Source organism: Gallinula chloropus (assembly GCF_964237585.1).
Source record: "Gallinula chloropus genome assembly, chromosome: 1".
Lineage (NCBI taxonomy): Eukaryota > Metazoa > Chordata > Aves > Gruiformes > Rallidae > Gallinula > Gallinula chloropus.
The window spans coordinates 133,641,720-134,202,348 of NC_140085.1; the positions used below are offsets into that span (position 1 = coordinate 133,641,720).

A 560,629-nucleotide genomic window follows, 5' to 3' on the forward strand; every position below is an offset into this window, starting at 1 on the left:
CTGCCACTTACCATAGTATTTGCTGTGTGGGTGTATTGCTAGTGAACAAAGCCTAACTAGATTTACTTTACAAATGCTGCAAGCTGAAACTGCAGTAACCACTCAGAGAGCTATTATGCCTTATCGATGTGCAAATAGTGTGTACCTGCCCACATGCCTCTCGCGGAGCTGCAGGTCGGCGGAATGGCTTTGGCAGTGCTTTAGGCTGCAGTCCCTTTCTCCTCAGTTCGTACAAAAGCCCAGGCAGAGAATTTGACACCCAGGTATGTTTGGGAAGCTGAATCAGAGGGTCCAAAAGGTACTTAACCAATATTCTGAGTTTAGTGCCTCTGCCTGATAGACACATAACCACGGTGTCCATCTGCATGAAGGTTCTTTATCAAAAAACTTTTCTTTCTCCTTTCCATCCCTCCCCATCCTCAGCTGGGGTGGGGTACAGCCCAAGGGTACTGTCAAGGTCAGCTGTAGCACAGCACAGGAGTAGGAGGCAGGGCTACAGCATATCAGAGTTGACATATTTTGCTCTGCCAGAGCAGCCCATGAGGAGCTGGTACGAAACCACACCAGTCCCAGGGTCGGTCAGAGCTACCTGCCCTTCGACAGCCTCCCAGCCTGGCCTTGCTTTCCTGCTCAGCCAGCCAGCACACTGCAGAGTCCGGCTGTGCAGACAACTTTTAACAAAGCCCTTTGAAAGCCAGCATGGCCATTTCCATCCAGGAACCATGTGAAGCTTTACTCAGGACATACACTGAGAGGTACATGAGACCCAGCTCTGGGAATAAAGAGATGGCAATTTTCTTCAGCTAGTGGGGAATTTTGCACACACCCCTCATTCCGCACCCCCCCCCCCCCCGCCCTTGTCTGTTCAGTTCCTATTGCAATTTCTGTCATCACCAGACAAAAGAGACCTTTAATTCTGGCAAATAGCATGGAGGAACTAGGAATTTTTGTTCCTCATTACACCCTTTGGCTTAGCAGTCCCCAAGCTGTTATGAAACACTGCAGAGGGGTCACAACAGGAAGTACAACCATCAGCAGCAAGTAAAATAAGGGCTTTCCTTCCTATTCTAAGATGTCAGAACTTCCTTATCCTCCAGCTCAAAATCCTCTTCAGCCGTTGCATTTATTTAGCTTTTTATTTTTATTTGCATTTCTTACTGGGCCATGTTAAGGACCCACCACCTGCTCGCTCCTACGGCATGCTCAATTTGCATGAGAAACAGGCAGAATGAAAATGAAAGATGCAGCTTAATCAATCCTCAGAGGAGACCTTGAAGCCTCTGGTCAAAGGTCTGCAGACTGCATTAGGTACTCACTCCCCTGGCTCCATCTGAGCTCCTGCCGCAGCTCTGCGTCTTGTTCCTCCAGCCCCATTTCTCTTTTTCTAATTAGACATGGTGCTGCCATTCAGGATGGAAAGTAATCTCACAGCCTATTTAATATGTACCTGTTGACTCCCACACAACAATTTAATCAGAATTTGATAGGGTTTGAAGGCAATCCGTCTGTTTAGAGGCCGAACAAATAAAAGCTGCCTGAGAAACTGCTCTCAAAACCCAGAAGAGGGATTATTTCCAACTAGGTGCAAAGCCTGGGTCAGATCCTATTCATTTTATTTATATGAGCAGTCAAACCATGAATGGAATGACACGACTGAGCTAGGTAAGCAGGATCCAACCTATTATTTTCAGCACCCTGAATACCCCTAGTCCCCATTCATCCAGAGTCCCAAGGACCTTTTGACCACAATCAGACAACACAAGCAGCAAATTTAAGCACAGGATTATCTGAGCAGTTAAAGTTAGGCACATGCTTAAACGCTTGCTGAGTTAATAAAGTTCAGAGCAGCTCTTGAGGGTCGTTCTTGCCTGCTCTCATCTGTGGACACTGAGGAAAGTCTTTGTGAAGACATGGCTGCTTCTAGCTTTCACACAGATTAATATGGTACAGTCCAGGGTGGTTTTTTGTCATCTGGGGAGATTACTGTGGGTGGGAACTTCTCAGACTGCACAAACAGAACAAAAAACAGTGAACAGCCCTCCCCCCCCCACCCCAGCTGGATTTCTTTTCTCTCCTTTAAGGCTGACTGTGTGCACGGGCAGAGATGTAAAAGGGTTATTGCATAAATCCTGGGAGGATGGAGGGAAGAGCGTCTTCCCAGGTATATCACAGACAAATAACCACTGCTGGTTATTGGGGCTCCTGGCTGGGGCTGTGGGCAGGAGAGGGATCCCGGCAGCACAGTCACCATTCACACATGGTGCCAGAGCATCATGCCTGCCTTCACTCGCACACCATGTAATCAGCACCCTGTTTTAGCAGGCAGGTACAGCACTGCTTGATCATTTGGAGGAAAAAAGATGGGGAAGATGTAATTCCTGAGCCAGGCAGAAGCAGATGCCCCTTTTACTTTATCCTTGGCACTCTGAGGAAATTAATACTCGAGCCCTCGCCACAGACAGCTGGCATGTTGCAGGCAGCCTCCCTGTCTCCTCCATGTACTCCCATAGTGTTCAGCTTTTGTTCCAAGGTCCGGTAGGTGCTCCAGCTGGAACAGCCCTCAGGGCCTCCCATCCCACAGTAACCCCTGCAGCTCCCGGATTATCTGGCTGTCAGGGCCCAGGGACTGCTGATTTTCACTTTTCCAGGCTCCTCAGACAGACAGGATGCAAAATGAAGCAAGGGGGAGGGCAGCAGGATATAGCACAAGTGTGTACCACAGCCTCTCAAGGTTACCCGGTGGCTATTATTAGCCCTGAGCTGTTGATCCAGCAGCCGTTTCTTGTGGGGATACACAAACTTACCATCCTCCCTCAGAGGACAATGAGGAAACTGTGACCCGGACAGGTCATCCTCCTTCAACCTCCATCCATCCTGGGCAGATGGGCAGTGGTGCCAGTTTGCTAGAAAAGGCTCAGAAAAGGGAGGTAGCAATAAGAATTTTGAATTGTTTCTACAACATAATGCCCAAGGCCTGAGGCTTCAATAGACAGAATCAAACCCATAACACTGCATACCCCTTAGTTTGCCCATTGCCTCTGATTCTGTACCCTTTATGTTACTTGTTGCAGACACATAAACACACACACAAACACATCCCCCTCAGAGAACAGATGTTCATTTGGAAAACAGCTGATCTGCCTGAAAATCACACTGCCTTGGCTGCCTGTCCCTGCTCCAAAGTGCAGATCGCTCCCTGCGCTCTGCAGAGTATGCAGAAGGAAGGTTCATGTGAGCTCCTCTTTATCCTCTTCAGAAAAAAAATGCACTGGGTTAGTCCACCTTGGCCAGGAGGATGCAGATTTAATGGACAGGTAATGCAGAGAACATTAGGCAGTTAGGCATTCAGAGTCTCTGGGCCCCGTTACAAAACTTAGCCCTTGGAATTCATCGGTCAGAAATTCTCTGTACTAGCACTAAATGATTCAGAACATCTTATGTGAAGAACATCACTGTGAAGTAAAATGGTGCTGTGCACAGGCACCCATACCTTTTGCAAATCCACTCTGGGCCTTGACTCCAGTTTTGCACATTATCATCGCTTGTGTCTACAGTTCTCTAGGAAAAATGTTAGCGAGATTTCTCTCTCACATTGAATTTGAAGGAACAACATGTGACACGAGGAGTCCAGTGACTAAATTTAAGTACAGTGCTGGAAAACATCAGGTCATCAAGATTCTTATAGGGTTCTTGGTAATAGCAGCTTCTTTGACTATGCTACAAACAACAAACATAGCAAACTTCACACAAAATAGCAGCACTCAGAATGCAGCTGGATTAAAACATAATGGAACTTTCTCGAGCTAGGTGCCTGCCAGCAAAATTTCAAATGAACAGTAATCTTTGTGGATAAATTAATTTTTTAGCAGATATAAGCATCTGAAGTAAGAGAACTTTAAGAGGTACAATTCACATGTCCAGAAGATGTGTACACTTACCCATGGAAATTCAGACTCTGCTTTCAGCAAGTAACTCCAAAATACTTTTGCTTCCACATTTGTCTTTACTTTTTTTTTTTTATTTTTCTTGCTACTTGTGAATATCGTTTAATATTCTTACCAGTTTGTCTGCTTGTGATTCTGAGGAAAAAATGATCTTTTCAATCTAAGATGAAATAGAGTGATTGAAGCCCAAGCTGCACTGATATTAGCATGTAAATGATGCTTGTGGAGTCTGTGAGATGCTTATTGTAAATGTTAGTTGCAATATAGTCCAATATATTGTAGATTTTAAAAAGAGTAAATTTTTATTGCAAAATACCATTTTTTCAGTATTATTCCTGCATAGGCATATATTGTACTGTAGTGCTGAGTGGATTCATTAAAACATCTATGAAGCATTATTTTTTCCATTTTTTTTTTTGTCCCCAGTATCGCTTCATACCAGGGTACATTTCAAAAGGCAGCCTGCAGTAGCTCCTTACCAGCAATTATTCCTAAGTGTATCTTTCAGCCACCTAACCATTCAGCCAGACATGTGTAAGACAGGAGACACACCTCACCGAGGAACAAGCTATGCTGGAAGGTCTTCCACTTTTTCTGTATGAAATCTCCTTCTGCCTGGAGACACACTGAACTGATTTTGAACTCCTGAAAGAAGAGGCAGCAAGCAACGTGCTGCTGGAGCTGGCTATTGGCGCAACGGTTCAGGCCTCACCTCCTCAGTATGCTGGTTTGCAGTTCATGTCTATCATCACTAGCTCTTCATGTTGGCAGTGACTCTCACCATTCCTTCGTGCTCACAGGGTAAAAATATAGTGCTTTCCCAGCCTGTTAATACAGATCATCCAACCTCTCTCTCCAGTCCATGTCTGAAGCACAGATGCCCTGAAAAGGGCTTGCAGCTCGAGCATTTCTTCCAGTGTGCTTCACTGCACATAAATTGGCAATCACCATGCGTGAGCTCATCTTACCTCATAAGCTATGCAGGACCAGGCCAGTCCAGTGCTGGTGTGACATCTTTGAGAAACCCCCAAGGGCACTAGAAGGCAGGAGTCATTGTTGGTTATGGGACTGCCCTCTGTTTGAATGATTTCATTATTTACAGACAAGCAGGCAGGCTGTATCACTGAGGCTGCACCTAGCCTACTGCACCCTCACCCCGCTTGCCCTGGGGCTCCCCACAAAAAACCAAGCACAAGGTGTCCCAATCATGGTGCCTCTTCCAGAGGACTAGGCACCTGCAGCTCAGTGTTGTCTGGAGCCAAATCCATCACCACCAACCACCCCCACAGCCACAGGTAATGGGCAGGGGTAATCCAGTAATCCAGTCACAGGCAATGGTAATCGAGTCCCATCCCTGGGTCACTGCCTTCTCCACAAGCCACAAAAGTCTGTTCTGCATCCTAATTCAAATACAACGGCCAGTCCTACAGATTTACAGAGAAAAAGAGAAATCAAGTATAAGCATTACTCTTCTCTGTCCCTGTGTTAGCAGTGAGTTTATACAATGCCAATAAGAGATTTCTCCTTTCTCCACAACAGGAGTTGTACAAAGTTTGCATTTTCCCTCTCCCAGTAGTCCCTCCTAATCCAATGGGGAAAATTGTCTTGTGTCCCCAATTCAGGTAATTAGTTTAACCTTGAGCAAGTCAGGAAGGCATGCCAAAATGGCTGTCAGCAGTGCCCACCCAACTCATCTCTAACTGTGGCCAGCCTCTCAGGCTAAAGGCAAAGGTAGAAATCCCCTCATGCATCTTCAACTGGTAACTCATTAAGGAGGAAGTTGGCAGGTGATGTTTCACAAATTTAGTTTCTAAATCCAGGGTTGCCTGTATTGCTATGCCTATCCTCTGATTTCAATCATGCTCCTTCCTCTTTAGTATGTACTCTCAGAGTGATGTATTTAGAAGAAGTAATCCTATTCTTTCCTAACTTTACTTTTGCTAAACTAAATAAGCCAAGATCTATTAATCTCATCTCATTAGTTACTCTCAGTTCCTGTATCACCTTGGTAGCTTTTCTCTGCTCCCACATCAGTTTAAATTCTTTTTTTTTTTTTAATATATAAAGTGACTTTGACATTGTCCAGCTATTCATGCATCTGTCTTGTATAGTGGTACTAAAGCCTCCTTTTTTCTGCTGAACATCCATGGATTGATGCATCATAGAAAAAGAGCCGCCCGGGACTACACCAGCCATTCAGTCTTGCTCCTCGCAGTCCCTTGAGATTGAATCCCAGCACTATCACACTGGTGGCTATCAGATCTTCAGCCACCGCTCCACATTGCCCTCGTCTTCCCTGCTGCCTCTGACACAGGGAACCTCCCTTTTGTCAGTGTCCGTGCCTGTGGCTTTGCACTTCACAGTCCTGTAATTCACCTTGTTCCTGTTGCTCTAATTCACAGGGTCCTCCAGTCCTCCCTGAACAATGCTCCTGCCCTCTTCAGTGTTAGTGACTTTGTGCCACTTCGTATTATTGGCAGAAGCCTAAAGCTTAGACCAAGTTCTTTTATTGAGGTCAGTAATGAAAGAGTTGGACCACACTGGTTTCCAAACGCGGCCCTGAAGAACGCCACTAATAACCTCACTCATCCTGGCTCCCCTTGACATGCTCACCTGCTCCCCCCCCAACCAATTCCTGTGCGAAACCCACTCAACCTCATTATATAAATGCTTGCAAGTACAATTTCAGCAATGCTCAAGGCCCATGAACTTATTCACAGAAGCGTAGAAAATAAGCATTCATTAAAATATTCTGCAGGGTTCCAAAACTTAGGGATTTTTTGCTTTTGATAAAAGTAATAAATGATGGCAAGGCCTCCTCTTGTAATCTAGGGCAAGGCTGATGGAGGAGGCTTCATTGTTTTAATTCTTTTAAATTAAAAGTCACAAGACTGAAATGAAAACATATGAGGCATAAATATAATTTTTGCTTGTTTTCTGGTGAACTCTAAAATGAAGCTGAGCTATCCCTACTAAATATAAATAATGTTAGGAGTAATAAGCATAGCACATCTCCGAATGCATTAATGACAATAACAAATAATAAGCGATTAACGAGAATAAAGAAACTTTAGAAAAAGTGTAGAGTGGAGTAAATGCCTTTTAAAAGTTTAACTTTGGTAAAATGATTGTTCTACAATTGTGTGGCTACCGTGTATCCTAAAAGGAAAACCATGTACTTTAATAACACCTTGGATGTAGACATATAGCAAATATGTATTGGAACTTATTCCATTCTCCTCTATTTCTCACTCTGTAAGACTTGGAAATAAATTGGTTTCGTAAACTGTAAGTGTGAGAATTTGGAAAGAGCTAATCTTCATAGGATATTACAGTCATAAATTACCTTTAAAAAACTTGGACCAGGAATCTGCTATAGGAATCAATATATCATTCAGTTATGAGGACTACCTCCAGAAGCTGTTATTAACGGGAGCAAAGAGCAGTAGTCAATCAGTTCTTCTGGCACTGCATTATTAATACTCATAACGCAAATTTTCTGAGATGAATTTGCAAGGGGAAAAAAGACAGTAGGATATCTGATTCGTGCCAGCCATGATATGAAAAGAAATACATTTTGCATGCAGCACTATTGTATCTGTGAAAATTGCCACCAAATTGCCACTGAAAACATCAAGTCATCCTTTTGTTCAGTTTTCTATTTATTTACTAAACCACTTATGAAGGTCTACAATCAACAGTCTTTTCTTAAATTATCTAAAAATACCATTCAGTGAAATTTTCAGATCATTTTCTATTAAAATACAAAAAGGCAGTTTTATGGTTAGAAAGCAATAGATTTATAGTTACGTATAGAGTTTGGCAGCTCTGAATATGGGATAGAAATAGGCAGCTGACTTTTGTGGGTATTCCTTCCATTGTCCCCAGAGCTCTCCCTCCCTATCTTTCAGAAACATTGCTTGATGCTCTTTCCTGACTGGCAGGGAGGTTCCGAGTGCAGCCCAGCTGAAATACAGGGTCTGAATCAGTGGATGTCAGCCTTCCTCCTGTCAAGGGGTCACAGGTTTTCCCTGGCCAGCCGCCTTAAGTTCTTTATTATTTGCAAATGGCACTGCTTCAGACAGTGCTGTGTCAAGCAAAACAAAGTGTACTGCTCCAGGTATTTTTTATCCTCCTCTGCCTGGGCAGACCTCTCCTCTGTTACTGGTAAAAAATCATGCCTTTGGTGACTTGATGCAGACAGGGTTTTAACTTAACACGCTCACAGACCATGGACACCTTGTGCCCCAGAGCTGAAGCCTTGCCTTCCCTCCTTCAGAGGCAGGTGGCATTTATTTGAGTCAAGATTTTAACATAGGTCCCTGCTAGCTGTAGAACTCCCCTGTTGCCTTTGCCACCTCAGCATCAGCCTGTCCATGAACCGCCACAGCTCCAGAGCCCTCACCCCACTCAGGGCAAGTTTCACCAGAAATGGAGCAAGCACAGCGTAAACAGGGGGACACCAACCCTTTCACACCATGCAGTAAAAATACAGACCATCCATTTATTTCATAATCCGGTTTGCAGATTAACACCGTCCAAATCAGCAGTTCAGGAAGGCGGCCGTGGGCAGCACCCTGCTCCCCGCGCTGCTGAGGATACATCAGGGCAGTGTGAGCTGTAGGCAGGAGGAGGGGAACAGCCACAGGAATCAGCCACCTTCCTCATCTGTGTGGCTCCCAGATCCCTGTGCAAAACACTCCGGCGGGCAAACGTAGGAGAGATAAGGAGCTCTGACTCAGTTTCCCTAGTGAAATGCTGGTTTTGGGTAGACAGCGCGTCTCTGGCTTTTGTGTAAAGGTTCACAGCAGCTGCAGAGCCCCAGGTGAGAAATGGGGACCATGTGACTCTGTGCATATCTTAAGTGCCTCAGTCCTGTGGTCAGGGGTGGAGGGAGCAACCTAGCAGGCAGCAAGGGGCTGCCACCCACTCCAGGCATTCGGATCCACACTCCAGACTACGGAGGGCTGGCATGGCCCCTTTTCTTGCTCTGGGCTCCTTTTTATGGAAATCCTAAACTTGACTGCATTTTTATTTTCATATTCAGCGTAAATTAAGAACAATTCAGTGATTTGGACATATCTTTGGAACAAGTCATTTTTAATCACTTCTCCTTTTTTATTTGATACAAATACGGCCTTTCTGCAGATTGCTGGCTTTCTCTGAACTCAAAGTAGCCACAGTGAGGAGGAGCAGGCAGTCTTTCGCTTCCTCCAGCTGCTGAAAGGAGCTATTTGCAAGCGTGTGCTGCAGGGAACAAAGTCACTTCCTTACCATGTTTGGCCAGAGAAAGAGATTACACTAAACCCGGAAGCGCTCATCATTGTGCAGTTCAAAAAAGTATTTTAAACATCTCTTTTGCCTTCCTGCTCCTTTTTTTTTTTGCCACTTTTCTTTTTAGTAAGGGAAGATGAATATGTTTCCATGTTATATTGTTTGAAAACAAAAGGCTGAGCCGTCTCAAGACCTGTCTCAACAGTTTTATTTGATGAAGCAGGATTCTGCAATTGAGCTGAAACTGGCTAAAACGTGCTGCAAGCTGCAGCAAATGCTCTCAGGGCACTTACTGAGGAAAGTGGTGAAGGGATCAAAGTACCTCATGCCTCCCTGCCTAAGTGACGTTGTATTATAATGGATATAAACCCAATGAGGATATGAAAGAAATGTAGCACTGAGCATGAAAGCAGTAAACACAGAGTGAAGAACTGCTTTTAAAAAGCTGTAGTTTTAGCATTCCTTACATGAAAAGGAAATGAAAATGCAATCATTTTCCATTTTCAAGCCAGCTCTGCTGGGCATCAGCATTGAATACTATCAAAAATGTTATTTACGGTGCTTTTTTATTATTTTCTGTTTCATAAAAGTTGACTGTCTCAAAGAATTCAAATTAGTCTTGCACCTGGGGAACAGAGTGCCTAATAGTGTCTTTTTTAGTGTAAACAGCACCCACGCATGCATATAAACATGGGCTCCAAGCCCCATCACTCTGGGCACTCAGCACCCATCATGGGCTGCTGAGTGCCTGTATGGCATGGGAAGTTGGAGCAAGCCCCTCCACCACATCCCTCTTTGGGCTCCCCACTGCAAAAGGACTCCATAAGGGCTCAGCGAGTGCTGAAGCCCCAGTGCTCCGTGTTGCACTGGCACCACAAACAGGTGGAGTAAGCCTCAGGCTGAAACATAGGGATCTATGTAAGGTTGTAGAGTGCCAAGTAGGGCTGCTAGGGGTTGGAGATGTCCATCTCCTCCCAGCTGGGTGCCACATTCCCCTGTCCATCCCATCCCCCCACACACACACCTTCTGCCCCACCAGAAATGCCTCCAGGAAAGCACAACACCAGCAGGACTGCATTTGTAGGAAATCATTGGTTTCTGCTCTCAACATGCCTTTTTCTAGCAGAAAGACAAGCAGGAGGCAAAAAGGATCCAACAGCATGTGCAGCTCGGGGTACCCAAGACGCATGGCCTGAGACGTGCCTGGCCACGTAGTTCATCCTTTTGCACAACCCTACAAGCAGCGCCGGAAGCCTGCAACAAGAGGAAATCCATCCCTTTCCCAAGGACAGCCCCACATGTGTTGGGGCACTTTGTTTTTTTTCCTCCCACAGGACCAAGGCTTGGGAGGGCGTGCTGGCCGCCTTACTCATTTCAGAATCCTGGACTAAATAAATCCTTGTCTATAAGGATTGGTTACAGTCTGGTGTGCACACTGGTGCTCCCTCCCACGCGTGGGAGCAGGGTGCCTTCAGACCGCTTCCCCCTCAGCCTCGCAGCCAGCAGGGCAGGGCCTCCATGCCTTAAGCCACCCTGACGCGCCACAGCACAAGGGCAGTCAGAAATCATTCCTCCCTCTGGGAAAGCAGTTCATCCAGTGTCTACCGGGGAAACATTTTTAAAGGCAATTATGGGAAAGAAAGAGCTATTCTTTTTTAATAGTAATAATAGCAGCACCAACAACGGCTTGTATTCATCATTCCCTGCACTGAAAAGCTTTTAGAGCTCTCTGCCTTAGTTTTACATGAATGGCTTCTGGGAAATTATTGATTTCCCTGGGATTCATCCCATTCTCTGGGATTCAACCCAAGTTTAGGAGGATCATTGCTCAGTGACCGAAGCTGCTTTGCAAGTCAAGATTAGCTATTTCCCGCATCTGCGGGCGCTTGTGTCCTCCTCAAAGGCTATGTGCAGACCTGTGGGTCCCCAGAGTCCTGCCCAAGCCATAGCTAGAGACTGAATGTGCGCCTCTGGAAAGAAGGTGTGAATGCAAGGATTGTCTTCTTCCAAGTCCCCACAATGAAAAGGAGCAGAGGAAAGGCCGTTCTCTAACTACCATGGACCCTATGTGAGGACAACATTTTCCAGCAAACTTTTTCCTGAGAAAATGTTAAATTCTCCAAATACCTTTTCCAAGTACCAGTCTACAGAGCTGGGCTACTTGCATACCCAAGCTAGGAGTTTCCAGCTGCTTTGGAGGCAGATCTTTCCTCCACCCTCCAGCTGACTACGTTCCTGCTCTGAAAATGCAAACGTTTTCACAGCATGTAAACAAAAAATCCCATCCCCACATCCTCACAAACTTGAGTGGCACCTTCATACCAGTGAACTACCCATAGAAGGGGAGGACAGCTTGACTGCAGCTTGTTTACGTGTTGCATCCCATCTGAGATGATGTGCCACGTCATTTTTTCCACCCCTGAGGCTCAGTCTGGTCTTAAGCCTCATCCAGTGCAGCCCCTGCCTCTTCAATTCACACCCAGTTTCCTCTCCTTTTCCTGTTTTTACATACATTTTCTCCTCATTTCCTGTCACACTTCAGTGCTCCCTGTGCTTGAGCGCAAAAGTCTTGAAAAACATTACTAGTGGTTACTACCATAAGCACAAGACAGCTGAGGTTAACCATCAACCTTTGTTTGCATCCTATAAGCACCTATAAGCAGCAGCATTTTCAGGGACAAAAGATTAAAAGCAAAGACTTTGCAGTGCAAGTGGCGGCATCTCTCAGTCCCACTGTCACCTCAGGGGTGGCTCAAAGCCTGGCCCTGACCACCTCTGCCATACCCACAGAGGTTTTCTGGTGGAATTATAACCCAGCCATAAGTTATATGTGTTGGCTTTTGCCTTCAGTTTGTCATGTCAAATATGACTCAGTTTATTGCCTGGTTGATCCACGGTTGCTCTGTGTGGCAGGTGTTGACCTGGTGGCAGCGCCCTGTCTGGGTACAGCATCACAACGGCTCACCCGCCTCCACAGCTCGAGCCTACGCCCATGGGCTCTGGCACGAAAATGACATGTGAAGATCTTGGGAGGGGAAACCTTGCTAGGTAGAAGCTGCAACATCCACCATGCACCTACCTTGTAGCCTCTGAGTCATCTTGAAAACAGCTCTGGTGGACCCAACCATGCTCACACTGCCATTTACCCAAGCAGACGTCACCACCCTTGTGGCGTGGCCACTGACCTCCCCCAGTGCAACAAACAAGGTGAAATAGAGGTCCTTCCAGGGAAGAACAGCCTCTTTAGTGACTCATGTCACTAAATACAGCCAACAGGGAGGGTTTCTTCCTTGTCTGCTTGTCTCCCGTCCAGCAGAAGGGCTCTTGAAACCGGTTGGCTAGAAGCGGTGGCAGGGTTTAAGGTGTTGCTCACTGAGGTGCCTGACAGAACTGATAGAAACCACCCCAGGATCCCTTAAATTACCTGTGACTCATCCCTGTATGAAGTCATGACCCTTTTGTGTTTATCTTTTTATTTTGTATACTGTCTGATACTGTATCAGTTCTTGTGTTGTATTAACTTCCAGTTCAAGGGTTTCAAACTCGTTTGTTGTTGTCTTGTTTCACAATAAAATGACATATGTCAGCTTAAAAGCACAAAATTTTGGTTTCCAGTGCAAATTTAAATATTCCCTGCATCAGATTTAGTTGTCCAGGTGTTTCAATGCTTATTGAGTGAGCAAATATTTCCCACATTTATAAAAATTAAATTATATACGTTGTCCTCCAAGCACTTCCTGAGTTCCCTCTTCATGGCCTCTGTCTGACTCCATCATCTCATGGCCTTCCCTTATGTGAGACCTGGTGTAGATTTGTGTGTCTGGGTTCTGGTGTAGAAGGGGGGGGGGGGCTGCAGGGGTGGCTACTGCAAGAAGCAGCCAGAAGCTGTCTGCAGGCAAACAAACACCAGCTGGCTCAAGGCTGGACTGGTCAAGGCCGAGCCCATTAGTGACAGTCACAGCGCCTCTGGGAATCAAATTTAGGAGAAAAAAACCCACAAGCAGCCACTTTTTGCCACCAGAGAAGGGAGTGAGAAGATGTAAGAAACTGTGCAGGCACCAAGGTTAGTGAGGAAGCGGGGGAGGAGATGGTCCAGGCTCTGAAGACGATGGTGGAGTGTGTTGTTGCGCTGCAGCCCATGGAAGATGATGGGGAGCAGAGACCCCCCCTGCAGCTTGTGGAGAGACCCCACACTGAAGCAGGTAGAGACATATGGAAGACACTGTAACCCACATTGGAGCAAGCTCCTGGCAAGACCTGCAGCCCCTGGAGAGAGGGAGAGAGACAGCAACAGAGATCCATGTGGGTGCAGGTTTGCTGGGGGTTAGGCTTGTGACCCCGTGGAGGACTAGGCTGGAGCAGTCTGGGCCTGACAGACTGAGAGACATTCTGTGATTTATGACAGCACCCTGTAGAAGTGACCCACGCTGGGGCAGCTGGTGAAGAGCTGAATCCATGTAGGAAAGGACTCATGTTGGAGAAGTTTGTGGAGGACTGTCTCCCATGGGTGGGACCTGACTGTGCAGCAGGGGAAGGGTGTGAAGAATGCTCCCCCCTCCCAGAGCTAAGAAGGAAAACAACTGGTGAGGACCTGACCAAAACCCCCATTACCCCAGCCCCGCCCAGTGCCACCCTGGGGGAAAGGAAGGGAGTGAGATCATGACTAAAGTGGTCTGCTAAGAAGGTGGAGGGAGGTGCTCTCAGATCTGGCCGCACTTCTCATTACCTGACTGGTCTCACTGGGTGTGCAGGGCAGTGTCATAAATTAAGAGAGTTTTCTTTCTATTATTCTGTGTTGAGTCTGTTGTGCCATTGACACTGATTGTGGAATGATCTCTCCCTGTCCTTATCTCGACTCCTGAGCCTCTCAATATATATTTTCTTCCCTGTCCAGCTGATGAGGGGAGTGATAGAGCTGCTTTGGTGTGCGTCTGGCCTCCAGCCACAGTCAAATGACCACAAAATCTTAAATATTAGCCTGGCTGAGCCTGTATTTTTTATGTTTTATACTGCATAACTGTGGAAAATAAGACTGGAAGCAGCTTTGAGACGCTGTGAGGTAGACTCAACTCCAGCCCAGTATTTCTTAAATTAAGAACAACTCATAACTAACTACAGAAAGCTCACAGCATCATGGGTAAAGGATCTCTGTGGAAGGAATATAGGTCAGGGACACTGGCTGATGTGGGTACAGGCTTGGGTTTGCAGCCTTAGGCAGGAGAGGGTGCCACTAGCTCCTTGAGTGTGTGAGGTCTTTGGTGGATCCCCTCTGTTCCAGATATCAGTCAGAAGGATGTCCTTGCCACTGGGAGCAAATTGATGTTCATCGTGGGACAGCACTGATGAAAAATGACACTGATGTATCAAGTAAGAATGCTGAAATGCAAGTAACACAGTTGTTTGCCTCAATACTTTCACAAGCTTTTAAACCCTGGAAGTAGAAGCGCTGGCCTGTTGTTTTGGAGGCTGGTGTACCCGTGGTCACTGCAGGAGGGTAAAGTCACACATGGCAGCATATGAACGCAACTGATGTTGTTACGAGTTTCACCTGTCCGGGGAAAATAACGCCAGAGGAGTCGCCGAATTGCCAATAATGATCTCTCTCCCTGGAGAAAAGGAATGACTGCAAGCCGTAGCCGTGCAGTGCATTTCAAGGAGCACTGCAGCACTGACCTGGCATGATAGATCTAGTCTGGTAACACACCTGTCAAAAGAGCGTGGAAATAGTTCACGTCGTGATGACCATATGATATAAATTGTATGTGCCTTCTGCTGCACAGTGCTCGTGCTATCCCCTAACATGCAACTGCTAGTTTTCTGCCTTCATGTCATAAGCTAAATTGTCACAGAATCATAGAATAATTTACTTTGCAAAAATGCTGTGCAGGTCATCTGCTCCAGTACCCCAACCAAAACAGAGCCAAGCTTGTAGTTAAATCAGGATGCTTGGGGCCCTTGGACCTTTGATGGAGGTTCCCCAACCTCTCTGTTCCCAGTGTTTGACTGTCCTGATGGTCATAAAGCTCTTTTCCAACATCTAACCAGTTGCATCTTGTAGGTGGAAAGACTAGTTCCATCTCCCCCATGACACCCCATTAAGGCTGGGTTTGCTTCAGGCTGAGAAAACCCAGCTGCTCACTCAGATTTTCCTCTTGTATTGTGCTCCAGTCCCTAGTTACTTTCCACTGGACTTGCTCCAGTATGTCAGTGACCTTATTGCACTTAGGACTCCCCTAAACATTTTCCCAGCTGCAGTTTGCAACCGTCCATTGTTTTCAAACCTGTAAGAAGATCAAGAATGGGTAATCTATTTATTTGAAGAAAATATAAGAAAAAAGTCATATAAGGGCACAATCTCTGGGCTTTCTCTGCATTTAGCATTAGACAGATGGCTTAGATTCCACCTGTGTCTCTGGAGGCAGATGCAGCCCAAATCTAAATGGGGAGCTGCTCAGCTGCAGCCATGTCAAATGCTGAGCATATGTCACAACTGCTGGTATCAAGGGGAAAGGGGAAAATAGATCTTTATAATCCTGCCCAAGTGTCCTGGAAATCAGCACCAGAGCCTCTTGCAGCGTTTCCTGTTTGCTGTAAATCTTAAAATGACAGGGACATATTCTGCCATCATCTGTCAATAAATTCCAGCAAGGGGTGAAGTTACCACAATAGATAGCAACTCCAAATGGCTTATTCTGGAGTAAAATCACCTTCACAAGGGACAACAGAAGCAGACAGGTGGCACTGGACACTTGTAAGACAGGAACGTTCACAGGGAGGCAAGGATGTAAGCACCAGCCCTCGCAGAGGTGAGGGCAGGAAGGATGGGAAGGATAGCAACAGTTATATACCCATCTCAAATAATGGAAAACCTTACACTGGTTCCTGTCTGTTAGATGGAAATATTTCTCACTGTTGGCTGTATGGAGACACTCAGCACTATACTGACACACCACTCTGTCTCAGGATAAGACCCCTAACCTCAGCTCAGTTAAGTGCTGGGATGTCACCCTTATCCCTTCCATTAGGAGATGATGGGCTTGAAAGCAGCCCTGAGGAAAAGGACTTTGGAGTACTTGTGGATGAGAAGCTGGACATGAGCCACCGATGAGCATCTGCAGCCCAGAAGGCCAACCGCATCCTGGGCTGCATCAGAAGTGTGGCCAGCAGATCCAGAGAGGTGATTCTGCCCCTCTACCCTGCTTTGGATAGACCTCACCTGGAGTACTCTGTCTAGCTTTGGAGCCCTCAACACAAAAAGGACATGGACCTGTTGGAGTGTGTCCAGAGGAGGGCCACAAAAATTATCAAAGGGTTGAAGCACCTCTCCTACGATGACAGGCTGAGAGGGTTGGGCTTGTTCAGCTCGAAGAAAGGAAGGCTCCAGGGGGGACCTTATAGCAGCCTTCCAGTACCTGAAATGTGCCTGTAAGCAAGCTGGGGAAGAAATGATCATGAGGTCTTGTAGCAGTAAGATGAGGCATAACAGTTTTAAACTAGAAAAGCGGAGATTTAGTTTGGGTATTAGGAAGAAGTTCTTCAATATGAGGGTGTTAGATCACTGGAACAGGCTGCCCAGAGAGGTAGTGGAGGCCCCATCCCTGGAGATATTCACAGTCAGGCTTGATGGGGCTCTGAGCGACCTGATGTACTGCAGGGGGCTTGTACTAGATAACCTCTAAAGGTCCCTTCCAACCTTACACATTCCATGATTCGATGAATACTATTGATACACAACAATAACACATAATCATCTTCACATCAATATTGATGAGCTTAACACCAGCTTAATCCTAACACACCAAGAAAAATAAATGTTTACAACATACAGACAACAGGCAGTAACGTCTGTGAAAAATACCCAAGGTGTCTGGACAAAGGTACTGAAGAGATGTGCATTTGGAGTGCCCTGCTGACTTCTCACACAGCTGTCTTGGACAGAGAAGCTTTTTGGTGCTTATCGAAATTTGGAGTCCTTTAATGACTCTCAGGTTGGGCACTCAGAGTCATGCTCAATCTTACTAGAGAACAGGAAAATGTTAAGCTGATCAGCAAAAACATCTAAAAATAAAAAGTAATGGGTGTAAACACACTGCAGCACACTGCTACCACAAGTAATTGCCACCGGTCATGCCACAGACACAATCAGTGTATCAGTAATGCCCTGGTGGCAGTCCAAAAATAACTGTACCATTGCTAGGCATGACTCAAGAAAAAAATAAATCAGTTTTGTAGCTGGAGAGAACCATCTGCTTGCCTTATGGCAGGCTCAGCTTGCTATTTACCCTGAGCCACGAAGGTTTGAATTCTACCTTCTGTAACTTGCACCTTTTGTTTTGCCCCTTGGCAGGGGGTTGACAGCTCTGAGTCAGCCAGTCCTGCGGTCCCCACTCAAGCAGCCATACATTACGTGTCAGCAAGTCTCGCTGAGTGCACAGGAGTAGGAGTTGAGGAGAATCCACTTTCTCAGAGGGTGAAAATTACATGCTTAGCAGGCCAGAGAAGGTGCAAAGCACACCCAACTGTGCTCTTCTGGAGTCTGCTACACTGCTTCCGGAAGGCTGCTGCCTCTCCTTCCCTGTGGTGTGGAACCCCACGTTGCAGGAAGGGAGGGGAATGCCAAATCCATGAAGGAACAGGCTAAAGGCAAGGGAACAAATAGCTGCTGAAACTGGAATTAGTGTCTTGGTGGGAGGTTCAGAATAAATATGTCATACTTAGCCGCTGTTTCAGAGGAGGATGTTAGATCTAACGATGAACCCAGCAGGTAACATATAGGAACGATATGGGCTGAAGTAGCAGCAACTTCTCTGTCCCTTTTGCAAGTATGCTTGCATAAGCATACTCATTATTTGTCAAAAGACTGGAGTCCCCAGATTTTTCATCATTACAATAGCTAAAATGACAGAGAACTTGCTGACTGTTTTGCACCTTCAGAGAATAAAATAAGGAGGAAGGTGGAAGCTCCCGTTAAACTGATGTGGAAAGCTGTAGTAGCAGTGTGGACACACTGGTTTCACTGGGTTTCCAGCCCTGGTTACTGCTGGAAGGCACCAGTCCTTCTCCCACTTCCCCACTGGACATCTCTGTTGAGCTGGCACAAGTCTTCATGCTACTGCCTGGGCAGCTGGAGCAGGGAAGTGCTCTGGCCAGAGAAGAAAAAGGTCTGTGAGTGGCAGTTTTTCATCTCAGTTGGAGTCACTATGTACCCATACCAACAGCTCTGCCAGCTGAGTGGAGGAAATGGCAGAAGCGTGGATGTAAATCAGCAGGGCTGCGAATGAGGCAGAAGAGAAGGCAGGACAACTTAAACTTAACTTGTCACTAAACATGTGTGGCTTAAAATGGGAGAAACCTGCTTGCCAGGCTTCTCCTGGGGACCAGAGCTGCTCCAGCATGGCACTGGCATCTTCTAGTATGTGCCCTCCTGCGTACTCCAGTCCTGGTAGTGGTGTGGTCCTCACACGCTGCTGCTCGGCTGGGGATATTTGCCACTGGGGAAAACTTCTGAAAGAAGGCAAAGACTTTTTAATCCTTTTCAATTTTCACAGCACTAAACCTTTCTAGCTGAGCTGCAGAACCCCACACAGCAGATTTCAATGCTTGGTTTTCTAAAGTACCTTTTTAGCCAGGATTCCAGGTAGAAAATTGTGGGTCTGAGATGCCAAGCACAAAAATAATTTGTTCAGGAGAGCTCTGTTAGCTTGAAGGTCTTGGGCTGCATTTTCTCTTTTGCTTTGTTACATTTGTGCACAAATACTTCCTACTAACTTTGCTAACTCAAAGCATTATGAAGGCCTGATGGCTAATGATTCATAAAAATGTGTGATAAGGCTGTCTGTGCCTTATCAAACAAAGGACAAAACATCCAACACGACTACCAAAGCAAAGAGAAACAATTTCTAACTACTTTTGAGGTACCTGTCTGTAGGTTCAGTTAATGGAAACAAAACTCAGAGAGAAATTTCAGGCAAAAATTCATCCAAAATTTGGGCTACAGGAGCTAGTTATTTTAAGAAGTAACACAGTAATGCCATAGAGTAACTGGGAGTTTTTCCTAACTGTAAACAAAGGGACAAAGAAGAAGGGATCTGAGACTGCTCTGTAATCTAGAAATGAGCTGTGCCTCTGATATGAATAGACAAACACCAACCTAGGTACACAGCCAATTAAGCCTATATTTAATTACCTACTGGGAGGCATCAGATGACGCTCATTCCCCAAGCCACCACTATACCTGGAACAGAGTGACAGACTCTGTAGGGGCGGCTTTTTCAAATCTGACCTGAGCCAAACTTTTAAATGCCCAGTTCTGTAAGGACGACTTTACGGAACAACTAGGGTTCCAGATTGTTCTTGGACAAGCTGTATGGAACAAGCCGGGGTTCCAACACATTCATGTGCCTGAATTAACTGGATAGTTCTGCAAATCTGTCCCTATCTGTGCAAGCTAACTGATTTCTGAGAGCCTACATAAACATAAAATTAAAGATAGCCCAGGCACTCAGGGCAGACTACAGTCTAAACAAGAGAAGTGGCAGGATAATTAGATTTTTTCCTTACTTTTCTTCTTTTTTTTTTTTAAAGAAATAAATACCAGTTGTTGGTATCATTAACATTCTTGGCACACTTTTTAATTATGAGATATATGCTACAGTCCCTTCCCTTAGTTGGTTTGCATGGACAGTCTGCATTCCTTCACTTTCCTTGGAGCACTTGTGTCTGTCCTTACAACCAACACAAAGGAACAGAGCGTGAAATACTGTAAATCAGGAACCATATGGAAATAAACTCAAGAACTGAAAGACAAAGAAGGAGGAAAACCATATTCATAAAGGCATTAGGGCTAGGCAAATGCCAAACAGGGTATATGAGGGTACACATTGTCCTATAAATGCTTCACATAACTATGAAGCTCTATACTTAGAGCTTTTAAATTTAATACTCTGCAGGGCTTACATACATGTCTTCCTAAATGCAGCATTCACCCAACATATGGACCTATATAAAATATCGCTACTAAAACAGATGCGTAGGCTCTAGAAAAAACACAAGGTAAGACCATCAGTTAGATCTTGTTATATGGGAGATACGCCATGCACATGTTTTAATGTTCTTTTAAGGTACTGGGAGAAAATCAAGACAGCAAGAAGTTAAGGACAGTATCAGCGCCTAATATTTGGTTAATTTCTTGGGGGATTTGTGAGATTGGCATTTTACTATGTTTTTACTATGATTGGTTCACCTAAAGTGGACTAAGTTTTTACGCTTTCACCCTGAAGTAAAAAGTTGTAATCAGCCAAATGGTACCCATAAATTTGGGGTTTCGTGAGAGAAAACAACAAGACATTTCCCTGTCACAAATTTTATCTTCTATCTGATGGAAATGCTAGCCAAGATCGGTACCTGTTGAAATTCATCAAGAATATAAATCAAACAAGCATACTGCATAGCAGAGGTGTGTATCTGTATGGTACAAGCTCCAGTGCTGCTCTAAAAGGACTGAATGTTTGCCATTAAGGCAAAATAACCAGAAGACCCAGTAGAGGACAGGTGATAAAAGAGAGGTGAAATTAGAGGCTCATAAAGTATCATGGGAAAAAGACAGTTATTCATTTCCAGTCCTATTATTTTGCTGCTGAGATACGACTTCCTACTGTGAAACAAAATCACTGGTCAGAACTGAGAAAGGTATTAAAAAGCTGAGAATAATAAAGCACTGCCTATATGGAATTTCATTTAATCCTCATATATTCATGCCTGCTTTCTGAAGGTGGTAAAGTATGTATAGTCATGTCAGTTAAACTACTGACTGAGTTAAGAGTGTTTTTTTTTCAAAATCATCATTGCCTTAAAGGATAATGCAGGTATGACTGAATGTCTAAAAGGCAAAGAATTAACACAGTAGGACCCAGAGGAAATAAAAGGTGGCACTTTATGTGCCTTAAGTGTTGAGTCTGTAATTTTTGTCTAGTTCCCAAGAAACCTTGAGCTAGAAATGAAGCATTTCTCTAAGCAATGATGGCACAGCCTCAGGTAGCCTTCCTCCTTTGGTGAGCACGTCGCCGCTTGTTGAGGGATGAGGAAAGGGGGGGACCAGCCTCCTAACCCGTGAGAGATGGGGATGGCCATGTGGAGTGAGGATAACGATTAGTCCAACAAGGAATAACCTTTTCCTTCTGCTTGTAAAAAGGGCTTTCCATGTCCACACTTTTCCTAATGAAGACCAGTAACACCAAGCAGCAAATGATGTGTCAAGACTCAGTGTGTGTATAAATTTCCACAGTTCCTCTGAGCTCCATTCATGGATCCATCCGCCTCCTGCTCATCCAGCTGAGTATTTGAAACATAACTTGCAAAACAAAGAGTGTAAAAACAGGTCCTTATTATAAGCATATCTGTACCAGCTATTTTAGGCTAGTTTGGTGACCTAACTTCTGTGCAATTTGAAAGACCAAAAACAGCAGACAAGTTCCCTTTTAAAGTCAATAGATATGTCTGCAGTAGCTATCAGAACATCGCAGAGATAAAACTGAAGTATTGTCTAAAATCAGAAATATTTGTCAGCTTGGTCAAATACACAGTAATTCTTAAAATATTGCCAGGAATGCTATATGCAAATTAACAGTTTTCATCTTCTACGTATATAATTTACCTTAAGCAGCACAGTATACACTCCAATAAATTGGATCCTGTGAAATTCCACTGGAGATATTTCTTCCTCCATCAAGTACCGTAATGTTTGAATCTTCAGAGGGGCTCGAGTACGTTTGTCTGCCTCACTGGAAATAGTGTTTTGGGTATGAGGAAGGAATGTCTGCCTTGTGATGTGCCCCTTCTGTGTAAGCAATAACTGGGACAAATTGTGCTGCATTAACTGCCTTTTTACTGTCGAAAGCAAGAATAGTGGCTGAAGCCTGTGGACAGTCTATAATCAGACTAAAGATCTGTACTCTACATCTATGGAAAAACCACTCTGTAAGGGCCCACTAACATGAAGCCGTATCACAAAGGATAATTTTTCAGACTTTGCTAGATCTGTTGAAAGAATTCAGTGTATATTGCTGGAATTCAGCATGGTGTTATAAATAATTCACATTTGCAAAGACCAAAGCACAGGCCTCGATCACATCATAAATTGATTTATCTGAGCAGAGAACTGGGTACTTTGTCCTGCCAACTCTTGGCTCATCGGCACGGCGTTTACTCATGTAATTAGTGGTTACCACCACCTTTACTCAGCCTAGAGCATGCTTGTCCCATAAATATCCCTCCACACAGGAGTGGACAAGGGTATAAACTGCTAGTGATATCTTCATAATTATGAACTTTTATTAGCTTGTTCTCTCTGGTGGCCCATTTTCCTTTAGCACCAATAACGTTTTAGAAACATGTTATGCCTGAAGACAAGTGTGAGTGAATAAGATGCCCATAATACAGCACTGATGTAAGCTATCTTACCTCCGTATAAAAATCAATAAAAGGGAATTTTAAACCAGATACTAAGTACTGCATGGTACTCCAGTTTCCTACCTGTCTTTCGATGCTGCATGCATCTTTGGATTCAGCTCTGTGTGAAGGATGGTGGGCAAGATGCTGTGTCCTAGAAGAACCAGTGCTCCAGGTAGTCCTTTCCTTGATGTCTCTGTGTCAGCAGCAAGTGGCAAAAATGCCCAGCTACTCCAGATCACTTGCCAGATCTGAGCATGAGGGGATGGCCCCTGCCCTCCTTCATGGGGCTGTGCAGAAGAAGGTGGCCAAAGGCAAGATTCTAGCTGGGGCTCGCTGCTTCCATGAAGTCATATGTTTCCATGAAGTCATATGTTTCCATGAAGTCATATGCTTCCATGAAGTCTTACCCGGCTGAAGTCATGGCTGCCCTTCCCATCACCTGCGGCTCTGTTTTGTCACTGTACCAGGGTGGAGCCCCACGAAAGTCTGCAGAAATCGTGATGGTTTTAGCCACTGGGCAAGGCAGTGGCCAGGCACAGCTAGCACAAGCCTCTCTCTCTCATCACTGAGAACCATGCTCTGTTTAGCAATTGTATCTTTCGTCTGGGTGCAAAGGGGTCTCACGTTCATTCAGGCCAGGTTCACACCAGATCAAATCCTGATGAAAAGCAAAGCTGTCTCTCATCCGTCCCTGCTGGCGCTAATGAGAAGCAGCAATGATGCCCTGGGCTCCATATGCAGGTTTCATATGCATTTGCCTCACGATATATGCCAGTCCCGTGACATACAGACCGTTAGCGTATGGCGATGCTGACAAGAAGGACGTATATACAGCACCTCCACATCCCTGCTGTGCAAGACAAGCAGTCGGTACTGCTTTAAAATGCCATTGATTTCACTGGCCCAGCCTGACCTGCAGCTCACCAGCAACATACTAAAATAATGTAAAGGGATCAATAATCTGCTATTAGATTGCAACTATTAATATGTGGTACTGCTCTTTCCAAATCCCCGGTGAAAGATTTGCAATGGCTTCCTTTCTTTCTCTAGAACTTCAGCCTCCTTCTTTCTTTCTCCTTCCATATATATCCTTCATATATACTTGTCTGAGCACTCCTGGAGGATGACATGTAGGAAAAAAAGATATACCGAGACATAATTACACTGGTATAGCTAACAGAAAAGGCCTAGATGTTTCAAATGTCAGTAGATCTGAAGATGTGTGGGCAGGATTTACAACACTAGTATGTTGCCACTGGTAACTGACTGCATTTTTAACCTTCCCACTGCTGGCTAGCAGCATGAAAGAGGATAAGTCTAGGGACTAAGCACTAGAAATAAACAGGCTCATTAAAAAAACCCAAAAAACAAACCCACAAACATATTATTGTGAAGCTGAATCAAACAAGGACTGCATAAAGGTTAGATAAGAGCTCTTTCTTCCTGATGAGCAGCCTACACAGCACCTCACCCTTCCAGTTTGCTGACATGCTGCTGGTTCCTCTGCTGGGTCAGCTCCGAGGGACCGGTTTTGGCCATTCCAGAAAGAGGGGAAAGGAAAGAGTGAAGCTTTTGCTGGCAGTATTTTAAAGTCCCAGACGTCGCAGGCAGAAGATATTTTATGGAGTCCCACTGTCAAAAAGTTGGCAGCAGCCTCCTGCTGAGACTGAGCGATTTGGAGACACCAAGCAATCTGACAGACTTTCAGACTGTATAATGGAGTCAGACATACAATCTAAGCAGGGAGTAGATACTGGCAGGGGTGGTACACCCACAGTTTGGGTATGACGAGCTTGGGCTGAGAGTAAGACCAAGCTTCCTGCGTATATAATAGTGGTGTTATTAGGTTGCCTATCCAGAGGGAAGGAAACAAATTTAGGGAAGGGAAAAGGATTGAGTGAAAAATAAGAATATGTGAAAGGAGATAGTGAGGAAATTCTTGTGATATGCAATTGCACTTCACATGTTGTGCAAAGAGAGGGGATACTCCCATTCCTTCTGAGAAGTGCTCGTTGCAGCACAGTCCTGCCTAAGAGGCCCCGTACAAGCTGATACCATAAACTGGGGAGAGTTGCAAGGGAGTAAACCCACATTATTAGCCTTAATTAGGCATTCGAATAAAAAATAGCCCAATGTGCACATACTGTAAACATCTGAACAAAGTCACTGAAATGAAGGCAACCGCATCTGCTCAGCACCTTGGCATTTCATGGGGCCTTTAGCATTAGCAAGAAGGGAGATTTCATGGGAAGCTGTGAGCATCCAACTGCTCCATTAGCATTATCCCTAAATATGCATTTAGGAGCCTTTCAGGATACCAAATTGAAAATCATGTGAAACCATTCTTGGTCTCAGAATACCAAGCAGAATACTACTTCTTGATCTCCGAGAGCACAAACCGTAGACAGATAGCCACAGTGTGGCCTTTGCTGAAAACAAACTGTGCCTATCAGCTTGCAAAATTCAGCTGAAAAGGATATACTGGTGCTGCAGTGCATGTGATTAAACAGCCTGTTCCATTTAAAGGCCCTTCAGAGAATGCCAGGCTGTTCCTTTTTAACCTTTAAAATGCAGCAAAGATTTTGAAAACTACTTTGGCGTTTCTCAGTGTAACCCACACCTCCCACATACAGCAGAGACGACTTTAACAAGCAAAGTGTCAGGGAAGCGGCTGTATATGGGTATGTACAGCCTCTGGACCTCTGTAAAAGGCAGCTTCTCCCCCGGAAAGGTTTTTCACCTGTGTTCCTCTTGGCATCACATTAACTGCTTATGCTGAGAAGTGGTGTCATCTCTAATAGCCTCGTTCATTTTCAGAGCTTCCACTTTCCCACTCCACCTAATGCTGGCACGCCAATTACCAAGCGCAAAACAGGCAGCAGACTTTTGTGTGTCTCCCAGAGTGGTAATTAAATTGTTAAAAAAAAAAAAAAAGTTAAAAAAAAATAAAGAAATGTGAAGTTCTTCCTGGGAGCTATGTTCTCTGCATGATCCAAGTAAGCATCAGCTGCTTTTGTAGTTGCGAGCTATGGAGATGAGACTGCCTGGGATCCATCCTGCCCTGACATGCCAGAGCAGTGGGTATAGATCAGCTGCTGGGAGGTTTCTTATTCACAATTCATACTGAAACAATACAGTGGGACCAACATTGGTGCCTTCATCAACTCACTTCATTTCTTGTAATGATTTGTTTGCTACTGGTAGGGAATAGGAGTGTTTGTATAAAGCTCATTGTGTATTGCTTTGTCATGGAAGTCATTTTACTGTGCCCTCCATGATAACTTTCAGTCTAAGGACAAGATTTTTTGAAGACCTAGGCATCAGGCTCCCTATCAAGAAAAACCTTCATGAGCCACATAGTGCCTTTAATCTAGTAATCGGGTTCTTTATGGATTTACATATGAGCTGGCTTGCCCCATTCCTAGGATGCCAGGTAGCCCTAAAGCCATCCCTGAGCCTGGATTGGTAAGGATACGCCTGGTCCGTACTCCTGCATAGTACTGACTGGTACAGCTCAGGCGCTTCACGTTACTTCTCTGTACAGAAGTACAGCTGAAACTGTGTAACTGAGGTGACAGGAAAGCTGAGCAGAGATGTTAAAATTAAGAAGGCTCAGCTGCCTGAGAGTGTCCTGGGGCTGCCCCCACCAGCCCACCCTGTGATACCGCCGGAGGTGTGCACTGCGGGATGACACTGTGGGTGAGCGGCCCACACAGTCCCTCTTCACGAGAACCCAAAATGGTGTGAATAAACCTGCTGAGAGCCCAGGGGGTGCTCAGCATGCTGAAGATACTTTCCACTTTAGGAATGTAGATTCTTGGGGGCCATGTCCACTTTTCTGTCTTGGGCTGTCAGTCTGAAATGCCTTCCTTTTCCTGGCCATCGTTCGCTCTCCTGCATTAAGAAAAAGGTGCAATGTAAGGAATGAATTTTTCTCAGGCAGTTCTTTCTTAGTACTACTCTCTGGGCTTTCTTTCATTTGGCAGAGCATCAGGTGCCTATGACAACCCCAGAAACCAAAGCTAAAATTTAGTAGTAAAGCAAATGGTGGGGATACAGCAAATCGTTGCAGTGCTGCATGCATGTAAAGGCACAGCTGTGTAATGAAGTTTGGAAGTCAGTCATCTGGTGAGAACGCAAAGCAGGGAGTCATATTTTCAAGACATCCTATAACCTGCTGCAGTCGTGAGACCGCTTCACATATGACACAGCCATGCTTGCTGCAGGCAGTCCCCATTCAGACTTCTGATGTTACCAAATTTGTTCCCACAAGTCAGTTCTGTTCCCACAGGAACAGTTTCTTCACAGTGCACGTCTTTGTATCCCTAGTTTTATGACAGGCACCGAGGTGCTACTATAACACCTTGAAAAAAATAATAGTAGTAAAGTCCAAACAGGTATTTCCTTGCCCAGCTTTACTAAACTAGCATCTTATTTTAATTGTGAGTTTGATATAGCCACATCCTTTGTAAGTGACACACATGACATCCTGGCAACGACTTAGGAAAGGTTTTCTACTTGGTTTACACCTTGGTTTTGGTAATTATGACTGTACAGTCTCAGAGAGGACCATAAAAAGTGTCTAAAGCCGACCTGAAATTAGTGTTCACTATAGAATTGTCAAATACCATGTTATGACACTTTGGGCTGGTAAGCAAGTATTACGAGTCCTTTGCCAAAAAGCTGAAATGTCTGTCCATCAGGAAATATCACACCACATCAGACCTTGTCCCATATTGACACTGACTGCTGTTCCCACTGCACAGTGTGTCAGTCTCATTTCTGAGATGCAGTGCCCAGCTCAGAGGGAAGGAAGGATGAAGAATATCCCTCAGTTGGCTCAATTTTCTTACACAGGCCAGGCAATACAGAGCAGGTGAGGTCAACCAAGACGCATGAAAAATTAATCCAGCAAGTGATTTTTCAGATTATTATGGAGCTCCAAAATTCTCTACATTATCATGCATCAAAATCTAGCTGTGCAGAGGGCCTTAAATATAAATCACAAAGCTACGAGTGACAGTTTGAAGAAATATTTCTCTGCTACAAACCATTTTAAAATGCTATACCTGAGCACTATAAACCATATCATATATAGTTATATGTCAGATGGAAAGGAAGCACCATTACAGGAAATAAAACATAAAGTTTATACCTATGAAAACATCTAAAATACGTTGGGTGAGATTTGAACCATCCAAGAGCCTGAATTTCATCCTTTCGGTCAAGAGAGAAGCAGATTTCAGACAGATTTCTGTCTTTTAATTTCAGAGACCTGAATGTTGCTGCTGTAGCTTCAGAGCACTAGAAGATAGTAGGGTTAACTAAATTATTCATGGCAAATATTACCGAACATGCAAATGCATTCCTCTTCTTGGTTCAGTCTTCCCTCCCCACCTCCCATTTTTCCATTTTCAAACACATCTCTTGTCAATTTGTAAGTGTACTCAGTATTCATCCATATTATGCAAGTGTCTGTTCATGGAATATGAGATGTCTACAAAGTCACACGAGATTGTTTCCAGTCCTAAATTTCAAGCCCTGAACCACATGCCAAAGATGAAGTGATGAGAATGACAATAGTGGGGAAAAAAGTTTCTCTGTCCCTAAGAAGCCTTTCGACAAGAGAATGATGATTTTTTTTTTCCAAGACAGTGTTTTGATTGGACAGGTTGTGAATATTAGGGGATTATTCAATTGCTGGAAATATACTTAAATTAGAGTAAATCCACCAAATCATTTGCAAAATATTGGTGAAAGAAAAATCCATGCTAGATAAACAATAAATCCAGAGCTATCAGAAAATCTGAGGCCATAGGACTTCTGAAAAAAGAAAAAAAAAAAAAGAGGATTTACTTTTTACAGCCTCAATCTGCCATTCTTTGCATATTATAGCCTGAAACTAATGCTATAGATTTGACTGTGCTTTGCCATCAGCATCCTCTCATTGTGAGGGACTGGTGGCTGGAGAATCTCCCAGTTGCCACTTCTCATTATGTGGCATGGATCTCCTCCTGCCTGACAGTTTTCATAAAGCCCAAGCTCCAGGAGACTGAAAAAAAAAAATCTCCCGAGAACCTCAGCTTTTGATTACAGGGAAAAAAGGAATGCTGTAGCCTTTATCACTCCAGAAACGAGAGGAAAAAAATGTATCTTTGCTGTGCTCCCAATATGCTGAAGTCTCATTAACTCAGAGGCAAAATTAACCATCTCTCAGAACCCGCTGTCTTTGAATCTATGGGTTTGTTTCTAAGCGGGAAGGAGAGAAATTCAGAGAGGGGTAGGTCTGGCTTTTTAAAGCCTGGTAAAGGCAATGCTGGAATTCAGGTGATTTAACTTCTGCTGAAAACAGAGAGGAAGAAAAATGGGCCCTTTCTTGTCACAAGCCACAAAATTATGAAATAGGGGTATGGTAAAGAACAGAGGTTTTTTTTTTTTTAAAACCCCATCATGTCACAGGGACAATAGCAAATTAATCTGTCAGACAGTGTACAAATAATGGGTAAATGCTGCCTGGAATCGCCTTTCTCCAAATTAACAAAGCAGCCCATTTTGTTTACAGTGGGTCTGCCATGCCTGTTGCATTGAGAACGCGCAAAGCCGGCGCATCGGATGCTCTCAGGGAGGGCGGCAGCCCTGCCAAGGCTGCCACCATAGGTTGCTTTGCATACATCCTGCTGTACGCCGACGAATAAGCATGGGCTGCATTTTCTGTTCCTTCACACCCCTTTCAGTATCAGCCCCGTGGAATTACGGCACTGAATGGCTGTGTTGCTGCATTTTATACGAGGCTTGGGCTAGGGCACGGTTCCCTCTAGATAAAACGATGTTGCGCAGCAGCAGCTGTATGTGGCGGCCATATACGATCACAATGCACAATAGGAACTGCTCATTTCTTCACTGTTTTAGGGAAGTAAAGGGTTACGGAAGAAGTGGTGTTTTATCACACATTCAGCATTGCACAAAAATAGCCCAGACCAAACTGCTTGTATTAAAGTCTCCACGTTTCCGTAATTAATTTTAATACAACCATGATCTATTTTGGGTATTGTTAGCGTATGCTTTCTGTCCAATATATGCATGGTTAATGATACCTGGGGAGGTGCATGAAAGAGAGAGAAAATCTTCTCTTAAACATTGAGGCAGGAGGAATTTGGTTCAGTACTCCAGGGCAGAGACGCTGGCTCGGTGGAGCTGCCTCTCTGCTGGGGGCGGGGAGGCCGCACACCAGCCTTCAGCTCATAGTGCTGGGAGAATGCGACTGCACAGCATGTGAGATCAAAAAAACGTATGTGGCTTTCTGTTTCTGATGACCCTTTATCATAACCAGGTTTCGAGTTGTATTTTTTTTTCTCCCTAGCCAATTTGTTGCTGATGAAAGTTCCTCAGCTGACGGCCAAAGAGACTGGTCTCTTTTATTAGCCACAGCCAACAACCAGCGCAGACATGGCCCCAAGTATTACAATCGATCCATCCAAGCCTTCACTTCTCATGCCATCAACTGCCTTGCTGTAAAGTAGGTGTCAGCTGTGACCACCTCAGTGCTGCCTGTGCAGAGCACGGGGAGTACCTGTGAAGATTGTGTCTGAATATGCGCAAAGAGCTGAACAAGGATCAAAGCTGGAGATGATGGGCCCCAGCAATTCCTGAATCTGACCTGGAAAGTTTACTTTCCAGTTGATTTTGTGTTTCACTCAGTCCTTGGTCCCAGAAACAGAGCTTTTAACAGTAGTAGTAGCTTACTGCCATGTCTCCTGAAGAGATCTGAGCCTCAGCACCTCTTACCATACTTACACCGAGCTATGCGTATCTCATGCTTTGTTTGCCTCTTGAAAATGCATTGCTTTGGTTTTCTTCCCATAGATGAATCCACAGTACACAAGCACTCACTTCTGTTCTGTGCATGTATGTGTCAGGCTGCATGCTTCTGAATTTAGTCATGCTACATCCTGTGTTACCTGATTAACATCAGATTGTTCAATTGACTTTTCAGAAAGTTAGCTGAGTTTCCTGTACCTCTCCGTCACTTGAAATATTTACAAGTGCAAGAAATGTTTCGCTTCACTCCTGAATTAAATTACTTTGGAGGTCCTTAAACCAGCAGGACTTCCAAAATTTCCTCCAGGTCTGCATCAAAACATCTCAGGCCTGAACCCTACTTTCTCATCACTCAGCTCTGCAAATTTTCTACTGTTGGGAGGCTGGGCTCTGCACCCACAAATACACGGCACCCCGATGCTTCTCCTTCTCCAGAAGCATGGACATCCACCAAAGCTTCAAGGAGGTGAGTCCCACTGCCCTCACTGGTGCAAACTCAGTGGACAGAGCTTGCTGCCGTAGTCAGATGCAGCTAAGGAGAAGTGGTAGGATGAAACCTCAAACCTACGTGACTGCCAAGTCATCAGCCTCAGCAGAACCCAGGCTACTTTTGCTGTACAGGAAATGGCTGAAACCTCTGAATACGCATCTGTAGCACTGAAGAACTGTGCACACCCCCCTTGTACAGGCCGATAGCGTTTTTTTCCCAGCATGTTGATTATACTCACCTCAGAGTGGAAGAGTAACAGATTAATTCCCTGCCTGACTGCTGAAGTCAACTCCTACTGACCTCGCTGGATCAGAGATTGTACCAGCTGTCATTTCAGTAGCACTAACCAGAAAGTGCCCTAGACCTGAATGAACTGCTATAAACCAGCTGCATGGACAGTTCTTACTTGCTTACAGGGTTTAACATCATCTCCATTTCATAAGTCACCAGGACAGTTTTTAGTTAGTACAGTAGCTTTTTATTCAATACCAATTCCTGGGATCAAGTGGACACAAAGAGGTTATGACACAAGTGTTCAAAACATGACTAAGACTTCAGTAAAACAAGTTTTGATTTGCATGGGATGCTATCCACTTAAATAGCTTTGCAATTATTAAAAAGCTCAACTTTCAATCTTGGGCTTAAAATCCAAGTTGTATCTTCTCATTATATACTGTATCATCAGAACAACGCTGAATTATGAATTAAACCAAACCAATCATGGGTGTATAGAGGCTGATTCTGTGCAGCAGTACAGAATTGATTCTTAATGAAAGAGCTATGTGAAGGGCGGGGCAAAGCAATAAATATAGCCCCCCCCTTTTTTTTTTGCTTTTTCAATCTCTACGTTAAATATTGAAGTATTTTAAAGTGATATACTCACATGGTAACAAATCATAGACACAATTTTTTTACTGAAATTGTCTAAAAGCTAGCTTCGAGGAAAGCAAATTGCCTAATGTGCAGAGCACGTATGAAGAAAAAAATGAGAATGGTGATTGAGTTTTGAGTCATCTCCAGAGGTTTCATAGTATCCTGTGTCTCAGTAACCGGCTTTTATGCTTCATATCCTTTGATACAGTTCTCCAAATAGAGGACATAAATACCATCCACGTTTTAAAACATTTTATTTGCATATTAAAAAAATTGTGCATTCCAATAATTAAAATCATTTGAACAAAAAAAAAAATGGCACTCGATTAACTGCATTTTACAGCTCGCAGGACCTTGATACAGCTTTGAATTTATTCGTGTGTTACTCTAGTTTATTGTAGTCCCACCCAAGTTCTTCTTTCATCAACATGCAAGCTCTTTCATGCCACCAGGACCAAAGCCAGACAGGCAGAGGGAAAGGCAGCGCCTTCATTCAGTGTCAGTAGTTCTCTCTATTCTTTTGATGTGAAAGGGGCAGTACAGTCATTTTAAACTTTATCCGACCTCTTTGCATCTTACAAAGTTAAACAGCTAAAAGAAGTAAAATAAGAAGGCAATGCTTGTGGAATGTACAGTGCATAATTTGGAAGGGCAGATTTCATTACGATTCCCCCGCTTGCTTCTCCTGTTCAATTGCTAAAATGGGAGGAAAAGGGAAAAAAAAAAGAAGAGAGAAAAAGAAAAAAATCCATGAAGATCGAGAACCTGAAACGCATTCACGCGGCAAACCCTCCCCCCAATTTGTAGGAAATACACGGATCTATCTCTGCACCTCGGGATAGAAACGTAAATAATTGCAAACCGAGCGCTACTACGCGGTGGGTTGAGGCTTTCGCTGTCTGGCACAGCCAGAGCGCCGAGCATCCTCCCTCTCCCTCCACCCCGCACCCGCGGCACCCCCGGCTCCCCGCCTGCCGCCCCTCTTTGTCTCCTCCCGCTTGACTCCCTCCCTCCCCCAATCTCCCCCCCTTCCCCCCCCCCCACCTCCCCGCCCGCCCTTCCCCGCCGCCTGCCCGCACTCACTTTCTTTTGAAGGCAGCGGGTTTTTCTCTTGCGTCTCTGTCTTCTTCAATTTGGACTTGTCAAATTTCTCGATCTCAGCCATGTCTGGTTTGTCGGACATGTTGGCAGGTGACTCTGGGCACACAACGAGGGAACAAGCCCGTTAGCCCCGGGCGAGAGCTCCCCGGTCCCCTCCCGGGGCCCGATCCCGGGCTGGCGGCGGCGGCGCCGCGCCCGCCGCACCCAACGCGCGGGGGGAGACCCGCGCCGCCGCCCAAATCTCACTCAGCGCACCCCGAAAATACGATGCTCAACCCCCTCCTACCCCCCCCGACGTGTTTAAGAAGGGTAATTTTTGGAAGCGTCGCCCTAAGGCGGCAGCTGAGGCGCCGCAGCTCGCTGCCAGCGGCAACTCCCAGCGCTTCCGCGCTGCCGAGTACAATAGAGGGGGAAGCGCCCGGCGGCGACCGCGTCTTTTAACTCGGCATGGGGAAATTAATTAAAATAAAAATAATGAAATTAAGCCCTGCGACGGCAACAAAGCCGGCTTGCGGCGCGCCCTGCGGCGGCGCGGCCCCCAGGTAATACCCCACCCCTACACCACCACCCACCCCCCCCCCCAGACAATAGCCCCCGCGCCCTGCTCTCTGCCCTGCTCCGCGTCCCTCCCCAGCGGGGATGCGGGGCAGGGGCCCGCGCTGCGGGACCCGAGGGAGGGGAGGAAGGAGGAGGGGGGTGGGGTGGGGAAGGCGGCGGGACCCACCGGTGTCGCCGCGCGGTGATGCTCAGGCCCGCCGCTCGCTCCGGCCGCCGCTCCGCACACCAGTATAAAGGGTGCTCGCTGGCGGGGCGGTTTTATCCCCGCGCCTATGCAAATGACGGTGACGTCACCCGCTAACCATTTCGCCGCTTTCCGCTTCTTTCTCCTTTTTATTTTTTTACCTCTTCCCCTCCCTCCGCCGCCCAGCCCTCTCCCCTCCTCTCCCCCCCCCGCCTCCTGCCCACTCCCCTCCACGCACACACAGCACACACAGCTACGGAGGCAGTGGGGCACACACACCCACACCCCTTTAACGACGGGAATCGCCCTGCTCCCGGTCCCCGCTCCAGCCCCGGACCCCAGGAACAGTCCGGGGTTGGGGGGGGGGGGGAAGGGGGCGGGGTGCGGCCGATGCCCCCGGCTCCCCAGCCTCCGCCCTGCCCCGGCGCGTCCGGGGCGGTGGAGACGGGGATAGGGGCAGGAGCGGCGTGGCCGGGCGGGAGGCAGTGTCCTTCCGCAGGGGCGGACGACTGTGCTGGGCTTGAGCCTCGGGGTGTTTTGCCTTCACCCGTCCCCTGGCTGAGCAGTATCAGCTCGCCGATAATGTTAACTCGGAATTTCCGCGTTCGGGATGAAAAGAAACCCCTGTCCCTCCGGAGCCTCAGGAGCTGCCCCTGCCCACCGCCCTCCTCCCCCGCTGCCTTTGCAGCCCTGCCGCAGGGCGAGAAAAATCCCATGGCTGTCCTCGCAACCCCGCCGCAAGCCCGAGAAAAGAAGCCATCGCCGTCCTTGCAGCCCCACTGCAATCACAGGATTAATTCCCATCCCTGTCCTTGCAACCCTACTGCAAAGAGAAGCCCCCGCCCCTGCCCTCCTCTCGCCACGCACCCCCAGGCCACACCATGCCATGCTTCGGTGCCGGTCCAGCAGACAATAGCTCCCCCAGCCATATGCCGCTTGGCCCTGGCTGCCGGCCCCGCTCCCCAGTAGCGGGTCGGCCCCCGCCGGCGCACCTCCCGCCCGGGGCATCTCCCGCCTGGCCCTGGCTGCCCGCGGCTGGGGCAAAGGGGGTAGGGTGGGGATGGGGTGGAGTGGGGGGGGGCCGGGACCGAGGCCGTGGCGGGTCCCCAGCGGCTGCCGGCGGGAATTCAGACAGCAAGCCCCCGGCAGCCATCGGTGCCGAAGCCAGCGCGACCCATCTGGGTGCGGGCGGCTGCTGCCGGCAGTGTATGGGGGGAGGGGGCGAGCAGGGCGGCTGGTGGGGCGAGCAGGGCGGCTGGCGTGCCTGCTTGTGCAGCGCTGCGTAACAGCCGGCGTTACTGGCGTGACAGGACGGAAGGACGAGGTGGGGGGGGTGGTGGAGGAAGGGTTTCAGTGCGTGCGTGTGCGGCGCGGCTGAAGCGACGCGGGGCCCGGGAAGCCTGGGCGCCTTTGTCTGGCAGCAGCCCTGCCAGGGCGCGGGGAGCAAGCTGCCCTCACGGTGCGAGGTGGGACCCGGGGCGGGCGCACGGGAATTCAGTGGGTTTCTGGCGCTCCCTGGGAGGCCTGCGTGGAGCCCACCTTAGCGCCGCGCACCTCACCCCGGGCCCTGCGGTGGGGTACCCGATGCTGGTGAATTAAAAGCCCAAGAGTCCCAAACGGCATGAGTACACGCTAGGAGAACTGCAAATACATTCCAGTAAATTCCCTGGGGGTGCGGCTTCCCGTGTTTGGTGGCTGTCCTCTTCCCCCTTGGCTGGCCATTGCTGGACGTGACCTTCCAGAGCTGGTCCCCGCAGCAATCCCAGTAACCCTTTCCTATAGGATACCCAGCCAGCCCAGACTGTTCCCAAATCCAAGCTCCCTGGTGTTTGGAGGTGTGGTGTGTAATTAAGTCCGGAAGCACCTCCAAAATTGAGAGGAGTAGAGCGTATCACTGAAAGCGAGGGTGCAAACCGAAAGTATTCCTGTGAGCCGGGGACTGCGCGAGACCGGATGCCGGAGGAATCGCTGAGGAAAGAAATGTTAAGGAATATATCATTCAATGAGGGAATATTTACAGATTGTGGTAATAATGGCGTTAAAAGCATTCCCGGGAGATTTTCTGTGTTGGCTACCGGCTAACCCCGCTCAGCCTTTTGAGCAAGTTCTGCAAGATGAGTTTATGGCCTTTTACTGCTCTAATGCCTTTGAGCATCGAACCTTGTGACTGGGAATTGTGAAATTTCTCTGGTGATCAGTTCACCGGCATCCCGGATGAAGTTTCAGCCTCAGACCGGACGAACTTACAGCCTCAGACTTTTCAGTTTCGCTAGAGACTGGTTTTTATTTTTGCCTCTTAAGTAAAGGTTACTTTTAATACAAATATTCTGTAGAATTTTTTTTCCTTTCTGGTCACTGCAGTTGCTCCCCTGCGTGTCCAAACAAATCAGCATTCCCCTGACCTGAGTGCAGGAAGCGTGCTTCTGAAAGTGAAGAAGGGGGAATGTTTGCGGGACCGGGGCCTGATTTGTTGAGAAGCCGCTTGTCCAGTAGCACTCTGCATTCTTTTGCTTCAGCTTATTTTGGGAAGGAGCCACACATCCTTCAAACCAGTGATAGCCCACAGCCTTAGATGGAGCTTTGCTGCTATCTGCAAAGCAGGCCCCTCTGCTGAATTTACATTCAGCTCTGCGAGACAGAGATGCGTAACAGATTTACGCTTTTGCTGCTTCTCTGCCTTCCTGTCTCTCCTTTCTGGTGGATTAATCCTAAGATAGCCACAGCATCTTTGAAATGCCGTGTGTACTTTACCACGTATATGAGGCCAGTACTGTTCCACTGAAGCAAAACGAGCTGCTTCTCTTTTTCTTCTGGTGGCAAGACACAGGCTAATTTCTGTGAAAGTAAACCCTCCTCACAGCATTTCGTATTAGCGGCATAGCTACAGAAATCGCCTATCTCCGTGCCCTTTGATGTTCGCTTCTTTTGGTTGCTATTTGGAGAATGCGAGGGAGGTACGTGTTCATACAAGACTGCCCCGTGTCACGTAACTTCTGGGGATAACAAACCCCAAAGCATGCCTGGATGGGGCAGAGCTCCCACATCCCCTATAAATGTTCTAGGGCACATGAGGTACAGGACAGCCTGGCTTAGGAATTCTTACTTTGGATATTGGTCAACTGCTCCATATTTTAATTGCTGTGTTGGTTTTTTTTTTTTGCTTCAGCGGGTTATTATCGTGATTATTTAAAAATAATTGGTCAACAAATACTTGGTGGGTAGTACTCCCCTAGATATGCCCTCTCTCAGTCATTTGCATGTTAAACGAGAGCAGTTCCCAGCACAATGCTGATCCCACTAACAAGAAGGAAATTGGACCCTGCTAATACAGTTTTCAGCTGACACCTTTGGGGGGTTGAACTGGAGCAAGGCTGCAAGTCCTTTCTTGCCTTCTAGAAAACCCGTGCAGTAGGAGAGGCTGTATGTGGTAAACCCTGGCTCTTGCATCTCATTTGTATGTCCATATTTGAGGCCTTGTAAAAAAGGTGAACACTCATTTTCCAGAAAAGCACGTGCTGCTCCCATTTGCTAAAATGTGGTGGTAAAAACCTGGCTCAAGGCTGGACAACACGGGCTTAATCAGATATTCAGGGGTGTCCGTGAAAGTGTCTTTGTCTCAAATTGACTTCAGTGGGCTTTTCCTCCAGCTCTGTGTGAAGAATGTTTTGAAACACCATCAGGAGCACAAACCTTCTAACCTCATGCTAATTCTGCCAGAGAGTACCTGCATTTAGAAAAGAAAAAAAAAAAGTTAATGAGGGAAACATGAAATGTCCATGTGATGCAGCTCCCAAGATTAATTCCTGTTTCAGCATATTATTCATAATGGGATCCCAGGCACATCAGATGACTAGTAAGATAAGAATAAACTCTGTATGTAAATTTCTCAATCATATGGAAAATGAATTAAAGGAAGAGAAGCCAAGCAATTGTTTTTCAGGTCTCAGTTTCACATGTGAAATCTTCTTTTCACATGCTTGATTCCCTGAGAGAGAACGCTTTCTGTCGCCCCATATACCGCTAGAGGAAACAGGAGCTGGCAGTGATCCTGGGAGTCTAAGTGATGACACAGTCCCTTTGGGTAGTTTCTTGCTGACCGCCCTGCCAGCAGCAGAAGGGTGTTGACAGTGGCATCATGGTTTGGGTGTTCAGTTGTTTGGACATCAGAGCACGATATTTACGGTGTGTGACATTCCACCGAACACTAATAAGAATAAAGGGTAATAGATTGATGGAGTGGCATGTTCGGAAGAGCCTTCCCATCCCCCCTCAGCTTCCTTTCAGAAGAGGAGTCGCAAAGCGCCTGTCCTAGCTGGACACATTTCTGGCACTAATTGGCTTTGCAGCATTTCCTTTTTTCGCTGCGCTCTCGACAAAGGGAACTTCGCAACAGGTCATGACTTTAAGAAAGTAGCGCTTGTGGGGGAGGAGAAGGCCGGGTTGGAAAGCTCAGCTCTCTGCACGGGAAGCTCAATACCCTCAAGTAGCAGATGCTCCTCTCCCACACCGGTCTGCCCGACTGACTCGGCTTCCCCTGCCTTCCCTGTGCCCGCAAAGAGGAGAGCGTGGAGCCTTTCTTGCAGTGCGCGCGGGAAGCTGTGGCAAAGCAACAGTTCAGAAGGCAGGCTATTTGCTGCTCTGCCCACATACAGTCAATAACAAAACAAGATGAGGAAGCCTTCCCTCAGCTGTGCTTTCCAGCTTTTTGAGGGATGCTGAGAACTTATTGTCATCATGTTCTGAAATTTTAATAAATGGAGAGGAAGCAAGAGAAGTATGTTCCCAGCTCTCAGGAAGATTTCTTTGTGAGGAACCAGCAAGCTTTCAGTTATTTGTCTTACGTGTTTCACATGGGATATTTTACAAAGGTCCATGAAGTAAAAGTGTTCAGATGACCTGTTTTGTCTGGAGTTCCTTGCTGCCAGTTGCATGTGCAGACATAATGTTTAAAAGATATCCCTAGAAGCAGTGATGGATTTGCCAAGTACCTGAGAGAAACAAAACTAATAACCCATCTCCTGCCTGAAGAAGTCATCTCAGTGCCAAATTTTACGCAAGTGCTTGTCTTCACTCTCTGAATTTTGCAGCAACTCTTCTCTCATTTATGTGAGTAAAAATAATAATTTTGAAAGTGTGCAAGTGACAACATCAGCATAATGCATCACCAAAGCATGATGAATCAGCAACCCCTTGAACCTCCAATGTTAGGCTGCTTCTAAGTAAAACTGCTAATTATACAGCACGTGCATATGGATGTCAACAGGGATTACAGACAGACATCTCGGGCAAATGGAGAGACCGGATTTTTATGTCCCCATTGAATGCAAGTTTCTTTGAATGCAAAGATATACATTCAAAATACTGTGGCTTCTATTCAACATACAAACGAGCCCGAATGAACAAAAGACAAGGTGGCAATTCTGACTGGAATTCCACTGAAAAAGGGATGGCCAAAGTAAACACGAAGAATGAAACAATGACTAATAGCATCAAAGTATGTAGGCTTGTATGGGCTCTGGCAGTCCCTTTGGGGATTGCCAGTCCACCCGCTCTGAGAAAGAGCACAGAGATAGGGAAATACTAGGCAGTGAACATCCCCAGGATGCCCGTACTGCACACTGTACTCATTAATTAGGTCAACTGCATCATTTTGGATCTCTGTGATCCTTGGGGTGCTTTCCAACCCAGACCATTTTATGATTATATGATTTAAACAGTGGGGTTCCCTCCCTCCAAAGCTCACGTTCTCATGACGTAACTTGACGTGATACAGAACAGTAGCATAAGTCACTATGCGTGAGCATACAACAGGATTAATTTATTTAGCTTGGAAAACAGCACTACCCTTGAGACCACACCTGTGCTACGTGCTCTGTATGTAGCTACCTCTGAGCTGGCTTTAAGCTAGTGGCAACTTGGAACTCACCCCAGGTTTATTGCTTTGTGTTTATTTTCTTGGGTGGATTTTACCGTTTGCACTGAATGCTGCTAGCTGTATCTAAGGCACTCACTTTAAAACCATTTTAAGCATATTCAACTATCAAGCCCCTTTGTGTTTTCAGCTCCCCAAGCCCATACAAGTGCAACAGTCTTTTGTCTCTTATAAGATTGTAGGCAGGCAAGCCTTTTCAAAGTTTACATATGTGTTTCCCTATCTATATATTTATTTTTCTCCGCTACTCCCTTCTTAATTTAATTTATTTTTAGGAGGGGGGAGAAAAAAAGAAGATGAAACAAAGCTTCCCACCCAACTAGACATGAAGTGGCTAGGAAGTCTGCTCAAAACCTGGCTCACCTCAAGCTTTCACAAGTGTAAGAAGTGAAGGGTGGAGTTCTTGGGGTAAAGCACAGTCACTTAAACTTTATTAACATGATACTTTCTTCACAACAGCAGTTTGTAAAAAACAAGGGAGAAGAAGTGCTTTTTGCAGCTGCCACAGCCACCCAATTTAGTTGCCTCTGTTGTACCTCATGGATGGCAGGGACTAGAAGCGTATGTGTCAGAGGGGGTTATCTTCTTGAGGGCGACAGGTACAGCTCTCGCAGCGTGAAGGCTTCATCACCCCACCAACATGTGTGACAGAAAATGTTGTCCTGGCACCCACACAGCTCCTGAAACTTACAAGACTTTTGCCTTCACATTTCTCTTCTGAGGCAGAGGGGAGTTACAGTGCCTGAGTGCAAACAGAGGCAGGGACCAGGAGGGACATCTGTCATATGTGTGGGACGTGTGGGTTGAAAAGGACATGTAGGGTTTTGCCGGGCTTGTCTGTATCTCACATTTTCAAGCAATCTTACTTTGCCTGCTATTACTGCTGGCTCAGGAAAGCACCGCATTGCCCATAGGAGCATTGAGGCCATTCCACAAAGAAGGGTACAGACCAGTGCTAGATGTTAAAGATCGATAAAGCTCATGATTTTTATGTTCGAAGTATCAGGCTGAGAGAAATGCACCCAAGGACATGGTCGCTGGCAGCAAACACAGTGTCGGGGACAGCTGAATCCATTTTTCCTTGCAGTAAGAGGAGCCCTTGCAGATGCCACTGGCCTTGCTACATCCAGCAACTGCTCGCAGAGTTTATGGCCTGCTGGATGTTGCAAGGCCTGTGGTATCTGCTTGCCCAAGTGTCACCTCTGTTGCTCGTTATCAGTAGGTATGAGTTTGTTTATGTCTAACAGAAACAAAAGCATTCCCTGGCCTGCTTTAAGGTTGGTAGGAAGTGACTGCACACACGCACAGGAAAAACAACAGCGGTGCCACTAATGCGTATTGACGTAGCGGGGTGACTGCCAAAACATGTCGCTGCAGGCAGGCGGGCAGCACGCGTTGCTGCAGAGAGGTGTACGTCTCCTTCGCATCCCAATGCCAACTGTCACACAGGAGCAGGAAGAACAAAAATACGGGGTTTCCAGTTTTTTTGGTCCACGGGTGTTTTGCCACCAGTGCTGATAAGGAGGAGATTGAGTCCAGCTTCCATTTGTGGCGGTTATTCAGTGTGCCTCAAAGGGAACGGATGCCAAACCGGGGATGGTATCAAACTTCCCAAAGGGAACGCCTCTCAGTTTATGTGTGTAGCCTTTTTTTTCTGCTTAGTCCCCCACACTTGTAATACAAGTTTTATTTCACCGCTTTGGCCTCGAGAATTAAGGGATGAGAAAGAGGAGCAGCTCTATGGATCGCACTAGATGTGAAAGTTAGCTGTCTCTCCCCATCAGTCACATACATGCTCAGCCCCAGGGCTGTGCAGAGCTTTGTCCACGGGTAACGAACTGCTGCCACCCGTGGGCTGCGGTTTGTACTGACACATGCTTTCCACGCTACGCAGTCCGCGGTACTCATAGTAATAGCCGAAATATTCCAAGGCTCCAGGTCTGGAACGAAGCCATGTCTGCACAAGACGGCTGGTTGTAGGGAGGATATTCTGGTACTAGAGGAGAAATCTCATGTCTGTGTCTGCAACACACCCTGAGCGTAGACAGTGCTCTGCTGCTTTAGATGCACCCCCAAATCCTGTACGGGTGATTTTCTCCCAGTAGAATTCACACCACATCTGCAAGTGTTAGTCCTCCCACACTGGCTTACTTGGCAGAAATATGATTATATGTAATATATAAATTGTAGGGATCAAAGTTTTGCTGGTGATTGCCATGGTTTTGCACAGATTCCACATCCATCTTCAAGGAAACCCATGGTTTAGATGTTGAAAGGCAGTTTCAGCATAGGTGTCCTGAAACAGATGCACGAGCCCGTTCCCTTTGCAGCACCTTTGAGCACCCAGTGTCTCAATCACATGAGAATTCCTTAGTGCTTGCTCAGACTGTGGCTAACACACACTAGGAAGTCCGACACCTCAAAAATGTGATTGTTTCTCTGAAAACATGTCCAGAGATTGTGGTGACAGGAGTCCTTGTGTATATGTACCTACATCACACATACATATGTATATACTACGTGACATCTAATATTTAATATGATATTTGATACATACAACAAATAACATGCAGTGTAACACAACATTAGATCATGTATAATATAATAAACAGTATATGTATAGTATTCTATTACATTACATTGGATCTATGGCTTTGGTTATATTTCTTAGCTTAAGGGCCATTCGGATTAAAATGCCCTATCCAGGCAGTAATGGTTCATGCAGCATGCCCACTTTATGCTCCACTAAGATTAAAGCAAAGGAGCAGGGTGATGAAGAATCATTCCTGTTTGGGTGGATTACTGACATGGGCAAAATTATTTAAGAGGACAAATCCAGGATCCTCAGCCAAAACTGATTTCTTGAAAAGATCCATCCTCCTGTAGCATCCCGGCCCTCCTGAGCACTGTAGGCTGCCATACGTGCTGTCTTTTGCAGGACAGAGGCATGACCCGGTGTCTGCTCAACTCTCTCATCTGCATGCCACAACCACCCACCCTGCCACAAATTCTCACCCAGTAGAAGATTAAACTGCATGCACAAACTTAGTGTTCAAATGCTGTTTGCTGCGATCACCATCTTTGCTACAAGGTTCAAAAAAAATCTTAAATTTGCTTTGAATTCTTCAAGGCAATAAGGGATTAGAACTCTGTAAGTGTGGGATGGTTTCCTTGTTGAGTGAGTAATACTTTACACTGGCCTAAGGAAATTGTCTCCTGCTGATGCTTGGGTAGAGTCCGAGCACGAGCTTCATGTATCGCTTGCTGGTGAGCAAAACAGATGCTCCAATCCCTGCAGTGAGTCTAAATCCATCAGTTTGTTCTGTGTTTGCAACTCCAACACGCTGCCATGAGGAAGGCTTAGAGCATTAAGGGAATACTGATAATAATTGGGTAGCCTGTTCTTTTTTAAGTTCCCTAATATGAGGAAACTCATATATATCCTCTTCCAGAATGATAAAAGGTTATCAGAAAAATAAGAATGCAGCTTCATTAAAAGCATCAGGAGGATATTCCATTGCCCATCCGAATGCATCCATAGAGTACTTCAGCAAGAAACAAAAGATTTCACTGGCATTTGGTCAAACGTCTTTCTTCAGCTCATATCACTGGGGATAATGGCTTCAACATCCTCTAACCATCTACAGTAAATGGTCTTTGAATTCCATAGTTATGTGCTCCATAAATAACTTTCTTTGGATTTCCAGCTTTGCAGACCACTGCTGTTTACACAATGCATAGAAAATAAGATAATTTATTTTGATGGTGAAACAAAGGTTTTTGAAGATTAATTTCTTCCATTTTTTAACAGAGAAAAACAACAGAGACAAAGGTGATGGGGCGAGCTCAGAGGCTGGTAATCAGTGGAGCAGAGTCTGGCTGGAGACCTGTGACTAGTGGTGTTCCCCAGGGCTTGGTGCTGGGTCCAGTCCTGTTCAACATCTTCATCAACGACCTTGATGAGGGAATAGCATCGACCCTCAGCAAATACCTGATGATACAAAGCTGGGAGGAGTGGCTGACAGGCAGGAACACTGCGCTGCCATCCAGAGAGACCTGGACAGGCTGGAGAGCTGGGCAGGGAGAAAACAGATGAGGTTTAATAAAAGCAAGTGTAGAGTCTTGCACCTGGGAAGGAACAACCTCATGTATCAGTACAGACTGGGGGATGGCCTATTGAGAAGAGCTCAGTGGAGAAGGACCTGGAGGTCCTGGTAGATGACAGTTTGGCCATGAGCCAGCAGTGTGCCCTGGTGGCTAAGAGAGCCAATGGGATCCTGGGGTGCATCCGGAGGAGTGTGGCCAGCAGGTCAAAGGAGGTGATCCTCCCCCTCTACCCTACCCTGGTCAGGCCCCACCTGGAGTATTGTGTCCAGTTCTGGGCTCCCCAGTATAAAAAAGACAGGGATCTCCCGGACAGAGTCTGGAGGAGGGCTACAAAGATGATTAAAGGCCTGGAGCATCTCCCCTGTGAGGAAAGGCTTGAGAGAAGACGACTGAGAGGGGATCTGATCAATGTTTATAAATATCTGAAGTGTGGGACACAGGGGGCAATGGCCTCAAGTTGAAGCACAGGAAGTTCCGCACCAATATGCAGAAGAACTTTTTCACAGTGAGAGTGACAGAGCCCTGGGACAGGCTGCCCAGGAGTGTTGTGTAGTCTCCATCTCTCGAGATATTCAAGACCCATCTGGACACCTAACTAGACCTGTCCTAGGGAACCTGCTTTGGCAGGGGGCTTGGACATGATGATCTTTGGAGGTCCCTTCCAACCCCTACAATTCTGTGGTCCTACCATTTGTGGCTTTTTTTCCTCCCTAGTGGGAGAAAAAAGAATGAGGAGTGTGATGGGAGCCAGTCAAGAAGTAATGCTGAGGCTTTTCAGTTCTTGGTGTTCTTCGTGAGAATCAAGGACCCAATGATGGGGAAACTGCAGTGAGGGAGAGGGGCAATCATTTGTTGCCAGTTTAATTTGTGATATAGTATGTCAGTAAGTCACTCCAAAAGAAGTGCTAACTGTCCACATAGTCTCATTACAGTCAACTGTTGGGCAAGTACTTTGGTGGGTAGACAGCACTGCATATATTTTATTTAATTGAAGGTTTGTATGGGATCATTAGCTCAATTATAATTGGAGTTTTAACATATGCTTCTGGAAAATATTAAGATGTTTCTTCCTGACACATTAGAATAAGAAAATGAGTAGAGCGGAGGATAAAAGAGACTCAGTAACTACCTTATGTTTAAAAAAAGCTTATGGGAGAGAACTCTTATGGGGACTCTGAACTCAGATAGTGAGGTAAAAATAGTGCCATAGATTAGAAACGGTGGGAAAAACAGGTTGGAGGTACATACTCAGGTCTGAGTGATCAACATGGGACAACAGCAAGGATCCATACAAAGACCATGGCACAGATGCTTCCACATTATTGATGTGGGAACCCCACTGTCCTTTGGAGTGAAGTGTGAGGTGCTCTTCTCCTCAGTCTCTTGTGACAAGAACTCCCAAAGTTAATTTTTTGTAGTGTAAGAAATCTTTTTACTGATTGCAGGTGCACAGTATTCCACTCTCACTGGAGAGCTGCTTTTGTTGCATGAGGGCAAGCAATAAACAGATATCCCCAGGTACTCTTCTTCCTCTATGTGTCATTCATTTCCTTTATTAAATCTTCACCAGGATGCTTTTCTTACCTTCTTTAGAGAATAACCATGTGCATCCTTCTCAGGTTCCCTTTAGGCAGATGTTTGTCATGGCTTTCAATGCTGCCTCTCTTTCTGTGTGGTGCCTCTATTTGCCTGACAGGGAACCGAGGGAAGCACAGTGACCAGTCAGAGCTCTGGTGTCACTCAGAGTGTCTGGTGTCACTCAGTATTCAAGTGAGTCTTGAACAGTCACAGAGTAACGTTATTGCTATTAACTGCTTAGGCAGTTGTCCCAGATGAGGGCAAACTGGTCATTCATTTAATGGCATGCTGGTGTTTTTTCAGATTTGTCACTTGCTCATGTGTACTGCTCCAGTGATTTTTTTCCCTTTTCTGAGTGTAACAGAGCAGAGATCCTGAATGAGATGGGATAGGGCAGAAAGTAGTTATTCTTGATGCAGATTATCAAAATTTCCATGTCTTCTCTTCCTCTCCCCTCCCCTCCCCTTCCCTCCTCATTAGGGAGAAAAGAAATAACGTGATGGAACAGAGGCTGGGTGAGCAGGTATTTGCAGGGGTTACTATTTTGCTGAGGCAAGGCCAAGTGGAGTTGTGCATGACTTGAATTCATGCATAACTTACAAACGGATTGCTCAGAGTGAGCTATCCTATGCCATGATGAAATGCTTTGCTCTTGGAGCTCAACAGTTTGATTAGCCTTTTCCTCTTACAACAGAAACCAGCCACAAAGCAAGAAGCCACACATGAGACTGCTCTTTCTATTTCAGCCGCTGAATCTGTGAGCCTTCTTTCTGACATCCGCAGCCTCTTTTGAAATCAGGGAAAGATAACATGAAAAGTCGGCCAGCATAAGAAGTGATTTATGCTTATTAATCTGGACAGCTGCCCATCTGCACCCAGTATCCATAGTAACTCACCTTGAATTTAAAACCTTCAAATTCCTTTTGCGCAAGCAAAGATATGCTATGGATAATACTTAAATTAGCGTTCCACTAGCATTCAGCTTTGTCCTGTAGTTTGGTGCCAAAATAGGCCAATTCTGTGGCCACCCTGCTCTTACCACCAGACTGTAAGGGGGGGTGGGGGCTGAAGGGGTTTGATATCAGCTGGGGTGGAGGGATCAGAGACTACTTTTGAAACTTCTGGGCAAAACTGTCTTGGGGAGAGAAAGCTGCTGTATGTTTTCAACTAATGGGCGAAGGAAAGAAATTAAAGGTAAAGGAGGTGCTGGTAATGGAGCAAGAATGAAGTGTAAAGTGAGACTGATCAGCCTCCCTTAGAGAATGGATTAATTATTTTCTGACACAATGTTTTGGCCCAGGCCTATTTTTGGGCAAGAATTCAAGAGACACTGTAAAATGGCTTGGTATTAATGGGAATTTGGGATAATTTTTCTTTCAGCATCTTAAATAGTTTATATAAATCTGCCACTCTTCAAATGATGTATTAAAGTGCTCCTGTGGTTCTTAACATCAATATTCCTCTGAGATTTTACAAATGCATCAGCAGCATTAGATGGATGAAATCCAGTCTGCTCTAAGTCAGATGCCCAACAGAGGCAACGCTTGACTGAACATTTCAGTATGCAGCCTGGAGAGCAGGGGAGGAAAACCAGTCTGCCTTGATGCTGCTGCCACATTTGTCCTGAAGCCTGTGATGGGCAGCTCAGGAACCCTGCCAGGGAAGATGCAGTCTGCTAGTAATCGTGTTTCCCGGTCTTGATGATGGAGGGACCAGATGCATTTCCTACATGTGGTTCATTCTTCCACCCCTTCCATTGGTGCTGAAGGGGATGCTGAACCCCTCTGTCCCCTGCTCATGATGTCCTCTGGCCCTTTGCGGAGCAGAGGTGCAACACGTGCAGCGTGTGCTCGTGCCTGCTCTTTCCACCGTGCTTTCCAAAGATGGAGCTACTCAGCAGCTGTGGGGTTAAAACTTTAACATCCCAGCAGATCATCTTAAACCTGATGTGCACCCCTCACCCAAACTGTGGTGGGATGGAAACATTGCATGAGCATGAATGTAAGGATTAGAACAAGTGGTAAGAAGGAGCGTGGCTTGAAACCACAGTGTCTCCCATTTCCCAGGCAATTGCTGCACTTCCTAGGATTTTTCTCACAAAGTTCTTGGTCTTATTCCCTACCACTCCCTCTTTTATTTGGCGAGACCTGTCTGCCTTGCTATGGGACATGACAGAGCAATAAGGCCCATGTTCATCAAACAAAAACTACTGAGCAAATAGGAGTGGATAAAACTTCAGCCCCCGTAAGAAATTTTAAGCTAAATGTGAAAACACCATATGCTTTTGGGTACCAAAAGGTAAACTGTGCCAAGGATTTAATCACATTAATTTAGACAGATGAAGATAGAAGTGGAGTTCAAGCTGTGGGTTAGACAGTGTGGCTGAGATAAATGTATTCAAGCTGAATCATTCTGATGAAATTTGACTTCAAATATTTATGAAACAAATTGAAGTAATAAGTTAGGCATAAGGGGTTCTTCAAAGAATGTGGAAAAGGCAAGAGAAGGCTCTGAAAGGCAGTTAAGGTCAAAGACCATACCCATTTTAAAGTGGTTGAATATGGTTCTGGACTTAACACACAGTTACAGACTTAACATCCTAACTTCAAACCTCAAGGAAAAAAAACAAACCCAAACCCAGAAGATAATGTCATTATAAATAACTGCCAAGAGGGAATTCAAGCGGATCCAGTTTCTTTCTTTGGATAAGGGGAAAGAAATAGGTGCAAAATATCATGACCCCTGTAGGGTCCCTGAGGCTGCTCCTGTGTCACTCTCTCCTCAGGAAACTGAGGCAATATAGCTGGGATGTGAAGCCCATATAAAATATGTCCACTGAGAGGAAGAACCATCAACCAGTTCTCTACCAAGGTAAAGAGGTGTTTTGAGAGGGAGAATTTTTTAAGCAGCCTGGAGGACACAGTCTTTCTTTAAAAAAAAAAAAAACAAATTGAAAGTGGCTTGGAAACCTTAGTCTTGGTTGCAGAAATCAAGGATGCTCCCGGATTGCCCTAGCCACTGTTGAAGGCATTGCAAAGGGTGCGAGTCATTCTACCTAGTCAATCCATGGCTGTAGACCAGGGTCTTCCTACAATCTAGGCAAGAGAGGGAAAAAAGTCAGCATTCCTGCCCCATGGTGTTATCCAGGCAGCTCCTGCTGCAGGAAAAAAAAAAAAAACAGATCAGTATACTGGGGAAAAATGCACCACGTTCATACCTATTTTGTACAATTTTTGCAGGATGAATGGATATGTGCTTCTCCTGAAAGGATCTTCTTTGCATCTTGTAGTTCCATGAGAAATAAAAGTGAACCCTGAGTTGACTTTAGAGGTCACAATATACCTTCTCCAGGCCACCAAAAGCCAGAAGTTTCGATAGAACAAACTGTCACTGTGCCATGCAGTCTAATGAGTGTATGGCTGCATGTTAATGTGCATACGCGCGTGTCGTTTGCTGCAAAATAAAACCAAACACAGTTTATCTTTCCTTGTGGATGCCAGTCTTTGCCTGATCCCTCTTCTTCTCTGAGCCTTCTCAGACATTCCTGACTGTCCCCTTTTTCTTTGCATACCTGCCAGATTCTTCCTCTGCCCACAGAAAAATTTCTGGCATGTCTGTCACTCTGTTTACATAGTTGACAGCACAACTGTTCTGCTTGCTTCTTGGTTTTCTAACAATAACACCAGGCTGGATTTGAAAGTATGGTGATGCTTAAAAATAGTGACAGACAGAAAAATACCAAGGTATGGAATACCAAATGCACATACTTTTATTTCTTTTCTAAGCAAAAAAAAATTAATCTTGCTTCTCTTCATTTTCTCTGCTTGCCTGAACCCCTTCAGAATGGCAGCAGCTGGCAGTGCCCTGCTCAATTCACTATACATTCACCCACTGTCTCTGCATGACCTTGTCACACTGAGTGAGGCTGGCTGAGCTGTCCCCATCTGTTTTGGGAAAGAAACTGAAAGGGAAATACAGAGTGCAGAAGAGCTTTGGCATTTGGTTTGGTATTTGGTTTGCTTTTTGCTTTTTTTGTCTCTCCATTTAGGGATGTCATGCATGCTAAACCAAATAGTTCCTGAAATAAAAGCTCTTAAAGACAAGGTTGGGATTTATTTTCTTTAAGCCAGTTGTTTCAATAGTTAGTCATCTAAAATTAGTCACTCCAGGCTCCCTCTACATGGCCATAAAGGGAAACATGTACCCTAAAGCCCAAAGATCATAAGACTGAAGGAACTGTACAGCTGGTCAGATAAATATGCTATGGACCTGTTTCTCACTGTTTACTATAACCAGAGCCCAGTCTACTCATTAAATTTAAGGGAGGCACATCCCCCACTTGATGTACCAGCGAGAAATGTATTCCTGCTCTGCTGTGGATGGAGGATTACCAAAAATAAAGTGGTTGATCATTTGGCAAGTGTGGCTAATTTTGTATTTTCATTTCTTTATCAGGGCATGTTTAGCCCTGATAAAGCAATTTCTTTAAAATGTCCATTTGCAAGGTGCAAAAGCACAGATCTGGTCCAAGCAGAGTTTTTACCAAATTGCATCATGACAAGTTAAGTGGATGTTGAATTGATTGCCGTAGTGGAGGCCTCTTGTGTTTTTCTTCCGTTTGCTGACTGTATTTACTCATTCCATGTGGCTGAAGGATTGCTCCCAAGGTTTTCAGGCTGCATATTTGAACTATGTGCTAGGTCTGTTGAACCAATGCCATAATTTGGGAGTAGTATTTATTTTCTAAACCAAATTTTTAATGTTTACCCCCAACTTAGAAAAAAAACCCCAAAACCTAGATTAATCTCAGCATGACACATCTGGGAAATCTGCAGTGGCAAACTGCTGGAAAATAAACTCCTCCAGGCAAGTTGGCACATGTTTCAAAATCATTAGGATTTCTTTTTTAAACAAAGAAGATTATTTTTTTTTAAAGAAGGAAAAAATACTATCAGTATTTTGGATATTAATTTTGGCAGTGATCTACAAATGAACTTAATAATTTGCTTGAATTTAAGCACACGATTAGTCCCACTGTCTATTCACATGCTAAATGTAATATTTATGCACTTTGTTAAACTTAGATATGCAGCCAGAAAGTGTCACTGTAATTCAATTGTTCCAGCAATGCATATCTGAGCCTTACAGCATAATTGCCTTGATTAGCATAATCATTCTGAGGGGCAACTTCTTTCAGAGGCTATGATTGTTATTTATTTTTACAGGCTATCTGTAAGGAAGAAGGGCTTTTGCATAGAATGGGAGGCTACCTTTTATGACATTGATAATTTACGCTACTGTATTTTTAGGGAAACACTGCACTCTGCAGGTGAAAACTCTTCCCCCAGCTTGTAAGGTCTTGAGAAAGCAACAGAGATTGCCGGGGGTAAGCAGTGCATTCTTGTTAAGCAAGGACGTTCGCTGTCTGCAGCATCCTTATGAACAGGAACAAAGGCTTCTTTCTTTCCTTTGCTGTTTCCTGTTTTCTAAAGAATACCCAAAAGCATGTAGATATTCGGTAACTTTTACTTCAGTAAAGAATATGTGGCTATACAGTAAGCACAGGTCGGCTGTTCACATAATTTGCAGGGCTTGATAGAAAGTTCCACATCAAATCTAGACGCCCTTTGCCATTTCCTGATGCTGATCCCACAAACCGAATTTCCAGTTAGAAATAGTAGCAGCCAGTAAGACTCAGTGCCAGGCCTGCATTCCTAAAGCGAGCAGCTTGCCTCTTTACCCGCCCCTCATCACTGCCTTGCTGCTGCATCATCTCTCCCTAAGTCTCTATTTTTCTGATTTCTGTCCATTAGATGGCAATCATGACCATCCTCTGCTTCCCCTGGTCACATCCTCTGATAGCCAATATGCTTGTAGCCACACTCCAAGGAGTTTTTCGTGTCCCTTTCTGCTTTTCTCATTTCCAGCAGCAGCAGTTGCACAGCGAGCGGTTGTTAAACCTGGCAGCAGAAAACCTGGGAGAAAGGAATTGCTTGTGCTCAGAGGGACCTGGTTCTCCCATACAAGATACACGGGCTCCAGTTGGGAACAGCAGCACTGCGCCTTAAGGCTGCCCTCTTCCATAGGGTTTTCTGTCTGTCTGCCCTATGTGGCACTGTGGCAGCTCTCTGGCTGGCATTTCCAAGGCGTACAATAGCTTTGTGACTGTGAATTTAACAAGTTGCAGGCAAATCTGTTCATTCCCAAGGAGGTTAAAGCAGAGATAGGACACAAAGTCTTCTAGTTGACAATCTCTGTTGCCACCCTCCCTTCTGTCAGGGATGTGAAGTTTGCCAAATGAATCACCCTGAGGCATTGTTGTAGCTTTGTGTGACTGGGTTCTGGTGGAGAAGGAGTGCTACAGGGGTGGCTTCTGCAAGAAGCAGCCAGAAGCTCTCTGCAGGCTCAACAGAGCAAACACCAGCCGGCTCAAGGCCGGAGTCGTTGCTGACCAAGGCCGAGCCCATCAGGGACGGTCACAGCGCCTCTGGGAATCACATTTAGGAGAAAAAAAAAATGCAAGCAGCTGGGGGCAGCTGGTGAAGAGCTGAAGCCCTGTGGGAAAGGACTTATCTTGAGATGTTCTGTAAGGACTGTCTCCAGTGGGTGGGACCCCACGCTGGAGCAGGGGAAGGGTGTGAGGAATCCCCACCCCCACCCCTACCTGGGGCTAAGAAGGAAAACAACTTGTGAGCAACTGACCTAAACCCCCATTACCCCAGTCCCTGCCCCTCCCTGTGCCACTATGGGTGGGGGAAGAAGGGAGCAAAATCATGACTAGAGTGAAGTCTGCTAAGAAGGGAGGGGTGGGGGGAGGTGCTTTAAGATTTGGTCGCACTTCTCATTACCCGACTCTGGTGTCACTGGGTGTGCAGGGCAGTGTCATAAATTAGAGAGTTTTCTGTCCTTTATTCTGTGTTGAGTCTGTTTAGCCCGTGATGCTGATTGTGGAATGATCTCTCCTTGTCCCTATCTCGACTCCTGAGCCTCTCAATATATATTTTCTCCCCGGTCCAGCTGAAAAGGGGAGTGATAGAGAGACTTTAGTGGGTGTCTGGCCTCCAGCCAGGGCCAAATCACCACAGGTATATTGGCACCTGTCTACATTATGGCCCCTAAAGACACCTGCAGTGACAGAAGAAACTGGTTTGCACTTGGATAGAGGATTTTCTGCCCTTCCCTGGCTGCAGAGCTGCCATGAGGCCACAGATGGTCCCTCTGCAGGAGGTGCCCAGCAGCATCTCCATGTGCAGTGTGCCCACACACCTGCTCGGCCATGCAAGCACATACTCACACATGTGTCATGCTCAGGGTCAGTAACTGGTGCAAAGCTGCAGGCTTCGGGCAGCCTCTGGATCCACACTGGAGGTAGGTGATGTTTCCTGCCTCTGTCCTCGAGCAGATTTTCAGTTTGGTTGCACAGAAGTCACCTTCTGCAGCCCTCTGAAATTCCCAGTGTTGGCAGACCCTCCCTCTCTCTCCTTTCACCTGGATGAGAGTTTGTAAATCCCCGTTTAGTGTTTAATCCTCAATTTTCCCTTCAGCTGGCCCCAGACCTCCAGGGCACCCTGGTTCTGCTAGCCCAGTTCCTGGGCCTTAGTGTACAGGTAGCAATGGGAAGGCAGAATAGCACTTGCTGCTATTAACTGGTGGGGGAACTCAGAACTCACCAGTCAGGGAAATAACCTTTAGTATGAAGCAGAGCTTCTGCCTCCAAATTCTGGGACATGCTCTGTAGATGGCATTTGCCAGAATTAAAATCTACCAGACATCAGTTTTTCCAGAAACATGCTTTTCGGGGAGAGGAGCACACATAGGATTTTAGGGCATCACTGATGACCTGGCAGAAACATTAATGGCTCCAGAGGGTTACATCTGGGTACACATCACCCTTAAGGGGCCCCAAAGTAGTCTGGACACTGTAGTCTGACTAGAATAGCTTTGGTTCGGGTATCTATGTTCCTTATAGCAACAGTCAGAAAAGCACTTCTATAACCCCATCATAAATTTTTATCACCTCTGCTCTCAAACTTCATGTTTACAGCTGCTGCTGTTTAGCTCAGGATTTGTAACATTTCAGGAAATTTCCAGCTAGCATTACTAACCCACAGGCAGGAGCTCCATCATTTTCACATGTTGTGGTACTGGGCTGAGAGACTTGCATAAACATCTCCTCCTCCTTCAGGCAGTTCTGTCATCCCTGCTAGCCACCCACTGTCAAAATGTGAGAGCTTGTCAGGCTGGGCCAGTTCCCCTACCCCATAGTCCAGATGCACACTACATACGCAGGAGGGGCAGCAATCAGTTTGTCTTCCCAGTCTGAAATGGCTCTGTCTAATACCCTCCAAATCCAAAAGAAGGCACATTTCCCTGAAAACCTTCCCTTTTCTTAACCAAATGACCATCTCACCTTAAACTCTACCATCATCCAGAAGAGATCCTTCAGCAGGTGCTTTGGTCATGATACCTCCATGGTCTGGCAAATACATGCAAAGCTCATGAGTGTGCTTAGCCACAGCAGCTGCATGTCCTACATGAGCATCTTCCTCTTGTGGCCTCAACATGGCATGACAAGCTGCTGATAATGCAGGGTAAGTCACCTCCAGAGAGCATTTTGTTCTGTTACTTTGCATGAGTTGAAAAATACTGATAGCTTCCCACTGTCTCCTACCTTTGTTGCCTAGATTACAGTACTGATGTGGTTCCACTGGGTTTTGGCTTCTTCTCATGAAAGAAGGCCAGAGCTGCAAGGCGTATTCTGCCCACCAAAAGGGTGAGCTACGCCTTTTGGGTGAGGATAGGGATGAGGATTGGAAAGGAACCTGCACCTGGGATGTTGGATGGTGTTTGGTGAAATAGGATGGTTGAACCCAAGAGGTGTAGAGGAGAGGTAAGGCACCCTGTGCCTTACCAGTTATGTCACCTGGCCCAATGAGCAAAACTGGAACTGTAAAACTATTACTAATTTTGGCATTTTCAAAGCCTTGAAGGCTTAACCTCCACCTTCTCAGTTTGTTTCTTTGTAATATTTCTGGCTACCTATTTCTAGGTCCATCCAGTGATGAAATTAGTCAGCTTTCATGACATTTCTAGAAGGAATTTTTCCTTAGCTGACTTTATTTGTTCTGATGGGAGTTTGCCACATTAAAATGCAAGTAAAAAAAGTGCTATTTGATCCATTGCTAATATGTGAGGGAAAGTATTTTTGTAAGTTATTGATATTTAGCTTTTGCTGCTGATGATAAAGGATTTGTTTTGAAATCTGAAAACCTGACAGTCTGTGTTGTTGTGGAGTATTTCTGGGTTTTGCTGACTTTCAGTATGAAATCCTTTTCTTCTCCTGTGCAGCTGAGGGAGTGACATGGAATTCACAAAGCAGATAAATAGTCAAAACAGTCTTTCAAATCGGGCAAAGCTCCGTTTCTTTGGCAAGTAGAACACAAAGAAGGCAAGTCAGAAGTAGTGATATTTGCTGAATCGGTAGATTTCTTTTTTTTTCTTATATGTGAAGATGATTTTTTGACAGCATCAAGAATGATGTCCTTGTAAATATCACTATCTTTAAAAGCATAACAAGACAATAAATACAAGATAGGAACAGGACCTTTACTTGGAAATAAAAATACATTATCATTAAACTGAAGGAGGGCAGATTTAGATTAGATACTAGGAAGGTATTCTTCACTATGAGGGCGGTGAGGCCCTGGCACAGGGTGCCCAGAGAAGCTGTGGCTGCCCCCTTCCTGGCAGTGTCCAAGGCCAGGCTGGATGGGGCTTTGGGCAACCAGGTCTACTGGAGGGTGTCCCTGCCCATGGCAGGGGTTTGGGACTAGATGATCACTGAGATCTCTTCCAACACAAACCGTTCTATGATTCTACAATTGAGGGCCAGAAATCATGAACACAGTTTTGCACATGAAAATTCCTGTGTGTTTCAAAATTCTTTTCCCAAGCTGTTGATAAGAAGAGTGTTTAAAAGCAAACCCAAAAGTCTGCTTGGCTTTTTAATAGCAATGTTTATTAGAAAGCTGAGTGTTACAGCACTGTACCAGTAGGTGGTACTCAAGAACAGGCAGCAGAGTTGGTTTTTTTTTAGGACTAACATGACGGTACTGGTGTGTCCAGAAAATGGCTTTCTATGCATAGATCTTTCCATTACCTGTTTCAGTACCTGGTTGCTATCAGCGATGCTTGTAGAAATAGATTTTACATTTTTTAGCGTCAGAGTGGGACATTAAGTAGCATGCATTATTTAATTGCCCTATAACCATAATTAAAAATAAGAAATGAAAAGAGTCACAAAAAAGAGCTTGCTGCCAGTCACAGGAGTGTGGATTTTGTGACAGAAGTCTGTGGAAATGTCTTGCTCTGGAAAGTCTACCAGAAGGACATCTCTACCAAAAAGGGAACGAACTACTTTGAGGGAAACATATTACTGATGCACAGACTGCTGAAACCAATGGCATCACAGAGCAAATTCTGCTCAAGGATCCCAAATCCAGTGGTCCATTCTGGTTAAACAATCACGTTACTTTCAACTCATTTGCCTGTAATCTTCAACACCGAATGAAAATGAAGACAGAATCTCTTTGCAGATTGCAAATGCACCCATCACCACTGGGAAATATTCTACCAGCTACCCCTAGTGACACCTTGCAGCAGACATTACTCAGGAAGTTTCTGCCTTCTCAAGCGTTCGTTAAGCATAACCAGAATTAAAGATAGAAAGAGTGTATCAATAATGATACTTGGTCTGTTTTTACCACTTCCTTAATGGCAAGGAGATTAAAATAAAGTATGAAAATATTTGTGGAAACTCCCCGAATCTGGGAGATTTAATTTCTTCCTCGAAACAGGTCTTTTGTTAAATTGAAATGGATGGTCAAAACAGATAGCAAAAATGCTGTAGTTTTGGCAAATCCTTTTACTGACAAAGTTTAGAAAGCCTTGATATTGTCTGCACGGCACATTTGAAATTTTCAAAACTAAATTATTTCACATTCTGGCATCGCACTGAAATTTTATTTTAAAATCATTGAACAATTTTGTTGCTGAAAGTTCCATAAACACTGGATTTAAAATTAAGCAGTTAAATGATAAACCATTTCTTTAAGATTTCTAAATAATTTTCCCCAGATGTTTCAATTTATAAAAAGTTTCAAGATTGGTCATATTTTACATTTATGTTTGGGAATAATTGCTTAATGCTTCAGATTTTTTTCCAAGGTAGAAAAGTTTTCCTGCACTGCTCAAACTAAAAAGAGCAAAACAATATGAAAACCACTTTATTAACTCCTTTAACAAATTTTCAAGTGTTGGATAGATTTAAGTCCCAATTGCATGGCTTTAATTCCACATAGCTGAGGGAAATATAGATTTAGTGCCTTCTTTCATCACTCCTACATCTGTTTCAAAAGTATCATTGCTTCTTTTCAAATTTTAATTTTGTTTTCTCTCTGAAATCTGGTTCAAGTTTTCCAGAGAGCCTTTGGGAAGCAGGAAAAGGTTGAAAAATCCTTAGGAATTGTTTGGTAATGAGCCACAGATACTGGAAGTGGAAGGACATCTTATATAATGTAAGGATCTGAAGCAGGTGGCAAGGTGGCAGCAGGAAAAGTCACACTCACTGTGTGTAGGATCAAGGGTAGCTGCCCGAATTCTCAGATGCCCCTTATAGTCAGTGGGGATTGTGCTCCAACATTAGGGTCTGCCCCCTTTTCTCTCTCTGGCTGCAGAGGAGCTGACACAGCCAACGTAAGCATTTACAATGCCACATGAGAACATTTTCTGCTTGTGAAAAAGAGATTAATGAGCTAATTACTCTAATTACAAGAAAACTAAAGGCCCCCTGGACTTGTAATAGTTTAACATCAGCCTATGTTATATGTATTATTATTAAATTCAAATAGTCTCCAAAAGCACATACCCATAACTGTGCCCCAGCTAATAAACTTGCAATTGCAGGCAACTTTTCCACTGAGTTCAAAGAAGACAAGCACAAAGAAGATGATTTTATGCAGAAAGTATTTTTTTTTCTTAAATTCATCTTTGAAGTCCATAAGGTTATCTTCAAGAAAGGAGAAAAAGAAAGATTATTTTTAGGAATATTAATATCTTCTTCGGGGAAGACAGAAATGTCACCCTTATGAGAGAAATGCTGCATTCCTTTTTCACAATTAATATTCTAAGGAGCAAACACATGTCTGTTGATGAAGCCCCTAAGTGTCTCCCTGTGTGCTTCCTCTGTGTTTCTCTTCTAATATTAAATAGCTCTATTTCAACCATGTTAAATAAATGCCACTTAGCTAGTGATATGAGCCATGAAAAGTCTGGACTTCGGCCACTGATTTTGTGCCTTCAGAGAATTAAATAAAAAATATAAATCCAGTTTCCATTAGACAGGAAAATGTACTGAAAGACAAGCAGATGGTTGAGTACTTTGGTGGACGGGGAACTATTTGAGCTGTAAAAAATGTTTCTAAATTAATAATGAAAGAGGAAGAATAAATTAATTTAATAAATGTAGTTGAAGACAAAAAGCAATTCCACTGTGTCCCTTCCCAATTCCTGTGTACCCCCAGCCGCCTCACTGGTGGGGTGAAGTGAGAGGCAGCAAAGGCCTTGGCTCTGTGTGAGCCCTGCTCAGCAGTGACGAAAACACCCCTCTGTTACCAGCACTGTTTGCAGCACAAACCCAAACCAGAGCTCTGTACTGGCTGCTATGAAGGGAATTAACATCCCAGCCAAAACCAGCAGGTATTGGAAAGTGAGATCACAGCTATTCAGAGTGTGTAAATCCAAACTGTTTACTTTTAGCTAAGGAGTGTTGTGAAAACTTTTCCCCAAATCACTATTATATTGTAACATTTAAGGATATGATTGTCTACTTATGCAATATTATCACACTTCTCTTAAAATCAGGCCAAATCTTTATAGTTTCTGACTCTTCCAAATTTCTGCAGTCATTTCAATACAAATACTACTTTCCAATGAAGTTACTGGTACCTTCACACTTCCAGAAAAGGCCATCAGCCTTGCCCTCCTGCCAGACCCCTTCCTCCAGGCATGGCAGGAACTCCTTTCCTCTGGGGCAGATTGAAGCTTGGTGCTTTCCCTGTTGGCCACCGCTGCCTCTTGGGTGTCCTATGCAATCTGTGTGTTGTAGGGAGTGTCTTGTGTGGACACGGATGCAGAGCCAGGGGCTGTGTCAGGCAGGGCTATTATAGCCATCAGAATAAGAAGAAAAAGCCATCTATTGCTGAAACCCCATCCAGGCATCTAGGTCTGCATTCGATATTCTCTAACCTGTTCTGGTTTTGCATAGATGAGATCAGCTGCCTGTCATGGGATGCTTACATTAACATTTTCATACAGTCATTTTGAGATAGCAAGAATTACACAGGCACATTCAGAAGGATTTCCTTTGAAGCCCAGTTGCACTAAATAATTTAACTTGTTAGACAGGGAAGTTGCTTGCTTTATGTGATGAAGTATAAATGGCTGTAAAAACAGGTAAGTTCCATTGCTGGCTTCACAAAAACATCCATCAGCAAACTGGGCTAACTGGCTATGTTGAAGCAAAAGTACCTGAATGGAGGGTACTTACTGTTGCCAAGATTATTAAATATATATTTTAGTAATATAAATTATGATTAGTATCATTAAAAACTTTTTTTTATCTCTAAAATTTTGCTTTTCATCCTAGGTGCTTTATTAAGACTCTAATCTCCAAAAAGCACTATAGTACTTAATTGTTTGTAAATAGTTTGGGTAAATGCTGTGGACCATCAGGATACACCATTCTACAAAGGGTTTTAAATTGATCTACATAACTTTTATGTCCATCTTTACATAATTAGCTGAGATGGTTTTCATCAAACACTAGCTTTTCTAGAGAGTTGTTGATTAAAATAGTCTATGTGAGTGTGAAATAGCAAATAACTTGATGAGTAGCTGGGGTTGGAAGGAACCACTGGCATCATCTAGTCCAACCCCCTTTGCTTGGAAACAGGATCAGCTAAGGCAGATTGCTCAGGACTGTGTCCAGGTGGGTTTTGAATGTCTGCAGGGATGGAGACTCCACAACTTCTCTGGGCAACCTCTTTCACCCTCAAGTTATTTTATTCTGAAGACGGGGCTTGTAGTCCTGCATTTTGCTTTGTTCTCCCCACCCAGGATCCCGATCTTCACCATCTCATGGTCACTGCAGTCAAGGTTCCCCCTGATCTTCACATCCTTGATCAGTTCTTCCTGTTTTCTAAGTAGGAGGTCCAGAGGAGTGGCAAGCTTGTATTCGAGATAACAACATTCCAGTTGTATGAGATGTGCCCCTACATCTCTGTGATCCTGATGACAGTGTAGCCCTACAACTACACACACAACTCTAATTCCTCTTCCTTCCCCCCAATGCAGGGGGCATTAGTGTATAGCACTTCAGTGAGACATACGTATGTGACTTCCAAAAAGTGTGAGAGCTTCCACCATCATTCTGTCCTCTTGGCATTTCCTTATTCATGTGCATACACTTGAGGTAGACCTAAATCCTGTTTTGTTGCTTTCAAGGTCCACCTATGTATAACCCTACCACATTAAAGTACTGCTTATTTTCACCAAGATCCAACATCTCTAATGTAGGTGGTTCATGAAAAGCATAATGAGAAACTAAGTCCAGTTTATGACCAGAGAAATATAAATGTTTCAAAATAGGTTGGAAGATAAAATTCAAAGACAAGATAAAAGAAATTCAAGCACAATATTCTCTAAACACCTTCAGATTTCTGTTTGTCAGCGAAGAAAAGCACTGTTTGAACTTTGAAGGATTTATCAAAATTGTTGCACTGAGTTTTCAGCAGAGATATATCATTACTGGGCTTATCTTCTGGCAAGGGCATATTATTTACTCCAGGTCTGCATCTGGTTTTGACTGATCTCCTCCTAATAGTACTGTTGTTGCTACCCTGTGATAAAGGTGATACTCTGCTGCCAGACAAAGAAATTGTAGTTAGCTTAGTGAAAAGCTGAGATCAACTTGCTTGATAAATAGGAAGCTGGAACTGCAGGTAGGAAGATTCTTTCAGATTTCTGAAGGGTTGTAGCCGTTCATTATGAAGTCCTTGAACACCAAACCACTTAAATACAGTTACTGAAGGGAAGCAGGTTATGGCATTACTTAGGTGTGCTTATAGACCTGGGATTGCACTTTTTTTCTGTGATGAAAAGGTGAGACAAGAAGCTACAAATGACAGAGAGCAAGAAACTCACTGCAGGTTCTACCATTTGTTGAGCAGTTGAATTCAAGAGGAGCGGGCTTTAGCCATAAAGCCAGATGGGAGGTGTGATAGGAGGGAGGTTTTGATGCCATCCCTTTCCCAGGTAGCGGTGAGCAGTGGGTGGGTGGCTTTTGGATGGTGGTGTCTGGTGGGACCTTGAGGAGCAGTTTGCTGGACTCCACACTGCTCAGGGTGGCCAGGTATCACCCCAGGAACAGGTCCCCAGCGGAAGTTGTGTTTGCTTCAGCCTCCAAGGAGACTTTTCAGAGAAGTATGATCAAGAGGTGTGGAAGAAGCAATGCTCTGAGGAAAGGGCTGGGATTTGGGGATGATTTGTTTGCTTGGGGGGGCCTTTGGGGTTTTGGTTGGGTTTTTTGTTTTGTTTTTTTTGGGGGGGAGGGGTTGTCTTTTTTTTGTTTGTTTTTTTTTTTTTTTTTTCCCCAGGAATTATTGCAAAGCTGATTCTTCTCCCAGCAGATCTGCCTCTGTGCAAACCCTGAAAGAATTGTTGCTGATGGAAAATGTGCGATTATTGCTCGGAGTAGTTAAAGGGAGTGGAAATCCAGCTGGTGTTTTACATAAGTGGTTTTCATCAGCTAGCAGTTCCCTGGGATTTGCTAAGTAAGCAAAAGATCGATTGTCACTTTCCATCACTTTCTTGCATAAATCAAGAGGCGTTTCAGTTGCCTTTGGATAGTGGTTCCTGTCTAAATTTATTTTCAACAACTTGTTCAGGCCCTGAAAAGAATCTTGTAAACCCTTCTTGCAGTTGTCTGAGAGCTTCAGCTCAGTTACATTTCCATGTTCTCCTTTCAGGAGATGCATGCAGCCAAGAATGACAGAGGAATTGTTCTTTACAACATTAAGTGGTGGCATTTTGGATACTTGGGCTCAGCCAGAATTTTGGAAATGTCAAAGTACAGTATGTAACAGACTTGTGACTGAGGTATTCAAGTTTTCTTTAAAAAAAGATAATTTGACTTTGCTGTTAACAGGTACTTAGCACTAGCTTTTAAAAAGTCATACCATAAATACACATATTCACAGACTGAGATTTTCCCAGGGTGTTTGTATACCTCAGTTTTGCTATTCCATGTGAAGAATTTAGAACAGAGAAGCTAGCAATTGCTTTTGAATTCATGGATGATCTTTTCAGAAGAGTTGCAGAGTTCATAAGGGTTTTCATTGCTCCTGTAGAGAACCATAGAAGATACCAAGTTGGAAGGGGCCCATAAGGATCATTGAGATGCCCCTCTAAATAAATGCCAACAGCATAGATAATAGAGACTACTTAACAGAAACAGGATTTGTTGCTAATGGAAGATGAAAATGCTAGGCATCTTTCACGTCTGAAAGGCTGATCAACTTTTGTTACCTTTACATGTTTGCACATGGGAATGTGTTTGTATTGCTATTACAATGTTCCCAAACCAGTTGAAGAGAGGAAAAGGGCTCTCCTTGAATGTGCCAGATCAGACTTGTAGCGCCAGCAATCAGGCATCTTTATTTCCCTGGTTGGCTTTGTTTAATTTCTTTTTTTCTGGATGGAAGATTAAGTATCATGGAAAAAGAGAAGTACCAGTCTCCAAACAACAATAGTATTTTGAAGCACAGTAATATTTTTTGAGGAAAGATAAAGAGAAAAAAAGGAAATGTTTAAGAACATTATTATACAAAATAATAGGTTAGAAAGTACCTATTAAAATGTTGCAGACAAGATTCAGATAGAGAAACACACAAAGAAGAAGAAAAAAAGGGAACAGTGTGACCTGAAAGAGATGAAAGGACTATCATCAAAAGACAAACATTAAAACTGTGATCAAGGGGTCATATGATAGCTGTTCCAGTGGACTGACCACTGAGAAGACTGTGCTCTGCAACCAGAATGTAATAAAACTGGATTAAAAAATATCAAGAACAATAACACACGTCAAAATATTTTATAAAGACATTTGAATTTTAGAATAGTCTGAAACAAAGAAAGAAAGTCTCCATAAAGCAAGATCACTATGCTAAAATAGCAGCACTCAATATTTTATTAAAATACGGTGTTGTCTAAATAAATGTTGGAAAGTTGTTATGCTTTTTCACCATGACAGGGTTACCTGGGAGACTTTGTAAGGCAATCCCAGATTGTGTGATACTAAAAAGCATACATTTTTATAAAATAGTTTTTCCAGAATTGCAATGGTTTTCCAGTCAGGAGCTGTGAAACTGATTCCAACGACACGTACACAAAGCTATGTGTGAATGGAAACCAGTGTCAAGGAAGAGCAGGCTCAGCCTCTGATTTCTCACATTCTTGGCAGCATTGCATGTGCTTAAGAAATGAAAATACTCATCCTTCTCTGCCATAAAAAAATGTGATTCCAGTGGAGGTTAGCAAAAGATACATGCAGGATAATGGTAAAACTGGGTAAAACTGGAAGCTGCGATCAGCTGACCCAGAGCAGCCAGCATGCAGACCCAAGTGATCTGTGGATTTCTAGCCTCTGTCCTGGGGTAGCTGGAAGTCACGCTGATCTTAATAGAGTCATTTTATGCTTACCTGCTGTGGGAATATTATATCCAATGACAAAATATGGCCAAGTGGGACACAGCAGGACAACAGGCACTTAGGCCAGGAAGGATCACAAAGCTGGTGACCTATTTCAGGAAGTAAAGCATGAAGGAAAGGAAATCATCTCAGCATTGGGCTCCTGCAACTCCACACTTCCCTGCTTAGTGCCTTAAGCATTTATGTCCATATTATTACATAAGGTCCAAATGAACTCCAGCCCCTAATTTTCCTTATATATACAAATATCTATTTTTATTGTTCTAACAGGTGCATAAATAGAGTATAAAATGGGCAGCTCTAAAAGCTTCACTGTTTATTTAAAATATTATTCTTCAGGCCAATGCCAACAATTTTCCAGTGAAGAACTAGCATGCTTTGAAATGCCTGTACTAAATGTCCTGGTTCCAGCTGGGGCAGAGCTCATTTTCTTCCTCATAGCTGGTGTAGTGCTGTGGTCTGGCTTTAGTATGAGAAGAATGCTGATAACACATTGATGGGTTTAGTTGTTGCCAAGCCGTGTTTACAACTAAGCCAAGGACATTTTAGTTTCCCAGGCCCTGCCAGTGAGGAAGCTCGAGCCTTCAGCTGGAGTTGCACAAGAAGCTGGGAGTGGACAAAGCCAGGACGGCTGACCCAAATTGGCCAAAGGGACATTCCATACTTTATGATGTCATGTGCAGGATATAAACTGCGGGAAGTTGAGCAGGGGATGGTGATTGCTACTTGGGAATGAGCTGGGCATTGGTCAGCCGTGAGGTGAGCAGTTGCACTGTGTATCACTTACGTCATATAGTTGTTGTTATCTCATCCTTTGTTGCTGTTCTGGTTGCAATTATTATTGCTATTATTCCTATTGTTATTATTGTTGTTATTACTATTGTTATCATTACCACTTCCTTTGCTGTCCTACTGAACTATTTTTATCTCAAGCCATGAATGTTACCTTCTTCTGATTCTCTCCCACATCCTACTTGCAGGGGGAAGAGTGAGAGAGTGGCTCCATGATGTTAAGCTGCTTGTCAGATTAAACGATGACATAAATATAATAAATAAAAGTATAAATACATTTTATTTATTTTATGCACAGACTTTGCACATAATTGCAGTGCATAAGTTATTCCTGCCAGCCTCAGCCAGCTTTGACAGCTCCTTTTCTTTTCCTTCCCTTGGACAATCTATTTAGAAAAAGAAAGTGCCCAGATACTTAAATGGTTGTGACTTGCTCTTATCTCAATTTTGGTGGAATTTGGGAAATTATACTGCTTATGATTATGTTTGATGCTGTGAAGTTATTTTCATAGCATTTACTCTGAAAATGGTTATATCAGTAGTGAGTCCATCAGTGAGGAGGCAGCTCACTGAGATGTTTATAGAAGCCTTGCAAAAGAGTCAGAGACACACAAGCCAGGAGATCACAAGAAGCAGACAGGCTTTTAGATCACAAGAAGCTGACTGGTTAGCTCTGGGCCATCAGGGTAATCCATGGGTTTTCTGTTTGCTTACCTGAGCAATAACAGACTCAGCAAGGGTGAACAAGAAAGAGGGACCTCACCTTTTGGGTGCTGGATGATTTCTGCTGATGTATAGTATTTTTCAATTTGCTTTTTTTAATGAAAAGAATGGGATGTTCTGATCATTGCTGGGATTGTGGCATGTTACCTGCTGAGCTGGCGGGATTTGAGGAATGAATGATTCAAGGGACATGATTCTGTCCCTCTACTTTGCTCTAGTGAGGCCCCACCTGGAGCTCTGGGGCCCTCAACATAAGAAGGACAGGGACCTGTTGGAGTGACTCCAGAGGATGGCCACAAAATTGATTAGATGGGTGGAGCATCTTCCCTACAAGGACAGGCTGAGAGAGTTGGGGTTGTTCAGCCTGGAGAAGGCTCTGGGGAGACCTTATAGCAGCCTGCCGGTACCTGAAGGGGTCTGTGGGAAAGCTGGAGGGGGACTGTTTACAAGGACATATAACGAAAGGACGAGGGATAATGACTATGAACTGGAAGAGGGTAGATTTAGACTAGATATAAGGAAGAAATTTTTCATTGTAAGGGTGGTGAGGCCAAACCCCCTGCCAAAGCAGGTTCCCTAGGACAGGTCTCACAGGGAGGCATCCAGACGGGTCTTGAATATCTCCAGATAAGGAGACTCCACAACCCACCTGGGCAGCCTGTGCCAGGGCTCTGTCATCCTCACTGTGAAAAAGTTCTTCTGCATATTGAGGTGGCACTTCCTGTGCTCCAACTTGAGGCCATTGCCCCTTGTTCTGTCCCCACAGACCACTGAAAAGAGGCTGGCTATTTCCCACTGTGACCCACACTTGATATATTTATAAACATTAATAAGATCCCCTCTTAGTCTTCTCTCAAGGCTGAACAACTCCAGTTCATTCAGCCTTTCCTCATAGGGGAGATGCTCCAGTCCTTTAATCATCTTCATAGCCCTCCACTGAACTCTCTCCAGGAAAGCCCTGTCTTTTTTATACCAGGAAGCACAGAACTGGACACAGTGCTCCAGGTGGAGCCTGACCAGGGCAGAGTAGAAGGATCACCTCCTTCGACCTGCTAGAAACACTCTTCCTGATGCACCCCAGGATCCCACTCTCCCTCTTGGCCACCAGGGCACACTGCTGGCTCATGGCCAAACTGTCATCCACCAGGACCCCCAGGGTCCTTCTCTGCAGAGCTCCTCTCCAGCAGGTTATCCCCCAGCCTGTACTGATACATGAGGTTATTCCTGCCCAGGTGCAAGACTCTACACTTGCTTTTATTAAACCTCATCTGTTTTCTCCCTGCCCAGCTCTCCAGCCTGTCCAGGTCTCGCTGGATGTCAGCGCAGTGTTCCTGCCTGTCAGCCACTCCTCCCAGCTTTGTATCATCAGGTACTTGCTGAGGGTGGATGCTATTCCCTCATCAAGGTCGTTGATGAAGATGTTGAACAGGACTGGACTCAACACCGAGCCCTGGGGAACACCACTAGTCACAGGTCTCCAGTCAGACTCTGCTCCACTGATCACAACCCTCTGAGCCCGGTCTGTCAGCCAGTTCTCAACCCACCTCACTGTCCACTCATCTATCCCGTGCTCTCTCAGCTTTGTTATCAGGATGTCATGGGAGACAGTATCAAAGGCCTTGCTGAAGTCAAGGTAGATGACATCCACTGCTCTTCCTCCACCTGCCCAGCCGGTGATGATGCCATAGAGGACTATGAGATTGATCGAGCACGATCTCCCCTTGGTGAATCCATGCTGACTGCTCCTCATGACCTTCTTCTCTTCCAATTGCTTGGAGATGGCATCCAGAACAAGCTGTTCCATCACCATTCCAGGGACAGAGTTGAGACTGCTGGGATCCTCCTTCTTCCCCTTTTTGGAGACTGGAGTGATATTGGCTATTCTTCAGTCTTCAGGCACCTCTCCTGTTCTCCAAGACCTGTCGAAGATGATAGATCATTGTCTTCCGTGGCTAATATGCCCACTCACATTTGAGGGTTCCTCTCAGCTGGGCTGGAATTAATTAACTTTATTGCACCTGAGTACCTGAGTAGCCAACTTCAATGATGGTTTCATGTAGGGAAGAGCCAGGCAAAACCATAGCTGATATGGCTGAATTCCAAAGCCTGTAGGGAGTGCAAACCTGGGGAAATGGCCTTAATTATTGCTTGCAGCCAATGTGAGAAGGGCAGAATCACCAGAAACGATCAATAGCAATACCTCATCAGTAATTTTAGTAGGTTGAAAATTGACTGTGCGCTGTTCAGGGAGATCCCAACAGATCTCTGCTTGTCAAGATGAGGCTCTTTGTATCCTTCATCTTATTATCTCAAAGCACTTTACAGGTACAAAATGATACAGCAATTCTTATTATCTACCTTGCACAGACAATTAAAGCAAAAAGTAGAGGGGCTTAAAGAGTACTCCTGGGTCACACAGAATGAGCAAACAGATGTCCTACACATAAGCAATAAACACTCTTAAAAGCAGAAATTTTTTTGAACCTTAAGGTGTTCCTTTCCATCTATATCTCATAAATAGCATCTGTCTGTGTTGTCCCAAACATGGGGGCAAGTGTTGCCTTTCTGCCACCTGGACATGCTGTACTCAGCTGTTGGCCAGCTGTGCCCAGCTTCCAGAACTTTCCCTTAGGGCACAGCAGGCCCCACTGCTCCCCATTTCCTCCAGGTCAGATCAAAGATCAGTGAAGCTCGGTGCTTCCTAGCCAGTCACCGCTGCCTCTTGGGTGTCCTGCACAATGTGTGTGCTGTCAGGAGTGTTTTGTGTGGCCGTGGTCATACAGCCAGGCATGTTGCTGGACAGGACTGGTAGTTGTAGTGGGCATTCCAATAAAGTAAATGTTGTGTGATTGCTGTCACAGTGATGCTAGTCACAGTACACAGAAAATCATGTGAATCTCTGCAGCCCGGCCTAGCTACTGTCTGCTTGGCACCAGGAGGTGCTGCTTCTTTTTGGATCCCAGACAGGATGGAAAAACCACTGTCAAGAAAGTTAACCATCAATATCTCACAAAACTTGGTAACAAGCTATAACATTTTAATCCCCTCTCTAATGCTGGAACCCCAAAATGGTACATCATAAGATAAACCTCTGGCCACATCATGGCATGCTGCTCAGGCTTCCCATCCATGGTGAGGTCTGCCAGCACTGTCATCTTCAGAGTTATTATAGGATTTTGTTAGAAGCAAAGCAATTCTAGTGGTCATGCTTACTGTGGTGCTAAAGAAGGTTTATTGGAGAGCATGCTGCTTCACTTCAAGATAAAATGTAGGACATGGTCCTCCATCATCGATGGTGACACCTAGGTGCTGCCTATGGGCTCTTTGTTTACAGCAAGATGGCTGCGTTTATCCTACAGCGAGGGATGTGGGTGACATGGCACAGCCCTCAAGGCCAAGAGACATGTGTGGTCCAGCATGGCACAGCACAGCACAGGCCTCTGCTGCTTGCTGTAGCCTTGATCAAGGTACGAAGGACTGCCTTTTTCAGCTGCACACCCTGCAAACATCTCTGAAATCCTGTTAAGCCTTATCAGCAGAGTGAGCCAGGAGTGTCTGGAGGCAGCATCAACGGTCACGATAAGGCCAATGCTCTGCTCATTTCGGCTTCACACCAGTAAATGCACTGAAGGGTGTTAAGTCAAAAGCTTTTGCTCTTTTGCTTTTCACAACTAGCACAGTTAGCATGCAAGTGGGGATTGTTACCTGTTTAATGTGGGATATACCAAGATGTGATAGGTGACTGAGGTGCTTAAAAAATGTAGGTCTCTCCCATTTCTGTCTGTTGCCCCCTAAAACCTTGAAGTGGTTTCTTTTGAACACTGAATTGTCAGGTGGATTACCACTTAGATGGTCATCTCTACGTGTGGAAAATGCATTCCAACTGAAGCTGAAAACCTTCAGACAAGAGAGATTTTCCATAAATGCCAGCTGAGGTGTGCGTCCTGCCTATTATAGCTCAAGTCTAATACTTCTGTAGTTCTAATTTCTTGTAATGCAAAACTGTGAGTAAAATCCACTATACTGTTTGACAGGCAGGTTTAAATATTTGAAATCATAGAGTTTGAATTCAGTGCCATTCAAAGCCTGACTAACGCAATTTGTAGATGAATTCAATCAGGTAATTTCCCTAAAGCTTATTAACTGATCTGAGTTAAAGAATGGGAGGCTTTAGAAAATCAGATCTAGTGCTTTGCAAAGTCAAGATTGCAATGGTCTGAGAGCAAGTAAGAATAGATAGTCCATGTTTTTGTCCCAGCAGGTGAATGAAAGGGTCAAGTAGTAATCTTTTCAGAAATTTAAATGGATTTTTCTCCCCAACAAATTCTAGCAGACTAATCTTACCTATGTCCTAAATGTGACATCTTGCAAAATAATTTCTGTGAGATTATTAGCACTTTGAAAGATAGCAATTTTTTTTTTTTCATAAAGTTGATCCCAGAATAAAAAACTGTGATATTTTAGGGAAATAGAGCTTTGAAATGATGTTCTGATAGGCTTTTAAAAACATAACATGGAAGACTTAGTCATTTTGAAGATACCAGAGAAGAAAAAGACTGTGTGAGGTTTAAACATTGTCAGTATTTTTTTTCTCTAAATGCAAAGATAATTTCATCCAGAAAGGTCAAACTCTGCAAGAATTGTTCAAAAGCTATTTCATTCCTTAAATAATCAAATGTAAGGCATAAAACAGTTTGCTGGGGCACGCTATGAAGCCAGATGGCAGGTACAACAGTTAGAGAAGGGCTGGTAAGAATTCAAGTGTTTAATTTGTTAAAGGTTTTGCAAAACTAGCAAGTGTTCGGATGGAAGTGTTACCCATGCAGGACTCACATACAAAATGAGCATTATAGCACCTCAGATAATGCCTGCTAAGATCAAGAGCTTCCATATTAAATGGTATATTTAAATCTCATCGATGAATGCTCTTTGTTTACACAAGCAAAGGTAAAGTTCTCTTCCTGAGGAGACCAGATGGAGAGGTGCTGTGGTAAAGCTACTGAAGAAGAAAGCATGGTTGAATCAATGAGACCTGAAAAAGTCCTGTCCCCTGAATCAAATGCTTTTTTTTCCATGGGAATTGCTGTAGTAGCAGTTCTTCCTAATACAGGGATCCTGTAAATAGACCTGCCAGAGGAAACTCCTGGTAGTGTGAACAGCACCACTGACATGCAGTCCTACTGCAGAGATGGGAGATGAAACACCCTTGGGTACTTTGTGCAGATTGCTCCCCAGATGTAATGTCCCTGACACTGTTAAATTGAAAAAAAAGCAACCACACACACAAAAAGAGGAGTGGGATAGGAACAGCCTGATATATTATGGGTTAGGTTATTTATTAAGATTTGTGAACTTCTGAAACATGTCATCAGAAACCGCTTTGATACGAATATGGGCAAGTATCAAAGCGACAGCATTACCATATATCTACATTTAGTGTTAAAACATTCAAGCTTCAGTGAAAGCCTGTGAAGTAACTGATGATTTCTACTTCTCTAGTCCATGGAAGCTTTCTGGGGTTGTAGAAAATTTCTGGTTGCAAGGATCAGGAAGAGCAAGCAAAACAGATAGCATTGGGTACAGCCATTTTATTCCAAGGAAAAAACAGTCTGAGCAGGTTTTCTCAAGAAACAACAGCTGGATGAATGGCCTATTAATAAAAACAGTAATATGATAATTCTGTCCTATAGTTCTAATAATCTCATGCTAGATCATTTTTAATTACACAAAGTGTGCATTTATAAAAAGGTCACAAGAAAAACTGTTAGCTACTTTATAAATATCATGGATTCTAGTTGTTTATGGGCTTAATAAGTTTTTCCCTCCCAAGGTTAAAAAGATTGCATTAAAAAAATGACTATTAGCCTGGGCTCATTTTGTGGGCAGTATTTAACATTGCTTATACTGGTTTATCAGTCACATTGGCACATAGTCTGGCACAACAGGAGTAATTTGAAGATCATACAGTTGGTGGTGAGGACCCACTGTCCACATTCTGTGCATTTTCGGGTGTTTTATTTTAGATAGATGCTGTAGCCTAGTCCCTAAAGTGAATACCCATTATCTTTGCTTCTGTACAATGTCTTCCAGCTTTGCTTCAGCTGAGAGGAAAACAGAGGATGTGTTTCAAGGTTGTTCTACATGGTGAACTGAAGCACATCAAGGACAAACAAGTGGGAAAGTTGCTTCCATCTGCATTCACTCCACGTGTAAATACATATGCTGCTGTAGAGGCAGCCTGTGACAAGAAGTGGGCATACTTGGCCTCAAGTTGGAGCACAGGAAGTTCCACACCAATATGCAGAAGAACTTTTTCACAGTGAGGGTGACAGAGCCCTGGCACAGGCTGCCCAGGGGGGCTGTGGAGTCTCCTCCTCTGGAGATATTCAAGACCTGTCTGGACACCTATCTGTGTGACCTGTCCTAGGGAACCTGCTTTGGCAGGGGGGTTGGACTCGATGATCTCTGGAGGTCCCTTCCAACCCCTACAAGACATAGAGTTTATCTTCTTCCTGGTAGCCAGTATAGTGCTGGGGTTTGGATTTATGATGAGAATCATGTTGATAATAACATGGATGGTTTTAATTGTTGATGGGTAGCTGTAGTGCTTACAGTAAGCCAAGGACATGCTTCCTATAGAACTGGGGGAGCAAGCAGGTAGTTGGGATCCAGAGGAGTATCTTCAGCTTGATCCTATTCCTTTGTTTTCAAGGACACGGTACAGCAGTTAGCTGTTCTGGACACTAGCTAGAAAAAGCTTGTTAGGACTTTCTCCAAAGCCTGTCTAAGAAAGCGCAAAGCTCTCTGGAACTATATGCACAAAGGAACTTCTACATTGTGTTACCTGCTTCAGTGGAAACAGGGAAAATACTCTGATAGTTGTTCACACCATGGTTAGAAACCCTAGAACACTGGAATATAGTCTGAGCCTTTGGGTTTGTCCACACTGAAGTCAGAAGTTTAAAAGGTCTAGTGATGGACTTAAATGAAAATGGATAACATCTCATGTTCAGAAAAAACATGAAAAATAAATATTTTAATCTTCTTAAATGGAGAGATGAACTTTGTTTAGAGCCTTCTGAAACATAATCTGCAGCTCTTCTATTAACAGATAGGTGAAGTGAGTAGCATTTCAAACAATTATTATTCTTTGTAAACACAGCTAAAATACCTTCATGTAAAAAAAATTACACTCTTACATGGTTTTAGAGTCATAATATACTTTTCAGTTACCTGCATTATGTTTAGACTTGCTCTGAAAAGAAATGTGGTTCAGTATTAATAAGAGATGTAATTATTAAAGCAGCTTCTGAGGATCAAATTTTAAAGTCAACGTTATCAGAAAAGACACAGAAAGTAATCCCTGTAGGTGATTACAAAAAGCATTGGAAAAAGGATGGGAGCACATAAATTCCTAGATTCCTAAAACTCTGCAGATGCTAACAGCAGAAGTTTGGGAATAAATCAATGCAGATAAATGACAGAGGGGAGAAGGAGAGAAGGGAAGCCAAAAGACCAATAAGCAAAGACTTTAATAGAAATGTTTTTCTTGATACTTACTAGTGGAGGAATATCATCTCCACTCAAAAACCTGTAAGATCTAAAAAAAAATTGCATTTAATACATCAAAAGTGGTGAGTTGAAGAGTGTTGCTTACAGAATGGTCTGTAGGGTAGGTGACATGTATAACTCTCAGAAAAACAGATAAACATTCAATCTAAGTACAAAGATAGTTAATTGAGCCACCAAAACCACAAACAATTCTTATCCTTTTCACTACCACTGAGTTATCTGTGTGACTTCTTAACCCAGGCTCTCTCAGGACTCAACAGCAGCAGTTCTCAACTCTTTGTTCATTAAGATGAGAGCTTTTCTCAGTATATCCCTGGGGATGATGCTGATGCCACTTACCCAGCAGTACAGTTCACCATAGATGTGGTCGCAGTCGGCTTGGCAATGTCTTGAATTCCTGGCATCACTGAGCACGCTGTTGGAAAACAGACATAAGATGCCTTGAGCCACCACTGCTGGAGATGCCCTTCTTCTGGCAGAGCTTCGAAAGGAGGGGTAAAGGTGCAGGCAGCCCACATGCAGGCAGCCCAGGGGGATGGCCTGGGCCAGGCAGTGCCAGCAGCATCTGGTTGTGGTTTAGTGCCACCTGTCCAGGGTGACCCATCAGCCAATGCTGGTTCTGATATCAAGCTTTATTGACTTGTTGCAAGAAGAAACAGGTCAGGTGTAAACTGATGGAGGTCCTGTCAGAGATTAATATTGTGGTAAACTGCTCAGAAGATGCAGTGTAAACCAGCACAAAGACATTCAGCTTTGTCACTCATCGCATGCTCCCACTCCTTAGCCCGTCCTTCACTGCATTGCCTGACTGTAGTATAAGCAAAGCCACATAAGCTTCTGGAGTGCAAGTCACTGTGGTGATCATTCAATAGCCAGAGATGCCAGGATTTGTTGTGTATGTGCAGGACTTTACTGGTTCACTCCTAGAGCAGAGGAATCTGAGAGACGATCTAAAGGAGCACTCTTTGGGCTGGAATCCTTGAAGTGCTGAGGTGTGCAAAGTTACATTTCAGAGAGAGCGGCATCTTGAGTGAAATCCAAGAGCTGGCTCTTGGGCACTTAAACTTCAACACCAAACTCAGCACAGAGACTCAAAATAATCTCATTTTACTCACAAACATGTCTCTGGCGTCTCAGATTTTGAATGAAAGAAACCTTGTGCACCAAGGCACATCATCGCAGCTGGACAGACCGCGGCCGTGCCAGACTCTTCTCTGATGCTATCGGGGAGCCAAAATTTCAGTAGTGTCACGTTTTGGCCCCTCTGCTTCTATTCGCTCGGTGAACTTTGACTTCATTTTAGGACAATAGTCAAGTGGTAGCCTTTTCATTTTATTCCCAGCAGCAACATCCTTCCCATCTTACAGCTGCAGACCTAGCTGAAGTAAAAAGGTGTTGTTCTGTGCAAATACCTCCTGGGGTGGCTTGTAGCTGACCCCTGTTATTTTCAACCTCAGTGTAGATGGCAAAGAGTCAGCAGCACTGTTCCTTGTTAGCTGGCACACTTTTCTTTTTTTCTGAAAGAAGAAGAACAGATGCCCATAAAAAATTCATTAGTACAAATAAGGCTATTCAAGTTTTCATGTGGAAGGTCAGGCTTAACTGTTTGAGCAGTTGTTTTTTTCACCAAAAAGTCCTTTCTGGCTGGTCCAAGTTTGCTATTTGGCTTAGTGAAGATAGAAAAAGATTCACTTCTCCTTATTTCTGCTCAGGCTCAGCACTTGAAGTCAGTAACAGAGCCGATAGAATGGTTGGGTTGGGGTGACCAAGATTCAGTTCCCTCCTCTGTGTACGGGGTACATAAACACATGGCTCTGGGAAGCAAAGGGTACAGGATATTCTGAACTGCTCCTGCAAAGCCGCTTTCGCTCCCCGTTGCAATAAGTAATCCAGTATGGCATATTTACTGGAACAGTAGCAGCAGTTTGGGGCTTGTTTACTTTCCCATCCTGTACAGACTTTTTCAAGATGAAAAATTAGGATGTTTCATTTCAAAATTGTCGCAACAAAATGCTTTCACTCATTTCAATTTTTATCTTCAACGCCTTGTAGCGTATTGAACAAGGATCATAAGCCTAATGTGTAGATGGGCATTCTGAATACTCAACTAAATATGAAGGTACTGTAGTAACCAGGCATGTTCCTGTACCCTTTCAGTTCAGACAACGTTAGGGAAGTCATTCTTCTGATTATAAACTGAAGCAGACGCTGAATTTGTGTTCTGATGGGAGGAGTGTTAGCATTTACCTGCTTTCTGTGGGCACAGGATTGTATTTTCATGCTATAAAAAATATTTCATATTGTGTTGTCAGCACACATGTTTGAACATGAGCCATGCTTTGATGAAAATGGGCAAAGAATTGCTTTTCAGTGTTTGCTCAGGATGTGAGGGGAAGGTCTATGGCAACAGGAGTGTTTCAGCAGCAGGGCTCTAGCCAAGCAGAAAATAAAGATTTTTATCTTCAGGGTTTGCTTTTTTTGTCTGGTTGGGTTTTGCTTGTTTTTTTGTTTTTTTGTTTTTTTTTTTTTTTTTTTTTTTCTGGTTTGGGGTTAGTATTGCAAATCCTGCTACAATGTAAGATGTCATTAAATAGTATTTCTGAGTTTGTCTTCTATTTCCTGTATCAATAAGTACTCCTCATTTGGATTGGGAAAGGTATGTACAGGCTAAAGCAGGAAATGCCTGTGCTTTTATGTGACCCACACATCTCCAATTTATAGATGATCCTGGGTTTCCAGGACGTGAGCTATGCGATGAAACTTGAAAAGATGGTCCAACTAGAGCAGTCATCATATGCCCTTAAATAGAACAGGTTTTAAATCTGGAAAAACCTGACAGCAGGTTTTAAATCCAGAAATTGTGGAGCCTAGTTCAATTAGAGGCAGATTTCAAAAAGTATTTAGAGACTTAAATTTATATGGGCTTATGGAAGCATTTGACAGCTGCCAGTGCAATTCACTCTGGAACATCTTGAAGGTCTATTGCATGCCAACAAAAATCATGAACCTCATCAAAGTTTTATGTCAAAGTTCTGCTTGAACAGTTAAGGTAAATGGGAACTTGCACAAATGGGTTAATCAAACTTGCCTGTCAAACACAGACTCATTCATTCAAAATCCCTTTGTCAGACAGCGACTTTATTAAAAAAAAATTAAAAAAAATACATATATAGGAAGCAGGCATGGCAAACCAGAATAGCTCTGTGCCAGAATATTAAAATACTATCATCAGCTCAAGCCTTCTAAATTCCAAGTGCAGACAAAAGCCTTAAGGATTGTCCTTCCCCACAAAAATAGACAAAATACCGGTTAGCCAGGGGAAAATGCCCTCCAAAAATGAACCTACTGAACAACTGAGCTGCTCCCACTGTACTGAAGTAGGAGGCAATGCCATGAAAGACATTAGTTAACTCTAGATGAGAGGAGGCACCAAGGGCATCTACCTGAAGGAAAGCATGTCATCAAGTACCAAAGCAATCCCTGGCCTTCAGCAGCTTAAACAAATCTTCATCACCAATAATTTAGACTAAACGTGTCCTAGGTTGTCCGTGCATACAGTCAGGGGTAGGCATGCTCCATAGTGTATCAAGCACCTTCCCACTCTGGGGGACCTACTGGAGGGTACTGATCCTCTGTATCTGCCTGCAGTCCTGGATTTCCTCATTATGGGAGTGCAGATATTGTGTATACCCAGATCTTTTCTCCTCCTGTGCATTCAGGATATGGCCATGGAGCTTGCATGAAGAGCATGATACAGACCAAAGAGTGACTGTCAGATAAGGGACTGCCTACATGTCCCCTGCTCAAATGAAGATGTTGAAAACACCCCAAGTGTCTAAATGACCTTGAAAGCAAATGGTTCAGAAAAAGACTGGAAAATGGACAAATTAATTGTGTAAAGAACACCAAGACTCAAAGGAGATAGCAACAACTGATGTCCAAAGTTATTCAGAAAAGAAAAGGGAAGGAAGTGTACTGTAACTGTACTGCTGATGAAGCCACAGCAGCTGCTAGAAAAGGAACTGGCTGAACAAATAAACCCTTTACTGGACACTAAATTCTTAAAATGCATGCAGTTCCTTTGAATCCAAACAATAAGCCAGAAATTCAAGTTTTGTAGATTACTCCAAATAATGGGACAACTTGATGTTTGAGGCAGGCATTTCTTATTGTTCTGCAAGCTTTTATTCATAATGGCAAGGTCTCATTTTCTTAAATGCCACAAAGATGGTCCCAGCCACTGTAGATACCTTCCTTCTCCCAGCTCAAGTATCCTCTTTACCAAGACCTGCAAAGATTCTTGCTGGCTCCTTCCCCATCCCATAATGCTGTCCTTGCTGCCTTTGAGCTGTCTCACACTGCTCAGCTCTCTCCCCGCAGCACCACGCACCCACACACGCGGGGACACCTGCACACTTTGGGCAATACTCAGCAAAGCATCTCTTCCCAAGCAGTTTGAAATTCCTGAGCTGCCTTTGCCTTTCTTGTAGAAACCAGTGATGGGTGGTTGGAGAGTACTATTTACCTGCTGACTTTTGGGGAAGGGTTTAATGACTTCTCATAATCACTTTAATAAAGTGGCGATGCCCAGCAGCTTCAACAAGGTGTAACACAGACTGCGGCAGCAGACACATCTGACCTTGCCTGAGACATAAGGGTATCTGATAGTGCAGAAATTCACCACTATTCAGCTATCTCAACATGCAGATAGGTATCAAGTGGGATTTACAAAAATGCTGGCACCTACATTACTTCATAAAGCCTTCCCTCAGGACCTGATTCAAAGCCACTGTAGTCATGGAGAAATTACCATTGACTTCATTAGGATTCAGGTTAAATTAATGCTGCACACTCTTCTGATGCCCTTTGCTGTCTCTGTTCCTGTGACTCGAATTGTTCCCTCATGGCATTGCAAAAAAAAAACCAAAAAAACCAAAAAAACCAAGCCAAAAAAAGAAAAAAAAAAGAAAGAGGAAATGTTAGCAGCAACGCATGCAAAATTGAATGTCAGTCCTCCTGGTTTTGACAGTGTCTGTTCAATGCAAAAAAGAAAAATATAATTTGAAAGCCTTAACAGAACTGTTCTGTTCATATCTTTAAAAAATCACCACGTCTTTAAAAAAATGATCTAATCCAAAAGTGAAATGTTCTGACTGGTTTGAAGAGGAATAAACATGTATGGCACTTACTTGCAAAAATGGTGAAACCTCACTAATTGGAGTAGGCTGACTGAAAAGCTCCCATGTTCCTGCAGTAAACATCATGTCCATGGAAACCATGTACAAGAGTTGGGTGTCTACAGTACTGTAGAATATATAAAATTCGCCTTCAGTAGATCTTTCCCAAAATATCGAACTCTCTGATGATAAAAGGGTAATTTCAAAATCTCCTTCTCTAGCTGTCCTAGGCACGAAAGCAAATACAGTATCAAGCTACCTGCAGAATAAATAAGGGGGCAAGATGCTTTAAGAGTATGTGATTGGATACTGTCTGAATTGGGAAGTGAAAGAAAGATTAAAGGGAAGATGGAATCAAAAACCAAGAAACAGGAACTGGTTATTTTACAATTTTGTAGTGTTGGAGATGGGAGAAGGACGAAAACTTGAAAGCAATTGTAGTGGCACGTGGTTGTTCTGCAATGGTGAAGGGATAATACTGAATTTAAGGGAGCTTAAACTTGTGATTTTGAAACAGGAATACTGTGTGCAGAAGTGCTCTGCATCAGGCCAAATGTCTGTCCCAAGCATGTTGCTATGGGCTCTTACTCACAGGGTAACTATCTGATTGAAGAGCTATTTCCAACATCATCTCTACTTGCAGGCAGCGCTGAGGAACGGAATGGAGAAAGGCTGGTGTCAGGAATGGAGAACTGGTGTCTGCAGGCATGTCCCAGCACAGCGTGGGGAAGGCAATGTCTGGCCAGAAGCGGGGAGAGGGATCTCAAAGAGGACACAGAAGTAAGGTTGTCAGTCAGATAGGCTTGTGTTCCTTCTCAGTCTGAAATATATGGACACCAAAATTTTCTGAAGGCACTTGGGTGTTCTGGAGGTGCACTATCCCTAGCTACTCAGTCTCAGATGCATACATGAAGTGGTGCAGGGCAACCAGGCAAATCTATAGCACATATGTACAACATGCACATCACACCTGTTCTACAGCATCAACATCACTGGCAATAATCACATTTCCTGAAAAAAATCCTCAAAAGATGATCAGCCCATGAGCAATAAACCTGACCCACCCCAGAAGTGTTGGATGGATGGCACATGTTTGGGACCCTCACCACAAGGCTCTGCATGGGTGGTTTGGTTGAAGATTTATATTAAAGATATTTGCCAGCTGTTTGCTGTTGGCAAAGCTGAAGAGTTTGAGTCAGGTGCCAAGAGAGAAAGTGTGCCACTGATGTAGGATTCATTTGGTAAAACACTGGTGGAGACAAAATGGCACTTCCAAAAGATTAATCTTCTCCTCCTAAAGTAGGCGCTGGAACAGGGTAAGAAAACTGCAGCGGCTGTGCTGCATACAGCAGCCCAACAGGCACGTGTCCAAAAATGGCAGCATGAAACTTCAATAAAATGTAAATTTATTACATTCCTGGGGTGGTTGGTTGGTTTGTTTTTTTGTTTATTTGTTCATTTGTTTGTTTTTTAACAGCAGACTATGGGCTTGAAAGTGGCCAATTAAAAATGTTTTAACAACTCCCTTCTGGCCAGGGGCACCTCTGTCAGCTGCCATGGCCACGACACCTTTCACATGTTTCATGTGGGTGCAAACACTGCCCTCCTACCACCCAGACATGCTGTGCCCAGCCACTTGCCATGGCCGTACCCAGCTCCCAGACTCTTGCCTCTGAGCAAAGAAGGCCCCACGTCTCCCCCTCTCCTCCAGCCCAGTCGAAGCTCAGTGCTTTACTGGTTGGTCACCTCTTGGGTGCCCTACACAACATGTGTACTTCATTGACTGAATTCATGCAGGTGATACAATTAAAAGATGGGAATTGAAAACGTCACCAAGGATGTTTGAAGTCCAAATAAGACGTACCCTTAAGACTCTGAACTGTTTTGCACAAATGAAGAAAATACTTTTTAGACCTAAATTCAAGACTTAACATAAGCTTTAAAATGGTGATTTTCTGAATAGCACATTTTCACTATCAGAAAATATTAGTTATGTGTGTGACTTGTTTTTCTACTTCCAGATGTAACTCTTTAACATATAGTGCTTTCAATAAGAACTGCCTCTAACTACAATGACTGTAGAGGTAAGTGTTGAGAAAGTTTTTGGTACCGCAAGTAGATTTCCCCTCAAAAGCAGATGAACTCTGATGAGCTCTGCACCAGGTCTCCAGAAGCTATAAACTGTGTGAAGAAAACAGATGCAAAGGGGATCTTACAGCTCCGGTGGTTTCTGATAGGAGACAACAGGTATTTTGGGGAGTCAGAATTAAAGTCTGCCTTGTTAAGGATACATATGAACAGGAGGGTTTCTGTAGCAAGGTTCAAATGGAAAAGTATTGCTGAGGGACTATGTCTCAAGTCAAGGTGCTGTAGAGGTAGGGGTAGTCAGGATGGTACCCAGGTCAGGTTCTTGTGGGACAGTGACAACACAGGTTGGTGAAAGTGTGACAGCTCCGAAAGTTCATGGGAAGATATTTTTCATAGGAGTCACTAAAGCATGAAATCTAATCCCTGCTGGTTTCCTTCAAGATTGTGGTGCTGGAAAAGTGGTGTAATGGAGAAGATGCTGCTAGACATGAGCCTGAGGCAAGTAACAGTAGATAGAAGGTCTCTGGGTACTGTCTTCAATAATTCTTGTCATTAAGATGTATTTCCTTCAACTTTTTTAAACTTAAGGAATTTGCATTTAATCTATACAAAGGCTGGAGATCTCTCCTGGTTAGATTCTTTGGGCTTAATATGCTAATTCCAGTCCTGTATCAAAATGTGAAAGTTCTCAATATTGCTAAAATCCTCTTGCTAAAATCTGCTCTCCAAATGTCATGATTATAGGATGCACTGTTCCTCTAGTTCTCCCAGGCCTCACTTAAAATCAAAGCTGGCGGATGCTACTTTTCACGTAGTAAAGTAAGGTATTAATCCTATAGTACACACCAAGCAGTGTGCTCGTAGTTGGTATTGAAGTGTCCAAGGTGAAGTTAGATTGCACTCTAGTCACTCACTTAGGGATGAGCAAGCGTCTTCACATGAACAAAGCACGTAGGAAGCATTGGCATTAGCTATTGCAAGCCTTCAGATCCTCTCCAGTAAATTAAGAATTAACCTGAAGGGAAAGCTTTAGCAATGAAAAAATGTTATGAAGCCCTCTACACTGATAATTCAAAAATTATTTGCGGTAACAACTGAATCACACGCAGCAACGATCCTGCAGCAAACGTAATGCAGGTCTCTAGCAGAGCGATTCCCGTGACAACGGTGTCAGGTGCAAAAAAAGAAACCAAAAATAACCCAAACCGCTTTTATAATTAACAAAAAAAAAAAAAGAAAAAGATTTAATAGGATTTATGCTGAAGAAAATGATTGTTTTCTTGTTGAAATGCCAAACAGATGCTGATGCAGTGGTTTTGCTGCAGTGAGATGAAGGAATGTGCCTGGATATGCAATACAGGCGTGTGTCTTCTGCATCGCTGTAAAATGACATGAAGCTGTTTCCTGGCTGCGCTTTCATTTAGTGTGCATGCATATTGATGCATATAAAATATCTCGTACTGAATAGTTAGCATGAGCTATTTTGTTACCTAAAATGAGGACAAACTAGAGAAAATACAGCCATTTGAGATTAATGTTGATTCAATTTGCTTGCTCTGCAGAAAAAGTGCCCATAAAACAGGAAGTGGAAGTGAGATAATGGAAGAGATCAATAAAAAGTGTTAAGAAAAATAATCAGAAAAATCATTATGTCCACCTGATGGGCAGGTGGTCATGTGGTTGTCAACAGGCAGAGGAATGTGAGAATTCATTGAGACGTAACTGTCTCAACAACACTTCCTCAAGACCAGGAATAATGTCAAATTCAGATTCCAGCCGTGCTCCAGCTTGTATTGTTTCATTCTGTCAGCCTGCATCTTCCATTCAGTTACACTACAACTAAAATTCAAATTCTGTCCATGAAAAGTAACTGCTTCGTATTTCTAAGGTGCAACAGCTACTGTTGTGCCACTGTAGGCTTAACAACATGTTGTGAGAGACAAGATGACACAGAGGGACGAGGAGAGGGGGGAGGAGATGGAGAGGAAGGAAGAGAAGTTATCAGAAATTCTTTTAATCATCAGGAGTTTATGAACAGGAGTTAATATATTTTTAGACAATCTTTTTTTTCCTGCACATTATGTAGTATAAACCAAGTCACAGCGAATCACACAGGACACCAGACACACAGAGGAAGCCTTGGAAATGAGAAGGAAGGAAAAAAATAAACTCACAAGGCAATGAGGCATTAAGTGCTCTTTGCATGATATCATGATTAGTTCATCTCTTGTATGGGTGGTCTTTGGGTCTGCAGAATTTCCTTCAAACCTCAATCTCCACCTCTGCTCATCCTTCTCAAGTTCACGCTTGGTGAAATGGCAACCCTACCTCCAGCCAAAGAGGACTAAATACAGGTTATCTAAACAGCTGGAGTGGGACTCTTTATCAGGGAGTGTAGTACAGGACAAGGGGTAATGGATTTAAACTGAAAAAACTTCTTTAGTTTGAGGGTGGTGAGGCCCTGGCACAGGCTGCCCAGAGAAGCTGTGGCTGCCCCTTCCCTGGCAGTGTCCCAGGCCAGGTTGGATGGGGCTTTGGGCAACTTGGTCTAGTGGAGGGTGTCCCTGCCCATGGCAGGGACTTGGAACTAGATGGTCTTTGAGGTCCCTTATGACCCAAACAAGTCTGTGGTTCTATGATTCTCTGAAAAGTCCCAGATTTGGCCTGTTGGTCAATTTTTTTTTGCTGACAGAATAGAATACCACTTTGAGAAAATGTTTCTTCTGTGGTCTTAGGTTCTGCTTTCTTTAGAGCCACTTACATATTTAGCTTGCCTTAAAAGTTCTATTTCTTGAGTTTTGGGTTTTTTTTCCTTTCAATATGTAAACCCCATTTGTTCTTTCTGTGAGATTTATTACCCAATGTTGGTATGCTGTTCACAATTATAAATGAAACTGTGGTTGTTTGAAGGATCCTTGTTGTGGTCCATGATTTTAAAAATGGCTTTTTTTTTTTGGAACCTGAAGATTTTTTAAAATATATGTATGCCCCCCTCCCCCACACACCCCTACACCTCCCCATATATAATAAATTGCTTTGGGATTACTGTCTTTGAACAAAGGACAGAACCTCTTAAGGTCAAAGCTTTTGCAAAGCTATTCTTTCCAGAGGTGGTTGCTCTTTCTCCATCACTTGCAGAACTTCCACTCTGCTGGAAGGTACTTTGGGACTGGGGTTAGAGCCGGAAAGGGAGAGTTATTCTTCAAAGTACAGCATGTCCTTCTCCCAGCCAGCACTGAACTGAGTTGACATGCCCACCTAGAGCCTGTTGGCAGCAACCTCACCCTTCCCTCTCCCTTTCCAGACCCAGCTGAGGTACACATCAAAACCAAAACACAAGATATCATGCACATGAGAGACATCATCTTTTCTCATGTAAGATGCTAGAATGGAGATTTCCAGGGTGAAACAATAGCAAATGTGGTTCCAGCAATATCACAAGACTCAAAGCTAAAGCCACTAGCTGGTACTTCCTTTTTCACCACTCTGATGTCTAAGTTTCCTCAAGTATAGGCTATACATCATTTCTCCTCCTTCTTGCAGCAGCCCAAATTGCTGATTGGCTTTCAAAAATGAATAGTCCAGCTCTGGGATTTTGATACGCTGATGCCACTGTTGCATGAGGTGGGTTTTAGGACATAATAGCTTCTGTCACAGTGATGCTGTGGAACATTTGAGAGGAATATGTCAGGTGAGACACCACAGGGAATTATAGAAGGGCTTTGAGATTTGTTTTTCCACAGCAGCAAGGGTAAATACAAGTATTTTTTGGAAGTTCTGGCTTTTGCATCATGAATGTGAGTTCAGTATAGATAAACAAGAGCACAGCGTAGTGATCGAGCTTCTCCCAGATTAATACAATGCTAAAAATAAGGTATGTCATAGTCCAAGGTAATTAGGTAATTAGGTTAAGAGATTTTACTATGAACAGAATGCAGCATTCAGTTGCAATGTTCACAATCATAATTTTGTATAAATATAATTCTTCCATATAGACTTGTGGATCTCAAATATATAGGGTAAATTATGGGAAATAATAATTTGCAAACTAGAAAATAAGAATATAAGGTAAAAAAGTTCTTGTTTTATATTTCAGGAATTTTTCCTTTGTTTTTGTACATCAAGAGTGATTTGTCACTGAGTGATGTCAGTTAAAAATCAGATTTCAATTGAGTTCTTCAGTTAGCAAAGCAAAAGCACAAAAAAATTGGAAGATGAAAAGAAGACATATCAACAATGAGGGTCTTATTGACAGTTTATCTATTTAATTGAAAAGTACTACATCTGCAGGAAAATAAAAGACTGGGCATGTGTGGTTTTAAGCGACACAAACTTCCAGAACCTCTCACTCTTGTGGAAAAAAAATATTGATAAAATATAAGAAGCCAGAGTTGGAAATATTGCTATGCAGAGTAAACCCAAAAGCTAAGACAGTGAGACTGGAACTTAGCTTATAAAATGAAATGAAATATTCAGAAATAGTTTTAGAAACCAAAAGCAAACCTTTCCATTTTACAAGTTTGCTAGCTTTTCCATAATTATATAAAGCTGTTTTCAGTCCTTCAGTAATGCCATTGCTAGAAAGAGACTAAAACTTTATTTTCTCAAGTGTTTCTGAACTTGGACTGGCAAAGATGTTTTTGGTTTTGTGGGTGTTTCTCTTAAAAACAAGATCAGTTACCTGAGTCTGCTTTTGCTCAGGATTTTGCCATTAGCAGCATGTCTTGGTATAAACAAAGGAAGGAAAACAAAGTGTAGAGAGATGAAGCCGTGGATTTAGATCAGTGGTTACTCTCATAAGGCTTTTTCTTTAGCTCAGGGCTATATATTTTGAAAAAAGATGCTCTTCCATCAAACCCCATTTTACCACTGTTTTACAGAATTTAGTAGGACTTCCTACTGTCTCATACTTTGCACACTCAAATTAAGAATTTCTTACTAGGCACACATTTGATTTTCAGTTTTTGGCTACTTTTCTAATTAAATAATCCCCTGGATAAATAACCTCTAAGTACTCATTAACCGAGGAATGCATGCATGCGGGTTGCTTTTATAAACTGGATATCGAGATTGCCTTTTCAGTTTCAGCAGCAGATGGCCATAGCATAAGTGATTTGACTTCTCTGTGCTTTATTTTTTCCACTTATACTCCTGGAGATAATGGTGGATTAATGTGTATGTCTTTTGCATTTAGGCACACGATTTATCTTCCCAAGTTAGGAGGCTAACTTCCATATATACTCAATGAAGTTGAGCTCCTCCTGAGGCAACTGAGAAGATTTATAACCTGTCTTGTTGAGACCAAATGGAGAAATTTGGGCTGTGGCTGTCTTTTTCAGATGAGCAGCCTATCACAGAGCTTATTTCTACAGGCAGATACTTTCAGAAAAAGATTGAGAATGAAAAGGCAGGGGTTATTCAGAAAACAAAAACCATTTTCATTGTTTTGCAGGGCCTATAGCCCCAAAATGTGATCTACTACAGACCAAGGGCTCCTGATTGTTACAGAGTTTGTATTTTTTAAAAATATGCTGTTACGAAATTCCTTTACGTGATATCATGCTTGCTACATATCACCCCAATGTTACTGCAGAACATGGGCTAGGGAAGCTTGAAATTAGACCTCCTCTGACCTCCAGAGGTCCCTTCTAGCATAAATTATTCTCACAGGTAGACACATCTGCAATTTCCTCATGTGTCACTTATTAGTAAAAGGGAGATCACAGAGACAAAACAATATTTTATATTGTATAAGCCTATATGTAAGGATGATTCTTGCCAGTTTCACTGATGATTATTCTTGTGCCACAATAATGATAGTAATGTAAGCAGCACATTTTTTTGCTGATGCCACAGGAACTGTAAAAACTCGATATATTTGCCAGTATTCCTTTTCCTTTCATTTCTTTCTCCTTCTTGAGCTTCATATGTGTGTCTTTTCCAGGCCATGTGGACTAAATCTGAGTCTAGCCATTGTATGGTACAATTTCTGTAAGGAAACTGCAGCTGATGAAGAAGCTTTGGTCATCACAGTTGGTGTTTATAGTACTTCAGATATTTTGATGTCTACATGACATGGTGATTCAAGACCAACTTGTCACTGACTGCACATGAAAGCCTGGAGCAGCAGTCACCTTGCCTATTTGAAACTATCTATCTGAAGTGCAGACACCTACGTCTGATCTGGTCACCATGGGAACCCTTACAGCTAATGGAGAGAAATCCTACTTTTGGTTTGCAATTACTTTGACCCATCTTAAACCTCTGCGTCAGGATGACATAAGTGATATTCATAAAATATCTTTATCATCTCACCTCTGAAGGAAGAATGATGCATAGACTGAATGCAGCTGTAGATATCTACATTTAGGTTAGCGGAATGCCCTTGTCTCCTCCTCCTCATTGACCTAGCACTAGATCACAAGCTAAGCCATCATGAATCTGTGAGGATTCATGACTGTTTTGCAAATCCAGACACCACTACACCAATAAGGCAAGCAAACTCCAGAGTTAAACCCTTCATACAGTTAAAGCAATCAAGTGTGATTTTATAGTATAGCAGCAAATAGCTATGATTATTGTGGTTGTGCCCCATTATAAAAAAAGGTTCCAGGAAAAATGGAGAGCATGACCATTTAAGTCATTTCTTGTCTATAAATGTAACTAATCTATATTCCTCTTCATGAAAGATTTAGATTGAATTAACGAAACTACCTAAAAAGAGCCCCAAACCCAGTTGTTCTGTGAGTACAGACACAATCTTCAGTCTGTAAAAGACACATAGAATCATAGAATCTTTTTGGTTGCAAAAAGCCTTTAAGATCATTGAGAAAAACCATTAAGCTAGCACTGCCAAGCCCACCACTAAACTATGTCCCTAAACACCACATCTGCATGTCTTTTAAATACCTCCAGGGATGGTGATCCAACTGTTTCACAGAGTAGCCTGTGCCAGTTGTTGAAAACCCTTTCAGCAAAGAGTATTTTCCTAGTATCCAATCTAAACCTCCCCTGGCACAATTTGAGGCCATTTCCTTTGGTCCCATCACTTATTGCTTGGGAGAAGAGACTGAAACACACACGGCTACAAGCTCCTTCCAGGTAGTTTTAGAGAGTGATAAGGTCACCTCACAGCCTCCTTTTTGCCAGGAGAAATAACTCATAAGTTTCTCATAAGACCTGTTCTATAGAGCTCTTACCTGCCCTTCTGTGGCCGTGCTCCAGCATCCTTCTTGTAGTGAGGGGCTCAAAAGTGAACACAGAATCAAGCTGTGGTCTCACCAGTGCCAAGTACAGGTGGATGATCGCTTCCCTATTCCTGCTGGCCACACTAGTTCTGATACAAGCCAGGATGCTGTTGGACTTCTTGGTCACCTGGGCACACTGCTGACTCGTAGTCACCTGGCTGTCGACCACCACTCCCAGGTCCTTTTCAGCAGGTGCTTTCATAGCCAAACCTTCCCCAAGCTTGTAGTGTTGCATGCAGTTGTTATCTGCATCCCTCTGCAGAGCCTTCATGACCTCCAGCAGATGAACAGTCCTGCCCAAGTTGGCACTGTCTACAAACTGACTGAGGGTGAACTCCATCCCCTCATCCAGGTGATGTATGATGGTATTAAAGAGAACTGGCCCCAGTAATAAGCCCTGCAGAGCACCACTTGGAACCATTCACCACTTGGATTTAACTCCATTCACCACCACTCCTCGGGCCTGGCCATACAGTCATCTTTTTTACTCAGCAAAGAGTACACCCATCCAAGTCAAGAGCAGCTGGTGTCTGCAGAAGAATGCAGTGGGAAACAGTGCCAAAGGCTTTACTATAGTCTAGGTAGACAGCACCCATGGCCTTTCCCTCTTCCACTAAATAGGCCACCTTGTTGTGGAAGAAGACCAGGTTATCAAAGTAGTACCTCCCTTTCATAAACTCATGCTGACTGGGCTGGATTACCTGTTTGTCCTGGACATGCCATGTGATGGGTCTTAAGCTCAGCTGCTGCATGACTTTCCCTGGCCACAGTGTCAGACTGACAGACCTGTAATTCCCTGATCCCCCACCTGGGATTTCTTGTGGATGAGCATCAGATTGGTTAACCACTGTTTGGCTGGGATGTCCCTGGTTAGGGAGGTCTGCTGATAAATGATGGAAAGTGGCTTGGTGACCATTTATGCCAGCTCCCTCAGTACCCATCTGGCCCCATAGACTTGTGTGTGTCTAAAGTCGTGTAGCAGGTAATTAACTATTTTTCTTTGGATTATGGGGGCTTCATTCTGGAAGCTATATGTGGTCCGGGATAGTATATGGACACCCTTCTAGTATAGAAGCATCTAGAGAGAAGTGTGTAGGCTTGCCTTAACTAACTGGGCTGGTAGTTCTTATCTGAAGCATGGTAACTACCCAGGTTTCACAGGAGCTATCAGTGGGGTTAGGAGGTTGGCAGGAATTGTTGTCTTCAACTAACAAAAGAAAACTTGGTATTTCAGTCTCAGTTGATCCTCCCTTATTCTTCTGGAGGTGAGTTCTTTTGTTTTTTGGGTTGTTTTTTTTTTTTTCATTACAAGGTGGCAGGCATCAGTGTGTGTCACATTTTGTCACATGAAAACATCTGTGGGCTCTTCTCCTGATTTGGAGGCTGACTGAGAGTTTTAGCCAGAGTTTTGTCATGTGAAAACATCTATGAGTGGTTCTCCTGGTGACTTGGGTGTTCGCTGAGAGCTTTGGCCAGAGCAGTGGGCAGTGCTGTTCCAGCAGATTGTTTGTTTCTCACTCATGCCATTCACTCTCTCACCTGGATATTCACAGACGTGTTGGTGCAGCATTCCTGGCCTCTCTGCAGTCCTGTGCTGCAGTGCACATAAGCTACTCACCATTACTGTAAGCTTAGACATTTGTATATATGTACATGCATTGCTACTTACCTCATACCCATCTTTTGGATGCTTCTCAATGGAAGAGGAGAAAATAGTTCTTCCCTTAACTTCAGAAAGACCAGCTGACCTTGTGCCCCTGCCCTAATCAACTAGGCTGAGAAAGAGGATCTGCTCCAGGTAGAAATGGTACAATGAGGCAGAAGGAAATGGTGAGCTATTGAGGAGCACAGGTTCCTTTTTCAAGTGTCACTTTATGAAGAGAGTCATGTTCAAGCTCATGTTACTGTATTTAGAGAAGCAGGTTGTTTAGGTTTATAAATAGAACAATCAAAAAGACACATTATTCAAATAAATATGATTAAAATATAACCAAAACCCTCCAATTTTTTCAACTAGGCCCCCCTCTTTTTCCTATTTCTGTTCATAATCAATAACAATGTCACAAATTCAATAGAAACCCCCCTAGTTTTCTGTAATATTATCATATGAATCTTGGGGCTTTTTTTGTCTATGTGTTTTTGTCTGTCTGGTTGCTGACAGCTAAATCAGAAAAAGGTTACTTAAAGAGAGGATCAGACTGAACAGGTAGGTAAAGAAATGGAGGAGGGAACTGAAACAAGCAGGTTCAAAGCAGTGAAGAGCGTCAGTTCCCCATCGGCCAGACCTGTCACCCGGGCTTGTGGCCAGAAAAGAAAAAGAGCTTTGAGAGAGAGTGGAGAAGCTGCCCAGACTGCAAAGCAGACAGGAGCACCAGCAGCATGCTGCATCTGAAACAGAGATCATCACAGCAAGCAGTAAGCCCGCCTATGCCACGCAGAGAGGTTTAGGCGACCATTACTAAGGGCTTCACCGGAAGTGCTGTCATGTGTTTGATGAGGCTGCGCTATGAACCAAAGCAGGGAACAGGCCCAAGTTTCTTTGTTTCTGAGCAGTGTTTCTTCCCTTTTTCATGATGTCTCTGAGGTCAGACTGATTCCCAGCTCAGGTTTTTAGTGGTGGCCCAGCAGCAACTGTGGGAGAGGGACCTGCCTGAGGAACTAGGAGGTGAAGGAGAGCTTAAGGCTGCTCTGGAGCACCACAGCATGGCTAAAGATACAGTGGGATGGATGCTTTCCTTGTGTGACTTGGTTTTACACACATTCTGAGTGCACTTAGAGTGACTGAATTTTATTCTGGAGAAAACTGGGGCAGGTGGAGGTGAGTCAGTCACTTTAACATGTTCTCAGGCCCCATCCATGGCTGGACCTGCGGGTACCATCCCAGTTGATACACAAGGGGTTGTAACAAAGGGCCTGGGTGGAAATGGGGAAGCTGAGCTCCTAAAGTTGATGGCACAACACTGGAGAAGATCACAGAATCACAGAATCGTAGGATTATAGGGGTTGGAAGGGACCTCCAGAGGTCATTGAATCCAACCCCCCTGTCAAAGCAGGTTCCTTAGGACAGGTCACACGGGGAGGCATCCAGACGGGTCTTGAATATCCCCAGAGATGGAGACTCCACAACCCCCCTGGGCAGCCTGTGCCAGGGCTTTGTCACCCCTTACTATGAAAAAGGTCTTCTGCATATTGGTCTGGAACTTCCTATGCTAAAACTTGAAACCATTGCCCCTTGTCCTGTCCACACAGACCACTGAAAGGGGTTGGCTGTTTTCCCTTGTGACCCAGACTTGAGATATTTATAAATATTAATAAGATCCCCTCTTAACCTTCTTTTCTCAAGGCTGTACAGCCCCAGTTCCTTCACCCTTTCCTCATAGGGGAGATGTTCCAGGCCCTTAATCATCTTCATAGCCCTTCTCTGGACTCTCTCCAGGAGATCCTTGACTTTTTTATACCAGAGAATCCAGAACTGGACACAATACTCCAGGTGGGGCCTGACCAGGGCAGAGTAGAGGGGGAGGATCACCTCCTTTGACCTGCTGGCCACCCTCCTCTTGATGCACCCCAGGATCCCACTCTCCCTCTTGGCACACTGCTGGCTCATGGCCAACCTGTCATCCACCAAGACCCCCAGGTCCTTCTCCACAGAGCTCTTCTCCAGCAGGTCAACCCCCAGCCTGTACTGATACAAACGGTTGTTCCTTCCCCGGTGCAAGACTCTACACTTGCTTTTGTTGAACTTCATCTGTTTTCTCCCTGCCCAGCTCTCCAGCCTGTCCAGGTCTCTCTGGATGGCAGCGCAGTGTTCCTGCCTGTCAGCCACTCCTCCCAGCTTTGTATCATTGGGTACTTGCTGAGGGTGGATGCTATCTCCTCATCGAGGTCATCAATGAAGATGTTGAACAGGACTGGACCCAGCGCCAAGCCCTGGGGAACACCGCTAGTCACAGGTCTCCAGTCAGACTCTGCTCCACTGATCAACACCCTCTGAGCTTGGTCTGACAACCAGCTCTCAACCCACCTCACTGTCCTCTCATCTATCCCATGCTCTCTCAGCTTTTCCATCAGGATGTCATGGGAGACAGTATCAGAAATCTTGCTGAAGTCAAGGTAGACGACATCCACTGCTCTCCCTCCACCTCCCCAGCTGATGATGACATCACAGAAGGCTATAAGATCCTAGAGTCCTCAGGTAGCAGGCAGCTCAACCAGCAGCCAAAGAGGTAGGTGAAAAGCAGAGTGAAGAGGATACTTTGAAATTAGCAATAAATGCATCTTAACTTCTAGCATGCCCTGGTTTGGCTGTTTTCTTTCATCCTTTCTACCTGTTACACTTTTTCTTTATTCTTTTTACCGTCCTTTCTTTGACTCATTCCACTTCCTCTTTGTTTTACTTGATTTTCTCCATCTGATTTCTGCCTTTCCCTCAGCCTATATCTGCTGTCCTGCTCCTTCTCCTCACTCCCACACAACAGCTCATTATCTTGCATTATCTTACAACTCCTTCTGACCTACAACCTGCAAACCCTTCTGAATTTGTTTCTCATATAACTTCCCATTTTAGCCCATATGCTTTCTTCAAAATCCCTTCAGATTTATGACCTTTTGGACACTGCAACAGCCCTGTACCACACCAAACCTGTTGACAGCAGTTCCACCAGAACTTCCTTTCCCCACTGATGAAGGCTGTTGCCACTCAGACAGAAGTGGTAGGCTCAGTAAGCCTGAGATGAAAAGATAATAATTCATACATTTTCACAACCCCTCAAATTAAAGCACTAGCTTTGCTTAGGGTATTTTCTGAGACGAGCATATCAGCAAATGCTTTTCTTGCTTTTCATAAATAGACCAAACACAGAAACTACAATTCTCTATTATAATCACATTTACTCCAAGAGTGATCAGAACCGCAGCAGCTTCAGGCACGGCCAAACTCCTCCCAGCAGTGTGTGTACTAAAGTAAACTGAGCAAGTGTCTCACCCACACTTGACCCAACCACAGGAGATGCTGGAGGCCTCCAGTGAACTGAAAGCTGGAAGTGGTGATTCTGTTCTAAACCAGGGACTTCCAGCTGGTAGTGCATCTTCTCTTGCTGTGCAGCAATCAATGCCAAACAAGGTGCATGTAATCTAAACATCTGTGCTGGCAACAGTTTCTGTTCAATCTTGTCATAGCAAAACAAGTGAACTATTAGCTTTGGGACTAATTGTGCATTTCACTTTGGGGTACAATATCATAATTATATTTATCCTTCATGCTTTGACAGTTTTTTCTAAATGAAGTTTAGGAACTTTTTCTCACTGTGCATCATGACCGTATTTACAGGGAAGGTTATTGCTAAACGGTTTCTTGGAGAAGCTTGTTGTAAGCCTGGGTATTGCTGGTAGCTATTGCATTTTTCAGGCATTGCCAGAAGTAGGGCTGAGATCGAGGGTTAGTTGGCCATTCCAGGACAGAACTTCTGCATAGCCTCTTCCTCAGTTGGACATACCGGGACTTGTGCAAAATCTTCTCGAGAAATATCAAGATAATAACATCCATTTTTTCATCTAGAAGCCTCTGGTGGGCCATGTAAAATGTTGTTTTGAAGCTGCCACTTTTAATATATTTGTTGGTTAGCACAAATATGGTCTTTTTGCTCAGATGAATGCTCTGGGAAAGATTGTCAAAGACTGGGTGCCCTGGGAGCCAGTCCCTTTCTTCCAGGCATAAATTGAACTGTCTAGCTTTTTGATCTTCTAGCCTTTCAACCAGTTCTGACATCACCCACTCATTCACAGCTGGATCTTCATTGTCATAGGCAATAAAAGCATCGTAGCAAGCATCTGGTAAAGATAAACGCCGATAGCCCTTCAACTTAGCAGTGCAGTAATGGTAACTATACCACACATCCCAGAAATAGAAATGGCTTGTCACTGTGAAAACCATAAAGCCTAGGACAACTGAAGCTGATAGAGAATACAGGATCAAATACGAGGTATCCAGCTCACAGGTATACAGATCCAAGAAAACCACACTCTTTCCTTTATGCGCCCCAGGGCCAGCACAGGTCACATCTGTGGCCAGAAGAGGAATAGTGACTTGAGTCTGATTGATCCACCAAACAAACCATACAGCATCACAAGTGCACTTGAAAGGATTGCCATGCAAAAGTAGCATCCTCAGGTTGTTAATGACATTTTCAGGAAAGCTAGATTTCTTAATTATTTGGATCTCATTTGAGCTGAGGTCCAGGTATTTCAATTTAAAAGCCCCTCTGAGGAAGTGTTTGGTTAGCCGTTGAATGCGATTGTTTCGGAGCATCAGTTCTTGGAGTGTTGAAGTACAATTGGACAGTTCTTGGGGAACACTAGTCAGAAGGTTATTGCTGAGATCCAGAGTTACTAGTTTCTTCAGGTAGTGAAGGCTTCCCCATTTGAACTTCTTCATCCGGTTGTTGGTTAAGTTGAGAATCTTGAGTTCTGGAGGCATAGCTTCAAAAACACCATAAGGCAAAAAACTGAGAGAGTTGAAGGAAATATCCAGTTGTTCCAGACTGGTCAGATTCTTGAAGAATGCCAAGTATCTAGAATTCCCATCCATCCATAAAACATCTAAACGATTTCCTCTGAATTCTAAAATTTGAAGAGATTGACTTTCCAGTCCTGTGTTAATAGAGGTAGAAATCTCATTCTCATTCATCATCAGCTTCTTCAGATGGGCCAAATTTTTTATAAAACTAAGCACGTGAATAACACCTTCTGCCAGGAAGTAATGTTTGTTATTGCTCAGGTCTAGAACTTCTAAAAGTGCTAGCTCTTGAAAAGCAGTTGGGTATAGCAAGTCAACTCTGTTGTTAGAAAAATCCAGATATTTCAATCCAGTCAAGTTGTTGAATTCAGTTCCATTTAAAGTTTGACTTATTGCATTACCTGACAAGTTGAGGCACCTAATGAACTTAAGGTCATAGAAGTCTGAGGGGCTAATAAAAAATATGTTGTTTCTACTTAAATCCAGTGTTTCTCCATATTTCAAGCACTCTTCCTTAACAGAAGATTGGTAGGAAGTGGCCTCTTTGTCTTTGGACCTGCAACTTCGCCCATACTCATCATACCTGAAATAATGCATCTCTTGAAATACTTGCCTGTTGTATTGCTCTACTGAAATCCCAGGATTAGAACAAAAACCATAACAGTTGCTGTCACTTGAAGAAGGAGAAATTTTGTTCACTGAAAGGTCTATGAGTTTAAGAGCTGGGAATTTCTTGAACACTTTCAGGTCAGCAATTTTAATAAAATTAGTCCCAAGATCCAACACTGTTAGATTTCTAAGACTCAGCAATGGATCTAGATTTTCCTCTTTCAGTTCTTTAAAGACATACCCCCTAAGCCTCAGGGTTTCCAGGTGAGAGAGGGAAGAAAATGTCTTAGACAGATTCAAGGTTGGAGAATACATCTTCACTTCAAAATTAAAGGACAGATCAAGTGCTACAAGGTTTGGGATAAATTTCAAAAACTGAGCATCTCCAATCTCCTTTATGAGGAAATTTTGTGAGAGGTCAAGCTCTTTGAGATTCCTGATGTTTTCAAACCAGATGCTGGGTATGCTCTGAAGAGAGTTGCTGTGAAGTCGCAAAATTCTCAAATTTTTCAAGGAATAAAAAGCCTTTAAATGTATCTCAATTGTGTTCTTGGGGCAGGGAATACAAGGATATGGGGCATTGTAGCAACGTGGGCAATTGCCACTTAGATCAAGAATTTCTAGGTTGTGAAGGGCACTTAAATCATGTTCTTGAACTTCTTGAATCATGTTATTGTAAATATATAGTTCCTTTAAAGTAGATGACAGATTGGGTGGAATATGAGTTAAATTATTAGACTTCAGAGATAGTATTGTTAAGTTTTTCAGCTCCAGAAAGGCTGTATTTTCAATTTGAAATGAAACATTGCATGGATTTCGGTAGTAACAGTTCTGTCCCAGATACAATACTTCTATGTTTCCAAGCTCTGACAAATTAGCTTTTTTGATAGAAAAGATTCTGTTTGCTTCCAGGCTTAGCAGACTTAATGTAGCAGGAAGACCCTGGGGTATTTCCATCAGCTGGTTTGCATCCAAATACAATGACTTCAATCTTGTCAGGGCAGCAAAACTGCCATTCTCAATCGTTGGTATCCTGGTGCACACGTGATCTTTGGGCCCCATCTTGACAGGCACACAGTTGCATCTGAGGTCAATCTCTACGAGGTTTTCAAGATCAGCAAAGGATGTTGGATAGATATGGGGGATATGGTTAACGTTCAAGGTAAGGTTGGTAGCGTTTGTAGGGATCCCTCTGGGGACTTCCAAGAGACGCCGATCAGTGCAGTCCACTGTCACGGTACCTTCAGAAGATATAACGTCACAGGGTAAACTTTTGGGAAACCAAGCTCCTGACAGCAGTATTGGAAATAAGAAGAGCAAGACAAGTGGCAATGTATTTGACATCTTTGCACAAGGTACCTAAAAATGAGGAAATAGGGAGGTATTAATTTAATGCAATACGAAAATCTCATAGGCCATCATATCCACCACATACTGGGTCAGACCAAATGTACAGCTAATCTGGCGTTCTGTCTCTCACACTGTCTAAAAGTAGATGTGCCAGGAGAATTATAAGTTTGGAGAAAGCATATATTGGTATCTCCTCAAATGCTTTCCTTATTTTCTTATCACTAAATATTGTAGTGTTAAGATAAATATCACTCTATATAATGAATCATTAAAAAACCTACTGAGAAAAGACAAACAGGCAAATAAAGGCTGCGACTCTTTAGATTTTCTTTTTTTTTTGTTTTTTTTTTTTTTTGGTTTTTTTTTTTTTAAGGGGAAAAAAGCAGCATTAAACACCATGAAGACTGTAATTGCATAATAGCATAAATAAGCAAAGACTTTTTTGAATCATATAAAAAAAAGAAAATCTATAATCACTTAAAGGATAGTGTAAATTTTCAAACAGGTAAGTGCCTAATTTGGATTCCACTTTATTGTAAGGATACTTAGAATCATAGATTAGAGTCATAAAATAATTTAGGCTTGAAAAGAACTGTAAAAGATCATTGAGTACAACCATTAACCAATCACTGTCAAGCCCACCACTAAACTATGTCCCAAAGCATCATGTCTTTACTCACTTCCCTGGGCAGCCTGTTCCAGTGGTTGAAAACCCTTCCAGCAAAGAGTATTTTCCTAGTATCCAATCTAAACCTCCCCTGGCACAACTTGAGGCCATTTCCTCTGGTCCCATCACTTATTGCTTGGGAGAAGAGACTGAAACACACATGGCTACAAACTCCTTCCAGGTAGAGTGATAAGGTCACCTCACAGCCTCCTTTTTGCCAGGCTAAACAACCCTAGTTTCTCATAAGACATGTTCTGTAGAGCTCTCACTAGTGTCATTACCCTTCTTTGGCCACGTTCCAGCTCGTCAATATCTTTCTTGTAGTGAGGGGCTCAAAAGTGAACACAGAATTAAGCTGTGGCCTCATCAGTGCCAAGTACAGGTGGATGATCACTTCCCTATTCCTGCTGGCCACACTAGTTCTGATACAAGCCAGGATGCTGTTGGCCTTCTTGGCCACCTGGGCACACTGCTGACTCGTAGTCACCTGGCTGTCGACCACCACTCCCAGGTCCTTTTCAGCAGGTGCTTTCATAGCCAAACCTTCCCCAAGCTTGTAGTGTTGCATGCAGTTGTTATCTGCATCGCTCTGCAGAACCTTCATGACCTCCAGCAGATGAACAGTCCTGCCCAAGTTGGCACTGTCTACAAACTGACTGAGGGTGAACTCCATCCCCTCATCCAGATGATGTATGATGGTATTAAAGAGAACTGGCCCCAGTAATGAGCCCTGCAGAGCACCACTTGGAACTATTCACCACTTGGATTTAACTCCATTCACCACCACTCCTCGGGCCCGGCCATAGAATCATCATAGAATCATAGAATGGTCTGGGTTGAAAGGGACACCAAGCATCACAGAGCTCCAACCCTGTTGCCACAGGCAGGGCCACCAACCTCCAGCCTGGATCTACACAAGGTTGCCCAGGGCCCCATCCAACCTGGCCTTGAACACCTCCAGGGATAGGACATCCACCACTTCTCTGGGCAGCCTGTTCCAGCACCTCACCACTCTCTCTGTAAAGACCTTCCCCCTAATATCTAATCTAAACCTTCCCTCCTTTAGTTTTAATCCATTTCCCCATGTCCTGCCAGTGTCTACCCTTTTAAAAAGTTGAATCACCTCCTGCTTATAAGCTCCCTTCAGGTACTAGAAGGCTGCAATGAGGTCCCCCCCTCAGCCTTCTCTTCTCCAGGCTGAACAAGCCGAGCTCCCCCAGCCTCTCTGTTTGTAGGGAAGGTGTTCCAGCCCTCTAATCATCTTTGTGTCCCTCCTCTGAGCCCTCTCCAACAGTTCCACGTCTTTCTTGTATTATGGGCCCTAGACCTGGACACAGAACTCCAGCTGGGCCCTTGTGAGGGCAGAGTAGAGAGGGACAATCCAGTCATCTTTTTTACTCAGCAAAGAGTACACCCATCCAAGTCAAGAGCAGCTGGTGTCTGTAGAAGAATGCAGTGGGAAACAGTGCCAAAGGCTTTACTATAGTCTAGGTAGACAGCACCCATGGCCTTTTCCCTCTTCCACTAAATAGGCCACCTTGTTGTGGAAGAAGACCAGGTTATCAAAGTAGTACCTCCCTTTCATAAACTCATGCTGACTGGGCTGGATTACCTGTTTGTCCTGGACATGCCATGTGATGGGTCTCAAGCTCAGCTGCTGCATGACTTTCCCTGGCCACAGTGTTAGACTGACAGACCTGTAATTCCCTGATCCTCCACCTGGGATTTCTTGTGGATGAGCATCAGATTGGCTAACCATTGTTTGGCTGGGACATCCCTGGTTAGGGAGGTCTGCTGATAAATGATGGAATGTCAACATCCTTGTAGTCCTCCTGAGTTGTCTGAACCTTCTTCCAAAGGTCATAAGCTCCCTTTTTTGCCCTGAACTCCAGCCAGGTGGGTCTTCTTCCCTGCCTGCTCATCTTTTGGCACACAGGAGTGGCCTACTTCTGTGCCTTTAAGATATCCTTCTTGAAGAGTGACAAGCCTTCCTGGACTCATTTGCCTTTCAGGACTGCCTCCCAAGGGAGTCTGTCAACCAGGCCCTTAAACAGGCTAGAGTCTGCTTTCCAGAAGTCCAAGGTACCAGATCTGCTGCCTTCCCCTGCTTACTTCTACAGGAAGCAAAAACTCTTTTGTTTCATCATCACTATGCCCAAGATGGCCTCCAGCCACCACAACACTCACAAGTCCTTCCCTGTTTGCAAACATGAAGTCCAGAGGGGTGCCTTCCCTGGTTGGCTCCCTCAACAACTGTGTCATGATGTTATTGTCCACACACAGCAGGAACCTCCTAGACCATTTCCTCTCCTCTGCATTGCATTTCCAGCAGACAGCTGTTGAGTTGGAGTCCTGCACAGGAACAAGGACTAGAAATCATGAGACTTCTTTCAGCTGCTTACAGAATATTTAATCTGTCTCTTTATCCTGGTTGGGTGGCCTGGAACAGACCCATAAACACTTGACGCTGTGTTCACCATCATCAGTCTCTTGACAAACAAAACACTCCCTTACACACATGGCTGCTGCACTACCTCTCCTTCCTTGCCTGTCCCTTCTGACAAGTTAATACCCATCCATTGCAGCACTCTGGTTAAGCAACTTGTAACACCGTGTCTCCATGACTGCAACGAAATCACAGTTTTCCAGCTGTACAATGGTGTCTTACTCTTCTGCTTTGTTGCCCACACTGTGTGCATTGGTATAGATGCACTTCAGTTAAGCTATTAATCCTGCTATTAATCTTCTTTTTGAGAAGACCTAATTTATATGTGACTATTATCAGGTGTTTTTGTGATTTCCAACACATCTTTACTGCCACTTGGTTCTCCATCCTCTATTCTCACTGAGCTTATTTCACCATGTTTGGTCACCTTTGGAAAAGATTCCTTTGCCTTTCCAAGTCAAGTGGATTCCATCTTACCCTAGCAGGTTACAGTCATCAAAGTGTGTCCCATGCTCATGTTGATTTGCATGGCGTGACTGTTCCTGCCTGCACCATTTCCTCTAATTGGTGAAAGACAGGAAAGGATAACTTCATCTGTTTCACTCACACCCCCACAAAGACTTAGTCTTGCTTGATTCTTCCCAGGTTTTGGCTTGCCCATTCATGCCCTCATGAAAGTTCCTAGTACAGGTCAGAATGGTTTAACCTAAGCCAGTCAATGGTTATACTTTATAGAATCATTGGTTCAGAAGAGGAAGGTCCTGTCTATCCAACCTGATTTCCTTTCACAACAAGGTGACCTAGCTGGTTGACCAAGGGAAACCAGTTGACATTTTTTTTTGGATTTCAGTACGCTTTTCATACTGTGCTTCATAAGATGTTGCTGGACAAAATGTCCAGCTTACAACTAGACAAAGCCACAATGGGTTGGGCTGGCAATTGGCTGAAGGGTTGGGCCCAGAGGGTGATAGTGAATGGGGTTACATCTGGCTGGTGGCCAGTCACTAGAGGGGTTCCCCCAGGCTCCATTTTAGGGCCAGTTCTTTTTAATGTTTTTGTAAATGACCTGGACTCAGGACTAGAAGGTGTCTTAAGTAAGTTTGCAGATGACACCACATTGGGAGGAGCTGTTGACTCCATCAAAGGTGGAGAAGCCTTGAAGAGAGACCTGGACAGATCAGAGAGCTGGGCAATCACCAACAGCATGAAGTTTAACAAGGGCAAGTGCCATATTCTACACCTGGAAGGGGCAGCCCTGGCTGCACATACAGACTGGGGGTCAGACGCTGGAGGCCAGCCACGCTGAGAAAGATCTGGGGGTCTTGGTCAATAGCAAGTTAACCATGAGCCAGCAGTGTGCCCAGGCAGCCAGGAGAGCCAACCATATCCAGGGGTGCACCAAGCACGGCATCACCAGCTGGTCCAGGGAGGGGATTGTCCCGCTCTACACTGCATTGGTGCAGCCTCACCTCGAGTACTGGGTGCAGTTTTGGGTGCCACAGCACAAGAGGGACACAAAACAACTGGAGAGTGCCCAGAGGAGGGCAATGAGGATGGTGAAGGGTCTGGAAAGCAAGTCTTATGAGGAGAGGCTGAAGTCCCTTGATTTGTTCAGCCTGGAGAAGAAGAGGCTGAGGGGGGACCTCATCAAGGTCTATAGCTTCCTTATGAGGGAGGCCGAAGGGACAGGCACTGATCTCTCTTTGGTGACCAGCAATAGAACCTGAGGCAATGGTATGAAGCAGTGACAGAGGAGGTTCACTCTGGATATTAGGAAGACTTTCTTGACTGAGAGGGTGGTTGGGCACTGGAACAGGCTCCCCAGGGAAGTGGTCACAGCATCGAGCTTGACTGAGTTCAAGAAGCATCTGGACGATGCCCTCGGTCACATACTATGACTTGGCTGGCCCTGTGTGGAGCCAGGAGTTGGACTTGATGATCCTTATGGGTCCCTTCCAACTCAGGAGATTCTATGATTCTATGATCACAGAATTATAGAATGGTTGGTGCTGGAAGGGTCCTCAAAGATCATCTAGTTCCACAGGCAGGGACACCCTCCACTAGACCAGGCTGCCCAAAGCCCCATCCAACCCAGCCTTGAACACTTCCAGGGAGGGGGCAGCCATAACTACTCTAGGCAACCCATTCCAGTGCCCCTGTAAAAAGTCCCTGTGACATATGGTTTAATACCAGCTTGCCCTTTCTCGAGAGTGGGCCAAGACGGCACTGTATCTGTGTGAAATGTAAAAACACAATCTAAAGCAGCCTGTCTACATGAACTCATACGTAGCCACTACACTCAGGCAGCTAATTTTAGGCACCTACCCAAGTTCCTCAATTCAGCGCCATCAACCTGGGCTGCACTGATACTCAAGAGAGCGCAGGAGAGGAGAGGCCCCTCCGCAGGCGGTGCTCAGCTCTGAAGATGGAGGAAGCTCTGCCTGACTGCGCACTGCACAGACACTCACACTGCAGGTTTAGATGCCTAGAAGCAGGTACAATGAGTCTGGGCTTTAAGAGCCTTCACAAATATGTTTGTAGGTTTAAGAAGTCAAAAATACGCCCTTTGTGACGTTCGCAATGCGCAGTTTGAACTCTGACATATCGCAGCATTTTTAGGAACCTGACTGTTGTCGCAGAGCCAGTCTAGTTCCTACCATCTTTGTGGTTTGTTTCTTTGTATGACCTCCTGTTTCCTGACACCTTTTCAATGCATTAGCTATTTTAACTGCAGACGTTTATGCATTCTGGTGCTGTGTCTATTTGCATGTCTAACACCTTGTGTCTGCTATAGTACCAGAACAAACAAAAAAGATTGTTTTAATTAGAAAAAACAAGCAACACTGAGTTGTGTAACGATTTTGCAGTGAGAAGGTAGTTAAAAAGTACAGCTGGAGGTAGGTATGCATGAGAACTGTCCCTTGCTTCATGAGCTACACTTGCCTGTACAAGAAGATCAAAAAGCGCTGATCTGCTGATATTAATTAGCATGTGCACAAGCCCAAGATGATTTGGGGCATTTTTCAGATACTAAGCAACAATAAAGCTAGGTGTTTCTGCAGGAAGTTTTTCTGGAGGTGTTCTGTGCATAATTTAAAAGGTGTAAAGGGAAAAGGCTGGAGAAAATAAAAGAAGTCGTAGCAATTAGAAAAGACATCATTACACTCATTCCATAGCATGGTAGTACAGTTAAATCCTAGCCTGTTAGATTTACCACAATTAAATGCTTTCCTTTCCTGCAGCTTCTGTGTGTATTTCAGCTTCTAACCACAGTAGTAAATTTGAGCATTAAAGCAGAAAATGAGATTATGTTGACACTCTTCCACACCAGTTCTGGTCAAAGAGGTCTAAGAGTAAGGTTAAAATGAAAGTTTAACCTACCACTTTCTCTGTGCTTCTAGGTCTGGCAAATTTGTTGCTGGAGGAGACTGTAAATCAGAGCAGAAGAAAACAGCATAAAAGAGGTCCCCAGTGGTTCAGCTCAGGTGCGGAGGAGAGTATAAGATGACATAACTCACTCAAGACAACGGGAGTAATCACGACTCTGTCACTACTCTTCAGCCGGACTGTGACTTGAGAAATAATTAAATGTGAAACAACTGCTGCAACCGACTTCCTCAAACATTTGCACTTAAAATTAAACCAACAGTAGCTCATTTACTCCACCCCACCATAAAAATAACTTAGTACTCTTTTTTTTTTTCCCCTCCCCTTTTAAACAAATTCTCACATTACTCATACATCCACGCGCTGTTGTGACATAAGGGGCTTGGTTGGGGTGGGTTTTTTTTAACTTTTGGTCGCATGTGCTGCAATTTGCTCTCTTCTTTCCTACTTTTGAACACAGTTTTCATTTCAAACTATGTTTTACCTAGCTACCGTGTCATACCATAAAGAACTATAATAAGACCTATTCCAAGAAGATGAACATCCAAGCCATGAGGAACCACAAAGGAGGGCAATTGCACCTAGGAGATAAATGTAAGGGTAATGTTCACTTCAGACAGCTAAGATTTGCAGAACCCTAAGTTCCTTCTCCTCCTGGTCCCCCCCTTCTTTTTTTTTGTGTGAACTGCACAGAGATGGAAAACTGACTTCAAGAATTGGGACAAATCTCTGAAACTTGATACTTTGTGGAGGAAATGTCTGTTAAGTGAATGGGACTTCAGGGAAGTGAGCCAAAATAAACCAGGAAAAAAATATAGTCAAAAAGGCATAGGAAACAGCATACAAAAAAGGTGAAAACCATAGGAAAGTGTAGAAGGGACCAAGTTAAAGATGACATGGGTAGACTTAAACTGGTGACAATCCATCATTTCATGAAACACCATGTCTGCCTGAGAGCTTCTTACATAGAAGCTTCTATGCCCAACAGAACAGACTAGTGCAATGGTTAGGATGTTTATTAGGTGGGTGTCTTCTTTCCCTACGTATTTTTCTTTACACTTTAAATGGCAGTTCATAATTTCCCTGATTCTTGTGGAGCTGAGGAACTAATTTTGGAAGACTGGAATCTGAAGAATGAGCAGGGCAGGAATTCGCAATCATACTTTAAAATTCCCTGATTTTACTGACATAAACAAAACCAAGAAAGTGCACAGCATCAGTACCATTTAAATCAAGACCAAGGAAAGGACTCATAAATTCAGTGTGGGTTCAGGACTATATTGCTCGCCTTTGTGGCTGATAACTAATAGTACTGTAATAAAATACAATTCCTTTGCTACTTACTGGTAACTGGATTATTCTTTTCACATAGGATGTGCTGAGTATTTCATTGTGGGCTATTATAACAAATGCAGACATCTCACTGAAATCCTGATGCGTTCTGCAAGGCCATTCAATGCAGTTTTGGTAGGAGGGAAAAACCTTCATTGCAAAAACTCTACACTCACTACTCCACTCTGAATATTTCACAGATTGTATGTTGCCAGTATGGACTGTTACCTTCCTGGCATTTATAGCTATTCACCTTATTAAAAAGCAAATGTACTTAATTGGTTGTGAAATAATGCCTGAGAGAATGACTTGGCACAAGCTGGATTGTGAAAGTGGATTTCTTCAAGCACCTAACCACATCCCTAGAACGTGATACAGGAAAATGGCTTAAACATGAGATGCTTAATGCCCACTCTTCTTTGGCTGTAAGAAGGTTTTCTAAAGCACAGTGTCCAGTCACTCAATCCTGTAAATTTTGTCTGGTACTCAGTGTCTTTGCACATCTTCCTTGCAGTCTATACCTACAAACTTTGGAAATTTCAGTAGCTGTACCACGGGGTTTGGCTTTTCTTTTGGACTAGTCTGTTCTTATTTTTTTCATATTGAGAACTCGCAGTCACTCAGTCAAAAGCACACAAGTTTCAATTCCGTGCAGAGTGAAACTGCAACTTTAGCTGAACGCTAATAGAAACACAAAGCACATTTTTGCTTCCCCCCCCCTTTTTTTTTTCCAACCTGGGAAGCAAAATACAGCAATATTTCCCTTCCAATGGAAGGGGGTAAATGCAAGGGAGCTCAGCAGTCCAGAACTATAATTTGATTTTTAGAGACACCATGAGTCACTGATTTACTGATTTAAAAGTTCAGGTTTCCCTTTGAGGTTGTGTAAAATCTCTTTTTCCTCCTGTGAAATGCAGAGTAACTGAAAGCACAAAAGTACTTCCTACTGTGCCACGTGCTAGGGGAAGACCCACTCCTGAAAACACATGTGTTTTGCCACTTCTGTGACTGGCAAATATAATTTAAAATAGAGCATTTAATTGCCTTAATTCTTCATCTACAGCTTTTATTTTCAGTTAAATTCAAATCAAGCCGATCAACATTTTTTTTTCTTTTCATCTTCTAAATGAAAACATACAGAAAGTTACTTTTGTTTATTTATAAAAATAATAATTCCTCTGTGTTTATCTTAAAGCTGAGTAGTTTACTTGCAGTCTAAAATTTTGCAGGAATGTCTTTTCTCTAATGTGCTAACTGTCATACCAATAACTGGGATACAAACACATGTACTCATTGTTAATACAATGTTCAGTGTCACATTGCATAATTTTCCCAGGAAATCATCAAAGACGTTAAGTTAAGTTGCTCAATGTTTGAAATACATGAGTGGACTCTTCAAAACCATAGAGACAGATGTATGAAAAGAACCACAAGGAGAAATGGATAACAAAATTGAGGAAATGATAACAAAATCACTTGCAGAAGCCTTATGGGATGTAAAAATGTAGAATTCCTGATGAGAGCAGTTGCAGAGATGTGTTTGCAGTCTCAGACAAAACAACAAGCAGAAGACAACAGGACTGGCCTACAATAAGGGCAGAGGAAGCTGTCAGAGCTCTGGTGATGGAGAAGACCCTCACAGACCTGCACTAAGAGCTTGAACAACTGCCCAGTGCACTAACATGTGACCAAGGAAGGCAGTAGCATCACAGACTTCCTCATTTCTGAAAGCTGAGGCTACCCCAGGATACCCCAGTGCCAAGACTGGCCATTTGGTGTTTACAACATGCTAAAACATTGCTGAAAGCAGAGGTGCCTGAATTAAAAAAATGGAATGGAATGGAATGGAGTAGGATAGGATAGGATAGGATAGGATAGGATAGGATAGGATAGGATAGGATAGGATAGGATAGGATACAACAGGACTGGACTATGGGCTATTTCAGTTGGAAGGGACCTACAATTATCATCTAGTCCAACTGTCTGACCAATTCAGAGCTGACCAAACGCTAGAGCATGCTCTTAAGGTCATGGGCCAAATGCCTCTTCTAAGTGCCTACAGAATAATCTATCAGTGCTTACATCCTGGCTAGGCAAGACACTCTCTACAACATCTCTTTTGTTCTCCATGCTCCTAATCCCTACCCAGAGGCTCTTAACCACTTCTTCACTAACTGTAAGCGCTATGCAATCAAACCTCTCCCTTACATAAGTGTTACACCTCCATCTCACCTGCCTTAACTATACCTCCTGAATAGCCTGTAGCTCTCCATCCCAGCACTCCAACTCTGGCACTTGTTCCACCAAGACTCACTAATACCAATGATATCATAGTGCTGGGAGTGGCATTCCTCACACTCTTCCCCTGCACCCATGTGGGGTGCTACCCACAGGAGACAGTCTTCCACGAGCTTCTCCAACGTGAGTCTTTTCCCATGGAGCTTCAGCTCTTCACCAACTGCCCCGGTATGGGTCACTTCTAAGGGTTGTAGTCCCTCAAGCACAGACTTCTCCAGCCTCATCCACGACAGAGTCACAAGTCCCCCCCAGCAAACCTTCTCTGGCTTGGGTCTCTCTCTCCATGGCCCGCAGGTCCTACCAGGAGCTTGCTCCAACATGGGTTACAGCATCTTCCATGTCTCTACCTGCTCCAGTGTCGGTTCTTTCCATGGGCTGCAGGTTGGGTCTCTGGTCCTCATCATCTTCTATTGGCTGCAGGGGGACACCTGCTCTATCATGGTCTTCTCCATGGGCTGCAGGGGAGTATCTCTCAGTCTCCAGACCCTAGAGTGTCTCCTCCCCCTTCCTTCTTCACTGGTCTTGGTGCCTGCACAGTTTCTTACACCGTCTCAGTCCCTCCTCTGGTGGCAAAAAGTGGACGCTTGGTGTTTTTTTTTCTCCTAAATGTGATTCCCAGAGGCACTGTGACCATTGCTGATGGGCTCGGCCTTGGTCAGTGGCAGGTCCGTCCTTGAGCCAGCTGGTATTTACTCTGTCAGACCTAGGAGAAGCTTTTAGCAGCTTGCTGCAGAAAGCCACCTCTGCAGCCCCCCTACCTCCCACCCATCCTTCACCAGAACCTTGCCAGGCACCTACTGAAATCCTGTTGGTATTCCTGTCTCCTCATTGATTCTATCTTACAACTCTCTCAATCAGCCCCACCAGTTTATACCCAAAGATCTGTTTTCCCCATCACACAGGTGGATCCTGTCAGGCCCCAATATACCTTGTGTATCAGTGTCTCTTCTATGGAAGTCTTCTTTTATGGAGTTCTAAAACTCCAAAATTTTGGTCAGTGCACTACTGCTGGACCCAGGTATTGATGCTCTGGGCTTGCTTCTTTCTTCTGAGGTCTCTCCCTATTACTGTGAAGATTGAGGAAAATACTACTTATGCTCCCAAATTTTTTAACACTTTTCCTAGGGCTCATGAGTATCTTTTGGTTGGCCTCACTTTTCTGTTATGAAATCATTTATACCCATGGGAAAGAGCAAAAATGGATAGTAGTCTGAAGGTTGAAATAGGCTTTTCTGTCTTGTGGTGACATCCCTAATTCAGGAATCAGGGAGGCATCAAACTTACCTGAAAAAAAAGGGTCCAGTCTGCAGAACAGAAGTTCTGCACAGAAGGCAATCACCAATGACCATAACTCAACGTTATGTCTTTTCGACCCAAGGTTTTTTACAAGGGGTTGGGTCTCTTTGATATTGGCAAGACTGCTTGCACAGGTTCCTCCTCTTTCTTATGTACTTCATCTGCAATACCCAAGGCCTTGTACCTCTTCTGTAAGGGTATGGAGGGGGATGTTCTCTTACTGCTCTGTGTTGCAACCTTCTTCCACCCCTCCTTATTCCTTGTGACACTGCCTTCCTCCCAGCACAGAGCAGATCCAGGACCTGCCCCTGTGGTGGTCATGTTGAACCAGGTTTTATGTATCATAGATGCCAGAATATGGCTCTGTTGATCAATCTCTGTCTCAGACTTTCAAATACTCCTCAGTCCAATCACCTCTGCCTGCAGCTCAACCACCAAGCAAAGCAGTTAATGAATCTGTTCACACCTCCCACAACCTTGCTTGCAACAGCTTTCCACCTCTAGGAATGTCCCTTCTCAGAAAACTGTGTGTTTGCAAGCTTGAACAGGAGCTGCTGCATTGATTTTACCAGGTGCTAGAAGCTCAGAAGCAGGAGGGGACACTGCTTTTTCCGGGTGGTCACCACACCGCTGCCGCGCCCCTGCCCACTACCATGTGGCGGCTCTGTTTCCTGTTACTGAAAGTGTGTTACCTTCACAAGAGGCAGTCAGCATCCAGAAACACCTGAAATAGGATGCAGCTAGCTTCCAAGCTCTCCAGGATCAGCAGTGCAACCACAGGTCTCATGCTTCCTCCTTCCTGGAGGGTCAATAAGTAGGGTAGATGGTAGGGATGCCCTCTCCTTTTTCCAGGGGATGATGATGATGATAAGTGCTAAGGCAGCAATGCTGGAAGCAGTGGTGCATGCTGATGCAGGAACTGTTAGCAAGTCACACAACTGGCAGGCTCAGAGGAAATTGAGTGCTTGTGAATTGATCATCCTCAAGTCCTATTCTTTAGTGATGAAACCATAGAATCATAGGATGATTTGGGGTGGAAGGGACCTCAAAGGTCATCTAGTCCTAACCCAAAATGCTCAGAGTAAGCTCAATGGTGTATTTTCCTTCTGTTCTTTCCTTTATTTCATCCTGTTAAACATAGTTGAGTAGGTTTGCTTACAACAATCTGAGAAATAAGAAAAGCTCATGAAGTGTTAACTTAAATTTCTTTGGAAGCTTAAGTGTTGTGTTTCTTGTCAGACCATGAAAAGGAGAAGGATGATCTCATTATAGAGATGTGTACCAGTCTTGTGTGATTTACTGTTCATACTTGCGTCCAAGACAGCTGGAGCATGATTTATGAGCAAGGTTTGCATGAGAGTCAATGCCTACCTTCTTCCCTATTTGACCTAGGCTGGGCATGGTCTCCAGAAGGAAGAAAAAAAGGCCACCCACAAGAAGAATAAAACCACAGGGAAACTCTAGCACAAGTAAGTTTCAAGTTGTATTTACAATACTTGTGCACAGTAAAGGCAAACCATGAAGTGTCTCATTTGTAACAAAGACCTGATCTATAAAGCAGCTGAATTGATACCATACATTAAATGCAGTTTATGCTTTTTGTGCAGTATTAAGCTCCAAACTTTGATATAGTGATATGGCCACAGACTTGGGATTAGCAGCTGGTCTTGAAAATGTTACTTCACAGTTAATAGGTTAAATAATATTAGAGCTAAAAAAAGTTTTGTTTGGTAAAACAAACAATACTCTAAATGAATTTCCATTGAAAATTCATCTGCAATGACAAATCACTCTGAGAACTATGGGCTGAACTGAGTTCTCATCATCACCACCTTATAGTGCCCATTTCTGTATTCATCTCTGCAAGCAGTACAAGTGAAATTCTGTTTTACTTCTTTGCATGTAGGAAAAAGAAACCCACAGAAGCAATAGAAAACTACTGGAAAAATTATAAAGACAAAATAGATTGATTCTCAGAGAAACCCAAATAATAGTCTGTTTGAAGGTTATCTTAAATGGAATGGAAAAATCCATTATATACCACAACATTGTATCATTATAAATATATCTTAGAATAAGAAAAGTGGGATGAAATGAGGCACTTCTTTTTAAATGCAGCTCCATAGTGAAGCAGTATCCCATGAGCACAGCAAATGCTTTTGTAATTAACAGCAGCAATTTCAGGTAGGAAACTGAGCTTTCCCAGGATCTAGGTGCAGGAACACTTAATACACACAAAATCTTCCTTTCTAGCAGGAAGACTGAAAATACTCCACAGAAAAATTCAAAGACTTAGAACTACAATACTGGATTCCTCATCCCCAGAATACATTACTGACCGCATTACCAGTACTTAACCATAAGCTTTCTCAGCATACAAGAGGAAATCTGTTTTCATAATGACTTTAATTCTCTAATGTTAAAGTATTTGAGACTACTTAGTCTACTACAGTTTGCTGGCTGCACAGTAATGATGTGGTACTTTGCAATAGGAACCTACAACTCTGTTGACTCTACAGTTTGGAAAAAAAAAGTACTTTCAGATACTTTGTCATCAAGTACCTGTAGGTAGAGACCAACTTGTATAAATATAAGTGCCTTTAAACTTGTTGTTTGGACTTTGCACAACAAAGTTTTACAATATAAACAGGAAAATGGGTGTGAAATAATTAATATGGTCACGATTGGGGAAGTTCAAAAATTATGGGGAAAAAAATTAAATTTAAACCAAATTACTCATGATTAAAGATTGGTCCTTATTATTGAAACACACAAAATAAATTATCCCAGGAATACTAAAGCATTAATCCTAAAACTAAAGACAGTAACTGCACAGGACAGATGTTAAGCAAACAATTTAATGTAATGAGAGCTTTACAAAAGAAACAGCAGCCACATATATCTTGTGGAAAAATGAAGTGTATGAAACAGTTATTATGGATGTGTCGACAGTTCCTCAAAATTACCATGAAGTTTAAATTCTGTTAGGGCTTATAATATAATATTGATGGTAGTTGAACATAACAAAACAAAACCCAACAGCTGTTTGCCTGACAGAAGAACAGATACAAGGTACCCAAGCCTGCAGCATTTAGCTTAACACAGAAAGTGATCTTACATGCATACAACCCATTAAGTTCTCTGAACAGTTAGTAGTTCTGTATAGAAACACAGAGCTGAAGCATCAGTTTAGCAGAAAGGGGAGACAAGCACGTAAAACAGAACTTATACAACACACAAGACTTCCAGACTCTCAAGGGAATTCATAAAGTTTCTGCCAGATGGAGATTTATTGCCCATTTACGAAGAACAAATGGTAATTACAAGACAAATATAATAATCAAACATACAAGCTCCAAAATTGTACAGAGGTACTTATTTCTTGTGGTTGAGATGTGCTGCTAAAAACAGTGCTAGCTGAAAGGACCTTCCCAGAGGTGCCGTGTCATCTCCTGCAGTTACAAGGGAACGTGACTGAACAGGTAAGACACGGATTCACCGTTGTGTGTTCTTCGAATTGCCTCAGCCAGGATCATGGAAATGTCAATAAACTGAGAGAAAAAAAAAATCCAAAAGATAAATGTTATGGGATGCCAAGAATAGTTTATAAACATAACAAACATCTGATTTGCCATTTTCCCCTTAAATCTTCCAGGAAGTAACACAGTATTAAAGCACTATGTACCTCACATTTATGTAAGAACTGTATTAATACAAGGTACAAACTCAGAGATTGAGTAAGGAAGCACTGAATAAGATTGCTACACTGGCATACTGCTGAAGACTTCTGGCACAGGTCACGTTGTCCAAAAACTATTCTAGCCATCAGATGGCAGTGTTCACGTGCCACTAACACAGTTTAAGGGACTCCTCGGATCACAGCCTGGTTTGGGTTGGAAGGGACCTCAGAGGCCAACTATTCTCAACCCCCTGCCATGGGCAGGGACACCCTCCACTAGACCAGGTTGCCCAAAGCCCCATCCAACCTGGCCTTGAACCCTGCCAGGGAAGGGGCAGCTACAGCTTCTCTGGGCAGTCTGTGCCAGGGACTCACTGCCCTCACAGGGAAGAATTTCTTCCTAATATCTAATCTAAATCTCTCCTCCTTCAGTTCAAGCCCCCTACCCCTTGTCCTATCATGACTTTCCCTGATAAACAGTCCATCTCCAGCTTTCCCGTAGGACTCCTTTATGTACTGGAAAGACTGCTATAAGGTCTCCCCAGAACCTTCTCTTGTCCAAGCTGAAAAAACCCAACTGTCTCAGCCTGTCTTCACAGAACAGGTGCTCCAGCCCTCTGATCATCTTCATGACCCTCCTCTAAACTCACTCCAACAGCTCAGAAGTAGACAGACAGACAGACAGACATCTAGTTTATCTAAATAAACGTCATGTTTTTAAAAATACAAAGTTGCAATAAAAAACCCCAAACAAATAAAAGAAAACCAAGGAAACCAACCCACAATGTTTTATACTTTCTTCCACTCTATGTTAAGGATAAATTTCAAATGGGACCCCAGAACAATCTCATGTAAAAGCTAATGGCATAATTTAATTTTGTATTTTTAGTTTAGCTATTGAAAAAGAAATATCTCATTGTTATCTTGAGCATTTTCATTAGTGTATTTACAAAATAATAAATGAAGTCTAAGACTTCTGTGGCATCTACATAACTAACTCAAGTTCCAAATAGGAACATCGTATGATTAAGATGGATCAAAACCACCCAAACCCCAGCTAATTTTACATTTGCCACTGTTTCACAATCAAGCATACTCGATCTGCTGCAAATACCAAATATTTTGAAGCACTCTATTGTACTACCTGATTCCCCTTAAAACAGTTCTTAGAGATGCTTTAGCAAGATGTTCTACAAACACCACACCTGCGCAAGACATTTTAGCATATTTTCTTCCCTCTGAAGGCACAAATTCTAGTGTCAGCAAACAGCAACATACAAATCCCCTACAAAGAGAGGCTGGGGGAGCTGGGCTTGTTCAGCCTGGAGAAGAGAAGGCTGCGGGGGAACTCATTGCAGCCTTCCAGTACCTGAAGGGAGCTTATAGGCAGGAGGGGAATCAACTATTTAAAAGGGTAGACACTGGCAGGACAAGGGGGAATGCCCCGTCCCTGGAGGTGTTCAGGGCCAGGCTGGGTGGGGCCCTGGGCAACCTTGTGTAGATCCAGGCTGGAGGTTGGTGTCCCTGACTGTGGCAGGGGGGTTGGAGCTCTGTGATGCTTGGTGTCCCTTCCAACCCAGACCATTCTATGACAAACACACCACTGTACCTGAATTTTTGGGCAGTGTTTCATTTTCTCTTCTTGAGGGATTGTATTAGTTACCACAACAGCCTCAAATGATGCATTATTAATCCGAGAAATAGCAGGACCAGAGAAGATGCCATGAGTAAGAATGGCATAAACTTTAGTAGCTCCGGCAGATACTAACCTGTGGAACACAAAGGAAAAGTATGCTGTCATGCATGTATATGTGGTTACAGGTAAAGCCAGATACAAAGGTCTAAAATACATTTTGCACACAAATTCCTACTGGAAGCTAGAAGAGGATACAGTATCTACAAAATAATTCAGAGAAATTTAAAGTTTTTCAGGTTATAAGAGTAAATCTCAAATAATAATTAAGTGAAAAAGTTCATAGCTGTGATACTAAATCTAAAATGCTGCACTTTTAACCAGATCAGCACAACATTTAACTAAATTCCATAAGTTTTCTATCTTAACCAGCCAAAAATTAAGTCAGTGGGATGGCAGCATTCACAACTCTATTGTGGCTTCATTATTGTCCACCTTTATTTTCATTTGCAATTCAAACAATCTGCTTGGAAAGAGTTTCTGAGGAGGGAGAAATGTTAATGATTAAAAGCTTAGCTTACTGCAAGGTTGTGGGAAGACAGGCAGCTGATCCACGCACACAGAGAAGTGATGTAGCACAGGAAAAACAAAGTACAAATCAAAGAACTAGAACACTTGTGAATTAATCAGCATCTCCTTAGTTTGGTTTTGACTGGCCTCTCTGCCTTCAGACGTTTAGCTATTTTCTAGTCTTACAAACAGAGGTCCTGAGAATGGCATTTTATCAGATCATAGACAAGTATGGTAAGGTAGGGAAAGAATCCAAAACCACAGAAACACCTTGCTTGGAATGACTCAGAATCAGAGTTTTCTGATCATTCTCAGCATTGCATTTAGTAGCTGCAGCCTACAAGGAGTATGCACTATGACAGGGTGAGAGTGTACCACGGTTCTGTATTTAAGTTTATATTTAAGCAAGTTGTGCTTCTATATCTGAAAATACAATTCGTAGTTCACCTGCTTGGTACACATCTAGGTTGCTGAGATAAAGAGGTTTAAAGTATTTTGGGGAGCAAGTCTAATTAACCACAAAGTACATCTCACCTAGATGTGGCATAAATGAAAAGCACTGTTTCATGCCAAGAACATGACATAAGGCAGCAATACTCAAACAAAAGTAGCTCTGAGTGAATGCTACAGATACAGCAAAGATTTCTGAAAGCCTTGAAATTGGATTGATAGAAGCCTACTGTAGGCAAATAAAGAAGGGCTTCTTTCATAACAGGAAAAAAGATACAGGCCTCCTCCTTTTGCCAGGAATTAGCTACCTTGATGCACAGAAGATAAAAAAAAAAAATCATTGTCTAGGCAATTTGTGATATTGATCTGCAAAGGCCACAGCCCAGAAATATACTTTGGTGTCTGATGTAGGTTAGTATGTGGATAACAACTGCACAACAACTCTTTGCAAAACTCTATCAAATGTCCAAAGTGAAACACAAGAGCATATTACTGTAAGTTTTTGACATCCTTTTTTTCCTAGATGCAAACAGCAAGTCTGCAACTAAAGACTCAACTCATGGGATGCTCTTTACTTCAAGCCACAAAGAATAATGCCTAACTCACTTAAGCTTCACCCTGTTGGTTGGACACCATTTCCCACAGCATTCTCCAGGAGAAACTGGCTGGTAATGGCTTGGGTGGGCGTGTTCTTTATTGGGTAAAAAACTGGCTGGATGGCTTCAGAAGAGAATTAAATCCAGTTAGTGGCCCATCACAAGTGGTGTTCCCCAGGGCTCAGTGCTGGGGGTCACTTCTCTTTAATAGCATCATAAATGATCTGGATGAGGGGATGAAGTACACCCTCAGTCAGTTGGTAGACATCACTAAGTTGGGCAGCAGTGTTGATCTGCTTGAGGGAAGGCAGGCTCTACAGAGGGATGTGGACAGGCTGGATTGATGGGCTGAGGCCAACAAGGCCAAGTGCTGAGTCCGGCACTTTAGGTACAATAACCCTATGCAACACTTCAGGCTTGGGGAAAGCTTGGCTAGAAAGCTGCCTGGTAGAAAAGGACTTGGGTTGTTGCTCAACAGCTGGCTGAACACGAGCCAGCAATGTGCCCAGGTGGCCAAGAAGGCAAACAGCATCCTGGTTTATATCAGGAATAGTGTGGCCAGTAGGACTAAGGAAGCGATCATCCCCCTGTACTCAGCCCTGGTGAGGCTGCATGTCAAGTACTGTGTTCAGCTTTGGGCCCCTCACTACAAGGAGGACATTGAGGTGCTGGAGCACATCCAAAAAAGGGCAGCTAAGCTGATGAAGGGTCATGCATACAAGTCTTATGAGGAGCAGATAAGGGAACTGGAATCGTTTAGCCTGGTGAAAAGGAGGCTGAGAGGGGACCTTTCCACTCTCTGCAACTACCTGGATGGAGGTTGTAGCCAGGTGGGTTTCGGTCTCTTCTCCCAAGTAACAAGTGATAGGACAAGAAGAAATTGCCTGAAGTTGTGCCAGGGGAGGTTTACATTGGATATGGGAAAAAAATACTTCAATGAAAACATTATTTGGAACAGGGTTCTCAGGTTGAGTCTCCACCCCAGGAGTTACTTAAAAGATGTGTAGACATGGTGATTAGGGACATGGTTTAGTGGTAGACATGGCAATACTAGGTTAATGCTTGGACTCAATGATCTTAAAAGTCTTTTCCAAGTGAAATTATTTTATGACTCAAATACAGTCAGGTACCACAAGTACCACATTGACCTATTTTGGGCACAAGACTTTGACACTCAATTTCTAGAAATATGTTACACAAGAATAGAAATTCAAAATTCTCTCAACTGAAATCTACTAGACTTGGAAAGGTTTACATCCAAGAGAGGCAATGCCACAGTACGTGCTCAGCAACATCAATCCTGTGTCTTGTTCTTCAGCAGTACCTTCGCACTTCCAACATGGGGGTGGACTTTGCTACAAACAATATCAAAATACTGTATCTTTGAATAGAAGATTTAAAGCCTCAGGGCTCCAGCCAAGTTTAGCTTGCAGCCCTTAACATACCAAACCAAAGTTGGTAGAACATGTTTGGATACAAACAAACAGTCACACAGGAGCATTTTAGTCCAGTATTGCTCAACTGTAACACCTCATATTTGTTGTTAGTGAATTTCAGTCCATTGCTACAATTTGTCAAGATGATTTTGAAGCTAGAGTTACTGCGATATCTATTGAGTTGTGAAGCTACAGGAATAGGAATAATTAATAATTTCAGGAACCAGTAATTTTTTAAAGACATAAGTAAACGTTGAATCTAGAATAGCTTTGTGAAAGATTGCCTGAGGAGAGTAGAACAGCTCCACGATGAGGCTTAATAATAGAAAGATCTCTTGTCATTTCTGTATTGGAACTGAAAAGTGCACTAGATGTCCCAAGTCCCTTCCAAATGACATGCCTTTTTATTTATTCTGTTGTCTTTTTAAATATAGATAATATGTTTCTGTAACTATTTTCACAATTTCACGCTCTAAAGTAAGACAGTTTGATCACAGGACTGTAACAGACCTGAGAATCAGGGTGACGTCATGCAACCCAGCTTCAGGTTGGGTTATAAATATGCAGGGCACAGCAGCTGTGTTCATTTGCTATCTGCAGGTCACAGCACAAAGAGACAGGAGGCCAGTTCATAATAATACTTACTTCTCTGCTGCATGACATATCGTGCCACATGTGTCAGCCATATCATCAACAAGAATTGCTACTCTGTCTTTCACATCACCAACCAAGACCATTCTGTCCACTTCATTTGCCTTCTTTCTTTCCTTATGGATGAGAGCAAATTCCACATTCAGTCTGTCAGCAATTGAAGTAACCCTAAGTAACAGGAAGAAATACACCATGTTTACAGAATTATTTTAAAAGACAGTGTCATGCATGTGTATATGTCATAAAACACAATTTTGATGTTTCCTGGCCTTCAAATTACCACAGCACAAACTTTTGCAGGTAATGAGACAGGTTAGAAGCAATCTTAATCCACTGCTAATAAACACAACTACAAGGTCCTAAGCTATATTCCAGAAATGGAGTTTTTAATTGTGTTTGCTTTGGGTTTCTACCATTAAGTTCCTGATTTTGAAAACATTTCAGCTATTCATAAGTTTTTTTCAAGCTGCTGTGATGCCTAATCACACTAGATAGTTTATAGTAGAGGTAGCTTCAATTCTAAGCCTTCAACAGCACGCACTTTAACACCCTAACTGAAAATGCCATTGCAGTAATGTGAAACCAAACCAAACCAAAGGGAAAATCCAACCAAGCAAGCTAAGAGTGATTAACAATTCTTTCAGCAGTCCTTGACTAGTAATCAAGTACCTTACTTCACTAGTAATTCCCCTTTTAATACATCTGCTCCACACAGATCTTTTCAAACTATTCATGGTACTCTCTGGTGGCCAGACAAACCTCTAGTAACAAACTTAACTTGTTACAGGCTTCTGATTGCTTTCTTACTTTTTTTTTAATATACCAGAGCCAGTAAGTATTGAGACTATATAGGCATAGTATAGAATACTAAGCTTTCTATGCTGGCACAACCTTGTAGCTTGTCTTTAGGAATATATTTAGAATGTTAACAAGGTGGTTAACATGTACAATTAATAAGAGTTTTAATTAGTTAATAATGAAACTATTAATAAGGTTTTGTTTCTTTACCACTTAAATATGAAGCTATTAGTTACAGCAACATCCTTCCCTACTTCATCAGCAACTGCTTGGTTGATTACCACAGAAAGGTACCAAAGACAGACTCTCTCATGTTAAATTAAGTGAAAGTGGTCCTTAAAAGATAAATGCTTATGATGAACTTGATAATATACAAATATTGGGGGTGGAGTGGTAGCATGGAGAAGAGAAAAATACTGTCTCTGGACTTGAATTCTAAGAGAAGGCTGTATTTTATAACACCCTCCCACAAGAAAAACAACACACACACACCCAAACTCCACAAAACCAAAAAACAAACCACAAAAAACTCAACGGTAAAAATACCCCAGTATTCAGATAAAAATGAACAAAGAAACTTAATTGGCTGAGTTATCTGAATTTTAGAATGCTTTCTGTGTTTTATATTCTTCACACTACAACTTAATTTAAATAGGAATTGATTCAATGATGTAGCTTAAGAGACAATTAATTAATATAGCTTTAATATAAGGAGGATTTGAGAACAGAAAGTATTTGCATGTTTTGGATTATAGTAGAATATGGCTGTAGCCATTTGAGCTGTGGAACGGCCTTGAAGATAATGAAAGTGAAGATAAGAGTAATAAATAATGAGACCAATGACCAATTAAGAGACAGAGTGTATCTTGTTTTCAGATAAAAAGGGTTCCTAACTAGTGTGTGCAGGAATGTGTTTTTGAGACTATGGAGAAAACCGTGAAGAGCATGTGCTGAGAGAGGGGAAGATGCCCAGCCTTCCTCCCTGAAGACCACTGGAAGACCCCCTGAGTGTCACTGAGCATGCTGTATCTGGGTGGAGTTAATGTACATGACTGGAAATAATTTGCATAACCCTGCCTTTTCTTAGCAATTATAATGAATATGTAGAGTTAATCTGTATAAATATGAGAAATTTTGCTTTAAACAGTGCACACATTTGGAGGAGCCATCCCCTGTGTGCCCAGTGCTGCAATAAGGGATACCTGCTTCAGTCACCAAGGCTATTGAATTTTGATTCTGGCTTTGAGACTTCAGAACAACTACAGAGTTCTAATCAGTCTTATTTCCCTATTAATTACTAGGACATGAAAACTCACAACAGATCCAAGGACTTCAATTAAAATTAATTATGAGTGTCTTTCACATTTTTCCCCATACTATATTCCAAACATTGAAATTACTGTGGGATTACAGGATTCTTATTCCATTTGCCTTTGTTCCCCTTCAGTTTTGTAGCAGCAGCACAACCAATAGAACTTGAGAATAAGCATTTAACCTCGATAGTATGCTTACCACCTCACCAGCCAGCATGCTTCTGAGATTTTGCATTAGCTTATGCTCAGATATCAAATAAAAGATAGGCTGCTAAATGAGTAACACATGCTGGGAATGCAGAAACACTTCAGTGAATCAACCTCTCTATTTTCACCTTTTGCCACTGAAAACAAAACTTCACACTCTTTTTCTAGTATTCACAGTGCACAACTCAGGGTCAAGAGGTTTATAGCTGGAAGGCAATAATGCATAGAAAAAAGAAGTATGACTCAAGCAAGCTCTTACCTAAGTGCCAGCAGGTGCAGTAGGGACAAGCCATATGCTTTGAGAAGGGAAACAGGTAATTCCAGAGCAAAGCAGGAAGAGGTGCAGCAACTGGACTAAAGAAGCAAGCAGCAGGAAAAATCTCATCCCTCCTGCAGAGGGATTCAGCTAATGAGGCCATATCCAAGGAGAGAAAAAAAAAAGATTTTCTTTAGGGTATATAAAGCTCCTGGGTGTTTTCAAGCATGAATCACATTGGAAGAACTAGTTGTTCTGTTTTTACAATACAGTTCGATTCATCAGCAACATACCCTATTTCTTGTACAATTTTAGAGGGAAAAAAAAGATGACTAGACAAACTAGTTCATTAACCACTTACTGTATGGAAAACTACCAGTTTTAGGCTTGTACAGTACCTTTTCGCACCACCTGCATCAGGTGAGACTATGATGCAGTTTCTCCACTCCAAAATGTTCTCTTTAATCCACTGAAGCACTGCAGGTTCTGCATACAGGTTATCTACTGGTATGTCAAAGAAACCCTAGTCCAACAGAGAAAAGGTTTAATGAATATATGATTATGCCATGAACTTGAAAGAGTCAAGCCTTTGCCTTTCATTTATGGTAGAATTTTAATTAGAATTCTATATTGGCCTAATTTTGCCCTCCGAGATTAGTACCGAATGTAGCACAAGTTAGACAGTAAGGTCTCTAAAGTCTCACCCAAGAGCAGTGAAATAAAGAACAGCTGTTTCCAAATGATACAATAATCAGAAAAGATGACCACCTTCAGGCACTCAAGTAAATTCTGCTTGTGAAAAGCTCTCAATCCAGTGAGTAATAACTGAACCTCCATAAGTTTCAGCTGCTTGACATGAACAGGAGTATTTCAATATGGGCAAGATTCAAGATAGTATTGCTTGAGCAGCAGAAATGGAACCTTTGTGCAAGTTGTCACAAGAAATCTGTGTCAGACCAAAAGTGAAACTGCTTTTATTTGCATGACATATCTAGCATAATAGGAAATTCTGGTTAAACAATACCAGAACTGGAAAAGAAGGTATATTCTAGAAAAAAACCCAACAAGGTACAACTGAGAATGACAAATGATGTCTGCTCTGTGTCAGAGGAAAGAATTTCATGATTTCCTGGATGCAGGAGTAAGCCAGCTAAGGGTTGCCAGCCTCCATCTCTACTTCTCTTAAGAGGCTATTATTTCCTTGGCTGTAACACCAAAACTCTATCTAGACCAATACTATAATCCCTGGCTGGGCCAAGATTAAGAGAACATGCCCCAAGCCAGTACTTTTTAATGTTCTGAGAGCTCTTAGACTAGACATGGCAAATACCACTGAAGACTCTAGAACACAAGTATTCAAAATGCCTGCAAAATCACCCTATGGAATCAAGGCTGGTCTCTTTCAAAAAGGGAACTTAATTAGAAACAGGTAAGTGAGACTTTCTTTGAACCCTGAGAACTATACTTCTGTCTACAGCCTTTCAAAGTAACAAGAGAAACAGTAGAGTTAATATTAGATTTTCACATTAATTCAATAAAGCCCCTGAGCCAGTTAGTAAGAACCATAAGTTACCTGGATCTGAGAAGCGTGCAAGTCCATGGTGATGATGTGGTCAGCCCCTGCAACTGACAGCATGTTGGCAACAAGTTTTGCAGAGATTGGAGCACGGCTCTGAGGAATAAAGCACAAATGTTTAAATTTTAAAAAGATTTCAACAAGATGCAAGGAGTCAGAAAGTGATCTGGTTTTATTCATTATTTCTTTCGAATGTTTGGAATCCAGATAGGAAGAGCTCCAGAACTTTAGCCAAACTAGCCTGTCAATAGCTGAGTTTGCTATTAGGGTTTTCAAACTCAGCAAAACATTTAGGAATATCTAGACCAGTTTGCAGTCTGTCCAATAATGTTTTGTAGAAGTTAGATTATCAAGCACATAAATTGGGGATGAGATTTTCCAATTCTTCTACTTAAAACTTTCATCTGGCTTTTCTGTAGTAGAAAGGTAGACAACCCCCATTTCTCTAATTTACTACTCTACATTAACATCCAACTCTCAAGCAATTACTGTGTACTAAGAAACATCCCCAAAAGCAAAGATTGAAGGCAGAGTAACCCAAAATTGAAAACATTGCTTTAAAACAAAGTTAGGGTCAAGCATTTCTTCATGAAACAGTAAAGCTTGTAAAAGATCCACCTTGGCAGGGGTCTTCTACCCCAGCCCATTTATTTATTTGTTTTTGCCAATTCAGGCTTAATTATTGGATTCAATTAGAAGTCTAGAAATCCCAAAGAGGGGGGGGGGGGGGGGGGGGCGGGTGGGAGCAGGTGGGGTGGTAGAAAAAAACAAAGTGGAAAGAAAAAAGGAAGAGCAAAAATCTAATTAGCAAAGTTAATGCCAACGTCAAGAGCTTTTTAAAAGTGACAGGGATGTGGGACACACAGCAAGATAAAAAGAGAGAAAATGAAAAATCATGACTGGAGAATACCTTACTTCTTTCTAAATCAACTCATTTTTTTTCAGATTCTTTTATGCCCTGAAAAAGCTGAGAAGATGGTCAGTTTTCTCTGTAACAGAAATACTAAACAGAACCTCCTGCTTTCTCATTGCCAACCTTTAAATAAGACTATTAGCTGGCAATAACATTAGCATGAAGGCAGAACTTCAATTCAGAGTTTCCATCTCATTGTCAGACTTTTTTTTGCTGGCATGGTATTCTCTCCTGCTACACCTCTATCAGCCTCATTTAGGCCCCTAGGAACCCACCCTCCCTCCACCCCATACACACAATTACAGAGTATCTCTACTTTATTTCCACTGATGCTCAAGGGCATAACCTAAAGGAAGCTGAACCACTGCCAATTTATCCTGGATGCTTTTCCATCCATGTCATATGAAGGAGACACTTTTTCTCAAATCTTTTGCTACCTTAGGTGGAAACTTGACATTTTTCTGGCTTTATCTACAGATTGCCAACATTCTTGCAGAAAAGAAACAGATATTGCAGTCATTCTTATGGCCAAATCAAGTTTATCATTGTAATTACAGAAATGCTTTATTTTGATAACTACCCCTCTATTCCTTTTGGTTTTAATGTTTCATTACTGTCTGGTCTGTGTAAAATACACATTAGATATACAGCTAGCACTTCTCTAGATCTCTGCAGTTAGGACACATATAGCTTCTGTAAGAGTTTGCTATCATTAGTGTCTCAGCACAGATGATTTTCTGGTTATCAAGGACTGTGCTGCACCTCATTTAAGGTCAGTTCTGTAAGGATAAGTCACCCAAAGCTTTCTGGGTATTTCTATTACTAGTAAACTTTTAGTTCATGCCATTCAAATTCCTGATCATATCATTTTAGCTGCACAAACTGAAATTTTTAAGCTGGGCTTCAAAATATTCTCAAATCTCTGGAAGCATCTAGTAAAACAAAGATTTAGTTTCTACTCCTTTGACTCTACCACAATGTTCTCTTACATCTTTGCAAATATCTGTTTTGATGTCTAACAGGTGATGTTCAAACCAGAGGTTTGCTCCCCTGCTTGTCCTGTCCCTTCTTCCCAGGCTACAGAGTTTCACCACTTCCCTTGTCCTGCACACTGGGACTTGTCTGACCCTACAGCAGCTCAATGACACCACTCACATGAAAACTAAGGGAAAAGAAAATGGCAAACCAGGACCACTCCCTCTAGCAGAAACAAGTAACTACTTCATGCAAGCCACTAACGGCAAATAACATTCTTCCCTGCGGATGGTTTCCCATTTCTGCTCCATCCAGCATTCTTAATCGTTTCTATTTTTTCCCCATTTTTGTTCAATGTGAACACCACTCAACTTGTCTCACGTACCAATATGAGTATCACCAGCACAAAATAAACCCCCAACATACCCAAATGCTTTTCTGCATCAAACACTAATGTATACGTTACCAGTTGGTACCTCTTTTCAGCTGCTGGCCTTGCAGGCTGCCTTCCCAGAAGGAAGAACTTGAAGGTTTTACCACTAGGTAACTGGCTTTAGCAGACATGCACACATCACAGATTGCCTACGTGTTGGAGGACAGAGGGTCTTGGAAGGAAAGAGGAGCCAGACACCAATTCCTGTTCTCAAGAATGGGCTAGTAGGTGATTAAGACAAATGAAGTTTGCAGCTATGTGAAAGTTTCCTTCACACAAGATCGTGCATTAGAAGAAAACACACATAACGTCCAGAAGGATTTAAGATTTGATTGCTTGCTTAGAAAATGAGTTTTGTGTTACAATATGAGCCGAATTGAAGATTATTTTAAAATCAAAGGAAATATATTTATGGGAACCTCAGATAACCTGGCCTCATTATTCAGAAACTTGGATGACAAAGGTAGATGAGAACTCAAGGTTTTCTTTATCTTGGCAATTGTAAGGTTTGCTTCTGATCAGAGAGGTAAGAACAAAGAGATTCACAGCATTCATTGTTTCATTTTTTGACACAATTCGAGATTAATTTCAGAATTGTTAGTGTGAAACACGACATTACATTATGTACAGAAATGAAATTGCAAAAAAATCGCTGAGTTTTGTTCCTCAGCAAATTCCCCACTTGGATATAACAAGTTATAGAAACGATTTCTTCCTTTGTGATGCATTACAAATTTATTCACAATTCTTAGAATTACCAGGAGCAAGGAGCAATCCACAAAGCTAACAACCTCACAAGAGTAACTATGCAGAGGACACATAGCTGAAAGGAAAAGTTGTCCATCAAGATTAAAGCTCTGTTGCCTTCAAGCATCTTATTACATTGTCTCACTTAAAATGCATCACATGCATATTCAACAACAAAAAAGTAAAAGTAAAAAATTCAAGAAACCCCAAAGATTTATAACTGGAACTTTCACTTTCAAGAAAGCCAGTTGTGAAGTGTACGGATACTGAATGTCCACTAATGCATTACCTAAATTTATTTTTTTTAAAAAAAAGAGTATGCTTTGAAGCTTCAGAAGTTGACAGCCATTATCTTGCATGCCCAGATAAATTTTTAACTAGAGACTAGAAGTTTTCCAGTAGCAGATTATTCCACAGGATTATTGTCATGGCCTAGGTGAAACGCAACTGAAATCAAGAAGTGAAACTGAAAATTTTCCCAGTTATACATAATGTAACCCAGTAAGTTTCATCCTTTAAGGCCATATTAATGGAAATGCATAGCGTTAGATTAAAAAAAAAAAAAAGGATACCTACCCAACGCTCCACGGACCCCTTCTACAAATCAAAAAAACAAAGTTACATGAGCTGTGGAACACCAAACTCACCTGTCACTCTACTTCTAACTTATCTCTGCAGCATCCTACATAAAGGTGTCCTGCCCATGGCTTGGAAGGTTAGCACAACTAGAGGATGCTAAATTCAAGTATGGCCAAAACAGATACACCTGAACTGCTTTTAAATTAACTACCTTGTGTATCAGAATTACTCTACTCTCAAATCACTTGATTGTGTCTAAATTAATTTACCAACTCCAACTTCTCTATGACTCTCAGAAAGCCTCTATTGTTTTAAAACCCTATGTTTCTCATTTAAAGCTTTTCCAGGTCTAGTGTTAAAATTTCCAGAGTAGATTACACAGTCCTTGTGCAGTATATGATGTTTTACTACAAGTCTCTTTCCTTAAATAAACAAATCAAGAGCACTTTCATTGTTCTCAGCAATCATAACTGCAGCAGAGGCACGAAGAATATGAGGTTATTTCAAGCAGCAAGGACTCGGTCTGTTTAGTTTTTTGTGGAGTAAGGTCAACAACAACTTAAATTCAAACCAGAAAACAGCATCCAGCTAGTGAAGATTATACTGTTTCAGTTCATAGTCAAGCAAACTACAGCAATATTTTTCACCAGAGAAAAGAAAATCTAAGTATAACTATAGGAAGAAAATGGCTGGCACTTTACTGACACTTCAGGCAGCACACAACTTGTGCACTCAACATGGGTCAAAGACCAAGAGATGTGATGCAATTCAACAGGAGGAGGAAAGATCTCCCTGTCAATAAGCTGACCAATGTCGACAGCTATATTATAGCTTACTTTGCAACACAGAGGTCAACTACCAAGGTTAATTTCCAAAGATGGCAAACATTTTCTCAATTGCAAAACAGAGGTAAAAAAAAGAAAAAAGAAGAAAAAAGAAATGGCTTGCTTGGAATTGCAGAACAACTCTGTGAAACCCAGAGAACAGTCTGGAACAATGCTCAAAATCTCTGTTAATCAAAATCTCTTCCCTAGGCTATCTTCAGATGGCCTTTCCAAAAGGCAAAACGCTCCTGGGTGGCAGACTGGGCCACCATACAGCGGTTTTAAGTGGCTCTTAGAAGTCTGCCATACATATTTTGGGTACCCTTGACAACGCATAGCCTAAATGCATGGAAAACTGAGGATACACTTATCCTCTTATCACAAAAAGAACTTACAGGATGGTCCAGCAAAGTCTTCCAATATGAATTTGGAAATCAAAACATAGTGAGATGCTTTCCTTCCCTGTCAGCAAAATGTTTACTGAATCCCTTTTAAGCTCTTTTGATAAAAAGGTTATTTCTGCTCTCCTGACCAGGGGTGAGCATTATTCAATACAAAGTAAAAAAAATAGAAATTCCAAAAGATGTTGGCAAATAATAGCTACTATCTAACCCCAAAGTTCTGTTTTTGGGAGTACAAGTGGGTCTTCGTATGGCGTTAGAGAGCCTGCACTTAAAGCATGAGTATATTGGAAAATAACTTTTCTGTATTTAGTTCTGTTCTCAGACATCCCAGGCTGAGCATTACATATTTTGTAATATTTGCTGTTATTTTCAGCTTTTGCATTACTGCTCAGTCTGGCTATGTTTTTATGTAAAAGAATGCAGAGAACAACAGAAGGCTTTCAGGATGGTTTGCTTGATGCCCAAAGTGAAAGGAAGGGGGAAATCCATTCATGGAAATTATCAGAGGGGAGCAATTTTCCAAGACAACAATCACTGCAGTCCAGTCTTAAGAGCCAAATTTACATTTATTCTTGTTAATGCTTTTCAAGTGAGTTTAGGTAAAAGTAACAGTCACATAACATAGGGGAGATATTTTTTCTATATATAGTAGAGACAGGAAAGTTTAGTTCTGTGTTTTTAAAAATGAAACTTAGCTGAACTATTGTAGTCATCAGCTACAGCAGATTTAATCAGTTCCTTCCATTTGGCTCTCTGTTTAGCCACATAGGGAAAAACCCACCTATCTACATAATGGTTACAGCACTTCAAATTTAGGATTTAATTCCATGTAACTAAAATGTTTAAAAGGGTGTACTCCTATGTATAGAAGTTGAAAAAAAGCCAGAAAAAGCAGGAAAAGCAGTCCTATAAGGTGAGGTTTGCTAGTGGAGTACTCTGCAATATACTACACAGATAGGATGTACCTACTTTTTCAAATTGAAGGTGTGTCAATTATCAAAACACAAGCAAAAATATTTTATTGTCTCACTTCATTCATCTACAGATGATATAATTGATCATTTTATTAAAAAAGGATGAAAAAGGGCAAATCTTTCAAATCATTTAGTTGATGAAAATGTTTTATCTCCAAAAATTTCCAGTAAACAAACTGAAAAAAAAGTCTTCCGAAATTACACAGTTCTTACCTACCTTGTCTTTCTTATCTTGCCTGGCATATGGAAAACATGGAATTACAGCAGTCACTCTGGAGGATGATGCAATCTTGCAAGCATTGATCATGATGAGCAGTTCCATTAAGTTGTCATTTATTTCTCCACAGCCACTCTGGATGATATACACATCTTCTCCTCTCACGCTTTCACCAATCTCTACACTGAAAGAGCAGGAAATGACCACTTAAACACCAGAATTACTGGAAAAGCATTATTCAAGAAAATCAGTTTCATTTTAATGAGCTTTCACAGGTTTATCCTGATTCAGAGTAAGTTTTTGTTACAGTAATTTGGAAAAATGTACCCTTGGTACAAAGCCCATTTTATTATCAGTCAGTCTAATACTTACTTTGGTGTAAATATGGTCTTCGTAAGGTCAGCACCAATGAACATGTAATTATGTTTATAGCACTGATGCAGCTCACCATTGTTAAATTTGATACTACTTTTTTTGATTTAGTCTGTGTATTCCATGTCCTTGCCATCTCCCAAGGAGATGAATTGCCTAGATGGTAAGTGCAGAAACAGAGCCAACTTCAGAGCACTAAATATTACCTGCATTAAAATAGCTCCTTAAAAAGGGCAATTATTTTTTTTACAATAATTAAGATGTAACTAAATTCAAGGAAAAGAGAACTATCAAATCGTATCTGAAAACCACAAGCCTGGTTAAAACTGACACTGTTACATCCAAGTAAATTACTTTTTCAAAAATAATCTTAGAAAAAAACTAAGAGGGCTGCTCATCAACAGCTCCTCATAACACAACAACTCTCACATGGTGTCAATTGTTATATTTGCTCTAACTGTGCTTAAATATGTTGGTTCCTTATCATAGTATCTAGGACTTATTTTATTCTTCCATGGGTCTCAAGGCAAATTCTGGCTCTGATCACTGCTCACAGCACAGACTAAAAATAAATAGAATTTATAAAGTAACAGGAGAATTAAAATGAATCAGTTGAATGTAGATTCTTTTTCAATTTTAAACCCAAGAGAAATCTTCTTTTGAACCACTCTAACTTTTCACACATGTTGCCCCAAAACTTACACATAAAACCAGCAGACTAATCTTAATTTTTCTGTGAATCCATGCACAACGTGCCAGAAATACAGACTTCCTAAACAATGAGGCAAGCTGACCTTTCAAACCCAGGCTCTGAGGTAGTCTTGATTATTAAATGCTAAAATATGTTGGGCCCTTATTGAGAAGATTGCACAAATAAGCAAAAGCTTCTAGCTGAAGCTATCCAAACAGCCCAGATATGGATAAAATAATTTATCTGATTTCTAATTTCTCCAACACTGACACTTCTTCTAGCCAATCACTGTCTGAACAACTTTCGTTTATCAGCTTTCAGGGTGCTGTGTAAGACTTTGCTGTGTAGCTTTGTGTAGCTACAAAACACAGAAAGGAATTTACTGCCTAAAAATATCTTAATGATATGCAGACATTTGATTTATTACCATCAAGATAGTTGAGGCCATGCTGCCGGCTCCTCTACTCTGCTCCTTTGCAGTTCCAAACAAGCTATTAAAAGATCATGTCTTAATTTTTCTCCTGAACACATTGTTTTGGCCTAAGAATGTTACCAGAGTGATTTCTTAACACCAAAAGAAAGCAAATCATCTATGAAATGCCATGATCTCTGGAAGGAAAGAGGCCGACAGGGACAGTGTCATCTGCAGACATATCAGTGTTAATCCAGAAAACCTTTCAGAAGCTTTCAAACACACAATTTTTTTCATCATAAAACCGCTCCTTCCTAATCCAGGGTTTTGATCAATGGGATAAGGCTGTTCAGGGAAAACTGTTTTGATCAAAACATTTTCTCAGTTTGTTTTCCTTTTGGGAGCTGAAAAAGTTTTGGTCAACTTAACTGATATTCAGCAAGACACTCAGTGTATCCCATAACTGGAAGAACTGTTCAGGCTGGATTAGAAGTGCTACCAAAACCAGTTCTGGTGTTGGAATACCACAGTTCTACTTCCCAGAAGTATAAACAAAACTAACTAAATTGAGAAACATGTCATTGCTTCTGGACGCACAAATCCAGCCCAGAATAAAGCATCTACCCACCAGTTTATGGATGCAGCCTCAATCATTGTTACAGATTCATGGATATTACAAGGGCTCTGAAAAACTGTAATCACCACTTGACTCTGCATTTACACAGACCAACTTAACACTTCTTGTCACATACCACATCTTTGCAACAGATTCAAAGAAGACCACCACCACATGCCCAAGTCCTATGGCACCTCTTTTTCAAGAGGTGTGAAGTCTCTTAGAAGACTGTGAAGTTACACTTCAGTTCTGGAAACTAACCTAGGACCCATTACAAAGGAGAAGAAAGTAGAAAAAGACTAGGGAAACATCAACAATTTTCAGGGGATAGTGTTATTGGAGTGACAAAGGAGGGCAGAATAAGATTCTAGTACTTGGGGAAAAGAGGTAACCACTAGTTTCATGGATATGTTATGTAATAGGAAAAAACTCTGCTGAATGACAGACATGATCTTAATGTTCATTATATACACAAAGAACACTGAATTATAACATTCAGAATTGTTTTTCTCCTTTAAAAAACAGTCATTTCCAAGCACTCCACTAAGAAATAACAGGTTTCAGAAGGTCAGGGAATATACTTTGAGATAAATACAGATACGATTAATACAATGGACCTGAAGTGGTGCTCCTTCCATTGCCATTAACTACTATCTTTCAATGACCTTGTGCTAGAAATAACTTTTTCATCTTGTAAACAACTTAGAAAACAAAAATCCTTCTTTCTTACTTGCTGCATTTGAAAAAAGTGTAATGTTTTTCAGGCCCAAACGACATAGATACTTGGCACACGGTAGCATGAACGGACATGGATATGTTTAAGAACTACCTTTTCTACTAGACACAGAAGTTATGTGCAGACTAAAATAATTCAAGTTTAATTTAAGACTTGCACAGCATTCAGGAGTATCCCAGTAGCATAATCTAACCATTATGTAAAGATCTTCTCCCAATCACCTGGAGGCAGCTACGTAAGAGATCAGTATCTCTTCTTGTCTGCCTTCTCAAAGAGTGGGATTGAGCAGTACTGTGTAGACTCAACCAACAGGCACACAGCTGCCTATTTTTCCTTCACCAAGGAAAGATAATTGGTCATTGTGTTTCAAGTATTCCATCAGACATGGCCTGTACTAACCACATCAGTGTTTTTTTTTTTTGTTTGAGGTTTTGGGGGGTTAAGTTTGTTGATAATTTTTGGGGGTGGGAGGTGGGTATTGGTGTGTGTGAAGGGTGGCAGCTTGGGTTTCTTTTCCTTTTTTTTTTTACATATCTAGGTATAACCAGAAAAAAAAGAGACTGTAGTATCAGATCTCTGAAGTATTGTACATCAAATAGCTATTAGAGAACACTAAACTAACAAGTCACAATTTGTCACAATTATTAACATTACTATTAAATTCTACGTAGACCATCTATATAAATAACCCCCAAACAGTTAATAAGGTTATGAAACAATTTCACACAGTGAGGACACAGGAAGAACGTAAGAACAAGCTCTTGCCTCAAGATTACAAGCTTTGTTTGTTTTATGCAATTTAATCAAATTCAGCTATTTGGTAACAGTTTAAATAAACTTCTCATTGAAGAAGAGTCAACAAAATCTGTACATTACAAGCCAGTAAGAGTCCTGACACCACACAATTATGTTTTAAAGTAAAAATCATAGAAATCAACAGTCCATAAGAGTAATAAACTTTGAGCCAGTTGTATGGAAACCACAAGCACAAGGCTCTAGCTGGGAAAGACAGACATTAAGACTGGATATTGATGAAAACCAAGTTTGGGTATTGGTATCCACATTCAGCTTGCAAAGGCTGATTTGAGAATTCCATTCAGTAAGTAGAAGCTTGGATAGACTAATTACCATGAATTAAGGATAAGGCTCAAAATCCACTTACAGTACAAATATATTTCAATGGCTGAAGCATCCATTAAGCAAAATTCAAAAGAAGGCTGAACTCCTTCTGAGCTACATTTATAGTACTGTCAAAAAAGAACTTACAGTGTTGGGAATTTTAAATTTGTACATTCTGACTAAAAAAACAGAACCAGACTAAAATGATAAATAATGTAAATACGTAACTAGAATCCTGTTCAAATCATGCACTTAAAAAGGCCCAATGCACCTTTTAAAATAATTACAACAGATAAAGTTTCTAGCCATACTTACATGTAGTAAGATTTATCAAGCAATTTAGGTGCTAATAAAATATGTGTACACTTCAGGCACTTTTAATAACCAGATAAGCAGCCAAAATTTAAGGTCTTGACTACTTGTATAGTAGATCAGCATCTCAAAAGTCATCCTGCTGGTTTCAGCTGGAATAGAGTTATGTTTTCTCATTAGCAGCTGGTATAGTCCTCTAGTTTGGATTTAGGACAAGAATAACATTGATAACACAGATATTTTTAGCTGTTGCTAGCACTCAAGACTTTTCAGCTTCTTATCCTGGCCTGCCCATGAGAAGGTGGGGATGCCCAAGAAGCTGGGAGGGGGCACAGCTGTGACAGCTGACCTCAACTGACCAAAGGAATATTCCATAACATGTGACATCATGCTCAGCATATAAAACCAAGGAAAGGAGGAAGAAGCGGATATTTGGAGTGCTTGCCTTTCCAAGTATCCCTTATATGTGACAGAGCCCTGCTTTCCTGGGCTGGATGAACACCTGCCTGCCTGTGACCACTGGAGAATGAATTGCTTGGTTTGCTTTGCCTTGCATGGGTAGCATTGTTTTTATCTCAACCCACGAGTGTACCCACATTTATCCTTCTGATTCTCTCCCCCATCCCACTGGAGAGGGAGCCAGAGTGGCTGCATGGTACTTAGCTGCCAGCTGGGGTCAAACTATCACAGTAATCAGGAGGCCCACATGCTGAATTTGCAATTCATAGAAACTCAGCCAATGGAAAGCACTAAGCAGAGGGGTGTGCTTGACCTCTTACCTTTGGAAATGCATTTTGTAAAGTCTTCTAACACAAGACCACTAGGCACATACTTCAACTGCTGTGATGTTATATAACAAAGTAGGTACCAGCAAAGCCCAAAGCAACAAAACCAATAAGAACGCCACAGTTGGTGTGAAGTCTACAGATATTCTGTATCTCCTGGCACCACTTCAACTCTAAGCTCTTCCCCAAGACAAATCTCCAACTAGTTCTTCAGTGACAGATGCCCGATCCTAATAGCAGTCTTTGGCACGGTAAGCACCATCAGACAGACAATAAATACCCTCTTACTCTCCGCTCCAGCACACAGCTGGCCGCTGCAAGAGGAAAACTTTGTTTAAAAGGGCATGGAGTGATAGGACAAGGGGTAATGACCTTAACCCAAACGTGATATTAGATATTAGATTAGGTATTATGAAGAAATTATTCCCTATGAGGGTGGTGAGGCCCTGGCACAGGTTGCCCAGAGAAGCTGTGACTGCCCCCTCCCTGGCAGTGTCCAAGGCCAGGCTGGATGGGGCTTTGGGCAGCCTGGTCTAGTGGAGGGTGTCGCTGCCCATGGCAGAGGGGTTGGGACTCTGAGGTGCCTTCCAACTCAAACCAGGCTACGATTGTAATTCTAAAACTTGAGCAGCTCTGGGTTGAGCCATGTGCAGTCTGAAAGGAACCCTCAGAAATTTTGAAAGAAAGGTCTAACAAGTTTGAGCACATCCAAAGTCTTCAGAAGCTGAGTACCAAACTCTGCAGCTAAGGACATGTAGGATCATCACTCATTGTTCACACAGGTTATTTTTTGGTTTTAAGTTTCAAGCATTTAGCATCTAAAAGATAAAAAGTGCACACTATACAGCAAGGACCTTTTCTGAGTCAGAAAAAGTGGCTGAATTTGCTGCATCTTCAGTTCCCTGTATGAGCAAACATGCACAACATGCAATACAGAAACCATTTTTAGGATATTCAACTAAGCTGGTAAAAATCTATTTCTGCAGCGTTCCCTTGCTCAGGAGTATAAGCAAGCAGGCAACAAGCAAAATAGCCACCTGAGCTGCCACAGGCAGAGCATAACCACCCCAGCTGTGAATCACTCCATGGTATGAAGAGACATTTCACATCCTAGCACATCCCTAATCCCTAACATCTTCATCTATCAGCAGCCTATGATCGGAGCTTGCTACTTCATAATTAGGGGTCTGCAAACACCCTAACCATCCTCCAGTGAGAGTGTACAGTTAAAGGCCCCCAGAGCAGCTGAACCCAAAGGAACCAGAGTACAGGAAATGTACTGAGGTCATGCCTCATCTGAGACAGCTGCAGTAGAAGCGTTAGAGAATGCTGAAGGAAAGATGGGACAAAAGAGTTACAGCCCAGTGCTGATCTGTGCATCCTTGATATAGACTCTGATATCAAAGTTTCCAGGTTTGTTCATGATTTTTTCAATTATTTACTTTAGAGAAAAAAACCCTTTTTCATTACCCAACTTTGTATTATATAGAGACAGACATCCATCCTTGTAAGTATTCCCCAAAGAAACATCAGCTATTTTCCCACCATCTTCCAAGATTAAATTTCAGTCCAAGATACCAGTTTTATCTGTTTACTTACAAAGAAATGCCCCTCCTATCACCACCACAGCTCTTCCCAATCAGCAGACAACGTCCCTTTACAGTTCTCTTAAATCTGAACAGCATACATTAGCTCAATGCTTCTGAAACAAGCCAGCTTCAGCAGCTAAATAAGGCTGTGGGTAGGCAGCCTCTGAATTCACACGTGCCAGACAAGACTTGAATTTCTTCCTCACAGATACATCAAGAAGATCTGCAAGTCTCACTTCAGACAGTGAACCTGGCAGGAAGAAGCAAGGAAGTTCATGGGAATGGGTGGGAGCACTCGCATCTCTCCCAGTGAGAGAATTTTATAAGGGGATGCCACCCATGACTCCAGTATCTCCATTTTGAGATTCACAATTATTTCAAGGAGAGAGTTAAGAGTCTTTAGAGAAGCAAACATACCGTATACTGTAAGAAAATACATTTAAGAAGTGATGTAAATTCAGTGATTTTAAAAATGATTATTATTTTTAATCCACTGACACCAAAAATACCTGCAATGGGACTTAGTTCTGTAGCAACTATAATTAAATTCCATCTAAACGTATTTGGAGACAATTTTGCAAAAAAACTTCAGGGCATTTAACATCTGTATGCTTCTGTTACATATCTGTCCCACAGAGTTTCATCATGCAGAAGCTACAACAGCCACGCCTGTTTAAGGACTTCCGTTCTTTTCCTCTTCCTCCAGCCTGCCCGGCTCTTCCACTGACAGTTGCTTGTGGGGTTTAAGAAGATAAACTGACTGAGCCCCTAATGCAGCCCTAATATTTTGCCAGATAAGTGAGAAGGTGGTGCCACATGAACTCCTACCACAACACAGTGGTTGGTACTTAATTGACATGCAGACTTTGAATACTAAACAGAGTTATCTTCCACAACCAGATATTATTGAGGAACTCTCTGCTTTAGTTAGGGTCACTTGACTTTGCTAGTCAGATGAAGGAAAGCATTTCCATACAGTTTAGGTGGAAGGAGGGAAAAAAGGGGGCAGTGGTCAAGTCTACCAAGACCTTCCTTCACCTCCTCTAGCAACAGACATTACTTTCCTCAGTTACAGACTTATAAGAATACCAAATGCCTAAATTGGAAGAGAACTGGGATACTGCTAGATATGCTTAGTCTCAGGATGAGTTAACATAAGAAGCCCACTGTGGCTAAATGGGCAGATACATTCCCAACTCCAGAAATGTAAATTTACATTTACATTGTCAGTGGTGGTCCCATCCCTTGATAACTTCAGGGTACAGCTTTAGCTCCTCAAACCCACATACATTTACTAAGCATTGGGATGGAGACCAAAACCTTGAGTTGAAATATAATGCAAAATATTTAATGACTCTTCCCTTAATTCTATTCTGCAAGACAGACTAACCACATTTCTTAAGGAAAGGGCTTCCAGCTAGGACCCTTTGACAAGGATTTAAGCCTGGGGCTGCACACATTTATCAATTTACATATAATTTACATTTAAGATAATGCAGCAAACAGCAAAACAGAATTTTTAAGAGGTGAATCTTCTCTGCAACTTGGTAACTTAACAAATCTGACAAAGCAAGAGTTTATTTACCCTCAGGCCCAGGCTTATCTGTTTGCACAGGGGTTTGCCTGAGTGCCATAGGGAAGGTTTAAGGTTCTTTTGAGCATTTTAACTATCGGGTTCTAGTATTCTGCAATACCCTAAGTGTGTTTTGTAATGCCAATACACTTGTTTATAAATTTAAAAAATGTCACAAAAATAAGGAAAAATGTGTTGGATTATCTTTATATAGGAAGAAATAAATTTTTGCTTACATGCAAAGAAACTTTGCCCTATAGACTGAAAAATGAGATGCCTCAGGAAAGGATCACTGCAGCATAAATATCAAATCAACTTTAGCTGTAGCTCCATTTCAAATACATTGTTGAGGAATTCTCTTATTACTATTGCTGATTTTTCTATAAAGAACATCAGTCTATGAAACTGGAAGGCAAACATCCTGAAATGAGTTGCTAAGTATATGGAAAATATTACCCACTTAATACATAGGGGACACAACTGTACTTGCTGAAGGGGAAATGAGAACTTCTTTTTAGAATCTCAGAAGTATGAAGTTGTAAAAAAAAAATAAATTTTGAAGTGTTTGGTTTTGTTAAGTGTTAAGGCATTTTAAGTTTGTAGGGGAGGAGGGGGGGGGGGGGGGAAGAGCCTCACAGGGCTGCAACAGACACAGTCAGAAATAATGTTCAGATTAGATACATTCCTCATATCTATACCACACTGCATCCCTACTTGCCTAAGAAAATAAACTGGCACTACTAGATTAGCCAAACCATTGACATGCTGCAGTCATCATCACCACATACTCGTTTGATGGCAGAGGCCAATACTGCACACCTGCAAAAATAGGTGAAATGATAAACTACAGATTATTTTTGTATCCTGAAGCCTATCATTTAATTAACTTACCCCATTAAAAAAAAATATGCAAACTTTGGAGATAAATTTCTACCTTGGATCAATTAATCTCTGCTTAAAACATAGCAAACAGCAGAACAAGAGATAACTGTCACTGAAGAACAAATATTAAAAAAACAGGCATAAGTTAGCAAGAAAGTCATGCAACCAAATACACAAATTAAGTTTTATCACACAGAAAAGAGATCAAAGAGCAATAAAGAGAGTATGGAACTGGAAAGACTTGAGAGAAGATTTAAACCTTCACTGGATCAAGAATGAATAGGAGTGTTAGAGTGTGCAAACATTAGGTTGCATAAACACTGATGGCAGAGGGTTTATAGTAATGCCAGTGAGCAAAACTAGAACAAGAGCAATTAAACTGAGAATGCAAAAACATAGTCAGAAGAGAAAAACACACTTTGTGAAAGCAATTTTAGAATACACCATGTTAATCTTTCAAAGGAAGCAATGAAAACACGCTTGTTCAGGAGATTCAGAACAAGAACTGATCAAAATAAACGTACAATAACTTCAGAGGCTAACCAGCTACTTACAGATGGGAATGTGCATTACAGAATCAGCTGGCAGCCTCATCTTATATACACCTATACAGAAAAGCAGTTGCACAGTCTTACCAGCTATGGGATGAATGTACAGCTGCCACCTCAATTTAAAATTAATTAAAAATGAGTACATGAAGTAGGTGGGTCACAAAGGTAAGATGACAAGCTAGTGAAGAAGGGCAATATTGTTAGCACTGGCAAGCACATTCCCAGAGAGTGAAGGTGAGCAAACTGTTGTCCTTATGGCTTCATGCAGGGTTTTTCACACTGTTACCAGAGTGACTCTCTGCGTTGGGCTGGGCAGGAACCTAACATGCCTGCCTCATGCAGCAGCTGCAGATTAAGGAGGGGAGCCATACAGGAGCTGCAAGTGGCCCACCACATGGCTGCTGCTGCAAAGCAGAGATCAGTCACAACAAACCCTGATGTGCGTTTTGATCCAGGGTCTGTTTCAAGCACCTAATCCCTCACCACCATCCTGTTCTTACACCCGCTCGTACACAGTCCTACTTACAGAACTGCATCTTACGCTGCGATCAGCGAAATCGAGAGGCTTTTATCTGTACAACAGCCATAAAGGTGGCGATGAACCATTTAGTCCCCTCTCTGTGAAGGGCGGGATGAGCCCCTCCTCGCAGACAAGCTGCCTGTTGCAACCACCGCCCTCACCCCACACGAGGATGCTCTTCACCCGGACAGGGGACGCTGCCAGCCCTCCGATGCCGCGGGAGCTGGGTCAGCCCGAGCGAGCCGGGACAGCTCCGCCACGGGCCCCTTCAGCCGGCAGCCGGAGGGGGAACGAGTGCCGAGGGCCCGGGCAGGACACACCGAACCACGCCGTTCCCCCGCACCTGGCCAGGGGTTACCCATACGCGGCTCCCGCCCCGGCGCGCCGGCTGAACCCGGCGGCCCGGGGCAAGTGAGCGGAGAGCAGCAGCCCAGCCGCAGGGGTGTGGCCGGGGCGCGCCCGTGACGCCATCGTGACGCCAGCGCAGGTAATGCCGCCCCGGGCGCCGCCCCCCCTCCCACCGGGGTGAGGCGGCGACTGAGGAAGGGGTGCGAGGCAGCGAGGGCTGGGAAACACCGGTCCCCGGGCGTCACCGCTCACGGCCGCCGCCCGCCCCACGCACCTGGTCTCCTGGTTGCTGAACTTCTTGGTGACCACCTTGCCCAGCTCCAGCCCGAGCCGGTCCGCCACCCGCTGGGACAGGTCGTGGTGGGAACTGCCGCTGAACAGCACGATGTTCGGCATGGCGGGGGAACCTAGAACGGGCGGGCAGGCTCGGGACTGCGACAGGAGCGAAAGAGAACGCAGGGGCCACGGCGCGGGGTCAAATAATCGGCGCCGCGGGCCCGCCCCCTGCCCTCCGCCAGCGGCGGGGAGGGGCCGGGGGGAGGGGCGAGCCGGGGCGCGGGGCACAGGTAGCACCGGCAGCACCGGCGGCCGTTAGCCGGCCAGGGGCGGTGTGGAGGGAGGGGCGGCGCTCGGCCGGGCAGAGCCGGGCAGGGAGGCGGGCAGGGCCGGCCGCTCCCTCTCCCTCCTCTAACCCGAGCCCCCGTGCCCTGGTGCTGTCTGTGCCCCTTCCTAGGCAGCGAGCTGCCGATCCCTGTCAAGAGAGTTAGGCCGGGCTTTACCTAATCCGGGCAGAGCTCTGCCCCCGCTTCTCTTTTCAGCCTTTGGGAGAAGGGCGTAGGGTCTTAGCAGGGGGTTGCGTGCGGATGATTTGGGAGACAGCGTCAAATGCAGCTGTAGCTAGGTGCGCGTTCGGTTAGGGCTCTGCTCGGTCCGAGCCACCCGAGCTGTCCTGGGATAACCCGCAGCCGATTCCATAGGTGTGCCATTCATTTTCCAGTAGCGCCTCGCTGCTTCTTGGATGCTGCTCAGAAGTTAGGCTGGTGTGCAAACTGCTGCCAGAAAACAGATCAAAGACAAAAAGGTCTTCACTTTCAGGCAGAGTTATTTTAGCCTGTAAGTATAATAAATAAATAAATAAACAAACAAACAGCATCGGGTACCTGACTCTAGAACCACCTCAGCTTTCCTGCCTTAAGCAAGCCTTTGCTTTGAGGAGCAGGGTCTTGGACAATTCATGGTCAGGTGAACCCCAGTTTATCTTTACAGACAGTTGCAGAACTGTCAAAAGGTTCTGAGTCATTTGTCAAGGAATGCTTGGTTTTGGACAAGATGGAATTTCAGCAAAGAAAATGTTTTTTTTTTTTTTTCCAGTAAGGAACTTTCTCTGTCAAAAATACCTAAATCCCCGAAGAATAAACATGTCTTGAATGTTTTAACTAACAGCTGAGTAATCAATGGTTTGGATCAGGGAGTTAGGGATTAATAATTTGGGTTGCTTACATGACCATTCTCCATGTCAGATATTTCCACAACTCGTGGACACTTCTTGCCAGGTCTCTGCAGAGGCAATATAAACAGGGGGCACAACTTGTGGACAAGAATGGGAACAATAACTCATGATTTACTGCAGCATAATTTCAGAATCTATTTTGATGTAGGACATGTTGCCAATAAATAAACAGCTGCAGGCTACTTCTATTTGCTGTATGTAATTTTTTTAGGGCCAGGATTTCAAGATTTTGTCAGAATCTCTGTTAAGAAGAAAAAAAAAATCATTAATCTTTCCTTCCAATCTCCAAGGGTCTTGGCTTGAAGAAAAAACAGCCTTGATATGGAACAGGAGCAGCTGACAGCATTACAGTCATATCTGTCCAAACACATTATTTCTGCATTTTGAGACCTGTAATTCTATTGTCTTCAAATGCTGATCTGGTTCTTCAGAGCTTGTTCTATCCTGCAAGTATAAAAACATAAAAAGTCATGAAATGAATAATGCTACCGAAAATCCATCATGTTTTGCTGTAATATCCCTAGAGTTATTCCTACCACACATAACTTCTCATGTTCTTCATGATCTTGGCCACCCACTGCTCTCAAATTGCCCTCAATGTTTCCAGCTTCACAGAATCGTAGGGGGTTGGAAAGGACCTCCAGCGATCATTGGGTCCAACCCCCTGCCAAAGCAGGTTTCCTAGGACCGGTTACAGAGGGAGGCATCCAGAAAGGCCTTGAATATCTCCAGAGAAGGAGACTCCACAACCCCCTGGGCAGCCTGTGCCAGGGCTCTGTCACCCTCACTGTGAAAAAGTTCTTCCACATATTGGTGCGGAACTTCCTGTGCTCCAACTTGCAGCCATTGCCCCTTGTCCTGTCCCCACAGACCACTGAAAAGGGGTTGGCCATTTCCCCGTGTCCCACACTTCAAATATTTATAAGCATTAATCAGATCCCCTCTCAGTCTTCTGTTCTCAAGGCTGAACAGCCCCAGTTCCTTTAACCTTTCTTTGTAGGGGAGATGCTCCAGGCCTTTAATCATCTTCATAGCCCTCCACTGAAACATAACTTTACCCTTCCATATAGCTCCAGTCTTCTCCCTCCCAGCTGTCTTCCAAATCCCTATCGCTTCCCTGCCTTGTTCTATGGCTTCCAATTTCTGTGATTGTTCCTAATGTTACCTCTGGATATTTTCTGAATACTGAATATTTCATCTGCTGCTTCTCCTTCAGATCCACAGCTCTATGATATACTGTTCAGCTGCTATTGAAATCTCTTTGATCACTTAGCTCCACTTTTCTTTGTCAGCAGATACAGCTCCTACTGCTTCACCTACTTTATTGTGTAAAAAAGCTTATTGCCCCTCTTACATTTATGCTGAGGGAAGATGCTAAGTCAAACAGCTTTAATAAATTCCTCCTAGTGCACATCATAAGACACCTTTCTCAGCTCTAATCATCATCTAACAAGTGGCACTTTATACAACACACGATCAACGGAGAGAAAAGAAAGACATGTCAAACTGCAAGTTATATAAACTTAACTGTTCACTGTGGGCTTTGTTATCAGGACATCTTCACATCAGTAGCCTAGCCTCCTACTTGTCTTCATAATGAAGCTGTCTTCATCTCTAACAGGTTTTCTCTTAAACCACCTTTAATTGAGCAACAGAAAATGTCTTTTGGTGTTGAGAAACCTGGAAAATGTGTCAGTATTTCTCCAGTGTGAGCTCCAATGGCTGTTTCAATGGCAGGAAGCAATCATTTCATTAGTCTTGTAGTTACAACAGGTTACCAAACTTATGCGTATATATCATCTCATAATGCTGCAATTTTCCCAGAGAGCTTACAAAGCACCTTTCAGGATTCTCATATCTAAAAAGGTACTACCTAAGATATGTGGCTTGTCCTAAGCATGAATTTTCTGCCACATAACAGTAGTGAAAATGATCTACTGAAAGTATGTTTGTAGGTACCATAGGTATTGCTACAGAAGAAAGGGCAGACTAGGTAATTTCTTAAGATCCTTTATAAATCTTATTTTCTGCTACTATTACTCTAGATTTTGTCACTGCCAGGAGTTTCTTATGGGTTTCACAATAATATGATGCTTCATCACTTAGACTTTTTCCATATTAAGTCTTCATAAAGTCATGACTTCTGTTCATATGTCAACACTTCTCTTGGACTGTAAGTACTAGCCTTTATGTCTATTATGGAAGTGGTTTGAAGTTTGAGTGAGTTAAAATTTTTTTTTTATTTTATTTGCGGATTACATTTTTTCTGTAGTAAATGATGAATTAACCTGACCCAGCAATGGATTCTTACGGAGAAGAAAAAATTCTAAACCCTTGAGAAATGTCACATATTACAATCTTGTTGTCCAGCCACTTTGTTGCACATTTAATTCCTCCTCAAGATGAGGTCTGAGTTCCTTAAGTTCCTGTTGTATCTTATCCCTGTTAGGAAGCTCCAAGTTGAAGTTATTTACTTAATAGGAAGCAATCTAATTCCTTTTACTGGGATCCTTCAATTTGGGTTTCCCAGTGAATCATGAAACATTTTTGCACAAAGATTTAGGTGATTTCTCAACCATCCCATCTTTTTTTCCAAGTGTTTACAGAATTTCTGGTTTCTACAGTACTTCTTATTTTAATTCTTTTCCACTGCTTTTCTTTTCTGCTGTGATTCTGCCATGATAGCATCCTTGAAAACTGCATCTTGCCTATAGTACCAGGGCTTTTACCTCATTCCTCCAGTTAGCCAACCACCAGTCTTCAGCATCTTCCATGGTAAGTCTTAAGCAGGTACTCATTGCATGAGTGAATAATTGCAAGACAGCAGACTTATCTTGGAAGGAAATATTTCTTTGTCTAGAAAGAACAAGAGGATTTCTGTTGCTTCACAGAACACAAGCTCTTGGGACTGCACTATTGGAGAAGGACGCATATCAGTGCCAAACTAAGGTGGAAAACAGCCGATCAGATCAACATGTATTATCCATTCAGATATCAGAGGCAAAAGACCATAACTGTCCAGAAAACCATTTTATACCCCTTTAAAATAGCCTAGTTCAAGATAAAAGATCAAAGATTGCATTTTTTTGCAAGACGAAATCTTGTGCATTCTGCTTCAGACTAATTTAGAAAGTTTTAGCTTGTCTTTTATGCATCTTGGTTCTCAGTCTGGGCAGCCATAGGGCTGCAAGCCTGTGTGCTTACTCTCCATTCTAATCTTCTAATAAATCAACACAGCACCGTGCTGTGTCTCAACTCTGTCAAATCCCATTTTCCAAAAGAAAACCATTCTGCACAGACATTTTTGTTGAGCAAAAGATAAGGAAAGAGAAGCAAACAACAGGAAGGAGATCATGATCTGAGACTGCAGTCTTTCACATCATACTTTCACAACCACAGATATTTGCTTTTGGCTGTAGGCAGAGGTGGAATGTCAGGTATCTCTTGTTAGATTTGGTCTCACCCAGCACAGCCTTTCTCATGTCGTTACAGTCCTATGTTCTGATGGCATAGAAACCCAGGGTGTTGAGTCAAACCACAGACTCCCTGAAAGCAGACAGCTCCCCCTGTCAGAGGGTGGATTGCTGTGATGGTCATTCTCCTAACACTATTGTACTACTGCTGCTTCAAAATCAGTATAATGTATTCAGAATCCATAGATTTCCCATCAGGTTTGGATCACACTTGCTAGGAGAGGCTTTTAGGAGCTGTCACCTTGTTTTGCTACTGTTGTTATGGAGTGAGACCCAAGAAGACTTCCTTGCTTCGAGATCTCAGTGAATATTGCATGTCTGGACAAGAGCTGCATGTGGACCATTAATTATCAACTGCCCCTTGATAAAAACCCCAAGCACACCGAAAGGAGGAGGTCTGAAGTACACTCTAAAAACAGACCAGGACTGACAAAGAGGCCATTTATTATTAAGTCAAATCTTTCTTTCCCCTTCCCATACCCTATTTAAAGCAATAGGATAATTGCTCTAAAAGCTGCTAGTTATTTGAAAATGGGCTACCTATTTAAGAAATAAAAATGAGAAAATATTTTTTCTAAATGTGAAATTATTAATTATCCCCACAGCTTTGCTATACTTACAAACAAAAATCATAGAATCATAGAATCATAGGGGTTGGAAGGGACCTCTAGAGATCATCAGGTCCAACCCCCCTGCCAAAGCAGCTCCCTAGCACATATTGCACAGACAGGCATCCAGACGGGTCTTGAATATCTCCAGAGATGGAGACTCCACCACCCCCCTGGGCAGCCTGTGCCAGGGCTCTGTCACCCTCACTGTGAAAAAGTTCTTCCGCATGTTGGTGTGGAGAAATGATAGAGATATATCAAATTCAAATTAAGTTATTTTCTTTGATATTGAAAAAGTCATCCATGGCAGTTTCTTCAAACCCTTTTGCAATATTTGGGAAAAACCCTAAACAAAGAAACAGAACAGATATTACTTTTTTTAACCTAATTATGTATTCTTTCCAATTGAAATTCTAACTAAGGTTTTGGCAGAGTGGAAAAATCTTTTTCCATAAAATTTTTAAGAACGCCAAATCAACTTCACCAGCATTGCTGTTACTTGAGACAGCTGTAAAAGGTGTGGGCTCTATTCAAAACCGTTATGAGAAATATTTTTCTTCACCATATAAAGACAGGTGTGCAAATCAAGGTTTACTAACACTGGTGTAACAAGTACCAAGAAATAAAAATTACATGAAACAAAACAAGACTAGTTACACTTAATCCATTGTAAGTCACTCTACTTTTAAAATGTTTTTTCATGTTGCTTGTCTTCATATACAAATCAAACCAAATGAAAATTACCGTAGTTTTTTTAATGTTGTTGTTGTTGTTGTTGCTGTTGTTGTTGTTGTTGTTATTATTATTATTATTATTATTATTATTATTATTATTATTATTATTATTATTATTATTATTATTATTATTATTATTATTATTATTCCAGGCTAATTTCAATGATAGCTTCCTTAGTTATGTTCAGGATTGAATATATGGGGTTTTACTTCATTCTTACTCCAGGGAGAAATTACAGTAGCTTGTTTTTATTAGCTTGATTCTCGTTACAAAGAAATTATTTCGTTCCACATGATCAGGTGCAGACTTATGAAGGGTAAGGAGAGTGAGCAAGAGATCAATACACAAGCATGGATTGCAGTGGTGTTTGCATTCCCAGGTCTGTAAAGCAGGGACTGCCAAGAGCCCACTGAGATGGCCAGCTGGGCTGCTGACCTCCTTCATGAAAGGCTTGCAAGGCTGGAGAGAGGAGAATGCAAGGAGAACATTTCTATTTTAAAGTAGACCTACTTAAGTGTTGAACGTGATATCATGATTGCTATGAGACATGGATTGTTTAAAAAGCCTTAATACCTAATCAAATAGAAATTATTAAAACAGACTTAAAAATACAGCAGCTATTCCCACACAACTTGGCCATTGTACAACTAAATCCACTTGCTTCAGACACTACAGGTTTCCTCCAAGATTAGAAGGAACTACAAACTTTCAAGTGTACATATCAGAGTTTAGCTTTGCAAAAACTAATAGCATTAGTCATATAGGTCCAAAAAGAATTTCTACTCCACTGAGGTCTTGCAAAGACTTTTAGATTCTTTAACATGCTAAAAAATCTGGAGCCTTTACAAAGGAGAAAAAAGTAAAAAGTGTTATAAACAGGGGAAAAATGTATATATACAAACCTACTTCATATCATCCACACATTAATGCTCACTTCTATTATGAGGCTAAGCAGAGAGGAGTAGATATTTAAGAAGTAAAATATGTTGGTGCATATTTATTTCTGGAATTATTTTTAAATATTATAGTGATATTTTTCAACATAATGGACCATAACAACAGGCCCTAAAAGTACCCAAAAAATACTACATGGGTTTGTTTTCTGATCTTGTCCGGTATCTGGACTTCAAATTACTCAGAAAGCTCTGCTCTAATATTCCATGAAGCGTATCAATGAATAAAATTACTCATAACTACCACATATAATAATACAACAGTTGAGGAACTTTACAATTTAGATGAAGGTTAAAGCTGTGTATGTCTATCAGCTTGTTGCCTTGAGTTCAAAGTCCACTTTCATCAAATCATTCTCTATCATGTATTATTCATATCAAACAGGACTCTGTTTTCAAATCTTTAAAATCTTTAATCCTTTCAAAAAATCTTTATATCTTTTATTTTTTCCTTCTTCCACTTCTTTAAGCTTGTTTCCTGTTTCCTGCTCATCTTTGTGGAACCATTTCTCAAAGGAAAAGGGAAGTAAGCTAAATATGCAGTTAAAAAGAAATGAGTGAAGAACCTCAACCATTTCTTGGCAAAACAAAATTCAGTGTAACAGATCCTGAGATCTTCAAGAAGTAAAAGAGTAAAATATCCAAACTCTGACCCTTTATCCATCTTGTTCCTGTATTTCTCCTGAGTAGCTATGTTAGAACCTCCACAGATCTCCACAAATTCTATCACTGTATCCATAGACATAATCACAGCACAGCTTTTGCCAGTGTGGGTACTCCAGTGCTGATAAAGGGGCAAGGTTTCTCTCTCAGTAGCAAAGGTGAAGTTAAATTATTTCCACAAGCAAATATTCTGTATCAGGAAAGGTGAAGTTAAATTATTTCCATGAGCAAATATTCTGTATCAGTATCCTTGGCAATCTAGTGGCAACGACATAACATTTAGCTTTGTTAGGAAAGTTAAAAGGACACTTGCCGCTCAAAATGGTCAATTGTATAGAAGAGAGAGCAGTTACAGCATATATATATATATATATGTATATATATATATATAGATCTAACTACTACCTCTGTTTCTTCTGCTGTTCTGGTGGTACTGCTGAATCTTGTATACCAGAGGACTGAGTTAAGAAGGAAGGTGTCACAAGAGCGAAGGAGCAGCTAAAAATAAGGTGGGGGAGAGAGAGAGGGTTTCCTCCCCCTGCTTCTCAACAGGCTTTCTGAAGTCTCTAGAGCATTCCACTTACCCTCACCTAAACTTCTCCTCTGTTCATCCCCCAACATCTTAACTCCTCGACTTCCTAAATCCCATGGCCTGATGAGCTTTCCCAGATTCCAGAACATCACTGACATTTGGTAGCCTTCTCCTTATGCTTCCTTTAAGCACGCCAAACCCTTTCTGCCAGCCCTCTCAAAACCACTTGCTGCGAACAAAACTGTGAGCCAGCTCTTGATCTGACTCCCTATATGGAGGAGTAAGACCCATACTAAGTACAATGCTATAAAATCCTTCTGTGCCAAAGTTTGAAGAAGATCTTTATTTGGTGATAAAGTTCAGTTGCACCTGTTTAACCTGTCATGTGCCTCTGCAGAGCTGTTCACAGTTTTACAACCTCTGCAACACTGGAACATTTGAAAATACTACTTTCAATAATTTTTTCTTATTTCCTGGTGAAAAGTCAACAAGATCTGTATTTAAAATTGTGCAGAAATAATACTCAAACATTAATCAAATGCTGTTCAGCTACGGTCTGAGGTGATGGGAACTCTCAGTCCCTCTGAGATACCAATATTGCTATCATCAGAAGATCTTAAGGTGCTTCCAGTCTTGTGTCTCAGAACCTGTTTTGATCATTGGTTAACTAAGGCTTCTTAGCTATGGGTAGGAAGAGAGAAGCTTCAGAAAGGCTGAATGGCAACCATTCCTGGTGATGAATGGCAACCATTCATCACCAGGAAGAGGTAACAGCAGAAGTCAGGTTTGTAATGGTTAAAAGGCCTGTTTGAGTGGGAGAGGTGCATAGATGTGCCCTGTTGACTAAGGAGAAAAGATTCAAAACAATGGAAATACTGTTAAGGTTCATGTCAAGAATGTATATATTGTCTGTGAAGCTCAAGAAAATATTGGGCTTGTTTAACCACAAAAATTTGCAAAAATCAGGAGGGATTTTTCACACTGTCAGCAGTTTGACAGTTTCAAAACCTACAGAAGATTTCTAATGCTGGAAGAAGTCTCTTAAACTATAGGAAAAGCAAATGTGCAAGGTACAGCAATCTTAGATACAAGTGAATGAAACACATCCAAGAATTTTCCTTTGCACTGAGGCAAAGTAGCACGTAATTAAGTAGCATGTAATTAATTAACATGTAATTAAGTAAAATCTCTTAACTTCCAAATCAGTGTCTGCATACAAACTGCCTACTGGCAGTGACCCCCAGAATCTGCCGACCAGTCCCAAGAAGTATTTGGGGAAAGCAGTAGCTGGAAGGGCCAAGCTCACACCAGGGCACAGTTTAACAGTTTGTTAGCACAGAGGATCATGCTCTAAAGGTCAGCAGTACTCTCAGGTGTGCTGAAATCTCCTAGTTATTCCAGGAAGTTCTTATGACAATTTCTCCCTTGCCCTGCACCCCCTCCAACCTCTTCCATCCCCCAACCAAACAAACCAGAAGAAGCTACTGGTGAAATGGATATTTTGAATTTGATGTTCAGAAGAAAATGACTGAAGGCATAAAGGTGAGAAGCAAGCTTTGTGAAAATGAATGAGAAGGGATTTTTGTAAGGAGAGGAAGGATTCAAAGGATTTGAAGAAAAAAGTAAACCAAACTGTAACACACTCAGGGATCTGAAGATGAAGTCTTTTGAAAACTTAGTTTAAGTCACAGAAGCCTGCCAGGGAGGTAGGAGTAACTGAAAAGGCCTGAAAACGGAGAAAGCAAGCTTCTGATTTAAGACAGAATGCAAAAACAAGAAATCACTGTGGCTCTACCAAGAGTTTTCCAACATGAGAATTAAGGATATCATGAAAGATACAAACACATCCCTCTATAACCATGAAGGAACCAATAGAAATTATTAACATATAGAGATAGAAGGGTTAAAGGACATTGCAAAGGTAACTCCCCAAAAAACAAACAAAAAACACCCCACCCCCCCCAAAAAAAAAAAGACAAAACCAACCCACCAACAGCACACCACAATCCCATTTTCTTACCAGAAAAGGAAACATCTCTTGAAGTTAATTCGTTAATTCTGATTTTGATAAACTACACTGGAAATGTCCATAAACATCAACTCTCGAGGAAACCAAAGGCAAAATGACATCTCTGTTCAGTGTCAGGAGTCTGATAGTTAATTTTCACAGTTTAAAAGGGATTATGCTACATAGAAAGAACATAGAAGAGTGGAGAGAAATAGACTAGAAAATTCAAATAGTCAAATGTAAATATTCCTAGAAAGTAAAATTATTTTGTCAGAGTATTCCACACTATCCTTATAGCCATATAGCGAGATATGGACTAATAAAATGGATGATGAATTGGGTGGACTATTGGCTTGCTCATCAGGCTCAGATGGTTGTGGTCAACTGTACAAAATTCAACTAGTAGCTGGTTACCTGCTGAGGGACCAATACTGGAGCTAATACAGTTTTCGTTATTAATAATCTGAAAAATACCACAGAGGTGCACACTCAGGAAGTTCATGAACAATACCAAATTGAGGAGATTGGCTGATATGCTGGAGGGCAGACCTTTTTTCTGAGGAGCCTCAACACAATGTAGAAATGGGTCATCAGGAACTTTATGAACATCAACAAACCAAGCGGCTGGCACCTGGAAAGCAGTAAGTCCAGGCAGCAGTACGTTTTGGAACTGACTGACCAGCTACAACATAGTTTTGCAGAAGAGGACCTGGGGTTCCTGGTGGACAAGTTGAGTCTGAGCCAGAAAAGAACTGGTAAAGGCAGCTAGTGGCATCCGGGGCTGAGTTAGCAAGAGTGTGGACAGAAAGAAAGGTGTTTCCTTTCTCCTCTGCTCAACACTTGAGACCCCATCTGGGGTACTGCACCCAGCTCTGAGCTCCCCAGTACAAGAAAGATACTGACACACTGGAGTGCATCCAGCCAAGAGCCACCAAGTTGGTCAGAGGGACATCACACCTGCTGGAAGGGAAGAGTCTGAGAGAACTGGGCTGGTTCAGCCCAAAAAAGAGAAGACAGAGAGGGCTGTTGCTGCTGTCTCCAACCACCTGCTGGGAGGTTACAAAGATGGTGGAGCCAGACTCCTCTCAAAGGTGTGCACAGACAGGAGAAGAAGCAACAGATACAAGCTGGAATGTAGGGAATTCCCGATTATAGCCTGGGAAAACCCATTTCACCTTGGGGTGGTCAAACACTGAAATGCATTGCCCAGAGAGGCTGTGAAATCTCCATCCTTGGAGCTACTCAAAACACAACAAAACCCTGAGCAACTCAGTCTAATTTGATCTGCTTTGACATGGAGATTGAACTAGATGATGACCCCCAGAGGTCCTGGAAAAACATACATTTTTCTACGAAAATGAAAAAGTGCAGATTCCTTTTGAAGGCAATCTGGAGTTGGATCTGCTAGATACCTATTAAACTGCCTGCACTAGACACTCATATTTTTTTCCAAATTCTAAGCAGCTTTCACATCAAATCATAACATGATATAAAAATTATCATTCAAGGTGGTAAAACCTTGGTGTTGCTGTGCCCTGACTCCTCCCTACCTGTCAAAGCATAATGAAAACAACTGAAACCATGACAAGCCTAACATGTACAAGAGGCAAAATCACCTTTTCCAGCAGCCTGAAAATTGGAGATCATTGTCACCACTTTAAATAATTCTTGGTCTAAAAGCATCCAGAGGAGTCTCTGCTTAAGAAAGAAACCTTTTTTTTGGCACCGTTTTACACTTCATTAAGAATCTTTTACCCATTCCCAGCAGTTCCAATCACCTATGCACCATGGAAGGGCCTCTGTACCGAGGACTTAGAATCGGTCCATTAATTTAGATTTTCTAGTTATAGAATTAATGTTCTGCACATAAGTGCTTTGCTAGTGACTGGTGCCTCAGAATTATTTAAATAATGACCACCTCTTAACACTAAACTACAGTACTCCAGAGGCAACATTGGGACTGGGGAAGAAGTCCTTAATATTTATTTGTTCAGTATAAAAAAAAAAACCAATAAAAAAAAATCAGACACTTTTGTCCAGCAAATGAGAAGTCATTAACAAGGGCAAAACAAACCTGCTGGTAAGGCTGGTCTGTTTTTTGTAGGTATGAGAATTATTAATTTCATCTGAAAATCTACAGCAAGGCTACAGAAAATAAGGACTGCTTTTCTTTTCTCAAGACCTGAGTACAATTGCTCAGGCACACCAAAATTTCACTTCCTGCCATGATGCCTAACACAACTCCAAAAACTAGTTTCAATTTGTCATTCTTTTTCCTGTTTTTAATGATTAAAACAAAACCTATACATGGTTTTCTTCAGGTGACGTTCCACTTTTCAGCCCTAGTGTTCTTACTGTTTGGATTAAAGTTTCTTGTAAAGGGGTGAGCCTAACCTCTGCTTGTAATTTAGCAGAAAACACATTGTCTGTTACTCCATAAAGAGCCCCACTGTAAGTGCTAGGTTGGAAATAGTCACAGGTACACCGGAGTAACGACGGCAGTCAGGCTTTAATTACCTTGGGAAAATGGGGGACATTATGACAGCCATTCTGAAGATTTTATGTGGCAAAAGAGACACAATAAAGCAAGGCAATATGCAGTCTTTTTTCATTAAACAAGTAAATTTGCATCCCATGTAATGTTTTAATAATATTTCATTTTTTTTCCACGGTTTCAGAGATAAATCCTTGGCTGCAAGGTCTATGGAACAAGCCTACTATTTTCACCTTATTTATAGTACTGAAGTTGTACATTATGGACTTTACCTGTTAAATTGATGTCTGAGTCCATTTCACTCACATATGAAGACATTAAATTATAAAACTGTATTACCTTTGTTGCATTCAACTATGAAAATAAAAATTTGAAATCGTGTAGTTTCATGGTCAAACTTTTGAAATCAATAAATATGCCCACAAACCTTTGAGGCATCATCAGAATAATATACGCTCCAGATATCTTGACCAGGATTTCATTAATTTCTCTTGGAGTAACTGTGGAATTTCATGCAAAAGGTTATGTGTTCTAGCTTAAGTCTTTAAATCACCTTTCCCCATAGAAAGAAAATCAGATGCAACGGGTCCACGAATGGACATGGACAGAACAATGAGCTCATTAGGGGGAATGATGGGCTCTCATGAGAAGTAAACCTGCCTGTTTTCTTCAGTGTTTCTTGCCTTTCTATAGGAGGAATCAGTCCCTGCTTTTTGTACATCCAAGAGGAGTGGATCATTGCATTGGAAGATCACAACTTTATACATATACTTGCTTTTCCTCAAGGGCGTTTTCATTGAATAACAGAATAATGGTTAAAGCATTGAAGAAGAGTTGTAGCTCCAAACAATATGTCTTTATGTGCTGGTTTTGCATGGGACAGAGTTCATTTTCTCCATGGTAGCTATTATAGGGCTCTGGTTTGGGTTTGTGCTGCAAACAGTGCTGGTAAGAGAGGGGTATTTTCATCACTGCTGATGCCAAGGTCTTTGCTGCTCCTCACCCCACCCCACCAGCGAGGAGGCTGGGGGTGCATGAAGAGTTGGGAGGGGACACAGCTGGGACAGCTGACCCCAGCTGACCCAAGGGATATCCCATACCATATGGTGTCATTGTCAGTATATATAGGTGGTAGAAGAAGAAGGAAGGGGCGGGTGTGCATTCAGAATGATGGCGTTGGTCTTCTCATGTCACTGTTAGGCGTGCCAGATCCCTGCTTCCCTTGGGATGGCTGAACTCCTGCCTGCCCATGGGCAGTGGGGAATGAATTCCTTGGTTTGTTTTGCTTGTGCACGCAGCTTATTAAACTGCCTTTATCCCAACCCATGAGTTATCTTACCTATTGTTTTTTAATGCAAATATTTAAATTTTATTTTTATGTATATAATCATACTGCAATCAGATTAAAACAGCCCAATTACTTTTATCTCATTGCCATTCCAAGCTGTTCTGGCACTGCAGTTTGTGATAATGTAAAAGCAGCAGTATTATGGAATCAGATGATAAAACTCGGGGTCATCTCCAAGAGGATCTTTTTAGGCCCATTTCAAACCCACTGGTTTGTTGTGCTTCAAAGGTCATTTCAGATTCAGGTAGTACTCAGTTCACATCATGTTTTAGCAAAAGAGTAATATTAAAATAATTCTGTTACCCATGAGAGATAGTAGGCAGAGACTGAGGAAGAAATGAAAGAAAAAAAAAGAAGGAAAAAAAATATCTTGAAATGCATAAAGAGAAAAGGGGAACCAAAAATGGAAAGAAAAACACTGCTGAAACCTAGCTTTCAAAGGAAAAAAACCCAAACTCTCTTCATTCCAAACAGTGGCTTGCAGACAGACCATTTGCTGGGATCACAATATAGCAGGAAGCCCTACACGAGACTAAGCCCTTTAAAGTTGCCTGTATTATTTATCTTCTCCAGTCACAGAGGTTCAGCAGGTCAAAATGCCTGTTTCTGAGAGCCTAAAGGGATCATTAAAAGCAAAATTAGTCAGCAAGCTTATTTATTGTAGCGAGTTAAAAATTAGCTACTTTGTAGCTCAAATTGCAAGATAGGCAGAAAAAAGTGCAAATTTTACCTATGACCCATGATTTTTTTTTTTAATGGGCTCAGTGAGACACAAGCACAGAATGCCCACTGCCCCTCTGTGGAGCCCAGATCCCTTCTTGGAGGTAACAATACACTGACAAAAGTCTATGCTTGACTCTCTCACAAGTTTCCACGGGTTTATTAATTTCAGTTTCAGTGAGTTGTATTTCAGATCCAACAAACTGCAACCGAGCTCTGAAAACTAAATCAGGTTCCTTCTAGCTCTGTAACAGTGCTTCTGAAGCCCTCAACTATACACTTATCTACCCTCAAACTGTTTTCAGCTGACACAGCTTCATGAACACTGATGAAGTGAGAGAAGAATACAAGAGTTCCAGAGTGCTATTCTAGGGTATTTTGTTCAAGGGACATATCCTATGCGACTGGTATGGGGAAAATTACATGCAAGCAGAAAAAAATTCATCTTGCCCTCCTGCTGGAGGGCAGGTTGTGAAAGAACTTGCTTCAGGACCTACCTCTAGGTTACCAGAGACGCACATTCACAGTTATTTACATGTGGATGGAGCTGATGCAACTTCCCATCCACTATGCTGGAGATTCCTGTTCAAGCATGTAGTGTAAAATAAAGCTGCACATTGTGGTTAAAACCAAAGTGGATTCAAAATCATCCAAAACACAAGAAACAATGAATTTGAGTTTCCCCTCATGATGCCTCAGACCACTGGACTACAAAATATAAAGACTTTGTTTCCACTCAGAGGTACTTGGTGTTTTTAACCTTAACACTTATCTTAGTAGAATTATGTAGAGAATTTGACCCTTACTCACAAATTGGTTTAAGGTGGTGCAGACAATGAATTTACTACTTTTTACAGATACTGAGTCTTACACATACTGATGCATGCCTCTGCTTGTTTTTACTGTTGGAGCGACAAAAGCATGTGCACGTCTTTGAATTTTAGTATCAGAAAACAAACCTTCACACCCTCCCATCTCCAGAGAGAAATGTGTCTCTTCTCATTCCTTCTATTCCTCCAAAGATAAAAAAGGTATGAGGGAGAAAGATTTATCTGGCTTGTTCTTTCTGTGTTTTGTACTTTGTTTCCTTGATTTTTGGGTGGGTTTTTTTTTTTTTTTTAAAGTGTAATTCTGGTGTTAATTACACCAAAAGAAAAAAACAAAAAGCCCCAGAGTCTCAGGAGGGAGAGGGTGTGGGCATTCAAAGGTCAGAATTAAACGATTTTTCAGAAAATAGTATTTTTAAGAGTGACATTTTAACAGCAGAGAAAATGGACTGAACATTCTAAAAGATTAAACAGTGAAGGACGTGGCTTTACCTGTAAAGCTCCTTTCCTGGCCAAGTGTGGGCCACCTACTGAATCACTTGCACTTCCCAGGCTCCTGGAGCAGTGCAGTCTCAGGGAATGCATGCTAAGATGGTTTTACTGTATAAATTTCTATCTGAAATGCTCTGCTGATTAGCACCCACAGCTTTTATACCTGTATAGATTTTACAGTAGATTGAGAACTTCAATGAAAAAAAATGAATCACACAAAACAATTTAAATCTAATTTCCCTCTAGGTGTTACAGGCAGTAATTTTTATTGACCTTTAATTTTTTAAAAATTATTACATTAACAGCATTAATACAATGTTAGTCATTAATGTTTCCCCATAATTCTGCAGAGAATAACTAGCAATTCAGCAGCGCTGCAGGCTTCTGTGATTTGATCCAGTCTCACAGACTTAATGGATGTGATTAAATGATTTTATGCAGAGTAAATATTTGCAGAGTTTCTCTTCTTGCTCCTGTCCAACCTAAGCAAATAAACTGACTGCCAGCATCAGTCTCATGCTTCTCATGTGAAACCTATTGTGAACTTTGAAAGCCCAGTACCGTAGGAGAGAACCTGATGTACTTCTAAATAAATTCACAGATTAATTTGCTTAATAGTTTTGAACAATTAAGGTTATGGCCCCAGTCATTTGTCTACAAAGTATTCTATGGGAAATTAAGTGCAACTAGAAGAAAATCATTCTGCCCTTTTTCTTTCCCACTGCTTAAAACATCTCTCCAGAACCAACCTTTTTTCCACATTCATTTTCAGTACACAAATAGCTTTTCTTTCTTGGAATTCAAAGGGAATTTTCAGGAAATAAAATGACATGTCGTACTTCTGGAATAAAAGGTTGGCTTTCCAGAATGAGAAAATAATCTAGTTGAATGTGCATTGGTTGCAGACCTATGTGTTCAGTATCATCTTCCTTCACATGCATCTCATCTGGCATGAGGCTTCATTTCAGATGTGTATGCACCAACTAAAGTTTCCATCAAAGGATTTTACCTATCAATCCTTAGATAAGGTCTTTATCCTAAATCCTTATATAGGACTGACAGGTATTAGGATTGATAGGATTAGGCCTATCAATCCTTAGGTAAGGTCTTTGTCTATCAATCCATAAACCCTTAAAAGCTTTCTAATTTGTTATGTTTAAATGAATTATTCAAGATCATACAATCTGTCAGTGGCAAAACCAAGGAATGGACACCAACAGTCTTCGAGGGTTTGCCTTCCTGTCCCAGTGTACCAGATAAGAAGGTCCCGCAGCGTGTGCCCAATCGCTCTCTTCCCTTGTGTGCCATGGCACAGCTTCAAAATAATTCACATTTGACCTCATTGCAGAAAGCTGGAGGTCAGGTTTTGAAAGCACCTGCTTCAGGACCTACCTCTGGGTTACGAGAGATGCACATTGACAGTTTGGTTTCTGCTCAGATCCAATTTTCACCCAGAATATTTTGAACAACTTCCATTAAATACTTGCAAGTCAGGTGGTGGGAAAAAGAAACACTTTCGTTATTGCAAAATACAAATGCTTCCCTCAGAGTTCTCAAGCAGAAATGTTTAAACTTTGTAGCTTGAAATTTGTCACATAATTATTGCCACACAGTGCACTGCAGAATAATGTCTTTTTTTTTTCTAAACCAGTTATTCAATTGAACTTTGAATTTCAAAGGAGTTTATGAAAACCAGGGTTCTCAGCAGCTTTCTGAAATTCAGATATACACTGGACCTTCACTGCTGGAGACACATTTAAAAAGCAGATATACACTAAGTCCTGCACTTTTCGATAGGAGAGCTTCCAAAGGATCTGGGCTCTGAACCTTCTGCTTTTGCTGGTGGTGTAAAATGCACACCCCATGTTCAGTAAGGTTGGTGAGACGGGGGTAACTTGCCTGCAGCTGGAACAGAGCACTGCAGTCAACAGTTTTCTTGCTGCTTCTTACTCCCAGATAATCACCACAAAAGACCTCGTGAGAGTAATGAGAAACCTGGGGCCTGGTCCTAATGATCCCTGTCCTGAATCTCTTGCTTCTTACCCTGACTTTATGCGTTCTCTTGCATTAGGACATGTACAGATTTGCTGAAAGGGGCTCTTTCTGTCTAATCAAGCTGGCAACTAGAGGATATGACAAGAGTAAGAGCCTCCTTTTTTTTCAGGGTTACTTTACTGAGGACTTTTTTTTTTTTGTTAATTCAGTTCCCAGCTGGTGACCTTCAGCAGTTATGAAATTCAGATGGTAGCAATAGTAACTAGGACAATTGACTTTTCTAGCCAGCTGGTTTCAACACTTTTGTATACAAACAGTCTCTAGACTGTTCTTATTCAAGGTGTCCCTCAAAATCAGGGGTCAATGGAGCTGATGCAAACTGTGGCATTCTCCTAATTAGGGGGCCTTAGGTGTCCATTTTGGTCACATCAGGGCTCCACAATTTTCCTTGGCTACCTGGAACTTTGTAAACACAATTTAGGATGTTGCTCTTGACCTAGAAATGCATTTAAGGCAAGGTTTTTTTGACCAACCATGTCTACCCTTTCGCAATACCAGTCAATATTAGCAAAGGTGTTCAGCTTCTACATATTAGAAAAGATTATTTTTCTCTCTCTGGAATTCACTCTCAAATGCCATTTTTTAAATGGTTACTCCTTTTATTTTGAACTTCTAGGCCATACCCTAAAGATGAAGTTTCTCTGTGATGTCATTTAAGTGGGAGTTATTTAAATTTTTTGGTTGCTTGGCTTTTTTCTTTCCTTGGGAATGAGAAGATCCTACCACTTTTATTCTCAGTGGAGTTCCAAATTTTCACAGCTGTCAGAGAGGACAGATTGGGACAGGCCCCTGAAATAATTGGGCTGTGAACAGCAGCCTACAGGAAGGAGTAGATGGAGGGTCACATAGTGATCAGATGAGGGGGAATGGTTTTAAATTGGAAGGTGGTAGATTTAGATTGGATATTAGGAAAAAAAAAAATCACTACAAGGGTGCTGAGACACTGAACAGGGGAAGTGGTGGCTGCCCCCTCCCTGGAGGTGTTCAAGGCCAGGTTGGATGGGGCCTCAAACAGCCTGGTCTAGTGAGAGGTATCCCTGCTCATGGCAGGGAGGTTGAAATCTGATTATCTTTATGGTTCCTTCCAGCCCAAACAATTCTGTGATTCTATGATTCTATGAAATATTTTTCCAGTGTTAGATTCATCTAAAGAACTGAACTAACTGGAGTAGCAAGGCTCCTGTACCTGAGAAGTCTGGACTTAGACAAATGCCCTCCACCTAGATGAGATGAAATGGTTGAAAAGGAATTAACATTCAAGGAAAGTGAGAGTGGCAGAGCTAGGCTTGCTGGAGGCAAACAGTTGTGTTACGAAGCTGCTGATACTCACGCCAAATCAGGTTTGATGAGCAAGATATGACCAAGGCTGACAAGAAATGTTTCTGTGACCACACTGGAAGTGAGTGGAACAGAACAATCCTAGACTGTGCCTCACAGAGAGGGAAAGCTATTGGGAGACAATGGCTGGAAAGAGAAAAGAACTTTTTTTTGTTGTTTTTGTCACAACTTTCACTAATAAGGACCTGTGATGAGGTGTTTAGCACTGCTAAGGACAATTGCCACTTCGGACTAAAATATTAAAGAATGGGCTGTAGACTACTTAGTGATTTTCTACTGAAATGGGACATGTGAAATTATGCCAGGGCAGTTAAAAACAAGAGCTGAAATGCTGCTAGAAAAATGAGAACTGAGGATTGCAGTGAGTTCTGGAAGTCAGTAGAACTATTGAAGGGCTGCATCTATGTTTAATTCTGCATAACTTCAGGTCTTAACCTCAAATATGAAATACAAGCTGAACACAGGAAGTGACACCTGTATAATGGCCTGTAACAACACAGAAAACTTCACATATGAATCATGCTTTCTTGTTTTCTTTTGTTTGATTTTTTGGATTCCTTTTATTTTAGAGTCATCCAATAAAATTTCTGCTATTAAATCTGGTATGAAATGTTCCCCTGTCTTCCTAGATGTGAAAATTCCCCAAAAACTGGACTGCAGTCATACCATTCGAATAAAGCTGGGCTATAAAGTAAAGAAATTCCTGCAAATGAGAACTGCAATGCGATTGTTGGTAGGATTCATCTCATCAGTGTTTCCACATTTACAAACTAGACTTCTGTAACTTGACTATCCTCACTGACCACCTACAGAGCTCCCATTTATAGTGAGTGGAGAAAAAACCCCACATTTTTGGGGGCACAAAAAAAAATCTGTCTTCTTTCAGATATCTTCATTGGGGTGAGAAGAATTTGCAGAATTATTCCTTGTTTTTCTGTTGACTATGAAGGGAAGGTGGAATGATTAGGTTTTGTCTGATAAATGCCATCCTGAGTGTTAATACAAAACCATCAGAGTTGAATTTCTCTCTTAAAATTAACAGATACAACTTCTCCATGTCTTTCACTATGCCAAAAATGCACCTACAAATTTAGCATGAGGGTTTTTTCACCCAGAAGTGGCAGTAGAATAAGAAACAACATGATTAAGCTAAGTCAGTTCATCCCCCAGTTTCAAAAGTAAATTCAGTTAAAATTATCTGTACCAAACTTTCCTATTTTACTGTGAGATTCAGTGGCTCATATTAATTTGCTTTCTACTTCATTTAGGCAGATATGAAACAGATGCTAAAATCAGTTTCTGAGCAGGTATGAGCTTTGAGAAAGTTCAGATCTGCCTGTCGCTCTCATAATTTGCGTGCACAATATTATTTCTAGGATTTTCCTTGAGTGATTTCTGTGCTGCTTCTCTTGATTGTTCTAGCTCTTGGAAGAAAGATAAATATGCCCTGTAATTGTCTTCTGATTTGCTTGCTTAACCTGATAAGGGTCTACTAAGATTAATTTTCCTTTCATACATTTGCTAATAAGGTGACATTAGCAATCCGAAGATATTCCCATTAAGCATTTGATTCACACCAGATAGAGATGTGGGGTTACAATTCTCTAGCAGCATTGGCCTTGTTCAACAGATCTTAATGAGGGATTGATTTTGATGCCAGCTTTAATGAATACATGAACAAAAAGATTAAGTCTTTCAGTCAAGCTTATCTGAGACTCTGAAAATAATTGAAAAGCTTAAGGTGACAGACTGAGACAAGACTACTCTAATGTAACCAAGCCACTAAAAATACCAGGCTGTCAATAAGGCTTTCAATTATTGATTGTTTGCATAGAAGAAACAGAAGTTACTACTTTTTTTTCAGAATTAATTAGGATATATTCCAGAATTATCGTGTTTTCTGCCTCACACTTTGTACTTACACAAGAGATCTCAATAAAGCAACAAAATGCATCTAACAAGTGCAGGTGCTGCTGCTGACGTGATAACCTCTTCAAACTGGGGCAGCATCTATTTCTCCTGGGTATCTTTGGACAACGTGGAATAAGAAAAGGCCATTGAAAGTGGCACCACAATTTAAGATTTTTCGAGTTTTTAACAACATAATCTCTGTTATCTAATCTTCTATCAGCAGAGATTTTTTTTTTCTACATAACTAAGAGCAAGATGATTTTAAAACATTACTGTGCTTCTTGTTAAAAGTCACAGGCCTAATGGACCTAACACAATTACTGGGCCTGGAGAATAACACACCTTTGAAATCATAGTCTTTGAAAAAATTATTTGCAACTATCTGTACACACATTCACTTTGGAAATCCGAGCAAATACCTATTCATTTTTACGGTAAAGAGTGCAGAATATTTCAAGTTGGGTACAAAACAATTTCTCTCTTGTTGCTTTTTCTGTCAATCAGCTTATACCTGTATCATCTTTCATCCTTTGTTTCCATTTCCATTTCATTTCTCTTGCTTTAAATAAAATTGGAGAAAAGAGAAAAATGTCTGTACCCAAATGTTAGGTTTCACTTTGATTGCTGCTTTCACTTCTGGAAGACTTGAGGTCATATTTGAAATATTTCTAAACAACTGTACTGTTTCTCTTTTCTCCTCCCAACTGAAATCTAAAGATAGTAGACTGACTGTAATAAGAAGTTCTCTCACTTTCACATTACCTGATCTAGCAGACAAAAAGAAAACACATTTTTCATTTAATGCGTTGACACATGCCTTGCTTAAATGCATGGCTGTAAAAAGGGTTTATTTTTCTTGCACAGAATTGTCACACAGTCTCTTCCCAAATTCTGCTTGATCAGGTATTTAATGCATAAGGGAAATAAAAAGAAAACTAAGGTTTTGGCTATGAAAACCAAAGAAAAGACTCACTGTTTCCATAAAATAACTTGATTTCTCCTGGTGAAATCAGAAACCTTTTAATGAGAAGAAGTAACAATAATTAAAATAAAGCATTTCCTCTCTTCAAATATACTTTTATTCTGAGAAAGACCATTCTGCAGCCCACGCTTGCTGGTGATATTGCAGAAATGCAGCAGAGATCTTGAGGTTCCCTAGAGCCATCAATCTGAACACATTGGCTGTCCCTGCCTCTGCCCATCGTTGCTGCAAAGAGGTTCTAATGGGACTGAGTCCTCATCATTGAGCCTGAACTTGTCATCCTGCTTTTTAGTTTTGTCTGCTCTTCCTCACCTTTGAGCCTTGCCAATATTTTCTTAGCTTGGAAAAGGTAATCTTTGCATTCAGTTCTGCTTTGCCAGGACTAGCGTATGCACTGAAACTCCCTGTCTCTGCTATTTTTGAGAATGAAAGGCAACAACAGCTCTCTTTGCTAGTATAATGCGAGTCTTCTTTTCCTGCTTCCTCTGGTAGCTCTCTACTTGGGATTTCAAGTATCTTCTAATCTGTCACCGTTCCTCCCCCATCTCTGCTTGCTCAACAGGGCTTTGACTCATTTCAGACGAAGTCCAATTTTTTGAGAACTGACTAAACTCTGCACCTTTGTTTTTCTGTGGAACACTGAAATAGCTTGAAAGCTATTGAGGCATGTCTGATGGCTTTTTGCTTTATGAGTTTCATTGTTCTCTCCCTTTGCCATTTGTAAGACAGAAATGTCCCCAGCTTAAAAATACTATCAATATAGCTCTCATGACAGCTTTCATACATGGTTATGTGACTTTCTCATTGGACCTAGCACGGCTGTTTGGCATGCCTGTTTGTTAAAGGCATACTGAATTTAGGGTAATTGCAAGAGATCAGCTCTGTCTTCACACAGCTCCAGGTGCCCATCCCTTATAATAAAGGGTTTTTTTTACAGCCTGATGAGACATTCTGGAGGTTCAGCCTAATCTTAAGATCTGGTCTTAAATAAAATCATCCAAGATGAAACCTTACAGATAAACCACTACAAGTCAATACTGAAAAATGATACAAACAGTTAAAAAGAACGTAACTATAAGTGCTGGCTACAAATATTAACTAGGCCGTTAACTAAAAGTGCTCACACACTCTGGGAACTGTTCTACAAGGATATGTGAAAGCACTTGGCTTTTGGGGAACAGCACCTCTGGGCTAAGAGCATCAGATTCACTTGGTCTGTGTACTGAGGTCCTGCACAGAGGAGAGACAAAGTCGTCTTTGTGTGGAGAAATAAGCCCAGGTACCACTACAGGCCAGGGGACAACTTGCTGGAAGAAAGCGTTGTAGAAAAGGGGTGCCAGTAGACAAGTTGAATGTGAACAGCATCCTGGGCTGTGTAAGCAAGAGTGTAGCCAGCAAGACAAGGCACTTCCTTTCTCCTCTGCTTAGCACTTGAGACCCTATCTGGGGCACTGCACCCAGCTCTGAGCTCCCCAGTACAAGAAAGACACTGACACACTGGAGTGCATCCAGCCAAGAGCCACCAAGTCGGTCAGAGGGACATCACACCTGCTGGAAAGGGAGACACTGAGACAACTGGGCTGGTTCAGCCCAAAGAAGAGAAGACAGAGAGGGCTGTTGCTGCTGTCTCCAACCACCTGCTGGGAGGTTACAGAGATGGTGGAGCCAGACTCCTCTCAAAGGTGTGCACAGACAGGAGAAGAAGCAACAGATACAAGGTGGAATGTAGGGAATTCCCGATTATAGCCTGGGAAAACCCATTTCACCTTGGGGTGGTCAAACACTGAAATGCATTGTCCAGAGAGGCTGTGAAATCTCCATCCTTGGAGCTACTCAAAACTCAACAAAACCCTGAGCAACGTGACCTTCCAAACTAGGTGGTGCTTTGACGGCATCGCAGATACCACAAGAGTAAGACACTGTGGCAGAGCCCCCATATTGCTCTCCTTCATGGGGTTCAGAGAGCCTGTAAGTCTGTAGCATATGTATTGTTTAGTGACAACCTCACATGACTGGGAAAGAACCTTTGGTGACATCCATTGCTTTTTATGAGCATTACATTCAACATAGAATCATAGAATCATAGGGGTTGGAAGGGACCTCTAAAGATCATCGGGCCCAACCTCCCTGCCAAAGCAGCTCCCCACCTCATATTGCACAGACAGGCGTCCAGACGGGTCTTGAATATCTGCAGAGAAGGAGACTCCACCACCTCCCTGGGCAGCCTGTGCCAGGGCTCTGTCACCCTCACTGTGTAAAAGTTCTACCACATGTTGGTGCAGAACTTCCTGTGCTCCAACTTGCAGCCATTGCCCCTTGTCCTGTCTCCACAGACCAATGAAAAGGGCCAGACATTTCCCCCTGCATCCCATAACTAAGATATTTATAAACATTAATAAGGTCCCCCCTTGGTCTTCTTTTCTCAAGGCTGAACAGTCCCAGCTCACTCAGCCTTTCCTCATAGGGCAGATGTTCCAGGACCTTAATCATCTTTATAGCCCTTCTCTGGACTCTCTCCAGGAGATCCCTGTCTTTTTTATACCAGGGAGCCCAGAACTGGACACAATACTCCAGGTGGGGCCTGACCAGGGCAGAGTAGAGGGGGAGGATCACCTCCTTTGACCTGCTGGCCACACTCTTCCTGATGCACCCCAGGACCCCATTGACCCTCTTAGCCACCAGGGCACACTGCTGGCTCATGGCCAACCTGTCATCTACCAGGACCCCCAGGTCCTTCTCCACTGAGCTCTTCTCCAGCAGGTCATCCCCCAGCCTGTACTGATACAAATGGTTGTTCCTTCCCAGGTGCAAGACTCTACAATTGCTTTTATTAAACCTCATCTGGTTTCTCCCTGCCCAGCTCTCCAGCCTGTCCAGGTCTGGCTGGATGGCAGCGCAGTGTTCCTGTGTGTCAGCCACTCCTCCCAGCTTTGTATCATCGGGTACTTGCTGAGGGTGGATGCTATTCCCTCATCAAGGTCGTCAATGAAGATATTAAACAGGACTGGACCCAACACCAAGCTCTGGGGAACACCACTAGTCACAGGTCTCCAGTCAGACTCTGCTCCACTGATCACCACCCTGAACAGAACACGGGAGTTCTGTGCCCTGTTTTCACGGCAGAAAATTACATTGATCGCCATTTCCCCGTCTTTTATTCTCCTGCAAATTTCCAGTATTTCCAAAATAAATCTAGGAAAGTTAAATGAAGCAATATTTTCCAACATAGCCATGCGCTATCAATCGTAACTCTTCAAAACTTTTGATTAATCGAAATTTTTACTCTTCATTTCTTTACACTATGTCAACCTACTTCTGAGGTACTTAATATGGATTCCACAACTTTTTATAGCAGTCTGATTTTGTTTGTGGGTTTTTCAGGTTTTTTTAGGGAGGAAGATCAGGATAAAATTTGGGGGAAATTCAGATATCCTTAGGGACCAAAAGTAACAGAAGTGGGAGAAATGTGCAGTGTCAACAGATAAGGATTACAACCTTAACTGCTGGCACTAATCAATGCCAGAATGATTAGGAGCTACTGATATGCTGATACTGAAAAATGTAAATGAGATCATATTATGCACACATGAGGTACTGTCAGTAGGGATGGATGACTATCAATGGCCTGATTAAGTAGATTCTGAAGAATCTTCTATACCAAAATATTAAAAAAAGCTTGTTGAATTTAGCTAAAGAAAACCAGAGGGAACCTGACTTGATGGGAAGTGCAAAAATGCCATCAGACTTTAAAGAGAACTTCTTGCAAGCCCCAGTTACAAAAAAGAAGATGAATATTATTTTTACCCAGAAATAAAAATAAAGCTTCTATCTGTGGAAGGAGTAAGGTTGCAGAACAGATTTCCATCAATTCAGCATGTAAAGGGATTTGTTGGGGTTTTCTAACTCTACCTTGCTTAAAAATTACTTAAATAAAATCAGGGAAGGTCCTAAGACAAGCACTTAAAAGTTAGGAAATTTCAAAATTAAACCTGTCTGCCTCTGCAAAATTTACGTCTCTCTTTCCCATGCACGTGATTTCTGCAAAACTCTTGTTCAATGTACCAGCACTGGGGTGGTATATGAAGCAGGACATGGAGAAAGAAAGGATACAAGAAGAAGGTAGTTACAAGGTATGGTTGTGCAGGTGAGATTCTACTCTTTTTCTCTGTCAAAGAAATGCAGTGCATTGCTGCTTCTAGGATGGCTAACAGCATTTTCTATCATTTTCCCCTTGGAGAACACAAGAAGTTCAAAAAGCCTCTGTTTTTTCCTGATGTATAACAGATCTCAGTTTCAACTCTTCCAACACTTTTCACTAAGCAAAATGAGTAAAGGGGGAAAGCTAAACTAGCAAGTGGTGTGGTTTTAAATCAAAGGAACAATTACCCCCCCCCCCAAAAAAAAACCCCAAACAAACCCTGGCCTTAGTAAACCGAGGATGTTGAAATAGTATCTAGTTTTCAATATTTATTCCATAGAGGATTCTTCTAAATTTGAAAAGAATAATAAGGAGTTTTAGGGTTGGTTTTGTTAAGGTCTGTTTTACTTCTGATCTTCATGTAAGAACCACCACCATGTTCTGATTGTCTTTTTGTAGGAGAGCCCATAAAACAACTTTAAAGGATTCAAATTAGCTTTATTTCAGGCCTGCAGCCTCCTTCTTTTCTTCTTGCAAAGGTATAATTCAAAAGGACACTGCCATTCTCAGCTACCAGCCAAAACTGAACTCATGCCAGGCTATGAAATGTTTGCAGGAGAAAGTCTTACTCTTGTATGATAACAATCTGAATGGAGCAAGATTGATGGGGTCTAGTCCTACAAATGTTGCCACAGGTTGGGGGGGATTTGATAACTTTAAAACATTTTTAACATTTCAAGATAAATTATTAATAAAGTATCAAACAAGCTAATGTTTGCTCTTCAGGTTGCTTCTACAACATTTTGTGCTTTTATTCTGCAGCACCAAAAGAAGAGACATAAGTTAATTAACAACTGTTAGAGTCCCACTGACATCACTGATGATGCAGATTCAAAGTAAAGAGTGAATGTCTGGATTGCTTTTGATGTAGTTCCTTTCTGAAGTGCTGGCAGAATATTTTAAAGCCATCAAAATGTACTTTGCTCTTTGTCAACAAACTCACAGCTTTTAAAAAAGTTTAACCTTCAGATAGACACCGTATGTGGCCATTTTGAACTGAGAAAGAGATTTAATGAAAGCTGTGAGTATGCAACGTGAATAGTTTTGTGGAAATTGATGTGCATCCTGAACAATAAATGTAAACAAACAGCTGTTACAATCCCATAAAACAGCCCATCTGAGATTGTGAAATCCATTTGTAGAAAACCTCAGCCTTTGAATCAGAATGTAAGAGCTCTGTGAAGGTTTTGTGAATGTCTGTCAAATTACCAACATATGCTCCAAGAAAAAACATGGCATTTGACTAAGAAAAGCGAAACAGTCTTTTGACTTCTCATTTAAAACATTGCTCTTGAAATAATGTTTCACGTTCTCCATCTGCCTTTTTTTCTACTGTTTATTGCTGGTATTATTTACTAATGCTGATCTTCAATTTACTTGATCCAGGATTTAGAAATATTAGAAAAAAAATTAGTTAGGAATCCTGCCCACTCTAAGTTTTGCAAAACAGAATTTATGTCATGTCTGTGCAAATGCTAAGGATGATTCAGAAAGATCTATTGTTAATCTGTGAGCACTTACAAGGTGCTGTTAATCACTCCTATTTAAGTTTGGTGCTAGCTAAAATACTGAATTGTATAGAGAGCCCAAATACTCCCTTTCAGGCTACCAAAACCTGTATCTCCAGTGCTGAGGGTATGCAGTGCTTAGGGGCGGAGTGTGTTGTAGGTGCACTGGGAGCTCTGGCAGGTAGTGTCAGGCTCACTCGGGGAGACTGAGGAGGCTGGCACACAGGAGACTGAGGAGGCTCGCACATCCCAACCCAAATGAGCATGGGCATGACAGTGACAAAATAGACTCAACACCCAAGTTGTGGAGTGTTATCAAAGGTATCCATCTGTGCTGGCTTGATCATGCTTTTCAGAATGGGATACCATGTCGTAAAAGTAGGAAGGGAAAACACAAGGAAAATAATGATAGATGCTATAAATAAATAAATAAAATGTATAAAGCTTCATAGGCCTTTCAAATACATACAATTCAGTACCCTTGTAATTTCCCAGCTGGGTTCCTTTATTTGCTGGCATTGAGAACATAGAGCTTTAAACATCTACAAGGCAAGCATGAACATTTGAGCTGGTTATCTCTCATTCCCTTAAAAATTCAACAGAGAGAAATGGGCATTTCCAAAATATGAATCCACTCACCTGTTTCCGATGTCTACTTTCAAGTGATGTAAGTAGCGTCTCGTAGTGCCCCATTCTCTCCCATCTGAATGGAGCCAAGCATGGCCAGCCCATATTCATCATCTCTAACAAACAGAAACACCTATAGATTTTAAAATGAATCCTAAAGTTTCCTGTTTTACTAACCACATTCCACTAATTATCCAGTAAAATAAATCAGTAAGATTCAAGAACCTTGAAGGCATTTAACCAAACAATATTCACTGCTAGGAACTCAAAGCAAATCTTTTATATTACTAGACATTCTGTTCCTTACTGTTCACTGCTAAATTGAGCTGCAGGCTTGTTCTTAAGCACATTTGGTGGACTTCATACTCTGTTCAGCCTTAAATCAGCAGAAAGATCAAACAAAAGAAACCGGGTTCAGGATTAGTCAGCAATGAAAAGGTAAGCAACCACAAAAATTCATGTATTCATGGAAACTTTGACAAAAGCTTATTGTAAATTCTCACAGCACATTAAAACTTTGTAGTCAAAATATTAAGAAATACAAATACAAAGAAGGCAAACAATTAGGACAAAGGCAAACAAGACCAAACAAGGACAAAATCCTTGTCCTTAGACAAGGAGAAAGTCTAAAAAGCTGGGATATGTGGTATAACTGGCTAAATAACATCCTTGAACAGATGCTGGAAATCACTGCACATTACTTGATTTGAATGAATTTTTTTTGGAAAAACAATGTGCCTCATGCCTTTCACGGCACTTTGTTGACTCAAAGATGGGAGGCATCATCAATTCGGGTATGATCAGATGTCACTAGAAAAAGTGAAGATCAGATGACCTTGACAAATGCTAATTTATGTGAAGTAAAATTCAAAACAGTACAGTGACAAATGGGGAGGGGATATTCATCTCTCTATATTCATCACTGAGAGTGAGCTAGTTGTCTAGGCTCCCTACATTATCAACAGAAAGAGAGAAAAAAGTACATCCAGGAGGAGATTTATTCCAGCCATCTTTGAATGCGCCTCTGGAGATGCCTCTTTCTCTTCCTGCACTAACTGTAGAGAGTGTTTAGGTGATTTATACCTGATATCCAGCATTTAGACAACTAAAGTCAAGCAAGATTAATTCTACCCTGGGGACAGAAAAAAGGTCCACCATAACTTCGGAGTTCATCAGTTTTAATTGACTGAGGAGAAAGAAGTGAGCATGCCAGTAATTCACAGAGTGACTCTAAGCCACCGGTATGCTTCAGGCATGAAAGGCAAACAGGAACCTGTGATGTGCCAGACAAGGAATTTTCTGTAGATAGAGAAGTGAGAATGGCACCATGTAAAGGTGGGTCAGATCTCATCTGGAATTTTATGTACAAGCATCGGTGACAAAAGAGAACTATTTAAATAAAAATTGGAGTATTATCTGCAGCCTTTTATCCTAGGCTTTGGTTAGAAATTAAAAGCAGGTCCCTAAACCTTACGTCAGCTGAGTTCTGGAGCAGCCTTTCTACAAAGAAAGACCATCAAAATGACAGGTGCTTTTAAGATGGGTTCTGATGCTGCCTGTCTGCACTGAGAAAACACAACTAGACTCAGTGAGAAGAAAGCACCTTTTAATCCAAATCCATTTATGGCCATAAATGATGGAAATTGCTCTGCAAGGAAGAAGACTCCCGACATATCAACGCTTAACTTGTGAAGTACAAGTAATGACATTCAGGAAGAATAATGTAATTTTAAACGAGATTCTTTTTCAACAACCTTTACAAAGAAAACTGCATTTTCCTGAATTTCAGAATAAGCAGGGGAGAAAAAAAATAAAGCTTGAAAAACTAGCAAATAACCCCCTGCCACGATATCTTCAAATGTTGTTTAAATAAGTTGTCTGGTAACTCAGTTACACAAAATTCAGTTTCTTTTAACAATGTTTTCTCAATGCAATTGTTAGGAGCCTTCAAACCTATACTGACCACAGGAATTTATTGTTTTAGATACAAGACAAATCACTGTGTAGAAGCAGTTTTTATCATCCCATAGATAACTCACTCATTTATATAGGTCTTTCACACAGCAGGAGAGAACAAACATTCAAAACTATTCTTTTCTAAAAATCAGTAAGACTAGCAGGAGAAATCCAGTCAGGAGGAAGAATGACAGCATTGGAAATGGCTTTATAAAATGAGAAAAAGGATTTAATTTGCAATCTTACCTTCATGCCACAAACAGAGTAGTGTGGGCTGAGCAGGCTGCCGCCACAGAGACACTTCATCTGTCCGAGGCTCCTCAAGACATTGCCCGAGTTTTGGCAGAGGTCACTGAACCTCTCCAACAGCTGCAGCTTTCTTCTTCTGGAGGACATGCTGACAGGAATATCCACAGAAGTATCTCCAAGGCAAAGGTTTGGTTTTTGTTTTCCCCCAGATACTGTATTTTACCTCAAGTCCAGTAAGTGCACACATGAAGCGGCTGAGAGGCCTGGCCTTGTTTGCTCTGGTGAATACTTATCTTGCCTGACTCCTCGAGGAATGCATCGCTGCCTTGCTCTCCTACTTCTTCCATGTATTTAAAGATTTTCATATTCTGTTGCAGTGATTTAAAGAGAAGATGCTGCAGTAAACATTTCCCTTTCTAGAAGGCAGGAGCTACTTTTAAAAGCAAAACTGTGAAGCATTCTTGCTGAGAAACATAATCAATGCATCTCTTTTTTAGACGTGGTTTTCAAGCATTAAAAAAGTTAACAATGAAAGGAGAGGTGAATACAATAGGAAGTAACAAGGTCTGGTTAAAAACCACCACAAACAAAAAGCACAAGTAAACCAAGAAGAGTTAAATATAATCATGTGCAATATATGAACGGAAACAGAGATCAGTTATAAAACCCTCAAATTTAGTATAATAAGTAGCTTGCATCTAATGCTGTCTAATGCATGTAGTAACTTGCACTTACGTTTCAGAGATGTTATATTTGTTGAAGCTGGACTAAGTTATAAGGTACATTTGGCTGCTTCAGGCAGTGATGGTTCAGCACTGTTAAGGAGAAAGTCAGTTGTACAATTAGCTGTGCTAGAGTTGTGCCTGTGCTTGTAGGACTGACCTGTAGCAGAAGCCCTAGAAGAAGTGTTCAGTGGGGCTGGAAAGCTTTGAAGCTTTCCACTGCAACCTGCTCATGTTGGACTGGAACTACAAGAGGGAGCACAAGCAGTTTTCTGCTCCTACTGCAGAAAGCAATAGAAGATAAGCTGCAAAGATAGGTAAGCATGAAATTATGTACTAGAAAAAGCTGTGTGTTGGGGCTGTTCTTTCTGAAAAGTGACAGTTCTCTGGGCTCTCCACAAAGATTCAAGATGTCTCAGAAACTGCAGGGATGGTGACATGTTGATCAGTCTCAGCAAAGATACAGACCACAAAAGTCTTCAGGCACCCGTGACCTCTGCATTGCCACCTCAAGGTACAGTCTAAATCCTCAGCTGCACCTCTGGCCATTTCAATAGAATGAATCAATAGAAGAATCAAAGTAAAACTTTAGCATCTCTTTCAGCAGAAGCTGTCCTGGCCATCTGGAAAATGGGATTCCCATAAGTTAGTGCTAACCTCATCCCCTTCCATGGACACTGGAAGACATCCTAATTTATATCAAGGAACTCTGCAGTTCTGAAACCAAAGCCTGGAGCACTGGCTAAAGCCTTCAGGTTGTCACTGTTAACACCTAAACACACGACTTTCAAACCTGTTCTACATACAGACTTAAAGTTTTGTACATGAAAAAGAACTTGTTCAACTATAAAGCTGCTGATGACATTTACTGTCACCCCACACTGTCATTTTACAGGCATAAGCAATATGGAGGAATCTTGCAATGCACTGACAAAAAGGATTTAGAAAACATCTTTTGTCTCTGAAGATCGACTTGAACAGCACTGCCAGAAACGCTGTATAATATCTCAGTGTCTCCTGCATCAAATCACAATATAAAAATGTTTTTTATATTTATTTTTACCAGTTCCCTGCAAAGTCTGTATTAGAGGCAATTATCTTCTTCTGGCCCATAGTTCATAGTAACAACAATAATACTGCTTTTTATTACTATAAGCTTAATTCCATCTTTGTTGATAGAGACTTCTGTTTAATTATCCTTTAATGGTAATTCAGAGCTGGAATAGAGAATAGAGATTGGCCTTGGAGAAATAAACATAATTTACCAGTAATTAAGTCTTCTTTAGGATGCAAGGTCTATGAATAACTATGTTCTGAGGGTACATCTACACCTTATCACTCCAGACTGCTGTAACCGTGAGGAATGTATTTACACTGTTGTCATCACCTTTGGCCCAACACCGTAAAAAACATAGCATGTCATAAATAACTTTTTCTCAGCCACAAAGACACCATCTAAAACATTGAAGGAAACCCTGCTAATAGAGCTCAGGATGTCTTCTGTGTGACTTTTTATACAATTACCTGCCACAAATGATCGATCAGAGGTTCTCTATGTCCCTCACGCAAACAGCACTTCTAGATTGACTATATCAAGTACTGTGGCAGTTCTTGAGGCAGCTTATCAGAGATGGCAAAATGCCTGGTGAAAGAATGGTAAAAATACAGCGTTCACTAATTCAATAGTCTCACAGAAGCTGTATACTCGGTTGGAAGGATGAACTCCTAAGTTTTATAGCAGAAGCACCCACCCATTCATTTAGATAAACATTGGTTCTGTTAGAGATACATACAGTCTGTATGTTCTGAGACAGTCTGGATTACAAAGGCAGCTCTTTTCCTATTAAAGATACAAAATAAGGCATGTTTCTTAGATGCATAAAGGAATGTGAGGGAAAACATAAATCAAAGTGATGTTAGGACACTATCTTCAACAAAAATGATGGGTTCTGTCTTTGAAGAATAAGGTCAAAGAAGGAACAACCACAGAGGTATGAGTTTCTTTCATTTTTCTAACAGACAAAATGAAAACAGAGACAGTTTAATGGAGAAGGAGAATCCACGAGAATGTGGAACACCAAACAACATTCCCATAACTCACTGGCCTGGCAGAGGGAAACATTTTGATAATTTTACCAGTTTAAGGCTGAAACAGATGTTACATTGACTTTGGTAAGGGTAAGAAACCTAAGAATAAAGGACCAGACTGCTTTAGATTGAGCAGGTACCTCAGAACAGTCCAACCTGATGGGAATGGAACACAAACAAACTCATCAGCACAAAAGCCTAGCCTAGTTAACGACGCAAATTCCCTTGCATTACTTCAAAGGCTGTCTCTGACTAGATAGAAATAGGAGTGCTGCATCTGCAGCACAGAGGAACACATTCAAGACTGAGATAAGCCAAACAGCCTGCATTCTGCAGGTACAGGAGCAGCAGCACAAGTCTATTTGAGAAAGGAGTGAGGCCTTTACATTAAAATTCTGCCCCACCACTTCTGTGGGCGATGGTCTCTTCAGCCAAGTAACAGCAGACAAGACAAAGGGAAATGGCACAAAGCTGTGCCAGGGCAGGGTCAGATTAGGTGTTAGGAAAAAAAATTTTTACTGTAAGAGTTGTCAGGGTCTGGAACAGACTGTCCAGGGAGGGGGCTGAGTCACCTTCCCTGGATATGTTTAAAAAAAGGGTATATGAGGTACTTAGGGATATGGTTTAGCACAGGATGGGAACAGTTGGACTCAGTGATCTCAAAGGTCTTTTCCAACCTTGTCATTCTATGATTCTGTGATTCTGTGTGGGCATCTTTTGTCCTGCCTTACCTTGACTGAAACTGGCTCCAAAGTCCTGGAGGAAATGCCATAACCACATCATCAGGGAATTGACCAAGAGGAAGCCTGATCGTTGAACTGTTCTCATGAACTCACTGAACACACATGAAAGAACATTCAGGATATGGAGATTAGTGTTGTGGTACACAAACTGATCTGTATCAAAGAGATACAACTCCTGATCCACTGGTAGATTTGAAGACAGTTTTTGAGAAAGCTGGGGAGGGCCTGGCAGATGAAATACCAGTTAATGAGTCCAGTTCTCTGCGCCCCTCTGCAAAGGGTTAATCAAATTCTGGGATAGAGAAAGGAAACCTCTGAACACTCTCTCCACATAAACAAGTGGAAAAAAAAGGATAGTTGAGTGATGCGGTCCTCACTTGAGTGAACACTTTTGGGTATGATGGAAAGCCTTGCAAGCAGTTAAGCTGATGGTAATGTCTGTCAAATATAAAGTGCTGCGAGTAAGAGAAGATGGTTGCAAATGTTGGTACCATAAAAATCAAAAATCCTCTGGACCTGAGCACTAAGGTCCATATGAACCCAGCATGACAGGACAACCACTTGAAAAAGAGTATTTAGAAGATTTTACTAGTGGAGCAAGAGACTAACTTTTTTCCCTTCCTTAACTCTGGGGGCTGAAAATAAATACCTATTTTTTCAGAAAAACAAAATTAACTTCAAAATGCAGCTAAGTATGGCCTGTTGCATCAAAATGTGCCATTAATAGCACAGGCTCTTTTCAGAGTTGAAGCCCACTTCAAAATCAATAATGAAAGGTTTGCATTTACTGTAGAAGACACACTGCTTTGTTAGGTTTTCTTTTTCTTTTTTTTTCTTTATGAAATCAGATTCTCTCCCAGCTCTTGAGCCTAAATTTTCTCTACTCAGAGCCCACTGCTTCAATAACTCCAAAGGGATTGCTTTTATGGAGTCTCATGAATCTTCATTCCTCAGCACCTCCCAAATTCAATCTGCACTTACAGAAAATTTCACATCTCACCTTGAAAACACTTACAGGAAAACGTAGTCACTCCCTCCCCTTTCCTCTTTTTACTTTTTAATGGCAAGTACCTCATGTTCTCTATTGCTTTGGCCGAATTTAGCTCTGAAAACACGGTAGAGCCCTTCCATAGGTAGCACAGTGGGAGCTCCTGATCGCTTTCTTTTTGGGCGTCACAGCTACTTGTGGACCTGTGAATGACAAAGGCTGGCTAACGTTAGGGCCACGTGCTCTTTCATCAGCTGCTTGTGACCTAGAAGAGTCTTCACTTCGTACCAGTTTAGTGTGGAGTGGAAGGAGGCTCTGGCTTTTTACATCTGCCCCTACAATGATCCAGTCACAGCCTATGAAGCCACATTAATCTCTGGTAAAATATTGCAAATTATAACTGTATTTCAGGGCAGTCACAGTGTCTCTCTTAGATATAAAGTGTGTAAGTGATGAAATTACTCAGGAGCCCATTTCTCAGCCCTAAATAATGGGCTAGTGTAAGAGAGAGCACTGACTCCCCAGTGAGCAGCGAGGACATCGCAGAACATTCTAGATCTTCCAATGATCACGAACTGACGGGGTTTCAGTTAAAAAGGCGGCAAAGGAATGTAGGTATGCAGATTTGTTTCTTGATTTCAAAATGGCAAACTCTGCCAAATGTTATTTTAGAAAACAGTCTGAAGTCGGGGCCGTAAATATGAAGATGCCTGTCAATTTTGTCAAGGTAAAAAAAAACTCTCAAAACATACGGTGTATATGTAAACTTCTATAAAAGTACAGCATATTCCAGGTGCAAGTATCTTATTTAGTATTTCTTTACTGACTTAGTGCAAGATGTAGGTACATACTGGTGACATTTCTTGATGGAATGTAGTTGAGCCATAGAATTAGTGCAGGAATCATTTCAGATACTGCACAAGAAGCCAAAGACACCTTAATGCTTAAGATTCACAGAGGCAGGTTATAATTCAGTAGCAACTGATGTGCAAGGCCATATGCTTTGGAACTGATAACAGTTATCATCCAGGGATCTCCTCAGGTGGACTGGACAAGCAGAAGACAGATGGAAATACTTACTGACAAGGATGATTGTGAGCCACCAACCAAACATGCCTGTGAATACAAGTGATTCTAGGAGACTGGAGACAAAATATTTCCATCAGCTGTGCCGCTGTACAAAGTCCTCGTGAGGCAGCATTAAAAGCCTGCATGTAATTATGAGTGGAAAGATCAGGAAAAAGCCATTCACGTGAGATCGGATGGGGACATCTGAAATCCCGGCGAAAGGGAAGCCCCCTTCTAAGAGGCAACTTGGAGAGCTTGGCCAAACAGTCCTGTTTTGATAAACAGAGACAGGAACATGGTGGCAGTTTATGAAGTCACACCACTGGGTCCAGTGGAGTGTCACCATGCTGCTCAGGGGCTGGAGCACAGAATATGCAAGGAAAGGCTGAAGGGACGGGGCTTGTTCAGCCTGGAAGAAAGAAGGCTCAGGGGAGACTGCATTGCAGCCTACAGCTACCTGGTGGAAGGATATCAGAGAAGACAGAGCCATACTCTCTAAAGGGTGCACAGCAACACGATGAAAGGCAATGGATATTGTTGGAATATGGAAAATTCTGATTAGACATAAAAATTCTTTTTTAACCATATGTATTATCAAATATTGGAAGAGGTGACCGGAGAGGGTGAGGGACTTCAGTCCTTGGAGGGTGTCCAATAGTCAAGTTGAAATGGCCCCGAGCCACTTCTGATTAAGTCTGCTTTGATCAAGGGCTGGACTAGATGGACCCCAGATGCCCACTGCAACACAAATTATTCTATGAAAATGAATTAAAAAGGAGGGGAAAAAAACCCTTATAGTTAAACTGTCACCAAAATCCCCCAAACCAAACCATAGTTAACCTCAGGGAGTACAATGAGCAGGTTTGACATCAGAAAAGTTCTTAAGCAGTAAGGACAAAAATCTACTTACCTTTGAAATAAAATTAGAACATTTTATGAAACGGAGTGGAATGAAAAGGACTAGACTAGCAACCCTGAAATTGCCACATCCCTATAATGCCTCGTGTTGATGCTTTGTGTTCTGACAATCCTACATCTATTTTGGAAACTTAGTGCTTCCAAATAACTGGTTAACATTCTAACATAAACTCACAGAGCAGCGAAGGAATCTGTACCAATGCAAGAATTCAGCATATTTTCCCCTGGTATGAAATACTCAAAAACCACAGAAAGAATTTCACTGGTACTTGCAGCAGAAATTGCAGCATGCACAGCCCCACTCCGAGGGCTGCCAGAATGAGAGCGCTGAGCGTGAGGACCACGTGGAACAGGCTGTTGTCACCCACCAACGTCGTGATTCATCCCACGGCCTATCTCTGAGCTGCCTTCTAGAGTAGGTCCACGTGCCTGGTCTAGGAAACCAGCTTTTTCTCCTACGGACAACAGATTAAGCTTCTCACAGTGTGGTTTCTGGAGAAGCTTCTCTGCAGTTAGAGGAAAAAGCACACCTTGGTTTAACAGTGAAGTGCATTACCCTATGCAAGAAAATATTTCCTTGGAAAAAATGCAATTTTGTTGGTTTGGTCTTTCTGGTTGAGCAAAGGCGGCCTCACATGTGCTTCAGCTGGGCGGGTAAATATTTCCAACACAGCGGTTGCACTCTTTGCACGTGACACCATGAGAAACAGCTGAGAATTACCTCAACACGTTCAGAGAGGGGTATTCTGCACTTTCCACAGGGGCTGCTGCTCCTCTGGGATGGAAAAGTTTAACAGCCGCTCTTGGGAAAGCCTGTTCACCAAGTGAAACTGCCAGCTCTTTGCTATGGTGGCCTCGCAAGCGCAGGACTACAAAATGTTTTCCAGAAAAGTTCAGATGGGAGAGATCACTCACGAATTGCCTTTGTCACCACTCAGAGAAGAACTGTCTCTGGCTGGAGTTATTTCATAGATATTTATTGTATTCTGAAAACTTCATTTTATTTCTAACTTATTTACAGTTAAACATTCAGAATCATAAAATATGAAGTATAAAATATTTAACAAAATAGATGCAGTTCATGTTCAGATGCACCATAGATATATGATGAAACAGTAAACAGCATAGGAATTTGTTGATGGTCCTCTCTCTCGTTTACCAGGGAAAGGAGGGGTGCAGACCTGCCCTATACATTCTGCTCTGGCCAGTGCGGCATCAATCTTTCACTTCAGAGAGAACACCACCACTCTGATTCCTATGTCCTCTCTCTTCCACAGTTACCTTCGCTACCTGAAATGCAGCACTGTAACGTTCAAGACATCAAATACCCTCTGAAGTTTTGTATTTTCAGTACTTTTTTTTTTTAAAGATTTATTTTTTTAAATATAGAACTTCCTAGAAAAGAAGAATCAGGTAATTCAGGCCATATGAACAAAAGAGTCATTTATTATATATATATTCTCTAGTAAGTTATAATAGTCTCTCGGATTTTAAATGTCTTTTTGCTATTTTCAATGCTTAAAAATTATAATTTTAAAACATTAAATATTGTATTATATACATTACGGTTTAATTTCTCATTTCTAAACATGGAGCATTCTCCAAGTGAAAACCTGGATGAAACAGAAAACAACGTCATTGACACAACAGGCTTTAAAAGTTTACTTCATACAACCATAGATTTGACTATATGAAAAATAGCCAAACATCAATTTGCTCCTATATGGGTTTGTTAGGGATTGGGGGGTTTTTTTTTGTTCGTTTTTCTGGTCTTGGGGAGAGGGTTCTTTTGGCTTTTGTTTTTATATAAACGGAAGGACAGATCTGGTCATTACTTTCATCAGTGTTCAGCATTTTAACTTTTTTTTTTTTTAAATCTCATACCTATTTTATATAAAATAACAAAATATACAGAGAAAGCTGAGTTTGTTACATTAGTTCATACACATATAGTAAATAAAAGGGTTTTTTTTTTTTTAATGTATGGCTTTGCAAAGGTAGATTATGAAGTGACTTTTGTATTTTATTTGTTTAAAAGCATTTTAAGAGAACGTGTTAGTGTGCTTACAATAGCGGCCATGGTAGTCGAATGTCGAGCCAAGAGTTTAATGCTAGGATCACTGGAGGTCTTGCCTGACACTGCTTCTGCAGCCTCCAGGAGACAAATGTAGTTTATTACAACCTCGTCTATCTTAGCTATAATTTCCTGCTGCTGTGTTTCAGAGTTCATGACTTTGACTAAACGCATGCAGGCTTCTGTTAAGCAACAGAGTACTTGAAAGCTGGAAGTCATAGCTAAAAGCATTTCCTCAGGGCTTTTATCAGCCATGGCCATTTTCCTGCAGGCACTTCCCAACTGTCTCGATTCCATAGATAACAGTTGTTTGTACTTAGAAAGTTTAAGGTCATATGTTTCTGGATGTAAATCTTCTCTCTTGCCCATACTTGCTCGGACCAGTGAGAGTAGCTCATTGGCATCCTTTTGTGCTGCAATAAATCCATCAGGCATTGTATACGTCTTCTCTTTCATCACATTTATTCGCGTGATTCGTGCATCGAAGGCCACATCGTTGAGATTCACATCCATTTGGCCACCTTGGCTGTCAGCACTGCTCTTCTCATGTACCTTGACTGCCTCATCTTGTGGGGGCTCGGCAGCTTTCGGGGACTCCAAGACTTCCTGCTCATTTTCACTGGAAAATGACTGACCAACTGGTTCTGGGAGCTCGCGTGGGAGCTGCGGTTCAAAGAGATGTGAGAGCTGATGGCTGTCTCCATCATCTTCATCATCATTGTCATCATTTCCTCTGCTTAGGAAACAGTAGCTAAAGGGGCCACGGCACCTCCAGGTGCTGGTGTCCAGCTTCCGTGAGGGCAATGCTCGACTCTGCTTGGAGTCCTTCTGACTGGCGCCTGTGCCCGAACACTTCTTACTGTCCTTCTTATCAGTGCTGACATACACACAACTCTGGGAGTAACTTTTTGACAGCTTTTTGCCCAGGGGGAGTTCCACCTTTCTCTCTGATTTGGATTCATCCTTTCGGGTGACGTCCAGGCATTTCAAGCTGGGTGTGGCTGCCTTCTTTTCAAACAGCATCTCAATGCCTGCACATCCTCCAATGATGCTGCTGCTCCGTCTCAGCACTTTCCTGTTGTGCGGCATCCTGAGGCTTCCTCCAATCATGTCATATGGCCGTAAACTAACTGTTGCCCCACAAGCCTGATTTACTTTGGGAATGTCACAAGAGTCTTGATTTTGACTTGGCACCTTTGATTCTGATAGCATGGATGATAGCATGATGGAGTCAGCTAGAGGCTGTCTAGGAAAAGCTGTAGGCATGCCTCCTTGTCTTCCCTTTTCAGGCTCTGTGAAAGCTACACTAGGGGTAGTAGAAGAGCAAACAGAATAATTAAGCATCATCCTGATAACATTCAGAGACTGAACTTTTAAATATCTTTTAAGAGTCAGGACAAACAGATTCCTGGTATTTCCCAGTGTTCTTCTTTCCTCAAAATATCTCACAAAAAGTTCATTGCCACTCCCTCATGTCTTTTGTATTTCAATCTATCAACAGCTTACAACTTATGAATAGTTAATTGTTCATTCCACCACAGCAGACTCATTTAAGAAAAGGAACAGAAAATAATCTATAAAACTTGGTAACTCTCTTCCTGGATGAGATTTACAAGGGATTTACAAATGGATTGGCTATTTTCTATTAAATAGTTAGATGAATATGTTCCAATTAAATATGTTCTGTAACTGTGCCTGAGAGGGTATGGGAAGCTGTATTCATGATAATTTTGGTTTGGTTACATGCTTTTTTGGAAGAGAAATAACATTTCTCCTTCTTGATCCTACTCTGTTCCACTTTCAGATTTTCATGCATTCACATGCTACTGCTACATGTGGGCTGCAACCCAGGAAGAGGGAAACATTTAAACCCCAGCAGAGAGCATTTCCAACGTTCGCTCTGAAAAAGCTGCCTTTTTTTTAGTAACAGTAAGTTCACAAAACCTCTCGTAATTGGAACTTTAAAATGCATTAATGGCTCTGTATGTAAATTAGTCTTTAAGAAAACACCTACTGTCAGATGGCAAAGTAAATATATGCTCAATATGATAGTGGCATTTTTTCATCCTTACATCTAGAGTTTTTTATTCACATTGGCACGATTTTGACAATCTGCTAAAATAGCCTGTAAGATGCATAATAAATGAATCAGTTTTCCCCCTTCTACATTAATATACCTTGTGAAGTCATCTCATCATCTAACAAAGACGCTGGAATTCAAGTGGCTATGGATTTTGGTGAGGCTTCCAAAGACTGCAGGAGAGGCCTCTGCATTAATGTTCCCCCAAGTATTTTTAACGGTAATGAGAGGTTTTAGAAAAATATCATCTTTGTAAGCAGCTCCTAAGAACATCTCAACATGGAACAGATACACCAAAGGTCTAGGCCCAGTGTCTGCTACGACTTGATGACGTAGTTTCAGGTAAAGATAATGCAAACCTCACACCTAGTCCTCGACCTTAACATGCAGCTTTAAAAACAAACACAAGAAACGCTTTATTACTGCTGTACCTGTAGTTTCTTTTATCTTGGGGATCCGATGACATCCTTCTCTCAAGGTGCCAAACAGTGGTTCAGCATTAATTGCCGAATGCACGAGAGGCACCGTCATTCTGTGACACACGGCGTCAGGCTGCTGGTGCAGGTCCTTGTACGTCGCTCCGTGGTTTGGAAGAACGGCAGCTCTTTCATCTCCTGGAATATAGGTGATGCCCTTCATTGATGGGTCAGAGATAATGTGCTTAACATCAGAGGTACAGAGAGGAGATTCGACGGGGGTAGCGCACGTGCTACTGCCTGTGCTGCATCCTGCATCCACTGAAGAGCACTGAGAGCTTTGCAGTGAGAAATGGCCTTCACTTTGCAGAGATGACATGCGCTTAGCCAAGTGATATTCACAAAGTCTAGCCACACTCTGCTCAGCTTCTGGAAGCTTTGAAGGATGGTCATCTGCAGACAAATCAGTATCTTCTGCGTCATTTAGGTCTTTGGCTGAAGACACGGGAGTCATATCTGACAGAAAGTTTTCACCTTGGCTAAGCCCCGAGGTATCCTCCGGATCCACCTCTGGATCTACTTCATCCTTACAGTCAGTTTCTGTTTTACCAAGGCCAGGAACCCTTGGAAAAGTCTTCCCGTTCACTGTTTCTGTGCTTGGCTTATCTGCTGCCCCATCATCGGCAGCGTACCATCTTTGGCGAAAGGCAGTTCTCTCCACATTAAAAGTGCTCAGGCGTTGACTGTCTCTTGCTGAAAGAGTTCCAAATTTAGCTTTTAGATCTTCCTCAGTCTCTGCTTTTTTAGTTCCCTGTTGCTTTTTCACAGTAGCATTGCCATCAGAGGGAGCTTTTATTTCGCTGTCTGTCATCTTACTTTTCCTTTTACTAGTGCAAGAATATACCAAGGATCCCATGTGCAATTTGCTAAAATAATCAGTGACAGATTTTGTTTCCATGGTCTCTGGCTCCATTTCCATGTTATCTGAATGAAGAATCTGCTTTGAAGGCACAACTTTTGACTGCAGCTCTGCAGCCTGGCGACCAGCCAAGGGCTGGGAGGGCTTCATGCCTGGCCCTCCAGCCTGATTCTTAGCGATGGGAAATTCAGTCTGCTCTTCCACAAGGGGTTGGTAGCCTTCGCTTGTGGTCAGAAACATACGTGCAGTGTTTTCCGACTGTTTCTGTGCCGCGGCTAGTTCAGAGCTTTCAGTCATCTCAGAGGAATTTGTTTCATTGCCAGAATCTGAAGATGACTCAGGGCTATATGCTCGCAGGATGGCTACACCTGCAAGCCACAGAAAATAAGAGTCAATTAAATGACAGCAGCTGAGGCACCTGGATAAGTGACAAGCAAAGGGGTGTGTTAGAGACAAAAATAGGCTTGGTAAGAGTACTTGGACTTTATTGCACAGTTCCCAGGACAGGTAGTTTAGTAACATAATGGTAGTTCCATTAAATAATATGGAATATGTTGTATGCAAAATGGTGGGGAAAAAAAAATTAAAAAAAGGAAAACCAAAAAAACACAACACCCAACCCTCATGAAATGGAGTACTTCCAAAGCTAAATGGATGGGATGGAATGATTTTCAATGAATAAACGTAACTATGGTGAAAGAACCTGAATTGTCATTCGTCTGCTGTTCCTCTGAAGCAGCCAGAGCTTCTAGTGCTTGAAGTGTAGAGACTACAGCATCATCTAGCCCCTTCTCACACTTCCCCTCTGTGTTAGTAGGGACAGCATCGATAAGCGACACTGGAATGTCATCATTGCCCAGATTACTGGCTTGCTCTTTGCTGTCTCTAGGCTGTGTCGCTTGATTCTGAGAGTCTTCCTCATCTGAACTGTCCCTGAAGCCAGGTGGAGGAGCAGCAATGGCCATGTTTAAGGTATGCAATAGGAAATCATCTTCGTTATCGTCACCTTCCGGAGGTGGAAGTGAAGTCAAATCAATAATGTCATCACTAGAACCAGAAAGGCTGAGAAGAGCAGGCCTATTGATTTCTCCTACCATAATGTCTTCTTCACAGCTTACTTCATCTTCATCTTCAGCATCATCTGTGTTCTCTGCATAACAAATATCATGCAGCAAAGGCTCTTCTATCCCCTCTGCAGCTCCAAATATTTTACTGTCGTTTATAGTTGCGTAAACAGAATTTGTAGCAAACTGGATGCTTTCAGCATCCGGTGACAACTCCAGGCCTTTAATGTCGTTGGCATTGCTAATATAAATGGCTCTTTGTTTTTCTAGTACTTCTGGACTTTCATCCAAAAGCCTTTCATAGCCAAGAGTCTGGGGATTGATACCATCCAAGTTGTGATCTCCAAATATAAAGGAAACTTTTGCTCCCCTGGGGGAACTCTGTGCTTTCTTGCTAGATTCCAAACCTGAGAGTGACAGCAGTGAAGGCTGATTAAAATTTCTGCTTTCTTCTGCTTCAGTGGGGTCACTTTGCTTGGCCAGATGCTGATCAAATCCACCTGAATTATACGTATTTTCTATGTACAGATGTCTGTGTTCTTTTTGACATAATAGACTTTCAGAAACATCCAGAGTCTTCTGTTTTGCATCAGCAAAGGACATTTGAGTCTCTTGATCTCCTTCAGCCAGGAAAGTGGTAGTTTTTGGTATACAGTTCCACTCAGAAGCAAGGAGACTATGCTTCCCTCTATTCTCAGTTCCTATAGCACAGTGAAATAAAATCAACATTGTGAAATCAAAGAGCAAAGTCATGAAGCTTTTAAGCAATAAACACCTCTGAGACAGCAAATACTTCAGAAAAGCACTTTCAAACTCACCTCTGCTCTAAGTTAAGTACCTGTTGATGCAATGACCAAAAGTTTAACTGGCGCTTTTGTACACAAGTGTAAAACTGAACCTCGTCTAGGTATGAATGCTATTGCAGGAATAGTAACACAAAACCAAATCCCAAGCTGTTTTCTTCAACACTATGTCTTTTTACACAAGATGCAGGCATATAAAATAAGATTACTCACAGGGAGCAGGCTTATTTTTCACTACAGTATAAAATACATTCATCACTTGCTTTCTTTTACCATTAAGATGCTATCGTACACTGCACATTAGAACATTATAAAGCTGAACTGATATAGAGTGGTGCTAGGTCTGGGCCAGCAATCAGATATCATTTGGCATAGCCTTGTATCTGTCTGGAGGTGCACTGGGTTACGCTGGCTTCCGCTTCACACGCTGGAGCATCGTTACCATACAGCGCAATGGATACCTGTTTCTCGGCTCCCCGTATTCTTCTTGTTGGCCATGTTAAATATCGAGCGCCGTGAGTCAACCAGCAGTCTGTAGTACCCAGCTGTTAGGCAAGCAAGATTCATCGCATCCGATGACTCCATCAGTAGAGTAATAGGCTAAGAGGAACACAACCAACTCTTGGTTAAGGCTTTTCCTCCTCAGCCTGTTTACCTGCTGGCAATACTGCTACACGGAAGCGAAAGGAATCGCATCACAGACACCACATTGAAAAATACACATGAGAACTTGTTTTCCTCACTACCAGTATCAGAGAACATCAAACAGTCTGAAGACCGGAACCGCAGGAAGGTAGAAATCCAACTGGACATTTTAATAGCTGATTTCCCTCCTTTTCTGAATGAAGCTAACCATTGTAAGAGTCTTGCTCCATCTTTTTCTTGCACAGATATATTATTCTTGCAAAAACACTGTTTACTGTTATTCTGAAACTGCCAGGGGCTAAGAACCTGGCACATTAGGTGGGGGAGTCTTGCAGTAGCATGGGAATCTGCAGCTTCCCAGAAAATGAGGTGTCCTAACCACATGTAAAGAAGCAAAAGGTGGGAGGCAGAGGCAGTTTAGATTGAGAAAATACAGTTGGGAAGTTAAAACTATCATTACACAGCAATGACACTGGGTATTACGGTGACGGCTTAAATGATTTCAGTGTTTACGTTCTGTCATTACCAAAAAGAGGAGTGATGAAAAAATAAGCAGATAAACACAAAGAGAATGGAGAAAGATCCTCAGAAGGGAGATCAGCAAAGAAAACAAACTTGAAGCATTTAGCAAAAAAAGTCAGACCTAACACAAAAATGAGAGACCTCAGAGCTTCAAAAAACTAAGAATGCCAGGCTAGCAAGCACTGAACCTGGGATAGCCATGTGAAATCTACTTTAATTCCATTTACTTTTGACACAATATAAAAGTTTATTTGCTTAAAACTTTTGTTCACATCTCTGTAGATTTTAACACCAAAAGCTGCTCTTCTCAAATTTATATTTAGGTGGCTAGCCTCTACAACTTCTAAAGAGAAAATGCAAATGAAGCCATTACCATGATACACAGACAGAGATTACACCGTAGACAACCCATCTCATCACTCACAGTTTATAGTGACTCATAGCTATGAGGACTTTTGTCAACAAGGTATCACAATTAAGCGCGCAGAGCCTACTGTCACAAGGCAGATGGGGGGACCTGCATCATTCGTTCTAGGAGGAACACTATATGCAAGAAGACTGGCTCTCCAATTTACTCAACCCCTTACTAGTTAAAAGACAACTGGTTCTAATGGAGACTGTGGCCAAAACATAGTGGATTATCACAGCTTGCATACAAACCCACAATAGGTCTGACAATATTTTAAATGCCTGGCTTGCATCACTTTAGGGCAAAATATCCCAGGTGCCTTGAGTGTTGTATGGACAGTTTTTGGCAACATGGAAAAAAATTTTGCTTCCCCCTGCTCCACCTTTATTTTGTGCTACATTTTGAAATTCTATTCAATACATGCTTCTTTCAAAGTATTCAACTAAAGCTATAATGGTTAACTATAAATAATTAAGCCTACAATGGACTAATCAATCTCTGTTCTTCTGAGCAGCTACTAAAAACTAACACTTGAAATCCTACGTTGATCTCAATTTTCTGCAGTGATTGACAGAAATGGATGATCTCCACAGAAATCTCAGATTGCTGAAAACTGTGCTGTGAACTACTGTTAATCTGCTGAACAGTCCCGTGACAGCTACGCTTTTATTGCCTGCTTCTGCCAAGTGATACGTGCTTGAGGAGGCATGAAAAAGAACAGAAAAGCCAAAATAAAAATCTAAACTTAAAGGAAAAAAAAAATCTAACCTTTTTCTTTTTCTTATTCTTTAAGAAAATACTGGAGTATATGACCCATATTGGCAGATTCAAAATACGAACCTGCTGCCTTAGGGTAAGCCAAGGGATGAATGCATCAGTTAAGAGCAACTACCCGGGTGTGCCTGCATCTCTCAAACAGGGCACAGTGACAGCTCCTACCTGTATCCCACAGAGTGGCAATTTTCTGTGAGCCTCCTAGGTTTGTAGTAGTAATTTTGGGCAAATTTCTTTGGGTTTAAGACTGCATGTGTCAAAATGCGTGGAGATGGGGTAAGTGTGGTTTGCAATAAGACAGTAACAGCATTATAATATAAACCCCCACAATATTATGGCAATATATACTACTGTGGCATAGAGTGCTGCATTTTACATAGGAGCAGATGGGAGGACTATAATTTCTATATTACTTTCTCCGTCTGTAAAAAGAGGGTAACAGCTTTCTCATAAGAGGGCTAGGAGTTCAGCACAGTGATGCAACAAAAGTAGCCTAAGATCCTCAGATGTTATCATTGCCAAGCAAGGTGAAAGAGATGCTGTGTTCACCAGCATGCACATGTCTCTTAAATTGCTGTCAAAGCGCATCTAGATTAATTTACAGCAATGTTTTTTTCATGAACTTAAATACACGAAAACAGTTCCAGGTCAATAAACCTAAACCACTCAAAGCAAAAGCTTAGTAAAATATTCCTTGTCTATGGGTTGGTTTTTTTTTGTATAGCTGGGTAAACAAAAAGAACTGTTAGGCTCTAGTTATTTTCATAGAATATTTAAGTTTCAAGCATAATGAGAACTCTTCCTTCAACCTCTGATTATCCCTATCTAGACAGTCTAAGAAGCAAATAGAAAACACAAGAACCAGGAAAATATAATATGCAAAACTCCACTCCTTGCCACTGAATGCCACAGACGCAGCATGGAGTGGGATTAAAGAGAAATTCAATTACTATAGGTAGATGAAGAGCATCTATTTATGTAGGGTAAAACATGTAACCGGAATTATAAGGGCTAAGAAAAAAACCCTTGCCTTTTTATAGTTCATTTTATTGGTAACTGCTATGCAGTTACTTGCAGTGAACTTTGAAGATAAACCACTGGATTTCAGGGGACTGTAATGCAGCTGGCAATTTTCTAACGGTAATATTATCTGTTACACTAGAAGGAAGTTCTAGGGGTTCAGGGAGCTTCAAACAAAGGCCAACTTCATCACGCTTCTCACCATGGAAATTAAGGAAGACAACAACAAAGTGAGTTGCCTGGGGTCAGCCAAGAGAAAGATCAGAATGGAATTCGAGTGCTGAAAAGCACCAATCTGGCACACCACAGGCCCCTCAAATGCCCAAGCCATCTTCTACATGGACTCTGACCACAAAAAAAGCTGAAAACACACCCTCAGAGTACTACTGGCACGAAAACATTCAGAACAGTATAACTTGATTGAATACTCAAAGACAAAAATGTTACTTATAGACATTATATCCATTAAACAGCGAACTTACTTTTACATCCAAGACGTGCAGCTCAACTCTAACACTGGTTTCATCTTCTGTAAACATTTCAATCCTGTTCACATGGCTGAAGTCTGCCAGAAGAGCCACCAGGTTTGTTTTGGTGTTTATCACATGACTAATCCCGTACCGTGGCCCTACTAACAGTGTCACCTCTGAACGCTTTTCTCCCTGCTGTAGCAGAAAAATCAAAATCAAAAGTAAGAACCATGATAGGTTCTGTGTAGCAACAGAAACTTCATCTTCACGGAGCTACAATTTGCATGGCATTCCTACACGGAAGATCATAATGTTCTTCTAAGGATATCTGACACAGAAGAGCATACTTAGTTCATAATTAAAAACAAGTAAAGAAACCTGATCCTGGATATTGACTGCACTATAGTTTTTAAATAGATAGGAAGATGGACAGACAGACAGATGGGTGGAATCTGCTTCTGTTAAAAGCAACTCTCTATCATCAAGAGTTTTCCAGACTAATATTATTAGTATTCTATAGTTAATTGGATGGTGCTATTTGCCAAAAGGATGCTAACCTATCTCTAAATCCTCAGCACGTATTACTAAACTATTTTCAAGTTAAAAAGAAGAAAGTGAGTGATTTGGTTCAATTTAACAATTATTTTTTAAGGATACAAATAAAACCTAAACTTCTGAAGAAAATTACATGGTCCAGTTTTTGAAAAAAAAAAAAAAAAAAGGGTTAAAAAAATCAAGAGAGGAAATATTTAAAGAGAAATATTACCACTAATGTTGCCTTGAAAACACGCCCTCCATATAATCGTAGATCACTGAGGAACTTTAGATAATGCACCTTGGCTTGCAGAGCAGATAGCTGAGGAAGGAGAAACAGGGGTAAGAGATAGTGGTGGAAATCATCACATTACCAATTCAGAAAGAAAAAGTATTTGTGTAGGCTAAGGAGAACAGACTGCAATAACTGTTCTTCAGATCCTGAAACTAAATCATTAGATGATTGAGATTCAGATGAGGAGAAACATTATCATTCTTAAAAATGAAAATCTTGCTTGTTTAGTTAAAATGCACTGAGGACTTGGGTATGGGCAGATCAGAGCACTGCAAGAACACTGTAACAGCTCCAACGAAGGGAAAATGTTAAACTACTCAAAGTAAACATCTGTTCATTGAGGGATTTCAAGGCTAGATAGCAGCTTTCCATTCATAATCACCATCAGCTCCCAAACATTTATGTACCTATACAGAGAAAAAGAATAAAGAATTTGCTTTTGTCAGCTCTGCATATTCCATTTTGCTAGGTACTTGTGGCATATGGCATATTATTCCACCTCATTACTGCATTTCCCTTTTTTTTTTAATAAAAGTCTTCCCCTATTTTTAGTACAGAGTAGATCTGAAAGCCAAATACAGTAGACCAATACATATGATCATATCATGCAATACATGCCATATTTATCTCCTTTTTTGCCTCTGAGCTTAAACTACCTACTTAAAAAGAAACAACTTCGAAATACTTTATGAGGATGAAATGAAACAAGAAACAGTTCATTTTACTTAAACAATCTGGACTCAAACCTTATTACATCCCTGGGGCAAATCCTTATATCTGGACTTATAGAGAGAGACAAAACAAGCTCATCTCATTTACTATTCTCATTTCAGCCACTAGATTTCTAATTCAAAATCTTATTTGATCTTGAAAAGCAGTTTAAGAGTCCTTATCCTAAGGTTTTTCTAAATACTAAGGAGGAAATTAATCCAGAGCAGAGCAACTAGTGGGAATAACATTCACCAGGTGTTTAGCTGGTGGAGAAATCCATGGGGGCTGTAAAAACTGTGAGAGTCCTGAGAATGACAGGCTTCCCTTCATGTGGAGGGAGAGAAGACCCCAGAAGGAAATCAGTTCTTAAGTTGGTACCTACAAGTGAGACAGAAGGTGATGACGACCTCAGATGCTTTGTTTCTGAGACCTACCTGCTAAAAAAAGCAGGTAGGCACACAACTTCTTTCCAAGGCTCAATTTAGAAAAGAATGAATCAAAATCAACAAAATATGCTTGCTGCAGGAAGGGGCAATATCTCTTCAAATCAACAACTGATGCCGTGTGCCGCTGCCATCACCTGCAGTGCCCACAGCAGTGATGGCTTCCAAAACAAACCCCAACTTACACTACCAGGATAAACAATAAGTAATAAGCATTATTCATCTTTAGCCTAAGTGGTACAGCAGTGCTTCAGTGAAAAAGGTGGCCTGCCTTCCTGAACATCCCTGGTCAAACACCTACTGATGTGTCATGATGTGATCTGAAACCTCCAAACAGCATTTCCACTGATCACAGTGAACCTTGGCTCAGGCACCGGGCATTCTGGGGTTCTTTTGTTCAGAAACAAGGTGTCATGGAGCAGGATTCAAGTCATTTCATGTCTCAACTAGTCACTCTAAGGTTCTTTTTATAGTCCACGGGGAGAAACAGGCATTTCTAGGACACAAGTCATCTGACCTATTTTCGGTTTCTACTGTGGGAGGGGATGAATCAATCGCTCCCTAGAAGTGCCTGTTTCTCTCCATTGACTACAAAGAGAGACTAGATGACTTGCATAAAGAAACTTCATTATGGTGTCTAAAACCAGCCTCAGCTATATGCATGTAACAAAAGTATTTCTAAGAGATATTGTCTTCTACATGTTTATTTCCAGCTGAAGAAAAGCATAGTGCTAAGAAAAGCATTTCACAACACTGAGGAAGGTCATCTACTGTAAGAAACATCATCTATCCAGTTAGATCTTGGCCAGCAAAGCATTTCTACCTACAGCATAACAGAAAACAATCCTGAAAACCAGCATTTATGTCAAGCCAACAGGTTAATGTGGTTCAGATGAGACCATCAGAGACAGAACAGTAACTTTCCTAACAAGTCTGCCATTAATAGGAAGTACCAAATTAATTAAAAAAAATATATCTTTATCATACATGAAGTATTAATGACCAGTTTCTTGGCATTCTGAAGATAAGACGATAGTTTAGTTGGGGTATAATTAATTATTTTTAATTGTTCTTGGCTATGTTGTATAGAGCAGTGAAAGTTAAATCTCTGAAAATATAATGGCTAGGTGTTTCTCCAAAGGTTTAATTTTAAATGTTTCCCGTGCACACCAGCCTTTTTGTTCTTTAAAACACATTTTTCATTAAGATGCAAATGTAATACCTTTTTACCCGGAGGAACTAGGTTTTGATTTGCTTTGACAAGGTGTGAAAGTGCTTTCTTTATGTTCTTTTCTTTCATGCTTTGCAGCACAGCAGATGGAAGAAAAGTCTCTAATCCCCATTCTTTTCTGCAATAAAAGGCATATATTTAATTTCACATTCCTGTGATGATTATTTATCTAAAGACTGGTGACTATGATGCCAAGTGAAGGAATACCTGAAAACAGGAGAGTTGATCAAGTCCAGAGTTTTGCAATAATAACACATTATTTTCTATATTCAACCTATGCGTCACTTATGAAAATGATGTTTTAAAATTATATATAAATATCTATTCTATCCCTTCCATCATGCCATGCAGAAAAAAGAGTTGTAAGTTTTGATGTTTCAAGTCAGTTATGATTTCTGTTCTGCAACTAAACTAAGCAACAACAAAAATGTGGGAGTTTTCTTGTTGCTGTGGGTTTTTTTTTTAAATCCAAGCAGATGTACACACATAGTTGCATTTTGGAATTTTTCTTTTTCTTTGTAGTTGCAAATACATGTTGTTTACTGTGTGCCTACTTCTGTATAGAAGAAATCTTAGAAATGGAATCTAAGACCTTACAGTCTTTTGAACCAAGAAAACACTTAAATCTTACTGCAATCATTTACATTAAAACCTTAGGGTTTAGACCATATAAACTTAGATCTGACCACTAAATCATTGAAAACAAATGAGTTAATATTATTTACATTTCTAGATTATTTCACATGCCTAAAGAGAGGACCAAAAGAAAAATGGACCAAAAAGTCCATACATACAGCTCTTAACACACCGGAATTGATTTCAGCAACAAAGAATGAGCCTAAAATCAGTGCATGCACACAGATGCAGTAAAGAACAACCTTAAAGAACCTATGAGTTACTCCTAATGTTTCACTTTTAAAGAATATGCTGCATTCTCAACTTACTCTATATATTTGAGGGAGATTTTCTGGGTTTGCTTGGTGGTCACGGTTGCTATATACATTTGCAATGCAGCCAACCGCAGGGCAATGTCGTATTTCAGTTCTGGTCCAAATCTTTCCTGAACCACGTCGTTACAGCTCTGCCAAAGAACCAGTAGAGGGAGCATCAAGTTCAAAAATCTTGCACTAAAAATAAATTACAGTCCCTTGTTTTTTAAATGAAAAAATAACATTGCATGAAGAGTAACCCCGAACTCGGAAGCAGGGCTATGCTGAAGGTAGGACTGGTGCTTTTGGAGGTGCTGAATGCTCACTGGGGTATGGGCACTTCTGAAAAACACAAGGACTGCTGCCAAAGAGCAGAAGGTATGAGTATTTTGATCTAAGATCGCTTCATCCTTCATGGGTAGAACAGCAATAATCTTTCACAGAGTGCTGGGAGGGTATCAGTGTATCCGGACTCAGGGTAGCAAGAGTCAACCCTGCGAGACAGCCAAGAGAACCACATTGCTTGTACATTAGTTTTCTCATCAATTTTATTGGAAGTTCCTTTTCAGACATCGTTTTTGTCTGGTATTACAGCACCAGAAATGAGTATTAGCAATTACTTCAACTTCTCTTTTTTCTAAAGCCAAATATATTTTGGAAATATATCAAAGCATTACTATTTGGAGAGACTCATGAAGGCAGGGGCTTTGCAAACGGTAACGATTTGCACATTCCACAAGCGCATTCATTGGCTGCATGCAGCAGAAATAAAAACTAGGATTTACTCCAGTGACACTTCTCTATGTGAAGATATAAATCTAGATATGCACTGAGTGCATCCATCCTTTTAATCTCCTGTATGCTAACAATCGCCATGCTTTCACTTACCTGTACATAGAGATACTCAAAAGCAACAGGATCTCTTCTTAAAAGATCAATGGGATCCTTTGGGACAAAGCTAATCCTGAAAAGACATCTCATCTTATGCGAACTTGGCCTCTGGGTCACCTAGGACAGTGCAATAATTGTATCAGAGCTTGGCAACCCTGGTCATGCAACACGGTCTGTAGTCTCACCATGACCCTGTTCTAGAGCCACATGGTAGCATGATAAATTGTTCTATTTAACAAAGAGTTTTGCCACGGGGTCCTTAGTGAGTTATTTACATGAGAATATTAGATATATACATAATCTTGGGGAAAGACTTTTAGACTCATACAGGCATGCCTACCTGATACAACTCAACCTCAAAGCAACAGAATTTACTAATTCAAAACCAGAGTGGAAGGACAGAGAACGCAGACCTTAATGAAAACCACCCAAGTGAAATACAAACTCAGTTGTGCTTCAGCAGGACCAATATATTAAAAAATGAGAAGAGCTGGAAAGTTTTAAGGTCACATTTTATTTGTTAGACTGACTGAGAACACAGATAAAATACACCTTAATGGCTATTATGCTTGGTTTTTTCTTGTTTGTTTAGACAATTTGAAGAAATTTGGTCTTGAATTTTCCTGGGTTGTTCTGGATTAAGAGACCTACCCCTAGACTTCCAACTGAGACAGATCACTCCCAATACTTTAAAAAACCCCAAAAATAAAAAGATAAAGATTGCTTTGCTTGTTGGTGAGCAGAACTTTGCTAAGCATGTACCACTGTAATCTGGGTATAATCATGGATGACCATGGCATAGCTAATGAGTAATTGGATGAAAGGGTAACAATCCAATAACACCATTGTAAGTCATGGTCAGTAGTAACATTATAATGGCAAATTAAAGTATTGCTGATTTTACAGGAATTTCAAAGAAACCCTGAGAATTAATGTCATTTGTGTAGTTTATTTAATTAGGCTAATGCATTTAGAGTGTTAGTGCACTTCATAATCAACATCTTTAATTGGTAAAACCACACTTTAAAAAATTTCCCTGAAGTCTCTGTCTTGCCTTAACAATTTTCAAAACGTATGCTTACCTCACGTTGTCTATGACCTCATTCCTAAGTATCCAGGCATACTCTGTATGTATAAATAAAAGCTCCAGGTGGGATTTTTGAAAGCTCACTCTGTTGGTTTATTCTGAGCCTTGTGATTTTAATGGGAATGTTATTAATGGCATCAAAGAGAAACAGCTAGGCCAGGAGAGCATGCATTGAGTACTTCTGGATATTATGCATTCATTGGGTAGCTTATACCCACAAGAAAAGAATGCTAACGTGGCAAAGTCAAGTGCTTAAAGGTTAGATAATGTTAGAAAGACTATTAGCTGGTAAACTAAGCTCCTTCACACCATCACGCAGACTCTAGTTATATGAGGAAGGGAATTCTGGCATTTAAGTATTTTTTCCCCATCTCATCTAAGAATCCATTTCTCTCTCTCTCTCTTTTTTTTTTTTTGTTATTGTTGTTGTTTTGTTTGTTTGCTTGGATGGTTTTCCCTCCCCAAATTTAGGTGAGAATTAAAAAAAAAAACCCAAACAACTAATGTTCTCCTGAAACACAAAAATATCATGGAAAATTTCAGTCTAGAAAGCTTGGCAAAAATGCTAAGCGGTTAATATCAGGGTCCTCTGCTGGGAACTGTGAAGCAGCTTTACCTCTAGTCACACCTCCCTGATCTAAGGAAGAAAGTCACACTAGCATTTTCTGGGTCACAATTCATCATCGCCGAGGTGACATAACTTATCACTGCATAAACAAGCCAAGCTTGGCTTCATCAGAAAGAGTATTATTTCCTGTCACCCAGATACAGATCTGTATAATCAGATCAGAACCAAAGATCAAAATAAGGTTTTTAAAGGAATTTGGGCAGACTGTGGTTCTTAGAACTGTTACCATCAATTTACCGGCCGTTGAAAACATTTACTAGCTGGGCCATATACAGTATGAGAGAAGCATTGACAAATATTATCTAGCTTTCAGTCTGATTTTTAATGAACTTTTTAATAATTTTTGATAGGCTAATGAAGCAATGAAATACAATGCCTATGTAAGAGAAAAATAATTGTTTTCTGTGAGAACTTGATTCTTAGAACCACATCTAAATGCTGCTGCTACTTGATAGACTGTATCGAACTATAAATCTTGCAGTTAACTCACTTGAGTAATTAAAAAGATGGATAATTTACTGATTAAGCGGCCTCATTAATATCTGTTTTCACATATCATTACACAAACCTGAGTTAGAGTCTCCTGTTCATGAAGCAAAAGGAGTTTCGTTCCAGATCCTTCAACCCTCTGTTCCAGCATCAGAGAAAAGTGTTCAATACACTTGATGGAAAGCTTTTCTTGGAGTGTTAAGATGACATCCTAATTAGAAAAGATTTATAAAATGTAGTTAAATTCATGAAGCCCTTAGGACCTGGTTCTTCACTGCCACACAGCCTGCATGTCCCCAGAACAGGGTGGAAGCCCAGATGTTGAATAGGATGATGGTCATGTTTCGTGCCTGTTCTGCATGAGTAAATCTGACATCACACACATTCACCCAGTGAAAAATCAGGACCTTTATATTCAAACATCTCTGACGTGGTTTCAGCCATGCATGTGAAAAATCTACGTGAATAGACAAATTTCTGTGCAGTTTAACATGCAAATTATACTTGTGTGGCCCTTAAAGCATATCTCTCTGTCTCCCTGGAAATACAACCTCTCCAACAGGCAAAGGAGAGAAGGTCCTGCTCCTCTTCACTTACTTAGGGGGCAAGGCCACCAAGCAGTACAAACCAAAATTAAAGTTCAACAAAAAAATAAAATGTGGCTTTTATTTGTTCTTATGGCAAGGGTTTCTTTTTTGGTTTTTTTGAAGTGCACCTCTTGATACTTGTGTTTAATGGACATTCATGAGTTTTGAATGCTGACAGAAAAGTCAGCAATGACGATACCTGTGCAAAACAATAGCTCTAAATTCACTGTCCTTGTTAATCTAAATCCCATTTCTAGAGACTTTTAATTAGTTTTTTTTCACATCAGATTATGTCTAATAGTAATTTGAGAACCTCCTCCCAAAGCATCCAACCACTCCCTACTTTACTTTTATGTAACAATTTGTATTAATATCACCTGGCCAGATATCTTTAGCTATAGTGAGTGTAGTAGGAAAGTAAATTCATAATAACCCATCATTTTAAAAGCTTTTCACATTATCTTGGTGACAGGATTAAAACATTTTTATACCTCCAAAAGATTTGTCGACTTGCATCAGTATCCAGATGGATAGGACTTACTAAGGAGATCATGACGAATTGTAATCCAAGTGTTTTAACATAATTTAGGAAGATTAATTGATCAATTACAGTGTGTTTATGGAAAATCAACACCAAATTTGTGGAGGAATGAGAAATGTATGTAGGAGGATGGGGACAACTCTCTACAATGTAAAGAATATAAATCAGTATGAATAGATTGCAAGCAGCCACTCTAAATAATGGAGTTTAATACTACACTGTTCTGACTAATAGGGAATTTATTGTTTACACATTAAACTTACTTTTATTTATACTCATAAACTATGCTCAAACACAAGGGGCATAACAGTAGCATGAAGATATGTAATATAAAAGTAAGTTTTTAAGAGGTGGCAATGGCGCCACTGTTTCTCTCTACCTATCTTGGACCTTTTAAGATACAATGTGAAGGCACACAGGCAACTGAATTACTGAACCAGATATCTGGCTATCCTATCCTCTCATCTGATAACTTTGAATCAGCCCAGGTGCTGCCTCCACACAGCATGGAAAGCAAGGACTGGAGGTAAGGCACGGGCTGTACCCTCCTCGTTACGTGGTGAGCTATGGACTGCTTTGCCTTAACTGGGGCATTGCTGCTTCACTGCAGCTCAGGAAAAGAAGGAGCAATCCACACCCACCTGTTACAGCGAGGAATACACACACATACACACACACATACAAATATGTAATATAGAGCTGTGCAGGCTGCAGAATATGTAGTGGCCTGAACTCTATGCAAAGGAAATTATTTCTACAAAAAGTCAGAATGACTATGGTCAGAGCAGGCTTACAATAAAGTGTAACTTCAGTATATGTTTTGCCTTCAATCTGGAGTAAATTTCCTCTTGTTTACCTTAGTAAACCACTCTCTTTGCAGTTCTAACTGATTGAGCATACTGCTGAATCACAGGGAGCAGAAAAGCAACCTTTAATCAAATATGCATAGCTTCACGATCCCCTAAAGCCAGCAAAACCTGGCACTGCAGTTGAAAATCACATCCCTAGCCTTCACTGATCATTCCCACCCATGCACTTCTGCCTCCCTGTCCCAAGCACTCATGCTACCATGTGGTGAACTAGATTTGATAACAAATCTGTGTTAAAACTATCTCATCCAAACAAAAATGCTTGAGAGACTAGCAGCATGCCCAGCAGCACTAGTTCTGCTGCTTGCTACTCTACTCCACGGGCACTCACAGACAGACACTGATGACATCTCTGGCTTAGGAACATACGTGGAACAGTGTCACAGACACTCCCTAGCAGCCTCAGTTGTGTGCCAGGGCTTCACCTCCTTAGTTGTCTACGTGGAATGTGTTACGGAAAGCATAGAGGGCATTACACTGAGGCGAGCCTTTGATCACCAGCATAACCCTACAATATGCTATCCCAAGTTCACTGGATGACAAGCTCGATGATATTCAATTAGCAGCCAACATTTTAATCTTCTTAGCTCCTGACTTTTGCTGACAAATCACGCTCATACTTGGCGGCACACCAAAATGATAGGACCACACAATTTTAATTGCACTCCAGACACACTAACACAATCACTTCGACTTTTTTCTTCACTGACAATGCAACATGTTATTAGCAGAAAAATAAAATGGACCTTATTATTTCTGTGCTATAAGTTCAACCCAAACTGAATACATTTGCAGTTTTGTTCTTAAAGCATTCCAAGTAAAGAATTCCTGAAGGTCTTAAAAAGAGCCAACTGGTATTCCTGGTGTTGCACATGAAGGCATCTCTAACCTACCTTTATTGAAGTGCTGCAGTCGAACCGGAAAGATTTGGTTTGTCCATTTTCAAGATACACCTTCAGAACATTTGGCATGAAAAGAAGTGAATTGTCCTTAACTGTTTCCTGCCAAGCAAATGAATACATCTAATCACAACATGAAACACGGGAAGTCTAAACGTTGTTTTGTAAAGGAGAATGTCATTCAGATGGAAGGGTAGCAACCAAAGCAGAATCAACAGCACCCTGCAAGTGTGCAGCCACGCTCATTAGAGCTGCTCTCCTCTGGCCTCTTTCCTGGAAAAATATAACTGTTCACATGCATTTTATGTCCAGCTTGGAGTGTGTTCTTTCCCCTAAATAGTATTTCTCTGACAACAAATACTACCTCTAAAGTTGAAATATTTTCAGTAAAACCGAAAAAGAGGTTACTGTTTCTCTGAATGTAGCGAGCTACTCAGTGTCTTCGATCTACAAGAAGAGGAACTGCAGATCAATTAGAAAGAATTATAATCAAGATGCTTTACATTCTTTTTATAGCTGGGTATTAAATGCTAATATCTGTAATCATTTAAGAAGAGTACCATATAATATTGCTAGTTAATTGTGACGATTCATAACAAGGATAGTAACACAAACAGGAAAAAGGAAGGAAAACACAGCGTGTTTGTTTTTTTTTTTTAAAGCAGAAATTGCTTTTGACAAAATGCAGTAGCAATTTATGTTTGGAAGAGCATTGGGTAAAGATGTGATTGTGGAATGATGTTCTAGTAAATTATGAAAATGAGGCAGGAGTTCAGGTTTAAGGAGTTCAGTGCCTCTCAAAGGGAAGCTGACTTTGCCTGAGGGCCGGAAACAACAAGTTCCAGTAGATAAAACAAATTTCAAAGAGGTGTGTAAGGTAATGTTAATATTTTTTCCTGACGTACTACTACTTCTCTTGAGCTTATGGGTTTTCCTATCACAAACTTGCTCTGAAAAAAGCTCAAGCAAGCATTATTGAGACTATAAAGACAGACATGCATGTCCGTCACCACAAAATGCATTTGCTAGCATTTTAATTTTATTTCAGAAGGGACAATTTTTTCATAGTATTATGGGCTGGCCCAATGAACTTTAAAAGCAGATCTTTTGAAAACTTCAGAAACAGAAACCCCCTTCCCTTTGCAAGTCTATCACTGATGTTTCTACCATGTAAGTCCCTCACTTTCCAGCCTTGAGGCGTACCTTTGGATGAAATGCTCAGTCCTTCCTGAGGTTAAACAGTTGAATACTCACCGATACCTGGCCATTGATAATTACTTCTTCTGAGAAGCGCACTTTGACAGGATTGGACTTCAATCTTGCCTTTTTTGCAGCACTAATAAAAGCTGATTTAGGAGACTGGAAGGAAAAATGATGACAAGATATATCACATAATTTCAAGTTAAAAGCTAGCTTTCCTTTTTCACTTATTCCCCATTTCTCACACACTGGGAACTCCAGGTATACAGCAACAGTATAACACAGTAGGTAGGATAGCATGTATGTACATACATATAAGGAAGCAAGTTATCCCACTGTCAGACTGGCATGATGAGAAGGGCTCTGGGTGTACACAGACATTCCTTTTAGTGCTTCCACAATGACTGCTGTTGGCAAAGCTTGTTTGCATGAATGGACACCACCACCTCCACACTGGCCAGTGACCTTTCCCTCAAACAGTGAATGGAAAATTTCTGCATATTCTGTGATGCATTAGATACAGATTTACACACAACCTTTGCCAAAAAAGTGTCTTAGAGCTCACCAAGTGCAGTGGCATCTCACTGTATTAGTGCACTTCAAAACACAGGTTCGAACCCCCAGAAGACACTTGCAGGCTAGCAGGCTACCCTGAGCGTATCCCCTACATGCTTGCACAAGGCTTGCCTTCAGTAGATCAGATGCTTTGTGGAACTTCATGCATTAGAAGTCTAGAAACAGTCCTAATTTTTTTCTGGGACCTAACTGACTTTTACCTACTGCGTTATTCAGTGGATTCACCTGTGATTAAGTGTTTAGCCCTGGCAAAAAAAAAATCTCTCCATTTGAGGAGGTTGACTAAGAACCCATTTTAAGATTTCCAGAATCTTATTTTGACTCCTGAAAAGTGGCCTTACTAGTTTCAAATACTGAAAAGACTAACTCATGTTGGTTTGCCTTTGAGAGATTAGTGCAGGCATTGGTGATGACAATCCTGGAATAATTTCCTATCATCAATGCAGCATGACAGCAGTCCTTGTAAACAAAGTAAGTCTTATTACCATCACTCAAACTTTGACTCATCTAACGATCTGCAGGAGTCATGCAAGGCCACATGCTCTTGTTGTCTCTGATCTCTGCTGAGACTGCTTTAAAAGTTATTTCCTTCCAATGCAAAAGCCTTGTTTCTAGTAACTAGCAGGAAGAAGTCTTCAGCTCATTTCTGTACGCCATTGATTTATTATCACATCAAATGCGTGGTAACTATTACCATAGGCTCAGTATCAACCAGGGAACAAGGAATGAAAGAGGCCATATTCTCCCAGGAAATATCAGAGCCATCCGATAATTCCTGGAGCACAAAATAGAACCAAGAAATAAAAATGAATGCTTCTCCACTTTTACAGTTCATTCTTTCTTACCTCTTCTCTAGCAGCTACGACCATACATCTCTTTGATCAGTAACAGTAAATGACAGAAAATTCAACCCCATGATCAAACCAAGCTCAGCTTCCAATGCCAGTGCTGAAAAGTGCAGAAGATGCCCCAGAACATTTGAAACAACAGGAAGGAAGGAAAAGGAAGGAAAAGGAAGGAAAAGGAAGGAAAAGGAAGGAAAAGGAAGGAAAAGGAAGGAAAAGGAAGGAAAAGGAAGGAAAAGGAAGAAAAAGGAAGAAAAAGGAAGGAAAAGGAAGGAAAAGGAAGGAAAAGGAAGGAAAAGGAAGGAAAAGGAAGGAAAAGGAAGGAAAAGGAAGGAAAAGGAAGGAAAAGGAGAGAGGGAGGTAGTTTAAAGAAAGGGAAGTTTATGTCTAATGGCAGGGGACCCAAAACATTTCTTCAGCAAGAAGAGATGACAGGAAAAGCCTGAGGAATCCTGCTTACATACTGTCATCTAGACATGCGTTCCTAGAAAGACACAGTATACAGTGATGCCATCATTAATATAATAGCCTTTCCTAATTTCCCTCCTCTTCACGTAGTCTCTTTCTGCAGCGTGCGAGGGAGATTAAGTCTAAATGGCAACCGAGTAACGGACGGCAACCTGACCATTCCTGCGGCACAAGCTACAGGAGTAGGCGTAAGGGCAAGGGGAAAAGAGTGGCTTTCACTTACTCTTCTTGCTGGAAGAGGCTTTTTACAGCTGTTTGCTCTTATTGCGGATGAGTCACCAGTCTGGCCTCTCTTTACAGGCAGGCTGCCAGATTTTCTTCTGGATTCTGGCAAGGTTATTCCCATACCGCAAATCCGACAAGCCACTACGTGGCTCTCTACAACCTCTTTACAACCTCCCTCTTTTCCACTCTACAGCCCCAAGTCACGTGCGGGGGATGTAAGCACCTAAATTATGTTACTGCAAAAATGGGACGGGGGAGTTCAATGCAACTGGAAGGTTTGAACATATGTGAGCTCCCCTGAACCCCTCCAGGACGTGGGGTTTAATGTGTAATATTACACAGTCAGGGGAGCACAGTTTGTCATACCATGTGCACCTCCCAGTTTGTCAGCTAACGCGTGTCTTCCCTCCCTTCCCACTTGTGCTGTGGCAACGCGGCCAGGACTCTGGCCCCTTGCCAGATGCTCTGGGTGAGCCTGGAAGCAGATTGCTTTCTAAAAAGCTTCAAACCATAAACCAGCGGCGTAAGAAAAACTAAAACAGCTGCACCAGGTATTTGGGGGAATGTTCTCTGCTGGTTAAAGGTTTGAGTAATAGCACAGCTTTTGCATTTAATTGCACAATCTCATTGTTTCTACCTCTGCATCAACTTGGCACTTGACATTTTCTCTTTGAGAAAGGGACTGTTTCTGACGAGTGCGGCAAATACCTAGGAAAACAGTTGGGTTTGATTGTCGAAACTTGCTTGTCTAACAAAGCATCAGTGAGATGACATGCTGCTGTATTCTATTTTAACATCTGCAGGTTTGTCGGGGAAGATTCTCAGAGCACCAGGTTCATTTGTTTCTGATATTCTGTCTTTTAGCAGAATGGAAGCCATTACCCTCAGCTAACGACCGTAAGCAGGAGGTGTTTACACTAATACAGAACATTTATCACTGCAAGTAAAGTATTTGCATTGTCACAGATAAGAACAGCTTAATTGCAGTGAGTTTTGCCAAACGAGGGGACACATTTTAACAAGGAATCAAAATACTTCAAATACCCACAGATGTCTCACTCTGTGACCTAAGAACAGTTTCCTGTTAGAGGCTCAAATTTATCAGGATTTTAAATAATTCAGTAAAAATTCAGCTGATCATTTCAAGACTACCTGGAGAAAGTGCTAGCTCGAGACAAAGCACTGCATAGAGATTTGCTCTGACAAAATGCTGGTGGAAGACAGAGACCCTCCTCTGAACCCTGCTTACTTGGGGCTGCAATCAATGGGCATCCCATCAGCAGGGTCAAAACATATAACAAGAGGAGGCTTTCTGGAAAATGCTGTTTTCCCCATTTTCTGGACTTTTCAAAATTAGATCCTATTGTCACTAGCCGTGTTGCAACAGGGTGTATTTGGATAGATCTTAGAAACAACAGCCCTCATTTTGAGGGAAACATTTTTTTCAGTGAGAAGAATAATGTCTGGCACTTTGTCCGATTTTGTGAATAAACTATAATTTAGGGGAAATTCCAAGGGTTTATTTGCTGCAAAAGCCTCTTTGAGTGCTCTTGCTGGTAGAGGTGCTGCAACAACAAAAGCTTTACTCATACTCAAGAAAAAGAAGGATTTAGCATTTACAAGAGCACAGTGTAGTACTGAGCTGCCATAAAGAAATGAATCAAGACAGCAGTATGGGAGAGTCACAGGGTGAAAGTCTACTCTGTGATCGTCAGTGTCAAAATCAAACAGAAACACAGCAGTTTTAAATAGCCACGGATTGTATATGTGCAATAAATTTTATGCTCATTACTTAAAATTAGTCATTAGTTTAATATGAAATACTAAAGTTATTTAGGAAGTAAGGAAAAATTGCATGACCACAAAAATGTGTTGACTTTTTGGTCCATCCCTAAAGGCTATCATATGAAACAAAATTTAGCAAGCAAATAAAACGTGAATAAGTGGAAGAATTGAATTTATTAAGTGGAACACTACATAATGCCCAAAGGAAAACTAAATACTGCCATTCAGAGCAAGGCTGAAACAACTACACTGGCTCATGAAAGCATTGTAGAAGAGCAGGTAGGGACACGGGAGCAACAGTGTGGAGAAGTTTTACCATGCAGTAATCTGATATAACCACAAGGCACTGACAGATCATCATTAGGAGTGTTTCTTTGTTAAAAATGTGGCACAAATTTAATTGCTGAAATAGTGATTCGATTTGTGTTCTCTCTTAAAAGTTGGTGATCTACCATAGACAATTATATTTTACTACTTGCATTATTGATATTTTACTATTTTTAGATGGTAATCACAGTCTGATCATCAGTCCCACACCTGTATAAAATGTAGGTGGGGAATAGTGGCTATTGTTAGCAAGCACTGAGGAAACCCTAGCCATTCAGCCCTACAACTCTGCAAGGATGAGGACGTTTGGGAATGAATGAAACCTTCACCTCATACAAACCCAGGCTGAAATGAACAAATTAAGGACTATATGAATGATAATGCCCCTGAGATGGGAGAAAGGGCTAATGAAAAGGGAAAAGAGACCTAATGGCAACTGGGGTGTGTGGGCTTTTCACCTTGTTGAAACAGCACTGAATTTTCTGTCTTTGCTGCTGAAAAGATCATACATTTTGTACAACTACACTCCAGAAAAGCCCATGTTGCCTAAGAGGAGGGCCTTCAGGAAGAAACGTCAGGACCAGCAGTGCTCACTGGGATTTGCACCACATGCAGTTGGAAGAAGAAAGGCTGTGCAGCACGGATCAGACATGGGGGGAGGCTGCTTCAAACAGCAGAGTGGTTGGACAGCGCCCATGGACCAGCCAGCACTTCCAACAGGCAACACAGTGGTAGCAGGTTTGTTACTAACCATATCATGATCCTCTCCTGATTAAAGCTATGTATGGAACTGAACATAGCAAAAAGCTGGTGTGGAAGTTACAGAGAGGAAAAGGTCCTCAGGATGTGTACGCGCACTAAGAAACAAAGCCATCTTTTCCACACCAACTCCACAGCTTCACGTGGTCATAATTCATCTTCTTCAAAATGGTCAAGTCTGACTTCCAAGCGTTTTCTAAAACTACACCTTGGTAGTCTTTTTCATTTTAGATTTTGAAGTCTTTGTGAGAAAGCTGTTTCTTTTTTATACCCTTCTTTACAACCAGAAGTCTAGATGTGGTAGCTGCTGCTGTTACATGACTCCAGAAGGCAAAGCAGCGTGAAAAATACTGTGAGACTCTCAATAAGATTGTTGCCACAATCATTACAATCCATAAATAACTGTTATTTATTGTAGTTTTTCTGCGAACATTGTGTCTCAGACATACAACTGTGTTATAATAAGAGCCATCTCTTCCAAACCAGAAACAGATCTTATCCTTTTCCCGCTGCAGAACTTTGCGCAGCAACATTGCCATAGATCTCAGCTGGGCCTGGACTACATCCAAGGAGCTTAAGAGATTAATCACGAAAGCAACCTATCAAGCCATCTCTGTGCATAAAGTCTGAACAGATATCAAAACAGGCAAGTTATTTGATTTGAGTAATGCCTAAAACCTAATAAGGCAACAATCAGAAGGCCAGTTCATTTACAGAATAAAATGGTCGGAAATTATAATCAAATGCTGTACTTCCAGAAATAAAAAAAAAAGCTTTAAAGCTGCTTCAACTGCCTTAGCTGTTCGGTGACCTCCTGATGAGCAGTGGTGATATGAACCTAGCCGGGATCTGCAGACTGATGGAAAGAAAAAGATAGCCTAATGCTTTGGTTTGGTCATAATTAAAATGAAATTTTAATGAGTTTTAGCATTAAACAAAACCAAATGCACTTAAGCAAAAATGATCCACAAAAGCTTTCAAAAATTACTAAGTGAACTACCAAGTACTATAAATCTACACTATCTCTACTTTCACCTGCAATCATAAGGGATGGTTACTTGAAAGCATGAAAACAAAACACACTCTAAATAGCACAAATAAAAACAATTAAGAAACAGCACTTGTGTAATCCATATTGGCAGATGTTTTTCATGCAATGATAGAAAGAGGAAGGTTCACCATTAAGAGAGATTGATGAAACATTTGCAAAAATGTATTTCTGCCAAGAATGGGGAAGAAGTTCAGTCTTTACTAAAAAGCTCGTACTTTTCCTTTGTCAACTTCATGTTCCCAGTTTTATTGGCAAAATAGTAAAAGAAAAAACAGAGGAGGCAAAATTAAAGGGGAAACACGTGTGCATCATAATTTTTTAGGACATGTTGCTTCCAAACTATAAAACAAAATATATTTACTACAGGGACCCCCTGCACAGAAGAACAGGACAACTGGAGTGCAGCAACACACAGGGTGAAAGAGATGTCACCCCACAGGCTCAGGCACAGAAAAATTGTGGCAGCATGAGGGGCAAGCATGGGTCAGATGTCCCAGGCGACTCAAGAGTTCCCAGGACACTTCATAGTATAAGGTGAGGGACGCTGCACTGCATCAGGGCTCAAACCTGGCTGCACATGCTGGCAGCAATCCCAACTCCTCCCCATCCCCATGCACATCTTCATTTCCACTGCAGGAAAAATTTGGCTTGAAAATGATCAGGGAGGGATGCTATGGATCAACAAGACCATGGTCTGGACAGGTAGAGAGGTCCAGTAAGAGTGCACAAACCAGAGGAAATCTGCAGGATGCAACTTTTCTGCAGGTGAAGGTCTCTCAACTAAGCTCATGCTAGTGAAGCATCCTGACTTTGGGATAAAAACAGGTCCAAATTAGCACTGATATGCATACATCAATCACATCGTCTGGCTGCTCTGTGGACATTCTTGGGGAGACAATCATCATGCCTACGTGAGATAAAATCACCCCCAGGTATGCTTTGTCTGCTGAGGTAAGGCTGGGGGACTGACAGACATGCCAGAGTGGGGCAACACAAACAGGTGTAAGATGGGCACATCAGCCCAAAAGGCTGACAGGGCAAAAGCGTTTCAGTGCCATTCTGAGCTCAGCGACATCTAGAGGTAGTTCAGTTATTGATTAACCTTTGGCACTATGTAATGAGAGGAGCAGATTCTGTCCTGTTGGGCCTCAAACAGGGCTTGGATCCAAGGGGCTGGGAAGATACCAGGTCATGACTTTACTTCTTCTCCAGGTCAAAGGCTGGAGGAGGCCTGCACCCGTGCTGCAAGGTCTTCCATTGAACATGGAGTGCACGTTTGGATTTCAGCTCCCCTTATAGTTCATACAGGCTTGCTCTTCTACCAGCAGCACAGTGATAACAGGGCATACCACCTCACAGGCATGCAGTACTATGCTTTACTACCCACTTTCAAGTGCTACGCGAACCTGCACTAACGCACATGCTCTTTCTTCGCCTGACCTTTAAAGAAAAGAACAAGGTCTGTTTATGGATAAGGCACCCTGCATATAAAAAGGCAAGTGAGTGAGGGTCTCTTTTCCCCCATTTCATAAATATTCCTTGTGATCCAAACAGTGGGCCGCAATCCAGCGAGCATTACAGGCAGTTAAGTTTATTTATGTAGTCGGCCCATGCCTGTGTTGGCATTTAAGGCTGATGCCAGCCAGATCTCTGTTTACCTTCCCACCACTAGTTGCACTGCAGTGCTGCCACCCTGCCTGATTTTGCTGGGGGATGGCCTGCTTTTCCCCCTAACTTCGCTGCGGCACAGACTGGCTTCTAAGAAGGGACCAGAACACTTACATGGCCACCTCCAAACTAGCCAGGAAGGCTACTGAGCAGAAGGCTAGTGAGCAGGACGAAGCCACACAGCACTGACCAAGTTCTATTTGCATCAAGTATATTTTGGCACCTTCACCAGATAAACTTATTTTCACATCTCCCACCTATTACACATTTTCAAATCCACCTCATCTCCTGCTCTCAGGTGAAGAGTATGCAATTACCCATCCCTTGTTAATGAAGGCTCTTGTGTATCAGGCTAGCTAACCAATCCACAGGAAAATGAGCGGATCGCTTGAGTCTGAAATCACTCCTGCTGTGTGGCTGGGGCCCCTCAGCAGCCTGCAAGGTGTGCTTGCTTGTGCCTGGATGCACGGGAAGTGGCACATGTGCCTCCTCCCTTGGCTTGTCTTCTCTCCATTTTCATCTGTCCCTCTTCAAGAATGGGTTTGAGCAGACAGGTCCTGAACCCTCTCCCAAAATCTGCTGAGCTCTGAGGTGAGCTGCTCTTTGTCCCCATCTCTTGGAGCCACCCTCATGCAGTTGCCTTCCTGTCTCTTCTCTCCCCCCCACAGGCTCCAAGACAGAGCCCTCTCTTGCTTAAAGTACAGCCTGTTCTGCCCAGCAGAACAACTCTGTGGGACCCAGGCAGAATTAAGAAAAACCCAGGAGCTGCAACAGACCAGAAACTGTAGCAGAACTGCTCTACCCATCTTCCCAGAATGAGTTTAAAGATACTGTTATTATTTAACTTGCTAATGCAGTCTTTGAGTCCTGCACGCAGTAACGCAGCCTTAAACATCACCTTTAAGAGACACGGCTCTTATCTCACTTAGTTCTTTTTATTGCACAGATAAGGTAGAGGCACAGGCAGAATATAGGCAGAAAAAAAGAAAAAAAGCAGCTGCTACGTTGCTAGGAAACTAATTCAGAAAACACCACAGATACTTACAGGGTAAGGTTGAACAACAGTAAGGAGGATTGATTCTTTGCAGCTTCTATAAAAAGAAAAAAAGTAAAATCAAGTAAAGATTTGTACTTTTATACACTTCAGATAACCACCTTTTCTTTTTAATGGAGAAAACTGCAGTTATATGGCAAAAATGTTAAAATCACATAGCAAAGAATTGAAGAGATGAGTAATATGCCAAAATAACAATGGATTAAAAAACCCAAAACCAGCAACTTTTTTCCAATCTAACTGATTTAACTTTACAGCTTATACTGTGAAATATTTGCATCAGAGACCTGCGTACTGCAATCATTTTTCTCCAGCAAGAATGGAATGATATTTGATTAACCCTATCAGTTCAGCATCTATAGACCACGCATTTATTTTGCCTACTTTACATATGTAATTTACTTTTTATACCATCTTCTACACTTAATGCCAAATTAATGTGAAGACAGCAGTGTTTTTAAAATGAAAATGGGGACAATATGTTGCCCCATTTCTTCTCTTGCTCACCTTTTGAAAGGGGTGGAAAAAGATGAATATTTGGTTTGTACTCCGGTCAGAATTTTTAGCTTTTTACAAGATTGTTAAAGAAAAGTTCTTCTTCAAAATTAAACAGCTCCTCTTTAGGATGAAACTAGTAAATGGAGACCATATAAACAGCTCTAAAAAAGCTGTTGACTGAGTTACAGGATAAAGAGTGGAAAACATTAGGAATCTTGATATGACCAAGTGGTCAGAACAAATGACAACTGTGTATTTTGACTATTGGTGGGCAGCTGGGGGTGGCAGATAACTTAGGGGAAGGAAGGGTAAAGCAAGAGAAGAAGGAAGAGAAGCCAACTGCAGGCCCTATCTATTCTATTGCATTATTGGCCAGGTGGCTGCTGAGTGCAATATTAACTAAGAAAAGGCTGGTTGGCATTTTGTTGAGATGGAGTTGATTTTCTGTTGGTTTTCCTACCTTCAAGCACAATTAATTGTTTATCTATGTGATTTATTGTGTGTCTAACTGAAGTGCAACTGATTTGGGCTACCTGACCAGTTCAGCAGAACTAACTAAAATGAATCGCTCTGTTCGCCTTATAAAGTGTCACCTTGCATGCATAGTAACACCACTGATATGCAACTTAAGAAGCCAAAAAAGCAAAGAAAATAGAAAAGAGACTGAAAGTTCAGTCAGAAAATTGGTCAGGGATGTCAGGCTATACTTAATGGAGCCAACATGTCTCTGAAGGCCATTTGGGATAGGAAATTCTACTTCTGTCAAAGGCATCAGTCACACATGGGGCAAGGTCTGACCCAGTACCTCCTAACTAAAAAAATATTTGTTAAGCTTCAATTTTTCCTCCTCTGATTAGATGTTTGTATCACTGTGCTAAAAAGACCATAGGTAGACTTTTCAAGAGGTGGGGTTGAAGGCTTTGGTCACTTGTCGGTGCTGGGAACAAAAGAAATGAAATTAAATTATAAATATTAAAAAAAAAAATGTTACAAGGAGCCACATGTGGTGACTCTTAAATACTCTGCCACAAACCAGCATGATTTTATCCCCTTTACATATAACTATTTTAACAAATTTCCTATTTTTTTTATTTCAATAAAACACATTCCAAAGTTTAACTCCAGAAAGTATTTTATCAGTCATGAAACTGCCTCTACTTTCTTTTGTTCATATTTCTGAAAATTTACAGTTTTGGAAATTTCTGCAATTATTCCTTATGATTTTTCATTGTTATTCTTGAAGAGGTTATAGCTTATACTTTTTAAAAAAAAGCAAACTCCATTCTGTTTAGGCTAACAACATATCCCCTCCAAATATATTTTCTTTTTTTTTTCATTTTAGGTACCACATTTTGGGGGATCTGAAAAGGCATGATAAGAAATGTAATTTATTTCATGAATCTCAAAGCCATATCTATTCCATCAACATCTATCCAATTTTTCAGTGCTTTATTAATCTAGGCATACGAGTAGACAGAAAAGCCCACAGAGTGGTTAGCTGTGGGATAAACTGCAGCTCTGGGATAACTACTCCATGCCCAACCGACCTCTTCAATTACTTTCAACCCACTAATTTACGTTTCCCATGAAACCTAAGATAACAGCCAGCCCTGCTTCCTGCAGTCCAGCTACCTTAGAGAGTGCCCTTTAAAAAAAGAAAACCAGCTTTTCCTGAAAATGTTTTGCAGCTCTTCATTATTCCTGGATTAAACCTGTCCAATTGCCAATGTAGGTGAGGTTCATCCTAGACTAACAAGATCTTTTCTAAACCAAAAGGTCATCAGTGCTAAGATTTGTTTTGGGTAAATTCCTTACAGGATAATCACTTGCACTGGAAGGATGCTGGACCTTGGAGCATTCCGTGTAACATTTCAGGATACAAGGCAGCCGTTTGGAGTATCTGGACCCAAGCATGTCACCCATGCACAAAGCAAGTGTCGAGCACCACGTACAGCCCCCTCATCCTTAGAGAAAACCTTTTCTATAAAACACATGCTACATACAAAACATAGCACAGTTACATAAGAAATAAGTATTTCATCAGCCACAACTCCGCTGCTCACTTTAAAAGCTTCTCAACTCATGATGACTAAACTGCATACCACAGCACATCACTTTCTACTTCCAGTACTGTTAGAAAACCCTATATACTTAAATGATAACCTTTGCACAGCCTTGGAGACTGCTCAATTGCACGATGTACTGTATACATCACAGGATAAAAAACGGTATCACTGACCATGTACAGTGACCAGTAAGTCTTGTAGTTTAAATGTACGTTTGTGTATGTATGTCCATGTGTGACAATATAAACAGTTCAGATTAGATTACATAAACTATATACGTCATGGCACATAAACACGAGCTACTTCTTTTGAATGTCTTCTGATAGTGGCAAATGCTTAAAAACCCTCACACTCTTAATCTGCTTCTGCTGTGAAATATCTCCTTTAAGAATGTGACTAAAGAAAAAAAAAAAGAGAAAAGGAAAAAAAGAAAGAAAAAAAGGAGGGTATATTACAGAATTTTTATCACCTTTCATACTCACTTAACAACAAACCAGTTATTTCTTTTCAAAATCTACAGCCTCTTTTAAGGTCACTCAAGATGTGCAACTCTGAGCTTGGACAGCATCAGCAGGCACTTTGGCTCTGCCATCTGACCAGGTAACATCAACACCACAATAAACTATCATCATATTTCTTTCATTTCCTGACATCAGAATCAAGTGGTGAGGCCAAAGCCAAAATCTGAAAACAGCAACAGGAATTTCAGTGATTCATCTCTTTGTCCTTCCCCACGCCCTGCGCGGTGATTATATTTGTCCGCTCTCCCTACTCCTTACCGCTACTTAGGCTGCAACAAGGGGAGAATATAGATGGTTCGAGAATCAAATTACAGCACATTATAAAGGTTAAGGTTGTATTACTAAGTATCACACATCTTGGGCTACATGAGGCGTTAACATTCAGCTACAATGCCAGCCATTGACTTTGTCTGTGAACTTGCGGCTGGGAGTTACTGTCTCTCTTCTGCTTCCTCCTAGCTGGCAGAGAGGGAGGGATGCGGGGGCAGAGGAGGGACATGGGGGAGCTCCCAGTATCTGAGAGGGAATAGGTAGCTCTGCTCTTTGAATGTGTCCTACAGGAAATGCAACATAGGAACAAAGAGAAAGGATATGTGTTACTTGTGCTCACTATTAAGACTGGAGAATGGAAAATTATTGTTCACGCTGGTTTAAAAGCTTTTAGCAATTTTACATACTAGAGTAGTACACAGTCTCTCTCCCAGTGAAGGTGAATGAATTAGGAACTGACATATAATAAATAACATCATTTACAGTGAATGCAAATAAGAGAAATCTTTCTCTTAATCATAACTAATCTTTGTTTCACTCTCACCAACCATCAAATTCTGAAAATCTTGCTTAGCAATGCTTTGTTCTCCACTATTTCAGGACCCCCTGTTTCCCTTTGGGTCTACTGATGAGGAAGGTCTGAATGTCACAATTACAGAGTGTGATGCCATAATCTGCAGTATGCCTCATGCTACATTTTTGAAGTAAGGGAACAGAAATCAGTGGGTCGAAAACCACTACAAAATGTAACAAGTTACCTCAAATGCCCTATTCAAACCAAAGGAAAGTGGAACTCATCTTCATATTCTAGTATCTAGGTTAGAGAAAAATCATTCAGCATTTGAATGTCTTTCATTATTACAAAGATTAAGGCAGCAATAACGAACAAAGAGTTTGCAAAGTCACTCTATTGTAGTACATTTCAAATTATTTCAAAAGGATCATTTTGATTTGAGCTGCATATACATTTTTACATAAAGCCGGTTCTACAATAGTTCTCTTCACCTAGGAAAGCTTCAAATTTCACTTCTCCAGACTTTTATCATGAGCAACAGTTCCCGTAGAAAAGAACAGTTTGCCTAAAAGATCTCCTCAGATTATTTCCAGGGCTGGAGATATCTTCCAGAGAGACCTCGATGGGACATAGTAGACCCATCTTAACCCAATGGTGACTCATCCTTTGCTGTTACCACACAGCCCCCCACAATGTGCCTCCAGGACCAATGATGCCAACCTGCCTAAGTGGACTAGGGGAACCTTGATAAGCCGTTGAACAAACTTGTTATTCATTGACACCCAGGAAACTACACAGAGGGACACGAAGAGAGAGACTTTAAGACTATTATGGCCATTCCCAAGGCTATTTTTGTCACAGGAGAAGCAGCACTATGCAAACATGAACACACAAGCTAAAAGCCCACACAGTCCAGCTTCTCTGCACTGGAGAACAACTCCAGCAAAAGCCATAGTGTGTCAGGCTCTTCCCTGTTCCCAAAGGCAACATTACAGCACACAAACTACAGGCAATATTTCCATGACTTTGTAGCTTCTAACTGAGAAGTACAATAGATTAAACTTGGTTGGAAGTCGTGCTACTGTGTGCAGGTTGCCTCTCACCTCTTGATTACATCTACCTGTGGATGAACACTGTTTTAGCAGCAGGTGAAGGATTTGACCTCTCTAGGCCTAGGAGGATAATATTTCTCAGAAAAATTTTAGGGGAACAGAGAAAAATATTTCTTAAGAGGTTGCCAATGGCACAAGAACTGCTGGAAGGGTGGCAATGGAATTTCAGTCTCTGCCTGTCCAGCTGGCCGCACTGACCTCTAGGGAGTCTCTATGAAGATCCTGTACACAGCTAGATATAGGCTATCCTGTCATCACGCTATGCAGGGTAATGCCATGTGTGGCATTACTTCCCCACCTCCATCTCAGAGGACAGCTGCAGGCGTGCAGCAGGCAAGAAATGCAGCAAGAGTCTTGTGCAATAAGGTACACTGCCTCAAGGTGAGGTGTGGGGTCCCAGTTTGGGGAGGAAGAGTAAGGTTGCATGGTCTATGGACAGCAGAGCTGGGATATGAGGCCAAGGTCTTGATTTGGGGGTTGATATATGTATAAGGAACAATGTAAGACATGAATGGGACCACTAAGTTACACTGTTTTTTCCTGGGATGACAGAGAACAAAACACAAGACCATGGCGTTCAGGCCTTAGTTCTGGAGATAGGGAGGTATCAGAAGGCAGAGGGATCACACTTCCATTTAGAAAGTTGGCGGCTGCCTCTTCAAGCACCTTTAATGGTGTTACCTGCCCATAGCCTCACTGTCAATACAGTGAAATACTCTTAACATCCAAGCAACTTCAACTTGTGAACTCCTGAACCCCACAGATTTGTTTGAATAGCCCTGCTGCTGCACAAGGTCCTTAAAATTTAGGCCTGTCATTAAGTATGTGAAGACTTCCAGCAGCACAAGCAACACACGCAAGAATCCGGGACTTTTACAGGAGTCCTGTTTGAATGCCTTGAGCTCTAAAAACTGTGCAAGTCATGGGTGCTCGAAATGACCACTGTCACATAAAGTGTAAAAGATATAAGCACAGGATTATTACTGCACCTCAGGATCAAACAGCAGCAGAACACAACTGAGAGAAAAGATACTCTGATTCGAACATAAATAACTTCAATAATAGCATACAGAAAATTACTGTCAAAGCAAATTGCATTTTATATAAATGCTCTTTCTTTTAAAGGTCTGGCATGGTGTGAAAGTCAATCTTTAAAATTGTCACAGCCTGCAGCTGGCACTAATTGGAACCCTTGTTGGCAGTCTCCATAAGGGGCCAAGAAGTGAGCGTGTCTGCAGGCTGAATTACGCTCGCTTCCTCTGATAGAAGTGGTCCCTTCAGATCAGGGCTATGGCATACTGGCAGGCTTTCACACAGGAGATGCCATTTCAGATGCCTCTGCAGTAAAGGCTTTGAGAATAAAACCCCCTCCCATTCTCGAAGGCTGTCCATCTGTCAAGTTTTCACATGTACCAAATTCACCCCATTTTCTCCTTTATTAGCTCTGTGGTGAGGTAAGCTCTATAAAGAAGTTGTTCTTCAATCTCAGTACTTTATGAAGACCTGTATTTACCTCCAGCTAAATAAATCCTCTTCTCCACAAATTCCCAAAGTTGTCCAGTTGCTTATATTCTTAACTATAAGGCTATAATCTTTGTAACCGAGTTACCAAAATGTTAGTCAAACAGTAAATACTCTGCGTGCTGTAAAAGAGTGCCTTGGTAAGGCTGCTTGAACATCAACAGCAGCATCACACTGCTATCTAACTGCTGAGCAATGTTACCTGCAACTAGACAGTGTCCTATGACTTCCTTCTTACTGCACTCGCCTTCAATTAATTCTGGGGTGCAACTCTGAATATCAGCAATATGCAGAAAACTCTAGGCCTGGAAGACTGGGCTGCCTTCCTTAGGCAACCATTTTCCTACTTACACAGATGCATGACTGTCTCCTTTCAGCCCGAGAGAACTTGGGGTTAGACCTCAAGATGAGGAGTTACTCACACTGGAGCTGTCTTACTCCAACAGAATCATTTGCTCATTTTGGCCAGTGTAAAAATGAAAGCCAGATGGGCATGCATGCATATCTGATGGACTGAGTCTTGCACCAAGTCTGACTGTTAGCATGCTACTGCCACATGGTCAAAGCATAAATTACTTCACGCTGCATGAAGATGCCATACTGCCAAGGAGAAAAATGTCAAGCTTACTCCCCTATTAATTAATTGTTCAGCTGTCCTCTTCTAATTAGACTTTCCGCACATTAGTTTTAAAGGATCAAAGACAGATAAAGCAGGATAATATTGGTCTCTCAGGTAACTCATCCAGGCCAATGTTTCAGTAGTAGTTTTCCTACCAGTAATTGCCAAAGCCTCAGAAGCTCTAAGGAATTACAGAATCACAGAATGTTAGGAGTTGGAAGGGACCTTGAAAGATCATCTTGTCCAATGCCCCTGCCAGAGCAGGATCACCTAGACTAAATCATACAGGAACACATCCAGGCAGGTTTTGAATGTCTCCAGAGAAGGAAACTCCACAACTTCTCTGAGCCACCTGTGCTAACTGACCTAACTGAGGTCTTCCAGGAACTTGGATTACACTGAAACACTGAGATTGTGGAACAAAATGGACAAGATGGTAAATTCTAACCATGCCACAAAATCCAACCCACAGCTGCCATGTAATATTATGCTTTGAAACAGCAGCAGGAACTCATATACCGATTCTCTGGTGCAGCCTGCAGAGATCCAGCAATGGTTACGCAATCTAGTCTGATTACTCTGTCGTTCCTTCAGCTTTCAAAAATGGAATCATCACGACTTTGTTACAGTTGCATATGTGGTCACAGCAAAATCCAATTTGAAACATGCTAAATGTAATTACCGCATCTTCTAATTTTCTAACATTTTGGAAATACATCTGAATGTTCCCACGGGAATCAGAGTTCATTTATCTGGTAGACAGAAAGAAAGGACCAAACCACCTTGAGTACTTTTCTGCACAGGACCTAGATGTTCCTCTACATTTTCTGAATTAGATTAAGAAACGCTCTCTCTAGTGCTTTACAGAGTTTTCGGCAGTTGCCTAGTCATCTTGATGCAGTTACCCAGCCATTTGAATTTTTACCTCAATAGTGGAAACAGACAAAATAACGAAACTTAAAGGACTCAAAGAAATGATGAGGTAACTTTCCAAATCGTGGAAGCTGATGTGACTCCATTCACTTAGTGCAAAATAGAGATTAACAATACAATCTAGCAATTGAAAAGGATGTTTCAGAGAGCAAATAGAACTGTAATACTCATATAATGAGGCTTGGTTTATCTTTTTTTTTTTTTTTTCCTTCAAAGAGACATAATGTAAACTTTCACTTAGGAAAGAAATCCCTTCTTCAAATGGTTTATCTTTAATGCCTGTTTTTGCTGACATTATGTTACAAGGTAACAATCATCCCTTTACTTAATAATTATTTCCTCTTGTCTGGCTGCAGCAGACCTCTCAAGCCCTACGGGAAGCAAAAGTTTTGATTTCTTCAATGCTGGGCTATTTCTTTTCACTATAAATGGCAGAGCAGCATGCTTAAGATGAGGGCATCTTGACAATAGGGAAAAAAGAATAAAAGAGAAATAATAATTCATTGAATAGTCACACAGTATCAGGTTAAAAATCAGTAGCGAAAAGATCATGGTGACGGTTTGACAATACACTAAATCAGCTTCCATTTACTGGATTGAAAAATCCATGGCTGTGTGCTGTGTGAAGAGTGTCCACCAGTTCCAGCATGCTCAGGAACTTCAATAAAACAGATTTTATACAGGATCAGGTATTGTCTTTCCTTCAGCAAATGGCATAAAGTTAGCAAAGTAGGCAACAAAAACTTCATGGTACATCTAATGGCTAATTTCACAGGACGGCAACTCTATGCCCATGCTTAGTGTAAAATTGTACCAGTGATTGAACAGGAAAAGTGCGGTTCTGTTGTCACTAACCCTGAAACCAAAGCTGGGCTGACAAGTGACCGATATGGCCACAATGACATGAAAGGGTGTGAAGGGACATGCGCTTACAGTGATGCTCACAGCACCTTTTGGCAGCAGGCAAAATGACGCTGCTGCCTTCCACAACAAAACTCTGCCTCTAGGGAAGCTCCTCTTTGCCTTCCAAGTCTTGACAGAAGTTTGGCACTTGATATATTGATATTAATATACTGCGTTTATTGTATTATTATTGTTTCTACTCCCCCCCACTCTGACTTCATCATAAGCAGATATACTTTGGACAAAGAGTATACTTACTGTATATGCTGGCACAGCATTTTTCACAGTCAATCTAGACAGTATGGCATTGGTGAGGCCACAGCTCTAGTACTGTGTTGAGTTTTGGGCCCCTCACTACAAGAAAGACATTGAGGTCCTGGAGCGTGTCCAGAGAAGGGCAATGAAGCTGAGGAAGGGGCTAGAGAGCAAACCTTATGAGAAGCAGCTGAGGGAACTGGGGTTCTTTAGCCTGGGGAAGAGGATGACGAAGGTGGGACCTTATCTCTGCCTACAGTTACCTGAAAGGACATTGTAGAGAGGTGGATGTTGGTCTCTTCACCCAAGCGACAGGTGATAGGACGAGGGGGAATGGACTCAAACTGCACCAGGGCAGGTTTAGTTTAGAGATCAGGAAAAAGTTCTTCACCGAAAGGGTTGTCAGGCACTGGAACAGGCTGCCCAGGGAGGTGGTTGAGTCACTGACCCTGGATGTATTTAAAATACAGGTAGATGAGGTGCTCGGGGATATGGTTTAGTAGAGGACAGGAATGGTTGGACTTGATCATCTCAAAAGTCTTTTACCACCTAGTGATTCTGTGGTTCACAGATCAATAGAAAGAATAATTCTGTAAATTGCACTGTCTAATTCAAAACATTTTGAATAAATAATTATGACAATCAATTAAACACCGGTATAAACTTGATGTTCCTTGCTGAGACACAAGAAAATCACATACTTTAAATAAATATTTCAAAAACAATTTGGAAATAAGCAAGTGAAATAAAAACTAGTTGAAGTTGTCAGAAAGTATAGAGGAGTGACACCTGTATCAATAAGACTGCAAGAGAGACCTGTGGGGCTTACATATTAAAGAGGAGGAAAGATCACTAAAAAGGAGAAAATCCTAAAGATACTTTTATTATGTGACAGATTAAACATAATCTTTGACGATCAGTGCTTCATTTTCATTTCTACTGAAACAATAGAAATCATTACAGCTGCTATTCATAATCTGTACAACACTGGCATTTTCACTTTCAGGTTAGGGCATTGTGTATACAGTAATGAAAGGTCAGGTGTTCACATATATCCTTCATTCCTGCAGCTATTATTTTTTTTCCTTCATGCTTTTCAAAAAGCAGAACATTGGATAAATTTTGCTGATTAAATGTTCACAGCAATTAACATTACATGTTCTAGAGTTACCTGACTTTTTATTAATAATGCATAACATTCACATAAGGCTATTTTGTGTTGTAAGTTGTTGTGGCAACTAAGCCCCACACAGCAACTCGCTCACTCCCCCCATGCCAGGATGGGGGACAGAACCAGAAAGGTAAAAGTGAGAAAACTCCTGGGCTGAGATACAGACAGTTCAGTAGGGAAAGCAAAAGCCGTGCACACAAGCAAAGCAAGACAGGGAATTCATTCCCCACTGCACATGGGCAGGCAGGAGTTCAGCCATCCCCAGGAAAGCAGGGCTCTGTCATGGCTATTGGTGACTTGGGAAGACCAGTGCGATCACGCCCAATGGCCCCATCTGCTTTCCTTCTTATTCTCCCAGCTTTATATGCTGAGCACGGTGTCACGTAGTACGGGATATCCCTTGGGTCAGCTGGGGTCAGCTGTTCCCTTCCAACTCCTTGTTCACCCCAGCCTCCTCACTTGGGGGGGTGGGGTGAGGAGCAGCAAAGGCCTTGGCTCTGTGTGAGCCCTGCTCAGCAGTGACGAAAACACCCCTCTGTTCCCAGCACTGTTTGCAGCACAAACCCAAACCAGAGCCCCATACTAGCTGCTATGGAGAAAACTGTTCCAGCCAAAACCAGCAGTAAAATAATGTCCTTCACAGACATTACCTTAGCTCTAAGTAATACAGCCAATAAAGAAAGAGAAATTAAAAAGAGGAAGATGCATTCAGAAATGAGATAAAACTCTTGAATTCTAAAGAATATTGTATTTTCGAGCACTATATTATGTACAGCTCTTGGTTCAATATTATTGGTTTTATTATTGTCCTTTAAGAAAAAGGCATTCATTCAAAGAGTATTTTTCTTTCAGACGCCTGGACACTGTTATTTTTGCTTTTAAGTCTTATCTGCTTTTTTTTGAACTAGACTATCTCATCCAATCTAAGAGCCTCTCTATTCTTTGTTAGGGAACGCATTGCTATTACTTCATTTTAAATAACTGAAGATGGACAGAAGTAGTTTTAAGAAATAAATGTTCCAACAACACAAGATTCATTCAGTTCCTCATTAAGAAAAGTTTCAGTCATCAGAGGCTTGAGTTTTTGGGGTATTATTATTATTACTACTATTATATCTGCAAGGTTAGACAATTGATGGATACTGAGCTGGACAGACTAATGCAGAATGATTTTTGCTTACTGGATCTGGAACAGAAAATTGGTTGGTCAGATGCCAAAGACATATCCACATGCCACTAAAGCAGTGTAAGTGATGGCAAATGTCATTGCATAGTGATTTGGATGGGCAGCCAGAGGCTACCCTTCTTAAGCTACCATGCACGTTGCACAGTAGTTCAGACAGCAGCAGTCCTAACATGAAAACTGTTTGGCGGTATTTGTGTCCCCACGCATTATTTAATATATTTAAGCTGTAGACTGGTACGAGGAGAAACTGAGTCAACATTGTTGCCAGCCAACTGGTCACTTGGATCTGTTAAATTGCATTAGTTGTGAAAAAGTCCTGCCATGAATATATACCATATATCCAGAATGTTTAACATTCAAAGGTTCACCCCTCTATTTTTTTTAAAAGGATGTATACATTTGTTTTTCTAAAATCAGTAAGATATGACTTGAAAAATCTATTCTATTTAAAGCTCTGTCAAACCTTTCAAGATTGTACTGTTAATTTTCATTTAATGCTTTGAAAATATTTATGCTGGTTAACTTAATAGTGTATTTACACTGTTATACCCTTTATTTTTTCCCCCTTTTGTATCACTAGAATGACATAATTTGTTTTACATTTTCCTTGGGACAAAGAATCATTACTATGAGTCTCACTGAAAAGTTACAAAGCAAGTGTACACAGCACTTAAGTGTGGTCCTTGAGATAAAACTTAAATTATGCTTGAGCAGAATTTTTTCCCTGGTAAATGCAAAAAATATTCCAAAATATGGGAGGAGGTGGAGGAAGGAATGTTTGAAAAGGAAGAAGAAAATTACCCTGCAGACACAAACCAAGCATAAAACGCTGAACTGTTGCATTCTTCTATCCACACAGAAAATGAAGACATAATTGCAGTGCAGTCAGATGCACCAACACGAGCTTTAGTCTCGATACGATGGGTAAGTAAAAAAAAACGATGCCACTCTCTTAGATATCATTATTTCCCACCCCCCACCCCCCCCAAAAAGAACCTCCCACCCACACTCGCACAGCCAAGCCCGTGCATCGTTACCCGTACCAGTCAGATTAAAAGTTCACTCGGGGATACGATTCGCACACGTGCTGCGTTCGGGCCAGCCCCAGCCCACCGCCTCTGCAGCGCTGCCACGCTCTGCGCTGCAGCAAGAAAATGGGGAAAAAAAAAAAAAGGGAAATTAACCAGTTTTATCACTGTCCTCTCCTGCTCCTCAGAAGCCATGGGTAACAGGACTGAAAGAGAAGGACAGTGAAACGCCTCTCTGCTCTTTAGGAAAGCGGTGAGGGGGAGGAGGGAAGCTGTTCGCGGAGGAGGCGAGTACATAACTCACGCTATAGCTGCAGCCAGAAGGTGGTAGGAGGGAAGATGGATATTGGTATACAGGAAAAAAGATGAAAGAACTGACTTCATGTGACTCGCAAAATTATTTTTACAGGTAATTTATCACCATTTTTTCCATCTTATTTGTATTTTTCAGCTAGATTTACGTCCCCTGTGGTTCAATGGGGCTCTTGTGTACCCCCTGAGAGTGCCGAGTCCCCTTGCGGACGGCAGACCCTGCTGGAGCTGTGCCACCCTGCACAGAGAGTCTCAAGACTGATGATGCCAGGGAGGGGGTATGCCATGCCCTGGCACATAGGCTGCACCAGGAAGGCCACAGCCTCCACTCCTGGCAGAACCACACTGCTGTACTGAGCAATTATTTGACACAAAATGTTAAGCAAGCAGAGTCGTCTTACCCAAGTGCTCTCCAAGCCATTACACCAAAGGGGTGAGGGCATGCCACTGCTGCTGCCTTGGGCTGCAGCTTTGAATCTACCTGTCAATAATCATCATCTCTGGGCAGAAGGCAGTGCTGCCAGCGTGGGCTGCGCTTGCTGCCGGCAGGTTTTTGGGTCGGAGCACAGAGACACTCTCCTCTGAACTGCAAATGGGTTGAGATGAGAGACTGGCTCAGCCCAGCTAGCCCAGCACTTCTCTAGATGTTTTCTGTAATCAGAGAGACAGCTGCAAATACTTTCTTCCATCTTCAGCATGGCTACAGGCAACCGGTTTGGGCTAAAGGTCCAACTTTAAACAGTGGGAGCTCATAGAGAGAAATTTTCAATTGGGTACGGGAGCAGTTTTGTTGTTTACAAATGATTCTGTCCTGCCACATGCATGAAGAGACCAGCAGGCTGCTCAGTGGGCTGCACACAGGGTTTTAGGCACCTCAGCAACGCTACCTGGCTTGGGACACTACAGGGCTGGCTCTTGTAGACTGAGCTAACTCAAGTATGCTGCATATGTCACCCACACAAGCAAACAAATCAACTTCAATGAGTCTGAAGAGCATCCAAAATCAAGGTTTCCCTCCTATAAAATAACTCCTGTAAAGAACAACCTTAGGGCTTGACATTTCTCTTGGGTGAACACCCCATTTTTCTCTTCAACAGCTTATGCTTCTGTTTCATCATTAGTATGTTGAGGACTTTCATTTAAAGCTAGCCGATGAAGTTGTTAAGCGCCACAGATACGCCTCACTTCAGCTGCAATCATGAGATAAGCATCAAACAAAAGCGCTTCAGAAGTCTTATCTTCTTCATTTGTACACACTGACAGTGATCTATCTGTGCAAGAATAAATTTCTTGTTCCAAGGACGTGCATTAAAATTCAGTTCTCAAAGGGGACCTAACAGAGGATTTAGCATGCAAAGGATACATGTTCTTTAAAGGCTATATGTCAAACTGCAAGATTAAAAACAGACTTGTCAAAATTGAGTCTGACAGAAATCGTCGCAACATCTCCTGTGTTCCAATGGACATTATATTCTTCATTATGTAGTCACTTAACAATTTTTTGAGCAACCTCGAGACTTCTCTGAAGTTTAATTAGACTGAAAATGTGATTTTAAAAAAGCAAATTAAACTATTATTTTAAAATTGCATTTACTGCTGATGCAAAGTGCTACATTATGGGTATTGGCTGGCAGTTTCTCCACATGTGCAGGTCAGGACTTTTTCTCATACATCTAAGTGAGGAGATCAGTTAAGAGTCCATCCTTACACATAATTTTGGCCTTTAGGTTGAATCTGTCAGCAAAAAGTAGATGAGAGCAAGAACAAGATCTAAACAGATAGGTTGCAGAACACTGATAATGCGTTTTTATCAGCTGCAACCCAAACTAGATACAAAACCAGCCAGGTGTGTTATACTAATTCCTCCTGTTGTATATGGCAAGAGAATACAAAAATTAAAAAGACAGTTCAGTATCATCAATCTGTGATTCTACAGATTCTACAGTCCAAGTATCAGAAGTCTTTTAAAACTTACAAATACTGTTTTATTTCCTATCCAAGATATTTTTCATTCCCTAATTTGGTCCTATCTTTACTTTTTGCATTTCAGTGATGCTAAAAGATAATCTCAGGTCATAAACTCTTCATCTACAAAGAGCCAACAGCCTCAAAACCATATAAAGAAAAGAGGTAGGGAAGTATCCTTATAGAATCAGATTCTAAAAGCTAATCATTAAAAAGAAAATTGGAGGAGGGAGATCAGAGAGCTTTGAGAGGATTAATTTTGTTTTGCTTTCTTCCCTCTACCCTCTCCCCAGCTGCAGCTTCCCAGGAAATGTTCAAAGTTCATACCTTCCCTGTGGCTCTTCTGAAGATCTGATCTCCAGAAGGGAAATTTCAGGAAGGTCACCTATGAAGGGGATCTTTGCACCTCAAAATCCAGAAGTTCATCATTTGAACCACGCACTATTAGCCTTTTTACAGGCAATTACAAACAATAAGCTCTCCTAGTTCTTTGCTTCATCCTGTGAGACCAAATGTCTAACTTTTGCTTTGCTGCTTTGCGCGCTGCAGTTGCCAATATCATTAACCTATTTATTCAGCCCGATGCACCTCAACATTTTGCAAAGTGTGGTGTGGTAAAGTGACTTTGCACTTCACTGACAGTGCTGCTACTGCCTCACTGTATGTTGGATCTGTGTCCCCATCGGAGCAGAGGCCTGAAGACCTCATCCCCCGGCCAAGGGCTAAAATTTCCAGGTGTCCCAAAACCATGTTTTTTGGGTGGCTTCCGCAATATATTCATCGGTTACACAAAGCCACTGGAGATGCTTAGCGATCCCTACCACCATCTTATATGGACTTTAGAGATGCTGCTCCTTTTACCTCCCTTCCAAACTCCTGGCTCCTAGGGAGGGAGGCTGCCTTGGCTGCTCTCCTGAGCTTGCCACGAGAAGCAAGGGCAGAAGGGACGGCTTCTCTCCAGGCTGTAGTCTTTTCATCCTGTGTCCTGTTCTAGGCTGGGAAATATTCCAGCTCCTTCAGATGCCACCTACTGCCTGTCGGTCTGCAAATAATTAAGAAGCAATTTGGAAAATTATAGTATTCTAGAAACATATGAGTCCTTTCCCTTTGCAGAGTAAGTGTGAGATCCACACACAGAGTCATTCCTGTGCACCACAGCAGGGAAGGTGGAAGGGAAGGGGGAAGACAATGTTAAGGCTATGGTTTCTACTTGCAGAAACCATATCTGATATATTCATTAAGTAGACCTTTGATTATGTGTGTTGCCAGTGAAGGGCAGATAATGCTGTAGGTTAAAATGTGTTGAAGAGAAGCGAGGGAAACAGGAACCTGGTCTTTGTGCTGCTTTTTAAGGGAAAGAAAAAAGATCAGAAGTTGCCAAGAGTATTTGGGACTGCCAGGGGATGTGTAGAAAAACAAGGGGAAGGAAAAAAAATACTTATGCTTTTTCTAATTAAAAGGGCTGTAGAAATATATCTTCACCAAGAAAGAATATTCTGTAAACAAGTTATTGTATGGTCCCTCTGACCTTTCTCTGAAACAACTGGAACCAGTCTTATCAAATACAAAATGCTGGAATAAATGGACTTTAGATCAGATTTAGTCCAGTGGTTCCTAAATTGTTGTATTCCCCTTCCAAGTGATTAATTTGTTTCATAAAAGCTTGTGATAATGCTCACAATCCAGAGGTTACCCAGTACATGCACTACTGACATTTTTAGTTGACATTTGCTTCTCATCAAAGTTCTCCTGAACTTCAGCAAGCACCAATGAAGTATCTGTTATATGGAATGTAACCAAGTCCTGAATCTAATGATCTTTCTCCATGCAGGACACTTAGCTCAGGAAGGAAAATGATTTCACTGAAAACCCTACTGCAATATATGCTGTAAAGAAGGGTACCATCAATTAACCACATATCCTGTTTTACTTTTTTAAACTCTATTTTAATAGGTCAGAATTTGAAATAGGGAGACATTTCTGATTCAGCCTGCTTTGAGTTTCCATCACTAATACTACACTGAGGACTGGAAAATTGAACTAACGGTAAGTAAAAACTGAAACCTGAAAAGCAATGAAATTTTACATTAAAAAACTTTCCCATTACTCATTATTATTGAAAATATTGAAGTTCTGGTGCATATAAAGGTACTTCTTACAATTCATCAGGTAAATGGTTAAACTACATGTAACGCTTGTGAGGAGGAGGATGAAGAAAGAAGCAATGGAGGAGATGCGGCAAAGGCAGCTCTCCTGTGCATGGTTTCCCTTTCCTCCCTCCTCTAACTTCTTTTCCTAGTAAAAGAGCCTCAGGAAAGAGAAGATGAATTGATTTCTATCAGAAACTTTATCTCAGTGCTGTCAAGCTCACGCATTAAATAATGCTGTATCAAAGCCTACCATGACTTAAAAGCTATGGCACCAGCTATGATAAACTTGCACCTTCTGTTTTCATGTTTTTGGTGTTTCAGAACTCAAGATTTTACGCTCTTTCTCCAGTCAACAGCACTGGGCTCTTCCTCACATGAATGCTACGGCTCATAACAAAATTACCTAAAGGTTTATTTGGGACTCATGAGAGAAATACAGGGAAAGGACTTCCAACTGCCTGCTATTGTTCAGTAACTACATAAAAAATATCCATTGCATTTTTCTCTTGTAGCTAGAAAGTGAATTTGAAGGCTGCTATTGCAAGCTACGACAGCCTTCCCCAGTGCCCCATGAGATGCTGATGTGAAACTAGTAGAAACAGAGGGTGATGCAGTGAAAAAGTGACAGCAAAACCATCTTGCTGAGGCCCAAAACCACCACAACATTTTTTTTTAAAGATCTACATCACTTCCTTTATTTAAAACTGTCATTTACTGTCATTTGTACAGAGTCATAAAACATAACACACTTAAGACTCCTCCAGTGTCTTGCTCCTCTATGGTTTTGTTTTCCAATATACAGCATAGCCCCCAAAATCCACCAAAAGATTTCCACCGTTGCCAAGAAAACTAAGCACAGGTCGCAAAGCAACACCTTTCCTGTCATGTTTAAGAGAGCTTCATCAAAGGTTTCCCTTACAAAGCTTTAGAGAAGTAGGAAGTTCTTCCCAGGAAGCATAAGATAACTATTTCTCGAAGCAGGCAGTACACATTTTAGAGTTTGTAGCTATGGACATGTCATTTATAAATTCAACATACAGAATATTAATCATGTTCAGAGCTGTCCATAAACAAAAAATAAACCAGGCGTTATTTTCCATGCTCACAATACCAAATCCAACATCTGAGATAAATAAAAAATAATTAATTTATAAGGCTTTGGAATTGCTTTATTTGTATTTGTCTGTCTAACGGGCAGGAGTTTTAATAGTTCTGGCACTGGCAAGATGGGGGAAACAGCACTATCGCTACCACTGTATCATGTTTAATAATCATAAAATGCTGTTTTGTTGCTCTATTTACAACAGTAAAAGTATTGTTAAACAGTTATCATCTCAAACGCATCTTAGACCAAAAAGTCACCGACGTTTGACTGTATAAATTAAGATAGACATAAAAATCCATGTTTATAATGATATTACCTACTTTGTAATAACAAAACAGCGCATTGGTGGTGCACCAAGAGCAGCAACCAGTATCCTACTGGGAAATTCATATTATCCTGCCTCATGCATCAGATATCCAAATGAACAGCCTCGACAAGAGCTTTTTTCCCCCTCCTCATTGTTAATGACATACATGCAAAAGCACTGTAATTATTCTAATGCAGCAGCTGAAGGAAAAACTCTCTCAGAGATACTGGTAATCTGTCACAAAGAGAGTACTATGAAGACAGCAGGCAATTCAAAATCCCAATATTTTTGGTTTGAGACAATTTAACTGTTCAGAAGCATCTATCAAGCACTTATACAAGCCCATATTGAAATTGGTTTTTAAAGTTCAGTATTTACTCAATAGACTATGATTTCTGTGAAATATATGAAGTGTAACATATGAGTACATTATTAAAATGTGCAGTAAAGTAGCTATTCAAAGTACCTACTGCATGCTGCCCTTTGGTAAAATGTCTTTCTAATCAAGACATTAGGAGTAATTAATCCCTACTGTAAATAAACTGTTGTTCAAATAAAAAACCCCAAGTCTTAGATCAGTAAATCCAATCAGACGAAGGCACTTATGCCATAATCTTCACCACAGTACAACCAAACCAAATGATTTCTTCCTACTGTTTCTGCCATTCAGAGCTGTAATTGCCAAACCAGAACTTCCCCAAGCATTCAGTGCAGAAAAGAAAATAATACTAAAAGCTGAAGGAAACACACTGTAAACTGTGTATATTCTGCACTGTCTTATCAGAAAAGTAACTGCTTATCATGCTGCATTTCACTTCCACTGGAAAAACAGCTCACCAGCTCCTGTGTAACACACACCTCAATGTTCCCCGCCCCCAAAAAACCACCCAAAAATCAAAACCCCAAACCAAAAAGAGGTCATGTCCTGCAGAGCATCATTATCTGTTGAGCTTGCAAGGCAGAACACATCCAGTTATGGTGAGCCTTTGAAAGATACTCTGCATGATGGTGAAGTGCAGGTAGACAGAACATGAGCATGGGTGATAGCATGCAACAGACCCAGGAGCAGAAAGTTACTGCTGCTAGTAAGGCTGCTTACAAGCTAGTACTAGCAGCTAGTACTACTGCTAGTAGTGCTACTAGCTTCTCCATCCTGTCAGAAAAGTCACACCTTCCCAGTAATGGCTGATAATGCCACAGATACTGAGCATGGCTCAGAATCCAGCTATGAGCCTGGGCACTCAGAGATCTGAAGACCAACCTACAACTTACACCTGACTTCCTGCAAAACACAAACTCCCCTGATAATCATAGCTACTAGGTGTTTTGTGAAGCCTTAGCTTCTGCTCAAACTACAGCACATCTTTCCAGACAGACACAAGATCCTCATTGCTATCCAAGTTCTTCCTTATTCAGATATCCACATTCAGATAAAGCTATCTTAATCTCTCCCACAATAACCTAATCAGGATGAGATTATGATGTCTCTCATAAAAGGGACAACTTCTGGCTCATTTTTGCTGCCCTTCCCAAACTACATCCAATTGCCAGCACACTTTCAGGAACGAACAGAACCGCAACCTTCTATGGTTATATATAAAGTTTATATTGCTTCCCCACTCCCACTTTATATTCTTTTCCTTTTTATATCCTTTTTATATTCCTCCTGTTAGCTACAAGGCACTCCTCTGAAAGGTCAGATTCAATGAATTATTTAATGTAATAGCAAGCTGAGGCACAAAATGCTGCCTCCTAACAGCCTCAGGTAGCTTCACCCTAGGCTGAGCTTCAGTTCTGTGAACCAAGGGGATCAAGACAGGAACACTCAGGATAACGGCTTTAATGCACTTGCTCGGAGCAACAGGCACATCCACCCTGAGCTTCACCTTGGCCAGGCTTCTTCAAAAGCAAGGCTTTTACTACCAGAGGCCATACTCAGTGCACTGCGCTGGGAAACAGCACCTGCCTTGCAATGCCAGCCAACAACTTCCAAAGCTCCTGGTAGGCACCACAGGATTTCTCTGAGGCTGCTCTGCCAAATGCTATGCATCATCAACACTCTACAAGGAAGTCAGCACAAAAAGAATGGACTACAAAGGACTGTCATTCCCTAGACAGAACACAACGAACAGCAGGACTGCCTCTGAGAGGCAGGTACTACATACGTTAACCTAGATGTCCTATGTGTAACCTTCTCCACGATCTCTTGAATCATCTCCCCTTTCCTACAGCCTCTTAGCTAAAGGACTGGAGATGAGATCTTGCAGGTCTGGGGCTCCACCACTCTCTTGGCCAAGACATGTTTCTGCCTCCTCAGGAGCTGGCCACTGCTCTTTCAGTGCACAGTGCCATGGGATGGAATGAGATGAGGATGAATCCATTGTCAGAGGGCACAGGATCACAGAATCTTTAACATTGGAAAAGACCTCTGAGATCATCAAGTCCAAGCACCTATCTAATGCCACCATGTCAACTAAACCTTGTCGTGGAGTGTCATGTCTACATCTTTTTCAAACACCTCCAGGGATGGTGACTCCACTACCTCTCTGGGCTGATGTGGTATTCAGTCCACAGGCCCAGTGGGTGGACCCCTGGGCTTCATAATCCACCATCAGATGTCTTCTGACAGATGCACCTCCTAAAAGTCTTCCCTAGTAAACTCCGTACCCTAAGTGGACAGAACCATTAAGGAGAGAAAATGCTGCGAGCTTTTGCTTGAGGATATTAAGGGCAGGTCAGTATCCTCAGCAGTATTTTTGTTCCACTTGGAACACTCTGTTATAAAATTCTGAAGTACCCGCTTTGCTTTGGATCACGATGATCTCCAGCTCTGCCCTCCTGAACTCCTCAGCGTCTCACAGGAGCTGAAACTCGAGGCTGTTGCTGCCTGACTTACAAATGCCTCATGACACCCACAGCTTCTCCTGTGGGTGAGGCAAGCCTCACAGGGATTAAATGAACTGTAGTAGGTATCTTTAGAAAAAAAAATATGCCTCATGCATATATATATATATCTTCATAGCTAACCTGTATATGCTATGAACACTAATATTCTAAGAAAACCACCATAAAACTAGTAATACTCATAAAATTATAAGGGTTATAAAAACTCTCCCTATGTTTGCATTTTCACGATTTTAACATGCATTTTCCTAGTAAAACAGAAACGAGACATGGCTTTGTAATACCAAAATCACAATGATACATTGGAATTGGCACTTTTTATTTATCACTTTCAGATAGAGATAGAAGAAATATTTCAAATAATTATTTTAGAACTCTCTACCACACCTCTCCTTGTAATGTTCATCTGTACAACCCATATATAATGCCACGATAAGGTTTTGGTTTCGATAAGCTGCAGAATCTCAGTTTCTTGTTTCTAAGTAACACACACACACATCCCAAATCCTTGATAATAAAGCTTTATGTACCACATTCCTCTCTCTGCCCATACACTCAAACATAAGCAAATGCAGAAGACATACTGCACACTTATGTTATGATGTGTTTGTGGTGCATCAAAAAAAGCATTGCCAGCAGGTTAAAGGAGGTGATCGTCCCCCTCTACTCTGCCCTGGTCAGGCCCCACCTGGAGTATTGTGTACAGTTCTGGGCTCCCTGGTATAAAAAAGACAGGGATCACCTGGACACAGTCCAGCGGAGGGATAGGAAATTATTAAGGGCCTGGAGCATCTCCCCTACAAGGAAAGGATGAAGAACTGGGGCTGTTCAGCCTTGAGAAAAGAAGGTTGAGGGGATCGTATTCATGGTTATGAATATCTGAAGTGTGGGACACAGGGGGAATCAGCCAGCCTCTTTTCAGTGGTGTGTGGAGACAGGACAAGGGGCAATGGCTGCAAGTTGGAGCACAGGACGTTCCGCACCAATATGCAGAAGAACTTTTTCACAGTGAGGGTGACAGAGCCCTGGCACAGGCTGCGCAGGGAGGTGGTGGAGTCTCCTTCTCTGGAGATATTAAAGACCCGTCTGGACGCCTATCTGAGCGATATGTCCCAGGGAGCTGCTTTGGCAGGGGGGTTGGACCTGATGATCTCTCAAGGTCCTGTCCAACCGCTACGATTCTGTGATTCTGTGTTCTTTGTCCAACAAATGGCCCTGAGACTTACATTAACAAACTGTATCCTCAGTCTATATACCTCCAAGCACAAATAATACAATTGCCTCTTTCTCCAACACCAACAAAAAAAAAATGGTTGCAAAAGAGTGTGTTGAGTTTTCTTTTCCTTCTATATGTCAAACACGCAGTACAGTTCCTTCTTTAAACCCACAGCAGTTTGGATGAGTTCTTAATGAACTCAACAAGCCTGCTGGAAACTGTAACATGCCTGTAATTGGCATAGAACACTAAGCAATTGTTTCAATACTTTTTAAGGAGGAAAAAAGTGGTATCTTTACTAGCGCATCTGTTCTAATATTTAATTAAAGGCTTTGAAGACACAGAATTTCAGATAAAATGCAGAACAAAAGGGTATTTCTGGTCACAAAAGTATAATTTCCTTGTGAAATTCATCAGTAAAGGGAATGACACAAGTTAATTAAAAAGAAACTGGACTGCAAACTCAATTAATAAACAGTTTCAATTTTCTGCTGTCTTCCAAAGTGGAGAGCTGTTGCTATAATTCTTGATAAACTTTTAGGCAGAAGATATTTTCCTTTAAAGTTTCAGGCACACTGTAGTGACGTACAGAAAAGAACATTGAGCACGAAGACAATGTATGGAACAAAGATTTGAGTACGACGATTAAACCTCATGACTCCCACAGTTTTTATGAAATACAGATGACCTCAAGGATTTTAAACTGCTATAGCAACCATTTTTATTATCTAGAAGAACTGCCTTTTTGCGTATGGTTTTCTGAGTAACAGACCTGCTGAAAAGCTGAAGTGATCATCATAAAATGTTAAAGTTCTATGTTATAAGATGACAAGACCTTTGCCTCTCCTGGAGTCTTGTTTGATTCACAGGCTGAGCAAATTTGGTTTTAACTAAACCTCCAACCAAGCTGAATTACTTTATTTAACAATACAGACTGCTGGGATTTTCCCTTGTGCTGTAAGTAAAATACATTAAGCTTTAGTCTGCATGAAGAGGAATAAGAGCTAACAGAACAATTAACATTTCAGCACATGCTACATAAAAAACATGCCTTTGGGGTAATGGGGGTCGATGGCAATCTGGGTTTATCTCTGCAGTCTCTGTTTTGGTATTTGCAGACTCTATTTAGATATTTCTTCTTGGTTTCTCAGAACCAGTTTTCTCTTGGTTTCTCAGACAAAGTAAGACTAAGACCATCTTTTGGAAGTCACCTGCTGTGAAATACACGTGATTAATCTTCCCCTGTTGCCGTTGCTGCTTCCAGGAGGTCTGTGAAGACTTGGACTTTTCAAGTCAAGCAAAAAGTCAAACAGAGAACAGTATTTTCGGGGAATAAAGCCTACAAAAAGCCTAAGTGGAAGCTAAGATGCTTCTCTTACACTATTTTTTTGGTGTGTTGCTTGTAATAAATCACAAATGATCAACTGTCACATCAGAAATCAAACCAGGAAGAGTTGATGAATAAATCCCATAGAAATCTACCATGTTAAACTGCCTTTTGAAGCATTTGATGTTTTCTAAGGGTGAATTCATTTTTATCCATTTTTATTTTCTAATAATTTTTTGTCTCAGCTACTTTGTTTAATGAGAAACAGATTTTGTCCTTTGAACTTCTGCTGTGACCCAGCATCATCCCAGTTGGTAGTAATATCTAACCGAGGAGTCTCACTTTGGGGACTAATGAGTCTGAATATGCAAAACCATTCCCCTTCCCTTTTAACTAGCCTTCTGATTGGGTATATCAGATAAAGTTAGATGCAGATACTCAATATCCTGGTAATTTTGGGAGCCTTTGTTGGCTATACTATTGCTGAAATAAAAATTATCTAATTTTGTGTTCTAAGTTTCTAGTTCATCAACCAATATAGGAGACCCTACAACATTTCTATTCCAATCACATTATACTATCAACTGCTAAGAGAGACTCTGAGTCACAAAATTATTCTTATTGGAGGGAAGCAGGGATGAAAAAGGACTTGCTAATGACAATCTTAAGCCTTTTGATCTTAATTCTCAATATTTTTGAAAGAACTTCCAAAAATAATTAGGCCTTGCCAACATAAAGAGAGTAAAAAATTGAAAGTCAACTGCACTGAGAGCCACATCCAATTTTCTTACAACATAATTAAGTCTAGACATCTCTGAATCAAAAAGAAGTTTGAATTGAGAGAGTTTTATCAGACCAGTATTCAGCCAGGGTGTGTTCATCTCTACTATGTTTTTTATTTTCAGGCTCTATAGACAAACCACAAGTTACTGGTGTCAAGCACTGTCACCCCCCTGTCCATGCCTTTGGCTGACTGAAAGGCAGCATTGCTGTCAAAGCAGGGATATGAAATGGAAGTGTAGAGATAGCCATTGTAACTGGACAGCAACCATATGAGGGGGCACAGCCGCCTTATGGGTGCCCACAGCTTCAGTAGGCATCATTCTTCATTTTATTTTACTTAACAGGTTAATTGTAGACAGACTGGAAATTAGATAGGATTCTGATACACAGAGCCACCCCACTAACAGTTATGCTAGTTTGATTTTCTCCAATTTGACAAATAGATAAGCTTTTGTAAAATGTATAAAACCCCTTCAATGCAGACACTGCCAGGAGCTTCCACAGAACTGACAGCTAAAGGCTAAAGGTACTTCAAATTCATGAAACTACACAAGACATTGCAAATTGGTCACAGTCTTTTCACCTTTCTCTCTCAACAGTTTAAATTACCTTTTACATTTCCTGTGAGCACTAGTGCATATCAAACTGCCACTCCCAAAACAGCAGCCCTTAAAAACAGGAGATTAAAATCTTTCTGCCTTTCCCCAATCCAAGGCATCTGTAGCAGACACAGCCCTCCAAGGATCAATTTACAAGACCATAAAAATATCATGTTTGCCTCCCAGCACTTGACATCACCTCTGCTGTCTTTCTACCAAAATACAGCATTTGGGTATCGTTCATAGTAACTACAAGCCTCTCACTTGATACTGCTATCTATCTATCTATCTATCTATCTATCTATCTATCTATCTATCTATCTATCTATCTATCTATCTACCTACCTTTCATTTTTTTAAACTACATGTTTTTGAACAAGAGTTTCTCTGCTATCCTGAAGCTATTTAGGCAGTAGATGAAAACCAGTTAATTTCTATGACAGAAATATCCAGAAAAGTCTCAGGATAAAAGGGAATGCTGATGCCTCCACTGTCCATACTGAGTGCAACACAAACCTTCACAAAGCATCCAAAGTGTTATACCACACAACTATCATTTCTTCTCAAAAATGGCTATGCTTCCCATTGCAATAGCTTCATTAGCTGCTGTGCATGTGCTGAATCAGTCAGCAACTGACTCACAAGATGAGAGATTTGCAAACTTCCCAGTGAGGGGACACATCCGGAAGGGCAGAGTTAGTTGCTCTGTGAGTTCTGTACATGCGGGTGGCAAAGGGATCTCTTGGAAAGAGTCCAGCAGAGTCTATGAAGATGATTAAGGTCCTGGATCATCTCCCCTACAGGGAAAGGCTGAATGAACTGGGGCTGTTCAGCCTTGAGAAAAGAAGGTTAAGAGGGAATCATATTCATGGTTATAAATATCTGAAGTGTGGGACACAGGGGGAAATGGCCAGCCTCTTTTCAGTGGTGTGTGAGGACAGGACAAGGGGCAATGGCTGCAAGTTGGAGCACAGGAAGTTCTGCACCAATATGAGGAAGAACTTTTTCACAGTGAGGGTGACAGAGCCCTGGCACAGGCTGCCCCGGAGGGTTGTGGAGTCTCCTTCTCTGGAGATATTAAAGACCCGTTTGGACACTCCTCTCTGTGACCTGTCCTAGGGAGCCTGCTCTGGCAGGGGGGTTGGACTCGATGATCTCTCGAGGTCCCTTCCAACCCCTACAATTCTGTGAATCTGTGCATCTTCATACTTCACAGGCAGTCCTTGCTGGCAGCCCCAGAGGCACAGCACAGTCCTCTCCTGTCAGCCCATACTTCTTCCTTGAGCCCAGAAGCTGTTCTGCACAGACTGGTGTTCCCCAAGCAAGCTTCTGAAGCTGTTTCTATCTTGTCTTCCTCTCTGTTTTCTGCTTCCTACTGATTAAACTGCTCCATATCACACTGCTTGTCTTGTATAAGTGTAGCTGTCCTGTAGTACTGTCCTTAAGGCATCTGCACATGCCACAGAATATTCAAGTACCAACAGCACTTTGTGGAGGCCTGGATTGCCCAATGTAATCTTTTATGATCTGGAAATGTCATCCCAAAAGAGACAGATAGTGGGGCTGGGAAAGAGAAACGATGAGATTTCTGTAGTTTGACACCTCCTCTCAAGCCTTCCCCACCCAAAACAGAGGACATGTAATTTTTAGGTACCTCTTGCTACATATTCCAGCAGGATGTAACCCTTTAATGCACAAGGCTTGCAGGGACAGCACACAGGTGCATAAACATCTATTAAAAAGTCTGCAATATAGAGAAAATCCATCATGTGGGAGGGTTAATTCATAATAAACTGCAAGCTGGGTTTTTGTTTGTATGACTTTACATGGAAGCAATTACTTTGAAGCATTCACATCGGCACATCTGGCTTCAAAGTAAATCCTCCATGCCAACAAGGCAGTGCTTTTGTTTAGTTGGATGAGAAGCGGTAAGCCTGCTTGTCAGGATGAGCTGATGAGAGCAGCATTTGCTGTTTCGCATCCAAAGAAGGCATTTTGAGCAGTGTTTTGGGCACAGCTGTTCCCCATCTCTGCCCATACCCCTGCATTCTGTTACCATGAAGCAACTTGTTACGAACAGCTGACTTGAAATTCATCACGGCTGCCTCCTCTTTCTAGGCAGAGTAAGATGATGACACAACACTTCAATTGGATGACACATCAAGGCTTGGGATTTCAAAAAGACCCTAGACTTGCTAACTCCAGGGGGCATCCACTGTGCTGAATACAAAAATAAACTTCTAAATTAAGTACTCAGTGTTCCAAACATTTGAATTATTGAGCCCAAACCTGTCTGAACCATGTCAGCCAACTTACTGGTAAGAACAGAGCAAGCATATGAGACTTGATGTTCTCACAGATACAATGGATTTAGAAGAAAACAATTTCTATAGTTGGTACAGATTTTAACAAGTAATATCTCTATACAGCTTTGAACTCAGCTTAATTCTTACAAGCCTTTGAAAAGGTGAGCATGCATTTCTGAAGCTATATTCCAGATTAATAATTAAAATCTAAAGAGACATGAATGAGCTCTCAATATATTATCTCAAGTACCAGAAGCACCTCACCATGGCAGCCAAGAAAAAAGTTATTGTAGAAAATGCTAAATTGCTGCCTCATAATTAGATTGCAGCAGCTGATTTAAAATACTTAAGTTGTCTCTGTATGATATTGCAGAAACAAAGAAGCAGAAGATATTTACCTAACAACACCCTCCAGTCAGAACCTGACTTCCCATATCCTGACTCCCAGCTCCATGCTTGGGCCAGTTGATTAGAGGAAGCCAATTACATGGCCTAGCAGAAAGCTCATCTCCATTGATGCCACTTGTGAAACTCCTACCGCTGCTTTGGTCCAATGTTTTATGTGTCCCCCCTACTTTTGGCATTAAGTATCTAAACCCCCAAACACTAGAAGCTCAAGGTCTGAAACAAAATGGGTATAGCCTCTGGGTATACACACTGAACTGGGAGTAGAATGGCGTACCTCCAGATTAAAAGGTCTGTGTGACTGCTTCTGCAGGAAAAACAGGTTTCAAGATTCTATTTGCTAAACAGTATCATAGGTAATACGTTAGCATTTTTGCTCTGTGGTGTTGATGAAGAAAGAATGTCTTTAAAACTGAAGTCCAATGGAATTGCTTGATCCCAAACTTGAAACAGTCTAAGCCTAGAGATAGAAATTGCATTTGAAAAGTGTTATTTTCAGCTGCTGTTAGAAGACGATGCTGACAGTCACTGTCACGGTGCTCCCTTTTGCACTTGGGTTTAGCTACGATGATGCAGAGAAGGCAAACTGGTCCCCTGATACACAGAGTGAAACAGCAGTGACAGAATCCTCATCTACTCCACAGCGATGGTGAGAAGGGTCAATATTGATTAAATTCATTTTAGCACTTAAAATGCAACATGCAGCCTGAAAACCTGGAGGGTTCTTTCTCTCCAGCCTTATGGTAATTCAAAATTGAAACAGAAATTCCACTACAGAATTGAAGGAATCCTCTAGACCCTCTTGATGAAAACTTGCCATGGCATTAACTTGCCAAAGCAAGAATTATTTCAGAAAGGTTTTTGAGTCATTTTGCTTAAATAGAAATAGAGACATAAAGAAAGAAAAGCTGTTAATGAATTTCACCTTTTTCAGTTTTCACTTTGCAATTAAAGTCTTTCAGTGGAATTCCACAGGACGTCAAATACTAATTTGCTGCTGTTACAGTTTCAAGGAACAGGACTAATCTAGCCTAATTTAGCAACCTAGAAGTCAGGTTTCTATTCTAAGATAGTTTTCTGTGCTCCTTCTATAGTCAATGCATAAATAAAGCTTTCTGCCACAGGGCAGTTTACTCCAAAACCAGTATATCTTGGACAGATCGCTCTCTTCAGGTGCCTGTCTTGCCTCACAGGCTGCCTGGGTAACTGTTTTAATTGATATGTGAACAAAATACCACTACCACAGCCTACTCAGAGTTTGCTTTATAGGGTAAGCAGTACATCTGTGTGTACCTTAAAATTTCAGTACAATATCTTTCTCAGTAAGCAGACATTTTACATATGTTGGGATCCTTCTACACTTGCATACTCAGTACAACCTAAGATGATTATCATTAATGTTACAGCGATTATCTGTAAAGGTATTACAAAGCAAATGATTTTCTAGATATATTAAAGTGCTTTCTAAAACTTTTTAAGACTCAATTTAACCCAACGATACTAATTCAGCATCAAGCAATGAGAATGAAATATATGCACCCCACACAAACAATTAACTGATACATTAATACACCTTCTAATATGTTAGTTTTGCATTGTTGCTCACCTTCAAATATGCAAAGAATTTCTACACAGTGGAATGTTTTAACGTTATCTCAAAGTACTTACTATTTAGTGTGTGTGAAAAACATTAAGTCACAGAATCTGTATTGGCAGTAAAATAAAATCAAGGTAAGTAGCTCCTGCTACAAATTTGAACCAACTGCACTTCAAATACATCTTCTTCCTTCAGTTAATCTGTTCACTTGCTCCTTGCCTGGATTGTAATGATACCTTTAGAAAACTAGGCTTGTTTCTCTTTCACCAACTTCAATAACTTTCTGCCTTGAATGGAACACATCTAGACCGAAGCTCTAAGTGATGCTCATAAAGGTAATCTCTCTTTGTAAGGGAAACCATAAATACCACTTCTGGGTTTGTGAGTGAAAAAAGCTGAAGAGAACATAACATGGTGCTAAAGCCATTGAACATTATCCAGAAAAAATAAATCCTTATGTATTTTGTCTGCAAGCCATACTGTATTCATATTTCTGCAACCTTGGCTTTCAAAGGACAACCTGAACACTAATTAAATGTTGCCAGTACAGCAGGGCCAAAAGAATTAGATGGATTAAAATTACCTACAGGGGATTTTTATAATGAATATCCCTGATAATCTCCAGACCTGAGACCTCCTAGGATACAGTAGAATCCCTCAATTCTTAAAAAAAAACCAAACTAAAATCTTTCACCAGGTTCCTGCTCAGTACCCCCTGGAGTCAGCAGAGTTGGCTTCAATACAGTTTTCTACTTAAGGAAGCTTATTCTCAGTAAGGAACTTTTAGAAATCACACACATAATTAAAACATTAAAATGCAATAGAGAGACAATGTGAACATTTCTGCATTATGTGCTCCCATTATCTTCTTGCATTCTCCTCTAGTGAAAGTGTTACACAAAAGGGATTTTCCCAAAAGACCTGTCTAACTATTTCTAACCTGGCAGGAGTAAAGAATGCACAGAGAAGAAAAAAGGACTGAAGCCTAAAAAATTATCAGAAAAAAATTGCCCTGACTTATTTTGTGGAAAACTCAGAAATAAAGGAAACTTGTTGCTTCAGACATGCTTTTTCCTAATGAAAGAAGATTTAATTGACATTTTTCAAACACCCTTCTTGCTGGACATTCTGAATCTCTTCGTTTTTAAAAATTTGATATAGATTGTAAGAGAAATTCTGTCTTCTGTTTTCTTTTCTTTCAATAGCATAACACTTTTCATAATTAAACATCCAAATAATGTTATCTTGGAAAATAAATAAATATTGCATTACACTAAAAACTGTTTAATATTCAAGATTGACTTAAATTCCAGTATTTGTCTATGCTTTTGCTTGAAAGTTTTGAGTTCTGTTAAGTTTGTTAAAGCATGATCTAATCTAGTTATGAAATCTGCCTTTTATTTCTCAAGCAGTTTGGCTTTTTTTCTCTGTTTGGCACACTATGATCTTTATGTCTGTATTTTGAAAGTAGATTAAGGTTTCCCCCACTCTCTGCAACTATAAAGAGAAATAATTTCTTGACTTTACAAAAAGCTTCAAGGGAAAGCTGCATGAAAATAGCCACAGAATGAATACACCATGAATATAAAAAAAATACCTTGTTATACCTAATCAGCAAGAGACCATGCAATCACAGGAAAAATACAGCATTAGAATATCAATTTTCCATTGATGTGCTGCAGTGACCATGAGGGGATATGGTGTAAGATCCCAAGGGAAAGGAGGAAGAAGAGTCCTTGCTAATAAGCTGGCTTCAGCAGGACACTGAAAATGCTGAGGTACTTCATGCTTTCTTGGCGTTGGTCTTTAGTGGCAAGGTCTGCAACCCTGGCCCCTAAGTTTAGTGGCAGATACTGAAGAACAGAAGTAGACAATGACTGAATTGGGGGTTGCTTAGGCATGAAGGACACTCAAGTCCATCTAATGCTGCTGAGGGAGTTGGCTTGTAGAAGCTGCTCTCTATCATCTTTGAAAGGCCAGTGATTAAGAACAGATACATCTGCCCAGTGTGGTTGTGAAATCTCTATCTTTGAAGACATTAAAAGCTTGATTTGATGAGAGCTGAGCAGCCACATCTGACTGACACTAGCTTGCTTTGAGCAAGAGGCTAAACTGGATGACCATCAGAAATCCCACCTCAATTCTTTTACGATTTTGTGATTATGTCCATTGCCTAACCTATGTATCTAAAGCATACTCATTGCTGACCACAGATACACTGCTACCAGCTGGAAAACAAGGTTTCAGAATTGCTTCCACGCACGTTGAAAACCGAAAGCAGAAGTTTTCAAACTTACAGATGAATCTTAGCCAGACGAAAACCTTCCATTATACAGAAGGGATTCATTATTTCATTGGTGTAAAGAATTGCTGCTGCTATGGTGTCAGGACTGTACAGTGACAGTGTCTAATCATTCCAGGTGTCCCCACTGGCATGAAAAGAAAGCTCTTCATTTAAAATGCTGTAATATATAACCTCAATCCATTTCACTCCTAGTCTCATCAAAGAACGAGTCTCTGTCAAAATCCCCACAGCAGATAGATTTTGAGAGCAGAGGTAGAATTACAGTGTAAGATAAGTGTCACCAAAAGCTTCCCCTGGAATGCAACAACACTTAATTTAGGGTGCTATCTATGGAGTCAAAATAATTGGGAAGGGTGACACTATTCAGTTTCTCATCTGAAGGCAGACAGGGAATCAGCGACACAATAAACTCAGTTTGTCTCAAGCCTAATCACTCTATTTTCCCCGTTGCTATTACGACATGTTGCTAGCAGCAGAGAAACAGGATAGAGATCCTAATTCTCATTACTTACATATCAAAGAATTGGGGAAAGACTGCAGCCTGACATATGATTGCTTCATGAAGAAGCAAAGACATCAAAAATAAGTTCAAGACCCATTTGAGAGGTTTATGCTGCTGGTCGATACAGAGCACACGACAGAAATGTATTAGGAACAGGACAGTTCCTGTGGTTCACAGGGTCACTTCATCACAAAAAACAAGGGGTGAAGTCCCCTCTTAATGTGCTGTGTTTCTGTTAGTTGACTTGCAGGTTAACATTTCTCTTTTCTCTTTTTATTTTAAATCTGAAAAAGTATTGCATTTTGACCAACTTGCCTAACACAGATAAAGGCATCAGTGGTGCTGGCATTTTTATACCATTTCTGTATCTCCCTTGGAAGTTTGTTTCACACCTTAATCCTCATTAAATTGTTCAAATTGTGATCCACAAGAGGAGTACAAGTAACATGGCAATTCCTGCCTGAATTTCTGGAAGCAAATGCAACTTTTCAACATTACATGGGTAACACTGACAATAGTGACAGCTACCAGTTCTGAGGAGAGGTAACCCCACAGTTCAAACCTGGGTATCTCCCAGGAATGGACTAGACCCATGGTTCACCAATAAGAAGGAAAAACCAGAAATAAAATCAGTATCCAACAACCAGGCAACTAATTTGAAATTAATAATTTAATGTAACGTAATTTTTATGTTTATTGTTTAAATTACTAATAATTTTTCTATGCAGTGAACTAACTGCATTTTATGTGAACCACATCGCATCTTTTTCTACAACCTGAGCAACTGTCAATCCCTGTAGCTTCATTCCTTCTACATCCCTCTACAAATATTGTCGCTTCTTTCCTGCACTGTCCACAGACACTTTTTTGTCTTGTTTTCTGACTCCTATCCACATAGGATAGGATGACTGCTCTTGTCACACAAACTCACCGATCTGCAATCCACCCAAACACTCTTTGAGCTTCCCTACATATTTCCATTTACATGCACACACACCTGCTCTCAAAAATCGCCCCACCACATTTTCTTTCTTCTTCACTTAAGACAGACCTGACTCAACTTTCTTCATGTTAAAAAAAACCCAGCAGTGACTGGAGCTGCCTTGCTCCAGGAATTACCTTTTCAGTAAGCCACACCAAAAACAAGCACTGGGAGAATACTATTCATCCTTTGATATTCATGTATTTTGGAGCTGTTCTGATGTCTTACTGCATGTTTTCAGTTAGCCAGAGGACATTTAAGAGGACACTTCAATACTAAAATACTTCACCATTCTTTGTTATGACTAAAGTAGCATTATATTCTCTTTTCTCAGCCATGAGGAGGCAAGACTTGCTGTATTATCAAATGATTGCACACGCAAAAAGTCACTGGGTTCATAGTTTAAGTGACAGGACATCAACTACCTGACAAGGTCGATGACTCTCTCCCTTGGAGCAGTGCTGACTGGCTCATCATTAATCATTATGATCTGATCCCCTGGTATAAGCTTTCCTTCAGAAGGGCCGCCTGGAGACAAATAAAATGAAAAAAAAAGGCAAAAAGGCAAAGCACAGGTTAGCAGACCATCGTAAATGCACAGACACACTCTGTTGTTAAGATACTGTGAGTGGCTTTTTTGCTCAACTAACGGCATGTTTTAACACAAACGCTACTTCTGACGTTACTTCTTCAGCAGGAAAATCTTAAAAGTTACTGGTTTAGCAGCTCCTACTGAAGTTCCTCAAGTTAGGCTCCAAACCCACACCTAGCTACCTAAAAATAAGGGCTTGATTTTTCTGGAGGGCGAAAATGACCCATAAAGGGTGGCCTAATTCACCATTTAAGGTGTGATCAACCATACCTTGCTCATCTCTGATTCACATTTGTCTGGTATTCTTGTAAGACCACCCTGAAGATGACTATTTTTTCCTGTAGATATATGATCACGTTTAACTATTGTTGAGATCAGGAAGTCTTTTTCCCTGGTGTCTACACCAGATCTTCCTTCTTTCAACACATTGTTTCCTGTCCTGGGCAAAGTAACATTTTGAACATCTTATTCCTCTTTGTTATGAAACACCTCTTAGATATCAGAAAGTCATTCACAGGTCTCTCCTCTGACTTGTGCTCTGGGAAAAACAAACCTGTTTCCTTCAATGTGAAGTGAGTGAGATCCTGTACCTTCAGCCTCTGAGTGTCTGTTCCTCTGCATTCCTAGCACTTGATGAACACAAGTTTTATGGACATCCAAAAGCATTGCCACTTTCAGTTAGACAGATATGTAGCATTAGTCTGAGCAGACAGTCAGACATGGACATGTCTATGTGCTTTAAATTCTGACACTGTCAGGACGTCTACTGAGTTCATGCTTTGAAAAAGGCACATAATACTTTCTCAGCATGACTACACACCCAGAAGAAGCTGTGATATCACAGCTCCTAGTGAAAAGATATAACCTCTCTAGACTTCAGTCTTTAATCTGCAAAGATGGCATGTAAAAAACCCAGTAATATTACCAATATGAAGATAAAGTCTAAAAACAAAAGGCTTCAGTATCAAAACCAATTCATTTAACAATAGAGCTAATGTTGCTCCTTTCCTCTGTTCTGTGTGAAAACTTTACTTCACTGACATATCCAGCATAAATGGACACAAATCCATATTGGAGAATGTCATCCTGAGCTCACCATTCCTCCTAATCACTTAGAACAGAAGATAATAGGCACCTTTTCCAAGCTTTAATATAAAACTACATTATTAACGCTAACTTGGGGAGAAAAGAATTGTCTGGATCTAGTTCAATTATTAGTTACACTGCTCGCTTCATCTGAAAGCAATACAAATATAATCAATGCATACACGTGGGTAAATGACATCAGAACTTCACAAAGTCGATTTTGCCTCTCCTCTGCTCTCTGCGGGGGTTCTGGAGAACATATCGAACAAGAGCAAAGTCAAATCCCTGCCCTTGGCTCCGAGGCAATTTTACGTAACAATTGAACTTTCAAACAGAGAGCAGGAGCCCATGATTTGGGAGACTGATTAGTCCCAGTCTGGTCCCCCATTATTTCAAAAATATATCAAACTTCATTAATTTTCACTCCAGGTAAGATGTTTAGGGATCTGTTTTAACCTGGGTTTTTTTTTGACACACAGTTACACAGAAGTTACCCATTAAAATAAAAAAAGTAAAAAGCCAGCAATAAAATCCTCTTTTTCAAAAACAAACAGTATAGTTAGAACCAAGTATTGTAGTTAGAAAAGTATTCCTCTTTTGGAAGCTGATGATAAAAAGAATGGAAAAAATGTGTAAGTTTCAATCTCACAACTCAACAGCTCTTGTGAACACGGATTCAATGGCAATGGAGGTGACACCAAACCAATATGCAGAACAGGAAGAAGACCTTCTTTCCTTGAGTGAAGCTGGTCAGCTTTTTTCAGGCAAACAGCAGCAATGGCTCAGAGCAATTATCCAAAACTGGCTTTTTGCTAACACATTTACATACCATTCAAAATCCATGCAAGGAAAAAGCTACTGGGTCACACAAGGATGAAAATCCTGCCTACTATTTGCAATTACTTTTGTTTGCCTGACTGTTTTAACAGTACTCAAACTTGTAGCTGTATTTCATCTCAGTAGATTAAGTCCAAGTTTGCTTCTGGGGTCAGGTGAGGAAAACATACCTGGTGTTACTGAGCGTACAACAACTGGCTTTTCACTACCAGCCACAAACCCAAATCCTAGCACAGGATCCCTCCTCATTTCCACTTTCCGAGGAGTTGGAGGGGTTATTTGGCAGCTCTCTATTCGAGGGTCTTCAAATGTGGCTGATTGTGTCATGTGACTGTGAAAAAAAAAAAAAAAGATGGAAAAAAGGAAAAAAATCATTAAAACATGATTTTGTGGTATCTACTTGAACAATTTCTGTAGCGATATGAGATGAATACCTGAAATGTTCTCACTGTAGGAACCAAACATCAGCTTAATAATTTTCTATTAGATTTTCTTATACATAAAGTAATAATGCTGCTAGCAGGTCTCAAACAATAATCAGTAGTATCAGCCTATAAAGAGGTCTCTCTTTGACAGCATACATTTAATCATGCCCCATATATGAAAGAAAAATAACCCAACAATAAAGCCTTTGTCATCTGTGCTTGAATTTTTCATCCTTCATTTTTTCGAAGGGAAAAGTAATAGTGTGACCTACTCATAACGTAAAACATACTGATTAGAGTCTGGCAGCCTTTTGCAAGAAGAGAGGACACGCACTGAAATTTGGTGTTCTAAAATGTTAAACAAGATTCTGATCCGAGTCTTCTCAAACAGAACACCTAAGGCACAGGTAACTATTTACTACTTGGGTAAACTCTCCAAAGTCACTCCGAGATGTTCCGGGGCAAAAAAAAAAGAAGAGATATTAAAAAAATATATTTATCAGCAATTACTAAAATACTTTACTTTCAGCTACAGTGTTTTGATGAAGCTTACTTACTGGACCTAGAAGAAAGAATTCTCATGGCTGGAGGGAAAGATCTTTATTTTTCAGGAAAATAAAAAGGATGAAAGCTACCCGGCATCACATACCCATGAAAGATGTCATGGCTTAAAAGCATAGAGACTTCTAAATTGACACTAAACCGTGACCAATGCTGTGTGCAGACTAAACTGGAACATGCTTTGTGTTTCCCATACAATGCCTGGAGCTCCCTGTTGAATCACAGCTACCAATTCCCAGTGCTGATAAGACAGACAGACAAGCTACTCCAGTGTCATACCCTTCCAAATGCTGTTAACTGAACTCATCACAGCAGACAACAAGCAATACTTGATCAGCATAGCGTGAAGACAGACTGCAGCTCATGGTGTCATGTCTTGACAGATCTCAGATAGTATTTGTTTAATGCTGACCAGCCAAAAGTTAACTCTTTTATCTTCAAGACACTACAAATCTGCAGGTGTTGGACTAAGTCCAGCTCTCAGTGGATAAATGCAGTAGACAAGTGGGGACAAGTCCCAACCCCATCTGCAGAGAGGGCATGGGCTTCTGTGCTGAGAAAGGTCACGGCCAGGTGCCAAACCTAAGAATATCATCACAAAGGACATCAAAGAGGCAGATATCGCTACAGCAATAGGCAGTATCCTCAGTCTGAAAGTTGATCTCCTCATAAATGATGGTATGAAATCAAGCCATTTCCCCATATCCTTGATAACCTTGCATATAACATGTTATGATGCAAGAGCTAGGGGACATCCCAAGCTACCAGGATTGTTGCTCTAACCTCCTGTCCCTTTTCCACTTTCCAATACAATTCCTTGAAGAACTCCAGACAGGCAGTCCATAAGGAGAAAGGCATCATTCACAGATCGGCTTCTTGCAGCAATGACATGCAAAAACTTCTCTGATCTTTTCCCAGCACATACTTGGGCATGACATCGATTTCCATTCTCTCCATGGTCTACATTTATTACTGATACACAGAAGAGTGGGAAAATCTCAGTAAACTCTCAGCGAGAGTTTATTCCTGTAACTGGATTTTTCTAGGACTTTTCTTCAAAGAAACCGTCTATCTCTATCACTAGACTCAGTCTGCCTAAGAGTAACATGCTGCCTTTCTATGCATATGATCAGAGGTAGCAGGAGCTACTTCCCTACAAAGGTAAGAGAGAGAAAATATTTTATGTAAGGTGAAGCCAGCAAAGAAAATGTCTCTTCTTTTACTAGGTAGGGCATCACATCTGACATTTTCTTCTCCTCCTGTTCCTCCAGGTTTTGTCAATTAATTTCAGATATTTTTCTATTATGTTTATTCAAAAGAAGCATTAGAAAACCTAGAGTTTTATGCAGACTCTTTATGAAATCTGTCTCCAAGATGCCCCAGCCACCCTGCTCCTCATCAACTCCTATTTATGATTTGGGCTTTTAGATATTCAAACATTTTGTCTTTCAACTAGGACACTTTCTGAGGCATCACTGATATTTTAAAAATGATATCATCTTGCAAACTTTGCTTTGGTAGAAAGCATAAAACTGCATTTGTCACCTCTTTAAGGTGACAGCCTTACCTAACTTCCTGCAAATTTAAAATGTTCTATTTAATGATTTCTTCCTAATAGCTGTTTCCATTTTTGTAATTGGGGCACTACAAGCTGACGCATTCTCCAAAGAGGAAATACCGTATTTACAGGTAACTTGAAAATACTGCTTCAGCCTTTGAGAATTACTTTCCTTCCACTGTACAATCCTCTCTCTTCCAGCATTTGTGTAGTCTGGCCTGAAAATTAAATGATGAAGAAATAAAACCCCAAAACAACCCCTGAAAAAAACCACCAACAGCTGCACTTCAGAGAACAAATTCCAAAAGCAGACATAGAGATCTGCTCAAAAAAGCAGCTCTGCTACTAGATGCCTCACTCCAGTCATTGCATCGGCTTGTACTGAGAATCTTCAGCAGTGCAGCATCAGTTATTCAAAGTCTAAGCAAGAGGACCAGCAAGGAACAGTCCATCATGATTCTGAGCGGCGCAGCGGGTTTTATTGATTTTTAAGGTTATCCACCTTCAAATACATCAACTAAAAAGGGCTCTGCATCTCAAGCTTCCACAGCTTGCTGCATCAGATATTCTTGTATCATTCAGTACGTTGGAAGCATATTTCAAGAGAGCAGCAAGATATATGAATATGATCCCAGAAGAGATTAGATGAATACTCAAAGCTTTGCGTGACGGCACATTGACAAACCCGCTTCCTCCTGTGGCTAGTTCATTACTGAGATGCCAGTTGTAGTGCCACAGTTCAAGTCTAATTTGAATTTTGCATTAATTGGAGGTATCTGATCTCCATCTCAGCTATGGAAATATTGACTCCCAAAGAATAACCATGCTAAGAGTTGTAAACCAGAATCTAATAGACTGGGACTCAAACCAGCCCTTGGGGAAGCTTAGACAGAGCATCACTTAGTGAAAAATCTTATAAGAATAATTCCAACATTGCAAACTTCCCCCTTGCTTCAAATACAGTAAAAAGTGTGTTTAGATGGCACTGTGCTTGGATCACAGCTAAAGATTTACTTTTCTGAAGGAAAAATGGAATAAAAGGAAGAAGGCTGAGATTTTAAGTATGAACTGTTCTTTCTACATAGGCAAATGCAAGCTGCCCTTAGATCGCCTTTTCAGAGAGAGATACTTATTTCCTGCCATTTTCAATGACTGAGTTGAGTCCCTGCTTTAAAAAAAAAAGGCTATCTTCTATGATGTACTCTTATTGTGAGCAGTGGGAGACAGCTGCCATTATTAACGATAATAATTCTTAGAGAATTTCTTGAGTAGAGATTTTATATAGCAGCCTCTTCCAAAAGATAAACGACCAGCTATGGGAAATCATAGCAGAAGTGTAATTCCAAGTACTTACTCTCAAAAGCTCTCTGTGGCAACTACTCTACTCAAAAGAGAGGGTAACAGGGGAAATGAGAGAGAAGGTACGTGAGTGTGCCTGCACCGAGACACAGAGCAGAATGCAAGCACTGCAGCATGGCATAAAGTTCATCTACACGCTCATCCACAAAAGGGCCTACAAGGAGTGAAGGAGGAAGAAAATTATGAAAGGAAAAATACTTTGGGGATCACTGATCAGCTGCGACAAGGCAGTCAGCACCTGCAAAAAGAATTCAGCTGCCCAGGACACTGGGGACCATAACTATAATGGCTGAGGAGGTTTGGATGAGGAGGAGTGATGTTTCCCCACAGCAGCCTCACAGCGCTGTGCTGTGTGTCGGCAGCCAGAACAGAGTTGGTAATACACCAAGGCTGTATCTTCAACATCCCCCCTCACCAGCTGGCTAAGGGTGGGCAAGGTCTTGGGAGGGGACACAGCCAGAACATCTGGCCCAAACTGGCCAAAGGGATATTCTGTACCATGTGGCAGCTGCTCAGCAACAAAAGCTAAGGGAAGGGAGGAGGAAGGGGGACAGTATTAGTTATTTACTATGTTTGTCCTCCATAGCAACTGCTATGCATACTGTAGGCCTGCTTCCTGGGAAGTGGCTTGACATCACCCGCTGATGGGAAATAGAGAATAAATTCTTTTTGGTTTTCCTCTGCTTCCATGGGCAATCTTTCTTTGATTAAACTACCTTTATCTTGACCCAAGAGGGTTTTTTTTCCCATCTTTTTTTCTCCATCTCCATCCTGTTGAGGAAGGTAGTGATGAGTGTCTTTGGTGGACACCCGGCCTTCAGCCAAAGCCAACCCACCATACAAGTGCATACCTGAATTCAAGCTAAGGAAAGCTGGAGGTATGCTTTAAGGCTGGTACTCTGAATCTTCACATCGTTAGCTTCATAATGACTAACTGGGTAACGCTTACTATGGAAACCTGGTTAGCATTTTCCTCATTCAAATTATACACTAAATAACCCAAAGAATATCTAAACAAAGACTGTGATTAAAATGAGAGCCTGATTTAATAATGCAATTAGTAATTAAAAGCAAAGTATCTGAGCACAATGCTTTTTCAGCCTTTGGATTTTGACATGTCATTCCCTGACACTTCGGGATTAGTGGGCTAATTCTGAGAGGTTCATCTACAGCAGCTAAGGATGTCTCTCCTCAGCAGGCTGAAATTTGTTATGCAGGACTTTGCATTTCCACAGGAAAATGCTTAGGGGTCTAACTCTTCTGAGAAACTTAAAACTACACAATGAATCCATCAACCCTGGTTACAATAAGCATTCTTTTGGAAATACATAACAAAGGCACCCAAACCACTTCAGCTCCATTCTGCAATGCCATCCAAAAAAAAAAAAGAGTAGAAAAGGTGATACCTCAAGGTGAGTTTAATATATCTGCATGCCCACAAACACTAAAACATCTTAGCTGTAATCAAATGCCTGCTGCATCATATCATGACAGCGTGGAGACAGGTTGCATTTTCACTTTGTATTTCTATATTACAGCTTGCTTCAATTGCTTTAAAGGTTAACACCAGTTCTCAAGCATTGAGGGTTTTAATCCTTAGCTTTTGAACAGTTACAATGCCTCAGCTATACAGATAGATTTAACTACAAAATAGACTCTGTTTTGGCTTGAGACACAGCAGGTGTAATCCTGGTCAATGATGGAGAAGAGTCTGTGGAAATGTCAAACCACTCACGAGCTGATGAGTGGAAGTGGGCGAGGAGGATAGAGATAAGGACTTTTTATCAAAGGTTTAATTCAGAAATAACAAACCCACTTCAAATTGTTGAGCACTATTAAAATCCTGTCTCATTAACTTGGAGGAGGTGAAAGATCTACTTTGTTGATTGCAGCTGCGATTTTCAAAAAGACCTATGCAATTTAAAGGACAACGAACAAACCTTCTTTTATAATTGTCCATCTGAACTCCTGAGACCACGAGACCCTGCCCACACTGCCTTGAAACTATGTCTTGGCTCATATTCTATTAAAGTTATATTTCCTTTGCAACTGGAAGTCATAGAAACTAGTGCAGTAACAAAGCAAAGTAGATTTGAATCTCACTCAATCACCTGGCTTCAGGAATTACCTGCAAGTAAAATGGCTTGAGACTCAAGACAGGATTATGGAAACTGACAGTAAGATGAGGGTATTTAAAAGCTTTCCTCTTGATATTCTGGCAAGACTATCAAAACAACTGTAACAGTTTAAAGGAAAATATCATAAGTGGAAACAAATACATAAACTCTCCAGAAGATGAAAAACTGACCATTTATTTATATTAACAAGTACCTAAATATGAAAAATAAATCTCCCCCATTCCTTCCCTCCTCCCTCCCCTCCTCAGTATACCTCAAGTTAATTTATTTTCTCTAAGAAATCCCACAAGAATTATTAAGAACTGGGACATGAGTGTCAAAATCATGCATCAACTGTATCTGTCTTCTACTTGGAAACGACATTTCAGAAAAAAAGTTCCCAAAGAGTTATTACATTGCTAAGTAAAATTGCTGCTCCTACAGAGAATCTGGTGGTTTGACAAACTCTCGCTCCATTTTGCAGCAAAGCAGCAAGTCACTCACAGGTCTGGAAAAGAATGGTCCAGAGTTCTTTCTGGGTGGATTCAACAGTCAAATGTTTTATTTTAGGCTGTTCAAAAAGGAATCAATGTGTAGCACTTGAATAAAATATTCCCTACATTTTCACTGCCCTCACGCAGTTGTGTATGTTGAGAATTCAGTATCACAGGCACAAAATATGACTGGAAAGATTTATCAGGGTTGTTTTTTTTTTTTCTTTCTTTCTAGGACTATTTTGCTGCCCTGGTGTCAATTCTATTTTTTTCATAAGCTTCTTCAGCAGTTAAATCCTCTAAAGTCAGGTCATTTTATAGCACCCTAGAAAATGTTTGGCATATGCCATCTGGATGAACATATGGTAAAAATGTAATTAGAAAGAAAAAGGTTTTCTGGTTTCAGAAGAAGTTGGTGACAGCTTTTTTGATAAAATTGGATACAGGGAAATCTGACACGTAAAGAAATTTCAAAATTCACTCTTCCTCCACTGCCGGGCATGTTGTGCAATCTAAAGCAAGACAAAGTGAAGCAAAATCACGGTGAATAAAACTGACATGAATACAAATTTAGAGGGATAAAAAGATCTATGTTCAGCTTCAGGCAGGCACTGGGAAGAAGACACTGAAAGTGTATTTACAATGACAATCAGTACCTGCCATATTGAGAATATTACATATGCAATATGTGAATGCTTCTGTATTCTGCATAGACTGGATATGAATACTATGAATCTAGAAGAAAACAAACTTCTATTCTTGAATCCCATGAAGACATGGAAATAAGCCTCAAACCCCAACTGTAGACTCGCAGCTGTTTGTTTTGACTTTTGTATCTACAGATTGCCAGTGAGTTACAGGTTTTGTTTTTCTTCTCTAAGGATGGCCACAAGTATTTCTAGAGCTCTATTTATGATGAATGTTGAGTTTCCTGCCAGCTGTACTGGGCCTTTTTAGGCACCAGTCAAACAGCAGAAATTACATAGAAACATCTTGGTGAAAACTAGTTGTAGTGAAGAAAGGGCCACAGAGGATGGGAGGGAAATATATGAAGGGCAGAGTGGAGGTATGAATAATAAGGTATGAATAAGATCTTACAGAGGAAAAAAAAAAGGGCAAAAATGAAAATAGGCAAGGTTTTCAACACCTAAATACATTGGGGAGAAAAAATATCACAAGGGAGAACTTCTCCCAGAGGAAGAAAATAGGGCTCACAGCAACACTGGCCACCTGAATGCTGGAATTGACTCTGCAGTAAGCAGATCATGATGCTGGCCTCTGCCTTCCTTACTGCCTGAAGCGCACATGCATTGGTGCTTCAACAATCAGTATGTCTAAACTGCATCCATACACATATGGCATACAATGCACGCTGACAGCCCTCACCCTTAATGTGTATTTTTGCTGCCACACACCACACTGAACGGCATTTCTGCATGCAGTTTTCACCCCAGAAATCTCTTCCCACCAGGGTGATGTTGGTTTCAGCAGGGATACTCCTGGTTTCAAAGCCTGTTATGTGGCAGGAGATCCAGGGACCTAGTCTACAGGTTTCAGAAAGTTTTCATAGCCAAAGGAAACTCACAGATTATTAATTTGTACTTTTGTACTAGACTGGGTGGACAAAACTATGGATGAAGAGTCAACCACTTCCCACAAACAATTCCAGGGCAAGACCTGTGCTGGAGCTGTGGAGGCACAGGGTAACTCAACCCTGGGAGAGAGGAAGGCAGAGGAAATGCCTGGGACTAACATTAGCTGGTTACACCAAGGGCCCCACATGCACCACTAACGGGGCCTTGCCTTTTCCTGGAATAGATTTAGGACCCCACCAAGTCACCGACATTTCCTTCATGGAAAAAACCTTCCAGCAAGCTGGCTCTCATGTATGCAGCCCAGGCTGGTGGTACAGCACAGGGAGGCAGGGTGTTTGGCCATCTGCCTGGCCTAGGTCCTTCAAGAAGGAAAATTGCTGAGAGTTTTTGTGAGAAGTCAGAATTACTGGCTTTCCTCCAAGCTAGGAATTTCTTACACTTACTGGGGTAGAATCTGAAACAGACCTTGGGTTTTTTCCCTCATAAAAGGCATTTTTATTTATGTGATCTGAGTGAGTCCATTTGGGATAGCAAACTACATCGAGGCCTTTAAAGATGGGCTGAAATGTAGCTTTTCATTATTTTCAAGACATGCATCAATAAACCCTAAAGACATAGCAAGGAATAAAAGGATTTACTGAACTGCAAATACACAATAAATTCAATGGGGCCAAAAGTGGCTGCTGGAAAACAGAGTGAACAATTCCTATCTGTGCTGTTTATGAGGGGTTTTGTGCTAACCCCATCATTTGTGATCTTTCAGCTCCTGCCTAGCTGAGCTCTGCAGCAGACAGCACAGACCTATACTGAGGGCCGCCAGCGTTTCTCATCTAGCAAGGAAAAGGAACTGCCATCTCCAACTCAACATGAACAATTTGTCCAACTGAAACGTTAAAAAAAGAAAAGAGGAGGAGAAACACCATGGAAATAGCTGTTAAAGTGCTAATTAGATTAGGAAAGCTCCTGACTCAAAAATCTGGTCTAGTGCAATGCTAGAGGCTTGCTCCAACATGCACATGTCACTCTACAAACACTATGTGTGGGTACCCCGGTGACATGGTAAGAAGACAGCATTCACATTTAATGTACCCATTGGAACCCCCTGGCACAGCCAAGCTTTGGACAGACTAACAGCTGAAATACCTCAGCCCCTGCTTCAGCACCTCAGACCTGCCTAACTCCTGGCAGCTCAGAAATTACAACAGAAGTAAAACCTATTTGTGTCCTCTTTGACTTAATATTCCTCATTGCTTTGGCAACTGAATGGATGAGCAGGTCACAGAAAGGGCTTTGAATTACCTACTCATTTCCATCCTTCCTTCTCACAGTTTATGTTGGAGGATTCCTGAATCAGTTAGCCCTTCTGGTACCACATTGTTTTGGGTTTGTGCAGCAAGGTTTTAGTAGCAGGGGTGGCTTCTGCAGGAAGCTGCTAGAAGCTTCCCCTGGGTCCGACAGAGCCAACACTAGGTGGGAATCAAACATCAGCCAGAAGCAGCAATCAGGTGGAAGCAGTAACATACAGGTTAGTATATACAAAGTGGGTACTCGATGCTGCAGCTGTATAGTTTATCCACAATCACGTATTTAAAGGTTCAGGGATATAAACTTCTAATATCATTCTGATGGGTACAGCTCTGTGCAGTTGGAAGCAGGTTGGAGAGCTGACTTCAGGAAAGGCCAACACAGCAACGCAGTTAGAAACACAAGTTTCTCTGAGTACGGGGCACACGGAGAAGCAATCTGTACATCAGCGCGATAAGCTGTCTCCAGTTTCCCATGCTGGGCATGAATTCCCTTCCCTGGAGACTCAAGCACAGGGAAGCTTAGAAAGTTGCTGTGTTTTTATAAAGTCCAGCTTCTGCATAGAAGCAATGAGTGGTAGAAGAAGCTCTTCACTCCTCGGCTACCAGGCAGAAGTGAGTTCATATAAACTAAAAGGGATCTACAAGCAACCAAGATATATAGAATGAATTCAAAAGATTTTTATACCAACCCCTAAAAGCCCCAAAATCAAGCCTTCAGGTCCTGTAACTAAGTCTTCACAGTCAGTCTTCAAAGCAAATCTAATTCTGTAAAAACACCAGAGAAGGCCTCCAGGACAGAGAAGAAAAGAAGAAACCATCTCTTTCCCCTTTCTTCTAACAACATAGGAATAGAGAGGATTACTCTTCTTGACTGCTAGCTGGTTTGGGAGAGTGCCATTACAACTCCTCAGCAAATGCAAAAAACCAGAAAGAGAATTTAATTGAAATAATCTAGAAAGACAGATTGCACTGATGAGAGGTGAGGCTGCCAGATTGAGCTGTCATACAGAAATTAAACTCAGGATACAGAAGGGAGAAAAAATCAGGTGCGTTTGATCTTTTTTTCTCTTCCCCTGATAGATTATATGCTGCACCTCAGCACAACATGGATGAGTGATATTTCTGGTTCTACTTTTTCATTTCCAAGTTGCTAACCTTTCTAAGTGAGAGCACCTCTAGAAACCACATGGTATTTTATATACCTTAAAACTAGGTGTGCTGGTGATCATATTTCAGCTTCACTACATCCAAAAAGCTTTCACTAAAGCTTGTGGGTAAATTTTATTTACTACATACCAAAAAAAAAAAAAAGCCCAACTACTAGTCCATTATGTTTTACAGTGTTGATATAAACATTATTAAAGATAGTTTGTATGGTATTGATGTACAAGAAACATTACCTCCTCACATCTTCCTCAAGAGATGAAGCAGCTAAAATGCAATATTTGACATTTCAAAACAGACCCCTTGGGGTTAAATTGGATTGACAGCTGCTCTACAGAAGCCTATTCAGATAGAACCCCCTTACCTACAGGTAAAAAAAAAAATAAAAGGTCAAATAACTGTCACTTACAGTAACTTGACAAGAAAAATAGAAAGAAAATTAAAAGGAAATTATAATGGAAATTACAGCCAGGCTGATCAGCATATCAAATCTCCCTGTTCATCTTGAGAAGACCTAATTCACTGTGAACACATAGTGGAAGCTCTAAATAAGGCAGGCAAACTAAATGTGCCAGAACAGGGGTTCAGACACCGTGGAATGAAGGTCACGGGTTTTAGTGAAACACTGATTTCAAAGCATAAGTAAAAGAAAATGCTCTGTGAGGGACTTGAACAGGAGAAGGGTGTATATCCAGGTGAAGCTGCGATGCTTTGTCCCAAGCAGTGGCTGAGTCAGTACAACAGAGTAATAAACACTGGTCACAAAATCCTATATACAAAAGACAGGATTTTATCGAGCCAGTTAATAATCAACCACTGTCTAACCACTCTTTAGTAATATCACTAATATGCCAAGTAAATACCAGATTTGTGGTAAGTTTTAATGTAAGTGTTTATTATGTAACCTGCCAAACTTTTTGTTCACGTCATCCATTTGTAACAGGAATCATAATTTAAGTGAAGCTCCTGGGAAGTTTAAGACACAGGGATTATGCTCTTTTCCCACAGAGAAGAACAAACCTTTAAGACTTCTGAAATAAAATGAGAAATGAGTACTCATAGTGAGCTGCAGAACTCCTGACTGAGCAGTAAGAGCCACAGACCGGTGTCTCGGCAGCAGAGCAAAGTGATAAAACCGGAGAAGAAAGGTATTTGGAGACGTTTTATCTTTCAGTACTGCTTGTTTCTCTTCTACTGTGCTTCACCTATCACAAGTATTTTTTCAAAGACAAATTTACCATTTCAAGAAAAATGTAATGTATGACTGAATTGGGGAATGAAATTTCTTCTGTGATATATGCAGCACATATTTATTTCTGTGTGATTTCGTATTGCTTCAGCATGACCAGCTGGTCAAGGGAGGTGATTCTGCTCTTTTACTCTGCTCTGGTGAGAACCCACATGCACTACTGCATCCAGCGTTGGGGTTCCAAGTACAAAACAGACATGGACCTGATGGAGTGAGTCCAGAGAAGGGCCACAAAGAAGATCAGAGGGCTGGAGCACCCCTCCTATGAAGACAGGCTGAGAGAGTTCGGTTTGTTCAGCCTGGAGAAGAGAAGGTTCCAGGGAGAGCTTATTGCAGCCTGCCAGTACCTGAAAGGGGCTACAGGAAAGCTGGAGAGGGACTGTTTGTAAGGGCATGGAGTGACAGGACAAGGGGCAGTGGGTTTAAACTGAAAGAGGGCAATTTAGATTAGATATTAGGAAGACATTATTTACTGTGAGGGTGGTGAGGCCCTGGCACAGGCTGCCCAGAGAAGCTGTGTCTGCCCCCTCCCTGACAGTGGCCAAGGCCAGGCTGGATGGGGCTTTGGGCAACCTGGTCTGGTGGACAGTGTCCTTGCCCATGGCAGGGGGCTTGGAACTAGATGGTCTTTGAGGTCCCTTTCAACCCAATCTAGTCTGTGATTATATGATTTACTCTTTTTCCTACAGCAATCCAAAGTAGAGCTTTAGGTTTCTAAAAAGGCATTTAATTTTGATGAGGCAGAAATATGAAGATTTTAATACTGCATTTTTGCATTTTAAAAAGAGGACATAAACGTCAAGTTTAATTATCTTTGTATTATAATTGGCACAATCTTCTGAAAAATGCAGTATTTATACATGTAATAAACCCTTAACAAAGAATGTGAGATAGTTAAGTGGCATAAATATGCTTAATGTCTGTAGTTTCTAAAAATTAATTCTACTGATGGATGATTAAGTTCTACAAGCTTCACCTTTGAACTCAAACATCTTCAAGACATTTATAAAAATGACGTGCAATTCTGCAAGGTCTTGAGAACTCACTTTTCCCTTTAATGTCTACTGAAGGCACCAAAATAAGAGAGTTATTGTCACAATCAGCCCCATGAGGTCTGACACACAGAGCGCAATCACAGCTGGTGTTACTGACACCTGCAAGACCTCCCACAGTCTAGAAGAGCCGCCGCTCCTGCATATCAGGCAGAATTTCTCTATATTTATCATTATCTTCTACCAGATTTAGGGTTCTCAGTTAATTGCAAACCATGATATTCCTCACGTTGGAGTTCAGAACAATTCTACAGATGTTTTGCTTTTTGTTTAAGCCACGAGCATGTCTCACACTTCTAAAATCTAAAAGCTGATAAACTCTGCTTAGCCCAGTATCATGAAAAACATATTTAAAGGCATTCAAAGTTTCAGAATTGAGAGCATACAAAAAGTCTTTTGGAATACTGATTTTTTTGGATACAAACCAATACTGGTGCATTTCTAACATGAAATACAGTGCTGATACAAAGACCTTAGAGACTCAGACTTTCAGGCAACCAAGTACAATTAAAACAAAATCTTGGACACTAATACTATACATATTTTCAGCTTACTGTAATGCAAGATATAAACCGTAATCTCTCTTTCTTAAATACACTTGTCAGATTCACAGAATAGTCCAAAATGAAGAAAATAAATCCTAATGTTCTGAAAAACATGAATTTCTTACTTATCATCTTAAGAACAAGAATGGATTTGAGCCATCAGCAGTGAAAGTTTAGCTTTAAGGGTCAGTCAACTTCAGGCTCAGGCTGCTCTGGGGTTCAGGGTTAAAAGGAGTTAGAGCTGTTTGTTAGACATTCTGTGTTCAGAAAGGCTTCTTTTTTATTTTTTTGCATTCTTTCTTTTTTTTTTTTTTTCCTAAAACCCACAAGCCCAATAATAGAAGAACACCGCTGAAATACACAATTGTTAAAACTTTATCCATGAGAATATCTGACTACATAGTGGTAGCTAAATTTAGGCTGCAGTCTCTACCAACAGGATAAATCAATTTTGCAGGAAATGTTCCAGTGAAGAAGTTCCCAATTTGCTACATCTCAATTAAGCAGGGTATTCAATAATAACGGTTAATAGTTAGATCACACTTTCTGGTGCAAAGCACTTCAATTTTCCCATAACATCACTGAACCAAAGTGGCCTTTAAAACACAGGGCAGAATTTAAACTGCATGGCATAGCACATGAAAAAAAAAAAAAGAAGTAGACAAACCTCTGCACAATTATATCAGTTAAACCCTTGACTCTTTACAAAACATATTGTGCCTTCATTTTAGTGTCCAAGTGAAACATACCAAACTTTGGTTCTAAATGTCTGCTGTAAAAGTAAATGCAAAGAGCATTTGCATGAAGGAATGAAAAGCTGAGCCAAACCTGCTGACTTAGGTCTAAGCCTGCTGCTCCAGGCGGGGCAAAGGCCTGTAATTTTATTTATGTAGCATATGAACTGATGTCAGAGCAGTCTAACACCCTTTAACTGAAACAGGAGTCAGGCCTTCAGTATTTCCAAGCAGCTGCTTAAATGATGCTTTGCCATGAGAGCTGCTCTAAGCCTGCAGTCTCTGATGTACCCTTGCATTAACCATCTGTATGATCAGCAGCTCCAGAGCAATGCTCACTCCAGCCCAGAAGGACACCTCCTATTTTCAGAGCTCAGTCAGCAGCCTCAGGTCACAATGCCTTCATAGCACCTTGTGTCCCAATTCTGGGATGTATGTGGGCTCGCAGACCCTCCTCCCACTCTGGTCTGACACCTGCACAGCAGTGCCTGCCTATAAACACCTTCCTGGGCCACAGGGACTTCACAGTGGTCAGCTCCTTCTTTAGCCTTGGTATGTTAAGCACTGGCATCTCTGACCAGTAAACACACATATAATGTCTTTGCTGACACCTCCAGAAACAATGCACTTCTTGATCATGCTGCAGCCTACAAACTACAAGTAGGAAATCACTTGCTGGACATATGTAGACCAAGTTTTAATAGAATAAGAGGTCAGCATATGTAGGAAGCATGTATTACTCAGAAGAAAAACACACCTTCGCATCTTCACTCACTCAGACAACCAAACTCTGTATTCTTAGATCACATAAATCTAGCCTATAAATGGAACCAATTTCCATCATTTAATCATATAGCATTTCTATTTAACAAAATATGCAAGTGCAATTGTTATTATTCCAGGAATCAAGAACTCAAAGATTAGTTAGAAAAGTTTTACTTGGTTCCGAGTTAACTTCAAAAATGATATAAATTACATTTGGGGGTGAGGGAGAAAATATCTATCACATCCGGAAATAAAATTACTCTTTAAGTTCTATTTTGAAAGAGAAGCCATGCATTCTCATAATTGGTTTAAAACATGTGGAACTAAAAAAGGCAAAGCTCACCCTACTATTTTCTAAAATTAATTAAAAAACCTGGGAAGAGAAAATAAGTCTTGCAATGGATAAGTAACCTTCTCGCTGTACTATCAAAATCTCTGTAAAAATGAGGAACTGACATTGGGAAAGTTTTACATTTTCAATCAGATTCATAACCTTGTAGAACATAATTTACAATATATTGTTTGGTGTGGGAAAACAAAAAAGATCCTCCAAAGCATCAGCGATTCAGGGGACATTATGTCTGACAATTATAGCTTTGCTATAGGTGAAACAACGGGGAAAAAAAATCTCTATTTTAGAACATGTCCCATTTAAGCTTTTGCACTCACATTCTGTAGAGTTATATAGGTTCTTATACTGCCAGTTGCCTGGAGTGTATTTCTAATTCAAATACATAAAGCATTAAAAAAAAAAACAAACCACAAAACAAACTAGGAAAAACCTGCAACTGCAGAACAAATAGAAAATATCCTGCAATAAATCTTTCTGTTACACTTCAATGACATTTCTCCTCTTCTGTTCTCCTACAAGAGGATAGGAGAAAGGAATCGCTTTTTAAATAATAAGCTTTCTCTTTAAAATACAGTTAGATGCCTCACAACAAATCAGAATACCCATGTGTGAAAGAAGAATTCCAGCATCAAAAGAAGGTGATACACTAGGACAATTTTGGGAAAAAAAGGAAACTCAAAACCCAAGCACCAAATCACAGGCCATATATACAACCTTTGAAAAGTGATGGGATAGAAAAAAACCACAACAAAAATCCCACAGAACACGAGCACAGCAAGCCCAGGGTGACGTTTTTCACCATAAAACCACAAATCAGAAGGTAGAGATGAAAGAAGAGGAGAAGCCACTCATCAGCAAACCCCTCAATTCCTTTTAATTGTGTACAGAATGGGAAAAGTGTCAGTACTGCCCGGGGCAAGTTTACAGTCAAACTTCTAGACTCCTGGGAACACTCCGTGAAATACCTGTGACATTACAGAGCCTCAGAACAAGTAAGGTTACAAGGAAAACTTTCTTGCAACCTCCATGACTTCCATAGCCTCCTTCTAGCCTCCTCTCAGGGACTGACAAAAACCCGACTTGTTCTTCTCCTACCAGGATGCTTTCTTAGAGTTTAGTGCAACCATCAATCAACATTTAATTCCTGTCTGAGTCCACTGGCAGCCTGACTTATAGCAACACCTGAGTGAATTTTGTCCCAGGCAAGACAAAGGCAGTGTTTGTGGGAAGCAGAAAAACATGGGGAGGCCTTGGCAATCTTTATTATCTCACCATCCATCAAACACCGCTGTCTTCTGTGTGCTCAATCAACCTGCGGTCTCCGTACTTCTGGTCACACTGAAAAGATGCTTCCAACTAAAACGTAGGTGAGGCACTGTAAACTTACTGTAATGAGACCAAAATAGCTTCTAACTTTAAAGACATCTAATTACTCCAGCACACACCAGCCCAGGTGCAGCCACCGTGTACAGATCCCAACCTACAGCCACCACCGTCCTCTTTTCTCGAGGCTACAATAGCTAAGTTGCTTGAGAAATCTTCCACAGTAGAGCCTAGTTCCTTGGAGGAAAACCTGTCGCTAATACAACCCTAAAGCTGCACACATCTTGGAAGATGAAGTAAACCATGAGCATGAACTGAACACCTCCTGGAAGAACAAAACCTATCTCTTCCTCTTAGATCTCCTCATAGCTGCATCTAAAGGCAATCAGAAGATTTGGTTTTCATTCCCATTTTACACAGCTCTGGTAAAACTGAGGCTGAAATACAGCTTCCATATTGAACTGCTGGGCACAAGGCTGTTTTGTATGTGCTCTTAGGATCAAATCAATCCCTGAGATGAAAACAGTGTGGCACAATCTGGTTCGGAACATGTGTACATCCAAGTCCTCTGCTGTTCCTTGCCTTCCTTTAGCCTTTGAATGTGCCTTCCTTTCTGGATCTTCAGGCAAGATTTTATTTCCAGTGTAATCCATAGGAAAAATTTAAATCATTCATGCTGGAAGTATTTTAAATTTACTTTCTAAATCGTGGTTCAGATTCTCTTTTACTGAAAGATGGGGGGGAAGTAAGTTTGGAACAAGTGATCCCTTCTACCGGCGAAAGGCTGCTACAATGGTTTGATCAGGCTCCTGGAGTTACAAAATACGGAGTGTTTGGGATTCAGAGCAGACAACTCTCTGCAGCAAAATTAGCTATTCATCTCCATTCTTCTGTATATAAATGAGCAAACAAGTTACAGCCAAAGTGTCTGCCTGCATGGTCTGCTTAGTAATTCTGAATGCAGGACTATCCAGTGCACAGACACCCGGAATTAATGTTGAAAATACCCCGGCAGTCAGTTATTACTACTGATAAATATTAAATTGGATGGCAGTCTCTACTATAAAAACTGTGAAACTGAAGAAATAAAATGGCTGGGTTTTGAGACAGAAAGACATGTCCTTTAAAACATAATACCAGATTCTTCAGTAGGTATAGGAATGTGAATAGCTAATGTTAATCAGAAGAAACTTCAAAGCATATGAGTCTACAAAGCAAGGAGATCCATCAAATAAATCTGAATTAATTAATATAGCTTATCTTGTATAATTATTGTAGCATATGGATGATGCTGGTGGGTTGAGCACAAAGCAATGTGGGCAGTATTTACTAAGTATGGTAAAGTGCTGTCCTCCATTCAGTAGAATTTTACATTAAAAAAAGAGTAATGGTTGGGTTTTTTGCATATTAATAATCTTGTGCAAGTACACGCTATGCTTGGATGAGAAAGCAACAAGGTTTGATGCAGTACTTTGTCCTTCCTAATTTTGGACCAGACTCCGAAAGCTCAACTTTGGTACAAATAAGTGCTAAGCGTTGCAGTACACGCTTCTGTGCCAGAAAAAGTGAAATCACGGACAAATGACCCAATCTCAGGAAAGAAAATGACCTCCATCTTAAATTATTTGCAGTCTTAGAAGAATACAAAGATGATTTATTTCATGGTATCTAAAAAGGCAAATGAAGATTCAGTGTGCTGCTGTTACCTGCTCAATGCAAACTTCCAAACATCTCAATTATGTCATGATCAGGCAGACAGTATTGCAATGGTCCTGCAGGAGGGAACAAACTCAGGTTGATGAGTTCCAAGCACCATGTCAGCATTTAAATTCAGCTGTCCAGATGATGAGGTAGACAGCTCTCCCAAGGGCTGCCTTCATCTGTTTGAAGGCCTAGGTACAGCACACACATCGCATGTTTGGATCCACAGTGTGTGGTGTCCTCTGAGCCAGAGCAGTAAGTCTGGCACAGCAGGTATTTGATGTCCTTTGCTTGAGGAGCAATGTCCCAGAGTCTTTCCAAATTAGGACTGTGATCTTACTGACTGGGAGCTAGAACCTCAAGTTGTGGGGAGGCACATCATTGATAGAAGACAAGCAGCTTCTGACTCATCGCTGTCTTCTGCTGGTGGAAACCTGATTTTGTTTTTCTATCTGAATATAAACCAGCAAAAGAGGTTCCTGATCCAGCCAGCTCCAGAAGGAAAGCTCAGCCGCATCAGTGGCGACCACAGAAGCACACTCTGGCGAGTGCCTGTCCCCTCAGCATATACATAGGAAGATGGACGCAAAGTCCAACGGTGATTGCCCAATGTGCTTTTGGGGAGCACTCGGATCCTTATGAACAAATCTCTTTATGGACACTCTATAAAGAATGACGTTGCCTGTAACAAGTTCATCTCCCTCTAACCAAGATGCAAGTATACTGGAATGCCTGCTGCTTTACAGCAAGGCTGTATTGCACTGATTTATTTAGGCAGGAATGGTATCTTTTCTAAGAATGGCAGAAAAATTAAGCTTCTGGGCACAAAGAAATACTTTGAGCCCCAGTTTGCCTAATAACAAATTATTAGAGCAGTTTATGTAGCTGGAAAAACAAGCAAGGTTTTAATCAGAAGATCTTGTTGCCCAAAAGCATGGTTTTAAGTTTAGTATTTTTTATTATTTTCCCAAACTACCTCTGTCATCCCAGTAAAAGATACTACCTCTGGTAACAAGCATGGCCTCACTTCTATTTCTAGATCCATCACAGTTACAAAAACACTACCAGCACAAATTTATTCACTGTTTCTCAGGGACGGCTTTTCTGACTCACTGTTTTTAATGTACTGGATACTGGATAATATACTGGATATAGGCTTATCCTGCCTTATCTTAGATCAGATTAAATTAAACCATAAATATTGAAACGTATCAGCTGGAAAGTATTGCTTGGCTGCTCTGCTCAGTAAGTCAGCTATAGATCATGATAAATCATATATGGGAAGCAGATGAAGCTTCCTATGCACCCCTTTGAAGCTTCAGGATGGAGGAAGCTTCTACAACTCTTTGCTTTGCAACCCGCAGTGCTACAAATGATTTGGCTCCTTTCACATATCAAGGGACTAAAATGTCACAGCCTTGCTCACAACAATCAAAAGCAGACAGCCATATTTTGAATCTCCTCTTTAATACCATCCATAGGTAACCAGAAGGCATTTCTGCCTCCGTGACAAGGGTTAACTTCTGTAGAAAAGTCCTGCCGATTTGCTCATGTTTATCAGAAGTATAAGTAATCACGAGACTAAACACAGAGCCTGCGCACCTTCAAGGAACTTCTAAACAACTTTTAAGGAAGAATTCATTAGAACAATAAGGTGTCAAGCAAGAAACAACATATAAATCAAGTCTGATAACACTATCCCTCTTTTCCATTTTCAGATGATAAATATCCCCTTTAAGAGTACCTGCCCCCAGCACCATCACTCTTAATGGCCAAGGCTTGCCATGAACAGGCATTGCTTTTTTGATGGCAACAGTGGCTGTAGGCCACCATGCAGCTTTTAACCAATGCACAGCCTCAAAAGCACTTCGGTAATGACACTGCACATCACACATTTTGTAAGATTCAGTGACAACATAGTGCACCTTTTCAAGTTTACACAGCATGTGTTTAAAGTATCCTTTGTCAAGCCTTGAAAAGAAATAATGTCTTTAACATGGGCTCCTCTAGGAAACAGAAACTCTCCTTTGGCAAAAAATAGCTTCAGCCAGCTGGATTACAGACAAGAATGGATATTCATGCATGAGGGAAGCCGAAAATGGAGTTTAACTAAGATAGAAGTGTTCTCTGAGTACTCACTTGTTTTTCATTCCCCAGGTATTTCTCAACGGATAACCAGTCTTGTTCTGGAAATGGACTAAAAGACTCCCAGTATCCTGCACCTCCCTGTTAGGTATTTCCAAATAATATGCAAGCAATATTGGCCTGAGAACATTTCTGTCACTATGGCAATACTAATAAATTAATTATGCCAGAGCCTGTTCCCTGGCACTGAGAGCAAGTAGCACAGAACAGCCTGTGCCAACATTATTACAGCACTGGAGTTCTCATTGTAGTTATTCTTTTCACCTCTACAACAGAGAGTCCACAGCCCAAATCCCAACCTATGGCCAGGATTTATATGGGAAAGTGTTAAGTGGCACCTGCAAAAGCATGCCAAGGACCATTCTAACAATGCAGCTGTATGGCCCCAGCAAGGTCTTGTCCCTGGAAACATCACGTGGTACCATTAATTTTCAGGGACTTCCAACTACCAACAGTGTTGAAAACAATGGGATCTTGTTGAGAAAGTCTGTAGCAGCTTTAGTGTAAATTAATTGATAACAACAATAGAAGCCTCAATAACAGAAGTTTTGTGGTGTTAAGCTTATCATCACCATGTGTCTCATTCCACATGCAACATTAGAAGAAGAACAAGAAAGATCTATAAAAGTGACTCTTTAAATACATCTAAAAACAGTCAAACAAAATGCAAACAAAGCTAGATTTTGAATACCTCTGAGAGGATGAAGACTCCACAACCTGTCTAGGCAAGCTGTTCCAGTGTTTGACCACCTTCACAGAAAAGTAATATCTGCTTGTGTTTGGATCCCATGTGCTCTAATTTGTGTCCATCTCCTTTCTCTCTGCCTGGCTTCCTCTCCTTCATTGCCTCCCATTGGGTATTGATACCCACTGATAAGATTCCCCTGCACCATCTCTTCTCCAGGCTGAAGAATCATAAATGGCATCACACCCAACTAGTGTCTCAGCTGCTCATCCCAGGGTTTTTTAATCTTCTGCCAACTTTCTGAGAGTGTCCAGGTCATTAATGCAGATGTTATACAATATCAACCCCATCAGGTACCACACTAGTGACTGGCCAACTTAATTTGTGCCAATGATCGCAATCCACTGGGCTTAAACATTCAGCCATTTTTCCATCCACCTCTCTAATATACCGCTTACTTCATCTGCTTGTCTATAAGGATGTTATGAGAGACTGTCAAAAGCCTCACTAAAGTTAAAGTAAACAACAACCACCTCTCTCCATCTATCAAGCTGGTGACATCACTGTAGAAGACTATCAGCTTGGTTAAGTGTGACTTCCCCTCCATAAATCCACGCTGACTACTGCAGATCATCTTCTTGTCCTTTGTGTTTATGGAAACAATTGCCAGGATTAGTTGCTCTATCACCTTCCCAGGGATCCAAGTGAGGCTGATTGGAATATAGGTCCCCAGATCCTCCTTGCCCTTCTGGAAGACAGGAATGACATTCATTTTCCTCTCAGTGTCAGGAACCTTCCCCAGTTCTCATGAGTTTCCAATGACCACTAAACAGCCCCACAATAACACTGTGGGAAAGCCAGTTCCCTCAGCACTTGCGGGTGCAGACTGTTGGGTCCTATGGACTTGTTTACATCCAGTTATCTAAGTGTTGCCTAATCTGATCATCTCAAATTAAGGGCATGTCATCTTTGCTCCAGACTTTCCTGCTGGTCTCAGGAGTACTGAGATTCCTAAAGACCAGTCTTCCTAGAAAAGACTGAGGTGAAGAAAGCACTGAGCACCTCAGTCTTTTCTGTGTCCTCTGCCAGCAGTGGCCCTGAACCATTTAGAAGCAGGCCCACATTTTCCTTCATCTTTCTTTTACTGCTGATACACTTGTAAAAAACATTTGTTGTTGCCCTTCAAATCCCTAACCAAATGCAACTCGATTTGGTTTTCCTGACTCCATCCCTGCACAATTGAACAGTCTCTCTTTATTCTTCCTGGGTCACCTGTCCTTGCACCCAGCTCATGTACATTTCTTTTTGTCTAAGTTTAGTCAGAAGTTCCTTTTTCACCTCCACACAGGCTGCCTACTTGTTGGGATGGACCAAAGAAGAGCTTGGAGGAAGTGATCCTTGAAGATCAATCAAGTGTCTTGAACTGCTCCTCTCTCCAGGACCATAGGATACCATGTGATTCTTCCAAACAGACCCCTAAACAGGCCAAAGCCTACTTTTCTGAAGACTGTGATCCTGTTTCTTGCCCTGCTCCCTCCAGGCTCCTGACCTCCACCATCTCACAGTCACTGCAGTCAAGGTTCTGTCTTACCTTCACATCCCCAAATGGCTTTTAAGTATGTCATCCAGCAAAGTATCTCTTCTCATACGCTCCCTGAGCGCCTATGCCACAAAACCACTGCTTCATGTTGCACATCAGGAGATACCAGGGTGGTTAACGTCGCCCCATGAGGACCTGTGCATGTGAATGTGAGGCTACTTCCAGTTGTCTGAAGGTCCCATCTATTTCTTGCTGATCAGGTGGCCTACAGCAGACACTCATTACAGCATCACCCTTGTTGGTTTACCTGCCAATCCTGACTCACAAGCTCTGAGCTGGCTCACATCCCCATCCCCACAGCAGAGCTCCTTGCTTCCCAGCTGCTGTTTCAGATATAGGATGACTCCCCTGCCTCACATTCCCCGCCTGTCCTTCCCAAAGAACCTGTATCCCTTCATTGCAGCACTCCAATTGTGTGAGCTATCCCAACACATCCCTGTGACACCAGTCAGGTTATAGCCCTCTACCTACACACACACGCACAAACCATGCAAACTATGCCCACACGTTCCTCTTGGTTATTTCCCATGCTGTGGAAAGTGTGTGTGTGTGTGGGAGAAGTGGGGAGGAGGGGAAGAGGGGCACTTCAGGGAGGTACCCAGGTGTGCTGATTGCCCAGAAAGGGCATGAGAGCTTTCCACGTAAGGGCTGTCACGCAGATGCTCCTGGTTTTTTCAATGCCTACACTTCAAGTCAATTCTCTCTCAGCCTTGTGCTGCTGATTGCTGTGGTCTTTCTGCTCCCACCAGCCCAGGCTGTGGTATGCCTGTCGTGTCTGCACTTTGGCTGTTGAGGAATTTCCCTCATCTTTTCCACATTAAAGCTTTAATTACTAGGTTGTCCAGCCATGTTTCTTTGACTCTTTCCCGTTAGCCAGTGTTCTGTGTCAGATGCAAGCATATGGGTTGGATGGACTTCTGGTCTGAGCGGTGAAATTGTCCTTACAGTCTCACTTAGATGCACAGATGAGCATTATAGAGAAATGGGGTTTTTTTTCCTAGGCAAAACCTGAAGTTTATGTTGCAAAAAAATCCTTCTCGTACCATATTCAAAACTGACTTATTTGTAACTCTGATTACTTTTTCTGATAAGGCTTTACTATGTGTATGCTAAACAGGGGAAGAAGCAGATAAAGAATACTCTCTGGTGTTCTGTTAAATGCCTTTGAGCAACCTATAATGAAAACAGAGATTTCACGCTTCTGCTCACAGGTGTTGGGTAATATAAGTACTGAGGTTAGACAAAATATCTACTCACTGTTTCCAAACACAGTCTTATTGCAAATACAAGGCATTATAGTATCTAATAATGTTTTCATTTCTAACCTTAGATACATGTTTTTTAAATAGCTTGCATTACTCTGTATGTGCCAAACAACAAAGCCCAAAGTACTTTTATAAAATAAATGGAACTGAATGGAACAAGCCACGTAGTACAGATTAAATACAAGACAGTGTATGAGTGAACTGCTGATGCTCGTTATAGGCTAAATGAGGCTTTGTAATAAGCTACAGTTGACTACCTCAAAGAAAGACCATGCTTTTTTCTATATATTCATACATAGGTATATAATCATAGATCAGATCTGGGATATATGACTTCATTTCCCAAACACTATATTTCTAAGGACAGACACGATGCTGGCAATAAGAAGTAACAGTGTATGTAAACTATTTAGCCATTAGCTATACGCCTGAACCCAGAACAAGAAAAAATAATAACTATTATAACTATTATTTGTGTTTATCTTATGAAAAATCTTGACATGTGGTTAACCATATCTTTCTCATTCCTAGGAGGAAGTCCTTTTCTTAGGATAAACACCAACAGAAGCTCAGAACCACCCTCTTCGAGGTTTTGTGGACCACAGGCAAAATTAGCGGTTACTTTAAGCAAAACAACAAACTCACTAAATGTGAAAAACTAAGAAATAAGAAAGTGTTTGGGGTAAAAAAGACATATAACATTAATTGCAACCCTCCCCCCCCCTCCCATTTTGGGGGCTTGTCATGGTTCAGCCCCAGCCAGCAGCTGGGGAACAATTCATTGAATTATATACAATTTTGCATGAAAAATTAAAAAACAAGATCTTTTAACACAACTCAGTAGAAGGCTAATTAAAATAAACTATGGTCTTTGGCAAGGTAGTTAATTTTTATAGTTTTGTTCTAATCATTTCAGACCCCTCACTTGCCTTCAGTCTAAAAGGTGGGATTTTGTTCCACTTCACTGTATGGAAAAATGACTACTTAATTTAAAAAAAAAAACCTTTCAAAGAGCTATGTTCAAGACCAAGTGCTAATTCTGTAGCAAAGAACATTTCTCTAGAGGTCAGAACAGATCTTACCACAGATTTACATTTGCTACATGTGCACAACACTGATATTTCTTGATTTATCAGTACCCATAAAAAGTGATGCAGCTGCTCTCTGCCTCATAATATTCCCCTTAGGAGGGCACAACAGAGAGGACAACTGAGACACAATCCCTCAGTTCCCCCATAAAACCAAAGTCCTGGAAACCAATGAGCCAGTTCGGCTTTGTCTGCTGTGGGTCGTGGTACGGATTTTGATCTTGATAGAGTGTTGTCCTGAGGATCAACAGGAAAGGTGCTAAAAAACTCAAGATCACCAGAGGAGAAAGGTACCAGGGGCTCAGACTGGACTCACCCCTGCCCAGGAAAAGCAGTGTCAGGTCCTGGAAACAAAAACAGCTTTTTCCTCAGCTTCCCAAGGTCCTGGCACCACGTGGGGTCACACTGTACTGTTACCTGCCTCGCATAAGGCTGCATTGTAAAGTCTCATGATCCATGGGGGAAGCTGAAGCAAGGCCAAATGACTCATCTGACAAGCGCCACGCTTGGTCCCCACCTCTGCTTCAGCGAGCATTTCATTCATGGTGATGCAACATAAACCACCGTGACCAGGAATGCTGAGTGCCAGGTGATCCTGCACGGGAAGGAAGAACTGTGGGCTTACTGCACCAGGCAGAGGACAGAACCGGCCAACACAAAGGCACAAATCACTCCAAAAAGCAAACACAGTTTCCCATCTTCAGGAGGTTTTGTGAATTCCGTGCTAACAGGCTATTTTGTGCAGAAGAAAGTGCACTTTGGAGCACTTTCTGTTCCAGTCAGGGCAGCAACCAGGAAGAGTAACACGCGTTATATTTTATTTGATCCAAAATAGCAACCAAGCTGAAAAAACAATTATTCACAGAATATAGCTCAAGTTCTCATGGAGCCTGTTAACTGTAACAAAATATATGAGACTCTCCCATGCAGAAAAGACTACTACATCCCTGGAGAGTATTTCCATCAGAAGATAGGTCAGGCTAAAAATTTGAGTCCATCATTAAGGACAACTATCTGTAAAAGCAAAGACTTGAGTAGTGCGCCGTGAGAAGCCTGAAACCTATACAGTTTTCACCCAGTGCACTCGGGCACCCTGGGAAACCCAGCTGGTGCACAGAACATCTCAGCACAGGTTTAATCCACCCAGCTTCACATCTGTCTAAGCTTGGTGCTGCCATAGCAAGATCTGTACTGGTAACTAAGCTGGCTCATTTCAGGCTGGCCAGGCTATGCTGACCACAGGCTTCCAGAGCAACCACTGCTGTGACTGCAGTGCAGGCAGGTCCCTGCTTTTTAACTGGGTTTTGTCCCTTCATGAATCACAATGGAGATCCTAAACCACCAGAATGAGCCCATAACACATTCATGTAAGAGAAGTGCATTGAGATCCCCATAATGAACTCAGCAGGCCTAATTAAGCAAAGTAGGTGCTCAATCATTTGCAGTTTGGGTTCTGCTACGGGGCTGACAGGACACCCATTTGCATCCAAAACCATGCAAGCGTGGTTGATTGCAGAACGAAGCTAGAAAGGCTGCAGGCAGCCAGCTTACAATTCACAAAAACCTAAACCACACTTCACTACCATCTCTGATTAAAGAGCAAAAATGCCTCAGTGACAGCTATGGACAAACATCACAATACCTAACCCTTTTCTACACTTAAAGTAGGTAAGGATATTTTCAAGCTCAAGAGGCTGACAAGAAAATGAAAGCACAGAGAGAAAAAGATGAGGAAAGAAAAATTCAACTGTTATTCTCAGAGTCATGAAACACTGCAATGGCGCAACCCATGGGAGAGGCTGTAAAACATAGCAAGTGCTTTTGTGCCATCGCTGTTGGTGTAAATCAGTGGGACTCTGCTGACATTAATGAAGCTAAGCTGACTTATGGCAGAGAATCTGGCTCTTTATTTGCTGTTATGACGACTGATGTCTAAATTCAACAACGGATTTTATACAATTATAATTAAAGGTCTATAACACGTACAACAAATGTAGCCTGTGCGGGAGAGTTGTACTATATTCATCTTGTGGCCTTGCATTGCCAGTGGCACTGGTATACATAATTAAAATATTAATAACACCTCTGTGAAAGCATGAAATGAATACTTTAGACCTAACTATTAGCAGTCACATTTCAGGACAACTAAATAATATTATTCAATAAGACCATTTGTGATTCAGTTACCGTGAATTGCAATATGTAACTCATCTCATGCCACTCCTGAACTCTCATAACGTTTTCATACTGTAGATGATATATCTATTTATAACACATGGTTATTCGGGCACTTGATGAGGTAAAATATTAACATTCACACTGCAGACTTAATACTCCTATCCATTTGACAGACATAAATACAGAGAATTTATAAGCAAAGTATTTATAACAACCAACATTTGAGGAAAGAAATTCTGCAGATCCATAGCAAGGATTGGCACGGGTCATAAATGAATTATGAGTCAATACCACCGTGTTACAAAATATTTACAGATGTCATTTGTTACTTCCCATCCTCCACCTCTGTACACCCCAACTCTTCATCAGATAATTCTTCTCCATCTAATCATTCTCCTCCTCCTCCCCTCCTGTTTCCTAATGACTGTTTTGTACACAGGTAATCCAAGTGCTGCCATTCACACTAGTTGCTCCTCAAACTGCACTTTCCACATTCTACTCAGTATGGCAATTTCTAAAGTTTTCAGAAGGCTCTTAACATGGGAGAGCTTCATGGCAGCATCAGAAATTACATCCCTGGCTGGAAGGTGATGAATGGGTCACCTTTCAAACATTTGTCTCAAAGACTAAGAAACAAGCTTTGTAAAGACCTCTGGCAAAACAGGTTCAGTTTTTCCAGGAAAGGGGTGATGTTTTTCAAAATACCAGTTAGGTCTCCGAGAAGCGAGGGAGACAAAGAACTTCAGCTCTGTCCAGGAAAGCACAGTAAAGTGACAAATAGCTAAAAAGGATCTGCAGATGAGAGGTATTCAACAGTCCTTGTAAAGGGAAAGAGACTAAGCAAAGCCTGGCAATTTCAGTCCAATTATTTCTGAGATTTTGTAAAGTGCACAAAGCAGTGTATCTTTTTTAAAAAAAGTCTACATTATCTGGCTTAGAGAGCAAGCCTCATTTGCTGGAGAGAAAGTATGTATAAATAAAAATATTACAGTTCCTGAAGTACTGTTAGAAAGGATTCAAATACAATAACGATAATGCAAAATTAGAATCCAAACATCACTGAAAAAAGGAGACCTTTCTTCTAACTCCTGACATACCGAGCCACCTTTTTTTTTCCCCAGTGTTTGATGGTTATGGACAGAATTTGGAATTCGCAGCTCCTACAGAGTAAACCCAGTAACTTCAGTTTTCATAATGAATCATTTTTATTTTCTTTTTTTAATGGGCAGAGAGACAGAGGTTCAGCTAATTGATCATGAAAAACTATCGGTCATATCAAGAGAAACAGCTGGATGCAACACAGAACAGTGTGAGAAGTGCCTAAAGTTACAGAGAGCATGGTGAGGGCTGGCTGGGTTTCAGAGGCAGGTGAGGGGAAGCCATGTGAAAGATGACCAGGTCAGAGGGAAGCCCTGCCAACCCTTGGGAAGTTGACCTTGTAAGGCAAACAGTGCCAAGGGGTCTGTATCCATTTTACTATGTAAGCTTGATAGTATCTATGTGACAGTGTCTCAAACACCAAATTTAGGTAGTGGAACCAATGGGTAAGAGTGTTTAATTGGGAAGAAATAAGGGTGGAGAAAAGGAAAGATGAAGGTAGATGGCCCTTCACCTAATCATCAGTCTGACTAAACTCTAGTCTGAATTTTTTTCTGTATAAGGGGGCTTCCAAAATGTGCATAAAATCATATGTGTGAGACAGAAAGACAGAGATTAGCAACCTTCAATTCGGAGCAGGCAGCAGGTAGGACAAGAGGCCTGTGACTCAGCTGCCAGAGAGACCAGAGACCGCATCTGCTACCCAGGAGACCATAGGTCTGGAACAGCTGTTGGAGAGACCTACTTGTGCACATGCATGGGGTGTGTGCATGTGTCTCTGCAGCCTGATGGCAAGCTTCGGGCCTGGCTTGCTGACGCATAAGAATAGGGTCTGGCCATTTGTATTCTTTACGCTTGTGCAAGCACCATTTATGACAAGAGTGCTACATGTAAAGGTGCTGGCTGCCTGTATGCGTGACTGGTGGCTGCCTCTGCCTGCAAAGAGCGTGTGTGTGTGCATGTGAGTGCATGGGGATTACATGCCCAGCTTTCTGTGAGCTGGGCCTGGGGAACCGCAGCAGCCTTGTGTTATCAGACCAGGATGGGAGGAATCCCCTTTGGTCTAGAGGGCCACCAACTTGTCCCCTCTTAAAGCATCTTCCACATTTGCCTAATGTTATTTCAGTTGTGCTACCTTAATTAAACAACATATAAAATGTATGTGGCAAAAATGGAAAGGTCTGAGAACTCATGAAGAGCATTGGTATTTTTATACATTAGGGTAAGGGGGATAGAAGATTTTGGCCCAGTTAGAAAGGAGGTCTGGGGCAGCATGTAAAATATACACCAGAACATGCTGACCATTTGTAGCCTGATGACTTTACTCCAATACCACCACTTGTCTGACACTAGTTAACATCTACATAGACTTCCCTGAAATGTTCTCCAAGTGCAGCTCTTCCTTGGGTGGTTGTGGTAGGTGTTGCATGGCCTGCACTGCAACATCCCAAGTTGTTGATGGGCCTGCTCGAGGCAACTGCTGTTCTTAACTGCTAAAAGTACGCTATTGATATTGAACACTGAAAATAAAAGTCAAAACAAAAAAGTCAAACAAACCACCACCACCACCAAAACACAAACCAAACAATGTCTGTGAAGGTTACTCGTAGTGTTAGATGAAAGAACAACTTTATTAATACACAGGGGGCCTCCTCAGCTACGGGGGCTTTGGCAACTTGAGCCATATACACGCAAAGGAATTCAAATTGTTGTTTTTTGAGTCCCTGAAGAGCTGTCAAACTAGGACATTTCCAAAGCACTACCATTTATATTGTTGGCACTAAAAAGCTACTCACTCAAAAATGTCACAGCACTTACATCATTTAATATATTTACCACAGTTATGCAGAAATTCACACAAGCAACTGGATTCCCTAAATGGCGCTTCAAAAAAAGTGGTATCAGATACTAGCAATTACTTTTTTTATATGGGTGGGCAGAAGAGGACAGCCAACATATCCTGATGAAATTAATAACTCATCCCAGTTATTATCAGACAACAGCATAAAACTCACAACTGTCAGCAAGAAATATTGCTGATTCATTGAACTTGTCCTTATATTCACAGCCCACTTCAGTGTTTTTCACTTTAATAAGATTGATGATAGCATCCATTTTCCAGAAAAAGAGAAACATTTTGTTGATACCATGTATAAACACTTAAGGAAGAATATTTCCTCTCCTATCTTTCAATGAAAGTGTTTTTTTTAAATAGAGTTATAATTCATCATTCTGTGACAGCATTTGGAAAAGACCATTTATACAGTTATCTAAAAGCCTGGTCAAATCGTATCATCTCCTTGAATATCATTCCATTTAAGTACTTTTATTACCCATACGCTTACTAAAAAACACTGATCTTTATTCCACTTTTTATGTGGTAATCTAAATTGCCTTGAGTAATCTGTCTAACAGAGATAATTAAATGTGTTTCATTAATTTCTGCAAAAGGTTCCAAGGGCATGCAGTGGATTAAAGTCTGGTTTACAAATGTGTTGCTCAGATTCCATGATCTACATGTGAAAAAAACAAGTAAAGTGCCACTTGACTCATGGGAAAATAGGAAGGGATCTGGTTTGCCATTGCCTCCAGACCCTTGCTATTTTACACTATATAATACAAACTGTTTCATAGAATATGCTAGGTAGGAAGGGACCAACGCCTGCTTACCCCAAGGATACCTTTTACTAGGATCAGATTGCTCAGAGCTTTATCAAGCCTGACCTTGAATGCCTCCAGGGATACGGCCTTTACCACCTCTGTGGACAACCTGTTCCAGTGTCTCAAATGAAGAACTTCCTAATGTCTAATCTAAACCTCCCCTGCTCTAGTTCAAAACTACGGCCTCTCATCCTACCGCTACATGTCCATACAAACAGTCCTTCCCCAGCTTTCCTGTAGGCCCCCTCAGATACTGGAAGGGCACCATAACATCTCTTCAGAGCCTTCTCTTCTCCAGGTTGAAGCAGCCCAACTCTCTCAGCCTGTCTTCGTAAGAGAGGTACTCCAGCCCTCTGATTAGCCTTGTGGCCCTCCTTGTACCCACCCCAAGTCCATGTCCTTGTGTTGAGGGCTCTGGAGTTGGATGCAGTACTCCAGGTATTATATAACCTCTTTTAAATATTTACTAATGACCAGAATAACCCCATTTTGAATTATTCAATCCAATGCTATAGCCGAAAGCTTGGGAATGAACTCCATTGCTCTAATGCTTAAGGGTCTTCTCCCTTGCAGACTAAACATACATCCCCTTTAGTTCTTTGCCACAAATGATTTTTTTGGTTTAAAGAGTTCTCATTTCTTCCTGGCGGTTATTCCCTCTTGATCTTAGTTTTGCTGTATTAGACAAAACTACGTCTTCTAGTCTCTCTTCACATAATGATTTTTCACTCCCCTAATCATCCTAACAGCATTTTCAGCAGTTCTTACCATTTGAATCCCCTCTCTGAAACACATCTTGCCACAATTAATAATACTTCCCTGTCTCCACAGTTGCATTTTCCATTGACATACCCAAATGACAACACCGGGATGTCTCTCAACAATTCAGCTAATAAATTGAGGTTCCCTTCGTCAGACATTTCGAACACATACTTGGGAAGTAGGGGAAGATTTTGCTATTAATTCTTAACTGCATCTTTGAATCTTTACTGTATTCATATGTCCTCTACACAGCATCACCCACTCTTGTGCATATCCCTTATATGGATAAAGAGCCACTTGCAAGATGTTTTAACGGTTTCTTCTAAGAAGCAACTTGGGCTGAATTTGTGCAAATCTCACTTCAGCTCTTTAGTTTCTGCTTCGCAAGAAGCTTTCTGCCTCGGCCAGTCCTTTTAACCATTCCTTGCACAATTGTTGCGTTTTTGCAATGCCTTAACTGATGTAGTTATTCAGCTAATTATGACTCTTCTCCCAGTTTTCAGGTGCATGCACATCACTACAATTTGAGACTTTATAAACTAGAACAAAAACACAGATGACGAAAAACAACATACTTTTTACAGTTTTTTTCTTACCATCAACAAGAATTATTGCACAAATGGAGGAGATATATATATATATGTGTGTGTGTACATACATACACACATGTATCTGCCTCATACACACAACTCTATGCCATTATATTGAATCTTGAAATGGTACATTCATAAGGAATGAAACACTCCTGTCTTTCTCTGTCACTCTTGCCTCTCTGAGTTTCTTCCCTGAGAATCCCCCTTAGTCTCATATGCATCCACATTTTAGCTCTCTTGTGAAAACAAGAATTTTCAGATTTATTGAAAGTGATAGCTTGTCTAAAATGCAACCATTAGATCACCTGCACCCGCTGTCTTGGACAGATATACCAAAGTAATTTTAAAGTAGCAAAGTCAGATGCCAGTAGCAGCTTAGCTGCTGCAGCAGACAGATCAACTCGAGTTGTAAAACCTGCTTGAGAAGTCAAACAAATTTTCAGATAGTCCATGCTGAGCTTTATGATAGCCTGAGAATGGCAGGCAGTCCAAGTAACTTAAAAAGCTCGGTAGGGAGTGCCTATTGCTCCTCCACGTAGCACCAGCAGTTGTGCTGCATTCTATGTAAATCTAGCAAAAGCCTTTACAGATAATCACTTTTCTATCATAAAAACATCATCATGACTTTCAAATATGGCACAACATTTAGTGTGGCAACATGTGGATTGCTTAGCTTTTTAATTCGTCACTTATAAAAAAATTTGCATGTAATTCTTAAGTTTTGACACAGATTTGGGGAGGAGAGGGTGGCAGTAAATCCCTTGGAAAAATTCACTTAATCTTACCAAGCTTCAGCACTGCAATCAAAAATTACAATAAAGTTAAAGTCTTTCTAGAATCTGCTAATTAAAATATAACCACCAAGCACACGGGGAATCCCAGTTTTATGTGGCAGCTTCATGTGCTCCTATAGCAAAGAAACAACAAAAAAACCAACCACCAAACCCATGATTTTTCGAGAAAGCCTGTCTGAAGGTTCAGCTAGTCAGTTCTTTAAATTTGAGCACAAATATCAAACACCTGCAAGTTTGTAGCCACTACCTGGCTACCTTGTTTCAGACTGCCACATCCTGGGCACAAGGAGTCGTGACATCCTTTCTCTCTAAGGATGACAGGGAAATGCCAGTTGACCCTGAGTACAGCTTGTGGAAGCAGCACCCTATGGAAAAGGAAGAAGCCAACCCAACCAAGCTTCCCAATCTGAGCAGCAGCTCTATAGAAAGCCATGTCCTGACATGCTTCCCAAGGGCGTCGCAGGCTTTCAGCGCAGGGCTCAATTGTCTATGCGAGTCACAGAGGCGAAGGCTGGAAAAGCAGCTGTGCAGCTATTACACATTATGTTCAGGTGAGAGGGTTCCTCCTTCAGGAACCGTATTCCTGAAGGCTCACGCCACAAAAGCATCTGCTCCTATGATATGCCCATTAGTTTCCACTTGCTTTAATTAATTCTAGTAAGGAAACTAACAGGACTGTTTTTAAATGCAGTTTGAAGACACTGATCTTTGGATTCTTCTGACCAGGCATTGTTTGATGCCTTTTGGAAACTTACAGCCAGTCACGGTATGACACTGGGGAACCTAGCCACCATCCTGGCCCGTGCCTGAAGGTGTGGGAACACCTATTCTTTTTATACCTATGTTTTAACTGAAAAGACCAGCAAATGGAGACTTTTCAGCACGCAAATCCAATGTTGAGCTAATCTTTTTTATGGTTTCCTTTTCAAAGGTAGACCGCTAGCTCATCACTCCCTCGTACGCTGTTTAAATGGTGGAACATGCATTTTAATAGGATGCTGGCAACAGGAATCACAAAGCAAAATCCCTAAATGTCATTACTACGAGCTGCCAGAATCAGCCCCTCGTGGCTTAAAACAAAATGTCTCTTATCAGTATGGCTTTTTGCCCAGTCTCTGCTGTCCAGCTCACGGCACTAACTGGATTAAACAGAAACAATAAAAACAGCAGCAAAAAGAAAGCACTGCACAAAAGGGATTATAAGCAGGAAGAGAAGCAGAAAGTACCTCTAAGACTCCAGATAAAAGCATGGTGTTCCCACCTGATCAAGCCCAGCGACAGCACGATGTAATACAGCACTCCATGTGTGAGAAACAACCTCCTGTATCTCATAAGATGTTTCCGAAGGAACTTCTCCCATATATGCCTGACTTTCTGGTTTTACCTCATATATCATCAATATTTAATTCTTCCTCCAACATGTACCAGATACTCGTGTCAGGAGCTAAGTTTTAACAGGGCTTCTGCATTTTCCTATGAAGAAAGAGTACCACCATAAACAGATCCTTTCCATGCTCATACCTACAAGATGCGCTCAGTATTAACCTCCTTCTTTAAGAACTCGCTAGATGGAATGATTTTGGGATACAACTGCAGCACTTATCATGAATCTTTAACAAAGGCATTTCATCCCAAGATGTGGGAAAAAAAACCCCACCTTGACAAACTGCATCTCAATGTGCAAGACGTTTTAACTTAAAGCTGACAAAACAGGATATTAGAGCAGAGCTAAAACCCCCTGACTGCTTACACAGAGAGACCCAAGTTTATGCTTTAAATAAATAGGGAGCCAAAGACATCAAAGACTATAGATTCCCATAGTCAAAACCAGACCCCAAAATGTACTCTGACAGGTTTGGCAAGTTTTGATTTCCACAGAAAAGGTGCAGTTGTGTCATTTTCCAAGCAGCAGGTCTGCTCTCCAAGGGCAGAAAGCCCAACGTGCCACAAAGAATGAAAGCAGCATGATCCCAAGACCCACCTGAGAACAGTAAACACTCGTGAGTTTAACGTCAGCAACATCTTGCGAGCTCAAGAGACTCCCCACATGTTCAGAAAGCAGAGGCACTGCAGAGCCTATAACTGCCTAAAACAGCATGAGAGATGCAGATCGCTCACACACTGAAGGCAGCTCACTGCCACTTCTTGCAGGTTGACAGAAAAGAGTGACAGGTGCCACACTCATAAACCTGACCTCATGGAAAAAATCAGCACAGCCCAAAGCCATCAGCAGGCATTTCTTGGACAGAGGAACCAATTATTACACCATCTCTCTGATCACACTGAACACTTGGTGATAAACCAAAAGTAGAAATTAAAGCTCCGAATCGAGACTGGGCAATTCAGCTTTATGCAGGAGGAGACCACACCACTGAGACCAGTACAGCTCTCCTGCAACCTAACCAAAAGCCAACCTGAAAAAAAGAAAACCAAAGCAGCCCTAAACCAAAGCACTGAAAGCTGGGAACTTCACATGCTGGCAGATTTGCACCTCTGATCCTTTTCACAAATACTGACAAACCAGCTAGGAATAGAGCCAGAGACAAGCTGAAATGCGCTAGGATCGATTAATGCATCACCTGGTGTATCACCGAGTATCTAGTGCCCTATCTGCAGTGCAACCTCATATGCATATCGCACATTAAAAATGTTGCCTTACAGCACAGCTACAAATAACCATCTTTCCTCATGGAAAAAAAGGGCAACACAAAGATCACTGAAAAATTAAAAGCAAAATAGCACTCCTATTCTGCTCAATTTCTGAAACTATGGCAAAAGTTTTTCCTCCCTATTTGTATCCCAAATAATAAGTCTCTCCAGGTTTTAATTATGAAACACTAAATAAACCCCATGAGCAAACACTTATTCATATCTGTCTGCCAAGTTCCTATTTGTAATTCCAGCTAATTACTTCCCCTGTCAGGAAAATATTCTCTCAAGTCCCAAGATGCCACACAAGCACTTCAACCTCTTTCATTTTATGTCTCCCAGTGTTCGATACAGAAAATGTAAATTCCTTTGGCTACTGCTGGAAGAGTAAGAAACTTGAAATAATCTCTGCACTGTCAGCAGGTCTTTTACCTTGTGTGCTTAATCCCTGTTACCATGGTGATATTTAATTGCGCAGCCACACAGTTTGATTGGCTTATTTTAAATGGAAGTTTTTCTGTGGAACGGCACAGCATCCTAGAGAACATTAGATAAATGGCTTTCAAAATATTGCAGTGAGTCATATTGTTGTCAGTGACTAGATTAATTTGAGTTCAGTTAAACTATTTCTTCACCTTAATCTTATACATATATGACAATGTACATAATGCAAGGATTTTTAGCATTATATTTGGGCATTTTGGGTACAATTAAGCAGTATTTTATTGTAAGAAGGGCAATTAAAACCTAAATGAGAATTAAAATTCAGTGAGCTTTTGTTGGTAGTATCGTCTTTCTAAAACAAATTACCTTGCTGTTCTACAATAACAACCCAGATAAGAACCTTCTACAGTAGGCTTATACTTGATTTTCTTTATATAAAACTGCAAATATTTTAATATGACAGAAATTAAGCCAAAAGGATAAATACAGCTTCTTCAGTGCTGGCTTTCATACACCTCAGCATGCAGCTCCTTAGTGTCTGAATGACAGCTGGAAAGGCCCCATCAACATGGTCTTTCCTGACATGGCATCACATATTAGCTAACTTGTTTTAAATTGGGTAGATACACTGTGATGTACTGGTGGACTTCACCCGTGCTATTTAAACAGCAGCAATACACTGGGATAATGCTCACCCCTTTTTTTCTGCCCTATAACCTCACTGCAGTGTATTGTTTTCTTAATGCTGCAGCTGAAGCTCTGGGGGAAACTTTCACCTATCCTTTGCTGTGTGAGGTCCCAGTCCTGTTACTGAGTACAGACAACTCTGCTGTCTTTATTTTTTCAGGCCTGTGGCCACTAAAGCCCCATGGACAGCCTGCAGTATCATTTTACCTTTTCGGTGTTTCCCCTCTTTAGTTTTAATGACTATTACCTAGCCCTGGTTCTGTTCCACATGCAGAGCATCTGTGTTTGCATCACTGGGGGGTAGCAGCATGTGACCTGAGATGCATTTATATACTGTAGCACACGGACAAGATGCTGTCATGCCATAGGAAATATCTACCCAGAAGCATGTGAAGTTCAAGAGTAACGAGGACTTCATCTTCTAACTTCAGTACATTGTGACCCTGGGTTAGAATACCATGATTTTTATTTTTTTTTTTCTTTTTATACTGGTTCCGCTCCAGGTCTCCTATTCTGCTTTCTAATCCTCCAAACACACAAGAGTAACCATTTTCAGTCTGCAATACTTCTCTGAATTTCATGGCATCCCCATCCAGTTTGTGTTTGTGCAGACAAGACACGGGACTGACTGGATCAGAAACACTGACTTTGCTGTAGCAGAGGCCCAAAGTACCTAATTCCCTCTACTCCCCTGAATGTACAGCTACATCCAGGCAACCTGAGGGTAATGGGCTGAGCATAAGCTTATTTTCCTAGTGGTCTCACCTACATTCCTACGTTCTTGCATAGCATCCCTCACCTTTCCATTACGAGGAATCCTCTTGGTTCAGCACATGATGGTTGCAAATGTGTGCAGAGAGGACTCGGAAAGGGCAACCAACCCAGCAGATGGGGCAGGAGCCACGCTGCTGTGGCTAGCTCCTGAGTTACTGCACACCAACTGACTTTGGTGCAGCTGCCGTACAATGCAACGAACTCGCCATTTTCTTCATGCTCTAGTTAAAACAACCCCACAAGTCAGCGTCTCCTTGCTATTATTCCCTCCATTATAACAATGATTTATCCCAGTCAATATTAACATCATTTAGCCTGTCATTATTTATGCCTGCCATATTTCTGACTAGAGCAACAGTTCTCTGTAAAGGAAGGACAATTGTTAAATCATCGTCTCATTTCAGGAGGCAGAGCTGATGTCGCAATACTTTTTTCTACCATATGCTCAAGTTGTCTCTAGGTAGACCACTCACACAAACAGGTTGCTATATAATTTGCCGCCTTCTCCTTTCTAATTATTCAGGTTTGCTTTAAACAGTCACTTGCATTTGTGTGTCCCTGCTGCTGCTCATCTCTTCTAGCCCCGCTCCCCCTCCCACCATACGATCCTGTCCTTGAGCAGGTCAAACCCTTAGCAACAGAAAGCAAATTTGTATGCAGTCTGAAAGGAGCACAGTAGCACTATTTCTCTAATAGCACACTATTCAGATCAACATTCTGTATTAGTGACAAGGGAATTCAAAAACAAAGAGAGAGAAAAGCCAAGAATCACCATACCAATCAGACCTGTTGTCCACCTGGTCCAGTATCCTTTCTCTGACAGCACTCAGTACCCACTTCAGAGGAAGGTGCAAGAAACCTTGTAATTATAGAATAACCTGATTAATACAGGAAGTTTCGTCCTAGCCCTAGGCAGTCAGCAGCTGACTCACCCGCTTGTCTGAAACATAAGATTTTATATCTGTTCTAATTTTTTTTAATCCTATGTAACTTAACGGTGGAAGGCTCATTACAAATGTACATTGCAAATGTACATTTGAATCCTATGAAGCATTTTAGGTTTTACCGTAACCTGTAGCTGAGAGTTATATTTGCTAATTATATAGGTTGTACTATTTTTATCACTGTTAAACTGCCTGCCATTCAATCTCATTGGATGTCCCTTTTAGGGACGGGGGAATAAGTGGGCCAGAAAGAGCGATTCCACTGCCTGTTCCCTCGGCATCTCACCTGGGAGCGGAGATGCCTGGAAAGGCACACCAGAGTCAGCCTTTGGCTTGAGGCATTACCCTGGCACACAGACTGCCTTCATTCACATCCCTAACCTGAATCGAAAGGAGAAGGAAATGAGTCATCTTTCCAACACCCTGCATAGGTGCAAGTGCTCTCACGCCAGCTGAGGGAGGATGCAGCAGCAGAGCTGCCCGTATTTTTGAGAACGCCACATAAATACTCTAGTGAATTGAGTCCCCATTGTTTCTGCACTTAGAGAGGAAGGAATGCAGTGCATTCAGTGAAGGGCTATATAACATCATACCTACAGGGCAGAAGGCGGCTCCTGTGACTTCAAACTTTCATTACAGCCTTACGTAGTCTTACGGTACAAATAACAGTAGCCCTTTCCAAACACGGGAAGATGAATTACACTGTAAGAACAATCAAGGCTATCACTGTATTTTATATCCTTTGATTGTTTTCAGAACCTTCCAACAGAGGACACCCCAGAGAAATATTCTAAGAAAGGACTACGCTACCAACAGCCATGTACAGCCTGGAGAATATATGGACAAGAAGGTTGGACATACCAAGAGAAATTAAACAAAAACAAACAAACAAACAAAAAAAACCCACACAAAAAAGCAGCAGCTAAATAGTCTGATCCTCTTCTGTGCTTGTGTATCTTGAAGTAAACTGATTAGCAGGCTGTGAGCCTCAATTTTGCATCTGCTATAAATTAGCGCCCCTTAATAAGCAGGATGCTTGATTGATACGTCATTAATATCATTGATGATTATGGTCTGTCATTCCAAAAGGGCTGGCCAGCTATGGGGCTGGGTCTGGAAGAAGAACCACAAAGGCCAGAGAGGACACACTCAACTGCATGGAGGAACCCACTCCACCGTTCAGAAAACATGACTAAGTTTCCTATTCTAAGCACATCGAGCACTGAAAGAGTAAAATGAAGACTACTAAAAAATTAGGCAAGTATTTGAGTATAGAAGATTATCAAAGCATTGTTGCACTGTAAAGAAATAACACACTGCGTATGGTTCGAGAGTTGAGGATGTTTCTGAGCTGCACGAGCTACCAAACACCACAAACACCTTATCTATGTTTTATGTACAGGTCAAAAGCTGACATTCAAGAATTTCTTATTTCAGCAATAGTGCAGTCACTAAGCCAAGCAGGGACAACCAAAATGTAATGATTTCACAAGCCAAAAAATCATGGAGCTGATATTATATGCAGGATAACATACCTTTGAGGAGACAAAGAACTAAGTTTGCCAGATACACCTGGAAGAAGTCTGGAAGAATTTAATGTTACTAAATACAAAAACACCAGTGAAAAAAAACACTCCAGATAAAATATATGTGGTGACATGTTTCAACTGGTGTAGCAACCACATCATACTCAGATTCAGAAAGACTTATGATGAGCAGGTCTCTCCCAGCTCTGCTGTGAGCTCTGGGGACTGATTGACCTGTGATTTCAAGCCAAGCAGTAATGCTGCAGGCTTTGATCTCTGGGAGTGTTGCCTTTTATTTCATGCCTGGGGTCCCAGCTGTTTGCCTACTTTGTTCCAGACTGGAGCACAGAAACAAGCTAATATGCATGAGGTACAGATGGTCAGGGTCCTTTGAGTGAAATAGGGAGCAAACCAAACTGGTAACGCAGACAGACCCTGTCATTCCCTCTGAGGCAATGACAAGAGTTAAAGTAAACACGATCAATAGCATCTCTTGCAGATAAGGATATGCCAACACGGTGACTTAACAGACCTCTCTAAAAATTTATAAGAGTGTAATAACTAACTACACCTTACTGGGATCACTGTGCTTGGAGCCCATATAGGAAGGGCTACTCTTCCTTTCAGCTAATCTGATTTCAGACTCTGATCTTTATTTGATAGACAGAAGCCAGATCACACAAATAACCGAAGTATGTTTTACTTAAGGAATTAAATGGGAATCAAAAGAGCATGGCTTTTCACAGCAACAAATGCTACTTCAACTCGCACCTTAAGAGTGCAGTTGTAGAGCAGCCTGAGCCCACACAAGTCTGTTGCAACCTTGTTCCCGTGTCAGTCAGGTATTTCAAAGTGTCAGCAATGCTGCTCATCACCTGGCGTTAGCCGTGCTCTGAGCAGGAGGCTGGACCAGCTGACCTGCAGAGATTTCTTCCATCCTAAACTGCTCTGTAACTCTATCAGACCATGTGGAAGACTGGCTCAGTGAGCTAAACTGACATAACTTTCACGGCTTTCTCTGTAGGATTGATTTTTTGTTAGGTTTTGCCAGTTTATTTCTCTCTATCAGTTCCCCTCTGGATCTGACAAGCAGCAACACTGACACAAGGGCAAAGACAGTTCTGAAAATCAAGTAAGACTGCAGCAGTGGCAACTGAGGGAAGCCAGAATTGCCATGAGGCTAAATCCTTTGTGGTCAAAATCAGCCCAATCCTTCCTGCTTTGCATGCTATCTCCCTACACTCACACTTAAAATTTTTTCATAAATTTTGTGTTTGGATTCTAATTAGCATTACAGAAATTTCTCATAATCGTGTAATAAATGTGAAGAAAACAAGCCTTTAAAATGGTTAAATACACACTGCAAACTCTTTCATATTAAGGGCCCAGCCTAATACATCTTATGCAGTACAGAAGCATGCTGGAAGAATACTAGATGATTGCCATCCTCCTTTACTGCAATGTATTACTTATCTCATAAGGCTATTTCAAGTAAATGTGGCAAGTTAAAAGGGAACGGGTGAAGTTCTGAAACTTTAATTTACCATGGCCTAAACTTAAGAAAAAGTATTTGAGAGGTTTGCAAAATGACCCTGGTTGTGCCATCTGTACAGAAGAGATAATGAATTGATAGTGACATCTCCAAACATTTTGATAAAAGGCTCCTCTTGCACTTTTACAAAAGTGCTGCCTGGTGATGTATGCTGCCCCTGATTAGCTCAGACCATGGGGTCTTTCAGAGGTTTGAAAGAAACCAAATTTGCTCAGCAGAAAGAATAAACATCTCTTCCCATTCACGCCTTAAAGCATTCGCACCGACACTGTATAATTACTTTTCATTTCACCAAAAGATTCTCCTGCATTCTCTATTCCTCCCACAATTTGAAAATTACAATTCTGTCTGCTTGCAGTTGAATGGATATGTACATATGGCACTAAGTAAATTATTTAACTAAAAAGCAGTTAATGTTGCTATGAATTATGTTATTTGCTTGTACGGAATTCATGTGCACATTTCACTGTGATAGTACCTGGTTTATACATCTTAAATAAAAACCAAGTGAAGTATTTGAATTGCTGCTTCTCCTTCAGTGTGATGCAATTTGTTAATCTGTATGGCTATCAGAACCCTTGGAGACAATATGAAATGTTATCTTGCTGATCTCTCTCCTGCCTTTATTGACATCCCTGTCAACAACCATCTAACTGTTTCATTCCTAAAAAACCAGGGGTGAAAAATGAAGGAAAGAAAATTAAATTCTGTTTTTCATTTACATAGTTCACGTAACATTTCCAAAAGCAGTCATATTGAAAGCCAGAGAAGGCTGCTCCTTGGTCAAAAACCAGGCCTTGTAAGGACAAGGCTGCGATACGGCTCCACAGAGGAATCCCTGGCAAAGTCACCAGGTGGATTCAGTCTCTGGTCATTCTTCTAAAATGAAGATATACACTGCCTAACTACCCAGTCACAGCTGATGTCCATCAGTAAGGGTGGACAGCTGGTGATTTGGTATGTATGTGGTTCCACATGGCTTTCTGGTTTCATTCTGTTTCCGAAGGTACGGCCTCTTAATGCATCCTTGGGGACTGTCACTTCACATAAGACACGTTACTACTCTGGAGGCACGGCTTGTCCACATGTTACAGCCAGTGCTGCTGCTCAAAAACATCTGATACAAGAAGAGGTACTGCAGCTCACATGATGTGCGTGTACATATAGCATTGTTCAACTTGCACTTAAGACTGCTTGGAGATATCAGTGGGTAAGAAAGCCTGGAGCAAAGTATAAAAGGCTGTTGCAGACCAGCTTGCTCAGATCTCATTTTCTCCACAGTTGTGGGGTTTTTTTGTGGGTGGGTTGCTTTGTGGTTTGGGTTTTTTCCACAGTCTGCTATCTACGTGGAGGGTAAAATGGAAGAAAGATTGGGGCCCCACAGAGAATGGAGAGCAAGCACCTTATATGAGCATGGGAAAAAGACAAAACACAAGCCTAGCGTTACTTAAAGCATAATTTGGCACTGCCTGTTATGGATTTTTGTTCCTAGATGCAGTTTTCTACATTTAAGAGAGGGGTATGGCACTTTAAGGTACTAAAAGGCAATCCAAAAAACAAACAAAATAATCATTAGCTACCGAGAGTTCGAAAACATTCCCAAATTGCGAAATTAATGAGTACTAACGCACTGCATTCTGCAAGCCACAGCTGTTTATAGCTACACAACAAGTGCAGCATCCCATTATGTGACCAGTGAGAAAAGAGGAGGAATCAAACGTAGTGCCTTGTCCTCAGAAGCAGGATATTAGTTGTTCAAATGAATCTTTGTCACACAGAGGAGAACAGTCTGACAGTCTACAGAAAAAAAAAACCAGACAACCAAGCTGCGCAGGTCCCTTTACTAACTAGAGCAAGAGAAGCAGTGAAGTCACATCTGCACAGTACCTTGGAGGCGAGGCTCACCTACACTTCTTGACAAGCCTAATTAGTTCAGGGGAAAAAAAAAATCCACCCTATGATAATAGTTATATTGTGCCTGGCATTCAGCTTCACATTGTCCAGTGCTGCACCTGGTGCCTTACACACACGCGAAGCATGAGAAATACTTGCTCAAGGAAGAAAACGACATTCCAAAGTCAGCTTTTGAGCTCTCATTAGCCCAGACAACTTGATCCAATTTGGACAGGTGTGAAATTGCTCTTAATCTTGAAAGCCTGCAGGACACCATACTGCTACACACCTTGCTGTGGCTTCAAATGCAAATGGCTCCTAGGAAACCAAGGCACACACCCTGGGAAAAGCAGGAAGGAAGAGAGTGTGGAGTGATGGGGAATCCTTATTCTTATGCTGTTCAGCTCTGCTTCTGCAGATTAGGGCTCTTGAGTAAATTAAGGGTTTTTAATGGTCAGTTTATAAGTCTGATCCTTCTACTCTATGTTAAAAGAAAGAATTGTAATTCCAATCCAGGACTTTTTAAAGCAGTTTCTAAATAGACTGATAAATATAAAAATGAAATAATAATTAAAAAAAACAAACCTTAACATGAGCAGAACCAAAACGCTAGCCTTAAAATATGATGTAGGCTAAAGCATCTAGTGCTGCAAAATAGACAATGAATGGTTTGGCTAACTCACCACAGTCACACCTATTTAGTTAAGAAATTCCAAAGTCACTTAAGAGTACATTTGCTAGAATAGCATACTATATCTTATCCAGGCCACTTAAATGACTTTAAAGAATAATACACAGTTTTCAGTGTGAAAAGAAAAGCCAATTTTGTTTAAACTCAAATAACCTACTTTGACATTCATTTTGCAAGCCTTTAAATTCAGAGCTAAAGGACTATGGGAAATCTATTAATTAGAATATTTGGTATACAGGATCAAAATGTACACTTTCTCATTACCAGTATAATGAATATACTAGACAAACTGAAAGAGCTCATATGGCAGTGATGAAGAATAATTGTTAGTCTCAGTCAGAACTGACCTTTTGCCTCATCCTTTAAACATGACATTTTTATACTTATTTTTTCATTAATGACATTTGTTGTAAATTCTCCACGAATTACAGGTCCTTATATTATCTGCGTTTTCTTGAGTAAATGAAATAACCAACTACCAAAACAAGGCACAATAAAATACAGTCAAAGCCATCTCCGTGCAATAAATCAAAACAGATGAACATCAACTGTGTAGGGCAGATGCAGGAATTAGGATCCCAAGGAGACAGAGTAAGAGCAGGGCTGCAGAGTTGCAGTACTGTGCTATGGACTGCGCAGCTCACACTTACTTGATGAAGTAGTCTCTTCCATCTCTGTTTGCCGTCATCTCCCATCCATAAGGTGTCCCCTGGTTCAAGCTCCAGGTCCCAGAAGGGTGCGGCCAGCCTGAAGACTTGTTCCTGTGGCTGCAATTTCGGGATGGATGGGTGGGGAAGCGGGGGGGGGGGGGAAGGGGGGAAGAAAAAAAAGCAGTTACTTGTCTGTTGTATTTACTCTTCTGCTTTACTTATTTCACATCTTTCACTTGGCATGCAATTGCTTTCATGGTCGTGAAATACACAGCCAAAACTCAGGCAAGGGAAAACAGGTTAGCAGGTCTACTTAGATTTGCAATGTTCTTCCAGTCAGTGGAAAGACAATGTAATTTCTAGTGGTCTTTGAGTTCAAGTGAGTCTGTCGTACCCCGTCAGTCCAACATGCACAATACTGATTTTTCAATAGGTTTTATTACAAACCTATTTTCATCCACCGCCATCTCCTCCCATTACAGTGCCAGCTCCTGGTATAGTTTTAGCAAAAAAAATCCACTAAACCAACCCCACCAACCCACCTTCCAGCTGCAGGTAACACACGTGTTGCATTACGGCACAGGCAGGAATGCAGCACCTGTTCTAGCAAACTGCTGGTAAATCACCTCTTGTTTCATGTGCTGGAGGGAAGGAGCTCTAATGCTTCTGCATATGGGCACAAAATTGAGTCAACATGCAGATGTTGTTGTGCTTCGTTGTTATCACAGAATCACAGAATTGTAGGGGTTGGAAGGGACCTTGAGAGATCATTTGGTCCAACCCCCTTTAAGCTCTTCCTCCAAGTAACTTTTCAAAATGCTGCAGTACCTCTGAGCATGCCCCTGCTCGAGCACTCTCTGATAGTATTCCCGCTCCTGAGAAAGGACCAAGTCATATCCTCCAAAGCAAAGGATCTGTCTACTAACTCCACATACACAAAAAGATACGGCTAGAAAATATCCCTGATAGCTTTCCCATAGTAGATCCTAAGTTCTGCAATTTTTTTTATTCCTCACTTGCAGAAATTAAGCTACATGTTACAGTACATTGCTGCTTTCTGTCGTGGGACTTGGAGGTACAAAAAGCAACAAATAGGTCTTTCAGCAGAACTAATCCAGTCACTGGTATCTATGTACCATCAGAGAAAGAACGAGAATGGGAGGCAGGGCCAGCAAAGGTGCTGAAGACCACCTGAGAGCGCATCACAGACAGGCGAAGATGAATTGACACACCACACCAAATACAATCTGAATGATTTGAGTTGGTTGCTTTCTTCCTCTCTGCCTTTTCTCCAACCATCAAACATACCACAGCTTAGTTTTATTTGCTGGATTTATTTAAGTTCAAACGCTAGCAAGGAACTTCCTATCTCCTGCCTTGGACAGAGATGCAAGAACTTACTTCCTTTAAAGAGCACAATGTAACCTGGTGAACGCTCCTCTGAAGGAAAGGAATTGGTCTCCACAGACAACACAACAATTCATTGCAAATTGCTAAACTCAACGAATGTACATAGTTAATCTTTCCCAAAGGGGTATGCATCATTAAAAACAAACTAGCTACTTCCCCCTCCCCCTTTATTTCAAGGATTAATCACTACTGAGAAAAGATATGGTGCTTCAAAATATAATTTACATGTAAAGTAGAGCATTACAATGGAGTGCTAGATATCATCTGATTTACCAATTACATTAAGTACTCTATCTTCAAGGAGTAGAAAAACATTTCTGTTACCGTATTCAAACACTGGTATTTGCCATAAGACAGGGCTTAAGTCTAATATTTGAACATGCCAGAAATCTTAATAAAAATACAGTTACTCATGGCTAATGAAACACACAAATGTCAGACATGCTACATTACCCCAGACAAATGTAACTAACCCATCCCTGATCAAAGGAATTAATTTAAAAACAGGCATCTGAGGGAAGGAAACAAATACTTTCATAACCCTCTCAAGCAGTAGCATGTAAAGTTGAGCTTAAGTATTCTTGTTTCTCCATATGCTTGACAGGAGAAAGGGTAGTCCCCTTCTTTTAGAAGGGACCCACCTTGCAATCTAAGACTGGCAGTTTAGCTACATCTGTAGACATCAAATTACACTTAAGAGTATCTGGGATTCTAAACACTTCAGTTAACTAAATAAAGTAGCAAGTAACCTATTTTATCCAGACTATAAAGGGATACCCATGCCTTTAACACTTTCCACACAAAATGTGTTTCATAACCTCTGTACAGATGTTTCTCCATCTGTAAAATAGGTACAGTGACATTTAAATTCACACCAGAAGTACATCAAACTTCTAATACCAGATAATTTGTAGGAGCACAGGACTGTGCTGATAATCAATATTATTCCTCCCTGTTTCAAACTAAGGGCTCATCTTATTACTTGTATTATAATACAAGTGGGTTTTAAGGTAAATTTAATTCCCCTGAAAGCTTTCTTTGAGCCTTTAAAATATTAATGGTGTCAAACCCTATCATAAATGATGGGTAATAACTGTCCTACTAACTATAGATTTGTCTATATCTAGTTTAGTCCTCCAGATTTCTTTATAATCAGTGGGAGAGAAATTTGCATTTGATACACTGCATACACCCATATTAGGTGTGTGCAAGTTTGACTAGGTGGCTCCAAACACAGAAAAAAGAAATATTCACAGAATGTTTCCTATAGTCATTGTACAGTTCAATAATTAACACTCATGTCCTAAGAAAAAAACAAGTATTTAAAGGTGATTAGTGCTGGTAATTCCCAGCTGCATGTACAGCCTGAAAAAAATGAGAGAAAACCCAGAATTATTTATTTTTATACACCTCCATCCACTTGATATTATTATCCTTGTCTGCAAGAGTTCTGGAGCAAAGATGAGATAAATGCCATAAGGAATATCAAAGTCTCTGGAGGAAACCATAAGCTGGTCAGGCATTTCACCCAGGGTAAGAACAAAGCCGTCTTGTCAGGCTTTATGTCAAGAGGACACCTCAATGGTGTGGAAGATCATCAGGCCATGGGAGATCCTGGTCCAAATCCTACCTCCCTGCAGGTGATCTTTGATAAGTCCCCTCAGCTCACTGATCATTGTTTGCTGTGTCCTTCCCTCACAGCCAAGGAAGGAGGAGCACACTAAGGCCGCCTAGGTTTCTGGAAGATCTGCACGCTTCTGAAGACTTGAAAGATAAAGACAACGTGCCTTACACCCCAGCAAGCCTGCCCAGGGAGGAAGCACTGGTACCACTGTAACTCCTTGCTTGCTCCCAGAAATCATACCTGCTGCTGGAGTGGATGTCACTGAACAGCTCTTAGGTGGCACACTTCACCATGCAAGCCTAGGCTAGCATCATGCCAGCCGCGCTCTGAAAACAAAGCAACATCAGCTATGACATACCATCAACCTGCTTCTGACACTCTTGCTGCAAAAGAAGAAGGTCTGGTCCCCCTGAATTGCTCCACATTGAGCAATCAGTGCCTTAAATAATCAAGCAGCATGCAAGGAACCAATGTGCCCTAAGAACGGACTCCTTCTCACTGAGAATATAGCTAGCTGCACCACAGCGCACAGCTCCAGGCCAGCCTTTTTACTGCCCCGTGCTTGAGGCATGACTGAAACAGGAGCTCATGTGTAAACTATGCAACTTGCACAACATGCAGAACATACTCAGCGTAAACCACAGTGCAAAACAGAAGGGAAAGTCTGTAATAATACCCATCTCTTTTTCAAAGAAAACTAGAACAGGATTTTTAAAGCACACTATTAGAGCCTGTCCAGAGCAGTTTATATAGTGTTTCCCTTCTCCTTTCAGCATTAACACTAATTTTTAAAACACTGGCAAATCAAACATTATTATTACATTGTTATTATATTAATAACAACAACAACAATAATAATAGCAGCATCTATAAATTCAGTCAACAAGCATGGAATATCTCCCCAAACTTAATTTTTTAACCAGCAACTTGAGATTCCTCTCAACAGGTCTTTGCTCTAGAAAACGATAGACTCTCGAATTCTATCAGCTCTATAGTCCAAGCCTGCAAGTTTTTTTTATAAATGTGGTGTTTCCCTGAAGTGGTGGAAATTCAGCTTCTGGACTGTGATTTTAAACCAGCATAAACTGGCACTGACACAAAAGCAGCACACCCATACTTCCCACACCAGACAGCCCTACTTCACATCATGGTTGATCTTGTGCCAATGCAAGTAAACTGGAACATCACCTTAAAACTAGCAGCGAGTTCATCCAGACTCGTCTGCATACTCCATGACTTCACAGATGGCCACGTGGCAGGAAAAATAAAGGGTAGGACAAAAATTGCTTCAGATAGTCCTCAGGCAAAGGCAAGACAAAAAGCACTCAACTAAAATGGAATGCTTCAACTTTATTTAGAATATTCAGTGCCTTCTGGGGCATAACACACAGCATACAGCATTAGGGTGCCTACCCACCCCCAAAACAGACATCATGCTTATGTCTACTCTTCTCTATGGAAAGATGATAAAAAGTCCTTGTTTCCTTAGGACCAAAGTTGGACAAAGAGTTAGGTCTGCTTTATACTGAGTAGTCTTCACGCCTTTTCCCAAGAATCCCAACTTGCACTGTGCTCACAGGCTTAAAACAACAATAAAAAGTGGTAGCAACCTTGAAAAATCTTTCATTTGCTGTTTTGTTTTTTTAATAATGATTTGAAGAAGGGATAAACCTTGTTAGCTTTGGTCATAGCACCCTTCATTCCCACTCCCTGCAACCTCAGGAAGATGGCTATCCTTAGAAAACTATCACCTTCATTGGGCTGGATTTGTGAGTCCTTATAGTGGCCCATTGCCTCTTTGGAAAAAATCCAGAATATGGTATCTCAAGAAGTTACAGACCATCTCTGGCTTTTAGGGTATCAGTGAAGAGCTAAAGCTTCAGCTCTGTTCTAAAGTAGACAACTGAATTTGCAAGCTTTCCGCCTGTATTCACTAGCTCCTCACTGACTAATTTGGAGCTAACATCTCACTCCATATAGGCAACAAAGTTTGAATTTCAGGAATACATATCTGGAGATGAATTCTACATCACCCTCAGAAGAGCCCTTTACAACAAACGGTGAGTGCTTATATTTAAACTCCTGTATAACATAATAAAATCAACAATATTTATCACCTCGTTATTTATTCCCCATTCTGTACCCCTTTCCAAAACACCTAAGAGAAGCACCAAAACAAGTACAAACACCTCCCAAGCTCCTGGTAGCATTAGTTTTAAGTGAGAAATTTTACACTGCATTTATAAAATGAGCTTTTTTAATCTCAGGAGCCTTGGAATTTTGGGAGAGACACCACCTATCAATTTGTTATCGTTTGCTTCAGTGACCCAGTCACCTCCTAACTTTGCAAACTGGGGCATAACTTAGTCCTCAGTAAAGATGCTCCCCTTGGAAACCCCTCTCCAGCTCACAACTGCAAACAGTATTTACCTTTCTTCTTCCTGTGGCCTTATTTTCTCCAACTGTTGCTTTTATTAATGAGTATCTGTTAGCTCATGGACTGTAGCAATGGCTGAAATTGTCCACAGAGTTGCTGATAGAAATCTTCATATTTGTGTAAAATCTCTGTATGTGGAATCACCCATTATTCCCCTAAATACAAATAATTTGAAATATTAATATTCTATGCAGATATTGTCTTTAGTTATTAGCAAATTTTTAAGCATCTACCTTGGATTTCCTCTGCTGGATTAAAACAGTGGAAGATTACATCCTAATCGTCTTTGAAAGCCATCCTTTGAACACTTCAGCTGCAACTGCAGTGCATGGCCAAAGTTACAGACCTTGTGCTAGGAAGATTCACAGTACAATGCCATGCTTATACCTTGGACATTTCATACTTTGGAATCATCTCTTTTAGTATCTTGATAATTCTTGTAGTACTTATCCTGTATCTTTAGCACAGTCCCTCAGGGGTTGGTACTGGGACCAGTACTATTCAATATAATCACCAACAACCTGGATGAGGGAAGTGAGTGCACTGTCAGCAAGTTTGCTGATGACACAAAGCTAGGAGGAGTGGCTGACACACTAGAAGGCTGTGTTGCCATCCAGCGAGATCTGGACAGGCTGGAGAGTTGGGCAGGGAGAAATTAAATACAAAGGCAAGTGTAGAGTCTTGCATTTGGGGAAGAACCACCCCTTGTACCAGTATAGGTTGGCGACAGACCTGTTGGAGAGCAGCGTAGGTGAGAGGAACCTGGGGGTCCTGGTGGACAGCAGGATGACCATGAGCCAATGTGCCCTTGTGGCCAGGGTCAGTCAAAAAAGGATCTCCTCCCACTAAACTCTGCTCTGGTGAGACTGTGTCTGGAATATTGGGTCCAGCTCTGGACCTCTCAGTTCAAGAAGGACATAGAACTCCTTGAAAGAGCCCAGCACAGGGCCACCAAGATGATTAAGGGAGTGGAACACCTTCCTTATGAAGAAAGGCAGAGGGAGTTGGGCCTGTTTAGCTTGGAGAAGGGGAGACTGCGGGGTGACATCATCAGTGTTTATAAATATGCGAAGGGTGAGTGTCAGGAGGATGAAGCCAGGCTCTTCTCAGTGATAGGACAAGGGGCAACGGGTGCAAGCTGGAGCATAGGAAGTTCCCTGTGAACATAAGGAGAAACTTTTTCACTGTGAGGGTGACAGAGCACTGGCACAGGCTGCCCAGAGAGGTTGCGGAGTCTCCTTTTCTGGAGACACTCAAACCCACCTGGATGCATTCCTGTGTGACCTAATCTAGGTGATCCTGCTCTGGCAGAGGAGTTCGACTAGATGATCAAGGTCCCTTCCAGCCCCTACCATTATCTGTTTCTGTGCTGGACAGCATCTCTTCATTTCTGAAAGCACTGTCTACAGGGGTCAGCGACTCACTCAGGGCTGACCACCTAACACGACTCAGCATTGCTAATGGACTGATAGCGTTGATACACTGACTCACATTATTTTACCATACTGAGAAACGCTTGGGATCCTGGCATGTACCCTGGCTTCATTTCACCTTTCTACTTCCACAAAAGCCAGTTGTCCGCCTTTCACATGCCAACAGTGAAGTCAGTCCCTCTCCAGAACATCATAAAAAGAAGGTATCCTGAACATAAGCCACCTCACGCTCCCAAAAGTTGATTATAAGGGAAGTGGGGCTCCAAAGCCCCCTCAGGAAGTAAGTCTAGCCACAACGATCCCTAGGAGGTACCTAGAGGAACACTAGAGGCACAGCATTTTGTATTATTAGTTTTCAAAAGTAAGAACACCACACCTGAAGTATCTGCAGGGCATGTCTACCTGTGAGTAAGAGACATGCTTGCAATACAAGTGGAGTTCAATAACAGTCTCTCTATGATATTTAATGTTCCACTGCCTCTGGAATAGAAGCCTGCTTTCTCAATCTAGTTCTCACACACTCTTGTCCCAGAAGACTACCATACTAACCTTACCTCCATCCTACCATTTTAACTTGAAAAAATGAGAAAATGAAAGTTTTAAAGACTTTATAGCTATACTATCAAGATCAATCATCATGCCCTGCTATTGAAACTCTCCTGAGGGGCACTGTACAATAGGACAGACGTGATGGACAATAATTTCTGGATCCAAGATCAAGGACACTGAAAGGCTTGTTGTCTCTACACAGACGAGTCCTATAAACCCCCACAGAAGCAGTCCTATCAGAAGCACAAAAGACGAAAATGAACTGCCTCAGTGACACTCCACTGCACTAAAAACCTCACACTGGATCTCCTATTCCTAAATCAGGTTAAGTACAGGAGGGAACCCTAATAACTTCAGATACCCACAGAGTCAGACACCCTTCCTATTCTACAACCTGCGTGCTTTCAAATCCTTTGCTGGATGAGAAAGTAAAAAGGGTTTAGTCCTCATATAAATGTGTACTATTTTTGAACTCCTGGAAACTCTGTTTCAGTTAAAAGAAACCTGAGGGCTATCACCCCACAAGCGAGCTCAGGGTTTTGAGTCTGTAATTATGACAAACAATAAAGGTAGAATCACTGCTGGTTTTCTTGTTTAACTGTAAGAACAAAATGCCAGAAAACTGTATTTTGCCCCATGACACCTGTCCATCTCCATAATCTTGCAACACACTGCCATGCTCTGGGCAAAGGTAGAGTGATACTGCAATACCTTTCAGGCTTGTCCTACATTTTCTCCCTGGGTCATGCATCATCAGATAAACACAAATGCTATTCAGAAAATAAAGACACTGACCCCTTTCAATCTGGTCTTAATTAGTAACTTTCTCTTCGTTTTTTCTATTTTTCTCACAAGGACTATACCTAAAGCCAGGCTGACATTGGCCAGTTGTTCAGAAACTGTTTCTAGCTGTGTCATTTTCCCAGCAAGAGGACCTAGGGAGTAACTACTCCCCACACCCTGGATGGAGAAGGTAACTCCACACTTCCCCACCCCTCTCTCGCAGTTATTCACAATTTCACAAAGTAAGACCCATTCTTCCTCCAAACCAGCAATGATGCTAAAGACTCCACTTCAAATTTAAATCCTTCGGTGGAGCAGGAAAAAAACCCCAAACAAGTACAACTCCAAACTTCCTACTGAACTCCTCTAAGCCAATTCACAACATAGGAGAGGAGACACATCTCTAGAAAATCCTGCCAGCCTATTTTTGTCCCAGATTACATTAGGTTCCATCTCCTCAGTGCCTAAAACTGAGATTTCTAAATGACAGCCTATGACTGGGGTGGGAACAGGAGACACTCAAATAAATCCTCCTCCACCAGTCATTGCTTCTGCTGCCAGTCATGAGATAACAAAAGCCCACAGCCACGTAGCTGATCAGAAAGGCAAGGGATACCTTTCACCAGGGATCTCCTGGCTGCCACAAGAAAGTCCCTGCTAATGCTCCCCTGCTAGGTAAGTAGGGAAATACAGCAGCAGCTGTCCAAACCCTGGTGAGGGGCAAAGGGGCAGTTCCATATAGAGTCATAGAATGGTCTGGGTTGGAAGGGACTCCAAGGATCATAGAGTTCCAACCACCTTGCCACAGACATGGCCACATAACCAGGTAAATCTCCTCAAGATTTCACATCACTTCAGCATCCATTGCAGACTCCTGCCTGTGATGCAGACAGGGCAGAGCGGCGCAGAACAAAACCACTGGCTCTTCAAAATGAACACTTTACCCATCACATGATGGGCTATATGAGGAATGACTCTCCTTACTCTGTAACTACAGCATGCTTCCTCACAAGCTTTGGGCTAATGATCTGCACACGGGCTTATTTTTCACCACGTATCTTCCACCATTCTTCCCTTGCTTTCCTCCTTGTGTTCCAATTCACGTGGCCAAAGATGCGAGTACCCAAACACTGATGCAAAGTATGTACTACACATCTCTTTGCCTTCAGCGAGGAAGCCAGCCCCTCAGCACAGAGTAGTGGTTCCCAAAAAGTCACCAAGTCTACTGTGGTCCCAGAGCTAAAAATGTTACACAAGGTAAAAGACAGGAAAATGGGACAAGGGATGAAACAATCAATGTGAGGCATTGTTGGTTTGTTCCAGGCACTACCAACCTGCCCTACAAAAGCGACAATGTGATGATCCTGACATTCTCTGAGGCACCATGCCTGCCCTGGGATGCTTTTCCCATTTTCAATTTCTCAGTGAGATTTAAACTCTTGATCATTGGTGTTCGCACTGTCCTGTTCAGCAGCAGCTGAGGTGTTTTTTTTTGGGAGACAACAAAAAACAAAGTTCTTGAATCCTGATTTTTTATGGTCACTGCTGTCCAGTAAACACACTTTCATTTCTGTTGCTTGCTTTGTTCTGGGTTCTTTTGTTTGGTTCTGCAGGGGCTCTTAATATCTGATACAGGTTACATCTTCCGTTCCCCCGTCCTTCTCTCCCTCTACGTTATACTTCCATTATTCTTAAAGATGTGCCCCCATTACACAGAAAACAAAAATCTCCATTGTATTTCCTTTTAGATTGCCATGGCTGCTCATTTAAAGCACACTGACCCTATTAGACATCCAAAGTCCTGAAGGAATTACTTTCCCCTTCACAGTTTTCTACTGCAAAAGCCAGAAAGTACTCAAAGCAGCAAGTAACCGGCTGGGACTTGGATGGCTGTGAAAGGCTCTTTGACTTTATACTGTATAGTTTGCTTTAGCTTCATAGTGATGTGCTGAAAGTAAAGGTCTCTAAAAACATGATGTGTTCAATATGGGTTCCCCCCCTGTTTTAATGGGCTTTTTGACCGTAGGCTTTCTCAGTTTTACTCAATATTTCAGGAAGAAAAAAAAAACAAAAACCACAAACAAAAGCAAGCATGCGAAGCACATCTGTCTCTTTCTCATTTAGTAAACAGACTACCACTATTCCTTTCTGAATTTTCTAGAAGAATATGGGTATTTTTTCTCTCAAGCTAGTCTATGTTGGAAAACCTTACCATATCATATCATAGCTATAAACATACAGCTTACTGCATCACCCCCCCTAGAGCAGGCATAAAACAAATTTTTCATACAATGCAACCTTCAGCATTTATCTCTGACAAAGCAGCAACTGTTACCAGACACTGAATTTTACTCTACAAATGATTTTATGTTTTGGTTTTTGTTTTTACTTTAAGGCGTTGCTACGTGTGCTTTCACAGAGTGCTCTCCCGTGGAGTGCAGCCATGAGTCACTGTCAGGTCTCGGTGAATAGTAGAGGAGCTTTGCCATTTTTGCCTTATGAGAACAAGTCCCCTACTCTGTGCAACAGAGATACTGAATAGCTCACTGAATGCATTGTTACCAAAAATGAGAGTTTATGGTTATACAGAGTGGAATACCAGAAACACAATGCTGTGAATTTCAGTGCTGCGAAGGGGCTGGAGGGCAAATCACATGAGGAGCGGCAGAGGGAGCTGGGGATGTTTAGCCTGGAGAAGAGGAGGCTGAGGTGAGACCTTATCACTGCCTACAGTTACCTGAAAGGAGACTGTAGAGAGGTGGGTGATGGTCTCTTCAGCCAGGTGACAGGAGACAGTACAAGGGGGAATGGCACAAAGCTGTGCCAGGGCAGATTCAGATTAGATGTTAGGAAAAAATTCTTCACTGAAGAGTTGTCGGGGCCTGGAACAGGCTGCTCAGGGAGGGGGTTTGAGTCACCATCCCTGGATGAGTTTAAAAGAAGGTTAGATGAGGTACTTAGGGATATGGTTTAGCATAGGACGGGAATGGTTGGACTCAATAATCTTAAAGGTCTTTTCCAACCTTGTAATTCCATGATTCTGTGATTCAATCATATTTCAGACAAAAGTAAGAACACATCACATGCTTCCTTACTACCTGTTACATTGTTCGTTATTTTATGCCATGAAAACTCAAGGTGTATGTATACACTAAAATTTGACTGTGCACACTACATCTGGAAAAGCAAAAGGGAATTTCATTTCTACAAGTAGCAAATTTTGGGGGTTTTGCTTGGGTTTTTTCCAGTAGCCTGATATGTATACAACCTGCCTGATGTGATCTGACAAATTTTGTATAATCACATGCTAGAAAAACAGTGGCTTAAAAAGTTTTCCAGCACTTCTTGGGGGACGATTTCTACGAAAGCTTCCTGTTTCTATAAAGATGTCACCCACGTTTCAAGCCTATGGTCACTTGAAAATTTTTCACAGCATAAGGTGACACTTTAGCCTGTGAAGTTGCATCAGAAGGATATGGAAAACGAGGACTAAATTACCACAAAAGGAAACAAAATTGCTCTTCTAACATTGAATGAAAGTCTAAATTCCTCCTGCTTTGTTTTGGTAGCAGCTCTTGCTAGGTCTCAAGATAAACTCCACCAGCAAAACAGTAGAACAAAAAAAATTGACTGAATCTTAATTAAGAAGCAAGTATGGCAGAGAAGAGAGAAGAGGGAAACATCCTCATAACGTTTACCAGTTCTTCAGGTTACAATTCTGAAGAATTCTCCAATTCCTTTCTTGGGAGTTAAAAAGAAATGGTGGAAAAAATAAATAATACCAGCCTATTTTAAACTTATTTTGTGAATTGAATAAAATTAATACTACCCTCTTCCCTACACAGAAATTAGTAACTAATATGCATCACTGTCCAATGACACCAGGAGCAGCTACAAAGTCCCAAGAGTCCTCCCTGTAAAAGGTAACATTTGATGACCTTGAAATGAGACATAGCCACTGGTTGCTATCTTACTTTGTTTTCCATAAATCCTTAAAATCATCATTTAGAAAAAGCTATATAAATCTTTTAACAAAAGAACAATAAAGCTGAGCATCACAAGCAGCCGTGAGGTTGGGGTAAGGACATTTCATCATCGTCCTTCACTAAGTAGACTGATTTCTTTGTGTACTACTTCTTCTGTATAGGGGCAACTGATACTGGTATGGGCTGGTTTCCTGGCCCAGCTACAGTGTCTGCCAGAAGTTTGAGTAGTCACAGTGCCAGTTGTGGGGGTTGGAGGAGCTCCAGTGCCTGTGGGTCTGTTTTCCTTCCCCCTATCCCTGATGGTGCTGCCTACCACCGAGCAAGGTTTGGTAGATAGAGGCCAGGACCCAGCACAGTGCAGCGACTTGTGCTTCCTTGGAACAACCACAGCACTTCCCTTTCAAATGTTCTGTCACTTTTTCAGAGTCCTGTAGCTGTTTGGGGCCTGCAGCTCTTCAGGGGTGAAGCTCCAGACCATGCAGGCCAAGAAGGTCTCTCCATAGCTGCCCATGCTCTCCCACATGCCACGCAGTCCCGACTGTTCAGCCCCGGGGAGCTTTTGCTGAAAAACAATCAGGAGCCCAAGCGACAGGAACACACTGGCCTGAACATCCCAGGGGTATTAAGAGTCCTTAAAAACTGTTGGAACCAGCTTTAAGGGAAAAGGGGAGGACAAAGTATTCCCTCCCCACCTCCCCCCCATTTCCCTATGAATTTGGCCCAGTTTCTAAACAATGCAGAGCTATGCTGTGCCAGACAAGGGCACGACAGAAGCATGACATGCGAACACCAGCTCAGGCTAAAGGCCACTGACATTATCTTATCAGAAGCTGGTATCACATGGTGCAACACAATGAGAATCTGGACCTCCCTCCCCAAGGAGATAAACAACATGGCAGGGATTACATAGAGCACATGCAGGTTTCCATGCCACAGCCAGCGACCAAAAAAACCACAGTGCGACCAGCACCTGTTTACATAATACAATCTATACTGACCTAATGACTGGAGCTTGCTGCCTAATAAGCTTGGATCAGATCTGCCCTCAGCCCAACCCTGCAAGCTGCATGTCTGGCACCAAACTGGACTGGGGCAGTTCAGGCCCCGCTGGCAGGTGAGCCCCCAATGCCGCTTACTGACCCTCGATCCCCCAGGGGGACCAGGAGGAGAAATGGACAAAAGCCCCCGTGGGGTGGGCTCAGGGCACTTTGCTGGGATAGCACAGGGAGAGGGAAACCACAGCAACAGTGGTCTGGACAGAACACACAGAGGGATAACACACAGCACTTATCACCCCGACAGCTCCGTCTCACATCCCTTTTATGAGGGTGTGACATCATGTGGTGTGGAAACACCCTTGGCCCACTCAGCTCACCTGTGCTGGGTCCTTGGGAACATTTAACCCTGTCCTACTTGAAACCAGGACAAGTATAAATCAACCAATACAGGAGTTAGTCCTCAAGGACTCCACTTATGTGAAATCTCAATACCAAACTAAAAGCAGTCTGTTTGATTTCAGTCTATTTCAAAACTATGTATAAGCACATAACTGTAGTTTAAGATATTTTGTTCTACTTTCTAGATGAAAACACCAAAATTTCTACTCAGCTTCAAACCAAAATTCTCCAAATTGGGAATGTATCAGCAAATATTCATCCCCCTATTAAAAACCTAACTTTTCAATCTACTTTTCTGTAATTCAATCCCAGAGGAAAGTTACAAAAACTTTAGAAAAGGACTATATAAAGCCTGTGCAGGTCAATCTGTTTACATTCTATAAACATCTCCAGAGAGGCCAGTGTTTCTGCTAGAAGGTTGGGGTTTTTTTCCTTTCTTTTCTTTTGAGTGCCTTTGTATTTTTCTATTAAGGAAATTATGGTTTATATGGCAACCTACTGAGAAATAATGCCAGCAAAGTAAAGGGCATTTTGTAGAATAGTCAGGAGTTTTCACCAGTGGTAAGAAGCCTTCATCCAGACATTATTTAAAGCACTCTGAACATAAACCCACTTATAAAACCGAGCCAACGTGAAGCAGTTGCGTTCTTAGGAAACCACTAAGACTTTGCATGTTCTGTTGCAGAATTGCAAACCAAGGAATATGTAAAACCTTCCATAATGAAAAATAATGTATCTATCTTTTTTTTTTTTTAACTTAGACTTTCTTCTGTGGCATTACTGACTCCACAAAGTGTGAGCCAACAAAGCCAAAATGTCACGGTTCAGTGTCTGAATGGAAGCTATGCAATGCAGTTCAAAACTGCAGAGATCTCAGAGCACTAGTCACAGCCCAGGTAACACCACAAGGGAACTTAGAAGCAGGTGGGTAATACATCCATCCATCTGTAAGGGACAGAACCAGCTCTCCATGACATTTGAGCTAGATACAAGCCTAGGAATGATTTTCAGGATTGTCTTTTCCTGCTTTCTTCACTGGGCACCAACAGAAGCTGTAGAACCTGAAACTCCAAGGAAATAACACATTTGCACACAAGGAGTTACAAAAGGGAAAAGTTCCAAAGGAAAGACAGAAGGCAAAGGGAGAAATTGTTTGCTTACAGCTGTTCTTGAAAAAACAAAATCAAAAAGCAGGGCAAGCTCTAGCAAGAAACAAGAAACTCACCTGCACAAGAATATCACCACATCAAACACCAGTAATCCTGACCTTCTTGGTCATTTTAGAATCACTTTATCCCAATATTTATGGCTTACAATACGTTGTAGCCAGGAACAATTGTCACTGATTATTTTTTAAAAGGATTTTTACTTTCAAATTTGTGTCTTGGAAGCCTCAGCTGAACACAGAATTAATAGTCTTCTCATAATCACCTGCTGGTGCCCCTTCTATCATTACCTGACCTCACTTTTTATCAGCAGGCAAACTACACAGTGCGGTGTCAAGCTGGTTCTCATTCCAATTCCACTGGATGCAATTTGACAACAATTTTGCCACTGAACCAGGATGTCAAGCATCACATCAGCTTAAAATTTCTTCACATTGTACACTTTCCATTAAAACCTGCTTTTAGGTTCTTTATCAGTCCAAATATTCAGCTATTTTTTGACTTACCAGCAATTTGTTCTTTTTGGTTCTTGGGGAGAATAGTGTTCTGGACAAGAATCAGAAAAGGCAGCTTTTAAAGCTACTGTGGATTCACAATAGAGGCACTGTGCAACTTAAAACAAATCCAGTATTTTATCACTTCTCATTAAATATTTTGAAGAATTATACCGTAATATACCATAAAATGGTCTATAGCTGGAACAGAAATGCTAGGGATATTTTAATAATTATCTATAAATACAGCTACTTTTCTGGACTATAGCATTTTATAATTAGAAAGCCATATTAAAAAGCCAAACTCTTCTGCCGCTTTATGATATTAGGCTGCAATTTACATAAAATGGTATCTTTTCTTCAGTAAATAATGTGAAAGTTAAAGGTATTAGAATTTAAAATTCATTATTTGCCTTCCAGAATGGTCAAAATACATTTTTGCATCCTCTAAATCTCAGAAAATCTACACTCCTGCCAAAGCTTTTGCTCTCAGGCTACAAGGAGTAGCCATGCAGTATTTTATCCATGCCCTGATGAGCCAATATTCAAAGATTTCAGTAATTCCAGCACATGGCAATATATGCTTTAGTTTTCCCTTTCTTTGTCCTGCTAGTCTTTGGATACAAGAGACATGAGCCTCTGACAGTCAAAACAAAGAAAGAAAATGAGTAGCATTTCATTTGTTATTCCATCGAAGAGGAAGCAGATTTCATCTCTAATCATCGTTTGTATCCCCTGTGCTCTTTTAACGTGCTGCATTCCCCATTGCAGTCTCCAGGCTACTATCTCTCTCCCACATCTATCCATCCCACCATGTTGTTTTGATTTTGTGATTACCCGGTCGCGTACAGCAGCAGAGCATCCAAAGCCATAGAAACAAAGCTGCTGAAGCAATGAAGAAAGCCTTATGGAAGAGAAACGAGAAGGGGCATTCCTGAGTGAATTCACATGGCTGCACCATTGCCTTTTGTTTGCCTTCACGATTAGCAGCAAGGCTCAGAGTTTAACCTGAATGTCATTTCTAATACCAATTGTCCAGAACAAGTGGGCCCACTGCCCATTTTCATCTTACACAATCAACAGCAGCAGCTCTTGCTGAACACTACAGCAGCAGTGATCGTGCTCCATCAGCAGGCTACCAACCTGTGTGCATCAGAGGTTGATCACAGCTCAACTCTGTTTGGAAGGGATCTCAGGAGGCCATCTATTCCAACTGCCCGCTCAAAGCATTTCAGGATGCTTCATGCAAAACACGAACAATAGGTAGTACACTGCAAACTAACTTGCCTGGAGTAAATCTTGTGTATTTGAACTCTATTACTCCAGTCTATTAATCATTAAACAAAAGACAGAAAGAAATTTCCTCCTTCTGTTCTTTACCATTCCTTGGCCTATATCCTTGTTCTTGTCATACGAGAATTTCCCAACCCAGTGATTTTTAAAGATAAAAACTGTGAAACAAAAGCCTGTAACATATTTTTTTTTCTTTAACTTGATTTATCATCTTAAAAGCACTCTGAAGGTAGACAGTACTTTTAGAACCACAAGAGAAAATGTGAGATCTTGTTGCAGAAAAAGCTCTTGGAATACTAAGGCTCCAGTCATCTAAACCCCTAATATCTTATTATTTTAAGCCATCTAGTTATGTATCTAGCTAAAGGGACTCATAAATTTCTTGCAATAACAGGTTCTTAAAAATGAAACGACACAAAAAACCCATAACCTAAATCTTTCCTCCGCTAATTTACATCAATCCTTGGTCATAAACTGTTGTAGGAGTATAGGTCTATGTGCTCAAGTACATCCTGGCAAGCTGCAACTGCGTCACCATTGTGACAGGTACTAGGAAGTCCCAAAAACCCTTTCTTGGCTATCTGAAAGTGATAGCTAAGGAAAAAAATACAGGCAGAAGTACAACAGTTTCAGCTAACCTACTTAGAGCTGCTGCCATGCAGCTTCCTAAAGATCTTGCAGCAGAAAATGAAAGTTTCCTTGCAGTCAGAAAATTAGAAGGACCCTGGGACTTCCACAGGTTTAATACTGTTCTCTGACATTAGGCTTGAGTGCTTCTGGATGTTTTCCTATAGTAATAAAGATTACTCTGGATGCAGCTTGTAACTGCTTGTTCTGACCAAGGAGTATAACTACACACATATTTAGACAAAATTCAGCTCTTTGAAACAGTGTATTCTTTACATTTGCAGTTCTTAGAGTTTGCTAAAAATCACATTGCTAACAGGAATGAAATCAGGCACAATATCAAGAGAGAAAAACGTAAGCAAGAGCATATAGAAACACTAAAGCTGAATAGCCAATGCAATCTGAGAGAAACTTCAGTGTTTTCAGTGCAAAAACTGCTATTGCAAAGCTTGGAGTCACTCAGCCATCTCTACCCTTCACTAGAGATCCTTTTTGCTATTAAAAGTCACACATGTCAGTTTAATCCCTTTATCAGGTGATAGATGCACTGTTGCACCTACTAATGTATTGCCTCACACCAGTAGAGAATGCTAGGGACATTGTTCAACTCAACTGGTCTCAACCTCACCATCAGCTGTACCATGTCTGGCTTTCATGAGATGTTCTCAGCACAAAAGATATTCCGGACCTACTGAGCTCTAGGTTCAAAGATTATTCAAGAAGAATATGCAATTTGCAAAATAAAACAATCTGTCACTTTCCCAAGTTGCAAGAAAGGAAAAGAAGAAAAAAAACCCCAAAAATATGAAGTGGTAATGTAAAAATTAAGAAATGCAATGAATACAAACCCCAGGAAGCATTGGGAAGAGGGAGTAAACAAAATTACTCTTCTCCTGCTGCCCTGTGCCACAGAGCAAAGGGTGAACCCCTAGCAGAAGGGGGGGACCAGGAAACCTGGGAGGTGCATGGGATGCTGCAGGAGCTTGTTTCAGCCACAGAAAAAATGAAAAATGACCTTAAGAATGGACACTGATGGTCGGACCCAGATCAGCTTGTGCCCAGCCTCCTTGTCACATCCCTTACAGTGGGCAGCAACAAACATGGGGAAGAAATAACTCTCATTTCAAAGCAGGTTTCCCCCCAGCTGTAGTTATTTAATCACTTAATCTCTTTTTTCACAGAGGCCATTAGGTTACAGATCATCCTTGTCAACCTTTCATTTTTTCTTACACAAATATATCTTACTTGATACAGTAGACAACTGTATACAAAGGCAACCAAGAAAACCCTTACCAAGTTTGATTTGAGAGTCACATGGGCATTAACTTTTAATCTCTTTGCACTCCTGCCTCCATCACCACAAATCCATTACTAATTCTTTCTTGACAGAATAAAGTGAACTTGTTCTGCTGGCAGCAAGACCTATGCCAAGTGACCTGGCAGATGCTGAGCTCCACGCTGCTTTGAACACGGGGATACACTACTGGAGCCCCAGAGCAGCCAGGCCACTGAGACAGCCATGAGAGTCCCAAACCCCATCAGGCAGCGCAGCAGGATGCCAGAGCCTGCTTGGGATGGGTACCAAGTGCTGCAGTTTCACGAAGAACAGCCCTTGCTGGGTGATTTTATCACCCACAACTCTATTATACTTCACAGAGCTATTTTTATTTCTTCAGTGTATTAATTCTCCCACCCATTTTCTGAAGCACAGAGCCAGAATTGACAGCTTGCTTATTGTAAAGACAGTCAGAAACATTACATGTGCTCATAAAGGCCTAGTTATTTATAAAATGGGGAAAAAAGTAACTGCAAATCAGTTATGCACCTTGGCATTTTTTAATATTGTTATTGAAGTCCACCTGAACCTTTAGATGCTTCAATATCCTTAAAAACCTGCTTGCAATGATTTAGAAAGATAAATCTAAGATTAAAATTACACAGGTGCAGGTTTTATAAACCTGTTGCTATAGTCCCAGTAACTTGAGACTGAGTCAGGCATTTTTAAAATAAATTAGTATGGCGGTGAATACACTGCTGCTGAATTAGTTAAAAGTCATACCTTAACATATTTAAACCTTCAATTTCCCACCAGCCCCACCAGCAGAACAAATTTATACATGCCTAGCTTTTTAAAATTAAAAGTTTTATTCTCATTTATAATTTACATAAGAGGATTATACGCAGCTCTCAAGTGACAGTATACTGTTTTTAAAAAAAATCACTTGGGAGGATACTTTTAAATGTGATAATTACAACCTCCCAACACTATCACTGAAGATGTAGGAGAAATCTAATTCCAATAAAAAAAAAGGTGGAAATTTTACTATTGACTTCAATGGGGTCAGACTTTTATCCCTGGAGTACGACCGACGACAAAGCCTACCTCCTGAATAAAACCTCAGTGGAGCTGCTGAACTCCACAGTGCAACCAGTCTTCTGGTTTGCTCCAGCAGGAAGGCTTCTGAAGCTCTCAACAGGTACGTGCGGCGACGGCAGGCACTGGAGTGCAGCACACGCCCAGGAAACGTTGCCGTCTACTTTAGCATCTCACCCAGCGTGAAATTAGCTCCACAGAACTGACAGCGCAAACAATACAGGGTGGTTTGGTTGGTAAATATTTACAGACTGTCAAGTCGAATTGCAACAGCATTAACTCTGCTGCTGGGTTAAACGCAGTTGATTCAGCGTCCCGAAGCCGCAAAGTTTATTTACTTTATGTATAGAAAAGATGTTCACTCCTGAATAGGTAAACAGACGCCTATCTGCGAGGATGCACTTTCCCGCCCCCTTCCTTGGAAGTAAATATTTAAGAGAGAATTCAGAGAATAAACTTCTTTTCTTAAAAGTCTCCGCCAGGCAATTTTTCCCTCTCATTGGCTCTGTCAGGGCAGGCAGGCGTGTCTGAAATCGGAATAGGCAGCGAGCAATGCTTTTCAAACCGGCCCTTGTGATCTCCTCTGGCATTAACAAGGGACATTTTGATGCCCACAAGTTTGCAGGACACTGGATGAGATTATACTCATGCCAAAATATGTAAACATTATTTATTTACTTCTTTTTTTTTTCTGTCAAATTCTACATTTGCAATTTCCTGGTAAATTCTTTAGGTACCTTATGACCAATTGATAAAGAAGTGTATCTAGCTGCATGTAAAAAGGAGAAAAAGGAGACATACAAACATTTACATAAACACTCATGCAATGCATGAATAAAGTACTGCAAATACACATCTTGCAAAGTACTTGGCTTTCCCACCACGCTTCAGTTCACCTGTATGTTTGTAGCTTTCCTCTACTAGCATTCTTCCTTCAAATTTCAGCATTTTAGAGCTAGGACATTGGATTTTAGGAAAAAATTCATTATTTTTCATTTTGCATTTTCATTATAACTTTTATTCTGACATACAGATGAGTTTCCAGGGCTCAAAGCAGAGAAGGACATTTTTTAAACCATGAAAAATGTCATGGCAGAAGAGGACTTGCATAACTTCTGAACTTTTAAATCTACTGCCCTAAATCACAAACTTGGGAAAAAAAATCCTTACAATTTTGTTTACCAGGGGACAGGAAATGAAACATGCTGCTCATTTTCCTAAAACCTGCAAGGGGTCTAGCAACAATTTTAGCAGAATATATACAATCTCAAATATATAGTAGAAAGGCGTCAGGAAGTCCAAATACTGCATCGCTTACCCTGCAGTGAAAAAATATATACACAAAATCAAATTGAAAGGGAAATAAGACATATTAGTAAATCTGCACAGTCTCTTCTTTTTAGCATACATTGTTCAAGGTTCCACTTCTTCCAAGACACTCAATTACACACTGGCTTAATGTGTAACTCAGTGCCAGAGAGTCCTTGCTGGCATTATAAATCAGTCTTCACTACTATGTGATGGCAAAATTCAAGCTACTTTGAAAGACAAGCAAGGTCTACTTACTAACCATGACCCTCGCCCTCTTAAGTTACGACTTTTTCTCTATCTAACCCTCTAAAGTGTAACTTTTTAAGGAAACTATTTATGATCACTTCTTTTGTTAATCTCCATGGACTCTCCTTCATTCCCCTGTAGCAGACCTCCTTGCAGCTGCTCCCTTCAGTTCCTACTCAAAGCAACACCTCGATTTCTTTTCAGATGCCATGGAGACTTTAAAGTTTCTCCTTTCCAGATAAGTACATGACACAGTAAAGCAGATCAGCTCTTGCTTTATGGGACAGAGGAAACTTGATGAGATCCTCCTCCAGATACAGTTTAAAATCCAAATCTTAAAATCTTTCATGTAGGCTGAGAGAGTTGGGGTTCAGCCTGGAGAAGGCTCCACGGGGACCTTAAAGCAGCCTTCTGGTACCTGAAAGGTGCCTATAAGAAAGTTGGGGAAGAACTACTTCTGAGGGCATGTTGCCATAGAATGAGGGGTAAAGGTTTTAAACTAGAAAAGGAGAGATTTAGGTTGGTTATTCGTAAAAAATTCTTCAACATGAGGGATGAGGATTGCTGGAATAGGCTGCCTAAAGAGGTAGTGGAGGCTCCATCCCTGGATATTATATTCAAGGTCAGGCTTGATGGGGCTCTAAGCAACCTGGTCTAGTGAAGATGTCCCTGCTTACTGCAGGAGGCTTGGACTAGATGCCCTCTAGAGGTTCCTCCCCACCAAACACATTCTATGAATCTATGATTAATTTCTCTCTCAGGTTCAGACATTTTTTTGTATCTTTTGCCAACCAATCTGACTGGTAACGGCAAAGGTTTTTTAAAAGCTATTGTTTATAATGACAGTTCAATTAAATAACTAAAATGTAAGTGACATGAGAGTCCTTCATCAAGGACTTCATTAAGTAGGAACAACATCGCTTTGTATCTGGGCCTTGTTTAGTAACAACTTGTGTTTCTCCTGCATCCCACTGCCACATCAAGAGGCAATAGTGGCTCGAAGAGCACTGGGGATGCAAAGCCACCTCCCTTCTGAAACAGGTAATCTTTGCAATCATGACTTTAAGAAGAAACTCAATCCTCAAGAGACACTTTTCACTGTTGGTTTTGAATGTCTGCAGAGCTGCACAGTTTCTCTGCTCCCAGACCACTACCCACCAAGAAACACAGAATGGTTGGCAACAGCCATCCTTCAGCTGAGGCCTTCTGAGGCAGCCAGGAGAAAGTCTGACACCCAACAGCCTGCCTCCAGGGAAGGCAAACCATGATGGTGCTCCAAATCTCTCACCTTCTCCTTCACCCAGCCAGGCAAAATCCTCCTCCCCTGCAAAAAGCCCTGTGGGGTGACAAGAGCCATGAGAGGCACAGACTGAGCCTCAGCTGAAAGCAAGAAGGAAGAGGTGTGTGGCACGAGTAGGGAGCTTCAGCCTTGCTCCGAAAGTGAAAGCACTTCACTTCAGTGCTTCATGAAAACCAAATGTGACTTTGGTAGTGTTGGGTTTAAATTAAACTAAAATGTCTCCCACCCAGCTCTGGCCTCCGGGTTACCATCCTCAGTTCAGGACTTGTGGGTCATACATTTGTTCTTACACGTGGGACGGACACTGAAACAAAACGTTTGCTGCCTTTGACATCTGGTCCCGAGCCCCATTAGTAAGTTTGGAGCTGTCTTTACCAAAGCAAAAGCTGCTCCCTTGCTGCCAGCCTTCCAGGCCTGGTTCCTTAGAGCAGCCATAAGATGCCACAGTTAGACCTAGCACGGCCTGTTAGTCTCTGCATAGGCATTGCCCTAAATCAATCACAAAAATGTCACCAGCAAAGAGATCAAACCTCCATATTGCTTCTTACCGCACATGCCCTTTTATCTGTTAAAAAAGAGGATGCTGCTCGCTTCCCTTCAGTCTCGTCTCCCAGTTCCTCAGAAGCTTATAAAACCCTGTTGTGATTTCTTTTGTTGTTGCTGCTGTTGCATTTTTCTCCACCTTTCCCCCGCCAAAAGCCTCTGGGAAGGCAGCCATCACACTCTTCCAGGGTTCGCTTTTATAACTGCTCTACTTCCTTTTATATTTTCTTCTGTGTGTGTGTCTCTGCATGCACCACCTGTATCTTCATTAATATTTACTGTCTGTTGAGGAGGAAAGCGCTTCTCAATTTACTGGCATATTTACCTCGTGTGCTTTGCTGCACATGGAGTCATAAAACAGTGTCTTTCTCCATTCAAACAACGCAAACTTCATCTGACACCAAATTTCCCTTGCCACCCCCTTCTACATCTTTCGTTACTCACTCGGTGCACAAAACAATTTGCAGCGGCGCAGACGCGTAGCACGATGATCCGTGAATATATTTCTCAGCCCACCTTCTTTCTCTCCCTCCTCCACCTCGTAGCTCAACTACCACGAAACTCTGAAGAGCTCAGGTGCTCCTTCCCGCCATTTGGCAGCCGGCACTGAGCGCTGGAAAGCAGCGAGCACCAGCAGCAGCAGTGAGCCAGGGAGCAAGGACAAGCTTCTGTGGCTCCCCTCCCTCTGCAGGGAAGTGTGGCCCCTTCCCTTGAGAGGTGGTGGCAAACAGGGATGAGCACGAAGGCACACTGGTTCCAAGGCACAGCTCTTCCCCTGTTGCTGCCCCAGGCACTGAAGCTAAACAATTCCGCTAAATACAAGTGCTGGCCTGCAGGCACAGTCGTGCTCTGTTTATGTGCTTTATGAAGCTCTTTTTTTCCTACTGCAGTCTTGGCTTCTTTGATAATTTTCTTAATTTTGTTTAAACTGATTTCTCCCCTCTTGCCATAGTAATTGTATTTGACTCAATCTCCTCTTCTACTGACTCCTCACACAGCTGCAGCCAGGTACACATCCATTTCACCACACTCTGCTTGCTTGAGGATCATCCCACAGACATTGTGCCATGTCCTTCCCCACTGCTCCACTGCCAAGTCGCTTGCACGCTGCATCCCTCTCACTGGCCTGAATCCCTCTCCTCATTCCACACTTTGTGATTCCGTCTCTCAAGTGAGCCTCATCACTTACACACCAATCCAGTATCCATTCGCCAAGCTACACCTCCCTGAGAAGCGCTGCCCTTTGGAGAGGTGCCAGAGCTCTTCCAGGTAAGATGGAGAGAGCTGGAGTGCTTCCTCTCTAACAGGGAATTATACTGCAGGAGCTTACTTCTCAATTCAGACTTTATCAAATTATTCCAGGTTCTGAGTCATCTACAGATGAGTTCATCAGGGTCTGCTTCATCATCTAGAAGGGATAAAATGTGATTTCAGAAATTCCAAACAGGTTTTTTGAGATAAATTGGCAGTCTCCTTTGGTCCTTGACCAGGAGAAATGGTGACTCCAGTTCACTTTATCATGTCCTCCTTCACCTGCCTCCCCCAAACACGTGGAAGGGTGCATGCATGCACACACACACACATTATCAAAGCTCATTCCATAAGAAATCTGCCTTTATTTTCTTGCAAGAGTACTGCAGGACTGGGTGCTGAGTGGAATAAGACAGAGGGCTAAGAAATACTATATTTCAAAGCTTGTCCTCCCAACAAGCTGAAGAGAAAACAGAATTTGAAATTCATTTAAACCCCAGAATAAGAAAAAGAGAAAAACCTGTGTTATGAATTAAAGAAAGAGGAAAATCACTGTTACGAATTACTGCTTAATTGCCCGATAACGTTAGGTGTTTCTGGCTCCCCTTCTCCCGTCCCATTTAAAAAGCCAAAATGCATTTTCAGTATGACATTAACATATTCCATATGAAGAAGTAGAGGGTCTGTTAAGCTGAGTATCATTATAATTACATGTCATATTGACCAAGTGGTACCTGAAAGATTAAGCCAAAGATAATATTCAAATATTTTCAAAGTACAAATTAAATAGAGATCAAGGTTTTCAAGAATTTATATGCCTTATTGATCCTAAGATTTCATTGACATAAGCTTTCTAAAGCCAACTATTCCTTTAATATATGTATCTGCAGCAGAAGCACATGCTGGCAACCACCAGAGAAAATTCTCTAATCACTATATATTTTGGGAAGACCTGCCAGCACCCCAAGAGACATGTGGCCCCATCTTCCACCAACAAAGCAACCAGAGACTTAATTTTCACTTCTCTAATCAGAGCAGATTTATTGAACTTGATGGGAGTGAGAATGTCTATGAGTTACCATAAGTTGGTGCGTGCCTTCTCTTAGTTACATTCGGTTGGAAAATGCTTATTTAGTTGACGTATTCATCTAGGAAACAAAAATAGGACGCCAATTTCATCTGTGGTTGAGAGACAAGGAAAACAGGGCAAAAATTATTGCAAGGGAGCCAGTTAACAAGGCTAACTGTGCTTACTTTTTATTACAACACGTTGTAGCTTGTTTTATCTCGTAAGCAAACACATAAGCATAAGCAAAGCAAATACCAGCAGTGAAAATGCACTGCTCTGGGAACATAACAAGCAGCGTGAGTCCCAAAAAGGTCAGTGGGGTGAAATCCCAACACTCATTCTAATATACTATCAGTTCCAGGCCACATTTCATCCCATATATTCTTAAGGAAAAAAAAAAAAAGAAGAGTATTATCAGTTGTTAAGCTCTCTGTCTGAGCACATATTGCACCTACCAAGGCTAGCCCAGTTAAAATCATTTTAATTCATTTACCTGGAAGCACTGGGCAGAAGAGAGAAACTAAACCCTCTATTAGCATATGAAAAAGCAGGAAAATAGCTTTTACTAGAAAAATATCTGATTCATACCTTTACTGAATTCAACACATAAATGTCCCCCTGCTTCCTCAGCACTAATTCAGATGATCTAATTAGTTTAAAGTCATTAGATCAAAGTTAATTAGTGAGAAAGAAAGAGGTGAGGGGGGAATACACAGGTGTATCCTTTCATTCTTCCATTTGTATGGGAAGGTATGTAAAGCAAAATCCAAGAAAACTGATACAAAACCTGATCTGAGAAACCCCAAGTTCAGCCAGGGTCCTGGTTATGAAAAGGTATGTTAGTAGCTTTAGCATCAACCTCAGGTCCATTTTCCAAAGTGTTATTGTGAGAGTTATGATTTCACCCCCGAACAGCACCGCTTCCCAGCTGTCCAGCACAGTCCTGGGAGCAGGACACAAGCCGGCAGTGTCCAGTTCGCAGCCCGGTGAACCAGTCTCCCACACAGCAAGGTGACCACGACTGTCCTCCGAGCATGGACACCAGCAAGCCCCATGCGGAGGGATCAAGAGTCCCTGCTTGGGTTCAGAGGGACCTCAAGACAAATCCTGAAGCTGCTGATTTTCAATGCACCAGGAAAGCTGATTTCAGAATTTATTTGATATCTTGCTAAGGGTCATGCTTTCAGGGTTCATTTTCTTAAAACCCTGAAACTGTTGCCGTAATAGAAGAATTAGCCACATTTTTAATCTTGTTTGGCAATAGAGAGGAACAAAAGATACTTGTATCCCACAAGGACAAAGTCTTTATAGAGGCCACCCAGTCATGTAGTTTTGAGAGCTCCCTGAAGCTGAAAAATATGCTTTATTTACATCTAACAAGAGGGGCTAGCACAGGCCCTGCTGACAGCAGAGTGGCACCAACAGTGACCTCCCTTTGTGGTGGCCACACACCCGTAACCTCTGGCAAGCCACGAGAGCTGTGGGGAACACAACAGGGGATGCCATGGGCTGGACAGGTACTCTACAGAGGCAGAAAACAAGCAATTAGGTACAAAGGTTTTAATTCTTCATTAAAACAGACAGACAGACACACACACACAAATAAAACAAAACCACCCCAACACACCTTCTGGGGAGTACAGACATATTCTTCCCTGGCTGCCCTCAGAGACGTTTTCCCAAATACAAGGGCACCAAAGTACAGTGTTGCATTTGTAATTTTCTCTCTGAGAGTCTGCCATAAGATAAGGATAATTTGCCTCATACTGGATGAAACGTTTATACTTCCAAGTATGTCTTTTGATGCTTTTATCCTTCAGTTTGCTGGGCAGAAGATCAGAAGTCCAGTTATAACAGTACCAAGCCATATCAAATACAGCATCATCACTGTATTACTTTCCAAAAAGGTACATGCTTGAAGCCCTTGAATCAATTCTCTATTGATTACTTACAAAAGGCATCTGCTTTATTATGAAAGCACTTTGGAGAGTCTTCATTTTTCTCTCAATAGATATATACTTTCCTAATTGAGATTTTTAAAACCTTCTATTCCAAACCTCGTCTTTCATCTTAAAATTATACCTAAGATGCATCAAACTCCATCCCCCTGCCAGCCTGCAGCCCCGTATTTTGCTGCTGCCCTGAGTTGCATGAAGTCATGCAGAGATGCTGCAGAGAAAAGCAGTGCAAGCATGAAATACCGATAGCCAAATTTTTACTTCTAAGTTAAGGGAAATGGTTGAATGATGCACCAGAAGAGATATTAATCTTGGGCATTCTGTATTCTTCTCCTTTCTTGGAGTAGTAGTAAAGCAAGGAGACATTTTTCCTCAGAAAGGAATGACAAGCTGAAATATTCCTTCAGGCACCACATTCCTCATTTCACTTTTTATCAGACAGCAGGATTTATTTGGTTTAGCGGGGACTAAACTTGTTATAGTGGCATCAAAGACAGAAATGAGAGGTAGAGAGTGGAAGAGAAATTGCAGAACCCCTCTGCATAGTAAGATAATTTTGTCTTACAATGCACCCCGAAACCTGCCATAGGTGTTTAGGGTGTCAGGTGCCGTGACCTTCAGCAGATCAATGCATCTCAAAGAAAATAAAGGAATGAAATAATCACCTACAAGAACTGCAGAAGTTCTAAGGCACCTCATTATTTCACATCCTACCAGATACCTTCTTATGTTTAAAATGAAAACAAAAAGGAGATAGATTTAGCTTCCCCTCCTCTTTCTTTTTTTAATTTAAAGTACAAATGCATTCCAGAAGAAAATTCTGATGGCAGATCTCTATCTACAGAGTAATGAGAGTCAGTGGCTGGAAATGATAGCTAGATGAATTAAAATGAAAAATGGGGGGCACATTTTTATCATTACATAAAAGGTAATTAGCCAGCAGAATCACTTCCAAGACATAAAATCAAACCTGGAGGTCACTAAAAAACATAGGTAAAACAGAATATATAGGCTCAAAGAAGAAATCAATCAGTGCAATTTTTTAAACTGTGCAAGAAGTCAAATCAAAAGATCAAATTAGTTCACAAAATCTACCAGGTGATCCACGACAATTTAAACCAAAGAAAAGATGATTTAAGATAGTTTTAAGGTAGGTCAGCATGGATCTCTGGGAAACAGGCCAGGCTGTGCTTCAGATCTAATCTAGGTTAAAATTTAGCAACTACACATCTGAAAAATTGTGTGGCTCCCAAAATTAGTAGGTGGCTCCAGGGGAAGCATGGAGAAAAACTGCAGAGAGAGTAAGGATGGTTATTTCCCAGTTAGAACATGGACCAGTCCAATGGGAATAAAGCAGAGAAATGAAAGAAAAATTCCAGTTACACGGTGCCACTGAAAAGAAATAGGCTTGACTAGTCTTTGTCAAACAAACACTTAAAGAAGGAACACACAGAGAGGATATGATAGTGGAATGGAGAGAAAATCCTAGTTCAGTGAGCTTTCATATCTCAAAAATATTTATGTATCATAAATCCTGATAAGCAACACTGCAAACAGTTCAGGTTCCTCCTCCTTCCAGGCACAGTTACAGAATGGCTGCAGATATAAATGCCTTACTTAAAGACTATAAATATTTCCCTCCATACCATCTGCAACACAGTTTTAGAGGCTGCAATGATGATTCCAAATATCACTTGTCCCCACAATTGCTAAAGCTTATCTGAGGCTACAAACAGTCTGCCATGTTTGAAGGACAGAATAGCCCTTGCCCATGCCCTTCTGATGTCACCTGAGAACCATCATCCAAACATTCACCTCAGACTTCCTGCAAACACTTCAGGTCACAGAGTCACAGCCCAGACAGGGTTAGAAGGGACCTCTGGAGATCATCTAGTCCAACCACCCCCTGCCAGAGCACGATCACCTACAGCAGGCTGCACAGGACAGCATGCAGACGAGTTATAAATGTCTTCAGACATGGAAACTCCACAGCCCCTCTTCCATCCAAACCCATTTTCCAAATGGCTTTCTGCCTGGAAATCAGACAAACCCACTGGGTTAAACTCTACTTTGTTTAAAGCAAACCGGTTGGAAGTTGAGGTACTTTGAATCTGTTTATATAGCATAGCTGAGCCCTTAATATCAATACACAAACACTATCCATCACACAGGAAAACATTTGAGGTTCTGAATTTCCTGTTACATCTTCTAAAGTCATCTTATATTCTATGCACAGTCATATTTTCAAGAACAATGGTATTGACAGCACTACTGCATCCGGGTAAAAAGCACAAGAGTACTCATTATTTTGTGGACACAATATTTGTCAACTCCTTGAAAAGCTTTCATAATGTTCCTGCATGAATTGTCCCTTCATGCCATAAAATTCCTGTTGAAATTCAGATGATAACAGCCCTTATGCTACAGTCTGCACCTATACTTCCCAAATTTTTTACTTAATTTGAACAGATGTAATGTTGCATAAAAATAAATGAAGCACTAAGTTAATTGAGAAAGTGCAGCATCCTCTAGCTCAATGTCAAGCATTTTTAGATTCTGTTTTTATCAAAAATATTTTTTATTCTGATGTGGCCTGTTACCTCTTTTACTCAAACATACCACATTGCAGCTGTTTCCTATTGAAGCTGCTCAAAGTAAACAGTCAAAAAAACCTCCCAGACAAAACACTATCATTTCATACTAAATAATTTAAAGAATACATATACAGATTATGAATCCCAAAGAAAAGAGCAGACTCGTGCCTAGAGACTGTCTATCATACACCACTGCTACAAGGAAAGGAGCCTGAGCTGAGGTGGACCGTGAGGGGCTGAGGTCTGATGGAGAGCTGCAACTTCCACTGTGGTGAAGGGAACGACCCTTCCTGCTGATCAAGAGCGACGCAGCCAAACCTACCTCACTTCGTTTCTGTCTTTAACTCCAACTTCGGAACAACAGCAGCACAACAAAACCCCAGATGTTAAAGCATCTGGCATTTCAGGGTTTGAGAGCTGGCACATTTTGCACTGAATGAAATACAGGTACTTGTTGCCAGACATTAATCCCTGGCACATTTGGCGATGACAGGGATGAAGAATAACTTCTCCATTATCCAGCTCAGAGCAGCGGAGGGGAGAGAGTTTAGGTACGTACTGCACAGCATACACAACTCTGGCTCTTACGCCAACTGGAAGACTAAATTGTAACGCATTAGATTTTGTGAAAAGGGAAGGAACATAATACTTTCCTGGCTCACACCCCCCATCTTACACAAAACACATTAACATCGAGCCCTTATGAATGCTTATTTACAATATTATACTATTATACCCACTCAGCTCTCCATTATCTTGGGGGAGAGATATAAAAAAGGGAGATAATGGGATTACAGTGAGACAGGAGAAAAATATCTGCTGGAAACAGACTGACCTGTGCAGAGCAAACTTGTGTGTCTTTTCATCCATGGCACTACGCAGTTGCACAGAAATTTATTAATGTAAATTAATAAACTCCTCTATTATATATATGTTACTCTTTTCATGATAAAATGTAAAAAGCAACCTATACACAGTTTAGACAGGATTCTGATTACATTGCTTACAATTCTGTCAACTAACTCATCATGGCAAGACTACTTCAAGAAGCTCAGGGCTTTCAGACACCTACAATCAAAAGAACACAAATGGAAGTATTTTTCAGTAGGAAACCTTCTCTTCATGTGCTTTTTTGATGCTACTGTCTTGTATCAACAAGATCTAATTTATTTTTGAGACAGTTCAGGGTTTTTTTCTGGTTCAAATAATCAGTCTTAGCGAAGACAACAACTTTCTAATTGCTGGAGTTATGAAACTTTCATTAACATATGTTTTAGATGATCTCCAGGTGCATCACCACTGAGTAATGTAATTATGCCAAATTAATGCAATGTGTCATCAGACATTTTCTTTCCTTATTAATGGAATGCTATATAAAACCCCCTAGTAATACATAGAAATCTCAGCTTCTGTCTTCAAAATATAACTTTAAACTACATTTTTTTGCTTGAGGTACAGAACCTGAAATACTTTGGCAACGTTATACAGCTTTATATATGACAGCAACTAAAGGATCAATAATAAAATGTAAGCATAACTCTGGGCTGCAAGACATTGGGGGGATTTTATTTTAGGTTTGTTTTTTTTTAAATCAGTAATTATTTAAATTGCATGATGAAAAGCCAACAGTCTTTGCTTTTAATATGACTATATTCTTTTTTAAAGAGCAAAAAAGCATTAAAATTTTTTGCAGTATAGATTACCATGTTCTTCTGTTAATATGTGAGTTTTGAATATAAATTGCTCAGATTACAACTGGTTATTCTATTGGGAAGATTTTAGAGCAATCAAAAACATGATTCCCTTTCTTCCTTTTGATGAAACCTATTCTACAAAGTTTTTTTTCTATCTTAGTTGAGGCCTGTATAAGAAAATATAGGTCAGCTGTTCATGCATTTTATTTTTCTAAGTTGTAGTAATACAAGTGTTTAATGAGCAGCAATTTCTTTTGGAGTAAGCATGTTGCATTTACAATACTATGATCAGCATGCAGCTATACATTCAGCATACTGATGTGGCACCCTGCTATTCAAAGTATTCCCTCACATCTGTCTCATTTTTAAGTCACACTTTGGGAAACACCCAAAAGAACTAGCCTTAGAATAATGTGAGGTTTCCTCTACTCTCAAGGGACAGAGAATGAAGTTTCATCCAGGAGCAAGCCAGAAGAAGAAGGTAGAACAAATGTTTCCTGGAGGAGCTGCTGCCTTCTCTCCACTCACTATAGAGGGACTCTGTACTTGGATTAAAATTCTTCTTGGGAATGCAGCTCGTTGTCTTGTTTCACCACATGAGCAACTCAAGAACCTCATTGCTCAAGCATGGAAGTTAATGCTACCCTCTACCAAAGCAAACAGAAATCTAAACCAGTGCCCAGTGAGATTCTTTAAAGACAGGTGAAGTTCTCTTAAACCTTCTTGCTCAGAGAGCGGAACAAAGCGTAGTGCATTCATGAACAGATGCTCACTACCGAGACAAACTGAGTTCTGCTCAATGCTTATGTTTGTGGCCTGAAATCTGGGAAATCTTATCTGAAAACATATTTGGTTTTGACTAAATGCAAGAATGTAGGAGGGAAGAATGCACCAACATCTGAAATTACAAATACCTTCTCAGAATCAGCAAATAAGACTTCTTCTTTTGTACAAATACACTTGTGAATGCCGTAAGAAATAAAAAAAAAAAAATTCTATCTTGAATTTCTATATAGCAGTAGAAATAGGATTACACTCAAAACTGAAGGAAGACAAAAAACCCATCCTCCAGAAATATTTTTCTTGCAATAAAGCAATTATGCAAGACTAACTTATTATCTAAGATCCTTATGTAGTTAAAGAAAAAAAAAAAGCCCAACAGTTGAAATTCAAAGAAGGCTTTGAGTCATTAGACAGTTTTGAAAGCTTCTGTGAGTTCAGCTTTGGGCTAAATGCATTATTAGTGTTTTTCACGGATGATGCGAATCCATTGTTAAGCAATTAGTCTGCAAGCATTATCAACTGCCTATCTGCTGATAGTTACCTGTGTACTCTTCAAAACTAATGCTGTATATCTAGCAGAAGATATACAAATCTCTAAATGCTTCAAAAAGCTGTCGTGGGGAGAATAAAAGCCTTAACATTTATATTCTGAAGTGCCTTGTTTTGAAAGGGAAAGCCATCAGAGTCGAACGGGACAAGAATCTTTTGACAGAGTCGTTTTTCAAACCTCTGGAAGATTCCAAGCACTGACTCTGATCTACTTTTGAAAATATGTTGTCGTCAACCACTGCCACCCCATCACCTCAAGGCGTAAGTATTACTCGCCAAATGTATATACTGCTTTCTTACGGCCCTTTTTTTTTTTAAGAGGAATAAATATGCTCCCAAACCACAGAAGACAGCGTGCTTACAGACCCAGGATGCTTCACAAGTCTCAGCTAAGCCACTCAGCCAATGGAATTCCATCTTCACTTGCAGCAGTTTTGCCAGACTTGAAAAACATGTTTCATGAGCCTTAATTAGCTCTGAGAATTAATCTGTAACACAGAGATAGGCCCTCTGCATCGAGGTTAAGAAGCAAAACTAACACTAAAGTCCTGACTGAGCCTATCACCGTGAAGTATAACTGCAGCGTTGTTATAGCAAAAACTCTGTCAGAGTAAGGCACAGCATCACTCCCATCTGTAAGGGATAGCAGGAGAGGGCAACAAGCAACAGTCCTGAAAGGCTACAGAACTGACGTCTTGAGCATCCTCTGCTTGAGCAAAGTACGATAGAGATGACAGAATTAATTAAAAGAGAGCTGGCAGCAAAGTCAGAGGCTATAAAAACCAGACAGCTTTTTGTATAATCACATAGTAGTAATAATAATAATAACAACGAAGGGGGAAATAGCGAATACATTTGTCTGCACCAAGATATAATGTGCAAATATTCAGGAGAGCAGAGCTGTTTAAAGCTCATCTAGAGAGATTAACATTTATTTTCTTGACGTGCGCACCGCCTAATTTCTTCTTGGAACTATCCATTTAGTTTTTAAATTGGCCAATCATATAGCATTCAATACTACCTCCACACAATAAGCAATCAATAAAACCTCGCTGACTTTTAGCATTTTCATTCTCTTTTGCAGATATAGCCATCTCCAGGAAAAAAAAAAAAAAAATTAAGCAGTACCAGAGAATGACGTGATAGTAATATTGCCAGACAGAGGTTCTGTGCCCAGCAGCCAGTTCTTGCAGGCTCTAAGAACTCCTCCCCCCTCCCCAACATTAAGCTGACATGCCAATATCATTAGCTTGCTTCTCATTCTCGCCCCACTTGTCAGACAGAAAAGAGTTTGTATGGTAGTCTTCATCTGACTGCTATCCTTACCAGAAACTTGTACCAGAAGCTCATATTTACTCATACTGCAAAAGAAAAGAAACCAACCCAACAAACCCAACAACTAATAAAGCCGCATTGGAAAGCTGTCACATCCCTCACAGCGCACCCAGCTTTCCCCCAGCACGTTGACAAAGAAAGAGGGGTGCACACTGCAGCCAAACTGCCGATGGAAAAACAATGACCATGCACAGCGCACCAGAAGATGGTTCCTCGAGCTCTACTGCACAGTTTTTTTTCTTCTCCCAACTGAAATGAAATTGGAGACTTAGTCACCTGTCTCAAGCAGGCTAATCTTCTATACTTATAGGTCAAATTAAAAGCTCGGTGGGAAACTTTCCATTGCCAGAAACCCCACATTATTTTCCAGGAAAAGACGGCTTCTTGTCTTCCACCAGAATTTCTGCAATAATTTTATTCCTTGTGCTGGAGTATTTACTTACTGCATTTTCATTTTCTACCATAAGCAGCCCCAGCAAAACATTCACTCAATAAACACCTGCGTATCGCCGAGGCAACATCTGATTAATAACTCGGAGCCTAAACCTCAAAGACTTCTCGAAAAAGCCAAACTTCTCACAGCAGAAGTGATTTTAATATGCATGACTGGTAAAACTGAATTTTTATTCTGTTTATAAAAGGAAAGGGTATGAATATGAGAGAATAAAACCTGCACATTAAAATTTATACTCAATTTCACTTTGTGGCATTTTACATGTTGATAATAATAATACATTTTCATCACATTTCGGGGCACTAGCTATTTTCCCGTAAAGAAATGTAAATAATACAAAAGGATTCTTTGGCAAAAATCCTACTTTTGACAATTACTTCACAATCCCTCATGTTTGCAAAGAAGTAATTACAAATGTGGTGACATTTTGCCATTACTTCACACTAATTCACTTAATTCATCACAGCTTGGCTCAATAACCTCCTTAGCCTCCAGCTATCTTTTATTTCCTAGAGAAACATCAGCTTTGAAGTTTTAGCCTAAACCTAAGTTGCCTTGGAAAACAAAGTGCTCAAATGGTAATTATTTATTTGCCCATTATACTGTAATTTCACTTCGAAGGTCCCAAAAACATCTTAGCAACCTTACGAAATTCAGCCTCATAAAAACCTGTTTTACAGGTGGGAAAATTGCAGCATGGAGAAATTAAGCTCTGAGATGTACCAAAAGCTATCCATGCTGGTCAGAGGCAGCATCTCATGACAACTCCCCCACTCTCAGAAGACAAAACAACCTGGTCAACCCCAACAAGCCATCTCCAGCTGCATTTTAATCTCAGGACCTTACCTAAGCTGATCAGCACACCACAAGAAATTCTCCAACTTCTATGCCCTGAGCCTACAAGTTTTGGAAAGATAGGAGAGGGAGAAACTCGAGCCAGAGGAGCAGAGGTGGAGAAAATTTGCTTGGAATCTTTCCAGGTCTGCTGGCTGTACTCTCTGCAGGCCACACAATGAGGGGCTACCAGGGGTTTGTACCCTGTGGGTAGAGCAGAACTGCTCAAGAGCTGCCCCAAGCCCACGTTCAGCTGTGGGTGCTGCTCCCTGCATTGGCCACATCAGCATAGGCCAGGGGAGTGAACACTGGAAGACAGGATAACTGTGGGTCTTGAGAGCGTTCATTAGGGATGGGAGGAGAATAATGGAGTCCCAGAGATGGGGGGAGCAGTGAGAGACCTGCATGCTTCACTTCCCTTGCAGCCTCCCCACAGTTACTGAGCCCTTCCCACATCCTGTCACCCAGCCCATCCAGAAATCCCTCTGCCACAGCCACAAAACAGATGTCAGCAGCTACATGCACTAAATCACTGTATCTTTTACATATAAAATATGATGGCAGTCTAAATATTTTGCATCAATAGAGGACATACTATGAACATCAAAGGAGAGATTTATTGATGTAGAATAGATGTACCCTAGATACTCCATGGGTGCCCTACAAGGGACAATTTAGATTTCATCTACACAAAAAGATGATGCAGTTGTCATCCTTGAAGATATTCAAAACCTGACCACATACAGTCCTGGGCAGCCAGGACTCAAGCAGGTGGCCCTGCTTGAGCACAGAGTTAGGAAAGTTGACCTTCAGAGGTCCCTTCCAACCTCAATCATCCTGTGCTTCTGAAGGTCAGTTCTGTGAAATACAAGGAGATGGTAACAGACATATTTGGTACATATGTAGAGTAGACAGAGTGCAAAGGTAGTTACAAGGCAAATTTGCATGCCTGATGGATTGGGCCCAAAGAGTTACACTAAATGGGGTTATTCAGGCTGGTGGCAGTCACCAGTGGGGTTCTCCAGGGCTCAATTTTAGGGTCAGTCCTCTTCAATATTTTTATAAATTATCTAGACACAGGAGTTGAATGTACATTAAGTAAGTTTGCTGATGATACTACACTATGCTTCAATATAACAAGGACATCAAACTGTTAGAGTGTGTCCAGAGGAGGGCAATCAAGATGGTGGGAGGTCTCAAGGGCAAGATTTACGAGGAGAGGCTGAGGTCACTTCCTTTGTTCAGCCCGGAGAAGACTGAGGGATGACCTCATCACAGTCTACAGCTTCCTGAAAGGGGCAGCAGAAGAGAAGGTGAGCAGCGACGGGACATAAGGAAATGGAATGGAGCTGCATCAGGGGAAGTTCAGATTAAACATTAGGAAAAGGTTCTTCACTGAGAGGGTTCTTCTCAGTCAGTGGAACAGGCTCCACAGGAAGGTGGTCACAGCATCAAGACTGTCAGAGTTCAAGGACCATCTTGATGCTCTTAGTCATATTGTTTAGTTTCAGTTAGTCCTGCGAGAAGCAGGGAGTTGGACTTGATGATCCTTATGGGTCCCTAGGCTACAGCTGCAATTCAGGGACTCTCAGGAAGTACACTGAAGACAGAAGCAAAAGAGGAAGTACTCCTGAACAAGAAAAGAGGGAAGCTGGATCTCCAGAGAGCCCCTCAGAAGAAAGGAAGCCTTGATGAGGGAAAGCAAGGCTGTGAACCTCTTACACTATCTACTGAGATGCCCACTTGGCTTCAAAAGCCAAACAAAGCTTCAAAGAGCCCCCACTCTACAAGGCAGCACTCCAGAAGCAGCATGTTGTTGAGGAAGCACTTTAGTTTAACCAATGTTGAGAGTTGTCTCAGAGAACTCCTAAGTGATAAGAAAGCCAGGAGACCAGAGACAGTTTGCAGAGAGTTTGTAATTTTTAAAAGAAGACTCTGTGTTCTGTCATGTTGACTTAGAACCAAAGAAAGCTGAAGGAGTAAGAATGCTCTAGAAGCAAACACGGCAGAAGTCGAACACATGCCTCCAGCAGAAGTAAAGCAGCCAAATACAAGGTTGTTAATAGAAAGCCTTTCTCAAATCAAGAGTTGATGTACTTCCTAATAAAGTGTAAGAACTGCTCTGAGGGCTGGCATTACCTAGTGTCAACACTACTGCAGCAGGTATCATCTAGCAAGTCTTTCACAGGAGGCACAGTCGAGAGAGCCCTCACAACCTGTGCTCGGGTGTGCGTTTTGATTCATGCTGTGATTTTGTAAAAACATAAACATCTTTAACAATGGTGAAGGACTGAGCACAGGGGAGGCACTTCACCGTGATGGCATTTTGAAACAAGCAAACTCAGGCTTGTTTTATTATGTCGTGGCCTTTGCATTAGTCACACGCTTCACACACCTCTGAGCTGAATGGCTTTAAACTGCCATCAGCGGTGCAAAATGAATGGCACAAGGGCACAAACCGTCCCCTAGCATGCCCTGGTACCTGCTCTCTCTTATATTTGTGGCCTTTGGCTTCTGGCCCCGTATATTTGTGTACTTTGTGGTCCATGCATCAGAAACCTACAAGCGGAGCAGACTCAAACACAGCTCTTGCTGCTGCTTCCCTGCACCACCTTGACTGGAAGAGACCTGAGAGCATCACCACAGAAGGAGATGGGAGTAAAGAACTAGTACTAAAATTACCAGCAATTCCCTGCAAGGAGTTAAGTAACTCCCCTGCTACCAGCTGAATAAATTCCCATTGAAGGTTGTTTGAATCCAATGACTAAATAAATAAACCCACCTAATACTTTACTTAAGGTTTTCTAAGTATCTTATCTGACCTTTGAATGTTCCTGACATTAAACATCTGGGTTTTCCAACATCTGTAGGTAACAATATAGCATTCATGGAAATTAAAATATCTGTTACCAGTTTCCAAATGACAAGAACATTGAATTTAACTCTTCACTTTTGGCCTGCTCCCTCTTTTTCAGGTTTCAGTGCTCCCCTGGGAAATATTTTTACAGTTGAAAGCATGCTGTGTCATCTGTTATTCCCCATTTCAAAATCTTAGACTCTAGTGCAGGAACACACATTAATCATTCATTACTGTATAAATACATGAAAAATTAATAGGCCAGCTAGAATTCCAAGGCATCCACTTAATGAGCTGGGGCTCAAACCTAGGAGCATCGTGTCATTACGTTACATGTATAGAAAATAGTGTTCAGAAAGCTTCATCAAATGAGACCTATTACTACAAATTCACCATATTAGACCGGTGAAAAAGCACCAAAAAAAAAATAATTAGGCATTTACTTTCTGCAAGAGAGGAAAATATCCTTCCTTCTTAATTATGGACTTGTTGCAGAAGACTGAAAATCCATTCCTAGACTTTGAAAAATAAAAATTCAAAAAGTAAATGCCATAAAATATTCGGTAAACTTCCTTCAAGTTTTAGTTAGTTCATAAATAAAAACCAATAACTCCAAATGAAAGAATGGTGGCAATTTTTAAATATTTGGATACACTTTGCGAATGTCAATTAAAGCCAATGTTCCTGCTGCAAGAAGCAGTTAATGTGACAAATCCCAACACCACAAGCACGGGGAATGAAAAAACAATAAAAAGCAAGAGACATATTATGTAATTATTTTGTTCCGGTGCTCTGAATTGTGATCTGCCTTCACAATCAGAAGTAGGTATAATTGCATTTACGCAGACTAAATGGGGTGGTACACTCATGCCTATTTCCAGGACAGCTGTAATCATGGCATCTATCGTAGTTTGATCAGAAAGCCTGTGCCAAAGCCAACTTTATCTGAATGACACTTTGAAGCACATACAGAAAGGCCTCAGAGCAGTTCTTCCTAGCATCAGGAACTTTTATTCTCATCAGCGGTAATTTAAAATCCCTTCTCACTGATGATACACCACATCTCATCTAGAATAATGGAAAAGCTCAAAAATTAATAATAAAAGCAGGCTGACTGGTTCCCTCTGGAAAGGGGAGGGCAAGCAGTCGAGAAGAAGCTGGCAGAGGACACATCATCATGAAGCCACTAGCAAGATGGCTGTCATAACATAAAACCCTCCGCCACAAAGCTGGAGTTTCCAGGGAAGGAATTAACATATTTCCCCCAAAAAATTAAGATGTAAGGTGTAGAACTGGAATATATCAATAGTTAGATGAAATAGTAATTCTCAGTTTTAATCTTAGGATCTTTTAAAAATGGATTTCCATATTACTCAGGGAGTACTGAGCAATTTGCATGTGTGTAGTGCAAGAATACTTGATGCTCAGGAACGAGCTCCTCTACGACCTGCGAATACTTTACGGTTATGGGCTACATCTCTGTATTTCCCTAAGCCAGAATGATAGATCTAATTTATTCACAACTCATTTATATTTTCCTTGGAGCAATTCACATCACTACCAACAAAAAATTTGATAAAAAATCCCAACAGGCTGCTGCCAGTCTTTTAACTACAGAACATGGCGTAAACTTTCACACAGTTCAAAGGAAACATTTCCACCCATAAGCCAAACAAAAGTCCATGTACTAGTAACAACAACACTATAGCATGAAGACAGCACCGTCATCTTCTCAACCAGGTTGCAAAGACCCGACTCCCTGTTTTGCAATGCTTCACATTCGGTGAAAGCTGCAATTTCTCAGGTCTAATCTCAGTTTAAAGCAGTCTGGTTTGGCGAGAGCAGATGCCTCCACAACCCTACATGCTATCTGGGCCCCTGCCAAAGCAAATTACGGCTGATCACCTGCAAGGTGCACAACATGAGGGCACTGCCCTGCTCTCCTGGCTTAGAAAATCCCAGTTTCCTCATGGGTCAGCTCCTGACACCGCATAGTTCAGGGCAGGGATTCAGAAATCAGTGGACCAAAGACATCGTCAGCGAAAAAAAGTCAGAGCGAGGTCACAGGCTGATTGCAGCATAAGTAAGGGCACCATAATTCAGACCAAGGCTTTCAGCAAACCAGCCTCACAGAAGAGGGTTTAACTCTGGGTCCCAATCGTGCAATTGGTCAACCCCACCCCCCACTTTTCCCACCACCCCTAACTCCTTCCATCTACAAACCTCCAACTCCGCAAAATGAGACTGAACTGGCTCAAGGACCCAAGTTCTTAAAATGTGAAATTACAGGATTACTCCCTCAAATCAAGACAGCAGTACCGTAATTCACTAAACACATGCACTAAGTGGGTAAGTTATGCTTCGTTTTCAGAAGGTGTGTAATTTTGGAATCAAACTAACAGCTACCACTGATGTAAAAGAGAATTTCCTTTAAGAATATGAATCAAAACAGCTATCGTTAGATGTGGCTCTTGTCACATAGAAAGCAGCACGAGTGTTTAATACAAAAGGAGCTGAGGAAGCCTTGTCTTATGGCAGAAAACTCAGTAGAATGCATTATTAATAATAGTAATAATAACAACAGATCCATGATAGCTGTACAATAAAAGTCCTGCGAAATACGAGTTTCACAGACAATGAGGGCATCTGGGTTTTGCTTTCTCTTGTTAAAAAAGTCTTTGTTCTGGATGGCGATAAACTTACCCAAATTCCTTGCTACTGTCATATCTCCAGACACTGGGAAGAACAGCAAAAAGGGGAAAATTAAGCAGAAAGACTGACAGAAGGGAGTGAGCGCAAGGCTCTACTTAAAATTAACAATGAAGAAAGCCTGAGAAAGAAATGAAAAAGAAGCCCATGCCATGGCTAATATGAAGAAAGAGAAGCACTCGGTGTGAAACTGATTAAAAAAAAGCACACAAAATGAATTCTGAATTTACAGCAATTGATACCAGCTGAGAATCAAATGAACTGCTGCGGCATTCAACATGAAATTATCCCTTATAATAATGACTAATGGTTTTGCTATATATCATACGCCGAGGCTAACCATTACATAACAATTTAAAGTCTATGAAAGTAAATCAGTGTCAATATTGAGCAGCCACAGGTCTCAGCATAATTCACTTCCACAAATTCACTCAGTTCAATTAATTCCTAATGTACTTAGCTGTAAAGCTGGTTTGAACTCCTTGGTGTTAAGCTATTAAATGTCGCGGGACTTGGTATCTTTGAAGCTTGCACCCCGCTGTCTAGACATGCTATATTTCCTAAAGTAAAAACAAATAAGTTGCTGTTGTTTGTGTTTTTTTAAAGGGGCAAAAAAGGGAGAGAGGGGAACAGTGCTTCCTGCATATACACCTCATGACAGAGAACCCACGGGAGCACACGCCTGGTGCCCCAAGCCACTGTGGTTCAGAGCCCTCCCCTCCCACAGAGCCTCACCCCCCTATTTTTGTCACCCCATCCTGTTGCTGAGCTGCTTCTCCCACCTAGGTGCCCTCTCCCACACACTGCTCCTAACTTCTCCCCTGGCCCCTCAGACCTTCCTCCAGGAGCTTCCAACCTCCAAATCTTCTCTCACCTCCCTCTTTTCTGCTTAAACCGTCCCAAGCACCCTCCTACCCGAGCTTCTCAGCTACACCAGCACTCCCAAATCCTGAGCTCTTGTTGCCACATTTTCAGTAGAGGGCCACTGTGGTAGTACTGTTATCCTCTGGACACTCAGACACTGGTCAGGAATGACACAGGTCTAACTTCTCTGGGGAAGCATGGTAAAACCAGCAACCCCAGATTTAATTTCTGGGATCAGGCAGGTTTGAGCTGAACTCCCACCCTGACTCGAGAGAGGTAGAAACAAGTTCTGACCATGAGGTTCATTTTTATTTCTTAACGTGTTAAAACCCAGAACTCAATTAGACCTAGATTGGTGGAAAATGGCATCTATTAAACATAGAAGAAAAGATGACAAAAGGCCATGGAGGAACTGGCCTTTTCAAAGGGCACAGGCTGTGCATCTCATTCAGGCCAAATGCCTGTGCAGTTTATAGCCAGGTCCCTATGATTCTCGCATACAGAACACACTTTGCCCAAGCAGAGAGCGATTCAGGCTGTAAGGGATGTACAGAGGTCTCTAGTTCAACCTACTGGTGAAGGTAAGGTCAGACCAGGTTCTACTCAGGGGTTGATCCAGTTTAGTCTTGAATGCATCAAAGGATAAAAACTGCACAGTTTCTGGTCAACCCGCCAAAGCACTTAATTATCCACACGATGAAGCTTTCTATCCTTACATCCAGTCTGAACATCCCCTTCTTCAATTTGTGTCTCTCATCTCTCATTCTCCAGCTACGTACATCAATAAAAGGCTTGGTTCTGCCACCTTCATAACTGACTTAAGTACTGGTAGACTGCTGGTGGGTCCTACCAGAACCTCTGCCCCTCCTGAACTGTGCCAGTCCAGTCCCCAGTACCTAGCTCCATGGCTAATGTATTTACAGAAATATTTAACCTCATATAAATCTAACCCTTATTCAACAATTACCACTGCACAAAAATTAGGTTTTTCTTTCTCTCTGCTTTCATAATAACATTTTTCTGACTTCTACAGTGAAGCAAATTATCACCATTACTTCTTGTAATGGAACCAGTGTGTTTTTATATTCAGTCATTTCCTCAAGAAATGAGGAGCTGAAATCATGAAATGAGTGCACGGTCATTTATTTTTTTTTAATACCAATGCTATAGCCTTAACAGGCATTAAGGAGAGAAATGGGGCGAAGTCCATCCTTTCCTCACCTTTTCAAAGGCACTGTGTCAGCAGCACACGACTCTCACTGCAGTCTGTGCTGTCAAAAAATAGAAATTACAGCATTTCTCTCCAGTTCATATGTAAGTTCACGTCAGCTTAGAGCCTTTCACAGCTGTCTCCATCTCGTCTGCAAAAAAACACAGGAGTCCAACAGCAGATAGCCAAGAAAAATGAAAGACAAGTACCAATTCAGGAAAACCTGCCTGGTGTCTTACTTGAAAGAATCCTCAGCGGAGATGAAGGCTGTTAAACTCCATGATAGCCTGCGTAGCTTAAGCATGCTGTGTCGGCCCCGAGAGCCAACACCGATCTGTCTTCCCAAAGGAATTTAATTATCCTACTTACTCTACAGCAACTAATGGTTCATGTTTTGAGAAAGGCGAGCGTGGGACCCGCAGTAGGGAAAACCCTCTTGAGTAAATCTTGCTGGGTTACTACATCGCTCTCGTTCTTTCTGCCTTGTGTGTACAGACAGGGTCTCTATCAGAGAGAAGAGACAAGGGGTGTGCGTGTGTGTGTGTGTGTGTGAAGTACAACTGTAATTACTATTAACCACATGCACAATGTCCAGAGAGATGGCAGAGAAAGAGAGAAGACTGGAGCACAACTAAACCAGACAGGTAAGAAGCTGGGTGGATGGTCAGGCTCAGGGTGGGTTGTAGCCTCTCCAGAGACCACCACCAATTGGAGAACTAGAGGTGTCTGTCCTGAGACCTGCCCACTTTAACATCTTTATCAGTGACCTGGAGGAGGCAGCAATGTGCACTGTGCCTTGGTAGCAAAGGCATCCTGCAGCTCCCAGGAGTTATAAACAGGGATGAAGCCCAGAGGTCAAGGGATTGTCCCCCTCTGCTTGGCACAGGTCATACCACATCTAGATAACCAGTTCTGGACCCCAACTCTGGAAAGAAATGTTTTTCCTGTGATGACAGTGAGGCAGTGGAGCGGGACACCCCGAGTAGCTGTGCCATCTCCATCCCTGGAGAAATTTATTTCAAGCTCCCACTGGTCCAAGCCCTGAGAAGCCTTCTCTGCCCCCCAAAGCCAGCCCTACTTTGGGAGGGGAGAAGCCCACATTCCATCCCAACAGGATGGCTCTGGTCAGAAGGGAGATGAGAGAAGTTCAGAAGTTGTGCTGGCTGAGCCACCATCACTTGGACAAGGCAAGGCTTACACTCAGCTGCAGCGAGCTCCTGCCTGCCTCACTGCTGGGTTTGGGTGCTGAGCCCAGGGCACCCACCTCCTAGGAGAAAACTCACTCTTCAGATATGGAAAAATGCATGTGAGGAAAGGTATTACACAATGAACTGAATGGTTCTAAGTGACAAAATGTATATTTTCTATATATTCCACAAGATCTGGGAGAAAAAACCCTCAAAAATCAAAACCACCTCCCCTTCATTAACAAGTATGTTAAGCTAGAAAAGGACAAAGCAGTAACAGTCACAAGCGTGTTTTACACAGAAATATCTAGAAGGGCATTAAGATTTTCACACACTGAAAATGAGATGCTGACACAGAACAGACAAATGCTTGAGTTGAGCCCTTCAACCGCTCCTTGGAGAGTGTTGAACAGTTAAGTGTGATTTTAAAAGCCAAGAGGTATTGGAAGTCATCACCTCCCCAAATAAAGCCAAATTTTACAGATTACTATTTTAAAAAACCTAAACAAAGAAACAGAAATGGTCTGTCAAACTTACTTTATTAGGCATAGTATAATTAACATAATTATTTCTCTGTGATTTATATTAGTAAAATTAACTCTGAAGTTTGATATACATAGTCTTACATACATTTATCAAGCTGGCATTTTGATTGGTGAAAATTAAATTTGACTACCTTTGGGAAGTGACAATGTTCTCGCTAAATTTTTCTCATTGATTTTCTGTAGAAATATAGTAGCAGTTTGATGCTGCTCATATATAAAAAGCCTACCCTTCTTTACTCAGTAGAACAATTAATTAGTGTGCTGTTGACATTTTCTACAGAGAGAAACACTGAAGTATTTAAAAGAAATACAGAAACCTAAAAATACACCGTGTTGAACTAATAAAAAAAGAATAGGTTCATTTATTTTTAATTATATTGTTCCCATTGCGTAAGCCTGGAAATAGTTCCCATTTTCATAAGCCTTCCAGAGAAAATGCTGCTTTGGAAAATGCTCATTTACTTGAAGGCATGAGGGGGTTTGTTTACAAAAGAAATGTTACATTTCGAGACGTTGAAAATTCAGGCTAAAAATTACCACAGAAATCCGTACAGAGCTTGAACCATCCATGTGTAGGTGTGAGTGTACAAGAGCAGTGCTATCTTTCAGCAGAAAAATAACCACTTCTTTATCAAAAAGTAGTGGTCTCCAGATTGGTTGCACTTAGCAATTCACTATGCACATAAAAAAGCTGAATTAACCACTGAACTACCATCACCTTTAGCACTGACTGGGTTCCATCAGAACAAAAAAAAACCCAAAAAACCAACAGTTTCAACTCCTATTTAATATCGTAGCATCTTTCAGCACAGGTATCTTGCAGTTCTAAGACACAAAGGTCTCACCAAAATTTTTTGTTGAGAAAGCAACAGATGGAGAAGGACAAGGCATCCATATCAAGAAATCCAGATTGCTTAGTGATTTTGGCCATTCAAACAACCCTTTTTAAGCAATGGACTGGAATCTGAAATTACTGACACCAGCTAATGCACCCGGGGATGAGGAATTAAAGTCCAACATCCAGGATGGTTCTGGAAAAAAACATTCTCTGTGCAGCAGCAGACCCCGACAGGAGTGCCCCCCCATCCTCATTCTCCCCACCTCTCCAATGCCCCTAAGCATGGACCACAAGGTGCAGATGCACAGATAGGGATAATCAACCCACAGCTGCAGAGGGAGTCCCAGAGATGGATGCTGCAACACGAGGCTCAGCCTGCATCGCCATATTCCAGTGGATACAGCAGAAAGCTACAAACTGCATTCAGAGAAAAGAGGGATGGAGCTGGTCCCTGAGACTGGGATGTCATGACTGGATTCACCAACCCTAAAGCAGACCTACTGAACCCGAATGCAAAGACATAACAGCAGATCTGGAGAAGGGTTCCTCCATCTCACAGTGCAAGACAAGTTGTCACTGAAGTCAGGCAAACTCACATGAAGGAAACAGAGAAGCTGTTTGCATCTATCTATAAAATGAGAGTAAAAGCAGGGGGAGAACTGTGGCATCTCCTAAGGACATGGAGAAGAAATATGCTTCTGAAAAAGGTAGGTCTCAGCCATACATGCTAAAGGGGCATGGGCAGGGAACAGCGCATTTAAAGAGCCTGCTGCAAACAGGAGATCAAGATACAAGGACTACAGATCCCTTCAGGCTTTACATAGAGGCTGAAATAAGGGTGCTCAGCACCCTTCACTCCAAAACAGGGGCAACTGTGTTTGCTGCACAGAAGCAGATATTTGATTGCACTCAGCATGCCAAGAGGTCACCCTGGCCACCCCGGTGGCCCTAGATAACACGATGTCAGCTCATCGAGTCATGTCGGGGACTTTTCATGTTCTGCGACATCAGTCCTAACAAGCTGCCCTTAGCCCACCTACACTGTATTTTTTGGGACAGCCCCTTATTGGTGGCTTTCTGCCAACAAGCTTTATTTTGAAAACCATTAGTTAGCCACCTTTCAGCTCACTGTGTGCTACATAACTGTTAAGGTGATGATCTCAAACACCAGTAATTCTAAGGAAAGGATTTATGATAGTAGACGATAATAAATTATGTCACATCAGCACTTAAGGAGCAGGAAAGCAATTGGTTCTTTTCTTGTTTTCCCCAATATTAAATACCTGATTTTAACAGAAGAGCCTAAACAGTCTCAAAAGCTCCTCAGACAACTTTGGGGAAAAAAGTTGACTATTTGACTGTTGTATGGCTTAAGTGATTTTAAGACAACTAATCTACAGTCCACGCTGTGCAATAGCATGTTACTTATTTTACTGACAATATAGAACAATCTTCTGCAACAGTCAAATGTCTGATTATCTCTTCCTCAGGCTGATTTGTTCCCATTCAGCTCTGAATATTTATTGCAAGCGGCAGGTCCCATCAGGCTGTTATTATTACCTCAGCTATTGCAGATCAACAGAACGGCCTTGCCATGCAGCTGCTGGGCTTTCCTCCCCTCCCTCCTGACGTAGAGACATCAAGAAAAAAGATAATTGTCTTTTAAATTCTTACAGTTTCTTAAGAGGTGGATGAAAGTGATCGTATTTCACCACCAGGTGACTCATGCTTTAGCTCACAGCAGTACTAACAACTAAATTCTTAGCTGAGTTGCTGCAATCTGGGGCAAAGTCATCATACGGCAACGTTTCAATGTTCTGGTCCCAGTGGATGGTCCTCATCAGAGGAAATTCAAAGACCAACACAGTATATCACTGCAGGAGTCAGGAAATGACACAGTAACTTCAGAGAAGTCTCCCCACCCAGGCCAGGCTCCTGCCTGGTATTGGGTTCCCCACTTCCAAACTCCCCTTGGATCCTTCCTCAGGCTGGCCCCTGCCTCTTCAGTTCTTCACAGAGACACCGGTGTTCAACACAACAAACCAACATACACACTGCTTTTTTCTGGTCAAAGATTTCTCCTAAAAACAGCCAATTCCCCTTCCAACTGATCCCTCCATGTACATGTGTGTTATAAAGCATGTTATGAAGACTCTGCACGTGTATTTGCGACAACCACCCTTTAAAAAAGTAACCAACAGACCATTCAAATGGTCTAGTTTTCTTTCCCTCCTCTCAAATATTTGGATGCGACCATGTTACATTTTGCTTAGGAATGAACCCACACAACAGTAGCAGTCTTCCAGCTCTCTCCCCACATCATGTTCAAAAAAAGAGAGACTGTTCCCAGTCTCAGTTGCTTTCCAGCAAAGAGAACAGTAAATCAAGAGTCCAAACAACCAAAAATAAAACCCTCATGTAAGCAGCACACACAATCTGTACGTAAGAAATCCCCGGTGCTAACAAGGCTGTGCCAAAACAAATTGTCCCAATTTTCTTAACAGCTTTCGCAGGACTCTACCTGTATACAGGCTGAAGGGAAGAGGCATCGACTCTACAGCACACAGCATCCCACTGAACATTAATCACCACTACTCGCTCAGATGCTGCAATATGCAAGACCGATTGCTGCTCCGCAACTGCTCCACGGCTCTCCCAAGCGTGCCAGCCCCCAAAGATGCCACACTCTTCTCCCCCCTTTCTTCCAAGGAAGCTAAAGGAAAGCATTCGATTTTCATGCAGCCAAAGGAAAGACAACTCAAATGTGAGAAGGCAAGTTGAGTGGCACATAATTTTAGAATTGGAGCTACCCAACAGCAATTGAGCCAAGAGGTCATTTGGGGATTCTTTAGTATTTTTCTTGCATTTGTTCACTGACCTCAATATAAAAAAAACCCTGATATCATTGAGAAAGAACTATCCATTTTGTCTATATGGGGAGCCTTTTATTCTGTTGGGTTTCTATCTGGGGCTTTTCCCTTTTTACTTTTTTTAAGATATAAATAGGTGATTTCCCAAGGAGACAGCAGAGATGTGGGTCTGATCATTCGCTATCAGTTTGCAATATCAGCAACTCTTAACATGAAAATTTTTAAAGTAGAAAACTTAAAAAATATTCACAAATACAAGCATTTTCCTTCTTGTTTTATACTTACATATACATTGAGCATCATGAAACCAAGCCAGTAATCAAGCATATCTAAATGCATTAACATTTCCTTTTTACAGCACACCCTTTTAAGCACTCAGTGTCAGAGTTCATGAGATACTTTGTGCATCTTTCAGGGTCAGGCATTTCTTCCTCAGTTAGTCAGTTTTGAAGAATGACATGAAAAATCGGAAATTGCACACAAAATACTGGTAATACAGAGATCTGTCCTTAACAAAAGGTGGGTTTACTTTGTGTGTAGCTTAGTTAATAACTGGCTGCTTCACCGCTTTCATTTATAAGTAAAAATCTCAGTATTTATGCGTAATGCATTTACCATTATTCAATAAGATGTGGGAATCTATATCTGTGCTCATGGTATCCACGCATTGGTATACAAGGCAGTGATGAACTGCCCATAAAATCTGAAGTCTTTCTTGGGTCCTCAGTTAGGGGGCTGCGGAGCTTTGTCCTATGAAATGTAGGAACAGAGGATAAACAGCATGAAAAAGTAAAACCCTGCTCATCGCACTCTGTTTTCAGCTCCACATGAATATTTTTTTCCTATTCATGATGGATTCAGCCTAGAATTAAATGAATCTTTTGTCTGTATCTGTGAGCTTCTGCTGCTTTATTCCCCACCGCCGGAGAATTTTTAAAAGATCTCAGTGGATGTTTTGCAGGATGTTCCTTGAGCCTGCAGTCAGAAATTCTGCTAAATACTTGGCCACGGGTGACAACAGGAACATTTGTCAGAAGAGGCAGAGAAAGAATATCAGCCCTAATCTTGCAGCTACTCTTCCCACCCCTCATTCCCTCCTTCAAGAGAAAATTACCTCCCTGAAACCTCTTCCAAGAAGCTGGAGCTAACCTTGGAGGGTAGGGGCAATCTTCAGCCGCTCGCCAGCCGCGGTTTTACACGCTGCGGCCGCGTGTGAAGTCCTCCCTTCAACAAAAGAAAACAAATCTCTTCAGACTGCTCTCCTACGGCAGAACACGCACCCTGCTCGGCTCCAAGAGCACCACTAAAACCGGACAGAAATGCACACTATTGGATGCTGAAATAAACCAGAGACAACAGGAGGCTAAAAATTGATTGCTGAAGGAGAAACCATTACATCGAGTAGCGAACGTGCGAGGTTTCCTACCAGCACATGTGCTGGGGGCAGGAGGCAGGCAACTGCCCTTTAAATCAGCTCCCGTGCAACCTGCAGCACTGGGAAGGCAACAGATTTCTAACAGAAGAACAACGCAGGGGATGAATCGCCCCCTTAAAAAAATAAACTGGCTGGCAGAACTGATTTTTTTTAACTCCAGAATCCAAACTTTGGCAAAACAAGTTTGCTCTTAAGAAAGGCGTGGAGAAAGAAGAACAGCAGTTTTGAGGACACACAGTTTAGGTGCAAGTCGTTTTACTGTGGTGTCTTATTTCGTTAAAAAAATTGAAATCCCAAAAGTTGCAGGACATAAATATGGCTAAAGTAAAACAGCAGATGCCAATCAATATTTTTATTAATTTCTCAACTCCGTGCAGATTTATTTTACGTTGACATACTCTGACTCATTATGACTTAATAAAAAGTATTAGTTTGAATTGCTAATTCTCCTACAGAGGTAAATATAAACATCAGAACAGACTAATAAGTAATACAGACACTTGAGTATTTGGATGCGAAGATTAATGACACTCATTGACAGCTAGCATGAAAACATGATTTTTAAATTAGTATTAATAAAATTATTTTGCTGTATTAATAAAGCTGCTGTAATACCTTTGGTATATGCTGAACTGAAGCATTTCAGTAGGTTCATCAGTCCAGCACATTGAAGGTAGTGGATTTCTTAAATTTCTTAGGTCAACAGTAAAATCTAACTTCATGAGGTCATCAGCAACACCCTATCTACGCAATGTGCATCCAGAAAGTTAACCCTCAAAAATACTACTAACTCAGAAAAGTGCATGTCTCTTACTGGTTTTTAGAAAGGATCTCACTGAAACAAACATAAAAACTCCTTAGCAATATAAAAGCTACAAGTATCTATCTCAAAATTCAGTGAAGGCACAAAATCGCGGACTGAAAGATTCTCTTTGAATTTTCCTTCTCATTCCTTCATCTTAAATTATTTGTAACTTAAAAACAAAGAAACAAAAAAGTAGATTCTACACAAACAGCCTTCAGAAAAGCTTCTAGCTAACCACTGCAAAGGAGAAAGTTGGTATCTTTCCTTTGGTCATTCTCTTTCTTCTTCCCCACCATTTTATTCTTTTTTCCCCTCAATTTTTTGGCAACACATGCCATTTTATTAGCCAAAAGCTTAGAACACTGGTAAAATGGAAAAAGAAAGAAATAAGTAAATAAGAACAAAGAAAAAGTTACAGGAAAGTATCTGTCCCCGAGCAATATTGTGAACAAGTATTGAAAAAGATTGTTTGAAATAGAAAAATCGTTTAAATACGCAGACCTGTTATTTAGTACTGAACTTAAGAGTCATTTTGAATCTTACATGTTTGGTTTTGGCAGGGGGAAAACAGAGCTCCTATAAAAATTAGCCAAACTTAATATTTAACCTTGAAATCATCAAAAGCAGCTTGAGTAGGCTGTTTTTCTGAGCTGCTGAGCATAAGTACATTGGGCTTTTTGTTTTGTGGGGACTTTGGGGTTTTTATTGCCCAGGAGGTCCTGGCGAAGACAGAAAGGAAAGATGAGATGGGCAGGAAAGAATCCCTTTTGAAAACTGTAGTAAATGCAAACACTTTTCTCAGATAACAGTGATGCCTCTTTTCCCAGGAATCATTCTTCCTGGGTTCACTGCTCCTCACAAATACATCTTAAGCTATTAGAAGTTTTGTTTTTGTATATTGGCCTTTCTTTTTGCATTAAAAATATTACATTATTCCTAATTGACTAGACTAGTTAAAGGAATTACTGAGAGATAAATCACCCCATACATAAATGGGGGAAAAAGAGAATACTTTCAAGACTTTTTTTTTTCTTCCTATTCTACATCCTTTTCTCCACCCTCCTTTCCAACCTTTTCCCTTTGAAAGTAACACCATAGAGCATAGAGAAAAGAGTATTTCTTCTCTTAGTATTTAGAAAGCATGGTAATGTAGTACATTTAACCAGTCCTCAGTGTCATAGAACTTTTAAATTACCATATTTTGAGTACCAAAAATTTGGATATCTGAAGAGAACTATTCCATCTCCCTTCCTGCTATCACATCTCCTTGCTTGAAATGCACATGTTCCATTTCAGCAGTTCTTCTGATGACACCTTCAGAACAGCAGTACCAGAGGAGTTCATAAATCCTTTCATCAAAAGTACTATACTGTTCATGGCACTTTGGGTGCTCAGCCAGGATGGTGCATGAGAGTAAAAAAACAGCTGGAATGATGGCAGAGGAGACTGTACCTGCACCCGCCGTACATGGATTAGCTCTTCTCAGCATCATGTCAAAGCACACCCTCAGGCACAGAACAAAACACAACTTTCAGTGCCCACTGTGTAAACTACAACATGCTTTTCTGAAGTGTAGTAAATTAAAATTAAATCAAGAGTGAAAGATCAGCAGAGCATTATTCACAAGCAGGCTGCAATCACTCTTGCTGTAGTTTCTCTGCCAGCCACATCCTATCTTGTACTTCATATGTGGATGGGACAAAGGCTTAGCTTTCCCTTACTCAAAAATCTTCCTGCAGAAGTCACTTTTTGATGGGTGTGGATGGTTATTTTGCAATTACACTTGGAGGGATGCAAAGGCAATATCCTTAATGGTGTAAAGCATCTAGCTCTTCATGCTACCTTGGAGTATCTCATTTTGTCCACTTTTAGTTGTCAAGTCCTTTGTCTAATTTAAATGTCAGGCCAGATGGCCAGCAAGTGCGCTCTGTGCTCTGTTCCCACAGGTCAAAAGTGTGGGCTTCAGGTACCAACCTAAAATTGATGAAGAAGGGATGAGATCAAGAGACCATAACCATATGAAAGTCAGATGCTGTAACCAAGACCTGACTTGTCACCAAAAAGCTCTGACCTACTTCAGCAACCCTGAAGCATCACTCAGGGTTTGAAGAGAAGATGGGATTAATCCCTGACAGCCCTTGGAGCCCTCTGTCTGTTCTTCAGAGTCTGCTCCACAGGCACCAAATTGTTTTGGAGGTTCCACCAAGTAAGGAAAGAGCCTCCAGAATCACTGTCCTTCCCGACTCCAGCCTCGTTCTGCTGGCTGTGCAGAGGTCATCCAGTGTTCAGGCAAACGTATCCCTGAGCCCTTGTTAGAGTTGTTACAGGCGCTCTGAACTTCAAAGAGGACTCGCCTTTACCCCATGAGATGTCTTGCAGAGGCTGGTAACTGGGAAACAAAGAGGTAGCTGGCTCTTACGGACATGCCAAAGAGACTCTGCATTACAGTTGGTGATCCTCTTGCTAAGTGGACAACATGGATTATCACATCATCATCATCATCTGGTTACATTTATTTTCTTTGGGAGGCATTCCTTTAGTCAGAACTACATTGGTTTTAAATCTGTGTGCTCAGTGAGAAATGAAGGGTGTTGTACCACACTGCCAAAACGCAATTCCCTTTCTCTAATCTATTTGGAAAATATTTAACTTCATTTCAACATGCAATTAGATTAGGTTCTTATTGGACTATTAAAATCTTCAGAATAATCATCCATCTAAAGCTATTCCACAGCTTGAATTACTGGTATTTTCTATTTTTATATAATGTATTTGGTAAAAGCCCAAATAGTTTTTAATTTTTTTTAATGTAGCTGCCAAATCATAATACAGTAGGTCAGAGAATGCCTGAAGCAAAATATAATCCATGATATATAGGCTTTTTTCCCCTCTTCTCTTTTCCCTTGCAGGCCTGAGTAATAGATGGGCACAAGCAGTTTCACATGCTGTTCTGCATCACAGGATTTAGTCAGAATTAGCTCACTGAAATAATTAGGGTTTTTCACACTGACACTGAATAACAAAGGACGGAAAGGTAAAAGATCTAATCTAGACTAGATAGAACAAAAAGGAAGACCTGTACCCTGTCAGGGGAAAAAAAAACCCACCCTGTTTTTCTAAATACTGTTTAAAATGTATTTTAATATTACCACAGACTTACAAACTCTCTCAGTGTATGAACTTATGCACACATGCACTCAGTGTAACTTCTCTTTAAAATGCATTAGGTGGCATTAGTAACAACTGCTACCCCAAGGAACCCTGGTGTGTGTAACCCTCAGGAGGGGACAGGAGAGTACGGATGTGTGTTTCTGTATTTCTGGCTTGTAGAAGCCCTCATGCAGCAACCCAATTCCTCTTGTGTGCTTAAAACCCCTTGGTTTCAGCTGTGTTCTTATCCTCCAGATGTTGTCCAGGTTGCTGTTTTCAAAGAATGCTGCTTCTTACAGCTCTGCTCTTCATAGAGTCATAAAACAGAATCCCAGGATACCCTGAGTTGGAAGGCACCCATGAGGATCATCAGGTCCAACTTCTGGCTCCACACAGGGCCAGCTGTTCCACAAAGACTGGGAGAACAGAACCTTAAGGCACCCAATAACTACCCAGAATAAAGATCATCCTCTGCCTGGTAAAACGAGCCAGAGTTCAAACCCCACTTTCAACTCTGGGAACGCATCTGAAAATGGACATGAACTGAGGAAAACCAGAAGGTAATTCTCTATTTGCTGGAATTCATCATTCGTTCTGTAGACAAGAGGCAGTCCTACTCCAGCATTCGGGATAGCGAACTCTGAACTTCCCAAATTTAATTGTACATGGTGACCATCTCCTCCTACATGTATCTCCCACCCCCAAGTGATACCGTGCAGGTTTTGAAAATGATAAACATATTCCTCAAAATAGAAGAACTAGGAGTCTGAGAAGGTTCAAACTCAGTTGCTACTACAGATTTCAAGCACTGCTTATTTTACTCGTCAGTCACTCAGATCCAGTGCCAGGCAGATAACAAGCACAAGTGAAAATAAAATGATAGTCTGTGTGCTCTGGGTGTAGAGTGCAGCTGATCCTCTGAACCTTCTGAGATGTGCAGCAAAACTCAAAGTTCATAAACCAGGAGAACTGCAAAAGCTAGTGCTATGCATAAGATCTTCACAAACAAACATCTAATTATTAACATTATGCAGTCTTTCTATATGTTTATAAGATGATAAATTCAAATAATTACCTTAGAGTGCTGAAACTGGTGTGACACACCTCAAAAATATAGAATACAGCCCAGGACATGAAACCAAGATGGACTACAGTGTTACAGACTATTCACCTGAGAATTTGGAGGTTTGAAATCATTAACCTCAAACTGAAATTATCACATAATTTTTCTCTTACAAATACTGAAAGCAGCCATGTACATCTGAAGCTCAAGTACTGAACAAACATTCATAGGAATAACATAAATGTTTTCATGTGATGCAAGTAAAATCATCATATACCAGTAGACTCTGTACTACAAACAATGTAACAGAAGATCACGTATTAAATTTCTTGCAAAGCCAATGAGATTTAGGAACCTTAGTGACTCTGACTTTTATAACATTTACTGAATCTTATCTTATTTACAACATTATTAACAGAGCTGATTATTTTATTTTATAGCTACATAATTCATGTGCAAAGTGACAACAGGATGGTTAAATTGATGAGGACAAGCAGAAAGCTGATATATCCTTCAGTAGCATTCCTACTTGGAAAAACTAAACCTAAAATGAAGTTACACCTTTTCTTTCCCCAATCCAGGTAACCAAGCATATCGTTCTTTGTAACTTCCTTCCAAGCTGTATCAACACTGTTATGTGTGAAAGAATTTTACTAATAGCTATCGCAGCAGTATTTAACAGGCAATTGTTTAGATAAGAAAAGTTTGGGTTGGCATTGAGAAATATAAAGATAATGCTTTAATTCTTGTTAACATCTGAAGTATAAGCAATTGAAAAAAAATCAGTTTTTCAAAAGGGGCTTCTACAAAAGCAGATCAGTGACCCAAATTTTCAAACTTGACAGTGTTCTCCTTCAACTCACTATACAAGCAAACATAACCATTAAAAAGCAAACACTCCAAATCAGAACTGTTGTTACATGACAATGTTTAGCTCGGCAGCATTGATTCATAAAGAAATTACACCAAAACTACAGAAATCACCATAGAAATCGGTACTAGCTGTCAGCTGCCTTGGCCATAGGAGCAGAGAGATGAAAAATATTAGCAACACACCGTCTGAACTGCCCTGTCAGCAGCAGAAATTCTTCCATTAGGCATACAGCTCAAAAAATACACAGAGGCAATTTAAAGCATCATGTTCTGCAGCTCTTTTAAACTTCTGTCATCATGTACCAATAATACATCTAAACACATACATTTACAATTTCCAGTTAACTTTCAGGTCAGATCCCGAGTTTATTTTAGGAATATCAACCCTGTTTTCAAAAGGATAAATACAGTTCCTGATGATACACCCAAGATGTAAGGAAATGCTTCTCAGACAGGCACAGGCCTCTCACATCAGGAGGATGGGTGCTACAAAACCACCTGCAAGCGGCCTATGCCCGTATTTCCTGTTTCCCTTCAGCATCCTAGAAGCGAAGACCAAGAGAAAAAACTTTCCCCAGCCAACTGCCCAAGTCAGTTACAGAGATACAGACTGTAACTGGTCAGTGTGCATGCATCAGCACCTTCCAGTCCATGAGCATCAACTGCACATGCAAAGCTCAAGCATATCCTCCCACGTTAGGCTTATCTGCATCACTCCTACGCTCCTTTAGCCGCCTGAGTAACTCCATGCCTGTAACAATAACCTCAAAAACGGCAGCAGCATCTGATTTTGCAAACGACTCCACTATTACTGTCAGCCAAGATAACCAGTTTGCTGGTATTCGAAAAGGTGTGGCTACAGTTTAGTCGTACCCCAAAACTGAGTATTTCAGATATTCCTCACTCCTCAGCTATTAAACCTCCCTTCAGAAAACCCCAAGAACCGTAACTGCCTAGCTAATAAAAACTAGTTATTACTGATGGGATTTAACAGAAAATTTGCATAAACACCACTGAAAGCTCCAGCTGTAAATAGGCTCCGTGCATCGTGATGAGATTAAACAAGAAGTCTGACAAACCGATAGGAAGTTCCACAGTTTGTTCAATCTTTTAAGGAAGTCATGAAAATCTCTTTGTATTGCTTTCACATTGTACTGGTAGACACCCAGTCATTTGATGTGCACAAAGACAGCTTTTTTTGAGGATAGGAGCTGGAGTGAGAAAGAAAAATAAGCAGGGCACTAAAAATTTGATTACAAGCATGCGAACGTGCACATAGAGTGCCCCGTGAAGACAGATCTGAAAACATGAAAGAGGACAAAAAGACAGCAATACATTTACTTTCAGACTATCTCCTTAGATAAAGTGTATAAAAATACCGCTATTGACCATCACTCAATGGAACCAAAATGCTCTCTTTGCAGCAGACCGTGAGACTAAGCAGTAGCACAGCAAAAGGCAGTCGAGCTTGGAACTACATGTGTTTTCACCAGGTGCCCAGAATCCAGGAGGTATTTATCAAAAGGGCCACCCTTTGCAGGACTTTAGGCCTTCTCCAATCTAGGCTGGCAGACCAGGAGAGATGAGCTGAGAATACACAGCAACATATGCGGCTTTTCAAACTACCCCTGCTAAAAGTATCCACGTCTCCAATAGGAAAAGTGATTGCAAACTTTTCAAACTGTGGCTAAGGTGTAAAAATACTGGGCTGCATTATTTCAGGTTAAGCAGGAACAGTGCCCATGGCAAGGGGGATGGAACTTGGTGATCTTTAAGGTCCCTTCCAGCCCTAACCATTCTATGATTCTGTAAATAGAGATCCAGATGCAAAGCCTAGTTCCCTAAGTCCAAAACCACACTCCTACAGGAAATGCATATCAATACTGGCAGAGCAATACAGACCTTTTGTATATAATTTTGATGCATTTCAACAGTTCCAGAGTGAAGCAGCTCTTCTTTCCAGTAATCTGTGAAATCTGGGGTCTTGACACCATACAAAAGCCCCCAACAAGTGATCCCTGAAAGCATTCTGCAGAATAAAGACTGGTTTCCTACAGTTTTTTGCATCATACTTGAATAAAACTGTCTCCAGATCCCCTGTGTCTCTGAGACTTCACAGAGTCTAAGAAGTGCTAGCTAGGATGAACTTCTGTCCAACCTTCTGCCCAAGTGGAACTACTGCTAACAGACAAAGATTAAACCCCTTTCGGGACAACCTCTCCCAGTGCTGCTTTTCCCCCGCAGATAAAAGGCCCTCCCTGCTGTTCCATCCCAAGTTACAATCCATGCCATTACATCCCTCTTTTTTTAATCTGCTGCTGTTGAACAGAGATCAGCTTCAACATCAGAAGTTGGACTTATGGGTCCTTTCCAATTCAGGATATTCTATGATTCTATGATCTATGTAAATGTCCTTCAAGAAATTTGAGGCTGTTACTGGAGTGTGCTTCAGCCTCCTCCTTTCCACACAATGTAAACTCAACTCTCTCAACTTCTCCCTTGCAGTCACACTCCTTAAACTCCTCACCATCTTCATAGGCCTCCTCATGGTCCCTCTGCAACTCTTCTACCTACCCCTTGAAGTGGGAGGCCTCCAGAACTGAATGGTACATTCCAGGCAGACCCACAACACTAAGTAAAAGGGATAAAACCCTTTCCCTGAAATGTTAGTTCTATTGTAGCCCAGTGCCTGATTTGCCTTATTTGCAATGGCTCATATTCAGTTTAATGAATGGGGTTATCTGCTTCAGGTGCTAAACGTCATATTTCTCCTAAGTCAGCTTTAGTTGTTTTTTGTTGTCCCAGTCCTCAAAGTTTCAAAGCTGTCTCTGGATTGAAGCTCTACCATCCAGCATGTCAAACTAATCGAGTGTATCTGCAATTCTGCACAGAAAGCATCTTGCTTCATGACCCAGGTTGTTCATGAAAACCCTACTGGTATCACCCTCAGTATCATCCCCTAGCGTATCCTGCTTGTTAAGGACCACCAGCTGGATGTAAAGCATCTCCATCTAACCTTTCAGCAGCCAACTGTCAGCCCATCTATAATTCCACATGTCTATTCCTAGCCCGTACTTCTTCAGCTTACAAATACAGGAGACAGTGCCAAAAGCTCTAGTGATTTCAAGGAACATATATCAACTGCTCTCCCTGAGCCTTGTAGCAAGTAATTTCATCCAAGGCAGTACTAAAGTAAGCCAAGTACAATTCACCCTTGCTAAATCCATGATGACTCTATCATCTTGTCCTTTGCAGGTTTGGCAATGAAAATATACTCCATGATCTTTCCAGGTCCAGAGGTGAAGCTGCCCTGCCTATAATTGCCCAGATGCTGCTTCTTTCCCTTTTTGCAGACAGGTATAACATCAACCTTTCTTCATTCATTTGGGACCTCCCTCAACTGTCTACTGTTTTTCTGTAGTCACCTCACATCTGCCAGTTCTTTCAGCACCCTCAGCAACTCCCAACCAGTCACATTAACCTGAACACACTCAGCTTCACCAGGTGGTCCCTAACCTGTTGCTCTCCAGCTGTTGGCAGTGCCTCTCTGTATATGCCAGCATTTTTTGAGAAAGAGGCAGGGGAACAGGCTTTTCCCTGAGACAAACAAAGCAATTAGTCCTTTGATTTTTCTGTATCATCATACACTAGCTTGTCTCTTCTATTCACCAATGAATCTACAGCTTTCTGGAACTTCCCTTTGCTACTGGTCCACTTCAAGAATCCCTTTTTGTTACTTGTTGTAGGCCTCCAGTTAGGCCTTTTTCCCTTCTTGATTCTGTCCCTATGTGACCAAGCTTTTGTACTCCTCCTCTATTATCTGTCCTCATTTCTGTATGCTCCACTCTTTGTACATTGTCTTTCTGCACTTCAGTTCCCAAGCAGTTCCTTGCCTAGCCAAGTGGGCCTTCTTCAAAAGGCCCCAGTCTTCTTGCACAACGGGATGCTTTTTTCCTGAGCTCATTAAAATCAAGCCTTACGTGGGCCAACTGAGGAACCTACAACTCAGGCACTCATCCTTCTCACCTTTGCTCCCAGGGCCCTACGGTCACCTTCAATCTCCTGAAGGGTTTTTCTGGCCACTTCACTGATGCCTGTCTAGATGAGCTGCCAGGGAAGCAGTCAGAAAGCCAGATAAGCTGTGCCAGCCTCTCTCCAACACCGTGGATCCAGAATCCAGGCAAGCAGCAAACCTTCCCCCTGGGTGACCGATCTGGCTGGCAAACAGGATGCTCTCTCCTGCAGAGGGAAAAGTCACAAACCACTAACACTCATCATGGCATCTTCATAGGAGGGGTCTGAATTCATTGACATGAGGCATCCAGCCTACAGTCTTCCCGCCAGCAGAAATCATCCATACTCCTCTGCTGATGAAGCCCAGGCACACAGCCACAAACAGAGACGGAGCCTTCTGTGTGTGCATCTGCCAACTTCCCCCCAGTCCGATGCTTAAAAACTGGTAGGGGACACCTACCAAGGTTAATTTGACCTGATAGCTGGGAGAAAGAGCGAGCACCGCAAGCTGGGGCTAATCCAGCCCCACGCGGGCACCAGCTGGCTGGACACATGGCAGCTGCCTGGGGCCGCAGGCAAGTGCCTACTGCCCCTCCGCTGCTGGAGTGGGTCAAAGACAAGTGCCAGGGAAGGGGGCAGAGGTCCTCTTGGCTAAAGGCTGTAGTAGACTATTTTAGGAGCACTGAGATCACCACCCATCTGGCCAGCTTGAAACACATTTGACAATGAGTTAAAATGTGTGACAGGCACAGAAACGGGCAGAAAAGTTACATAAGTTGGATTTTTTCCCTTCAGAAACTGGGCTAAGAAGTCACCCCTACACATGCATACGTCCTCCACACCAGCAAACGGGTTTCACCAAATCCCATTTCAACTACAGATTTATTTTCCTCACTGAACATGAATATCATCCTGATTTCCTTCTCCTTCCCTTTATCCTCTAAGTCATGCCTGGCACTATTGACATTATACAGTCAGAATATGCTTTTTTTGTTTCTACACAATGGAGAAAAGAAGCAAGATGTCTCCATAACACATCATTTTCCCTAACCGCCTTCTTCCAACAAGTCTGCTATAAAAATAAGGATTCCTTTTATGCCTAAACATGGGAGATGAAGCAGCTGCTAAAAATCCAAGCCTTATGTTGGAAAGCTCCATCTATTACTTAGTTCCATCAAGAGATAATCTAAATGGCCCAACAGCATTAGAAAGTTATTGCAGATTTGCTACCATGAAGTTGAAAATTTAGCCTTATAGACACATCATAATTTCCCTACAATAGAAATATCATAAAAAAATTTTAAAAATTAATACCACCCACTAACAAGCTTAAATGGTTCAATAGCCCATTATTTTGGAGATTAACGTCTTCCACATTCCTGAAAAGTAGAGCTAATCCAAGATAGAATAAATTGAAGAAAAAAAATGAAAAATAAAAAAGATTGACTTTAATTTACTGATTGGCATTTTAGTTGCAACATAAAAGATAAATCTAATGTAGACTTTTGTGGGATTTAGACAACTGATGTAAACCAGGCAAATCATATTGATTTTTTTTCCTCCTCAACATCTGTAATTTAGCTAATGAAAAGAAAATACCAAACAGTATTGTGAAAAGCAGAAATAAAAGCCTCCAGGTTCAAGTCAGGTTGCTCCGTGCAGTCCTCTTTATAAATAACATTCAAGAAACACTAATTACTTCTTCTTTCAGTACTCATTATCACATATGTCACGCTTGCTGAAGTCCTCACTAACAACAGAAGGTTCAGGGACATAATTTCTGACATGTGGGTTATTGCTAGCCAATGGCTGAGGCTTAGTTTTAATAGATGCCACGATGCTAACTACCTTCAATCAGGCACTCCTAAGAGTCACCACAGAAGACAGAAAATAATCTTATGAGGAATGGAAGGTGATAGTACAACATTATTTAATGCAGTATAGGGTGAGGGGGAGAACATAAACCAACCTGTCATTGCCTAAGTAGCTGGACATAAACCATGTTTTTTCTGACAAGTCTAATTGTCAAATTGCAGCTCAGCATTCAGTTTTGGAAGGGGTCAGATGGCCTGCCCTAAGCAATGGTAAACTCACTAGATGCAAAGGGAAGCTGCAAGGTCAGTATCAGTTTATCCAAAGCCACAGTAACACTCGAGATGTAGCATTCAACTTAATCATCTAGATTGCAGAAAGACAGGCATTTCAAGAAGGGAAAGGCAAACCTATCTTTCAGTCCCACTTCCCTGGAGAGGCAAAGTGATATTAGCTGAAACAGAAATTACTGTAAAAATAGTGAACTAAACTATCACCAAAAAAAGGGAATTGGCTTTTGTAGATTAACAGGCAGAAAATTACTAAACAATCAGGCTTTATCACTCATCTTCTCCCTATCCTCTAGACAAGAAAGCCTTCAACTGAAATATTTTTGGCAGGTGAACCAAAGCAAATTAGCCTGTATTCTTTCCAACTCTACCCTAACACAGGGTCTTCAGCACAAGGCTACATTTGCAGAGCTCTCATTGGAACAGAGTATTAGTTACATATCATGGTTTGGGTTGGAAGGGGTCTCAAAGACCATCTAGTCCCAACCCTCTGCCATGGTCAGGGACACCCTCCACTAGACCAGGTTGCCCAAAGCCCCATCCAACCTGGTCTGGGACACTGACAGGGAGGGGGCAGCCACAGCTTCTCTGGGCAGCCTATGCCAGGGCCTCACCACCTGAACAGGGAAGATTTTTTTCCTCATGTCACATCTAAACCTACATGTTTAGTTTGAAGCCATTACCCCTTGTCCTATCACCACACTCTCCTTTGTAAACAGTCCCTCTACATCTTTCCTTCAGGCCCCCTTCTGGCAGTTGAAGGCTGCTATAGGGTATCTCCTGAGCCTTCTCTTGTCCAGGCTGAGCAAGATCAACTCTCTCAGCCTGTCTTCACAGGAGAGGTGCTCCAACCCCCTGGTCATCTTTGGGGCCCTTCTCTGGACTCACTCCAGTGATTTCTTCACTTTCACAGAGGCTTGCTGTCTTTGCAATTTGAAAACAGAAAAGCAAAAATCAACAAACCACCTACACAAAACACCTCACATAAACCAACCTATGCAAAATATAAACCTAGATGCCCCCTCCCTGGCAGTGTTCAAGGCTGGGTTGGATGAGGCTCTGGGCAACCAGGTCAAGTGGAAGTTGTCCCTGCCCATGGCAGGGGGCTGGAACTACATGATATTTGAGGTACCTTCCAACTCAAGTCTGTGCTTGTGAGAAATATTATGCCTTCCTTCTGGAAGTACACAATCCTTTTCTTTTTGTAAGTCAATATACCCATAACTGCTCGGTGTGACGGGCTGACCTATGGAAACATTGCTTCAAACTACAACACAAACTAAGGAATATTGCAGCAAATAAGTGGAAACTCAGTCCTTCCCCTTCAAGAAGCGTGTCCTCCTTTTGTGTTTCTCAGAGTATTCCCATGAAGGTGTAGGTTGGAAAATAGCAGACAGCAATAGCTGTCTTGATGACTGCGTACCTGGGTCTGTAACATCACAACACACCTCCAGAAAACACTGCAAATAATTAAAAAAAATCATTATTTGCTCTTTAAATATGTTTTAAAGTTGCACTGATGGCACTAGGAAACTCTCACTGACTTCCATGTAGATATTTTAGTACCATACTAGGAAGGGGTGATCCAAATGCTTCTGCATCTGCCCGCATTTCAGTGTTTCACCAGTAACAGAAATGCTACCGCAATCTGTTCCTATGGATGCCATAAAGGACTCCACTCACTGGCATTTCAGATTTCTGCATAAGGGGAAGTGCTGCTGTGAGTACGAAGGAATATCTAAATACTTTCCACAGAAGAGTGCTGTCTTGCTATGCATGTTGGAGACGGGCTTACAGGATAGCACGGTATAACCCAGCCGGCAGCTGAAACAACCGCACAGCCGTTTGCTCTCCCCTCGCCTTCAGGGATGGAGGAGAGAATCAAAAAGAAATAAAAAAAGGTAAAACTCTTGGGCTGAGATAAAGACAGTTTAATAGGAAAGAAAAGGAATAAAATAATAACATACAAAATTGATCAACAGCCCAATTTCTCACTATCCGAAGGTTGATGCTCAGTAAGACCCCAAGCTGTCCTGCCTCCTGGCCCACCTCCCAGTTATATACTGGGTATGACTTCATATGGTATGGAATCTGTTTGTCCAGTATGTGCCAGCTGTCCTGGCTGTGTCCCCTCACAGCTTCTTGGGTGTCCCTGCCTTCTTGTTGGCAGGTCAGTACGAGAAGCTGAAAAGTCCTTGACTGCTTGGCCAGGACTAAAACCATCAGTGTGTTATCAACATGATTCTCATCCTAAATCCAAAACACAGCACTACACCAGCTACTAGGAAGAACATTAACCTACCTCTGCTGAAACCAGGATACAAAAAAGAGCCCCCCTCCCAAAAAAAAGAGGTGGAGGTAATGTATTTTTAAGCATCCTCACTCTAATTTCAGTAACCATTGTATTCTTTATGTTCTCCTGAAGTTCATGGTAGAATGAATCTTATAATCCGTAAGCAGTAATTATGATTCTTTAAAGACTGCCTTTTGTCACAAGGTCTTCAGAAGCTTTTAAGAGGAGATGACAAGCAGGCAGGTAGACTTTTTTTTGCCAGACAATAGAAATGTTACTTAAGTCAGTCTTGTAGGAAAAGGAAGTAACTGCCACTTTACTATGTAAATATCACTGTGCTCAAATACCACCATTTCCTGGAGTAAGGATAAAGGTTTTATAGAAAAAAGGTTTAGGAAAAAGAGAAAAAAAGGTTTTTAGGCTTTGGATTTGTAAAACATCTGTTTTTCAAAATCTAGAGATTTATTTTTCTTCCCCTCTCACCATTGTATTTGCTTCCACTTCTGGAGATTGGTTTTGTAACTTTCATTTCAATAGCATAAAAGTTCTTTTACGATTCATTCTTTTCTACTAATAAAAATGAGAACCACAGCCTCCATGCTTACAGATTCCTCTTCAAGTGCAACATTGTGGTCACAGTGGTCTGCAAGAGTTCAAGCAGCTTTCCTTCACTAAGCTGCAAAATGCCAGCCATGAAGCAGCAAGCCAGGTAAAACTTGCCTGGCAAGCACTGGCCAGGGCTTCTAATAGGAAGCAAGAGAAGGTGGAGACACAGACACAGCTCCTCTGAACAGCAAAATTCTCATAAGGTACTAAAAGATGAGGACATCCAGTTTTAAATAATCAAAACAGCAAGAGACAAATAGAACGCTAAACACCACTTGTGGAAACGTCTTCTCATTGCCCAGTAGAGTAGTTAAGATTTTAACCCAAGGAGGGGTTTGATTTGTCTGTGGCATTTGCTAAACTGCCAGCTAAACTGAACAGAAACAAAATTACACTTACCTAGACTTTTTCAGGTTATTCCTTCCAAATTTCTTTATGCCCTGTAGATGCTTTCTTTCCCCAGACCTTCCCTACCCCTCTCCCTCGCCCCAATCCCCAACCTTTCAAGTAGATGCTATTGCTTGTCCCTCCTAGTTATTTTTCTCTGTCAGCAGAAAAACTGTCAGTTGGGGTGTGACCCCAACACCTAGCTTGTACACATGCCTCACCACAGGCAGACAGGATGGCACAGAAAGACACCATTTCACCAGAAGAAAGAAGCACCCAGAGAAACTCAAAAGCTGCACAGAGAAGCAACTAATTCCATCACACCCTCCTCCTCAAAAGCCTCCCACCCACACCCAAAACCTACCGTTCTGCTGACCTCTTTCCCCATCTGAGGAGGCTTCTTTTACAATCAAAACTCAACACTGCCCACAAATGTGCAGAGAACAACCACCATGTGGGCCTACCCATCCCTCTAGTAAAGCTCCTCCTAGGCTTGTAAGAGATGTCAAAAGTAACTGAGTTACGCTTTTTGGGTCAGAGCTCAAAAATGTTTGGGTTGTTTGGCACAACAGGGCTACAATGTACTGTGTGGAGTCCCTGCAAAAACAAGTCTTAGGAGTGCTCACTGCTGCTCCATACTGCTGCTCCATTCTGGGGCAGAGCCATCACAGCCAAGGTGGCTGTTGGTTTGACACCATGACAGGATGGCTTTAGATTCAGCAGAACATCCTTCAGGTAAAAAAAAAAAAACCCAAACCCTCACAACCAACAAACAATAAACTATTAAGGTTCCCAAAACAATGATACATGAGCATGCATCTCCTTAAAGAGGAAGCTAATTAATAAACTGTAGCATACAGTCAAAATGTAAGCCACTGTTTGCAGTGTTTAAGAATGAGAAATATATAATTAGTAGCTATTCTTACAGGCTGAAGCCAAAGACGTGTTATTCTGAAATGACTTTGCTGTCAGTGGTTTCCAAATAAACAGAGGCAGAACTGCAGCAGATTTCAAGCTAAGCAGATCTGACTGCAGATTCGGTGTACACACTCAGAAAGGTGATGCAATCTAGACTTACACATCAACATCTCCTAGACACTCAGAGCATGACATGTTGTACAAATGCAATCTTTATGCAGCGAGAGGCAAAGGTGCAAACAGAAATGTAGCTGTGGACTTAAAACATTAAGACAACATTGGTATGCAAAGATAAACTACACCACACTGTGTAGAAAGCACGCACCCACAGAATTGAAAGCCTATTAGGATTAAAATTTCATCAGATATTTGTTTTTGAACTAGATTTATGATAAGAGATAAATGACAAAGTATGCAAATCACTTCAGCCACCTGGCAGGTAGGGAAATTTGCTGCAGGGAACAAACAAGGAATAAATAAATAAATAGAAAATATGTTGCCAGGCTCTGAGAGGACAGGCTACAGGAAAATGGACTCTCTTCCCTCCAGCGGAGGTCACAGCACTCAATAGGAATTATTAGCATCGTTCTTGTAACGTGAGAACAAGCCAAGCTGCCAAGCAATAGCTGTGCTGCAGTAGTATTGCTGGGCTTTCCTTTCCACTGTACTGAAAACCCCGTCGCCACATAATGTAAGTCAGCAGTATAATGCAACGGCTTCCTAGAAACTGTGGCATGTTCTTTTTTCTTCTGGTAAAATTAAATTGTCTACTGATTGCGAATTTGTGGATAGAAACTCAGAGAAGTTAAAGATGGAGTAAAGGGGAAACCTCGAGGTTTAACTTCTGTGAATACATTTTCCCACTGATGTCATGAGCCTGAGCTCATGGCTCCTGCAAACACGGCAGATTCCTATTCTCATTTCTGCCCACAGAACAGCCCCCAAATAAAAGTAAGCTACACTTATTTTTGTTTGTCCATATAACAAAGGCTTAACCTGACAGATTATATCCTTATGATCAGTTTTGAAACTGATGGTATGTGCAAAAAAATGATCTTTGAAGGAAATGCTGTGCATGCAAAATGCAGGAGAGGTCTTTGTGCCTGTTTTTCTCAGATGACACTTTTATTCAAACTACAGAATAATTATGATATAATATGGAAGCCAACCGTCCCCAGACACATCTTGTTCAAATTGTTCATGTGGTTCTTGAAGAAGTAAAAACCCAAACAAAATCCTCCAGGCAAAGTGGATCACACCAAACCTGTTTTCCTCCTGCTTCAGGAGCTTTCTGCACACCTGAATGTGGAACATCTTCTAAACATCTTCTGGCTTCAGCTGGGTAACACTACAGAGCATAGCTCCCAAATAAATGGGTGAGCCAAGTGGTTCCCCCAGGTATAAAGCATTTCTTTAATGGCTATTGTTTTGAAGTATTTTAGCTGCAACACCAAGGTTTTTCAGAAGGGAAATTTAGGATACACATTTTGGGAGAACAGGAGAAGCAACAGTATCTATCTAGTCACTTCCATTGGAAATACTAGGTTGTAAATCTGATGCTGGATGGCATGTGATGGAAGAAAAAGGACACCTGAAATGCTGAAAAACTATTACTACTACTATCAAGGTTGTGGAAAATTAATAGCTCCTTGGACTGGAGTGATGAAGAAAATAAACTCCTCTAAGTATCTATTTTCCCCACACATACACCTTGAAGTGACAGAGATGCAAGGCTTTTCAATAATATAAATCCTCTTTCTTACTTTTTTCTGTCGTTTTCTCCTGTTTCGTCTTTTTTACAGAGGATCATTTGGTCCATCAGTATATTTGAAACTGACGCCTATAGCACTGCTTTGTTCTCACCCTCATCCAAGCAGTTGTTCAGACTTTGAATTTGTGGTGAGAACAGTTTCACAATGTTGCTTAAAGGGTGTACAGGTCTGATCTCTCCTCAGCAGCAGAGGCACCACCACCACCCAAGAGCTGCCTCAGCTGCAAAGCACTATAGCTGCTTGCATCAAACACTGTCTCCAGCTATACTGTTTTTCCAGGAGACATTCAGTAATACATCTATCCAGGTCACACCCTGCATATACCTCCCTAGTCGGACCACCAGCTGGCAGAGGCATGCAAACAGAGCGGGAATTAAAAGGACAAGTCAGCTGTCAAGAGGGAACAACTGCTTAGTGACAGCCCCACCAGGGCAGGAAGAGTCATCTCACAGAAATCTTGTCTTAAATTGCAACAACACATGGCCACGAGCCCCAGGCATGCAGCGTGATGCGGGAAATGAAATCTCTAGTTACACTGAAGGAACAAGAGGTACGGGATCCCCACAACATGGCCCTACACATACTTTTTCCAGCTAACAGGATTTGGGACTTTTCCTTCCTCCCCCCTTTCAAGCCCTGATGCTCAGAATTTCAGCAGCGTAGGAAGTGCATTCCAGTGTGCAGCACATTCCCCGTAGTCTGCTCCCCCAGCAGGAATCCAGCAACTTGCATGCCCGGGGACCAGGAGACAATGCTTCTTACCTCCCTCCTTTCCCTCTACCTACCCTATAAGTCCCCTCAATAGCAGCACCTGCCAAATCCACATTAAACCATGGGAAGGAGATTGAAATTTGGCTTTTGGCAGGGTGTGCAGTGCCTGAGTAGCTGTTGCCATATGTGGAGAAAAAGCAGGTTACTGGACAGAATCACAGAATTGTAGGGGTTGGAAGGGACCTCGAGAGACCATCGGGTCCAACCCCCCTGCCAAAGCAGCTCCCTAGCTCATACTGCACAGACAGGCGTCCAGATGGGTCTTGGATATCTCCAGAGAAGGAGACTCCACCACCTCCCTGGGCAGCCTGTGCCAGGGCTCTGTCACCCTCACTGTGTAAAAATCCTTCTTCATGTTGGTGCGGAACTTCCTGTGCTCCAACTTGAGGCCATTGCCCCTTGTCCTGTCTCCACAGACCACTGAAAAGGGGCTGGCTGATTCCCCCTGCATTCCATGCTTAAGATACTTACAGACATTAATTAGATCCCCCTTAGTCTTCTCTTCTCAAGACTGAACAGCCCCAGCTTATTCAGCCCCTCCTCATGGGGGAGGTGCTCCAGTCCCTTAATCATCTTCATAGCCCTTCTTTGGACTCTCTCAAGGAGATCCCTGTCCTTTATACCAGGGAGCCCAGAACTGGAAACAATACTCCAGGTGGGGCCTGACCAGGGCAGAGTAAAGGGGGAGGATCACCTCCTTTGACCTGCTGGCCACACTCCTCCATATACCACTTGCATCCCTGATTCTGACCTACCATCAGACAGACCATTCTGGCCTGGAATACAGCAGTTTCAAGAATGTGCTAGATGCTCTGTACCTGAAAACAAAACCATATGTTTAAAAATAAAAAATATCTAAATTAAATAAAAAATAAGTGTGTAAAAAGTGCTCCACAAGGTCTAAGTTATCAATAAAGAACAGACTGCAGAGATGCTAGATCCTTATGAAATCCAGCATGGTTCGGAAGGGGGTTTTTACTATGCTTGCTGCTTGTTCTGGTAGCTCTTTGAAGCTGAAAACCAAATCAGTTTAGACAAAAGTATTACTCAATTAACTTGCTGCCGATGACTCCAACTGCATGGGAAATGTGAACACAGTTGAGTGGGAAACAATCCAGTCTCAGACAGAAAACTCTGGAAAATTATTTCTCTGGGCTAAGGGAGCAAATGCACTTCATTTACTCAGAGGCAACCAACAGCCACAGGTACTAAAAGTTTGTGCAGAACCAGAGGGAACCAAAGTCATACTGTGGCTGTAATGCAGCCAGGTTCAATTTAGGTCCACCCCTTACCGTACCATTTCTCTTAGCACACGTCTCACCTAAACCAAGCTGCCCTTCCTGCAATCCTACTTCCAACACTCCCACAGCTCCTCTCCTTTTCCTTCCCTCTGCTTGGGCTTTTTAAACAGAGACATTTTAAACTCCTTAGAGCGAAGACTTCTTTATTCTTTTAAAATAACCCGGGTTTTTCAATGCTGTTGAACACACTTTTTCAGACACAGCTGCAGTACGGAGAAGGCTGTTACAGACAGTCAGTCTCAGAAAAAAATAATACATTTTTTTATTCTGGGTTGGATTCCCCCCCCCCCCCCCCACTTGATCTCACATCCACATGTCTCTCCTGCACTGTTTCTTCCCTCTTCTGAAACCCGTGGAAACCCAGAGAGAGCATACGGCTCTCAATGTCTCTTCGAACTCCTAAGTGCTTTTTACATATTTCACTTGAACACTGCCCTCGGAGAACCTGTGGGAGGTATCAGAAAAGCAACCTTTGGTTTAGTGATGCTTGTCCCCTTGAGCTTGATCTATCGCTGACAAGGAAGAAAGAGGCTTTTCCAAGGAGTGGGATGCAGCTGCTGCTATCAGCTTGGACAGTTAGCTCCCTTTCAGAGGAGCTATTTTCTCTCCCTTGACTATGGGACACGCTGGAAGCATGATCTCTGGAGGCCTTTCTGTGAATTAGCATCACTGAAGACCCTCTTTGCCTACTGCTGCAGATGACTCTTCATTTAAATTTCCAAGCACGCTCTCCTACCTTTCCCTACCTAAAACCACCACTCACCTGCTCTCTAAATCTCACAGGTTAACAACTGTGAGAGGCCCCTCTAAATATACTTAGTTTACCTAAAGGCTCCTTCATCATCGGTGCCACGTGCAAGTCTGCTATTACTGGATAACTTGCTACTAACAGAAAGATACAGAAGCTATTCATAATGCAGTTCAGTTATAGAGAAGAGAAGTAAACATAAATTGAAGAGAAGCAGACTGACTTTGTTGGTAACCATCATAAATGGAGACTCTGTGCTGAGGCTTGGAAGCCCGCTAGTGATACACTGATGTTGCAAGGTATTCTAGCCTGGTTTTTAACTAATGTAAAGCACTTGCTAGCTAGCAAGCGAATTAGCATTTGTCTAAATCTACTATCAGAGTCTAATCCGTCTGTAAAGTCACTAGCACCCATTCCCATACTGCAGAGTTTCATTAAAGAAATTGTTCCCAGAGCAGTCCAGCTTCACAGGACATGCCAGAAAGTCTCAGGTATAAGTCCCTGGACAAACTGGATGAATTTCCACTGCATTCATACCCTGTAGGAAAGAATGTTTTCAAGCTGGATCTGAGAGACAGACCCAGAATCATGGGTCAGTGCCAGAAAGCAGCATATTAAAAGACAGTAAAGCCCAAAATAAAAGCCCATTGGATAAGGCACAGCTAATGAATTGCTGCAAGCAATATAAACGAGAGACCAGGCAGCCACTGATTCACATGGCAGCACCACAAGAACTGATGGCAATAAGAACAGACAATAGTACAGAGATTCCCACCAAAAAAAAAAACCCCAAAACCAAAAAAACCATCAAACAAACCACCAAAAAAAACCCCAAAAAAGCTCTGTTGGATGGTGCTCTGAAGTGTCTTCATTTATACACTTTGAAAAGGTTGACAAAGCCCAATTACAAATGGGCAGCCCTGTATCACCCCTTATGCTGTGACAATGCCTGCCTCACACACCAGTCTGAGCAAAGCTCCTCTACTACTCTGGGTGTAAAGATGAGATTTCACCGCTGAAAACAGCATATGCCAGGAGGTTACTGAAATCTCCTCTGTGAGATGATAAAGATGGAAATGAATCATTTATTTTAATCTTTCTTCTGAAATATCCTAAGAGGTCCAGAGATCCTCATTCTCGCATCCTCCTCCAGTTACAACCTTCCCATGAGAACTCCTCTCTAGACTAAGTTATTCATCTGAGTAAAACTGGCTTACACCATTTTTTTCACAATAAATATAACTTTCCAACTCATGATAGCAAGTCCTGTGCCTTTGCTTTCTGCAATACAAGAAATTACATTCACAAAGCTCTGAGAAATTATATTCACAAACCTCTTTAAGAAGTCCCAACAATTCTCGAAGGGTCTGGTCTCTAACGCCTTTTTATACCTATATGGCTCATGGCTAGGTAAGGAGACAGACAGATATCCCACTGCTCTCAAACAGAAACCACAAACATTGGAAGAGGTAGTCATGTTATTCAACCTTATTGGAACCGATGGCTTCAGGTTTGGATTTCAAAGTTGTGGTCTCACTGTGGTTTAATATGTTTCTAAAAAGAAAAAGACTGTACCACAGGAGATCTCTGGCCATGCAACAGTAGCTATAGAAAAATATGCTAATTCAGTATGCCAGGCTAAGTAAGACACATGTCTGGACCCACCTCACGAGGGAGAATCAACTGACCCTAACCCAGACAGCCTCTTCACTGCCAAGGCCTGCTCGGTCAAGTGGAAAGAGCAGGGCACATGACCTGATTTTGCTTTCTCTTTTTATTTGTGGGGAAAAATGCAAGCAAACCCCAGCCTCACTTCTGAAGAGTCCAGCTGCAGCCATTGGCACAGGTTCCATAGTGAGACATTATTTCACTTGTAACGAAGTGAAGGGGTAAGGGTAGGGTTTGCTACACTAAATGAAGTAGGGCACCACTGGTCAATCACATGAACAACAAGAGCATAAATGCTGAGGTTTTAGTCCTTACCAAGGCTGGACATCCACGTTTCCAGTGGCCAAGCCCATAGGTCTACAAGGCCACCAAACGCCAAACCACTGGGCTTCCCATGCCACTTGGCTTGGCAGCCTGGAGCTGTGTAATGAGCTCTGAACTAGTTTTCATGCTGAAGCAATGAGGTTTGGGGAGGATGTTACTGCTCGTAATAAATAAAAAAATATTCAAGACTGCTGTGTGCTCCAAGTAGTATTTTTCCAGGCACTTACCAAAAGAAAATGATAGGACTGAGTTTTAAAAACCAAACAAATAAAACCCACTGCATATTGCTTTATCATTTTTCTGGAATCATAAAAAGCCCGGGAACAAATCACAGCTATTTATTACATTACCATAAACCGACGCCAGCCTGGGCCCATGGTGCTCACTGACACCAACGGCCCTCACAGCAATCCTGACCACCCAGGCAGCATGCCAGAAAGGCAAGAAAGGAAGAAAGGCAAGCATCGGAAGAAAGGGCATAGTTTATGTTTTATATTAAAAGCAAGCATGCATATATATATATTTATTTATATATATATGTGTGTGTGTGCAGATATAAGTGTATTATGATGGTCTACAATTGCTATTTTCTATTTACAAGCAGGGACTGTAGAGCTTGGGCAAGGACCAGAAATATGGCTTGTCATAGGCATTGTGCAGAGACCTCTATTTTAGATTAAAATGGCCAACTACAGAAAAAACAAACCCACCCGAAAGACTTTCTGCAAACCCAGATGAGTTTACTCAATATTACCCTCTAACAAATAGCTACTAAAGCAAAGCAAAAAGTATAAGGAAAGAATTATTCTGTTTCTCAGCATCTTTCTTGCCTTTTGACAGAACCTCATTCACCAAAATAAATAAATAATAAACAATTTTGTTTCTCATCTACTTCTTAGAGGCAGACAGGCAGCTTCTCTTTTGTTTGCAAGCACAAAAGAGAAGAGAAAAATCAAAACATTTTTCTCAAAACAAGAAACCTCAGTGCTGGAATTCGATGCTCAGATTTTAATTTCCAATTTAATTTAAGAAACTCCACATTATGGAAGACAACTGTTCCTTTCAAACCATAGATATGCTGCTCTCCTGCACCCAAATTCTTGTCACATATCCTCATGCTCTGTACTTGGAAAACACAACAGGCATCAATCCAAACTGAAACTGGTTCAGAGGTAAAAATTATTTGTCATCCTGGTGCAGCCTCAGTTCCAGTTAGGTTCTAGGATACACTATTAAAATTATTATTCAAATTAAAATTATCTTGGAAATAGCTGTGGAACTTTGTTGGGGTAGTAATTTGGAATATTTATTCTTAATAATTATAACAGGCAGTCATAACTCCATCAAAGTTTCAAAATAAACTAGAATCAACAGCAAAACCAAGCTGAAAAGTTCTAAAATCAGCTTTAATGTCTTCATATCAGTTTTTTCAACATTTCAAACATGCTGACTAATTGAACTCGCTTTCAGCTACTGACATTAATTGCAAGTTTTCCCTTTCGGTTTCCATGTTTCAGTAAGAAATAACTAAGAACAGAAGCAAAAATGTTTACAGAAAGAAGTCATGGCCAGCATAAATATCACTAGTGTCCCAAGTTTTCAACCAAAAAATTGTGGTGGGGGAAGGCACTGAAAAGGTGTGATCCTACCCAAAGGTAAAGCTCACAATGAGCAGACTTTGCTCCCATATTTTCTTATACAATTTTTTCTTGGTGATGCAGCTGAAACAAGACTCCTGAAACGTTCCAGATGCTGACAAGGTTTTTTTATTCTTTTCTAACGAGGTGTTCACATGCATGGATAGACAAGAACAAGCCATGTCAGACTCTATACACTGAAAAACCATCTAATGAAAAGCTGGAAGCCCATTTTTGCCATATTTCACACCACAGCCTTATTTTCACATTGCAAACAGATCTCACCATTCTTCAGAAAACAGAGCAGCACACAGAAAAATGCCTTCTCTTTCCCTGCCTGCCACCCACCAACCCCTCCCCGCCCAATCTAAAAACATCTTTTTGCTTGTGTTTCCAAATATCTCTCACTATTATTAATGGCTCAGAGCTAACAAAGAAATGCCTCAGCAAATACCACTGTTAACCACTACCAGAAAAGCCCATCCCCTCTCATGCTCTACAGCGTCTATCAAAAATTCACATTACCATCAGCAAGTAGTTGAGAAAATACAACAAAACACAATTACACATTTTATGTCACAGGCATTGAACTTCAGTCCTTCACTGCTGCTGCTGCAAAGGACCCTATATCCTTACAATACCAGGCAGCTGCTTTCTCCTGTCTCTCAGTGAAACCTCCAGAGGCTAATTATCTTGACTACATGTTCGTCAAAACAGCTTTTTAAAGTCTACACAATGCATTAGGTTCCCAGACACAGAACTGTAATTGTTGGTGGTCATTGCTTATAACAGCAGATGCCTGTTCAAGCTTAATACGTCAATGCCCAACCTTTAACCTCAGTAAAATTCACACTCCTGCAACAGGGAGCTGGAGCTCTGCTCTGCCAAGCCTGGAAACATCAGCATGCAGTGGGATGGGAATAAAGGGCCTGGACTGATGAATTTGCTATTTTTTTCCCCCAAACACTTTGTTAAATAAACTCTATTCCAGTTTGCAAAATTACTGTACTCAATCTTTATAACGAAACGTTCTGCATTGTAGATTTGCTATGGTTCAGCACTTTGGCTCAGAGCAGAAATGAAATACAAGCAGAGAAATGTAAACAACCGCACTTTAACTCTGCTAGACAGTTATGAGGAATAGCTCATCAATATATTAAAAAAAACCCAACCCCAACTTGGCTCCAGAGAAGACTTGTTTTCCCCCACAGATTAAGTATTTAAAACTTCAGAGAGCCAAAAATAATTCCTAATCCCAACCAGTAAGACACTTGTGTGCGTGTTTCTGTATATGCACTTAAATATATTCATACGTCAGTAAGTGTATGAAAGTAATCACAGATCACAGAATGTTAGGAGTTGGAAGGAACCTCAAAAGATCTAGTCCAACCCCCCTGCCAGACCAGGATCCCTTGATACTAATTCCTTTCTGAAGAAGCTGATTTTCTTCCCCAAGACCCCTCAAGGAAAGCAATTATTGTTGCTCTCCATCTAAAGTGGGAATGCCCCAGAAGACAGACAATGTACAATTTACGAATAACAGGCAAGTTTCAATCACAAATGTGTATTGGCCTCATCTGGTTACACCATCAACCTTTGGAGAGGAACCCGCCTATTCATTATCTTGTTTCCTTTTTTATGTTTTTATCTGTCATCTTGGATCTGAAACATAAAGAAGTCCCTTCACTCCTTTTCCTTGGATCCATTATCCTTGTCATCTACAATTTAATCTGACATGAAGTCCGTGATAAAGCAGAGCATAATATAACACAGCACATAAGGGCTGGCTGTTGTTTTAACAGCAAAGTCATCGCCATGGTTTCAATTCACCCCTTGAAAGAGGGCAATAAGTGGCAATCTCACCACACAGAGCAGACACCCAGGTGAAAGAGAAGATTATGGCAGGGGCAATCGAGAAATCAGTTGGACATCCATAAGTTTGCATGAACTTCTGCAGACTTGCTCAGATAATTGGCTTAAACAGATTTTCAGCAAAAAGAAAACATCTCCAAGCTGCCATGAATTTAACCTTACAGAACAATTATTTCCTCAATGTAACAGCTACCTGTTAACAACAGGCATGGCTGCAAGACTAAAAAAAGCCATTTTCGACTTCATCATTTTCATATATTTCCCATTCCTGTTTTCTAGTATCCCAGAAAGACGGTTGCACTCCAGAACATTGATACATGTGCTACACAGGACCCAAGAGAGTATCAATAATGATATACAGACGAGCACAGTATACAGACAATTCAAAACGCAATTACATTCAACATTTGTTTTCTGAGAACAGCACCCACTCAGTATTAATTTCATAGTTACCAAGACAGAGGAATAAAAAATGCCACCACCGTGCTCTCCTTAGACTATAAACTGGTTTTGTTTTGAGCTTTTTTAAAAATAATTAATAAAATAGTAACAAGATGACATACATTAGAGGAAAGTTTCCACCTACAACTAACAACCTGTGAATGTGTGGAAAGATGCTGCACCTGGAAACAGCATGTGAAAAAGCTCTGAAAAAAAAGCTGAGAAGGCAGATATTTAAGATACATAAAATTTTTGCTCCTAGATGTCATATTATGCTTTTAACACACATCTAACCTGGAGCACACCACACACAAAATACTTTGCAAACTCTGAAACATCCTGACCCCACAACAGTTTAGCACAGGGTTGGGTTTGGGTTTTTTTTGGCCAAGCCCTTTCACATGAACTAAGCGCTCCCTCACGTGACCTCCGCATTGCCTACGCCTCTACGAAATCTGAAATACAGGCTCTAAATGGTACCAAGTCCCTGAAGTCCCATGAGATGCTCTAGTGACTACAAACAACTAGAAGCACTTACAGTTCAGATCATGCTATCGACCCACGGGGATTGACAGAGGTGACATGAAGTTATTTCACTGCCCCTGTACCATGGCTGGACCATCCCCGTCCCTCACCTTGGTGGATGTGCCAGCTGCTTCCACAAATTACACTCATGTCCCTGTTGTCCAAGCCAGACAGGGGTTCTTTGCTTCTGGCCACCTCCTTGGTTTCTGAAGCAGAAGGGCTACACACCATTGATGTTCTCCCATCCTGTGGTGTCAGAGGTTGCGCCGTGCTCTCTCTCACAGGACTCAGAGCTGCCAGGATCACTGGTTCACCATGACCGAGGCAACCTAACTGTAGCACGGGCTTGAAGTTCTGATATTTAATTAACAGCAAATATATTCTGAAAACTTCTCATAGAAACCTTCTTTCTGAAATGACAGCTACATATTACGTCCTGTGCTCCTATGATTATATTCATTCATATTATGCAAAAATGGAAGTATTTCTGAAATTCACATTTACAGCAAATGCTATGGTCTCTTTTCATCATTTCTCCTACAATTTTGAAGAAAAAGGTCCCCTTGAATGTTAAAAACACGTTTTTGTATTAGCTCTCTACTTCCATAAAACCAGCATATATACTTTACAGCTTAAAAGTAATCACTTGGCTAATTTCTGTATTTAAATGTTCAATCAAAAGCACAATGCTATGTATGACACCAGAGTAGGCACATCACAGGTGGCTACTATATAGATCCTTGCATTTCAATGGGTCTGAACAGCAAATGCTTGAACAGAGCAAGTTGCTGCAGACCTTCCCCTTCAGACAGGTCTTGCACCATACCTCCAGTGCCCCAGGCAGCTATGTGATCTATAGTATCTACCAACGTTTAAGTGAAGCCAACACAAAACCCACAATGCTCTCAGTTATTTTCAAGCTGTTGATGCACCGTTCCAGTTACAACTCTTAGATTGTTCAATACCTTTCCCTTTTATGTACTTGGGATTTTTGGTTTGTGTGATTGAAATTTAAAAAAAGACAACATGGTACTGGAGAACCAAAAACTGCAACAGAAAAAAATACTATTTTATAACACATTTCTAGGCTTGAGCAAACTCGTCTTTTCACAGGGTAGGCATTTTACTTTATATAGCCTCACCAAGACTGAGAAATCAAACCTCTTCCAAGATATGGCACTATAAAAAGCCACAAACTTTGAAATGCTGCTCCTTTTGCAAAAAAAGTATTTTTTCTTATTGTCCCTTACCTTTTATTGTTTTATATCAAGTGCTAGAAGTATTAGAAATTTACTTTTGTTTAGCACTGAATATAATATTTCTTTTTTGTTTCCAAAGCAATCCTGCCAGCTCCTGAGATTTTCTAACAGTTTAGTCTAGTAACTGAGATCTGGAGAATTCTACAGGCCACAGCTAATAAGCGTAAAAAGTTTATCCAGACCTTCTTTAGAAACTAAAGACTTATTTCTCTACAAACAGCTTTTTAAAAGTATATGCACAAACACACACAAGAAAAGCACTCATTTATTTATGACCTTTCAATTAACTTCATGCTTTCCTCTCCAAGCCCAAAGCTAATCCTTAATATGGAACTGACATTTACATTTTCTGCATCTTAAATGTTGAGTGGGAAAAAGTCTAACAGAAAACTGACAAAACACGTGACCGAAGAAGGGTTTTCAAAGACAAATTTGATGCAACACAACCTGATCTGCATCAAGGACTGTTGTACTGTTGATAATTTCCACAACAGCTATAGCCTTATCCCTTCAATACACGTAAAGCATAAACTCAAATGAACTCTCTTCACTAGCAACTAACTTTTCCATTTATTAGAAACTATGTAAAAACACACTGAGCTATAATTATCCTTTAATTTCATTTGTAGCTTTTTCCAACAGCTGGAGCATCCTCTGCAATGAAGTTTGTCTGATGTATATTGTATATACTCAACCAGATACACAATCCAATAGTCTAGTATGACTACATCAATTCAAGGACCTTGTTCCTTCTTTGCAGAGTAATAGGAGCACTTTGAATCCAAAGGAAGTTACAATCCTAAACCATTCTTCAGGATCTGAAAGAACGTTCAGTTAGGTTACCCAGATAGGGTTATGTGATATATTAGGAGGAAATTCTTCCCTGTGCGGGTGATGATGCCCTGGCACAGGCTGCCCAGAACAGCTGTGGCTGCCCCCTCCCTGGTTGTGTCCAAGGCCAGGTTGGATGAGGCTTTGAACATCCTGGTCTGGTGGAGGGTGTCCTTCCCCACGGCAGGGGGAAGTTGGAACTAGATGGTCTTTGAGGTCCCTTCCAACCCAAATCAGTCTGTGACCAAACACCAAGGCTCTCCCACAGAAACAGCCATCCCCAGACACAGAGCTATCTCCCTCCTCCTAAAACAAAAAAACAACCCAGCTCTCTTCCACTTAAGAGATCCTGTTTCCTCAAGAACAGCTGGGCAAAAAGGCAACTTGTTGCCACCTCCAACCTGCCTGGCCAGCCACCAGGAAGAGCAAGGGTTGAGCCTGCTCTTCCTCAGAGCATAAGCACAACTTTGAGCCTTTCCTCTCAATGCTGCTGTAGACTTTCACAAAATTTGCAAGTGTAGTAAGACATATGCTCCCCTGACAGATGGGTGGAAGAAATGACCACGACTTTCCTAAGTTACTGTATCTTGAACTCCAAAACCAACTTCAAATACTACCTCAACTATTGCTATTATCCATTTGGAATATTTTCCTTCTTGAACTAAATTGCAATTAGGAAAAAACTGTATGTTAGGAATATTCTATAAATTACCATTTCGTATTATTTTTGTACCTATGTCTGTATTTTCCCTGAACTAGAGCTTCTGAAAGCCTCCAAGTTGCTAGCTATTTTCAACATCCCAGCAAAAGATTTTCATTCTCATGTGCAAAATGAGTAAGCAGTCAACTAAATTTAGTATAAGAGCATTCTTTTCCTTGGAGTCTGCCTTTGCATTCCACAGACATCCATCAGAAGCAGACACAGTACTTGGATTTACAATGTAAGCATACAAACACCAACATACAAACTTGCTGTGAAAGCAGAACACTGTAAATGGACAATTTCATGAGCATCAGCAGTGAAGTTCAACTTTGCAATGGAAAACGAAGAAGCCACCCCAAAACAACATTAAACCGATTTCCTTTCCATCTCTTCTAACGTACCAGTTTAGGTCTTCTCTGGGACAGCTCAGACATCCTCTATAAATGGCTAGACTCTTCTATTGCCACCCTGAAACCAGGCAGGGACAATCATGCAGCCCCTCTGACACTTCTCTAACAAGAGTAAGGCTGCGCTCCCTTCACAGGTGGCATGAATGCGATGATATACCTGGAGATATTCTATATGTTCTCTGAGAAAGCTGAACACTGCAAATATTGACTGAGAGCTGGATGACAGCTCTTCTAGAACATGAATGTTTAAAATATTCAACAGCAAAAGATGGACAAGCAGTCCTATTGACCAAGTGACTAGTTTTGTGTTCTTTCCGAATTAGAGCTTGCCAGAAGAATCAGCTAAATTAACAGGACTGAAAGGACTCTGTTTACATGCAGGGAAATGGGCTGTCACCACCTTCAGCTTTCACATAGGCAGTCAGAGGAAAGGGATAACTCTAGCCTACTGAAACTTGGTTTTCAGATTTAATTGTTAAATATTGTTCTAAGGTTAATTAAAATTTTAAACTCCATTCTCTATTTGGAATCTGGATGAGAAACTAAGGTAGTTCCCCAAGTAAAACCAAAACGTTTGGCTGTGCAAAGCCAAGAACTGCCATTTCAGAAAAGGAAGGAGACTTCAGCAGTGACATGACAAACAACTATCACTCAGAAGTAAACAAAACCATTAATCATCAGATTTCAGAAGAGCAAGAAGCTATCTTCTGGCACGGAAAGTTAATTTACGTTTAAGATAATACTGTGACTCTACTTCCAGTTTTCAAAGAAAAGTACAAAATTTTTTGTTTTAAAAAACCCAAACAAAATAAGCAAAACCAAACACAAAACTCAAAAAAAACCCAAGCCCCTCCACCAAACAAAACCACACTTCCCCACCCCCAGCCCCAAACTGACATGAACTTAACATAAATGAATTTAACATAAATGAATTCAACATAAATTGAGAGCAACCAAACCCCACTGTGTGTAAGGGACAGGAAGAGGGCTGCCCAGCCTAAGAAACATTCGTGCCTTCCCCCTACCCCCCAAACACTGGCACAATACAGAGTTGCCCATCATTCTCTACTGCAACAAACACAGTTTAGTCCAGAGCATCTGATAATTATGGGAGGCAACAAAGCAATCCCTTGGACCATAATAATTTGTTAGGCTTCGTGTCACACCTTTGCTATAGCTGCCTCCTTCACTAGGAGCCAGACATAAATGAGATCTGGGGTTTTCACACCAAGCTGCTACAGGAGAGGTGGTAGGAGAGCAGATGTGAGCACATCTTTGTGGAACTGAACCATCCCTGTGCTGCTCAATTAACGTTTTCATGCAAACAGACAGTCAAACCACCTCTTCTGGACACCTATTTGACAGACTCCCAGGAAACTCGCAGAAAGCATTTTGCCCAGCTCTGGAACACATTTCACAGAGATACGATTCCAGGCTTACTCTGATTTCCAGTGTCACTGCAACCCACACAGTACGCACACACAGCCCAGTGCAACACTGGTTTTCCTGTTACAAAATAAAACAACCCCCACAGCAAACCACAGACCCAAACCTAAAGCACATTCTGGTACTACTGATATAGGCTTCAGAAGTTTGTGTACAGAAATAGGATATAGGCTTCAGAAGTTTGCTTACCCACACATAGTTTACTACCAACAATGTCAGGAGGACCTGCAGGTCTCCGCCATTCACCCGACACCACTCATGCAATCAAATTGCCCAAGGAAGCACATACAGGACGTGTCACCTCTTCCAGCATCTCTACAGTAAACCATCTGAACGGAGGCAGTCAGCCCTGAGATTAGCTGCATGGGAGTCTGTGTTATTCCCGTAGGAATCTCTGATCCAGAATGCCCTCAGAAGAACGCCTAAGCCAGCTGAAGACATTGCCACTTTCACAGCTCCTATACATGGCTGGTTTGCATAGACAAATCAAAACCAGCTCTAGACACTGTACCCGTAGCATGTATTTACATACACAAATGAAATACATTCACACACTTATTAAGTTGTATACTCTTATTTTGAAGATTTACCCAGAGCAAGAGCTCCGTTAAGCAAATATTACAGATTGCTTTCACTAAACACCCCAGACTTCATGTACAGAAACACAAAGTTTCATTGCAGCAGTTGTCCTGCAAGACACTTTATCCTATCTGTGGGAAAGACAGGGTAAAGTAAAGAAATAATATAAATAGTAAATCAGCATTAAAGCCTTGGAAAGGGTTCCTTCAAAATAAAAGAAGTCAAAACCAAGAGAGAGTGTGCATGCAAAGAGGGAAAACAAAGAAACAACATAGGAGCTTTTGTAACACAAAGCTTCCTCTAATGTTTAACACACTCTGTTAAACAGACACCCTGCTGAAATAGTGAAGGCATTTATTTCTGATATTCAGCTATATATAAAGGCAGCGGGTGTGTGTGCGTGTGTATTGCAGGGCAGCGGAGTTAAACACGCAGAAAATTTAGAACATCATAAAAATCCCTCTGTTCTTACAAATCTCTTCACTGTGAGAGCAACATAAGATTCAATCTAGTGCGCACGTCTAGCCTTACCTTTTCTTTCTATAATTAACCAGTGATGCTTTTAAAACGTGCCTAAGGCACTGCAAGATGACGCTGTGCTTCACCCAAAAGAGTGACTGACTCTGCTCCACGCAGCCACTCCGTGCTTTGAGGAGAAAATGAGCAAGTTTGGGTTCAGCGTGCTCGACGTTATTTTTGAAACAGCGAGCAAAAATAAGGAAACTAAAACATTCAAAGTGAAGTCTGCCTTTAATTATGGTTCATAAAGGTTCTGGTTAGCAAATGCTGCACCTAGAGAAGTTTCTCATCTACTATAGCCATAAGCAAAGTTAAAGCTGCAGTGCTGTCAGAGAGAAAGGGAAAGGAAACAGAGCAGGCACATCCTACCTTCTATCTCCCAGCAAAATACAATTGAGCCTCAGATATAAAACCAACATACTAAGTCACTTATGAAGATCTAAACTCCATCGTAAAAACATCCTTAGTTTAATATAATCCTGACCTGTGCTAAGCAGCCATCCGAAATCTTGCCAATGATGCTTTCCCCACCTTCAATACACACAGTCAGCAAATAAACATCCAATAAACAGCAGTTTGAACAGCAGACAGCTTAACCTTCCTCCTGCTTATAAAAAAACGCCAGGCTGTTCAGTGTTTGCTCAAGACTCTTCTTTTACGAACACTCAGTTTGAATGAGCCGGTGCAAATGCACTGCTCATCCTCTCGTGAGAGGAGGACGCGTTTATGTGAAACATGAGGAGAATGCCTAATGCTGAAACGTACTCTCTGCATCCTCAATGAGATTTTATTACAGGGCTCCCTTTCTTCTCACTGGCGTGTGTCAACAAGCCGGCAACCATTCCGCTTCTTTTATGGCCAGGTCCTATCTGCACACTTGTATTTACGGCCAGTGCTCTATGGGAACACCGCGTATCACACACGGGTTATAACCATTTAAAAAGCAATCAGCCCTGCCACTCCAAGCACTTGCATGTCATGCTTATGTAAAACATACTCTGCTAATATTGCACACAGCTAACTTTCTGGTGATTAGCATCCCGATTTAAAAGGTATTTTGGGCTCCCTTAATGGCTTGGATTTTCAAATGTGGCTAAAGGTAAGGTCCATTTTACAGACTAGATCTACTAGGAAAACCTCATAGTTTAATTAAAAACACAAACAAGTTTTTAATAAAAAAATATTTTTTTCTATTGTATTATAGCTCCATATGAAAAAAGCTGGCAATTTCTGATTTTTTCAGTAAAATTTAATGGATTAAAATCCGTCTAACACACCCCAAACAAAAAAGAGGCCACCACAAATCCCTAAAATACCCTACAAATCCATAACCAACTTCCTAGATCCTGTGACCCTTTAAAGAACATGACAAGTGCAAGTGTACTTCTTGGCTAAACAAACATGTCTTAGAGAAAGAATGGCTTTTACTGACATCTTTGGGTATCTTGGGCTGCGACAACTAGATTTCACCAGCTTTAATAATTAATAGAAGAGCCTGGCAAACATTCAGTTTTTCTAGTCCTTCACCTACATGGTTCTACAGTTCCTATCAATACATTATTTATATTTCAGGAGCATTCTCCACACAGTAACCGCCTTCTAGGCCAGTAGGAAAGAAGTCGCTGGTGCAAAGATCTTCCATTCCAAGGCAGCAAGGAAGGAAAAAAGTTATTCTTTTAAAAATACGGTGTCCTAGTCATAACAAATAATAAAAATGCATGTTACAAGTAGCAGAACAGAGATGCTGCCATTCTAAATTAAATTCTCTTAGAAATATTGAGTTTGAGAAAGGCACTATCTATGGCAATACCTTTCACTATCATCTTTGTTAAAACAATAAAAGTTCAATAAAATGAAGCCTTAAAAATATAACTCATCTTGAGTTGCTTCTGTATCTTCTTTGCTTTTTCTGTTTATTTGTTTCTTTGTATTCTTCTCACTATACACCTAATATTCACTCCTCTTCACACCCTATTTCTCATTCTATCACTATGACCTTACTAAAGCACTGTCTCTTCATCACCACTTATGCTGCAGGATTGACCCCAGGAATTTTCTGGAGTGGCTTATGGTTTCACCGGGGTGGGTATACACCCCACATCTCTACTAACTGCCCTGTATTGATCTCCCTGATCTCTTCACACCCCAGAAAAGGGGTACTCCCCGATGTAACCCCATGAAGCACAGCAGGAGTTTCAGAAAGGTCTCACACTGCTATAAATGAGATTCTTCTTAATAGCTGTAACACAACAGGGCACACTGCATTGAGAAGTTATCATGGAAAACATCAGGGGCTTTATGGGCTGATACCACCTGCATCAGGAACAGTGTGGCCAGCAGGAGTAGAGAAGGGATCCTTCCCCTGTACTCAGTGCTGGTGAGGCTGCATGTCAAGTACTGTGTTCAGTTTTGGGCCCTTCACTACCAGAAGGACATTGAGATGCTTGAGCATATCCAGAGAAGGGCTACAAAGCTGGTGGAGGGTTTAGAAGACAAATCTTGTGAGGAGCAGCTGAGTGAGCTGGGATTGTTTAGTCTGGGGAATAGGAGACTGAGCGGAGACCTCATCACTCTCTACAACTACCTAAAAGGTGGTTGTAGAGAGGTGAGGGTTGGTCTCTTCTCCCTCTAGTGACAGGACAAGGGGAAATGGTCTTAAATTATGTACAGGGAAGTTTAGGTTGGATATTAGGAAAAATGTCTTTACTGAAAGGGTTGTCAGATATTGGAACAGGCTGCCCAGCGAGGTGATTCAGTCACCATCCCTGGAGGTGTTTAAGAGTAGATGTTGTGCTTGGTGCTATAGTCTAGTGTTGGACCTAGTAGAGCTGCGTAGATGGTTGGACGCAATGATCTTGAAGGTCTTTTCCAACCAAAGCCATTCTATGATTCTATATGCGAAATTGACAGGATCTCCAGCATGTCAAAATTAGTCTGCTTAAATTCTTAGTGGTCTTTTTTTTTTTTCCTTCCCCCCCCCCCCCCCCCCCCCCGTTTTATTGATTCCACTTCACACTTGCAATGAAGAATTAAATTATCTTCCTTCTTTACACACAGAGTTGCTAATTCCATATGCACTGTACCTCCATGCTTTTTTAAGGAAATGACTACCTGGCAGGGAAATGTTCTATGTAGCAGAGCAACTTTCAGAATTTTGCTCATTCAACATTTAATCACCTACTAATGATTCTCAGCATCAGCCAGTTCCCTACCTGTTCCTAGTCAAAACAGACTACTGCAAGTTAACTGTTGCCTCCTCAGATATGGGGCTTTTGTGGTTTTTCAAGATGGAGGTTGTGTGAAAGCTTAAAGCATCCATTTATCAAACACCCTCCTCCACCTGAATCATTGGGAAGAAAACAAACTAAAAAAACCCCTCCAGGGAAACAAAAAAAAAAAACCAATGGGAGACCAAAAAGATTCCAATAGAAGCATTCTCTTCTTCTCAACCTGAAGTAGAAGATAGACCAAAGAACATACATTTCATCTAGTAGATAGATCTGCTGAAGACTACTGACAGCAACACAGCTAATTTAACATTATGGATATAAGACATGTAGGAGGGGAAAAAAAAATATCTAAGAGCTGAAAAAATGTCAACTACCAGTAGTTCAATATTTGATCTGTTCATTTTTACTCTGAGCTAACTCATGTCTTTCTAGTACGTCCCTTGCTGAATGATTCCAGGAAAAGCAATGGGTGTTTTGTATTAAGATAGAGACTTTTCTATTTTACCTACTGAGGAAACTTCTGTTTTTCAACTACTTTTACCTTTAGTCATAACAAATGGAGAAGTGCAATAAGGAGCCAGCATTCAGAGACCTCCAACTGGAACCACCGCCCATGTGCACAATACAGCAGTTGTTCCTTTATCCCAAGCTTTGCTTACCCCACTTGAACCAATTGAGGTAAAACCTCAATGTAAATCCTCTTTTCTGCTATTAGCTCTCAAACGGAAGTAAAACAGGGGCTAAACCACTTCAGGACTACCAACCTCTGTCAGACAGCCATGCTCAGTCTCTGCAGAAGGCACCAGCCATGGCCCAGTTTCATTCTAGGTCACGTACTATTGTTTGCACCACAGACAAAGGGAATAAGATTGCACTTTTCTATTTATCTTCCTATTTGCATGCTTGTCTGCAGAAACTCATGGGATTACATTGACTGTCTATAGGTGCCACTGAGTTAACAAGAAACTCAACTTCAAGAACCTATGTACTGATGTTTCATGTGAAACCTTGATAGAATATATAGCTATCGGCAAGGCAGGAGTGGAAACAGCCAACCACTTCTCATGCTCCAGAAGAATACCCCCAAAATATCAATTGTACAAACGAAAATTTGTTGCTACAAGATCACCAGATCAGCATTGAACTGAGTGCTCTGACAAATGTAAGCAGAAAGGACTGGCACAAAGACTTCTCCAAAGTATCTTGGAAAGCACTTCTTTAAAAGACAATACACAGTATGACCTAAACTAGCAAAGAAAGCCAAGATCATCATTATGCTAATCTGTATTAATCTATGTTAATTTCCATGTAGCTGATAGAAGTTACCTATCTAGGGGTGTATGTCTATTTAGGTTTGATATACTATAGGGTGATTACACAAATCAAAGTAAAACAAAGGATGGCAATGGGGAATTTGCAGCTCTGTTGGTGAGTCTAAGGACCATAAATTTCAAAAACTAACTCACTCACCAAAATCCCAGTGAATTTCAATAGCCCTTAGATATCTTACCCTCTGAAGCGCCACAGATTTTAACTCTCAAAGTGCTTTTTTCTAGCAATAAATCGGACTGGTCACAGAGAAAGCTACTCTACCACTGTATACCTATCCAAGTGACACACTTCTTTGAAAGTACTGTAATTCCTCAAAACAGTAACACATTTCTTCACTTTACCCAAGGTAAGAGTTCAACAGAGATCAGAAGATGGGTGTAAGTAGTTACAAATCCACTGAAAACCAAAAGATGCAATAAACCATTCCTGATTCATAAAGATGCCAACAGCAGAGCAACGATAACTCACAAGTCAGGATTTCCCATTTCACCATGAATATGCAGGAACATGGCTCTTCACCTTCTGGCCACTTTCTTTTTGGTAACTCACATTTTTCTTGTCTTGACCTTTGTGGAGAAAAGCCTAACAATGAACAACCAACATAACAGCCACCATGTCTATGAAAACAGATAGAGGTTCTGTTTTGGATTTGTGCTGAAAACACTGTTGATAACACAGGGATGTTTTTGTTATATAGAGATGTTTCCGTCACTGCTGAGCAGTGCTCACACAGTGCCAAGGCCTTTGCTGCTTCTCACCCCACCCCACCAGTGAGGAGGCTGGGGAGGGGGCACAAGGAGTTGGGAGGAGACACAGCCAGGACAGCTGACCCCAACTGACACAGGGGATACCCCATACTGCGTGACGTTGTGCTCAGCATATAAAGCTGGGAGAAGGAGGAGGAAGCAGGGGACATTGGTAGTGATGGTATTGGTCTTCTCAAGTGTCCATTAGAGACCCCTGCCTCCCTGGGGATGCCTGAACTCCCACCTGCCCGTAGGCAATGGGGAATTAATTCCCTGCCTTGCTTTGCTTGTGTGCGCAGCTTTTGCTTTACCTACTGAACTGTCTGTATCTCAGCCCAGTCTTCTCATTTTCACTCTTCCAGTCCTCTCCCCCATCCTATCCAGGGTGCCTGAGTGACCAGCAGTGTGGTGCCATGCTAATATTCTCTGTATGTGTTGTTCCAATTTTAGTATATGTGCTGCCAAAGCAAGCACAATTGGATGTCTGTTGGATGTCTCCTCTCCCTTTCCAACAACCCTGAATTAGCGACCTGCTCAGAAGACAGCAGCCTGCCTATGTCTCACTCCATCAGCTTAACCACCATGCAGAAACTGAAACCTCAGAGTTTGATCAATTTGCTGCCACAAGACCAGCATTTGTGAAATCAGAAGATCAAGCAATGTAAGTAACTATGTCTAAGACATTACAGATTCATGGTGAATGCTCTGAAGAACAAAGCATTCATAGCTAAAACACAGTAGCATAAAATTTCTTCTCGTGGAAAATTACATCTCCTCTTAAGGAAGAGCCCAAGGATCCGTAGCATGACTGCCATACCACTACCCGTTATGTCACTGCAGAACACACCATCACGAACTTCCTATTAGCTATCTCCTATAAACAGCAAAAAATCATCTTGTCTTGTGAATTAACTCTCCCTATTTCCATCCCCAGCAGGGGTACAGCACAGCAGCTCCCCAAAGGTTTTCAGAGACAGCAAGTTCACTCTCCACATCACGGTTCAGAAGGATGGTCTCCACCACCTTCAGTGGGTATTAAATACATTCTTCTTAGACCCAAAAATATAGTACTGAAAGTTGATATGTGGAGCATCACTAGCTTTTCTGAGAACCCATTTCATTGATTAACTGTGCTCACCACTGTGAAGCTCTTTTCAATATCCAGCTTAATTAAGTTCTTTGCTGACACTTAAAGACCATTACTTCTTGAAACGCTTGTCATGGTTGGCCATCTAAACGTGTTTATTTTGCAGAACATGAATAAGTGATGCAACTAATCACAATGCAAGTGTTAGGCAGCTTCGCAACATTTTTGTTGCCTGGCATAATGAGCAAGCTCAGAAGAGGCGCTTGCCTGTTGGCACTGTCTCTCTTCCATTCATTTAGTAACTCCAGGCTGGCAGCTATGTCAATTGCAAATGGCCAAAATGCCTCCATCCACCAAAGCCCAGACCTTCAGTTAGACACACGCAGTTCAAAGTACACCCTGGTGAAAATATTCTGGGTTTTGAGGCTGAAACCCCCAACAGGTAGGCCAGACAAGCTCAACACCTGAAAAAAAAGTCATAGGTGGAAACTACTATGACTGGCCTGTCAACAGCAGCAAATGGATGAGGAAGGGGCTGGTGGCAGACCAGCACGCAGCCACTTCTCCACACAGCATGCAAAAGCGTGCCTGATGCTAAGAAAATAGTTTTACATTCACATTCACAAGGGCCAAGAGCAAGTACAAACGCCTTTTCTGATGCTAAAATGGTGCTAATTTAAATTGATAAGAATATCTTTTTTGCCAGAGAGAGAAGAACGCTCTCAAGTGAAGCATTTTTGGATGTTCAGACTACCCCAGCACTGGGCAAACAAGTTTGCTCCCTTCTGAGCACAAAATCGAACAAAGGATTTCCCCCATACCTCTTCCCTGAGAAGACAGCCTGCCTTCTAGGTTTTTGAGCTGAGAGCATCTTCCTCCACTTAGGATGAAACTCCACACCAGTCAAACTTTCGTTTTCTTAGTACCATTCAGCAACTAAAGCAAAGCATATACACAGCCCCCGCAAAGAGGCTGAAGGCAAATCAGCTTCTTTTTTTGCCTCCTGGGTGAGTCACAGCACCAGTAGGAATGTAAAAAAAATAAAGATAATATTTCTTTTATTTCATCCACATTTTCCTTGAGGCTATAGATTGTTTGGAAGTCCCTGAGCAATATTAGTTCTTCTCCTGCCCTCACTGCTAAAGTATTACACACTAACGTAGAATTGCCTGGTCCTCTGAAATTGGTGAAGCTGCCAAATGACAGAAAACCAACAACCTTCAGTATCTACAGTGAGCTCAGGCAAAACAAATCGGGAGCTCAAAGCACTGAGAAAATGTATGAACTGTTGGGGAACAACCAAAAAGTAGGTACCAGGAGATAATTACAAACATTCATGATATTCTGAAAGGCACAGAAGAAGAAATGCAGTTAAGCAGGAAGTTCATTAAGAAGAGAATAATTGAGAAGAACACACATTCGTGTACAAAATGCAATTATTCAGGCAGGAAATAAGAATTAAAAAGTGTCCTGGTTTCAGCTGAAACAGAGTTGGTAGTCTTCCTCGTAGCAGGTATAGTGCTGTCATTGGATTTAGGATGAGAATCACATTGATAACACACGGATGTGTTCTGTTGCTGCTGGGTAGCTGCAGTGCCTACACTAAGCCAAGGAATTTTCGGCTTCTTACATCCTGCCACATGCACAAGGAGCTGGGAGAGCACAGCCAAGACAGCTGGCTCAAGCTGGCCAAAGGATACTCCCTGACATATAGCGTCAGGCTCCCTATGGAATGGGGGGAACGAGCTGGGAGGTGGGATTGCTGCTCAGAAACAGGCTGGGCAATGGGTTGTAGTATTTTCTTTTTCCCTCCTTTTGCATGTGATGAGCAGTTGCATTTGTGCATCACTTAGTTTATAGCTCTTACTTTTATTACTAATCTCTTCCTTTTTTATCTTATTCAACTGTCTTTATCTCAACCCATGGGTTTTTTCCATTCTCCATCCCATCCCCTTACAGGGGAAGAAGTGAGCAGCTGTGTGGTGCTCAGCTGCTGTCTGGGGTTAAATCACAACAATCCTTTCTGGCACCCAACGTGGGTCACAAAGGGTTGAGATAACATCAGATCTGACCAGAGTGCGTTACAACAAATTTGTTATAGGTATATTAGTTTACTTGTCACTGGTCCATTGGTCACAGTGTTGTTTAATTTGTTCTCAGAGTTGTATCACCTTACTTGCCTTGCATGTTGGTTATCAGGGTTTGTGTGTGGTTTCTCACCTCTGGGCAATGGATTAAGGTTATTGCTCTGCTGTTTAGTGTACCACTGGCTTATGGTGTGATAAAGTCATTGATAGTCAGACCAGTTTGGTATCCGTATTCAGTGACGGCTGAATCTGTATTCAGCAACAGCAGGGAGACAGTGACAGCTTCGTGTCTGTACTTGGGGAACCATCTGTCAGAAGCTATTAATAATTATACTTTTTACTTCTCCTTGGAGACCCAATATGTAGGGGAGACACCTTCATTCACCTTCTCCAGGCTAATTACAATAGCTCTTGAGAATGTTCAATATCCTCAGGACGTTCAGACCAGCATGTTTCTGTTGCCAGATCTCCTGAATGGGCTTCGGGTCTTGTTTAGGGTTAAACAGCTCTTGAAGAATATCACTTGGAGATCCACCCCTGCGGCAGGTACTGAAGCTAAACTAGAGAACCGACACATACCAGTATCAGTCAGCTACTATTATATTTTGCAAAGGGAGAATAAATGCAACTGAATCACAGTGTTCAAGCATTGGGTTTTTTGTTTGGTTTTGTTGATTTTTTTTTTAATCTTCATTAGTAGATCCTCATGCCCTCTAAAATCAATTAAAAATATTAATTAATTAAAAAAATTCCACTTCAACATCCCAGTACGCCTGTGGGTAACACCACATACAACGTCACGGAAATAGTGAGCAGGAAAAAAGCTAGCTATCAAATAATTGACTGCTGCTTAAAGCTCATACAATCAGGACCCAGGTCCTGGTCTCCTACAGGACCGAGACTGAGTAAAAGCCAGTCTGCTCAAAACATTATTGTACCAATTGATTTTAAAGGCCAGTTAAAAGCTATTGTCTGTGACAGACCAGGTAAGCCGAACAATCTGCAAACCACATTTGCACTTGAAATATTTTTGACCTCGGTCCCACAACTGCTCCCAGCAGAGCTCCAGCAATGACCTCAGATGTCCTTTTTCTCCTGCCTCTGCCCAAGCCCATACATCCTGCATGTGCCTCTCCCTCTCATGTTTCAACAGGAAAAACAGCTCCTCCTCAGACCTCAGTAACAACATCCCAACTTAGGTGTCTGCAGAGGGCAGGAGAAAAAAGGCACACCAAAATCTCTTCAAACAAAAGCGTCTGCTGGCATCTGGTAGCCTCTGAGAAGCAGATGATGTAGTAAGATGTAAGGACAGTACTATCACAATTTTAAATCATGTGCAAATGTCAGAAGATGACAGACAAAGAGGAAAAACAAGCACAAAACAAATTCTTAATGTCAAGTGTCTTCTTGCAAACCAGATTACCGCAGGGCACAGGGCAAGCCAGTAGCAAGAGCATGAGAGCTTTAAATGCAGCAGCAGCCCATGAACGAGCACAGTGATGACACTCCCCATTGTCATAGATGCCCCAGGATTACCTCTTCACATCTCAGCAACACTTCCAGCAAAAGCCCAATCCCAACACAGCTCCCCCTTCCACAGGCTCTGAATTTCGTTTTCACAGCAGCACAGTACACACTTCACTGTGTTGCATTTGGTTCTAAATCTCCTCAAAAAGATGCTACCTATGTAGACCATCTTCTACAGAGAGCTACTTGAGCAATCAGTGGTTCAGTAATAAACAGCTGGGCCTACAGCTTTGACTCCTCTTGTACAAGCATTTATGATCTTGGAAAGATTCTTTATTACATATTTCTTTACACTAGAAGTGCGCCGAAAGCAAATTTTCCTCCAGTAATGCTTTTGGAGAGAGTTCACTTTTCTTCCCAAAGTCCTATTAATCTTGTAAAAGAGAATAATAACCTAAATCCAACCAGATATAGCATAAAGTATTTCTGCAGTTCGAGGTATTTTTAATTCACTTTGATGTCCAAGCCACTGCACATTCCCTTTCATGACCATTTACACAATTAGGTTTACAGCAGAACACACGTGCTCAGCTACCACAGAAGCTGAATTTAAAAACTAATTACCAATATGCATTCCCACACAAACCTGTAACACAAAAAATAGTTCTCAGGTGGATCAGGGAAGTTTACAGACAAGGCAGTTCTCTCAGTCACAAATCCGGCAAAGGAGTTCGCAATCTGGGTAACAAATTGAAGGGATAAGGCCCCAAAAATCAGAGTAATTCTGAACAACAGAATATTTGGAGAAGGTTGGTGCTCTGCCAGTCACACCGTGAACAGAGGAAGGCAAAATTCATTAAATAAATTATTCATTGGTATTTAACAACTCAGCGCTGGATCCAACATTTCTCTATTGGCTAAAGAACAGTGCTATGAATCCATCCACTCGTAACTGCGCTGCTGAACAAGTTAATGCCATTATTGACAGGTTAATTTATAATGTCACCTTAATTAGAAAAAGATTATCTTATCACACTTTCTGACTGCAATGAAACTGCAGGTGATTGGGAACAATGTACCTACAGGCTAATGGAGGATTTGAAGCGATTCAGTGTCCAATTAAGACCAGCATCTGGTTTGGGGATTATTTTTTTTTCCCCTGTCAAAGCATCAGGCCAATATTAATTATACTTTTAGTTAGTAGTAACAGAAAGTTTCAATCTTGATGTTATTTTTCAAGCAAAAATACATAAAATAAGCCAGTCAGGACCCGGAATTCACACTTGCAGCCATGTTAAACAGTGGTGGGAAACCCTTCCCATCCCAATCTCAACAGCTATTCCAATACAACACTAACTCAAGAAATAAGTGTCCCTTAGGTCTGAGACACAGCAACAGTGACCCATCTGGAGAATCCTCGCTGAAGTCAGCTTCAAACTCTGCTTGGTCAAGAAGGTGGCTTCTGGAGGCTTTTTAAACTAATCTTTGCCAATAAAGAGGCAACTGAATAATCTGCTGATCTTTGAGGTCAAATGGCTGGAAGATTTGGGACAGGGGGACTTGGGTGTATGGAGGAAGTATTCTTTGACTGGTTACAGAGGGGTGAACTAGCATCTGCCTCCTGCCCACTTAGCAAGACTGAATTTGCATTAGTCAAGCATAATTTCTGAAATACAATCATTTTGTATGTTGACTTTCCTTTTTCCACAAAGTGTTCATTGCTAACTTTACTAAGATCATAACAATGCAACTAAGGTAAAAATATGAGAGCAAGTATTTAAGGCCAAACCTGTCTTGACATTTTAATACTGTGAGCATGGGTGGATTTAAGATTATCTCGTTCACATGTCATATGCCAGTTCTGTTATTGTTTAGGAAAGGTAGAACGTCATTTCCTTAGGGCGCTCTTGCAATTACACCATGCAGAAGATGTTAACTTGGTGTACCAAACAGCTACTTGAGAATAAAACAGGCACTCGCTCCTGAGAGTGATTCAGAGCGGGGTTGATATCTGTAGTTGTCCAGATTTTGTTCATCAATCTCAGCCTCACAAAATTCCCCAAATAAATAATTAAAGTAACTAGAGGAAAAAAAAAATGCCAACAAAAACAACAAAAAAGCCAGGTATCATCTTTTCTGCATAACTCTGTAATATCATCCTGTTTCTTTTCCCCTTCCTTTTTGCTGTGAGCGTGAATATTGTACCTTCTGACAGAAAATTATGAGAGCTGCAAATCAGCACTAATGTGAATCCAAATACTGGAAAGCTTCACAAGGCAGCCTCAATGACCATACATATGCTCCTACTTGAGACTCATACCTTTGCTTCTCATGAATTCTCAATTTTTAATTAGGTGTCATCACTCCAAGTAGATCACCTCATCTTTCTTTTGGAAGCAAGGCAGAAAATCTATGCTTCAGCCTCTTTTTAACAGAGCTTTAACTGTGTTTTCTAGGTTCCCCTTTGCCTTTTATTTACAACAACGATGTCTCACCCTTCCCTTATAAACCAAAGCAATCTCATCCCACCCATGTAGCAGCTCTATGCAACTGTTGCCAAGCCAATAAATTAACAGACTCTTGGACTGGTCATGAAAGGTAATTCTTTCTTGGCTGTTTCATCTCTAGCTGACAGATAGCACTCCCCTCCCAGACCTGAAGCTTGAGCTCAGCTCCCAGTCTCCATTATTGTGCTATCGCCTACCAAATACTTTCAATACAAAACAAGAATGCATCGAGCTGCTTCTTTCCAGCACTTGGCTGCCTAAGATGACCCAATTTGCTTCTTTTCCCCACACTGTAAGAGGTCTGTGCTGCAGATTTAAAGGTTTGGGATTTGCGTTCAGCCAATGCTATATCTATAAGAAACCCACTGTTGCAAAGTACTATTCAGAAGGGAAAAGAAAAAGGGGGAAGAAAAGGGGGGGGTGCTGTGATTTTTTAGTTACTTAGCATTTTGAAAGTGAACCCAAATCTCTGTTGAAATAAAACTTTCAAATACATGGGTAAAAGCCAAACTGCATGCATGATGAGCAGATGCATCAAACCTTCTGCTTCTCCTCAGCCCAAAGGAGTTCCTAATCCAGCATACTTCCTCTGTCTCGCACCTCTCTCTCCCCGCCATAACTATCTCCCTCTGCGCCATGGAGCAAATCTGGACCCTTTTTGTCAGTTGTGCAGTCTCGATCTTTCCCCCCCCAGCCCTGTTCCCAGTACCCTTCCCTCCTGCCCTGCACGCACACTTTCCAGCTCAACCAAGAAATAATCCAAAGAACAATTAAACACAGTGCAATGTTTCTCCCCTCCTGCTGAGACTGCAGAGAGGAAATCTTTACTGCAGGCCTGTATAAACTCGTGCCCTGTTAAGAATAGCCGCACATTGTCAGAAAGCTGGTGGCCACCAAAGTATCAGCACAAACCAACCATCTTGCCAGCTACTCCTAGCCTTTAATCTATTCCCTCCTTTGGCAGAGAGGGGTTTTTTTTTGATACCAGGGTGTGCATTAGCAAAATTCCGCAGTTGCCTGAAGTCCACAAGAAACCTCTCTGTCTTGGGACAGTAAAGAAAAAACCAAAAACACTGCCTGAAATTAAGTATTAAAGCTGTAATGAAAATCTTTTGGTTAAGTACTGTCTACACTTGACAAAATCAGTGATGATGACACCAAACTGGTGTTTTTTGAGTTGAACATCACTTGATTTCCAAGTTAAGCACCCCGGAAAAGTAGAAAGGAATGCAATTAACTCAGTGGAGTTGCTGTGAACTGTCTTGGGGAGCAAATCGCTCCAGGTTTACTGATATGTCTGATCTCAAAATGAAGTTTCCAGTTTAACTCACAAGGCTCCTCCTTTCATTTGTCAGATGTACAAAGAAGTTAAACAAGCAAAAATAAAATGTTAACACGCATCTTCTGTTCAAAACGTCCAGGTCTCAGTCTCTTACCTGGTTAACAAGGAAAGGTGTCCTTTATGAAGACTCCCTGGGACATGTAACTAATTTCACACTGTTTTATTCTTATGGTTATTTTCTTCTTGAAAGTTCCACTTAAGTCAATACATACCAATTCATCAACAGCACTTCTCACAGATTTCATTTCCATGGCAATTTGTATATTGACCTTTGTCTGTTCTGAAGACTGACCAAGGCCACCGATTTTTTTTGTAAATTTTTTGCTTATTTTTCTAAAAATTAAAATCTAATCTTCTAAAGCAAATGAAGACTCTTTTAATTGAACAGCTAAGTCTTTGTCTCCAGAGGAAACATTCAGACTTATTTTATTTTTTTTAAATGGCAGATGTTTTGCCACGAGCAAGCTACCATCCAAACATCACCTGTCATGTGGTTTCACCATTAGCGTCATTAGAAGGTGGGGTGTGAAGCATCTCAGAGGGTATCTCAGGCTGTACTGCTGGACACAGAAACTCAGCAAGAGGAACAGAAGGGTAGGAAGTGTCTAAGTCCTGTCACCCATCAGTGAATCAAGCTGCTTCCCTGAGTGGCCTGAGGAGCCTTCCAAGGCATAGAGGAAGAGTGATGATTATACCCACTTCACAAACATTTCTGGTAAACAGCTGGCAAACTTCTGCTCCTCAGCTGAGATCCCATCTGATTTCTAGATGCCTTCCTCTTGCAATCAATTCAGACACTGGAACATGCTGTACCTGAGAGCTGCAGACTTGTGTGCTTAATTCTACCCAACTCCGCATGCCACCAAAGGGGACAGTTGTTTTAGGCAGCCCTCCCTTGCACTGCATTCAGCAACCATGCCCTAACTGAATGAAGCAGGGTCAGGGTGTCAACATGGGGTGCAGGGTGGCAAGGAGGGTGGGAGATGGGGTAGCGTTCTACTGAATCAACAAACTGGTCCAAGGAAACACAGCACAGGCTGCCCAGAGAAGCTGTGGCTGCCTCCTCCCTGGCAGTGTCCAAGGCCAGGTTGGATGGGGCTTTGGGCAGCCTGGTCTAGCAGAGAGTGTCCTTGCCTGAGGTCCCTTTCAACCCAAAGTATTCTATGATTTTATGACTTAAACCACACCATAAGCTAGTAAAACAGAACTGGCACAAGTCCCACTACTCTCAAAAGATTTCTCTTTGCTGCAGTGCCTGGTGGACCCAGTACAAGTGTTCATGCACCTGGGGCATCACTGTCTGAATGGGAGCTCAAAACCATTCCTCCCAGCTCCAGCCCCCCATCGCCCCCCCATCACCATGGTCCCAACATCCCAACTGCCCAGGCACACTCAGCCCTAGCAGTGAGAATGCTTTTCCTCTTCTTCCCTCCCTCCTCTAAAATTCCAGATCCCTTGCTTTCGACACACCGTTACCTGCCAACTGCTTGCCTCAACGTACTGCCCTACCTTGTAGCTACACAGGTTATATATGGTGCAAGTTATACATCTGAAAACAAGAGCCTTGTTTTGACAGTTGAAGGGGAAGGAAAAAAAAAAAAACAAAAACAAGAACAGGAGAAGCAAACATGCATAAATCAGTGGAGAGAAACCAGGAATAACTCTTCACAGATACCAGAAGAGGGGAATCCTACTTCAAACAGAAGCTCGGGAGCCAGAAGTACCTCACGGTGAACAAAGGAATGGAAAACAAAACCCATTAGAAGCAATCCAGCCTTCCTGAAACACATAGGCATCATCATTAACAATAATAATCTGGCTCTTGATGTGTAATCATCGCATGCTGGCCTCACTTTATATTCGTAAGGGCCATTAACGTCAAGAGGAATTGTGCACATGGGCACCACACTGCCCCTGCGCCGCTCCCCCATCTGCAGTGTGCTCCACAGGGAGAGACACCTCTCCCTGCTATTTCTCCCCTCTAATCCAGCTCATGAATGGAAACAAGGAAGCACTTGGGGCAGCTGAACTGAGCCAGCTTCAGAAAATTACTATATTTTTTTTCTCTAAATAATAGCCACAAGAGTTGTGTACTATATAGACAGCAGCATGAATGTTAGTTGTAACCCTGTGCTCATACAATACTGAATTCAACACAGCACATACTGGAGCACAGCAAGGACAGAATCCATCACAATCTGTGCTCAGAATTTTGATGATTGATTTCATAGGTTGCCAACATCTAAAAATGGCCATGATTATTAGGGACGTGGAAAATGCCAAAAAGAAACAAGCATTAAACCAGCATGGTTCATTCAGGATATCCCACCTTCCACATTACACAACACATCCAATGTAGGGGAAGCGTAATATTCCTCCCCACCACCGTTTTGACAATAGCCTCACAGGCTGCAATTTCTTAGGAGAAAACTAAAAGAGATCATGTCAGCATTAGGAAAGGTTCAGGTAAAGCAAAGAGCATTAGATCACTCTCAGTACCATACCAGTTACAACGCTCATGGGCTATATGGTCATTATGATCCTCAGCTGACTGGGACACAAAGAGAGGAGTCTGACCAAACATTCCCACATACAAAGTTAAGCAACATGATGAAGCACATAGTTGTTACCATGCCTTCAAGTAGCTCCGATGAGCCACAAAACTATAAAAGCAAAGGTTTCCTTAATATATCAGCAAAACCACTAGGAAGCTCCCAGGAACTTATGTCTAGGACACTGAAGGAATTAATTTTAGAGAAGGGTCTACAATAACTAGAAAGTAAACCATTCCATCAGACCAGTACTTTATTTTCCAGCACATTATCTTCTTTTCTAAACAGAACACACCATGACAGCCCAAGTCAAGCCACAAAGTTACAGCAATTTCCCGTCAGAAGGGCGAAGGCAGACACAGTTCCTGAGGTGGATGCGTTTCACCCATTTGTCCTGAAGTGGTGTCAAATCCAAATGCATCACTACAGCTACCAAATCTAAAGTAAGGTTTCACACTGAAACCTGTAGAAGTGTGAATTGCAAAAGGTTTTGCCTAAAATAAAAGAACAGCAGAAAATGCTTACATGTCTAATCTTTAATTCTGAGGTTTATAAAAAAACCCTCTTGCATCAGGCAATGCTTACGTAAGTTTATAATTCACTGCCAGTCCCTTGTGTACTTCTAATGCTCATTATTTTCCCCTTGCAAAACCCCAGCTTGATACTTATTTTTGTTTTCCTTTTCACAATAGTTTCTGATTTTTCTATCTTCTTTGCAACAATTTAAACAACATACTTAAGAGCCCTTTAGGTAAGGACATGGAACAGAACAGTCCTCCAGAAACCCTGCTTGTCAGTGCCCATTATTTTAGATAATTACTTAGCTAAGTAATATCCTATTACTTTATCAAGTATTTTATTACTGTATCAAGTCTTACGTGATATCAGGATAAGATCTGTATCTTTAAGGACTATGGTTTAGGCTTCTATTACGTTAGATCTTATTTTCATAATGCATTTTAATTAGCAACTCATTTACTTAGGTCAGGAGAATTCAGAAGGAAGTCACCAGGCACTTCCATCTTGTTAAACCACAGTTTTCCAGCTGATTTCATGCATCCCATCCCCAGCTGCAGCGAAAGGGAAGGAACATAAACAGCTAGAGGGAACAAGTCTTCTATATGCATGAGAACGGCATCTTTTGACGGTAAGCAAAGCCCGGTTCCTGCTTTGACATCTGTCCCCAAACCTCTGCAGAATTTCTGTATCACTAAACATACTCACCTCACTTGTAGCTTCCACCTCATCTTACTAGAAAAACACTGAATAATGGTAAAAATGAAAGAATGTGGAAGAGAGGGGTGTCAGGAAGGGCACCATCACCAGGCAGGCAGGGAAATGAGATGAACCCCACTGGAACCATGGGGAGCTGAGCATCATCTCTTTAAACACATCATGCCAACCCACCCTGCGGCACAGCACTCTGGCCCCAGTGGTCTGGAATTTCAGTACATCTATGAATACAGAATCACAAGGTGGGAAAAGACCTTTGAAATAGAGTCCACTCGTTCCTGTCCTCTACTAAACCATATCCCCGAGCACCTCATCTACCTGTATTTTAAATACATCCAGGGTCGGTGACTCAACTGCCTCCCTGGGCAGCCTGTTCCAGTGCCTGACAACCCTTTTGGTGAAGAACTTTTTCCTGATGTCTAGTCTGAACCTGCCCTGGCACAGTCTGGGTCCATTCCCCCTCATCCTATCACCTGTTGCTTGGGTGAAGAGACCAACACCCACCTGTCTACAACCTCCTTTCAGGTAACTGTAGGCAGTGATAAGGTTCCCCCTCAGCCTCCTCTTTCCCAGGCTAAACAACCCCAGTTATACCTTCATTACTAGAAGTTTCCAGCTCCAGTCTCTTGAAAAGTTAATTAATTAGGTTCACAGAAGGCTGACTGAACTATAATCAAAATATGCCTGCATTTGGAAAATCCTTATATTAAAACCCTTAAAGCTGTAGCAGTGTACCCCCTCACCCCCCCCCCCCCCTCACCCCACTGCTGCCAATAAATCTGGCACGCTTATGTGGATATGTAGCTAATTGTTAAAAAAACCTTGACTACAAATTTTGCTCTATTTATAATCAAAAGTTTGTTCAGTAGCCACATAAAAGCCCTACTCTGTTCATCTGAGGAAAAAATTCAACAGAAAAAATACCTTCTTTCCATGCAAAAAAAGTACACTGCAGTTACAAGTTTAACATTATATTTTGATTTTTAATTTAGTTTTAAAAAAATTCTCCATCACTGAAGAAAATAATTTGGTGTTATGGCAAAGAATCCTAAGCACTCCTTTGTAAAGTAAAAAATCTTTCAGTTGCTTCTTCGCATCAACATTCATGTTGCTATGAACACCAAAACACCATCATGGATAGACCACACATCTTCACCCAGCACCAGTAAAATTGTCCCTGCTTTAGCAATAAGTCATCTCTGGACCATCTTTTAACATGTAAGAAGGAAAAGCTCTGAAGACTCCTGCAGTTTTAATGCAACCTTCAAAAAGACAGGTCACCACTCATCATTCCCTGGCATACCTCTGACCTCAGAAAATGCACAAAACAGTTATTTTTTAAATATTGTTTTTAGGAACCTAATTTTTGAGCTTTCTTTGTTATACAGTCTCTAACACTGAGCAAGTCACTAAACATTTATAGAAAGAAGCCTTTAAAAACCTTCAGTGCTAAACATTAGATGATTTGGTTATTGTAAAAGATTATCAAGGAGGTATTTCATAAAAATACCATCTCTAAAAATAACCCATAAAAATACATTATGAAATATATTGGTATTTGTGACAGTATTTCTAATAAAATTTATGATTTTTAATAGCAAAATATTATTCACAGTGACACTCTCTTGGAACTCTGAATTTAACATCCTTAGATAACCTTTCTTTGGAAAACTAAAATTGTGATGGATACATGCTTCCACATTGAAATCATTTTGACAGTTGCAAAGTACAGCCTTTCTCTGCTCAACATCCCAGTATTTGCTTTCTAATTGCTTTTGGGAATGCTTATCTAAACCAACTTCCTGTCCAAAAAAGGACATGGAACTGCTGGAACAAGTCCAGAGGAGGGCCACGAGGACAAGGGCTGGAGCACCTCTCCTATGAAGACAGGCTGAGAGAGTTGGGCTTGTTCAGCCTGGAGAAGAGAAGGCTCCAGGGGAGACCTTATTACAGCCTGACAGTACCTGAAGGGGCCTACAGGGTAGATGGGGAGGGACTTTTTAGAAGGACATATAGTGATAGGACAAAGGAGAATGGTTTTAAACTGGAAGGGGGGAGATTTAGATTCAGAAGAAATTCTTCACTACAAGGGCAGTGAGACACTGGAACAGGTTGCCCAGGGGGAGAAGTGGTGACTGCCCCCTCCTTGGCAGTGTCCAAGGCCAGGTTGGATGTGGCTTTGGGCAGCCATCATCTAGCAAGAAGTGTCCCTGCCCATGGCAGGGGGTTGGGACTTGATGATCTTTAAGGTGCTTTCCAGCCCAAACCAGTCTGTGATTCTATGACAAACCCCAAACCCTACCTAGGATCTGAGCACTGAGAAAAGAAAGAGCTAGGTATGTCTTGCAGCTGCTGTTCTTTCAAAAAGGAAAATGAGGATTAGGAAAACGAAAAGGAGCAACTCATTCTGCCACACCAGAGAATTTCTAGCACAGGAGGTATGAGATCCCTGAGGAAGGGTCAAAATTTTGAAAGTATTAGAGAAGTCAATTGTCTAGACATTGATCTTATCCCTTTCCACTTATTTGAAAGAATCACTTACTACATAGGACCACATGCAGGCACTCAGCACTAACTACCTGAGGGTAGATTCACTTTCCCCTTTCCCCATGAATCATCCCACTAAGGAAGCAAACATACCTAAATCTCTACAATAAAGGAATAGGTTCTGCTTAGCTCCTTGCTCCATCTCAGTTCAGCCCCAGCACTGCAGGGGGGGAGGGAGGGAGGGAGGGAGGGAGGGAGGGAGGGAGGGAGGGAGGGAGGGAGGGAGGGAGGGAGGGAGGGAGGGAGGGAGGGATGATCTCACAGTGACCCAGCACCCTCTGTGCCATGGCCAGCCCTTGGGAGTGACTTGACCGACCCTGTTGTGTTTGGGCTTTGCCGTCAAGACAGCCATCTGCCTTCCAGATAAAACTATCCACAAAAGAATGAAAGGATAGGGATTTGAAGCAGAAAAACCCTATGCATCACATCTTCCCCTTAGCTCAGTTATGTGGCTAAAAGTAATTTGTATTTCAGAACTGCAAAGCAACTATTCTGATATATGAGATGAGGATCTGGACAGTAAAAAAAATACCACCTCTGAAACTTTGACCTCATTAGCATTTTTTGTAAAATAAAGCCCTAATTCTTTTGAAGACAACAGAAAGTGAAAGGGGGGGAAGGGGGAATACTGCTTGGGGGAGGAAGAAGGGGGAAAGGTTAGGAGTAAAGCAGAGTTTCTGCCCAAAGCAAAGCACGACGGATAACTTCATAAACCAAGTCACTGCATGGCACTTCATTTTTTAGGAAGCAAGTTACCAGTGTGCTCTTGAAAGCAACAGTAGAGCTCGAGCTAGGAATACAGACATCGCAGTCACATGGTGGCTTATGACTCAGCCAACAACCTCACTCAGCCACAATGATGCGTTTTCCATGCAAAGACAGTAAAATTATTACAAGGTTTAGCTAAATGTGAAAGTACTAAGTGGATTAGGAGAAAGGCGGCAATATTTTATAGCGGTCGTTTGTACCCAGGTCTCCAAAAGGAAGTTAACGCGTCTACAAAAACAACACCACTTCTGCAATCAGTAAATATTCCTATTTCGGGTTTATTGAGGACACCTGGCTTTGAAAACTGAGCTTTGAAATTTGTTGCAGGGATTATCAGGGCTTAGAGTTTTTTTGTTTGGGTTTTTTTTTTTTTTAATAAATTAAAAGCAGTAGAAGTTTGAAACCCTCTGTAATACATCCAGCGTCCCATTAAAGCAGCATCACATATACAGCTTACTTTTTTTTGTAAGTGTGATCTGTTAGATACATACTACCCCCTTAATGATTTAACTGACCATTTTTTCTTTTGAGCATTGTATAGAAGTCACCAAAACAGAGTTCCTTGCCCAGGACACAGTCACTGTGCAAGTAAGAAGTTATTACTAAGTGGCAAACAAAGGACATTATAAAACTATTAAATAATTGTCATTGTTAGCATCAGATACAAGACTATACAATGTGAAAGGATTCTGCTATTTCAGAAGATGTATGACTTGGAAATGTGGCACTATATCAAAGTTACACAGCTGTGTATAAATTGTAAAAGCAGAAAATTTAATCAAAAATGACTAAAAGTAGTAGATACTGCATTATTTTTCTTGCAGCAATAGTAAAATAGAGATGGCAGATACCTTCATCTATGTCCCAGAAAACTAGTTATGCTTGATATAATCTATCATATCCAAATACTGCAACACTTTTTAAAGACACCTATTTTATTTTAGCATGAGACTGTAAAGGGGGGAAAAAAATAAATCAAATTTGCAAAGCAATGCATGTCTATGTATATCCACATCTATGTGCTATGTGTATACCTCAAAATTAACCAGAATGGATCCTAAGCATCTGGGCAGAACTTGGTCTACTTGTTTCCTTAAAGCATCATGCCCTCCATCACATAGATAACTCTGAGTACCTCGGCCTCTGAAAGCAAACCAGTGAACACGTTTTGCCCCATCTGATGCACCAGCCCAAATCTTTGTGGCTCGTGTCTTCAATTGCCAAGATATGATTACATCTGAAACAGAAGCCAGTAACTCCAAAGGAGGGTTCAGCTGGTAATTCAGCACAGCATAGACACGCTGAAGCCCACAAACAAAAAACCGAATGAAACCAAACCAAAACCTCACCAAACACACACAAACCACACAACACAGTCAAAAGGAAGAGTTTCCTTCCCAGTAGCCAGGCTGAGATGTCCTTTCCTAGTGCAGGTTTCAACTCTAACATTTCTCATTCTCCCAGTCAGATTTATCTGTTCAAATATTCTTCACATCCTGCACAACAGAGACTGTTCTCCCAGACAGTATACTCTCCCAGGAGTATAAGTACACAGTAATCTTTCAGGTGTTTGCCTCCAGGGCACGTTTCCTCCACCCCAGACCCCTCCATTGCTCTCCAAAGTACAGAGGAAAAGGAAACCCAGCTAATGAAACATATTTGTTACGTGGTATTTACATGGGTTTTGCTCAGCTCAGCAGCATTACATGACAGCCCAGACCAATGAATTTGTCACCAAGAAACTGATAATACATAAAACCAGCACTTGAAGGACAAGAGGAAAGGGTAAAGCAGTTTTCAAACCTTTACATTACCTAATGAACTTAGGAAAAAAAACAGCTACTGAATCATGGTCTAGGTAGGCAAGAAGTCTTACGGTTTCCTGTCAATATCCTCCCACATGAAAAATAGGAAATGGAAACACATCCTCAGCAAGGCTGACCATATCCTCCTGTCAGATCCCCAAAACTGCAGAACACAAGCACAGAGTACTTGGCTGCTCACCCCTTGCGAGAGTATGAAGAGATCCCCGGCCCCCCAATCTCACCTCAACACAACAGACCAAAACCACAGCTCCCTGCCATGGCCTCTTTAGCAAAACATCCACAGTAATGACAGGGTGAGGGAAAATACACTGCTGCCTCTCACCACGGCTTCCTCCAACTCCTGCTGTTTTCTGCAGGTGGGCTCCCCTCTTGTTTTGCCAGATTCTATGTCTTGCTCACATTCTCTCTTCCATTTTCTAGCCTCATCATCTTCCCTGTCTTCCATTATTTTAGCAATTTTTTTTTTTGTGGGTAGTTTGCAATAGTTTGGTGGTTATAATTTATCTAATAAATGGCCACCATTTCAGCCAACGGCATCCAGGAACCTGTACAAATATTCTGCTTTGGTTCTAAACAGCAAGCCAGAAAATCAGTGGTTAAGTTCAACAAGGTTTCAAGCTGAAATTCACTTCAAACCTGCACATTACAATACTGTGTGACTGTAGACACCCAACTTTACTCCTCCAACCAGCTCTCAGTCCCTTTCAGCCTCTTCTCACATTTCTTTATGCTCATACAGTTTTACCCCTGTTCTATTCCCCCCATATTAACTTCTACCTTTTTTCCTTAGCAAATCAAACTTCAGTTCTTCTCACCTAGATCTGTCTTCCTTTCTTTAGATTCTTTCTATATCTCTGTAGTTCCATTTGCCATTCTTCCCCCACCTCCTCCTTCTCTCACCTACTTGCCTCTTGCCTCTGGTCACTAAAGCCAAGAGGCAACACAGGCATCACAGTGGGAGCAACTGCATGCTCATGATGGGCACAGAGCCCACTGCCGCAGGACCTTGGACAGCGCTCCTGAGTAGGAGGAGCTGGGCAGAAGTCAGGCAGTGTGTAGCTGCACTGTCCTTCGGGGGGGAGTGGGGGAATCAAGGGGCTTCCTAGACTTTAGAAGGTCCAAATCCTGCTCACCGCCAGACATCAACTGATGCCCCTCCTGACTAGACAAGACCAGGCCTTACAGACCTAGCTAGACTAGCCACCCTGTATGTTAGAGGATGACTAATTAAAATAAAAGCCACTTTTAGTTAAGCAGATAACAGAGTTACTTTTCATTTTGGTTGAAATGGTAATTTTTACTGTGCATTTTACACTCATTTGTATCCTGCTGTACTTAACACAACGAATGGCATGTCAGAGCACAGGATGACAGAGAAAGAGGCGTGCCTTCCTGTCAGCTTTTGATTGTGAAATACAGTGTAATGGACCCTCATTAATTCAATTCATGCTAGTAAGACCAACATCAAATTATTAGATTGTGAACAAGTTCCAGAGCAAATAGCATAAAAAGGATCCTTAACTGCAAAGCGTACTTTGCTCATTTATGTTGACAGCTGTAGCACAACTGTAATTATTCATTATACACTGTAAATTACAATTATTTTTTTTAATATAGCATCAACCACTGCACTTCTGCTGAGCAATGCAGATACCTGATTTTTTAAGTTGTTTTTCCTGAATTCTTAAGTGAGAAAATGAACAGTGTTCTGGCATATGTAACAAACCAGCAGACTGAACAAAAGAAAACAATTGCACCTATTTTCTCACAAGAGAAAAGCTTTTCTTTAAGAACACAAGATTCCTCATAACATGCTTTTTTTCTCATATAGATGGAGTGATTTGGAGGGGGAGAGAAGATATATTGGGTTGCCAAGAAGATTGTTATTATCTTGTAACAAAAGTATTTATGCTTAGTTACACCATGTGTCCATCCGCTAGAGCCTGCAAACTCAGATGGGAAGAGTGAACTGAGCTGTACTTAGGAATAAGCAACATTTCGCTGGTGTTTTGATGAATACGTAATTACTTTTTACTGTTACTATTATTGATACTTCAGGATCACTCAGGAAGCAAGGTGCAATAACTGGAATTGTTACTGCCCTTTCAATACGACAACAAATAAAACATAATCCCACGTTAGGGCTACAAAAAGACAATGAGGAGACTGGAGCACCTCTCATATGAGGAAGGGCTGAGAAAGCCATGTCTGTTTAGCCTGGAGAAGAGAAGACTGTGAGGGGATCTTACCAATGCTTACAAGTGTGTATATCCAGAGGGTGGGGCCAGACTCTTCTTAATAGTGCCCAGTGACAGGACAAGGGGTGACAGGCACAAGCACACAGTAAGGTCCATCCCAATATAAAAAAAAACTTCTTCATAATGAGGGTAGGAGAGCCCTGGCACAAGCTGCCCAGAGAGGCTGTGGGGTCTCCTTCTCTATGGAGAGATTCAGGATCCTCATGGACAGCATGTGGGTATTAATAATTGAGCATATTAAAAAACAACCAAAGCAAACAAAGCCCTTCCCCAGCCTCAAATTGTTCAGACTAAGAACTGGCAGGCACTAGGCAGCAACAGGGAAATGGGCTGGAACTGGAAAAGGTTACTGGCTGCATCCATTTCCTCAAGGCAGGATCAGCTCTGTCGGCATCATTCAGACAATTGTCTAACCTATCCTTAAAGGCCCTGAAGGATGAAATGTCACCTGGAAATGTAACAGAGCACATGTACTCCTATCACTCAGCCAGCTCACAGAAATGCAGAGTACAGACTTCTGCAAAACTTGTTTGCAAGTGAACTGATGACAACTGGAAGTATGTTTTCCAGCTGTACTTTACATTAATTTGTGTCACAGGTTCCCCTACTATGTTCATTACACTATATCAAGAGTCACACTGGAAGTTAAGATAGGAACAATCTACAGCACCTATTTTTTTTCCAAAACAGAGCGATAGACTAACTTCGTTTAATGGGCTTTGTTCTTGATCAGTCTGTTTTCTTCTAGAAGCCTTCAAACAATGTAGCTATTTTCTTCCAGTATAGATCTTGAAGGAAGTCAAGCCAATTAGTCTACTGCTCCTTCAGCTTGCACTCTCCCTTAACAAGAGGGAAAAAAAGAAAACTAAAAAAACCTGACAAAAACAAAAGAGAACTAGAGGGAGAGAGACAGCATCATATTTTTTCCTCTGCCCACTTTCCTTCAAAATCAAACCTTTCTCCTACACAGACTGCCACCACAGAGGCCAGCATGAGAACCTCTCTCTCAAACTGTAAGCCACTGCATACAATTTGGTATTTGAAGTTACCATCAACTACTGTTAAGGGTGGTTGGTATCCTCTAGCAATGAGCTAGGCACACACTTCTTGTGTGGTTGTTCTCTGAAAATGTGCTGTCTGGTTTCCTACCACCTTCTGTAAACCAGATCCTTTCACTTACTTCTATGAGGTAACACTATCATCTACTTTTGTACCTTCCTTTGTCATACACCCTGAAACAACCCATACTGAGGCACTTCATATGCAGTACATCTTTTGCCATATCTATTTTACTTCCTTTATTTCTGCATATAAAAGTTGTGCTTGTACCCCTTCTGAAAGGTTATGAATTTTATGTGTTTTAAGCAGCTTCAAAAGAAAACCACAAGATGGCCAGAACCACTACCTGACTTTTAATCACACACTGGTTTGGGTTGGAAAGAACCTCAAAGATCATCTAGCTCTAACGCCCCTGCCATGGGCAGGGACACCTGTCACTAGACTAGGCTGCCCAAAGCCCCATCCAACCTGGCCCCCAGGGAGTGGGCAGCCACAGCTTCTCTGGGCAGCCCATGCCAGTGCCTCGTCACCCTCACAGAGAAGAATGTCTTCCTAACATGTAATCTAAATCTACCCTCTTTCAGTTTAAACCCATTCCCCCTTGTTCTGTCTCTCCATGCTCTTGCACACAGTCCCTCTCCAGCTTTCCTGGAGGTCCCTTTAGGTACTAGAAGGTCACAGTAAGGTCTCCCTGGAGCCTTCTCTTCTCCAGGCTGAGCAAGCCCAACTCTCTCAGCCAGTCTTCCTAGGAGAGGTGATCCAGCCCACTGATCATCTTCCTGGCCCTTCTCTGGACTCCCGCCAGTGACTTCTTCACTTCCACAGAGTACTCTGTCACACTTAACACCCCCTGGCATATTTGCAAGTTTTGGAAGAAGAACGCCTAGACATCATTGTGCTAATGTAAGGCATTTGTCATTGTGAAGGTCAGCAATTCTTTATACATTACTGAAAAATACCGCAGACAGTATGTAATCATAAGCTTTGTTATACAGCATTTTCTAATAGCTGTAATATTTTACTGTCTGCTCCAAGATGAGTAAGAAAAAACAATATCCCCCTCTCCTACAGGCACATTAAACACAAGCTTTTCAGTCCACGTATACAACTGCTCATCTCTGCGCTCTGAAGTCTACTGAAAGATTGTACCATTTGAAGTGCTTTTACTGCTTAATGTTTGGAGGAGAGAGACAAATTGCTCTTCAGAACATTCCTGAGAAGACCCAGAACCAGCTTTTTTCCTTCTTTTTGTAGTATTTTCATTTGCATGACAACAAAAGAATTACATTTTGAAATTTAAATTCCTGCTTTGGGGGATTTCTCTGGGCTTAGTGCAGCAAAAGCTAACACTCATTTTGCCCACTCTAATTTTCAGTAATCCATGCTCCTGCTTTGGGACATCCAAAATAGCAGTGTGTTTCTGAACAAAGGCCCATATTTTGTTTGTTTGTCAGTTACAGCTAAAAAAGTAATACAAAGATCAGTGAATATGGATAAAGTGCATTTCATGAGTAATAGCTTGTGAGAAGAAAACCTTCTATTTCTGAAAAACAGGAGTAAGTAGTCCTCCATTTCCACTGTTAAGGACTCCAGAATGAGCTTCAGTATGAAATACACTCAGGTGTAGCATCCATATACATATAGGATGTATCGACCACAAATATTTTAGAATTGCCTGAAATAACACAAGATCCAACAACACTGAACTTTTTTCCACACAAGTCACTAGACAGGCACAAATTCTTATTCCTGCAGAACTTATCCCCAAGAGGTTACAGTCAATCATCAGCATCACCAGATGTTTCTTCTCCACAGATTCTGGGATCAAAGACCTCCCTTGTGCCCGTCCACAAATAAAACAAATGTTTCTCCTGAAGTGTCTCCCTCTGTCTGGCTCTTGCTCTGAAGTGTGCCATTATACCTGCCTGCCTCCTGAGATTTAACTTTCTAAGAAAAAGACCCACTATACCCAAAGAAACCTAGGAACCCCTAAAAGGGGCATTCTCCCCAAGCTAGTATTAGCCACTGAGGCTGAATGCAATGAGAAGAACATAACATTGAAATAGTTTTCTTAAATAGTTAGATTTTAATCCAGTACCTTCAGAAAAAAAAACAAAACCAAAAAACCCCAAAAACTAAATCTCCAGACAAGTGTATCAGTAATAAATACAATTTGAGATCTTAATTTCAGTGATAGGCACATGCAAGCAGAATATAACAGAATTTGATGAAAAAGGCTTTTATTTTAAGTAAATTAGACAAATCCTTTTCTCCTCCAAACACAGCTTATCACTGTCCTTTGCAAAAGAATCTCAGTCTGCTTTCTAAATAAAAAAATCACGACAGTGTAGAAGAGATCAATATTAATTAGGACAACTGGCAATCCTCACATACAAAATAATTAATAATCCATCCTAAGAGAAGATAGAAAGAGAAACTACAAGGGTCTGAAACTGAAGTCTCAAGATTCCAAAAGCTAAAACTAAACACACACAGCATTTGCCACTCAAGCAAATTGCAAAGAGATTACAATAATGTATGTAATACCAGAGACAGGAAAAGAAATGCTTTCTATTAAAAATAAGTCTCATCATTAGTTCAGATAAAATGAGAGATTATCCTCTACTAGTAATTTTCATTCAGTAACACTTCCGGACACAGTTTAATACGACTCATTAAAATAGTGCTAATACAGGTTAAAGAGATAATAAACCATTGCATCCACCCGCAATTACAACTGAGCATTATCCCAATCTAGGGCTATTCAACAGAAAGAAATAGTTTTACACTAAGAATTTGTTTTTAATGAAGTAAGTGCACTGTACCTTTCGATCTGTAGCTGAAGTTACCAAATTCTGACATACAAGGGACTGCCTGCAAAGAGCCAACACGTTCCCGAGCCACGCTGCTTTCTGCACAGCCTGTGATCGCTCGCAAAATCCTGTGTAAACCTGGGTGAAGCCTGCAAGGCTGCTGTTTTCAAAAGTCAGGAGTATACGGTTTCCACAACAGATCCCAGTGAGAGCAAGATTTGGTTGTGGGGTCGTCTTTGTTGTTTTGGTTTGTTTTTAAATTCTAATATCCATAATTAAAGTAAATGCATACTGATGGGCTCACAATAAGAATATGAGTAATCATCATTTAAAAGCCTCTGAGGTTTGAAAAGGGTACTAAAGTTTGCATTCCACTTTCTGAACTAAGCAATGTTTCATGCAAATGAATGATATTAAAGCACAGATCAATCCCAGTTTGCCAAACAGGCGGTCTGTGCAAGGAAGTTACTGCTTCAAAGCTGTGGTTTTGTACAGATCACGTCAACAGTACACAAGAGCCTTCTCACTTCTCTCTCCTGAAAGAAATAATGAGCTGCCAAAAAGCCAAAGTTCTGGACTGCTCCGCGGTAGTGACATAATAAAGAAATACCAAGGATTTAAACTCACATGACTCATCATAAGAAACATACACATTATGAAAGGGCCTTGCTATTAACAAAGCCACTGTATATCAGGCATTACAAAAAAGGTAAGCACTGTATAGGTTAAGAACATTGGAAAGTCATCCACAAATGGTAAAAATGAGGAGGAAAAGAAGAGTTAGCAACACAGCCATTTCACAAAGTTTTTTTTTTTTAAGTCAGCTGATCTGTCAACTGAGACCATCACGTTTTGTCATGCCAGGCATGATGCAGCAGATACACAGAGGCTACCCAACCTTCCACAAGATAAGAACGTAGCAGCAAGTCTGCAACTATCAAAAGCATGCCCAAATAGTAAAAACACTTTTTTTTTTTCAAAACACATCAAGGTTCCAACTTTTCTAAAATACCCCAAACACACCCCCAACGAAAAACCAAAACAAAAAAAACCCAACCAAAACCCCCCCCCCACAAAACCCCAAACCACTAAACCCAAACCCCACAACCACCATCAAAACACCTCTTTATAAAAAAACAGCACACACTTCAAGGAAAAGGAAAACAGGGACCAGGAGTGATGGTCTGGCAACTAGTATACAATAAATATTTTGGTGGGGTAGTCTTTTCATTCAAAAGCATGTTTTCTCACCACACTTCATAAACATATGTTCTTCATAAACAAATACTCTTATTATTTATACAGTCAGATTATAGAAACACATTGTCTGTGTTAAAGAAGACTGACTTTATATGTTACACATTGAACCAGCACTACTTCAGACAGGTCCCAAACAAGCACCAGTCTGGTGCACTGTGATCCGAATCCATCAGCATCATTTTACATGGCTGTGAGACACTACTCTGTGAGCTCCAAACTGTCTGAAGGTCAAGCTCCTTCCTACCACAATCACTACACCCAAAGGTCCAATCTGCTACTCCAGTCGTCCTGTTACCCGACCTCCCAACACATCTTGAGACAGAAATAACAACAGTTTTCAGAGGAAACTTGTTAGTACATTTCATCTTTTGGGGGGTTTATTTTAATAAAAGTAAGAGATGCACTAAGCTGTGTGCTTTGTAAAAGTAGTGTTCCATAGGAGACCTAAAAAGCGTGTGAAAACAACTAACTTGTAACATGTGATCTTATACCTGAGCACAGAAAACAGTATCATTTTCACATATGCATGTCAGAACACTTATTTCTGCAACTGAACCCAAAATAACTTTGAGGCTCAGCAGCATGCTCTTGTCAGTCTGCAGTATAGAGGGAATTTGCTGTTGTGGTGCTACAGGGCTCAGGATGAAGCTGTAAGTGGGAACAGCAAAGGAGAAGAGCTACCAGATGGCAACCATAAACTTAGGACACAGCCAGCTATCCCCTCTGGCATATTTTACATACTGACAGCTACTGTCACTCAGAGCACTGCCAATACAACCTGTCCATCTATACTTACCTATAAAATGAGTTGAGGTCAAGTGTCTACCGTCATACGCATTTCTTTCAAATCTCAAAGTTATTTTTAGTGATGGGACACTATTATATTTTACTGGATAATTTGACACAGATCAACTAACCTACCTGACATGAAAATCTTGAACTCAAGCAGAAAAAAAAAATAGAGAGGGAAAATCCTAAATTAAGGATAAATCTAGTAAGATACTCAACCCTGAAAGAAAGTGTAACTTCCATGTCAAGCAGTTACAATGAAGCTGGAGAATCTATACTAAGAACTGAGTATCTATACTAACAATCACTATCAAATCCATAATGCAACCAAAGCTTATAAAAACTGTGCTATTTCTGGGTAGATCACATCTGCCTTACAAGGTGCATTACACACTCAGCATAAAGATGAAAGCTTTTTTTTTTTAGCAGAAACACTTTTAAAATGGGCTGTACCTGAACACTCTGAAATTCACCTAAAAACCTGTGAAGAACCTTTAGAAGCTTTTCAGCACCATTTAAGAACAAAAAGGAGGTCTGTCCTATTTCCTTAAAAGAGCAGGACTGCAGAGTTAGCATTTAAGTATGCAATTAGACATTAATTGCAGGAAAAGGTACTTCAGATAACAGTATCACAAACAAAGCTCGAAAGGTTTTGACATGGGCAGAAACCTTTGCAGGAGTTCAAAATATTTCACTCATGTCCCCATGTTGAGAGTGGTAATGGAATAAACAGACTTACTGGATTTCACATAACCAAATAAATATGCTCAGAGCATGGAGCAATTCGGATTCTCAGTCAGTCTGATCTATTACCGCTCAATTTACTTTATTCAAACTGTGATAATTTACACGAACTGGAGATCTGGTTTAGGACTTATTTCTAGCTTTTTAGGCATCTGATCTGAAGGAGAGGTGTTTAACCGCATTAAGATAAACCACAATTACTTACGGTTTTTTGAGCAGAACAAATGGGGTTTTTAAAACAAAAATCCGAACGGAAGCATATATATTCTGTTTTGCAAGGAAATGTGGTAAAACCCAACGATTCATTGGTTTCTGAAGTGTAAAGAGTTACATGGAAAGCCTTTGCAGTTCCCCTCTTAGGACACCGACTCCCAGGAAGCCGTAGGTGATGTGGAAGTGGTACACACTCGGGTCCTGGACCAAAGTGCCCAGTACACTCCAGCACTGCTAAGAGGCACTAATGATCCATGAATGCACGCTAAGTACTGGCATGCAAGTAAGGTATCCTGAACAACACTCTCTGCTTCCAAATTTGCCACATTTATTACAGTCGGGGAAAAAAAAAAAAAGAAAGAAATTAAAAAAAAACCTTTAGAAAGTAGGCCAGGTTTTCACTCAGCTAAACTTGGCCACAAACACACACACAATCTGTCAGGGATCAGCGGCAGCATCACAAAGAAACAGACTCTGTGTAAAGCCGGGTAGTCCTGAAGCCTGCTAAAAGAACAAGGTACCAGGCTTTAAAAATAGCCAAAACAAGAAGCTGCAGAGCAATCCAAGCTACTCGATGATAATTACCCCATCGGACTGATGCTGAATTTCAGAGCACAGGATAGGAAAATATTTTTCTTCAGCTTAACACTAACAGCTGGAATAGCATAAACCAGAGTACAGCAACATGCAGGATACAGAAGGGATACAGGCTATAAACTGCTACCTTCAAAAGGAAATCATGCTCTATTTTAGATGCAGGATTTCAACAAGGAATTGGAGACCCAATTCCTTTCTTTCCTTGTTTTATTCCCTCTCAGCTGTCACACTGGCTAACTTGCTTAACCTCTCAAATCCAACTGCTCCAGGGGGAAAACAGAATTTGCTCTCATCCCCGGGAAGACAGTACACTGGACTAATTTTATAATATTCACTTACCATTTCATGCCAAAGTTTTACATTTAAAATTTCCATATAACCAAGCATTTAGTTTACCTTAAGTGTATGTTAAAATCAATTTAGATGCAGGAGTGACATAAGACCCTCGTGACAGCATATGACAAACTGAATTATCTCCTATACCAAGGTATTTGGATGGTGGGAAGGGAGATAAGTATCACTGTCCTAGATGCCACATGAAACTTTCCATCTCAAACCGTCCAGTCTAGGTGTTGCAGTTCACCTGCTAGCACCCTGCCATACGGCATCTGTAAACTCAGCGTCTCAATGACATCTCCAAAAACAAATGTGCCAAAAATTCTCAAGCAACATTTCCAGTTACCTGAATAAAAGAGACAGAAAAACGTTTTGCTACAACCAGTGTTCATACCATTTCCCTGAGTTTTAGAACATGGCAAGTAGCATAATTTCTTTTTCCTGCCTCCATGTCTTCAAAAGATCCATCAGATAATGACTCATGAGTCGACTTGAGACATCTATAATCCATTTCCCTGGCACTATTTGCTGACGCCCCTTATGTTTTAAAAATGCATTAGCAGGAAAATGTTTATTCCCAACCTCAATCCAAGTGACCTTTCAAATGATTAGGTTTCTCTAGACCGTAAGTTTTATCATCCCTCTTCTACACTGTCAGTCACCTGTCAGAATTCAAAGCTCTCTACTTCCCAAAGAGGTCCCTTAGGAAGATCAAAAGCCAAGCTGCTTTTTCTGTAGCAAAGATTAATTCAGCATTAAAGTCTGATTTTGACTCTGAAAACACAATTTTTGTTCTTCAGCAGACACAGGCTTCGGACTATCAGGTCTTTACTGTGAGCTTACTGAAAGTGGTGCCCCTTGTCCTGGCAAAGTTCGTTTCAGGTGGCTGATGTTGATTTGTTAAAAAGCAAACAAAAAACCTGACCAAAAACCAAAATCATGGAGAAAAACAACATTAAGATTTTAGAGGCAAAATGTTTGCAATTGAAAAAAAAATCTATCCCACAACAGAACTGTTACCAAGACCTTGCTACATTACCTCTAATGCTAAAAGCCTGGTATCAAACCAGCACAGTCCCCTCCACACTCCTCAGCACCTCAGAGTACCAAAAAAAACCAAAAAAAAGGCAAATTAGTAGAATCCACATAAGATTAGTCCCAAACAACAAAAAATTTCAATTTCCATGAAATCTTCTCCCCAGAAGAAAAAACAACGAAGTACAACAAGAAAGAAAAAGTCTCTCATGCCTCAAGTTCAACTCCACTACCAGATGCAGCAAATGCATTATCTTAAAATAAAACTAATGACAACATGTCTATTCACAAGCTTATAATTAAGCTTATTCTTAAGTGCTCTGTCAAATCATTTCCTTGATGAAGGCGCAATTAAAATTTCAGGAAAAGTGTGTACTATCACAGTAACGGTATTGTATTTTTCTAGCTACGTAAATTAACGATTCTTGTGTATTAGAGAGACAGCTCTCAAGCTTTTCTTGTTCTATTATGGCATATTTTATTGCATCTGATGTTTGGTTTCTGCCAAATGTGTTCCAGCAGTTTAATACTTCAACTTTCCCTGATGAGTTTGCATGGCTGATAGCTTGAGAAAGTCTTTTAGCAGACATAAATATTAAGCAATTAGCAGTGCTTATCTTGGTTTTTTTCACACAAAAAAGGTGAATTAAGGTTAGAAGGGTGCACACACACAAAATTAGACACAGAATACAGATATTCAGTTTGTTAAACTGTATCAAACCAGCACACACACATATTGTAGCTGATCAGGATCTACAAAAAGTGAGTGGCCTTATTAATTTGTTATTTCTAACAGTAATTTACAGTTTCATTGCCTAGATGATTCCTCTTCCTCCTCTGATACATAACAAATAACAGCATTTATTACCTTAAATACATACTATAGCAAAGCCTGTCCAACACTTGTGCAGGTCTCAATCCATTCTGCTCATGCAAACGCCTGTACCCTAAAGATAAAATCCAGTTTATCTGAACTGCTTCAGCTCGTGAGACCAACTCTGTTCACGTCACCTGCAGACTTCTGTCCTCCGGCTTTTCCAGGTACATGAACTCAGCTGTATGAAAGATGTCAGCTAAGCAATGCTGAGTGTCTCTACAGAATTTAGGACCTCTACTTCACCTCTTCTGTACTGCAGTAAATAGGATGCTTTGGATTACTGTGGTCTGTCTGCAGAACCTTTCAATTTCGAAAGGCAGCAATTCATAAACAATTTCAATGCACCCAACATCCTAAAGCCTCCTCATGATCTGTGGTGCTTGAAAGATTAAAAAATTCCATTGTCCCTCCAAAAACATTATGTCCTGCTTCTCCGCAAGGAAAAAAAAATAAAAAATTAAAGATCTCCCACAAACACTACCAGGCAAACCACATAGAATAGCACAGGATGCCTATATCCAAAGTGCTGCAAAAGCAGAATATAAATGAATGAAGAATTATATTCCTCCAATTTTGTACTATTATAGTCATTTTAAGAGTTGCTTGTTATAACAGTAATCTTGAAATTTGGAGACAGATGCATCCTAATTGTCAATCAGCACTCTGTTTAATTCTGTATTTTTGGGCTCATTGTTTTTCTTCTTTCCTTTTTTAAAGTGAGGTTGAACTTGTACAATTACACCTTCTGGTTATCCAGGTATTTGTAGGTCCCTAAACACTGCTGCTAGGATGTTTAGGCTGAGTCCTGTGCGTGCTCATGGAAACCTAACTGAGACCACATTTCAAAGTTACTTTCCACTATTCTTTACAAGTGAACTACAACACACAACTTACTCGTAGCAGATGGCAGCATCCTGCACTTGTATCAGGGTACAATCATTAACAAGACAACAGCAGTCAGTGCATCGGAGACTGAGAACACGAAGGAAGAGAGAATCAAAATAACATACACAATACTGAGTGTCTCACTAACCTGTAGTATTTTTCATTAGATGGAGAAAAGAGTTTCAAATTAAGGGAACAGCTGGGTTTTGCAGCTTAACCTACGCTAAAGGCTATGAACATCTCAGTTCATCCTTAACTGTTTTAAGAGTGGTTCTTTCAGTTTCGCACACCTCGCCCCTATACTGCTGCACACCACCAAGCTACAGAAAAAAGAGACACAGAGCAGGAACATTTCTCAAAACATCTTAGAGACTCAAAAGCAAATGAAATTAAATGCTTTCATTACTAAATGGCAACAAACTCCAGGTAGAGAACAACAACAATCATCTAAAGCACACACATACACAAGCAGCTCCCACACTGACTTTAGTAAGAGAAAGAAAGAGATAATATGAAAGCTGGAATAGATCACAGCTGACCAGATAGGAATGCTCCAGACATTAAAAAGTAAAAAAAAAATATTTAAAAAGTTAGATTTTTTTAACCAATTATACTATTGTTAAACGTGTAGATTAAAAGTAATGTTTGTGATTAAAAGAATTTAGTAGTCTATACTGATGATCAGGTTATCCAGTAGACACCTACCACTCCAAAAGGGAATTTGACACTGATATTTATGGATGTTTCAACCATATGGATTTTTTCATGTTTGGAGGAAAAGAGGAAAAAAAAAGTTACCACTTCTGGTTTACCTTAATTTCCAAAAGATCCGATAAATATTTATTTGCAAGTAAGTTACCTATTACAATTCATATCTGAGTTATATTGCCTGTCCATTTTATTATTCTTTTGTTCACCCATAAGAAAAGCCAGCTCAGCAGCAGAGTAACTACTGAAAAAGCAGTCCTGTCAGGAGAGAAGAGAGGACAGAAGTATAGTCACAAAAGGAGGAGGAGATGAGAACTACCTGCAAGTAGCTTCTGCTTCCCTTGAACTGGGCTGTGAATGTTTCACACACTGGGAGAAAGTGAAGCACAAGACAGACCTCCCTGACACCACCATCACTTTTGTGTCTCCTCTCTGTATGGAGCAACTGTTTATTGAACTCCCAACAACCTCCACCCTTCAAAGGTTTCTTGCGCTATGCAGCCTCTACAATATAATTAGTCAATGCAGTGGGCACCGTGAAGAGAAAAACCCATACAGACTTAGAAAGTATTTCTGATTTGAGAGCTAAAGGCCTTCCCCCCTCCCACACCTCAAAAAAAAACCCCAACGAAAATAACCCAAACCATTCTGGCAAGATTTGAAATGTATTTCAGAAGTGCATTAAGAACTTTTTAAGCTCAAAGAGAGACATTTCTTCCTTCTCTGGACCCCTCATGTAAAGCAGGTCAGCCAGTAATCTAAAGAGGTACAAGGGGATCTATGGCTTGCACAGGAAAATAGGTGTTAGACCTTAATACTGAACTACTGAAACCAAGGGACAATTTCACTTCATGACTATTAGACAGAACTTCAGAACACTGCAGTGAGCCTCATCTAACTGAATCCAGCCTACAATGAACAACAAAGCTACTTCAGTAGGGACCAGGGGGGCCTCTCCACATCTGCCAGGGATACCTGGTGCTTCCCTCTAACAGCCCGCTGCTCTTGCTTTGCTCTTGGCTACATTACACAACTGAGACTAGTGTTTACAATTAAAAAATCCAACCCAGTCTGAGTCTTCCAGAGACCTTGGTCTAAAACAACTCTTTTTCAGAAACCAAGGCTGGGGAGAGCATGATATTTCTCAAAAATAATTGACAGGTAGTTTTTTCAAGCTGACAGAAGGACTGAACACTTTAACCTCTTGAGATTTTTACTAGCTCTTTTCTCCATGAAAAGAGTTTAAATTAGTTATCAAACAGTTTAAATTAGTTATCAAACAATGCTAAAAGTTGCTAGAAAGCTCCCATAAATGTCTATGCTACAAGTATCTTCTAAACTTCCCTTTTATCTTTATTCAGCTCAGAAAATACCCATTCCAGACACATTGCTCTCTTGGCATTTCTCATTTGCAGAATGCTGGTACACTTTCCTCCTAAAGAGAGGAGACAGCTGAACAGAGATACCCAACTGTTACAGACCTGGGTTTTGTAGTCTCTCTTCTTCAAATTATTTCATCCATTTTAACGTTAGAAGAGAGCTCAGAGTAGTTCCAGGTAATCTGAGTGAACACAGCAGAAATCGAAGTACAGAGCATATAGGCAAGTCTATGAGAATATAAGAGGACTAATCTCTATGAAATAAACCAATCTTGTGACAGAATCTGTGGAGGAATTCAGTGATTGTTTATGTAACCTCAAGTATTGCATGACTGTGTATGCAAACTCCTGCATTGCCCTCATTTCACTTCTGCAGGAGCAAGGTCCATGTCCACTCACACTCTCAGCAGCCAGACATACCGGTTGCCAGTTGTCATGTCGCACATCCCAATCATCTTCTCTAGATAGCTCTGCTCCTTTCACCTTGCTGCTTCTACCAGAACAGCTGCTTTTGTCACCTCCTCTCTTATCTTCCATTTAAGTAATTTCCAACCAGAACATTAATGAACCTTTCCAGTGAAGACAGTCTGACGCAGTTGGGTTTGTTCAGCCTGGAGAAGAGAAGGCTCTGAAGAGACCAAATTGTGGCCTACCAATACTTAAAGTGGTCTTACAGGAAAGTGGGAGAGGGACTGTTCATCAGGGAGTGTAGTGACAGGACAAGGGGCAATGGCTTCAAGCTGAAAGGGGGCAGGTTTAGATTAGACATCAGGAAGAAATTCTCTACTCTGAGGGTGGTGAGGCCCTAGCAGAGGCTGCCCAAGGAGGTCATGGAAACCCCATCCCTGGAATTCTTTAAGGCCGGGTTGGATGGAGCTTTGGGCAACCTGGTCTAATGAAGGTGTCCCTGCCCATGGCAGCAGAGTTGGAACTAGATGGTCTTTGAGGTCCCTCCCAACCCAAACCAGTCTGTGATTTTATGATTAATACTTCAATACTTTATTTCTGTTCACTCTACCATAATCTAATTTCCTCCATCTTCCCAAATGAGGAGCTTTCCTGTCATCTTGTGTTTTATGCAGACTACCTTCCCACACCTGCTCCACTGCCACATGCAAGCTATCCACCTCCCACCATCTCTCTCCTGCCATACAGCTGCCTGTGCTTCACTATCACAAGTCACAAGGTGGGGCTGGGGCTTGAAAACAGGACCTGTCAGGACAGGTATAACTTTTCTCATCAAATAACTGAAGATTCTAGTTACCCTCCTTCATCCTAGGAGACAACCTGACAGTAAGAGCTGCTGACTGCACAGAAGGCAGGTAAGACTTAGAGGCCAGCACACAGGCACCATGGGAAGAAGACCAAGGAAGCCCTCCTGCAGACCTCTGAGCTCAAAAAGACTTTGCTAGGAGGACAGATGTGTTAAGTCTCTACCTCTTGCTATAAAGTAGGTACAATTCCTTGCATGGTGCTTTTGAACTCCACTTTCACCATCCCTGAAAATAATCCCTTCCCTATCCACGGTTTGGTGTGTAAAGTTCTTCTCAGTTACAAGATGCATCTTTGAAGCATTGAGCCACTAAAACTCTTTTTTTCAATACTGGCCATACTGAGCTGGAAATTCACAGGAAAGACAAAAAAACACATCCATTATGTATACATTTGAGAAGTCCTGCTCCTTCTTGGTCCTCTCCGCTCTAGGCTTAATAACTCTAATCTCCTGTTATGATCTCCAAGTCAAGCTAGTATTTCTCAGATCACAGTTTGCCTTCCTTCCTTCCTTCTGGGTTGAAACTGGTCCACATTTTTCCACAGTCTTACCAAAGCCAAATAAAAAATAATTACTCTCCATGCCTTACATAAAGCCCTGCTTAAACTTTAGTGTGATGTTTACACTTTGCAATTACATGACAACCTTACGGAGTCCCTTAGCGCAAAGGAGTAGTCAAATTTCCTTCCCTCACCCCCCCTTAAACAATTGCTTTGAATACAGATCTTCACAGAACCCTGAGTCCCCTTCCATTGCCTCCTCATAATGAGTACTAATCACCTCCAGAAAGTGACACACGGAGCTGACACTACAGAACTTGAAAGCTCTTGGTGTGACTTTTTCTGTGACACCAGCTTCATTATACATCTGGTCTCAGATACAGCAAACAGAGTACTAAAAGAAATGTTCCACTTCATCTGGGGTCTTTGACACGGATTTCATACTTTTTATTGCATTCAAAGACCCATTACCCCATATCAAACTACTTATTTAGTTTATTCCAAAAGTTCATAAATCATTTATCTTAAGTCACAGTTTAATATGCAAAAACCTTATTATCACCACAGCAGGCAATTTCTCCTAATGGTTGTAACTGAACTCGATAGGAGTAGTAGTAAAAAAAGGCATAATAAATATGATATGGCCGACGGGGTGTCTGGTTGAAGAGCACTCCCACACCATGCACAAGAAGTCTTTGGGGACTTCATTATGCTTTCCTACCTTGACCTCTTCATTCCCACTGTCACAACAAAAATGACCAAGCTCCTAATAACAAATGTGATACATAACTTACATTCACAGCCATGACATCACAGTCAATCCATGTAGATATATGAAGCAAATAACTCCTTTTAAACAGCAGAAATCATTATTTAAATACAATAAAGTGAATTATAGCTCAGTATATTACCTGCAGTGTCAATCACATCATTCAGTTTCTCAAAGCAGACTTTAAATTAAGCTTCAACCATCACCAGCATCATTCCCTTACTCTTATCACTTAGACAATTCTTAAAAAAAGCCAGTCTGCAAGATTATATTTCTATTTTTTATTTTAATTAAAAGCTTTTTGGGATCACCTTGGCTTTCAAATCTATTGTCTGGTACAAAAGAATCATGAATAAATCTAACAACATCTATCATAGCCTTCAGCTATCCCAAAATGGTTACAGATAATCTGAATGAGCAGGATTTAAAATAAACCAACAAACTATCATCTTATCAGTCATTCTTCTGCTTATGTCAGTACTGGAATACCTGTATGTTCAGGACTTCGTGTGCAAAATGCTTTCTACTCTTTTTTGCTCTTGCTAAATTCACACTGATTAGCTAAAAAATAACTTAACACCTTAGCACTCAGAAGTCAAACAATACAGGAGAGCATTTATTTGCCTCCTGTCAAACTGCCAGCCTCCCACTTGCTATGGAAGTGCTCTCAAAGTTAGGCAACGTGGATGAAAACCTGTGGGCTGCTTTCTCTCTTGCCCAACAGCTTGCAATGCGACCTTCAGCAAAACACCTCCTGTCTCAGCCTCCATGGAGTAAGAGGTAACATGCTTGCTGTCTTCATGTGCTACACGCAGCCAAGCTATGATAATGATGCACAGGGCTGATAGGTGACACACTCGATGTAAAACTCACACTTATCTCAGCGAGACAGAATTTTACCCTTCGAGGATTCAAAATATTTAATCATTAAGTGAAATTTCCAAAAGACATTTGGATACCTGTTGATGAAATACCAACAACGGATTTTTGAAACAGCCAAATGACACAGCAACTGAATCCAGCCATTCCTTATATTCAAGTACGTTTTCCCTCAATGCCATTCATGCAAAATGAAATTGAAGCCAAAAGGTCAGGAAATCAAATTAAAAAAATCAAGCCAAAGAATGTTCAAGAGGCCTTTTCTATTCTAGATTTAGAATAGATAACAAACCTTAAATTATATTAATTTTGTACGTGTCTGAAGGATAGGACCCTTTTGTTGTCCTGGTTTCAGCTGAGGCAGCATTATTTTTCTTCCTCATAGTGGGTATAGCGCTGTGGTTTGATTCAGGATGAGAATCACACTGATAACATATGGATGGTTGTTTTAGTTGCTGCTGGGTAGTTGCAGTGCCTACATTAATCCAAGGACTTTGGGGCTTCTTACGCCCTGCCAGGTGCATAAGCAGCTGGGAGAGCACAGCCAGGACAGCTGGGCCAGGCTGGCCAAGGGATATTCCCTGATGTATAGTATCAGGCTCCCTATGGAATCAGGGGAGCGAGCTAGGAGGTGGGATCACTGCTCAGAAACAGGCTGGGCATCCTCTTTTGTTTTTTCCTCCTTTCGCATGTAGTGAGCAGTTGCATTTGTGCAACGCTTGGCTTATTGTTCTAACTATTATCATTAATCTCTTCCTTCTCCATCCTCTTCCCCATCCCCTTGGAGGTGGAAGGGGTGAGTGAGAGGCTGCATGGTGCTCAGCTGTCAGCCAGGGTTAAACCAGAACAGCTCTCTCCACAAAATACATAGAGTCCTTTAAACTTTCTGGAGAAGACATCCATGCTTTTTGTGTGACTGTTCCACAGGGAGATAAGGGGCCACAGACACCCTCAAGCAAAACACGAAGGCAAGAAATGCCTTCAGGAAAAAGCCAGACCCCAACTCCATCTGGAGAACAGACATGCCAACCAGAGCATCACCCCAAAGATCTCCAGCGTCTGAAACCTAACCCTACCCTGGAAACTTATTTCTTTCTTGAAGACAAGACCCAAGAGGCAGCAATGAGGTCAGTCCCCTTCCCAGTACCATATTTCCAGATTCCAACTGCACAGTCTCCATCACAAACTCAAAATACTCTTGAATGAACAAAACACATCCAACAGTGCCACCCTGAAATCCATTTCATACTGTAAGGCCAAGGAGGAAGGCAAAAGTAGAGGTTACTGCAAGGAAAACCCTGCCCAACCGTGGTCTTGCACTATGGAACTTTATTATGCTTATCAAAAAAAGAAAACAGCATTAAACCTATTCACAGGACTTGTGAAGAATAAACTATTTTATTACATAAAAGCCAATACTGAGGGACTGTGTAATGCATAAATAGAACTGGAAATGGTTATTTTTTAGTATCAGTTTTTGAAAGACAGCTCCTATTTGGAAAGTGGAATTAATGCCTACAGCCTAATTGCAAAGGATCTGATGTGCACAAGAGGTAGGAAACTTTATCAAAATCCTACTTGCTAGCTCCCAGTAACTCACAACTCTGAAACAAATCACCTGCACTCCTCACAAAGAAAGAGGAAATTAGGAGAACTTAAGGAGAGTGACTTGTATTCATGGAATTATAGACTGGTCTGGGTTGGAAATGAACCCAAGGGTCACAGAGTTCCGACCCGCCTGCCACAGGCAGGGCCACCAACCTCCAGGCCTGGATCTACACAAGGTTGTCCAGGGCCCCATGCAACCTGGCCTTGAACACCTCCAGGGATGGAGCATCCATCACCTCCCTGGGCAGCACATTCCAGCACCTCACCACTCTCTCTGTAAAGAGCTTCCCCCTAATATCTAATCTAAACCTTCCCTCCTTCAACTTCAATCCATTCCCCTTGTCCTGCCATTGTCTACCCTTTTAAAAAGTTGATTCCCCTCCTGTTTGTATGCTCCCTTCAGGTACTGAAAGGCTGCAGAGAGGTCCCCCCACAGCCTCCTCTTCTCCAGGCTAAACAAGCCTAGCTCCCTCAGCCTCTCTTCATAGGGGAGGGGCTCCAGCCCTCTAATCATCTTTGTGGCTCCTCTGAACCCTCTCCAACAGTTCCACATCTTTCTTGTATTGGGTCCCCCAGGCTTGGACACAGAACTCCAGAAGGGGCCTCATGAGGGCAGAGTAGAGAGGGACAATCACCCCCCCGTCCCTGCTGGCCACCCCTCTTCTGATGGAGCCTTGGATACCATTGGCCTTGTGAGCTGCGAGAGCACACTGCTGGCTCATGTTGTTTCTCATCCACCATGACACCCAAGTCCTTCTCAGCAGGGCTACTCTCAAGAAGCTCTTCTCCCAGTCTGTATCTATGTCTGGGATTCTTCCAGCCCAAGTGCAAGACCTTACACTTGGCAGTGTTGAACCTCATTAGGTTCACCTGGGCCCATCTTTCCAGCCTGTCAGGATCCCTCTCAATGGCTTCCTTCCCTTCTATTGTATCAACCACACCACTCAGCTTGGTGTCATCAGCAAACATTGATAAAGATGTTAAAGAGCACCAGTCCCAAGACAGACCCCTGGGGGACACCACTTGTTACCAGCCTCCACCTGGACATAAACCCATTGACCACCACCCTTTATCTGCATCCTTTCAACCAGTTTCTTATCCACTGGATGGTCCACCTGTCAAATCCACATCTCTCCTATTTAGAGATAAGGATGTGGTAGGGGACCATGTCAAAGGCCTTGCACAAGTTCAGGTAGAAGACAGTCACCTTCTCTTTATCCACCAATGCTGTCATTCCATCATAGAAGGTCACCTGATTGGTAAGGCACAACCTTCCCTTGGTGAAGCCAAGGCAAATTTTAATTTTTTTTCCCAAAAAAGCAGCTTAATTCATCAACTAAAGCATTTTAATAACCCCCACAAAAATCCAACTCAAATTGTATTATAGGGATTTGTATAAGAACTCAACAGATTGCTCATCAACAGGCCCTTCTGTTATATACAAAATTAAGTTCAAAAGTATTCAAGAGGCCAAAAGAAAAACCTACTGCTGAGTTTATAAACCTTGGGGAACTGTTTATTACATAAAACCCAAAACACTGGTATGTCATTTCACTAATAGATAATGAAAATACAACAACAGAGAAAATACAAAGGTAAAAAGCAGTACTTTTGTTTTAACTGTGAAAACATGGTATTAATATATTAAAATGAGCAGCTGAAGCAACTAGCACCAAAGAGTTTTTAAGAAGCTAGCCAAGGAGAATATAATTAATAAAATATGGATTTAAGGAAAAATTTTGTTTCCATGTAACTCCAAATTATGATTTGCAACATTAGAAGTTTGATTGATAGAAGTCTTCCAATGGCAGTTATCAACATGTCATCTTTGATTGACTATTTCCAGCAACATCCTACAATCTCCAGTGTTTTCATGAAATTACTGGGATGGGAGGAAGACTACTTGGCCATCTGATGATGCAAACCCAATAATAAATAATTAAGCCAAGTGGTATGGATCACAGAAGACAGTGATTTGACTTCAAAAAGCAAGGCTCTAGTAAAAAGCTACAGATTTTAAAAAAAACTTTAAAAAAACCCCCAAAAATTGTTATACTTCATGATTGATGTACTTCAGGTCAGAAAAACCTCTAAATGAGGTGTACGGATCATAAGAGCTAATCAAGGAAGCAAAATTCCTGTGAAAACCTGCAGGGAAACAAATAAAATTAATCCTGAATCTATGCACTTGAATATTGGAGAGACTATGACCTCTGTTGTTGTCACAGCTCCCCCAAGACGGCATCAGAGAATAATATCCAATTTGGGTGCCCACATATTGAAGAGGGTTCAGAAAGGAGCCAAGAGAATAACCAAAGGGACTGCAAAGCATGTTTTACAATGAGCACACCAATGCACATAACCTTGTTAGGTTGTCAGAAAGAATGCTACAAGGCAAGTTAATATGAATTGACAATAAAGAGCTCTCTAAATCAGTCATTGTGGCCATGCTGTCTCAGACTAAAAAATATCACTATACAGTTAAAAAAACCAAAAAAATATCCCCAAAGTTATGAAACTCCCCACCCTTTGGAAGTATCAGAAGAGGGGAAACAAAGGTTAAAAGCAGCATTGTTTCTCAAAAGAAATATTTAGAGCATAAAAAAGCAAACAAAATGGAAAGAGCACAACAGGGATTTCTCCCTCCTTCTGCTTCCTTGTGCTGTGGCTGACCAAAAGAGCTAGGGTGACAGCTTCATGAAACAGAAAAGCTTTGTTACATGAAGATGCCTTAGTTAACCCACTGGAGTTATCAAAAGAAAAACCAAAGCTGTCAGCAATCACACAGTATAAATAAAGATGATATGCAAATATAGTGATGACAGCAACATTTCAAACAGTATTTACACAACTGGTTGCATATTAAGGCTTTTTTTTAAATGAAGTCAGCTAAAAGATGAATGTAGCAAACCCAATGGCAATACACTTATTCCTGAAGGCACGAGGCCAGCTGTGATTCTCTACACAACCCTTTGAGATGCATATTTAAATGAATACTTATATTTTTTCTCTGAAAATTATATTTAGCGAAAACACCCCAGCAGATGTTACCGCTTTTCCAGATGTAGGTTTCTGTCCTGAATCAGCACCCAGCAGTGAAGGTGCCCAGCCTCGCTCTGCTCCTTGCCAGGCAGGCAGTAAACCATCGATGGCAAGCCAAGCTGGATGGTGGCACCCACATCACTAAGTACAGGACCAGAGCTTTATGACCCAAGCATGGACACATGGATGCCAAGTATCATGTGGCATGGGCACATGTACACAAAACAACTTCAAATGGAAGCAACCTGATGTTTTAAGCAGAATGTGTCCTAGCAAAAAAGAGGGGAACCCACACCCTTTAAAGCTAAGAGGGCTCTCTTCACAAGTATTTCAGGGCTGAGAATGGGTTATACAACACAAGTCAAGAACTGAAGCTTAGCACTCAGCAAGCTTGGCCTCTACAACAGTCATCGTAATAATGCAGGCAAGGTGCATTGAAGCTGAGGGTGCACCTGTCTGGGAATCAGTACTGCTCACCACAGGAAGCCTCTGGCATGGGTTACCAAAGCTACCTGTCCCACAGCAAGGACCCTTTATGAATATTTTTTTGAGGAAGAAGCCTTAAATCACAGGACATCAGCTCAAGGATAATTGGCTATGTGGTGTCAGCCAAGCCAGGTCACCGTACCTTGGTAAGAACATGTTTAGATTATACCAAGAAGAGAAACAAGTCCAAATTTTCTCCCAGCCCCAAAATCAAGACAGGCCTCCAAACAGCAGGGAGATAAAAGTAACCTGAGTTCAAACAGGACACCAGGCCAGAGCACAGACTATGGGTCCCTTCAGACCTGGGCATGGAGAGGTCTCATCTAGTGACTGTGACAACATTCAGAACATCAATCAGGAAAGAAAACTGAAAATATTTGCTATTGTAGAAAAAACCTTTTAGCTTAAAGCTGACAAAACCACACAGTGCTGCAAACAGGTAACCATTAGCCACAAAGCAGCACAAGCACTGCTACTACTGCAACTCTGATACCTGCTGAAACACGTTGGGAGGCAGCATCAGAGGACATATTATCCAGAAAGAACTGACAACTAGAAAATGCTGAATTACACAAAGTGGAAACTCCATAATTCAACAAGCCTGTAAACCTAAAGCTTACTAACATACAATGACTTAAAACAAAACCTAAGAGAAGCAGTTTTGCCCGCTAATTAGTCAGAGGACTGAGTTCTGAGCTGTCAATCTTACATGGCTATGAAAGGAGACAATTCAATCCTAGGACATGGCAGGAGAAGCGTACAGTAGATACGAGACAGTCACTCCATTTTCAAGCCCTACATAAAGCCTCATCTAGAGTATATTTTTATTTTTGGTCACTTTTTAGGAAGGCAGTGAAAAAGGTGCAGAACCCTTCATGAAAACTGTGACAGGGCCAAGCTCAGTTATCACAAAACAGCTATGATTTGACTCTCAAGGCCTCTCTGCTCCCATCTTTCAAAATCTAAGACTTTTCTGACACTTTTCTACCAGGGCACCATAAGCTCCAAATCTTTATGCACATGTAGTCTCTGTTCAGAGACAAGCTTTTATATCAGAGTCGTACAGACATCGACCTTCATTTTGTGAGACTGCTCCATAACGTGATCTCAAGGGGGACCTTGCAATTTACGATGTCGACTGCCTCACGCTTCTACACAGTTGGAGCTACAGGAGTTGCATACAGTCTCCTGCTATTGCCAACATTTACAGGTGTACTGCACCATTATTCCCTATAAACACTCTAAAAAATAATTTAAAAATTCATTACAAGGCTGGTCAAGCACTGGAACAGTTTGCCTAAAGACCTAAATTGGAGCAGAGCCCAGAGCATCCCAAATACAGTTCTGACCTTGCTTAGAGAAGAAGAGGTTGAACACTTGAGGTCCCCTCCTGAGGTCCCTTCTCTACCCTGAATGACTCTGTGACTGTTCATTCCAGTCAACACCAGCCTGGACTCTGCCAGCTCCCTTCCCATGATAAGAATACGTAATCTCATATATAAACTGACTGCAGTACCAAGTGCAGGTACCTTGGCAAGTTTCTCTCTCTCAGATAACTTCTGTAGCTCATGCTAAAAGCACGCTGTCACTTCTAGTGACACATGACGTATTCATCCTCTTTTAGAACTTCTGCTGGAGAGCGGTTTCACAGACTCTGTCACCAAAGTGAAAAGCATCAACTACACTTTTCTATTTCTGTACAGAGCTGCTACCCAGCCCTGTGCCCCCTAGACTGCCAAGCAGCTGCTCTGCCAGCTCCCGTGGCCTTACGCAGCAGAAAGCCTGAACAGCAGGCAATTGTCATCGTTTTCTTAAGGACCTTGTTGTTTCACCAGGTTTCTTCTCATCTCTCCTCCTCTCACACATCTCCCCACGTTCCTCTGCTTTTTATATATACATGGTTCTTTTCATCCTGTTTCACTTGCTCATCAGAAAATTCCAAGCTAAGAACAATATTCCTCCTAGTTTGCCTTCACAAGTACTCAACACCCAAATCCAACACTGGATAGCTGCCATCTTTCAGATTAAAGGGTTTATTATAAAAGAAAGATTTAAAACCAAGCAGCAACAACAAAACCTCCAGACATAGCTATATGACATGATTTCAGTCTTAAAAACAACCATAGGGGGGGAAAAAAGCAGATTCAGTAACTGCTTGGTTAGGCCCAAGGCTAGTAAGTAATGAGCCCAGAAAGACTTGGTGAACCCAATTAATTTAACCAGTTTTTTATTACGCCTCTGAGGCAGATGTCATTTTCCTGCATGCTAAATTAGCAATTCAGACTCACCCATGCCATATTCCCAATTCCTATTTTATGTTCATATCGGCACTGTAACTCTTGGACACCACTGATGGTAAGGAGCCACAGTTTCTGGAAGGTAGCACACATGCCTGAAGGAGTACACAAGTACAAACAAGGATGCTGAGGTTCATTTTGCCAAACCTAACCTCCTGGACTCTGTTTTATAATAAGGGGTGAGACAGAAACAAGTGCTGGGTGTGAGAAAAAGGACAAATCATCCTTTGTTACACCCAGGACACTAATATCTCACTCAACCAATTACTATGTAAAATTAACAACATTTCTTACCTATTCTCTGTCTGTTTCTAATGCCCTTGAGCTCCAGGTAAGGATGTGTGCTTTGGCAAGAGAAGACTCTGAATAGCCAGACACAGATGAGAAAAATCTTCTTGACTGTCTATGCTGCAAGGCCATGGATGTGCAACAGACCAAGAGACATAGGAGGCAGGAGCCCACCCAAAGCCAAAGTAAACGCAGCACCCCTGATGCAGCCATGAGGCTCAGATACCTCAGCTTATGAAGCACTCGCAGGGAAACACTGCTCAGCCAGTCCTGGACATATGCATTGCAGAGTTGATAGCTACTGACAATTCTGCTACTGTAGTCTATGCTTCAGTTTGTTCATCTTATAATTAAGTTCTCATAAGTACCCTTGAGTTAATTTGAAAGAGCACATACACATGGTGAGAGAGAGAGACAGAAAGAGAATGATTTAGGAGAGCAAATACAGGAGTACCATTAAAAAGGCAAAGCACTCTGCAATCACAATAGCAGTAATCTTACAGTAATATCAGGTATTTTCTCAAAACATAGCTCAGCAGTACAGGACTTCAGCATACGCCCAAATATCATGCAGTAAGTAGTAATCCATTCTAACCCATGTGTTTTATAGCATCTATAGGGTACCTGCCACAATGGGGACCATGTAAAACAGAATTCAATGTGAATGCAAAATGACTTTTCATATTCAAGCTCGGGCAAATCCATCAAATAAAGCTCAATAAAAATGACAGTAAAACTGAATTAACAGAGATCCTCATAATTTCAAAGAGCAGAGCCACTTGCACATTTATCTTCCACAGTGTACAACAGGCTTTGGTTTCATGCTCCTCACCTTTCCAAGGAAGCAACCCGTTACTGCCAACAGCACATCAAGCTTTGCAGGCTTCATATCATTAACTGCACAGAAGAAATATATGCACTAAAATACCCACTTTCTGGACAAAAATGAGGAGAGGGATTAAAATTTGATCCTATTATCTTAGTCCAATTTATTTCGCATCTCAGTTTAAGTTGCGGGATCATTATTAATTTTATCACAGGAAGAAGAGTCACTGCAGACCTTTTCAGAAGTTTGGAGGAAGACAAGGGTCACTCAATTTTAGGCAATTTCTAACAAGCTTGTTTTCTTCCAATTTTTTTATAACTGTGTTAGTCATACAGCATAAAACATTACAACAACTGGAAATTAAACAATACAGGCATATGGGAGTAAACAGAGACAGTTTTTTCTTAATGTTAGGAAAGAGATCTTTGAAGTAATCTTCAGACATGCTGAGATAATTTCTACGTGAGATACACACTTAACTTGCTCTGGCCTGGGGATTGTTCTCCATCATTCCCAGAAAGAGGTATCTACAAAAACTTGTTGAAAAATCACAGGAAAATTAGTTAGCCTTTCTGTTGCAGATTTAGAGCAAAGTAGCAGCAAGGATAGCAATGCCCTTGAAAGACTGAGAATATTGTCATTTTTATTTCTTCAGAAACAATTCTTCTGTAGATTTTTCAGGCAGTGTAAAAAAAGTCAGTAGTGCATTCTGTCCCAGTTGCTCCATTTACTAGTCTGGTTTCTCACTAGAGAAAGGCTCTGGGAAGAGAAGTAGCAGAATACTAAGTATTTTGTTTGTTCAAATACTGAGGTTTAAAAAGAAAACATACATTTCTCCTTCTCACCTACACAGAATAAGCACAAGGCTGAGAATTTTTTTTTTCTAAAGGACCTTGCAAAGATAGGTAACAAAATCCAAAATTTAATTAGTATTTTCAACTAGACACTTTATTATTGGCATCTTTATGTAGACCTTAAAGAAAACAAAATACTATCTTCAGTGGAACATAAAACCACATGGAAAATAAGTTTGGAGAGAAGTCCTTCCTTGACCAAAAAGCACAATAGGCCAATTTTTCAACAAATCCAGTTATATAAAGTTCTCTGTAATGACCTATCTAGGTCACATGCACGTGGTTCACTTTAGAAGTTAAAGATTCAACTTCTTGAACTCATCTGATATTTGGAAATGGGCATGACAGTTTTCCTCTATCTGAAAAGCAGACTTCTCTGCCCAAGACTTTTATGCAAAGACTAATGACTATCCCACAACAATTACGCTTCAACCAAATGCAAGACAATGAGGTCTCACTCGTATATGCAGTCTAGTAAGCATGCCAAGAAATTTGGCTTGCTTTAAAAAAAATTAAAAAGAGCACTACAGTTTTGCTTATTTGGTCCCTCATCTACCCACAAAAAAGTATTCTTACTAACACCCTGGGACAGAATAAACAACTGCTAATAATGTAGCATACACCACTACTTATACTAAAGCATAGTAACTATTAAAAGGATTTTGTTTCTACAAGATGAAAATTTGCAAGAAAAGGAAGAAAATCTTATATCCACTACGGACAGTTACTTCAGTTACTTTCATCTTTAAGTAGCTTCTTTTTGCCTTACAGATATTTTTTAAAAATCCTATTTCTTATGCATGTGCTTCTCTTAAAAGTACCGTGATTTAAATGCCAAATTACCTTGTGTGCCAGACAATTTTTTTTTATTATAAATAAAAATGATTTTCTGGCTATCGCCTTTTTGGCCATTTTTCTAAAATATGGTAATTGCATCTTTTGTTTACTGAACAGATGTCATATATTCTGCTCTTAACATCTAGGTATTTTCTTCCTGTGATATATTAAAACATAATTATTTCCTGCTCAGCAGGTGCCACGGTTAGCCAGTCTATTTGATTTATCAAGCACAGACTGGAAAGCTGCTTTTTATTTCTATAAAGGATGTTTTTAGAAGAGAATAACTCCAAGGAAGGTTAAAGCACCTTACCAACACCGAACCATTTTAACTTTCTCAGCATAGTTTCCAAGGTAGCTTTTCTTCTACTGTTAAAATCATGCAACCTGAGGGCTTTCAGCTTGCTCACAAAATAACTAGATGCAGTGAGCCAAATGAAGCAGGTGATTGGAAAAAGCCAGCACTGATTTACCATGGGCAAACCATGCCAACTAACCTGATCACCTTCCACAACAAAATAACATTTCCTGTTGGCACAAGGAGCGCAGTGGATGTTGTTTACCTGGACTTCAGCATAGTATTCAATGCCACTTCTCACAGCATTCTCCTGGACAAACTGTCAAGGTACAGGCAGGACTAGCAGTCTGAGACACATGTAGGATATTGGCTCCCAGGTTGCACTCAGAGGGTGGTGATCAATGGTTTTTACCCAGGCTGGCAGCCTGTCACAGATTGTCCCCCAGGGATCAATACTGGTCCCCCACGCTGTTCGACATCTTCATAAATGACCTTGTCACCCCTGCCAAGCTTGTGGGTGACACGCCAGAAGGGAAAGCCATCTTACAGGCAGATGTGGAAGGGTGGGCCAGCAAGAACAGTATGAAATTTAACAGACAAGTGCAAGGTCCTGTGCCTGGGACAATATAACTAAACACACCAGGATGTGTGTGGCAGGAGAGCCTTGCTCAAAGGGACCTGAGAGTCCCAGGAGACAGCAAACTGAACACGAGTCAGTAGTGTGCTGCTGCAGCAGCAACAAAGGTAAGCTGGATCCTAGGCTGCATCCACAGGGGCACTTACAGCAGAGAACAGGGCTGTGATCATCCAACTCAATGCTTCTTAGGCCACACCCAGAGAACCAGGTCCAATTCTGGCCCCAGCAGTTCAAGAAAGATGTGGACAAACTGGAGAAGGTCCATAGGACAGGCCACCAAGATGGCCAAAGGGCTAGACAACCTGCCCTGTGAGGAAAGACTAAAGGAGTTACATCTTTTCTCCCTGGAGATGAGATGGCTCAGGGAGGACCTCATGACAGTATTCCAGTCCTTCAATGATGGCTACAAGGAGAACAGAAGCCTTCTCTTCACAAGGAGCCACGTGAAGACAACATGGGACAATGGGTACAAGTTGCACAGGGATACAACTTTTTTACAATGAAAAGTTATTCATGGGAAAAATGTCCTTAGGGATGTGGTAGACTCACCATCACTGGAGGTTTTCAATACACAATTAGAGGATGTTGAAATCTGAGGAACTGTTCTAACCTTTCTTTGGCAGGTTTGAGTTATAGCCCACAGTCCCAGGCTACTTCCACCCTCATTTTAACTTCCTAAAAGAGTCAAGAACAGCATTCCACATCATGGAATGTTTAATTTCAACGACCCAGAAGTTTTCCATTGGATGTTATAGACATCACAGTTTACTGAGTTTGCAAGGCTCTGTAAGGCTCCATAGCCTACCTACAGAGATGCAATGATCTCATGTTGCTTAAATTTCTCTGCCTGAAGGAACTGAGACTAAAAACAAATCTATGAAACAAACCAATGTGACTGAAATAGAGCAGAATGACATACTTTATCTAACCTATTTTTAGGGAAATGTACTAAACCTCTCAATTCTTCTTTAAAATATTTTTCTTTTACATTTTTTTCCCCTTTTTCTTCTACATTTTCTCCCCTTTTTGTTCAGCAACTGCAGGTTGCTGTTATCCTACATCTTCAAAATAATTTACATAGAAGTGAATTAAAGAAATGATATTTTATTTCTCACAAGCATTCTCACCTAGAAGAAAAACAAACAAGATGCAGAGCTACTTCACTATGAAAGCAGTTCACATTGTTCCTAGATCATGTGTTAGCCCACCGAGTTTATATAAACAGTTCATTTCCTGAATTACAAATACATCTAGCATAGCAAACAACATCCTATGGTCTTAATGAAAAGGTGATAACAGAAGAAGTCTGGCCAAGTAAGACGTGCATCACCTCTGAGCCCTGAGGCAGAAGAAATCTGAGAACAGCCAGCAGGCCCCACCAGGTAACCAGCACAGTCCCCCAAGGTTCATTTGCCAAATTTCATCGAGCAGCCCGATCAATTTAAAGAACAGAACAGGGCTTTTCCTACCCAGCCCTACTGCAGGCGCTGCCCAGCACCAGGAATCCAGCCTGAGGTCTTTCCACCCAGCATATCAAAAGTCTCCCCAAAAGCGACCAGGCAGGACAGTTCAGGGCTCACTACACCACCACTCTTGCACTCCTCCACTTCCTCAGCACCCATGGGACAAAGGTTGTGTGGTCCCCAGGATGGCAGAGAGGCACCTGAGAAGACATCTGGCCAGATGGGTTGTGTAAGGCAGGAGAAGTCCCCTCGCTCTCTGCCTGCTAATGCTGAACAGAACACCGATGACCCACTTGAACACCACAACAGCTGCTTGCTCCAGCTGCTCACCTGCACCAAACAGAGGAGCATCGCTTGTCAGACTAAGTAAAACTCAACCTGTAAGTTTCCAGACTATGCAAGAATGGCCACTGCATTTGTTTGTAATCTCCATAAAACTTGTTAGGAAAAAACAATTATCCTGATCACATGTAGAAAAGTCTAGGCACATTTACCTATTTTCTCTTTTACCCTATATAGTGCTCTTGTGTATAATATTTAAGTTCCTCTCTGAACTTGGAACTGTACAAAAAAAGCCCATGATCTCTCTGGGGGAAATGATAGTCTTAAATCCTGCAGTTATTGATGTGCATTTTTTAACTTGCTTATCCAATTCAATGAAGACAGGTTTCTTCTTGAATCTTGGACCAAAGTGGAATGTCCAAAACTGAAAATCCAAATTTCTCACAATGTGTTTCTTATAAATAGTTTGCTTTTCCTTTAGAAATTACATACCAGTCACAACATTCTTGGTACTACACAATCAGTCAGGTGTAAATCTTTGATAAACCATCAATGTACAGCTTCAATATAATCCCTGCTAAGCAAGTTTATAGCAAGCTTCATTAAATGACAGATCAGTAACCTTTACTAAAAGCAGACAATTCTTAAAATACACTGTTTTACAAATCCTGCAAATTCTCTTGGTAAAACATTAAAAAAATCACATCTTGTACAAGCTCAGGCATTTTCTAATGCAAGCTAAATACAATATATAAAGAAGAGAGTCCATTCAATTAAACAATTTTTTCTACAAAAGCCTGATTTTATACTTTTAAGATACATAGCTTGTCTTTCATCCTGAAATATGAAGGTTCATAACCTTCATGAATTGTTTTTGTCCTAGCTATCAACTATTAGAAACAAAATCTAAGGAAGCTTCAACAGAAATCTAGAAAATAATTACAGGATAGCAAACTTACAGGACTGAAATTCATTTTTTCTTTTTAATTTGCAGTGCTAAGTCAGATACACTTCTTACACCTGACAATCTACTGCAAAATCAAGTGGTCTTTTACCAACTTGAGGTTTCTTTGATTTTAAAACAAGGGAGTTTTTCCTTTTTCTATTACTGTTCCCATTAAACTATGGCGTCCAAACAGTGGTTCCCTGAGTGTCTCTAATTCAGTCAAGGAAGAACTCTCCCTCAAATATTAAGGAGGGAAGAAATCTGCAAAATAACAGACCAACAATTTTTCAATACTGCATTATACACATTGTTATATTTCATCGCACTTCTGAACAGAAAAAGTTATGAGAAAGGAATACTCTTCAACAGATGATGATTAGTCTGTCCACACAAGAAACCATGCTAAACAGAGGGCTTCTGAAAAAAACATCCTTCAGATACCAAGTACAGACAGAATTCTAAAACAGATACTTCTAACCATTCAATTGAACTGCACCGTCAATTACGCACGCCTTGCTGAATATCAGTCTGGAAACAAAATATAGCTTTAAGTATTACCCAGAAAGAAAGATAGAAAGAAAGGGGGGGGGGGGGGGGGGGGAAGGGGGGGAGGGAAGTAAGGGTAAACATACTGCAGGCATAAAGAGGATGTGGCTCTAGTAAGGCTGGAGCTCAGTGCCACCTGGCAATGTGGCACACACGTCCCACAAAGAGAGCATGTGTAGGGGACCAGAGTTGCATCGTGCGCAATAGCAATGCAAGAGTTAAATGTTGCAAAAAACCCCAATTTTCAGACACCCTCAGGCAAAGTAAACATATCAAGAGGGAAATGGAGAGCAAAATAAGACACTGCTAATGGAATTTAAGTGGCCTTTATTTCTAGTTTTCAAAATAAACAAGCACAGAAATGAGACTTCCAAAATACAGCGAGCAGCTGGAGGACAACCAGAAAGCAGTGATATCATTGATCAAAACATCCGCAAAACATATTTACTAAGGTAACAGAAACAGCATTCAATATCCTGCAGCAATATTCAGACTGGATGGGGAGAACAGGAAGGTTTCTTAAAGCATTTTTTAAATGACTGCAATTGCATCATGATAAATGTTCGGCTGCAAATGAACAATCATTTAGGATGTCTAAAGAAAAGCTTCAAAAAAAAAAAAGATTCTCTTACAACTTGAGAATACAAGAGAGATCTCAATGCTGACACAGCCGTGGAAATAGATGTCAACATTGATGCACCTTTGTCTCTGTTAAACCCCATTTCAGATAATGACCGTGAGCACTGTTAGGGCTTAAGGGAGAAATTAAGCCACACTTCCACTGATAAGAAAAAGGTTAACCTTCAACATATAGGCAACATAACCATCAAATATCACGTATTTCTGTCCCAGTTCTGTCAGGCTGCAGGTAGAACAGCAGCTACTGAAAACAGTGCTGAGAACCTAGAGTACACCTGACTGATCTCCAGAAATCAGAAGATTTTCATATCTCACAGGAGTGTTTTGAGAGAGGATCTCTCTCTTTAACTCAATTGAAACCACTCATTGTTTACAAACCTAAATTCCTAATTTAGAGAATCTCTCATGTGACCTAAAACAGAGTTAAGTCCCTGCACTATCAGCCATCTGATTATAAGGGCTGAGGTGGGGGAGATGCCCACCTACCTAGCAGGCACCACACTGAAAGACAAGATGGCCTCCACATTTATATCTTATTCATACTGATTTATTCTACAGGAATCATTATACATGCTCCACATGCCTCCTGTGCCCGCAACACAAGTTGAAGTTTTGCAGACTTCAGTAGCATGCACATTTTCCTACTAATGATATTCAACTTCTTGAGTTCAGAAGATGCAGTATAGGAGAAAAATGCTGGAGATGTACAGAGGTGCAAAGAAAACAAGAACATGGGAGTACCATCCCATGTAGGAAATACCTACCTTAAGAGGGAAAAAAAATCCCAAACACACCACCAAAAATCTAAACAGAAGTCATCCCTATCCAACAGGTATCCTCAGCCTTGCCTACAACAACACTTTCTGCCATGCAAAGAGGTTCAAGTTCAAACTCAATCACTGCATGTAGCCTAATGACCTTTTTTAAGCATGTCTCCACAAATGAACACAAAACCCACTAACACAAGAAGAAAATCTATGTAATTTATGTGTCACCACTTGCATGTGCAAGTATGTTCTGTTTTCCAGGTGGCTTCTCTCATTTGTTTTGGGTTGGAGCTATTTTTGGTTTGTTTTTCATCAATGTCTGATTGTTGTTTTTTTTTTCAACTAATTTGAAGCAATACAGAATCTGCATGGAAAGTGTAACAGACCACTGGCATAACACAGCAGAGCTTTCTGAATGCCCACACTCATCGTTTGAATTCAGAAGTAAAACGGGTTCTGCCATCTCCTCTCGCCAAAGGCTGAAAATTACACATTCAGATTCCAGCAGAAGATTTGCAAGAGTTTCACAGAAATAATGATAGCCTGTTCATCAACTGGGTGCCAGGTACAAAGGCTTTTCATACCTCTTACTCCCACTACCTACCCGAATGATGCTTTTTAGAAAGAAAGAAAAAAAACATTAACTTGCTTTGTATGGACTTTACAGTCCCCAGGCTTTTCTTCTTCTTTCCCCATTCTCTTCCTCCCCTCCAGAGAGACTTCATACAGAAAAAAACCCAGTCACAGTTCTGGAGTCACCAGAGTTCCATGTGGATTGGTAGGAATTTAGCACAATGCTAACTGCCTTTCATTAGCATCATATATGATCTGGTATTGCTTCAAACTTGATAGATGTTAAGTGTTCACCTGTGAAGTGACAGTAATGCTTCCGCAAAGATAGTTGAAAACAGCCTTAGTTAGAACCTAATCAAAGTACCAGAGCAGTTCTCTTTAGATCATTATTTTATTTTGTCCTTGCACTTTGCAACAGATAGCTTTCAAAAGTATAAATACAACATGTTGGGTAAAGCCTGAACATGCTTAAATAAGCTAAAAAAAACCCCTAAGTAAGGATTTGGTTCTCTCCTAACTCACCGCCCGAAAAATAAATTACCCAAATAACCTCAAAAAAATCTTCCCCAAAAAACACTTGGTCCATGAAGCAAAAAATCCTCAGCCTATCTTTAAGCATAATCCCGCTCTCAACTATTTACAACTCTTAAGGTTACTCTCATATTGTATTAAATTCAGATTAACAACCCACACATCTCAACAAAACCTCTTCCAACCATACCACTGCTTGCTGAAGCTCCTAGAAAAGAAAAATCCAACACAATAAACAGCAGGTGACCGGATGGTAAGGTAGACAACACATGATTATCACAACAGCCTCTGCACTCCTATTTCCAGAATAACTGTCATCTGCATTGCAGTGCTGTTGAAAGTGATTTTTCTCTTGTATATCTGACTCCACTATTTTTCTCAGGTTTAATTCTGTTGCAGTAGTGTGCTACATAGTTAACAGCCAAGCCATGTGAATTTCCCCCAGAATCCAAAACTGTAAGACACAGACATTTTTTGACAGTCACATTTAATTTTATACATGTTTTTTCAGCTGTGGCTTATTGCAGAGACATAACTGGAGAATTTTGAGCTCCGTTACACAGATTTGTCTTTTTTTAATGCAACATACGGTGAAAAATAAACATCACAATGTATCATTAGAGGTGGTCATGAGCTGTTGAAAGCTGCCCCAGACCTGCAGCGTAGGTGGCACACGCAGATGCAACTGAGGGATCCTACTTTTGGAATCAAGGAAGAGCTGCTGCGGGTGACACAGCCTTACATGTCCCTGGGAACTCAGCTCCCACCAGCTAAGGGAGACCCTGTCACAGACATAGCCCCTTGCTGTTGAGCATCTTGACACATTTTGAGGAGCCCTGTGTCTGAAGACTGGTTTTTTTATATATGAAACAAGACTGGTTATACCTGAATGGCTACATTATCTCCTGATACTTCATCATACTGAGTGAAGCAAAACAACAGCACTCAAGTCTGAGGATGAAGCTTGTCACTAATAAAAGACCAAACACCTAAGAGTTTACCTTTATGAAACAAAGGACAGTATAGCTAGTTCAGCTTCCCTCAGTACAAGACACAGCCGTATGTCACCTAGCCAACAATCTGCATTTATGAACTTAAAGGCTGACTGTAGCATTATCTTCCCTACCTTCCTGATTTGAGAGACTAGTTTTGAATAAAGCCAATTAAACACAGATAATCTGGATGGAGTTTCTGACACCCCTGGCCAACGAGGGTAAAGAACAATCCCTGACAGGAGTGCAAACAGTTTACTCTTTGGTGGTTCCCATCATATGTGCAGTTCAAATGCAAAGACTAATTATTTTACAAGAACCCAGCAGAGCTTGCAGACTTAGACTTGCCAGAAAAATACAGAAAAATGCAAAGACTTGAAGGAAACAAACCTAGTGATGGTGTCAAGCAAGGCAACGGCATCCAATTACGTCACAGTATTTGGAGGCCACTCTGTATTTCTGTAACAAAATAGGCTTAGAGAACAAAGGATACAGCACCAGCCGCACCAGGCTTCCAGCAAGTTGGTTTAGCCTTGGCCCCAAAAGCTTATGATCTTTTCATAAGGTTTGAGTTTCATAACAGCATTCAGAGTTCAAAGAACATTCTGTCAATAGAAGCAGAGCTGGAGCCTCCTAGTTCTTTCAACTAAAAAAAATAATACTGAAATCAGTAGTTAAATCCCTTATACCTGGTAAGGACCTCACAGTGGTGTTTCTCCTATCTCCTGGATCTTCTAGAAGACAGAAGAAAAAGCTTTTTGTCAGCAACTAATGTTAACAGAAGTTAACGTTGGTAGCAGCTATGTAAGGAGCAGTAAAGCAATCGCGAGCCCCTTACTGCTTCTGTATGAAGAAAAGATCATGATGATGAGGAGCTGGACCTTGTCTTACCTGTAAGTTAGGAAGCCATTCTGTATTCTATAATTTGAACTTGGGGTGGGCAAATTACTTGAAGACCTAAGACAAGAAACTTGATACATTATGTTTCTTTCAGACCTCAAGTTTCTTTGGAGAACTGGGGAGGAAATTAGATTTTGCAGCTGTTCCACAACCCAAAAAAACCCCAACCCTAACAAAAACACCACCACACCCCAAAGAAAAACTCTCAAAAAGTCACTGCCAAGAAATCTATAAGGCTCCAATGCTGCACAAAAAGCAAAGCAGAATTCAAAGAAAGGATCTCAAAACCTTTTCACTCTGAACTGGCATATAAAACCTCCAGGGAGCTCCAGATGGATTCCTATGGTTTCAAGGTCTGAGCAGTAGGACTGATTTTTGGCAGGAAAAGAACGCACAACTGACTAGCTTTTAAACACTACTGTAACTGTTCACTGGTGTCCTTTATAGGCAGCTTCAATATATACGTATTAAACTTTTTTTTGTTCTTTCATATATAATGGTTTGGGGATCTTAATGATCATCTAATTCTCAACCCCCTGCAATGGGCAAGGGTCACCCTCCACTAGACCAGGTTGCTCAAAGCTCCATCCAACCTCGCCTGGAACACTGCCAGGGAGGGAGCAGCCACAGCTTCTCCAGGCAGCCTGTGCCAGAGCCTCACCCACCCTCATAAGGAAGAATTTTTCCTAGTATCTATCTTTACCCTCTTTCAGTTTAAACCCATTATTCCGCCTGTCCTGTCACACCATGGCCCTACAAACAGTCCCTCTCCAGCTTTCCTGGAGGCCTCTTCAGGTACTGGAAGGTTGCAGTAAGGTCTCCCTGGAGCCTTCTCTTCTCCAGGCTGAAAAAGCCCAAGTCTCTCAGCCTGTCTTCATAGGAGAGGTGCTCCAGCCATCTGGTCATCTTCCTGGCCCTCCTCTGGACTTACTCCAACAACTCCATGTCTTTCTTCTACTGGGGACCCCAGAGCTGGGTGCAGTACTCCAGCTGGGGTCTCACTAGTGCTAAGTAAAGGGGCAGAATCACCTCCTTCAACCTGCTGATCACATTTGTTTTGATGCAGACCAGGATACGGTTGCCTTCTGGCAGCAAGCATGAATTTCCAGATCATGTTGAGTTTCTCATTTGCCAACACCCCCAAGTCCCTCTCCTCAGAGCTGTTCTCAATCCATTCTCTGCCCAGCCTGTTGCTAGGCTTGGGATTGCACCAATCAATGAGCAGGATCTTGCACTTGGCCTTGCTGAACTTCATGCAGTTCATGCACACCCACCTCTCCAGCCTGTCAAGGTCCCTCTGGATGACATCCCTTCTCTCCTGCACATAGACTGCACCACACTGAGCAGTATTGTCACCACACTTGCTGAGGGTGCCCTCAATTTCCCTGTCCATGTCTCCAACAAAGATGTTAAACAGTGGTGGTTCCAGCACTAACCCCTGTGGAACACCACTGATTTCTTAAAATACAAAAAACTAGTGTCTTTAGATAAGAGTAAAACCACATAAATATATGTGGTGGTTTGTCCCTGGAAGCCAGACACCCAAAGTCACTCTATCAGTCCCCTTTTCAGCTCAATAGGGGAGAAAATACCTATTGAGAGGCTTAGGAGTCAAGATAAGGACAGGGAGAGATCATTCCACAATCAGCACCACAGGCACAACAGACTCAACACAGAATGAAGGAAAGAAAACTAATTTATGACACTGCACTGCACATCCAGTGACACCAGACTCAAGTAACAAGAAGTGCAACCAGATCTTAAAGCACCTCCCCCCACCTCTCCCTTCTTAGCAGACTTCACTTCAGTCATGATTTTGCTCCCTTCTTTCTCCCCTTCCCCCCACATTGCATCACAGGGACAGGTAGGGAATGGGAGTTTCAGCCAGCTCCTCACAAGTTGTTTTCCTTCTTGGCCAGGGGGGCATTCCTCACACCCTTCCCCTGCTGCACAGGAGTCCCACCCATGGGACACAGTCCTCCACCAACTTCTCCAACCTGAGTCCTTTCACACAGGGTTTCAGCTCTTCTCCAGCTGCCTCACCATGCGTCACTGCTATGGCAGGCAGTAATAAATCACAGAATGACTCTCAGTTTCTCAGGCCCAGACTGCTCCAGCCTGGTCCCCCACAGGGTCACAAGCCTAACCCCCAGCAAACCTGCTCCGGTGTGGATCGATATCTCTCTCCACAGGCTGCAAGTACTGGCAGGGGCCTGCTCCAACGCAGGTCACAGCATCTCCTGTATGTCTCCACCTGCTCCAGCATGGGGCTTCTCCATAGGCTGCAGGGGCATTTTCCTCTCTGGTGCCTCACCCCCTCCCTGCCCTTCCTTCCCCGGCCTTGGTGCCTGCACAGTTCCTTATATCTTCTCACTCTGGTGGCAAAAAGCAGCTGCCTGTGTTTTTTTTTTTCTCCTAAATGTGATTCCCAGAGGCACTGGGACCATTGCTGATGGGCTCAGCCTTGGTCAGCAACAAATGACTCCAGCCTTGAGCTGGCTGACGTTCGCTGTTGAGTGTGCAGTGAGCTTCTTGCAGAAGCCACCCCTGAAGCCCCCCTTCTCCACCAGAGCCCAGCTGAGTAAAGCTACAGCAATATACATACAGCATTTGCAGGAGGATGATGTAACTATGTGATCCAAGCACTGTTCCCACCCCAGGAACATGCTTGCTTTCTTTTGGAAGTTCCAAGAACTTTGCTAAACACAAAAAAAAAACCCAAAAAAGATTCTTCTTCACTATTAAAACATGAGTCTTTTTGCTGAAAGCGCACACATGAAAGAAAATTCCTCTCTTCTTCCTCTAACAACTAGCTGGTGCTTATGAAACTGCCAAGGCTTTCAGCAGTATGCTATCAGCATGCTGAAAATGTTCACGTTAAAGCACACTTTCTCTCTAAGATTTTGTTCATTTTACAGTTTTTTTTTACTCATAACCATACTAGAGGACAATCAAATATCTTCAGTTATTTTTCCTGTTACAAAAAGGGAGAGTAGGCCTGCATGGCTGAGAATCTCAGCAGTCACAAAGGAAATCAGTACTTAAACAATGTTAATTTAGATCTCTTGACTTCTCACCCTATACTTTATAAAGTGGCTTATGAAAAACACAGCTAGAATTGAAATATTTAATATCAGAGGTAAAATTGCATTCTAATTACCTGAAGAAGTTCCACTGTAGTCTCAAACTCAGTGCAGATATACTTCTGTTGAAGTCATCTCAATTTTAGCCTCCCCATATAAACCCCTGAAGGAGCAAAAGGCAATACAGGCAGTCTCACCTCCTCAAGTCTTCTTCATTCCAACTCTCTTGTCACCTTTCATTGAGCAGTATCAACCACGGTACAAGTAGTTCAAACAAAACTGAACAAGCTTAGCCTACAATTATTACATTTTCTTAATACCATCCCTGACATCTTTCCCTGAGACCTGACTGTTCATTTGAAGCTCAGCAGTTATCAAACTTTCTTTTGGAGTGTTTTAGACCAAAGACGGTTAGCTCATATGATCAAGTATTTCTTCATAAATTCTTCATATAAAATATTTAACAGTTTAAGTTCTCACAAATACTGAGGAATAACATGGTATGCAAGAGAGCTACAAATCAGTTGAGTTTCTTCTGCTATTACATTCACTTAGGGCTTCTTCCTGTGTTTGAAGGCATAAATGAAGCTACTCTTAGAAGATCTAGAAAACTATCATTTCATTACACCTCTCTGCTCCCAGGATGTTTGCTTTTTACTAGGCATTAAGAATATTCTAATTTCTCATTGTATTAACAGAATCCTGCCTCATCCCTTCCTCTGCCCATGTAAAAGTCTTGATGCATGGGATGTGGATGACCCAAGGGGCAATCAGAGGAAGCAGAAGAGTAGCCCATCTACAGCATAAGAGGCTAGGATGGGTGAGCAAAGCAGATATGGAATATAACACAGGCTAGCTGGCAGCCTTAAAAATATAAAAGCCAAGACCCAAGAACAGAAAGTTAATTCAGTCCTTGGGAACATTGCAGTTAACCAGCAGCTAGGAAGACTGGAAAATAAAGTTTCCAAATGCTTTTAATAGCAAATAAAGAATGTCAAGGAAGGAAAATTCTTAAGTAAAATTCTTGAGACCAACAAGAGGCAAACATGTTCATATGACGGGAACATCATTTGGCTAACACATTTGCATTCCAAAACACTAACAGCTTTCTGCTCTGCCCTTGTACCCTGAGTGACTGGTGTCTCATCACTTGGGATTTGCCACCTGTTTCAGCAGACTAGCAACATTTGAACCTAACAGTTCATATCCCCCAGAACCCTACCTCAGAAATGATCTTATAGCAAGTAACTTGGTACACAGATTTGAAGTCCTGAGAGGTTACCACTTGATTTGAGGTCCTCCATTTCATCACGTAAGAGAAGGGATTTTTAATTAACCACGTTTCTCTAAATATCTCTGTCTGGATTTTGTGCATTTTGTAAATGCCTTTATACCCTTATTTTCCATGATCCCACACTATTTGTTTCCCTTGATATTCCTCAATGTTTCTTTATGTTCCTTCTATCACACTTACTTTTCCTGAAAATCTCATAGTGCTCTTTATAATACGAACTTATGGCTTTTAGAAATACTGCCCTATTAAAATAACTGTCTTTTATATTTTGTAGCAATCCTTTGTGCAAGACACCAAAATACAGCAGAATATGCAACTCCACACACTAAACCTGAAAAAGGAACAAGAAAACCTAAGGTGTTACTTGTATGCGCACAACTAATGAGTAAAACACAAGTTTGATTTCTCTTTAATGGCAACACTGTTGCGCTGATATAAATGGTCTTGATATGAACAAAGGAGTGTCATTCTAAAGAGGATGAGTATAATGGGAAATTAAGTAGCTACATGTAACTGATGTAGAATTACAACAGTCATCTAAAGGGTAACAGTTTGCAGAGGAAACGGTGGAGGTATTATATTCATGTAACAGGAAACTAGATTAGAAGGATCTATCTCCATAATTATCCAAGGAAGGAATTAATAAATTTCTATTCCTAAGTTTCTATATAAAAGCATTCATTAACAGTATATTAAAATGCATTCCTGTAGAGAAAGTCATTGCTATACAACCTACTTTTCTAAGGGAAGACTGTTGATCATAAAGAGGAACGGAGAGAAATAAAAGTACATTTTCTAATCTAATGTATCTGCTGGGGCAGGGGAAGGACTCAAAAAAATTCTGTACCTAAACAGAGATTATGAAAGAAGTTTTTACACACTTAATGACAAGCACATGAGTCACACCAGGCACATGACACTTTTCTTCAAACCTCTATTTAGGATTCTGTGTATGCACACATCCTCCCAAAAAATCCCAAGAAAGACTTCTTAACAGGCACCTTACAAGAAGGCATCCAGGATTTATATACAGCAGGTATTTATATTTTAATTGTGACTACCGATGACTCCAACTTTGAATTAGGACAGTTTGGGTGAAATTGGCTTTACAGAAGCAATAGCTCACAATGGCAGAGAACTAAATTTGGTATTTTGATTAACTGTCTTTGATGAAGCCAACTGGCACTGGCTGGAGTCAATTATTTGATTTTTTTTTTCCCCTTGCCAAAAGAGAGCACTTCAGCTGCTCAGGTCTTCTGGGAAAAATACCTGCTGGCTGTCACTTGAATCTAGCGAGCATCCATCAAAAGAATATCAAGAAAATCACTGAAGACAAAAATATTGATTAAATCAACAGCCATAACAACATGAAGCAATTATTTAGTTCCCCAGGTATATCACTATGCATTTTATTCTTTGCATATTTTTCCTAAGCTCTCTATCATATCTTGGCAAGCCCTAGACAAAGGAGTAAATGTGAAACATGGCTGGTTGTTTTGTGGTGAGGTGTTTTGTTGTTGGTTTGGTGGGGGGTTTTAAATCTCAGCCTAGATATTTTTCCTATGATTCTGTAGTTGAGATGATTTACCACTGAACCAAATGAATGCTATAGGGATGAGCCAAAAAGAACAAAACCAAAACTCATTCATTTTGTAATGCAAAAACAACCTTAGTGGAAAGAACCACAGAAATTAAGAAGCAAAATTATTTTAAATTCAGAGTTATTGCATCATTATCATAGATCTGATGATAATTTGGCATTCATCTTTTAAATTTAAGATCCTGAATCACAACACAACAATGCCGTACACTTTTAAAACTTCCAAGCCTTGTAACTGGAAAAGTGCAAGATGTATTCAATGTCTGAGATGGGAGCAAACTTGTGAAGAGAGCTATTTTCCATTTCTGGAACATTTAGGGATCAGACCTGATCACACAGATCATGTGATACAACTTTTGTTTCTCTATCAGAAGGTAACTCTGCTATAAAAAGAAAACAAACAAAAGAGGTTTTCCATTTCTTGAGATGATGTACCAATTCTAGACTGGGAAATTTTAATAAATACTGCAACATTTAATTCCTGGCCTGGAGAGAATTTACACAAATCACTGTGCACAGACAACAAGATCTGCTATTCAGCTTATCACTTCTACCGCAAGCTAGACTGGAGTCTGTTTCATTACATTCATGGAAGTCAATTTTAGTCATGATCCCAATTTGCAGACAAATCTAAACCAACAACTCAACCGCTAGATTTTACAATCAAAACTTTAGAGTTTCTGCATGTTCAGGGACATGCACAGCTCCTTGACTACAGCTATGCCACGTTCATGTACACTGCTTCTGGCACAAGTACCAGCATTGCTGGTCTTCACCTTCCAACATCATAGTTCAGATCAAGACCTCCCTTGTTTTAACCACTGAGCAATTAAGAAGAAAACATGCTTTCTATGTTGAAGGCTGAAAATCTGTGATTAAGTAGCATATGAGAAACCCAATGAAAGCCAAGCACTACATGCAGGAAGAGTAAAGACAGCCGTCTTCATGAAGGATTTGATTTACAGAAAGTAAGAGTAAACTCAATGCAAGGCTGTCCTCGAAGCAGAAAGTTTTGTGCTTTCAGGTCTACAGATAACCTTCTTAATGGCAGTGGAAGGGTGCCAGCCCTAAGCTGTATAAATAATGAAATTGGAACTCACCAAGCCAGGAAATGAGAAATAACAAGGCTGGCTATAGAAGTGAAGGTGGGACAAGGGAGACAGGAAGAGGACTCAGAAAAGGAGTTAAGCCTTCACTTACAACATCATTCTTCTTGTCATTCTTGAAGAAATTCTAAATATGATCATAACAACTTGCACTTCAAGAGTTACCAAGCTACAAATCACTGTGTCCTTAAAAGAAACACCCACAGTAAGTTTCAGGTAGAATGCAAGGCTTTACACTTACTAGAAACAAAAAAGATACTGATCCTTACATCATGAAAAAGAACCAAAAGCTACAAGACAGGCTTCTGTGTTCATAAATACAGTGCATACGCTCAGCAGAGCACAGCAAAACCATCACAAAGGGCACAACTATCCCAAGCAGGAAGCACAGGCACCAGCTGACCTCATCAACAGCTTCACTGCTCTGACCTTGAGCTCCCCAAACTTCATTTCATCACTGTCTTGTTCACTTTATGCTGCTTTTGCTACCAGCAGACCAAAGAAAGCTCTGTATTCCCAGGTACGTTTTGTTCACACGTTGTTAACACAGCCTGTACGTGAGCCCAAACCTTCAGAAGGGAATATTATAAACAAATTACTGTAACACACAAATCATAACCAGCCCTGCTGCCTCCCTCGTGTTTCTCTTTCAAGAGCAGCACAGTGCCAACAGCTTGCATCCCTGCACCTGGGCCAGGTACAGAGAGAGTTCAGTGGAGGTAAAGGTTCAATGAGGTAAAGGAAAACAAAACAAGCAATAAAAACTCATGCAACAACAACAAAAAAGAAACCAAACCTCCTCTATGGCACTCTTGTTTATTCACAAGGCCGTTGAGAGCCTTAGCTGGCAGCACTCCAGCTCCAGTTCTCTCACCACATGATGAAGGCCCCAGCACAGGGCATGGGGTAGCTCTGCCATTCAAACCCTTCCTCTCCTGAGGAGCCTACTCACTTCTGTTTCCAAGTTCAGTTCCATCCTAAAGAGCACAACTCTTCCAGGTCTTGAAGGTGCTTGTGGCTGTTTTGCAAAGGTACAGCCTCAATTAAAGCCCTTGGAAAGAAAGCAACAAACAGAATACTTCCAATGCCTCTGAGCACTTTGTGGCTTAGAAGGGTTTCTTTGATTAAGCATCACTACAGCAATTTGCAGTAGTGCTCCAGGACTTACTTCTGGGACCAGCAATAAAAATCTCCTACAGGTTTTCAAATCTATAGAGGATGGCTTTGTCCATTCACATTAATAACCTATTGCTCCTTACACTGACTACATCTCCTAGGTCTGGAAGCTATTATGAAAGGAGCACACTGAGGGTCACCTAGGTCATAATATTAATGTGTGGGGTTGGGTTTTGGTTTTTTTTTTCTCAATTTCAGTGTCAAGTCCATCCGTTTCCCCCACCTTAAAGCTCTTTCCTTCTCTAGGGCATCAATGTGCAAGCTGACAAACAGCACCCTACCAGCTACTTCAGATGCTTGGAAGTATTTTTGTCCTCTATCCATGAGGACAGTTTAGTTTGTTTGGTTTTTTACAAGCAAAAAACCCAAACCCCACCCTTTTGCTTCTTGGACAACGGAAAAAACCTCCTGGGTTTCTTTGCAGTTCCTCAATACATTACAGCTAATCCAGCCACACTACATTTGCTGCCTATTTACAGATATCTAGGAGCTAACACTTTCTTGGCAGATGTCATATACGGTGCACAGTTCCCCAGACAGCCACATCACTAGGAACAGGGGTGGACAAGACCACTCAGAAAGCATGTTAAAATTCAAGTCAATTGCTCTGTAAACCTGTTATATCAGTAGACTTTTATACCTTTATACCTCTGTCCAGCTGTACACAACAGTTCTCGTGAAATACCAACAGAAGCAAAAAGAAAGAGGTAAGCTGAAAGATAATTCTACTTGCAGAGCACATTTCAGATTAATTCACTCAGCAGCCTAAAGTAAGAACACCCATTTCCTCTCATTCATATACCAAAGTCTGAAAGCAGAAAGAAAATGTTGAGGTTCTGATGCTGAGACCTACCTTATGTTCAAGTCACGAGCAACAGCTCCAAGAGCCATTTGATCAACACACACCAGCAACCCAACACACAAACCACCCAACTTTTCTACCATTGTGGATAAAGGTTACCCACCATGTGGAGGTCCCTACAGAAGCCTGTGCACAAAAGCTCATACATTTAACCAATGAAGATTAATTCCCCATATATATTAAAAACAAAAAACCCCACACCAAAACCAAATCAAAAATCAAAGTATTTTTGTAAGTGGATAAGCAGGCATCCTTTGAGGAGGGTAGAATTTTTTTGTAGCTTTATCTGTGCAAATTTCAGATTGAGTTCCTGGGGATAAAATGGATGCACCCTACAATTTTGAGAAGCAAAGGATCAAGAAAAATTGAAATCTATCAGCACTTACTGGAAATAGGTGTATCGACAGCTGCTGGCATGGAGATTTCTGATAGGGTCCACGTTAAGTAGCAAGTAAGGCAAAAAGTCAATTTTAATAGATGTTACTCATGCTCACCACTCCCTTCATAGCCACGTTTATTCTTTCACAGTACTCAGTACACAACCTCCACGTATAGGAAAACTGCAAAACTCCAGCTTCTATTAGCAGATAAAACCAATGCAGTTAATCCACTGCTGTCATTAACAATGGTCAATAGAGATACAGTGACATCAGTCAGGACATCTCTACCTGACACTGCCTCCCTTTTCACCCACATTGGTTTACTAAGGCTAGCAGAACACCCAAAGAGTAGTAGTCCTTGTATGTTATTTACAACTCTGGTATTTTTCAGGTTATTGCATTAAAGCAGCCAGGGGTATTTATAATGGTGCAGATGCAAATGAAAAGAACAGTTGAGTTTTTGAATTATCAGTAAAAATTATGCTTAGGGTTTTCCATGCTACTAGGAAGTTCTGCAGAAGTGGCAAGGGAGGAAGATAGGGGAGGACTGTACAGAACAAATGAGGAAAAGAAAGGGCTAAGAATTTTTTCCAATTTTTAGTAGAGGTAACAAAAAAGTCTACAATATGAAAATCAATGGAGTTTTTGAATGCAGCCAGAAAATGCCCACAAAACAGCTTACCATTTCACAATCATTGTAGTGTTCAGTCAAACAGTAATGAGATTTTGAGTTTAGGTAAAAGCTAATAAGCACTAAATCCACTGCCCTCTGACTGTTCAAAGACCGCTTTCTACCACTTGAACATCTCCTTCCATGGATAAACAGGAGCTGATTTGGTTTTACCAGAGCAAGCAGCCCAGTGACCATGTGCTCATACTTATTGGCAAGCCTCACTCTGCAGACTGAACAAGCACAGTGGCTAATGGGAGCCTTTAGCAAGCAAACATCGTGTCAGGAGCTTTTACTTCACTCACACAGGTCCCCAACTCACTGCTAGTTATAACAAATGGTCTAATAATGTTTCATAACAGGTTATTCCTTTCACAAGAGCCCTGTTACATTACTATAACTGCCTAAGTCTTCAAAAATCTCTCCTTCTTTCAGTTCAATAGGTGCACAGCAGGCACATACAGCACAGACAGCTTGTGGATGTCATAGCGCTTTTATTACATAAATAATGACATATAAACACAAATATGAATGGAAACTAACAGAGCTCAAAGTAAAACACACAAGTTTTAAAAGGACTGCTTGTGTATTACACAGAGCTACCATGCCAAGTCATTTTGGCATTCTCATGCTTATTCCCACAGGGTAAATCAGCTACCTTAGGAACACAGTTATTTTTAATGATAGGAAGGTCATTTCACTATTTGACAAATACACTGAAAGAAATAAGCAGTTTCAGTCATGCTAAAAACTTCCATGAATCCAGACCAAGTTGTCCAGATACCTTCATCTTAAGTTTTCACCCCCTCTCCCAAAGTACAATTCCAAAAATACAAATAGAAAAACAGAAAGAAAACCTATGCAACTTGACCAAAAAAACCCAACCCCACTTGTTAACTACTTATCAAATTTCTGTTCAAAACATGTCAGGGAACAGATGTGAATTTGGAGTTCCTATATGTGTTCCTTGGCCGCTGCACCATCCTGCACATGAAGGAAGACTCCTACTTTGTTTCCACAGCATTAAATATTAACAGACAGAAAATTAAAAAAAAAAGCATACAAATTCTGGCTTTAAACCATGTGTAATCAGATTTTCAGTTCACCCAACAAACCAAAAGAAACGCTGACAATTACCAGTGCTTGCTAATTGAGTTCAGGTTTTATTTCCTTCAGTTTTGAGTAGCAGGTAATACTTTTTGTTCATAAAAAGACCAGATCAAAGGCACGTTAAGTAATTTTCTATGAACTGTTTCACATCATATAGCTCCGTATTCTGTTTGCATCCTCAAATAGGTGTTCCTGCCACTTACGATAGGCCTGCTACAGATATAGAGGTGATCCACAAAGACTTTGACATCAAATACACCACACATCAGGCTCCAAGAGATACAAAGAAGGAGAGAAAGAGAAAGCCTATACTGAATATTCAGCACAATGAATCATAGGCAACTGACTCGTTCCTGTGAATGAGGAAGTTACCTGAATGTTCTTTAAATGTTTGGTATTGTAAAAACCCGGAGAAGCTGCAGCTCTAATAATTTCTGTGGAATGACAGATCATTTAAAATCTGAGTTTGCAATGGAAGCCTCTAGTTAAAAGAGCTATCCACAAATTGCATTACTTCTGGTAAGCCTGTAGTGATCTTTCTATAGTAGTTACAGCCAGTGTAATAATGAACTAGATTATGTCCAAGCACTGAACTATGCACAAAATCCCATCATAATATCTTTGTTTCATTCTCCAAAGACCCTCACACTTGCAATTGCACTGTACAAATTTGCAGAGCTTTGCACATTAGCAGCAGCTCCACAGAAAATCCCTCCTTACCACAGACATCCAATGCTCTTAAAGAGGTTCAACCACAACAAATACTACAAAGGAAAGGAAACTCCTCTTTTTTACTCAGAACAAAATTGTTGTAGCCTTTCTTACTGAATTAGCTAGCTAGCAAAGAACTCCTAGAATCCCAGACTGGTTTGGGTTGGAAGGGACCTTAAGGGCCATCTAGTTCCAACCCCCTGCCATGGGCAGGGACACCTCTCCCCAGACCAGGCTGGCCAAAGCCCCATCCAACCTGGCCTGGAAAACTGCCAGGGGGGGCATCCACCACTTCCCTGGGCAACCTGTGCCAATGCTTCATCACCCTTAAAAGTGAAGAATTTCTTCCTAATATCTAATCTAAATCTACCCCCTTCCAATTTAAAACCATTCGCCCTCATCCTATCACTATATGTCCTTCTAAAAAGTCCCTTCCCAGCTTCCTTGTAGGCTCCTTCAGGTACTGGAAGGCCACTATAGGTCTCCCCTAGAGCCTTCTCCAGGCTGAACAAGCCCATCTCTCTCAGCCTGTCTTCATAGGAGAGGTGCTCCAGCCCTCAAGCCATCTTCCTGTCCCTCCTCTGAACCCGTTCCAACAGTTCCATGTCTTTATGTTGGGGACTCCAAAACTGGACACAGGAACTCCAGATGGGGTCTCAAGAGTGGAGAAGAGGGACAGAATCACCTCCCTTGGCCTGCAGGCCAGGGTCCTTTTGAGGCAGCCCAGGATACGATTGGCCATCTGGGCTGCGAGAGCACACTGCAGCTCATGTCAAGCTCCTCATCCACCATCACCCTCAAGTCCTTCTCTGCAGGGCCACTCTCTTATCAATGCCTCTCCCAGCCTGTATTGATGATGAAGATTGCAGGTCATCTTAAAATTGTATTTAAGACCTTCTTAAAAGGCATAACTGCTTTACCTCATGAAAAACGTAGAATGTCTGATGTAATAATGCTGCCTAACATGTACAGGAAAATATGCTAAAGAATTGCTAAAATACAGTGTGACTGTGCACTTGCAAATCAGGTATGACAAGCTGAATGCAGCAAGATTTACTTTTGACCATGAAAACCTCATCAGCTTTACAGCAGTCCTTCTGCAGTATGTGCTGTAGGTATGAGACTCCAGAATCAAGTATTCATTGTCAAATACCTGCTCAGCATAGGAAGAAAATTCAAAACACACACAATCAAGAGAAAACAAGCTCTGGAAAAAACAAATCACGCACTGACAGGTACCAGGAGTGGAAAGGAAGAGCTTGGTACCGAACGTGTCTCTCCGTCCCAAACTAACACCATAAACAACTCTGTGCTTACCTGATAAAATTCAGGCTTCAGTGGGAAAAATATAGCCAGAAATACATGCTGTTTTGATCAAGCAACCGTCCTTGCAAAGTGAACACAATGCACTGGGACATACAGAAAATCAGAGGCTACTTCAGCCACAGCCGGGCACCAGCAGGCTTTCACCTCGCTCCATTCCATGCTCATTCCCTCCCTGTTTACAAACACCCAAAGAGCAGCAACACTTAATGGAGAAGTCCGTACATTTTAAAAAGAAGCCATCACACAACACAAGGTGTACCAAGTATAGCTTCACAGCATGTGAAGATGTTCCAATGGAAAGTTATGTGCAAGTCACAAGAACTACATCTCTCAATTTTAGCAGTCTAATAACTTAAGTCTCAGGCATCAGTTATACTCGCCTCCTGATGGCAGAAAGTCACTTCTTTTTAAGAAGTATTTGATTTATCCCTTTGATCATTTTGGCTGAACTTTTGAGGCAACTTGAGAGGGTTAAAGCAAAAAATCACACATGAGAGACTGAGCTTGGTGCATAAAAGCTGCCTCATTACAGACAGTATTCATTTACCATACACTTAGTTTTGCAAATTTAAGGAGATGGTAAAGCACACCAGGATTCTGCATTGGGCACTTTATTTTTCTGAACTGAAGCAAACACACAGCCCTTGGAAATCCCAAGGCTTCATTAGCTCCCAGGAGAAGCTTAAGCAAAGACCTCTCAGCTCTGAGGCTTGGGGTGGGGACAGCTTTTTGCTTCATCTAATGGTGAAAGGGAATAAGCTTCTCCATGAGGTTTAGCTTACCTGCCTGGCAAGGTCATACCAGGGCAACCTGTGCCCATTATTTTATGTCATACTGGAGTACACGTGGGCTGCATGTCAGAAAAGCATGACAGAGGTTAATGGAGCTGCAGAGGAGGCAGAAGCCATCACAGGCACATTCCTGTAGAAGGCAGGTCACATGGGGATGACTGGTAACCATCACTGACACCAACTCTTAGAACAAGAGCAAGGGTTTCTTCCAGTGTACATCTCTGCTTCCTCCCCCAAGCCTCCAGACCTTGCACAGGGTTCTGGCTGCATGTGTTGGACATCCTGCCATAGGAAGGTGATGTGGTGAAGCAGGCAAGCCGGGGCAGGGCCAGCTTCACACAACAGCACTGGGCAGGATAAGGCTGAGCACCTCCTGTTGCTGAGTGGGGTATGATCTGTCAGCACAGCCCTCTCCTCATGCCAATTTGTCCCTGTGCACCCAGGACCCACTTAATTCTGCCACCAAAAGACATGGATGGGGGTAAAAGCAGACTACACAACTGGCCTTCACCTACTATTTAATGTTTTGCTAAGCAGACATCATTAAGCTGACCAAAGCCCCACACTGTTGTTACTGATCTCCTACACTCCAGGGCTTACAAGAGCCTTCAAATGGGAGAAATAAGTCAGGACAATTTCTGTGTTATGTAAGGTCCAAGACTGCAATGTTTCCAGAGGACTTCTGAACTTTTTTCACAGTTTAGGAGAGTCCCTAATTACTGTCTTAGTCTGGCTCTTGTGAAACCAAATGGCTCCAGACAAGAGGCTCAGACAGGACCACAGTCGTCTTTCCGGATCAGGAAACACCCACAGGTTTAGACAAGCTGAATGATGTATGTCTTGTTCTCACACAACAGGTGCTATGGTGAGCATCAGAGAAGGGACAAAACAAGGTGGTTTTGGTCTTTACCAGGCAAATCAGACCACAGAGTGGAGGGCATTGTCACACATACACCTCCATGTCTGCACGCCAAACAACTGATCAAACTGAGCACCGCTCGGTGCTTACTTTAATTACCACATTCACATGTCCTTCATAATCCATCAGCTCCTGAACAGACAGTAAAAATACTTGGCTTGTCCTTTTAAGAAATCAGTTAATTTGAAAGTACTGTCTTGGTGTAGAAATATTTGGGGTTTGATGGTCAAGGGAAAAGACTTTTAAAAAGTTAATTCTGGATAATTAAATCACTTTAAACCATCTCACTTTTCAGAAAATAAGGAGCAGTTATTCCTTCTCAAAAATCAGATCTTAATGCAAGTTGGGCACTCACAGAATCATCAAGGTTGAAAAAGACCTCCAAAAGATCATCTAATCTCACAGTCCCCCTTCCACCTATATTACTAACTAAACCACGTCCTTAAGTACTTCATCCAACCAAAGTTATCTGGTCAGTTTGGAAACCTTATTTTGGAAACAGGGGAGAGGAGATTTCAGTAGATTGGTAGAAATTGGTAGAAAACTATGCCAAACAGAGGTAGAGTTATCTTCTGATCTGGAAGAGCACAAGGTGAAGAATTTTACCCAACATAACCTCCCTTCAGGCCTAGTAATGCAGCACAAGTTAATTCAAGTATCTCCTGAAGATAAGTGCATCTGTATGTCAAGACCACCTGATTGCAGGTACAGAAAGTATATTTCAGTCTAATTCCCTATACCATCTGGCAGCTTTATGATCTGACCATCTTCTGGCAATTAATATCTAAATTCTATCTAGTTTTGTTAAATGCTGAATAATTGCATTATTAAATATACTTGAAACATTACCTAAAGTCAGCAAGTTGTTTGTACTTTGATTTCTATGAAACTGCACATACATTTTAGGTATATTTATATATTAAGGCATGTTTACCACCCTATTCTGTGATTCTATTTCTGATACACATTCCAAATTCTGTAAATATTTAAAGCAACATCTGTAAATATTACCCTGGTGAAAGCAAAAGCAACAAAAACTTATCTGAAAAATGCTGTCTCCTGCTGTACCTTATGCAAATTTATAACGGAAAAGCAAAATCACACTTCACTTCTGTCTTAGGAAGTTACATGAAGTAAACAATACAAGAACCATCACAAAAGCCCTAGATTATTTTTAATAAAAACATTAGTGATCTGCCATTTAGATGCTCACTTCTTGCTTTGAACATGCTCATCCTCTCTGCAGAGGAGATCTCATACTCTTATTCTTCCAATTTTAACATCACATGAAAAAGGATGATTACTTTTTATTTCTTGCACACATGACATAGAAGAGAATAATTTGTACTGATTTCTCTAAGTTCCTAAAAAACTCCCATGCCTTAGAAATTTAGAACAGTGGGGAAAGAATTAGACCCTGTATTAACCTGCATTTTCATTTTCCTATGGTTATGCACTAATACTTGTTACAGGGTTGCCTAACATAAGGAGCAGTTGCTACTATCATTCCCTTAAACCATGTTCTTCACAGTCATCTTGCAATAAAAAGCACTGACAAACTTTATACTGGATTCCAACCCCCAGAAACATAGATTTTTTCATAAATTCTGCAAGTTCACTATTCATTCAGAATCATGACAGAAAATAAGCACATATACACACACACCCCATGATAATTTTTTCATTATTTTCCCTAGCTACTCAGAAGTGCCAGATACATACATTCAGTACCTTGGCATCAGTTTGAATAGGGAAAAAAGTACAGAACTACAACCAAAACAGCCAACCAGAAATATTATGAAACAAGAGACAAGACAGAAAACACCCAATGCACAAGAAAAAAGATCCTCCACTGCCACAACACGATGTAAGTACCAGGAAAAGAGTCTATGTTCAAAGGCTAAACCTTTCAGGATTTATCCTTAGATAACTAGACTAAATTTCTTCTGAGAGCAATGAATCAGTAAGTCTTAGCAGTTCCTATAACATATTGGCTGAAAGAAGAGCAATGCCACCTGCCTAGAGGTGCATCAATGAGCAAATTAAATTGGCTATTTATTACTAAAGCTTCCAATGCTGTTCATATAAAGAAGAATTAATATGGTCAGAGGCGAGGCGACATTTCCTCAGAGAAATATGCCACACAGCATTTCGTAGTTTAATGGGCAGCCAGCTGGCAGGAAAGCCTTACTGAGGTCACAGAATTCACAACTTTACACAGATCCTTATAAAAGAAACACCAACACGCCTTGACCACAGACAGGTAGGGCAGTCAGACTTCTAGGTTTGTCAAAGATGAGGTCAGATTTCATACAGCCAAGTTTCGGAAGCTCTCAAACATATTACTCACCATACAATGCAGAATGTAGAAATAAAATTCTGCACAGGATTTGGGTTTGGGAATGGAAAGTGACAAAAAGTAAAAACTCTGATTTGTGGCAAAATGTTCAAAGTACCTACACAAGCTGCAGGAGAAGTTTTTGAAGCATCCAACTAACAATTGAAAAGTTTAATAATTAACAAATAGCATCAGCTTTGCAAGAACAGTTTGAGGTCAAGATTCAATTCTCCTCAGCGAAGGGGCAACAGTAATTTTCTCTCCTTCATACAATCCTTACATTGAGATGAGATGTACCTGGCTAAACCTGGGCATTCTCTTGTTCATCTTTAACATACTTGTTCAAGTCCTCCTTTACTGCTGCTTTTTAGTACTAAATGCTTCCTCTAGGAAACAGACCTTCTAGAGTTAACTTTTTTGTTACACACCCAGCATTAGAAACATCTGAATTAACATTAGTGTAGTAACTCCTCATTTTTTTTACATAGCTGCTCCTGTCTTGCCTTTTCTTTGGTATATTAGTGCTCTTACACTCAAATTTCCAGCACTTAACTTTAAGAGTTTGAATTTTATTTTTTGCTTCAAATATTTACTTGAGTTTCACTGTACAAAAAATATATTCAAGTATTTTTTCCTTTATCTTCCTCTGGACAACATAGTCACTATAGCTTCTTCCACATTTATGAAACATACTCCCTTTTAGCCTTTTATTTACTACTCTTAACATTTAAATGTTTAAGTAGATATTTAGACAAGAATTAAGTTAAACAGTTAAACAGTGTGTTTATTACTTCACATTTTCTCATTAAAAGGACTTTAGATGATTGCTTCCAATTTTTACTTTGATCCCTTTTCTCCTGCTTGTTCCTTTAAAACATACAACAAAAAGGATAAGGAATATAAGAGCCTCCACTCTTAACTGTGATGTATGCACGGTTTTTTTTTAATGAGTTTCAGGATCCTGAATGAATAGCAGTAACAAAACCTGAGGGACAATAAAAGGGGTAAGAAGGGCAGTAATGGAGGAAGCATACCATGCCAATCGCTGCATTACACAGCATCAGAAGGAATGTCTCCTTAATACACATTTACTAGTGATAATGTGTGATCCAAATCTTATTTAAATCCCCAGACAAACTATAACTGATTATCAAATGTATCCGTTAAAAGCACCATGCCATGTAAGTCTGTTCTTAGATGACTGTTTAAAAAGGGTAGGTCCTTTATTCTGCTCTTGGATAAGCAGACAACTTTAAGACAATTCTTTGCAAAAACAAGTTAAGATTTTACCCAATGTTGCCGTTATAATACCTATTTCTTGTTTCAGAACAGCTCACTATCTAGTTCTGCTTTCCATTCCCCAAAGCACATTTTTCAATTGTGTTCATCACTCTCTATTTTGTTTTCAAGGAGGAAGGGGAAAGGCAAAAGCGAGGAACTCACATAAAAGAAAATTGCATAAGTACAGAGCTCTACACACGTGGCTTCAGGGAGATTTAAATTATGGCTCAGTAATTCAAAATACATATTCCAAGTGGCATATCTTGATAGACTGTTCTGATCTCTACCACGTGCCATTCAGAGGCAGGAACTGTGAACTGCAGCTGGAGATGAACCTGCTACCAATTTTCTATAGTTTGGGAGGGCTACAGGTGAGCCAGCTCATGAGCCTTGCCTGCTCCAAAAGATTGCCCAGACTGCAGAGCAGTCACCCACTCAACATGGATCACCTCCCTCTAGGGACACACAAACTCCAGGAGCCAGTTGATAATAACACTAAGGTTGCTCACCTCAGATTTGAGCAAGCTTATCTTCAGCACTGTGGGAGGTAACCATGGGCATGCTCCCATGCCTCCTACCTAACAGGTGGCAACTTCTGGAAAAAGCATTAGCCCAAGGGAGTTTGGTTAAAAATTAATGGCAATAGATAATTCAATCCTATAAAAAAATATCAAAATCCAAGACAAAGAATGCACACAGTGCATTCAAAAATCCTTTCCCTTACAGGAATAAAATTATCTTCTACTTGACATAGGATTGGTATCCTGCACCTCTGTCACATCTCTGCAACACTGTTTTGTGCTCCCCCTTCTGAACAGGATAGCACAACACCTTCTCACCCAGACTACTGAAACCATAGAGAAGATGCAACCTATTTCTGTGCAGATTTTTAGAAGATTTAGTGATGTTGGAGGTTCTATTTCCTCAGTAACACTAAGTATACAAAAATTTGCTGCAAATGACATTCTTTCCTCTAAAAAATCTTACCCTGCCCATGCCTGGATTGCCTACCTTGGCATATCACTAAAAACTGCCCTAGAGTAACATTCGTTGCTCTGTCTTTTGTTGCTTATCAATTTTCACACAGATTCACAGAACTTTAGGGGTTGGAAGGGACCTCCAGAGATCATTGAGTCCAGCCCCGCACCAAAGCAGGTTCCCTAGGACAGGTCTGCATGCCCTAACTCTTCTTTACTGCATGTGATTTCTAGAATTATTCCAATTAAACTTCCCTCAAACATAAATTGGAACACGTACAATTAGCAGGAAACAAGCTTGTCAGCTTGTAAAGAGCTGCAGAGCTGGCCTATCAGCACAAAATTAGCTATTTCTCCACATGGCTTTTACTAACAAACTTTGAATCATTATATGTCGCAGTTTATACTTGCTCTCCTCCCAGAAGCATTCCCTACAAACTATCCTGATTTTACCCCAGCTGGCAACTAAGCACCACGCAGTCGCTTGCTCAGCCCCCTCTCAAGTGGGATGGGGAGGTAAATGAGGAAAAAAGTAAACCTTGTGGGTTGCAATAAAGACAATTTAATAGGACAGTAGAGGAAAATAAAATAATAGCAGAATATATAAAACAAGTGGTGTACAATGCAACTGCTCACCACCTGCTGACCAATGTCTAATCCATCCATAAGCAGCTATTGCTGGCCCTCTAGTCAATTCCCCCCCCCAGCTTATGTGCTGGGCATGAAATTATACAGTATGGAGCATCCCTTGGGTCAGTTGGGGTCAGCTGTCCTGGCTGCGTCCCCTTCCAACTCCTTGTGAACCTCCAGCCTCCTCACTGATGGGGTGGGGTGAGAAGCAGCAAAGGCCTTGGCTCTGTGTGAGCCCTGCTCAGCAGTGACAGAAACACCTCTGTTACCAGCACTGTTTGCAGCAAAAATCCAACACACAACCTCATACCAGCTACTATGAAGAAAGTTAACTATCCCAGTTAAAATCAACACACAAACTCAACCCACATCCTCTAAGATGAAAAAGTTGCATCATCCTTCAACCACTGAAATAATTCAGACAGCCTTCACTACATTGACTTTGCATCTTTCTTCCCTCTCTGGACCTACAAAGAGATAATAAATATTATGCTCTAATGCTACAGTCATATTACAGATCTTTGGAAATATGTTTGTTATCACTATCTGAGAAATAAGAATTTAAACACTTTCTTTTAAACACAATTCACAGTTGATAAATAACTGCCTAACAGAGCTTTCTGTGAAAGTTTGAGCAATGTCAGAATCATAGAATGGTCTGTGTTGGAGGGGACTCCAAGGATCATAGAGTTCCAACACCCCTGCCACCAACCCCAGGCATGATCTACACAAGGTTGCTCAGGGCCCCATCCAACCTGGCCTTGAACACCTCCAGGGATGGGGCATCCACCACCTCTCTGGGCAGCCTGTTCCAGCACCTCACCACTCTCTCTGTAAAGAGCTTCCCCCTATCTCATTGCACATATGGGACTTTTTTGCTCCCAAGTAGAAAAACATGTTTTTTTCATCTTCTAGGTATTATAGATAATAGCAGCACAGGCATTTAAAATTAAACAGAAACATAAAATAAAAAAACCCTACACAACAGGGTGGCAGAAATATCCATACTTATCACAGGGCGGGAGGATGACCCATAGAGTAAAAGCTATCCTGAGACAATAGTGAAGCTGTCTCATTCCCTGGGCTTTTCCAGTGTACTTAAGGATGACCCAAATAGAGGCTTTCAGAGCCCACATCTCCAGCAGTAAGCTGCAGCTGAATCCCGAGGCAAACACTGTTTCACATGAATCAAATGCTAAATTTGGTAACACATTTCAATACGCTTAATAGTGGGGCCAATGGGAAAAAAACCTAAAGAAAATGAAAACTAGCAAGCCAAACGTTCCTGGTGGCTTTCATTTTATACTCATGTTCACTCATGCTTCCACCTGCTTAATGTTCATGTGCTGCTGCATGTTGATAAACGCATTACTTTACATCCAAATGTTCAGGAAGAGCACAAACTACACAAGTGCAGCGGCTGAGCTGCTGGTGCAAAAGGAACCGATGGCATCCCAGAGACAGGTACGGCCAAGGTTGCAACACCAAGGGGAAAAAAAATGAGGTTTTGAGTTAATTAAATGAAATGCATTTTCCTAGTCTACCTCCTTCCAGCTGGCAGAGAGGTTTAAAGGAGAGTGGCACAACTTAAACATTTAGCCCCTGTACAATAAACCCATCTCAGTAGTCGGCATCGATCCAGATGGAAGCACAGAAGTGACTCCCACTACTAAAGCAATTAGCAGTGAAGTATTAATGTGGAATATAATTACAAGTAAACTGTGAAATAGGTAAAAAAAGTTAAATGTGAGAAACAAAAGATTTGTGAAGACTCTCCACCCATTTTGCATCTATTGCTGCAAGTTCTTTGTAAATACAGGAAGGGAACATTTTTTTCCAGTACAACATAGAACTAGGAAATTAATGGCAGTGACTTAAGAACTAGCAATTATGAAGTTTAAGTGATTAACTGTATCAATATCAAATCTGTAAGAACTACTGTAAATAGCAAGTTGCAGAATAAAAAGCTTTATTTTTTTTAAAGCATAGGAAGGAAGAATCATAGCATCATAGGGGTTGTAAAGGACCTTGAGAGATCATTGGGTCCAACCCCCGAGCATTCTGGGTTGAATATAAATTTATCTTAAGAGTGATGATGATTATTCACATGGATGCTGAAAGAAAAGAGAAAGTAACACAAAAACCTAAATGCATTGCTGCATATGTGGGGCTAAAAAAGGTGTAGCCATCAAAGTGCTGTAAAATGGGGAAAAGCTTTTACAAGAAATTGTCAAAAAGCAACTACTGCCATAAAGCAGAAGTGTTATAAACCTTAAATGATTTAATAGTCAAAGACATAAACTAAACCTGGTCGTTAAACAAACATGTAACATGTTCACTAAACTATCTGTGTCTTCTGCATGATGAAAACAGGTTTGCTCTCCCTTTGACTCCAAGGCCTGCCTTTTGGATTGCCATTTTCCAGCTTCAGAGGAAGGAACAGAAGGCATCCTCCTTCCCTCCCTTCTCCATCTGCCCATAAACAACAGCAGGGTCTGCCCTGCAAGGAGGACATGTGGGTTTGAATCCACTCCTACTGACGGAAGAGAGGAACTCCAGCATCTCACTTGGTAGGCTGGCACGCACAGTATGGGACACCATCCTGAACACATTGTAAAGAGACTAAACCACAAACAGCATATGGGCTCAATAACTGCCCATCAAGGTGCTGGCCCCAACCTTCTAGAGATGCAGAGAGGACAATTCTTCCTTCCTCCACTCTGACAATGGATGGGCAGCAGACACATCCCTGGTGCCACCCATCTCCCTAACAGTCCCAGGCAGCTCCCCCAGGAATACCAGACTTCCCTTGCAAGGGCTAAACTCCAATAGCAGGACAGGCACAGCTTGGCTCTGAATCAACCCACCAGTTCCAACTTTTTAGGGACTGTGACACAATGCGATACTGATGCTAAGTTACAGGCCTTGCAGAGAGCATCCCTGTATTGGCCATTGCTCACACAACCCCATTTGCTCTCATCTGCACTTATATTTCCTCTGCACTCACGACAGGACTGACGGTCGCTTTCAGCACAGAAGGGAGAAGCAGATGCTTTCTGATTTCAGCTATCACTTTCAAATGCTTGAAAACATTTCTTAAAGACATTATTCATTAGCTGGCCAGCATGAAAGGTAGACACCTATTATTTTCTAGATTAGTATCAAATAACCTGTTCAACCAAATATAGATACAAAAACTGGATATATATGCTATTTTGAGTTTCCGGATACGTAGGCTCCACATACATAAGCCTAGACATGTAAAATATGGGCCCTGCAGGAATCAATGGAAATGTTGCTCAGAGCATCACTGGCATGAGGGTTTCCACATTAATCTTGAGACAGCAGTTTCATATGGTAAGTTACTAAATTCTAAAATAATTATTCACATAAATATGGGCCCTGCAGGAATCAATGGAAATGTTGCTCAGAGCATCACTGGCATGAGGGTTTCCACATTAATCTTGAGACAGCAGTTTCATATGGTAAGTTACTAAATTCTAAAATAATTATTCACATAATAAATCCAAATATATAACTGTCAGCATTAAAACTGATGTATGTACACAGGAAGTCCATAGTTAAAAAAGTGAACGCAATACTGAATGTGAAAAGAGTGTTGATGCAACATATCTGGCATTTTCAAACAAATTATTCCATTCATCATTGATTAAAATATCCAAGTCATTTACAAACATAAGAAAATTATTTCTTAAAAACAAGAAGAGTATATGCCCCTGATGGACACAGAGATCATGCTTTTGAAGGGCAACAAAAATAAAGCTACCTATTTAGGAACAAATACACAGAAATTTTATACGAAAGTATTGAAATTACAAGAAGTTATGGTAATTAGATAGGCATGAAGACTATCATAACTAACTACATTCCTAGACAGAGGTTAAAATAGAGATCACTATATGCTTCTATCTGGCAACAGTAAGGCAGATCATATGTCCCTACAAACATCCACAATGTTAAAGAGCCAGAAAAAGCTTCAAAATTATTAAGACTGAAAATAACTTTTAACTACCACGTCAGAGCATTCAATACATTTATTATACCAAGGAGGAAGTTATTGAGCTGCTCAATTCTTACCTGTAAGTATGTACCTATGGGAAAAAAAATCTTCAAAACAAACTCTTCAATAGAGTAGCCAAATGTCAAACAAGACCTAATAGCTCAAAATCAAAGTTGGGCAAATTCAGAAGAGAAAATGGTTGGGGTTTTATTTCTGCTTGTAAAGCAAGGGCTGCTAGCCACTGCAATGATTGCAGGCCAGTTTTCAGAAACTTCTGGTGGCTTTCTTAAATACGAGCTCTACGCATGGAGTAATGCGGGGACATACTCTTGAGTGTTTTACACAGGTCAGATTAGAGTATTACAAATTTCCTCTTTCATTACGGTCAAGAAATACAGTGATAGTGCAGACTCCAGCTCAGCAAACCACATAGTAAATCCATACTTAAAAATGCCTACACTAAAGCAGTAGATAAAATACACAAGAGCCACCATCTTCCCCAAGTACTGAGGCATTTTATATCATGAAAATGTCGACATAAATTGCATCTATGTGATGCAGGTAACCAGATATATTTACAGCAGAGCCATTAGATGATGCAACTCCAAAATACGTTTGTCTCCAATCTCAACTGCTGATGCTATCATCAATAACTCTGGACCTAAAACCATGGGTCACTGTACTTCTTGCCAGAGAGATGCTGCATGTAACCGAGTCAAACCAGAAACCAAGATAATGAGTGTACATAAAATCTGGAAATAAAAACTGATCAAAGGGAACTTCAGTTTGGAAAATACCTGCAAAAGATCTCCAGCAATCAGCAGTGGAAACAGCATTATAACTCATGAAAATAGATTGTCTTGCCTTTTAAAATACAAACATTGCTGCATCCTACAATGCAAGTTATCTGCTTGGCATCTCATTATGACAGATAAACACAAAGTAACTGCAGAACTGGAAGCCGATCATCTTGTGATCGGCAGCCATGGTAGGTCTAATACCAGCAAGTACAGGAGAACCCCAGCTAGGAGCAATTCAGAAATTACTTTTTAAGCAAAAGATCCTATCATATTCACTTGTATTTCACTAAATTTGCATGAAAGGCTTCAGGAAAGTCAAAGCTGCATTATGGAAAGCAAGGTCTCTCAAACAATCATCTGTTCTTTCTAAAAAGGAAATGGGGGTGGGGTGGGGATGGGGAAGGTTTCACTTCCAACAGCTTGATTAAAAACCTCTACATACTTAATATGGTCTGTGTAAAGGCTTAGGAATAGCTGCCCTTGTCAAAGAACATTCTATTGAAGGTGCAGATCCAATCATATTCAGCATTTTCACCACTGATCTGTCAACCTACAAAGAAAGAAAATGTGAAAAATTCTATGTGGCAAGGCTAGCATTCAGAGTAATCATTTAATGACTTGGGTTTATTCAGGCAAAAAAATAACTTATTCCAGCAAATGTAAAGTTTATAGTTGGACATAAAATATTCTAAACTATTCTGTAGAACTCCATGCATATTCTGAAGAGGAGCATCTCAGAAAAATTCCCAGCGAGCACGTATGTGATTCTGCACTCCTAGGGCGATGACACAGAAATGAAGAGGCACAGAGCAATCCTCCGATAAATCAACAGGAAAACAGCGAGAGTATTGATTTTGGTACGTTGTATTACACTGGGGAGGAGGATGGTAACACTATGTACAGTTCTCCTTTAGACTTTTATAAAAATACAACTGGAACAATTCATACAGATACAGTAATAACAAAGGGCTAGGAAAAAAATGCCTTACAGCAAGAGTTAAAGAGCTGTCTGATTAGCTTAGAACAAGAGAACTGAAAGGTGACTTCATTAGAGAACATAAACTTCTTAGGAAGAATAAAGTATTGGAGCTCTAAAGCAGAAACCAGAAGCAATGCCTGGAAACCGAAGCCAGACAAATTCATGTTAGAAATAAAGCTTAATTACATTTTTCAGCAATCAGGGTCATTAAGTACTGATGAAGTGAAATGGGGCTTCATTGTCCTTCCACATCTGTAAACGAAGACAGAAGATGATCGCTTTCCTAAGTACTAGCTTAACACAGGGGTTGTTGCATAAAGTCAGAAAGAGCCTGAATTATACAGGGTTTAACTCAGATGATGTAGTGGTCCTGCAAGACCTTAAAGTTGCTAGGGCCTATGAATCAGTACCAAGATAAATAAATTAGTAGTAATAAACCACATAGGACCACACAGCTCCATTACAGACAGATATCCCGTTTTCAGGAAGTCACCCAGCCCTTCTGCAGGGGACCAGGGCATCTCCATCTTGTAACAACAACGTATTTCACTGATATAATCTCATTTCATACAATAAAAAAGGGTTTTCTTTTTGTTAGTATCTTAATTCCACATTTAACCTTTTCCAGCACTTCTACTACTTAGGAGCTGTGATAAATGTCATCTAGATATTAATACAATGCTACTGAAAATTAACACTGTATCAAAATTAACAAAATTCAAATTCAATGAATGCTTATTAATACAATACTTCAAAATGTTACCACTAGCTGGCAAAGCTCATTTAAGTTTGAAATAACTATCCTGATAAAAGGAGAAACACTGATTACATAATTTGCACTCATTTTGTCACTTCTGTCCCTTTTATTTTATCATTCTCTCTTCTGCTGCATAGTTGTTTGACACTGCTGACTCACATGCAGCAAGTATACTCCCAGACTGAATGTAAATGCATCTTCTGCCCCTAAATTGGCATTTTCCAGATACTCATCTCCTCCTTACCACCACCTGTACTCGGAGGGTGCATCTGAAGAGAGATTAAGTGTAAAAGCAGAACTGGCCCCTGAAACAGAATTGTTTCTTGATTGCTTTGTAGGCACCGGCTCCATTAGGTAAACAGCTGCTCTGCCAGCATACAGAAGCAGGAACCGCACAACAATGACCCCGATTTCGAGTGGGTAAATACCAAAATACAAACAGCCACAGGACAGTGGGGCTTACTGGCATGTAAAATTTTACTGCAAAAAAAAAAACAACCCTGGGAAGTTTGGAGTATCAGATATTCATACTAAATTTGAACTTAGCGTATGGATGTTCAGCCTGGAGAAGAGAAGGCTGCGGGGGGACCTCATTGCAGCCTTCCAGTACCTGAAGGGAGCATACAAACAGGAGGGGAATCATATTTTTAAGAGGGTAGACAATGGCAGGATGAGGGGGAATGGATTAAAAATAAAGGAAGGATGGTTTAGATTAGATATTAGGGGAAAGTTTTTTTACAGAGATAGTGGTGAGGTGCTGGAACAGGCTGCTCAGGAGTGGTGGATGCCCCATCCCTGGACATGTTCAAGGCCAGGTTGGATGGGGCCCTGGGCAACCTTGTGTAGATCCAGGCCTAGAGGTTGGTGGCCCTGCCTGTGGCAGGGGTGGAGCTCTATGATCCTTGGGGTCCCTTCCAAACCAGACCATTCTATGATTCTATGATCCTGAGGGAATAGAAGTTCTAAACTTGGGGAACAATAAAAAGGCACAAAAGACCCAAAGAGGTCAGGTAGCCCAATCCCTGTGCCAAGGCAATCCAGATAGATTTTTCTAATCTGTTCTCTAGATTAGACCTGAGTCTCCAGGCCCTCTATTCTAGCGCTTGCTATTCCTAACACTTCAAAGTTTTTTCCCTTTTTTTCCCCATTTGCTTTCTTTTTTCTACTGTAATATCTAACCCACATTCTTTTAGCTGCACTTTAAGCTTCTTGTCCTATCCACTGTGATTAGAAAGCAGATTACTGCATCTCTCCTGGCATCAGTGGTTCACAGATTTGAAAATTTGTGTCTCCGATCAGTAAATAAGTACAATTCGTTCAGACTTCAAAAGGTCACTTTTCTTAGATGTCTTATTATCCATTTCCTTCCCCTAAACCAACTGGTCCACATGTTCCTTGAGTGCCAGTGCCTTGCCCACAGCAGTGTGTGGGGCCAAAACCATGTGCTCATGAACAGACTGCACTTGACTGGAGCACATCCTGACACAACCTGCACAAAATCAGAGGTTGAGAGAGCAGGGGGGAGGGTAAAGGGGAGGATAAGAAAGAACACAGCATGAGAGATCAAAGACACAGAGATGCTAGGGTAAAAGTAACTTTATGATTCATTATAAATAAGGAAAAAAGGGAACTCATGTGTACATGCACAGTAAATATTTTGGATAAATTTCACCAGTTCTTAACACAAGTATATTTTCCTACATATTTAAGAATAAAGCAGTTCACCTCTCAAAAGTTTGAAGCAAAGTCTTAGCTACCAACCCAACTGTACTTTGAAATAATTCAGCATAAACTGAAGTATCATTGCTCTCTATGATGTCTTCCACCAGGCTGTCTCGCTAACTCCCCTTCCTGCCCTAGACAGCTATACTCCAGCAATACTGGCTCCAAAGTTGCCCAGGCAAATGTTTCACAAACTCAGGGTAAAATGACTGCTTTCTTGTGTTCACGTGGGGAGAGAGCTGAGTGGGCAACCTTAGGCAGCAAAACAATTGTGAAACTGCCATTGATGCAACTGTGGAAAGAAGTCTGTTTCCATGGAATTTGTTAATCGGGAACTTTTGATTTTACATCAGTACTTAAAATCTGAACGTGCAGTTTGGATGCACTGTTATGTCATCAAGTCTTGGCACTGACTTCATTCATGGATGCCTTAGTGATGCTGAAGTCAATGAGGTTTTTTTCATTCAATTCTCTGCTGCAGAATCAGATCTCATATCAGCGAGAGTTAGTTATTCCAGCGTTTCAAGAGACTCTTGCTGTACTCAAGCAACCACCCTGTTTGTTCTCAGGCCTTCAGACCCATTTACACACACAAGAAAATTGAATAAATCAAATTTACTTAATCTCCAGCAATTTGTCAGCGCTTTACGTAGTTGGATCTGAAAGCCTCAGATTAACAAACCAAGGCAACATCTCATGCACCCTAACATGCTAAAGCCCCTTTAAACACTCAGGTATATATTCTTATGTACAGCAGCTGAGTGTTTATAAGGTCTTAACATGTTTAACAAATATACCATAAAACATGATTCATAAGCAAATAATGATACAGATGGCTCTTTTTTCTACAAAACCTTTAATACATCAATCAGAACATGGATTAAACACCAAAAAAAATATAGATTGGCACAGAAGAGAAGAGGCAATTTGGCAGCTTCTCAGCAAACACAGATTAAAGCACACAAGCTCTAGTGCATACAAGAAACAAGATAAATAACCCCAAAAGGTCACAGAACATACTGAGATCTGTGGATACTTACGTAATAAAGAGATAAAAGCGGCTTCTCCGTATAAAACTGAGTAATTACAGTATTCAATTTCAACAACATTTTAAGCATGTAGAACAACATGACAATCATTGTACGCACTGAAATGTTTTTCCAGGTACAGGTGTGGCCACCTCAGCCAGTGAGAGGAAACACGGTGACGGCCACAATTACATACTGTGACCAACTGAATTCAGAGTTGCACACCTTTGCCAAGTTTTGCTCTATAAAAGGATGCTACCTGTAGCTTCTGCATTGGATTTATATTTGCATGTAATTAAGAACAGTGGGCTGTTCAGTCATACTACTTTACACTGCAAAAGCATTAGGGATAACAAAGTCACTAGAGTCCTACAGCTAATGATACAGTATTGAAGCTACAAATGCAGATTGCTGAAAAAGAATTTGGCTGTTGAGCTTAACAGGAATTTTCTGGTATAGTTATTCATACATTGGGAAATGCTAATTCTACATTACCCCTCTTCCTGAATCTGAGATATCCATGGAAACAGAAAACAAGAGATGGACTGAAAGTGCAGCTGAACGGCCTTATTCTGTCAGCATCACAATGGTTGGGCCAGTAACGCTACCCCCCCACCCCACCGGCCACACTCAAAATATTTGCTTCTCAAAGGAACAAAAAACCCAAAAAACAAAATTGGGTGGGCACATGCACAGAGTTTGTATTTTACTGCAAATTTCCATCATGCATACATCAAAATATAACAGGCTTCTCTGTATCCTCAACACATCCCTTCTTCCAGAGTTGGTTTTTGGAAGCAAGAAGTATTTTCATGCTTTTTCATACTCCTCCCTCTTCCCAGTAATCACTGCAGCATCTCACTGCACACAGCTTAGTTTATAGACTTCTAACTCTATGCAAGGTAAATACAGATTGCTAACTAGGCTAACCAGGCTCCTCCATCTGAACCAGCATGGCTGCTGTTCTCCTGAAAACATGACTGAGATAACAGCAATTTCAAAACAAAGTAAAATATCCTCATCCTCTCCTGTCTGCCAAGGGAACTCTTCCTCCCTCACCCACACCATCCACGCATCCACTGAAAAAAGCATGTGCTGAGGGTGCTCCACCTGTAAGCTGAAGCACCTGAGCTGGATTTCCCTTACAGCTGCTGATCTTGACCAGGAGCAAGCCATCACAGGGAACGGCCCAAGAACCGAGCAGGCAGTGCCACAGCAGCAGCTCACTAGCACACACATGAGATGGGATGGCAGAGGCAGCCAACACACATAGGGGTCAGGAAAAACTAAAGTGTCATGGCAGTGTCTGTGAAACAGATGCCTGCTGAGGGGGAAGAATGAGACAGAAATACTCTAGAAGCAGTAGAATCTGGAAATAAACTAAAGCTGGGAGAAGCCTGCAGTCAAAAGATCTAGTTGTGAACAGCAGTGAAGGCCAGACTCCTACGTGCTCTCTTAGCCATAGATACTGAAGGTAACAGCTGAGGAAATCTTGGATCTTAAGATTCAATCTATAACAAAAGATTACTGTTATTCCATAGAATGGATGTGTTCACTAACAGAAACAAGCCAACCACCCAGAACAAGGAATATACATGTAACTGTACTGAAACAAAGATACAAAATGCCAGATGGACAGGTTTATAAAAAGAAAAAACAAAACAAACAGCAAAAGAAACAAGCCAACCACACCCCAACAAAGTATCTAGGTCCAACAGAATAGGCAGGATTTACCAAATAAATTAAGCCAAAGTGTCTGCAAACTACAGCTGTGCGGCCTGTCCTTTCAGGGGCTGAACTGAGGCTTTTCTTGCAATTGCAACTACTACAGAGGCAACGATGTGCTGATCACATGAAGGAAAGATGTACTGACTCTGGCAGAAAGGATGATTCTGGCAGTTGCCTAAGATAATGGACAACAAATATTTTAAAAATGAATTTCAGATCAGGCTTGTGGGGAAAACAAAAACAAGAACACAGACAAACAAAACCCAAAAAGAAGCAAAAAGAGTCCCCCCAAAACCAAAACCCATCCCTAAACACCCACAACCAACCAACAAGAATGAGTTTGTCCTCATTATTTGGATAAGGCTACAAAAATATTGAGCACCATTAAAAAAACCAAAACAGATCTACGTGTCCCATACTGTACATGAAGATGTAGATGTTGAACTGGTTTAGCTGTTATCAATTGATACCTCAATTCCCCTTCTGTAAATGGATAATAAAACACACTCCACTTCACCACAGCACTGTAAAATAAATTCATTACAGCTTTAAGTATGCAGATATAGTGATAAGAGTGCCACAGATTAGTTTTGAGGAAATAAGCAATTCTGCAGCAGGAAAGCATGCAGGTAACCCAAACCAGAGGTTGCATGGGCAAAATGAAATACTGAACAGCTGCTCAGAGAAATACTGGAGTGCCATAGGGGGGAAAAAAGAAAAAAAGCACCAAAAAATCATATTGCAAACAAAGAATCTAAAATTGAAGCCATGAAGACCTAACATAATGAAATTAACTTATGAAAACAAGCATTAGATACTTTATACTCTTTCTGGAGTTTAAGACTTGCCAACTGCTCCCTGCCTTTAGATGAGAGAGGCAGCCAAACCTTCATTATGTACCTTGTGTAAGATCTGTTTTGAGTTTGACTTTATGTTGATACAAACATTGCTAACATTATTAGACAGATCTTTTTGCAGAAAGGGTTCATCATGTCACCTTCACAGGATCAGAGAAGGTTGGTAGTTCGAAGGGACCTTGGAAGATCATCTAGTCCAACCCCCCACATACACACCAGAGCAGGATCACCTAGATTAGGTCACATAAGAACATGTCCAGGCAGGTTTTGAATGTATTAATCACTTTTGCTCATTTCTACCAAGACTTAGTTAATGCAGATATAACTGCACTCTTCAAGTGACCCTCAACAAGGCTATCACATCTCATATCATTTTATCAAGTTTTCTGACAGATTTTCCCTCTGCTAAGGTGACACCTTCATTTTAATTGTAAAACCAGCCCTGGTACTTTAAGATGCTGACAGAATTTACAAGAACCTCAACCACAGCAAGAAAAAATATTCATATTTCATTAACTCATTTTAACTGTGAGCCAGAGAATAAATCTTACAACTGACTCAGACTGACAAAGTTGTTTAAGTGTTGTATGATGGAATTTAAATAACCATAGGCTTTCTCCAGAATTTCCTAGTTATTTCTGAAATTGCCAATATCAGCATAGAGGAAAAACAGAGGTGGGATAATGAAAAAAGTAAAATCTATTTTTATAAAAAAGTATATACCTTTCTCAAAATTTCCACTGAAAAATGATGGATTTCCTAATTATTGTTCTTTGAAAGGTAATAGCATTCAGAAGTTAGTGAGCCAACATTTCTCAAGTTCAATAGTTCCTACAAAATTAATACTGATAAAAAATCCACCTATTACCAATATTAATCTTTGCTAATTAACTAATAATAATATTTCTCTCCCTGATTTAAATCACTAGCATCATAACATAAATATTTGGAAACTATCAGACATATAGATCCTTCAGTAACCCTGGAAAGGAGTGACAGAAACATCTTTATCTTCCAGATGTAAAAACAAATGGTTTGGACAAAATTCTTACCCAGCATATAGTGTCATAGAATCACAAACTGGTTTGGGTTGGAAGGGTCTTCAAAACCATCTAGTTACAACCCCTCTGCTATAGTGGGGAGATACCCTCCACTACGCCAGGCTGCCCAAAGCCCCACCCAACCTGGCCTTGGACACTGCCAGGGAAGGAGCAGCCACAGCTTCTCTGGGCAGCCTGTGCCAGGGACTCACCACCCTCAAAGGAAATAATTTACTCCCATTACCTATCTAAATCCATCTTTTAGTTTAAAACCATGACTCCTTGTCCTGTCCCTGCTTGCACTTGTAAACACTCCCTGTCAAAATTCCTCAGCTATTTTTCTGGGAAATTACTTTTTTTTTTCCCTGGGATGGGTTTAGAGGAAAGGAACAGAATTCTGACTGATAAAAGAAATAACAATATATTTTTGGTTTTGTTTTGATAAGTCCCAATGAAGATGGAAGCTAAGAGGGAAGGCACACCAGCTATAAATAAATAAATAAATAGGACTAGAAAAGCCTATAGCAAATATACTACGAGTTAATGGACTACTCTGGCCCAGGGGGACACTCTCAGGATGTCTTAGGATGCAAGCTTTGAGACTGCAGTAAGTCACAAACATGCACTATTCTAAATAAACCTTTTCAAATCTTTTCTTACTTTAAGGTAAGTATAAATTTGCTCACAGGCAGGCCAGCACTGCTCAAAATAAGTTCAGAGGCCACTATATTTTTAAATAACAGAGTCAGGCAAATCCTCCCTTCCCTCTACAGCTGTCATCTGTGCTCAACTGTGTCAGTGCCTCACCTCCAGCAGATCCCTGACATCTTTTCACATTACACCCTCTGGTACCCTCTCCAAAGAGTAGATCCCAGTCCTGCAGTTGCCCTGTAGACAACTGAGCACATGGAGAAGCTGAAACCACAAGCTGCTGTTTCTTCTCAGCTGCATAAGACATCAAGCTGTGGGATGAGATCAGTAGGGCAAGCCAAGGGAAAAGGCTGGCTCACACAGCACCGCCTGGTTTTATGGCATGGCAACTCTGAGGTGAAAGCTCTGAAGAAGCACTGAAGTGCCCCAACAAATACTTCAGTTTAGAGAAATGTCTACATTCAAGCAGGCTGAGAGAGGGGGTCCTGGCTCAGTATTCAGTCTGGTGATGGGCTTCTGGAACACTACCACAAGTTCTTGGCTACCCTGCACAAGAAAGATACAGGCATACTGGAGCAAGCCCAGTAAAGGGCCACAGAGATGGTTAAGAGCATCTGGCAAACAAAGAGAGGATAAGAGAGCTGCACAGCTCCAGCTGGAGAGGAGGCTTGAGGGGGCATATCCATATGTATAAATACCTGATGGGAGAGTAAAGGGAACAAAGCCAGGCTCTCCTCAGTGGTGCCCAGTGACAGGACAAGGGGCACAATCACGGCAATGAGGGTGGTTGAACACTGGCTCAGGTGACCCACTGAGGTTGTAGTCTTTTGGAGATCTCTTAAAACCAATTGGGCAGAGTCTTGAGGAACCTACAGTGTGCTTGCCCTACTCTGAGAAGAGGGTTGAACTTGATGACCTCCAGAGGCTCCCTTCCCACCTCAACCATTCTGTGATTCCATATACATTAAGATTAAATGACCATCCTGCTTGATGCCAAATAAGAATGGAAACACAGCATATATAAACAAACATCAGCAAACACAAAGATGGTTAATTAAGTCTCCAACTTAAAGCCACATTGAACAGGCAGAATTAAAATAGCTAGAGTCTTTTTGCTTACAATTTGTTGGCCTTGACCCCCTCTCTTAAGGTCCCTTTGCTGTTTGATGAGGTGACATTTTGTAGAGCCAATTTCTGGATTCAAAAGAACAGTTTAATGAGTCAAGGGGGTGCCAACTTGGCCTCAAATCTGAGGAACGGGTTGATTTTTATCTCATTCTCTTTAAACATACATTCTGTCCCTGCTATTTCTCTCCCCAACATGCATTTATTTCTCTCATTTCTTCCGCATGCTGTTTAATCTTTTGCATCCATCTGGAATAACCCTCCCCTGTCATCACTGTATCCTGAATCACCAGCAAGTGACATTCTTGAAGTAATAATTCAAGAGTCATTGCCACAATGCAGACCCTGCTTCCTGCTTAACAGTTTCACACTAATTTCTATTTTTTGCTCCAAAAACAAAAGGCAATGTCACCCACAACCATAATAAGATCTCTGCTGCAAAGCTGTAATTAGTCGTCTTTCAGGGCTTGCCAACATTTCCTTTTTAAAGTGGTAGTAAAAATGCATACAAACAAGCACATCTCACCAGTACTCTGCCTAGGAATGCTTCTGAGGCAAGATCTCACAAGGAAGGTTTGTAAAAGCTGGCACAATTTAGGAAAACGTATTGCAATTCAGGTGATTTATAGCAGTTACCTTTAAAAGGCTGCTACCAGTGAGTACAAGCAGGACAAGAACAGGTGTACTCTTTCCAAGGATAAGTGATTTCATTTTTCTTCCCACTGGTCATTTTCCTCTATCTCCTCATCACTTCCACTTGCTTTGCTATTTCCTCCTCAGCTACCTTACTAATTCAGTCTTAATCTCCAATTTCTACCTGCTTATACCTGATGTTGCTACTATATATATACTTAGGATCAAAAAAACCCAGACAACGCAAGTTGTGCCTCAAATGCTAATCCAAATAAACCACAGAATTTTCTGCATGCACTAAATTAATGCCCTATCTATTGTCTTCAATACACTTCACACATTGCTCTTTCATCAAGATCTTCAGTGGAGTCCTGGCCTTTTTCAGAATATAAAGCTGTTTCTCCAGGTAGGGTCTGAATAATTTTTAACTAAGTAGTATTAATTCTGCAAAATACGATTGAGAAACAAAGAAGAGATGCTTAAGGCACGCATCCTACTTCTAATTCAGGGCTGGAGAAAATGCAGAATTTAAATTTAGAGCACATAAGCTTGGCTGTTCTGGAGTAAAGATGAGATTGAAAGTAAAGCAGTGCTGTACATTCTCAGGCAAACCATTTTATTAAAACAATAGTGCTGCTTTACTAGCCTACAGCAGGACTGCAGATAAAAGCTCTTTCAGCTTCCAGTTGCACCAGCCAAGGAGAACAACAATCCACCTAATTCCCTCCCTACAAGATTCCACCAGATCTGTCTCTGCAAGGGAGATCTACAAGAGTCTTACCACATCTTCCTGCATTCTCTAGAAAATCCCTCAAAGTCTGCTAATTCACTGTAGTAATAAAGTAAAAAATATTTTTTTATAAAAAGGCTAACTTTGCAAATGGTGTAAAATAAAATAAGCCAGATCATTTTGACCTACAGAAGATCAATCAAAAAGGGCACGCAACGGACTCAGGCATTAAGTGTAAGGGCCCAAACAACTTCAAGAAATTTGGGACCATCCAGGCACCAGCACCATCTTCAGCTGCAACTAAAAGATGTTGTCCAGAAACCACTTAAAAACTTTGTATTAACTTGTTCCAGTAACACATGACCCTATATAGCATTGTATAAAAGCAGCAGCTCTAGAACAGACGAAGTTACCTACATGCTGATCTCTGGATAATCCAAGAAGTCACCATTTAAAAAAAAGAAAGGAGGTGATCAATAGAGGTCACAGAAGCAAACAGCTTACAAGGTTGCCCGTGGACTAATAAAATAAATCAAAACAGAGCATGAACACATTGCCCAGATATCACAGTGCAGTTTTTTTCCTGTTCAAGTAGTATGTTCCTAGTTTACAGCCTAGCCAAATTCCAAAACCTATTAAAATCAATATACATTCAAGCAGAGACAGCAGAAGTTCACCAAATTTGCTTCTATTCCCACAGCTGCAAGAATAGTTCAGTATCCACACAATCTACTACTCCTCAGAGGGATCCTCACTCAGATGCCTTACAAACAAGATTACTGGTAACTCTCTTCTCTCAGAAAACACTGGAAGGAAAAGGGAAAAAGAGTGTAGAAGACCTAATCCCTCCATCATGCACCATTCTTATCTTTTGGCTTGAGAAACACCAGGATTCTTCTCAAAGATACCTTGAAAAGCACTTGGGAGTTGCAATTGCACTGAGACCTAATGCAAGCCTGCGGTGACTCAGCCCCAACCAGTGGCTGAGCACCACATGCCACTTGCTCATTCCCAGAGGAGAAGGAGACAGAGCCTCCATGGCTTGGGATAAGGACAGCTTGCTAACAAAATCACCATGACAGTAGAACAGCCAATTCCACTCACACCCAGTGATAATACAGAGTACTTACCAACCTAGGATTAGAGTGCTGCATGACACAAGGCCTGAAACAACCCAACACCTCAGCCACATTCAGACTGCCCTGGAGACACCAAGCACACCCCTCCCCAACCAGGCCCTTTTATGGGTGAGTGATGTCAGGTGGTGTGGGAACAGCCCAGGCTAACTCAGCTCACCTGGGCTAACTCGGCTCCCCTGGGCTGGCTGCTTGGGGAAGTCAACTCTGGTCTGGACAGAACAAGGACAAAGCCAAAGCTCACTCTGAAGTTGGAAGCTCATCAGTTATCTCTTCTAATCCTAAACCTTGACAGCTATAAATTCTCATAAACAAAACATTATATTATCTAACTACAGTTACTTGTAAGTTAGTACTTTGACAGTAACACCATACTGCACAAACTTGAAGGCCATCTTATAGATCATCTAAGACAGGATTCAAGGTTAGGCTGGACAGGGCTCTGAGCAACCTGACTCGTTGAGGGCATCCCTGCTCACTGCAGGGGAGCTGGACTAGCTGCCCTTTAAAGGTGCCTTCCAACCCAAACTATTCTATGATTGTAAAATATGATATACAGTGTGAGCACAGACAGTGTGATGACAAACTGATTTATAACGTATTTCACTTGCTTGCTAAAGGATGTGAAATTAAGCTATGTCACCAACATTTGCTGTCATTAGCCAAGCACTATCTTGCCACAGGAATAACCAAATGCTTCCCGACATGTGAACCTCAAAGTGCTTAAAGGACTAGGGCCATGTGATACAGGAATCCTGAGGGAGGAGTGGACCATCACACCTCCTTGGGCCACTGCTACATCACTTGGTAACTCATCACAGATCTTTCATAACCTCAGATGTCTTCAAGGGAAAAAAATAAATAGTTTCACATTCATGCTTCAATCACCACTTCCTTAACCTCTTAACTGAGAAACCCAAGTAGACATGACGAGGAGATGATCACAGTGTAGGGCGCAGCTTTTATACTGTGCAGGACATGTAAATACTCTGCAGACCTGAAAGCTTAGAAGAGTGACAGTAAGCAACCTGAATGAAAAGACAACAATTACTCTAGCACTCCTAATTTAACAGTGCCTTTCTGTTATATCATGCAGTGTCAGCATGGTCTATAGTTCTAACGGATCATCTTGCCTCACTTCAGCACTAAAGCCTACTGTCACCAAATTCAGTATTATACAGTTTAAGAAAAAGATGTCTCAGGGAAAGGGACATTCTTAAAGTCATCCCCAGTCTGCCTTCAGACTGGCATAGTTCCTAAATACAAAGCACATCCATTTGGGGTCTAACCTCCAGTGGACTTGTGAGAGGCAACCTTGCCATAACATCCCTTCTGGGGACCACTAACAGCATAACACGTCAACACATCTTCTCTAAAAATTAAAAGGGGAACAAAAATAGTCTTGGAGCTTTCTAAACTGATTTCAAAGAGCCTTCAGCGGAGTAGTTTCAAAATGACAGTTCTGCTTTAGTCTCCCAGATTAGCTTGTTAAGTATAAGAGCATAACATTTGAAATGGCACATCTAAGGTAATAAAGCAAATAGCTGCAGACATGAAATTTGGAGTTCTACCCCAACAATAAACAGAAAAGCAAAACAAAAACCCAAAGAATACAAGAGGCTAATAAGATTGAGGCTTCGCTTTTTTAAATTATTCCTTTCAAAATATCATTCAGCTATATCACACTCCTTGAATAAGCTACTGCAGCCAAAGTTAAAAGTCTCGGGAAACAAGAAAAAGCTGTATTTGTGAAAGATCTCCTAATTTGAGTAGGAAGCAGTTTGCATGTCTGTCAACAGGTCTTTGCGACCAAAATACCAATTGCCAACATCAAGGAGATCAATTTGCAAAGTTTAATCAATATCTTGGTGTCCTTACATATTTGTTATGAATTATTTGTTTCAATACTACCTATGCTCATTACACAATGTTTGCATATTTTCATAATGCATAATTTGTAAAAGTACATATAAATATATATATATTTGAAAAATAGCAACCCTGAGTCAGTACACTTATGAAAACCAAAAAAGGCCTTACAAACATGCTATAGGACCTACAATAACACCCAACAGTTATATATAATAAACCACATTTGAATAAACTCAAAAGCAAGTATGAAGATGTCGCATGTCCAATGGATTGGTCTGCACAGTGATACACAAACGGTTCTTGAGAAACACTCAATTCATGAGAAACACTGCTGATCTTACAAACCAAACAAACTGGACTTAGGTTCAAGTAACAGGCCTAGTAAACCATTTAAGACATAACAGTTTGCTTTTACAAAAGTCCTCATGCCAACCAGTAGTTTTTCATTAGTCTCTTTGCTTCTTCCACAGGCACTGCATCCCTTTCCTCTCTCTTCCAGCCAACACCAGGCTCCTTATTTCCCACTCTTTACGCACATACGTCTAACAGGATTAAGGCATTCAGACTTAACATCTGTAACCTCAGTTTTTCCATGGCTCCATATCAACCTCTTGGATACAACCCTCACATCTTCGAAATGAGGTCTTCATTTGTGCTCCCTCTTCTGGCTTGACGAGCACACAGCACAAACACAGCAGGGTGACGTAGACACCACCCCAATACAGCCACAGCAGCGCTGCTTGTGCCCCCCCCCCCCCCCTCCCTAAAAGGGGAGATGTAAAGGAAGCACTCCGACCTGCATGTTGCCACTTGCTGTGGTGGAACACGCCACAGAAATAACCCAGATCAGTATTCATGAGAGCGATTTATTTCACTGCTCAACACAAAAAGACCAAGTATTCAACTTCCAAGGACAGCACAAAAATAGCTTCCATCTAATTTTTTTAAGCCCATCCTGTTAATTTTAGCTCTGGAAAACCATCACGTGTAACAGAACAAACAGCCTGGCACCTTCCATGAGGAAAGAAGCACAGTAGCATTAAAGGTTCCTATTTGGATGTCTGGCAAAAGAGGCCTTCATTTTCGAGCTCAGAATGCATTTTCATAATTTTTTTTCATAATAAAAACAATAACTTGGGCTATTTATCTGTATCAACTTTGTCATCAAAGAACAAAAGGAAAAGGAAGGGGGAAGAAAGCCAACTGCACGGTAGCTGACTTTCCCAGCACAGCGCCGTACTGCAGCGAAGGTCTATTTTGAGAAAACAATAGTTGCCAGTAGCGCAGCCTTCTTAAGTCATTTTGGTAGAAGCTGTCAAAATATATGTTCTTTGGAGTCTTTCTGGGTTTAGAACACTTTATCTGGCTTTATTTTACAACAGAACAGAAAACTGTGACTATCCTTTAATAAAAGTATTTGGGTAAACGTTAAGTCTGGGTGGGCAAAGAGAACCTATGGCTTTCTGTGGAATAGGTGGGATATATGCTACAGCATGGCACTAGAGAGAGGCAAAGGTTGAGGAAGGGTAGCACGTAATTTAGGCACCTTTGTCCACAAGAACGACTTGGGATTCGTTAATAGGATAAGGCAGTGTTGGAGAGAAGATGCTGCTTGCAGGAGCCTCATGCCCCATCTCTGCTCCGCATGACCATGTTATTATGAGAGAGAGGAAAAGGCATGGCTAAACCCAGGAAAAGGGGCTGGAAAAAAAGGGCTCTCCTTTCCTAGGCAGGTGCCCCAGCTAATTACAACTACTTAAAAGTCAGACATTATGTCTTCACAACTCCATTTTCGTTCTTATAGCTCCAACTAAAATATTTCTCCCTGGAATATCCTAATGCCTCGCGGTCAGGAGCGATGGATGTTGGCTCAGGCCTTCAGAGGGGCTATGAAATGCACAAGATCCAAAGAAGGACAGAAATTCTGCAACACCATTTTGCCTGATAGTATTTTCTACCAGCTATCGACAAATGGTTTCCCAGACCTGCTCATCAGGGACATCTGGCATTCTGCATTAGCCAATATGAAGTGGTCTGGAACACTCAACAACCTCAGGAACACAGTGTAAAATCTCATCCTTAAAAACACTTTTTTGTCCTAAGTCAAGAGTACTTAGTTATTTGACTCTTTTGAAGCTCAGGAGGCCACTAAGAATTTAGAAAACATCACATGCTGTGGCAAACAGGAACCAGAAATCACCTACACACTTGCCTCACCACCTATGGAATCCTTTTTGGCATAGTACTCTTTGGTTTCTGGGCAGATTTGTGCAAAAACCAATGATTCTGCATGGTCCATAGACAGCTCCAGAAATAGTGCTTCTAAACTTGCACAGAAGGCAAGTTAACATACGTGGAACTAGGTAATAGCGGCTCACTTTGACATACCATAGAAATGTAGGGATACTCCAGAGTAGGTGACTTACCTCTCCCCCTCCATGCTTTTTGATTTATTTTGCAGGTTTTGTTAATGATCCAACATTTAAAACTACAGAAAAAAAAAATCCTGGAGAAATCTAAACAGAAGTCATCATAATACAGGTTCCCATCAACCACTCGTCAGCTGACCAACAGCATGCCTGCCAGATTCTCAACACTCTATTTACTGTTTATATTCTCTGAGTGGAAAAATGGTGATAAAATTCAATTTTGTTTTTACCAACATATACAGACTGCTACAGTCTGTGTACTTTTCTAAATTACAGTTTATATTAAGAATTAAGTGTTACATGCTGCAGCCTGTGGAAACTGGATGAGAAGCCCCTTTTCCCAATAAAGCATATGAAAGCTGTAAAGCTGCTGGTTTTTTTACAGAAGTAACATTACACTCCCAAACAGAATAAACTCTTGCAAAAATATAAGTGTTTTATAGATGACACCTCATCCACTCATTCATACCAAGCCCAAACATGGCTGGAATCTGTAGTAAACTGACCTTTCAACCTTTTTACCTGATTTCATCAGCTAGAAGTTAAATTACATGCCACAAAAATGCATACTCTAATACATTTTCAGCTAGATCAGACTATAAATTTCCAGAAAGACCTGACACTTTATGGTATCTAAGGCTTGCAAAGAGCACAGCTACTGAACTGGGTTTCATTTGTATTGGATACACTGTTCTAGTCTCTCAAGTTTTTCTTTTTTTTAAGTTCTCTGAAGGTCCAAAGTTTTTGATAAAAAAAAGGTAAAAATCAAATCACACATTTTACCTCACCTGAAAATTTAGTATTGTGTATCTCCAAGAAAGTCCCCTTCTTTTCATCAGCTCTGAAAAAAACTATAACTCACCAGTGTGTGGAAGTTTTTCCTCTCCTCCAGTTTCTTTCTTTTTTCTTTTTTTTTTTTTTTAATAACAGAACCTGAAACTAAGCACAATGATCCAGGTGACAGTGGATTACCTCACTGGATCTCATAATATATTCCCCATTACAACAGAGAAAAAGTAATTCTTTAAAAAAATACTTCCAAGACCATTCCTTACCTCAGGGAAAAACTATAATTTTTTAGATGATGCTATTGAATGCTGGCTGGTTTTTCAACACAGGAAAATAAAAGGGCTTATTTTGCAAACGGTGAAGAAGTTATAGCCCAGCAACATGCATGAAAATTTTAAAGTATTCCTTCCAAATTACTAACAGACATGTCACTAAACATTCCCAGCAAAAGCATTTCCCCGGATGTTTGGATTTTTTTTACCTGTTTAAGGTAAAATCAGAAGAAAAAAAAAAGAAAGAAAGAAAAGAAAAAAGGCAATCAGCAATGTTTATGCAGTTCCCAACCAAGGGAGCAGACTCTTGGCTAAATCCAGAAGCAAGCTGAGCAGACTGCAGGTGATCCACTCTTCTGTCACCGCCAAGTGCCACTGCAATTAATCAGAATCGCTATAGGGACATGGGACAGAGAAAAGCAGACAGTTTTAAACCCAATAGGTAAAAAGTATATTTTTAATTTTAGCATGTAAGGATTTTAATTATGCACTAGAAAAGCTTGTTTTAAGATGATTCTACATGGAAATTAGAGTGTCTTTCAGAAAATTCTTAAATAAGGCCCAATACCTAACTGGTATAATGTAATGCCAAAGGCGGCCTTAAATTTCAAAACCAGCGGATGATTTGTCATCCTCACTTGGAATTCATTAGCTTATAGACAACCAGATGACATACAGTTCTTTCTAAGAGGAAAACAAAATATTAAAAATTATCTTTAGCTGTCATATGTATATGTGTGTATGCACGTGCGTGCCTTGCTAGCACCAGGTCACCAGAAGAAATATACAACTAGATAATGAGAACTAATGGCTTCTTCTGGAACAAACACTGCCTCCCATGTTTTACCAGGTGACAGATGAATTCTGTGATCTGAGCTTTACATTGAGCCTAGGCAGTCAGCGTCTGATGATTACAGAGGTAAGTTTTCCCTCCAGTTAACCACCATCATTATCACCGTCTGAGTATTTGTGCTTTCTGGATGTGTTGATGACAAATGTCAAAAAATACTAAACAAGTCAAAATGCACTAAACTAAAAATACTTTCCTGCTGAGATGAAGTAGCATTTTTTCTTCTACTACAACCATAACTTTCAACACAACAGGCATGAGTTATGAAAGTCTAACTTGAGAACAGAAAGGCAAGGTCTTTGCCTTTCAAATGACTTATATTTGTATAGGAAAAACTCTTGTTATGTATTTTATAGGAGCTCTACAGTAAGCTGAGTGGGCACATGTACACAGTGGTGCACTTACACACCCCTATACCACCAAACATGTAACTCGTTTGTCTTTATTAAAGCCAGTTATTCAGCAAATTATTCAAATCCATTGCTGGACTAAGCTTGCCAGTTTGGAGAGTAGATGATATCATCTGGAAATGTAATGTAAATTTTATATCCCAGCAGAAGAGGCCAGCAAGCCTGGGAACCACCACATTCAGAAGCACTCCATCAGCACAAGGAAGCAGACCTAAAAATGTGTATACAACAGGTTTCCTTCCCTCAACCAACCTGGCAGTGGTAGCAACAGCAACACAGCACTGAAGGCACGTCATTAATTCCACTCGGGGTACGCAGGGCCTGTTGTGGTTGACTACACAAAGAGAACCAGCATCTGGGACAGACAGGTCCTACCAGATGAAATCAGAGCAACAGCTAAGCCTGCGAAGGAAGTTTTGGCTGCGATTCAAATTACGCCGCTATTTACTTAGTGAATAAAGAGACACTGTACGCAGAGTTATTTGCCCTACGCGGTGTGCATACAGTTTGACTGGAAGGGGAAAAAAACCAACCACAGCATTTTGGATACAACGGCTGAATCCTTCAGTTCACAAAGTAAAAAATCATCAAGTGCAGAGGGAATAAACCAACTGTGTGTATTTGAAAAACAAAGCAGTGGCGATGTCCTTACTTCCAAACTTCTGCAAAGATCACATGAAAACAAGAGTGAAATTTTCTTATCGTTTCACATAACTACACAAACTTACTTTCACTAAACACTAAAGGCAGAACCTCATAATTGCTGTCCCCTGAGCATAAGTATAAAGGAAAGCATAAACCACCTATTCCCCCTCCAACATAGTTAAAAGCCAGAATACTGAACTAATTAATACCAAAGAACCTGGTGCAGAAAATCTGGCGCAGAAAGTGACTTCTGTGGTCAGAGTACACATACACATACGGCCAAGCAATCATGACAACTTGTGAGCCACGTACTCATCTTGAAAGGGGGAATCTAGCATAGAAAGCTCCTTGAGTGGAAAATGAATTACAGGGGGTGGGAGAAAGAAAGAAAGGAAATTAAACAGCCAGCCATACCACAGAAGTTAAGAGACAAATTGTGTTCTGCTTATGATCACATTTAGAGATGGAAAATAGAGTACTGTGAATTGTGGATAGAGTTAATGCCAGTTGTTATCATTACGGCTTGGTAAACACATGTTGATCCAGTAATATATTTATGCATCTAAAAATCAATTTCAGCCATTTTGAGAGAATGCCCAGTAGGATAGGTACTGTGTCCTCTAATTAGAAAGCTGCTCATTGCAGCACTTAACTACGAACCATTTGGAAAAAAAAAATAAATAAAGCAAACTGATGCTGCTTTATCTTGTCCAATGAAAGAAACGTTTTAAACCTTTACCATGAAAATAGGATTCCTCTTTTTGAGAAGCAGCACGTAACATGAGAAAACGGGATGAAGTCTGACATTAACAGCTAACGAACACAAATGGAAGGGAAACACTTCCACAAGCATAGGCTTGTCTATTCATTTCAAGGCCGCAGAACGCTATGAGGTCGAGATGAGCTTTAGAAAACACAACAAAAAGCAAATCAACAGTCTGCCATTAAATAAATACCGAGTGCCTTTGTTGAGAAAAAAGATGAAGCATTTACTGACATCTGGCAGACCAAAGGTTCCTCCCTTACCCTTAACATAGTGGGCTACTGTTAAATCTATTAAACCGTCACCGCGACGGGCAGCACACTCAGGCACCACGGACAGCATCAGTCTAACAGGGGAAGCATGGAAATAGTTTGCAGGGACACAGAACCTACCAGCTTTTCACACTGCCTTTTTGGAATATCCTGTCTCAGCGAGGCCTGTCCCTGCACCTTAATGCCTACTAAAGGCATCAAAAGAGACAAAGAAAAATCTTAATGTTTTGGTTCTCTGAAAGATTGTTTTCAGCAAAGAAATATGCAATAGATTCAGCAGGAAAAATAAAGATATTGGAAATTTTTCAAACAAGCACATCAGCTAAAGCAGAACAGGCTTGTAGTCTACTGTTCAGTAGAATGTTACTTAGAAAGTGGTCTTCTTTAAGACGTTAGTCTTAAATTAGTCTAGATATTAGTCATCTAGGTGTACTATGCTAGCCATCTAAAAAAGTAAAAACCACAGTATTTTTAACTGTGAATCTTACCAATACTTCCCTTGGTATATTATATTTTTATACATTAAAAAAAAAAGGGGGGTGGAAGTTCTTAATTCACATTTTTCAAGGAAGTAAGTTGTTGTTGGTTGCTGACGTGTCATATTGTACAAGGAATGACAGAAGATATAGCAGGAACTGAAAAACTGCTGCATGGTAACTCCTTTAAGTTTACTCCAGTTTGTGTTAAAAAGGTGAGAAAGACACATTATTTGAAGTTAAATTAAAAATTCAGTCTAATTAACGCATCTATAAAACTACCATTTCCAGCTTAGAAATGAAATGCATTTGAAAAGCAAGCCATTAATAATCTCTAATTATTTTTTGTGGTTTCAGAGGCAGCACAAACACGTTACAATAGCTTCTGTAAGATGTTCAGAAATTGAGCATTTTAAAATAAAACTTTTATCTCCTTAGACATCTTACAGAACTTGGAAGACAAGTATATGGAGAGAATATAACCACAGGCTTACTGCTATTAACAAATACAAGGTCACTAGTGAAAAAACAAAATTAAAGAAAAAAACCCCAGAAAAAACAAAATTAAAGAAAAAAACCCCAGCAAACAATCTCTCATTTTTCCTCGACAGTTCATCTTCTAACAAGCAATATAGGAAAATTAAACCCTTGCACACCCACCCTCCCCTCCTGCCTAATAAGGTAAAGATACGAAGAGAAATCTACTAGGAAATCATCCAGGAAGCCAATTTCTTGAGACGGCACAGCATGGGAACAAGGGTGGAATAGCTTCTCAGTACATCAGGATGTGTGCCATACAGGAAAGCTGCATTTAGCACTCAGAACCTGTGCTGGGTCTCGCAGGTGTCCGGGTAAAGCCAAGTCACTCGAAGGCAGCAGAAGTTGGTTGCTTGGGTAGGGGGGGTTCACACAAAGCCTCCCCACTTCTTCAGTTCCCACAGGCAACCGATCGAAGGTCACTGTCTCCACAGCTCCCCATGGCAGCACCCACCAGCAACTGTGGTGTGACATAACAGAGCTGACCAGGTGCCAGAAGCCCCTTCCACCTTGCTGCCAAAACAACAGACTCCAATCACTTCTGCCAGGCCAGTTTACCCATCTATACCAGCAGAAAAGCAGCATACCAAAACCAGTTTTCTCATGGTTTTAGGCCGTGAAGCAGCTCACCATGGTGTAAGATGTACATAAAGGGAGGCAAAGAATTAGAAGGGGGAAAAAAGCAACAGCAGAAGAAAGCAGAGATCAGACCTCACAGCCTTGTGAGGCCTCCTGCTATCAGCAGTTAACATCAGGTTCACCATATTTCAGAAGTGCACCCTCAAAGTGCTTCAAGAGTGCAAGGATCTACTCCCAATTCTTCCCCGCATCAATGAAAAAAACCACTTTCCGGTCTGGAGCATTTTTTTAAGCCATAATAAAATGTAAGCACGTTCTTCAATGACTGCAGATTTTGCTTGCAGTCAAGTTATCTGCATTTGAATGGGTAGATGTCCCAGGGCTCAGAAATCCTCAAGTGCAGGGGATGAGCTTCACCCTGAGATAAGCCACCATCGCAATTACAGTGCCTCTTAAGCTGTGGATCACAAGGTGGCCCCTGTCTCCCTGGGTATTTCATGTGTCGAGCTAGTTCAAGCTCAGCCACCAGAAACCCTTTGGAGAAAGAAAAGAGTTTCAAGAAGAAACTCAAGAGCTTAAAAAAAAAAAAAGATAGTTCTTTCTGTGTGATGACGTTGGAGTGAATTCTTCCTTTTTTAAAAAACAGCAGTCATGCAGGTTATAGCACATCTAACCAATTAATTCAACCAGCCTCACAAAGCAAATAAACTCCTACCCAGGCAACAATGCAAGTTCATTCTCACATAAAGATCTGCTAGTCTTGAACAATTACTTCAATTCACTCACGGCAAATAAGCCCTCGTTCAATGCAACATTCATTAATTTTCTTTCTCCAATTTCTTCCTACCTCTGCTGCTCTTCCCATATTACACCCTGTTGCCTCTATTCACCCTCCCGTCAAAGCAGTCTTGTCAAGCACAGATCATTCCCCACGCGCAGTTCTTCTCTGTCCTTCTTCACCCCATGCCCTGGCAGAGGATTGTGCACCACTTGTGAAGGTGATGGGTAACGTACAATACACAAAATGAAATAAAAACCTAGGCAGATAGCCAACTGTCTGTCTTTCTCCCTAGGGAAAAAAAAGGGGGGGTGTCAAAGATAAAAATTAACAGTTTTCAATAAGTAAAAAATAAATTTAAAAAAAATCAAGAAAAGCAGATGCCTTTAAATTACAATTTTCATGTGATCCATAACCTAATGTCGGGAGCCGGGGGAAGTGAATTTAGATCACTTCTACTTGAACACATAAACTACATTTCAACTCGATTAGTCACATCACACAGTGAAAACAAGTGACACTTGTCTTTTCTGTGCTAAAGTTGTACAACCTGTTATATACAGCAGCGTTAAACAAACAGCCCGCTTCTTTCCAGAGCACGTCAGGCCTTAGAGGTGGTGCTGCAGTAACTTCCCATGCTTTGTGGGATAAAAGCCTATCATCACAAGCAAAGAAAAATTCAAACTTTAGCACCATTTGGGCAGGCTCTTCCACACAACTACAATCTGCACTCTCTTACGGTGCCTGTTACAGATGCTTAAAGAAAGTCAGGCTTGTGATAGTCCCACTTAGAGCAAGCCAAAGTTAGAGCCATCGGTCAGGCATTCAGGTGAATCCAAAGCATCCTGGCTCTATTAATCTTCTTAGACAGGGACTATTTCCAGACAACTTCTCCAGTTCTCTACTACTCCATTTCAATCAAATGCACAAGGAAGCACAGGCACTTGTAACACAGGCCTCAGTTGTTCTACATGGCTGGTGCACGTTAGCGCAACTGGTGGCTTTTACTGGCATAAAATAATGGGCATTTCCGTCTCTAGACACAGAAATACTGCCAAAGCCAGGGTACTATAATCATGAACTCAAGATTAAAAACAAACAGTGAAACTGCAAAATCTATAAGCAAGGTAAGCAAAACCTCATGGGCTACATCATGCTGGAAAAGTGTTTTATATAAATGTGTAAACACTTGCATGAGAAAAGCAGACAGTTCTGAGCAACAAAAGCTAGATCATGCAAAAACATCTGGAAAATCTTAAACAGGGTACAATCAGTACTTCCAAATTTTACAAATACCAATTTTTACATTTTCTTCCTATTAGGAGCAAACTGTGAACCAGGCAGTAGCCTATGGTAAAGGAAAGCAAGGTTATTTTCAAAAAAAACATGTCTTGACTCCCCCTCTTCCTTCCTCCCCTCCCCTAACTTAACAAAAACGTATATATACAGAATTAAATTCTAAAGAACAAAAGTGACACTTCCTTGGCCTTTCTGACTGTTAATGTAAATTACTAAGTAGTTTTCACCAATCCATACACACGTACTTTTTTGTACTTACAGATACATTTCTTTAAAAAGGTCCCAATGCATTCCAGTATCCCAAGTTGCTTTCCCTTAAAGTTTTGAAATTTTCAAGCAGAAAGCAAAAATAAATTTTATGATGAACTAGAAGGCCATAAAAAGGATTCAACCAGAAGATCATCAAAGAATCCATTCTCAACACTTGACGTTAACATACAAATATTCTTTTGTCTTCACCGCCGTCTTTTTATTGTCTGTATTTATTTCCTATTTACCAGTGGTTCTCAAAATCTTGCAAGCCAGCCACATGTTCTACTGAACCTTACCTCCAGACGCCCCATAACTAAAATTAATCCCTGACAATTCCCCTCACTAACTTTCTAATAATTAAAATGAAAAAGGCTGCATTCAGTACCCACTGACAATGTTTTCATGATAATGCTTTTCTTTTTGAAAGAATTCTAAGTGTTTCATCTACAGATATTAACTCTTAAAACAGTTGTGAAAATATCCAAGTCAATCAGCAATTGTTTTCCTTAACATCAAAGGAAGTTATTTTTGTCCAAGCAATAAATTCCATGGAGGACTTTGCTAAGAAGATACTAACTAGCTCTTTATCACATCCTTATGCTATTTTAAGCCACAGGTGAAAATTATTTAATAGGATGCAGGCTTGCACTACCCACCAGACTGCTCATTCTACTTCTTCAGAGTGTTCTTACTCATTCTAAACATTTTTTTAAGTTCTTCTTTTTGAGTTATTAAAACTAATAAAAATAAATTTCTGATTTTATTGTGCATAATCAACCTATTAAAGGGAGTTACTATAGACCATGGACTAAAGGAAATCTGGTAGAGACTTCTACACCACATGTCCTGTTTTAGGTGAGATAGGCTTTTGCACCCTGGAGTACTTTGCACTCCTAGCTCAAATGTACTGTCATACATCTAGCTTTTAAGCAGTGTTGATTTCACTAGGATATGAACATGAAATTAATCACTGAAATTCATTCTACTGGCACTGTTATTTGCTTAATTTCCATTCAGCAGAATAGTTATCAGAAAGAGTCTCACAGGTTCTTTTATGTTTTCAAACATAGCTTCAATAAATGTACCACTTTCCAAGTTCACAAGTTTCTTCAAGGTACTTCAGAAAATTTTTAATCCCAATTACTTGTGATTATAAAATGCAGCTTTAAATACAATTTTGCATTTTCAGAAGTCATTTCCTGCTCAAGGCATGTCCCTACAATAGTTAAACACTGGTACCTTATCAGCACCAAAAGGTTCCATCCTGTACTAGATCCAAAGAGGTTACGTGCAATCATGGAAACAAGTAATTCATGTACCTGGATGGTCTCATCTAGTTTAATAGAGCAACTTCTGCATGACACAGTATGTAGGACTGGAAACAAAAATTACTTTTCCCTTCTTCACATTTGACTTTTTGTATTATTTAGTTACAGATCCTTCCCAGACAATGGTTCATTTTATAGGAGATGGTAGTTCCTACATGGCTTTACTCAATTCTTCATCACATCAGTCAGATACTAAGTTGTGATACACTGACATAACTACTTGAAAATGCTGTCAAGAGAAGTAAAATACCCCTTCTACGCCACACTGCCAGCAGAGCTGAAAGCATGCATTATCCACTCATTATTTCAGGCCACAGTTTGTATTTTCTATTAACATCTTGGTGCACTTCCATAAAATATGGAAACATACCATTATTTTGTATTATTTTATGGTTAAGGATTTTTTTTCCTTCACTTTAACAGAAATTTTCCACATGAATCTGTCCAACTGAAAATACAAGCAGGCTTCTTAAAAAAAACAAACATCCCCAAACAACAAACAAACCCAAAAGCCAAACAAAAACCAAACCCTAAAGCCAAACAACAAAAAAAAAAAATCTCAGACTCTTCCTGGTATCAGCAAATACAGCGGAAATAAAACCAAACCTTTTCTGTGTATCTTCTCAAACCATATGAGAATATTAACAGGTTGACTCACACACAAGAATATTGGTGCAAGCCATGATTATAGAAGAAACTATCCACACACTTGATTCAACCATGTCACTAAGGATTTGACATCACAAACTGAAGCTCTCAAAAAAAAGGAAGACCAATCTTCCTAGAAATTAAAATATTATACTCAACCTGCGCATGCTTAGATTGTTCTTAAATCAGAGCATCCATTCTCAAAGTCCTCGTTCCATCTTCGTTAGCAATTAGTAGAAGAGGCAGAAGAGAGCAGTGATTAGTAGAGAGTAGAGGCTATACAATCATTACTTCTAGAGTTTGTTTTCCATTTTTTTTGCTTTCTCAAAAATTTTCAGAGACAAGATTACCCCTGGTTACATCTTTAAGCACTCTATCAGTAGGCAAACAGTACTTGGAGTACATACATATTTAGCAGAGTTGCATCATCATTCACTGGCCACTTGACAAGTTTACAGCAGTTCATAATATAAGGAGTGGTTTTAATAAATCTCTCAACTGCTGAGGTTGTTATGACATACATTACTAACATCACAGATATTACAGCACGTCTTTATCACGTCTATCAGCTAACCAAACAGATAATCAAATGTAAGGTAAAGCTCTTCTGTTAATGTGACTAGACAAATATTTCACTAAACGCAATGCCATCTTCTCAAGAAAGAAAAAAAGAAAAAATGGTGAAATGAATTCATGGTTACTTGAATTATCATTCAGTATAATAAAATTCTTGCTAGAATTAAATTACCTCCTTTGAGCATAAAAAAAGATAATCATAGGCTTTCTTACTGACACAGTCTTTTGTAAATACTGAAAATAACTTACAAGCTATGATATTGTCATTTCAAAGAGCAGTCATAAAAACTGTTCTAAAAATTGTATGTTAAATAGCATTAGTAACTTAAGTACGCTTTAATTGTCTCCCTATTAAGGTGGCTTTTTAAACATCACAGCAGAATAAAAACATGACAGGGAAAATCAGAACTTAAGAAAGATGCTGTTCTGCTAAACTAAAGAAAAGCTAAGAAACCATCCCAAAATCTTATCAAATTCCTTACTTAAAGAAATAAAAAACAAACAACAGACCAACTAATCTTATAACCTTACATCTAGAAAGCATACATCTGCTTGGACACATAAAAATATCTAAACCATGAAGCCCAGCAACCTTGTTCTGTGTAAAAAACAGAGCCTAGCATTCACAATCCACAAACACAGCTTTTGGTTTGTTAAACTCTAAGACAGATCTAGGAGAGGACCTCTCACACCAGCTGGCAGGACATCTAAAGAAGGCATCTGGAGAGAACAGGGCCGAGCGCAGGGCTGCAAAGGCTGAAAACTGAGACAGCAAATGTAAGACTCGGAGATTCAGAGGCTGTTTAGACTTGCTTCACTTTTACAGGCATTAAGAATCCAAAAGCCCAAATGTTTGTGCAGGTATGAAGTCAATCTACCTGATCAGAGATGCCCAACAATGGAAAGATAAGCACGAAAGATGAGAATTTACCCACCCCAGTGAAAAAAGACATTGTAAGAAGTTCCTCCTCAGTGGGAAACCCAGCCTCAGGTTCAGCTTAATCACAGGAAAAAAGCCATGTTGAAGAGATCTCTGAAAACAAGAGCTTGCAGGGTTATGGACTGGGCGGGGGGGGGAGGGAGGGCGGGGAGGGGGAAAGTGTGTCTGTCTGTGCTTGTTTTAAATCTGATTCCGAGAGATAGCAGGAATATGACTATTCACATCCATTTTTTAATGGAATAAATTTAAACTCAACCGTAATGGATGGCAATGAAAAGCTTGAGCTGAAAAATAAAGATCCAGGTACGACTGATTTACCTACCACAAATTAGCATTGCTGTTAAGGATGGGTCCAAGTCTTGCTGGTATCTTCCCGTTTGTTACACAGGGTTAACTCCATGTTTAATTACTTTTAATAGCCACAACAAGGTACCAGAGAAGTCTACTTTCTTGGCCCACACTGAAGCCCTATTGTTAGGAGGCTTCCTTTCTGGTGACAAACGGCTTGTGTGAGCACGGAACTTCTCCCACAAAGGTGACGGTGTGACAGAGATGTCCAACCCACCCTTATCAGTATCGCCACCGCTCACGACTGATGGCCACTTGTGGACAATCATGCTACTTTCTATCGAGTGTTATTTGTCTGAGTTGCCAACAGTAGCAGGTGCTGTGTCTCCCAACTCTGGAGGATTAGTGCCCCGCTCAGTCACATTCAGGTGGTACCCAGCCATCTTTCCTCATCAAAGTTTTATACCCTGCTATGAAAGCGCTGAAACTTCTACACTGACTTCTACAGAAATCACAGAAACAGTCATTCCCAATGAACAGCTTTTCTAATTGGAAATATATTCTATGAACACAGGCTTCAACTCTTGCTAACCCCCCTTTCACTGTTCTGACGTAGGGTTTCATAGTTCATCACTCCAGTACCGACCTGAAACTTGACACTGTGCCCTTTACTCAGGTTTGCCTAGATCTGAAAATACTCCATTTCACATTCAGTACTGCAGCATCCTCATTCCTCCGCTCAAGAATCCCCGCTCCACGCTTGCTCCTTCCCCAGGCAGCTGCTGAAAGCAATTAAGAGAGAATACCAGGCAAGACAGGCTTCTGATCCAACCTAATCCGGCAATTTTCATGCGCACCTTATCTAACCTACTAATCCTCCCTCCCAAATTACAGACACTACCACACCGTACATGCTTATGCAGCCCACACTACAGAAGCATTCACCTGCCTAGTACAGCTCCACATCGGAGTACTGATCCATTAAACAAGGCTTGTCAATCATTCTCCACACTTGGAAATTCATTACAAGAAAAGGGTTTGTTGGGTTTTTTTTTTCCCTCCAGAGAATGCCACAAGATTTATACTGCAACAGTTCTTCCAGACCATTACAAGATTGATGAATTTCCAAAAAGGGGGGTGGGAGAGAGCCTACGTCAGTGAAAGTGTGATCAGTACATCTACACAGTATTTTTGTTTCCAGCATCAGATGAGTATTTCCAGTCTTTAGAAATCAAAAGAAACTTCACCATGAAGCATCTCTATCTGATGCATAGAATACAAAACAACAGATTTACAAAGGCAAGGAAAGAAAAACATTACCAGAAATCACATCTATCCTAAGACCAGCGTGGCTTTCCTCCCATTTCTGTACACATCCCTTTTCCAGGTGATGCCCAGGTTCCCCACACCCAACAACTGCAGACAACTGCTGAAGCAGTTGCAGAAGAAAGTCTCTAAAGGACCCCACTCACAGAGGTGCCACAAAAACACCCTGCACAAATAATTAAAACATAATGATGTTCTGTGTATGCTATGTAAAATTCTGCATCTTCTTTATACCCCCATCCTAATTTTTTTTCTAGATAAAGGCTCTTATGTATTAATCGATCAAGGCAAAACTTGACTTTTCACCAAGTCTATTAAAATTATACCAGGAGTTTAAGAAGTATCCCTGTTGGTGGCCATGCATAACAGCTTACCCATGCCACTACCTGCAGAATCAAGGCTGCAGACTACAACTGTAATAGCTGACTTGCAACCTAAAAATGAGATCTGGACGCACAATAAAAGAAAATTCAACAAAAGACTTGAAGTCATAAAAAAAGTTCAGTACCAGCCAAGTTCAAAACAACTTTCTGTAGGTAATCTGCCTGCAAGATCCCACTCTCAGTTACATACCCTTTATCATCTCCCTCCTTCCTTTCAGAAGGGCCTTCCTTCTAACAGCAAAGAAACAGCCTTTTCAGGCAAACTAGTTTTCCAATCTGAACACACAGAGGGATTAAAAATGGGGTTTACACTGGAACCTGTCTGCTCCGTGAAGCTCTCATCAAATTGGAACAGATACCTAGCTGTTACCTAGGAAACAGCAAGAAAGTAAAGTCCTGTGTAAACTATTAGGTCGTTTAACAGCCAGAAAATTAGAAATGAAAATAGCGTCTCAGTGTAGAAATGATTTACTGCAATCTACAAGACAAACTCGGTCTGTAAGTACTTCATATCCCTGAATCAAGAGAAGCCAGATACAAGCTTTGAAACTTGGCGTTTCATTTCAGAAGGAACTTTCAGGTTCTGGAGAAACGCTGTGATCTGCCTTTACTTAAACATAAATCTCAGCAGTGGCAACAGCTCTATCTTCAAGTATGCAGAAAGCTACAGATTTTGTACACTACAAAGACCGAATCCTACAATATATATATGAAAACGGCCATGTACCTAATAACATTTCCAAGCAGGATATCATTTCTCTCCCTTTGATTCTAGCCCAAGTGTGACAAACGTGAGACAGAAAGATATAGGAGCTTTGCTAAAACACTATTTCCAAACAAACAGAAGAGGTCGAGCAATTCAGTTACCTGGAAATAAATATCATACCACGTGGCCTGCTCCTTATCTATGCGAGCATATTTTCCCTCTCCCCAAAGTTTCCACCGTTAGCTACTGCGGCTGCAGTTGGAGCGGTATCAGCTGGGAACGCGACCCAAGGAAAGCTGAGCGGGCCGCTACCGTCGTAGCCGTCACATCGTGTAAAATCGCTGCGAGCAGGATGAGACAACGATGTGCTTGAATGATAGCAGCTGTTCTGCGCTGGCATCGCCACCAGCAGAGCTGTAATCACAGCCAGGTGCGATGGTGGGATTTTTTGGGGGGGGATAAAGGCTACGCCTGCACCCGTGGCACTCTGAAACTTCCGGCCATGAAGTATTTGGTTTTTTTTAAGGGCCATCGGTCATCTTGACAAGCTCCCTACCTGAGCAAGCTACCTTTTGTATTTCCTTAAAAAGACCTTTCTCCCTTTTGTAAAACATCCCGTTTCAGCCTCCTCTGCGCTCCATAACGCGAAAGGGCTACGGTAACTATGGTGTAGGAACCACTGGACCGTAAGAATTTGAAACACTCCTAGTTACTGTGATCAAAGCTAAATCCTTTAGGAAGATTATCCGCAGCAGAACCCGGAAAAAAAAAAAAAAAAAAAAATCCTTCGGCTCGAATACTTTCACTGCACCTTTGAGATAAAGCTCCATTTCCCCGGGTGCTGAGAAGAGCTACCTCCAGTTACTGTTAACCGCCAGGAGAGCATTTTAACAGGGGCCGTTGTGCTTCTTGATCCATCCACGGAGCTCCGGGCCTGGCAACTAGCTGCGAACGCAACAGTCGACAGGCAGAGCCCGCAACTCCGAGGCCATTCAAAGGATGATTTATTCGGGAAGCGAAGGGGAAAAAAATAAAAGAAGCGACCCTAAATCAAGCACCCCGTTTACACAACGGGAAGTACACACGCCTCGCAAGCGAGGGAGAATAGACGCCAAAACCCACTTGCGCCCCGGCGCCCACGGGGTGAATCCGCGCAGGGGCCGCGCTCAGATCTGCCGATGATTTCACCGCTCCTCTAAAAATATCGCTCCTGGGGGAGACGGCGCGTCCGGAGCGGCGCGTACCGCGGGAGCGGGGAGAAGCGGAGGGGCAGGCCGACCCCTTCCTCCCCGCCAGCCCGGCCAGGCCAGGCGGTGCCCCGCACCTTCCGAAGTTCGCCCCCTCACCCCGGCGGGTCACCGTTACCCCGCACCGCGCCCGCGGAGACGGCGCGACCACCCCCGCCCCGGTCCCAGCTCCTCTCGCCGGTTTTGCATTGTCGGAACACTTCTGGTCGCCCCTTCACGGCAACGTATCCAGGCGGGTACCGCTCTCCCCCAAGCGCGGCCGCAGCCGCGGCGAGGAGCGCCCGCCCCGGGACGCGTTCGTGGTCCCTTAGGATGGGTGAGGGCGACGACCCATCCCGCTCAGGAGCACCGGCGGGGCGCCGGCAGGTGCCGGAGGCAGCGAGCGCCCAGCGCCCCACCCCGACCCCCAGACCTTCGCCCCGCTGCGAGGGAAGTTGAGCGCGGCGGCGGCAGCAGCGGTCCCCACGCCGGGCAACCCCCTCAAGCCGGGCAGTCCCTCCTCCCCTTCCCGACCCCGCCGGGCAGGGCAGCCCCTGCAGCCGCGGGACGCCGGCGGGTCACGGAGCGGCGGCGGCAGCAAACACCTACCCGGAGAGCTTCCCAATCTTCACAAAGCTAAACACATCCATCCATGCAGCCGGTTAGCTCTGCCCGTCAGACTCACTCACTCCAGCAGCAGCGGTGGCGGCGGCAGCAGCTCCATGTCGAGGGAAGGTTGCGTCCAGTGGCAGCAACAGCCCTTGCAAAAGCAGGAGCCGGCGGAGGCAGAGGCTGCTACCCCCCTCCGGCAGGGAGCTGGGCGTGCAGCATCTCGCAGGAGCGGCGTTCATCCGCACACAGCCCTCCCCCTCCGCCCCCCCGCCCCGCTCTCTGCCTGCCTTGCCCCCTCCCTGGGGTAACTCAAGGCACGGGGAGGGCGCTGGGGGCTGCCCGGCGGGAGGACTGCGTTCAGCTCGGGCTCCAGCCGCGCCGCGCACCGAGAAGCTAAGGGGGAGGCGGCAGGCAGCGTTTCGCTGCCTCTTTGCAGTATCCCCAGAGGAGGAAGGAGGGCGGGAGGGGGGGGGGGGGGGGGGGGAAGGCTGAGGAAGGTGGAAAGTGGAAGGTTTAGAAGGGGGAGTTTCTCCTCTCGCTGGCAATGTCTCCCCCTCCTGTGGGGGAGCGGTCGGCGCAGGGGGCGACGGCCGACCGGGCGAGCGCCACCCGCTGGCTTCAGCCCGAGGCGCCGCGGCAGTCGCCGGGAGCGGGCCGAGCCTCGGGGCCTGGCTGTCCGCCGCCCTGGGGCTCCCCGGCGGGCCTCCCGGAGCCGCGGCGGCGGGGACGGAGAGCAAAGGGTCGGGGCTGGAGGGGGTGCCTTCTTCTCGGCACCCGCGCGTTTCCCCTGGGGCAGGGGGAGGCACGCCGGCGGGAGAGGGGAAGGGCAGCCCCGGCGGCTCCTCCCCAGTCGGGGACCAGCACCCCGCGCCGAGCACGGAGACTAGCTCGGAGTCCTGCTTCAGAACCAGAAGCAGGGGAAAGCAGAGAGCCCTCATCCCCGGCTCCATGCTTCCCCCAGGGTGGAGAAGGGCCTCTTGGCCTTCAGCCCCCACAGCGGGTGCTCATGAGCCCTGGGCGGATGGCAGACAGCAGGGCTCAGGTCTACCGCCCGACTCTGGTCACCGTCCTGTGACGATGAAAGAAACTTGAGGGAATGGAGTCCCTCAGACTGTGTCAGGAACGTGGTAAGGCTGGTTTGTGGCCACAAAATTCAAATCAAGCACTCTTCATGTCACATTTTGCGGAAGACGGATACGTCCAGACATCCTGGCACAAGAGCAATGTGCTTTTGCCCTGCGTCAGGCTTCAGAAGAGACCCTGGGGTTTAGCTATCCACAAGCTCCCAGTGAGTGAGAAGGACAGGAAGGCAGGTGAAATTCAAATTCACCTTCACGCCAGCCCTGTGCTGCAATACAATAATTTTCAGCATGGGAACGTTTCTTCTCCACCTCAGTGTTTTTATTTTTCTGGTTCCTTGACTAGACTGATAAGATACTTTGCTCCTTGCCTTTACGGAGTTTTGGCCTCTTCTGCAGGCTTGCACTTGCATTCTCCCACCAACCAAGAACTTCAGAAATGACAGTAGAGCCCAACGTGTCGACTCCGGCAGCCAGATGAGAACAATGCACGAGTTGGATTATTTTTTTTTTATATATTAAAACTTGTATTGATAAGAGAACAAAAAGAACAGGCAGTGCGAACACTCGCTGTGAATTTGGTTTCAAAGTATTCTTTAAAACAATAGCAACAAAGAATGATTGATCGTCTATTTACACCGGGAGAACATTGAACTAGCAGCTAAAAAACACTTGCTGGCCTACCATGGGTGTAAATGGTTTGGGCATGTTCTGAAATGCCATACAAAGCATTCTATGCTAGTGCATCAAAATATTTATGTCGTTCTTACCTGCCACTAAATTTATTTATTGTTACAGCAGATTTGTTTTTTTTAAATCTGTAGAACCCGTGGCTGTCATTCACACTGCTCTATTGATTGGCAAAAGTTACAAAGATAACAGAGTTTCAGCTGGTTAGAAACTGATTTATTTATAAAACTGTCATTATTTATTTATGGAATGAGGAGATAGGCCAAGATCCTACAGAGCTAACTGAAGCTGATGAAATGATATACCATATATAAAATTAAGCACATATGTTCTGTATCAAACCAAGCTCCTGTCCTGAGTGCTTCGTTCTCTGAGGCTCATCACATAAAGGTGTCTTAAAGCATAGCGGTGAGAGCCAGAGAAGGGAAGAAGTTCTACAAGTTTGTTAGTATCTCTGTTTTCAAGGTCTTTCGGTGAAAAGGCAAATGTGATGCTAGGATATGTTGACTGAGTTATTTCCAGTAGACATATACAGAAAAGCAGAAAGCATAAGATCAGAACTGCCGTACTCAGCTTATTCAAAAGTGCATTTGGGGAAAATGAGAGCAGGTGCAGGAGGATGCTAGAAGAGTCTAAAAGGTAATGAAAAGTCAGGCTTATGAGAAGAGGCTGAAAGGGCCTTGCCTAGCAAAACAAAGACTAAGCTTGTTTATAAATACAGAAGTATAGTAAACACAGGGTGTGTACCCAAAAGGATAGGACTCTACAAAAAGTCATTAAAATTTGAACCAAAGCTGAAGTTATCTTCTCCTCCTTTAGCATTCCAAACAGAGAGCTACTTTTACATTATTGTTTTCCTCAGCAGAAGCTATTGCCACAGTACAAATTTTCCAGAATGGTTGTGGAGATACTGTTTGAATAGCCAACATCCTGGAGATCCATTAATAGCAATATTGCAGGACTATTACTCCCTGATGCACAGACATGAACAGCGAACCTGGGCAAAAGTGCTTTTTCCAGCTGTGCTAAACACTGGTAATTCTGGAGCTCTGCTCTGTGAGAATCACACGTGGGGGTGGAGACTGGGCTATGGGAGTAAATACTTCATGGTGCTTTGGGTTCTGGTGTCACAGCAACTGGATGTAAAACTGCATCACAGCCATAGGAAAAGATGAGGATTTGCCTATCCAAAAAAAGCAAGGGGGTGCACATTCTACTTTTCTATTTCAAGAGTAAGCATCATTACCTGAAGGGAGGTTGTAGAGAGGTGGGCAATGGTCTCTTCAGCCAGGTGACAGGAGACAGGACAAGGGGAAATGGCACAAAGCTGTGCCAGGGCAGGGTCAGTTTAGATGTTAGGAAAAAAATTTTTACTGAAAGAGTTGTCGGGGCCTGGAACAGGCTGCCCAGGGAGGGGGTTGAGTCAACATCCCTGGATGTGTTTAAAAAAAGGGTATATGAGGTATTTAGGGATATGGTTTAGCATAGAACAGGAACAGTTAGACTTGATGATCTTAAAGGTCTTTTCCAACCTTGTGATGCTGTAGTCTGGACTGGCTTTGTAGCCATCATCTGTGCATTGAAATCACATTTTGATATTATATCTTCATTTGAAGGAATATCAGTTGGGCAATGTCATAACTGAATTCTTGCATGTACGTTTATACCATTTAGTTGCTACAGTGGGATTCTTCTCACTAACTACCAAAGGTTATGGATCCACCCTCAGCTTGCATACCCTGCCTCTGTGGTGGACAGGTACCTATCGCTCCAAACCAACTCCTTCTAGAAAGAGTGACATAAATTGCCTTTTGCAGGTGTTTTATTTTCTCTGCCAGTTCTGGTGAGAGGAAGCTTCGATGCCTGGACTGGAGGACTCTTCCAGATGTCTAAAGTTAGGTGAAATAAAACCCTTTTGAAGGTGACAAAGGTACATGTAAAAGCTGAATGAGAACGGACAGCCAAAGACAGCAAAACAGCGTGTATTTAGTATCTCAGTAGCAAACAATAATTGAACACGAAGTTCCTAATCTTAAAGCAGGAATCTGACATCAATTCCTGGCTGAATTCTTAGCTGGCTTTTTTTAGAATAGCGTAGTAAATATTGCTTTGTTACCATGTAGTATTGTTTTTTATTGCTTTTGCCCAAAGTAATCCAATTAGGACACTTAATACTAATGTTTTGGGTAATTGTAGATATCCTACTGTAGACTGTGAGCCAGTAAAAGCCTTAATTTCATATTGTTTGGCAGTTTCATATGCATTTCTAGAGAAGGGAGTCTTTGACTCATTTTATACCACTCCTTCTTCTAAAGGAAATGACAGGCGATTGTAACGCACATAGGAATGCTATGCCATCTCTAACTTTAAAACCAGCTAGGTCATTGTGGAGACTTGATTTTTGAATACCCTAATTGTTTTGGTCCTAGGGAAACTTCTGTGAAGATGCAATGCAAATATCTTTAAGAATGATGTGAAGAAACATTTAGGTTTATGTTCCTGGGTTTTAGGGGGTTTAAGTTTTTCCTTCTGAGACAATGAATAGTCACTGGAAGAAAACACTTTGGGCTTTCCTGGGTACCACACAGCACAAACTTTTAGCCCTGCAGCTGGACAAATAATACATTTTCTTACTTATAAGAATTTAATCCTAGACAACTCACATGATGACAGCTAGAACGCTAAACCAAAGGCATAATATGAAACCCCTGGAAATGGCTGCAGTCTGGTTTTCATTTTAATACTTCTGGGGGTCTCACAAGTTTTCTTCTCACATAAATTAAAAATCCATCTCTGTAAGTTTTTTCTAAAGGCTAGCCAAGTGGGTTTGCTTTGGTTTTTTGGGTTTTTTTTAATGATTTTGGATCTTGAAAGTGCTGTATCTCACCTTCAGGATGGTTTTAAATTCATCAAGTTGGAATAAATTTTTCTACCCCCTGAGATGACGGCTGAAAGTTCCACTATTTTTCTGCACTGCTTGACAATATTACTCATATCCAAATGGCAACAATGTTTAGAGGAACGTGATAATAAAATCCATTGAGCAATGAGGTGTTAATACACAGCTGGTGATGCAAATTTTCAAAGGAAGATATTTTGTCACTGTGATCTGGTCCCTACTGAATGTTATTTCTAAAGATAGTTGCATATGACTATGTCATGTGTAAGTTCCGTAGTACTCTGGGCTACTTGTATTTGAAAGTACCACATTCTGTTTTCAGCCTTGAAGCTTCAAAACACACGTATTTTAGAATCCGTTTCTTTATCCTGGTGTTTACTGTCCGTATACAAGTCCATATAAACCCATTGTAACTGTTACAGGTTTTCTCTGCATCCACATTTACAGCATTATCAAGAAATCCCTCTGCTTACCTTGAAGCTGTGCACCCAGCTTCACCCTACACATTATTTTTGGCGCCTTTATCAAATAGAGTTTTATCAGGCATATTTTTTTAGTGGCACATGCAAACTGTTAAGAACTAAATGTTTTCAATGTTGCTGTACAGTTTAGCATGGTAGACGTGCCATGTCACATAGGAATGCAAAATTGAATCATAGATGGGTGAAAATTGAAGTAGCAGATAAGATTTTCTTTCTTGCCAGTTAAGAAACAAAGAAATCTGGAAGCCTAAAGGATACTGAATTGCATGGAACAAAATAAGCAAGGATATTGCAACTAGCACAACATCCTGCTGAAGCCAGACACGCACAGTCAGATCTGTACAAGCAGACCGTGATACTAAGAAAATTGTTTTCATATGTTGCAGTACACAGATGAGATCAAGGTAAGGAATGGGACCTTAGGCAACATAAAGAAAGTAAATTTTTCTGCTTCAGTGATTAAGAAAGCTAACACATTTGCTATCTGGTCTTCATAAAAGAGGATTCGTTTTTCTGTAATGCATAGGTATGAAATATTCAAAGCAGAATATGGAAAGAGCAGAGTTACCTACAGAATCTCTTTTAGTGACAAGAAAATTATGTCATGGTTATAAGATCAGTCCTATTCACAGCACCACTCAGTCTAAAATAAAACTCAAAACAACTGCAAAGTTAAGCATGTGTTTAAATGTTGTCTGAATAAATATGATTTCACAAATCATAAGAAAATATATGAAGATGAATCAGAAAAAGAAATGTGAAATGTTAATGTGCGAGTATGTGAAAATGTATTTACAATAAAGGGGATATTGAGGGAAAAGTAAAACCTCATCCACCCTTTCTTAAGGCAAATTTGAATTCTTCCTTTTTTTTTCATACTTTAACCAAAATATTCCACTGATTGAAAATTCTGTGGCAACTTTAGAGAAAATGATCAAAGTATGCATTTTAAAATGAAAAAAAAAAAATTAAAAACCCCAGGACTGCCACTAAAGTCTTCCCAGTATTATCTATGTTATTCTATTGTGTTTAAAATTATCAGATATGTGGTGAATTTTAAAAATGAGAGGCTTACTCTATTTTGTATTAAGACATCGTCAAAACAAACAGAAGGCAAGACAATCATATTAGAAACATATTGGGGTAAGGAGCCTTTATTTTTGTTTATAGTCTGAAGTTTAAAATCTTCAGAAATATTTTTAATTGTTCTTATTTTCTAGTACTGGAATATGGTATCAGTTATGGCTTAGAACTTTGCCAACTTGTCTGTCTCTGAACACAAAGTACTTGTTTTGTTTTCCCTGTCAGAATAGGACATTACTGTGAAACAGAAGAAACATTGCAAACTTTTTGTTCTGTGTGGATCTTTTCTTGGGAAATATCTGCAGCCATCTGAGCTGGGGTGGGGGGGGGAGTCGGGGGGAAGGAAAGACATTTCCTAAGAGCAAAATAGCTTACACTCAGAGGAGGAGTTGGGGGGGGGGAAGGCAAATTTTCACAATGAATAGAAACTTCACAGACGCAGTGTTTGTATCTGGGTGCCAAAACCTAGTTTTCTCAGTCCATATTTAGGCACTTGCAGATAGGTGGCCTACTTGTCAGTAATACTAAACACTGAGAAATGAAAAAAGAAATTGCTAGTTACTTTCCAAAACCAAGCAGCTTATACAAAATTGCCCAAGTATCTGAAGAGCCAAACTTCAGCACGCAGCTTTGAAATATCCAGCCTGTATTTTTAAAGATGGTACATGCCACATTTCACCCACTAGAACGTGTATCCTCGATCTCCATTGCAGGTTTGATAAATCCAGACCCACGAATGACATGTAAGGTCTCAGGCAGTGAGTCATTACTCTTAGCTTAGGCAAGTTACCGCACGCTGCAGCTGCTCTTGCTGACCACAGCACCGACAGGACTTCCAGTCTGTGTGGGTCGCGGTTTTGTTCCCTGCGTAACTGTGTATCCAAGGTGTGCACAGGCAAGTACATCATGTGGCTTGCATTAAGAATGCTGTTTCTTCCAGGTAGAAGAGAACACCGCAAATCTGTCTGCAGAATAAAGTACAGTAAGGTCGTTACACGTTCAGCATACCAAGTAATGTGATAGGGAGTCTCGCCTGCTCAGGGCAATTCTGTTTATTCAGGTGACCCCTGGCAGGAATCATCTGGGGATTTTGATTTTGTTCAGGCTATGTAGTGCTTCTAGAACAGAAAATAAGTCCCAAATGTGACTTAACATTAAATACAGGAGAACCATTGTGGGAATCTAGTATCTGGAAAGACCAGTGGGAGCTGCAGAGCTGAAAGGGACAATAACGTGCCACAAAGTTCACAGAATTTTCTTCAGAAAGTGTGTGCAATTTTTAAAGTGCACTGCAGTTGCTAAGAGGTATTCTGTAAGTGCAGTGCAATTAGGAAACTATTTATTTACCACATTGTGCAGGCCTAATGCTTTGAATCAGGAGAAAATAGAAAACCAGCATTGCAATACCCATCAGCAAGCGGCCTGTGACACGGCTGAGCAATCCGCACATGAAGGCACTTAAGCTGTGTTTTCTGCTAAGCGAAATCTGCTTACCCAGATCATTAAGAAACATTGACAAGAGAGTTTCACACCCATACTTGCTTCTTCAGCTACCAGTTCTACCCTGGGTGAAATTTAAGGACCTGTATTGTCTCCACGCTCATTATCTCAGCCCTGTCCTACCCTTACCTCTTTGCAGCAGTCTACCTCCTGAAGTTGAAAGCACGGAGGTCAGCTGCAGAGCATTCCCCAGGGATGGCCATATCAGCCTAGATTGTGCACTTTGGTCACACCAGTGGATGTGTGCACCTTCTGGAATCAGAAATGGAGTCAAAGAGCCAATGCCCAGCATAAGAATCATCAGTCTGTGCTGATCAGCTTACCAGGTAGAGACATTTTAGAGCACAATGCAAGATCACTTTCTTTGTGCTCCCTAGTAGAAACAGTCTTTAGAATTCGCTGACATTTAATCATCTGCCTCATATCACTCCTTTTCAGAGTAGCTATTTTGGTGCCATGTGGGGGTTGTCACAGAAATGGTTGCCTAATTCCGATCTAAATTTTGTGATGTGCACCCAGATCTTCTACTAACAAGCATTTTACATCCGAATGTAATAAGAAAAGGAATTAAAAGTGATTTTCTTTCATGAAAGAGCAGTGACATACTTACCAGATATCCCCAGCTCTTGCAGATAGGAACCTAGCACAATTTCCACAAAGCCTGTGGTAAAATGGTTGTACATCAATACACACATTCCTACTGCCTGCCCTATCTCTTTAGTTTCAGTAGTTACAGATTAATGGATTTTCAGTAGGGTCGAAGAAATCAGGACTCATTCCATGTAAACGACAGGCATCAGTATTTTCAAATCACTACTGGCCTCATAAAATGGCTGAGGTTCAGAACTAATTTGGAGCTTAGCAGCCAGAAAAGTATCAGTGAAACAGCCAAGAACCTTGCTGCTTCATGCAGCAAGGAACAGGGATCTCAATGAGATTTTTTTCCTTTTCTCTTGCAGAGGAGCAGTGAGGAAGGGGGTGGGGAAAGGAGCTGCTCACTTTACTTTCCCTGAAATACGCTGTGGCTGTAGATTTGAATCAATCCAATGAGTGCTTTATGAGTGGGTTTTAGTGGATATAAATGTCCTATTAAAGGCTTCTTGTGTTTCTCTGCTGAGATTAGTACAACTATATGTTTACAATATGCCAATAGTGTTTTGGATTTTTTATTTGTGGACAATTCTTGCAAAGTTAGGTGAGTGCATGTCTACATTTTGTTACTTCACACTAGCAAGTGCTTAGGTTTTACTGGTCCAGGAGGTATTTGCCAATGGGAATAAAATATTAAATCCTAAAAAAATTATTTTTTAAAAAAACAAAGCCTCTCCAGATTACTTTCAAAAAAGATAAACCCCACTTTGGCTCCAGGACTTAACTAGTAATTGGTCTGACAGGGCAAGCCCTATGGTTCACAATATTGGGTAATATATCCTACTGGGACTATGGTCTTTGCTCCTCATAGCAGAGCATAGAAAAGCAAATTATAAACGTAGCTGTAAAAGTCTGGGTCTTAGTGTGTGGTATTTGATATCTTTATGACAGAGCAGAGTAACCTGCTGCTTTTAGGGATCACCTAGTTCAAACTTTTTGAATGCACAATCCCTTTTTGTTTCTATGTTTTTTATATAACATTTAAAGATCTAAATAATGGGTACATTTTGCAGATCGAATATTATACAATCTGTGTATGCATTTCTAATAATTGCTTACCATTTTTATTTTTATTTCAAAGGTTATTTTGTTGGGTTTTTTTCGTTTTAAATTAACTTTTTTTCTAATATTTACAGCCAACCTCAAATCCTTTTACAGTCTACAAGGAGCTGATACTAACAGAGTTTGCATAATGACTTTCATTTTTTTCCATTCAAGACACTGAATGAGAATAATCTGTTGCTGTGACAATTAATTAAGAATATTAGTCAGGGGATGTAGACAACAGGCACGCAGGAGAAAGCAGATCTCCAAAAGATTTTTAATATTCAGCAACAACTTTTTGCATATGTCATACGTTGTTGCATGAAAAGTGCCCTTGACAGCTTGCTTAACCCATCTTTGTGTTTATCAGGAGAGACTTCCTTTCAAAATATGGGCCAAAATTCTACTCATACTGAGCCAGCAGCTAGCCATGCATCCCTGACATGATGCCAATTTGGTGAAATCACTGTGGCAAAAAAGCCAAGGCCTTCTACTATGACTTCCCCAAAGAAAACTAAAACCTAAAAACCTAGATTTTAAAAGGGAGACAAAAGAAGACATAAAGAGAAATTAATTTTTCTACAGAGTTCTTCCAAGTCCAGTATGTTTTGAAGGCTGGTCAATGATTGCAGCTTGCTAAATGACAGCAAATTCTGCTTTGTCTGCTCTAGTCCTTGAGAAATTCTTCCCTTCGCCTCTAAAGCCTGTTGGGCTGCTCTCTCATCCTCACTGTAGTCTTTCAAAGCATGCATGAGCTCCAGGCTCCCTGCTGAAACTTTCCTGCTCACTCCATCCTGCAGTCTCTTAAGCCTTCTCTTTTTGCAGGACTCACAGGAGCCCTAGGGGAAGAGTCTCCCCCTCATCCAAGAGGTCACTCTTCCTAAAAAGAGCACAGCACATGCTTTGGAGAAATAAATCAGATACCTGTGAAATTCCAAGCTAAGCCTGCCCCAGCCTTTGCGTACCAGGCGTCACAGTTTAAGACTGTCTAAAGAAACACATCTATGAGAGAAGCACAACATAGAATCCCAGAATGGTTTGGGTTGGAAGGCACTTTAAGCACCATCTAGGCTCAACCCCCCTGCCATGGGCAGGGACACCCTCGGCTATACCAGGTTGCCCAAAGCCCCATCCAGCCTGGCCTTGGACACTGCCAGGGAGGGGGCATCTACAATTTCTTTTGGTTACCCTTCATTCTGTCACTACACTCCCTAATAAAGAGTCCCTCTCCAGCTTTCCTGTAGGTCCTTTCAGGTACTGTCAGGCTGCAATAAGTTCTCACTGGAGCCTTCTCTTTTCCAGGCTGAACAAGCCCAACTCTCTCAGCTTGTCTTCACAGGAGAGGTGCTCCAGCCCTCTGATCATCTTCATGGCCCTCCTCTGGAGTCGATCCAACAGCTCCATGTCTTTCTTGTACTGGGAACCCCAGATTTGGACACAGGATTCCAGGTAGGGTCTCACCAGAATGGAGTAGAGCAGCAGAATCACCTCCCTTGACCTCCTGGTCACGCTACTTGTGATGCAGCCCAGGAGAAAGTTGGCTTTCTGGGCTGCAAGCATGTATTGCCAGCTCATGTTGAGCTTCTCATCCACCAACACCCTTAAGTCCTTTTACTCAGGGCTGCTCTCAATCCAGCCTGTAGTTGTGCTTGGGATTGCCCCAACCCATGTGCAGGTCCTTGCACTTGGCCTTGCTGAACTTGATGCAGTTCACACAGGCCCATCTCTCCAGCCTGTCTAGGTCCCTCTTGATGGCATCCCTTCTCTGGTTGAAACATCTGGTTTAACATTGCCTCAGGTTTGAATTGGTTTAGTGTAGACTGAAAATATGGTAAAAGACAAAAAATTAAAAATATACCTTTAGATGTGTGTTTTTGTGTGGGGTGTGTCTTCATCTGTCCAACACTGGTTTTGCGTCTAAGTTGCTTGCCTCAGGCAGCACCTATGCTGAGGTAAGCTTGTACCATCCATCAGTTTGACAGTCAGTGTTAACTGAAGAGTAAAAAGAAGGGAACGAGGGACTATATGGTCTTGTAAACTGCATTAAGAGAAGTATCTGTTACACCAAATACAAGCCCTTCCACAGCTGAATCCCCACATGGTTCTTGGTGCAATTTTATCCTCATTCCTCAGCATGGTTTGATACGCTCTATCCTACCAAAAGAGATTCCCAATCTCTTGGCATTTGTTCAATATTGCCCTCTTATGTAGCTTCCCACTTCTTGTTACACCTTTGTATCCACGTGGGCCCAGTCCAGTATAGATTGATAACATTTTTCTTCACCTTTTCATTCTTTCTTTTTTTTTTCTTAGGGTTAAAATACTGTTTGTAAAGGAGAGGCAGTGTACAGTAGTAGGACTGTAGTCATTTGAAGTCTGGACATACCTGGGCAAACTGGAATGATTTGCCGCTGAATTAAAATCAAAGCATCCTGCTTTATTTAAGTGGAGATACAGTTTTAAACTGACAACTAAATATGGATGAAAGATGAAAGAGCTCCTGAGGGGCTCTGGCAAGTTTATTACAGTTATTACTTACATTATAACTTACATTGTAATTGGAGCATGGAAGGAGTGTGTGGTCAAAAGATTGCTAAGGTCTCTGGCTTGAGGAGGTTACGATCCAATGGTCTGATTCAGGTAAAATATCAAGGAAAATCAAATGGGAAATGTGTGTGGAGGAAAAGTACAGTAAAGGAAGCCTAGGCACAAACCACTAACACAGAACCTTTGTGTCCGTACACTGCAGCGTGCAGATCTTATCAGCTCAAACGTTTGGAAATGATGGACCAGAGCATCATAAAACTGACTTTAAAACAAGATTTTAGAAAGAGATACGTGATAATTTTTTTCTGTTCTGGTCTCTAAGCTTTTGGGGAGCTCTTGGTGCTTTCAAGTTTTCATCTGCAAACCTCAGGGCTGGTAACTTGTATTTAGTGGCATTGGAGCTTTCAGGCAATCACACTTAGCAAGAAGTTAAGGTTATAAGGAAAAATAACTGCAAAATATTATGAGATTAAATATAAGCAACTGAGCTGGCAACCTTAGATACAGTAATATGGGAAACTTTATAAATTAACCAGCTTTACAAAGATATGATAATTCTCAGAATGCTTTTAGGGCAAAGAAGTTCTGGTCTTATTCCCTTTCAGTGCTTGGGAAACACAGTGGGTTAGTTTTCTGATACTACCAGCCAATCTTTTAAATGAATACACACAAAGTGTGAAGAAATAAACAACATCCTGGATAAATCTCCATTATGAACTCAACTAAATCCAACTTAGCCATCTAGTACAAATTTTTGTGCACTCATCTGTCTCTTCTCACTACAGCAAAAGGACAACTGTCCTTTTGTTACTTCATAATGTTATTACTGCATGTTGGTTAAAGCACTGTCTATTGACTACTTCTGTGCAAACTATATACTTCTGTATTTTGCCAGTGCTACAGATGAGAAAGCTCCTCCATAGAAACAGCAGCAGAAGCTTAAGAGTGACTAATCTCAAGTAGAGGCTAGCAATTTCATCACCTCATGACATTGACCTTTTCTGGGAAGGGAAGATTCTTGTAATAGCAGGGCTAACATTCCTGCTTTAAAAGCAAAGGCATTGGGAAAGCCTGGGTAATCAGCAATTGGTCTGTTGGAGCCGACTCCAGATCCAGTATCTTCTCTCTGGCAGTTCCAATGTCACCCTTCAAAGGAACCCCATAGCAACAAAGAGAAGATGTCTGTACACACATACACACACAGAGAAAGACGCACACAAGTCTCATCCCTGTACCTGAACAAAGACTTAAACCCTGAAGCACAAGGCCTAATAACATCCAATGAAAATTATGTATTGCATTTAATTGTAATTCTGTATAATCTCAATTCTCAAGGAATTAAAAAAGCCTCACCATGAGGATTCATTCATTAATTTTTTTTCCCTAATGTTTTTTTTTAAAAAAAAGCTTTTAATTTAATCTAGGGATTTTTTACATAAGAGCCCACAGTGCAAAGTTAAAGTCACATTCACCCCAAGCGCACCTACAGAATGAAGTGTACTGCCACACTTCACCGGTTGAGGCTTCTGGGTTGTAAACAAGAGTACTAGCTTTGAGGGATTTATATTGGTCTAATCAGACTCAGAGGTAACAAAACCAGAGGGTAACTTTAATGTTGCATTCACACCATGTTCTTTCCATACACCCAGGTTCATCGCACTTTGCACTTCCCACCTGAGACTTCTGCTATCCTCTGCTACTGGTTGACCACCTGCAAGTTTTGATTGACTATTTGATAATGAAATTCATAAGGTAGAGGAACAGATACAAGTTCTATTATCTGCAGCTTGACAGTATCTTTTATCTGTCTTTTGCAATAAATATTTTGCAAGAAATTCCTAATGAAAACCCAGTTTTGGCCCACTTGGTGGGATAATTGAAAGACCTTCCTACTGTTTGGATGAGAAATCACCATGTTAAGAGTCATTAGCTCAGTGGTGCCAGTACAGCTCAAAACACTGATAATGTCTTAGATGAAAAGGAGAAATGGCCAAGCTGAGCTCTGCTGTGTCCTATAGAAAAGAATCATCGGGGCAGAAGAACAACTGATCATATTTTAGTCCCAGAAAGTGGACAAAAGAATGACTGGTAATGGCTAACAGGGATTGAAGGCAGAAGTAAGCTATGGAGATACACACAGCATAGGTAAATATAGTCAGTGTAGACAATGTAGTCCAAAGGCACAGTCCAGTGACTTGTTTGTTTATGCAGCATTTCAGAGAAATTTAGAGAACAATGTGGAGAAATAACTACAGCACTTTTAGAGAATTTTTAAAAATCATACTATGGTGCTGCTCTCTATAGCATGGTTGCCTAGTTACAAAGCAGAGACCTTGGGATGAAAGGGAAAATAGTATTCATACAAGTTTAAAGCCCCCCAAAATATCAGCAATGGCTTGTCCATAAATCAGGGTAATGCAGGCATATACTCCAGTATCTCACAATTTGCTGGAAATAGACACAAACATTGTACACGGTTTTGTACCCTACAAGAGATACAGCCCCTGTTTCTAGTTCTAAGTTATGTTAAATCATAAGCAATCATACAAAGTTTGGAATCTGTTAGTTTTAGGCCACTGAGGTGGACAGAAGTTCAAAAATTCAAGGAAGTGGTAAAAAACAGTTTTGTTTGTTTGTTTGTTCTATTAATTATGGTAGTCTTTGAAGTCTGAGGATGTTGTTGTCTAAGAATTGTCTCAACACAGTGGAAAGGGTCAGAAGTTTTTAAAAAACAAGAACAAATTATGTTATTATTCTGTAATTGATTTTGGAACTCCAGTAATTTAGTCTGTAGGTTTTGCAGTCTACATTAAGTGCATGTCTGATGTATAGAAGGTTCACCAACAGGAATATAGGCTGCCATACTTTGTCCTGTACAGACATCCTTGGCATCTCTATATAAACCTTCCAATTTACAATTTAACTTCAAAAAACACCTTCTTTACACAGTAAGAAGGGTAAAAGCATTTGGGAAAATAGTATGTCCTTTTATCACTCTGATTACTGAATTGTTCTGCAGCTTGCAAGAATAAAACAAGACTTCTGAGCTGAAGGATCCATGCTTCCTGAAATACCCAGCCTGGATTTCAAACATCACAGGTAATCTTCTGGAGCTTATTTGTTTCAGAAGCAGTGAACTGGTAATTGCATGCCAATTAAAGGGTAGAAATAGCTATTATTAAAGCTATATGCTGCTACAACAGAGACAAAACCATCCAGATTTTTCTATTAGTTGATTAACAGTTTCTCCATTCACTACTGTGTCATAATTTATATTTTGATGCTAGTATAATTTACATGAAATATGTTTTGTTTTGACATTATAATAAGTTCTCTGTAGGCTGACTGGTTTTTTTCCATGACTGATATTTTTCACACTATCCTACTGTAAATAAAATACACATTTGCTGAACATTGCCTTTGATAGCCAATTGCCTTAGTAAGACCGCCAACATTTCCAGAAAGCCATTAAAACTAGATTTCTGTAAAGTTTCCTCTCTTTTTGAAGCATAGGATAGTTTGTTAGAAAAGCAATTGGAGCCACAGGGATTATTTTTATTTTTCTCTCTGTAAGTATAAGAACATGATTAGACAGATGTTTCATTGCAGATTTGTTTTAGACCAGTGTGATTTAAAAACACTCAAAATATAATACCCTTTAGAATGAAATTGAGTATTATAACACCGAATGTTAACTATCCTATAGTAAACCAAAGAGCTTTCTCTAAATTAATTAAAATAATATTAAAAGTGAAATTCTAAATTCACCAGCTAAAGGCAGACATCAAAGGAGAGTAATATTGTGAGAAAAAACTTTTTGAATACTTTCTACCCATTATCCCTCTTCATACTCACTGTCATATAATTTAAATAAACGATACCTGAAGGAGCACTGTAATAAGATTGCTGTAACAGGGATGAGAATGCACTCACTGCAGAATTGTTTCATTTTATTCTAAGACTGTGTTTTTGAGCTAGGGTTTGGATTAATTTTAGTGTAGAGACTGAAGAGTAGATGCTCCAACAATTCCAATGAGTTCCTTCATTGTTTTATCATTTGGTAAATTCTGGCATTGGTTTGTATTATCAGATGTTAATCTCTATAGACTTAATAATCTAATACTAGTGTGGGATAAATCACAGTGGATGAAAGGTGTCATGCCTTATGTATGTGAATTTGCTGCTGAAAAAATAAGAGCGTTCAGCGCCTTAGATGTACAATATAATGATCAGTTTATTAGTTTCAGGAGCTCTACATACCTATGGCTGCAAACGACATAGGTCAGAAAGTAAGGAATACAGCAGCTGCAATAGTGGTCTGTAGCATGGTGAATGTTGATGCTGGTAGCAATTTTGAAATCTGCAAACTCTTAAATATGTTTTGGAGGATACATTTCTGTGGTCCCCTATTTTTTTTTCCTATTCTACTTGACTTTAAAAAACACTGTGAATATAGATAACAAAGCCAACTTATTCATTTAGCATACTCAAATATGGAGGAGATTGGTTCAACTGATAATCTCCCAAGAGTCAGTAGAGGCCTTGAGAGTCCCAGAGCTATTTCCAAGAGCTTTGTAATGTTCTTTTAGCAAAGTTTTGACCTTTCATTATGGTTTGAATCATCTGGATGATAAATCTTACCATTTCCCTTTTCCATCAACTTCAAAAAAAAACATTAGCAGCATACTTTTATTGAGCCCTGATCTTTTCTGCAATATCACCTAATTATAATATCACCTTCATAAATCTTTGTGTGTTCGTATATATATGTACATTTAAGTGTGTATATATATACATATGTATATGTATACAGGTATATATATTTATATGAAACAGAAGTGGTTATATCTCTACCAAACACATCAAAATCCTCTTTATAATTGTCTGTAGTCCAAGAAAATCTTGTACACCCTCTTTTCATACTTAAACCCCTAAATTCTTGCAGGTCAAGGAAGGGCTAAAGTATATGTGGTTTTAATTTAATATATTTGCTGTTTTCCACTGTATCTAATAGGAAAATTTGCAAAATGGAGCTGTTTGTTATATTTTGAGTGCCAGATTCTCTCCATAGTTATCTGGCCTCAGGCATCAGTTGAATAGTAGACATTAAGTTCTGTATTAAAAAACAATTGGAAAAAAAATGAGCACTTTTAGAATGCAGATATAGCAAATTTTAAAAAACTTTTTTAGATGCTATTTACAATTTTTCTATCATCTCTGCACTCCCACCACTTTTGATTTGTGTTCGTGTGCAGCCACCTTATTCACCACCTGGCTCATGGACTCGAATTTCAGGCCAGGATTTGGAATAGACACACCATTGGCTGCAATGATGGATGATCTACCCTTGCCCATTTAAAGATTCCTCTGTCTTTCTACAATGTTCAATATATTCACTGGGCTGACTAGTTTTTTTGTTTTTTTACCTTGAGGAAGTTAATGGTTAAGCACTGAGGTGGAAAACATCCACTGTACAAAATGCAGTCGGAGTACTGATGGCCTACTTTGTCTTACTTGCTGAAGATATGAAGACCCTCCAGGTTCTGCATCAATCACTCCTTCTTCTCAATATCTATATCAAGCCACGGGGGAAAATCATGAGACATCATCTAAAATACCAACAACATTGATCACTTTCTGTCCCAACGGATCTCAGTCTGTTAAAGTTGCACTCCGACAGCCAGGCCCCGAGTTAGAAAGGAACCTGCTCAGATCCATGGGTAATGCCGCATAAAATGCATAGGCTGCACTGTTTCTTCTACCCTCTTTACTTAAAATTCCTTCCCCTGTCCCTTATCAAGCTTATTTTAGGAAACTGTGACACTGTTGATATTTAATGACTTTTAACTGTCATTGAAGGCTCATTTAGACTTGCCATGAGCTCTGTCTCTCTCCTCCCAAAGCTTTTTGGCTTTCTTGATTGTCCTCTCCCATTTTTCCTCCTCATAACAAAAAGCCTGAATGCCTCACCAACTTAGAAGGGTGGTGAACAGCAGTTGACTGAAAAAAAACCTAAAATTATAAATGACAAAGCCACAGCATTACAGAAGCACTGAGGTTGGAAAGCATTTCTGGAGAGCATCCAGTCCAACCCTGATGGTCAAGGCCAACAAGGCTGCTCATGGCTATCTCCCATCAAGTTTTGATTATCTTTAAGGATGGAAACTCTACAACCTTTGTGGGCAGCCAGTGTTCAAACCCCTCACAGTAAAAAAGCTTTTTCTTACCTTGAAGACAAGTTTACTGAATTTCAGTTTGTGCCTGAAGGGGAGAATGCACTGAGTAGCTCATCCTTCTCCACTTTTTTAGGGTCATTACATCCCTAGCCCCGTTCAGTAGTGGGCCCATATTTTCCCTAGTTTTTTTTTTTTTCTTATTGAGATACTTGTACAAGCCCTTCTTGCTGCTCTTCACATTGCTTGCCAAGTTCAACTTCAGGTGGACTTTGGCTTTCCTAACCTAATCTCTACATTCTGGGACAGTGTCTCTGTATTCCTGCTGGTCACCTGACACTGCTTTCCCCTTCTGTATGTTCCCTTTTGATGTCTGACTTGCATCAGGAGATCCGTGTTTATTCATGCAGGCTTTCTACTGACTTTGCTTGATTTCCTGCTCATTAGGATGGACCACTCCTGAGCATGGAAACAATGATCCTTGCAGATCAACCAGCTCTCCTGGCCATCACTTCTTTCCAGGGATATATGGCATAGGTTTATTCCAAGCAGACCTCTGAAAAATAGCCAAAGTTTCTCTGCTGAAGTCCTGGGTTGTACTCCTGGTGTTTGTCTTGTTCCCTGCTGTAAAGCTCCTGAACCCTCGTGGTCACTGCATCCAAGGTTGCTCCCAGCTTTCATATCTTAAACTGGTCCTTCTTTGTTTGTAAGTATGGTATGAGCAAGGCATCTCCCATCATTGGCTTCCTAACAACTGCACACCAACAGATTTTGACGTGGTTCAAGTCCCCCAGAGGAACCACAGTCAGAGAACGTGAGTCTCTTTACAGTTGTCTGATGGAGACCTCAACCACTTCTTCCTGGTCATGCAGTCTGTAGCAGACACCTACGACATCACCCATGTTGGTTTGCCCCCTAATCCTGACCTGCAATTAGGCTCTCAACTCACTCTTCACACATCCCACAGCAGAGCTCTATGCATCTCTGCAGTGCATTCACACACAGCGTAATTCACCCTTATTGACACCCTTTCCAAAGAACCTGTAACCATCCATTGCAACCCTCAGTTGTGTGAACAATCCCATCACGTCCCCATGGCCTCGATGGGATCACAGCCCTGCAACTGCATCCATACCTCTTACTCCTCCTGTTTGTTCCCCGTGCTGTGGGTGTTAGGGTATGGGCGCTCTTCAGGGGGCACCCATCTGTGCTTATTTCCCAGAAGGGGTATGGCAGCTTCCCCCATAATGCCATGGGGGACACAACAAGGATGACAAGAGAGGAGTAGTAAGAACATGTCATATCACAGCTCTTTTTGCTGCCAGGGGACTCCACTTGCAACACTAATAAATAACGCTGTGACCTGGGACTTTTCCTTGCATGCTTCAGAAATCCTGCACACAGGCTGATAAAAATGCTCTTTATCTCTGAGTAGCAGGAAGCTTAAATTGCTACTCACGGGTAGCAAACACAGCTACAGTGGTCTGGGACTTCATGATCTTTAGGTTGGTTCACCATAAATCAGGTTGCCTGGAGATAAAACACTAACTTGAAAAAGAGCTTACTGCTGGTTAAAAAAAAATACAGAAGCCATTTTGGGAAGAGAACTGGAGACATCTGTTGTCCTATTGACTAGTTACCCTTACAGCAGATTAATTCCAAAATAGTTTTCCTACAGAACCCTGGCATGAGCCATGGCATATTTCATTAAAAGAGGCCCTCAGCATTTACATGCTGTACTACAGTGATCCAGTTGGGAAATGCAAGATACAAACATTAGAAAATGCTACATCCTAAAAAACTGTATTCCTTTCAAGGGAAGATGAGGAAAAAGACAGATGTCACTGGTTGCCTATCTGAATGTAACAATATCCCTTTAGTCAAAGAGCCCAAAAGTTACACGCACTGGGAGATATTTTCCTTCTCAATAACCTCGCATACACATCAAAACACAACAAGGTGTGTTTTGGTAAGGAAATGTTCCAACAACATCATAAGAAGGCCTGGGAGGTGTGTAAGGATCCTACTGGCAAAGGCACTCTGGTTTGGGTGGTATTTATGTTAGCAGCACCCGCTCCGGGTCTAGGGTGAGAGGCAGAGGGAGGAAGCCATTAGGAAAACCCAATACAGTACATGCACGTGACAAATAAAATTCACTCAACTCATGCCACATGCTTCTCATCTGTACAAGTTTATTTAATTAATCTTTATTTTATTAATCTTTTAGATTAATTGATGTTTATCACTAATTTTGATATCTCTACGTATTTCATGTGAAGCATTGCTTTTGAATAGTTTTTCCCAAACTTTGGGAAAGCTGATACAGAAAGTGTAAGATTTGTATATAGAAGATTTAGCAGTGAGATAAAACAGCAACTTCTTTCCCAATGCAGCAAGACATGAAGCTTGAACAGTACTTAGCAACACCATATCACCATAATAAATGTGTGCATTTCTTATGTGTATAAACAGGGTATTGTTGGGCGATGCACAGAGCTACTACTAAATCATTGTTCCAATGTCTGAGCAATTATCTTTCCAAAAGGACACAGAAATGGAAACAGAATTCGTAATCACTGGGAACTCATTCCTCAGCGATTGCTTTCATTTTCATTTAAAAATGTGATAAATGATCCAGCACTCCTCATTTCACTTGAAGATGATTTCATATTATCTGAAAACAGCTGTTTGATTTGTTGGGTTTTTTTAAGACTAAATGTTCTTAACAGTATTCAGACACACCAGGTCAATCTCATCTTCTGCAACTTGAGCCTACCAAACCTTACACGTCAAGCCTAATCCAGTTCATGCAGGTTCTGTGCTTATTCAATGAATGAGGTATAAGCAAGCATCTTCTGTGGGTGCCTATCTTGAGCACCCATCGTAGCAGGGGATAAATTACCCTCTGGAAGTTCCTATCCCTTCTGAATATAGAGAACATAAATGATTAGTTTACAGAGACTTAAATTACTAGACAGGTTATAGAGGCAAAATGGTGAAAGATAAGAATTTGATTTGCCAATGACATCCTTGTTAAAGTCTTATTCTGCTTCAAGGAGACAATACTGCAGCATTTGTCCTGCTTTATTACAGTGTAGCCTGAAGGGAAGAAGTCAAGAAGTCAGAACTGCCTGGGATAGTGGAAGCATGAGTGAATTCATGTTTTGTGCAGAGAGTAAAAATACCAGGAAAAAACATGGAAAAAAGTCTCCTCATAGAAGGTGTCAATTATCTGGTTAATCAGAAAAGAGAGCAGCTGTTGGGTTTCGTGGAGAAATGTAATAGTAATAACAATTCCTTGAAAGAAAGTGAACATACCTTTGAGTAGTGGTTGGCTGGAGAACCAGTGGGCAGACTGAGAGGAAATGATAAATGTGGGTGTTTTAAGGGGACAAAGAGAGATCTGTCTAGTCTTCTGCTTGCTTTACTTTTTTGAATGTATTTATTCAAACTGGGGAGGGAGGGCGGGGAATACCCCAAATCCTTAGTAAACCCAGCTAAGGACTCTTCCCAGTAATCACATATAAACAAATGACTAGCTATTTTAGCCTCCTTAGAAATTGTTAAACATGTGGATAAAAAGGGAATTATTATGCTGGCACTGCAGTAGGTTTAGGATTAAAGTAATCTGTTTTATTTCTAGAAACAATGTGGCCCCTCTTCTTATTCTGGCCATGATAGAAAGAGAAGTGAGCTGTTATGCAAGCAGGCTACAGGGAGTCGCAGCCATCCCTGTCCCCATTCCAGGGGGAGGGTTGGGGCATCCTGGAGTCCAGCTTGGCAGGAGAGAGATAAAGAGAAGGCTTGAAAGGGGAGCATTATGTAGTTAATCTCATGCTGGTTTATAAACTAACATCTCTGACAGAAAGAGTCACAACAAAGGGGCGATGCAGAGGAAAGGGTGAGGAGCATGAAATGAGTGAGGTATCGCCGTGTGATGAGCAATTGGAACTGACCCTGCAATTGTTTGGAGGGGGCAGTACCTGACTTTCTGCACACTGTACAGCAGGGGTATGCTTCCAGCAAGGAGCAGAGCATAGCTCCACGTAGGAATAATGAGAAATGTCTCCTACATTCCTCACTCATAGCTTTGCATCACTGTAAATTCTCTAAGTGCCATTTTTACTGCTGTTATTCTCAGTATTTCATCTCTAGTGGGATAATTGGGGTTTTCTTCATGACTTCATTATCATCAATGACCGATGAATCTCAAGCAGCTGAAATTTCTTTTTAGTTTGGATAAGCATCCTAATATTTAGATGATTCTTTGAATCATACATGCTTTGGAAACCTCTGAACCTGAGATGAAAATGTGACAAGTGCAGTGTTTTTCATGAGTTTTCACACACTTTTGCTTTGAGTTATAGCTGGAAATGCAGAGAACGCAATGCCCCTGTAGTATTCTGACATTTCCAGTGGGGGAAAAAGGAAAGGCTCAAAAGCTTAGTCTAGTTTGAATCAGAATAAAGTCCACCTTACTATATGGAGGATTATAAAGTTAGCAGGGGGGTGTAGTGCATTTTTCTAACTGAAAAAAATTGTGAAATTTTATATTGTAATAGAAAAAAAAGAGTATGTGTTCTCTAAAAGTAGGTTGATGGGTGAAAATAATCTTGTCTAATCACAGACTTGTAAACATTAGGTATTTAAGTGTACTGTCCCTTTGTAGTTAATAGAATCATCTTCAGGAGACAATTTGCTGACCTGTCTTAGATACCTGACTTAGGATGAGACGAATGGCTCTCCAGAGATCTCTGTTTCTGTCTGCAGTAAGGAACTGAGGGGAACAACTTTTTTAAAACCCTGAAGCTGCGAAATAGAATTTTAAGAAGCTTTTAATCAGACCATGTGGAAATAGAGTGATTCCTGGTGTTTGCAGGGATCAAAGGCAAGAGTGCTGGAAAGCAGTGGTCAGCTAAGTTTTTGTATTGCTTACTTCTTTTGTGAGTTTGCTTTTGGTAAGACTGAAGAGAATGCAGGTAGCAATTTGTTCCACATCAGCTTCAAAATAACTTAGAAGAAAAAATATTTATATTCTAGTCTAAACTTTCATTCCTTTTTTCATTTTATCACATTAGTCCTGGACCTTCTAGCAACAATCTGTGAATTCAGTGGTGATATCCAGATGATGAAGTGCAGATAGATCATGGTGATAGATTTTTTTCATATATATATCTATCTTTGACCGTTTCAGAGTCATTTTCTGACTACTAGACCTCCATCGTATTTTTTGTCACAGCTTGAACAGTACTATAGCTTTGAAGAACTGATCTTTTAAATATTTTTTTCCAACAGTGCAGCCAGTCCACAAAGCTTCCTTCTCTTCTCCCTAATGCACACTGACCTGGAGTTCTGACTGGGCAATATATATTCCTAAACCAGTGACAGCTTTATTGTGTTATCCAAAATCTGGTAGGGCCACAAAATTGGAACTGTATTGCACTGGGATCTGCCAAACCCTGATATTTCAATTGGATACACCATCTTACAGTTGGAGACCATCTTACAGTTAATAAAAGACTGCTTTAGGTAATTTAGAGACCTCAGAGCATTTACCATTCGCAGCTTTTACTTTCTCTGCTGTAACTATACAGCTGGACATATACTATTCAGTTCTCCAATTTGGCACCCAGGAGATAAGAAATACTTTATTTTCTATGGCCGTGAATGCCGAGTAGTTACTTACATCAATGCAAACTGTGCATGCTGTCTACCATTTTATTTGTAACATTTTAAGTCCAGTCTGTAGAACTTCAGCATGCTCAAGAGATATAACTAACCTCACACATTCTAAAAAAACCAAATAAATCTCTGAAACAAAGTAGGGGTCAAAACTGCAAGATATGGTCTACACTGAAGGGAGTGAGTGGAACAGCAGACAGGTTTCTTATGCATCACTTGTCAAGTGATGAGGTTATCCATTTTCCTTGTTAAACACTAACCACGTGCTCTCATTGCTGGCATTCTCTAGCAACCTTTAAAAATAAGAACATGCTTTCACATTGGGCACAGAAAGGATGAAAGCCATGCCTGAGGTAGAGCTCCCACCTGCCAGCCCTGTCTGCAAAATCAGACCTCCACACTCCCTGGAGGCTACACTCAGATGAGGGAGTAAACCCCAGTGTCACCTGCCCAGGACAAAGGAGTTACCACATTATGTCTTCCAAGGGCTTGTAGGGATTTTTAATGACCACATGTGCCAGGACTTCAGTTTCACCTTGTGTCCAAAGCTGGCATTATATTCCTAGCTTAGATCTGGGGCGTTGCAAGCTGTCAGGCTCTTGGCTTGGAGGGGAAGAGTGGCACGTCTTTAACCACTGCCCAACTCTGCGGCACCTGGGAGCTGCTGGACGCTTGCCACCTCCCTGACAGTAAGACCTGGCTCAGCTAGTTTTGTGAGCTCAGAGGAGATCTCAGCCCAGCGCAATGCTGCTGCAAATGTTAGCAACTTAAAGCCCTTATCAGAAGCATAAGGAAAATTTCTTTTCTCTTATTTCCTTTTCTATGTTTTTTTTTTGATTGCTCTTTATTGAGCAAGCTACTCAGTTGATGAGATCCACCAAAATGTGCACAGAACACGTAACACAGTGTGCATGGATGTCTGATCATATGAATTTTATTTTGAAGAGCAGACAGAACGCTTGGACAAGTCATCCTTTGTTGCTTTAAGTGTGTGAAAGTGTCCCTGTGCTGACCTCCAGTATTTTTAATTAGGTTGGTTGCTCATCTGTTGCAATTCGTATCATATTTTTTCTTTTTTTCTTTTCCCCTTATAAAGATGTGAAGTTTGCATATTGAGAAATTAGCTTTTATACAAATCTTTTTTTTAAAGCCTAATATTCCCAGTGATGATTAGACCACATCATGTAATAAATAAGCAAACTTCTTTAAATTACTATGTTAACTATAAAATCTATGAGAAACATAACTAGAATCCTCCTTGGGAAAAAAAAGATACAATAATCCAAAATATATTTGGGTTTATATTGCTATGTAGGAGAAATCAAAATGAAAACTTGTTTCTTACTGGACAAATAAAAGCTCCAAATGATAATTCCAAAAGATTCCCTTTTTACCATAAAATGGTACTGTCATGTTCAAGCATATAGAAAGTTTATATTTCAAGGCCTGCAAACATGAGCTGTGTAGGTGAATTTTAACAGAACAGGAGCTGTAGATCAGGCACCCAGGAGGTGGCAATAGAAAGGACATGGACATTCTGGGTAGGATGTGTTCAAAGAACATTATCAAGATGAAAAAGGAGTGCAAAGAAGAGTCCTTTTGCCATAGAGCTTATAAATTGCAGTTTCTCCAGCCATAAATATTTTTAACAACCTTCATCTCATCTTTTCCCAAACACCTACCTGTATCAAAGACTTCCTTAATAGAAAAAGAAGAACTGAGGTTCAGAGACATACACTTCACACACACAGTCTGAGGAGCAGTTCTAGCTCTCGGTAAAGGCAAAACAGAGAGTTGCTGAAGGCAGCAGAGGGGCATATGGACTAGACTAGCAGGTACTGTAAGGGGGTAAAAGAAGAAACAGCTCCAATATCCCCCATTGTCTCTCCCACATTTCCTGTCTTCAGTGGCAGGAGAAGCTGCAGTGCCATTTCACCAGAGGTCTTTGTGCTCTCTGTAACCTTTCTCTGCCAGTGTGTTTGATGACATTGGCTCACTTGGGACATCCAATTGCAAAAGCCTTGAGTCAGTCCTGGTGAGAGTAGTTGCATACAAGTATTCATCTTGGGATATGTAGGCAAACAGCATTCCCACAGGCAAACAGTAACTTCATTGGCAGATCAGAAGAAAAAAGGATGTGAAAGGGCTTAATAAGTCACCAGACTTGTGAAGGGGGAATATTTGTCTAAATTTCTGGCAAATGTAGAAGGAGCAAAAGATCAGCTGAGATTTTCAAAGTGCTACTGGTTTAAGGACCCTTTGCCAAACTCTTCAAATCAAATTCTTTCTTTGAATATAGCCTAACCAGGCTTCCTTAAATTGCAGAAAACTAAGTCCTGTGCTCAGTTACTTTTTAAATGTTTGAATGCTACTGGTGAGTCTGGTGAATGAAATTATCTGCACTTGTACACTTTTCTGTTCACAGAAAACAGTATTATTTAACATGGCAGATCTATGGCAGCAGCTTTCCGGAGAAAAAAAAAGGGGGGGAAGTGGTTAAATAAGAAGAGCGTGCTTTTATTCTGCTACTAAGTGGTGTGCCCTTAGTTATTACTGGACACGGGAAGGGTGACTTTTTAAACATCTGTTTTTAAAGAATCTTCAAAACTTTACTTGGTACAATTGCAAGCTAAAAAGGCACAATATGCAACCTGCATTTTAGAGTTCACATGCTTCTTTTTATAGTGATTTGATTTTTAGGAAAATCTTCACAGAAAGAATATTAGAAGAGCCAAAAATTACTTGATGATTCCTCAAGGAACTGCTACGCACCTCCCTTGGGACCTTTTTCAGGATAATCTGAGGCCCTTCCACTTGCCTTTGTACCAGTTTCTAATCTCCAGCTCCTAGAATTGGTGTATCAGTTGTACAACTGCAGAGTGCAGGGTTTTTTCTTTTTCTTTTTTTTTGGTTTTTTTTTGCTTAAGAGGAAGAAAAATGTACTCACGTAACTGCTTACATCAGCCTGTGAGCACATCCACTGAATATGAATCCTTCTGTTCGAAGAGAGAGGTTCCTCCATTGTACATTCTAGCATAAGATGTATGGAGGGTGAGGAGTTAAAATCACATCTCTAAATTGCTGTTCAACTTTTTATTTGAATTAACTGCTGTCATTGACTTCTGGTCAGAAATCTAAGCCAGAAGCAATAGTTTGGGAAAAAAAAGCTGCACACTCCCTCCAGCATTTTTGTGTAGGTTAGAAGGAACTGAAATTCCTGGTGACATGCTTCTGGTTTTACACAACAGTTACCTGCTTCTCTAGATAACTTTTTTTATTTGAGTTATGTCTGGATCAATTGGACTAGAACAGTAAAAATGCATTAAATGAGCCCCAAATAGACATAACACAGCAGGAGTAATACATTTTTATACTTTCTAATCATATATTGTGAGTATCTAGAGGAAGAAGTTTTATCTTCTGTCAAATGCAGGGCTTGAGACCAGCAATTCTGGGGTCTTCTTCCATCTTTGTCACTGACTTAACTGAAAAAGGCGGTGTTGGTTTTGTATGTGGCTACAGTGGCAATCTGCATTTATAAAACTCTGCATAGACATGACCCTTTAAAATTCCACCTGCTACCAACACAAATCACTACCCAAACTGTCCAGAACAGTAACTGCTGCCTCCTGCATCAGGGGTGTCTGCAGAGTTAGAGAGGCTTTGTAGAAGAGAAATCTCAGCCATGTTCCAGCTGTCTGGAAAAAAAACTAACAAAACAACCCCAAAAGATCTTCATAACCTTTAACAAGTGACTGAATTTCTGTCTGTCCTCTTCTTCTCCTCTCTGTGGCAACTGGTGCTGGAGTCTGCAACTCTCCAAATGTTTGGATTAACTCTGTCCAGGTGGTTCATGAGCAAACACAGTGTTTTTACTTTTTTTCCTAAATGAGGAAATTCAGTTCCATCTAATGCTCAAGAATGTGGAGAGAGGGGCGAAAAAGAAAAAAAAAATAAAAAGAAGAAAAATCCTACCTTGACTATGCAGGATGAGCTCTGTCTCTTTACAGGCAAGAAATCTAATAGAATGGCTTGCCTGAGGATCAGCAGTGAGTTTGTGACAATGCACTATCTCCTGAATGCCTGAGTTGCAAGATTATCCTTCCCCTGTGCCGGCTGTCATTTTAATACAGAGAGCTGTGTTGTTTTTTTAGGGTACATAGGTGATTCGTGCTGATGTTAAAAGGAATTATCTTCAACAGAGAAAAATCCCTTCCTTCCAAATGGTTGAAAGCACATTTACCATGAATGAGCTGTCTTTGGATGTGGAAAGACTGTTTTCCTACCATTAGCGTCTTTGTGTAAATGAAAATCACTCCCTTCAGTGGCAATGCTTTCTATACCTCTCCCTATTATAGCAGGTCAATAACAAATAAATTCTAGTAACTGTTCCCATTAGCAACCTGAAATCCTGTTGGATTTATCAGATAAGGTAGGGGGTCAAATCCTTGGAGAGGCTGAGCAGCTGGGACTGCTCTGGCTCCCCAGCTCAGCACCGTCTTACACCGGAGGCCTGGATTTACATAGTAAATGATCTAATCACCTACCAGGGTTTAGCACTACCACAAGTTAATAACAGCGCTGCAGCCATAGCTGCAAAATATTACACAATAAAACAAAATAAATGGAAATAATCTCTCATGAGTGCCAATAATTTAGATTTACAGGGTAATCCATAGGTATTGCAACTCCTAACAGATTGCCAAAATACTGTTTGGAGACTTCTATTTCAAATCTAGTAGATTTTATTATCATTTTGAAGGCTAGGAAATTGAGGAATAAATTAAGGAGCTAAAATGGGGAAAACAAACATTTACAGATTGGATTTAAGCGTACGGAAGTGTGAAGCAGAACTCCCTCTTTTGCAAGGGGTTCATTAATGTTTAATTAGCTGAGTTGCAAGCTGGATCTTGTTCCTCAGTACCCCCTTACCCAGGCGTGGCACGTATCGCTCTCCTGCATGAGCAGAGGTGGGCTTTGCTGTGCTTATTTAGTGGCAGCTCATGGGGAGGGGGGGGGAGGGGGCATTTTTCAACACCTGGTCTCCAGGCTCTTGTTATCATTGTAGTTGTCACCACTGAAGGTGAGGGAGTGGATGGGCACCTTCCTTGGGGTTACTGAGCAAATCAATGTGGGGATCTGTCTCGTGAATAGCATACTAGGCCGTGTTCCCCAAACTTCTGGAGGTGAAGGGTGGCTGGGCGTTTTGAATATCAGTTCATTTCTCTGTCTGGCTGCTTGGTGACAGAAGCAAGAGCCCACTTTCACGGCCAGGCCCACCAACAATATGTTCTCTGGGGTGCTTGTGGATTTTTCCCCACCACTGTTAGCACAGAGGCGGAAATGGGTCTGCTATCAGGCTGAACAAGCCCGGATGGTCTAGTTTTGTCCAGCAACGAGTTTTTCGTAAGGTTTGCAGGCAAGAAGCAGTGGCTCATTTTTCTCCAGCCATTAGCCTGATGTGCTGGGGGATCCTTTCCGGAGTGCAGCACATCTCCATGCAGCAAGCAATGCCAAGGCTAGCCAAATCACCTTGCATGGGTGCATTTAATCTGTGCAAACCTGAGTTCAGCTTGGAAGGAGATGTAGAAGTGACCCCTGTGAGTTTCCTAGCTACACAGTGCTCTCATACACCACCTTTCTTTCCAAAAACTTGTAATCATATCTGTTCTACTGTGCTATCATTCTTTAGAGACTCTATTACTGCTATGATCCTCCCCCAGCAGTTGTTCTTGGTTATGCATTTTCTCCTGCCCTGCAAGCACCATGGTCCCCCTCTCTAAACCAAATTATTTCTGAGGAAGCTTTGCTGAGGCATCCTGTAGGCATAACTTCAGCGTCATGATGGGAACATAAGCAGGCCTATTGCAATGTTTATTTGTCCCATCTATTTTAGTTCTGGTTTTCTAAATGTACTGATGTACAGCCAGCAGTGCAGATTTATTAAAGATAATGTTATTGACCAAATGCAAGTATTTATGATTATCTTAGACAATAAAACAGAAGTGCATGCTGCATTCTGCATTAACACAGTTATGACAGCAGTTGATTCATCTGTGTCATCTATATAACAGATAGGGACTAAGACCGTGGCTCAAATGTGAGTGGTTCACCAGAATGTGAGGCAGCTGTGTAAGTGTGAAGTCACAAAAAGGCTACTTAATTTTTAGAAAATTTACAAGGTAAAAAGAAAATTTCCACTGTTAAAACCCACAAGATTCTTCAATGATTTAGTATTTAAAAAATTATCTGCTTTTATGTACATGAATATACAACTCGATTCTGGTGTTCTACATTTCTAACTCCTGGTTTTGTATGTAAATAGTAGTTAATATTGCTATACCTGGATAATTAGTTGTGTCTAGATATAAAATACCTATGGATATGTGGAACAGTTGGAGAGGGTTCAGAGGAGCCACAAAGATGATTAGAGGGCTGGAATACCTCCCCTATGAAGAGAGGCTGAGGGAACTGGGCGTGTTCAGCCTAGAGAAGAGAAGGCTGTGAGGGGACCTCGTTGCAGCCTTCCAGTACCTGAAGGGAACATACAAACAGGAAGGGAATCAACTTCTTAAAAGGGTAGACAGTGGAACACTATGATCCTTGGAGTCCCTTCCAACCCAGACCAACCTATGAATATTATGAATCTATGAAGCTGGAAATACGTGCTGGCACAGAAACCAACACAACAGTCAGTCAGATCCCTAATGCCAACAACAGGAAATAAGATGAAAATATAATAAACTTTAATAAATGTGAATTATACAATCTCAAGATGCTTTTCTGACTATATTACTAAGTCGAGTTTGTTAGCAATTTTTTTTCCTTTGAGGGAATGAGATTAATAATAAAACTCATGCAAATGAGTTCATCATTCTTTTCGTAATGCTAATGGCCAGACTTAGTGGTGCTTTGGAGAAGGAAAAATCTTATTGTAGATAATCAAGGGAAGTGCTCATAGAGTAATAAACCAATATTATACTGGTTTCAGTATAGAAAGTTATTGTAGTATCTCAGGTATGCAGGTTTTTCAGGGATAGATGATTTTCCACTGATTTACTGAAGCATGGTCATTTCAACAAACACTTCACAAACAATAATTCAAAAGGCATTGAGAAGTAAGCTTCATATCACTTTAGAAATATTGTCCAAACATACCTGAATGCTATAATAAATAAAATCTATTGCTTAAAACTACAGTTCACAAACAACTCTAACCAACATCTCTAACCTTTTCTGTGATGTTCAAGTCAAATACACTGATTTCCACACTGAGCTGGACAGAGTAGCTTGGTGATGTTTCATCAAAAGAAGACCAGAATATATTAACAAACATTAGCCTTCCTGCATCTCTCCAGCTAGAGGCACTGTGTTAATGGGAATACCAGAGACTGCTGGCCATTAAGATCATTGGACTCCTGCTATGTTTCATTTACAAAGGGTCTGGTTCAGTGCCCTTAGCCTGGCCTGTTTTTTTTCTTGTGGATTACAGTGTATGTTATGCTATATACAAAATAGTATTACAGGCTTAACCAGAAGACAAACCGACATATGACCGTGGAAATCAATGTTAATTGATTCAGTTCAGTTTGAGTTGAACTCGCCGCGTGTCTGCTGCGCCTGGCTGGGTAGCTGGTGTGTTTCCGAGCCCCAGCCATGGGAGGCAAAGCCCTCGCTAAGGCTCTGGCAGGGCAGGGCAGCAGCCCCTGTGCTTGCCCTGAGCTCTGTGCTGCGGCGGTGAGGGCCAACAAGCTACGTGGCAAGGCCTCCAGCACTTCACTGCCCAGATGGGGCTGGAAGAAAATGGTTAGATGATAACACACTGAGTAAATCTGAGATTCCACCTTGTATTCCTACCTGTCTAAATAAATCAGAACGTTTCTCTCTGACCAGAAGTGTGTAAGTATTCACTCTAATAGATGCAGCTGTTCAAAAATCGGCTTTGAAAGAGAAGTTATTTTATGGAAGTCATTACGTGATACGCCCTAGTAAATCTATTTTTGTTCATGCCAACATTTGAACTCATAATGATTTAAAAAGCCAAAACCTGAGCAACCTGAAAACTAATTTTTTTCTTATAACCTCTTCCCAAAGAAAGTCTACAGTATTCATCAACCGGTGTATTTTTGTCAGAGAAAGTAAATTTTGGACACCTTTAAATCCCCTAGATTAAAATACTCATATAGTAGCAGGCCTTAAGCAACCAATCATTGACAAATTCAGGAGTGTTTTCTGGGCTGAGCTCTGAAGATTAGATGCTGTGGACATTACAAATTGATGGCAGCTCCGGCAAAGGTAAGAAAGAGAGAGAGAAGCCATTAGAAGACAGTGTAAATGCAATGGAGCTTTCAGAATGAAATCTTGCTTTCCTTTGGGTTACAATAACTGTCAGGAATGGTCTGGAAAAAAAATCTCTTCATTGTAGAATGGCACATTGCATTAATATCAAAGCACAGTGGTTTAGATCCAGCGGGAAAGGTTAAAAAAACATATGATTAAAGAGAATCATCAAAGGAGGGAAGACATAAAGGTCAGATATTTCCAGTTACTGACTGATTGGCTGGGTCAATGACAGTGATCATTAACTGCCAAGAAGTGCCCTTCCTGTCAGCCTCTGTTACATAAAAATGAAATACAAAGCAACGTAGATCAGAAGCTATTAGCCGATTGCATGTGGAAGCCGGTCTCCAAAATGCCGCTGCATTTACCATGCTAAATATGACACTAATGTTCCCTCTCTTGCTTTCCCTCTGGTCTGCCCTCTTTTTTCCCTGTGCCAGCACAGATGCATATCAGACACACAAAAAACATCTCAGAACGTGCCGCCAAATGTCTGGTGGCTGTCACTGAGAGAGATGAGAAAAAACCCCTGAGATTAATCAAGTGATTAATCTTGTGTTAATAGATAACCAAGGAGATGTGAAGATTTTACAAGCAAGGACAAAAAGGTATAATTGGATATGGTAACTTTTTTTTTTTTTCTCCTGAACAGGAGAACTACTGGGAAGCAGAAAAACAAGTAATTATAAAAACAAAAAAGGATTAAGGAGATATTTTTTTTCCTGCAGGGCATGAGCACCTGGATGGCAGAGAGCCTAGAATTGGATTAACTTTGAATTTTCTAAATTGTTTTCGTGAGAGGAACTTTTTTGACCCATATGAATCAGAGCGAATGCTTCTTAGAGACAAAGAAAATTAATTTATAAGAAACCTTCCCTCCTATATGGATGCTCAGGGATACGCTCACTGACTGCTCAGCACTGCTTAATTATTTTTTTAAGTCTCTTCCTGACTAGGTCAATGAGTTGCAGAGCCAAAATTCATGACCTTCAGCAAGGAAGAAGACCGCAAACCTTGAAGGCAGTCCTTCCTCATGTTTTAAGGTATCCTTCCAAAGCAAGTTTAACTGTCTAGAAATAAGTAAATAGCAACTTTCAAAATAAAAAATTACAGGAGACATTTTTCTCCCTGCTGCTGCTGCTTTTGCACAGAAAAGGATACAATATTCCTAGTGCCATTTGTATTTTTTTCAATTCAGTGTTACGCCTGACTGTTGAAATTTATTTTCTATGTGGGTAAAATATTTGGTTCTAAACACCAGTTAAACTGATATGCAGTCACAATAAAACACGGCAATTTTTTTCCTCTTGTGGGAGGCTGAAGGTTTGACAGCTGGAGAGATGTTTTCCCCCATCAGTATAAGCAGGGATGCCGAGCGCTTTCTCTGGGAGGGCTGATGCTACCTGTTTGTATCCCACACGCGAACCTCCCCTACGCTACCGGGTGCAGCTGGTTGAGGTTGGAACCAGGCAAGCACTCATCTGCTTTTTCCATTTATACGAAGTTCATTATCATCCATTAAGCTGTGCTGTTCCAGCTTCACTGTATTGATGGTAACAAAATTTTAACACTGGATTTTTTTGACGCGAAAGAAAACGAAATCTCATTTGAAATAGGAACATGTAATGAAATGCAACCCATCGGGCCCAGTCCAGATCCCAGGGCCTTAGTAAGACCCCAGGCTACCTGAGCAACTCCGACCTCTTTGTTAAAATGTGTCTGTGAAAACACCGGCACGTTGAGGTGGCTGTCCCTCCTGCAAAAGGCTCTTCTTGTAGCACCATGAGAGAGCTGTAGAAGCTTTTCAGTCTGGCAGTTGCTACCCTGGGAAGCTGGGTTTGGAGGCACAGCTGTTATACGAGCCCCCTCCAGCAGCACTGAGAGATGTGACCGAGAATGGGGTAAGAACAGACAAATCCACACGTGCTCAGATGCCTTTCCTCTGGCTCAGATGCCTTTCCTTGGGCTCAGATGCCTTTCCTAGGGCAGCCACATCTGCAGCAGCAGCTCCAAAACAGGAGCTCAGGGCCTCCTTAACTCCATCCTCCCAAGGCCGCAAGCAGAACACAGCTCCACGAGGCGGCTGCAGTAGAGAGGCTCCAGAAGAGCTGCAGGGGGCTTTGACCTCCTTTTGGAAGGCTGGTAAGGCCTTGAATTCCCTACCTGACACTGCTGTCACTCACAATGGAGTGAACTTGTCAGTAATGCCGCAGTGGGACCAAGCAGAAGTGTTTGGCTTGGAAGAAAAAGATCGCTGCATCACCTGTGCTGCCCTAGCCGGGCTGCAAACGGAGCCTGAGACCACAGAGGGATACTTTGCCTTCACGTTACCCAGCTCTTGCTACGGAGCCCCGAGATAAGCAGGGTGGTATTTAAACGGAGGAGCAATATGTGACAGGCATTGATTTTGCAGGGAAGTTATTTATTCAGCATTTCGGCATACCAGGCATGTTGGTTCAGCAGGGAGAGGCTTGTGCTTTGCTTCCAAAATGCTCCCCAGCCTTGACTTGGAGGCTGATCGCAAGAATAATTAGCTCCTGTGGCTGTTCATCTGGAGAGGCAAGGGGCCCACACGGACACTACAGGTGTAGAGGGCAACTGCTGCGTTAGGGAAAGCACAAGCAGGCAGGCTGGCAGGAAAGACATGACTAGCTTTTGTGCTAAGAAATGGAAAGTCTTTTCCAATTGTAAGAATTTTGTGGGGTTGGATTTTTTTATGGGTTTTTTTGTCCAGAAAAAGCATATACTGGAAAGGCTTAAATATTGAAATGAAGCAGCTTCTCCACACTTGCTCTCTGAGAACATCAATTAAATTTGTTTAATTGGAAAGGAATATTGGCAGGAATACAAGTGATAAATATGAATTGTGTTTCACATGGTATTTATAGAAAAATAATTTTAAAGTTTGTATTCACAGAAGCCCCTTTGTCATAGTTACCCAGAGCCTCTCAGAAGGAAGAAAGCACACCTCATGACCCGTATCACTTGATTTTTGTAAAGTGTTTGTGGCACATGGGCAGCAAGGGAACAGCAGATAAAAAATTACTGCTGAGATTCTACTAATTACTATATTAAATATTATGATCTGTACTCCTAAGCAGAAGGGAAAAAAAGATCAAGTCGAGTTGTTACGAAATGTTTTAGAGCAATTCTTTGGTTTTGATGTAAAGCACATTCTGATGCCATTGAGGATATGTACACATATGCATCAGCTAACAACATCTACCCCCTATGGTGTGATTCGTACCATGAAACGTGAGTGCCCTTCATGCAAATAATTCCCCATTTTGGCCCAAAATTAACGGTGGTCTATGTGATGTGCAGCATACCAACAGGAAAAAAATACTGCGTAGGACTTGCTGCAAGGGGAAGAAAGGACTGTAACATGAACCGATAATTTCTTCACTTAATCCAGGAATAAAGATAAAAGAAGAGTAAAACAGAGTTAACAATCTTCCCCAGGGTGTTTGAGTGAAGAAAGTGCTGAACTGCGAATCAGAATTGAATAGACAGAAACATTAGCTCCTTTCAGAAGGATGTTTGCCTTACAGAGATCAGATATTGTAATAGCACAGAGCTGGCTCCCTGCCTATGCTATACAGCATGTAAATGAGTATTTTCCTTTCTCAGCAGCTCTGCAGTAAAAACACCATGAAATCACAGAAATTTACACAATAACCCTTTAAAATGACCACCGATTCTGCTGTCAGACACTGGAAACTTCTGATGCTTGCTTTGCTGAGCAGCAGGTAGGAGCCTTCCATTCCAGACTCACTGTCAGTGGAAGCACCGGCAATCAATACCTCTGAAAACTGGGCTCAGAGAGGCACATTATCAAAGGTGACTCATGATGCAGGTAGATTCCAGACAACTCTTTAAAAAGAAGAAGAAAAAAACCCCAAAACCTTGCAATTATCTTGACAGGGAGCGAAAAATATGTTTACATGGTGGATTGCAAGGCAGAGCTACCCTCGTTAGCTCTGAGCGGGCTCTAATTCATCATGGTGAAGACCACGATGTCTCAGCCTAAACTGAGATCTGCTCTGCCACATCCAAACCCTTGCAAGTTTGAGCTATCTTGTTTTGGGCAAGCTTTGATACTGAGCTTTTATTGCAAACTGAAACTGAACAACCTGAGGATGTTCTTCTGCAGCAGCTCCAGCTCTGCATGTTTAAACTCTCAGGACCACAGAGAAGCTGCATTCAGTTGGCTCTCCTAATTTGAAGAACCAACAAATAGCTGGCATCTCTCAGTTTGGAAGGAAAGATGCCTTTTCTGACAACTGAAGTCACTTGCCCCTGCATTGTCTGCCACTGTCAAGTACTGCGTATTAAGGTGGAAGGAAGGACATCACTGAGGAAGGAGCCAAAAATGTGTTATTGCCAATTTAACCATGTATCTGATTCACTAATACAATCTTTCACGCTTGTACTGTAATAGCCTGCAGCTCTCTTGATTTCATCAACATCATAAAACCGGTATTTGGCTTACATTTAAATGACACATCTAGGACTTCTGAAAGGCACATGAATTTATTTTCCATAAGCTACTTCCAGCATATTTCCTTTCCACTCTCCTGTCAACATCATCACAGAGTCATTCAGAGTGGAAGGGACCTCGGGAGGTCTCTCATCCAACCTCCTGCTCAAAGCAGGGCCAACACTGAACACGTTGCCAGGTGGCCTTCTTCAAAGGCTGTCAGTCCCTGGTCTTCTTTGAGAGAAGTAGCACTTGTCATAATGATTTATTTGGCTTTCAGTTGTAGGTCACCAGCTCAAAGACTACCACTGTGCTTCTAGCCAACAAGAGCTCAGTGGTCTATGTCTGAGGCCACTCCATCCTTCCACAAAGACATGCCAATCATTTAGTGTGAGATGATAACCATGGCCACGTACGGTACTCTTAGCTAGATTGGAACTGCTGATTGAAGCATAAGGTTCCATTATCTCAATATCCAACCATCTAAAATGAACATAAACCTTTCAGTAGACACAAACATAGCATAACCCAGGTTAACAGTGAGCTGCTTTTAGTTCTCAACTGTGCCTTCTCAGGAAAATCTCTTTCAAAGAGTTGGTCACAGAACAGTCTTACCCATTTATCTTTTCAGAGACTTTACAACAGTATGCAAATACTTCAGGGAGAGGAATGGTTTCAATGTTTATTCAACATAAAAATGCAGGAAAAAGAAAATAGCAGACAGGAGCTGTTGAGGGCAGCCACTGTGACTTCACTGTAGGTCTGGGAAGACTGTCAATACTGAGGGCTTGTGGCAAAATGCTGTGAAAGTACAGGAACAAAATCAATTGCAGTCAGAATTTTTCCCTCCCAGTACACATGACAAAATTATTTACAAGTGGCTTATTTAAATCTAGCCAGAAGTCAGCTATTTCAGGGTCCTATTGAGCAGAAAAGATCCCCTGTGAGTTAAGGAAGGTCACAGATCCAGTTACATCACCCAGACAGTCTCTCACAGAGTGTAACACTTGCTCTACTTCACCCTAGTTTCAATGCAGATGGCTTGTGATGTTGGTTTTTATGGCCATTTTTTTTTTGCTGGCATTGTCTAGAACTCGCTCTACCCTGACATAACCTTCCTCACGACGACGATGAGCATGGTGTGAAAAAAACCCCAACAAAACAAAGCCAACAAAGAGAGAATAACACATCTTATCTAGCAGCAAAAGAAAGTCAGTGAGACCACTCTTTTGGAAAGCCTCATCTAACCTAAAGCTGAACACTGCTTTAAACACCACCCACACTGCAGTCATGGATTTCCTGCTCAGCACCTCCCCATCATCTCAGTGCAAACCACCGCAAAGGCTGGCAAGCTAATAGCTGATCTGGCCCAGTGCCAGCCTGGTTTTGACTGTCGCCTTTAGAAGTCTAGGGCATCTCTGCATTAGCAAGTAGCACAGCATAATTGGACTGGATCTATAGAGCAAAACAGTGGGTGCAGAGGAGTGGAGGGCCACCCTGTATGCATTTTAAGGATTTTACTTCACATGAGCTCTCATCTGGGCCCTGTGCAGAGTGCCCTGCGGTTGGTGTACAGCAGGTGCCTCGAGGGACCCCACCTCCTGGTTTCACCAGAGGGACATCCAGTTTGTGGGCTCCAAGACCACTTCACACTGAGAATACAAGTACAGTAAATGGGGCTGGATATTTTTTTCCAAGTACACTCACAATCTGAACTAAACGGCTAATGCAAACACAGCTTTGGATCCCTTAGGAGTGGCCTTGGTCCAGGGAAATCCTTTGTGTACAAAGAGATTCTGACTCTAGAGTTAATAAAAGCATCATTTGCTGCTCATGCTGTCTATACAGGGTTAAACACAAGACTGTTAAGTTTTGTGAATGACTATGACTGCTAGTGAATTTCTTTTTCCTTCTTTATTGGAAAAGGTAGGGCTACAACCTGCTTTTCCATTACCTGGTTAAGTCTCTCAAAGAGACTTAAATTGGGAAATACCTGCCTTTTCTGTAACTTGGGAGTTTAAAAATCAGCAGTACAAATCACGGATTTTGAAGTCCTTTGACTTTATGAGCCCTTTCTGTCACACTTTGATACAAAGCTCCTAAAGCGCATTCGGCTCAGGCCATCGCTGACAGAGACTGTCATCTTCCAAACCATGCCCACGGAGGGATGCCTGTTCTTCATGAGTCAGGAGTGGTGCTCTGGGGACATCCCTGTGCAGCTGTGTAGGGGAGATGTTTTATTGCTGCCGAAACACGGAAACCACAAGCACTGCTTTCCAAAAAGCTGACTCCTCTGTTTAAACTCCTGAGAGCTTGCTTCACAGTCAGCTTGATGGGCATTCAGAGAAGACTGTGTCAGAAACAGAATCATAAAAACACCCCAACGTACAGTTGTGACCCTTCCTGTTCAACCTTTGTGAGGAAGATGATGAGATACACTGCTTGCTTTGGGGTTTGGATGGGGCTTTTTTTGCTCATCTCCATTCTGAACACAGTGAGGCACCATTGTTTATAGGGATAAATGGCTTTCCCAGAGATGAGGGCCCAGCCATTTATATCAAGGAGCATAGACCTAATCAGGCTTTGTGGCCAGGGTTTTCACAAGCAGTTAGGGAGCTATATTACTGACTGCCAGGGCAATAGCTAGATTCTCTGGAAAAAGCTCAGCCTACCTCTCTAATGACTGAATTCTGGTTCCACAACAGATAAAACATGGGCTTGATGACTATACAAGGGTCCTCATTTAGTTCACTGTGCATCCCTTTTTTATCCCTGGCACTCCTCATCCAGATAATCAAAGAACTGAGACTGTAATGGCTGTGTCTGAATATATCCTTTCTTTTTAAGCTTCCAAGTTCCTCCTCAGTGTTCCTTGTGCTTGTGCAGAACCTGCCAGCTTGCTTTATGTCTTAAGAGGAAGGTACATAATGGAGAGCTCTCCCTTATACTCATGGCTCTGTTGTGGAGCCTGCACAGGCACTGCCCACTCATTCCAAGCATCTTTTGTTCTGGCATAATGTGCTCAAAGAATTGCACTTTTAAAAAAAACCCAACCAAACACAAAACCAAACCCAAAACCATTCAACGCACGGGTCTAAGCTGGCTGAGCGTAACTCTGGTGCATATGGACTTTGATAACTGTACCCATTGCACATGGTCTTTGGGGTTAGGGTGCCCTTAACTCTGACTGAAGTAATATGAATTTGTAAACACACTTCAGCTCCATTGAAGAGGAGTATACAGTAAGATCATCCTGTCTTTCCATCGATTTATTTGCAAAATCTTCCTGCAGGGGTTCAGTTGCTACACCCCATTAAACCAGCAGTGGTTGCCTTGCTTTACAGAACAGCTCAACGGGCCTCAAAGGCAAAATATCAGGAGCATCTGGGAGGCGAAGGACAGCAGCATTACCCCCAACAGGTCCCTGTGAGTGTGGAGATGATGCATCCCCCCCTCCGCTGCTCCTGGGAATGTGCCGATTTGGATTCCAGCTGCACTGGCTATTCCAGGGTTGGGGTTTGTTTTCTCATCTTTGGAGGGGAAGGAGGGGAAAGGGAAATACTTATGAATATGTTTCTGTAATCGCTATCCTTTTTTGTGTCTCTGTTTCTGTCGTGCCTTATTTCAGTCTGCTCGGTTCCTGTATTGACCTGAGGCACCCAGAATGAGGGGGCAAACTGACGTCACAGTAGTGGCCCGTCTGCCTTTGAGTGCAAGGAGAGTGGGAAGGGTGGACTTTAGGTTGATAAAGAAACTCTCCAGAATTCTGGTATTTATGTCAATGCGCCTCAGAATACACTCATCTTTTCACTGGAGACCTGGAAAGACCCGGTTCCTGTTCAAAAGGACTTTTAGCATAGATTGAAAATTTGCCTTGATAAAAGAAGACAGAAAAGTGTAATGAAAAGGGAAAAAATGCAGAAAGAAAAGATACACAAACCTTATGATCATACAGTTAATGGAAACATACAGATATCTTTGAAAGTATCTAATTTTGTCTCATTTATGCAAGATTAAATAGAGGCAAAAAAAATTTTAATAATTCAGACACACAAAAAAGCATTACTGAAAGACCCAAAGAAGATTGTTTCCACTGCAGTCCAGTTCCACAGGGAAAGAAAGGCAGGTAGAAAGGAACTGTCTGAGTTCAAAGCTTTACAATTCTTGAAGATTTGGATTAGAAAAATTAAAGTTTCCTCCCATGCTGCTTTTCAGCACGTTCTAGTTGTACACCTATGTTGGAGTTGAAAGAAAACAAGCTCCAAAAAAATTACCTAATGTGTATTTGGCTGAACAGATATCTTTGGTGGAACTGGAAGCAGAATCCAGGCATACCAACTCCCAGCCCTCCTAAGTTTTGGACAGTTTCTTTTGCTATAGAAATGCAGTGAAACACACTTTAAACAAACATTTCCTATTCTGTGACCCAACATACATAGAATACAATGAAATCTTGAATTATTTATCTAAGATAAGAGTTCATTCTTTAAAGATAAACATACCACACAGTGTAATGGCAAATTAGCTTCATGACTTTCAGGTTCTTTGAAATGCATTTTCCACTTGTGAAATAAGTACGTGCCTGCTGAAACAGCTAAGGTTCTTAAAACTTCTCAGAGGGTCAACATTCTTTGGAGAAAGAAGATACCTGTTTCCTTTCTTTACTTTCTGAAGTCCACTACAGTTCTATGGCATTTTCAATTAACTATCTAGGATGTCCATTTTACCACTTGTTGAAACGCTACGTAGATTAGCTTAATTCAAAGGTCAAACTATTTTCAATGTTTAACTAAGTCATTTCAAAACATGTCTTATCATTAAGGGCACAGAAGTGCAAGCATTTAAAACCATATTGCCCTTGCAATGTATGCATATATTTAAATATTTATATTCCCATTAACTTAAAATATGAAGTACAGATGTATTATCTTACTCACTGAATCACGGTAAAGATTCCCAATGGATTATCGTAAATGTCCATTGTGTTTAAAGTCGATGGAAGCAGTTGGCAAAGAAAGAGAACTGCTCCTGGGACTCAGCGGTCTTGGTCAGCGAATCTGTGCTTCTCCTCTTGCTCTGCCCCTTCCATACACAGGTACACGCACACAGCCCTGCTCTATGTCTTGCTTGGCTTCACCCAGTTCAGGTCTCCACGTCAGGTCAGCTATTAAATCACTAATGTTGCAGGTGGTGAGGAGCTACCAGAAGCACTGGACAGCAGCCGGGATCAGAGGGGGGTTCTGCTGCAGTGATGCTCCCACATGCCAGTCCATGTCGATGCGGCTGACAGGAGAGGATCAATGTGAAAATTGCAGTCCCATGGTCTGGGCTGTAATGATTTAATGACAATTTTTAAAACTGTTGTGTAGCTTCAACTTGAAACAGGCCTTGAGAGTACCCTTAAAAAATGTTTTAACGTATTTTATATATTTTTATGCAGCCTGTTTTAAAACACAGCAAGTATTCAGCCCACTCTTAATGATGTGTCGATGTCTTGTGTAAGTAGGGACAGGAAGAGTTCTTTGTTTTCCTTGTCTTTGTTGGAGTTAGTATACATAGAATACCACTTTTTGATTTGTAATGAAATAAAATTCTTTTCTACTTATGCAAAAGAGAAATGGGAGTGAGAGGAAGACGTTTTGTCAACTAAATATCACAGGGTGAACAGTATGTACCAGTCCACTGAATCCGGAAAGGTGTTAAACAATAACAATACAATCTTTTTCAGTGCATTGCTGAAGGTAATGATTAGCAAAGACCATCTTGAGAAAACTGTAACAACTGAGGCCTAGGAAGTTTCACTGCAGGCCTCAAGAAGACCAGAACATCAGAAGAGAGAAGGGATTAGTGCGTTAGTGGCTGCAACAGATGGAGAGCCCACCTGGAAAATCCACGCCAGAGCTGCAGAGCCTCATTGCAAATGGAAAGCTGACAACCTGGTTGGATTTCCTGTATTGCCCAACTCACATTTTCACACAGTGGAGAAAAGAAACGGACACCATTCTGAATGTCTCCATTAAAAAGCTCCAATGGAGAGCTCAGAACCTTGACATTCAGGACAGAGGCTGAGCACAGCACAGCGCCAGCCTTGTGGAAATGCCAGAGTCTGCAGGGCCTGTTACATGACAATGGGACACTGGCATTTGTAAACCCATGTCTTGGCCTTTCTTTTGGGGTCACAGGAGAGGTAAACATCTCCATGTGTGTAAAGAGCAAACAGGATTTTTTCCTAAAGTAACCTGTGTCTCAGGCTAAGGGGACCTATCACAAATGTAATTAATGTTCTCACAAAGTTGGTTCAAATACATAATCTGCGAGTAAAAAAATCTCCAGAGTAGTGAAAAACTCCAGGTGCAGTATGGTATAAACATGGGGTTGGGCATCATTCCTGAATTCAGATCATAGCATTGAAACTAATTTGGTTTCTGGTGGTGGACAAATTGCTAACAGACCTTGGAGTGACAACTCTTCCAACATAGCTACTACTGCTGTTCACTGTTCAGTCCGAGACATGCAGGTCTGTATGTTCAAAGTAAGCATTAGGCTGGAGGGTTAGCTACAGGTGATAATTTTCTCTAAAGCCAAGGTACAAGCTCTCACTAACTGGACCTCTGTAATCAGCAGCCACTTTTGAAAATACAAGTTTTTATCTCAAACTCGGTGAGGGCTTTTTGGAGACTTCCCACTCATTCAACTATTTAGGCTGTGTTAGATTTCACATCACCAAAATAGTGGTAAAAGCCTCCATATAAAAGATTAATAAGACAATATTTGTGGGATGATGAAGGTAGTTACCCCATGTTTTCCTCACACGTGCAATTAAGCTAGATAACCTGATCCCTTACACTCTCATGTTTTCTCCCCACTGCATGTGTTCTAATGTGATCTTTTCCTTACTCTTGTTTCAGATTCTTAGCCATGCCACATAGCAGCCTTGCTATTCCTCCATGCCACGAGGCATGCTGCTGAAGTTATTCATGTACCATTAGACACTGAGTTCAAACTCATTAGTCTGAAGGAATTCAGTAGATCCTTTTAGAAATAACATGATACAAAATGGTCCCAGAAGCCAACCTTCTACATGAGCAATTTCCCCATTCTGGACTTTCCTGCTCTAAAATCCCAACAAAAAGAACACTGAAAGAACTAAGGGGTGGGGGTGGGGGGGGGGGGGGGGGGGGGGGAGTGGAGACATATGTTAATTTATTTACTTTTCTCAGTGCATCTCTTGTGAATGAACCCATACAGAAATAAACCAGCATTTAACATAATCCTTTCATCTCACTACACTCTTAATAGCATCTTGAGAAGAATGTAATAAATTTGAGGCCAGATGCTCATCTGGCATGAGTTGATGCACCCACATTGAAACCAGTAAAGCAACAATGATTTATATATGCTAGAAGTTCTGACAACTGGTCCTTAATAAAGGGTTGCATAGGTTATGTAACTGGTAATTCCAGCACAGGATTTGTTTTTAATACGATTGACTTTGTTGGGATGAACATGTCTATAACATCGACCTTGGAAAAGATGCCATGCTATTTCAAAAAAAAAAAAAAAAAAAGACAGAAATCAACTCAACCCACAATAATGGTGTTCTTAGAACTCCCCACAGATTCCTCCCTGACTGTGATGTCCAATATTTTTCCATTTAAACTACAAGAATGGGACACATCTTTTCCAGGTACAGGCATTTAACACCCTCACCCAAGGCTCCTATAGAAGGTAATGCATCTTGATTTCATAGCCATATGTTCGGGTCCAATGAATCCCACCATAAGAGTAGGGATAGCCATCTAGACTGAGGCAAAGTGAAGCTTCATCTCGTTTCCCATGGATGGTTATGTTACAGTGCAGCCAGAACTTTATTTTACTCTGTATCAGTTTTACTCCACTGGTTGCAACATGGTTTCTAAGGAGAAGGTGTCAATACCATTTTGTATAACTGAAGGCACGCCTACTAAATAAATGAATGCATAGAATATTGCTGATAAATTGCCAAATTGTCTGTGTTGGTAGAAAGGACATTGAGAAGGACATTGAGGTGTTGGAGCATGTCCAGAGAAGGGCAGTGAAGCTGGTAAAGGGTTTGGAGCACAAGTCTTATAAGGAGCAGCTAAAGGAACTGGGGTTGAATATCCTGGAGAAGAGGAGGCTGAGAGGAGTCCTTATTGCTCTCTACATCTACATCACTGAGGTGGGGTTTGGTCTCTTCTCCCAAGTAACTAGCAATAGGAGGAAATGAAATGGCCTCAAGTTGGGTCAGGAGAGGTTTACAGAGGGTATTATGAAAAATTTCTTAACTGAAAGGGTGGTCAGGCATTGGAACACTGTCCAAAGAGGTGGTGGAATTACAATCTCTGTCAGTGTTCAAGAAACCTGTAGATGTGGGACTCCAGGACATGGTTCAGTTGACATGGTGGTGTTCGACTGACCATTGGACTTGATGATCTCAGAGGTCTTTTCCAACCTTAAAGATTCTATGAAAGACGATTAACTACTGCTTTATAGGAATTGTTAAAAGTTAGAACTTTGCATCTCCTGTCAGTAACCCAGGTCTGACAGCATTTCAGTCTGCAGCAGTTTCTATTTCAGTACCCAGTAGGTCATGTATGGTGACAATATCAAAGGACAATTACTAAGTGGCATGAGAGGCAAATTCAGTTTGGTAAAAACCAGAAACTTTGAGAACCCTATTTAGGGGTAAGAAAGAGGTGATATTTTTCTACACAATAGCTAACGTAGACATGCTCTTGATCTATAGTTTCACTTCAGGCAACAAGCCTCATAAGTAGGACTCATCTCAGCTAACATCAGACATCCGTGGTGCAGTTGTCTGTCTCTGCTAGTCACCTATTGCTTGCTTCCACAGCGGCTTCTAGGATGTGATTCATCTGACCTAATTCAGCCAGTTGCATTGTGGATAAGGTGAATAATGCCTAGAAGTGTCCTTTCCTCTCCACAACTGCAAAAGGAACTCACAGTGACAAGCTGGGAGTAAGACGTCTGCACTGCATCAGGTGGGCCCCACGTCATTCACCGTGTGGTCCTGCAGATGGCAATACTTTGTGTGCAGTAAAGAAGAGCTGGACCTGGAGGAGGAACTCTGAGCTTCAAGTGAGATCTGTGTCTCAGAGCCTCCCCTGAGGCTTTGTATTGACATTGCATGAAAGCAAGACGTAAACTGGGTTTTGATGTTTCACTGGTGTACTGATCTGCCAGCACCAAAACTTGCTGTCCTGATGCAGTGCTTCCTGAAATTCCGATTGGCAGTGTGATTGAATCTGTCAGAGGTTTGGGAAGAATGTTTTTGAAGAAAACCTTTCACATGTCAGAAAGTATAATCTTACCACCAATCGTGTGAAAAACACGCTTTGGCAATAGGAGAATTAGAATATATATATATATATATATATACATACACACATACATATATATTTAAAAGCCCAATATCCACTCTTTCCCCCCAAGCCCCAACATATTAAAACCCACATGCTGAGTTTGGGCATAATCTGGTATTTCATGTAGACCATGATGTCGTCCCCTTCTCATTGTTTATCATACTTATAGCTTTTCAAACGGTGTTTCTCATTAACAAATTGGGCTAGTCCTCTCCTTCCAAGCTTGTGTCCAGCCCTGGCCATCAGTGGAAGGAACTGAGATGTGGAACAGACAGGGATGAGTAACTGTGGGCAGACTGACAGTGCTGGAGCTGTAGGCACATCCCAGGCTCGCTGAGAAGAGTAGGCAGAGCTGGAGGACAGCAGTGATGGAGCTAATCTCGTATCTGTGATTTGTTTGGAATTGCAGTGTGTCTGTTTAACATTCAACTTATGTTTCACTTGTATTTATTGATGTTTGCATTAAATCAAGTATTTTTTCTGCACTCACGTTATGTCAACAAAGCTATATAAAGCGTTTAACATCCTTAAGAAAATTCTTCATATGCCACTATTTATCATCTTAAAACCAGTAAATAGATCAGTTAAACAAGCAAACAAACTGATTTTCAGGTGCATTATGGAGTTGCAACAAGTGCTACTGCTATACATGTTCCTTAGCTACTGGGAAATGTAAAATTGTGAGGAAAAAAATCAAATTGTATTTCTCCAACCTTGCACCCAACAAATAGGATCCTGTAGCATAATCCCATGTGCAGAATTAGATACAACTCATTGTGACTATGCATGGCAGAATCAACCTGGGCTAAGTAAAGGGAAATGTGAGAAGCATTGGTGCTGCCTGAAGTGTTTAACAATGTTTTTCTTTTTTAGAGGCTTAGATGTACAGAAATTGCAAATAATAATTAACTTACTTAAAAGCATTCCTTACTGCCTTGAACAAACAGAAACTGACACCTTACTGTAAGTGAGCCGGGACTGTGACCCAAGAAGACATGTCCCACCAGAAGATTTATATCCACCACAACACATTTTGGCACAAAGTTGCCACAGCAACCGGGAGAGACAGATTATGATCAAGTTTAAGCAGCTCACAGATGGTTTTCCAATGGCTGACAAGGCAGGTCTGTTCAAAATAAAGCTGGGGCCAGTCACTGTCTGTCATTTTTGGTGGCTACTGGCTCCTTCCAGTGACTGAGCTGCTGTGGGACCTGCAGTGTCTTTCCAGAGCCCTGTCATTGAGGAGGAGAGGGTCCAACTCCCATGTGCTGCAGGTTCCTATCTTGTCGGCTGCTGTGCATGGAGCCCAAGCACGGACACGTTACATCAACAGTGACAAGCAACATTCCTCATGACTAATGAACAACTCAGTTAAACTGCAAACACTTCTTACTAATGGTACTAGTGCTAAAGCTGATATGCAATGAAATTATACTTGGGAGTTCCAGTAACCCAACAAGCTATAATGAAAGATCACCTGATCCAGACATAGCAATACCCTGAATTTATATATTTATGATTATACTGAATTCCTGTCAAGGACTTCTAATGAGCCATATTCATTATTCTCTTTCAGACATCAGATTAATGATTACTGTGGAAGCTATACGGCATTAAAAAATGATGTCCTTAAACTCATGCATATTCAGAGGGACGTAACTCAGCACTGTCCATCTGTCTGCCAGGAAAAGGCATATTTCTATTTTGTAAATATGGTAGCATTTTTAGCAACTCAGATATCCAGACAAGTGATGTCCTCCTAGCTGGACCATACCAGACAAAGATGAACAGGAGGAAAGTCAGTGATGAGTCAAACAAATATACTAATCTAATTGCTTGTAAGGGTTTGTGAAAGGTCCCACAGGCCAATTCACTTCCAAACAAAAAGTAAGGTGGAGAAACATCACGCCCAAGTCAGTCTCAACTCCAGGGAAGGATGCAAGCTGCCAGTACTGCTTCTTCCACAAGGCTTTTTGGCTCAGAGAGTCCTCCAAATGTGAAGATACTCCATTATAATAAGAGATACAGGGGGATGAGAGATACATCCTTCACCTCCTTCCAATCCCACAGCAACTGAGAGGCAGCAACAGAGTTTTCCCACACGCAACTGTATGTGGCAGCACCTCCTGTGATGGAAGGAGGGGACTTTTTTTGCATGTTTCTCCTCTCTAATGCTCTAACCCTTCACTAGAGCATTCTGATACTAGCTCAGCTGGGTCGGTTACTATTTTGGGTAACCACACAAGTGCACACTAGGTCGTCTCCCACCCGAGCTAAAAGCCCTCTGCTGCACACCTCCTTGTCTTTCCTGCATCTGCCTGGGAAGCTATTCAGGCAAAGCAGCAGCTGAAACGTAATCTTTTTTTAATTAGTAGCGACTGCGTGTACCAATAGAGATGTACTATTGTAAATCTACGTGAGCACTGACCTCAATGCTCTTTAGCCTAAGTACAGCTCACTTGCCAGACCTCATCTATATAAATACTGCTTTTTCCTTCTGCTAAACATGAAAATGCTTTAGCTTTTTTTTTTAACCTGGGATTCATGACTCTACAAGGACTTACTTAGCTCTGAATCACTGCCTCTCACTCTGTTAAACCACAAAGTATCTCCCTCTGCTTTCTGCAGATAGGGCTGATTTTCAAAAGCAGTTAGTAATTTGGGGAGCTTTAATGTGGGATGCAGAAAAGAAGTGTCCTTTACAAAAATTTTGCAGTGGTTCCTTCCAAAAATAATTCCCTCTGAAACAGCTGGCTGTGGACACCTTAGATGTGAGAAGTTTGGAACTGCAGACTTGTCCGAGATTGTGAACTTCCTGTCCTTATTATTGTGAGAGATTATTGTGAATTATTATGTGGAAAACTACTCTGAGGCTGTAGATCTCCATGTAGAATTGTGCCCTTGCTTGATCTCAGCATCTCCTTTCTTTCCCCTATGTATTCAGTTTACGTGCAACCTAGTTTTCTCCACTGAAGGTTGTGAACAACACATGTAACCTCATTGTCCTTACTGACTTCACCGAGCTATAATTGAACATCACTTTTGGTATGCTCTCAGCAGTGTTGCTTGTATACTGCAAGTCATCTAAGTACTAATATTGAATTTCTTCCATCAAAAACTAGCCCCTGGGGGCAAAAACAAACCAGAAATAATTAAATTCATCTAGTAAACCACAGGCTAATTTGAATAACATTGCCTTCTCTTAATGCTGTGTGTACATACAGTAAGCATAGATCATTACAGCCTGGCATTGGCTCGAACGCCTGCGAAGCCAAGATTCCCCGTCTTGGCTTCACAAATGACTAGTGCTTTGAACGGGAGAGAGAAGGAATCTCAGCTCCTTTTTCCCCTGAGTAGGAATGTTACGTGCTCCATTGCCAAGTTTTTCACACAGCGCTCTGCTTTCTGTTTGAACTCCTTTTATGTTGCTCTAGTAAAATTTTATGGCTTCCAATCTGTCAGAGTGAAATGACAGTAGTCTCGTGTCAGACCAGTTATACATCTGATTGAAATCCCTTCGCATTTCACCTGAAGCTCATTAGCTTTCTTGTTTCTACGCTGCTCGCAGGATGAAGCAGTTCACAGTTCATGCCTTCCCTGGGATCGCTCGTATGTGTTGCGAGCCTCAGGGGTACACACACTGACCAACAATCTATGGGATTCCACTTAATATTTCTATTCGGTATGACACAACTTCTCAATACAGATGCTTCCCATTCACTAAGGTGTTCATCTTCCTATCTAATTTGTTACACTGCATTTCTCCTAGCTCATACAGTAAGCTAGGCAGAAACCTGAAATCAAGTGGCATTTATCAAGGGCCTTGCTGAAATGTAGGTCTGCATACAAAGCTTGGTGATGAATGCCTCCTCTTCTATCTTCCTTCATCTCTTGACATAGAAAAGTTTTTGCAGTTAATGATTTAAGGAAAAAACACCCCAAACCCAATCTGTGCTTGAATATTGCGAACTGCGGTGGTTTTATTTTTAAAATTTCTCTTTCTCAGCTGTGCTACTTTGTATTTTGCATGCGAATAAAAAACATGAAGAGTTACGTATCACACCTTAAATATCAAAGTCAAGTGTCAAATAATTCAGACAGAAGGCTCTGTAAGTCACTTTGCTGAACAGCCTTTTCTTGGAAACTGGGTGAGATGCAGAACAGTGTTTACCGGATCAGGGCAAAGGGAGTCTTGCCTTCCTGTCACACCTCTGCACAAGTGCTTCAGCACATAGCTGGATAATTCCAACCTCAGCGTGTTTCAGCTCGTTTCGCCACAAAACAGAAACATGGATTCTCTTGCCACGCCTCACAAAGGTAAATACATAAAATACATTGTATGTAAAAATACATAAAGATTTCTTTTGAGAAGTCTCATCAAAAGACACCAAATAAGTGGTCAGTACCATTATTTTTGTCCTGAAATTCTCCATATCAGGACAAGACAATGTAGCTTTTCACTTATATGTCATTCGTCTTACCTTATGTTTTCTATTAGGTGGCATGTGCTTTGGATGGAAAGTGAATGCTGCCTTGGTGACAAACTTCTTTCCCCAGAAGGGGGTGGGAATGCTGAGTACAACTACTCACCTCTCATTCTAGTTGGGAGAAGTGTTACAGGAGGAAGAATGACAGTTACCCTTTACTGAAGACCTGAAAGCATTTTGGGTGGCACCACTGTGGCATGAAAGCACAATTAATGAATGTCACAGACAATAATGAAGCCTTCCTAAGGGCGTGCATGTTCACCACCTTATCACAAAACAAAGAGCAATTGTCACAGAAAGAAACACATTCTTATGCATAACAGTAGTCTTAGTTTATGGCACATCATTTGTACAGCTATTTATTTTTAACAGCTGGTGAGCAAATGACTTTACTATAATGTTGAATTTCTTTCACTTGCTGAATATATTTTTCCACAGAGGTCTGAACCAAAGTCAAATCAAAGTCAGCCTGCACTGGTTTACAAAGGAGTGTCCCATTCTCCATTAATCTAAGGTCTGATTGACCAGGCTCCTACTGATGCCAACGACAAATCTGCGGTCCCATTTGGTTGTAAAGACCACCACCCAAACCTGCTAGATGGCTAGAAATCTGCCAGAAACTTGGATCCCAGAGCTGAGAACATTTCAGAAGTTAGAGCTACATTCATATTTTTAAGAAAGTATCCACGTGCAATATGATGTATCTAGTATGCAAAACACGTCAGAGGAACATAAGCTACTTTTATGGTGTGAAATAAATGTTAGATGGAGGAATGAAAATGGTCTCAAGTTTCATAATGACAGTTTTACAAATCATTCTGTGGAATCCTTTCTTAAGTCTTATTTGCTAGAGCAAACTATATAAATTACTAGTGTATTATTCCAATGACACAGAATTGCTTAAAAAACAGTCATATACTTGCTTATAAAACTTTATGTCCACATCATCAATGATCTTAAAACTTCAAATTGCTCAACTGTATTAGAAACATTTTTTTCAGATATTCCTATCTACCTTCTCTTAGCTTTCTGAAGAGGATTCAGAAAAGAAGTGTGCCCAACATCACTCTCTGTATCTCACCTGCACTGTCATGGTCCCAGTTTCTCCCTGAGGCAGAGTGCTAATGCCATGAGCCCTTTATATGGCAACAGTGGAACAAGACTGTGTCTGAATTCTCCTCCTCCTTGAACTGATATTTGTTGCCGAACTGCCGTGGTAGGTACATAAGGTCCAGTATAGTGTAGCTCTAAATTAACTTGCACATACTGTACCTATCTTCTTTGCCTAATCACAGTTTCCTCTCCTTTGTGAGCCGAAACTTTGGTTTTTGGCATTTCACATTTCTTGTTAACATTGATTTTCTCTTGCTGGTATCCTCTCTCTATTTTTGGTGTCATTATATCTGAGTTTTGCTTCTCTGCCTTCCATAAGTAGCAGATATACTCACTGGCCCTCCCAAGATTCAGTCTGAAAATGCAGGATCTCCTAATTTACAATAATGGATGCATCCATGCTGTGTGTATGTGGCAGTCATAGGGCTGTTCAGCCTATCTGCTGTTCAGCCAGCAAGCCCCTAAGCCTGACCTCCAGCATGGTCAGAGCCACATACTTCAGGATGCTACATGCTTGAATGAAATAAGACGATTACCATGTTCCCTAGTGTGTCCAGACAGGATGTCTGCAGGCAATCTGCAATCTGCCAAGCTGATAAGATATGGACTGGAATCAGAACATGTTATGTTGGCTGTTGTTCATGAGATCATTCTTCCACAGAGAAGGACGGTGTTTTTTCTTTACAAAAGATGCTATCTATTCTGTTCCTCTTCTTCAAATCTGCAGGATATTAAGAGGTCTTGTGAAGGGATATAAATCTTCCCCTAAGCATCAGTGCTAAGATCTGTTGTCATGTGAGAATCCCTCCTGCTTGCATGCTCCTCAAGTAGTGTGGCAATTGGGAGATGTGTCTGTGTCCAAGGGAAATGTTAACACTACAACTTATGCTTATCAGAGTTGGTGACAATGATCTTTTTAGGCATATTGAAATGCTAAGGTAGATACTGTGAACTTTATGGGAAACATTCAGGGCTCCTTACCATTCCTACAGGAAAACCTTGCTACCCAAGATGGGATATGAATAGAATCACATATTCGTAGAATGTGTTGAGTTGAAAGGGACCTCAAAGATCATCTAGTCCCAACCCCCCTGTAATGGACGGGGACACCCTCCACTAGATCAGGTTGCCTAAAGCCCCATCCAACCTGGCCTTAAACACTTCCAGGGATGGGGCTTCCACAACCTCTCTGGGCAGCTTGTGCCAGGGCCTCACCATTCGCAGAGTAAGAATTTCTTCCTTGTATCTAAACTAAACCTGCCCCATTTCAGCTTGAAGCCATTGCCTGGTGAACAGTCCCTCTCCCACTTCCCTGTAGGACACCTTTAAGTATTGATAGGCCACAATTAGGTCTCCTTGGAGCCTTCTCTTGGCCAGGACTGAACAAGCCCAACTGTCAGCCAGCCTTCACAGGAGAGGTGCTTCAGCCTTCTGGATGTGCAGAGGCAACTGATTATTGGAAGTAACACCATAAAAGACAGACAGACAGACAGGTAGGCAATAAACAGGCACTAGCCCTTAGACATCACTTTTCTCATTCCTTCTAGGCCTTATTTTCTGCTAGATAAGTAGTGAGCCATGCAACAGCCTCTGTGATACAAATGCTGCCTCCTCACACAATCATCCCGGTGCCTGGGATGGCAATCCCCTATTAGAGCGTTTCCTTGTGATATGTGCCAACTCTTCCTCTCAGCCTCCAACACTTCTTCCCATCCCTCACGCTATTCAGCTAAAGACTACTTACGTGTAGTAGTAACTAACGCCAAAATTCACAACAGCAAAAAAAATCTCCTTTTAATAGCTTTAATAGCTTGCACTCTTTCTCTGGCTGTAAATGGAGCTGGTACGTGATAGGCTTCATAAAATTCTCTACAGAATCGACCTTCTGATAAAAAAATCTTATTTGTCACTGAACCAAAAATGGAGGGCCAAAAGCACACACCTTCTTTTTAAAAAAAAGGGGGGAGGGGGTGTCTTTTTTTTATTTAAAATCACATACTAGAACTGAACAATATTGGGTTTAGGCTGAAAACCAAAATACTTTGGACAAAGGCCAGAACATTTCAACTGAGAACTAGCTAATGCCTCATCCCTGTGGTTAGCAGATGTGACTGGATCCACACAGGGAGCGAATTTGTTCAGCAAAACCTGACATTTTTTCGCAGTCACGTTTCAGGTCGAAAAGATACCCTTTGAAAACACAGCGATAGATTAAAGGGAGTTCATCCCTTGTTTGTAGAGGAAAGCCAGGTATGTTCACCTAGAGTGGGGCTGGAAATCAGGCTCTCGTGGGCTTTCCCTGCTCATTCTCCTCCCCGCCGCACACAGTCTGTCAGTCTCACTGCAGGAGAGACCTGTTGGATAATGGGCACGCAAAAAGCTGTCACTTCACATCTTTTTTAAAAGTGTAAATAGCTTTTCTGTACCAGCTCCCCACACACACCTGGTGGAGGAATATATTTGGTAAGGGCCTAAGCCTCTGCAAAACAGTCATCCCATGTGTTTGAGGCGCTCTGTTGTTTAAAGGTTTGCTGTATGTGGCGATCTATAAAGAGCTCAGAAAAGCACTCCACTTAATATGTCCTTCAAGATAGGAGCCAGAGGAGGTTTTAAAAATTCAGGAGATGCTTAAAATTACAATCATTCAGCATAGTTTATATTAGCCTCCTTCTCTCACAGGTGGAAATAAAGACTCATGTGTTTCTTGTTACCTCAGCCCCAGATATTTTTAAGCTGCAAATATGCAATTCTTTGGCATTAATTTGCTATATTTGTGCTGCCAGCCGAGGAGACTTTCATGCTTTGCCTACAAAATGTTCTGCCCGTCTCCTGACTCCGCATCTTGAAAAGTCCTAAGCGTGCCCAAGCCCCGTCCCCTGCCTGTGCAAGGGAAATCTGGCCACATGGCCCACAGACACATGCTGCAGAGTGCCTGCTGTTTGGCTGACTGAGGAATGGCATGACATGGTGTGGCATGCCAGAGCAGGGAAGTCTAGCTGCCATCACTTCCAAGTGGTTCTATGCTAGGGAGTTGCATCTTTTATTTTACCTTACTCCTTGGGGGAAAAAACAATTTAAAAAAAAAAAAATGTTAACCTCTTCATCCTTTATTCTTTGCCTCTCCATATGGCAAACTGATTTTTCTTTTCACTGTAGTTACATTCGATGACAGTGAGGAAGGCCTGTTCCCATGGGGCTGGAGTTGCGGATGCAAGCCTGATCTTTGCATGTCACCAGGCTGGGGGAGCTCTGTCACTGAGGGGGCAAAGCTCCTGCTGTAGTTGGGCTGCCATGCAGCATTGCCAGCGAGCAAAATGTGTTTTGGAATCACAGGGGAGAAGTGAAACCACTTTGGTCTTTAGTGATCTATGTCCTTGCTTGGCCTGGGACCCTGCAGCTGCCTGGCAACGCCATGTAGCTGCTGCAAGTGCTCCAGTTTAAGAGAGTTCAGCAGGTTTTCATCTGCTTATTTATCCGTCGGTAATGCTGTTGTTACAGACAACCCTACGTAAGAGGAAAAGGTGGATAATGGAAGAGAAACCTTATCCTTTTACTGAAAATGTCATGCTCCACTGAGCAAAGGGAGCTACTGGGGAATGTATGGGGTCATTACAGTTGCCTTCTAAATCTCTCCCCTGCTACAGCTGCAGTACCAGTGGGGTATAAGGGTTGCCCCTGGGCTCAGTCTTTCAGGGACCACTGCCAGCTGCGTGCGCTGGAGCACTGAACAGGCCCCATCCCAGCTCTTTTCAGGGTTTATTCAGGGTTTCACATGTTCCTCCTCCTTCAAGAGCCGTACGAGATGCTGCCCAACAGACCTGTCTTCTTTTTCTCTTTCCAAAGCATCTCTAAGCCTGTAGTCACAGCTATAAGGTATTTGGAATGAATCCCTATGGTGCCTCCAGCCCAAACCCTCCCGCACAGGCTTGGCTGTTGCCGTGCCACAGAGGCAGCAGACAAGGTGGGTACAGCATGGTAAAGTAGAGGAGTCAGACTTGAAATTCTGGAGGCATCACTGAGAGGTTGTAATCCCAATCCCAGCAGTTTAGAAAGGCTGTGGAAAGATCCAGTTTACCACTTGGCAAAACATCCAGTGTTTGCCAAGCAACAAAATTCTCCCACTCCGAACTGATGCTCACCAAGGCTTGACAGACTTAAAGCACAACCATCTTTGAAACAGACCATAAAACCTTTTCACTTCCATTTATTCAACATTGGGAAGCAGATTTAGAATAAACTGGGTCGCTCACAAATACTCCACAATGCTGCATGACCACAGAGCTGTTCCAGTACTGTTGTAGTGTAATGACAGGGGAGGGATTTCCCCCACTGATGAGTGCCGTGGGCACTGCTAGCTGCCAGCTTCCCTCAGCAGCTCTCCCCCTCCGCCTTTTACAGCTTTATTTTGCCATCAGAATCAAACAGCTGTTTCGTTTGCTTTCCTCACAACCTTAAGACATGGTGACCCCTTGCTTTTGTCCCTAATTATATTATTTCATTTTTAAACTTTCACCATTGTTTTAAAGCACCCTGGTCTCCTCCAGCATTTAAAAACTACATCAAAGAAATATGTTTGCTGCTCCTCTTAACAGTTCCTAAATATTGATCGTTTTTTAATGAGCTTCATTGTAAAGTGCCCTCGTTACTCTTACCAAGGACAATGCACAAAAGTGTGTCTGGGATGAAGATGTTGACCCAGCAAATATGCTTTCAGCACCTTAAAACCTGTGTTTCTGATATGCTTTAGAAAAATGGGCAGGGTTTTATTACACACCGATGCCCTCATACAACATGTCATAGTAGGAGCAGTCTTAATCTGGTGGGGTCTTTTTCAGTTAAAACCACAAGCAGGACCTGGAAGGGCCTGGAAGAAGAGGGGTTTGGGGCTGGTTGACTTTTTTTCCTATGTAAGAGCTGCTTTTTGTGCAGGACTATAAACTTTTCGGTAATGGGCCAAAGTAGCTCAATGTGCAATAATGATTCTGGCATGTTTTCAGTGATCATGGCAGAATTTATTTCACCTCACAGCATGAAGGAATATATTCTGGTGAGTAAGGAGTGTTCATTATTTTAGGCTTGACTCGGTACAAATATATATTAAGAAAAGGAATATAACTAGCTTCAGCCCACACAAAACCACGAAGCCAGATGTCTTTTTTTTTGCCTCAAATTCAAGTAGATTCTTTATAAACTGATGTGGGGAAAAAAAAAAAGGGAGAAAGGGAAGTTTTAATTATATGCTACAATCAAGAAGGCATTTTACATCCCAATTGGCAGAGCTCTTACTGTGTATTTTAAGCAAGATGAAGATGACAGAAGAAAGCAGAGAAAAAAACCCCGAGCTTCTATGCTAGTTCTCTGGTGCAAGGAACAGCCTGATCTTGTTTATTGTGTATTTTCTTCAGGTTCTGATATTTAGAGCCTGTCTTGTAACAGCCAGAAAGAAACACTAGGAAGTCCTAACCATATTAGAATGAATTATAAATTAATTTCCTGGAGTCATAGCCACAGCTCTTAGAGGGATGTTAACATATATGCCATTTCTTCTGGCACCTAATGAGGCTCTTTTAGATCTTTCATTATTAATCTTCACAAAAATGAATGAGGATTGGCGGGGGGGGGGGGGGGAAGAAGAAATTCTTTCTTGCATTCCTTTTATAACTTTATGCTATATTACTAGAAACAAGTAAAATATTATCATTTTCTTCCTTAATTAATTTGCTTTGGCAACTGGCAGACTTATCTAGCAGCTTTTTTAATATATCAAAACTGCAAAGTGGCAGGATCCAGGATTAATGCTCAACCCTCATAAAAATTGCATTTTGTAGATACATGCCATTTGACTTCCCTCCCCTTCTAAACAGAAGACTGATCTAAATAATCAGTTCTTTATGCTTCGGTACGTTTACTGTGCAAATTTAACGTCCTGTTCTTGATTAGAAAATAGGATTCAGTAACAAGCTTTTTAAATAGAGCTGCCTGTAGCTCTTGGCCAGTGGGCTCCACACAAAGTCATTGCCTCCTCATTTCTCTAAGTTTTGCTGAATGTAGAATGAGCAATAAACATACTCATAACTATTAGCTTTATGTATAAACAGTTTGCAATATTGGGTACTAAAAAATACCGGCGAGTTTGCTCAACACATCTAGTAATTGGGAATGTAACTACAACACATTAAACCTGAAGCTTCCTGCTTTGGTAAGAGCCCTGAGTAAAAAGGGTAATAGTGCTTTCGGGGATACAAATAATCTCTGAAGAGTGGAGCTCTTAACGCTTCCCAGCCAGCACCAGTAAATAGCACTACTTCTTCGTTGAATGTGATTAATGAAGTGTAATGATTGCATAGCTACACACCGGAAGAGAAATCGTAATTACCACTGTTAACTAGAACAAAGTTTCACTCCTGTAGTAGGGAGCACCTAGTATTTGCTAACTGCTGGTCTGAGTTTTAACCGATTTTAAATGGCTGAGACAAATGAAGCCGTTTGAATTCGGGTTTCAAGCTTTTGGACAGCATTCTCCACAGCTGCTGAACACCCAAGACTTTCCTTAATTTGGCTTAATGCTACAGTCATTAATATTTCTTTAAACATAAGTGTTACAATGCTGAGTGAGATCTTACTCATCCTCCTGTGGAAGCTGAGGAGAGAGGACCTTCAGGCTCAGGGACTTGTTCATCCTTTGGCTTCCCTCTCACCGGCCTGGCCTCATCCTGCCATTCAGGGATGCCAGATCTTGTAGTACAGCTGCCTCAAGTCCCACTGCCAACGCTAACTGCTAAATATTGCTAAGAGCTTATGTCCTCCTCAGAAGCCTAGTATCATGGATACTGTCATCTATTACTTAACACTTTAAGAAACACTTTGACAAGTAAGGAAAAAGGAAATTTTAATTTTTTAATTTTTTTTTCAGAGGAACATCTAAACAAGGGACATTTCTGCCACACACAAAAACAAGATTTAGAAAATGAGATTTAGAAAATAAAGCAACATGCATGGAAAAATACTTTCAGTAATGCTCATTAAAATCTGAAATGCTCTCAGACTAATGACTCCCAAGGATATCACAGCCCTCTGACTGTTCCTGTTGAAACCCACTGGTGTCCAGAGGTGGCATGGCATCTTCTTTTTAAATGAAGCAGTAAACTTTCCATCACAAACCTGAATTACTTACTAATAAAACTGGGCTTTGTCCCAGAGAGCAATATTATTTTTGTTGCTATATATATTTTTGTGAATGAGTTGCTAAATCTGAAGAACTCCATAATGTTCAACTGGCAAAAAATGAGGGCTAACCATATGTCTGGAAAACATTACCCAAATAGTTGAGGGATCCTCCGTGTGCTGCAAAATATTTTTCTGATTCTCTATTAGAGATTATTCTTTTTTCACACAACTGTTGTGCATAGCTAGATTTTTACATCTGTGTACAGCAGAGCTGACCTTATCTTACCTGTCCACAACATAGGTGTCCCCCAGTACGCTTGTCTAAGGTCCAAATACATGCCATGGAGATGTAGTTCCCATGGTCAGTGGTATCTAAATAACTGTCTTTCCCAGAAGTCACTGAATCACTCTCTAATATTCCAGTGATGATAATGGGAGCTGAGACATCTGTCTAAGCCATAGCGCATCTAGATGCTGGAGGCACGAAATGTAGTGGGAGATAGTGATAAACTTCAAAGTCAAACAGCAAACCTCAGCCTAAATGTTCTTCAGTTTTGGTAGTTTTCAGCCCTCCCTCACCAAATATCAGTATGCAGTTCCCTTCAAAACAGTAAGGCCTGGAACACTTACTAAGGAGTTGCAACATCGCGCTTCAAAGGCCAAATATCTAGTTAGCTGTGAGTCACATCCCATCTATTGATCCCATGCCATCTGGAAATGCAGGCTCAGATAGCTACCATCACCCGTTGTGTAACTTTGATAAAGTCAAGCTGTCGAGATATTTCAAGTCCCTGGAAGTGTTACTGGGAAGAATACTAGCTGGCCGTGGGAACATAGGGTACACAACAAATAGGAATTTATTATGCCAATGGACAAAAATTGCACCAGGGCAGAATAACCTCCCTTAAGATAATAGATGATAAAAGTAAAAGAAAAAGGGGTCAAGAACAGTCAATAGCTGGAACAGAGGATTACGCATAGAGCCATTCTGGTGGATTTGGGCCAGATATAGCCTGAGGCTGTACTTAAGCCGCTCTGAGTTGGACTGTTTAGATGTTAGTTTGAATGGCTATAAAAGTTTAATTAATGTCTGAGGGGCTTGGTGAGACAGATGAGCAGAGAATTAACATCCAAAAACTGCTTCCCATAATGAAACCCTATCAGTTTCTCATAAAACTTACAAAAGCAGAGAAAAATATATGAAAGGAATTTTTTTCCTTTTGTTAATCTAGAATCTTTGAAGAATTCTTTCCTAAGCCTCAACATTCTTACTATAGCTCTAATAATTATGAAATAATTATTTCATAATTATTTCCTTTCCAAACTAAGAGGTTTATTTATAAATATCTTCAACTTCAAAATACTGTGACCGAAATGAAAAAAAGCAAATCTTTACATTTGCAGTTTCGTTGCACAGAAGTCTGAGGGTGCCTTTCACAGAATCACAGAATCACAGAATCTTAGGGGTTGGAAGGGACCTCAAGAGATCATCGGGTCCAACCCCCCTGCCAAAGCAGGCTCGCTATCTCATATTACACAGATAGGCATCCAGACGAGACTTGAATATCTCCAGAGAAGGAGACTCAACCACCTCCCTGGGCAGCCTATTCCACTGCTCCGTCACCCTCACTGTGAAAAAGTTCTTCCACATGTTGGTGCGGAACTTCCTATGCTCCAGCTTACAGCCATTGCCCCTAGTCCTGTCCCCACAGACCACTGAAAAGGGGCTGGCCAAATCCCCCTGCGTCCCAAGTCTAAGATATGTCTTATATGTCAGCTTTCCCTGACACTATGTGTCTCAGTGTGCCAAAATCAGTGGCAACACAACTGAAGAATGTGAGGACATATTTTGTAGCTGCACAGAACATTATCAGTCTTGGTGCTCTGGACATTTATTGATCACCCACCGTGGTCAGGTAGCTTTCCCCAACAGTGTGGTGGTGTGTAGGTGACTGCATGGCATTCATATCTTCCTGCTGCAACATTCAGCAGTAGTTTTAGATTCGTGACACTGTACCCTGGGGCCATCAGCATGTTTGGGTAAGGTAAATATTTCATTTGAATGATTATGCATGGCATTATGGATACATTCAGCATGCTATATAATACCTAATAAACTCATCACATGTGGAAAAACTGCAACGCGTTACTTGCGCACACCCTCCTTTGTGTCTTTGAGTAGACCTCTGCTAAAGATCTTTGCTTCAGCATGCTGGCTTAGTTCCACAACAGCCTACTACAGTAGGAAGCACTACTTACTTCCACAACCGTCTGCACATCCCTCACCCTCCATCAGACTCTGTTAGCACAGTCAGCCAGGCTCTGTTTTTCCTTCCAGAGCAAGAAGTTCTCTTGCTGCCCAAAGTAACACTGGCCACTTTAACAATGTAACAAAATAACATTTAACAAAATAATAAGGGCAGGAAATGCTAAATTTTATACCATAATGAGTTTATAAGATTGGCCTATTGTTTTGGCCTTCATGTTGGCTAGAAGCGTGAGTGCTGCACTACTCGAAGGTGGAGATTTACTGTTTTGCAGAAAGTGCACAAGTATTTGCTTTACTTTTTCATCTGTCCCCCAGGACTCCCTGTAGAGAGCTGGCTGGTTGGCTTAGTTCCTGTTGAAGCGATCATTTAATGCTGTGAGAACGTATTTATTGTGTGGTTAATAACAGTAGAAATGTAGAGCCTTGGATAGATGTCTTTTTATTCTTTCACTAAGTCTACATAAATACATGAAAATCAACCTGTTTTCCTTCCTTATTCTTCTCAGTTGCTAATAGCGACTAGAACCCAGGGAATTTTACTGGACTTCCATGTTTGAAGGTGCATTATTTTACCCATGATATATCTTTGTGTGTTTTCTTTCTGGGGCAGAACTGCAGGAACTGCTTACATAGCTTCAACTGGAAGACATGTTATTTAAAAAAAAAAATCAAACCCACATTTTTTTCTCTAAAACACCCGCAAAGAGACACATTTTAATGACCAGCATTTTGGCAAAAGCGTGCTTAAATATTAGATACTTAAGTTATTGTTCAAACTTCTGAATGACAGCAGCCTAATTTTCATTAATGTTAGTCAACGTATCCACTGGAATTCACTGGGGTTGCAAAAGTTTCTGCAGTTAAGAGAACCCTTCCTTATAAGAAATAAGTACTGGGGCTTGAAAATGTGGGTTTTGTTAGCAGGAATATGAATGTGCATCTGTATGGAGGCTTTTTACCAAGGAAAAAATCAATGGAGCATTACTGGACTGCTGTGGCAATGAGTGTACTACAACGCGACAGCATGGTGCTAGCTGCTGATTCTGGTAAAAGTAAGGTTATATGCATGCACCTATATGTCAGCACATATGTAAAGTAACTTTGGTTTACAGCTGATCTGGAAAACAAAGGTCATGAGAGTGACATGAATGAATCCTTCCTCATCTGCAACTGGAGCATTCCTTGGGCAAAAGGTAAAACACAGTTTCTGTCGTCTTTATATCACAGAAAAGGGAAGCTCCAGTCCTCTGAACTTCCCAAGGTTTGAACTTTTCAAACTTAGCTCATTTGGAAGAGAATCCAAGATGAATAGGGTTTGGCTTCTGCTCACAGAATATTTATGAGAATCAAAATTATAATTTTGGTTTTTCTCATCTAATTGTTTTGGGATCTCTTCTGTTCTTAATTAGAAGTCTGGACACTAATGGAGATGGGTCCTTCAGACTTCTGAATATGATTAGAAAGAACCTGGTCTATAAAATAAGAAAAATAAGGAATGGAAACTCACAGCCTCTACAGAACAGGCACTGCATTATGGATGTTCAGTTCCCAAAAGGAACGTCATCAGTGGCAGTGTAGCATTTTAGATATCCCTTTCCCAGTAGGGAGCAGTGGAGTCTACAGGGCAATGGGAATGTTGAAAATAGCTGTCTGGGGACAGCTGAAGCCTCCTCATCAAACAATTACTTTTGGTCTTTTGGTTTTTTAAACATTGCTGCCACTTTTTATGACCTTTTCATCATTTACCTACCCCTTATCTATGCAGAGATAGTTTTCAGGAAGACTAAGGAGAGGGTGCCTGCAAGAATATTTTAGGATCCTTCAGCTGTTTCCTCTGTGGGGTGAGTGACCAGGTGCCCCATTTGCAGGACCCAGAGGCATCACGACTATAAATCACTTGCTCCTTATCTCTCTGTCCAAGATACTGCTACGTTGCTCATTACCAATTCTGCCAACATCATTAAAGAACTTACCAGTGAAACAACCCTTCAGACTTGCCTCTGAGGCAAAGAAAGTAACATCTGCTCATTTCTAGTGTCTACTGGTATCTTTACAATGAACCAATTCATTATTAATGGTATTATATTTATAGCCAATTCAATGGAAATCAATTCATTAAGCTGAGAAGTTTTGCTGCATGGCCATCCCTAAAGCCTTATCCTACTCATTAATTAAAGTCAGGTTTTGTCACTAATTACACTAGGAGCATGGCCTAAAGAGAATTATGTATAAACCCTGGCCATTACAGCCTACAGATTAAAATGAAGAAGAATAGAAACTTTCCAGAACTACTGAAGTTCTATTTCAAGTCAAGTTTCATCTGTACCCGCTCGAGGGAACTTTTTGTCTGTTCCTTTTACACCAGTAGCTGCAGAAGTGGTAAAAATGCCTTTTAGTCTGAAGGACCCCAAAATGCTTTACAATCAGAAATCACTTCAACGCGTCCTGAAGTGCAGCCTCCTTTGTCTTGAGAGGGAGCAGCTGCTCAGCTGTGCACATCAGCAGCAGCACACAGCAATTTCAACACGAACAATATAAATTCTAACTGAAACCAAGGGGACAAATTTAGGCCAAAGTAATGCAGTTTCCCAAGCACAGTTGTGCCCAGAATACTGTCCTCTGCTAAACCCTTACAAAGACCTGCCAACAGATAATTGATTACCACCTTCACTACCTTTCTTCCTTTTTTTTCCAAAATAGAAGGGGGCTATAGGTGCAGTGCGCTGCAGCACAGGCAGGTCTTCCCACCGCTTCATGTCTTGCTTAAAAGGGAGGTGTACAAATGCCCCACAGAGATACATCTTCATAAAAGTCGTGTGGGTGGGCACTTCACAGTTAGGGTACAGATGCACTTGACATCTGAATGTCAATGCACAGGACATCTGAATGGACATACAGGGGAGGGGCAGCACGCCAGCCCTGAAGACCTCTTGCAGAAAGACCCCAAATCAAATGGCACTTCTCTGATCCTCCCACAAACAAAAACTAAGTGAAGTTGTGTCTGGTCAGCTGTGCCATCCTGGGGCTAGCATATCAATAAGAGACCCATAGGGCTTCAGCACAGGAAGCAACACTGAATGCAGGTGGACACCTCCAAGTCTCTGAGTTCATTATCATAAGCAGACTGCTGGAGATGCCTCTGCAGAGTAGCTCGTGGAGCTGCCATCTTGTCTGCCCAGCATTGAGAAACAGGTGGCTGTACCTTTGCACATGTAACCCAGTGGTTTCCACACGTTCAGCAAGAACAACAAAAAATCCCAGTCTTCATGGAATTTTGTAAACCTTCAACTGCAAACATCTTCAGAGACAAGAAAGAGTTGTTCAGTACTATTTACACTAGCTAAAAAAAAAAGAAAACAAAGCCTTTTCAGAGAAGTTCTCCCAAACACTAAAGGCTTTACATGTGCGGGGTGATGGCTATTGCAAGCTGTTAACAGAGCTCTACAAATAACCCAAACATTAGTAACCTCTACGTTTATTCCATGCTTGTATTTCTATGCTTTCTCCCAATTGAAACATATCCTCCAAGAAGCCAGTCTCTCCTCAGGTAGAGTAATAGCAGCTTGCAACTCGTCCTTGTTCATTTTACTGCAAGCCTCTAGACTGCCAGAATCTGCTCTGCTTGTCTCAGATCAAACTATGCTAAGTATCCCCAAGGATGGAAAAGATCTTTGGGATACAAAGATCCATACACGTTTAATTAAGACTTAAGAAGTATCTGCTTTGAAGATGCATTGAACTGAAGAGGTAATTTTCTGTGTATACTTTTTTCAGCACAACCTAGATTACTTTTAAATCTTAGGTTCAAACATAACCTTTGTTCTTATGTCATCAGTTCACTCTCTCAGTGATTCACTCTTTCTGACCATCCCAGAGGCACTGACAGTCACACAAGCATGTCTCTGGGATGTGCAAACGGGTATGTGGTGCACTTTCAGGATAAAGGCTTGAGCTTTCAATGTCAAAATACAGGGCCTGTGTGGGGCTCTTGCAAGCCACATCAAGCTGACCTGCGAAGTGTATATGTAACAGGTTGGCATGGTCTAATGCAATGGCATGAAATATTCAAAGTTCCTTAAATTTAAAAGTATTTGAGGCCATATACACAGCAAAAGAAGCTTATCTCATCTCATATCTGGAAGAATAAACCTTAATTGTGTTTTTGGCATGCAGAGTAGCACATACCTGAGAAAGACTTTCCAAGTTTTGAAAACATTTTATATATTTCTTTTTACCTCAATCTTCTAATAACCAGTAGTAATGCATTTCTTTATAATATTTTCATAGCTACTTCTCTTCTCCAGGCTGAATAACCTGAATTCTCTCAGCCTGTCTTCACAGGAGTGGTGCTCCAGCCCTCTGATCATCTTTGTGCCCTCCTCTGAACTCACTCCAACAGGTCTCTGTCCTTCTAATTTGGGGGACCTCAAGTCTGGATACAGAGACACCACCTCCAGGTGGGTGTCACCAGAGCAGAGGGGCAGAATCACCTCCCTCTACCTCCTTCAAGCTGGTCACATTGGTTGTGATGTAGCCCAGGATAAGGTTGGCACTTTGGGTTCAGGATATAGTTGGTATTTTGGGTTGCAAGTGCATGTTGATGGCTCATGTCCCGTTTTTCATCCACCAACACACCCAAGTCCTTCACCTCAGGGCCGCTTTCAATCCATTGATCCCACAGACTGTATTGATACTGGGAATTACCCCAGTCCACGTGTAGGACATTGCACTTGGCCTTGTTGAACCTCATAAGGCTTGCAGGATCCTTCTCTCCCAGCCTGTCAAGGTCCATCTGGATGGCATCCCTTCCCTCATGTGTAACAGATGAATCAGCTTGGTGTCATCTGCAAGCTTGCTGAGGATGCGCTCAGCCCCAAGTAAGGGCCAAAGTAGATGATTACTCTGTGGCAAAGCAAGTGCATATTTTGAACTGAAACATCATGGGCCAAAGAGGTCTTCCATATTCCATAAAAAAACTGACCACTTTGTTAAAAACACAATTGAATTGGCAGCAGAAGCTGCTCTGCAAAATGTCAGGAGGTGTATGGAATATTGTAGTGGCCTTTTTCGTGCAAACAAGGGAAAAATTAATCCAGAATATTGCCTATATATGTGGGGCTCAATGCAATGAAACTGCAGACTGCAAATGGCAACAGTTACTGAACGATTATGGTTATAATTGTCATACTCAATGCATGAGTATGACATCGCCTTTATGTTGTAGCCTTTATTTCCATCAGCAGGCCTAATAGAACATAATATGATAATTTTATAATTTGTAATTTGATAATTGCCTATTTAATAATAGATTTGTCATGCATATTAGGAAGTTGATTATAAAATTTCCTGCAGGAGAGACAGGTCAAAAGGTCTAAAAAAGAGATTAAAAAAAAAAAGAGAAAGCACTACATAGGAACAATTGGGTCTGGCAGGCTTGTAAACATTTTTACAGATGTGATAATTAAGAATTGCCGTGATACTGTCTCCTTCTTGCAGGGCACTCATAATAGTACAATCAGGAGGAAAATGTCCCGGTAGATCAGAATCACACAAGGTTGGAAAAATCCTTTGAGATCATCAAGTCCAACCATTCCTGTCTTAAGCTAAACTATATCCCTGAGTACCTCATCTACCCTTTTTTTAAACACATCCAGGGAAGGTGACTCAACCCCCTCCCTGGGCAGCCTGTTCCAGGCCCTGACAACTCTTTCAGTGAAATTTTTTTTCCTAATATCTAATCTGAACCTGCCCTGGCACAGCTTTGTGCCATTTCCCCTTGTCCTGTCTCCTGTCACCTGGCTGAAGAGACCATCGCCCATCTTTCAGGTGGTTGTAGGTGGTGATAAGGTCTCCCCTCAGCCTCCTCTTCTCCAGGCTAAACATCCCCTGCTCCCCCAGCCATTCCTCATAGGATTTGCCCTCCAGCCCCTTCACCAGCCTGGTTGCCCTTCTCTGCACTTGCTCAAGGACCTCAATGTCCTTTTTATGGTGGGGAGTCCAGAACTGGACACAGTACTCAAGATGTGGCCTCACCAATGCCGAGTACAGGGGCACAATCACCTCCCTAGACCTACTGGCCATGTTATTTTTGATACAAGATGACACTCTTCAGTGCACAGTGTTCTGCATGGCTTTCCAGGAACACCAGGGATGCTGCTGGGCACTGCTGACAGCTGCCAGAACATGAGTCTCCAGAAGCCTTGACTGTTCTGTTCGCTAAGAGCACAGTAAAGCAACACTGTCTCTAACCAAGTAAAGGGAGTAAGGCCACTCTCACAGACTGGGAGAGGTTCAACCTTTGTGTTAAGATGGCAAAAAGAAATGGCAGCATTTGCCAGCCACTGATAATGGTGTGCTCTGCCTCCAAGGCTGTTTCAGGATTGTTCTGACTCAGCTGCAACAGGTGTCTGTCTTGTGTAAGGAATGAAGTAAAGCACGACTGATCTAGGGCTTTGAAAGTTATAAAGAAAGAGGTAAAGAGAACAACCATTGATAAATACATGCTGGAGGTGATTCCACAGCATTTTTAAACTATTGAAACTTCAGTTTAGAGGCAGAATTTCTTCTTGCTGGATTCATCATTCCCATACACATTCTTTTGAGTACATGTAGATGGGAAGTCCCCGTCTTAGTCTGTTCTTGACAAAACTGCTCACAACGGCTTGAATTTTCACCTGTATCCCCTAAATACTGACTGTAACCTCTACCCTCAGCCACGTGCTGTGCATGCAAGGACTCACTGTGAGAGAGCCAGGTGCAACCGTCCAGTCTTCAATCTAATTTGATGCTGAACTTTCAGCGTGTCCACCTTAGGGTCTGCTACTCTCCCACCATTCAATAACAGCTTGTGACAGGTGCCTGAGCCATGAATACGTATCACAGCCTGGGATTTGTACCTCCGTTACCTCGAGGGCAGAGAGACACCTCTGGGACAATCGCCGTTGCAGGAGCAAGCAGCCTGTCATGATGAGGAGAGCCCATGTCCTGCTGCCCTTGGCAGCCACACCCTACTTATTTTTTGTGAGACCACTGGCCAACAAAAAGATGTGTCTTAGCATGGTGACCAAGGGGCGTGGTAAGAGGGCCCACCTGGCATTTGTAACGCGACACGTCGGTGACTCGCTTCAGTGCGAAGGGGCCATGTTGAGCCACTGAGACGTTTGATCTCCACCATCCACTGGAAACGGAACAAATTAAACTAAATAACAGTGCTTTGTTTTTCTTCTTGGGATGATGAGTTTGGATCCTCTCTGGATTTCCAGGGTAAGCACAGGGTTATACTTACTTTCTTTGAATAATTCCTATTAATTCCTTTCATGGGCCCACTAGAAATGCAACAGCAAGAGTAAGTGTTGGCAGAGAATCATAGAATCATAGAATCATAGAAAGGTCTAGGTTGGAAGGGACCCCAGGGATCATAGAGCTCCAACCCCCCTGCCACAGGCAGGGCCACCAACCTCCAAGGCCTGGATCTACAGAGGTGGTAGTAAAAAAAGCTGTGTTCTCCAAAGGTGTTTCATGCATGTGATTTCCATTGTTAGGACTAGATTGCTAATCCAGGGGAATGCCTTCTCCTTTGTTAATGTGGTACACAAATATTTACCCATATAAATCTTAATACATGCAAATGCCTAATTGCTTCAATGGTCTGAGGTATGTCTATTTCTCTCAATCATAAGCATACATGGTGTATATTTGATTTACAGATTCACAGAATTTTAGGGGTTGGAAGGGACCTCCAGAGATCGTCGAGTCCAACCCAAAATTTATTTTTTTTTATTTCTAAAATAATTCTAATTTTCTTCAGGTTAAAGGAAAAATACATTTTTCTTTTTTCCAGAATTATGTCCAGTCAAGAAGAGAAAGCTGTTACTAGAATTGGTGATGAAATTGAAGTCTCAAAACCTACCATGCTGTGCAAAGTATAAGGTGAAGAACTAGGAAAGCCAAAGATACAAATTAGTAGACAAATGAAACCCCGTATTATTTTCAGTCAGCACTTCTGAAACATCAGTGTTCTCTATAAACTCTGGAAAGACTGCTAAACATTGCAGTAAATAACCTCTGTCAATTGCAGTTCCTTGTAAAAGATGAAAAAAAGATGTAAAAGCCTAAAGCAGATACTTCGTTATTTCTGTTTATGTGGTAGTCCACCAGATTGTAGCAAGTGCAGCATAACATTTATCATCTTCACTTTAACTTTGTATCATTTTCTGATCTGCAAGAATAAATAGAAGGCTTAACAGTGGTCTTTCCTAGTGAGGGGAAAAAAAAAGAAAAATAAATTTGAAAAAAAGAAGAAAAGAAAGAAATAGCCACTTTAGGGTGCCTTAAAAATCAGTAAAGAACATCTGTTAAATGCTTGACTTAATGACCTGGAATCACATAAATGTCTGCACTGTGTGTAAATTAGCAAAAATAATGGGAAATTAACTGTTTCTACTTATGAGAACTACTTTGAAGCAGCTTAGCTTCCATAATATGGCGTCAGGATCAGTTATTAATGATTATTTATTAAGAATAAGGGAGAGTGCCATGTCATTTCATTGTACTTAACCTGTTCTCACACTTCATCACAAAGAATTCCTCCAGATCTAACCAACGCAGACCTGCCTCCCCTCTCACTCACACCTATCAGGGTACAGGGAAATAACAGTTGTTTTAATGACAATGTCCTAGAGTTTTCCTCCTTGGCCACACACACACACAAAGCATAGCCTACATTTCTCCTTGCCCCTTTTCTCAAACTTGAAATTGTCCCATAAAATTTAACAAAAAACCCAAAGAAATTTATTTATACTTCTAAATTTCTGAGCAAATTTACAAAAACCTAGCAAAAATCTGTTTTCATGTTTACCCAGATGCAGAAGGTTCCCTGAGCCTGTAGATTCAGCATGGAGCAGAGGGAAGAGGTACCTCAGTGGATTTGATGTATTAATGATATCTTCCAAGGACAGGCATCCATTTTCCCCAGCATCTACTACATCATTAGCCATGACTGACAGGTTACAGGAAGATAACCAACTGAAGGAGTTAAGAGGAATACAGGGACCACATTGCAATGACCTAAGACTTTCTGAGAGACACAACACGTACATAATGGGGGATGATGTCAAGCTCCTCATTTGTTAAGCAGGCATTAAGAGTTGGTCTCTAATGTGGAACCCCACCTCAATGAAGCCATGACAAATTGCCATGGATTTAAGGGCATGCAGCGAACAGCACACAGCTTCCTGCTTCGGAAGGGGGTGACAGCTTTATTGCCCTTAGTGGACACACTTATCTTGCTCTCATTTAGACAACAGCCAATTCAGCCAGCACTTGAATAAACACATTTATGTGGGGAGGGCAGAAGAAGACAAAGACATTTTTCAATTGGATGTAAGTCTTGTTTGTCTTAAGATACATGCATAATCCTTACTGGTCAAACCAGTATACAGTTTGCAAATGCTGCCAAAAATGCAGGCAGCCAGCGTGCTCTGTCCCCAAAAAGGAGGGGACAACATTTTGCCCTTGTCTCAGAAGCCCCCTTGGTACAACCTCTTTTGCCTACCTGAAAACAACATCCCAAGTCTGTAACAAACTCTGTGACATGGAGCGTTGCATCAAGTGAATTCAAGGATTAACTTGGTCACCACAAGGGCATCATACCTGTCCTCCAATTTCTATGCTGACTTTCCAGGGAAAAAATGGGTCTGTCTTCTCCTACAAGGCTTGGATCTAAAATATCTCTAATGTTCCTTCAATTCAATGTTGAGGAATATACCTATGTGTCTGCTCTTCAAATGCAGTGAAATTATCTACTGCAAAGATAAATATATAAGAATTTTCTTCAGAGACACATAAAGGGTGAATCTAAAGCGTGAGACATACTCCTACAGATAACCACAAGCTGCTTTTATTTCTAAATCATGCTTGCTTGACCTTGCCATCATTGACAGAAATATAGCAAATGCACGGTTATGTATTAAATCTCCACAAAACATGTGTTTGGGAGGCTAGAGAAAAGGGGACAAAAAAAACCCAGTCAGACTAGAAGTTACATCAAACCATGTTAAATATTGAACTAGTGAACCACACCATTAAGGTCTCTGTTTACAAGGAGGGAGGTAATTATTTAATACTTCCCTAAATATTATCTATAATTTTTATACAGTAAATAAAAATGTACTGCTAATACACCACAAACAAACTGTGAAACAAGCATTTGCTATTGTAATTTTCATTAAAACAAAAATCAGTTTTGCTGAAAGGCTAATCAAACCTGTCCAATAAGGATCAGATATTTAAATATGAAGATCTACAATAACACTTAAATAAATTGTTACTGCCTTTTGTAAGATACATTTTAATTCCGCTAATTTGCATCACCTCCTTTCTGTTTTCTGCTTGTCATATTTAAAAAAAAAACAAACAACACTCTCAAGAATTGTTGGATATCTCAATTGTTCTAAGTAATTAATTCCTAGAATGATGCAATGTTGCACTGTAAATACAGCTCTTTGCTCCTCACACCTTTTCAAGTGTTGCCTTCTGTGGTGGAGACCAAGTGAACTCAGTAATTTGTGTTTGGTTTTACATCCCCACACGAACATATTCGCACGTGAAGTGCATTAAACCAGAATCTGATTTACATGAAATCAGTCCTAGTGAAGGGACTGCATCCTGGGCCTCTGAGTTTCAGGGCAGATTAGTTTGCCTAGTTATCAGAGCTGGCTCACAGGCAGGCAGTTAATCTGAGCCAGAGTACCTCTCCAGTAGTAAGTAGTAAGAGGCATTACAAGGAAGTGTAAAACATGTATCATGAACATCCTTGCTTTTGCCCTCAGGCACCTCTGCCTTCCTCAGCTGTGTCCCTTCAAGGACCTCAAATAGCCTACATTCCTCCATGCTTTCTAAATTTTACTTCAAATCTCAAATCTGAGTCCTAGGTTTCCATTTTTGTTGTTGCATAGCTGCCTCCACAGCCCCTGTGGATGAAGTCCTTCTGCTCAAACCATCTGACTGCCTCTTCCACCTAAGGGTTCTCTGAATTTGGGCATTAACACACCCATTGTGAAATGCTGACCAACACCCACACCCACACCCACACCCCCCCCCCCTCTTTAGACTGCATTTATTTACAAGGAGAGAACTTGCATGATTTGTAGGTGAGCTGGCTACAAGAAATAACCCTACATTAATATTAATATGGCATATTGCTCTCCTTTCCCCTATTCCATTCTAAAATAAAAATATAGTCACTGCCTGTTTGATTGAACTTTCCACCACAGTTTCTTTAACAAAAACCAGGATGTACCCAGGACATCAATGGAGGTGAAGTTTTCCATTTGCTGAGGTTCAAGTCACATGCCCTCTGGAACTACTGTTATACCGCCCTGCCCCAGCTGTACTGGCATGCTCAGAAGGGAGTCATTTCCCTCTGAGAGGTGTTAGAAATGTAAGGCTGGCAAAGACTCACACATGTAATGATGACAGACCCCTTTCCCTCCTTTACATCCATGCCTTTGGACGCTCAGCCCTGGCCAACGGTAGCATGTGAGGTGAAGAGTTTGCGACGCTCGTCCTTCCCCCTGCTCCTGCCAGCAGTGTGTAGTCAAACGGGTACTCATGAGCAATCTCACTGGAAGAGCACCCAACTGGCATGCCGAGAAGCTGTCCTTAAAATCCCTCTCATATCTGCCTCCGCTCAGTGCACTGCGAACCAGTTTGAAACACACCCGGGTTCAAAATGCAAATCAATGCGCAAGTGTTTGGCTGGAGGCTCGAAAAAACCAGGAACACCTGATTTTTAGCTTTCACAGCTTTATAGCAATTTCAGATGAAGTGGAGCTAAATGTCCTTAAAAGAGATGCAAAAGCTTTGCATGATTGGCATTGCTGCGTCCATAATATGGATAAGTAAACAACAAAAAGGGGATTTCTAAAAATATGTTCTTTCACCAAGAGCCTGGGCTAAGATGTTCTCAACTTGTTTCAAAGGAATCCCTTGGTGTTTCTACCTAAAATAAATAGGCAATATTTGTAAATGTTCCTCCTTAATAAATAAAAAGTAAATAAATGGTAATAATAAAAAAGTCAAAACCACACAAACCAAAAAAGGAGTGGGACTCTAGAGTGGGACACCCCAAATTCCAGTCCTTTTCTGGAAGTTCTGGCATATGAATAGTAAGAGATCATCCAGAAACCCAGTGGCAAAGCTGTGACTATATTCCTCATTCTTGCTGTAACCCCGCCCACCTATTAGAACCAACTTTTTAAATAAATCCAAGGAATTATACGTAAGCCACTTACAATGACTTTAAAATCTCCATCCAAAGGAAAACATGCATGTCCTCATTTTGCCCCAAGCCACACTGGCTTACAGCTCTCCTCGCTGTTTCCCACACCAAGCCTCTGTAGTTTGCTCTGGGTGGAAGAGGAAGCTGTGACTCAGGGTGAAACAGACACGTGTGAGAGACCTGACACCTCTGCGGAGAGCTTCACAGATCAACCTCGATTCTGTTTGTACACAGGAGGGTAGTTTATGCAGAGTCCCTGTAATGGGCTTTTCTGGAAGTGAGAGTGTCCCACGTGTTTCAAGTCAGATGAGAAAGAGTAGCAGTTAAATGTCTGTAGCAGAATAACAGCATGGAGGAAAGAGCCCTAAGGATTTCAGA

At 41.5% G+C, this 560,629-nt stretch overlaps 4 protein-coding genes across 6 annotated transcripts; all 4 read right to left on the reverse strand.

The window, feature by feature from the left end:
- Positions 1–32,085: 32,085 nt before the first annotated feature.
- TMSB4X (thymosin beta 4 X-linked) lies at positions 32,086–33,774 on the reverse strand. The gene is made up of 3 exons (XM_084271710.1): positions 33,674–33,774; positions 32,932–33,045; positions 32,086–32,544 (listed from the first exon to the last, which is right to left on the reverse strand). The coding sequence occupies exons 2-3, from the start codon at positions 33,029–33,031 to the stop codon at positions 32,510–32,512; spliced, it is 135 nt and encodes a 44-aa protein (XP_084127836.1). The 5' UTR covers positions 33,032–33,045; positions 33,674–33,774; the 3' UTR covers positions 32,086–32,509.
- Positions 33,775–91,866: 58,092 nt separating this feature from the next.
- Positions 91,867–96,546, reverse strand: TLR7 (toll like receptor 7; the record flags this gene model as incomplete). The annotated part of the gene is made up of 2 exons (XM_084279696.1): positions 91,867–95,215; positions 96,361–96,546. 2 exons carry the CDS (start codon positions 96,544–96,546, stop codon positions 92,075–92,077), a joined length of 3,327 nt encoding a protein of 1,108 aa, XP_084135822.1. The 3' UTR covers positions 91,867–92,074.
- A 12,925-nt stretch (positions 96,547–109,471) lies between these two features.
- Positions 109,472–136,807, reverse strand: PRPS2 (phosphoribosyl pyrophosphate synthetase 2). Of its 2 annotated transcripts, XM_084262959.1 has the most exons (8): positions 136,644–136,807; positions 125,864–126,047; positions 123,442–123,462; positions 119,795–119,893; positions 118,620–118,744; positions 115,642–115,815; positions 111,921–112,080; positions 109,472–110,183 (listed from the first exon to the last, which is right to left on the reverse strand). In XM_084262959.1, the coding sequence occupies exons 1-8, from the start codon at positions 136,763–136,765 to the stop codon at positions 110,091–110,093; spliced, it is 978 nt and encodes a 325-aa protein (XP_084119085.1). In that variant the 5' UTR covers positions 136,766–136,807; the 3' UTR covers positions 109,472–110,090. The 2 variants fall into 2 exon arrangements, with proteins under 2 accessions (XP_084119085.1, XP_084119086.1); XM_084262960.1 differs by lacking the exon at positions 123,442–123,462.
- Positions 136,808–175,981: 39,174 nt separating this feature from the next.
- On the reverse strand, positions 175,982–486,919 carry FRMPD4 (FERM and PDZ domain containing 4; the record flags this gene model as incomplete). Of its 2 annotated transcripts, none has more annotated exons than XM_084268209.1 (17): positions 175,982–177,458; positions 178,669–179,940; positions 180,276–181,337; positions 181,901–182,039; positions 185,292–185,474; positions 186,046–186,135; positions 188,485–188,611; positions 189,438–189,574; positions 190,311–190,430; positions 192,597–192,728; positions 195,408–195,515; positions 196,668–196,772; positions 205,363–205,408; positions 239,159–239,261; positions 241,419–241,579; positions 286,229–286,345; positions 486,879–486,919. In XM_084268209.1, the coding sequence occupies 17 exons, from the start codon at positions 486,917–486,919 to the stop codon at positions 176,107–176,109; spliced, it is 5,295 nt and encodes a 1,764-aa protein (XP_084124335.1). In that variant the 3' UTR covers positions 175,982–176,106. The 2 variants fall into 2 exon arrangements, with proteins under 2 accessions (XP_084124335.1, XP_084124334.1); XM_084268208.1 differs by having other exon boundaries at positions 205,357–205,408.
- Positions 486,920–560,629: the final 73,710 nt, after the last annotated feature.

What these genes read in the sequence shown, in the direction of transcription:
- TMSB4X (XM_084271710.1), bottom strand. Translation starts at nt 33,031, where the DNA reads ATGTCCGACAAACCAGACATGGCTGAGATCGAGAAATTTGACAAGTCC. An exon ending in CCCGCTGCCTTCAAAAGAAA is followed by an intron (nt 32,545 to 32,931) that starts GTGAGTGCGGGC and finishes CTCCCATTTTAG; the next exon opens with CAATTGAACAGGAGAAGCAA.
- PRPS2 (XM_084262959.1), bottom strand. Translation starts at nt 136,765, where the DNA reads ATGCCGAACATCGTGCTGTTCAGCGGCAGTTCCCACCACGACCTGTCC. An exon ending in ATATGTCATGCAGCAGAGAA is followed by an intron (nt 112,081 to 115,641) that starts GTAAGTATTATT and finishes TGTGTTCCACAG; the next exon opens with GTTAGTATCTGCCGGAGCTA. An exon ending in AACACTGCCCAAAAATTCAG is followed by an intron (nt 110,184 to 111,920) that starts GTACAGTGGTGT and finishes TTTTTCTCTCAG; the next exon opens with TTTATTGACATTTCCATGAT.